Genomic DNA, 495,938 nt, shown 5'->3' with positions numbered 1-495,938 from the left:
GTTTGTGCAGACTTAGGTCCTCGACGTTGTCTGTGATATTAATCCTAAGTGTGTTGGTCAACGAAATTTCCATTTTGTTTTGTAATGTTGGTAGTTATTTATGGAATCCCATTGATGCTGACTGAACAATTTCCAAATGTCAACAAGGCTGATCCCGTTACGAAGAATGTTTCAGAATAGTTAGATTTTATTGTTGTATTGGCCGTGTTAAAGGTTCGACTTCTGTAATCGTTTCTATTTTACCCACATTTTTCGCTTTGCAGGATGCGGTTTCCAGGGAAAGAATGCCGCTGAGACAGTCCGACTTAAAAACTCTAGCAATAGAATCTAACTCTTCGCAAAAATATAAGTTTTCAACATTATTACATCTATCATTAAAGTATTTAATATTAGTTAAATCGTGATAAGCAATATAATTTGTTTGTTTGATTTATAGGCAGTGGAACAATATGTAAGAACTCGTAACTATGTTTGTTAAATGTTGGTAGTTTAATTCTAAACGTGATCTTAATGCCTACCATAAATGTCTCTAGTTCTAGTAATTTAAATATGTTGTCATTTGACATCGACGTCATCTATTTCATTCCTGATTACATTACCTATTCTAGTGATATATTGTACTTAAAAGTATAACTTTGTTTTCGGTGTTGATTGTTTTGTTCTTATAATTATGTATAAAATTGTTAATAATTTGTTGTTCTTTATTAATGTGATTTGTTATGTTTTCACATCAAGTTTTAATGTCGTTGTTAAAAATCGTTTGCCTGTTAGTTCCCTTTCATTATCCGCCATCGCTTTGAAGTTGTTTTCGAATTACTGACCATTGCCCATGCCCTAAGCCATTTAATAATCCTTATCTACGTCGAGTCTTGGGTAACAAAGCATTTATTCTGGTCTTTAATTGTTTTATCTTTGTGTCTAGTATGCCAATAGCCTCAACGGAATGTGATATCTTTATGAGCTCCTCCACGGCATGTTCGAAATTAATAGTCGCATTGATAAACTCTTGTAAATCGATTTGATGGGTTAGAATTTTGTGAGATTGATAATTATTTTGGCCTGGCCTAATTAAGTTGTAAGGATGCGATTGCTGGGGTCGGCATCTTAATAACCTAGGATCCTCCCCCGATAAATTTATAATCTGTTCAGACAGTTGAGGACGGGAGTATCAATCAAAGGGATTGATTTAGGGCACTCTCGTTGTCGGAAACTTGGGAATTCTAGTGGAGATTCATTCCCGAATGTCACCGCATTGGAAAAGCTAGCTAAAATTACACAGCCCGGAAGACGCAGGGAAAACTAGCTAAAATTTTACAGCCCGCGTAACCGCAAGGCAAAACTAGGTAAAACTACCGTTCCCGCGTATCCGCAGGGAACCTTGACCAACACTAGCTAAAACTACTCAGCCCGCGAACCCGCAGGGAAAACTAGCTAAAACTACCATGCCCGCGTAACCGCAGAAAAAACGAGCTAAAACTACCATGCCCGTGTATCCGCAGGAAACCTTGACCAACACTGACACCCACTCGTATCCGCAGGGAAAACTAGCTAATACTACAATGCCCGGGTATCCGCAGGGAACCTTGACCAACACTGACACCCCCGCGTAGCCGCAGGGAAAACTAGCTAAAATTACACAGCCCGCGTAGCCGCAGGGAACCCGACCGCTCCGCGTAACCGCAGGGAACCTGACTATGATCACCGCCCCGCGTATCCGCAGGGAACCAGACGATGATCACCACCCCGCGTAACCGCAGGGAACATAGCAAAACCCACCACGCCCGCGTAACCGCAGGGAACCCGACCGCCCCGCGTGACCGCAGGGAACCTGACTATGATTACCACGCCCCGCGTAACCGCAGGGAACCTAAAACACATTCACTTTTCACTGTCTAACAATTGGTTAATTTATTATATACTCGCATAACCACTTGCACTCGGTCCCTGCCTCGTTGTCCCTAACCGCACTCCTCTCACCTCACTCCGCTCGGCCAGGTAGCCACTGTCGTTGTTTTTGGGTGTCGCGGATCCCACGCACTGGGTTGGCCGGCCGCTGCTACTCCGTTTGCAGCGTGGCTGGTGCGGATCGTAACGGAATGCGGCACGTGGTACGGACGAGCTTATTCCTAGCGTCGTCTGATGGCCCGACCGTCGTCGTTCCCGGAAAAATCAAGAGTGACGCCGATTTTGCCGCGTGGATCTCAATTCACCCGGTTCAGTGTGACCGTTCATTATTTCCCAGAAAATCCCTTTCGATCGTGGTTTCTTCGGTGTGGTAGCCCTGTTGTGTGGTTGCCGGACCGGGTGTTCTGTACAACTTGCTATTCTAGCTGTTTGCTGGCTTCCTAGCTACTTTCTGGCTTACTAGCTACTTTCTGGCTTATAGTCTGCTATTGGCAAATAAGTACGCGATTATAATTATTAATCCCTTCAGTGGGTCTTAGGCTATTGATTACATGTGAGTATATATATGTATATGTATGTATGTGTAAGTTCGGGCGGGGGCGCAAATTGACGTTGACCCGTCCTTTCTTGGTGACCTGCACCCGATATGATTCGCCTCCGAACTCCTCCAGTAGCCGGAGATCGCGTCGGCAGCTGCCTGCTGGGAGGCGCTGGGTCTGTTGAAAGGATCCGACCTTGTCGGGCTAGATTTGTCGATGGAGTTTTCATTTTCCGACGTCGAGCTGACCTCGATCACGACGGCTACCCCGCAGCGGACTTCCTTTTGTCGTCGTCGGCTGTTAACCACCATCGTCCGAGGGCTCGGATACTGCCCATAAACGACGACGGCGTGACGAAGAGCGTCGTCCTGGTCTCTGAGCTCGTAGACCGCGGTGCGGTGGGATTGCGGTGGCGCCCAAACCGGTAGTCGCACGGCTCCTCGCTCTCTTCTCTACTGGTCAGCCGCGGTGGCTCCGGTGGCGGGCGGGTGTCGTTATCGACTCCATGGCTGCTCTCCTATTCCACCTCAAGGGAACCTCCACGGTTCTCCCACAGCTCGAGGATGTCGTCGATCGTGACGTCAGGCAGCTCACCGGCCAGGCTATCGATCGCGGCCTGAATGGATGCAGTGGGTTCGTCCCACATGTCACCCAGGAGCCCACGCGAGGAGTGTCCCGAGGGGTGGTCTCGTCGTCGGCTGTAGTCCTCGACGTCGGTCGGTGCCTGATCTGTTGAGCGCTGCTGATACATAATGTAACTCGTAGTGTTTGTACTTCTGACAAATTAGACATCGGCGAACGTATTGAAATAATCCCGGCCAGTAGTATTTGCGGGCCACTCGCTGGCTAGTCTTCCGCGTCCCCAAATGTCCAGCTGTCGGATGGTCGTGGCATTCCTGTAATACTCGAAGGCGATAGTCTCGGTCAACACAAAGTTTCTAGGGATTTCCGTCCCCCTCGTCGGGTACTGTTCCAATCCTTCGGTAAAGCTCTTCTCGCTCGATGCGGTAGTCCGGGAATTTTCCCGGCTGCGTTACTAGCTTAATTATTTTCTTAATCCATTTGCATTCTGGGGCTTCTACTTGGACTTGCTGCACCGTGTCTAGTGGTTGCCTGGATAATGCATCCGCGATGGTGTTGAGCTTTCCACGACGATATCGGACATCTAATTGGTACTGCTGGAGCTCCAAGGCCCATCTTGCTATCCGTCCAGTGGGGTTGTCAATGGAGTTTTAGGGCTAGATGATCGGTCACTACATCAAACCGATAGCCCTCTAGATAACACCGCATTTTTCGAATGGCTCACACTATGGCCAGGCACTCCTTTTCAATTACGGAGTAATTTTCCTCGGTCCGGGTTAATCGGCGACTGGCGTAGGCAATAATCGACTCCGTCGATGGCCTGGGCCAACACTGCTCCCAATCCATGTTCGCTAGCGTCGGTCTGTAGGGAGAGCAAAGTCGGGGCATGCGAGAACGGGTGCCTCCGTATGTCGGGTTTTCAAAGTCTCGAAGGCCTGATTATGTTCCTCATTACAGCTCCACTTTCTGCCATTCCTGAGAAAAGTGGACATGGGTTCCACAATGGTTGCGAAGTTTGGTACGAATCGTCTATACCATGACGCGACACCAAGGCAACGACGTAACTCCCGTAGGTTTGAGGGCGGCTGGAGCTCTCTGATTGCAGCGATTTTGTCCGGGTCAGTATGTATCCCTGCTTCGCTTATGACGTGTCCTTCAAATTCCGGTGGAAAAAACTACATTTCCCCCTTTTGAGCCTCAGATTCGCCATGTAGAGTCGCTTGAAGACTTCTCGAAGATTTTCCACGTGTTCCTCGAGGGTAGTACCGATGACTATGATATCATCTAAATAAGCGAACGCATGTGGCTCCATGTCGGGTCCTATGACGCTGTCGAGAGCCCTTTCAAACGTGCCTGGAGCTGAGTGAAGCCCGAAGGGCATCACTTTCCAGTCAAACAGCCCTCGTCCCGGCACCGTGAATGCGGTGTATTCACGACTAGAGGGAGCAACTGGGATTTGCCAATATCCGCTTTTGGATCAAGAGTTGAGATAATTCATGCGTTACGCAATCGTTCCAAAAATCCATCAGATTCGAGGTAACGGATAGGTATCAGGTATTGACCGCGCATTAAGTTGGCAATAGACCACGCATCCGGATATCACCAGTCTTTTTCCCAAAGAGCACTATAGGAGCACTATGGGGACTCTTGGATGGCTCGACCATCGCGTAGCAGCGCATCAACTTGCTTAGCGGGATTTTTAAAATAGTACCGCTGTTTTATGGGCTTGTCATCCCGCATGACGATGTGATGCTCCGCAATACTGGATATCCCTGTGAGGTTGTCAAATCTGCTCAACTCAAACTCAAGGAAGGCTCGAACCCGTGGGTCTGTTGCTCCCGGGCAGTTTCCCGAATCCTTCGTGGTGCTAACGGTGGCCAGGGCCACTTCAGGTGCAGGTGCCGCCGGCTGGTGGCCACTAAGGGTCTGTTTGTGGGTGCTATACGTCAGTGGTTCTAGAAATCTTACTTGTTTCGATTGTGTCGGTGCATCCGGTTCATGTCGTCGGCGGTAGGGTTTTCGTTCCACGGCCTGTTCCTCGACGGGGGGTAGTATGCTACGGTGGCTGGAAGGTGTCTCCTCGCTTGGACTTACTCCTAAGATGCTGGTCCTTGCTTGTTGTGGGCCTCGTCGTCGTCTAGATATTCTTGGGTGTTCCTCGGCTGGATCCGAGTTCGGTGCTCCGTGCCTTGCTGGTGCCACTGGTGATCCAGGAGGGAATGCCACGGACGCCTAGTTCAGTGCGCCGTTCCTCGCTGGTAATTTTTGCGTTCCTGCTGCACCAGGAGGGACTGCCACGCACGCCTCGTTCGGTGCGCCGTTCCTCGCTGGTAATCCTTGCGTTCCTGCTGAGCCAGGAGGGACTGCCACGCACGCCTCGTTCGGATTCCAGGTGTAGGAGATCCCCTCCACAACTAAGGGTGGCTTTAATGCCGCAGAGGAAATCTTCTCCTAGTATATAATTTATAATTTATTTCCACTGTTCACTGTTGATTCTCGGTTTTATTAAATTTATTTATTTATTTTATTTCCACTGTTGGTCCTCGGCTTATTAACCTCGGACTGTGTCCTTGCTTTATTTTAAATTTATAATTGTCACTGTTGATCTTGGCTCATTACCCGGTTCGAAGTTGACTGTTTCGCAGCTTGAACTTGACTGTTCCGTGGTATGGGAGTGGCGCTCTTTATATACCCGGCGCGGCCCGTGATAGGGATGACGTAGACTCAGCGACAAGAGCGTTCTAGCGTGCGGTATGTAAAAAAAAATCGTGGTCCCGATGGCTCCATGCTCTGCTGTTTTCTCGTGGTTCGTGCCTGAGCTTTCGACTCCTGGACAAATATTAAATTTCCCTTATATATATTTATGAGGTAGTTTTCTCGCTAGTTCCATAGATGAGTCCCGACTCACAAGAAAATTCCCAAAAATTTCCCTATCTGATCTGGTGGTTCTTTAGGCCACGATGGATAGAATTTTCCGTACAAATTTCCCTCAACTAGTACCTGCTCGGGCGCCAATCTCAGTCAACCCAGGATCCTCCCCAGACAAATATATAAACTGTTGAGACAGTTGAGGACGGGAGTATCGGTCAAAGCGATTGATTTAGGGCACTCTCGTGGCCGGAAACTTGGGAATTCTAGCGGGGATTCATACCCGAATGCCCCTGCTTTGGAAAAACTAGCTAAAATTACACAGCCCGCGTAACCGCAGGGGAAAACTAACTAAAACTACCGTGCCCGCGTAGCCGCAGGGAAAACTAGCTAAAATTACACAGCCCGCGTAGCCGCAGGGAACCCGACCGCCCCGCGTAACCGCAGGGAACCTGACTATGATCACCGCCCCGCGTATCCGCAGGGAACCTGACTATGATCACCACCCCGCGTAACCGCAGGGGTTTCCCTATGATCGACTATGATCACCACGACCCGCGTAACCGCAGGAAACCTGACTATGATCACCACGCCCCGCGTAACCGCAGGGAACCTAGCAAAACCCACCACGCCCGCGTAACCGCAGGGAATCCGACCGCCCCGCGTAACCGCAGGGAACCTGACTATGATCACCACACCCCGCGTAACCGCATAGAACCCGACCGCCCCGCGTAACCGCAGGGAACCTAAAACACATTCACTTCAGGGTTCCTAGCTACTTTCTGGCTTATAGTCTGCTATTTACAAATAAGTACGCGGTTTTTCTATGGGCCGTAGGCTAAACTTATAATTGTAAATCCCTTCAGTGGGTCTTAGGGTATTGATTACATGTGTGTATATATATATATGTACAAAAAATAATAAAAATGTGATTCCTCACAAAGTTTAACTAGGGAGTTATTGTTATCCAGTGGTAGAACATTTAAATTTTTGGGCTAGAATGGTGGTGCATTTAAGTGATCCTTAGATTGTAGTGTTGTGCGTATTCCAGCGGAGTGTAAAAATGTAATATACGACTTGTGGCGTTGGCTTAAATTTTCTCATTAGTGACTTTCCTTAGGTATTTCAATAAGCGGTTGTTTATTTACATATACAGGAAAACTATCTTCTCCATCTCGGTCCGGGGTCGGCTGCGCCAGTTATAGTATTTGATTTCCTTCCTTGTGTAAATTGTAATTTTGTTGTAGTTTTTTAAGTATTCAAAGAGATTTAGAGCGATGAATAGAGAGAAAATACAACTTTCTTCTGATGTGTCAACTTAGAGACTGAATTCTATAATTTTCAGCGGTGACCATGGGACCGCCGCTGCCAAAAATACATAGTTCTTATATATATATCTTACATACTAATACAATGTGCTTGAACAACTGTGTGTAGTTCAAGTGTCGGTGTCCCATTTCCTGGTTTGAGAGGAGTAGGGGTTTCCCCTCAAGCGCTGCGTTGACAAAAATGGGTCTAAAGGCAACGACTAACCTTTTTGGTCAGAAATTTGCACTTTTTTCAGTTTTTTTATATTTACCCCAAATTGGTGATCCCTACGTAGAAAATTGGGGGACTAAAAATTGCCATAAATTGGTCGACGACAAGTATTTTATTTGCGTGTTTATGGGCCAAAGCGATTCACTTATATTTTAAAATATATTTATTTATGGTAGAATTATAATTGTTGATAATGCAATTTTTAATTTCTTGGTTAAATTGTTCACTATTTACCGATTTTTACACAAATTTAAAAAAAGTTTTACGGACTCAGCAGTGGTCATAATAATACTACTGGGTCATTATAAAGTTCTTAAAAAAATAACAGACAAATTTTCTTTTAACTAATTTTATATTTAGTTACTAGTAAACAATACGTAATTTTAAAAACCTTTGGTGCTGTTTTAGTTTTTCAAAAAAAGTAAAACTTAATAATTTCGTAATAATAGTTTAGTTTCTTATATAGTCGACTTATACTGCCGCTTCGACTTACGCTCACGATCGAAAGCAACAGCAAAGCGGAAAGCAAAAAACCAAAATCGGCGACTGTTGCTGCTGTTTGATTTTGTTCGTTTTTTCCATTTTTGCTTTTGCTCGACTGCGATTTCTGTTTATTTCGGAAGCAGAGGCAAAAGCAAAATCACATGTTATGTATGATTCTTGTATGCAATGAAGGTCAACATCAGCAAGAAATATTGTTGCGACAATTTTACGACCGAAACTTTGGCGGCAATAATTGGTGCAATTGCATAATAAACAGATTCTATTGATATTTCTTTTCCTTGCGTGGTATACTAAAATACTTATACTTATAACATTTGTTAAATATTTGGCAGAACCGGTAAAAATTTCGGTTACGTTTTTAATTCGGTTATACCGGTTAGGAATAACGGTTAGAAATCCGGTTTTATACCCTCTGCATACATTTGGTCACTCAATTTATAAAAAGTTATTTCTAAATTGGATAACAACTAGTTTTCTTGATTTTCAAACTTTGATTCTATTTAAGAGATAAAAAACATTCGACTTACTTACATTTCCAGGAAACACAATATATATTAAAAAAAATGCTTTAAATGTTTTCCTGCGGGGCGAATCGTTGTGGTGAATGCGGTTACAGGTTATATGGAGTTAATTTTTCCTCCAATGTTACTCCAGCAAATGTTCTTCGATTATCGAAGGGCACCCAAATTTCGTTTCCAAATTTGTTTTATTTGCAGTTTTAGTTGAAGTTGTTTTATTTTGCAAAAAAATAATTTCTCTCATAAAAAAATTGTTAGTTTTTTTGCAAGTTACGATTATTGATTATTATTTTATTTTTTTAACGATTTTAAACCAGTTTTTTTTTTGTCGAATTTTAATATTCAGTTTTATATTTATTTTATTGATAGCCGGTTTGGGGAATTTAAACTCTGTTTAGAAACTGAAAGCAAAAATTTTTGTTTTGTTTATACTGTATTTTATTTATCGAATCTTCTCTCTTACTTACGACAAGTAGACAAATCTTAATCTAGTGTATTTATTGAATAAGTTACAATTCATTTTATTTTAAACGCGGCCCTACTATTATTGGTGTGTGGGTAGGTCTCTTGGGCCTGAAGGTTGACCGTGTACTTGGCTTTATTCTTCTCGATTTGGTCTTTTACAGATCCCACATTTAAATCTTTTTGAATATTTTCATTCCGTATGTACCACGGTGCCCCGGTTATAGTTCTCAGAAATATTGATTGAGCTCATTGGATTATTTGGATCATTGTTACAAACGCAAGCGTTCCCCCATAGTTCGCAGTTATACGTTGGCTTAAGAACTGCATTGTACAAAAGAACTTCATACTCCAGTTTTAGCGGTGAACGGGCGTTTATAGCCAATGTAGACTCCCAGCTTTAAATTTAAGTAAATTTATTTTAGATTCGATATGCATACGCCAAGTAAGCCGTCTATCCAAGTGGATTCCAAGGTATGTTACTTCAGTAGTTTGTGTAGTATTAATATTGTTTAAAGATATTGAAGGGCAAGTTGTCTGTTTAAAGTAAAGGTGATATGATTTGCGTTGCTCTGGCAGGGCATTTCGGCCGATTTATTCAGAGAGAAAATCTTTGCATCGTACTGCAAAGCTTCTTTGTTCTAGATATGAGGCCAGTATTTTGTGGGTGTTCTTTGGAAGTATTAGTTTAATTTTATGAATAAAGCCGTCCAGCCAAACGCGGTCGAAAGCCTGGGCGACATCCAAAAAAACAGCGGAGCAATACTCTCGCCCTTCAAATGCATTTCTTATTTCATATTTTATCCGGTTTACTTTTTCACTGGTTCCGTTTTTTTCGCGAAAGCCAAATTGTGCAAAGGGATGTCATTATGGGCCTGTAGGTGTTGCTTGATACGGTGCACAAGCAGCTTTTCAAATATCTCTGATATACACGGCAGAAGGCTTATTGGCCTATATGACAATGTCTGGGTCTTGTCCTTTCCGGAATCATTGTGTATCATTGTGATGACAGATTTCTCCCATTGTTGAGGATAATAGCCGCATTTCATCCTACTGTTAAATATTACGGTGTGAAAATATACTGCACAACTCGGAAATTCTATAATCATTATACGAGTGATTAAATCGTGGCCTGGCGTTTTTTTTTATCTTGACATTTTATGAGTCTTGTAACTTCTTCTGATTGGAAAATGATAGGGAGCTATTTGTTGCTAAAAGTGGTTTGAAGACATTGAACGGCAAATGTATTTGCCCTCTATTCGTTGCTGCGAGCCCAATCTTCTGTTTCTGTATGTAAAGGTGATTCGATTTGTGGGCATATACCTGTAGTACGTTGTTGGCTAGCTTTAACCGCTCCTTCGAGGCAGGTTATCTATGAGCATGCCATTCTTGCCGAAGCCTTCTCTTATTGCGTAGCAGATCTTTAATCAACCTAAAAGCACGACTGCTGTTGAAAGGTTTATTAGCTGTTAATATTGGAGTGGAGTGTTGTGCTGCCAATGACATTACGTACACTAATGTTTCTACAGAGCTGTCAATGTCTTTTTCACCAGAAATGATTGAACAGTCATTAATATTGGTGCTACATACTTTCTGTATTTCAGCCAATCGGTTTTACTAGAAGTTAGAAAGTGTGGGCGCTCTGAAAGCTTTGGCAATAAAGGTGAAGTAAGATTGGAGAGTGATCCGATGATAGATCTGATAAGTGATCTAGTATGAGACTGCTGCACTCACTCAGGCTTCTTTTTAAGATCTGTTGGCCAGTATGTAGGCTTGCCCGAGAGATAAAGTCATGCTTGTTTCGTGGTGTTATTATAGCGTTGTACAGTTGTCTTCTATGGGGTTGGTGAGTCGTGATCCCCAGTGGGTGTGTCACCCAGCAGATAAAAATATTTTACAAATTCTGCATCGGAAATGAAGATGCGCGGTGGGCAGTATACGGCGGCTATGTTTATGTAGCCGCTTTGAGTGTCTATGTGTATTGATGTTGCTTGTATATAAGTTGTTGCAAATGATGGCAGTTGGAAATGCCTAATGCGATTCTTGATCAGAATGCCAGTACCTCCATGTCCTTTACCATCGGGATGATTTGTCGCGTTGTATAGCCATCAAGATGAAACTAATTATTGTTCGTTAAGTGAGTCTCTGATATAAGCATTACGTCAATGTCATATTGGTCTAATAACTGTAAAAGCTCTTTTTTGCGCTGCGAAATGCCATGTGCATTTCAGAAAGATAATATAAGTAAAACCATGTTAACTGGTTTTTGTTTAATTAAGAGCTAAAAAAGGAGATTTAGCATACGCATAAGATCCTGTAACGTTTTCTGCATTACTACCATTGTGTTTGTTATAGTTACCAATATTCTAACCCATTTGGCAATTGGGCGGTAATTTCAGGACCCTGGTTCGATGTCGGTTGCTGCGTTATTCCTGCAGTGGCTTGGGAAGGTGTCGGCCTAGGCCCTGTTATAGCTTAGCGCCTGAGCAAAAGAAAATCCCGGTTGATGGTATGTACTGTATGTTTTGTCGGGTGACTGGGTTTCGAGCTGCAGTTATTTTCGGGCTAGGCGTGATTTTATCTCTTTATAGACAGGGCAACCTTTGTAGTTGGCAGTGTAATTTCCCCCACAGTTGCTAAATTTTTTGGCAGAATGGTCCTTCTTATTTACAGGGCATTCCTTAGTTGGATGTGCATCCCCACAGCCAAAGCAGACCATTCAGGGTCCATTCGTTCTCGTATGCTTATATTCCTGACAATTCGTGCACTGGACGGGTCCGTCCGAATTTCTATTTATTATATTCATTTTGGTTTTGTTTAGATTGCCCCTTTAAAGGACGTGAGGTACAATTTGTTTACGTCATTTTGACCAGCTATTTTTTTTAACCAATCTGGAGAGAGTGATTTAGCTTGCTCCGTATCCGCTTGCAGTGTTCAAGACTTGTCTGTTGCTGATAACTCATCCACTTTTATAGAGAAGTATACGTTATTTTTGATTGACAAGAGCTGACCTTCTTCTTGTTGCTGTTGACGAGCGTTGCTAATTTTTTTAACTTTATTATTAGAGCTTGCGCTCTTGCACGTCGTGTATATTTTTTTACCCTATCGCTAAACAATTTTTCTATAGAAAAAATTTCAAATTATCATGAGCACACATACTCATGCCTACCCTGAGCGCCTTTTCGCGAATTAAATTTCGGTTATTTTCACCACATTTTTTAACCACACGGCGGAGCGATACAAAATATGTCCGATGTCGTTAATTGTCTTAAAAATTGATTGTCTGTTAAAAGCAAAAATATAATAAAAAGCCAAGCCAAAAAATAATATAAAGCCAAGATGCTGATGCCACATTTTTAGGTAGCCGCTGCTGGCGGCCCGTAACTTTGTTTCTGGCAGAACTTTTTCGACACTGCACCCGTGAGCTAAACACTCACCGCTTACATCGACCGGATCGGATTTCCCTTGCGCTTGAATTGCTTGCGTCTAGCTGGACATGGTAACAGTTAACGCCAAAATTTTTGGGAGTTTTACGAAACAGATTGAACATGTTCAGATCGGTTTGGCCGTACTCGTATTTTACTTTTGCGCCTATACCGCAACCAGGACCGTCTTGCAGAAAAAATTTGTTTCACACGCAATAAATATCTTGGTACGCCCTTACCGTGGTCTTATGGTAATATAATTCCATCGCAAACGGCTTACTGTCGTACTGCTAATTTTTAAACCTTTTTTAATCTGAACGCGACTGGGCAGTAACGTCCTTTTCAAAGTGCACGTTTTTGGCCGTCGAAATCACAATCAGTAATATACTACAGTATTTCATTACACTTGGCTTATTAAGTGTTCTGGGCTGAACTCACACCTGATTTACAAACATCAAATTGTAACTTTTTAATTCGTCTACTTTGCTTTTTATTTTGGGAAGGCCTGTCCTCAGAGCACCATCGCCAATTTTTCACTTAGTCCTAGATGGTGAATTAACGTTCCTAATGGCCTAGCACCATCCTTTATCTCTTTCAAAAATGGTCCGTAAGGTTTTGCCTTGCCAGAAATTTCCCGGTTATTTACGTTCCTAACCAAACGTTACGCCATCTATGTTTCTCTGAACCAGAGGCGTAGTCGAAAGAGAACCAGAAGCGTAGTCGAAAGAGAAGGGGGTCTTGGGCTTCCCCAGGCATCATGTTGAAAAAAAATGCTTTTTTGGCAGTTCTTTTAAAGTTGAGATAACCATCTAACAACTAATAAATAGCATTAAAATAAAATAAGAGCCGGAAAAAGTACTTCTAAAAGAGTTTGACAGAGAACAGATGTACGCCACTAAAAACGTTCAAAACGTGGAATACTTCTTAAAAGGGCAGAAAACTCTCCGTACGCCACTGCTTCTGCTTACGTCTGTTTTTGAACTGTGAATGGTGGCTCTGTGCGTACAAGAGTTAAACAACTGTCAAAAATCTCAGCCGTCTCGCTTAGATGGGTTGTGTGGGATTGGGCTACTTTATAAAAACCCCTTCGTGCTAACAATTCCATCGTTCCATTTTCGTCGTTAAACAAGCGTTGCTATTTTGCCGCCCATCGTCTTTCCATGTATTAAAATAAGGTTTTACGGTTCACAGGCCGATAACGATTTGTAATAAGTGACAAACATTTTTTTGTCGCTGAATTGTCAATTCTGGCAGATTATGAATATTGCTGTGAAATTTAGTTATTTTCGAGCCCCAATCGGTTTTATCAACCGCAGTATTTTGGCAGGGGCACGTAATATAATTCAAAGAGAAAGTCATGTGTGAGTATATTCTTCAAAACATATTTTTAGATCGATTTTAAGCTTACATAATATTTGTAGCGTTTCTTATCGCAATCCTCCTCCGCCGCATTCTACGGCAACCAAAATTGGAGCAACAACTGTTGGAGGAGCTATGTGGTGGTGGGTAATTTGGCACTTATGGCATGAGCCCGACCATATAACGGTATAATTTTTATATTTATATATATTCACAATAACAGTATATTTTACAGGGAGAATTCGATTATCCCAACCCATTAAAATGGAGCAACTCTGAGTTGGGTATTCCAAAATGAGATTTTGAAAAATTGTCATTTTAAGTAATATACCAAGTAATTAATAAAAAGGATATTAAACGACATATATTAATCTGAACATTTTTGCTATGCGAACTAGTTGTTCAAATTAAATACTCCGCAATTAAATACTTTAAATAAAAATTTGGTTTTGTTTTTATATTATATTTATGTATAATATATATTTGTCACTTAAACGATGAGCATACATAAAACCATAGCTAAGAAAAATTTTGTGTCAGAGTAAAATGGATTTTAAAATTTATCAAGACAGTCTGAAATTAAGATGATGAAATTTAATAAAAGGGATTGCTCTCCAGATTTGGGCTGGATGCTTATGTATGATTACTTAGTGGGCCGAACTTTGTTTACACCGCAGAATACCGACCTCTAGGTTTTGTTTATACCAGGGGTGCCCAAACATTGTTAATGGCAGAGCAAACACCAATACCAATGCAATAAAACACAGAGTGTTTTTTACACTGAATATAAATGACTGAAATTTACAATCTATAATGCAGATAATTTAGCATAACTATTAATATGCCACTCCATACCATATTTTTAGCCCCACTTATTATTTAAAGACAAATAATTAATTGCTGCTCTAGTTGACCAATGTTCAAGCAACGGAGCCAAGAGGTGATTTCTGGCAGTGTAAACTTTTTTGGGCGTTTACGGGGAATCCTATGCAATTGTTGTTGCTTATTTCGGCGACCGAGGAAAAATGCCTTCGGATTAGCGTGAAAAAAGTAAAGTAAGTCAGGGGTCAGTGATGTCGGTTCTACTTTTTCCCGTCAAAAATAGTAATTTTTTGAAGTGTGATTGCGGAAAAAATTTGAAGACAGCGGGCAGCGGGAATATCAGCTTTTTTGGAAATTTAAGACTTTTTTTAATTTTACTTTTACTACATTTTAAGTGCGGTTTTAATTGAGTTTGACGGTTAAAGTAGTAAAAATGTTTTTCTTTCGAAACAGTATCGATATTTACTTGTAACGAATAATTTCCCTCAAAAGTCCACACCTAATTTTACCGCGGGTTCCATAGGTAATATTGTGAAACATATGTAAATTGTCCATGCCAAAAGAGGCTTACAAACAAAAGGTCCGAGATGCCTGGCGTCGAAGCACGGAATTCAAGAATTGGATTAGGAAAGATCCCATCGTAATGTCCGGTGTGTTGTGCAGTTATTGCAAATGCAGCATCCCAGTCGGAAGTTAGAGAACGCATTCCAATAAAAAAAAGCTTCTTTCATGCATGCTTTGCAAGCGAAAAAGAATGTAAGAAGCTATAAAGAAGCATTTTTTATGCATTCTAAAGAGTTTTTGTGAAATCGTCCCTTCCACTACAATGCATAAAAAAGCCTTCTTTTGCAATGTAAAAAAAAAACTGAAACCCGAACGATGTCGATCGTCCGATATTTTTGAGATCGTGTTTTTCACTTAAAACCTCGCTTACGAAAGAACGCAAAAAGAAGTCTTGTTTCGGAATGGACAAAAAAATGGGAGACCAATTTAATCTATTTTTCTTAATGAACAGCAGTGGCGTAAATATATTCACTTTTTATCTTTAAAAACAATATCTGAACGCTTTGTTATTTTTGGGATATATGACTTGTTAAACTTTTCCTAAAATTAATTCTGTAAGAAATATTAATATTTAATTTTATTAAAAATAATATTTTATATATTTTATATTGTATTAGAAAATTATTAATTTGAATCAGTTTTTTATATATTTTAATTTTAGGTAATAATATATATACGATTACATGATTTTTTTTCAAAGCGTGATTTTGTTTTAAATTATTACAAGGAGTAACCGAACAAAACGGTACTCTAAAAAGTAAACGACAAGAAAAAAAGGGAAAATGCAAGAATGCGCGCGGTCTTTTTCGCTTCTTTTGCATTTCTCGCCACTTGCATTTTGATTTTCATTTGAAATACATAGCTGGTGCCTCTGTGATTTGTGAAATTAATATATTCTTTGCGGTTTTAATTTTCAAGTAAGTATGTTGATATAAACAAACTAAATAGGAGTTCCAATACTGTTAATAAAATAACATGAACCAAACAATGGATTAATTACAACAATAAGTGATGTGTACCTGTGCCAAAAAAATATTAAATTTATAAACACTTATTAACAGTCTTAAAAACAGTGTACGGTCAAAACACATATAAGCAAATTGTTCCTAAAACTGTGTGTGGCTGTTAATCAAACAAATAAAAAGAATTATTTTTTTGAGCGTACACTGCAATAAGACTTGAGTTTTAATTTATTTAATGCGTTTTAAATATTATTTTCGTTTAATTCCAGAAAAACTATTTCAAAACAAAAGGTAATTTATATATATTTCATAAATTTAAATTTTTTGTTTTGTGAACTCGTTTCGTTTACTTGTGTGCTCTCTTTTTTCTCTCTTCCTTTTACTTCTACCTAGGGTGGACTTACATCTACATACAAGTAGTGTTTTTTAGGGTGGACCTAAGAACACAAATTAAGTGAACAAAAATGTAAGAAAAATAAACATAAATTTAAATAATTAGACATTACATAATTAAAAAATTTAATAATTTAATTGAAAAAAGATATTTTACAAAATAAACACATATGATACCTATGAATCTCCTTGAAAAATTATTAGAATGGTACCATAATAATAATTTTACTAGAGATCAACTTGATGTACTTTTCAAAATTTTTGAATTCGGAAAATCTAGATCTTCAGTAGGATATTAAGTCCAAGTTTGATAATGGAGCTTAATTATGACGGTACTAGGCACAGGGAAGGTTTTGCGTTCTACATTCATTTTAATGAAACATTATTCGGTAAGTGTTTTACAAACTTACAATCGTATTTTAATAAAATTACATATTTCCTTCTCATTATTATATTTTTTATATTATATTTTCTCATTATTATAATTTCAGAGTCACAAAGAAGAGACGGTTACCGCTTCACAGACCATATTAAAGACCTTCGACTGGCCTTCACTAGGGCCAAAAATAAAACTTATAAGGCTAAAAGTATGGCCAAAAGTTTTAAAGCATGTTTATATTAAAAAAAATTAAATAAATAAAAATTGGAATTGAAAAAAGAAACAGTTCCCAATAGCTTTTTTGGGAACGATAATATTTGCATTCTTGGGTAAGACTATTAGAAGGCATGTTTTGGAATCATTCTAAATGTGTTCTTGTGGAAGGAATCAATATTAATTCTGTAGATGTGTTACACAATGCTTGCTTTGGAAGCTATCCAGGAAGGTTCCCGAGGAACGTTTCTAAGTTCATTCTAACAGTGCGCTGTAGAATGCTTCCTTCGTAAAGTACAAATGGAAGGGAAACCCGAGCGTTTCCGAAGTTGAAACTACCTTCCAATGGAACGCATTAAGACTCGTTCTTAGATCGGTATTAAAAGAAGGCTTGCTTTTTGTCCCGTCTCGAACAAAAAAGGAAAGGGAGCTTTCAGGGATCTGGAATGCGTTTTTTGCATGCAAAGGAAGCGTAAAAGAACGCATCCTGGAAGCGTGTTTTTTCCGACTGGGATAACTTCAAAATTGAGTGATGTGCGTGCACATGGTGCTTCAAAAAAACACACCATTGCAATGGCGGCTTTGCTTAAAAAAATAAAATAAATCTGCTCAGGGACAGAGGCAGCGAATGAAGAGTATGAGGAGAGCACGCAAATTTGTCCTTGTAATTGGCCTTCGCTATGCTAAGAGCAGCACATGTATATCTTCGTATATCAATGTACAATCCAACATCAAAAGAGGAACAAGAACCCCTGGTTTATACTTTGCAGAAGAAGGACAGCGAAACTTTGTTCAAATTTTGGAGAAAACGGACCACGGAGAAATTAAAATAAAAGTTTAAACTTTCCGCTAAGTAGCTCTTATTGGTGTGGGGAAGCTGAGTAAGAAGTTGCCTACTCGAAGTTGTTTATAAATTCGATAAGGATGCTGAGCTCAGGCGTGGCAAAACTCCCAGATTGTTAGAGCAAATCGTCTCTTTTCATTTGAAACTGATGAGGTAGAATGCAGATGGTTATATAATTCAACTACAATATTTTCTTTGAGTGTATTTTTTATACTCTTGCAGAGGGTATTATAATTTCAGTCAGAAGTTTGCAACGCAGTAAAGGAGACATCTCCGACCCTATAAAGAATATATATTCTTGATCAGGTTCTTCGAAATAGAGTAATGGTTTAATATTATATTTCAGAACTACGGTTTAAATTTCATTAAAATTTGACGACTATATCATTTAGCTGCCATGGAAACAATCGGAATACTAAAAAAAACTTTTAAAATATGTTAGCTTATTTATTTTTGAATTTAAAAAAAAAATTCTTTTGGAAGTAGTAATAGAAATAGTTTGAGAGTTCAGCTTTATGATTTTAATATAACTCAAATCGGAAAACGAAATACCTGCCATAGGAAGTATCGAATAATTAAGCTGCAAATCATCATAGCTTCAATGTTTTTAAACATATACGCAAGTAAATCATAATTTTAATGTTTTCACGAATATTTAGTTTTTGCATTAGCTGCAAGGGTATATTAACTTCGGCTTGCCGAAGTTTGCTTCCTTTCTTGTTCAGGATTACTTTATTACTTTCGACCGTTAATAGTGGAGCTTTACGCCGAATAGGAAACTTATTAAATAAAAATAAAGTTACTTTTGTCACAAAATTCGTTATCAGAAATTTTTGAAGTTGATGGTGCTTGTCACTCTCACCGTGTTAAGAGATGTTTTTTTTTATATGAAAATATTATATTATAACCGTTACTCGTAGAGTAAAAGGGTATATTGTATTCGTTGAAAAGTATTTAACAGGTAAAAGGAAGCGTTTCCGACCCCGTAAAGTATATATATTCTTGATGGCCGAGTCGTTCTATCCATGTCCGTCTGTATGAACGTCGGGATCTCAAAAACTATAAAAGCTAGAAATTTGGGATTTGGAATGCAGATTCTAGTGTTTCCTAGCCACGCCCACTCTGACGCACACAAATCGTAAAAGTATTGTGAGAAGTCTTAAAACTCCCCACAAATCCCGATGCAGGAGAGACGCATAGCAACAGCGAAGGAGCCAAAATACCGGAGGAATCAAGGGCTACGACGGTCCTTGGACCCGGGCAACGCAGAGAAACCGTGAATTAACTGTTGCGAGCTGGACATTGGACCCTCACAAGGCAAGGGCAACAAGGTCGGACGGTAAATTGGTAAACTTCGGGCCTGCACAAAGAGGACGCACCGTAAACTAACCTTGGAGAGGGATAACGGGACCATCACAGGCTATAAAAGGGCGGCGCAAGCGGAGCTCAGCCCCGAAGTAATAGTGCGAGATTCAAAGCAATCACCCAATATAAATTTGGTGGATTGATCCCATAACCTCTCTGACCTAGCCGCACGTTTACGTAGCGAGCGAGATACATAAGAAATCAGTTCATTACATCTGGCGTCCATGAGTAATTGCCCTGACCAAGAGAACAATAGATCCAAGATGGGGAAGTCCTGGATTTATAGTCTCAGGATGGATGGTTTCGCCGAGGTGATCAAGGTTTTTGGAATAGAACTCGAGGGCTCAATAGAGGTTGTAACGGACTGATTTTCTTGATTTTTCCGCTCGCTACGAATGTCGTGCGGCTAGCTCAGAAGATGTAAGTGTTCGTCCCACCAAATTTATATAAACGTGACCGCCCTTTTGATCAGTTTTGTATTGACAATGTGTAAATGTGCTCCGCCGTCGGCTCCTTCCCACGTTGATCGTCTCGCTGGGTTGTGATCGCTGCGAAGTGGTGCCTCCCTTGCCGGTTTTGCTCGATATGCCTTCTGTTGCCTTTGGCTCGGCGGGATTACAGGGCTTAGGGATGCGTCACCGTTCCCAGACATAGGGGAACAGGCACTGTGCTCTCAAGGCGTACGCCTTTCGCAGCCGCAGCCTCCTGTCCCTTGCTCTGTCCCGGCCGGTCGCACCGGAAGTCGGCTCAGTTTCTACCTGACGGTTCAGGCTTACGCCGGAAGCCGCCAACGCAGTCCACCCTACCCTCTCTGCCGCAGACTTCAGAATTCGACGTATTTATATTCTCCGTCCTGGGTGTCCGCGTTTTCCTTGCTCTGCCTCCGGATGTATCGATTGGCTCCGCTCCTTGTTGGCGTAACGCTCACGATTCGGTAAGCTGCCGTTCTGGGACTCTAGCGGCGAACTGCTGTGCTCTAAACGCATACGCCTTTCGAGACAATAGCTGAACAAACTAGCGTCCTTCCGGGCTATTCGCACCAGGACCTTGTACCATTCCTGCAGGACGATCAGGCGTACGCCGGAGTTCGTCAATGCAGTCCTTGTAGGCAGGCAGCTTGTTTAAGCCCACTTTCCTTTGGACTCCACGGTTCTGGCGGACACGCCGGGTGGGATGCCAAGCTCAAATCGCGACAGAAGTTGTGACAAAGCGCTTGGACTTAGCCGTGTGATGCCGTAAGGACCTCAGCTAGCTGTGTCTTAATTCGGAGACTTTAGCTCTAAGTCCCGAACGTCTCGACGTAGTCCCGCACGGCTGTGCTCCTTGTTGACGTTGATTCGATATGTTGTTTACTTGCGTAATAACTTTCACACATTACTGCTCCATGATTGACTGATGACAGACTGATCCCGCTTCCAGCGTCCGGCCTGCTTATATAGGCCCCTGTTTACCGTTAATTCTCGACGTCTCCTTGCTTCCTGGTCCAAAGACCACGGCTCTACCGTTCGACCCTCTGCGAATGGCACCAATATCAGGGTCCAAAGTCCGGTGCCGTCTCGTTACTTCCTTTTGCACACGGCCCTTCGCTGCTCCTTTATATTGCCGTCTCTCTGACCCTCCCTGTCCTTGTCTGGTGTTCAGGGCACCAATCTCTCTCGCCGCACTACCGTTACTACGGGCGAATTCGCCGCGTAACTGGTAACTGGTAGACCACTGCTTGCATGCGCTTACTCTGCTTGCTTTTTAACTTGTGGGGAGTTATTCAACTCCTCACATTCTCCCCTTACTTCGGGAACGCAAAAGAGACCGTTGTTCTCTCTCCCTTGGTATACTCCATATTCTGACATCCTTCCCTCGACGTGTCTTCTCCTCGTACTTGTCCTCGTTAACTTGTAGCCTTCTAGACGACTCGTTCCTCCGGATGGTTCCCTCGACGCTCACAGCTTCTTCTTGAGTTCCACAGCGCCGATCATCCCTCAGATTTTGAATCTCCGGCCCAGAAGTTTCCCCCATAGACTTAAAAGTCCCGCCCCATATGTTTCCCCCGTTGACTTTCTCGATTTCCGTGATTTGTCCTCTCTGTTGGATGGTCACCCTACGTCGTGCCGTTCGGTCTCCAGCTGCTATCGGTGTTATCGATATTCTCCAGTGCGACTCTCCGTTGTACGGTCACTCTCCGCCAAGCCGATCGGTCTTCAGCTGCTATCGGTTCCGTGATCTAGCGTGGCGTTGCCACCGCTATGTTTTTTGATGTTTTCGATGTTCCACAGTGTGACTTCGTGTGCCGATATTTCTAGTATTTTGTGCCCACCGATCGACACTATCGTACAGTGCCAATCGGCCGCTTTAAATCGAAGTGCCCCCATCCCTTGATTATAGTGACTTCGCACAATGATATGGTAAGAGCAATTTCCTATCGATTTGTTGTTTACTTATTGTCTCTTTCCTTCAAAGCTTGACCCAGGACTGCAGAGTTGACCTTTCCCGCCCTTGGGGCCGGGGTCAATGACCCTGCTAGGTTCACCACTTTCTTGCGTCGTTCTGTTTTTAGTTGGCAAGTGGTTTGTTTCCTTGCGAACCCGATTTCATGTATATCTCTCATTTCAGATTGCCGGCTCAGCTGTAGTGTCTTCTGTGTGTGTGTGTTTTTATTTTTTATTATTTTTTTCTTTAATTGTCGCTGTTCATGTGTGTGCGCGTCATTTTCGTGTTTTTCCGGCTTGGCATTTAAATTGTCGCCGTTTATGTGTGTTTACGGTAAAGCTCTCGAGCTGTACCGTCTCCCCTCTTTCGTCGGTAAAAAAAGGATCTGGTCATGGTCTTCCGCGATTCGTACAGAGTCTGCAGACGCTACGGATTGTTGTTGGCCTGCGGTCTTTTCAGTTTCTTGTCCTGTGCATCACCTTATTCTACGCGGCGTATCAACAAATGATTCTGGCTTCATGCCCGAATCTGTTTGCCTCGTTGTCTGGGTCACTGTGCATCCTTGTGTCCTGCGTACTATAAAGACTTTGGTATATGCCCGACGTTATAGCCCGCTTTTTTTTTGTTGTTGCAAGCTAGTGTTGTCTTGCGTTCTATAAAGATTCTGGGACCTTGCCGACGCTATAGTCCGCCCTTTTTGTCGTTGCATTCTCGTGTTATCCTGGGTTCTACATAGACTCTGGCATTTGACAGACGCTGCCCGTGTTGTCCTCGCTTGTCTGTACCGAGTTTTTGTGTTTGTTGTTTAAACTCACTGACGTGGACTGTTCGTTCCTCTTGTGTTTCCTTGTGGCGGATTCTACAAATGACTGGTGAGATGAAGTCTATCACTGTATACGGTCCGTCATATCTCGGCGCTAGCTTTGCCGCGAAACCCTCGGCTGCCTTCGACAAATGGCGCTCCTATACCCAGACCGTGTCCCCTATTTTTGGACTCCACTGCCTCTTTCGTAAATTGTAATGCCTGGCTTGGTCCTGATCAGCTTTCTTCATGTTCCGGCGCACAATTTCGAAGATCTCCTTCATCTTATTTGCCTTATCTTCAGGCGTTTCCGTTTGTTTTCCTGTGCCGTTGGTTTCCCTGTCGTACAGGGCGCTGGGCAGCCGAGACTCTCGAGCCTGCGTGAGGAAACAAGGGGAGTACCCTGTTGATTCCGACGTACTTGAGTTTGCCGCTAGCATAATCTTCGGCCACTTCTCGTCCCAATTTCTCTGGTTCTGTCCTCCAAATTGAGCTATCATGGTTTTAACGGTTCGGTTTGCTCTTTCTGTCGGATTTTCCTACGGTGTATATGGCGCTCTAAATTGTTGCTTAATGTCCATTTCGCTGACGAATTTCTTGAATGCTCTGCTGGCAAACTGTACTCCATTGTCCGTAATAACCACCTTTGGGGCTCCGAACCTAGTGATGATTCTTTCTCGGTACGCCTTTTGAAGTGTTTCTGCCGTTGCTGTTCGCAGTGGCACCAATTCTGTCCACTTTGAAAATCTATCTATCAGCACTAGCAGCATTTGGTTACCAAGCTCTGATCTTGGCAATGGTCCGACAAAGTCTGCGCATACTGTTGCCCATGGTTCTTTGGGTATCTGCGTCAGCATCTTCCCAGCTGCCTGCATCTGGTTAGGTTTGTATTTAAGGCGTCCCTATGCCGTCCTGGCCAGTAATATCGAGCCGCCAGCCTTGCAATAGTTTTCCGACTTCCCACGTGTCCAGCGGCTGGTGAGTCGTGATTCTGTACGGTTTCCCTCAGCCCACGTGGCACACAGAGCTTCCATGCTGCCACGTCTTCGCTACCTGCTCTTTGCGGTATATGCCTATATAACGCGCCTCCCTACATGAGGTAGTACGGAAACTTCTCTGGCTGTGTGTTGATTTTCTCACACATCTCTTTGACCCAGCTGCATGCTCCGTGTGTGTCCCTTCCTGTACGATATTTAAAAATCATACTGCTGCAGCTCCAAGGCCCACCTCGCTATCCTTCCTGAGGGACTTTCGACGCTGTTCAACCATTTAAGCGCCATATGGTCAGTCACCACTTTGAAGTGGTATCCTTCCAAGTACGGTTTGAGCTTCCGGATCGCCCACACGATTGCCAGGCATTATTTTTCGCTGGTTGAATAGTTCTTTTCCGCGCCATTCAGGGTCCAGCTTGAATACGAAATGACCTTTTCGCCGCTTTCTGTTTCCTGCGTCAGGACTGCCCCTATAGCATAATTGCTTGCGTCTGTCTGTAAAACGAATGGTGTATCGAAATCTGGACATGCCAGCACAGGATCGGCCACTAGCCTTGACTTTACCTCATCGAATGCCTGCTGGTGATCTGTAGTCCATGTCCATTTCGTGCCTTTCCGCAATAGATATTTAATGGTTTCACTATTCGAGCAAATTCGGGCACGAATCGCCTGTACCAAGATGCTACGCCTAAGTATTGGCGCAGTTCCGGGATGGTTGTAGGTGGTTCCAACTCGACTATGGCTGTTACCTTTTCGGGATCAGTGCCGATTCCTTGATTTGTCACGCGGTGTCCCAGGTAAAGCAATTCGCTTCTGAAGAATTGACATTTTTCGGGATTTATCCTGAGGTTTGCCTGCTTTAAGCGTCGGAAAACTTCTCTCAGGTTCCTTCTGTGTTCCTCCAGCGTGCGTCCGATCACGATGATGTCGTCTTGGTACGCAAACGCGTGTGGCGACATCTCCGGTCCTATAACCTGATCCAGTGCTCTCTGCAAAGTCGCCGTAGCGGAGTGCAAGCCAAATGACATTACTTTCCATTGGAAGAGTCCCTTTCCTGGCACTGTGAACGCCGTGAATGGCCTGCTATTTTCTTCTAGGGGAATTTGTCGGTAGCCATCTTTCAATGGTATCTCGCCTCCCTCAACTGGTCCAATATGTTATTTATCCTTGGCATCGGATAAGCATCTATAGATTTGGCATTTATCTGTCTTAAGTCGACACAAAGCCTCCACTGACCTGTCTTCTTCTTTACCATGACAATCGGGAAGCTGTACGGACTTCTCGAGTGTTCTATGAATCCCTTCTCCAGCAACTCGCATTGATTTCCCTTTGAGCCTTTGGATTTTTCGGGTAGTATCTCTGTTTGATTGGTTTGTCGTCCTTCATGGTGATTCGGTGCTCGGCTATGTTGGATGTTCCACTCATTGTTCGAAATTCCGCGAGCTCCTGCTCTAGGAATTTTTCAACATCGCATTCCTCAGAGGTGGTTTGCACCACTGCCACGGACCATTTTTCCTCTAACCACCCGTTGTGTCTTCTTCTTTCTGGGATCACCACTGTATGTCCGGCACACCTTATTTTGGCGCCGACTCCGGTGAGGAAATTCCATCCTAGCACCAGCGAGTCTACCACTCCTGGTAGGATCAGCAGGCTCATGGGCAATCGCTTATTGCCGAATTCGATCTCCACATCGAGCTGCGTGTTTATCCCGCTGCACCTGCCATCTGCCAACCTATCTTGCCTTCTCGTTCTTGTAATCTTTCCATAAGCAGCCAGTATATCCGCCAGCTCCTCGCTTATAAAGCTCGCTGTTGCTCCGGTGTCGATTGTGGCTTTGTGTGAGGTTCCGCCAATCTGTACCGCTGCGGATAACTGCTGCTCTTCTTCGATTAATTTGCCAGTTAGTTTGGAGAGACAACACCTTGCGACCCTGTGCTCGCCTCTCTGCGGCTGTGATCGCTGGCCATTTCCCGATCTCTGGCAGCACTCTACACTTCTAACACCAACCTTGCCGCAATTCCAGCAGAAAAGTAGCCGCTGGTTTTGGCATTATCTGGCCCAATGCCCGTGACCGCCACACCGCCTACATGCTTCGTGTGGGTTCACGTTGTGTGTCTATGACCTGTGGGCTCTTGGTGCTGCGCTGGGTGGCATCTGATTGGTATTGGGTGGCCTCCATAACGTGGTCTGGTGGTTATATTTGTTTGGAGTCCATTGGCTTGGTCCGTCGATGGTCGCTTGGTGTCCGCCTTCTGCTTCGCCCCCTCTACACGTAATTTGTTGTGGTGCTGTTGCATTGCTTCTCTCTCGCCTCTCGCTTTTTCTCGAGTTCTTCATACTCATCCGCCAGGACCATTAGAGATTCTAGATCGTCTATCTTGTACGTTCTCAGAGAAATCCTCAGATCAGGCGTGCAGTTTTCTTTTATTAGCTCGAGAGTTTCCTTTGGAGAGTAACCGAGTGGTCTCATCAAGGTCTGCATGTCGACCATATAGTCTTTGAAAGACTCTCCGAAACCCTGTTTCCTTTCTTTGACCTGATCTGCGAGCTTTGAGAAAAAGCCCCTTGGCAGAAAATAATTTTGGAAACTGTCGCTGAACTCTCCCCATGTCCTCCAGTGTTTATTGTTCGAAATAAACCACTTTAGGGGCTTGCCTTGCAGCAATTCTGGCATGGCTCGGGGAGTGAGGTTCAGGTTCAAACCGTATGTGTTTGCCGACCATTCTACTTGCTCCAGAGACTCCAGTGGTTTCTCCGTGCCGTCAAACTTGAACGACCATTCCCTGACTTGCTTTGCGACTTTTGCATAGTCTGGTGCGCTAGGCCTTTGCTGTTCTGTTCGTCTTTCTTGGCTTGGGCCCCTGGATCTTCCTGCCTCCTTTATGCTCTCCACGCCTAGGCTAGCTATGAGCTGTTCGGCGTCTGGGATTTGCAACGTGCCACTTGGGCCTGGTTTGTCGTAGATTTTCTTCAGCTCAGCCCAAACTTCCGCCATTCCTGGTTTGTTTTGTGTTTTCGTGACATACTCTGAAAGGGCTTTTCGCATGTCGTCCGACTTGCCCTCCAGGATGATGCCAAGCTTGGCTGCCACCTTTGAGAAATCCTCTTTCTTGAGGTGATAGAGACAATTTTTCCCCTTTTTTGTTTAATGCTGAATTTCACTGTCTTTGGCTTTGGCTCGGCGGGATTACAGGGCTTAGGGATGCGTCACCGTTCCCAGACATGGGTGAACAGGCACTGTGCTCTCAAGGCGTACGCCTTTCGCAGCCGCAGCCTCCTATCCTTTGCTCTGTCCCGGCCGGTCGCACCGGACGTCGGCTCAGTTTCTACTTGACGGTTCAGGCGTACGCCGGAAGCCGCCAACGCAGTCCCTGTGTCAAACGCCAGGTTATAGACGAACGCTTCCACCCTACCCTCTCTGCCGCAGACTTCAGAATTCGACGTATTTATATTCTTCGTCCTGGGTGTCCTCGTTGTCCTTGCTCTGCCTCCGGATGTCTCGATTGGCCCCGATCCTTGTTGGCGTAACGCTCACGATTCGGTAAGCTGCCGTTCTGGGACTCTAGCGGTGACCTGCAGTGCTCTTAACGCATACGCCTTTCGAGACACTAGCTGAACAAACGCGCGTCCTTCCGTGCTAGTCGCACCAGGACCTTGTACAATTCGTGCAGGACGTTCAGGCGTACGCCGGAGTTCGTCAATGCAGTCCTTGTAGGCAGGCATCTAGTTCAAGACCACTTTCCTTCTGACCCCACGGTTCTTCGTCGAAGGACTCTATTTGTTCAACTCTGTCGGACAAACAGGGTGGGATGCCAAGATCAAATCACGACAGAAGTTGTGACAAAGCGCCTGGACCTAGCCGTGTGATGCCGTAAGGACCTCAGCTACCTGTGTCTCAATGCGCAGACTTTAGCTCTAAGTCCCGGACGTCTTGACGTAGCGATCTTGCTTCCTTGATGACTCCGCACGGCTTTATTGGTTCTTTACGTTGTTTCACTGGTTACTGGTTCACTTGATGACTATTACTTGTGGACTTGGTAGAAATCGACTGATCCAGCTTCCTGCGCTCGGCCTGCTTATATAGGTATCTATTTACCACGGATTTACCGTTCGACCTTTCGCCCTCTGCGCACGGCGCAGTCCGGTGCCGTCCCGTTACTTCCTTCTGCACATGGTCCTTCGCCGCTCTCTTGTATTGCTGCCTCTTTCGGACTCTCCCTGTCCTTGTCTGGTGCTCAGGGCACCAATATCTCTCGCCGCGTAACTGCTTGCATGCGCTTACTCTGCTTGCTTTTTAACTTGTGGGGAGTTATTCAACTCCTCACAAAGTGATGAGGAAAACCCTGGTGTTGGTTAATATCGAGCCTGGATGTCCAGGGCATGGCAAGCGACGGCAGGCAGCGAAAACTTAGCCGGGAGAGGAGGGAAAGCGTACGGCACATCCGCTGGACTACTGCCAAGCAAGTTTAAGGCCCAATAAACAGGGCTCAAAAAAGCCATAACAATTCATTCGAATTTACTCACCGTATTCAGCGTTAACGCAAAACCACGAGGCCATTTAGAAAATAAGGGACGGTCGGTCGATAGTTGCGATCGATGGGTGCAATCGATGGGTGCAATAAAATACTGGATTTCTTGATGAACGGTCACACCGATTCAGCGCTGGAAACTTAGGACAACGATAAGAGCAACGACAATTGCACTGCTCAACCCCACTATCGATAAATGCGATCGGGTCGTGTTCAGTAGAGTGGCCAGACGACGGGAATTGAAATGGTGATTTCAAATTGGGCACTGTCTGGGCGGGAAATTCCAATTTCGAATTTTCTGGGGAACGAGGAGTACGAGTTTGGCGTGGATTTAAAGGAACGAACATCAGGGGCGGGGAAATCACCACTTCCTTCACGTTTCCGAAGAAAGAGGGAAATGTGAGGAAAAACTCCCCACAAATCCCGATGCTGCATAGCAACAGCAAAGAAGCCGAAAATGCCAGAGGAGTCAAGGGCAACAGGGTCAAACTGTAAACGACGGGCCTTGGACCCGGGCAAAGCATAGACACCGTGAATTAACGGTATCGAGCTGGACATTGCACCCTCAACAAGGTCGAACGGTAAAATGGCGGACTTCGGATCTTCACAAAGCGGATGCACCGTAAACTAACGGTTCGGCAGCGGAACTTTGACCCGATCGAGCGAGCTGGAGAAGAGGGACCATCACAGGCTATAAAGGGCGGCGCAAGCGCAGCTCAGCCCCGAAGTAATAGTGCGAGGCCAATAGCAAGTTAATCTAGTGCCGAGTGCCAGGATCAAGATCGCAAAGTCGAGACTCTGAACGACCATAAGTCTACAAGGTTGACGCTACAACGCTGAGATCCAACGGGAGCCAGGTCGTCGTTGAATCGAGCTCAATAAGCCATTGCGTGGAGTCTACGATAAAGGTGGCTGGGCGAAGAGAGAGAACGTAGTTCTACCTGCTAGGCGAAACACCTTGACGGTCTCGACAGTGAAGTTCGCATAACATCTTGAGTCTTGGTGGAGTCGTCACGATTTAGACACCAGCAAGCAGAAAACGATGAAGAGCGACGCCGCCGAGCGACGCAGCAGAAGCTGTAGTGGAGCGAGGCTATATTTATGGAGACAAACAAAACCTTTAAGATCCCAACACAACCCTTGCTTTATCTCTTGGTCAAAGGCAATCACCCAATATATATTTGGTGAAACGATCCCACAACCTCTCTGAGCTAGCCCCACGTTTACGCAGCGAGCGAGATACATAAGAAATCAGGTCGTTAAAGTATGTACTGTCACTCTGAGACACGTTAGAAGGTTGATTGTTGTATGTGCGTTTAGGTCATATCTATCGGCAGTCTCTAAAAAAAATTTACCTATTATTTTAGAAGTTATGGGGCTTATGAAGCTAAAAATTGTTAGTGGTGATACGTAATAAACTTAACGATATGTACATTGTTACTATCGATACATCGATACGATATGTGAAAGGTGTTCCCTATTTCATAGCGGGAGTTAACGAAGAATAATTGAACATAATACTTAGTCAACAAATAAAACTTAAAAGGCCTTAAGTCTGAACCATACCGGCCCCCCCTGAACGACCCGTTCAGTTAAGAGGGAGAATGGCGACCTTAGTAATTGGGCGCTTGTAGACCCCATTGGCCGTCTTGACAGTCACCACTCGGACTTTAGAATCCTGACCTGGGTGTACTTATTCGATTCGTCCAAGTATTTACTTCGGGGGCGGAAGATTAGGCTTCTTGAGTACAACAAGGGTGCCTATTTCGAGGTTCGCCGTCTTCGTTTCACTTGCCACGGCGAGTGAAGTGAGGTATTCAGTGTGCCATCGCTTCCAGAAGCCTTGCACTATGGCCTGCAGCTGTTTCCATCGCTGCAGTCGATTCATCTGAGAGTCCAAAATGAAGGGCTGGAGTTAGTGGATCGAGGCTGTGATCGCTGTCCGGAGTAAGTGGCCGTGAGTTTAGGATAGCTTCGATATGGGCCAGAACGGTTGACAGTTCTTCAAAAATGAGTGCGGCTTCTCCGGACGCCTGACTCCCACAATCCGCACAAAGTGTGGAGGGGACGGGGGTATAAAGTGCTAGTTTATGCCTTCTGATGACAGAAAACTGGCCAATGTTTCATTCTTAGCTTGCTCTTTGAAAAGATTGCGCATTTCGTCCAATTCCCGTCGGGCTCCATGGAAGGTGGTTCCATTGTCAGAATACACATCGGATGGTATTTTGCAACGGGCACAAAAACGTTTGAACGCAGCAATAAATGCATGCGTTGTGAGATCGCTTACGACTTCTATGTGTATTGCTTTTGCCAGGCACACAACTATGGCAAACCAGGCTTTGCTTATGCGGGGAGTACGACCTTTAGATTCCTTGATTGAGATGGTGCCCGTGTAGACCAGACCAGTGTGCCGGAAACAAGGTATATCCACCAGGAATTAGCTGACTTCTGACACGCCGATTCATAAAGCAGGATTTACAGCGAAAGACTTCCTTGCGTATTATGTTCCGGGCTCCCAGTACCCAGTATTGTTGACGAACTTGATGAAAAGTGGCGTCTACTCCAGGGTGCAAATTAGGAGGAGTTGAATAACTCCCCATAAGTTAGAAAGCAAGCAGAGTAAGCGCATGCAAACAGTGGCCTAACAGTTACCAGTTACGCGGCGAATTCGCCCGTAGTAACGGTAGTGCGGCGAGAGAGAGTGCACTCAGCACCAGACAAGGACAGGGAGAGTCCGAGAGGGACAGCAATAGAAGAGAGCGGCGAGGGGCCGTGTGCATAAGGAAGCAACGGGACGGCACCGGAGGTTGGACCCTGATATTGGTCGAACGGTAAAACCGTGAACTTTGGACCAGGAGGCAAGGAGACGCCGATAAAAAGCGGAGGCCTATATAAACTGGCCGAGCGCAGGAAGCTGTATCAGTCGATTTCTACCAAGTCAACAAGTAACAGTCATCAAGTGAACCAGTAACCAGTGAAAGTACGTGAAGGAGCAAGTGAATCAAGAAAACAAGATCGCTCAGTCGAGACGTTCGGGACTTAGAGCTTAAGTCTCCGAATTGAGACACAGGTAGCTGAGGTCCTTACGGCATCACAGGGCTAACTCCAGGCGCTTTGTCACAACTTCTGTCTCGATTTGAGCTTGGCATCCCACCCGGCGTGTCCGGCAGAGTTGAACAAATAGAGTCCGTCGACAAAGAACCGTGGGCTCAGAAGGAAAGTTGTCTAGAACTAGCTGCCTGCCTACAAGGACTGCATTGGCGAACTCCGGCGTATGCCTGATCGTCCTGCAGGAACTGTACAAGGTCCTGGTGCGACTAGCCCGGAAGGACGCGCGTTTGTTCAGCTGGTGTCTCGAAAGGCGTATGCGTTGAGAGCACAGCGGTCCACCGCTAGAGTCTCAGAACGGCAGCTTACCGAGTCGCCAACAAGGAGCGGAGCCTGCCTACAAGGACTGCATTGGCGAACTCCGGCGTATGCCTGATCGTCCTGCAGGAACTGTAGAAGGTCCTGGTGCGACTAGCCCGGAAGGACGCACGGTTGTTCAGCTGGTGCGGCAGCTTAACGAGTCGCCAACAAGGAGCAGAGCCGGTCGAGATACCTGGAGGCAGAACAAGGACAACGAGGACCCTAGGACGACGAACAACGAGCGTCGGGCGAGCAGCGTATACTTTGAATTCTTAAGCCTGCGGCAGAGAGGGTGGGGTGGAAGCGTTCGTCTAGAACCTGGCGTTTGACCCAGGGACTGCGTTGGCGGCTTCCGGCGTACGCCTGAACCGTCAGGTAGAAACTGAGCCGACGTCCGGATGCGACCGGCCGGGTCAGAGCAAGGGACAGGAGGCTGCGGCTGCGGGAGGCGTACGCCTTGAGAGCACAGTGCCTGTTCATCCTAGTCTGGGAACGGTGCCGCATCCCTAATCCCTGTATACCCGCCGAGCCAAGGGCAGCAGAAGACATCCCAAGCCAAACCGGCGAGAGAGACACCATTTCCGGCGAGGGAGACACCACTTCGCAGCCAGCACGATCCAGCGAGACGTTTAACGTGGGAAGGAGACGACGGCAGTTCTACATTATCAATACACCACCCGGCCGAGGGTCAAGTCGGCGAATAAAAGATCACTGCGTACTCCCAATCTTTCTGTGCGTTTTCACTGGTCAACAGGGCGGTCACGTATATATAAATTTGGTGGGACGAACAATTACATCTTCTGAGCTAGCCGCACGACATTCGTAGCGAGCAGATAACAAAGAAAATCAGTTCGTTACACTAGATTGTTTAAATAAAATAGTTAACGGTTTTTTTTAAAATCGTGGTTATAACATTGGTTTACTTTAACTATTTTATAAACAAAAACACTTTAACGAGCTTAAAAAGTATGACGGTCCACCGTCACAACAACTCATAAGACTAAATACAACCTATATTCAAGCATTAACATTAAAATTAAACATAAAAACATTCCAAATACTGGTATTTTATTTTGAAAAATGTTTTAAACTCGCTCCCAAAGTCATCAACACCCTGTCACACTTACACGACGAAGTTATCGATCGCCGATTATCAACGCCCAATAACCCAAATTACCCAAAGCTGGATCATCGTCATCGTCCGATCTGGTCTCACTAACCGGCGCCTATATAAGGGGAGACACAACTCCAGTCCAGTCACTTGCGTTCCGATTACTATCGAGGAAACATCGGTAAAGAAGAATATCTGGGTAAGTGTTCTGGTAGTGGTGGTGGATCCGCAAGAGTGCGATTTTAAGTTGGCTCTACGATCTGGTGAGGATCACCGACGCCCGGTGTGGTTTGCGAATACGCACCCAGGCCCGGTCATGATCACTGAGCCCGGCGCGGTTTGCGTAATTTCGGCCCATCTCAGTGAGTTCCTCCCAGAAGTCACCCGGAAACGATACGGAATAAACGGCAGGTCGAAACTGACGATGCCCTACATTCCCATATCCCACTAGAAAAACAAAGTATTTCGTTCCTCACAACACTACGAACCCGACGTACTCGAACGACGAGACAGTACTGAGCAAGCAGTGTGCAATCGGCCATCGATCAGCACAAACACGCCCAGCAAGCAGTTCAACACTCGGCATTCTGACAACGCCAATCCCAAACAACAAGCAGTGTAGCACTCGCTTCATTCGCAGCGCCAGCACCACGCACCAAGCAGTGTAACAATCGGCCCTTCCGCAGCGCCAGCACCAAGCAGTTCAACACTCGGCCCTCCCGCAGCACCACGCACCAATCAGTGCAACACTCAGCATGCAGCGATATAGTCGGCCCTTCCGCAGCGTCGGTATCACTTAGCAAGCACTTCGGCACTCGGCTCTTCAGCAGCGCCGACACTAACCCAGCAAGCAATACCACACTCGGAACATAGCCATACTACGTAGCGTTCGATTTCTGTTATTATTTGGGGAAAGGGAGGTAAATTGATCTAAAGAGGAAATAAATATCTGTCTCGAACCCTGGACACGGCAAGCTATACCGCCTCGTTACAAAAGTCATTAATAATCATTAAAATTGTTTCCATTATTTATGTTTACCTGTATGGTATCTGTGGCAGCCTGTCATTGCGAGCGTTGCTGAAAGCGTTAGTCTCTCATTAAGTCAGTTATATAGATACTCTTGTGGAGTGCAGATCACGCTGAAGAAATAATAAATATTGTTTGTATATTTGTATTTATTAAATATATCTATTGGGCTGTTTACACATTACCGACGGGAGAAAACCCAAAAAAAAAGACCGAAACAGAATTTAATTCGTTTCGACAGTATGTGTATTATTTTGGTACATACACACATAAAAAGGAAAAGTGTGTGGCCACTTAAATGTAGCCTAAGTGGCGACTCTAGAATTGACTGTAAAAGTCAAAGTAGAGTGGTCAAAAATTGACCCTGAGGAGAATTGTGTAAATCGAATTGAAAGGAAAAACTAAGTAATGGCCTAAAGCCATTTCCATGCAATAACATAGACACTTTGGCGCTCCGAATGGGAGGTCCGGATGCGCCCATTTAACATATATGCGGACAGCGAAGAAATTAGCTCGACTCTTAAAAACTTCAATAAGCTTCTGCATTTGGGAAGCTCATAACTTCAGTATATTATATATAACTTGCTAGGAGCGATGGTCCCTTATATTCCGGAGGAACGCAACGATGTGTGGATATATGAATATTTTTCGCCGATACGTAATTCGGTATTCGAGCGACATCACCGAGTTTTATCGCATTGTAAAATGAAGGGAATAAAGCAATTCAACGAGAAAATAACCCATTACTAACATTATAGTCGTTTTCAACGCTCGCTATTTTTCTCGACTGGATTTGCTTATTAACAACTCGAGTTGCATCCAAATAGCCGAGAAATTACTACGTTTATAACATTGCAAGGGTTGTATAGATACAAGCGTCTACTGTGCTGCGTTAACTCAGCATCTGAGATATTTCAAAAACTTCCAGAGAAACGTTTAGCGAAATGCCCGAAAGGCTAAATTATATTGATGTAATTGTCTTCGGAAATTCATTGAAGGAACAAGACAAAATGGTGAGGATGGTAAAAGTTATCTTCAAGGAAAACAATATCTTAAAAAAAATGTTGAGAAACGAAAGGAGTTGACCTAATTACAACCCCTCTCTATTGGCCTCAAGCTAATGGCGAGGTAGAAAATATGAATTGGTCATTAGTAAAGTGGTTCAAAAAATCATATGTAAATGATAAAAATTATAAATAGGAGATTTAAAAATTTATATCGATATCAGAGCTTATATTTAATCGTAGAGACATGATTCCGGGAGCTCAGGATATAGTAGGGGAAATGGAAGAATCTGAAAAGAGAGACAGGGATTTTATTAATAAGAAAAAAGGAAAGGAGGTGGTAGAAAAAAACTAGGAGAGCCACTGAATATAAAACACAAAATGCTAGCAAGCTAGCAGACTGTAGGACAGTCTATGAGCTAATTCAGATAGATGGACGCTTAGTAAGGATATCGGGAGGAGGTAAAACGTATTTAAGAATCAGAGGGTTCTGGTTTATAGCCTGATTCCATTGGCGCATTAAAACGCATTTAGCATAATGCGCATTTATTTACACAGGGAATCCCATAAGGCTAAATGTCGCATTTAAAATAAATGCGATTTTTAAATGCGATTAAAAACCATTCGCCCCGAACATTTTTAGAAAAAATACCGGAAAATATCGATGTTGAACGATATTTTGTTCGTGCCACCACTACAACAGCTGTTTTCTATATGCAAGGTTGGCTCAATTTTTGATGTCTTTTGAATATAAAATCTATTTTGTATAAGAATGACTGAAAACTAAAGCGCACGCTGCAAATTCTGCTCGCAGTACCACAACGCATTCCTGCTGGATCTCTGGCATAAAGTAACTCCCACATATACGGGGATCCTAGCCCTTTTTGGAAACTGTGGTGGTCTCCATTGCAAACCCGTCATAACAACGCAATCAGATTCTCTTCCTTGTCGTCCAAGTTGGCAAATGCCTTGGTCGCATTATAGATGTCCTGCTGAGCATTAAAGAGTTTAGCAAACTCTCTCATGTTCATTAATTTTAATTAATTTCTTTTGGATTTGCCAAAATGCAAAAGTAAACAAACCCAGATCAGCTGCTCGTGCCACTCACATGTCGTAGTAGCTAAATGCTAATGCGCCAATGGAATCAGGCACATTTAAAAAGTCCACTATTGCGGCAATGGAATCAGGCTATTAGACATTGAATCTTCTCAGCAGTCGGTTGGCAGCGAGCAAGAACGCAAGCCGAATCGATTCCGGATGTCTCCGTGGCTCTCATTAAGTCAGTTATATATTTACTCTTGTGGAGTGCAGACCATACTGAAGTAATAATAAATATTGTTTGTCAATTTGAATATTTGCGTGCAATTTTTATATTGCTTTTGGGCTGTTTACAGGTCATTACAGACTCCGTTTCCAAAATTTATTTTGCCCTAAGCTGGAGATCGGGATCCAAGCGCCCAAGCCTTCTCGTTATGCCCAGATTCTTGGTTTTTCACAGTATTAACAACTTTATTCACTGCGCCTTTGCCACGGATTCTTCACTTTCGTAATAAGTCCGTATATTTTTTGTGACGTGGTGGTTCCATTGGCAAACGCCTAAAATGATTTTATGTTGTTCAATTGCGTGCTATAATTTGTTGGTACATTTTATTTATATTTAATTTGCTATGTATCAAACATTACCTACCTGACTGGATGTGAGTTGGTTTCGAGAAAATTATATTGAGCTCCTCCGCAACCTTAAGCCAAAAAACGACCTTTAGTTACTTGGGTTTATTCAAGGGGTTTCCATGGTTCAAGATGGAATTGCATGCGAGCAGATATAACACTTCGATTTTTATACCCTTGCGGAGGGTATTATTATATTTTTAGTCAGAAGTTTGCAACGCAGTGATGTATTCAGTCCATGTCCGTTTCTACGCAATATAGTCTCTCAGTTCAATAGCATAATGCATAAAATTTTTCTAAAAGTTGTTTTCCTGTTGCAAGTAGTACGTAATTCTTTTAAACCTAGTAGTGGTTTAATTATTCAGAGCTACGCTTTAAATTTTATTGAAATATAAAAACTTTATTATATATCTGCCATAGGAACGTTGGAATAATTGAGCTGAATATCATTATAGCTTCCATTTTTTTAACATATACGCATATAACTTGAAATTTAGATGCTTTAAAGAATAATATAATTTAATAGCTGCAAGGGTATATAAGGGTATTTTTGACTCAATACAAAATTTTTCGGAATCAAATAAGCTTACCGTCTGCAGATACCAAACGAACTTACAATACGGACATATTTTTCCTTTTTTTCTTTGTTCAATTGCTTGGACCACTGCCAAGTCCTCCGAGTCAGATCCCTCTTTATCCTGCACTGCTGTCACCATAGTTGTCATCTTTCGCTTGGGAAGCACTTAAAGTAGGCCCCATCCGGCCTCTTGGGTTGTCCAAAATCTCTAGCCCAATGACCCATTTGCCGACAGTACGGACGGACTCAGGACTTCATTGACTGCTCCTGCAACTTTGAGATCAGGACAGACATTGTCTTCAAATAAGCAATTGCAGACGCAGATCCCAAGTTATTTTCCAAGCTTTCCACGATGAATCTTCTGTTGGCAACTTGTCGCGCAATGCCGCTCAAGCGTAAATATATCGCACAGCGATAAAACTAAGTTTTTTTTTATTTTTGTCCAACCGCTTGCCTTTTGTCTTCCGCAAGATAGCAATCGCACTTTTTGATAACAATTTCAATCTTATCAATATTTTCATGTTATAGTATCTTAGTGCAACCTTATCTCTAATATATAATATAATATTTACAAATAAAAACAAGAAAGGAAGCAAACTTCGGCGTGCCGAAGTTCATATACCCTTGCAGCTATTTCAATAATTAAATACTCTTCAAAACGTTAAAATTATGATTTACTTGCGTGTATGTTTAAAAACATTGAAGCTATGATGATTTTCAGCTTAATTATTCGATAGTTCCTATGGCAGTTATACGATTGTTCCTATGGGAGCTAAATGCTATAGTCGTCCGATTTTGATGAAATTTAAAACGTAATTCTGAAATATTTAACCAATACTATATCTCCAAGCACTCCGATCCGGCTCGTTCCGACTTATATACTACCTGCAATAGAAAGACAACTTTTTGGAAAGTTTCATGCAGATAGCTTTAAAACTGAGAGACTAGTTTGCGTAGACATGGCTAGATCGACTCTCCTAGTGATGCTGATCAAGAATATTTATACTTTATAGGGTCGGAGATGTCTCCTTCACTGCGTTGCAAACTTCTGACTGAAATTATAATACCCTCTGCAAGGATATAAATATGTCTAACAGCTATTCGGCATATCACAGAAGATGTACGCTTGCTTCTATTAAAAAAACTTTATGGAAAGTTTTATCCAGATTCATATAGTAACCTCTGCAAGGGAATAAAATTGACTAGCCATCACTGAGCCAAGCCAACTCTAATTGTAATTCTCCCTACTGTTATTTGCTTGTCCAAACACTATGTCAGTACAATGTGTACGTTTTTTCACACCAATTTTTCAGAATAAAGTTTAAATGTCATTTTATTATAAACTACATTTTGTGGATACAGAGAAATATAACTACGTGCCAATCTTTTCAATGTCATCGGCGCTATCAGTATTCAGCACTTCAATTTTTTTTTTAAAATGTTTCTCGATATCAGAGCACACCGTCATAGATTTCTCATCCGTTATAAGATTTATAGCAATCCCAGACTTTCCTGTAAGAAAAAAAATATTGCATGTTAGTATTGGGGAAATAAAGTACAATATATAAAATTCTAACATGTTAAAAACCGAGGAGTCCGCTTAATACAAGCAGAGGTCTTCATCGAATCATTGTCAAAAAATACTAAAAACCATACTAAACACAACTTAATGAATAATTCTTGATTTTAACTTTAAAGGTTCTTCGAAACGATTGTTATTTGAGTCTAAGCGATATTAATTTAATATTTTTTTAAACAAATTTTATAAGCTTTATTCATTGATTTTACATGTTTTTTTTCTGTATAACTTTTAAATTAAATTTATGATTTTGTGTCAAAATTTCAACAAATCGCAGTTAAAGCGACTCGACCAAGTCTAACAAACCGATTATTGTGAAAATGTCCACACATTTTTTTAACATAAACTAATAGGTTACTACCAAGCGTTTTTTTTAGTTTTGGTTTTTTTATTTAAAAAAAAAGTTTACATTTTTTAGCCAAACAGAAACTTTCCACTTCCAAGTGCTGCAAACAAAAAATACGAAACTAAAAATGAATTCTAATACCATTTATACGCAGTATAATTTTAATTATTCAAATGACCATCTATCCTTTTTTCAATTGATACAATTCTCAATATTTTGAGATTCAATTAATATAAGATACTTATAATATGAATAAGACAATATGTTTTTTGGCTGTTAAAATCAAAATTCATTCCCTACACCCCTTAAGCTAATTTTAAAATATTGTTTCTTATTTGATAAACTTTATTAACAAAAATATTTCAAGAGAAAAATTTAAAATGTTATAAAGGCAAACCAAAAAAATTAATTTTTATATAAACTATAAATATTCTTACAATTTTTAAATTTTAGACATGGTAACGCTTTACCGCCCCGATGCTCCGTCTGATACACAACACAAATATGTATTTTGGCAAAAGAAAAATTCTGAATTTTTACCTTCGATTCTTAAACGGATTTGAAAAAAGTATTCTTTTCTTTTTTTTCTAATACAAATTTAAAAAGTTCAAGATACGATACTTAAGATATTTATTTCTGTGTAGTTTCATGTGCTGACATAAATATTTTCAAAATGATGTAATACTAGGAAAACATTCCTAGCAATAACAATTCAAATTATTTAAGATATAATCAAAGATCTCCACAGCAAGTTAATAATAACCAGTGGAATCAGGAAAAAAAATATTAATTGGAAGTCTAATAATAATTATGTAAAGCCTACTCGTGTACCCATGGAAATTAATGAATCGATCCAATATCAAAATCGTCCGAATAACAATTTTAATAGAGGTTGTAATTATAACTATTGTAATCAAAAAGTCAGTACAAACGCCGGTCAGAACAAACAGCCTGAACCACATCCACCAATAAAGAGAGAACCAACTGGTTCAGTTAATCAAACTGATTAAAAATCAATGAGAGTAAATAACATAGAAGAGGATAATTTTTTAGATCGGACCTGGAGTAGGAGTACCCTTCTTGAAGAGATCAGATAATTAAATCAAAAAGATTTAAAATTTTTAAATGATACAGGAGCAAAATCCTGTTACATAAAAAATAATTTATCTAAATAAAAAAGAGCTTCCAATTTATAAAAGGCTTACAACCATTAATGGGTTTACTATAATTAAATATTATTATATGATAATCATATTTGCACAGTTTTGTATGACGCACTGCAGATTCGCGGCGAATGGCAATGTAAAGCTGCAGCCACTCTCTCACTCACTATCGAACTGCCTTGAGTGCTGGTCGCGATTATCTTTATAACTCGAATTGACAATCAACTGCAAAACAATTGGAGAAGATCAGTAACTATCAACCGTATTGATTCTCATTTACTTGAAACAAGGAAAGGTAGTGTTTTGCTCATCATCAAAACTATCCAGGAAGTTTTGGCCCATAAGGGGAACCCCGAACGACGAAAACAAAGAAGACAACGACAACAAGGAACGGTGCTTTCGCTGGACTAGTGAACACGTGCACAAAGATGACGACAACTTCCAGCTGCATACCAAATGGAATGCATCGCTGCGGACTTGAATGAAAGAAATTCTTAAAAGTTGGGGATAGAGGTGAGTGTTTGTTGTGTGCCTAGAGAGCATTCTTACGTTTTTAAAAATGTGCTGTTTCAGTTCGATGAAGATTAAAAAACTACTGCATGTGCCGTAGCAGAGGCATTCGAAAAAAAATTCCCTACCAAAATTCCAAGTGCAGAAGACCTTTCTCCAAACAACACCAACGGCCACTAACTTAATGTTAGTGGATTGGCCACTTTACGATGCGTTTACCCAACTTATTCATTAGAACACGGCGATGTCTAACATACAAAAAATTCAATTTTCTGAAACAAGCTCTTCCCTCAAGCCAAGACGACGATGTTCATCAGATGACTTTTACTGGAATAAATTACTGAACAGCCTGGAGCCTCATTTTCCAACGATATAAAAATCCACGACTACAGTTTATGTACTACATGAACTCCCTGTATGATCTGCCGCAACTATCGAAGATAAAGGCTGCAGATCTTAAGCATATGCTCAACATCACAAATGTGTGCATCACTGCGTTGACCCGACTCAATATCCCGATCAGTAACGCAGATCATAGGATCGTTCACCATGTAATCAACAAGCTTACAGCTTCAACGGTCCAAGCATGAGAGCAAAACCTTGGAAACTCTGTACACATTCTACCTTTCTCGCAGCTGGATTCTTTCCTCAACAACAGGCTCGTCAGTATCGATATCCTGGAAAATCGATGCTCACCGGTACCTATCAGGCACTCAACGTCTCATACATACGCCTCAAGAACACTGCGGACTCCCATCAGATCAGCGTACAGCTCAGTATAGAGGGAGCAAAGTTTCCACACAACTACCGGAACAGCAGGGCCACTCCGTTGTCTTCTTCGACGGTGCCCTGATTTCATCCACAAGGATTCCTTCGCCAGAAAGTCCATCGTATACCGATGCAATTTCTGCCCTCACTGACTCAGCAACGCACACACCGTCGCGCAATGCCTGAGAAACCGAAATTGTGTACAATGTGGCCGAAGACACCTTACTCTGTTACAATTTCCTCAACACACTGCGAACGCGACTATGTCATCGGTAAAAACTTCCACCGGCTCGGACCATAGCTCTCATTCCAGTGTATCACCACCGTCTGAAGCGCCAGTCTCGCCGGTAGGAACACATACGGCTCAACTAGCAGCCACCAACGCCTATTATCAATCTTCTCGGATTAGGCTTCTCGTGCCTTGTGCGGATACACAACTACGAGAATGGCCAATCTATGGTCATCCTCGCTTTAGTGGATTCTGGATCAGAGGGCACGCTCATCACCAAACGTGCAGTACAGGCCATCGGGCTGAAACGACATTTGGCAATTCATCCTTACGGAAAATTTGAAAGGGAGCAAGGGTGATCCCATCGCTCAACGAACTCAACTCGGCTGGATAGTTTTTGGCCAGGTCACAGGAGCAGCTGGGCCCTCTTTGACATTAAAATCTCATCATACGCGCTTAGAAACCGTAGTGAAAAAATTCTTAGACCCAGAAGTGCCACTAATTTGATATCAAGCGACTAACACCAGAGTAAAGCATTGACTGCCGATCATGTACTTTGCCTTACCACGCCGAATTTAAAAAAGAAACCGTAACTACCAAAGTCAAAATCGTCTGCGATGTCTCATGCAAGCCCTCTAATTGGAAATCTCTAAACGACGTAATTTGTACTGGCCAGGCTTATAAAACGATTTGGCTGGCGTCCTTCTTAACTGGCGCACTCAGCAGTTCGTGTTTTCTGCTGACATTCAACGAATGTACAAATGCATCCTGAAGATGCTCAAAACCAACGAATGATGAGCAAAACAAAATTTTGGAGTACTATCTGAACACGGTCACATTTGGGACGTCATCAGCCCCATACACAACCATCAGGGTAGCTCCAACTAGCAGAAGATGAACGCGAAAGATACTTGATCGCCGAAAATGGCCTTAGGAACGAGATATATGTCGACGATGTACAAAGTGCACATTCAACAATTGACGGGACACTACAAATTCGTAATCAATTAATTGCTGCTCTTCAGTCGGCAGGAATGGAGCTGAGGAAATGGTCGGCCAATAGCACATCACTTTTACAAGAATCCCATCATCTCACTTATCTAATCGAACACTTTTAGAGTTCGACCTAAAGGAGCCCATCAAGACATTAGGACGGAAATTAAAATAAAATTTGAAATTAATCACACATGCACTTAACGGTCGGTTCTTTCCACATTTTCCCGGCTCCCTTAGGTTTCATCGCTCCGATCATCACCAGAGCCAAGGCCATCTCAAGTACAACGCGAGAGCGAAAGCTTGACACCGCTGCAGTGGGACGAGACCATAACAGGACCCCTTTTAGACCGTTGGAGTTAATTTGTGAAAACTTTACCCGTCGTTAAGCGCATTCAAATACCACGATGGCTTGGATTTATCAGCAAGGACATTAAATCTTTACAAATTCATGTCTTCTGCGATGGATCCGCGAGAGCCTATGAGGCCTGTGCCGCACTCATTTGATTGCCGCTCGCAGCCGAGTTACACCAACGAAGCCGATGACCATACCTCGCGTGGAACTGTCAGGCGCAGTACTTGCAGTTACTCTGGCAAAATGGATCTCATCGCAACTACAAATCAATTACTCGTCAACTGCCACGTTCTTTTGGTCTGATGCAACGATTGTCATATTCTTGTTGATTGGCGACCCTTTACGTTGGCAGACATTTGTCTCGGGTAAGTCAAATTCTTGACGATAGCGCACCACCACAATGGAGACTTGTACCCACATAGACCAATCCAGCCGACTGTGCCACGCGCGGTCTTACCCCTCACGAACTAGCAACGCATCGTTTATGGTGGCATGGACCGCCATGGCTCAAAAAAGAAACCGAAAAATGGCCAAACAAAACCATTCACAATAAGCGACATCGATATGATCACTGTCGAAGAAAGGACAGCAATCCGCATGCACACTACACAAAATCAGGAAACTTCGACCAATTTTGTTATTCGATTCTCATCCTACCACAAGGTTCTTGCATCGTACATGCTCAGATTTATCTCCAATATACAACGGAAACCTGAACAGCGCCGACTTTGACCTCTTACGGTGTTGGAACTGAGAAATGCTTTAACAGAAATCGTACGAATAGTCCAAAGGGATATTTATAGATATCCTACGGCGAAATAGGACTCACGCTGGCCACGACACGACATCAGTTTTGAATTGTCAATGGAAGACAAACTGTTAGACGTACTCTCAGAAGCTGCATTCAATGTTTTCGGCTACGCCCAAATACATGTCAACAACTTATGGCCTATCTACCACTACACAGAGTTACTCCTCCACGTGGACCTTTCATCGCTACGGGAATAGAGCCATTGATTGCGGTCACGTCTACGATTGCGGTACCAACTTTATCGGAACCGACAGAGCTCTTTAAAGTTGTCAACGCCCCATAAACCTAATTTTGGAGGGATATGGGAGGCTAAACTTATCTACATCAAGTCTTCTCAGGGGTTCGAATGACCTATGAACAACTAGCCACAGTATTAACACATATTGAAGCATGTTTAAACTCTTGGCCACTGTGCCCGCTTACAAATGATCTCGACGATCTGTCAGTCTTGACACCGGCACATTTCGTAATAGGCGACACCGGATGACTCGCCAAAGGATGTTTCGCTCAGCACTCAGTTTCTGGATCAATTTAAGCACCGACTGGCTGTTTCACTTACAAGCACGTCCGAAATGGCGACCGGAATCCAAAAATCTACAAGTCAACGACGTAGTCCTTATTAAAGATGACCGACTTCCTCGTGATGAATGAGAAATTGGCAAAATAATTGGATAAATTGGTTCGTGTAGCCTCTATTTAAAGCAACGTTAGAACTTACAAACGTTCCGTCTCCAAGATCTGGAGACCACCAATACCGCGCAGAACCGATCCAAACCTTGTTTCCAGTAAATAAATTCTTAATCCTCGCACCTGTTGATCGCCAATACAATATGTCATAACATTCGGTCTCTCTTGCAGCACTTGTTGGCCCAATTGTATTTAATACTGGACCCAGTATTGGAGGCGGCATGGACAGATTTGTATGACGCACTGCAGGTTCGCGGAGAATGGCAATGTTAACCTGCGGCACTCTCTCTTTCTTTTTCTTTTTCTTTTTCTTTTTCTTTTTCTTTTTCTTTTTCTTATATTACGACTCACTCACTATTGAACTGTCTTGAGAGCTGCTCGCGAATATCTTTAAACCTCGAATTCACAATAAACTGCACAAATTTCGCCCAGTTTAATATTCAATAAACAATTGGAGAAGATCAGTAACTATCAACCGTATTGATTCTCATTTACTTGGAACAAGGAAAAGTCCCCTTAGCAGTCTTTTGCTCATCATCGAAATTATCCGGGGAGTTTCGCAACAAGTTTTTTACGAAATAGAAGGATTAGAATCCGACCTAATTATAGTTTTTAATCTTTTAAGAAAAATAGAAGCTGTAATTAATATTTAATAAAAAGGAACTATTAATTATAAAGAAAACAATAAACAAAAGAAAAATTATTTTATGATGAAGATAATTCAATAAACCAATTATCGTTAGCTGAAGAAAAAATTATCCTTCCATTAAAAGAGTATATTATAAAATTTTTTTTTGATGAGCTCAAAGGAATTAAAAACAATCTGTAATGGTTGAAAAAGTTTTTTAGCTTGGATATACAGAATCCTGAGCACACCGACGTAGAAATATCCGTCAAGAAAAATTTAAAAAGTTTGGGATCTAAAAGACCTGAACACGCCGACATAGAATTATCCGTCAACAAAAAATTTAAAAGTTTGTGATCTCAAAAAACCTCGAAAAAGCCAACGTAGAATAATCCGCCAAAAAAATTAATAAGTTTGGGATCTAAAAATCCTGAACACACCGACGTAAAATAATCCGTCAACAAAATTTTTTTCAACAATTGACTTGGAATCAGGATTCCATCAAGTTTTAATGAAAGACTCATTTACTGAAAAAACATTTCCATTAACAATAGAAAATTTGAATTTTTACCCTTCGGTTTAACAAATGCACTCAGAATTTTCCAAAAACTTGTCACGTCTGCATGGATGAGATTATAGTTTCAAACAAATCGAGCAACATTACTAGGACTTAATTCAAATAATAAGCATTTTACAAATATGAAAATTTCTCTCTGTAGAAATGCTTTACATTACGCAGACCGAAGACATAGTACTTCAAATGGACAAGTTGAAAGAGCACACTCGACATTAACGGAAATAGCTCGCTGCATAAAAGAAGAGTTCAATTAAGATATATAATAATATAATCAGACCATACACTCCAAAACAAACCAAAAACCTTTTTGTTGTGTTTGGTTAGAAGCGTTCTCGGTGAGTGCTTGGTACAGACTGACTTTATTCAGAGATCAGCGAGATACACGTGTGTGTGTTTACAAGTGTGTGCTTATAGAAAGAAGGAATACAGATTAGATTTGAATGTGCGAAATAGCGAGAATACATTTTGCTTATACATAACACATCTCCTCCTTTAATAAAGAACTATTTATATGCTTAGATTTTCTGAAGTCCTTTGGCTTAAAACGATCGACTTCCTGGCGAACACGGCTGCTTTGGCGTACTGGTATGCCTGAAAGACGTCGTGTAGATTGTTTCTGCCTCGGCTGCTGGGTTGGCTCTGCTGCGCGTTTAGGAGGACGAGAAACAGGAACAAGATCAGGTTGCTGAACAACTGGCGGAGTTGGCGGTCGATCTTGTTGCTGTATTTCTTGATTGAAGGATGACTTTGGCAGTTCAGGAATCCACCAAAACTCTGGAGGTCTCTTGATTGAGTTGAAATGGCGCTTGATGTAACCATTTGACGTGCGAACAATGAACAGCATTTATCCAACTGGACGGTCGATAATGCCTTCAATCCACTTTTCTCCCCTTGAATAGTTTCGAGCGTATACCATTTGATTAGAGATGTACTTGGTGATTGTCTGTTCATCTTCGACAGGCTGCTCGAAAAGTTGACTAAGCACGGTGCGGACTGGTCGATCGTGGATTAACTCGGCAGGAGTTTTACCTTGGGCGTTTGGAGTGAGCTTATAAGAAGAAAGATGTTATACTTTCGGTTAAAGTAAGGCAAAGGGGCTTCGTTGACTGGCTGGAGTTTGTCTGGCCATCCCACAGATACGTACTGCAGGACCTGCTTGAGAACTTTATCTTTGTCCATGTGGTTGCGAATGAGCTCGGAATTTATCGGTGGTGACACTTCGACTACATTGTGGCAAGCTTCCTCTTCTTTGTCGAAGTCTGGTTCTGTGCCCACTGGAAGGCGTGAAAGAGCATCTGCATTCCCATGAGCACATGTGGATCGATACTGGATATCGAAATTGTAGGAAATGAGAATAATAGCCCAACTTTGTAGTCTGTTTGACGTCATCAACGGGAGATGCTTGCCTGGATTAAAAATGGTGGCTTGTGGTCTGTGATTAGGACAAACTTTCTGCCATAAAGGTATTGGTGAAAACGCTTTACTCCAAATATTATAGAAAGTCCTTCCTTTTCGATTTGGCTGTATTTAACCTGATGCTTGTCGAGCGTTTTAGATGCGAAAACAATGGGTCTCTCTCCGCCGTCTGGCTGAAGATGCGAAAGGACTACCCCGATGCCAAAGGATGAGGCATCTGTAGCGAGCACCAGCGGTAATTTTTCATCAAAGTGAGCTAATAATGTGGGACTTAAGAGCTGTAAAAGCCTGCTGCTGTTGTGGACCAAAAAAGAAGGCTTCGTCTTTTCTGCGAGCAGACAACTGCGAATAGTTCGGAATAAAATTACAATAAAAATTAACTTTACCCATGAATGCTTCCAATTGTTGTAAGTTAGAAGACGGACACAACAGTTTTATAGCCTCCAAGCCTGAGCTGTCTGGGTGAATGCCGTCTGCGCTGATTCTTCGCCCTAAGTATTCTATTTCGTCCTTGAAAAAGAAGCATTTTTGCCTTTTGCATCTGAGGCCGTTCTCTTGAAGAGTGCTGAGAACTCGGTCGATTCGGTTCAGATGTTCCTCGCTTTTAGGTGCTGAGATGATGATGTCATCTAAATAGTTGCCACAACCTTCTATTCCTTTTAGAAGTTGCTCGAGGTATCTTTGGAAGATAGCTGGTGTGCTTGCAATCCCGTAAGGAAGACGCTGATATTGAAAAAGGCCCAGTGGTGTGTTTACCACCATGATTTTCTTCGAATCATTCTAATCTAATCTAATTCCATCTGGAGATAGGCATTCTTGAGGTCTATCTTGCTGAACTGCTTACCATGACGAATGATGTGAAATAGAGCTTCTTTTGTTGGTAACGGATACTGTTCGACGTCGATTTGTGCGTTGACTGCCTGTTTAAAATCGCCACAAATACGAATATCGCCACCTGGCTTAGGAGCGAGCACGATTGGGGATGCCCAATTGCTGAATTTTACTGGTTTCCAAATTCCGGCTTGTGTGAGTCTGTCTGCTTCGGCTTTAAATTTGTCGATTTGAGCGAACGGAATTTGGCGGCATTTATAAGACTTTGGTGTCGCTGAAGATTTTAAAAATACGCTGGCTTTGAAGTCTTTAATGACACCCATGGCTGGTTCAAACACTTCGCTGTACTTGTTGCAGAGGTCACTTAGTTTGTCATTATGTGCTTTAAAAATGTTTGATACTTGCATGATATCAAATCCGAAAACGTTAAATAAATCCATGCCGAAGAGATTAGTCGAAGTTTCTATATTTGCCACGATTATGACCACTTGTTTCTCTTTCTCTCCGCAGTTTGCGAGAGTGTGCAGCTCCCCTAGTATTGGTATTGGAGTATGTCCAAACGCATGTGAAACTCGGGAACACTTGTGCATTTCGGCTCCTGCAGCAAGGCGTATATATTGGAGTTTATCACGGATTCTGTTGCTCCGGAATTTATTTGAAATGAGATAACTTGTTTTAATATTTCGAAATCAATAACTTTTCTGTTTTTACATTTTACTTGACTTGTGACACTGTAAACTGCTTCGATCACTTCGACTTCGTTTGCTTCGTTCTTATTGGACTTTACTTCCCGGTTATTTACTTGACCCGCACATTTGACATTTGACTTGAGTATATCAACATTCAGACGACTGCTATATGACCTTTCCTACCGCACTTGTGACATACGGCGGTCTGAACTTACATTTTTCTCTCTGGTGAGTTTGACCACAGCCAGAGCAAGATTTAAGATCATCTTCAAACGATCTGGCATCGTTTCCACTGCTTGCTGGCTTTTTTGTGTATGTGTGGATCGCATTGATTGGATCCTGTTTGTATACGTTCTCTTTTAGCGTTGCAACGGTTTTTGTTGTTGTCTCATAGGTTTCTGCAACTGTGACTTTTGAAATGCAGATGCCCGGATTGCATCATACGGAGTATGTACTATGATCTGATCTCGTATCATCTCATCTACATAATTTGATAAACAACCGTTTGTGTTGCACACAAATTGGCATTCACGAGCGATTCCGCGCAAGTCGGCTACCCACTCTCTATGTGTTTGTGAATGCTTCATCTCTCGTTTGAAAAACTCGTAGCGAGCTGCTACAATATGGCGTTTTGTGGTGAAATGCTCCGTTAGCTTGTCTGTGAGCTGCTTGTATGTTTTCAAATTGTTACTCCCGAATAGATTTTTTAATAGTTCGAATATGTTAACACCACACCATGAAAGGAAATAGGCTTTTGGTTTTTGTTCTGCACTAACCGAATATGCGTTGAAGTGCTGCGATAATTGTTCTCGATATGACTCCCAATTTTGATTGTCTTCGTCGAATTTGTGGAATGGAGGACACATAGATAATTCACCCGCGTGGCTTTCTAGGATTGCTTGCATCCATGTTCCTTGTTGTTCAATAGGAGCTGCTGTAAATTCTTGCTCTTGAGCAAGCATTGTCTGGATTATGTTCTGATCTGCCGGCATCTTGATGAAAATCAACGACTACGCGACACTGTATTACACAAAAACGATGTGTTTTTGCGGCTGATAACACGGTTTACACAAGAATGTTGTATTCCTTTACGATTTTACACAAAAACGATAATTCTTGTGGCTGAGATTCTTCTTTTTATCCTCGTCGCCAATAATGTTGTGTTTGGTTAGAAGCGTTCTCGGTGAGTGCTTGGTACAGACTGACTTTATTTAGAGATCACCGAGAGAATGAACAAAAGTAACGTGTGTGTGTATACAAATGTGTGCTTATAGAACGAAGAATACAGATTAGTTTTGGATGTGCGAAATAGCGAGAATACATTTTGTTTATACATAACACTTTTGAAATCCCTAATAATACAATTTAGCACGATAATATTCCCCTTATTTTATAAAAATACATAGTTAAGAATGTTAAAAAAAACATACGAAAAACAGAACAGAAAAAGAGTATCATGTAGGACAAGTTGTTTATGAAAAGAAACATGGGGAACGAAATAAACTTAAGTCCAGACATAAAAACAAATGGTTAAGGAAAATATGCCAAACAAAATAATTATCGACAATAGAAATAGGATTATTTATAAAGATAATATTAAAATCTAATAAAAAAAATTAATTTAAAAATATTGATTGTTAGCCGGCCCGAGGTCAATATGTTGAAAAAATAACACAATTATTAATTATGGTTATTTATCAATATATTTTGGATGCTCTTCAGGACAAATATAAAATAATAATAACGATTTTAATATTCTTTACAAACAGAAACAATTTACATTTGACATACATTTTATTTACACGCCTGCTTCCGGTGTCGTGGAGTTGTTAACTAATTTTTCTTTCCCTAATAAATATCTATATAATTGAGCGCAATTGTCAGTGTCCGTTTTGTAGTTATCCGTATCTGTATGTGTTTTTTTAATATGTAGCACTTCTATGGTGAATCGTTTGGCATAGTGTTGTTCTTGTGTCAAGATACTCGCCTCTTCGAAGTTCGGAGAGTGATTATTCTTAGCACAGTAGGACATGAGTGCTGTTTTTTACGCGGTCGTATGGTGTCTAGCTTTGAAGTCCGATTTTTGCTGTGCTAGTCTGGTTTTTAGTTTCGATTTTGTTGTTCCTATATATATCTTGTTGCATATATCGTTGCTGTTGTCGTTGCACGGTATTTTATTGATCACGTCTTTTTTGTCAATTTCATTTATCTTTTATTTTGTTCTGTTGTATATAGATTTTAATGCGTGGTCCGATTTTGGTACACGGTCGTTTTTGTGGTTTTGTGTTCCGATAATAATGTTTTTATTATGTTTTTTTTTTTAAATCTTTGTCTGTCAACATTGGTTTTAATCTCTCGAGTCGTCTCTTCGTGGTAATCCGTCTCTGTATACAGCTTCTAGCTGTATTTATTATCATTTGTTTTGGGTGTCTGGAGTTGAAATTGATGATTCGTCAGGATGCAAATGGTTTCTTGTACCATTTACTTTTAACGGTTTCCACGTCTAATTACTACTGAGTCCAAATAAGCTAATTGATCGTTTTCTTCTAGTTCCATTCTAAATTTTTTATTATTGGCGAAAGAGTTGAGCGTGGTCAGTGAAGTTTTAATGTCATCCTCTTGAATCATCTAAGTATTTTGTCAGTAATCTTGGAGGTCGTTTACATTTACTAGGGAAAGAAAAAGAAAAATTAGTTAACAACACCACGTCACCAGACGCAGACGTGTAAGTTAAATGTTAATTGTTCTTGTTTGTTAAGAATATTAAAATCGTTGTTCTAATTTTATAGTTGTCCTGAAGACGGTTTGTCGAAGAGCATACGAAATATATCGACAGAATAATCCAAAATTAAAATTGTGTTATTTTTTCAACATCCTGACCTCGAACTGGCCAACAATCAATATTAAAAATTAAATTTTAAAATAAAATTTTACTTTTTTCAGAAAAATGTTTTCCTGTGTACTTATATTGAACTTAATACTTTTAACAAGTTCCGAAATAATGGACTACACAAGTCTAGAGTATTTATTATTTTATGTGAATAATTAAAGTTTTTATAAAGAAATAATAAATAGGGGAATTCAAAATAAATAATCAAAAACAGACATAGAATGGGAAGTTTCAATGGATTTAGAGCTCATCGAAATTACATGATTAGAAATAATGCCAAAAAGGCAAAAAGACGATTAACGAAAAAGAAACTTTATGGAAATGGATAGCAGGAATTCCTGGTCATGATGATTTTATAACTGTTCAAAATAAAATAGACGACTTAATACAAAACAATAAAAACAATTCTCAACAAATTCCAATTTATTAAATGAGGTAAAATACTTTAATGAAAATTTTAAAAAAAATAAATCTTTAATGAGGAAACAATTTTACGAAAACACCTATTGCGGTTGCTCACATTTGATTTAAAACATTTATTGGATACCATTATCTTGGCAAAAACAAAAATTTTTAATACAAAAATTTTAGATGAAAAAGAAATTAAGGAATTATACAATCACGAGAGCCATTTGAAGTATTAGCCGACTTATTAAATATATCAACCTTTAAAATGTTATCTAATAACGATTTACTAGTAGTCTTTATAAAATACCTGTATAAAACCAGAGATTGCTAAACCCTATGGAAAATTATTAGTAAACAATCAAGTTGCCTTTTGCAAGAACAAATATTACTTAATGACCAATTTTATAAAATAAATTTTATATAACTACTGTAAATTAAGTTCTGAAACAAGTTGTTTTATAAAACTATTAAATGGCGAAAAAGCCAGCTGTTCTAAAATAAGAGGAAGTAACAAAAACAAGAAACAAAGCAAACTTCGGCAAGCCGAAGTTCATATACCCTTGCAGCTATTGTAAGAATTAAACGTTTTTGAATACATTAAAATTATGATTTACTTGCGTTTATGTCTAAAAACATTGAAGCTATGATTTGCAGCTCAATTATTAGATAGTTTTTTTATATATTTTTACTATTTCTATAATCGTCTATTTGATATAGTCGTCCGATTTTGTTGTAATTTAAACCGTAATTCTGAAATACTCAAACATTACTATATTTCGAAAATAAATAAAAAATTTAAAAAACACCAAAGTTATAATTTTTTATTTATTTTTCCGATTGTTCCTATGGGAGCTATATGCTATCCGACTTATATACTACCTGCAATAGAAAGACAACTTTTGGGAAAGTTTCATGCAGATAGCTTTAAAACTGAGAGAAACGGACGGACGTACGGACGGACAGACGGACATGGCTAGATCAACTCTCCTAGTGATGCTGATCAAGAATATATATACTTTATAGGGTCGGAAACGTCTCCTTCACTGCGTTGCAAACTTCTGACTGAAATTATAATACCCTCTGCAAGGGTATAAAAACAGAACAGAATTTACTCTTGACAATATAAATATTCTCAATCCATATTTCCAAATTAATAAAACAAAAATACGCCTTTCTTTTATATTATTAATTGTAATCATCGTATATTTAATTTTTTACTTGTTATAAAATATATAAACTTTATTTTTATAAACAAAAAACAACGCCCAGAACTAAAAAAAGTATAAGCCTTTAAACAATTAAATACAAACCATGAAATTTACAAAATGAAAATTCAAACCATTACCATTTAATACGTGAAAGTACAAATCAAGAAGAAATTGTCACAGAAATAAATTCTAACCAAGACCAATGCAGTTCTTTAAAACTCAGAGACCGATTAAAAGAAATTAATAATGAATCGAAGCGATCCATTTTAGAAGGATTTGTCTTTGCCTTTGGCTTTGAGGTCCGCTCTTGGTTCCCCAGCCGAGATAAACAATTCAAACTTAAAGTAAACATCAGCTTCCGTTCGAAGCCAAATCAATTGCGCCTTTTTTATTCCAAGCCCAAATAAATTGCATTGTTCAGCATAATTGAACTTCACAATTGGAGGCGACTTTTGCATCATGAGCTTATACTTAAAACAAAAATGGAACTCCTTGAAGCTCCAGAAAAAGCTTTTGGCCAAGGTTCTTTGAATTAAATATTTTTTTTTCTTTACTTTAACTAAGAAGTGTTTTGCGTAAAATAATTTTAATAAAGGTTTAACAACATATCATTTTTGGAAATATTATTTATATTTTTTCTATAAATTTCCGGTGAAATATTAAATTTGTATGTCTCCGTGCTGAGCCGAAAAGTTTTTATTTCAGCTTTTTAAATTAACGGTTCCGCTATATTTTGAATTTCTTTTGTAAATTTTTCTTATATTCGTTTTAGCATAACCTTTCGAAAACTATTGAGCTTTGTGTTTTTTTTTTAAGTTTTTAAAACGCACTTGACTCTTGACTACAGGGTATTGGTCGAAGCCATACGTTTGTGGTCGCCTAAGATACGGACACCAAGAAAATCAATCATTTTTTTGAGAAGTCATTCCATGCATAAACGCATCGCTTAATCCGAGTCCGTTAAGTACGCCTAATACACTAATATGATATTAAGGGCTAAGCCAGAACAAGAGAAGAGCGACCCAAAGGAAAAGACCGACAACTACTGACTACCTAAAAAACCAAAAATTAAAAGGATGTAAATTAACTACGAATCCTTTAAGGCCTCGGACAACGACGCGAACTCAATCAATACGTTGAGATACAACAAATAGTCACTATTTTATATACATTTTTGTATAAAAAACCTATATTTCTTTTTGCTATTTTTTTTTTAATTGTGTAATAAGAATAGCCGCCCACATAATGCACGGATATACATATGAGTAAACATAAATATAAAATATATATATCTTCCAAAGCCCAGGATCCAGAGCGTCGAGATTTGACGACGGAAATAATTCCATATCTATTGTCTCATTATTATGACAATGATCACCACTACAGCAAATGGCAACACTTACTGTAACGATCAGAATTAAATAATCAAGTAGATTGTTATCCAGAATTTGCTTAGCTATCTTTGTATTTAAATAAAGCCATAAATACATAGAGGATTTTTAATAAGATATTTACCCACTATTTCATTGTACTAAGACGCAGAAAGCCATGGTCATTTCACTAGCGTACATTACATTATCGATGAAAACCCCTTTCTGAGTAAAAACATAGAAGTTGTAATCACCCCTAATCAATAATTTGTTTTATAATTTACTCCCTGTATGCACTTATGTCCCAAGCCTACAATATTTTATGAAATAAACTTCAAATGTAATTAGAAGTTAGACCAATTCAAGGGGGGCTGACGCAACAGTCGAGAAGGGCATGAAAATTACATAATTTCTGACAGACAGCCTTGACAATAGGGGATCGTATTGCTCGGCCCACGACGATCCATTGGTCCACCCGAGCAAGTGTGACAGAGAAAGTTTGCGGCCGAAACACAGCCCGATCGTATTATCAAGAAACTCACCCAAATCCGGCGAGTTCATGCGGGCAGTAATATGCCGACGTAACATGCCTTCTAGGCAGGGTCTATACAACTTTATTGATATTTCCGACTGGCTCAGCCGTTTCGAGGCTATCAATATTAAAAATTAAATTTTAAAATAAAATTTTACTTTTTTCAGAAAAATGTTTTCCTGTGTACTTATATTGAACTTAATACTTTTAACAAGTTCCGAAATAATGGACTACACAAGTCTAGAGTATTTATTATTTTATGTGAATAATTAAAGTTTTTATAAAGAAATAATAAATAGGGGAATTCAAAATAAATAATCAAAAACAGACATAGAATGGGAAGTTTCAATGGATTTAGAGCTCATCGAAATTACATGATTAGAAATAATGCCAAAAAGGCAAAAAGACGATTAACGAAAAAGAAACTTTATGGAAATGGATAGCAGGAATTCCTGGTCATGATGATTTTATAACTGTTCAAAATAAAATAGACGACTTAATACAAAACAATAAAAACAATTCTCAACAAATTCCAATTTATTAAATGAGGTAAAATACTTTAATGAAAATTTAAAAAAAAATAAATCTTTAATGAGGAAACAACTTTACGAAAACACCTATTGCGGTTGCTCACATTTGATTTAAAACATTTATTGGATACCATTATCTTGGCAAAAACAAAAATTTTTAATACAAAAATTTTAGATGAAAAAGAAATTAAGGAATTTTACAATCACGAGAGCCATTTGAAGTATTAGCCGACTTATTAAATATATCAACCTTTAAAATGTTATCTAATAACGATTTACTAGTAGTCTTTATAAAATACCTGTATAAAACCAGAGATTGCTAAACCCGATGGAAAATTATTAGTAAACAATCAAGTTGCCTTTTGCAAGAACAAATATTACTTAATGACCAATTTTATAAAATAAATTTTATATAACTACTGTAAATTAAGTTCTGAAACAAGTTGTTTTATAAAACTATTAAATGGCGAAAAAGCCAGCTGTTCTAAAATAAGAGGAAGTAACAAAAACAAGAAACAAAGCAAACTTCGGCAAGTCGAAGTTCATATACCCTTGCAGCTATTGTAAGAATTAAACGTTTTTGAATACATTAAAATTATGATTTACTTGCGTTTATGTCTAAAAACATTGAAGCTATGATTTGCAGCTCAATTATTAGATAGTTTTTTTATATATTTTTACTATTTCTATAGTCGTCTATTTGATATAGTCGTCCGATTTTGTTGTAATTTAAACCGTAATTCTGAAATACTCAAACATTACTATATTTCGAAAAACTAAATAAAAAATTTAAAAAACACCAAAGTTATAATTTTTTATTTATTTATTTTTCCGATTGTTCCTATGGGAGCTATATGCTATCCGACTTATATACTACCTGCAATAGAAAGACAACTTTTGGGAAAGTTTCATGCAGATAGCTTTAAAACTGAGAGAAACGGACGGACGTACGGACGGACAGACGGACATGGCTAGATCAACTCTCCTAGTGATGCTGATCAAGAATATATATACTTTATAGGGTCGGAAACGTCTCCTTCACTGCGTTGCAAACTTCTGACTGAAATTATAATACCCTCTGCAAGGGTATAAAAACAGAACAGAATTTACTCTTGACAATATAAATATTCTCAATCCATATTTCCAAATTAATAAAACAAAAATACGCCTTTCTTTTATATTATTAATTGTAATCATCGTATATTTAATTTTTTACTTGTTATAAAATATATAAACTTTATTTTTATAAACAAAAAACAACGCCCAGAACTAAAAAAAGTATAAGCCTTTAAACAATTAAATACAAACCATGAAATTTACAAAATGAAAATTCAAACCATTACCATTTAATACGTAAAAGTACAAATCAAGAAGAAATTGTCACAGAAATAAATTTTAACCAAGACCAATGCAGTTCTTTAAAACTCAGAGACCGATTAAAAGAAATTAATAATGAATCGAAGCGATCCATTTTAGAAGGATTTGTCTTTGCCTTTGGCTTTGAGGTCCGCTCTTGGTTCCCCAGCCGAGATAAACAATTAAAACTTAAAGTAAACATCAGCTTCCGTTCGAAGCCAAATCAATTGCGCCTTTTTTATTCCAAGCCCAAATAAATTGCATTGTTCAGCATAATTGAACTTCACAATTGGAGGCGACTTTTGCATCATGAGCTTATACTTAAAACAAAAATGGAACTCCTTGAAGCTCCAGAAAAAGCTTTTGGCCAAGGTTCTTTGAATTAAATATTTTTTTTTTCTTTACTTTAACTAAGAAGTGTTTTGCGTAAAATAATTTTAATAAAGGTTTAACAACATATCATTTTTGGAAATATTATTTATATTTTTTCTATAAATTTCCGGTGAAATATTAAATTTGTATGTCTCCGTGCTGAGCCGAAAAGTTTTTATTTCAGCTTTTTAAATTAACGGTTCCGCTATATTTTGAATTTCTTTTGTAAATTTTTCTTATATTCGTTTTAGCATAACCTTTCGAAAACTATTGAGGTTTGTGTTTTTTTTTTAAGTTTTTAAAACGCACTTGACTCTTGACTACAGGGTATTGGTCGAAGCCATACGTTTGTGGTCGCCTAAGATACGGACACCAAGAAAATCAATCATTTTTTTGAGAAGTCATTCCATGCATAAACGCATCGCTTAATCCGAGTCCGTTAAGTACGCCTAATACACTAATATGATATTAAGGGCTAAGCCAGAACAAGAGAAGAGCGACCCAAAGGAAAAGACCGACAACTACTGACTACCTAAAAAACCAAAAATTAAAAGGATGTAAATTAACTACGAATCCTTTAAGGCCTCGGACAACGACGCGAACTCAATCAATACGTTGAGATACAACAAATAGTCACTATTTTATATACATTTTTGTATAAAAAACCTATATTTCTTTTTGCTATTTTTTTTTAATTGTGTAATAAGAATAGCCGCCCACATAATGCACGGATATACATATGAGTAAACATAAATATAAAATATATATATCTTCCAAAGCCCAGGATCCAGAGCGTCGAGATCTGACGACGGAAATAATTCCATATCTATTGTCTCATTATTATGACAATGATCACCACTACAGCAAATGGCAACACTTACTGTAACGATCAGAATAAATAATCAAGTAGATTGTTATCCAGAATTTGCTTAGCTATCTTTGTATTTAAATAAAGCCATAAATACATAGAGGATTTTTAATAAGATATTTACCCACTATTTCATTGTACTAAGACGCAGAAAGCCATGGTCATTTCACTAGCGTACATTACATTATCGATGAAAACCCCTTTCTGAGTAAAAACATAGAAGTTGTAATCACCCCTAATCAATAATTTGTTTTATAATTTACTCCCTGTATGCACTTATGTCCCAAGCCTACAATATTTTATGAAATAAACTTCAAATGTAATTAGAAGTTAGACCAATTCAAGGGGGGCTGACGCAACAGTCGAGAAGGGCATGAAAATTACATAATTTCTGACAGACAGCCTTGACAATAGGGGATCGTATTGCTCGGCCCACGACGATCCATTGGTCCACCCGAGCAAGTGTGACAGAGAAAGTTTGCGGCCGAAACACAGCCCGATCGTATTATCAAGAAACTCACCCAAATCCGGCGAGTTCATGCGGGCAGTAATATGCCGACGTAACATGCCTTCTAGGCAGGGTCTATACAACTTTATTGATATTTCCGACTGGCTCAGCCGTTTCGAGGCTATCAATATTAAAAATTAAATTTTAAAATAAAATTTTACTTTTTTCAGAAAAATGTTTTCCTGTGTACTTATATTGAACTTAATACTTTTAACAAGTTCCGAAATAATGGACTACACAAGTCTAGAGTATTTATTATTTTATGTGAATAATTAAAGTTTTTATAAAGAAATAATAAATAGGGGAATTCAAAATAAATAATCAAAAACAGACATAGAATGGGAAGTTTCAATGGATTTAGAGCTCATCGAAATTACATGATTAGAAATAATGCCAAAAAGGCAAAAAGACGATTAACGAAAAAGAAACTTTATGGAAATGGATAGCAGGAATTCCTGGTCATGATGATTTTATAACTGTTCAAAATAAAATAGACGACTTAATACAAAACAATAAAAACAATTCTCAACAAATTCCAATTTATTAAATGAGGTAAAATACTTTAATGAAAATTTAAAAAAAAATAAATCTTTAATGAGGAAACAATTTTACGAAAACACCTATTGCGGTTGCTCACATTTGATTTAAAACATTTATTGGATACCATTATCTTGGCAAAAACAAAAATTTTTAATACAAAAATTTTAGATGAAAAAGAAATTAAGGAATTTTACAATCACGAGAGCCATTTGAAGTATTAGCCGACTTATTAAATATATCAACCTTTAAAATGTTATCTAATAACGATTTACTAGTAGTCTTTATAAAATACCTGTATAAAACCAGAGATTGCTAAACCCGATGGAAAATTATTAGTAAACAATCAAGTTGCCTTTTGCAAGAACAAATATTACTTAATGACCAATTTTATAAAATAAATTTTATATAACTACTGTAAATTAAGTTCTGAAACAAGTTGTTTTATAAAACTATTAAATGGCGAAAAAGCCAGCTGTTCTAAAATAAGAGGAAGTAACAAAAACAAGAAACAAAGCAAACTTCGGCAAGTCGAAGTTCATATACCCTTGCAGCTATTGTAAGAATTAAACGTTTTTGAATACATTAAAATTATGATTTACTTGCGTTTATGTCTAAAAACATTGAAGCTATGATTTGCAGCTCAATTATTAGATAGTTTTTTTATATATTTTTACTATTTCTATAGTCGTCTATTTGATATAGTCGTCCGATTTTGTTGTAATTTAAACCGTAATTCTGAAATACTCAAACATTACTATATTTCGAAGAACTAAATAAAAAATTTAAAAAACACCAAAGTTATAATTTTTTATTTATTTATTTTTCCGATTGTTCCTATGGGAGCTATATGCTATCCGACTTATATACTACCTGCAATAGAAAGACAACTTTTGGGAAAGTTTCATGCAGATAGCTTTAAAACTGAGAGAAACGGACGGACGTACGGACGGACAGACGGACATGGCTAGATCAACTCTCCTAGTGATGCTGATCAAGAATATATATACTTTATAGGGTCGGAAACGTCTCCTTCACTGCGTTGCAAACTTCTGACTGAAATTATAATACCCTCTGCAAGGGTATAAAAACAGAACAGAATTTACTCTTGACAATATAAATATTCTCAATCCATATTTCCAAATTAATAAAACAAAAATACGCCTTTCTTTTATATTATTAATTGTAATCATCGTATATTTAATTTTTTACTTGTTATAAAATATATAAACTTTATTTTTATAAACAAAAAACAACGCCCAGAACTAAAAAAAGTATAAGCCTTTAAACAATTAAATACAAACCATGAAATTTACAAAATGAAAATTCAAACCATTACCATTTAATACGTTAAAGTACAAATCAAGAAGAAATTGTCACAGAAATAAATTTTAACCAAGACCAATGCAGTTCTTTAAAACTCAGAGACCGATTAAAAGAAATTAATAATGAATCGAAGCGATCCATTTTAGAAGGATTTGTCTTTGCCTTTGGCTTTGAGGTCCGCTCTTGGTTCCCCAGCCGAGATAAACAATTAAAACTTAAAGTAAACATCAGCTTCCGTTCGAAGCCAAATCAATTGCGCCTTTTTTATTCCAAGCCCAAATAAATTGCATTGTTCAGCATAATTGAACTTCACAATTGGAGGCGACTTTTGCATCATGAGCTTATACTTAAAACAAAAATGGAACTCCTTGAAGCTCCAGAAAAAGCTTTTGGCCAAGGTTCTTTGAATTAAATATTTTTTTTTTCTTTACTTTAACTAAGAAGTGTTTTGCGTAAAATAATTTTAATAAAGGTTTAACAACATATCATTTTTGGAAATATTATTTATATTTTTTCTATAAATTTCCGGTGAAATATTAAATTTGTATGTCTCCGTGCTGAGCCGAAAAGTTTTTATTTCAGCTTTTTAAATTAACGGTTCCGCTATATTTTGAATTTCTTTTGTAAATTTTTCTTATATTCGTTTTAGCATAACCTTTCGAAAACTATTGAGGTTTGTGTTTTTTTTTTAAGTTTTTAAAACGCACTTGACTCTTGACTACAGGGTATTGGTCGAAGCCATACGTTTGTGGTCGCCTAAGATACGGACACCAAGAAAATCAATCATTTTTTTGAGAAGTCATTCCATGCATAAACGCATCGCTTAATCCGAGTCCGTTAAGTACGCCTAATACACTAATATGATATTAAGGGCTAAGCCAGAACAAGAGAAGAGCGACCCAAAGGAAAAGACCGACAACTACTGACTACCTAAAAAACCAAAAATTAAAAGGATGTAAATTAACTACGAATCCTTTAAGGCCTCGGACAACGACGCGAACTCAATCAATACGTTGAGATACAACAAATAGTCACTATTTTATATACATTTTTGTATAAAAAACCTATATTTCTTTTTGCTATTTTTTTTTTAATTGTGTAATAAGAATAGCCGCCCACATAATGCACGGATATACATATGAGTAAACATAAATATAAAATATATATATCTTCCAAAGCCCAGGATCCAGAGCGTCGAGATCTGACGACGGAAATAATTCCATATCTATTGTCTCATTATTATGACAATGATCACCACTACAGCAAATGGCAACACTTACTGTAACGATCAGAATAAAATAATCAAGTAGATTGTTATCCAGAATTTGCTTAGCTATCTTTGTATTTAAATAAAGCCATAAATACATAGAGGATTTTTAATAAGATATTTACCCACTATTTCATTGTACTAAGACGCAGAAAGCCATGGTCATTTCACTAGCGTACATTACATTATCGATGAAAACCCCTTTCTGAGTAAAAACATAGAAGTTGTAATCACCCCTAATCAATAATTTGTTTTATAATTTACTCCCTGTATGCACTTATGTCCCAAGCCTACAATATTTTATGAAATAAACTTCAAATGTAATTAGAAGTTAGACCAATTCAAGGGGGGCTGACGCAACAGTCGAGAAGGGCATGAAAATTACATAATTTCTGACAGACAGCCTTGACAATAGGGGATCGTATTGCTCGGCCCACGACGATCCATTGGTCCACCCGAGCAAGTGTGACAGAGAAAGTTTGCGGCCGAAACACAGCCCGATCGTATTATCAAGAAACTCACCCAAATCCGGCGAGTTCATGCGGGCAGTAATATGCCGACGTAACATGCCTTCTAGGCAGGGTCTATACAACTTTATTGATATTTCCGACTGGCTCAGCCGTTTCGAGGCTAGCGTCAACAATCTTTCTGCTTCTACTCCAACTTTATCTACCTGCAATGTCAAAATTGGGTACATAAAATATTGTCCATCACTAGCCAGAATTTTTTTGCCATATTTCTGGCAAATCAAAGATTTCGCGTAGAAAGAAGTCTGTGCTTGTTTTCTCTTATCTATTATTCCATCTAATCTTTGACTTCAATATAGGTGAAGTGCGGGTCAGCCAGGCCAAGAGCCATCGATCAGAACAGATGGTAATCGGAAGGAGCAATGTCTAGGATACACTGCGGGTGGGGTAGGACTTCCCATCGAAGTATTTCCAAGTACATTTCAACAACCCAACTGACGTGTGGTCGAGCTTGGTTTGCTTGCAATGCTTGGCTCAAACGCATCAATTGTCGTCGGTAGAGCAAGTCATAATACACCCAGCTGGTCCTACTATTTATACAGCATCAGCTTCGAGCCATGGAAGTTCGGCTTGCCATTCGATGATGAGGCATTACCGGGGTACCCACAGGATGCCCGACGTTTTGGATTATCGAACTGGACCCACTTTTAATTTCCATTCACAATTCCTTTTCTTTTCCGCCTTTGCAGAATTTGTTAAGGCAATGGCTGGTTCAGTTCCTTATCCTCAAAACATGTTATATTTTTTTTATTAATGCCAAAAATTAATGAATGAATGTACGCTTAACAACTTCATATAACCAAAATAATACTATTTATTTAGTAATTATGTTTTCCAAGAAGACATTAGCAAAACCGATACAAACCCGATATCGATTACGGTTATTCCGGTTTCGGATAGGCAAAAACCAAATTAATCAGTTCCGTGTTCAGTTTCAATTACTTTTTTGATAAGGTTATACCGGTTACGGTTGCAAAACCGGTTTGATACCCTGCTATGAACTATATATTCTTATTCAGCATCACTAGGAGAGTCGATCTAACCATGTCATATAAGTCAGAACAAGCCTGATCTAACAATAGAAAAAATCTGAAATTTTTTTTTTTTAAAATAACTGCTTTTTTTTAATCTTAACTGAAAAACAGCAAACTTATATTTTTTTTAATTTTGAACATCTCTAACTAATTTTTTTTTTAATATTTTTTAGACATTGTAACGGTTTATTAATTCACAACCACGCATTTAATTCAAATCACTTAGTTAAAGAAGTAGAGAAAAGATAAAAAAGGCAAACGCGTCTTTGGGGAAACATCTTGAAGCGGGAATTCAAAAGTCTGTGGGGAAACATCTGGTGCGGGAAAATCAAAACTTGGAAGGAGGATCGGCGCAGTAGGACTCCACTGGGAGCTGTGAGCGTCGAGGGAACCATCTGGAGGATGCAGATAACTCAAAAGCTACGAGTTAACAAGGGTAAAAGCCGGCGAGCCTAACAACAGCTCTGGGCCACGTAAGAATTAAGCCTTAAGCCTTAAAAAGTTTCTTAAAGTCAAATATCTGCGGTTTTAACCACGATTTACTCAAATCTGGGACGTGTTTTCGACATCGGAATAGTATTCTGCAAATAAAATCCTTTCCTTTCTTGCGTTTGTGATAAGTCTTCATTGAGTAATCGATTCTCCAATTCTTCTTCCTCAAATTTTGGTGGCGCCTTGCTTTGGTGGTCGTTTTACGTCGTCCAAATCGAATCGGCCACTTTTTAACCCTGCAAGACACTTTTAACACGTTCGTTCGGCTAGAGCATGTACACCATAAACTTCAGCTAAAATACGGTGGCTTTCGACAGCCTTTTTCTTCATATTGTAGTAGTGAAGTAAAATTGCAGATACTGAAAATTAAAGCCTAGTGATGACACTTCAAAATGCTGGTTTTGCCAGATCAAATACCGGCCTACCAATTGAAACTGAACGAACTTATTTATACAACTTATACGTTTATGCTCACAACAGTATTGTTTTCAACAATGTTAAATTCAAACGGCTACAAGCGTTCTATCATTAAATTAAACCGCCCGCGTATATACAAGACACAAATTCTTAGTTAAAAACCACTAGCAAAAATAAGTAAAAACGCCCGCTTGAAAAGATAAAACACCTCGCTAGAATCGTTCAATCGTTAATAAATGAAAAACCATACAAAAAACATGCTTTCCACTATTATTCGAAAGCATAACAAATTTTTGGATCCATTCGGAACGCCGGAAATAAATTCGTTAAACACAAAGGGAGAGAAGTGAATTAACTATTCATCATGAATACAATAACACATCAACTTCCAACGCAATGAAGAAGTCATTTCAGTCCCTATATAGCAGGTATTAAAACCGAATCATATATTGGTTTCGGTTACTGTTAAACTTACAACCAATATAATTATTTCGATTAAGGTTTCGGTTCAAAAATTCTATTTCCAACCAACTATACCTCAATCAACAAATGTTATGGTTTGTTTGGGAACCAGACACCCTATACGTTTACTTTGTTTATCTTATCTTATAAGCGCAGTTCGATGCGTGATCTATAATTGTATTATATCCACACTCACAAGAGCGAAAGAAGCGCAACTTAATTCATATGTATATGCAAGAGCTTTGATTAACTGCATTGCTACTATCATAATAATAAGACAGACAGACCAATAAGTTTAATATCGTGTATGTCAAAATTGTTGTATAAATGCCCCCCAAACAATCTCATCCCGGTACATCAATTTGACTTTCTTCAAAGCCATGGAACAATCGAACAAGTTAACAGACTAAGATCAGAGTCTGGCTCGATGGCCTCATGCATAAAATCAAAACACACTTGCCTACATACACTCATAAGCTACTTGAGTCGTATCACTACAAAAGAGTCTTCGCAATAAGGTGCAGCACAACAAAATCTGATGGCTACATTATCGAAGCTGGAGTCCCGCAAGGAAGCGCACTGAAGCCTACAGAGTTCTGCCGTACAACTCCACTCTCAAGCCTATCTGGACATATGGCTCCCAGCTATGGAGGAACGCGAGTAGTAAAAACATAAATTTCTTACAGCGCGCACAATCGAAAATCCTGAGAACTATCACAGGGGCAACTAAAACATTCTCAGGGACCGCGGCATTCTTGCAATAAAAGATGATATAGACAAACAAAAAGCGATCTACAATGAAAAACTGTTTGCTCACCCAAATCAACTCGCAAGAGGCTTGTAATCGAACCGCTCGAACTTAATTATAAACCTAATATTATTTCAGAGGGTATACAAATTTCAGTTAAAAGTTTGCAACTCAGTATTGCAGACATTTCCGACCCTATACAACTGTCGGAAAAATAGGCCAGGTGTTTGATTATAAATAAAAAAAACCTAATAAATTCTTTCATATCAATTTCGTTTATTTCATTTCTCACCCTATAAACTATATCTTGATCAACGTCTTTAACAAATTAGCTCTAGTACATCAACAAAAAAACTGTTTATTTCTAAACACACTAATTCTTATAATTAAAGTATTTGTGAGGTCTACACTTCGAAACTAAAAGTTGTTCCAGATTTTTCGGCAGGCAATTTCAAAAAAAAAAAAAGGATTCTAATGTCAAAGCTTCCCAATGAGGATTACAAAAGTAATTTGAAGAAGCATAAAAACGTACCAATTGTGCTTCATAAAAGTTATTGAATCTTGTCAAGCCCAAATTTTAAGACGCAAATTTTAAGATGCTCTATACGAAACACGACCATTTTTCGAGATCCCAATATTAATCCTGTAGGTACATCAATCAGTAACACAGCAACCCGTTACAGAACAAGACTTCCTTCATTAACATATAGACTGGCCTTGACAATATCCAGACCTTTAAAGAGAGGAAGTCTTAAAAGACTACACCTATTTGACAATTGGTACTTGGACGACAAGTGGGAGACTGCATCGATATTATAGGCTTCGATGTTTCTAATTTTTTAATTTAGGTGTGACAGGCCTATCGCCTTAATTCCCCTACATACCCCAACCCAAAGCTCGAACGACAATTAAAGCTCGCGCCCAAAGCGAATCATAGCTGGTAACACCAATCTGACATCAGCGCGATAGCGATAACAGATTATCGTCATCAGCGCAATCTTGAGATTTCAGTCACAGGTAAGAAAAACTCAGCAAAATCCTATAACACGTCACTCTTACCGGCGTATATATAAAATCGAATATGATTTGAAGCAACAAAATAGATAATAGCATAAAATATAATCCCAAACCAATTTTGCAAAAGTAATAATGCAGAATTTCTACTTTTTGATAGTACTTTAAGCAGCCACTTTCAAAAACTGTTTCAGATTAATACTGTGACGACCACGCCTAGAAGGAGTGTAAGCCACTCACAATTTTTTTAGTCTGGACACCATTCATGAAGCATAATAAATATTAAGATCGCGGGACGAATAAGACGTGTCACCCGACACGTTGGCTGAACGCGGAACCGCAAAACGGGAGCCACCTGCGAGTCAGCCTCGCATCCGCGCGTAAGAAAATAAGTTCTCGGAAAAGATCAGTTTTCTCAAAGTTAGTTTAATTAGCTTCAACCTTCATTGAAGGAGGCCTCGCCCGAAGGTCCAGCCCGACGAAAAACAAAAGGCACCGGCGGTCTCAAAGCATCCTGTCCGGCTTTGCCTCGCCCTAAGGTCCAGTGAATTTTTGCCTTCCACGCGCAATAGAAGACTTGGAAGCCTGACCATCGAAGAGATCATTGTCCTCGTTCGCATCGCTCGCTGAAGTTAACCCAGGAATTTAATTGAAGACTATAACACAAGATGAGTAACTAGGAAATCCGACGGTGAGTACGAAGTAGTCGATTTTTGTAAGAATCCAGGTATAGGAGTCCGCTGGATATATGCTCGTCGAAAAGACGATCTCAACTCTATCGCCGTTAAGATCGGTTTTAAAGCCCAGCGGCGACGGACAGGAACGTAGAGAACTTCACAGACGGGACACGTGACCCACCGGATGATCGGACAAGGAACGTTCAGCGGGTTTGCGGAGAGAACGGACATTTTCGACGAGACTGCCCTAACCCACGTCGTGACTTTTGCCGAGCATGAGTATTAACTATAGAGTGCTGCCGTCGAAATGCCTCGGGAAACTGAGGACGTCTACGCCGGAACCCGGGTGCGGCGGAGACGATCGGAGGAGCAACCCGACCCCAAAAGACCCCCCGTTAATATTGCACGGTGGGCTCATTACAGCAGCTATAGAAGTCAGAGGAAGATGGCTGGACGCCACCATAGATACAGGGGCATCAAGGGTACTACGGAACTATTACCTATGTTGACGATGCCCAATACGTTGGATAGAGTAATACTTGGGATGGACTTCCTCAAAGCAGCAGGGACGCAAGTGCGATGTGGCGTGCCACCCTCGTCTTGCAATCCGAAACCCAAGCGGTACGCCCGCCGTACCGCCGAGGTTAAAGTCCAATTGGGGACTGCCAGTCAAGAAGGAGCGGAGGTACTCAGCCCTATGTCCACTCAGGCTGCGACTTTGGAAACCGACACTGGAATATCCGCTGAGAAAGAGACGGGAGATGAAGACGAAGAGCGACAGACCACACCATTGAGTCGGGCTCAACAAGGCTTCATCGACCGTCTCATGTCGCCGAGCACCGTATCGTCATGCGCGATGATAAGCCATTGAAGCATTGAACCATTGAAAGAAATTATCCCAGGAATCCTGCGATCCAACATATCCAATCGTATTTGTGGAGAAAAAGACTGGCGATTGTCGCATGTCCGTCGACTATCGGCAGTTGAACGCACACTCAGTGCCTGAGAATCAAACACATTTTGCAGAAGTTACGTCACGCCCAATACATCTCAACGTTGGATTTGAAACACGGCTATTGGCCGTACCCAAGGCTAGGGAAAGTCGCCAATATACTCCATAGGAAGGTCATGCCTTTTTTCGACGAGGGAAGTTAAACGTCATGGCCGATGCGCTTTCGCGACAGCCGAGTGAGGAACTTCAAGGCGCTATCGAACTCGAGGACGAATACATGTACATGACGACCACGAAAACAAACAAAATGGCCAGCTCTATAAGAACATGGGTTACCGACCTGACCACGAGTACTTCTAGTGGAAACTCTGCATACCCACTTCTCGTAGAGCCACTCTTACACGAGTGTCATGACTCCCCGACCGTAGGACACTTGGGGGTCCGAAAGACTAGCCTGTCGCACAGATATTTCTGGACCGGTATGTATCGCAACGCAAAACACCATGTTCGGCACTGTGAATGTTGTCAAAAGTTTAAGACTGTTCAAACCAAAGCGGCAGGTAAAATGCTGGCCCGTGTCGTAAGCGAACCTTTCGGCATTCTCTGTGCGGACTTTGTAAGCCCGCTGCCCCGGTCGATACATGGAAACTCTGTGCTTCGGGTTTTTAATGATGTGTTCTCCAAATGGGTAGAGTTGATCCCACTCCGGAAAGCAACCGGCGCAAGTGCAGAACGCATACCCGGGCGAGTGGGCATCCCCCGGAAATTCGTGTGCGACTATGGAACCAAAGTTCTGAGCCGCACCCTAAAGGACTACATTACCACAGAAGGGACCAATCGTTCTGTGAAGACGCTGATATCCCAGCTGTCGAAAGGCGACCAGAGTTCTTGGGATAATATGTTGGCGGAGATATCCCTCGCTTTCGATTGCAGCATATCGGACTCGACGGGGTATAGCCCAGCATTTCTCACTCAGGGACGGGAACCACGCCTGCCTGCGATGCTGTATGACGAACTCATTTGACTTATAACCTACGAAGGCGCGAATGGAGACCAACGCTCAGGAGTCAAGAGTGGCTACGACAACATCCCTTATCAAAAGCGGCCAAGGGATTCGCCGCCAGACTTGCTCCTAAATATGACGGCCTTTATACGAAGTTTACATCTCCGAACTTGGTAAGTCTGCAGCGCCCAGGAGATTGACGCCGGCGATTAGACAACATATCTCAGCTCAAACCATACCGTGAAGCGGAAACCCCTGGCATGTTCGACGACAGCATGGCCGGGCCGAGCAATCCGATACGGTAAGCAACAGGAAGCTGCAGAGTAGCTTTAAGAACCATTTTATTACTTGCTATGTAATAGGTTAAGATTAACGAGTCTTTTGTTAGCTACACCGTCAGGTAGGGGGCAAATCAAGCGGAAGGTGGCCGGATCGGCCATGGACGATTAGTACGAATGGCCGTGGGAGCCGGTGCTCTCAGATTCGTCGACTTCATTCGGAGCGACGGGCGCCTCTATATGGCGCCACCATGCCTAGAAGGCAAGTACGCGACAATTTTTGTAGTCTGTAATTTTATAGTCTTAAGAGACATATCATGAAGCATAATAAATATTAAGTTGAAAGATCAAAGATAATATTAAGTTATAGTTAACTTCAGAACTTGAGTGGCATCGACAACTGATATTTAGTCTAGACACGGGAAATACTAGGAAGACAAGGAAAATACTAGAGGGGGGATAATACTAGAGCATCCGGGCTCTTGTCTTAGGACCGCGGGACGAATAAGACGTATCATCCGAATACGTTGGCTAAACGCGGTCTGTTTCCCTAGTTCCTCTCTCCCGTAGTAGTTTGACTTGTGCGTGAAACCCTTTACCGGCTGGTCAACTGTATTCTATCTTACCCCCGTCGCCGTCCACCTGACGAACTCTATCTGGCGTGGCCTCGCACGTAGGTCCAGCCCGGTAGATTTTTCTTCTCTGCTGCGAAACAAGAGACTCCGACTTCAGTGATTTACAAATTTCTTGTTAAGGACTTCTGGATCCGACTGAGATCTGAACCCCGGCCAGAGAGCATCCTTACAATACTCTAATTTAATATTAGGGGAATATAATTTCTAGTTAATCTACTTGGCAGTGCAGTGCAGTAAGGACGGCCCACCAAACCGGGGTTGTCAATTTCACCACGTAATTTCGTTCTAAGGTTGGCTGGGGAGGGAAAATTAATTAATAGTATTCTACAGAATAAGAAGGTAAAAAGTAAAAAAGTTTTTTTTACTAATTCAATGCGGTCAATATATATTTCATAATGGGGACTCCAGATGGGATTACCGTACTCCAGAATCGGACGAACTAGCGAAATATAAGATCGTTTACAAGAGCAGTCACTAAGAGGATAAATCGCGTATTTTGGATTGAAAAGATATAAAGTCATCACCTTACACTTTTAGCCGTTTAAATTTTGTAAACTATACCGGCCCCTGTTTTGAAAGTGATTTAGATCGGATTGTAATCTCTTCGTACATAAGAACGCGAGAATGACTAACAACTTAGCGGAGGTCGTTAATAAATATAGTTAATAGTGTGGGATGCTGGAGATAACACGGAAAATATTAAAAACAATTTTGGATTTTTAAAAGGGAACCTGTCACTCAGCTATCTTTAGATCCATTTTGGTAGTAAAGATGGTGGATCCGTAAGAGTCCTGTTTGACATGGACTCGGCGACCTAGAGAGCAACACCGACGCCCCATGTGGTTTTGGTAATAAGTCATGTCCAGATCGGTCATGATCATTGAATCCGGCCCTTTTTCTGTAATTCGGGCCCATCTCAATGAGATCTTTTTAGAAATCTCGGAGTAGCAGCAGGTGGAGCGTATCGATGCCCTGGGTCGTCGAACTAACTATGCGACGGACTTTCGAGTTCCTGAATCCCACTTAATAAAGTAAATCGTCCCTACCGACCGACCGACGTCTATAACTTCCCGAATCCTTGCCAATCTGGGAGTATTTAGTCGGAGAAAACGACCCATCCGAGCGCCGAACAAATTCCCTATTAATGATATCCATTGTATAAACTAAATTACTAGTAGTAGTTGTTTATTTATAATAATCAAGGCTTGGTTTATAACCGTCAGCCGAAATATAAATGTTAGTTTACACTGATATATTCCAATATTTTTATAAAACAAAAACGTAAAAGATTCAACGTAACTCGACTTTACAAGATTAAATGTAATCATTGTTAATAATTTGTCAGTAGATTAAAGCATGGTGCAGGATGGAAGAGAGTTTGGTACAACTTTTGCCGTTTAGGTACTATGCCAGTTCATTATTACGGAGGGAACGCGTTTGAAAAAGGACAATCCTTAATTCCGCCAAAATAAGACAAGTGTCGATATGGTGAGCGACATTTTTAATTGCTCTAAGGCTTTGAAGGCTGTATTTCCAATTTTTCTTGTCAGTCTTATTCTTTGGGAATGGGAGGTAAACTCATCTAGGAAGGGTGCAAATTAAATATACATTTTTGTCTCGAACCCTGAATACCGCAAGCTATACGACCTCTGGAAACAGTGACGTTACATTATGTATTCATTTACAGGTCGCTGAAACCAATACAAAATCAGAAGGGGAAGAACAGTCCCAAACACATTTCGCAATATTCTTAAATTGCTAATAAATTGTAAACACTTTCAAATCAGCAAGTCTGCTGAGAAAACCGGAATACTTTTAACCGACATTGCACATAGGTTTCACACACTTTTGAAATAGAATAGTAATGGCAGCCCGATATCCGCGGTGGAATTCAAAAATACTAAAACAGATAGTATTAGTACTTTAACTGTTCGCTGAATAATTGGAAGCTTTCTTTATAAATTACTTCAAATTCGAGCAAGAAGCTATAAGTAATGAAAAGAGGCATTCAAGGACACATGGTCGACATGCAGACCATGATAAGAGCACTCGGCTACTCCCCAAAGGAAACACTCGAAATGATAAGGAACAACTGCACGCCTTGTCTGAGGATCTCCCTGAGAACTTTTAAGATACACGATCTACAAGCTCTAACGGTCCTGTCTGATGAATATGAAGAACTCAAAAAGGAGCGACATGCAATTATACAAGAAAACAATTTTTCGCGAAACAAATCAACAGCACCACAACAAGATGCGAAGAAGACGAAGGACACCAAGCGCCCGTCGAACACGCCAATGGACTCCGAACAACTATAATCAGAACACGTTATGGAGGCCACCTACTACTAATCGGAGACCACCCAACGCAGCACCTAGAGCCCACAGGTCACACGGGGGCTGGGGGAAACCGTCCTAAAGGCTAATAACGACTCACCAGCCACTGAACATATGGGAAGTCGGAAAACGATTGCAAGGCTGGCGGCCCGCTATTACTGGCCAGAAATGCACAGGGATTCCTGAGCACACGTGCGGAAATGCGAAGCATGCCTCAACTACAAGCCTAATCTGGCTAGGCGGGAAGCCAGATCTAACAGGGCGTCATTTAAAACTTAACCCGATCCCGGTGAAGGGGATAACTAATACAACTATACACTATAATCGCCATCAGATCGACAACTTGACCCTGATAATAGTATCTGGAGTCCGGGCCAACCTATTAGGTTGTTATTGGATCGAGCCTCTGGGGATTCGTATCGAAGGAATTCATGGTAAAAAACCATTTGAAGAAGAACTCGATCGTCTGAGCGCAAAATAAATTTTAAAACCTGTAGAACATTCCGATTGGGCCACATCGACGGTTCCTGTTGTTAAATAGGATGGATCAATTCGTATTTGTGGGGAATACAAGCAGTCCAACCACATTGCCATCGAATTACGGCCATAAACACGCTTTTTGCATCAATAAAGTGTATTGCATCAATAGCGCAAGCTTATCAGCAACTGGTAGTTGCCGTATTTCGGCGAGAATTGCCGTATTTCGACGATATTGTGGTCATGGGAAAGTCTGACGAGGACTTATCAGTCAGACTTATCGACGTCCTTTCTATTTCATCTAGGCATACAGCCCTCGGTAGACAAGGTCAGGGCCATACACTCCTTACCAGCGCCAACATATAAGAAACATTTACAAGCCTTCCTAGGACTCGCTAGCTTGTATCATTCATTTTTTCCTTACAATGCTACCATTGCAGAGCCATTGCATAGCAGCATCAGGAGCCTTTCACAAAGTTAAAATAGGTCACCCTTTTAATGATTGAATGGGCAGCCAAACCTATTGTCGGCGCATATTTACGCCCATCATCCCGGAATTGTCAAAATGAAAGCATTAGTAAGGAACTACGTTTGGTGGATAAATATCGGGTATCGATTGCACAGTTATGCGCTGCCAAGCTTGAGCCACATAGATAAGAAGTAAGCTTGTGGGAATCCAGTAAAACACCTTGGTCCCGTCTCCATGTTGAATTCGCAGGACCGTTTATTTTTGGTCGTTGATTCTTGTTCCAAGTTGCTCGAGATTTGGGTTTTTTTTTGCTGCTTTTTTCGTCATCACATACTACTATTATCATATCATATATTATATCTTGCACTGTTGTTATCAACTTGTTAATATTATTAATAAACAATTTAATATATGCTTGCGCATACATAAAAGATACCATAAAAGTGCAGAAGCAGAGAGAGAGAGAGAGAGCGGGATTTCAAAAAGCGGGAGATCAAGAGAGCGGGAGTGTAATGCAGTCTAGCACCAAATACAATACTACGGCGTGGACGGACAAAGCACAAAAAAAAACGGCAAAAATTACAAAAACACAGAAAAGAAAACAAAAACGTTTAAATAAATTGTTAATATCACTAATATCACTATACTCGCGAAGCGAACGGTTATATTAAAATTTTTATATTGAATGACCGAGTAGTAAAAAATTTTGATATATCTCACAGATGGGTTATTACAAAAACAATAAAAGTTCGGAGCGCAAAAAAAAACACGACCGTTCGTTTTGCAAGTCAAACGAAGTCTGTCTCTAACGGCTCTAACGGATCTAAATTGCCTTACTGTAAAAATGTTACAATGCACTCTTTAATAACTACACTGCAACAAATCGAGGTCGATGAAATAATACATTGGTGCGACTATATAGGTCTAATAAATCCAGGTGTGCTGACCACGACCTCATCTTTGGATTTTGTTTTATTTTGAAAAAATCAAATACCTTTATCTGTAAGGTCACAAGTCAGTTTTTTTTTACCGTGCCACCCTTGGCACTGAGACGCTTTCCAATAGTTGCAGAATTTAAGTACATACCAAATCGTCCGGTGCGGCCTATTCGATGTAAGTATGTTTCGCAGTCAGCGTTGCCTCGCACATCTACCGGCAAATCAAAGTTGACGACAACTGTAACTTGCTCAATGTCAATGCCTTAAATTAAGATAAGTATTCAACGTTTTAACATGTTTAATTTAATAGTATCCAAAATATACCTCTTGATAAAACATTTGTGGTTATAAGTACTTTTTCAAGACCAGAACGGAAACGATCCAAAACAGCAAGTCTTTGCTCAACTGTCAAATCTCCAGAGAGCACAGCAACAGAATGTCCATCCGGGGTCATTTTTGCTGCAAGCCAAGCAGCAGTTCTGCGCGTCTGTAGACGAAAAATCAAATAATATTTAACAAAGTAATTATTTTTGTATTTTTTTATCTTTGCAACGCAGCGCTATTTATTTATGTGCTGGCACACCAGGCGATTTTATATATATTATCTCATAATGTGAAGTTGGCATACAGCGGTCACTCTGCGGATTCAACTTTTTGGTCTAAAAGGGTTTGAGCAGGAAATGTAAAAATAATCTGTGTGTGACAGAACAAAAATCAGAAAAGCTAAAAATAGCCTTAAATATGTTTTATTTCAAAGTGAATTTCTTATAAACATAAATGGGTATTTTATCAACATTTAAAAATAAGAAATTCCTGCCAATTTCTGTAATTCTCGTTAACAAAGGAGCATACCGCATTCGTTGAAAAGTATGTAACAAGTAGAGGAAAGTTGGTTTAGCCCTAAAAAGTTTATATATTTGACCCCCGCACAAGTGCTTTGTGTAGTGTGGGAAACACCAACAGATTTCAAGTAGTAGCAAATGCTCCCTTGCATGGTTTGGGTAACAGATCGTAAATAATGGGTTTAGATCGATTGACAAAGTGACACAGCACAGAGCTCCAAAAGTCGTATACTTTGGATTATTATCTTATTTCTTATAACCCACGGAGTGGCTTTTTTATCCCTAACTTAGAAAAACACAGCTAGCCTAATAGCACTTATCGTCAAGGACATTCTGTGACCGCTCATAGGAGGTCGTTTTACACTTGTGTTGTTTCATTCAAGTGGTTGCAATGTTTATCTCATATTCCTATATTTATACGTGTTAATGCTTAGACATTCTGCCAAGGGCCAGCAAGATTAGGAGTGTAGTTTTTAAAATTCACATATGAAATACAGAATTAAATAATAAACATTTCGTCATTGAACAATTACACTTTAATACATAAACATTTTGTAAATTGACATCCTATTAGTTTCTGCAAATTGGCTCCAAACTATTTTCGATATATCCATGATGTCATCATTTATAGACTGATAATTACACATCTTGCCTGTCTGATTTTATATTATAAAGTGCTACTGAAATCAAACGAGCCTTAAAAGCCAAGTAATTTTGTCTTCCAGTTCAACCCAATACGAGTTAGAATTTAATATGCCAAATTCCTTCACAAACTCTTCCCTGAGCCTACCACTTTTGGCACTTACTCAAAGTGGTTTCCGACACCGTTTTAGATGTCTCACCTAAACTTTCTATATACCTACGAAATATAATTAGATCTACACTTTCCGACTTTATTAAAGTCGGGATCAGTCAAGTTACAATTCTTTCACCCTGATTTATCAACATTAACTGTGTTAACTGGAACATAACTAGCGCTTCCATTTTTACTTGTTATTGAAAGCTTTACCTAGTGCCTTGATATGCACTACTGATCTCCGTTTAAGATGGAATTTTGCAGTAATCTTTAAATATGTGCAGATTTTTCGGAAATTGTTGTGCTTTATGACAACCAAAGCTTTTATTGTTTTAAATTTTCCATTCGATGATTAAATTTTAATACGTGCTGTTGCTAATAAGGCATTTTCCGACGTCTTGCAAATATCTACTTTCTCTTTTTTATTATTTTGATTATAATTTATGTGTAGCATGCAATGGTTGTTTTTCTTGCAAGCCGAACCTGTTTAATTTCTGACATCGAAATATGTTCTGTCCTTTAACTTTGCATATGGGACAATTGTTCGTAAACAATGTTCTTACATTGCAACTTAATATTTTTTTGCAGACTTTTCATTCTGAACAGAGCAAGTCGAACACAGTCTCTAAATGTCTTTGGTCTTTTTATACCCTTGCAGAGGGTATTATAATTTCAGTCAGCAGTTTGCAACGCAGTGAAGGAGACATTTCCGACCCTAAAAAGTATATATATTATTGATCAGTATCACTAGGCGAGTCGATCTAGCCATGTCCGTCTGTCCGTCTGTCCGTCCGTCTGGCCGTCTGTCAGTATGTCAGAATGTCCGTCTGTCCGTCCGTTTAACTAGTCTCTCAGTTTTAAAGATATCTGAATGAAACTTTCCCAAAACTTTTCTTTCTATTGCAGGTAGTATATAAGTCGGACGACTATAGCATATAGCTCCCATAGGAACAATCGAAAAAATAAATAATTAAAAATTATAGCTTTGCTGTTTCTTATTTTTTTTTAGTTCTTCGACATATAGTAATGGTTAAATAATTCAGAATTACGGTTTTAATTTCATCAAAATCGGACGACTATATCATATAGCTCCCATAGGAACAATCGGTAAAAAAATACAAAAAAATTATAGCTTTGCTGTTTTTTAATTTTTTTTTTAGTTCTTCGACATATAGTAATGGTTAAATATTTTAGAATTACGGTTTAAATTACAACAAAATCGGACGACTATATCATACAGCTCCCATAGAAATAGTAAAAATATATAAAATAACTATCTAATAATTGAGCTGCAAATCATAGCTTAAATGTTTTTAGACATATACGCAAGTAAATCATAATTTTAATGTATTCAAAAACGTTTTATTCTTACAATAGCTGCAAGGGTACAGGGTTGCCCATATTCGACGGACCCATCTGACGACGCCATAACTTTTGACAGAGATGCCAGATCGCTTAATGACATTCCGCGTTTGAAGCGTCAGTCCAAGCAGATTTTTACCATGGAAATAGTTGAAATTTACATTCAACAGAACAAATCAATTGTGAAAACTGAACGTGCTTTTAAAAAATTAAAAAATGTGAAAGGTGCGCCTTCTAAGAACACCATTAAGCGTTTATACGAAAAATTTACGACTGGTGAGGCTCTTTCTAATCCGAAGAGGCCAAATAAAAGTCGACCAAGGCGATCGGACGAGAATATCGCTGCCGTACGAGCCAGTGTTGAGTGGTCCCCAAGAACATCCCAAAAACGCCGTTCTCAGCAGTTGGACATGGCTCGGTCCACTTTACAACGGATTATTCGCGTTGATTTGCATTTGTTCCCGTACAAAATTCAATTGACGCAAAGATTGTTGCTTACGGACAAGCCTCGTCGATTGGAATGGGCCCAAAGAGTCATCGAAATGGCCGAAGATGACGATCAATTTTGGAACAAATTATCATGTCCGATGAAGCCCATTTCACATTGAATGGGACCGTAATAAGCAAAAATTTGAAGTCAAAGGTTTACGTTAACAAGCCAAGGACCCTAGAAGAGCTCAAGGACAACATTCGTGAAGAAATAGCCGCTATTCCGGCCGAAATGTTGGCGAAAACGATGGAAAATGCTGCAAAAAGGGCACAATACGCCATCAACGCCAGAGGCGGCCATTTGAAATATATCATATTCAAAAATTGATGTAAACAAATCTACTTGGAACAAATTAAACGATTAAGATTGCCAACCGCCAAATTTTTATTTTTTTCTTTGATTTTAAAAAAAAAACATGGGTCCGTCGAATATGGGCAACCCTGTATATCAACTTCGGCTTGCGAAGTTTGCTTTCTTTCTTGTTTTTTGGTATTTTATTTTTTTGTTTACATTTACATTTTATTTATTGAATTGTCTCATTAGGGAGACTAGCAATAAGTGTTATATCTTAAATTAAAAAGCTATACTACAGTCAAGATGACTGACGCAAGATTAAGGGGCTCTAATAAATATTGCTGAGCTGGAAGGTCATTGCGTTGTAGGCGGGTTCGGTTGAATAGGAATAGTGGAGGACACGTTCCTGTTGAGTGTGAAAGTTATATTTTTGCACTTTTCCTCATTTATTTTTATGCGGCCAGACACCCACTGCTCCAATACCACGACCTAATCTGCTAGAAGTGCTGTTGCTTGAGTTGGGCATCGCGACCGACAAATGACCGCGGTATCGTCTGCGAATGTAGATGTTGTTTTACTGGGGTTGCAGGCTTTAAGTTTATGTTGACAGAGATATGTGCGAACTGTTTTCTATGTGGCATTTATTTTCATCATAAGAGAAGTAGTAGGCTTAAAAGGAACATTATTGGTCTCACGCATCAACCTGTTGACTTGAAAAGGGTTCAGGGGTTGTTTTTGTCCACGTGTTTCATTCAGTTTTTTTTTTATGGTTTGTGGCGTTACAGACAATTTTATTTGAACATCCGACTAATGGACCAAGTTCTATATTCGATTTTTCGTCAAATTTTAAGTTTTGTTATTTCAGTTTAACAGTGCAGTGCTTTCCACTGCTCTTATCAATTTTAATAAACGTGAATTTTTTCAAGATAATTTGGAGGGTTCTTTAAAAACCTGGTATACAGAAAGGAGAAAAAACTGCACCGCTTTCGTATAGGCAGAATACGAAATACTATAAAAAAAAACGTAATTCGAAAAATTCAGTGACTGTTATCTTTTTTCTTCATGTGAAAATGTTTTGTAATGGGCTTTGGTCCTTTTATAACAATGAGCAATGGAACAACATAAGATGAACTTGAACAACGGGCTCCTCTGCTTTAAATATTTACTAACAAGAAAAAAACAAACTTCGGAAAATATTCGTTAAGTATACTTTAATACAACAATATTCCGAAATATATGTTTATCAACAGTAAAGTTATTTTCATTTCCCGTAAAATTATTTGATCGCTTCTATGGCAGCTTTTATGTCCAAACGATAAAAAAAATTTAAATAAAAAAAAAATTTTATATTTTTGTTTTAATGGAAGTCAGGTTTAATTAAATTTAAACCGCAATTCTAAAATAAAACACATTTTTATATATCGAAGAACTAACAAAATAAGTTTATATACCATTGCAGCTATTGCAAGAATTAAATATTTTTAAAAACATTAAAATTATGATTTACTTGCGTATATGTCTAAAAACATTGAAGCAATGATGATATGCAGCTCAATTATTAGATAGTTATTTTATATAATTTTATTATTTCTATGGGAGCTATATGATATAGTCGTCCGATTTTGATGAAATTTAAAACGTAATTCTGAAATATTTAACCATTACTATATGTTTAAGAACTTATAGAAAAATTTAAAAACACCAAAGTTATAATTTTTTAAATTTATTTTTATGATTGTTCCTATGGGAGCTATATGCTATTGTCGTCCGATTTTGATGAAATCTAAACCGTAATTCTGAAATATTTAACCATTACTATATCTCGAAGAACTAAAAATAAATTAATAAACAGAAAAGTTCTAATTTTTTTTTTATTTATTTTTCCGATTGGTCCTATGGGAGCTATATGCTATAGTCGTCCGATCCGGCTCGTTCCGACTTATATACTACCTGCAATAGAAAGACAACTTTTGGGAAAGTTTCATGCAGATAGCTTTAAAACTGAGAGACTAGTTTGCGTAGAAACGGACGGACATGGCTAGATCAACTCGCCTAGTGATGCTGATCAAGAATATATATACTTTATAGGGTCGGAGATGTCTCCTTCACTGCGTTGCAATCTTCTGACTGAAATTATAATACACTCTGCAAGGGTATAATCAAAAAAGTTACTATTTTTTTAATTATTTTTTCCGATTGTTTCTATGAGAGCTATATGATATAATCGTCCGATCCGGTTCGTTCCAACTTGTTTACTAGCTACCATAGAAGGACAACTTTTAAAAAAGTTTCATGCAGATAGCTTTAAAACTGAGAGGCTAGTATAAACGGATGGACGGACAGCTTACGGACAGGCGGTCAGACGGACATGGATAAATCGACTCTCTTAGTGATGCCAATAAGGAAAATATAAACTTAATAGCGTCGGATATATCTCCTTCACTGCAACATCTTCCGCAACAATTGAAGTTGACTGAAGTTTTTATGGCTGATACAAAATTGTTATTGAACATAGTCTGCATCTTACTATAAAGGATAGACAAGTTTTCTTACGTCTTATTCAATGAATACAATATACCCTTTTAATCTACGAGTAACGGGTATAAAAAGAGACAACAGAAGTCAAGGGGAAAAACGGTAGCACAACGGAACTATCTAGGACTAAGTGTGCCAGACCACGTCTGGCAGCCGCCCTAACCAAACTTAACCTAAATGCATAAATCCAAACTTTGTATTAAACCATTACTATGTCCAAAAGAATTTAAAAAAAAATGGAATAATGTTATTATGTTTAATCAAATTTTAACCGTAATCCCAAAACAACAAAACATCACTAAATATTAAAGAACTTTCAAGAAAAAAAATTTAAAACAAGAAAGGAAGCAAACCTCGGCAAGCCGAAGTTCGTATACCCTTGCAGCTATTGCTAAAGCTAAATGTTCTTGAACACATTTAAATTATGATTTACTTGCGTATATGTTTAAAAACTTAATTAATCGATAATTCCTATGGCAGCTATTTGATATCGTTTTCCGATTTTAATAAAACTAAAAGCGTATTTCTAAACTATCAAATTATTAAAAGGAACACAAAACAGATGTGAGGTAGCTTAATACAAAATTTGGCCACATATTTTAACAGGGTCTTTAATTTTTATTTGTCTCTAACGAATGTAAGCTATCATAATTCGTCTAAATTAAAGTCTAATGGAGGAAAATTAACGATGGTATGTACTTTTTTTAATAGGGTTCAAAACTTTAAAGCGATTTATTTCTACACGCACGACGTTGCTTTGTTGCTCTTTTCTCCTAAAATTATGAAGGCTAAACTGGTTTTAACATGAACGTAATTACCAAATATAAAAGTTTAGACGTTAATAAATCCAAAAGTTTGTGTTTTCCTTTCAATGTTTAAGTCGAATATTGAATACCTAAACTTTTGTAAAGTGTATTTTTTGTGTATTATTTATTTTCTTCAAAATAAAACTTATTAGTACGTCACGACGTTTGCATTCTTGTTCCATTACCTTGTATTGGGATCCCCAAGCTACCATAGGACCTGAAACAGACTAGTGCCTTACGATTACAAGCCTCATTGAAATTTAATATGAAACATTTTTATTTAATGACCAAAATTAGTCAATTAATCACTTATGTTTTGGTATTTCAGCTGTTTAAAAAATAATAAACTTACACTTTTAATTTGTTTGTTAAAAAATGCATTTAATATTATTTAAAAACTTTAAAGTGTCTTCTTTAACAATGTAATTCAAACAAACATACTCACACCCCGTATCGAGTATACACCTTAAAGATTGTTCTCCAACAATTTGAAGTGTCAAATTTTATGGTTTTCAAAGCTTTTTAAAATGTAAACGCATTTTTCTCGAAAGTGTGATTTTGCGGTAAATAATTTTTCATTGACTTAAAAATTCAGATGATTTCTAGTGACCTAACATAATTTTAATCGGTTCCTGTTTTTTATACAAAATTGAGCATATGTATTAGCTGTATGTGTTTAAATCAAAATAAAAAACCTAGTGCTCTTATAATTTTGTATAATAAATTTTTTAAATTATGTTTTAACAAAAACAAATTTTTGTATGGAATTTCTTAACAAAAGTATAAAAAGTTTTCCTTGTATTTATTTAGCAGTCTAGGATGGGGTTCCCTTACATATATAATACACAATGTTGATTCACAAACTGTGCTTAAGCCTGTCACAATTGAAAGTCAAATAAATGGCTATTTTGTATGTAGTTATTGCGTTGTATAAAGTACATGGTTGTGCTAGAGCTGATCAAAATAAGTATATCTATTTTAGTCAAGCAAATAGTAATGCCAAAATATTTTTTATTAAATCAACTACAAAGCGATTTTTCATGGAGTTTTAGTGCCCAAATACAAGCTCTGCTCGACCTTAAGCAGAGTGGAAAATAGTTATATTAAAACTGCGAAAGAAATTTTAAATTTTTGTACAATTTTTTTAAAGGTAGCAGTTTTTTGTTTTTTTTTCTTCGACTTTTTCGAAAGAAAACTGTTTAATGTATTATATCTATGTATTATTTCTAGTTGTTAAAAAATAAGTAAGAATAACTCAAGTCGCCAAGTTGAAAAGAATTCATTAAAATCAGTTATATCAAAAATGGTTATAAAAGCATATGCGGTCGAATGTTTTGTTTATGTATTAAGATTTGAATTTAATGTTAAAATCAGTCTAAGCCAACAAAAAAACTATAATACTTAAGCTCGTAAGCAAAATGTTTTTTTTGCCTCTTATTTTGAGTTAGCTACCATTTTCCAACCGATTTTAATTAAGTCCCCAGAACTCATAAAACTATTGCACAAAGGAACGAAAAAGCTTTGCAGCACTATAGTTCTTTTACATTTCCTTTTTCTAAAAATTAAAGGGAAAAGAATTTAAGATCATGATAACTACATTTAATATTTTTAAGTGTGTAGCTGCACTGCCTAATTTCTAATTTCTCAAACAAAACAAAATTTTAAACAAATAGGTCATTTTTACACCCCTGCAGAGTGTATTATAATTTCCGTCAGAAGTTTGTAACGCAGTGAAGGAGACGTTTTCGATATAGACATGTCCGTCTGTCCGTGTGTCCTTCTGACCGTCTGTCTGTTTCAATACCGTTTGCGACCTCAGTTTAAAAGCTAGCGATCTGAAAAGCACACTCGTTTGAAAAGCATCCCGATTGGACGTCTATATCCTATAGCTTCCATTGGAAAAATCAAATCTTATTTTTTATGCATACCTTGATCAGGGTAAAAGGGCGTACCGATAAGACGTCTATATCCTATAGCTCTTATAGGAATAATAGGGTGAAATCGGTCCAAATGTGATGTTTTTCAGGATATTACGCGCAGTGTATGAGCTATTGACTTCAATTTTTCCAAGTCTTATTTATTTACGCATACCTTGATCAGGGTAAAAGCGTTTACCGGTCGGACGTCTATATCTTATAGCTTCCATAGGAATACTTTTTACACTTTTGTTATTTCGGCAAGTCAAGTTGACACTCAGTGAAAGTGCAAATCTTGTGACTAGGGAGTGTTTAATATTTAGGAAAAAAGATAAAATTCGCACAAAGGCATTGCCTAACTGCGTCAAGAAACTTGTTAAATTATCTCATGTTTGGAAACCAAGAAAAAAATTTAAAATAGACCATGATAAGGTAATAAATATGGAGAAAGACAAACTTTTTTTTTTAGTAAACAAAGAGAACAAGGTCGAACGGGATGTTTAGCTGGTGTAGACAACCAATTGACGGAGAAAGAAGATGAAAGTTAAGTATAAGAGATTCCGTATACATTCTTCAGGCGGTAGAAGAATGGCTTGATATGAGCAGGGTTGATTTTCCTATTAACAAATCGTCGAGTCAGCGAATTCTAACTAAGCCTAGAAAATCAAGGGCAGGATCATCTTAAACTGAATTTCAAAACAATCCAACTGCTTCAAATACTGGTCGTTTCAACGGAGCTTGTGCTATTTTCGAAGATAAAGCAAATAACTAGTAGCCAAGATATTCCGCTCTTTAAAAAGTTCATAGATAAATTTTAAAACATCAATTCATTAAACTGTGCCTTGATTTCATAATAGCACATATTTCGTGTTTATTAAAGATTTATAAGAGACTATTACCACTGGTTAAATTGTGCGAAGTGTTTTTGGGAGGAGATACACAATACACAATACCCCCAAGCCAAAAATAAAAGTTTCTAGTAGAATACCACTAAAAAAAATGTCTTTGGGACAGTTATTTTTAAGATTTTTTCTTGTTTTATTTCAGCTGTCTTTTCAAGTATTATTTGAAATCTCGAGTTATGGCCATCTGATCTAAATGCATTTTACAAAATATTACTACCATATCAATCTTTAACATTGTGAAACTGAGTAATTGGATTGGATAAGTCATTTGTCTGCAAGAGCTCGACAAACACAAAATCCAAAAAAAACCAAATAAAAATCCATATAAATTCTAACTTATTGTTGGTATCCGACATAATCGGACAAGCTAATCATACCAGAAATTCATTGGAAATTCGATATGTTTGGATGTTTAAAGTTTTTTTCGGTCGTTAAGCACAATTTTTAAACAACATCTTAGTATGCTTATGACCTGTAAACTGTAAAGAGCGTTGTCGAATAAAAAAGAAGCTTATCCCGATAAAAATAAAGCTAAACAAGTATATATTTTGTATATTCGTAAAGTTACGATTTAGCAAAAGCACTCAAGAGTGTGGAGACAATATCATGAAAAGGGAATTTCAGGACAATGTATAAGTTATTTTTTTTTTCATACAAGTTTTCTTTCTTTCAGTAAAAAATGTACATATGAGAAAGGTACAAAATTTGCTACAAGTTGCTAAAACTACAACTCACAAATTAAACCATTTTAAATGAAAAAAAGTCGAATGCACCGTTGATATAGTGTTTATTATATAAAATGTTGTACGTTTTATTTATTTTGAAAAAAACGGTTGGCTTTGTTTTTGCCTATTAAAGTTGATATTTGTTTCTCGAACTATAGATGTTTATAACATGTTTTTTTAGAAATAGCTGCTGATATTTTCTTCTTACCCTAATAAAAAACAACCAAATGCTTAAAAAAAAAATAACGATTTTATATTTGCCTTGCTATTTGATGGGTTAACAAATACCTGCACAGCTAAGGTCTTTTTAGCTTTTTGAATATTAAACACAGCTTCTTTTTATATCCGACAGCTGCCACCACTGCCTACATCTAACAGTCCTTTGAAAGCTAAGCTGGCTAAGATTGTTATGAAAATGTTAAATATTGATCTATTGTTAGTAAAATTTTGTAAAATGCACCAAGATCGATTGGCCACAAATCGAGATATAAAATATAGCTTGAAAAGACAGCTGACAAAAACTTTCTAAAATCTTTAAAAAAACAGTCCCAAAGAAAAAATTTTTAGTGATCCAGAAGTCGTACTCTACCAGAAATTTGTACTTTTGGCTTGGGGGTATTTCGGCTGTAAACTAGTTGTATTTATGAACATAGTTGCACCTTAATATGGGTGATGGAAAAGTTTGCCCCAAGGGTATCATTGTCAACTAAATGCTGTGTATGTTTAGCGAAACCAACCGAAATTACTAATTTACAGAAGTGCATAGGCAAAGATGCGTAGATACAATTTTTCGAATTTGGTTTATCTTTACTGGGTTCATAAAAACGCTTTTTTCGCTTAAATACTTCTTGCACATTTCGTAGAAATTGGAAATTGTAATGTTGGGTGTATGTATGTTAGACTTTGTTTTATAACCACAAGAAAAGAATGTACTGTAATGTTATAAGATATATTGTTCTTTATTATATCGTCCGTTTAGATCGGGACTCATTTCTCGAATGCTCACTTAAGACTAATGTTGGCTTGGCTTACAATTCATATAGCTGCACGAGCAGCGCCGCGGCCAACGCTTATGTATCTCAATATATATGTTAATGTATACGTAAGTGTATTTAGGCGGCGCAAGCAGCGGCCGCGCATGAGAGGGAGAGTGTTATGCTCACATGGTAACCGAATGGTCGGCCGCGCATGCAGACATGCCGACTCAGCATTTAGGATGTGCATAACATTGTTGTGTGGGTCGAATTGCTTTGCACTTGAAGTGCTGGGAATATTCGGACATAAACAAATGCTACAATGTTATAGTGATATAAGCGGTACAGTGTGTACCCAATATATGAGCATACTACATCTCCCTCCTTTTGAAAAATAACGTAATCTATGGAGTTATTTTGTTAGTTATTGTGTTAGGTATATATATATATATATGTTTATAAAAATTAGCAAATTAATAAAAATCTTTTTTTTTTTTTTGTTATTATTATTATATTTTTTTTTGTTTAATATAGTAAATATTGGAAAACTTAGTGGAGTTGAAACTTTGAAAATTTATGCGACTATTTCTTATTATTTATTATAAAATGTATTGTATATTTGTATTCCTATATTTTTATTATAGTAAGGTAATAAAATTTTTTTTTTGTTTTTTTTTTTGTTTTTTTTTTTTTTTTGAAGAGAAAATTTTTGTTATTTTATTTCTTTTTTTTTTTATGAATGGCCATCCTACAAAATCTATTCTATAAAAATTTTTAATCTATCTTTATGAACTGTCTGTGTTTTATTTTTCGCATTTAAAATAGTTATATTATTATTGGATTCTATCTTCTTTACTATATATGGTCCTGAATATTTAAAGTCTAGCTTATGGCCAGTTTCATTTTTTAATAAAACCTGGTCTCCTATTTTTAATTCAAAGTCTAAACTATTTTTGTCGTATCTATCTTTTTGTTTTTGTTTATTAGTTTCTAGCATTATTCTGGCTCTTTTATATGCCTGTTCTAATCTAAAGTTAGATTCCTTAGCATAATCTTCTATATTATATAATGGTTCTATTCTATCTATGCTATTGAAATGTTTTGATAGGTTTGGAGTTTTCCCAAAAACTAGTTCATATGGACAATAATTGTGTGCCATAGAGGGTGTTGTGTTAAAGCAGTATACGAAGTATTGTAGCCATACATCCCAATCTGTTTTATCAACTGAGATGTATGAGCGTATGAACTCGTTAAGTGTTCTGTGGCTTCGCTCCACTGTTCCGACAGTCTGGTGATGGTGTGCAGTATAATTTATGTTTTTGATATTTAAATTTTTACATAAATCTTCAATTATTGAATTTTTATATTCCGTTCCCATGTCCGTAATGAACGTCTTCATTGGACCGTACTTCAGAATAAAATCTTCGAATATAGCTTTTGCTATTGTTTTTGCACTTTTATTTTGAATTGGTATTGCTACAAGGTATTTTGTTAAATCGCAGATTAAAGTAACTGCGTATTCATTCCCTTGTTCAGACTTAGGTAGTGGACCGATCGTGTCCACGATTACCCTGTCAAAAGCTGTTTGCGGTGTTTCCGTAATTGTTAATGGGGTCTTCGTATGCGTGATTATTTTCGCTTTTTGACATTTTAGACATTTTCGTACGTACTCTGTAATATATCGAGTCATTCCTTTCCAAAAGTAATGTCTTTTGACCTTGGCCAAGGTTTTAGAAATGCCAGTATGACCTCCTTGAATTGGTTCATCATGGTATGTAGACATAATTGCTTCTTTTTCTTTTTCAGAATTTATTAGGGTCACCGGGTTGAGTAGCGCTACTCTCAATGATTTTAATGTTTTATTGCCCATTTCCTTGAAATTATCTATTGAAACGTATTCAAAGATATTTTCCCACGGTGCCACTTTGAGTTGGCTGATTTGATGTATACCGGCTTGCTTCTCAAGCCTTTGGAAAAACTGACCTAAGTCAAGGGCTCCATTGGTATATAAATCGCTAACATCATATCTTGCAGTAACTTTTTTTCCATGTTTAAATAAACATAGCATATTTTTTACATGCAAGGTCACTACTTTACGTACTTCGTCATTGTTTATGACTCCGTATACGTTGGGCTTTGAAGCTTTTTCTATAGATTGCCTAGGCAAGTCTATTTCTTTTTCTCCTGCGCAGGATTTCTGTCTACTTTGATTTCTTGTAGTGACTTTATGTATATTTCCGGTTATACTTTGTAGTTCTTTGATGGTTATTCTTGATAACGCATCAGCTACGTAATTGTCTTTTCCCTTTAAATATTCAACTGTGAAGTTATATTCTTCTAATTCTAGCCTCATACGTGTCAGTTTGGAACTTGGGTTAGTCATTGAGAACAAGTATGTTAACGGTCTGTGATCGGTTTTGATAATGAAATGTTTGCCATAAATGTATGGTCGAAAATGTAATATTGCCCAATGTATTGCAGCTAGTTCCTGCTCGGTAGTACACTTATTACTTTCTCCCTTGGTAAAAGCTCTTGATGCATATGCAATGGGGAGTTGGAGTCCGTTATGGTTTTGAGTTAAAACCGCTCCACATGCTTGCTTACTTGCATCAGTAATTATACAAAATTCTTTACTAAAATCTGGATATTGTAGCAAAGTAGGTTCCATAAGTTTTGTTTTTAAATATTCGAATGCGTTTTGGCATTCAGATGTCCATTCAAAAGGAACATTCTTTTTACATAATCGTGTTATGTGCCGTGAATAATCGGCGAAATTTTTTATGAATCTTCTGTAGTAATTGCAGAATGCTACAAAACGTCTTGCGCTGTCTGCATCGTGCGGGACTGGATAATTCAGTATGACGTCATATTTCTTGTCATCTGGAAGTATTCCTTTATCTGTGCACTTATGACCTAGAAAAGTCACCTCATGCATAAAGAATGAACATTTTTGTGGATGTAACTTTAGGTTGTATTTCCTACATTTCTCAAAAACGTCTGTTAAGTTTTTAAGCATATGTTTTTCGGAACAACCTATAACTATTAAGTCATCCATATAAAGGAATGCTTGTGAAGGTTCAAGTCCAGAGAATGCAATAGTCATCATTCTCTGAAATGAATTTGGCGCTATTTTTAAGCCAAAAGGTAATCGTGTGAATCGATACGAGCCATTGCTCGTTGAAAAGGAAGTTATGTCCCTTGAGCTTTTTTCAAGTTCTATTTGATGAAATCCTGACATTAAATCAAGACATGAAAAGTATTTTGCTCGACCTAGTTGGTCTAAAATATCATCAATTCTAGGGAGTGGAAATTTATCGGACAATAATTTTTTATTAATCTGACGATAGTCAATTACTAATCGCCACTTTTTTTCTTCGGAACCTGGAGCTGATTTTTTAGGGACAAGCAATAATGGGCTATTGTATTCCGATACTGATGGTTCGACTATCCCGTCGGTGATTAGTTTTCCGACTTGCTTTTGAATTTCGTTCACCTGACCATGTGGGCTTCTATAGTTTTTTATGTAAACGGGTTCATCATCTTTCAATCTCAGTTTTTGTTTGTAGAAATTATTTGTGCTAATTGGTTCGGATTCTAATCCGAATATGTCATTATATTTTTTACATAAATTTGTGAGTTGGGATTTGAATTGTGGGGGAACATTTTTTGACAATTGGGATAATACAGACTTTTCTCTATTTTCTTTGTTTCCTTCAACTACTTCATAGTTCAATAGTGATTCGAATTTTAAATTGTTTGCACTGACCACTTTATCTTCGCTTGTTGTATTCAGTAGGCTTATGAAGGCATTTTGTGTTGTAGCTATTGTACTTGCTATATAAATTCCTTGCTCAATTTCTTGAGTTGGAATTAATACACTGTCTTCTTTTGAATTTAATTTTATTTTTCTAATGACTTGTGATCTTGCTGGCAGAAGAATTGAGTTATTGCCAGAACTGTATTCTATTGGAACATAAATTGGAAATTTTAAATTGTTTGGTCTTATTATAAGCCAATCTTCAGATGGCTGAAAATCTAATTGACAGTTGTATTTTTTAATAAAATCAATTCCTAAAATGCCATCACAAGGGACGTCTAAGTGTAAGTCTACGATATGAAAATCGTGTGGAATTATGTACTTGGTAGTCTGTATTTCAATTGATGTTAAGCCTTTGGATTTTGTAATTTCCTGGCTTATTCCCCGTATATCTATTATTTTATTATTTTGTACGTTTTGAAATATATCTGAATTTTCTTTTACTATAGAGATTTCGGCACCTGTGTCTACCAAAAAGACAAGTTCTTTTCCAGTAGTCACATGGGTGAATGAGACGAATATATTCTGACTGAGATTAATAGTATGGACCGTTACTTTTTCTACTGTTGAACATTTAAAGGGGTTTCGGAGTTTCCCGAGGTTTCATTGGCTACTCTTACATTGCCTGTATTGTTGTTATTGTAGCCTCCGTTCGAGTTGCCACGGCCCCTTGAGTTTCCTCTGTAGTTGCCGCGACCATTGTTTTGGTTGATATTGTTGTAGTAACCATAATTGTTACCACGACCACGAAAATTTCCTCTATAACTTCCACGTCCGCGGTTTCCGCCGCGCTTGTATAATTGTTGTAGTAGAGGACCGAATTTGGTTGTCCAGTTGCTTCTGTGCAACTGTTTACGAATTTTGAAACTGCTTCGTTCATTGTGTTGAAGTTGCCGGCTTGCATGATAAGTTTTACCTTATCAATTGTGCAGTTTTTAGTCATTGCTTTTACTGCGTGCTGTGTGGAATAACTTCTTGCTAGTTCTAGTGTTAAGCCGTCTGTTATGTATGCACTTTCTAAAGCCTTCGTCATCTGCTCAATTTCTGATGTATATTGATTAGCAGTTTTATTTCGTTGCTGTAGGTTCATTAGCTTTGCTGACAATACCTCTACAGTTTCGCCTTTGACGTTGCTTTTTAACTTGGCAATTACTTCACCTACCGTTGTTTCGTTTCCAATTAGATTTCTTGCTACGCCCTTTAGTTTTGTCTTTATTATAGAGACGGCTAGACTTTCGTGTTCGCCTTTTATTGACTCTATAATATGCAATGCATCAATGAAACTGGTTAAGTTTTCTTCGTTGGTGTAGTCGGCGGTATGCCTACCACACTTCAGTTTCCATCGTTGGTGCAGAAGGATTTGCCATTCCTTCCACACATGTCCTGGTCAATTTCCTTTTTTTTTTTTTATTTTGTTGATTTTGTTGTTTGTTGTTGTGTTTTTTTTTTTTTTTTGTAGTCCAGGCCTTTTGGACTCAGGCGGCGCCGGTGCTGGTCATCGCACAGACTAATTACTGTTTTTTATTTTTTTATCTGGCTGGAGATTTCGATTTACGATTTTCGAGGGCGGCTCTGAAGAGCCTAACTTTGGACAGCCGAGGATTAGGGATCGGCTTGCATCGTCCACATTGGACGGCCACACTTGTTAAGCACTGGCTCAATTAGCCAAATTCGCCGATTTACGCATTTATAACGAAAATTACACAACGCGCAGAGACAAAAATTAAACAGTATCACTTCCTTCTCGCGCACATGTCACGGTCGCCATGTAATGTTGGGTGTATGTATGTTAGACTTTGTTTTATAACCACAAGAAAAGAATGTACTGTAATGTTATAAGATATATTGTTCTTTATTATATCGTCCGTTTAGATCGGGACTCATTTCTCGAATGCTCACTTAAGACTAATGTTGGCTTGGCTTACAATTCATATAGCTGCACGAGCAGCGCCGCGGCCAACGCTTATGTATCTCAATATATATGTTAATGTATACGTAAGTGTATTTAGGCGGCGCAAGCAGCGGCCGCGCATGAGAGGGAGAGTGTTATGCTCACATGGTAACCGAATGGTCGGCCGCGCATGCAGACATGCCGACTCAGCATTTAGGATGTGCATAACATTGTTGTGTGGGTCGAATTGCTTTGCACTTGAAGTGCTGGGAATATTCGGACATAAACAAATGCTACAATGTTATAGTGATATAAGCGGTACAGTGTGTACCCAATATATGAGCATACTACAAAATAAAAATGTGTCTAGTTAGAGAAAAGTGGGTGTAAAGGACTTCCCAAAGATGGCGGTTGAGGATCATCCAACGACGAAACAATTTCCGTGGATTCTTTTTTACGGAGGTTATAATGGGGGGTGAGGGGAGAGGTTGTTATATATGGGATACGGCTCCAATATTCTATGTTTTCTACCATATTTTATTGTTCAGATCACTTTATATATATAAGAGTGTCAAAAAAGTCCTGCGGTATTTTTATTGAATTTTCAATTATTCATAAAATTGGTAGCAATCAAGCGATTTAAGTCAAAAAGTCGCCGTTTTGTTCAACGACTAGTTACCAACGATGGGGCAAATTCATAATGCCCCTTTTATAGGTCTCTTTTGTGGCCAACTTCCGACTACCTAGCTCTTTCGCCATGGATAGAAACTGGTGGTAGTCCCTTGGTGCATGCAAAGGAATTTCCCAACCGAGTTCCCGGAACTCACCAAAGATGTGTATGGCCTGGCAGTAATGGTCCGAATTGAGCGTGTGGCCATAGGGGAGCAGCTCATAGTGGATGGTTCCCTCCCAGTCCCACCGGCCACACAGCAGAATCTTCCTGGCCGTCAATCCGGGCTTGACCATTGTCTGGGCCGCTTCACCGCGCTACGACCACGACCGTTTGCGCTTCACGTTATAGTAAGTGACCCAATTTTCATTGCCAGTTACCATCCGCTTCAGAAACGGGTCAATACAGCAAATATTCTGCGTAAATTCGAGTGGCACCCACATATCGATCTTCTTTCTGAATCCAAGCTTCTTCAAATTGTTTATAAAGGTTTGATGCCTCATGCCCAACTCTTGGCCGATGCTCGGCTGCTACTATGCCGGTCTCTCTCGACCAATCCAGAAATTTTGTCGCAATTTTCGACGACGGGCCTTCCGGAGCGTGGACCATCCTCGATCACCTTTACACAAGAACGAAAACGTTGAAACTATCGTTGTGCGGTGCAAATGGAAACTGTATCGGGTCCATAAACTGCACAAATTTTATTGGCGGCTTTAGATGCATTTTTGCTTTTGACGTAGTAGAACTGTAAAATATTATTTTGCTCCATGTTTGCGACTCTACAACTCACTGAACCAAACAGCCAAAAAAAAAAACAAGCTGGAGAATGACCCGTTGCGATGAATACAAATAGAACTAAGCGCTTGCAACGACACCTAGCGAAAATACCGCGATACTTTTTAGACACCCTTACATTTAAGCACTGTAATATTAATAACATAATGAAGACACATTTATAAAAAAAAACTAAAACTAAGTACGGTGCAAATATGTTGCAATTATAGTTTTTAAGAAAAAAATAGAGGTTGAAATGGTCCTCTGGGACAACTAGAGGGTCAATTCTAGATCAGTAGGAGAGGACCAAGATATATCTGAGAGATTAAAATCACCCAAAATCAGAAAGAAGAAATACTTAGAACAAATTTAATATCAGACAAATTATGTTAATTGGGGTAATCAGGCTGAATTATCTACGATGCAAGACTGGAGTTAACAGCAGATAAATCCTTTTCCGACACTGAATTTAAAGAAGCGTCCGTTCTAGTTGACTCGGTTTTTTACGTTACGTTACTCACTTAGCAGTTTTTTACTACTAATTGTTGATTGAACCTCATAAAGCCAATCATCTCAAGTTCCATTACCCTGCAGGACTCACATGACCACTTTAGCCAAGACCGCAGGTCAAAGTTATCCCTAACTCTACCAACAAATCCTGCACATTTAGCATACAAGATTGTATCGCAGACCCAGCAGAAGATAAATATATCTTTTGATGTAGTTGGAAGCTGGCAATCTTCTTACTTTATTTATAATAAGAATAAGAAGCAATTATGTAAACTATTGCGCAAAAAAAAGAAAAATAAATAAATACCTCAGTCAATTTGACACTGGTATCAAAAATTATACACACAAAAACACAAAAGTAAAAGAAATGCGTGTTTCCCGCTGACCAAGGCGGAAAAGTAATGCAGCAGGCTATGCAGCATGTTAGCACTCTGCCCATAGCGCTGCCGTCCATTCTGCACGTCGCTGCCGACGTCGGGCCTTCTGCCTGGCTTTCTTGGAGTACATTTAAGTAGCATTAGTTAGTTCTTAACAGACTCGAAAGAAATCCAAACGGATTCCCGGATAAATTTAATAACAATAAACGGGAATAATTCCATAAATAAAACTATAGTTATCCAAACGGATTTCTAATTAATGTCAATCAACGAACGGGAGTAATTCCAATAAATAAAGATTATAAATTCTAACGAAATATAGTCTTGTCTTTACTTACATATAGCTAATTTATGCCAACATTTCAAAAAATTTGATTCCATGGACTTTTGGCATTTTTTTAAAGACGCAATTTTATGAAATATTTAATAAAAAGTGAAAAATCAAATAAGAAGATATGAAGACTTTGCTTTTGTGTGTAATTTCGAAAATATTCACCGGACCGAAGTTAAATTTTCTGTGTGTATTCTTAAATATAAGTACATTGAGAAAATAAATTGAAAAAAAAAAACGATTTTTTTTTTTAATTTTAACTGTTTACAACTCCTTTGCTTTAGTTTGCGGTTTTAAGTATAGACTTAATTGAAAGAAGAGGCAGTTTTAAAGACTAATGTAGTCTAAAAGTGTGCTATCTTATACCTTTTCATAGGAAAATTAAAATACGTTCACAAAACATGTAATATTGCATACTCTGCAGGACCTCGTATGACGTCATCATAAAGCAAAAATTATTATTGGGTCGATTATTTTAATAATATTACCGTCGCGTCAAAAGATGGCATTTTACAAAGTTGATAAATCTTAAACCACTTATGTGGTTTGTGTGAGTCTGTGCAACTTTCATTTCCTAGAGTTAAGTTATTGGATCCGACTCTTACGTCAATGATATTTTGACTGGCGCTGCCAGCGTAGAGGAGCTAAATGGCATTAGGTCTGGATTGTCTCATATTCTTCAAACTGAAAGATTTTAACTTCAAAAGTGGTTATTTAACATCAATATCAATTGCCTTCAAGTTTTAAACTGACACTGCTGTCATGGGTCTTCGATACACAAAACGGAACATACTACCAGTGACTTGAAAGTTTAACAAGTCCTACAATAATTAAAGGAAAGATCCTATTGCTGGAACTTTGGCTTTATAAGTAAGACGTGGAGGATTTGATTCCGATGCATTCTGAAACAATTTATTAAAATTTAAACATTCTCAATTGGATAAGATATATTTTCTGCGGTTTGTGTATACCGATCTCCAATGGGAGCTTATGTTGCTTAAATCTTTATTCGTAGCAAAACTGCAAAGGAATGAACTTGATCGTTGTTGACTTCAATTCCCGAATTAGCGCAACAATTAAGCACTCCCTTAGGCTTGAGTTATGTTTTCTCAACTTCTCCCAAATCTATGTCAAGACCCTAACAAAGGTTATTGGAAATGATCGTGTCCATCTTCTTTGTGGACATTCGTTTCGAATAGGGTAGCGGTGATTAAAGAGTGAAGCTACATGGCGATATGTTTTAACTAAACAGAACCCAGCAGATATTGTATCAAGAAAAAATAAAGTTTTTGATACAGACCAAATGCTTTACTAAAGTCAGTGTAAAGAACGTCGGACGTCTGTTTAAAAATTATTTTTAAAGTAATAAAGTGAACTCTATAAGACTAGTTGTGATTGATCTCCTTTGCATAAATCCGTGAAGACGCGGAGAAAACACTGATTTACAAAGGTGGGAAGACAATATTTTCAAAAAGCTTTGAAATAGCCAACAACTAAGATATACACCTTTCTTTCGAAATATGTGGAAGTTGGAAGGTTTCATGTGATATGGTGGGCAACTAAAAAAATTTAGCTCAGAGCTTCCGCACAATATAAAAGCATGCAGCCAGGAATTCCATTGACCCTGGAAAATAAACAGACTTAACGCACTGAAGATCTAATAGCAGAGAACTTTCGTTTAAAGTGTGACAGAAAACTAGGTTTGACTTGGAAATGGTGTAAGAATTAGGCTGCGTCGAATGAGATGAGGTACATTAGCTTGTTCGAAAAAAAATCCAAATAAATTTGCTATTGCTTGGTATGTAATTGTAGTCGTGTTTTCAAAAGATGGCGAGGAAGGATTAGATTTAGGATTACGCTTAGTGTTAATCATGTTATAAAACTGCTTAGGGTCCTGGGAGAACTAGACCCTACAACGGATAATTTTAAAAACACTAAGCATTAAGCACGGTGTATCTTGACCGAGCTCTTAATAACCTAGAAAAAACAGGTTCAGTGGACTTTACGTTTCTAAGGTGAGTCAGATTTTTGCTAAACACAAAATAAAAAATGCTAAGGGCATCAGCCATTGTATTTTTTTAGTATAGATTGGATTAATTGAAGGTCAGAAATAATATTATTTTGCCTCAGAAAGTCTGGCTTGCGAAACAAACACTTCGTAAACTTTTCTTATTTTTCTTCTATTACGGAACCCGTATCGATTGTTACATCGATTGTAGAATAAAATTGATCTTCAGGTTGTCTAAGTGGTCCTATTCTGGACAGAAACACGTTTTCAGGATTTATTAGAAAGCACAGAACTATTAAGCGATTTAGTGAATTTCGAACACGGTTTACTTGGGATAAAGACAAATCGAGCAACCCTTCAATAATATCATGATGTGCTATATATACTATTTTTCTTCTGTGGACCAAGTAACTCCTTTCTAAAATGTGAGTGTTTATGTATCCCTATATATCAATAATCCATAATAATAAACAAAATATAATGTAAGTCACTGTAAATTCTATTCAAAATATTAAAATTAGTTCTTGTTTAACCAAAAAGTTTACCTCTTGTGACTAGTGCATTTATTTTAAGTTATATTGCAATTTTAGAAGATTATTTATAATAAATACAATATATATGTCACTATTTTCGGCAGTACCTGAAGATCGTGTGCAAGCTTTCCAACCTGTGAAACTAAGCCGCTTATGGCTATTATAAGCAATATTTTCAAACTCTGCAATTTAATTTGTCTTTGCCTTTGGCTTTGAGGTCCGATCTTGGTTCCCCAGCTAAGTTAAACAAATCAAAATTAAAGTAAACATCAGCTTTCGTTTGATGCTTAATCAACTGCGCCTTTTGAGTTAAAATTTCCGACCAAATAACATCGGTCATCATAATTTAATTTCACAATGAGATGCAACAGTTTCTTGTTAAGCTTTAAATCTAGACATAAATTGAAGTTCTAAAGCTAAAAAGGAAAAGCTCATGGCCGAGGATCATTCGATCAGATTAAGAAATGAAGAGTCAGTCATATTTTGATCGAGACCGCGATCGGTTCACAAGTATTTAAAACTGTCTTGTATAGAGTATTAAGAATAAACGTTTAACACCCGACTATTACAAATAAAAAAAAAAAAAAAATTTTAACTGGCGACCAACGTGGGGCCGCGTCAAAAAAAAGATGCAAAAATTGTTTAATGAAAAATAACTAATTTTTAGTGGACAAATTAAAAAATCCTCCAAAAGACTCAACAAAGTCTCAGTCGTTAACAGCATTTACATGGAAATTAATAAATGAAAATAAAGGTGAATATTAAACAAAAAAATACAAGAACACAAAATAAGTAAAACAAGGCACAAAATAAAATAAATTTAAAAGAAAACTCAAAAAAATTATTAAAAAACCAGAAACGCATTTAACAAAAAAATTTTAAAAAACAAGAACTACAAACAACGAAAACTCAACACGCTGAAACAAGAAAAGCTATAGCAGGAAGAAAGGGCATTCTCTAGCCATCAATCTTCGCTGAATCCAGGAAAGAAGATCAACCCACAACCTCACAACAGGAAGACCCCATCGGAACAGTCTCGTGAGGAATTAATTAACAATAATTAAAAATTTAAGATTATAATTTAAGATCAGTGTATTGAGAAAAATTATATAAGATTTAAACTTTAATAAAAACAGTAAGATAGATTCGCGATTTAATAAATAATATTAAGAAACAATCTTGAAGACTTAATAAATAGCTATGGTGAATTAAATTTAACAATGGCAACCGGAAGTTCAGCACAGGCGGTTTAACAGTGGATTTAATAAAAATATTAATAAATCTTTAATTGAATGAAGTGAGCAGGAAAATAGAAGGTTTAGAAGAAAGGTTAGTCACAGATGCAAAAACTGTGGAGGATTATAAAATACAACCAATCGACCCAATTATTAAATGCGATACAACACTTGAAGTGGTAAAATCTTTACCAAAATTCACCAGGGAACCAACACAATATGTAGGCTGGAAGGAAGCTGCAGAAACTGTAATCAGTCTTTATAAAATTCAAAGTGAACAATATTTTATCGCCTTAACAATTTTACGAAATAATATTATGAGAGCTGCCCATGATGCTCTTACCAATAATGGCACATTTTTAAACTTTCAAGCAATCTTATCTAGATTGGACTGTATATATAGCGATAAACGACCAATACATATTCTCGAGTCAGAACTAAGTATCCTCAGGCAGGGACAAATGACAGTTACTGAAAACTATTACGAAAAACACTCAACGTTTAAGTGTATCGCTTTTACGCTGGTCCTTCGTATTACCAATACAGTTCCTTGGATCTCGTCACAGTCAGCATTTGGAAAGGTGCATACATCGGGTTGTTTAGGACCTTGGTCCCTTGACTGTCGGAGAAAGTGTGGCCCATTTATCCATTCTTCAGGGTTGGGCTTGGAAATGAATTTCGTGGCCATATTTGTTAAATACAGCTTCGTTGGAACCCAATGCCAATGACTGGCATTCGTAGTCTCCATGATTTGTCCAACACGGTGCATTACAAAGGCGTAAAAATTTCGCGGATCCTTGAGTCCGTCCAATATATGTTTTCATCAGCCATTATGTTACGTGTGTCACGGACTTTCTGAGATAAGCGCGTGCCAGTCAAAGCGGCGTGTAGTTCTATTCGGGGTATGGAAAGTGGCTTAAGAGGTGCCACTTTTCTTTTTGCTGCGACCAACGATAGAGTGATGTCATTCCCCTATCGTAGGCTCCATATCCGAACTCGCTGGCATCCACAAAGGTGTGTAGTTCGATGAAGACTGCTATATGGAGTTATGGCGTGTAATGTCGTGCGACCTGAACTGTTGCGGCTTGGGAAAGCAAGCCCTTCCACTTTTCCCAAATACAAGCTGAGGTACTGGTAAGACGTCGTCCCATCTTATTCCTGTGCGCCAAATTTCTTGTAGCAGAATTTTTATGCCTATGGTGAAACAGAGTAAGAATCCCAAAGGGTTTGGTTGGCATTGCTTCTTCAGAAAAGACGTTTCTTTTCATTCGTGTAAATTTGAAAAAAATATTTAAAAATTTCAGTTTATGGTTCCCAAAACAGACCAAGGACTTTCTGTGCATCTCCGAGCTCCTTTGCCGGTTTAGGGTAATCGAGTCACCCAGCAAATGCTTCAGAACTTCGGAAGAGTTAGACGCCCAATTCCTTATATTGAAGCCTAATGCGGCCTGTATGTCCCGAACCGCTAAAGAAACCATGATTGCTTCGTCGGCCAGACTGTCTATGAAGTCGTCGACATATTGTGCTTCAGTAAAAGCTTTAAAGGCTCGTTCACTCTTCAGTTTGTACTCCTCTGCTTTCTTATCTAGCTCGTAATGAGCAATGCATGGAGCGCAGGATAAACCAAAAGTCATTGCTTTCATTACAAATATTCTTGGAGCTCTGGTTTCTTTGTTAAACCATATAAATCGCTGAGCTTGCGAATCTTCTTCCTGGATACGAATTTGGTGGAACATTTCCGCAATGTCACCGCAAACTGCTTTTTTCCAACCCGGAACGCCATCAAAGCTTCAGTAAGGGGATGCAAAAGGTCGGGAACCGTGATCATGCAATCGCTCAGTGACTTTCCATGAGATTTAGCTGCTGCATTCCATACAAGCCTAACCTATTCTGGTTATTTGGGTTGTGAGTGATAAATATCGGAAGGTACTAAATGCGTTCATGCTCAATTCGGACAGTCCAATCTTTTCACCGCGCTTTTATAGCTTTGTCTTGGTAAAATGGTGCTGGTGTGACGCCAAAGGAGACCAACTTATTGTGGCCATCAACTTTTGTGCAAGTACTATCCAATATATGTAGGGCCTTTTCGTCATCGATTGAACGAAAAGTCCTTGGAGTCACAGGCTAGTGTGACGCCATAGGAAACCAACTTAATAGTGGCCATCAACTTTTGTGCAAGTATTATCCAATATATGTAGAGCCTTTCCGTCATCGATGGAACGAAAAGTCCTTGGAGTCACAGGCTTAACATGAAAGCTCTCTTTATCGGTTTTATCGATTTCTTCCCAATTACATTGACAGTGGTGCATAGATTATGCGGTCTTGGCGTTGCCGCCGCCTTGTAGTCCCCAACCGAGTGTACACTTCGACGCAATGGGATCGTACCACTTTCCTTCTCGTAATTTGCGAGGAACAGCAAGCTTCCAATTATTTGTGCCAATCAAAAGCATTGGTTCAGCACTTGAATAAGACTTTAAGGGTATTCCCTTTCGGTGCGGGTATTTGGCGGTTAACTCACTTACGTTGACAGTTTATTTTGTTAGACCAAAATTTATGACGGTGTGAACGTTATTTATCCAATATGATTTTTGGAGGTCTGCTCCTGAGATTCAAATATTAAAGCGCACAAAGTTACTTTCCATTCTGGTGGTTTAATTAGCCAACTGCATTCATATTGGGTCAAGAGTGCCGCATTATTTAAAGCGCTTGAAGAATGCTTCGTCCATGAGTGTCTCCGAAGATCCCTCGTCTAAGAAGGCGAAAGTGTCAATAATCACATTGCTGCAATGAACTTTAATGGACACAATTATTGCTCTCCGTCAGGGGACTTGGCTTGGTGAGATGCAACGACATTGTGAGTCCTTTATGAAGCAGAGGATGATGTCTTCATTCACATCCTCCGATCCCACACAGCCTAGTTGAGAAGCAGCTTCGTCCATGGACTTTAAGGCACTTAAAGAAGAGTTGATTGTCACGAACAACTAGCTGCTTTTCCTCAAAGGGGAGATTACGAAACCCTTCGCACTGTGCGATTTGATGCTGTATGAAAATTTAATACTGTTTTGTATTAACAACGCGAAAATTTGTGACTGCAGTAGTTCGACGATGTTAAATTGCGAATTTGTGAAAAACTATTTCGAAAGCGCGACGAAAAGGAGTGACTACGATGACGTTCGATTGATCACTGGTTATTATATTTCAATATTTTCTCTTTGAGCCTATCTTATGCTTCGGTGGCGAGAGACGGGGCGAATTCGCAAGAGCGAACGGACGAAAGCTTTATTGGCTCCCGCTCTCACCCTACAACTAGTGATTTAAATACAAGCGCCAAGTGCGCAAACACCGCCCCCTCTGAAGGGACGACGTCCTTCAGCCCAGAACGGGCAACAGGGCCAGCCGGTGGACAGCTCGCCGATACTCCCCGTCCTGCGTCCTGACGTCCGCCACGCAAACCTTGCTATCGGCGCCGGCGTGCACCGCTTCCACTCGTCCAATCCTCCACTGCTGGGGCGGAAGGTTGTCTTCTGCGACGACGACGAGCGCTCCCACGACGAGGTTGGGCTCCCCCTGGTGCCACTTGGACCGCTGCTGGAGGCTGGAGATGTACTCCCGGGACCATCGCTGCCAAATCCTGTGCCTGAGAGACGAGACACCTCGCCATCGTCGCAAGCAGGTCAGGCTGATCTGGTCCGGGAGCGCCGCTGATGGTGGGGCCAGAAGAGGGCCGCCGATGAGCAGATGCCCGGGGGTCAGGGCCTCGCCATCGTTTGGGTCGCTGCTTAGAGCTCCTAGGGGCCTGGAGTTGAGCACGGCCTTCCACGCTGGTGAGCAGAGTTCCGAGCTCCTCCGCGGTCAAGAGGTCTTGGCCTACCGTCCGAGGAACAGGTGATTTGCAGACTTCACACCTGCCTCCCATAGTCCGCCGAAGTGCGATGCTCTGGGCGGTATGAACGCAAACTCGCATCCTTTTTTTGATGCGAATGTTTCGATACCGTCCCCCTGCTCCTCCAGACGGGCTCGGAACTCTCTCATGTGGCGATCTGCGCCGACGCAATTGGTGGCGTTGTCGCACCACACCTTCTCCGGAATCCCGCGACGACTCACGAACCTTTGAAATGCCAACAAGAACGCATCAGTGGTTAGGTCAGACTCTAATTCTAAGTGGACCGCTTTGGACGCAAAACAGACGAACAAGGCCACGTACGACTTGTACGGTGGCTTACCACGGATACGATACGTTGTGCTGAAGGGACCATAAAAAACTACGCCACAAATGTTGAACGGGCGGAGAGCTCGAAGTCTATCTGCTGGCAAGTTTCCCATAATTTGCGTCAAGAGTTGCGGCTTACAGCGAAAGCAGCGCATGCACGATCGAACTGTTCGTCGGCAGACTTCTTGAGCATTAACTAGCCAGATTTTCTCGCGCAGACGGCTTACGAGAGCTCGTGGGCCAGCGTGACAGTTCGTAACGTGAAGGTATGACACATAGGATCTGACGAACTGTGAGCTTTTAGACAGCAACAACGGGAATTTGGCTTCGTACGGGATAGGAGCATTCAATAACCGACCCCCAACTCGTAGCAATGTCGAGGAGCAGCAATCTAATTTATTTTCCTGAAGAAAAGGGTTTAACTTTTGAATATTCGTTGCTACCGGTTTATTTTTCCGAATTTTACTTATGTCGTCCCTGAATTCGTGAAATTGGATAACTTCGGCAATTTTATCAAAAGCGAAATCCAGTTCTCTTGGCGAAATAATTTTTTTAAAGGGCTTCGACACCTTTCTGCACCTTTGAATAAAACGAAAAAGCCCACACGAACACTCTCAGAAGCTTCAAGTGCGACGAAAAGGACTCTATTTTCTGAAGCACATAATTTGGCTCTGGGCTGACTACGAGAGCTATTGCCGATTTGCGTAGCTCCATCGACGTTGCATCAGCCGGCAGTTCGAAATGTTTTCTGCAAATTTCTGCAACCCGGTTCGAAACAAAAACCGACAACGACGAGGGATGGGTTTTAATCCAGTGTAAAGTGATCTCGGAGTCTGTCCACAGGAAAACATTCTCAATGGGACAATTTAGCAATGGCCTGACACGATTATAGATTTCTACTAAAAGGTGAGCTGCACACAGCTCAAGGCGAGGCAAAGTTTTCGTCTTGAGGGGAGCTACTTTCGATTTGGCGGTCAATAAAGACACTTTAAAACTTTCAGCAGTTTGAGTCCGAACGAAGATGCACGCTCCATACGCTCACATGGAAGCGTCAGCGAAACCATGTATTTGAATCGGGATCTTGTGCTGACGAATCGCGATACCTTAATTTTAGGCAGCTGCAGAAGCGTCGCTTTAAACGTCTCCCACGATGTAAGCAACTGCATCGGTAGCGACTCGTCCCAATTTAATTTTCGAAGCCACAGTTCCTGCATCAACATCTTTTCCTTTGTGACCAAAGGACACAAGAGGCCAAGTGGGTCGAACAGTCGAGCAGTCACCGACGAAATATTTCGTTTTGTCGCGCGAAGATCCAGGAAAAAATCCAACCGAAATTGAAATACTCTTTAACCGGTAACCAAACCACGCCAAGGGTCTTGGTTACGTCTGAGTCTGCCATAAGTGGCATTACAGCGCTATCAGATGCGGATAACTCTGGGCAGTTTGAAAACCACTTTGCCAATTCAAAGCCTGCCTCTTGCAAGACCTGAGAAACTTCGTCTCGAAGGCTTTGCAGGTCCTCAACGCATCCGGCGCCAGTCAACAAATCGTCAACATAAAAATCATTCTGAATAACCTTTGCGGCTTTTGGATGAGTTTCTTGCGCCATCTCTCCTAGCCGCATTAAACACCGAATCGCCAGAAAGGGTGCTGGCGAAGTTCCATATGTAACGGTGTTTAACTTTAAGATTTTCAGGGACTCAGAAGGATCTCGTCTCCATACTATGAGCTGGAAGTTTCGATCAGCTTTGTTCACCATCACTTGGCGATACATCTTTTTGACGTCGACCGCAAGGGCAAACTTATGCAATCTAAACCGAAGCAGAGTCGAGTACAGCTCCTCTTGGATAGTTGGGCCTACCATCAAGATGTCATTCAACGCTACCTGCGTGAAAGTATGTCTCGGTGCATCGAAAACTACTCGCAACTTAGTTGAAGTACTTTGTGGCCGTAGAACGCATTGGTGCGGAATGAAATAGTGCGGAGTATTCGGAATTTTGTCATTGGTGGAGGACATGTGGCCCATTAAAAACATATTCCTCCTAGAATTCAAGATAAATCTTCTTAAGCGAAGGGTCCTTTGACAATTTCGTTTCTAGCGACAAAAATTTACGTTTCGCAACTTCGTATGACAAACCAAGGGTATTTGGGTCAGATTTAAAAGGCAAACGAATTGAAAATCTACCGGACGACAATCTTTGAGTGTTTTTCTCAAAGTGTTGTTGACAGAGTTGTTGCTCACGAGTATGGACTTTAGCCTTGTGTGGCAAGTCCTCCATAGACCAAAATTTCTGCAGGGTTGTGTCAATTGACTCCAACGCTTCCTCCTGGCAGCTTCCTTCGCGCTTTCATTATTTCCAGAGGCACATCTCCCTGAAACTATCCAGCCGGGAACTGTCTTTTGTAAGATGGGGAATTCAGGCCCCTGCTTTATCTGGCCAATAGATAAAAGTTCAAAGAATGTATCAGCGCCGTTAAGCATATCTATTTTTTGGGGCTTGAAGAAGAACGGATCTGCCAACTGAATATTTTCAGGCACCCTCCACCCGCTGGTGTTCACCGCTTGATCCGGATGATAACCAGAAATACTTTTCATAGTCCAAAAATCGGACGACAATTGGCTGTTCCCTACTCGCGACTTCACAATCGTGTGTATTTTTTTTTGTGGCTTGGCCATTAGTTCCACCAATGCCTCGCAAGCTCGTGCACACGTCCTCTCTTGTAATTTTGAGCCTCTGAGCGAACTCATCGGTAACAAAGTTTATTTGTGAACCAGAGTCGAGCAACGCTCGAGCTAATACAAACTCGCCGCTTTTGGTTTGGACGCTCACAACAGCAGTTACAAGAATGACTCGATCCGATGCATTCGCATGCAAAACATGCGACGTGGATGGAGACTCCTGCATGAGCGTGGGCTGAGAAGGGGGTGGCAACGCGAGATTTGTGTTTGGGGAATATATGTGTAGCAAAATGTGATGTGGCGAATTGCACACTCTACATCTGTTCGATTTGCATTTTTTGACCGTGTGACCCTTACTTAAGCAGTTAATGCATAAGGGTGCTCTTTTAGCGAAATCGAATCTTTGCTGAACTGTTATTGCTGCGAAGGAAGCGCAGTTTCCAATCTGATGTTCAGCTGAGTTGCAATACACGCATTGAACAGAGTCGGTCCTGGCAGCGATAAACGAAAAACTCCTATTTTCATTCTTCTTAGGGTTAGATTGGTTCTGCTGAACAGTTTTGGGCTTGGAACCCCCTTCCGCTACCATGTGTTGGTATCGTCTGTTGAGGGCCGCCTCACATTCGCTCCAAAGTGGAAGCGAAGTATAATCTAACTGTTCTTCCCATTTTCTTTTAGTTCCTGCATCGACCTTGCTCATTACCAGATGTATTGAAATAGCATTAGTAAAGCATCATCCCCAATATACAGCAAGGAGTCATACAATTAAAAAGTGTCGATATGTTGCCAAAAAAAATAGGACAATCATTATTGTACACCCGCTTCAGGCTAGCAAGGGCTTTGGGATAATTTTCCGCAGTGCCCTGAAAGGCCCGAACTGTTCCTAAAGCGTCTCCAGCTAAACACGAAATTAAATGATTGAATTTTTCAATATCGTGTAAAGTGTCATCTTTATAACATTTTTAAATTCGGAGTGTTTTCCGCTAAAAGTTGGGAGAGCAACGCTCGGTGGACGGCATTGAGGCGGGCGATTTGCTGGCGGAACGGATTTCTCGATATTATTTTGTTTGCACTTATTTAAAATCAAAATCAGCAATGACTTTGTCATTACAGCCATCTCTTCATCTACATCTACATCTTTTGTATCTTTCACTTCTATTTGGTTTCGCAAAAGTAAAGCATTTTCAATGTTCGTATTTAGAATCTCTAATCGACACTCAAGCTTGACACTGATAATACAGCTTCTTTTAAATGGCGATAATTTCGGTTAATACTTTTCATGCAAACATCTCGTTAGTGTTTAAGCTCTTCGATATCCTTAGTTTCCATTGCGTTTATTTGTATTTATTTTGTTGGTATCGAAGAGGTGTTAAATATTTATTTTTATTAAATTATTAATTAATAAATAATATAATAAACAAGAAAGAAAGCAAACTTCGCAAGCCGAAGTTCATATACCCTTGCAGCTTTTGTAAGAAGTAAACGTGTTTGAAAACATTAAAATTATGATTTACTTGCGTTTATGTCTAAAAACATTGAAGCTATGAATTGCAGCTCAATTATTAGATAGTTATTTTATATTTTTTTACTATTTCTATGGGAGCTGTATGATATAGTCGTCCGATTTTGTTGTAATTTAAACCGTAATTCTAAAATATTTAACCATTACTATATGTCGAAGAACTAAAAAAAAAATTAAAAAACAGCAAAGCTATAATTTTTTATGTATTTTTTTCCGATTGTTCCTATGGGAGCTATATGATATAGTCGTCCGATTTTGATGAAATTTAAAACGTAATTCTGAACTATTTAACCATTACTATATGTCGAAGAACTAAAAAAAAAAATTAAAAAACAGCAAAGTTATAATTTTTTTTTATTTATTTTTTCGATTGTTCCTATGGGAGCTATATGCTATAGTCGTCTGATCCGGCTCGTTCCGACTTATATACTACCTGCAATAGAAAGACAAGTTTTGAAAAAGTTTCATTCAGATAGCTTTAAAACTGAGAGACTAGTTTGCGTAGAAACGGACGGACAGACGGACATGGCTAGATCGACTCGCCTAGTGATACTGATCAAGAATATGAATATTATAATACCCTCTGCAAGGGTATAAAAATCAACGAGTAATATACCGATCGCACACAGTGTAAGGGAGCTAAGTGCCGAGAGAATTACAGCGAAAAATATCTAAACAGCGTTTTATATATATTTTTTATATAAACCCTGCGACAGTATATGCCGCACGCACGCACTGTAGGGGAGCTAACGCTCAAGCTCAAGCGTACCGAAAAAACGAACATACGTTTAGGCAGACCGAAAATTGCACTGCTGCAGCGATCGAGAACGAAAACGACCAAAGATAACTCGAAATAGCGGCAGCGGTGTCGGTGTGCGTGTGTATGTTTACGCGGCTAGCGGCTCTTCCTATGCAAATGCTAACGGAGAATGATAAACTGACCGATAACTAAGGGCAACGAATATATAAGCCTGACGCCGAAATGCGCGCAAAAATTATGAAAAGCTCGGAAAAATTGGAAAGGCACGGGAAAATTCTAAAAAGCGCGGAAAAATGTTCAGACAAACTGCGGCGAAAGTTATTGCCGCTAATTTTTGTGAGCTACACTTTTCACAATTTGCACTTTTTTCCAGCTGTTTTATTCATACCCTAAATTGGTGCTCACTACGGCGAAAGTTGGGGGAATTAAGTTCGCACTAATTGGGTCGACGACGATTATTTTATTTGCTTGTTTATGGGCCAAAGCGATTCACATATAATTCGAAATATATTATGTTTATTGCAGAATTTTGGTTGTTAGTACATGGAAACTTTTATTTCTTGGTTAGAATGCTCACTATCTACCGATTTTTACACGAATGCAAAAAGTTGAAAGATGGGCCAAAACACAATTGACAAACGCCACAGATTAACTTTCAACTTTTGGCACTCTATACCTGGATGGCCGACTTGATAATTGCAACTTCCTTTTTTACTTCCATTTGGCGGCAGCAGCAAATTAAGCAATTAAATTTGCCGAAACGTCTGAGGCAACTCAAGGAACGGCAGAAAATTTCCAGCGACGAAATGTTGTTGAATTTAATTTATTGGCCGGACCGACACGAATAAATTGGTTATGGTTTTTGTTTGTAATGTTTATAGTTTTTCACCGAAAAAAAATGAAAACTCGCGAACTCTACTGCTAATCACATCGGGGTCACCATGAAAATTTAATACTGTTTTGTATTAACAACGCGAAAACTTGTGACTGCAGTAGTTCGACAATGTTAAATTGCGAATTTGTGAAAAACTATTTCGAAAGCGCGACGAAAAGGACTACGATGACGTTCAATTGATCACTGGTTATTATATTTCAATAATTTCTCTTAGAGCCTAACTTATGCTACGGTGGCGAGAGACGGGGCGAATTCGCAAGAGCGAACGGACGAAAGCTTTATTGGCTCCCGCTCTCACCATACAACTAGTGATTTAAATACAAGCGCCAAGTGCGCAAACACTGTGTACTTTGGCATTTGAAGCAAGGCGTATTCTCAGAGCTTTTAGCGTTTGGAGGTTCATCCGATTCGGTGTGTTGTGGCCGTCCGGTGTTGTAGCTGGTGTGAGCGTGTTAGTTATTTGGTTTTAAGTACAGCATTGAAACCACAGTGGAAGCTGCTTCGGCGATCTTGTATAAACAATCACTAACAGCCTTTACGTTTCCAATGGATCCGTTTTTTTTGTGAATTGCCTAAGTCAATTTATATTGATTTGGGAGCTTGTCAACTAACTCCTGTACAAGCATAGGGTTGTTGATGTTAGCATCGAGTTTGAATGCTTCCATCGTAGCGCAGATGTTGCGAACTGCCACGGCGTAGTCAATCAGTCAGCCTGTCCTTGTTTATAAATATTCTTCTCGCTTTGTCGAATTCAAAATTTGATCAGGGCGGCCAAAAAACGTCTTTAACGTGCTTATGACTTCGGAGACCATTTTTGGCAAAACAAGCTTGTCTCTTACTAGTTCATATGCCTTTCCTTTAAGACATCTTTGGAAGCGTAACATGTTCTCCACATTCGAATAGCCAGCCACAGAGGTGATGTTCTCAAAAACGCTTATAAAGGTTGGCCAATCGCCTGGATTTCCTTTAAAGGGTGGTAGCTCTGCTGGAAATATTTGGCGTGCTGATAGCTGAGCGCTGGTTGGACCTTTATTGGTAGGTGGCAACGTCATATTCGCGCCACACAGCTGTGCAAGTATTTCATACTTTTGCTGGATATATTTTTGATCAGCTTCCTGTTTTTCCTAAACTACTGAAATAATTTCTAGGCCCTGTGCGGCTGCACCTTGCGGTACCTTACTGGTTTTGTCTACATCTTTAATAGCGTTATTGGATTTAATTTGCTCGCAAGTAGGGCAGGCCCAGTCTTTAAGGTTATCGTCACTTTCCTCGCGTCATGTATTTACTTACATAAGCTATGCCTTACTCACAGCTTTAATGGTCAGTTTTTTTCAGTTAGTTTTATCACGAAAGCGATAAACATCTAGACGGCATCATGTGTTCAAAAATTCTTTTCTTGCTCTTATCTTCGCAGTTAAGTTTCGATCAGTAGGTATATGTGAATTTTGTATGTATACGAGTAAAACTGCACTGTGTCTTTTCGCTCCGCTACTGCGGAACTGTACTGTTCTTATATATAGTAAGAAGCAAGCTAATGATATTTTTTGCATACGCGGAACTTAATTGCTCGATACGCATAAAGAAGTTTAATTTTAATAATAATCTATAATATACTTAATGCACGTATATTAAGATTTTTTAAAGAATGTTACAGCCGGCCACTACAACGAAGCTTCTGACAGCATTTGAGTTGAAACGATGGTTTATTTAATATTTAAAATTTATTCAAAATTACAAACAGCTTTAAAAAATCTTTTCTCTTCTCGAGGCTCGTGATACAACTGCTTGTCGATAGTTGCCTCTCTTCGTGGATGCACATCGATTGATTTAAAAATGTATCGTTCATTCCATCGAGAACCGATAATTTATTAGAACATATTTATAAATATTAAAATTATAATTAAATTTCAAATCGCTGTACTGGGGCGGTAACAGAGGTAGTAAATTAAAGCAGGGGTGCTCAAAACTTATTGTGCATAATAGGCGTGAGCCTATTTATTTATGTTTTGGTCCCATTGCGCACTGGACTCTTCCAGACTTCTTTATCCTTCTAGAAACAATTAACTTTCTTATTTGTTCAAAACTTTTGCATAAACGGCAGAAGAAACTTTTTCGAGATGAAGATGACGGAGTTGTTCAAGAAAATAAAGAAATTTCATATACTTTAAAAATAGCGGAGATGAGTCGACTTTTGATAATAGTTTATATACGATCAGCTCTAAAGACATGTAAGTTTGATTACATTATTATAACACAATAAGCACGAATTTTTAATTAATATATTCCTACAGCTCCTATACTTTCTCTTATCGTGCTTTACTTTGCTGCTGCTTTAAGGTCATCATTACCTGGAAGACTATATTTTTTAATGTTTATCAAAGCTGGCACATATTTGGCACTTTATCGCCAACTAAACCGGCGAATATAATGCATTTAAATGTATTAGTTCTGAATGTGTTAAGTATTCAATAACACTTTTGATATATATTACATGAATATTTGCTTATCAATTATCAGTTTTGCAAAGATCAATTAACATTATACAACATGGAGCAGGTGAGTACATAAAAGAGATAACATTAAAACAGTGTCTCAATAACTACTACCGAATTATCAGAACTTAGGCAGTAAAATATATTATTTAGCGAACGGCTATAACTCTTATTTGTTTTACTTTTAAATAGAGTATTTTGAAGAAAAATACCGCAGTTAGCATTCAACTAAATTTCGATTCGTATCTAACTCATATTGCTGTTATGCATCAACGCTAAGCCTTATAAACTGCTCAAAATACGAGCTAACGTTCAATGGGATTAGTATGAATTTTGAACTCAAGCCTCATGGTATATTATTAAACACTCAACCTGTAAAACATAAAACCGAGGACGTCAATTTCTTATAGCTAGTATAGTTTTACACGTTACACGTCACGTTCTTGGTGCGCATCGTCACTACCTGTACAGTCGTCCATAAGGATTCCCACTAAAATCAATCGCAGTTTAGGTGGCGAACAACATTGCCGACACTAGAAACTAAGAGCGTGCAGCAGGCCCACCCCCTTCTAATAGTTAATTTGTTCTGTCTGCCGAGTAGCGGCAGATTGGCGCTACCTTTTAGTTACGCAGAGTAAAAAGCAATCGGTCTCTCCTTACCCTCATTGTCCTCCTGAAACAATACAGCTTCGGCTCCGCTTTGGCTAGCGTCGCATTATATAAAGAAACGTCGTTTGTGTCGACCGATAGATACTACCGAAACACACACACAGAGTCCAATAGCTAAGGTCAAACAACTTTCAGAGTAACGTCTGTCGCGATTTGTGGGCTTTAGAGTTGGCGTGGCAACATTACTAAAATCTGCATTCTAAGCTTTATAGTTTTCAAGATCTCGACGTTCATACGAACAGTCAGACGGACAGTTGGACAGACGGACGGACATAATTTTCGACGCGTTGACTGAGGCGACTTTTTAAAATGAGCTTTGCTCCAGGAAAAGCAGAAGTCGCAGTCGAAGCAAATGCAAAAATCAAAAAGCGACAAAAATCAGAAAGTAGCTAAAGTCGCTGTTTTTTTGTTTCATTGCTGCATTGCTGTTTTTTACGGTTATGAGCGTAAGTCAGAGCTGCGGCAAGTAGACTTTACACTTTGAAGATCTAACAAGAGGGAAGTTTCGTTTAAGGTGGGGCAGACAATTACTTGGAAACGGTGTAACAACAAAGCTGCATTAAATTAGCTGAGGTGAATAAGTTGTTTAAAAAACTAAATCGTCTATTGTCTTATCTGTAGTTGCAGTCATGTTTTTGAAGGATAGCGAGGAATGATAAATATTAGATTTACGCTTTGTGTTAACAAAGTTATAAAACTGCTTAGGGTCCTGCCAGAACTGCAGCCCACAACGGTTTTAATAATTTTTATAACACTGAGCATTAGGCACGGTAAATTTTAATAGAACACTTTAAAATTAAAATTTAAATTAAATGATTGAGATAAGCTCTGTGCTAAACCAAGGTAGTTTGTTGGAGATAGACGGATAGTACCACGGAACACAAGAATTAACAAAGTATTTTTATTGAAGCCATTATATTTCATGACTAGAGATCGGACCAACCGAAGCCAGATATAACTGATTACTATTAGAAAATGACTTAAAAGTGGGTTTAAAACTGCGAGAACAGTGAGGAGAGAGACTCATCTCGTTCACAACATCAAAACCAACGACACAACAGAACTCTTTTGTTCTGTAAAGTCAACTTAGTCCCTTGATCAGCAAGTCACGTTTGACTGATCAGCCCTTATGAGCATGACATGTCCAATTTTCCAAATATTTAGTTAAAGGTTTTCAAAATCGTTAAGTTTAAGCTGGAAGAAATGGGCAATTTTAGATGAAGCTCATTTCCACCTAGTTGGTTACGTCCATAAGCATAACTGCATCATTTGGGGAGCCGTCTTAAAGAAACGAATGCATTCACAACGAGTGACTGTTTGTTGCGGTTAGTGGTCAGGGGGCATCATTGGCCCGTTTTTCTTCGAAAACAAATCAGGAGCCGACGTAACCGTCAATGGTGACCGCCATCGCGGCATGTCGAAAGACTATCTTCCCCCGAATGGGAGCGGAATTCATCAACGGCATATAGTTCCAGCACGAAACATTTCTAGCAACAGGCGTTGTAAATGTTTGCGATCGATTTGGTCAACTCCATCGGGCCAGGGCTTTATTAACTTGTCGCAAGTTAACTTTATGACAGAAAGCCTTGCTCAGTTATTAAGAATGACAAAAACAAATAAGTGCCTTACTATCACATCAGTAGAAGAAACAAGTTCAATTACCAGAAGTGCGGCTCAATGGACATATTTTTACGTCAGAATTCCACAAGATTTGTTGTGTAGTGGTCATCTCTTGCGATCGGTTATTTCTGGACGGTGTAAGCAACAACAAAAAGAAGCTACTTGTTGTATCGCCTTGTCGAAGGAACATATGAGATTAGGAGGACTGGTTAAATGGCTTTGGGAGTAAGATACCGTCCCAGAAAATAGAAAACTTCTTACATTTTCGCCAGAGCAAGTTGCTTGCGAGGATCACTTCGTAAAAAACGTGTGTAATTTAAATTGTAGTCGTTTTTTAGCCCGTTTGCCTTTTAAATCTGATCTGCTCGTGCTTGGATCCTCTTTCGATGTTGTTAAACGTTGGTTTTTATCGTTAGAACTTAGAACCCTAAAAGTCAGCTCACTCTGAGAAATGTACATCGTTTTTATGAAAGAATATTTGGAGCTGTCTCCCACATTCAATAAGATTTCACCAGGACTGCACTATTTCCTGCCAGATCAATGCGTTCTGAGGCCTGATAGTACCTCAACCAAACTTCGAGTCATGTTTGACGCGTCTGCAAAAACAACTTCAGCGCAGTTATTAAATTAAATGTCAATGGTGGGCCCACTATTCAGAGGGAACTGTTATTATCTTTAGTTCGATTTTGTTTAAATAGATTCGCCCTAAGGGCAGATATAACAAACATATATAGGTAAGTAAGTCTAGCAGAAGAGGATCGTAACTATCAACTTATAGTATCTGATAAGCTACAAATTTTTCGCCTAAATACAGTCACCTCCTCTTTTAGCTATTCGCCGCTTACAAGATCTAGGTGTTCGTTACATGGAAAAATATGAAATTGGTTCGTACATAATTTACAACGACTTTTATGTGGACGACATGCCTTCTGAAACCGATGATATTGACACCTTGAACGTGACGTGTAATCAAGTGTCTGAAACTCTTAATAGTGGCGGTTTCCAGCTGTCTAAATGGTTTTCAAAAAAATCTCCAATTTTTGACCAAGGCCTTGGGTATGCGGTGGATGCCATACACAGACACATTTCAATTTCATTTAGATGAGAGTTTAACCGAGTTGACTCTTACAAAACGCACAATTTAAGTTAGCGCGCGTCTTTTTGATCCCTTGGGATTGCTGTCCTAGTGGCCTAACGTCGAAGATTATTCCTCATAACATTGGAACGTCAACTGGAATGGGAAGAATCGATTTCGATGTCGTTACATTCGAGTTGGAAGAGGCTTAAGAAGAATCTACTTAATTTTCACACAGTCACCATTCTAGGTACATGTTTGCCAGTGGGTGCTGAGCCGTTCAAGTTCACAGGATTTGCGGATGCATCCAGCCAAACTTACTGAATCTGCCTCTACTTTTAAGCGATCGAAAACGGTCAGGTCCACTAAAAACAAAAAACATACCATGGCTTGAACTATGCGCCGCCACTTTTTTGGCACAATTTTGATCCTTCGTCAAACAAGTTTTTAACAAATGTAAAATCGAGATCGTTTATTTTTCGACAGACTCAGAAATAACGCTACATTGGATAAAGTCTCTTCCTTCGTCAGTTGCAGTGTTTGTTTTAAATCAGGTAGCCACAATTCAAGAGCTATCAGAAAATATATAATGGCGACAGTTTAATCCACCATACATTGCGTCCCGTGGCTGCGATGTAAGTGAACTTATTGAGTCCATTGGCTCGAAGGTCCGAAATTTTTATATGAAAACGAGTACCGTCCGGATTAAAAAACTCAGAGTTGAAAAGAGCCGCTCAAACGTGTATAGCTGTCGAGCTATCAACTCCGTTTGAATTTGTTATGCTTAGTTTTCTTAACCTAAAGAGTAAAGTCTGACTGCTAGAGAATTACAATTATCAGCCTTTTAACTGATGAAAATAAATAAATGTTTTTGAAGAAGAGTACAAGAAAATTAAAAAAGGACTTGTTTACAGCAAACTTGCAGATGATGACACCCTTCATTCAATACATACGCCCTATGCGTAGAGCATTAAGATTATACAACAGAGTATCGGCTCACATGCGCCTGGATCCGAGCTCCCCGAGATTCCTTTAGGCTTGCATTTTTCTATTATTTTTCTACTATTAATGATGTTGTTGATGTTAAGTCCTAGTTAAGTCTTAAATGAGTAGCCAGTTAAAGCTTGTTCTGTTGGCGAAATAATAAGTGTTCTGAAGCTGGTAGAAGATTATCGCTTATTCGGGTAGAAGCAGACTTCCGCATGCATCTATTTCAGAAAATGCTAAGTTTCCAATATTACTCCCTTGTAAAAACCAAATTGTTGATTTGTATCTCCGAAATTTGCATTTTAGAAATTGTCACGCAAACGCAAAAACAATGATAGGTCGTTATGGGCAGGAAATCTGGTTAATAAATGCGCGCAGAGAATGTTCTGGTGATCCAAATAATGGGGAATCTGCTTGCCGATAGGTTCGAATCCGTAAGGCAATTTCAAATTCGTGGCGAAGATTTGTTAAGTCCTATAAATGTCTCGTTCTGTATTCGAGCACGGTCCCGCATTAAGATGTATATTGCTGTATTTGTCTGTTTTTCTTCCAATGCTGTTCATCTGGAACTCGTTAAAAATTGTTCGAGTAAATCTTTTCTTTTGGCCTCTAAAAGCTTCATCGCAAGACGTGGTGTACAGCCGAGGTCAGGAAGTATGTGGCAGACACCGAGGCCGTGCTGAATCCTTGTCCTCTGACTCCAACCAGCACTGATCCCAACGAGGGAGTGGTGTTCACTATAGGGCACCTGCTAATCAGGCCCTTTGTTCGCTGCCGCAAAAGTCGAGTGGCCGAAATCAAGACCGCAACAGGCGTATTTAAGCGTCCAATTCAAAAGCATTCTGTGCTTCCAGTATATTGAAGGCAGGTCCTTCAAGGTGGTCGGAAGTTGGAAACGCAGAATGTTAATTCATGAAGTTTAGATTTAAGATACACATTTAATAATAGCGGCAGTTTAAATATTAACAATTTTTCGTCTCAATTTTCATCAATGTTGTTGTGAAATTAAAAATCTAAAAATTTTCATTAATTGAACCTTTGAAATATCTTCCAAGTGGGCCGATGTTTTGCTAGTAGTACTTGAAAATAAAAACTTGCATTAATGTATATAGAACGGAACTAAAATCGCGCACTAGAACTCAATTCCTTGGAAAAAAAAACGGATCTGCGGCATAAGTCTCTATGACCCAAGTTGTGAAAACACGGAAGAACACAATCTTTCAGAATACGGAGACATATTTTTAGTAAAGACTCCACCGATCTGCCAAACATAACATAAATTTTGGTCTGGATACTACAACGTATTTGCCTAATTCATCTTTCCGCATTTCAAAGGATTCCGCAGTTAAGAATTGTGGTATATAACAGATTCCGCTGACAAACGCCAATTTCCAGAACGAATGGTAGCTCAAACGGTCGAACAACCAACGAATCGTATTTGCGCACCGAGTAATGTGGTTGTACACCGTTGCACAAGAAATAAGGAAAAGATAAACGATCTCTGTCAAGCACCGTAAACGTATACAGAGGCGGCCCTCTTGGTATCAAGAGACCAGTCAATGATTATTGGCTCAACACAAGATTACCCAGCAGCCTTCACGCTAATAGTCAGACTCCAATAATTCATTACACCGAAAGGAGTTAGCTATCAACTATAAGCTTTGTCCCAATTGCTTGGGAGATTAGCACACGCACTAAGGAATCCAACCGGGTAAGGCTCAGCATTGTACAGGCGCTGTGAATTTTACTATTCGTGCCAATCGTTTGTTGAAGGAGTTACCTATATGCCAAATTTCCTTACACAGATTTAATAATCGAAACGGATTTTTTAGATCTAGTATTATTGTCGAAAGTGAAACACTATTAAGGTCAAACAGGAACACAAATGACAGTTTAATGTTGTTATCAAACCTCCGTACATACAGAGGAACTATAAAATTAGTTTATAGAAGTTTAAACAGTAGACCGATATCCAAGCAAGCAACAGAGTAAGAGCGATTGTCAACTGAAGAGTTTGAAAAGTAGAAATTGGAAAGCCATGCATGTCAGCGCGCAAAATTTTAAGATAAACAAAATACATAAAATTAAGTGTATACAGATCGGAAAGATAACAACGCATCGGAATACAGTATAAGTCCCAGTTTCTTCGATTGTTTTTTTTAGGGCAAGCTATAGAAAAACACGGTATTTGACAGTCATCTTTATATCTGCTCCGTGACTCAATATCACTTCATTTTGTGTCATGTTCATATTGCTCCCAAAATAAAATTTGTATTGCTTAAACAAATTATTATTTTGCAATTTTTGTCTCCGAATTAAAATTAATAATATTAATAATTAATAATAATAATTAATAACTTTTGAAGCAATATGCATATTGTTAATATACTAATTTTGATTTATAAAATTTAGTGATTGTCCCATAGAACAAATTCTAAATAATAAAAAAAAATATTGCTTTCAAAATAAAAATTACTTCAAACCGGATAATTTATATATATATTTTTATTAATGCTTTTTTAATATTAATATTAACATACTAATATTAAATATTATTACTTCAAAAATAATAAATAAATAAATGTTTTTCAAACCAGATGATTATTACAAATATTATAAATAATTTTTCTATAGATATTAGAACAGAAAAGCTGGATATAATCAAGTATGTGTCGATTTTTAAATACGTAGCTTTATACTTACATGACAAAATATAATAGCTTGACCAATGCTTATGCAACCGTAGATATTTTGAATAGCGTTATATTTCCCTTCCTCGTTTTTACATTTTACATAAAACTGCTTGATATTATCAAGCGACTCCTCTTCTCGCAACAATCTAAAAAATACAATACAGATTTAATAAAACATATGATAGATGTTGATAAGTTTGTAAAATAAACGTTTTCATTTTTGCTCCCAAATAATTGACAAATAACAACAATGAAGCCATGTCAGGACTTTTACGATCGTTGTAATGGAAGCTAATACACTCGGATCAGACGTCAGTCAGGGCAAAAAATTAGTAAAACCTGCAAACCAAGCTGTTCCGTTACCCACCGCTCAAGCAGCTGCTCTCATCAGGAATCACAGAAAAAATGATAGGAACAAGAGGTACATCGTTGGTTTGGCCCCCTGTTGTGATCAATCTGAAGTTCTACCAAGCCATAAATGCTTGCATAGAGGCATACTTGCAGTAAACACCAAACCAGAGGCGTTGTGGGAAATGTAAACTTTGATGTTCTTAAATTTTAAACTAGGAGTGCCTGAGCAACGCTATATGTGTTTTGCGATGAATTCTGGCAAGATGCAGTCAAAGTCAGCAGATTCTTTTACACAAATAGACAACTTGCTGAGAAAACAATTTTGACTTTGTACACTAAACATACTCCTTTGTTAAAAGAATCTGATGTATTTGGCGAATGCAGCGTGCCCCATTCTGATGATACACAATGGATCAAAGTCACGAAGCTACTAAAGGCCATCTGCGGGACTAAAACATTCAGAACGGTTTGTGCTGTTATTTTGCATGCATTTGAATACATACCAAAGCTTGAAAACGAATCAGCTGGTGGCGATACTATATGAAGCACATCCCAACTTCAAATTTGTTTTCAAAATATCTCTGGAATGCGGACAAATACGGGACAAGTATGCATTGCCACATCTCAATGCGACTTTCATGTTATAGTTATAGGTGAAACCTGGCTCAAAATGAACTTATACCATCCCACAAAAACACGTTGCGCTAGAGGAGGAGTTTTAATTGTTGCTGTTCGCCGACGTTTTAGGGGTTTGTCAATCCGCTTTCTCAATGAAGATACCCTTCTGAATCAAGTTGCTGTTTCGGTTACTGGACTAGCGAATACGCCGCTAATTGTGGCGTCTTATAAACCGCCTATTAGTACCTTTACAAGGCCCATCTGGAGAATGTGGCTTAAAAGCAACTCAACGTTGTTGGTGACTTTAACCTGGTAAGTATGTAATGTAATGTATGTAATGTATTTAATGTATTTAATGTATTTAATGTATGTAATGTATGTAATGTATGTAATGTATGTAATGTATGTAATGTATTTAATGCATGTAATGTAAGTAAAGTAAGTAAAGTAAGTAAGTAAGTAAAGTAAGTAAAGTAAGTAAAGTAAGTAAAGTAAGTAAAGTAAGTAAAGTAAGTAAAGTAAGTAAAGTAAGTAAAGTAAGTAAAGTAAGTAAAGTAAGTAAAGTAAGTAAAGTAAGTAAAGTAAGTAAAGTAAGTAAAGTAAGTAAAGTAAGTAAAGTAAGTAAAGTAAGTAAAGTAAGTAAAGTAAGTAAAGTAAGTAAAGTAAGTAAAGTAAGTAAAGTAAGTAAAGTAAGTAAAGTAAGTAAAGTAAGTAAAGTAAGTAAAGTAAGTAAAGTAAGTAAAGTAAGTAAAGTAAGTAAAGTAAGTAAAGTAAGTAAAGTAAGTAAAGTAAGTAAAGTAAGTAAAGTAAGTAAAGTAAGTAAAGTAAGTAAAGTAAGTAAAGTAAGTAAAGTAAGTAAAGTAAGTAAAGTAAGTAAAGTAAGTAAAGTAAGTAAAGTAAGTAAAGTAAGTAAAGTAAGTAAAGTAAGTAAAGTAAGTAAAGTAAGTAAAGTAAGTAAAGTAAGTAAAGTAAGTAAAGTAAGTAAAGTAAGTAAAGTAAGTAAAGTAAGTAAAGTAAGTAAAGTAAGTAAAGTAAGTAAAGTAAGTAAAGTAAGTAAAGTAAGTAAAGTAAGTAAAGTAAGTAAAGTAAGTAAAGTAAGTAAAGTAAGTAAAGTAAGTAAAGTAAGTAAAGTAAGTAAAGTAAGTAAAGTAAGTAAAGTAAGTAAAGTAAGTAAAGTAAGTAAAGTAAGTAAAGTAAGTAAAGTAAGTAAAGTAAGTAAAGTAAGTAAAGTAAGTAAAGTAAGTAAAGTAAGTAAAGTAAGTAAAGTAAGTAAAGTAAGTAAAGTAAGTAAAGTAAGTAAAGTAAGTAAAGTAAGTAAAGTAAGTAAAGTAAGTAAAGTAAGTAAAGTAAGTAAAGTAAGTAAAGTAAGTAAAGTAAGTAAAGTAAGTAAAGTAAGTAAAGTAAGTAAAGTAAGTAAAGTAAGTAAAGTAAGTAAAGTAAGTAAAGTAAGTAAAGTAAGTAAAGTAAGTAAAGTAAGTAAGTAAGTAAGTAAAGTAAGTAAAGTAAGTAAAGTAAGTAAAGTAAGTAAAGTAAGTAAAGTAAGTAAAGTAAGTAAAGTAAGTAAAGTAAGTAAAGTAAGTAAAGTAAGTAAAGTAAGTAAAGTAAGTAAAGTAAGTAAAGTAAGTAAAGTAAGTAAAGTAAGTAAAGTAAGTAAAGTAAGTAAAGTAAGTAAAGTAAAGTAAGTAAAGTAAGTAAAGTAAGTAAAGTAAGTAAAGTAAGTAAAGTAAGTAAAGTAAGTAAAGTAAGTAAAGTAAGTAAAGTAAGTACCATTTTAGTTGGCGCTGTTGACGACGAAATCGCAGTTGGTTCCGCGATAAGAGCAGTTTCTGTCTGCTTTGTCAATATTGCTGCCGTTGCTGTAGTTGTTGCTATTACTATTACCATATCTTCGGGTCACGGGCTTCGACGCTCTTTATTTGGTTCGTCGCTAATTGAGCTTTTAATTATGGTGACACTATTAAGAAACATTGATGCACTTCTTTTAAATCATATCATTATGTTTTTGAGTTTATAACTTATTCTGTTATAAGCGTCTTAGCTCTTATTTTGTAATACACCAGTTCTGAGAGATTTATTATGAAGAGATTACCTAGGTGAATTAATCTCAGACTGCCTAGAGCCGGACTGGAACAGAACAGGAGTTCCTCCGTTTCCTCTTCTCCTTCGTCTCTGCAGCTTCTGCAGAAATCATCATTCCGCACTCGGTATTGTTGAGTCTTAATTTCGACGTTTTCGTTTTTTTTGCGTCTATGGTATGGTCGGTATGTCGGACCGTGCCGAGAGTCAGCCTGGCTGAGGGCCCGGCTTAACAACTAGCTCAGTCTCAAACCCTGAGTTCAGGGAGATGGCGACCCCGTGTTCTAACTATCGCCTTAACCGGGCATCGCGGATCTCTGCCCGGGTGGACCTTCCCTTTCTCCGCAACTCGTGGGATTCAAATATTGGACACCAACAAAAAAACAATAAACACCACAAAACAACAACACCACGCTGGAGACAGGATCTGCGAGCGTTGGCTCCGCCTGTGCTGGCACCTACTCGGGGGCTATCCCGAAAGGGCCCCATCCCAAATTGGGGGATGAAAGGTGGAAGACAGTCGGCCGCCAGCACCTCTGCGAAGTGCGCGTCGGCGCCAAAAACTGCAGAAGGTGCGGCTAAGACTGTCGCTCCACCCACCGAGCAAAGCACTCCGCTCACAAAACAGGAGCAATATCGCCAACCCCTCAGGCGAATGGTTGCAGCAGGTGGAGTGGGCGAGAAATATGTTTCCAAATTATGGCCAAGAGAGGCCTAGTGCAGAGAACGCACAGTTGAAGAGGCAGCGATCTCTTGAATTGCCTGGACCAAACCTGTCTTTTGCGGACATCACGCGGGACAGGATTTTGATTGGGCTAGACAAATATAAAGAACTTGCGAGCCCAGCATGGACACATGTAGGGCATTGTCGCATCTCTCGCCAGACGTGGGCAATTATTGATGCGAAGAGAAATTCTGAACTTCTAAAGCTAAACCTTACCGAGTGCGGAATGCTAATACGAGTGCTTACAGGCCATTGGTTGGTCGGCACACATGCAAGCAGACTGGGCGCGCCCCAAAACGATTTCTGCAGAATCTGCAGGGACGAGGAGGAGGAGCAAAAAGGTGGAACATCTGTTGTGTTCCTGAATATAAGCCTAAGGCGAATAATAAAATTCATGAAAGCAACCGCATGGGAGCTATGCAAGGTCAGCTGCAGTAAGGGCAGCAGACAATAATATAGGAAAGGGGACACAGATCCACGCGGTATCACAATGGACCCTCTAGGTCTAAGTGTGTCCATAAAATGGACAGCTGCTCTAGCCTAACCGAACCGAATGGTCTATCGGCACACCAGTGTTCTCCTTATCCGGAAGGTAGATGGTAATACCATGTCTTGCCAGCTCGTCAGCTATACAGTTGCTTGCGATGTTCCGGTGACCAAGGACCCATTCAAATTGATGCTAAACTGCTTAGCCATCTCGGTCAAAAATCTGCGACAGTCTAATATTGTCTGGGACTTTGTGTTGGTCGCATAGATCGTATAACCGCTTGGCTATACCTATAGATGTTGATCCACATTTTTGACAGTTGGCATTGTATACTTGCATAAATGCTTATCGATATAATTCCGCATGGAAGACGCTGCAGTGATCAGGAAGTCTGTAAGACTGTAAGCCCGGCTAAGTCCAGACTAGGAGGGCTTAATATAGCGTTCAGCGCATCATTTGGAGTACTGGGAAGGGCACCGCTTATGCAAAGGGATTGCTGTAATTGTCTGCTAGTTTATCGCAGTCCATTACATTGATATTCTGTAGAGCAGAATGGGCTTGACTATGGCTATGTGTTGCAGTTGACGATTTCGTCTCGAGGGCTTTTTTACAGATGTAAAGAACAATTGTTGCTTTTCTTGTTCTCTGTCTAGTACTAGTACTGTCTAGTACTAACGCCTGTCTAGTACTAACCCCAAATAACTAACGTTGTCACTGAACCACGTCGCAGTCGCCTCTTCTCCAATACAAGCAGTTCAATTTGTGGATTAGTTTTGAAATGGTTGGTTTGCACGACCTTTCCTTCGGGTGTTGAAACATTGGCTGCTGATATGAGTATTTCTACAAGAGCATCGGTAGAGCAGTCGATGTCCGCTTCAAGGTTGAGCTAATGTGGGATGTGGGATCAATGTGGGATCTTCCGTACTTTTTACAATTTAATCAGTTAATCAGCCTGTGGGGGTGGACTGTGGTTTCTGGGATTTGAAGAAGTGTTATTAGCACTGGCGAATGGTCAGATGAAAGGTCCTAAAGCGCTTTGGCGGTTATTATGTTGCGTGGAATGACTTTTGTCACCGAAAAATCTATTAAATCAGTCTGGGGTCTGCTGGTCAATATGAGGGTCTACCAGGGGAAATATAGCCCAATTTGTTGGGCCTTTGGGAGTCACGGATCATGATCCCCAGTGCGTATGCTTGGCATTATAGTCTCCGGCAGCAATGAAGCGATCTCCAAAAAAAGTTGTAAAAATTGTCCTTTAGAAATTGTAATTGAGGCGGGCAGTATATAGTGGTTATGGTATGGTTTCCGTTACCTGACTGCACTTTGATAGACGTGGCCTGCAAGTAGTTAGTTGCTAATCTTTGTTTAAAATGGTGTTTAATGCGTTCCCTGATCAGGGTGCTTGTTCCGCCATTGGTGATCTGTGCGGTAAAAGGTGTAGCCTAGCCTCTCATTTGGAAATTGTATTTGCTTATGAGGAGCGTCTTTACCAGTAGCATAATGTCGATATGATTTACATTTAGCAACTGTGTTATTTTAATGGCATTCCACACGGTTATTCTGCTTAGCTGCAAGCAACTGGAACACCATCTTCTGGGTTTGAACCAGTGTTTGCATGGCCGTTTTCATGAAGGACATAAATTTCACCATACCTTGTTGCATGGTAACCATCATTGATTCCAGTGTGCTTGGTGACTGTCCTGGGACCTTCTGAAAGTTTCCTAGATTAGACTGGAGTGGGATTCCCGTTTTTGTTCGAAGGGCATCGGCGTATGAGAAGCCCTACTGTGTATTAAGCTGACCAATTGAGGATATTGCAGCCGTGTCGAAAAAAACTTCCGTCGTCGGAAGTATGTGTATGTGTCGTTTTTGAGTAAGTGTACACGTTTTTAGTATTTTGAGTATTTCGCGGAGTTGACGCTCTTCGCATGCGGTTTTTCAACAGCTTGTGAACCACACAGCCTCTGTGGTTAGAAGTGTGATTTCCTCCGCAGTTTCCACATTTCCTCTTTTGGGTGTCTTTCTTGTTGGCAGGGCAGTTTGCGAAATTGTGAAAGTCTCCACAAACTTCACAGACTGATCGAAGTGTGCAGTATGTTCTGGTGTGTCCATACTCCTGACAGTTTGTGCATTGCACTGGGCCGTTCCTTTTATGTGGCTCCTCCACCGTAATTTTTCCGTGTAATAGGTATCGCAGGTTATAGATAGGATACACTTCATTTTTCCAGCTCTACCTTGAAGAGTGGTTGCGGCTTTTTGTTCTTGTTAATGATGTTACTAACGTCCTTTACTAAAAACCGTTTTCTTGGAGGGCATCGATAACTTAATCCGGCTCGATTCCTTTTAATACAACTTGCAAGCCTGATGCTTCTTAGTTGGTGTGCGTATAGTATTTGTGTAAATCGGTGGGGGCTTTAGATGTAGCGATCCATGCCGGTTTGTATGGCCAGGCCCGATTGCTGAATATTGTTTTGGTTTTTTTGAGCTGTCAGAGTTTTTGTTGCCGTTGTATTTGGCGCTGCGGTCGACGACTTCGCAGTCGGTTGTGCGATAAGAGCCGTTTCCTATTTCTGCTATTTCCTTTGGTGCAATTGCAGACGTTTTATCGCTGAATATTGTTGGTGCGCCAGTGGTCGAGTCTGATGGTGGGGGGTTTTACACTGAGAACTCCACGCCGTAGAAGAAGGTATAAGAGTAGGTAGAGAGGGGGACCAAGACCGTGGACTTTGGCTATCGACCTTCAGTAGGACCGAGTTACCCTTAATAGACATTTCGCTATAGCGCAGCTTCGACTCTCATTATTTGATTCGTCGCTTAATGACCTTTTTTTTTTTTGCGTCAATTATAAAATTAAATTATAAAATAATTATAATAATTATAAAATAATTATAATAATTATAAAATAATTATAATAATTATAAAATAATTATAATAATTATAAAATAATTATGCACTTGTTTTAATCTTATCATTCATTTAACTATTTTGAATAACTATTTTCTCTCTTCTGTTTTAGCGTCTTTTCGCTGAATATTGTTTTGGTTTTTTTAAGCTGTCAGAGTGTTTGTTGCCGTTGAATTGGGCGCTGCGGTCGACGACTTCGACGCTCTTTATTTGGTTCGGCTCTCATTGGGCTTTTTTTTTTAGAGTGTCACTATTTCAAAATAATTATGAACTCTTTTTAATCATATCATTAATTTGTTGAGTTGATTAAGTATTTTTTGTGTATAGCGTCTTTTCGCTTATTTTGTAATACTCCAATTTTTTTTTGGTTTGTATATTTTTGTCCTTTGTCTTTAAGATATTCACTTTTTTTAACTTTTACCGGACCTCGCCCGAAACACGTCCGCTCTCTTCAGCTGCACTCTTTAAAAAAAACGCGAAGTTAAAATGGAAAATACACCTTACTTTTTGCCGAATATAGTACGACTGGCATATAACATCCTGCTCTCTCTTTGTGACTTTCCATCGTATATGAAAATGTAACAGTAAATAAGCTTTGTTCGCGTCAGTACAACTTACAAATAAACTTCGTTAACGATTGCCCTTTTTTCGATATTAATAACTTGAAGAAAAAAAATATTTTTGTTAATTATGTTGATAAAATTAATATCGTTAGCTGCTCCTCACGCCAAGAAGGCAGTGTAGAGCAACATATCTCCAGATGTCTCCATCAACTGTCCTTTCGCTCTCCCGCTCCATCTCTTCCCCCACGTCTCCGCACCGCTCTGGAGCGCTATGGCTTAGTTAGCTTTAGTCTTAGTTTCAAGCCCTCCTCCAGCTGCTAATCATCAATCTAAGTCTTTTCAATACCTAGAGTTAGGCCCCTATACCGCGAAATATCCAAAGCTGGTGGTAGACGGTTAATAAAATGCAGGTATATGTCTACAGTGTTCACTCTGAAGCCTTTGATTTTGGTATTTCTTGCAGCAATGAGAGAACATAAAATAGCTTTAAAATAAATATGTAATATGTAATATTATACCTTATTATAGTGGGATCTGCTACAATTAGGCGAGCAAAGTCCATAACTTCTTTATCGTATGTTGCTGAGAAAAACAACATTTGGCACTTAGGATTCAGCATTCTGAAATTAAAAAAAGCAAATATTAGTAATTATAAATTTAGTCTATTATTTTAAAATTACGATTTGATTAACCTTAACATTATATGTCTTTAAGTATGCAAAATTTTTAGGGAAATGTGTCAAAGGCTTTTATAGTATATCGCATAAGCCGCTGAGCCAAATTACCAGTCATAACACATGGAGTTTTCGACCAGTTTCGATTTTTTAAATAAGAACTTACAATTTTGAGTTCTTAAAATTTTTGGTCGTCAGTACAAATGTGCGGTACAAAAACGGAAACACACCTTTCATACACCTAATTCTTTCGTCAAAATGGGATGAACCAAAACTTATAAGGCATTAAACAAAGATTTCGTCCAATATTTTATGAGTTAATGTCTCTGTACAATTTTTTTAAATTACCACTGATTTTGGTTTACAAAAAAAATTGTTAACTCGTATAAATTACTCTTGAAAATTGTTATAGGTAATACACTTGTCAATTGAATGTTGTGCAGATCAGGGTCAAAGCACGACACGAACAGTATAAAACCTTACACACACATTGATAAGTACTTCGTGCAAATAACCCTCACAAAATAAGTGCAAGCAATTAATTATAAGCGTGCTCCCCGCTGCTCTTGATACACTGTAACGATCCTGTTTCGGGAGGAGGTATAGCTCGCCGTGGCCAAGTTTTGGGATAGAAATGTATTTCCTCTTTAAATCAATTTACATTCCTTTCCCTAAAGAATAACACCAATCGAACACTACAGAGTATGGTTATATTTGATAATACGGTTGGTTAGGGCTACGTCTCTAAATTTAATTACCTCGGCGCTATGCTTGCTGAGTGATACCGACGCTGCGGAATGGCTGAGGGTAGCACAGCTTACTATATTGATGTCGACGCTGCTAAGGGGCCGAGTATAGGACTGCATGCTGAGTGATACCGACGCTGCGGAAGGGCCGAGTATATCACTGTTTTCTTAGTGGTATCGGGGCTGCTGGGTCGTTGGGAGGAACGATCTACTTGGTTTTTCTAGTGAGATATGGTGTAATGTGCATGCATACAGATTACACACTGTACCATCGGCAACAATGTAAGCCAAATCTGCAGGAGCAGCACTCTTACAGTGCAAACGTAATTTGACCACACACGCCATCAGCGAGTGATAAGTCGCGCCAGCTTATTCCCACAGTTGGCGACGGCAACAATTATATCCATGTATGCACATATTTCTTCTCCGTCTCTCTCTGTGAGTGCCGCTCTCGGAGATAAATATAAGCTTAAACATAAGGCGGTTGCGGCGTTGCCCGCTTGACCGTCAGCTCCGACTGCGAGCAGACAGAACTAAGTTAAGGTAAGAACAGAGGCCGAGGCACTCATCAAAAGATATCGAAACGATAAGCAGAATAAAGAATTAATTTCAATAAAATATAAAAAGTGCATTATACAATATGTTTGTGTGAACTTGGCGACCGTGACCGAGTGACAGCTATCGAAAAACCCTGCAAAAAAGAAGCCGCCGGCCAACTTTGTTTTAGAAGATGACTGCGAATTGATTCAAATATTTTCGGCTGGGCCATAATAAATTTATACATCTCCGAAGAAGATAAGTTGAACGGCACAGGATGGAACGGAATGAAAAATATCTGAGTGAGTAGAGTGCGATAATGGGTAGACGCGGAAGTGTTAACAATAAAATCAAGAAAAGGGTAGCGCACATAAAGTGGTTACTCTTCAGCAGTTCAACACCTCCAGCGTGGGCTACAGCCCAAAAATTACAAACCGAGCTCGTTTTTCTAAAATCGAGTCTCGAAAAAAATAACCCGAGAATCGCCACTTACTCACAACAAAGAAAATATTAATTTTAAATGAAAAAATGTTAACGAAACCTCCATCCCCAAGAGAAGTGCCCAAATATCGGAAAAAGTGCCCTGCTGACTGCCCTGGACCATTAGGCAACGTTCATTTTCAGTACACCTGCGACAGACCGGCGACGTCTTACTGATGACTGAAGAACTGGACCAGGATACATCACAACAAGCCATCGAGGAAGCATCAGCGTGCCAGAGACCGGCGACGCCCAGATGATGCGGAAGGGTCCCGTAGTTCCATCAATTTTTAATAGTATTTGTATATAATATGCATTTGTAAAGTTGAGCGAAACTCTCTCTGCCCAATTAGATGTAAGGCCCGTATAGCTATACAAAAATAGGTAGGAAAATTGTAAAATTAAAATTTAAAAAAAAGTCTTAAATTCTAAAAACGAAAAATAAACATAAAAATTGAATATACAAATGAAAACAAATAAGTAATGAGAATAAATAGTATAAGTTAAATTGATATACCAAATAATGAGACACCGAATAAAATTGACAAACAAAAAAAAACAGTGGATTCCACTGCAAGTGTAAATAATAAAGTGGAATCCAATAATGTTGACATGTATCTTACAAATATATTGTTAGTGATAATTGTTGCTATTTTGTGCGGAAATTTGATCTGCAAATTATATTTGCTTCACAACAAATGCCTGCTAAAAAGAATCCAAAGCAAAGATAATGATTTAGACAAAATCTAAAAAATAAATATAAAACAATAAAAAGAACAGCAATTATTATTATCAATAAAGAAAAAATATCTATATGTGAGGTTTTTATTTATTAATTAGGTTATTATTTAAAAGTTGGATTATTAATATTATTTAACATAGTAAGAAATCTGAATCTTTGTGTTTGATTTAACCGTCGTCTTGTCGTCACACGTCGTTCGCTTGAGCACGTCTTTACTCGATCCCGTCAGCAACTGACGCTCGTTCTCTCGATATGTTGCTCTGCTCGTCTCCTCGTTGTCACATCTCATTGTAGTGATCGTCGTCTTCTTTTCCATCGGCTCGTCTTCCTTTGGAATGCAAGGAAGCGTCAGCAACTGACGCTCGTCCTCTCGATATGTTGCTCTGCTCGTCTCCTCGTTGTCACATCTCTTTGAGTGATCGTCGTCCTCTTACCCATTTACTCGTCTTCTTAGTTTTAGCTGCTTCTCTCGTTGTCCAGGGCGTAATGTCATACGAATGCTGGGGTTTTATGGGAGGGATTCGGGGCATAATGCAATCTCACTCCCACATTCGGCCATTCTGATTAAACATTCGCCTCGAATGTTTCGTCTTTGTCTTCGAGGGTGGGCCACGGCTTAAGGTACTCTGCACAGGTTGAAGAAATTTTTGGTCCATTTGAGTTGCCGACTTTTTGGACATCATAGGCATTATTGTGCTTCACTTTGGTTATTTCGTAAGGACCCAAATACTTCGGCTTTAGTTTGAGACCGCCGCCAAACTGCGTTCGTTTAATGGCTACTAGTTTCCCAATCTTATAAGTCTTTGCCGGTTTACGTCGTAAGTTGTAGGTCTTCTTGTTTTCAATTTGGATTTTCAAAATTTGACTTTTTGCCTTGAGTAGAAGGTCGTTGTGCGTGTTCTGAAACAAGGCTATGGACTCGTTGTTGATATTTTCTTGAAGCTTCTGGTCATCTTTGTTTCTCATTTTGATTCCGATTAGAACCTCAAAAGGAGTGGCGTCGATGCTTCTCGAAAAAGTGGAGTTAATGGCTTGTTGAACTCGATCGACAAGTCTGTACCACTTTGTGGGATCATCCACACTCAGTTTAGATAGAAACGAAATAATGATGGCATTCAGTCTTTCCACTTGTCCGTTAACACGTGGTAGGCCTGTCGTTGATTTCACCACCTTTATGCCTTCGTCTTCGCAATACTCAAGATAGTCTTGCGCGGTAAAAGCTGAGCCTCGGTCCGATATAATGCAAGCTGGGTTACCAAATATATAACTTTGGCCTCGTAGTTTGGCTATGACTTCGCTGGCAGTGGTTGACTTGGTACAGTCAACAGAATTTCGTAAAGGAGTCGACTACGGCGAATGTGCTTGTAATTTTTGCTTGTGGAGTCTAGTGGACCCAAGAAATCAATCTCAAAGGTATGCAGCGGGAAATCCTCTTTGTGTAATGGATGTAACCAGCACTCCTGTTTGCCACGCTTGCGGTTGGTCAAAATGCACGGAATGCAGCAGTCGATGTACTTCTGAATTTTTTCGTCAAAGATTTCGATAAAATACTCGTTGCAAATCAGCGCCTTCGTTTTTTAATAGCAAAATGTCCTCGGTCATGTGCTCTACCAATGATCTGCTTCTGCATGTCCTTCGGAACTACAATTAGTTCTAAGTCCTTGAAAAGTTTGTACAGCACACCGGCCTTCAGAAAATAGTCTTCATATGGTGAGTTGGAGTCTTCTAGAATTTTAATGATCGCTTTCAGGTGTTCATCTTTTTCTTGCGCTTGCTTGAAACCAAGGGCAATGGAGTCGTCAACGATCGTCATTATTGGGTACCTAGATAAGGCATCAACGTGCTTTATACGTGAACCTGAACGGTGTTGAACTTTGTAGTCGTACTCTTGGAGCAAAAGTACCCAGCTTGCTACCCCAGTGCACAGGCTTTGCATTCCTAGCGTCTTCGCGAAAGCATTACAATCTGTGATTATCTTTAATGGAATTCCAAGGAGATACACTCTGAACTTTGTTATGGCCTCAATAATCGCTAACACGTCTAATTCGTAGCTTGAATATTTTCGCTGAGCATCCGTTGTTTTCCTACTCATGAAGTAGACAGGGTGAAATTGGCCGTCATCTGGTGATTTTTGCAAAAGCACGGCGCCAAAACCATCGATTGATGCATCAGTATGTACCACGGTGTCATACTTCGGGTTGTAAATTGCCAAAACAGGGGTGGAAGTCAAGTACTTTTTTAAGGATTCAATCGCATTCTCTTCTTTTGGGCCAATTACGAAATTTGCTTTATTTTTAGTCAGATCAGTCAGGGGTTTCGAAATAAGAGCATAGTTGTAGATAAACTTTCTAAAGTATCCGGTAAGACCCAGAAAACTCTCTAGCTGCTTGAGATTTTGTGGAGTCTTGAATTTGGAAACGGCATCGATCTTCTGAGGCGTCGGGGAAATTGTTTTATTCTCGATGATGTGTGTAAAAATAAGAGCATAGTTGTAGATAAACTTTCTAAAGTATCCGGTAAGACCCAGAAAACTCTCTAGCTGCTAGAGATTTTGTGGAGTCTTGAATTTGGAAACGGCATCGATCTTCTGAGGCGTCGGGGAAATTGTTTTATTCTCGATGATGTGACCTAAAAACTGAATACGGGTCTGCAGGAAATGACATTTCTTTAGGTTGAGTTCTAGCCCATAGTTGCTGCAAGTTCCTATAACTTCTTTGAGGTTCGATACAGCCTCCTTTTCGTCCTTTGCTGGTATAATGATATCGTCAACGTAAGGGACAGCGATTCCTCTCCGAGTCAGCGTTCGGAAAATCGCATTGATGTGTCTCTGAAACACTCCAGGTGAGTTTGACAAACCAAAAGGCACCTTAAGGAACTGGTACTGCCCGTTTTGGGTCACGAATGAGGTGTACTTCTTGCTGGAATCGGCTACTGGCACATGAAAAAGCCATTCCTTAAGTCAATCGTGCTAAACATCATAGCTTCTTGTAAGCGATCAAGCTGGTCGTCAATCAGGGGCAACGGAAAATGGTCTTTTATTATTACCTTGTTGATACGCCTGAAATCCACACAAAGTCGTTGGGAACCGTCGTTTTTCTTAGCAAGCACTACCGGGCTTGTAAATTCAGAATCGGACTCTTCGATTACGCCGTTTGAGAGCCACTGCTCGATCTGATCGTCAATTACTTTCGTTTCAGCGAATGCAATTCTACGCGGACGCGAAAAAATTGGGGTATCGTCGTTTAAAATGATTTTTATTTCAATGTTTGTTGACTTCGATGGTTTAGGAAAGTACTTATTTATTAGTTCACGCACCTCATTCCTTGCATACTCACTGACTGATTAATTAATATCGAGTTCTTCGTTGTCAAGCACTGCTTCGATTTGCATTAAATTGGATTCCAATTCATCTTCGTCAAGATTGCTCAACTTTCGTACACGCAAACCACTTGGACTGAACGAAACTTCTGCTTGCAAGCACAGTTCTTCCCCAATTATCAAACGAGTGTCCATACAATCACACGGAACTATGAAGAAGTTCAAGTCATAAACACTGTTGTCATTCGATACTGCTTGCTTACAATGTCCAATCGGCTTGATCTTATTGGCATTGCGATCTTTTCCAACCTTGGCAAAGCTAACTGCTTGTATAAGTCTTCGCGCAAAATCTTGAACTTGCTGGCCGTATCAAACAGCGCCACGCAATTCTGATTTTGAATTGAAACTGCTTTGCTCGTCATGTCACTGTGCTCACTTAAAACTGGCGCGTTGGGCTTGCTTTCTGCGACTGCCTTTTCACTTTGTGGACAATTCTTGAAACACTTTCTTCCTTTTTCTTTGTTGCTGCAGCCACCAGAAATATGTCCCTTTTCACCACAGTTGTAGCAAACAACTTTCTTTTTGCGACCTTTTGAACCACTTTTTGCTGCAAAAGCGTTTTTGTCTTTCACACTTCTTGCACATTTTCGTTTGCTCTCTCCTAGTTGCATGTGTATTTGTTTGCTGCTTACTCTCTACCTGAACTCATTTAGCAAAGACTCCTTTAATGCTTTCCACGAATTTAATTCCTTTTCGCTCAATATAAACATCTTAGCGACACCTTTAAGTGACTTTTTGGGGAAGATAAGTGTTTGTAGCGCATTCCAACCCATAAGTAAGGCTTGATCTTCAAAGTCGCTTATCCATACCTCAACTGGAATTTCATCACTCCCAACAAAATGTTTAATTGACCCTTCTATGTCTCGAAAACTTAGAGCAAAACGCGGCATATCAACTTCCTTGATTCGTTGTGAATTCGACTTTCTCTTCCTTCCGCCTGTAGAAGGTATTTCTACTCCTGTTGAAATTACACTTCTAATTTCATCATCATTTTGGCGGTCTTCGTCATTTTCCTTCTCTTCGTCGGTTTCCTCGTTCTCAGAATCGTCCACTTCGTTGAAAAAGAGAAGTTTGCAAACTGCAGATTGCGAAAAATGTGCAGCTGCAAATTTTCTACGTCGTAGTTAATTTCCAAAACTGCGCATATTGATATCAAATTTTTGTCTTTCAATTTCGCGTGTATGTATACACATTTGGATTTATAAATTGCGTCATTTTCGTCATACTGAAAGCCAGCAAATTCACGTAAACGTTTGCGATTGTTTTTGTTCCCTTCTCCTTCGAATATGAATTTGTGAAGTGCCCAAATGCTTTCTTTCGATGCACTTCAGGCAAGCCATAGTTCAGAAAAAAAAAATGTTATTCTCACAGTCGTCTTTAGTCACTTTTCATTTTCACCTTCAGGTTTCCTCGGATACTTCCCGGCGAGCTCCCAAATGTGGGGTCTTTACTCGATCCCGTCAGCAACTGACGCTCGTCCTCTCGATATGTTGCTCTGCTCGTCTCCTCGTTGTCACATCTCATTGTAGTGATCGTCGTCTTCTTTTCCATCGGCTCGTCTTCCTTTGGAATGCAAGGAAGCGTCAGCAACTGACGCTCGTCCACTCGATATGTTGCTCTACTCGTCTCCTCCTTGTCACATCTCTTTGTAGTGATCGTCGTCTTCTTTTCCATCGGCTCGTCTTCCTTTGGAATGCAAGGAAGCGTCAGCAACTGACGCTCGTCCTCTCGATATGTTGCTCTGCTCGTCTCCTCGTTGTCACATCTCTTTGAGTGATCGTCGTCCTCTTATCCATCGGCTCGTCTTCCTTTGGAATGCGTCTTTTGACCATTTACTCGTCTTCTTAGTTTTAGCTGCTTCTCTCGTTGTCCAGGGCGTAATGTCATACGAATGCTGGGGTTTTATGGGAGGGATTCGGGGCATAATGCAATCTCACTCCCACATTCGGCCATTCTGATTAAACATTCGCCTCGAATGTTTCGTCTTTGTCTTCGAGGGTGGGCCACGGCTTAAGGTACTCTGCACAGGTTGAAGAAATTTTTGGTCCATTTGAGTTGCCGACTTTTTGGACATCATAGGCATTATTGTGCTTCACTTTGGTTATTTCGTAAGGACCCAAATACTTCGGCTTTAGTTTGAGACCGCCGCCAAACTGCGTTCGTTTAATGGCTACTAGTTTCCCAATCTTATAAGTCTTTGCCGGTTTACGTCGTAAGTTGTAGGTCTTCTTGTTTTCAATTTGGATTTTCAAAATTTGACTTTTTGCCTTGAGTAGAAGGTCGTTGTGCGTGTTCTGAAACAAGGCTATGGACTCGTTGTTGATATTTTCTTGAAGCTTCTGGTCATCTTTGTTTCTCATTTTGATTCCGATTAGAACCTCAAAAGGAGTGGCGTCGATGCTTCTCGAAAAAGTGGAGTTAATGGCTTGTTGAACTCGATCGACAAGTCTGTACCACTTTGTGGGATCATCCACACTCAGTTTAGATAGAAACGAAATAATGATGGCATTCAGTCTTTCCACTTGTCCGTTAACACGTGGTAGGCCTGTCGTTGATTTCACCACCTTTATGCCTTCGTCTTCGCAATACTCAAGATAGTCTTGCGCGGTAAAAGCTGAGCCTCGGTCCGATATAATGCAAGCTGGGTTACCAAATATATAACTTTGGCCTCGTAGTTTGGCTATGACTTCGCTGGCAGTGGTTGACTTGGTACAGTCAACAGAATTTCGTAAAGGAGTCGACTACGGCGAATGTGCTTGTAATTTTTGCTTGTGGAGTCTAGTGGACCCAAGAAATCAATCTGATAGGTATGCAGCGGGAAATCCTCTTTGTGTAATGGATGTAACCAGCCCTCCTGTTTGCCACGCTTGCGGTTGGTCAAAATGCACGGAATGCAGCAGTCGATGTACTTCTGAATTTTTTCGTCAAAGATTTCGATAAAATACTCGTTGCAAATCAGCGCCTTCGTTTTTTAATAGCAAAGTGTCCTCGGTCATGTGCTCTACCAATGATCTGCTTCTGCATGTCCTTCGGAACTACAATTAGTTCTAAGTCCTTGAAAAGTTTGTACAGCACACCGGCCTTCAGAAAATAGTCTTCATATGGTGAGTTGGAGTCTTCTAGAATTTTAATGATCGCTTTCAGGTGTTCATCTTTTTCTTGCGCTTGCTTGAAACCAAGGGCAATGGAGTCGTCAACGATCGTCATTATTGGGTACCTAGATAGGGCATCAACGTGCTTTATACGTGAACCTGAACGGTGTTGAACTTTGTAGTCGTACTCTTGGAGCAAAAGTACCCAGCTTGCTACTCCAGTGCACAGGCTTTGCATTCCTAGCGTCTTCGCGAAAGCATTACAATCTGTGATTATCTTTAATGGAATTCCAAGGAGATACACTCTGAACTTTGTTATGGCCTCAATAATCGCTAACACGTCTAATTCGTAGCTTGAATATTTTCGCTGAGCATCCGTTGTTTTCCTACTCATGAAGTAGACAGGGTGAAATTGGCCGTCATCTGGTGATTTTTGCAAAAGCACGGCGCCAAAACCATCGATTGATGCATCAGTATGTACCACGGTGTCATACTTCGGGTTGTAAATTGCCAAAACAGGGGTGGAAGTCAAGTACTTTTTTAAGGATTCAATCGCATTCTCTTCTTTTGGGCCAATTACGAAATTTGCTTTATTTTTAGTCAGATCAGTCAGGGGTTTCGAAATAAGAGCATAGTTGTAGATAAACTTTCTAAAGTATCCGGTAAGACCCAGAAAACTCTCTAGCTGCTTGAGATTCTGTGGAGTCTTGAATTTGGAAACGGCATCGATCTTCTGAGGCGTCGGGGAAATTGTTTTATTCTCGATGATGTGTGTAAAATAAGAGCATAGTTGTAGATAAACTTTCTAAAGTATCCGGTAAGACCCAGAAAACTCTCTAGCTGCTAGAGATTTTGTGGAATCTTGAATTTGGAAACGGCCATCGATCTTCTGAGGCGTCGGGGAAATTGTTTTATTCTCGATGATGTGACCTAAAAACTGAATACGGGTCTGCAGGAAATGACATTTCTTTAGGTTGAGTTCTAGCCCATAGTTGCTGCAAGTTCCTATAACTTCTTGAGGTTCGATACAGCCTCCTTTTGTCCTTTGCTGGTATAATGATATCGTCAACGTAAGGGACAGCGATTCCTCTCCGAGTCAGCGTTCGGAAAATCGCATTGATGTGTCTCTGAAACACTCCAGGTGAGTTTGACAAACCAAAAGGCACCTTAAGGAACTGGTACTGCCCGTTTTGGGTCACGAATGAGGTGTACTTCTTGCTGGAATCGGCTTCTGGCACATGAAAAAGCCATTCCTTAAGTCAATCTTGCTAAACATCATAGCTTCTTGTAAGCGATCAAGCTGGTCGTCAATCAGGGGCAACGGAAAATGGTCTTTTATTATTACCTTGTTGATACGCCTGAAATCCACACAAAGTCGTTGGGAACCGTCGTTTTTCTTAGCAACACTACCGGGCTTGTAAATTCAGAGTCGGACTCTTCGATTACGCCGTTTGAGAGCCACTGCTCGATCTGATCGTCAATTACTTTCGTTTCAGAAATGCAATCTACGCGGACGCGAAAAAATTGGGTATCGTCGTTTAAAATGATTTTTATTTCAATGTTTGTTGACTTCGATGGTTTAGGAAAGTACTTATTTATTAGTTCACGCACCTCTTTCCTTGCATACTCACTGACTGATTAATTAATATCGAGTTCTTCGTTGTCAAGCACTGCTTCGATTTGCATTAAATTGGATTCCAATTCATCTTCGTCAAGATTGCTCAACTTTCGTACACGCAAACCACTTGGACTGAACGAAACTTCTGCTTGCAAGCACAGTTCTTCCCCAATTATCAAACGAGTGTCCATACAATCACACGGAACTATGAAGAAGTTCAAGTCATAAACACTGTTGTCATTCGATACTGCTTGCTTACAATGTCCAATCGGCTTGATCTTATTGGCATTGCGATCTTTTCCAACCTTGGCAAAGCTAACTGCTTGTATAAGTCTTCGCGCAAAATCTTGAACTTGCTGGCCGTATCAAACAGCGCCACGCAATTCTGATTTTGAATTGAAACTGCTTTGCTCGTCATGTCACTGTGCTCACTTAAAACTGGCGCGTTGGGCTTGCTTTCTGCGACTGCCTTTTCACTTTGTGGACAATTCTTGGAAATGTGTCCAAATTTGTTGCACTTGAAACACTTTCTTCCTTTTTCTTTGTTGCTGCAGCCACCAGAAATATGTCCCTTTTCACCACAGTTGTAGCAAACAACTTTCTTTTTGCCACCTTTTGAACCACTTTTTGCTGCAAAAGCTTTTTTGTCTTTCACACTTCTTGCACATTTTCGTTTGCTCTCTCCTAGTTGCATGTGTATTTGTTTGCTGCTTACTCTCTACCTGAACTCATTTAGCAAAGACTCCTTTAATGCTTTCCACGAATTTAATTCCTTTTCGCTCAATATAAACATCTTAGCGACACCTTTAAGTGACTTTTTGGGGAAGATAAGTGTTTGTAGCGCATTCCAACCCATAAGTAAGGCTTGATCTTCAAAGTCGCTTATCCATACCTCAACTGGAATTTCATCACTCCCAACAAAATGTTTAATTGACCCTTCTATGTCTCGAAAACTTAGAGCAAAACGCGGCATATCAACTTCCTTGATTCGTTGTGAATTCGACTTTCTCTTCCTTCCGCCTGTAGAAGGTATTTCTACTCCTGTTGAAATTACACTTCTAATTTCATCATCATTTTGGCTGTCTTCGTCATTTTCCTTCTCTTCGTCGGTTTCCTCGTTCTCAGAATCGTCCACTTCGTTGAAAAAGAGAAGTTTGCAAACTGCAGATTGCGAAAATGTGCAGCTGCAAATTTTCTACGTCGTAGTTAATTTCCAAAACTGCGCAATTGATATCAAATTTTTGTCTATCAATTTCGCGTGTATGTATACACATTTGGATTTATAAATTGCGTCATTTTCGTCATACTGAAAGCCAGCAAATTCACGTAAACGTTTGCGATTGTTTTTGTTCCCTTTTCCTTCGAATATGAATTTGTGAAGTGCCCAAATGCTTTCTTTCGATGCACTTCAGGCAAGCCATAGTTCAGAAAAAAAAATGTTATTCTCACAGTCGTCTTTAGTCACTTTTCATTTTCACCTTCAGGTTTCCTCGGATACTTCCCGGCGAGCTCCCAATGTGGGGTCTCTTATCGATCCCGTCAGCAACTGACGCTCGGTCCTCTCGATATGTTGCTCTGCTCGTCTCCTCGTTGTCACATCTCATTGTAGTGATGTCGTCTTCTTTTCATCGGCTCGTCTTCCTTTGGAATGCAGGAAGCGTCAGCAACTGACGCTCGTCCTATCGATATGTTGCTCTACTCGTCTCCTCTTGTCACATCTCTTTGTAGTGATCGTCGTCTTCTTTTCATCGGCTCGTCTTCCTTTGGAATGCAGGAAGCGTCAGCAACTGACGCTCGTCCTCTCGATATGTTGCTCTGCTCGTATCCCTCGTTGTCACATCTCTTTGAGTGTCATCTTCGTCCTCTTATCCATCGGCTCGTCTTCCTTTGGACATGCGGTCTTTGACCATTACTCGCTTCTTAGTTTAGCTGCTTCTCTCGTTGTCCAGGGCGTAATGTCATACGAATGCTGGGGTTTTATGGGAGGGATTCGGGGCATAATGCAATCTCACTCCCACATTCGGCCATTCTGATTAAACATTCGCCTCGAATGTTTCGTCTTTGTCTTCGAGGGTGGGCCACGGCTTAAGGTACTCTGCACAGGTTGAAGAAATTTTTGGTCCATTTGAGTTGCCGACTTTTTGGACATCATAGGCATTATTGTGCTTCACTTTGGTTATTTCGTAAGGACCCAAATACTTCGGCTTTAGTTTGAGACCGCCGCCAAACTGCGTTCGTTTAATGGCTACTAGTTTCCCAATCTTATAGTCTTTGCCGGTTTACGTCGTAAGTTGTAGGTCTTCTTGTTTTCAATTTGGATTTTCAAAATTTGACTTTTTGCCTGAGTAGAAGGTCGTTGTGCGTGTTCTGAAACAAGGCTATGGACTCGTTGTTGATATTTTCTTGAAGCTTCTGGTCATCTTTGTTTCTCATTTTGATTCCGATTAGAACCTCAAAAGGAGTGGCGTCGATGCTTCTCGAAAAAGTGGAGTTAATGGCTTGTTGAACTCGATCGACAAGTCTGTACCACTTTGTGGGATCATCCACACTCAGTTTAGATAGAAACGAAATAATGATGGCATTCAGTCTTTCCACTTGTCCGTTAACACGTGGTAGGCCTGTCGTTGATTTCACCACCTTTATGCCTTCGTCTTCGCAATACTCAAGATAGTCTTGCGCGGTAAAAGCTGAGCCTCGGTCCGATATAATGCAAGCTGGGTTACCAAATATATAACTTTGGCCTCGTAGTTTGGCTATGACTTCGCTGGCAGTGGTTGACTTGGTACAGTCAACAGAATTTCGTAAAGGAGTCGACTACGGCGAATGTGCTTGTAATTTTTGCTTGTGGAGTCTAGTGGACCCAAGAAATCAATCTCGATAGGTATGCAGCGGGAAATCCTCTTTGTGTAATGGATGTAACCAGCCCTCCTGTTTGCCACGCTTGCGGTTGGTCAAAATGCACGGAATGCAGCAGTCGATGTACTTCTGAATTTTTTCGTCAAAGATTTCGATAAAATACTCGTTGCAAATCAGCGCCTTCGTTTTTTAATAGCAAAAGTGTCCTCGGTCATGTGCTCTACCAATGATCTGCTTCTGCATGTCCTTCGGAACTACAATTAGTTCTAAGTCCTTGAAAAGTTTGTACAGCACACCGGCCTTCAGAAAATAGTCTTCATATGGTGAGTTGGAGTCTTCTAGAATTTTAATGATCGCTTTCAGGTGTTCATCTTTTTCTTGCGCTTGCTTGAAACCAAGGGCAATGGAGTCGTCAACGATCGTCATTATTGGGTACCTAGATAGGGCATCAACGTGCTTTATACGTGAACCTGAACGGTGTTGAACTTTGTAGTCGTACTCTTGGAGCAAAAGTACCCAGCTTGCTACTCCCAGTGCACAGGCTTTGCATTCCTAGCGTCTTCGCGAAAGCATTACAATCTGTGATTATCTTTAATGGAATTCCAAGGAGATACACTCTGAACTTTGTTATGGCCTCAATAATCGCTAACACGTCTAATTCGTAGCTTGAATATTTTCGCTGAGCATCCGTTGTTTTCCTACTCATGAAGTAGACAGGGTGAAATTGGCCGTCATCTGGTGATTTTTGCAAAAGCACGGCGCCAAAACCATCGATTGATGCATCAGTATGTACCACGGTGTCATACTTCGGGTTGTAAATTGCCAAAACAGGGGTGGAAGTCAAGTACTTTTTTAAGGATTCAATCGCATTCTCTTCTTTTGGGCCAATTACGAAATTTGCTTTATTTTTAGTCAGATCAGTCAGGGGTTTCGAAATAAGAGCATAGTTGTAGATAAACTTTCTAAAGTATCCGGTAAGACCCAGAAAACTCTCTAGCTGCTTGAGATTCTTGTGGAGTCTTGAATTTGGAAACGGCATCGATCTTCTGAGGCGTCGGGGAAATTGTTTTATTCTCGATGATGTGTGTAAAAATAAGAGCATAGTTGTAGATAAACTTTCTAAAGTATCCGGTAAGACCCAGAAAACTCTCTAGCTGCTAGAGATTTTGTGGAATCTTGAATTTGGAAACGGCATCGATCTTCTGAGGCGTCGGGGAAATTGTTTTATTCTCGATGATGTGACCTAAAAACTGAATACGGGTCTGCAGGAAATGACATTTCTTTAGGTTGAGTTCTAGCCCATAGTTGCTGCAAGTTCCTATAACTTCTTTGAGGTTCGATACAGCCTCCTTTTCGTCCTTTGCTGGTATAATGATATCGTCAACGTAAGGGACAGCGATTCCTCTCCGAGTCAGCGTTCGGAAAATCGCATTGATGTGTCTCTGAAACACTCCAGGTGAGTTTGACAAACCAAAAGGCACCTTAAGGAACTGGTACTGCCCGTTTTGGGTCACGAATGAGGTGTACTTCTTGCTGGAATCGGCTACTGGCACATGAAAAAGCCATTCCTTAAGTCAATCGTGCTAAACATCATAGCTTCTTGTAAGCGATCAAGCTGGTCGTCAATCAGGGGCAACGGAAAATGGTCTTTTATTATTACCTTGTTGATACGCCTGAAATCCACACAAAGTCGTTGGGAACCGTCGTTTTTCTTAGCAAGCACTACCGGGCTTGTAAATTCAGAATCGGACTCTTCGATTACGCCGTTTGAGAGCCACTGCTCGATCTGATCGTCAATTACTTTCGTTTCAGCGAATGCAAATCTACGCGGACGCGAAAAAATTGGGGTATCGTCGTTTAAAATGATTTTTATTTCAATGTTTGTTGACTTCGATGGTTTAGGAAAGTACTTATTTATTAGTTCACGCACCTCATTCCTTGCATACTCACTGACTGATTAATTAATATCGAGTTCTTCGTTGTCAAGCACTGCTTCGATTTGCATTAAATTGGATTCCAATTCATCTTCGTCAAGATTGCTCAACTTTCGTACACGCAAACCACTTGGACTGAACGAAACTTCTGCTTGCAAGCACAGTTCTTCCCCAATTATCAAACGAGTGTCCATACAATCACACGGAACTATGAAGAAGTTCAAGTCATAAACACTGTTGTCATTCGATACTGCTTGCTTACAATGTCCAATCGGCTTGATCTTATTGGCATTGCGATCTTTTCCAACCTTGGCAAAGCTAACTGCTTGTATAAGTCTTCGCGCAAAATCTTGAACTTGCTGGCCGTATCAAACAGCGCCACGCAATTCTGATTTTGAATTGAAACTGCTTTGCTCGTCATGTCACTGTGCTCACTTAAAACTGGCGCGTTGGGCTTGCTTTCTGCGACTGCCTTTTCACTTTGTGGACAATTCTTGGAAATGTGTCCAATTGTTGCACTTGAAACACTTTCTTCCTTTTTCTTTGTTGCTGCAGCCACCAGAAATATGTCCCTTTTCACCACAGTTGTAGCAAACAACTTTCTTTTTGCGACCTTTTGAACCACTTTTTGCTGCAAAAGCGTTTTTTGTCTTTCACACTTCTTGCACATTTTCGTTTGCTCTCTCCTAGTTGCATGTGTATTTGTTTGCTGCTTACTCTCTACCTGAACTCATTTAGCAAAGACTCCTTTAATGCTTTCCACGAATTTAATTCCTTTTCGCTCAATATAAACATCTTAGCGACACCTTTAAGTGACTTTTTGGGGAAGATAAGTGTTTGTAGCGCATTCCAACCCATAAGTAAGGCTTGATCTTCAAAGTCGCTTATCCATACCTCAACTGGAATTTCATCACTCCCAACAAAATGTTTAATTGACCCTTCTATGTCTCGAAAACTTAGAGCAAAACGCGGCATATCAACTTCCTTGATTCGTTGTGAATTCGACTTTCTCTTCCTTCCGCCTGTAGAAGGTATTTCTACTCCTGTTGAAATTACACTTCTAATTTCATCATCATTTTGGCTGTCTTCGTCATTTTCCTTCTCTTCGTCGGTTTCCTCGTTCTCAGAATCGTCCACTTCGTTGAAAAAGAGAAGTTTGCAAACTGCAGATTGCGAAAAATGTGCAGCTGCAAATTTTCTACGTCGTAGTTAATTTCCAAAACTGCGCATATTGATATCAAATTTTTGTCTTTCAATTTCGCGTGTATGTATACACATTTGGATTTATAAATTGCGTCATTTTCGTCATACTGAAAGCCAGCAAATTCACGTAAACGTTTGCGATTGTTTTTGTTCCCTTCTCCTTCGAATATGAATTTGTGAAGTGCCCAAATGCTTTCTTTCGATGCACTTCAGGCAAGCCATAGTTCAGAAAAAAAAAATGTTATTCTCACAGTCGTCTTTAGTCACTTTTCATTTTCACCTTCAGGTTTCCTCGGATACTTCCCGGCGAGCTCCCAAATGTGGGGTCTTTACTCGATCCCGTCAGCAACTGACGCTCGTCCTCTCGATATGTTGCTCTGCTCGTCTCCTCGTTGTCACATCTCATTGTAGTGATCGTCGTCTTCTTTTCCATCGGCTCGTCTTCCTTTGGAATGCAAGGAAGCGTCAGCAACTGACGCTCGTCCACTCGATATGTTGCTCTACTCGTCTCCTCCTTGTCACATCTCTTTGTAGTGATCGTCGTCTTCTTTTCCATCGGCTCGTCTTCCTTTGGAATGCAAGGAAGCGTCAGCAACTGACGCTCGTCCTCTCGATATGTTGCTCTGCTCGTCTCCTCGTTGTCACATCTCTTTGAGTGATCGTCGTCCTCTTATCCATCGGCTCGTCTTCCTTTGGAATGCGTCTTTTGACCATTTACTCGTCTTCTTAGTTTTAGCTGCTTCTCTCGTTGTCCAGGGCGTAATGTCATACGAATGCTGGGGTTTTATGGGAGGGATTCGGGGCATAATGCAATCTCACTCCCACATTCGGCCATTCTGATTAAACATTCGCCTCGAATGTTTCGTCTTTGTCTTCGAGGGTGGGCCACGGCTTAAGGTACTCTGCACAGGTTGAAGAAATTTTTGGTCCATTTGAGTTGCCGACTTTTTGGACATCATAGGCATTATTGTGCTTCACTTTGGTTATTTCGTAAGGACCCAAATACTTCGGCTTTAGTTTGAGACCGCCGCCAAACTGCGTTCGTTTAATGGCTACTAGTTTACCAATCTTATAAGTCTTTGCCGGTTTACGTCGTAAGTTGTAGGTCTTCTTGTTTTCAATTTGGATTTTCAAAATTTGACTTTTTGCCTTGAGTCGAAGGTCGTTGTGCGTGTTCTGAAACAAGGCTATGGACTCGTTGTTGATATTTTCTTGAAGCTTCTGGTCATCTTTGTTTCTCATTTTGATTCCGATTAGAACCTCAAAAGGAGTGGCGTCGATGCTTCTCGAAAAAGTGGAGTTAATGGCTTGTTGAACTCGATCGACAAGTCTGTACCACTTTGTGGGATCATCCACACTCAGTTTAGATAGAAACGAAATAATGATGGCATTCAGTCTTTCCACTTGTCCGTTAACACGTGGTAGGCCTGTCGTTGATTTCACCACCTTTATGCCTTCGTCTTCGCAATACTCAAGATAGTCTTGCGCGGTAAAAGCTGAGCCTCGGTCCGATATAATGCAAGCTGGGTTACCAAATATATAACTTTGGCCTCGTAGTTTGGCTATGACTTCGCTGGCAGTGGTTGACTTGGTACAGTCAACAGAATTTCGTAAAGGAGTCGACTACGGCGAATGTGCTTGTAATTTTTGCTTGTGGAGTCTAGTGGACCCAAGAAATCAATCTGATAGGTATGCAGCGGGAAATCCTCTTTGTGTAATGGATGTAACCAGCCCTCCTGTTTGCCACGCTTGCGGTTGGTCAAAATGCACGGAATGCAGCAGTCGATGTACTTCTGAATTTTTTCGTCAAAGATTTCGATAAAATACTCGTTGCAAATCAGCGCCTTCGTTTTTTAATAGCAAAGTGTCCTCGGTCATGTGCTCTACCAATGATCTGCTTCTGCATGTCCTTCGGAACTACAATTAGTTCTAAGTCCTTGAAAAGTTTGTACAGCACACCGGCCTTCAGAAAATAGTCTTCATATGGTGAGTTGGAGTCTTCTAGAATTTTAATGATCGCTTTCAGGTGTTCATCTTTTTCTTGCGCTTGCTTGAAACCAAGGGCAATGGAGTCGTCAACGATCGTCATTATTGGGTACCTAGATAGGGCATCAACGTGCTTTATACGTGAACCTGAACGGTGTTGAACTTTGTAGTCGTACTCTTGGAGCAAAAGTACCCAGCTTGCTACTCCAGTGCACAGGCTTTGCATTCCTAGCGTCTTCGCGAAAGCATTACAATCTGTGATTATCTTTAATGGAATTCCAAGGAGATACACTCTGAACTTTGTTATGGCCTCAATAATCGCTAACACGTCTAATTCGTAGCTTGAATATTTTCGCTGAGCATCCGTTGTTTTCCTACTCATGAAGTAGACAGGGTGAAATTGGCCGTCATCTGGTGATTTTTGCAAAAGCACGGCGCCAAAACCATCGATTGATGCATCAGTATGTACCACGGTGTCATACTTCGGGTTGTAAATTGCCAAAACAGGGGTGGAAGTCAAGTACTTTTTTAAGGATTCAATCGCATTCTCTTCTTTTGGGCCAATTACGAAATTTGCTTTATTTTTAGTCAGATCAGTCAGGGGTTTCGAAATAAGAGCATAGTTGTAGATAAACTTTCTAAAGTATCCGGTAAGACCCAGAAAACTCTCTAGCTGCTTGAGATTCTGTGGAGTCTTGAATTTGGAAACGGCATCGATCTTCTGAGGCGTCGGGGAAATTGTTTTATTCTCGATGATGTGTCTAAAAATAAGAGCATAGTTGTAGATAAACTTTCTAAAGTATCCGGTAAGACCCAGAAAACTCTCTAGCTGCTAGAGATTTTGTGGAATCTTGAATTTGGAAACGGCATCGATCGGGGAAATTGTTTTATTCTCGATGATGTGACCTAAAAACTGAATACGGGTCTGCAGGAAATGACATTTCTTTAGGTTGAGTTCTAGCCCATAGTTGCTGCAAGTTCCTATAACGTCTTTGAGGTTCGATACAGCCTCCTTTTTGTCCTTTGCTGGTATAATGATATCGTCAACGTAAGGGACAGCGATTCCTCTCCGAGTCAGCGTTCGGAAAATCGCATTGATGTGTCTCTGAAACACTCCAGGTGAGTTTGACAAACCAAAAGGCACCTTAAGGAACTGGTACTGCCCGTTTTGGGTCACGAATGAGGTGTACTTCTTGCTGGAATCGGCTACTGGCACATGAAAAAGCCATTCCTTAAGTCAATCGTGCTAAACATCATAGCTTCTTGTAAGCGATCAAGCTGGTCGTCAATCAGGGGCAACGGAAAATGGTCTTTATTATTACCTTGTTGATACGCCTGAAATCCACACAAAGTCGTTGGGAACCGTCGTTTTTCTTAGCAAACACTACCGGGCTTGTAAATTCAGAGTCGGACTCTTCGATTACGCCGTTTGAGAGCCACTGCTCGATCTGATCGTCAATTACTTTCGTTTCAGAAAATGCAAATCTACGCGGACGCGAAAAAATTGGGGTATCGTCGTTTAAAATGATTTTTATTTCAATGTTTGTTGACTTCGATGGTTTAGGAAAGTACTTATTTATTAGTTCACGCACCTCTTTCCTTGCATACTCACTGACTGATTAATTAATATCGAGTTCTTCGTTGTCAAGCACTGCTTCGATTTGCATTAAATTGGATTCCAATTCATCTTCGTCAAGATTGCTCAACTTTCGTACACGCAAACCACTTGGACTGAACGAAACTTCTGCTTGCAAGCACAGTTCTTCCCCAATTATCAAACGAGTGTCCATACAATCACACGGAACTATGAAGAAGTTCAAGTCATAAACACTGTTGTCATTCGATACTGATTGCTTACAATGTCCAATCGGCTTGATCTTATTGGCATTGCGATCTTTTCCAACCTTGGCAAAGCTAACTGCTTGTATAAGTCTTCGCGCAAAATCTTGAACTTGCTGGCCGTATCAAACAGCGCCACGCAATTCTGATTTTGAATTAAAACTGCTTTGCTCGTCATGTCACTGTGCTCACTTAAAACTGGCGCGTTGGGCTTGCTTTCTGCGACTGCCTTTTCACTTTGTGGACAATTCTTGGAAATGTGTCCAAATTTGTTGCACTTGAAACACTTTCTTCCTTTTTCTTTGTTGCTGCAGCCACCAGAAATATGTCCCTTTTCACCACAGTTGTAGCAAACAACTTTCTTTTTGCCACCTTTTGAACCACTTTTTGCTGCAAAAGCTTTTTTGTCTTTCACACTTCTTGCACATTTTCGTTTGCTCTCTCCTAGTTGCATGTGTATTTGTTTGCTGCTTACTCTCTACCTGAACTCATTTAGCAAAGACTCCTTTAATGCTTTCCACGAATTTAATTCCTTTTCGCTCAATATAAACATCTTAGCGACACCTTTAAGTGACTTTTTGGGGAAGATAAGTGTTTGTAGCGCATTCCAACCCATAAGTAAGGCTTGATCTTCAAAGTCGCTTATCCATACCTCAACTGGAATTTCATCACTCCCAACAAAATGTTTAATTGACCCTTCTATGTCTCGAAAACTTAGAGCAAAACGCGGCATATCAACTTCCTTGATTCGTTGTGAATTCGACTTTCTCTTCCTTCCGCCTGTAGAAGGTATTTCTACTCCTGTTGAAATTACACTTCTAATTTCATCATCATTTTGGCTGTCTTCGTCATTTTCCTTCTCTTCGTCGGTTTCCTCGTTCTCAGAATCGTCCACTTCGTTGAAAAAGAGAAGTTTGCAAACTGCAGATTGCGAAAAATGTGCAGCTGCAAATTTTCTACGTCGTAGTTAATTTCCAAAACTGCGCATATTGATATCAAATTTTTGTCTTTCAATTTCGCGTGTATGTATACACATTTGGATTTATAAATTGCGTCATTTTCGTCATACTGAAAGCCAGCAAATTCACGTAAACGTTTGCGATTGTTTTTGTTCCCTTTTCCTTCGAATATGAATTTGTGAAGTGCCCAAATGCTTTCTTTCGATGCACTTCAGGCAAGCCATAGTTCAGAAAAAAAAATGTTATTCTCACAGTCGTCTTTGGTCACTTTTCATTTTCACCTTCAGGTTTCCTCGGATACTTCCCGGCGAGCTCCCAAATGTGGGGTCTTTACTCGATCCCGTCAGCAACTGACGCTCGTCCTCTCGATATGTTGCTCTGCTCGTCTCCTCGTTGTCACATCTCATTGTAGTGATCGTCGTCTTCTTTTCCATCGGCTCGTCTTCCTTTGGAATGCAAGGAAGCGTCAGCAACTGACGCTCGTCCTCTCGATATGTTGCTCTACTCGTCTCCTCCTTGTCACATCTCTTTGTAGTGATCGTCGTCTTCTTTTCCATCGGCTCGTCTTCCTTTGGAATGCAAGGAAGCGTCAGCAACTGACGCTCGTCCTCTCGATATGTTGCTCTGCTCGTCTCCTCGTTGTCACATCTCTTTGAGTGATCGTCGTCCTCTTATCCATCGGCTCGTCTTCCTTTGGAATGCGTCTTTTGACCATTTACTCGTCTTCTTAGTTTTAGCTGCTTCTCTCGTTGTCCAGGGCGTAATGTCATACGAATGCTGGGGTTTTATGGGAGGGATTCGGGGCATAATGCAATCTCACTCCCACATTCGGCCATTCTGATTAAACATTCGCCTCGAATGTTTCGTCTTTGTCTTCGAGGGTGGGCCACGGCTTAAGGTACTCTGCACAGGTTGAAGAAATTTTTGGTCCATTTGAGTTGCCGACTTTTTGGACATCATAGGCATTATTGTGCTTCACTTTGGTTATTTCGTAAGGACCCAAATACTTCGGCTTTAGTTTGAGACCGCCGCCAAACTGCGTTCGTTTAATGGCTACTAGTTTACCAATCTTATAAGTCTTTGCCGGTTTACGTCGTAAGTTGTAGGTCTTCTTGTTTTCAATTTGGATTTTCAAAATTTGACTTTTTGCCTTGAGTCGAAGGTCGTTGTGCGTGTTCTGAAACAAGGCTATGGACTCGTTGTTGATATTTTCTTGAAGCTTCTGGTCATCTTTGTTTCTCATTTTGATTCCGATTAGAACCTCAAAAGGAGTGGCGTCGATGCTTCTCGAAAAAGTGGAGTTAATGGCTTGTTGAACTCGATCGACAAGTCTGTACCACTTTGTGGGATCATCCACACTCAGTTTAGATAGAAACGAAATAATGATGGCATTCAGTCTTTCCACTTGTCCGTTAACACGTGGTAGGCCTGTCGTTGATTTCACCACCTTTATGCCTTCGTCTTCGCAATACTCAAGATAGTCTTGCGCGGTAAAAGCTGAGCCTCGGTCCGATATAATGCAAGCTGGGTTACCAAATATATAACTTTGGCCTCGTAGTTTGGCTATGACTTCGCTGGCAGTGGTTGACTTGGTACAGTCAACAGAATTTCGTAAAGGAGTCGACTACGGCGAATGTGCTTGTAATTTTTGCTTGTGGAGTCTAGTGGACCCAAGAAATCAATCTGATAGGTATGCAGCGGGAAATCCTCTTTGTGTAATGGATGTAACCAGCCCTCCTGTTTGCCACGCTTGCGGTTGGTCAAAATGCACGGAATGCAGCAGTCGATGTACTTCTGAATTTTTTCGTCAAAGATTTCGATAAAATACTCGTTGCAAATCAGCGCCTTCGTTTTTTAATAGCAAAGTGTCCTCGGTCATGTGCTCTACCAATGATCTGCTTCTGCATGTCCTTCGGAACTACAATTAGTTCTAAGTCCTTGAAAAGTTTGTACAGCACACCGGCCTTCAGAAAATAGTCTTCATATGGTGAGTTGGAGTCTTCTAGAATTTTAATGATCGCTTTCAGGTGTTCATCTTTTTCTTGCGCTTGCTTGAAACCAAGGGCAATGGAGTCGTCAACGATCGTCATTATTGGGTACCTAGATAGGGCATCAACGTGCTTTATACGTGAACCTGAACGGTGTTGAACTTTGTAGTCGTACTCTTGGAGCAAAAGTACCCAGCTTGCTACTCCAGTGCACAGGCTTTGCATTCCTAGCGTCTTCGCGAAAGCATTACAATCTGTGATTATCTTTAATGGAATTCCAAGGAGATACACTCTGAACTTTGTTATGGCCTCAATAATCGCTAACACGTCTAATTCGTAGCTTGAATATTTTCGCTGAGCATCCGTTGTTTTCCTACTCATGAAGTAGACAGGGTGAAATTGGCCGTCATCTGGTGATTTTTGCAAAAGCACGGCGCCAAAACCATCGATTGATGCATCAGTATGTACCACGGTGTCATACTTCGGGTTGTAAATTGCCAAAACAGGGGTGGAAGTCAAGTACTTTTTTAAGGATTCAATCGCATTCTCTTCTTTTGGGCCAATTACGAAATTTGCTTTATTTTTAGTCAGATCAGTCAGGGGTTTCGAAATAAGAGCATAGTTGTAGATAAACTTTCTAAAGTATCCGGTAAGACCCAGAAAACTCTCTAGCTGCTTGAGATTCTGTGGAGTCTTGAATTTGGAAACGGCATCGATCTTCTGAGGCGTCGGGGAAATTGTTTTATTCTCGATGATGTGTGTAAAAATAAGAGCATAGTTGTAGATAAACTTTCTAAAGTATCCGGTAAGACCCAGAAAACTCTCTAGCTGCTAGAGATTTTGTGGAATCTTGAATTTGGAAACGGCATCGATCGGGGAAATTGTTTTATTCTCGATGATGTGACCTAAAAACTGAATACGGGTCTGCAGGAAATGACATTTCTTTAGGTTGAGTTCTAGCCCATAGTTGCTGCAAGTTCCTATAACGTCTTTGAGGTTCGATACAGCCTCCTTTTTGTCCTTTGCTGGTATAATGATATCGTCAACGTAAGGGACAGCGATTCCTCTCCGAGTCAGCGTTCGGAAAATCGCATTGATGTGTCTCTGAAACACTCCAGGTGAGTTTGACAAACCAAAAGGCACCTTAAGGAACTGGTACTGCCCGTTTTAGGTCACGAATGAGGTGTACTTCTTGCTGGAATCGGCTACTGGCACATGAAAAAGCCATTCCTTAAGTCAATCGTGCTAAACATCATAGCTTCTTGTAAGCGATCAAGCTGGTCGTCAATCAGGGGCAACGGAAAATGGTCTTTTATTATTACCTTGTTGATACGCCTGAAATCCACACAAAGTCGTTGGGAACCGTCGTTTTTCTTAGCAAACACTACCGGGCTTGTAAATTCAGAGTCGGACTCTTCGATTACGCCGTTTGAGAGCCACTGCTCGATCTGATCGTCAATTACTTTCGTTTCAGAAAATGCAAATCTACGCGGACGCGAAAAAATTGGGGTATCGTCGTTTAAAATGATTTTTATTTCAATGTTTGTTGACTTCGATGGTTTAGGAAAGTACTTATTTATTAGTTCACGCACCTCTTTCCTTGCATACTCACTGACTGATTAATTAATATCGAGTTCTTCGTTGTCAAGCACTGCTTCGATTTGCATTAAATTGGATTCCAATTCATCTTCGTCAAGATTGCTCAACTTTCGTACACGCAAACCACTTGGACTGAACGAAACTTCTGCTTGCAAGCACAGTTCTTCCCCAATTATCAAACGAGTGTCCATACAATCACACGGAACTATGAAGAAGTTCAAGTCATAAACACTGTTGTCATTCGATACTGCTTGCTTACAATGTCCAATCGGCTTGATCTTATTGGCATTGCGATCTTTTCCAACCTTGGCAAAGCTAACTGCTTGTATAAGTCTTCGCGCAAAATCTTGAACTTGCTGGCCGTATCAAACAGCGCCACGCAATTCTGATTTTGAATTGAAACTGCTTTGCTCGTCATGTCACTGTGCTCACTTAAAACTGGCGCGTTGGGCTTGCTTTCTGCGACTGCCTTTTCACTTTGTGGACAATTCTTGGAAATGTGTCCAAATTTGTTGCACTTGAAACACTTTCTTCCTTTTTCTTTGTTGCTGCAGCCACCAGAAATATGTCCCTTTTCACCACAGTTGTAGCAAACAACTTTCTTTTTGCCACCTTTTGAACCACTTTTTGCTGCAAAAGCTTTTTTGTCTTTCACACTTCTTGCACATTTTCGTTTGCTCTCTCCTAGTTGCATGTGTATTTGTTTGCTGCTTACTCTCTACCTGAACTCATTTAGCAAAGACTCCTTTAATGCTTTCCACGAATTTAATTCCTTTTCGCTCAATATAAACATCTTAGCGACACCTTTAAGTGACTTTTTGGGGAAGATAAGTGTTTGTAGCGCATTCCAACCCATAAGTAAGGCTTGATCTTCAAAGTCGCTTATCCATACCTCAACTGGAATTTCATCACTCCCAACAAAATGTTTAATTGACCCTTCTATGTCTCGAAAACTTTGAGCAAAACGCGGCATATCAACTTCCTTGATTCGTTGTGAATTCGACTTTCTCTTCCTTCCGCCTGTAGAAGGGATTTCTACTCCTGTTGAAATTACACTTCTAATTTCATCATCATTTTGGCTGTCTTCGTCATTTTCCTTCTCTTCGTCGGTTTCCTCGTTCTCAGAATCGTCCACTTCGTTGAAAAAGAGAAGTTTGCAAACTGCAGATTGCGAAAAATGTGCAGCTGCAAATTTTCTACGTCGTAGTTAATTTCCAAAACTGCGCATATTGATATCAAATTTTTGTCTTTCAATTTCGCGTGTATGTATACACATTTGGATTTATAAATTGCGTCATTTTCGTCATACTGAAAGCGAGCAAATTCACGTAAACGTTTGCGATTGTTTTTGTTCCCTTTTCCTTCGAATATGAATTTGTGAAGTGCCCAAATGCTTTCTTTCGATGCACTTCAGGCAAGCCATAGTTCAGAAAAAAAAATGTTATTCTCACAGTCGTCTTTAGTCACTTTTCATTTTCACCTTCAGGTTTCCTCGGATACTTCCCGGCGAGCTCCCAAATGTGGGGTCTTTACTCGATCCCGTCAGCAACTGACGCTCGTCCTCTCGATATGTTGCTCTGCTCGTCTCCTCGTTGTCACATCTCATTGTAGTGATCGTCGTCTTCTTTTCCATCGGCTCGTCTTCCTTTGGAATGCAAGGAAGCGTCAGCAACTGACGCTCGTCCTCTCGATATGTTGCTCTACTCGTCTCCTCCTTGTCACATCTCTTTGTAGTGATCGTCGTCTTCTTTTCCATCGGCTCGTCTTCCTTTGGAATGCAAGGAAGCGTCAGCAACTGACGCTCGTCCTCTCGATATGTTGCTCTGCTCGTCTCCTCGTTGTCACATCTCTTTGAGTGATCGTCGTCCTCTTATCCATCGGCTCGTCTTCCTTTGGAATGCGTCTTTTGACCATTTACTCGTCTTCTTAGTTTTAGCTGCTTCTCTCGTTGTCCAGGGCGTAATGTCATACGAATGCTGGGGTTTTATGGGAGGGATTCGGGGCATAATGCAATCTCACTCCCACATTCGGCCATTCTGATTAAACATTCGCCTCGAATGTTTCGTCTTTGTCTTCGAGGGTGGGCCACGGCTTAAGGTACTCTGCACAGGTTGAAGAAATTTTTGGTCCATTTGAGTTGCCGACTTTTTGGACATCATAGGCATTATTGTGCTTCACTTTGGTTATTTCGTAAGGACCCAAATACTTCGGCTTTAGTTTGAGACCGCCGCCAAACTGCGTTCGTTTAATGGCTACTAGTTTACCAATCTTATAAGTCTTTGCCGGTTTACGTCGTAAGTTGTAGGTCTTCTTGTTTTCAATTTGGATTTTCCAAATTTGACTTTTTGCCTTGAGTCGAAGGTCGTTGTGCCTGTTCTGAAACAAGGCTATGGACTCGTTGTTGACATTTTCTTGAAGCTTCTGGTCATCTTTGTTTCTCATTTTGATTCCGATTAGAACCTCAAAAGGAGTGGCGTCGATGCTTCTCGAAAAAGTGGAGTTAATGGCTTGTTGAACTCGATCGACAAGTCTGTACCACTTTGTGGGATCATCCACACTCAGTTTAGATAGAAACGAAATAATGATGGCATTCAGTCTTTCCACTTGTCCGTTAACACGTGGTAGGCCTGTCGTTGATTTCACCACCTTTATGCCTTCGTCTTCGCAATACTCAAGATAGTCTTGCGCGGTAAAAGCTGAGCCTCGGTCCGATATAATGCAAGCTGGGTTACCAAATATATAACTTTGGCCTCGTAGTTTGGCTATGACTTCGCTGGCAGTGGTTGACTTGGTACAGTCAACAGAATTTCGTAAAGGAGTCGACTACGGCGAATGTGCTTGTAATTTTTGCTTGTGGAGTCTAGTGGACCCAAGAAATCAATCTCATAGGTATGCAGCGGGAAATCCTCTTTGTGTAATGGATGTAACCAGCCCTCCTGTTTGCCACGCTTGCGGTTGGTCAAAATGCACGGAATGCAGCAGTCGATGTACTTCTGAATTTTTTCGTCAAAGATTTCGATAAAATACTCGTTGCAAATCAGCGCCTTCGTTTTTTAATAGCAAAGTGTCCTCGGTCATGTGCTCTACCAATGATCTGCTTCTGCATGTCCTTCGGAACTACAATTAGTTCTAAGTCCTTGAAAAGTTTGTACAGCACACCGGCCTTCAGAAAATAGTCTTCATATGGTGAGTTGGAGTCTTCTAGAATTTTAATGATCGCTTTCAGGTGTTCATCTTTTTCTTGCGCTTGCTTGAAACCAAGGGCAATGGAGTCGTCAACGATCGTCATTATTGGGTACCTAGATAGGGCATCAACGTGCTTTATACGTGAACCTGAACGGTGTTGAACTTTGTAGTCGTACTCTTGGAGCAAAAGTACCCAGCTTGCTACTCCAGTGCACAGGCTTTGCATTCCTAGCGTCTTCGCGAAAGCATTACAATCTGTGATTATCTTTAATGGAATTCCAAGGAGATACACTCTGAACTTTGTTATGGCCTCAATAATCGCTAACACGTCTAATTCGTAGCTTGAATATTTTCGCTGAGCATCCGTTGTTTTCCTACTCATGAAGTAGACAGGGTGAAATTGGCCGTCATCTGGTGATTTTTGCAAAAGCACGGCGCCAAAACCATCGATTGATGCATCAGTATGTACCACGGTGTCATACTTCGGGTTGTAAATTGCCAAAACAGGGGTGGAAGTCAAGTACTTTTTTAAGGATTCAATCGCATTCTCTTCTTTTGGGCCAATTACGAAATTTGCTTTATTTTTAGTCATCATCATTTTGGCTGTCTTCGTCATTTTCCTTCTCTTCGTCGGTTTCCTCGTTCTCAGAATCGTCCACTTCGTTGAAAAAGAGAAGTTTGCAAACTGCAGATTGCGAAAAATGTGCAGCTGCAAATTTTCTACGTCGTAGTTAATTTCCAAAACTGCGCATATTGATATCAAATTTTTGTCTTTCAATTTCGCGTGTATGTATACACATTTGGATTTATAAATTGCGTCATTTTCGTCATACTGAAAGCCAGCAAATTCACGTAAACGTTTGCGATTGTTTTTGTTCCCTTTTCCTTCGAATATGAATTTGTGAAGTGCCCAAATGCTTTCTTTCGATGCACTTCAGGCAAGCCATAGTTCAGAAAAAAAAATGTTATTCTCACAGTCGTCTTTAGTCACTTTTCATTTTCACCTTCAGGTTTCCTCGGATACTTCCCGGCGAGCTCCCAAATGTGGGGTCTTTACTCGATCCCGTCAGCAACTGACGCTCGTCCTCTCGATATGTTGCTCTGCTCGTCTCCTCGTTGTCACATCTCATTGTAGTGATCGTCGTCTTCTTTTCCATCGGCTCGTCTTCCTTTGGAATGCAAGGAAGCGTCAGCAACTGACGCTCGTCCTCTCGATATGTTGCTCTACTCGTCTCCTCCTTGTCACATCTCTTTGTAGTGATCGTCGTCTTCTTTTCCATCGGCTCGTCTTCCTTTGGAATGCAAGGAAGCGTCAGCAACTGACGCTCGTCCTCTCGATATGTTGCTCTGCTCGTCTCCTCGTTGTCACATCTCTTTGAGTGATCGTCGTCCTCTTATCCATCGGCTCGTCTTCCTTTGGAATGCGTCTTTTGACCATTTACTCGTCTTCTTAGTTTTAGCTGCTTCTCTCGTTGTCCAGGGCGTAATGTCATACGAATGCTGGGGTTTTATGGGAGGGATTCGGGGCATAATGCAATCTCACTCCCACATTCGGCCATTCTGATTAAACATTCGCCTCGAATGTTTCGTCTTTGTCTTCGAGGGTGGGCCACGGCTTAAGGTACTCTGCACAGGTTGAAGAAATTTTTGGTCCATTTGAGTTGCCGACTTTTTGGACATCATAGGCATTATTGTGCTTCACTTTGGTTATTTCGTAAGGACCCAAATACTTCGGCTTTAGTTTGAGACCGCCGCCAAACTGCGTTCGTTTAATGGCTACTAGTTTACCAATCTTATAAGTCTTTGCCGGTTTACGTCGTAAGTTGTAGGTCTTCTTGTTTTCAATTTGGATTTTCAAAATTTGACTTTTTGCCTTGAGTCGAAGGTCGTTGTGCGTGTTCTGAAACAAGGCTATGGACTCGTTGTTGATATTTTCTTGAAGCTTCTGGTCATCTTTGTTTCTCATTTTGATTCCGATTAGAACCTCAAAAGGAGTGGCGTCGATGCTTCTCGAAAAAGTGGAGTTAATGGCTTGTTGAACTCGATCGACAAGTCTGTACCACTTTGTGGGATCATCCACACTCAGTTTAGATAGAAACGAAATAATGATGGCATTCAGTCTTTCCACTTGTCCGTTAACACGTGGTAGGCCTGTCGTTGATTTCACCACCTTTATGCCTTCGTCTTCGCAATACTCAAGATAGTCTTGCGCGGTAAAAGCTGAGCCTCGGTCCGATATAATGCAAGCTGGGTTACCAAATATATAACTTTGGCCTCGTAGTTTGGCTATGACTTCGCTGGCAGTGGTTGACTTGGTACAGTCAACAGAATTTCGTAAAGGAGTCGACTACGGCGAATGTGCTTGTAATTTTTGCTTGTGGAGTCTAGTGGACCCAAGAAATCAATCTCATAGGTATGCAGCGGGAAATCCTCTTTGTGTAATGGATGTAACCAGCCCTCCTGTTTGCCACGCTTGCGGTTGGTCAAAATGCACGGAATGCAGCAGTCGATGTACTTCTGAATTTTTTCGTCAAAGATTTCGATAAAATACTCGTTGCAAATCAGCGCCTTCGTTTTTTAATAGCAAAGTGTCCTCGGTCATGTGCTCTACCAATGATCTGCTTCTGCATGTCCTTCGGAACTACAATTAGTTCTAAGTCCTTGAAAAGTTTGTACAGCACACCGGCCTTCAGAAAATAGTCTTCATATGGTGAGTTGGAGTCTTCTAGAATTTTAATGATCGCTTTCAGGTGTTCATCTTTTTCTTGCGCTTGCTTGAAACCAAGGGCAATGGAGTCGTCAACGATCGTCATTATTGGGTACCTAGATAGGGCATCAACGTGCTTTATACGTGAACCTGAACGGTGTTGAACTTTGTAGTCGTACTCTTGGAGCAAAAGTACCCAGCTTGCTACCCCAGTGCACAGGCTTTGCATTCCTAGCGTCTTCGCGAAAGCATTACAATCTGTGATTATCTTTAATGGAATTCCAAGGAGATACACTCTGAACTTTGTTATGGCCTCAATAATCGCTAACACGTCTAATTCGTAGCTTGAATATTTTCGCTGAGCATCCGTTGTTTTCCTACTCATGAAGTAGACAGGGTGAAATTGGCCGTCATCTGGTGATTTTTGCAAAAGCACGGCGCCAAAACCATCGATTGATGCATCAGTATGTACCACGGTGTCATACTTCGGGTTGTAAATTGCCAAAACAGGGGTGGAAGTCAAGTACTTTTTTAAGGATTCAATCGCATTCTCTTCTTTTGGGCCAATTACGAAATTTGCTTTATTTTTAGTCAGATCAGTCAGGGGTTTCGAAATAAGAGCATAGTTGTAGATAAACTTTCTAAAGTATCCGGTAAGACCCAGAAAACTCTCTAGCTGCTTGAGATTTTGTGGAGTCTTGAATTTGGAAACGGCATCGATCTTCTGAGGCGTCGGGGAAATTGTTTTATTCTCGATGATGTGTGTAAAAATAAGAGCATAGTTGTAGATAAACTTTCTAAAGTATCCGGTAAGACCCAGAAAACTCTCTAGCTGCTAGAGATTTTGTGGAGTCTTGAATTTGGAAACGGCATCGATCTTCTGAGGCGTCGGGGAAATTGTTTTATTCTCGATGATGTGACCTAAAAACTGAATACGGGTCTGCAGGAAATGACATTTCTTTAGGTTGAGTTCTAGCCCATAGTTGCTGCAAGTTCCTATAACTTCTTTGAGGTTCGATACAGCCTCCTTTTCGTCCTTTGCTGGTATAATGATATCGTCAACGTAAGGGACAGCGATTCCTCTCCGAGTCAGCGTTCGGAAAATCGCATTGATGTGTCTCTGAAACACTCCAGGTGAGTTTGACAAACCAAAAGGCACCTTAAGGAACTGGTACTGCCCGTTTTGGGTCACGAATGAGGTGTACTTCTTGCTGGAATCGGCTACTGGCACATGAAAAAGCCATTCCTTAAGTCAATCGTGATAAACATCATAGCTTCTTGTAAGCGATCAAGCTGGTCGTCAATCAGGGGCAACGGAAAATGGTCTTTTATTATTACCTTGTTGATACGCCTGAAATCCACACAAAGTCGTTGGGAACCGTCGTTTTTCTTAGCAAGCACTACCGGGCTTGTAAATTCAGAATCGGACTCTTCGATTACGCCGTTTGAGAGCCACTGCTCGATCTGATCGTCAATTACTTTCGTTTCAGCGAATGCAAGTCTACGCGGACGCGAAAAAATTGGGCTATCGTCGTTTAAAATGATTTTTATTTCAATGTTTGTTGACTTCGATGGTTTAGGAAAGTACTTATTTATTAGTTCACGCACCTCTTTCCTTGCATACTCACTGACTGATTAATTAATATCGAGTTCTTCGTTGTCAAGCACTGCTTCGATTTGCATTAAATTGGATTCCAATTCATCTTCGTCAAGATTGCTCAACTTTCGTACACGCAAACCACTTGGACTGAACGAAACTTCTGCTTGCAAGCACAGTTCTCCCCAATTATCAAACGAGTGTCCATACAATCACACGGAACTATGAAGAAGTTCAAGTCATAAACACTGTTGTCATTCGATACTGCTTGCTTACAATGTCCAATCGGCTTGATCTTATTGGCATTGCGATCTTTTCCAAATCCAATTAGATATACACTGCACTCTTTCAACCTTGGCAAAGCTAACTGCTTGTATAAGTCTTCGCGCAAAATCTTGAACTTGCTGGCCGTATCAAACAGCGCCACGCAATTCTGATTTTGAATTGAAACTGCTTTGCTCGTCATGTCACTGTGCTCACTTAAAACTGGCGCGTTGGGCTTGCTTTCTGCGACTGCCTTTTCACTTTGTGGACAATTCTTGGAAATGTGTCCAAATTTGTTGCACTTGAAACACTTTCTTCCTTTTTCTTTGTTGCTGCAGCCACCAGAAATATGTCCCTTTTCACCACAGTTGTAGCAAACAACTTTCTTTTTGCCACCTTTTGAACCACTTTTTGCTGCAAAAGCGTTTTTGTCTTTCACACTTCTTGCACATTTTCGTTTGCTCTCTCCTAGTTGCATGTGTATTTGTTTGCTGCTTACTCTCTACCTGAACTCATTTAGCAAAGACTCCTTTAATGCTTTCCACGAATTTAATTCCTTTTCGCTCAATATAAACATCTTAGCGACACCTTTAAGTGACTTTTTGGGGAAGATAAGTGTTTGTAGCGCATTCCAACCCATAAGTAAGGCTTGATCTTCAAAGTCGCTTATCCATACCTCAACTGGAATTTCATCACTCCCAACAAAATGTTTAATTGACCCTTCTATGTCTCGAAAACTTAGAGCAAAACGCGGCATATCAACTTCCTTGATTCGTTGTGAATTCGACTTTCTCTTCCTTCCGCCTGTAGAAGGTATTTCTACTCCTGTTGAAATTACACTTCTAATTTCATCATCATTTTGGCTGTCTTCGTCATTTTCCTTCTCTTCGTCGGTTTCCTCGTTCTCAGAATCGTCCACTTCGTTGAAAAAGAGAAGTTTGCAAACTGCAGATTGCGAAAAATGTGCAGCTGCTGATAACCTACACATAAATTTAAATCCACATAGCCCGGCCTCATTTTTCCTTGCAGGAGAGTCACCTTTTATAAATATAGCGAATTCTCTATCGCTCAATGAAAGAGTGTTAATCCTCTCTTTCGCCTCCATTGAAGTCACTTACATTTCGAACTCCAGCGATCGCAGAATCTTCTAAGCAAAAAGAAAAACTCCACGGCAACCCACGAAAATATAATAAACTAAAATAAAGCAACACTTGAATTTGAACTCAACTGTCGTTTATTAATTATTAACCAATTGTTGTTGAACAAGCTCGCCAACTCATAATATTTTGGTGACCCCGACATAATTGCCGTGGAATTTTGTGGCATTTTGAAAAATTAATGGATGGACATAACTAAGACTTTTGGACTGGTCTGGGATCCAAATCGTCATATTGGATCTGGACGCCGCACAAAGCGCTGAGTATTGATTAGTTGATTATTGTTATTTATTATTTATTTCTTATTATTTATTATTTATTATGTTTTTATATTGTTATTGTAAACATTATCTAAACTCGCGCCGCTGATAAAATTTCAACGCCACGTTCTTACACTATTGCCAGATTCAAATTGCGTCTCCTTAAAACCTGTAAACAAGATAAGACACAGACCTCTCGTTCACTCAATTAAAATCAAAGCTCACTCAATCGAAATATAAAGTTCACTCAATTAAAAATAACTCACTCAGAAGATTGAAAGCTTTCGGAAACCGAGTCTTGATCCACAAGTTAATTAGATTTAAGAATCAGTTCAGTTCAAGACTTAAAATCAATTAGTAGTTTTCTCATAAATAAAAGAGTTGTAACTAGTTAACTTTTTAAAAAATAAAAAATACATTTTTTAGAAACTAAACTTGTAGTTCAAGTTTTTAATTATATATATATTTTTTTTTTGATAACAACCTAGACGAGATTCTGGAATTAGATGACAAAATTATTCACATAAAGCATATTTAAAAATATGTAGACGACATTTTATTAATTATAAAAGCGAAAGAGGCTGAAGAAATACCAGACACAAACCGAAACCGAACCAAAAATCAAAAAAAAACAACTGCATTAGCGCAGCCACAGTTGAAATGTACAGATGCCGAAATGTACAGATTTGGACATCGAGAAAGAGAGAGAACGAGAATGACACTTGTTGATAAACGCTTTGCAGCCGTTATTCTGAATTCATATATTTGTATTCAACTTAAGTTTTCGTATTATTTAGTGTTATATACCATTTGTGCTGCGCCACACTCTTGAGATTTCTTAGTGATAAGACTACAGCCAAACATGTCGGACACACAGAAACCGTCTGGTTAAAATAAAAATAAAACAGTCCACTCAAACTCGGGAATTAAACGTTTTAATTCATCACCATCACTAGAAGGTCTAAGTATACAATTGAAAGGTAAACGCAATATCACACAAACATAACAGTGGAAAAACAATCTTTGACAAACATAAAAAGCTTGACGATGGAAACACTAGACACACTGAGGAGTTGGTGCAATATTAGGATAGAAATGACGACACTGCACAGTGGTGCCGCCCTCATCAATTTTTTTTTTGAATCCTTGTACACAACAACTTGTCTTTAAAATGTTCATTTTTGTTCTTTGCTCAAAATATTTCGAAGCAAAGTGTATTTTTCAAGTTATGAACTTAAGTTCATAACTTAAAATTATTTTTAATGGATTTTAAAGCTTTAGTAATAACTTAAACTTGTATAATAAATAAAAACTAGGTTGATTTGTGTTTTTGTGAAAATAAATGTTTTAACCTAGATTTTTGTACCACTTATGTGCGTCAACAACTTGTTCATCTAAGGTTTTACTTGTGTTCCCCCAAATTCACCCTTAAGTTTATCTGCGGAAAGTGACGGATCTTTTTATAATCGATAATATACTGACAAGCCTTCTCATTTTTTAAAGGTCATATATGACCATGAAAGCCTTTGTCTTTCGTGATTGTTTACAGTTTTCGATTGTCATTTGACTATTTCTTAATATTTTTGCATTTTTCGTTTTCTCAATGGCGATTCATATCAGTGTGCGTTTTCCCGACTGCATATTTTCAATTTGTGGTACATAATGGCTTTTGTATGGCTGTGTAAGTTTGAGATTGTTAAATTGGTTTGGTTTTCAAAATGAAAAAAAAATAAATACCCCCAAAAATAAAAAATTCTGGTAGAGTACGACTTCTAGATATCTCTGGGACATTTTTTTTAAAAGATTTTTTGAAGTTTTTGTCGGCTGTCTTTTAAAGTTTTATTTTATATCTCGAGTTGTAGCCAACCGCTAATACTATCCTACCTTTCTGCACCACATCTGTAAAACAAACCACAAAAAAAAATGTTGTGTAAAAAACAATTAATAAAATAATTGCTCCAATAAAATTCGCTCTAAATTTAAGAAAGATTGCCCTTAAAGTAAGAAGTAACACGCCTTGACCTTGTTTTAAACAAAATTTGCGTCTAATTTATGAACAATTTTTAGAAATATAGCCCTAAAATTAACAATCACGTTCTTAAGTTAAAGAAAATTGCCCTAAATTAAAGAAAACATTTATTTAGGAAAAATTGGCCTAAAAAAATGGGTGATTTCGGGCTAACATTTTTTTGAGTGTAGAAAAACAAAAAAAAAAACCGTATTGAAATTAATAATTTAAAGGTTAAAAAAAATTAACCGAATTCAGAATAATAAAACCGTTTTTTAAATTTAGTTATATACATTAAATTAACTTTAATTACAAAAAACATTTTTGAGGTTATGTCAGCGGCAGAAAAGTGGGCATGGTTAAATTTAATTTTTGCAATTAATGTGCCTACTTTGAAGGCTCTATCATCAAGTTAATACCAAAAAATTCAAACAAAACCACTGTTTACTGGTCATAAATCGCGCGTTTTTTCAATCGTGGAAATCGGTTAAACTACTGATCCAGCCTACAACTTCAGCCACCCGTTGCATAACACAGGTGAGCAATGGACGGCTTTAAAGCTACGCAGCTGTGTAGCGGTAACTTCGAAATTGCATTCGGCGCAAAGATAAATAGCGAAAAAAAAGACCGATCACACTGTAAGCTGACAGAAGGAGACAGAAAATAATTTTATGAGCAATTTCCCATTCTTAGTCAGTGCAGTACAAAGGAGTCCACACAATTGCATTTACATACGTCTTTGGAATGAAATACCCCACCATTCTTCCTCACAGAGTTTACTATCGTAAAGTGAATTTCCTTTGCGGTTGCCCATGCGACGGCAGAATTGACCCACACATTGTATAAGTACTTTTCCTTTTGTTAATATCGCTTTGATGCGACAGAGCATAATTTTCTTGAAGAATCAAAATCTGAATAAAATTCAGTTTATTCTCAACAGTTTTAACAATCAAATGTATATTTATTAATCGACATTTAACTGGCGCTTTCGGTATCAGTTGCAAATGCTTACTCGAAAGGATAAACAGAAAGTGAGTTCGAAATAGAAAACATAAAAATCAAAAGACTATAAATAAAATATATTTATATAATAAAATAATAATAGAAAACGTCCGAGAATAACTTACAATAAAATGTATAAAATAAATTTAAAACCCAAAAAAATATAAAGATCTCGGAATTTTTTAATTTATAAAAGTGAAGAAATTGTTATAAAAAATTGAAAATCAAAGGTGTCGCGAAAAACTAAAAATAAAATTTATAACAAATAAATTAAAACCTAAATTAAACAAAAATATCCCAAAATTGGTTGAAAGTTATAAAAGTGAAGGGAGAAATTGTTAAAAAAAACTGCCGTTATTAAATATAACATAACAAAAAACAACTTAAAAAAAGTTCAAAACTGAAAAGACAAAGGCAAAAATTAGAAGACTTTGAAAAATTTATAAAAGTGAAAAGGTGAAACCAATAGAATGTATTAAAACCAACGAATTCGAAATTTTTTAAAATTTAACAAAAAGGGGGTTACATAAAATAAACAACTTAACAAAAAAGAACAATCGAACAATCAAAGCAACTTTAAAACTGCAAAAAAGAACTAAGAAATCAACTAAACAGGAAATCAATTTATGGACGGCAAATGTGAACAGAAGACAGCCAATACTACGCATACTCTTATTTTTTGTTACAACTGATCTGCTAGGCAATTAACTTAATACGCCAGTATATACACCAAATAGACATTTATTTTATTAATAAGCGAAACAAAATTTCAAATTTTCAAAAATCCGATGTCTACCCTAAAGAAAAGGAACGATCTACCGGAAGCACTTACAATGCACTATGGTCCAAAAGTCGATTTTTTGGCGGAAACTCTAAAAACTCTCACTTGCACACTATTTTCTTTTTAAAGAGTAAAAAAAAGGGCAAAGCAAATATTGAGTCTGTGCGTCCACGACTGCTTTAGCCTCCCATTAAAACAAAATTCCTAGTATTTTTGTTTGACTCTGAATTCAGACAAGTTACTTACATTTATATAGTGACATATCCACAGTCCCACAGACTTAGCACATGCCTACTTATAAATACACAGTACATGTATAATCATCGTACCCTAAACTACCCTACAATTGTACAAACACGTAACACATACACCCCATGCTACCCTACAACTATGAATAATGATCGAATGATAAGCATTGACTAAAAAACTTTTATTGTGAAAACATCCTGCACCATTTTTCACACGCTCGAAGTTCGGACTCGACAGCACGAAAATAAAATTATCAAATTAATAAAGAGCAATTGGTCGGTGTTCTTCATTATAAATAATCTTGTATTAATTCGGTTAAATAAAATAAAAAATACTTTTTTTTAATTTACGAATTATTCGAGCATTTATTTGGCGCAGCCAGTAGGATCAAAATTTTAAGAGTCATTTTAGTACAACTAGCTATCCAGACCAGGATTAAAAACAGTGATTCAAAGCTTGATCCGCAAAAGAATCTACGTGCGTGTAGTATTCAAAACCGAAAAAATCTCGTGCGGTTGGAAACAATTCCCTATCAACATCGTTTAAGGATCACTGGCCCTATGTAACGCTTGTACAACAATTGGAAGACACCTTATACATCCAGTCGCTGGAAGTTCAACATCGTAATATTTTTGATAAGTTAGAGTTAGAAAGTGACCCTGTAATTAAAAGTAATTATTCAGAAATGTTGAAGGGGACTATCAAAACCACCATTGACAGAAAATTACCAGAATGTACATGTCGTTGGCTCGCAAAGAAATTGATACTATCCCAAAATTAAAACAAGCCACCATGGGACTAGGTCCTTATGATGAAAATCCTGAAGACGTTTATTTACAAAAATCTCATTTTCATAATCGCAAGAACAAGGGAAATAAAAATCAAAGTAACAATAAAAGGTATAACAATGACAAACATAATACGAGTGCGTATTATTCATCAACTAATCAAAATAATTATCAATCTAATCAAGCTAACAATTCGGATAGAAATACTCAGAATCGTAATTCAAGTAACCCTACCGTTACTGACCCACAAACATATAAAAATTTTTGGAACAGTTTAAACCAAGGTAGGCAGAATAACCCCTTGAATTACCAACCTTCTAGGCGTAGGCGCAAATTTTCATCAAATTGCCTCGAAAACCTCGGACACGGGAGAAGAGGAAGAGTCAGTCGATATGTAAATATCACATATCAGAACAATCTTTACAAAGGTATGATCGACACAGGATTGTCCATCAATCACATTAGGGAAAATTTTGCAAATTTAAAAGAAACAGAAGAAAAGCTCACGGTATACACAATAAAGGGTCCAATAAGATTAAACAAGAGCATAATAATCAAGCCCACTGGTACATGTCCGTCCGAACAAAAATTTTAGGTGCATAAATTTTCTCACAAATTTGATTTCCTGTTAGGTCGTCAATATTTAGAAGATACCAAAGCAAAGATTGACTATGAGAAGGAACCTGTAACTTTAGGTTCAAAGACCTATAAAATCAGGTACGAGGAGGAAAAGGGAGAGACCGCATCAGCAAGATGCCTTGACCCAAAGAAAAAGGATGAGACCGCACCAGCTAAGTCCCTCAATCCAAAATCAAGGAAGGTTTATACCAAAACAAACACCAAAGTGCCTTACTCCTACAACCAGCAAAGATTCAGAGGACGAAAGTGCAACGCAATCCGATTCCACATCTATCGCTGATGAAACAATTAACTTCGCGATCAATAACGAATTACGGGAATGTAACGAGTTCAGACTCGAACATCTCAATGTTGAGGAGGTGGAATGTTTGAAGAAGGTCTTATACGAGAATGGATACATTCAATACAAGGAAGTTGAGAAGTTGACTTTTACTAGTACAATCAAGCATACTATCCAAGCCCAGCATGAAGATCCTATTTATCGTAAACCATACAAATACCCCCAGAACGTTGATCAGAAGGTAAACAAAAAAAATTAAGGAAATTATGGAGCAGTGCATCATTCGAAAGTCTAAGTCCCCCTTTTGTTTACCTATTTGGGTAGTCCCCAAGAAGGCAGATGTCTTAGGTAAACCAAAGTTCAGACTAATAGTCGGCTATAGGAATCTTAATGAAATAACATTCAATGACAATTTTCCGATTCCTAGAATGGACGAAATTCTTGATAAATTAGGGTAATGTCAGTATTTAGCTAAAGGTTTCCACCAATTACAGATGGAGTGAAACTTAATTGCAAATACAGCGTTTTCAACCAAACATGGGCACTACGAATATACCTGCATGCCCTTTGGCATTCAAAATGCAGCGGCAACTTTTCAGAGATGCATGAACGATTTGTTGGAAGATTTAATCTACAAGGATGGTTTAGTATACTTGGACGATATCATAATTTACTCCACTTTATTGGAGGAACATATTTTACCACTATGGAAAGTCTTTGGAAAATTAAGGGACGCTAATTTAAAATTGCAATTGGACAAATGTGAGTTCATGAAGAAAGATACAGAATTCCTAGGACACGGAATTCGACCTAACCCAAACAAAACAAACGCACTCACAAATGTTCCATTACTAAAAATTTCAAAACAAATAAAATCATTTTTGGGATTATGTGGGTTCTATCGCAAATTCATTCCTAACTTTGCTAAGGTAGTTTAAGGTAACTTGCTAGGGTAGTTGCTCCTTAAGTTGAAAAAAGGAGCGGTAATCAATACCAAATGCAGAGAATACATAGAATCATTTGAACGGTTAAAGATACTGATAACTTCGGATCCAATTTTAATCTAAAATTAAAAAATTAAAAAACACCAAAGTTATATTTTTTTTATTTTTTTTATGATTGTTCCTATGGGAGCCATTCGCTATAGTGGTCCGATTTTGATGAAACTTAAGCCGAAATTCATAAATAATAACCAATTACTATAACACCAAAGTTATAATTTCTTTTTATTTATTTTTCCGATTGTTCATATGGGAGCTATATGCTACCTGCAACAGAAAGACAACTATTGGGAAAGTTTCATGCAGATAGCTTTAAAACTGAGAGACTAGTTTGCGTTGAAACGGACGGACAGACGGACATGGCTAGATCGACTCTCCTAGTGATGCTGATCAAGAATATATACACTTTGTTATTATAAAAATTAAAATTATGATTTACTTGCGTATATGTTTAAAAACATTGAAGCTATGATGATTTGCAGCTCAATTATTAGATAGTTATTTTAGATATTTTTATTATTTCTATGGGAGCTATATGATATAGTCGTCCGATTTTAATGAAATTTAAACCGTATTTCTGAAATATTTAACCATTACTATATGTCGAAGAACTAAAAAAAAAAATTAAAAAACAGCAGTTATATTTTTTTTTTATTTCTTTTTTCGATTGTTCCTATGGGAGCTATGTTCTATAGTCGTCCGATTGTGATGAAATTTAAACCGTAATTCGGAAATATTTAACCATTACTATATTTCGAAGAACTAATAGAAAATTTTTAAAACAGCAGTTTTAATTTTTTAGCTATAGCTATAGTCGTCCGATCCGGCTCCTTCCGACTTATATACTACCTGCAATAGAAAGACAACTTTTGGGAAAGTTTCATGCAGATAGCTTTAAAACTGAGAGACTAGTTTGCGTAGAAACGGACGGACAGACGGACATGGCTAGATCGACTCGCCTAGTGATGCTGATCAAGAATATATATACTTTATAGGGTTGGAGATGTCTCCTTCACTGCGTTGCAAACTTCTGACTGAAATTATAATATTCTTTGCAAGGGTTTAAACATGTTATTGATTTTTATCACACAGGGAATCAAATCTTCCTTTCGTGCATATATATCTATTCGAAATTTGCTACATAAATTGAAGGTAAAAGTAGAGATTGGTTAGAAGCGAGTAGAGCTATCATGAAGGTATTTAACGATATGGGATAACGATCTGTCTGGCAGTTCACCCTCTTCACGACGGTTCAAGGGAATAGTATAGAAGTAAACTCAAAAAGACCATGCTAATGTTCGAGAACTTATTGAAAGAGGCGAAATTCTTTCCCGACATAATCCTAATAGTGTACCTAGTCGTAAAACTAAAAAAGGAAAATAAAAGGTTTGAGGATAATTAATAGAAACAAACGAGGTCTGGTAAATATGGTAGGAAAGGTGTACAAATACCTATTCGGCACGCTAGATCAAGATGACAGGGATCAGTTAGAGCAAAAGATCAACAATTTGTCAGAAAATTCTGCTCAGAATCATGATTTGAATATGATCGTAGACATGATTAACAGTGGAGTAGATATTATCAACAAATTCAAAACAGAAAAGGAGAAAGATCAGCAACAAGCAGTTCAAATCTTTAATATGCAACCATTCACCGAGTACATCGAGGATATAGAAATAGGTATGCAACTCACGAGACTGGGAATTTTTAATCCGAAATTACTTAAACACGATTATCTGAAACAAGTAAATTCTGAAAAATTACTAAAAATTAAAACATCTACTTTGCTCAAAACAGATACAAACGAAATTTTAATTATTTCCCATGATCCTAGCGAAATCACAGAAGTTCCAGTTCTTGAAAAAGTCCCATATCCCGATGAGTCCAACTACATTCTCACCGAACCTATATTCAATAAGTTTTATATTTACGAGGATAAGGTATATTACACACATACAGACTAATAAATTTTCGACAAATGTTTAGTCGCGATTTTTAAACAGAACATACTGAATGCAAATAAAAATGTCAATTAATCAAAACTGTATAAAACATAGAGTCTCTATTCAAGGAAACAACATTTTAAAATCAAGAATTTTACTATGCAAATAAATGAGTTTATAATTTCAAACCACTTTTCAGATTTTACACAGTCAATTTATATTATATTTATATTGTTAACAACGTAACCAAAATAGAACTTTTGGCATACATTCAGACAAAAGAAATAATTGAATCAAATGTAAAATATTACAGCGTGTTCCAAATCATATGTCTTACATCTTTTGTTATCACAATTTTAAGTTTAATTCTGTATGTCATTTATAAATTTAAGAGCATATCTAAGCAACTCATTGTTAAATATAAAAAAACAAAAGAAGCAGCCGATCCCGGACCAAATTGTAAATGATCAGATCATTCTGTCCTCAGCGACAGGCCAAATTCAAAGGTTAGGGGAGTGACATATCCACGGTCCCACAGACTTAGTACACGCCTACTTATAATTACACAGTACATGTATAATCATCATACCCTACACTACTCTACAATTGTATAAACACATAACACATACACCCCATGCTACCCTACAACTATGAATCATTATCGAATGATAAGTATACAGTAATAGGACACCACAACTCCACATAAGTCCCCAGCAGTCGAGTAAACACAAGTCCCCAGCAGTAGACTAAACAACATCCTGCCCCATTTTTATTTAATTAAATATATATTCAAATCCAAAGCTAGATACGCCTAATTTTAAATATTTTGCAGGAAGCTACGACCAAGAGATTTTTGACCTTTGCAGCGACAGCGTCAGTGACGCCACTCCGCCATGAGCTCCGTCACCAAAGCCCTGAAATCAGCGCCTGTGTAGCGGGTCGGGATACCCACAGCGTACCCAGACGAAGCCTCCACGTGCCAAGTCATCCAGTGAGTCGGACGCAGCTCACGAACGCGCGAACACCACCCCTCCTCACCATGATGAGGGAATTTCTTATCCTCGCGTCCTGCCACACCACGCTATGCCCCATCCCAGGAGGCATATGTTCCGGATGGCAGCGACGACAGTGATGGGCCACAGTACGACAACGAGCGGGACAGCGGTGGACACGACACGCCAAGGGACGACGGAACCGGCTACGGAGTCGTTCCGTACCGCTATTTCGAAAACATTGAAAGCTACGACACAGACATTGGACGCAGCTGCTACAAGTACACTTCACCTCGTGTTGGATACGGATGCCCTTTCGACCGACGGAGGATCCGACCGAAGAACTCCCAATCTCGCCGGAACCCAACCTCAGTCTCACGGGCCCAGACCCGAGTGATGACGAGGCATCTTATAAGTCTTTGACGAAAAACAAGTCGATTCAGAAAAAAACAAACATGCAGAAATATTATTAACTTGCTTCAACAAAGCTCGTTCACTAATATATGACCAACGAGACAAGTTAGAAAAAGCACATTGGTCCCAAGTATCTACATTTTTGATCAAATTACGATAAAATTTGATAAGTATAAAAGAAAAATATAGTTTGAATATAACAGTTCCGACTTTCCTAAACACACCACTGACATTGCAACAAGAACCGAAATCAATAGAAGCCGAAGACATTGACCTAGAGGAACAAGAAGAGTTTGATTCCGATGACGCGTAAATAAAAGAAAATTATTTAAACGATCTAACAATTCCCGCCATCCTAATTCATCCTGAGCTACCAGATCAAGAAATAACAGATTCTGATTCTGACATAGCGTAGCAGAAAATAAACCTTGCCCAATGGCCAACGAAGCATCCGATCAAAGGGCGTACATCAAAAATAATTCAAATGCAGTACCTGAATTCGATGGAAGAAAAATAAATTTATAGCGATTCATAACCCCAATAAAATTAGTCAAAATGACAAAGGACCATACGAACAAATTGCTATAGAAGTAATTAAATCCAAAATAATTGGGTCAACGCTTTACAAGGTCCAAAATGAGCTTACAATTGTGCTTATTCCAAAGCACATTTGTTGGCGAAACCTCAGAGGTACTAAAAGCTAAAATGGCAAATATCTAACAAAGGGGAAAAACAGCCACTCAATTCACAAACGAACTTGATAACCTTCGCAAATTACTAGTAGCATCTTATATCAACGAAGGACTAAATGCAGAACAGGCTGTCAAATTCAGCACAAACAAAGCAATATCTACTTTGACAAAGTGTTGCGAAAGCGGAAAAACCGAATAATTTTGGAAGCTAGCTCATTCAATTATATGAATGACGCTATAACTAAATACATTCACTGCAGTACCCAAGAAACAAATAACCACAGTGTAATGTATACAAACAACGGAGGAAGTTATTATAGAGGCAATGGAAGAGAAAACTATCGAGGTAATTTCATACGCGGTAGAAATAACTTCTACCAGGGAAATTATCGCGGTAGAGGCCAATATTATTAATATAATAATAATCGAGGAAGTTATGGCCAAGGCCAATATCAAAAGCAGAATTACTATGGAAATCAAAACCAACATAATAACAGCGGAAACCGAAGAGGTTCTCCGAAATAACTCAAATAATAGAGGAAACTCAAATGCTCAAGTAAAAGCTATTTAAGCCAAACAGGAAAATTAAAAAATTCCTTAAGAAGAAAAGGCCACACAAACCAACTATATATAAAATAAATCTCAGTCTCAACATATATATACAAATAAATAACTATCACACTAAAACACACTTAACCCTTTTAGTAGATACAGGTGCTGATTTAAGTCTTCTAAAAATAAATTCTGATAACTATAATGACATAGACACACCAAAAATAATAACAATGTCTGGAATAGGAGAAGGTTCTCTTAAATCAAAAGGTTTAACATTTATAGAAATACAAACAGGAAAATGTATAATCCCTTTCAAATTTCAAATAGTTAAAGACGACTTTTCAATACCCTGTGATGGTATAATAGGAATGCACTTCCTAAAATATTAAATTGCCAACTTGATTTTCCAACAGATCATGACTGGTTAATAGCTAGACCCGAGAACTTCGATCAAGAGATCAACATTCCCATTATACATTCAAAAATTTTTCATGTCTGGATTTAATTTTCGGATTCCATCAAAATAAATTAGAAAAAGACTCCAGGGACATAACTTCATTTTCAACGAGCACTTTTGCATACCGTTTCAAACGATTACCCCAGGGTATAAAAATACCCTAATACTTTTCAAAGGATGATGACACTAGCCTGTTCGTGATTAGAACCATCACAAGCTTTCCTTTTCATGGATGACCTTGTTGTAAAAGGTTGTTCTGAAAATCATATGATCAAAAATTTAACTAACGTATTTACCCTATGCCGAAAACACAATCTCAAACTACATCCATAAAAATATTAATTTTTTATTAAATAAATAAAGGAATTTTACCTGATGATTTTTCTCACTACTCAAGACACTTAACTCACCTTTGCAAGAAAAATTTTACATTAATTGGAAACACAAATGTCAAAAAGCCTTTGAATATTTTAAAAATGCATTAAATCAACCAACCCTCTTACAATACCCAGATTTCGATAAAGAATTCAGTATAACAACAGTTGCCTCTAGAACATTTACAAAAAGCGTCAGTAATAAGTCAACAACTGAACAAGAACTAGCAGAAATACATTGGGCTGTAAATCATTTCAGACCATATTTTTGTGGTAAACCCTTCACCATTAAAACAGATCATAAGCTTTTAACATATTTATTTTCAATGAAAAACCCAACTTCTAAATTAACAAGAATGAAAGAAAGTACCTTAAGGGAAAGAACAATTATGGGGCAGATGCCTTATCAAGGATAAGCATCGAAGAACTTAAAGATATTAATAGACAAATTTTAAAAGTCACTACAAGACTACTAAGTAGACGGAAAAATTAAAACTGCGCAGTTTCAAAATCAGTTCAGATTTGCAAAACCAAAGCCCAAAATATTTGACGTCATTCGCATTGAAAATGTTAAAAAAGTAGTGACCTTGCATTTAACAGCATCAAATTGTTCCCTTAAAAATGGAAAAATGATATATGCAAGAATAAAAGTTGATGATCTATATACCAATGAAATATTCGATTTAGATCAATTTTTCCAAATGCAACTTAAGATGGCGCCGAGCGAGAAAATCTTTGAAATTATTTCAATAGGCATATGAAAAAATATGGGCAACAAAATATTAATGAACTTAAGAGTAGCACTACTCAAGCCGGTAACCACAATAATAAACAAAACATAAAAAGAAGCTCTACTGTCTAGACAGGAATTACGAAAACGCTAGCAAAAATAAAACGACATTATTATTGGAAAAACATGACACGTGACGTTGCAAACCACGTAAACAACAGGCCAAAACGCCCTTGACTATTACAGAAACACCTCTTAAGGCATTTGATAGAGTATTAGTGGATGCGATCGGTCCATTACCTAAATCAGAAGAAGGAAATGAAAACGCAGTCAATTTGTGACTTAACAAAATACCTTGTTGCCATTTCAATACCGGATAAAAGTGCAAAAACTATAGCAAAGGCTTTATTTGAATTCTTTATTCTAAAGTACGGTCCAATGAATACATTTATTACGGACATGGGAGCCAAATATAAGAATTCAGTAATCAATGATTTATGTAAATATCTAAACATTAAAAACATAACTTCTACCGCACACCAACACCAGACTTTAGGTACAATCGAAAGAAGTCACAGAACATTTAACGAATACGTCAGATCATACATCTCGTCCGACAAAACAGATTGGGATGTTTGCCTTATTTACTTTACATATTGTTTTAACACTACACCCTCTATGGTACATGACTACTGTCCATATGAGCTTGATTTTAGTAAAACGCCTAAATTAAATATTTCACTTAACACTAATGACAAAACTACACCACTATATAATATAGATGATTATGGCGAAGAATCAAAGTTCAGACTCGAGAATGCATATAAAAGAGCACGATCAATGATTGAACAAAATAAAAAACGGCAAAAACAACTATATGACATTCATAAAGATTTTAAACTAGAAATAGAAAATAAGGTTTTATTAAAAAACGATACAGGTCATAAATTAGATAACCAGTATTAGGACCCCATGTAGTAATTGAAATCAATTAAAAATAAAGAGCAGATAGAACATAAAGATAGTTTAAAACCGTTTAATTCATAGAACATATAATTCCCAAATTTTATTAAATTTTATTGATCTGCATTAAACACTTTACTATTTTGTTAAGTATAAATTTGTTAAAGTTTTATTTTTTAACAAAAACCGGACTACTTTATTAATTTACTTCATTAAAAGGTATTAATTTTTGTGTGGACTCCGCCCAAATGCAGAGTTATCAAAGTAAAACGCCCGAGTTGTTCCGATCTCTAATATGCACTGATTTTAATGTTCAAGTTTGAGCTTGCAATGAGCGATATGTACATGTGTGAGCTATATGTATAAGAGCGAATTAAAAATGCAAACATATGATTACAGTGAAGGGAAATTAAGTAGTACAAGTTGGCAAAGAATTCAAATTAACCAATTGTTTTTAAAAAAAGTTATTTATAAACAAACAAACAAGCACCAATTTGCTCAGGCAGGGGCGCTATCTTGCAGATGGGTCTACGAATGGTTCCATTTTTCACCTTGATCTCGGCCGCTCTTACTCGTCCATTAGCTCCAACAAGGTTTTGGTGATGCGACCCAGGATCCACTCCTTGGGAGGTGTATTATCCTCGTGAATTATTACAATTTGACCAATTTGAATGTTGGCATCGGGTTTGAGCCATTTGGAGCGCGCCTGAAGTGTGTGTAAATAATCACGCCTAAATAGCTCCCAGAACTGCTGCTTCAAGTATGTTGCGCGCTGCCACCGCGTAAGATAGAATGGTCTGCTCTCGTCAATTGAAGGCTCCGGAACAGACATCAGAGAGGACCCAATCAGCAGGTGCGCCGGGCGAAGTGGCTCTCCATCGTTCGGGTCTTCGGATAGGGGTGCCCTTGGTCTTGAGTTTAAGATTGCCACCGCCTCGATTGCAATCGTTTAAAGCTTCTCGTACGTTAGCCCAGTGTTGCCCAAGTTTTTGATCATCAAGGTCTTCATGGACTTCACTGCGGCCTCCCACAAGCCGCCAAAGTGGGGAGCTCGCGGAGGGATGATGCTGCTGAAGCTATGTACATTCAATGTGTTGGCTTCGTCAAACAGCTGCTGCTTAAAGTCATTAAGCTGAGATCGTGCCCCGACGAAATTAGTTACATTGTCACAATAGATGCGTAGTGGGACACCTCTGCGACTGACGAAGCGCTTTAAACAAAGAATAAAGTTATGAGTAGACTGATTGGAAATGAGTTCTATGTGGGTTGCTTTTGACGAAAAGCTTATAAAAAAGGGCCATGTATGCTTTATATGGAACTTTGCTTCGAATGCGGTATGATGTGGCAACGGTCCACATAGGTCGAATCCAGTTACAAAAAAAAGGTCGTTGTGAATGAAAGCGATCACCTGGAAGTGATCCCATTATTTGTTCCATTATACGCGGCTTATAATGGTAATAGTGTGTGCAGCGCCGTACAATCTTTCGAACGATTTCTGTGGCGTTTACAATCCAAGCCTGGAGTCGCAGAATTCCAATGAGAGCCTTTGGTCCAGCGTGCATGTGCTGCCGGTGCAGATATTCAACAAATTTTAATGTTAAGCAATGATCCTTTGGAAGAAGAACAGGAAATTTGGCATCGAGTGAAATGGACGCCTTGGCTTTAGAACGGTTTGATCCGTCAATCGCTGCTAGGAATGAATTTAGTTTTTGAAACTCGGGTTTTAAAATCTTGTTTCCTTGAGCTGCTGGATTTCGTTGAAATAGGTCTTCTGCTAGATATGTGCAATTCAGTTGCTGATGTATTAATTACATCGACTACTTTCAATTTCCTGTTAGCCTTGATTCGGTTGAAGACGCGCAACACGAAAGCTATGACTCGCAAAATGCGCCGATAGGATGAGAACTTGTTGATAATGTAATCGAATACATCTTCTTTGCTGACACTATCGGTACATGTGAGTACTGTTGATTTCCGCATCTCCAACTCTTCCTCGGTGTCCTGAGAATTTTGCACAAGTTGAGGACATCCAGATAAGTTAAGAAGCTTGGTCCATATAGTTTCCATAAGCTCAGATGCTGCGCAGCATCTTGACACTATGTCCATGGGATTGTCCTTGCCCAGAACGTGCCTCCTAGTAATGCTTGAAGTGGTTGATTGCATCTCAGAAATCCGGTTGGCGACAAAACAGTTCAGCCTGGACGAGTCCATGGATAGCCACTGTAGAACAATTCTTGAATCTGTACAAAAGAAAACGTTATTAATGTAATTTTCAAATTTTTCCTTAACCTTGGCCCATGTTTGACACAATAAATATGCGGCGCACGGCCGCGGCAATGAAATTGCCTTTATTTAGACTTTAGACTTTAGACTTTGCGATAATTAATATTGATTTGAACTCCCCATTTAAGTTTGTTCGTAGATATAGGCAACAGCCATAAGCTCGCTGCGACGCATCTGAAAATTCGTGTATTTCCGATAGATTTCCTGGTGACGAGTTAATAAATCTTGGAATTTCGATAGTTGGAAAATTGTACAAATCTTCTTCGATTCGCTTTCACTGGGAAGCTCAGAGGGAAGTGGATCGTCCCAGTTTAGACGGTGCATCCAAAACTCTTGGACCAATATTTTGCATCGAATAACGACTGGTTATACGAGCCCTAGCAAATCGTACAGGTGAGCTACAAGTGAAACGATGCTCCGCTTGGTGATGACAGTGATTGTAGGTAGTGTATACCTAAAATAGAACACATCTAGTTCGGGCTGCCACGCGTGCCCAATGTCTTCGTTACATCTTTGGTATCAACATTGAATTGAAACTCTGCTCCATTGCCTTCTATTTTGCTTGTGTTCCATTTTGCAAGCTCTAATCCAGCCTTAGAAAGTATGCTGGTGACCTCTGCAGCCTTGAGATGAAGCCCTTCGACACTGTCTGCTCCAGTATGGAGGTCATCGACGTACATCTCTTCCTTAAGTACGGCTGCTCCGATGGGAAACTGCTTTGAGAAGTGATCCGCAATATATTTCAAGCACCTGATTGCTAGAAATGGTGCGCAGGACATGCCGTACGTAACAGTGCTGAGCTGAAACAATTCCAGAGGCGCAGCAGAGGATTCTCTCCAGAGAACAAGTTGATACATACGATCGTCTGGTGATACTTCAAACTGGTGATACATCTTGCAGATATCCGCTACAAGTGCATGACGATGTAAGCGAAAGACTAGAAGTGTTAAGATAAGATTTTGCTGGATGCTTGGCCCAATCATCAACAACAAAAAAAAGTTCGACGTTGTTTTGCACGATGCATCAAACACAAAACGCAGCTTGGTAGTCGTGCTTTCTGATCTAAGGACTCCATGATGCGGGATTACATAATGGGTCTTCTGCGAGTCGAAATCAGATGCCAATTGCATGTGATTCAGAGCTATGTATTCCTTCATGATTTCCACTTACATCTCTCTTATCAACGGGTTGCGGCTCAACCTGCGTTCATTTTGAAGAAACCGGGATTTGGCTATTTGAAAAGGCTTTCCTAGCTTGTGAAGGTTCTCTTTAAAGGGCAAGCAAACTTGGACCCGTCCAGATGTTAGAAACTTTGTGTTTGCCAAATAATGCCGTTCGCAATCCTCCTCTTCTACGGTGAAACAATTATGGTGCGAATCAAACTCCTCTATTAGCCAAAACCTTTCTGATGCATCTGGCAGCTCCGTGGAACGTGCCATGTTGCATGTGACGATTTGTGATTGCGGAATTTCAGAAACCTTTTCGCCAACGATCCAACCAAGTGCAGTATTGACCAGGCAAGGAAGGCCAGGACCCAGAGAAATTTTGCCATTTAAAAGTAAATCAAAAAACTCTTGTGTGCTGATGAGTAAATCAATCTTGTGTGGCATGTAGAATCCTGGATCTGCAAGGTCAATCTCTGTAGGTATGTTCCATTTTGAAGTGTCAACGAAACGCTCTGGTTGATTAAGCGACATTGTCTTCGCTAAAGCGAGTTGTAAATGCCATCCATTTACTGATAGTCGTGATCGAATAGTTGTTGAGACAGAAAACCTTATCTGCGTTCTGACATCACCTATGCCAGAAATGTCATACTTCTGTCTTTCGAATCTGAGCTGAAGGAGCTTGGCCAACTCTTCAGAGATGAAATTTATTTCAGAGCCTGAGTCAAGCAAAGCTCTGGCTGGCTGAAATATTCCGAACTTATCCCTAATCAACACTACTGCCGTAGGAATTAAAGTGCGCCTCAAATGACGCGCAAGCATGGAAACCGCATGTGTGGGTTCCTGCTCCTGCTGAGAACTGTGGGCAACAATCTGTGTTGCTTGCTCTGGATGAGCAGTTGTATGAAGAATAGTGTGATGTAAGCCTTGACAAACGCGACATCGCGATCTACTTGGACATCTGCTCGCCAATTGGCCGATGCGCAAACAATTTATGCATGGAGCGGACTGCTTGATGAAAATAAATGTATCCTGCCAGTCTAGTGAACTAAATGAAGAGCACTGAGTGAGAGCGTGATCAGTAGCAGAACATTTTTTTAGAACCACCCTGTGCCGCAACAAAGGCTCTCCTATTCTGTGTGATCATTTCTTTTGGCCTCTCATCAGATGATCGTTTAACACTGCTCTCCAAATATTGACAGTGACGGCTTAAACTGCGGTAACAATCCTCCCAAGTAGGCAACACTTCGTATATTACGTTATTTTTCAAAAGGAGGAAGATGTAGTGTGCATGCATACAGAGTACACACTGTACCATCGGCAACAATGTGATCCAAATCTGCAGGATCAGCAAACGTAATTTGACCACACACGCTACAGCGAGTGATAAGTCGCGCCAGCTTATTCCCACAGTTGGCGACGGCAACAATTATATCCATGTATGCACATATTTCTTCTCCGTCTCTCTCTGTGAGCGCCGCTCTCGGAGGTAAACATAAGCTAAAACATAAGGCGGTTGCGGCGCTGCCCGCTTGACCGACAGCGCCGACTGCGCAGCAGACAGAACTAAGCTAAGCGAAGAACAGAGGCCGAGGCACTCGACAAATGACAGCGAACGATAAACAGAATAAAGAACTAATTTTAATAAAATATAAAAAGTGCATCATAAAATATTTTTGGTGTGAACAGTGGGAATGTAGGGCATCGTTAGTTTTGACCTGCATCGTTAGTTTCCACCTGCCATTAATTCCGTATTATTTTCGGCTCCCGAGTCGGAAACGTGACTTTTGGGAGGAACTCAGTGAGATGTGCCGAAATTACGCAAACCGCTCCGGGGTCAGTGATCACGACCGGGCCTGGGTGCGTATTCGCAAATCACACCGGGTGATCCTCGTAGAGCCGCACTCTTACGGATCCACCACCACTAAGACTATGTACCAGAACAATTACCCGGATATTCTTCCTTGGCGATGTTTCCTCGAGAGTCGTCGCAACGCAAGTGACTGGCCGGAGGCCGGGCCTCTGCCTATATAGGTGCCGGTTAGTGTGACCAGATAGGACGATGACGATAGTCCCGTTTTGGATAATCGGGTCATAGGCGATGATTATCGGCGAATGATAACTCCGTCGAATAAGTGTGACCGGGTGTTGTTGACTTTGGGCGAGGGTTTGAAAACTGTAAAAATTACCAACAATACCCAAAACCAAATTATTCGTGTCGGTTCGGTCAAAAAAAATTAAATTCACCAATATTTCATCGCTGGAAATTTTCTGCCGTTTCTTGAGTTGCCCCAAACGTTTCTGCAAATTTAATTGCTTAATTTGCTGCTGCCGCCAAATGGAAGTAAAAAAGGAAGTTGCAATTATCAAGTCGGCCAACCAGGTATAGAGTGCTAAAAGTTGAAAGTTAATCTGTGGCGTTTTGTCAATTGTGTTTTGGCCCATCTTTCAACTTTTTGCATTCGTGTAAAAATCGGTAGATAGTGAGCATTCTAACCAAGAAATAAAAATTTGCATGTACTAACAACCAAAATTCTGCAATAAACATATTATATTTCGAATTATATGTGAATCGCTTTGGCCCATAAACAAGCAAATAAAATAATCGTCGTCGACCCAATTAGTGCGAACTTAATTCCCCCAACTTTCGTCGTAGTGAGCACCAATTTAGGGCATGAACAAAACAGCTGGAAAAAAGTGCAAATTGTGAAAAGTGTAGCTCTCAAAAATTAGCGGCAATAACTTTCGCCGCATTTTGTCTGAACATTTTCCCGCGCCTTTCAGAATTTTCCCGCGCCTTTCCAATTTTTCCGCGCTTTTCATAATTTTTGCGCGCATTTCGGCGTCAGGTTTATATATTCGTTGCCCTTAGTTATAGGTCAGTGTATCATTCTCCGTTAGCATTTGCCTAGGAAGAGCCGCTAGCCGCGTACACATACACACGCACACCGACACCGCTGTCGCTATTTCGAGTTATCTTTGGTCGTTTTCGTTCTCGATCGCTGCAGCAGTGCAATTTTCGGTCTGCCTAAACGTTTGTTCGTTTTTTCGGTACGCTTGAGCTTGAGCGTTAGCTCCCCTACAGTGCGTGCGTGCGGCATATACTGTCGCAGGGTTTATATAAAAAATATATAAAACCCTATTTAGATATTTTTCGCTGTAATTATGTTATATTACTCGTTGATTTTTTATTATATTATTTAACAAATAAATAATTTAATAAAAATAAATATTTAACACCTCTTCGATACCAACAAAATAAATACAAATAAACGCAATGGCAACTAAGGATATCGAAGAGCTTAAACACTAACGAGATGTTTGCAAGAAAAGTATTAACCGAACTTATCGCCATTTAAAAGAAGCTATATTATCAGTAAATCCGGTCAAGCTTTAGTGTCGATTAGAGATTCTAAATACGCACATTGAAAATCCTTCACTTTTGCGAAACCAAATAGAAGTGAAAGATACAAAAGATGTAGATGTAGATGAAGAGATGGCTGTAATGACAAAGTCATTGCTGATTTTGATTTTAAATAAGTGCAAACAAAATAATATCGAGAAATCCGTTCCGCCAGAAAATTGCCCGCCTCAATGCCGTCTACCGAGCGTTGCTCTCCCAACTTTTAGCGAAAAACACTCCGAATTTAAAAATGTTATAAAGATGACACTTTACACGATATTGAAAAATTCTATCATTTAATTTCGTGTTTAGCTGGAGACGCTTTAGGAACAGTTCGGGCCTTTCAGGGCACTGCGGAAAATTATCCCAAAGCCCTTGCTAGCCTGAAGCGGGTGTACAATAATGATTGTCCTATTTTTTTTGACAACATATCGACACTTTTTAATTGTATGACTCCTTGCTGTATATTGGGGATGATGCTTTACTAATGCTATTTCAATACATCTGGTAATGAGCAAGGTCGATGCAGGAACTAAAAGAAAATGGGAAGAACAGTTAGATTATACTTCGCTTCCACTTTGGAGCGAATGTGAGGCGGCCCTCAACAGGCGATACCAACACATGGTAGCGGAAGAGGGTTCCAAGCCCAAAACTGTTCAGCAGAACCAATCTAACCCTAAGAAGAATGAAAATAGGAGTTTTTCGTTTATCGCTGCCAGGACCGACTCTGTTCAATGCGTGTATTGCAACTCAGCTGAACATCAGATTGGAAACTGCGCTTCCTTCGCAGCCCTAACAGTTCAGCAAAGATTCGATTTCGCTAAAAGAGCACCCTTATGCATTAACTGCTTAAGTAAGGGTCACACGGTCAAAAAATGCAAATCGAACAGATGTAGAGTGTGCAATTCGCCACATCACATTTTGCTACACATATATTCCCCAAACACAAATCTCGCGTTGCCACCCCCTTCTCAGCTCATGCAGGAGTCTCCATCCACGTCGCATGTTTTGCATGCGAATGCATCGGATCGAGTCATTCTTGTAACTGCTGTTGTGAGCGTCCAAACCAAAAGCGGCGAGTTTGTATAAGCTCGATGAGTTCGCTCAGAGGCTCAAAATTACAAGAGAGGACGTGTGCACGAGCTTGCGAGGCATTGGTGGAACTAATGGCCAAGCCACAAAAAAAAATACACACGATTGTGAAGTCGCGAGTAGGGAACAGTCAATTGTCGTCCGATTTTTGGACTATGAAAAGTATTTCTGGTTATCATCCGGATCAAGCGGTGAACACCAGCGGAGGGGTGCCTGAAAATATTCAGTTGGCAGATCCGTTCTTCTTCAAGCCCCAAAAAATAGATATGCTTATCGGCGCTGATACATTCTTTGAACTTCTATCTATTGGCCAGATAAAGCAGGGGCCTGAATTCCGCATCTTACAAAAGACAGTTCCCGGCTGGAAAGTTTCAGGGAGATGTGCCTCTGGAAATAATGAAAGCGCGAAGGAAGCTGCCAGGAGGAAGCGTTGGAGTCAATTGACACAACCCTGCAGAAATTTTGGTCTGTGGAGGACTTGCCACACAAGGCTAAAGTCCATACTCGTGAGCAACAACTCTGTCAACAACACTTTGAGAAAAACACTCAAAGATTGTCGTCCGGTAGATTTTCAATTCGTTTGCCTTTTAAATCTGACCCAAATACCCTTGGTTTGTCATACGAAGTTGCGAAACGTAAATTTTTGTCGCTAGAAAGGAAATTGTCAAAGGACCCTTCGCTTAAGAAGATTTATCTTGAATTCTAGGAGGAATATGTTTTTAATGGGCCACATGTCCTCCACCAATGACAAAATTCCGAATACTCCGCACTATTTCATTCCGCACCAATGCGTTCTACGGCCACAAAGTACTTCAACTAAGTTGCGAGTAGTTTTCGATGCACCGAGACATACTTTCACGCAGGTAGCGTTGAATGACATCTTGATGGTAGGCCCAACTAGCCAAGAGGAGCTGTACTCGACTCTGCTTCGGTTTAGATTGCATAAGTTTGCCCTTGCGGTCGACGTCAAAAAGATGTATCGCCAAGTGATGGTGAACGAAGCTGATCGAAACTTCCAGCTCATAGTATGGAGACGAGATCCTTCTGAGTCCCTGAAAATCTTTAAGTTAAACACCGTTACATATGGAACTTCGCCAGCACCCTTTCTGGCGATTCGGTGTTTAATGCGGCTAGGAGAGATGGCGCAAGAAACTCATCCAAAAGCCGCAAAGGTTATTCAGAATGATTTTTATGTTGACGATTTGTTGACTGGCGCCGGATGCGTTGAGGACCTGCAAAGCCTTCGAGACGAAGTTTCTCAGGTCTTGCAAGAGGCAGGCTTTGAATTGGCAAAGTGGTATTCAAACTGCCCAGAGTTATCCGCATCTGATAGCGCTGTAATGCCACTTATGGCAGACTCAGACGTAACCAAGACCCTTGGCGTGGTTTGGTTACCGGTTAAAGAGTATTTCAATTTCGGTTGGATTTTTTCCTGGATCTTCGCGCGACAAAACGAAATATTTCGTCGGTGACTGCTCGACTGTTCGACCCACTTGGCCTCTTGTGTCCTTTGGTCACAAAGGAAAAGATGTTGATGCAGGAACTGTGGCTTCGAAAATTAGATTGGGACGAGTCGCTACCGATGCAGTTGCTTACATCGTGGGAGACGTTTAAAGCGACGCTTCTGCAGCTGCCTAAAATTAAGGTATCGCGATTCGTCAGCACAAGATCCCGATTCAAATACATGGTTTCGCTGACGCTTCCATGTGAGCGTATGGAGCGTGCATCTTCGTTCGGACTCAAACTGCTGAAGGTTTGAAAGTCTCTTTATTGACCGCATAGCATAGCATCCCTCAAGACGAAAACTTTGCCTCGCCTTGAGCTGTGTGCAGCTCACCTTTTAGCAGATCTCTATAATCGTGTCAGGCCATTGCTAAATTGTCCCATTGAGAATGTTTTCCTGTGGACAGACTCCGAGATCACTTTACACTGGATCAAAACCCATCCCTCGTCGTTGTCGGTTTTTGTTTCGAACCGGGTCGCAGACATTTAGGAGTGGTCGGAGAAAGCAATTTGGAGACACGTTCCCACGAAAGTCATCCCAGCAGACATAGTGTCCCGAGGATGTGACGTAAAGGAGCTTACAACGTCCATTTGGTTCGGTGGGGCTTCGTTCTTGCTAGACTCAGAAAATAATTGGCCTGTAAATAAACATTTCGAACTGCCGGTTGATGTAATGTCGATGGAGCTACGCAAATCGGCAATAGCTCTCGTAGTCAGCCCAGAGCCAAATTATGTGCTTCAGAAAATAGAGTCTTTTTCGTCGCACCTGAAGCTTCTGAGAGTGTTCGTGTGGGTTTTTCGTTTTATTCAAAGGTGCAGAAAGGTGTCGAAACTCTTTGAAAAAAGAGAACTGGATTTCGCTTTTGAAAAAATTGTCGAATTCAGGGACGACATAAGTAAAATTCGGAAAAATAAACCGGTAGCAACGAATATTAAAAGTTAAACCCTTTTCTTCAGGGAAATAAATTAGATTGGTGTTCCTCGACATTGCTACGAGTTGGGGGTCGGTTATTGAATGCTCCTATCCCGTTGTTGCTGTCTAAAAGCTCACAGTTCGTCAGATCCTATGTGTCATACCTGCACGTTACGAACTGTCACTCTGGCCCACGAGCCCTCGTAAGTCGTCTGCGCGAGAAAATATGGCTAGTTAATGCTCTCCGCCCGTTTAATTTGTGTGGTCCCTTCAGCACAACGTATCGTATCCGAGGTAAGCCACCGTACAAGTCGTACGTGGCCTTGTTCCAAAGCGGTCCACTTAGAATTAGTGTCTGATGCGTTCTTGTTGTCATTTCAAAGGTTCGTGAGTTGTCGCGGGATTCCGGAGAAGGTGTGGTGCGACAACGCCACCAACTTCGTTGGCGCAGATCGCAACATGAGAGAGTTCCGAGCCCGTCACAAAAAGGATGCGAGTTTGCGTTCATACCGCCCAGAGTACCGCACTTCGGCGGACTATGGGAGGCAGGTGTGAAGTCTGCGAAGCACCTGTTCCTTCGGACGGTAGGCCAAGACCTCTTGACCGCGGAGGAGCTTGGAACTCTGCTCACCAGCGTGGAGGCCGTGCTCAACTCCAGGCCCCTCGGAGCTCTAAGCAGCGACCCGAATGACGGCGAAGCCCTGACCCCCGTGCATCTGCTCATCGGCGGCCCTCTTCTGGCCCCACCATCAGCGGCGCTCCCGGACCAGATCAGCATGACCTGCTTGGCGATGGCGAGTTGTTGCGTTTCTCATGCAGAGGTTTTGGCAGCGATGGTCCCGGGAGTACATCTCCAGCCTCCAGCAGCGGTCCAAATGGCACCAGGGGGAGCCCAACATCGTCGTGGGAGCGCTCGTTGTCGTCGCAGAAGACAACCTTTCGCCCCAGCAGTGGAGGATAGGACGAGTGGTAGCGGTGCACGCCAGCGCCGCTAGCAAGGTTCGCGTGACGGACGTCAGGACGCAGGACGGGGAGTATCGGCGAGCTGTCCACCGACTGGCCCTGTTGCCTGTTCTGGGCTGAAGGACGTCGTCCCTTTAGAGGGGGCGGTGTTTGCGCACTTGGCGCTTGTATTTTAGATCACTAGTTGTAGGGCGAGAGCGGGAGCCAACAAAGCTTTCGTCCGTTCGCTTCTTGCGCATTCGCCCCGTCTCTCGCCACCGTAGCATAAGTTAGGTTCTAAGAGAAATTATTGAAATATTAAAGTTAGTGATCAATCGAAAGTCATTGTAACCACTCCTATTCGTCGTCATGTTTTCGAAATAGTTTCTTCACAAATAACGCAAAATAAATCGTCTCGAACTACTGCAGTCAAAAGTTTTCGCGTCGTTAATACAAAACAGTATTAAATTTTCAACATCATAACCAAACATTATTGCCACACAGCATAATAGCTAAGGTCCAACATGTCTCAGAGAAATATGACATACTTTTGCGGTTTGCGGGTCGGAAACGCTTCCTTCTGCCTGTTACATACTTTTCAACTAATATTATAATTTCAAACTATTTTATTTCTATATTACTTGTTAGCCGGCTCGAGGTCAGGATGTTGAAAAAATAACACAATTTTTAATTTTGGTTATTTGTCAATATATTTCGGATGCTCTTCGGCAACCGTCTCCAGGACAACTTTAAAATAAGAACAACGATTTTTATACTCTTCACAAACAGAAACAATTTACATTTGACATACATTTAATTTACACGTCTGCGTCTGGTGATGTGGAGTTGTTAACTAATTTTTCTTTCTCTAGTAAATGTCTATATACTTGAGCTCAATTGTCAGTGTCCGTTTTGTAGTTCATCCATATGTCTGTACGTGTTTTTACAATATGTAGCATTTCTATGGTGAATCGTTTGGCATAGTGTTATTCTTGAGTTAAGATACTCGCCTCTTCGAAGTTCGGAGAGTGATTATTCTTGGCACAGTGGGACATGAGTGCTTTTTTTTGAGCGTTCGTATGGTGTCTAGCTTTGAAGTCCGATTTATGCTGTGCTAGTCTAGTTTTTAGTTTTGATTTTGTTGTTCCTATAAATATTTTGTTGCATTTTTCTTTGTTGTTGCCGTTGCACGGTATTTTATATATAACGTCTTTTTTGTCAATTTCATTTATCTTTGATTTTGTTCTGTTGTATATAGATTTTAATGTGTGGTCCGGTTTATGTGCGATGCTTATGTTTTCTTTGTCGTAGCATTCCGATTTATCTACACGTTCGGATAATGAGGGACAACAAAAAAACAGCTGATTGGTTTGTAAACAAAACGGACCCAGAGTTCCCGCCAGCAATACAATCACTTTTGGCGAAGGGTCCAAAGTTCGCTCTCCCAATAGAGAAGAAGAAATTCCCTCTCTTAAAATACATTGCGGACGGAGAGGAAATCCTCAAAACTATTAATGACAATGAGAAAGAAGAGGAGCGAAACCAATTCTTTTTCCTTATCAAAGACCACAAAACATCAAACCAAGAAAGTGCATTTGATCGTGCAATACTAGACACAGTGGGACAAGCAAGGAGATTTCTTAAAAAAATGACGATATTTTAATATTGACCTCAGACAAAGGCAACAAGACGGTAGCTATGAACAAAGATGACTACAACCAAAAAATGAAGGACATATTAAGGGATATGAACACATGCAGGACCTTAAGGAAATACCCCACCTCTAGACTACAAACAAAAAATAACGAAATAGGGACAAACTATCAAAAATGGAACTTATCTCAAGAATCTAAAGAAATAAGTTGACAACCACCACAGATTTACCACCAACAATATATGGACTACCCTAAATTCATAAAGAAGGAACCCCTCTACGACCAATCTGCTTCTCCATCGGATCACCATCCTATGCACTATGCAAATACATAATTGACATATAAAAAAACATAACAATAGACTCCAAATATAACATAAAAAATTCAGAAGAATTCAAAGACAAAATCAACAACACATATATTGTCGACGATGAAGTTTTAATTTCATTTGACGTAATTGCATTATTTCCGAGTATACCGACAGATCTAGCTCTGGATATAATTAAAAACAAATGGACAATAATACAAAAACACACTAAAATACCGCAAACAATATTTATGGACATAATAAAATTTTGTATTCAATAAAACAGATATTTCAAATTTGAAAACAATTTTTACACATAATTAAAAGGAATGCCTATGGAATCGCCAGCCTCACCGGTCATTGCAGATATTGTAATGGAAACTCTCCTGAACAACACGTTGGAAAAACTAAGACGACCTCCAAGATTACTGACAAAATACGTAGATGACCTGTTCGCAATCATTCAAGAGGATGACATTAAAACTACACTGATCATGCTCAACTCTTTCGCCAATAATATAAAATTTACAAACGATTAATTAGCTTATTTGGACTCAGTAATAATTAGACGTGGAAGCCGATTAAAATTAAAATGGTTCAAGAAACCAATTGCGTCTGGACAAATCATCAATTTCAACTCAAAACACCCAAAACAAATGATAATAAATACAGCTAGAAGCTGTATTCAGAGAATGCTCAAAATTTCAGACACGGATTACCACGAAGAGACGACTCAGGAGATAAAATCAATTTTGACAGACAATGATTTCCCAAGACACATGATAAAAACATTATTATCGGAACACAAAACAACAAAACAAAATAGCGGTAAGAACAGTCAAAACAAAAAATATATGTCAATTACATACGTCCCGGCATTATCCGAACGTGTAGATAAATCGGAATCCGAACTTCAGAGAGGCGAGTATCTTAACACAAGAATAACACTATGCCAAACGATTCACCATAGAAATGCTACATATTATAAAAACACCTACAGACATACGGATGAACTACAAAACGGACACTGACAATTGCATTCATTTATATAGACATTTACTAGGGAAAGAAAAATTAGTTTACAACTCCACGTCACCGGACGCAGACGTGTAAATTAAATGTATGTCTAATGTAAATTGTTTCTGTTTGTGAAGAATATTAAAATCGTTGTTATTATTTTATAGTTGTCCTGAAGACAGTTGCCAAGGAACATCCAAAATATATTGACAAATAACCAAAATTAAAATTGTTTTATTTTTTCAACATCCTGTCCTCGAGCCGGCTAACAATTAATATACGTTAGAAAGGTCGCCAAAACCAACCAGACTATTTTTTTTCTCTAAGTCTCTGTAAGCAAGTAACGTTAGTGAGATTCTTATTCTAGAATTATCCATGGCCTACGCAGAGACCGCATCTGTTTACCCTTAGCGGGAGAGCTATATTTTGACCCACGCACAGATCCATTGGAAAGTAATAAAATTTTGAAGGCTCAAGGTAACAAATGCTCCCTTGCGTGGTTTGGCTATCATATCGTAAATTATGGATTTAGATTGATTGACAAAGTGACATGCACAGAGTTCATAAAGTCTTATAATTGGGCATGAATAAAACAGCTGGTAAAAAGTGCAAATTGTGAAAAGTTTAGCTCTCAAAAATTAGCGGCAATAACTTTCGCCGCATTTTGTCTGAACATTTTCCCGCGCCTTTCAGAATTTTCCCGCGCCTTTCCAATTTTTCCGCGCTTTTCATAATTTTTGCGCGCATTTCGGCGTCAGGTTTATATATTCGTTGCCCTTAGTTATCGGTCAGTGTATCATTCTCCGTTAGCATTTGCCTAGGAAGAGCCGCTAGCCGCGTACACATACACACGCACACCGACACCGCTGCCGCTATTTCGAGTTATCTTTGGTCGTTTTCGTTCTCGATCGCTGCAGCAGTGCAATTTTCGGTCTGCCTAAACGTTTGTTCGTTTTTTCGGTACGCTTGAGCTTGAGCGTTAGCTCCCCTACAGTGCGTGCGTGCGGCATATACTGTCGCAGGGTTTATATAAAAAATATATAAAACCCTATTTAGATATTTTTCGCTGTAATTCTCTCGGCACTTAGCTCCCTTACACTGTGTGCGATCGTTATATTACTCGTTGATTTTTTATTATATTATTTAACAAATAAATAATTTAATAAAAATAAATATTTAACACCTCTTCGATACCAACAAAATAAATACAAATAAACGCAATGGCAACTAAGGATATCGAAGAGCTTAAACACTAACGAGATGTTTGCAAGAAAAGTATTAACCGAACTTATCGCCATTTAAAAGAAGCTATATTATCAGTAAATCCGGTCAAGCTTTAGTGTCGATTAGAGATTCTAAATACGCACATTGAAAATCCTTCACTTTTGCGAAACCAAATAGAAGTGAAAGATACAAAAGATGTAGATGTAGATGAAGAGATGGCTGTAATGACAAAGTCATTGCTGATTTTGATTTTAAATAAGTGCAAACAAAATAATATCGAGAAATCCGTTCCGCCAGAAAATTGCCCGCCTCAATGCCGTCTACCGAGCGTTGCTCTCCCAACTTTTAGCGAAAAACACTCCGAATTTAAAAATGTTATAAAGATGACACTTTACACGATATTGAAAAATTCTATCATTTAATTTCGTGTTTAGCTGGAGACGCTTTAGGAACAGTTCGGGCCTTTCAGGGCACTGCGGAAAATTATCCCAAAGCCCTTGCTAGCCTGAAGCGGGTGTACAATAATGATTGTCCTATTTTTTTGACAACATATCGACACTTTTTAATTGTATGACTCCTTGCTGTATATTGGGGATGATGCTTTACTAATGCTATTTCAATACATCTGGTAATGAGCAAGGTCGATGCAGGAACTAAAAGAAAATGGGAAGAACAGTTAGATTATACTTCGCTTCCACTTTGGAGCGAATGTGAGGCGGCCCTCAACAGGCGATACCAACACATGGTAGCGGAAGAGGGTTCCAAGCCCAAAACTGTTCAGCAGAACCAATCTAACCCTAAGAAGAATGAAAATAGGAGTTTTTCGTTTATCGCTGCCAGGACCGACTCTGTTCAATGCGTGTATTGCAACTCAGCTGAACATCAGATTGGAAACTGCGCTTCCTTCGCAGCCCTAACAGTTCAGCAAAGATTCGATTTCGCTAAAAGAGCACCCTTATGCATTAACTGCTTAAGTAAGGGTCACACGGTCAAAAAAATGCAAATCGAACAGATGTAGAGTGTGCAATTCGCCACATCACATTTTGCTACACATATATTCCCCAAACACAAATCTCGCGTTGCCACCCCCTTCTCAGCTCATGCAGGAGTCTCCATCCACGTCGCATGTTTTGCATGCGAATGCATCGGATCGAGTCATTCTTGTAACTGCTGTTGTGAGCGTCCAAACCAAAAGCGGCGAGTTTGTATAAGCTCGATGAGTTCGCTCAGAGGCTCAAATTACAAGAGAGGACGTGTGCACGAGCTTGCGAGGCATTGGTGGAACTAATGGCCAAGCCACAAAAAAAAATACACACGATTGTGAAGTCGCGAGTAGGGAATAGTCAATTGTCGTCCGATTTTTGGACTATGAAAAGTATTTCTGGTTATCATCCGGATCAAGCGGTGAACACCAGCGGGTGGAGGGTGCCTGAAAATATTCAGTTGGCAGATCCGTTCTTCTTCAAGCCCCAAAAAATAGATATGCTTATCGGCGCTGATACATTCTTTGAACTTCTATCTATTGGCCAGATAAAGCAGGGGCCTGAATTCCGCATCTTACAAAAGACAGTTCCCGGCTGGAAAGTTTCAGGGAGATGTGCCTCTGGAAATAATGAAAGCGCGAAGGAAGCTGCCAGGAGGAAGCGTTGGAGTCAATTGACACAACCCTGCAGAAATTTTGGTCTGTGGAGGACTTGCCACACAAGGCTAAAGTCCATACTCGTGAGCAACAACTCTGTCAACAACACTTTGAGAAAAACACTCAAAGATTGTCGTCCGGTAGATTTTCAATTCGTTTGCCTTTTAAATCTGACCCAAATACCCTTGGTTTGTCATACGAAGTTGCGAAACGTAAATTTTTGTCGCTAGAAAGGAAATTGTCAAAGGACCCTTCGCTTAAGAAGATTTATCTTGAATTCTAGGAGGAATATGTTTTTAATGGGCCACATGTCCTCCACCAATGACAAAATTCCGAATACTCCGCACTATTTCATTCCGCACCAATGCGTTCTACGGCCACAAAGTACTTCAACTAAGTTGCGAGTAGTTTTCGATGCACCGAGACATACTTTCACGCAGGTAGCGTTGAATGACATCTTGATGGTAGGCCCAACTAGCCAAGAGGAGCTGTACTCGACTCTGCTTCGGTTTAGATTGCATAAGTTTGCCCTTGCGGTCGACGTCAAAAAGATGTATCGCCAAGTGATGGTGAACGAAGCTGATCGAAACTTCCAGCTCATAGTATGGAGACGAGATCCTTCTGAGTCCCTGAAAATCTTTAAGTTAAACACCGTTACATATGGAACTTCGCCAGCACCCTTTCTGGCGATTCGGTGTTTAATGCGGCTAGGAGAGATGGCGCAAGAAACTCATCCAAAAGCCGCAAAGGTTATTCAGAATGATTTTTATGTTGACGATTTGTTGACTGGCGCCGGATGCGTTGAGGACCTGCAAAGCCTTCGAGACGAAGTTTCTCAGGATCTTGCAAGAGGCAGGCTTTGAATTGGCAAAGTGGTTTTCAAACTGCCCAGAGTTATCCGCATCTGATAGCGCTGTAATGCCACTTATGGCAGACTCAGACGTAACCAAGACCCTTGGCGTGGTTTGGTTACCGGTTAAAGAGTATTTCAATTTCGGTTGGATTTTTTCCTGGATCTTCGCGCGACAAAACGAAATATTTCGTCGGTGACTGCTCGACTGTTCGACCCACTTGGCCTCTTGTGCCTCTTGTGATGTTGATGCAGGAACTGTGGCTTCGAAAATTAGATTGGGACGAGTCGCTACCGATGCAGTTGCTTACATCGTGGGAGACGTTTAAAGCGACGCTTCTGCAGCTGCCTAAAATTAAGGTATCGCGATTCGTCAGCACAAGATCCCGATTCAAATACATGGTTTCGCTGACGCTTCCATGTGAGCGTATGGAGCGTGCATCTTCGTTCGGACTCAAACTGCTGAAGGTTTAAAAGTCTCTTTATTGACCGCATAGCATAGCATCCCTCAAGACGAAAACTTTGCCTCGCCTTGAGCTGTGTGCAGCTCACCTTTTAGCAGATCTCTATAATCGTGTCAGGCCATTGCTAAATTGTCCCATTGAGAATGTTTTCCTGTGGACAGACTCCGAGATCACTTTACACTGGATCAAAACCCATCCCTCGTCGTTGTCGGTTTTTGTTTCGAACCGGGTCGCAGACATTTAGGAGTGGTCGGAGAAAGCAATTTGGAGACACGTTCCCACGAAAGTCATCCCAGCAGACATAGTGTCCCGAGGATGTGACGTAAAGGAGCTTACAACGTCCATTTGGTTCGGTGGGGCTTCGTTCTTGCTAGACTCAGAAAATAATTGGCCTGTAAATAAACATTTAGAACTGCCGGTTGATGTAATGTCGATGGAGCTACGCAAATCGGCAATAGCTCTCGTAGTCAGCCCAGAGCCAAATTATGTGCTTCAGAAAATAGAGTCTTTTTCGTCGCACCTGAAGCTTCTGAGAGTGTTCGTGTGGGTTTTTCGTTTTATTCAAAGGTGCAGAAAGGTGTCGAAACCCTTTGAAAAAAGAGAACTGGATTTCGCTTTTGAAAAAATTGTCGAATTCAGGGACGACATAAGTAAAATTCGGAAAAATAAACCGGTAGCAACGAATATTAAAAGTTAAACCCTTTTCTTCATGGAAATAAATTAGATTGGTGTTCCTCGACATTGCTACGAGTTGGGGGTCGGTTATTGAATGCTCCTATCCCGTTGTTGCTGTCTAAAAGCTCACAGTTCGTCAGATCCTATGTGTCATACCTGCACGTTACGAACTGTCACTCTGGCTCACGAGCCCTCGTAAGTCGTCTGCGCGAGAAAATATGGCTAGTTAATGCTCTCCGCCCGTTTAATTTGTGTGGTCCCTTCAGCACAACGTATCGTATCCGAGGTAAGCCACCGTACAAGTCGTACGTGGCCTTGTTCCAAAGCGGTCCACTTAGAATTAGTGTCTGATGCGTTCTTGTTGTCATTTCAAAGGTTCGTGAGTTGTCGCGGGATTCCGGAGAAGGTGTGGTGCGACAACGCCACCAACTTCGTTGGCGCAGATCGCAACATGAGAGAGTTCCGAGCCCGTCACAAAAAGGATGCGAGTTTGCGTTCATACCGCCCAGAGTACCGCACTTCGGCGGACTATGGGAGGCAGGTGTGAAGTCTGCGAAGCACCTGTTCCTTCGGACGGTAGGCCAAGACCTCTTGACCGCGGAGGAGCTTGGAACTCTGCTCACCAGCGTGGAGGCCGTGCTCAACTCCAGGCCCCTCGGAGCTCTAAGCAGCGACCCGAATGACGGCGAAGCCCTGACCCCCGTGCATCTGCTCATCGGCGGCCCTCTTCTGGCCCCACCATCAGCGGCGCTCCCGGACCAGATCAGCATGACCTGCTTGGCGATGGCGAGTTGTTGCGTTTCTCATGCAGAGGTTTTGGCAGCGATGGTCCCGGGAGTACATCTCCAGCCTCCAGCAGCGGTCCAAATGGCACCAGGGGGAGCCCAACATCGTCGTGGGAGCGCTCGTTGTCGTCGCAGAAGACAACCTTTCGCCCCAGCAGTGGAGGATAGGACGAGTGGTAGCGGTGCACGCCAGCGCCGCTAGCAAGGTTCGCGTGACGGACGTCAGGACGCAGGACGGGGAGTATCGGCGAGCTGTCCACCGACTGGCCCTGTTGCCTGTTCTGGGCTGAAGGACGTCGTCCCTTTAGAGGGGGCGGTGTTTGCGCACTTGGCGCTTGTATTTTAGATCACTAGTTGTAGGGCGAGAGCGGGAGCCAACAAAGCTTTCGTCCGTTCGCTCTTGCGCATTCGCCCCGTCTCTCGCCACCGTAGCATAAGTTAGGTTCTAAGAGAAATTATTGAAATATTAAAGTTAGTGATCAATCGAAAGTCATTGTAACCACTCCTATTCGTCGTCATGTTTTCGAAATAGTTTCTTCACAAATAACGCAAAATAAATCGTCTCGAACTACTGCAGTCAAAAGTTTTCGCGTCGTTAATACAAAACAGTATTAAATTTTCAACATCATAACCAAACATTATTGCCACACAGCATAATAGCTAAGGTCCAACATGTCTCAGAGAAATATGACATACTTTTGCGGTTTGCGGGTCGGAAACGCTTCCTTCTGCCTGTTACATACTTTTCAACTAATATTATAATTTCAAACTATTTTATTTCTATATTACTTGTTAGCCGGCTCGAGGTCAGGATGTTGAAAAAATAACACAATTTTTAATTTTGGTTATTTGTCAATATATTTCGGATGCTCTTCGGCAACCGTCTCCAGGACAACTTTAAAATAAGAACAACGATTTTTATATTCTTCACAAACAGAAACAATTTACATTTGACATACATTTAATTTACACGTCTGCGTCTGGTGATGTGGAGTTGTTAACTAATTTTTCTTTCTCTAGTAAATGTCTATATACTTGAGCTCAATTGTCAGTGTCCGTTTTGTAGTTCATCCATATGTCTGTACGTGTTTTTACAATATGTAGCATTTCTATGGTGAATCGTTTGGCATAGTGTTATTCTTGAGTTAAGATACTCGCCTCTTCGAAGTTCGGAGAGTGATTATTCTTGGCACAGTGGGACATGAGTGCTTTTTTTTGAGCGTTCGTATGGTGTCTAGCTTTGAAGTCCGATTTATGCTGTGCTAGTCTAGTTTTTAGTTTTGATTTTGTTGTTCCTATAAATATTTTGTTGCATTTTTCTTTGTTGTTGCCGTTGCACGGTATTTTATATATAACGTCTTTTTTGTCAATTTCATTTATCTTTGATTTTGTTCTGTTGTATATAGATTTTAATGTGTGGTCCGGTTTATGTGCGATGCTTATGTTTTCTTTGTCGTAGCATTCCGATTTATCTACACGTTCGGATAATGAGGGACAACAAAAAAACAGCTGATTGGTTTGTAAACAAAACGGACCCAGAGTTCCCGCCAGCAATACAATCACTTTTGGCGAAGGGTCCAAAGTTCGCTCTCCCAATAGAGAAGAAGAAATTCCCTCTCTTAAAATACATTGCGGACGGAGAGGAAATCCTCAAAACTATTAATGACAATGAGAAAGAAGAGGAGCGAAACCAATTCTTTTTCCTTATCAAAGACCACAAAACATCAAACCAAGAAAGTGCATTTGATCGTGCAATACTAGACACAGTGGGACAAGCAAGGAGATTTCTTAAAAAAATGACGATATTTTAATATTGACCTCAGACAAAGGCAACAAGACGGTAGCTATGAACAAAGATGACTACAACCAAAAAATGAAGGACATATTAAGGGATATGAACACATGCAGGACCTTAAGGAAATACCCCACCTCTAGACTACAAACAAAAAATAACGAAATAGGGACAAACTATCAAAAATGGAACTTATCTCAAGAATCTAAAGAAATAAGTTGACAACCACCACAGATTTACCACCAACAATATATGGACTACCCTAAATTCATAAAGAAGGAACCCCTCTACGACCAATCTGCTTCTCCATCGGATCACCATCCTATGCACTATGCAAATACATAATTGACATATAAAAAAACATAACAATAGACTCCAAATATAACATAAAAAATTCAGAAGAATTCAAAGACAAAATCAACAACACATATATTGTCGACGATGAAATTTTAATTTCATTTGACGTAATTGCATTATTTCCGAGTATACCGACAGATCTAGCTCTGGATATAATTAAAAACAAATGGACAATAATACAAAAACACACTAAAATACCGCAAACAATATTTATGGACATAATAAAATTTTGTATTCAATAAAACAGATATTTCAAATTTGAAAACAATTTTTACACATAATTAAAAGGAATGCCTATGGAATCGCCAGCCTCACCGGTCATTGCAGATATTGTAATGGAAACTCTCCTGAACAACACGTTGGAAAAACTAAGACGACCTCCAAGATTACTGACAAAATACGTAGATGACCTGTTCGCAATCATTCAAGAGGATGACATTAAAACTACACTGATCATGCTCAACTCTTTCGCCAATAATATAAAATTTACAAACGATCAATTAGCTTATTTGGACTCAGTAATAATTAGACGTGGAAGCCGATTAAAATTAAAATGGTTCAAGAAACCAATTGCGTCTGGACAAATCATCAATTTCAACTCAAAACACCCAAAACAAATGATAATAAATACAGCTAGAAGCTGTATTCAGAGAATGCTCAAAATTTCAGACACGGATTACCACGAAGAGACGACTCAGGAGATAAAATCAATTTTGACAGACAATGATTTCCCAAGACACATGATAAAAACATTATTATCGGAACACAAAACAACAAAACAAAATAGCGGTAAGAACAGTCAAAACAAAAAATATATGTCAATTACATACGTCCCGGCATTATCCGAACGTGTAGATAAATCGGAATCCGAACTTCAGAGAGGCGAGTATCTTAACACAAGAATAACACTATGCCAAACGATTCACCATAGAAATGCTACATATTATAAAAACACCTACAGACATACGGATGAACTACAAAACGGACACTGACAATTGCATTCATTTATATAGACATTTACTAGGGAAAGAAAAATTAGTTTACAACTCCACGTCACCGGACGCAGACGTGTAAATTAAATGTATGTCTAATGTAAATTGTTTCTGTTTGTGAAGAATATTAAAATCGTTATTATTTTATAGTTGTCCTGAAGACAGTTGCCAAGGAACATCCAAAATATATTGACAAATAACCAAAATTAAAAATTGTTTTATTTTTTCAACATCCTGTCCTCGAGCCGGCTAACAATTAATATACGTTAGAAAGGTCGCCAAAACCAACCAGACTATTTTTTTTCTCTAAGTCTCTGTAAGCAAGTAACGTTAGTGAGATTCTTATTCTAGAATTATCCATGGCCTACGCAGAGACCGCATCTGTTTACCCTTAGCGGGAGAGCTATATTTTGACCCACGCACAGATCCATTGGAAAGTAATAAAATTTTGAAGGCTCAAGGTAACAAATGCTCCCTTGCGTGGTTTGGATATCATATCGTAAATTATGGATTTAGATTGATTGACAAAGTGACATGCACAGAGTTCATAAAGTCTTATAATTGGGCATGTGTTTGCGCACTCAGCGCTTGTATTTAAATCACTAGTTGTAGGGCGAGAGCGGGAGCCAATAAAGCTTTCGTCTGTTCGCTCTTGCGAATTCGCCCCGTCTCTCGCCACCGTAGCATAAGTTAGGTTCTAAGAGAAATTATTGAAATATAATAGTTAGTGATCCATCGAACATCATCGTAGCCACTCCTTTTCGTCGCGCTTTCGACATAGTTTCACAATTTCTCGCAAATTAAAATCGTCTCGAACTACTGCGTTCACAAAGTTTTCGCGTTGTTAATACAAAATAGTATTAAAATTTTAAAACAGCTGGTAAAAAGTGCAAATTGTGAAAAGTTTAGCTCTCAAAAATTAGCGGCAATAACTTTCGCCGCATTTTGTCTGAACATTTTCCCGCGCCTTTCAGAATTTTCCCGCGCCTTTCCAATTTTTCCGCGCTTTTCATAATTTTTGCGCGCATTTCGGCGTCAGGTTTATATATTCGTTGCCCTTAGTTATCGGTCAGTGTATCATTCTCCGTTAGCATTTGCCTAGGAAGAGCCGCTAGCCGCGTACACATACACACGCACACCGACACCGCTGCCGCTATTTCGAGTTATCTTTGGTCGTTTTCGTTCTCGATCGCTGCAGCAGTGCAATTTTCGGTCTGCCTAAACGTTTGTTCGTTTTTTCGGTACGCTTGAGCTTGAGCGTTAGCTCCCCTACAGTGCGTGCGTGCGGCATATACTGTATACTATTTAGATATTTTTCGCTGTAATTCTCTCGGCACTTAGCTCCCTTACACTGTGTGCGATCGTTATATTACTCGTTGATTTTTTATTATATTATTTAACAAATAAATAATTTAATAAAAATAAATATTTAACACCTCTTCGATACCAACAAATAAATACAAATAAACGCAATGGCAACTAAGGATATCGAAGAGCTTAAACACTAACGAGATGTTTGCAAGAAAAGTATTAACCGAACTTATCGCCATTTAAAAGAAGCTATATTATCAGTAAATCCGGTCAAGCTTTAGTGTCGATTAGAGATTCTAAATACGCACATTGAAAATCCTTCACTTTTGCGAAACCAAATAGAAGTGAAAGATACAAAAGATGTAGATGTAGATGAAGAGATGGCTGTAATGACAAAGTCATTGCTGATTTTGATTTTAAATAAGTGCAAACAAAATAATATCGAGAAATCCGTTCCGCCAGAAAATTGCCCGCCTCAATGCCGTCTACCGAGCGTTGCTCTCCCAACTTTTAGCGAAAAACACTCCGAATTTAAAAATGTTATAAAGATGACACTTTACACGATATTGAAAAATTCTATCATTTAATTTCGTGTTTAGCTGGAGACGCTTTAGGAACAGTTCGGGCCTTTCAGGGCACTGCGGAAAATTATCCCAAAGCCCTTGCTAGCCTGAAGCGGGTGTACAATAATGATTGTCCTATTTTTTTTGACAACATATCGACACTTTTTAATTGTATGACTCCTTGCTGTATATTGGGGATGATGCTTTACTAATGCTATTTCAATACATCTGGTAATGAGCAAGGTCGATGCAGGAACTAAAAGAAAATGGGAAGAACAGTTAGATTATACTTCGCTTCCACTTTGGAGCGAATGTGAGGCGGCCCTCAACAGGCGATACCAACACATGGTAGCGGAAGAGGGTTCCAAGCCCAAAACTGTTCAGCAGAACCAATCTAACCCTAAGAAGAATGAAAATAGGAGTTTTTCGTTTATCGCTGCCAGGACCGACTCTGTTCAATGCGTGTATTGCAACTCAGCTGAACATCAGATTGGAAACTGCGCTTCCTTCGCAGCCCTAACAGTTCAGCAAAGATTCGATTTCGCTAAAAGAGCACCCTTATGCATTAACTGCTTAAGTAAGGGTCACACGGTCAAAAAATGCAAATCGAACAGATGTAGAGTGTGCAATTCGCCACATCACATTTTGCTACACATATATTCCCCAAACACAAATCTCGCGTTGCCACCCCCTTCTCAGCTCATGCAGGAGTCTCCATCCACGTCGCATGTTTTGCATGCGAATGCATCGGATCGAGTCATTCTTGTAACTGCTGTTTTGAGCGTCCAAACCAAAAGCGGCGAGATTGTATTAGCTCGAGCGTTGCTCGACTCTGGTTCACAAATAAACTTTGTTACCGATGAGTTCGCTCAGAGGCTCAAAATTACAAGAGAGGACGTGTGCACGAGCTTGCGAGGCATTGGTGGAACTAATGGCCAAGCCACAAAAAAAAATACACACGATTGTGAAGTCGCGAGTGGGGAACAGTCAATTGTCGTCCGATTTTTGGACTATGAAAAGTATTTCTGGTTATCATCCGGATCAAGCGGTGAACACCAGCGGGTGGAGGGTGCCTGAAAATATTCAGTTGGCAGATCCGTTCTTCTTCAAGCCCCAAAAAATAGATATGCTTATCGGCGCTGATACATTCTTTGAACTTTTATCTATTGGCCAGATAAAGCAGGGGCCTGAATTCATGTTACAAAAGACAGTTCCCGGCTGGATAGTTTCAGGGAGATGTGCCTCTGGAAATAATGAAAGCGCGAAGGAAGCTGCCAGGAGGAAGCGTTGGAGTCAATTGACACAACCCTGCAGAAATTTTGGTCTGTGGAGGACTTGCCACACAAGGCTAAAGTCCATACTAGTGAGCAACAACTCTGTCAACAACACATTGAGAAAAACACTCAAAGATTGTCGTCCGGTAGATTTTCAATTCGTTTGCCTTTTAAATCTGACCCAAATACCCTTGGTTTGTCATACGAAGTTGCGAAACGTAAATTTTTTTCGCTAGAAAGGAAATTGTCAAAGGACCCTTCGCTTAAGAAGATTTATCTTGAATTCTAGGAGGAATATGTTTTTAATGGGCCACATGTCCTCCACCAATGACAAAATTCCGAATACTCCGCACTATTTCATTCCGCACCAATGCGTTCTACGGCCACAAAGTACTTCAACTAAGTTGCGAGTAGTTTTCGATGCACCGAGACATACTTTCACGCAGGTAGCGTTGAATGACATCTTGATGGTAGGCCCAACTAGCCAAGAGGAGCTGTACTCGACTCTGCTTCGGTTTAGATTGCATAAGTTTGCCCTTGCGGTCGACGTCAAAAAGATGTATCGCCAAGTGATGGTGAACGAAGCTGATCGAAACTTCCAGCTCATAGTATGGAGACGAGATCCTTCTGAGTCCCTGAAAATCTTTAAGTTAAACACCGTTACATATGGAACTTCGCCAGCACCCTTTCTGGCGATTCGGTGTTTAATGCGGCTAGGAGAGATGGCGCAAGAAACTCATCCAAAAGCCGCAAAGGTTATTCAGAATGATTTTTATGTTGACGATTTGTTAACTGGCGCCGGATGCGTTGAGGACCGGCAAAGCCTTCGAGACGAAGTTTCTCAGGTCTTGCAAGAGGCAGGCTTTGAATTGGCAAAGTGGTATTCAAACTGCCCAGAGTTATCCGCATCTGATAGCGCTGTAATGCCACTTATGGCAGACTCAGACGTAACCAAGACCCTTGGCGTGGTTTGGTTACCGGTTAAAGAGTATTTCAATTTCGGTTGAATTTTTTCCTGGATCTTCGCGCGACAAAACGAAATATTTCGTCGGTGACTGCTCGACTGTTCGACCCACTTGGCCTCTTGTGTCCTTTGGTCACAAAGGAAAAGATGTTGATGCAGGAACTGTGGCTTCGAAAATTAGATTGGGACGAGTCGCTACCGATGCAGTTGCTTACATCGTGGGAGACGTTTAAAGCGACGCTTCTGCAGCTGCCTAAAATTAAGGTATCGCGATTCGTCAGCACAAGATCCCGATTCAAATACATGGTTTCGCTGACGCTTCCATGTGAGCGTATGGAGCGTGCATCTTCGTTCGGACTCAAACTGCTGAAGGTTTGAAAGTCTCTTTATTGACCGCATAGCATAGCATCCCTCAAGACGAAAACTTTGCCTCGCCTTGAGCTGTGTGCAGCTCACCTTTTAGCAGATCTCTATAATCGTGTCAGGCCATTGCTAAATTGTCCCATTGAGAATGTTTTCCTGTGGACAGACTCCGAGATCACTTTACACTGGATCAAAACCCATCCCTCGTCGTTGTCGGTTTTTGTTTCGAACCGGGTCGCAGACATTTAGGAGTGGTCGGAGAAAGCAATTTGGAGACACGTTCCCACGAAAGTCATCCCAGCAGACATAGTGTCCCGAGGATGTGACGTAAAGGAGCTTACAACGTCCATTTGGTTCGGTGGGGCTTCGTTCTTGCTAGACTCAGAAAATAATTGGCCTGTAAATAAACATTTCGAACTGCCGGTTGATGTAATGTCGATGGAGCTACGCAAATCGGCAATAGCTCTCGTAGTCAGCCCAGAGCCAAATTATGTGCTTCAGAAAATAGAGTCTTTTTCGTCGCACCTGAAGCTTCTGAGAGTGTTCGTGTGGGTTTTTCGTTTTATTCAAAGGTGCAGAAAGGTGTCGAAACCCTTTGAAAAAAGAGAACTGGATTTCGCTTTTGAAAAAATTGTCGAATTCAGGGACGACATAAGTAAAATTCGGAAAAATAAACCGGTAGCAACGAATATTAAAAGTTAAACCCTTTTCTTCAGGGAAATAAATTAGATTGGTGTTCCTCGACATTGCTACGAGTTGGGGGTCGGTTATTGAATGCTCCTATCCCGTTGTTGCTGTCTAAAAGCTCACAGTTCGTCAGATCCTATGTGTCATACCTGCACGTTACGAACTGTCACTCTGGCCCACGAGCCCTCGTAAGTCGTCTGCGCGAGAAAATATGGCTAGTTAATGCTCTCCGCCCGTTTAATTTGTGTGGTCCCTTCAGCACAACGTATCGTATCCGAGGTAAGCCACCGTACAAGTCGTACGTGGCCTTGTTCCAAAGCGGTCCACTTAGAATTAGTGTCTGATGCGTTCTTGTTGGCATTTCAAAGGTTCGTGAGTTGTCGCGGGAGTCCGGAGAAGGTGTGGTGCGACAACGCCACCAACTTCGTTGGCGCAGATTGCAACATGAGAGAGTTCCGAGCCCGTCTGGAGGAGCAGGAGGCGATATCGAAACATTCGCATCACAAAAAGGATGCGAGTTTGCGTTCATACCGCCCAGAGTACCGCACTTCGGCGGACTATGGGAGGCAGGTGTGAAGTCTGCGAAGCACCTGTTCCTTCGGGCGGTAGGCCAAGACCTCTTGACCGCGGAGGAGCTTGGAACTCTGCTCACCAGCGTGGAGGCCGTGCTCAACTCCAGGCCCCTCGGAGCTCTAAGCAGCGACCCGAATGACGGCGAAGCCCTGACCCCCGTGCATCTGCTCATCGGCGGCCCTCTTCTGGCCCCACCATCAGCGGCGCTCCCGGACCAGATCAGCATGACCTGCTTGGCGATGGCGAGTTGTTGCGTTTCTCATGCACAGGTTTTGGCAGCGATGGTCCCGGGAGTACATCTCCAGCCTTCAGCAGCGGTCCAAATGGCACCAGGGGGAGCCCAACATCGTCGTGGGAGCGCTCGTTGTCGTCGCAGAAGACAACCTTTCGCCCCAGCAGTGGAGGATAGGACGAGTGGTAGCGGTGCACGCCAGCGCCGCTAGCAAGGTTCGCGTGACGGACGTCAGGACGCAGGACGGGGAGTATCGGCGAGCTGTCCACCGACTGGCCCTGTTGCCTGTTCTGGGCTGAAGGACGTCGTCCCTTTAGAGGGGGCGGTGTTTGCGCACTTGGCGCTTGTATTTTAGATCACTAGTTGTAGGGCAAGAGCGGGAGCCAACAAAGCTTTCGTCCGTTCGCTCTTGCGCATTCGCCCCGTCTCTCGCCACCGTAGCATAAGTTAGGTTCTAAGAGAAATTATTGAAATATTAAAGTTAGTGATCAATCGAAAGTCATTGTAACCACTCCTATTCGTCGTCATGTTTTCGAAATAGTTTCTTCACAAATAACGCAAAATAAATCGTCTCGAACTACTGCAGTCAAAAGTTTTCGCGTCGTTAATACAAAACAGTATTAAATTTTCAACATCATAACCAAACATTATTGCCACACAGCATAATAGCTAAGGTCCAACATGTCTCAGAGAAATATGACATACTTTTGCGGTTTGCGGGTCGGAAACGCTTCCTTCTGCCTGTTACATACTTTTCAACTAATATTATAATTTCAAACTATTTTATTTCTATATTACTTGTTAGCCGGCTCGAGGTCAGGATGTTGAAAAAATAACACAATTTTTAATTTTGGTTATTTGTCAATATATTTCGGATGCTCTTCGGCAACCGTCTCCAGGACAACTTTAAAATAAGAACAACGATTTTTATATTCTTCACAAACAGAAACAATTTACACTTGACATACATTTAATTTACACGTCTGCGTCTGGTGATGTGGAGTTGTTAACTAATTTTTCTTTCTCTAGTAAATGTCTATATACTTGAGCTCAATTGTCAGTGTCCGTTTTGTAGTTCATCCATATGTCTGTACGTGTTTTTACAATATGTAGCATTTCTATGGTGAATCGTTTGGCATAGTGTTATTCTTGAGTTAAGATACTCGCCTCTTCGAAGTTCGGAGAGTGATTATTCTTGGCACAGTGGGACATGAGTGCTTTTTTTTGAGCGTTCGTATGGTGTCTAGCTTTGAAGTCCGATTTATGCTGTGCTAGTCTAGTTTTTAGTTTTGATTTTGTTGTTCCTATAAATATTTTGTTGCATTTTTCTTTGTTGTTGCCGTTGCACGGTATTTTATATATAACGTCTTTTTTGTCAATTTCATTTATCTTTGATTTTGTTCTGTTGTATATAGATTTTAATGTGTGGTCCGGTTTATGTGCGATGCTTATGTTTTCTTTGTCGTAGCATTCCGATTTATCTACACGTTCGGATAATGAGGGACAACAAAAAAACAGCTGATTGGTTTGTAAACAAAACGGACCCAGAGTTCCCGCCAGCAATACAATCACTTTTGGCGAAGGGTCCAAAGTTCGCTCTCCCAATAGAGAAGAAGAAATTCCCTCTCTTAAAATACATTGCGGACGGAGAGGAAATCCTCAAAACTATTAATGACAATGAGAAAGAAGAGGAGCGAAACCAATTCTTTTTCCTTATCAAAGACCACAAAACATCAAACCAAGAAAGTGCATTTGATCGTGCAATACTAGACACAGTGGGACAAGCAAGGAGATTTCTTAAAAAAATGACGATATTTTAATATTGACCTCAGACAAAGGCAACAAGACGGTAGCTATGAACAAAGATGACTACAACCAAAAAATGAAGGACATATTAAGGGATATGAACACATGCAGGACCTTAAGGAAATACCCCACCTCTAGACTACAAACAAAAAATAACGAAATAGGGACAAACTATCAAAAATGGAACTTATCTCAAGAATCTAAAGAAATAAGTTGACAACCACCACAGATTTACCACCAACAATATATGGACTACCCTAAATTCATAAAGAAGGAACCCCTCTACGACCAATCTGCTTCTCCATCGGATCACCATCCTATGCACTATGCAAATACATAATTGACATATAAAAAAACATAACAATAGACTCCAAATATAACATAAAAAATTCAGAAGAATTCAAAGACAAAATCAACAACACATATATTGTCGACGATGAAGTTTTAATTTCATTTGACGTAATTGCATTATTTCCGAGTATACCGACAGATCTAGCTCTGGATATAATTAAAAACAAATGGACAATAATACAAAAACACACTAAAATACCGCAAACAATATTTATGGACATAATAAAATTTTGTATTCAATAAAACAGATATTTCAAATTTGAAAACAATTTTTACACATAATTAAAAGGAATGCCTATGGAATCGCCAGCCTCACCGGTCATTGCAGATATTGTAATGGAAACTCTCCTGAACAACACGTTGGAAAAACTAAGACGACCTCCAAGATTACTGACAAAATACGTAGATGACCTGTTCGCAATCATTCAAGAGGATGACATTAAAACTACACTGATCATGCTCAACTCTTTCGCCAATAATATAAAATTTACAAACGATTAATTAGCTTATTTGGACTCAGTAATAATTAGACGTGGAAGCCGATTAAAATTAAAATGGTTCAAGAAACCAATTGCGTCTGGACAAATCATCAATTTCAACTCAAAACACCCAAAACAAATGATAATAAATACAGCTAGAAGCTGTATTCAGAGAATGCTCAAAATTTCAGACACGGATTACCACGAAGAGACGACTCAGGAGATAAAATCAATTTTGACAGACAATGATTTCCCAAGACACATGATAAAAACATTATTATCGGAACACAAAACAACAAAACAAAATAGCGGTAAGAACAGTCAAAACAAAAAATATATGTCAATTACATACGTCCCGGCATTATCCGAACGTGTAGATAAATCGGAATCCGAACTTCAGAGAGGCGAGTATCTTAACACAAGAATAACACTATGCCAAACGATTCACCATAGAAATGCTACATATTATAAAAACACCTACAGACATACGGATGAACTACAAAACGGACACTGACAATTGCATTCATTTATATAGACATTTACTAGGGAAAGAAAAATTAGTTTACAACTCCACGTCACCGGACGCAGACGTGTAAATTAAATGTATGTCTAATGTAAATTGTTTCTGTTTGTGAAGAATATTAAAATCGTTGTTATTATTTTATAGTTGTCCTGAAGACAGTTGCCAAGGAACATCCAAAATATATTGACAAATAACCAAAATTAAAAATTGTTTTATTTTTTCAACATCCTGTCCTCGAGCCGGCTAACAATTAATATACGTTAGAAAGGTCGCCAAAACCAACCAGACTATTTTTTTTCTCTAAGTCTCTGTAAGCAGTAACGTTAGTGAGATTCTTATTCTAGAATTATCCATGGCCTACGCAGAGACCGCATCTGTTTACCCTTAGCGGGAGAGCTATATTTTGACCCACGCACAGATCCATTGGAAAGTAATAAAATTTTGAAGGCTCAAGGTAACAAATGCTCCCTTGCGTGGTTTGGATATCATATCGTAAATTATGGATTTAGATTGATTGACAAAGTGACATGCACAGAGTTCATAAAGTCTTATAATTGGGCATGAATAAAACAGCTGGTAAAAAGTGCAAATTGTGAAAAGTTTAGCTCTCAAAAATTAGCGGCAATAACTTTCGCCGCATTTTGTCTGAACATTTTCCCGCGCCTTTCAGAATTTTCCCGCGCCTTTCCAATTTTTCCGCGCTTTTCATAATTTTTGCGCGCATTTCGGCGTCAGGTTTATATATTCGTTGCCCTTAGTTATCGGTCAGTGTATCATTCTCCGTTAGCATTTGCCTAGGAAGAGCCGCTAGCCGCGTACACATACACACGCACACCGACACCGCTGCCGCTATTTCGAGTTATCTTTGGTCGTTTTCGTTCTCGATCGCTGCAGCAGTGCAATTTTCGGTCTGCCTAAACGTTTGTTCGTTTTTTCGGTACGCTTGAGCTTGAGCGTTAGCTCCCCTACAGTGCGTGCGTGCGGCATATACTGTCGCAGGGTTTATATAAAAAATATATAAAACCCTATTTAGATATTTTTCGCTGTAATTCTCTCGGCACTTAGCTCCCTTACACTGTGTGCGATCGTTATATTACTCGTTGATTTTTTATTATATTATTTAACAAATAAATAATTTAATAAAAATAAATATTTAACACCTCTTCGATACCAACAAAATAAATACAAATAAACGCAATGGCAACTAAGGATATCGAAGAGCTTAAACACTAACGAGATGTTTGCAAGAAAAGTATTAACCGAACTTATCGCCATTTAAAAGAAGCTATATTATCAGTAAATCCGGTCAAGCTTTAGTGTCGATTAGAGATTCTAAATACGCACATTGAAAATCCTTCACTTTTGCGAAACCAAATAGAAGTGAAAGATACAAAAGATGTAGATGTAGATGAAGAGATGGCTGTAATGACAAAGTCATTGCTGATTTTGATTTTAAATAAGTGCAAACAAAATAATATCGAGAAATCCGTTCCGCCAGAAAATTGCCCGCCTCAATGCCGTCTACCGAGCGTTGCTCTCCCAACTTTTAGCGAAAAACACTCCGAATTTAAAAATGTTATAAAGATGACACTTTACACGATATTGAAAAATTCTATCATTTAATTTCGTGTTTAGCTGGAGACGCTTTAGGAACAGTTCGGGCCTTTCAGGGCACTGCGGAAAATTATCCCAAAGCCCTTGCTAGCCTGAAGCGGGTGTACAATAATGATTGTCCTATTTTTTTTGACAACATATCGACACTTTTTAATTGTATGACTCCTTGCTGTATATTGGGGATGATGCTTTACTAATGCTATTTCAATACATCTGGTAATGAGCAAGGTCGATGCAGGAACTAAAAGAAAATGGGAAGAACAGTTAGATTATACTTCGCTTCCACTTTGGAGCGAATGTGAGGCGGCCCTCAACAGGCGATACCAACACATGGTAGCGGAAGAGGGTTCCAAGCCCAAAACTGTTCAGCAGAACCAATCTAACCCTAAGAAGAATGAAAATAGGAGTTTTTCGTTTATCGCTGCCAGGACCGACTCTGTTCAATGCGTGTATTGCAACTCAGCTGAACATCAGATTGGAAACTGCGCTTCCTTCGCAGCCCTAACAGTTCAGCAAAGATTCGATTTCGCTAAAAGAGCACCCTTATGCCTTAAGTAAGGGTCACACGGTCAAAAATGCAAATCGAACAGATGTAGAGTGTGCAATTCGCCACATCACATTTTGCTACACATATATTCCCCAAACACAAATCTCGCGTTGCCACCCCCTTCTCAGCTCATGCAGGAGTCTCCATCCACGTCGCATGTTTTGCATGCGAATGCATCGGATCGAGTCATTCTTGTAACTGCTGTATTGAGCGTCCAAACCAAAAGCGGCGAGATTGTATTAGCTCGAGCGTTGCTCGACTCTGGTTCACAAATAAACTTTGTTACCGATGAGTTCGCTCAGAGGCTCAAAATTACAAGAGAGGACGTGTGCACGAGCTTGCGAGGCATTGGTGGAACTAATGGCCAAGCCACAAAAAAAAATACACACGATTGTGAAGTCGCCAGTAGGGAACAGTCAATTGTCGTCCGATTTTTGGACTATGAAAAGTATTTCTGGTTATCATCCGGATCAAGCGGTGAACACCAGCGGGTGGAGGGTGCCTGAAAATATTCAGTTGGCAGATCCGTTCTTCTTCAAGCCCCAAAAAATAGATATGCTTATCGGCGCTGATACATTCTTTGAACTTTTATCTATTGGCCAGATAAAGCAGGGGCCTGAATTCCGCATCTTACAAAAGACAGTTCCCGGCTGGATAGTTTCAGGGAGATGTGCCTCTGGAAATAATGAAAGCGCGAAGGAAGCTGCCAGGAGGAAGCGTTGGAGTCAATTGACACAACCCTGCAGAAATTTTGGTCTGTGGAGGACTTGCCACACAAGGCTAAAGTCCATACTAGTGAGCAACAACTCTGTCAACAACACTTTGAGAAAAACACTCAAAGATTGTCGTCCGGTAGATTTTCAATTCGTTTGCCTTTTAAATCTGACCCAAATACCCTTGGTTTGTCATACGAAGTTGCGAAACGTAAATTTTTTTCGCTAGAAAGGAAATTGTCAAAGGACCCTTCGCTTAAGAAGATTTATCTTGAATTCTAGGAGGAATATGTTTTTAATGGGCCACATGTCCTCCACCAATGACAAAATTCCGAATACTCCGCACTACGGCCACAAAGTACTTCAACTAAGTTGCGAGTAGTTTTCGATGCACCGAGACATACTTTCACGCAGGTAGCGTTGAATGACATCTTGATGGTAGGCCCAACTAGCCAAGAGGAGCTGTACTCGACTCTGCTTCGGTTTAGATTGCATAAGTTTGCCCTTGCGGTCGACGTCAAAAAGATGTATCGCCAAGTGATGGTGAACGAAGCTGATCGAAACTTCCAGCTCATAGTATGGAGACGAGATCCTTCTGAGTCCCTGAAAATCTTTAAGTTAAACACCGTTACATATGGAACTTCGCCAGCACCCTTTCTGGCGATTCGGTGTTTAATGCGGCTAGGAGAGATGGCGCAAGAAACTCATCCAAAAGCCGCAAAGGTTATTCAGAATGATTTTTATGTTGACGATTTGTTGACTGGCGCCGGATGCGTTGAGGACCTGCAAAGCCTTCGAGACGAAGTTTCTCAGGTCTTGCAAGAGGCAGGCTTTGAATTGGCAAAGTGGTATTCAAACTGCCCAGAGTTATCCGCATCTGATAGCGCTGTAATGCCACTTATGGCAGACTCAGACGTAACCAAGACCCTTGGCGTGGTTTGGTTACCGGTTAAAGAGTATTTCAATTTCGGTTGAATTTTTTCCTGGATCTTCGCGCGACAAAACGAAATATTTCGTCGGTGACTGCTCGACTGTTCGACCCACTTGGCCTCTTGTGTCCTTTGGTCACAAAGGAAAAGATGTTGATGCAGGAACTGTGGCTTCGAAAATTAGATTGGGACGAGTCGCTACCGATGCAGTTGCTTACATCGTGGGAGACGTTTAAAGCGACGCTTCTGCAGCTGCCTAAAATTAAGGTATCGCGATTCGTCAGCACAAGATCCCGATTCAAATACATGGTTTCGCTGACGCTTCCATGTGAGCGTATGGAGCGTGCATCTTCGTTCGGACTCAAACTGCTGAAGGTTTGAAAGTCTCTTTATTGACCGCATAGCATAGCATCCCTCAAGACGAAAACTTTGCCTTCGCCTTGAGCTGTGTGCAGCTCACCTTTTAGCAGATCTCTATAATCGTGTCAGGCCATTGCTAAATTGTCCCATTGAGAATGTTTTCCTGTGGACAGACTCCGAGATCACTTTACACTGGATCAAAACCCATCCATCGTCGTTGTCGGTTTTTGTTTCGAACCGGGTCGCAGACATTTAGGAGTGGTCGGAGAAAGCAATTTGGAGACACGTTCCCACGAAAGTCATCCCAGCAGACATAGTGTCCCGAGGATGTGACGTAAAGGAGTTTACAACGTCCATTTGGTTCGGTGGGGCTTCGTTCTTGCTAGACTCAGAAAATAATTGGCCTGTAAATAAACATTTCGAACTGCCGGTTGATGTAATGTCGATGGAGCTACGCAAATCGGCAATAGCTCTCGTAGTCAGCCCAGATCCAAATTATGTGCTTCAGAAAACAGAGTCCTTTTCGTCGCACCTGAAGCTTCTGAGAGTGTTCGTGTGGGTTTTTCGTTTTATTCAAAGGTGCAGAAAGGTGTCGAAACCCTTTGAAAAAAGAGAACTGGATTTCGCTTTTGAAAAAATTGTCGAATTCAGGGACGACATAAGTAAAATTCGGAAAAATAAACCGGTAGCAACGAATATTAAAAGTTAAACCCTTTTTTTCAGGGAAATAAATTAGATTGGTGTTCCTCGACATTGCTACGAGTTGGGGGTCGGTTATTGAATGCTCCTATCCCGTTGTTGCTGTCTAAAAGCTCACAGTTCGTCAGATCCTATGTGTCATACCTGCACGTTACGAACTGTCACTCTGGCCCACGAGCCCTCGTAAGTCGTCTGCGCGAGAAAATATGGCTAGTTAATGCTCTCCGCCCGTTTAATTTGTGTGGTCCCTTCAGCACAACGTATCGTATCCGAGGTAAGCCACCGTACAAGTCGTACGTGGCCTTGTTCCAAAGCGGTCCACTTAGAATTAGTGTCTGATGCGTTCTTGTTGGCATTTCAAAGGTTCGTGAGTTGTCGCGGGATTCCGGAGAAGGTGTGGTGCGACAACGCCACCAACTTCGTTGGCGCAGATTGCAACATGAGAGAGTTCCGAGCCCGTCTGGAGGAGCAGGGGGGCGATATCGAAACATTCGCATCACAAAAAGGATGCGAGTTTGCGTTCATACCGCCCAGAGTACCGCACTTCGGCGGACTATGGGAGGCAGGTGTGAAGTCTGCGAAGCACCTGTTCCTTCGGGCGGTAGGCCAAGACCTCTTGACCGCGGAGGAGCTTGGAACTCTGCTCACCAGCGTGGAGGCCGTGCTCAACTCCAGGCCCCTCGGAGCTCTAAGCAGCGACCCGAATGACGGCGAAGCCCTGACCCCCGTGCATCTGCTCATCGGCGGCCCTCTTCTGGCCCCACCATCAGCGGCGCTCCCGGACCAGATCAGCATGACCTGCTTGGCGATGGCGAGTTGTTGCGTTTCTCATGCACAGGTTTTGGCAGCGATGGTCCCGGGAGTACATCTCCAGCCTCCAGCAGCGGTCCAAATGGCACCAGGGGGAGCCCAACATCGTTGTCGTCGCAGAAGACAACCTTTCGCCCCAGCAGTGGAGGATAGGACGAGTGGTAGCGGTGCACGCCAGCGCCGCTAGCAAGGTTCGCGTGACGGACGTCAGGACGCAGGACGGGGAGTATCGGCGAGCTGTCCACCGACTGGCCCTGTTGCCTGTTCTGGGCTGAAGGACGTCGTCCCTTTAGAGGGGGCGGTGTTTGCGCACTTGGCGCTTGTATTTTAGATCACTAGTTGTAGGGCAAGAGCGGGAGCCAACAAAGCTTTCGTCCGTTCGTTCTTGCGCATTCGCCCCGTCTCTCGCCACCGTAGCATAAGTTAGGTTCTAAGAGAAATTATTGAAATATTAAAGTTAGTGATCAATCGAAAGTCATTGTAACCACTCCTATTCGTCGTCATGTTTTCGAAATAGTTTCTTCACAAATAACGCAAAATAAGTCGTCTCGAACTACTGCAGTCAAAAGTTTTCGCGTCGTTAATACAAAACAGTATTAAATTTTCAACATCATAACCAAACATTATTGCCACACAGCATAATAGCTAAGGTCCAACATGTCTCAGAGAAATATGACATACTTTTGCGGTTTGCGGGTCGGAAACGCTTCCTTCTGCCTGTTACATACTTTTCAACTAATATTATAATTTCAAACTATTTTATTTCTATATTACTTGTTAGCCGGCTCGAGGTCAGGATGTTGAAAAAATAACACAATTTTTAATTTTGGTTATTTGTCAATATATTTCGGATGCTCTTCGGCAACCGTCTCCAGGACAACTTTAAAATAAGAACAACGATTTTTATATTCTTCACAAACAGAAACAATTTACATTTGACATACATTTAATTTACACGTCTGCGTCTGGTGATGTGGAGTTGTTAACTAATTTTTCTTTCTCTAGTAAATGTCTATATACTTGAGCTCAATTGTCAGTGTCCGTTTTGTAGTTCATCCATATGTCTGTACGTGTTTTTACAATATGTAGCATTTCTATGGTGAATCGTTTGGCATAGTGTTATTCTTGAGTTAAGATACTCGCCTCTTCGAAGTTCGGAGAGTGATTATTCTTGGCACAGTGGGACATGAGTGCTTTTTTTTGAGCGTTCGTATGGTGTCTAGCTTTGAAGTCCGATTTATGCTGTGCTAGTCTAGTTTTTAGTTTTGATTTTGTTGTTCCTATAAATATTTTGTTGCATTTTTCTTTGTTGTTGCCGTTGCACGGTATTTTATATATAACGTCTTTTTTGTCAATTTCATTTATCTTTGATTTTGTTCTGTTGTATATAGATTTTAATGTGTGGTCCGGTTTATGTGCGATGCTTATGTTTTCTTTGTCGTAGCATTCCGATTTATCTACACGTTCGGATAATGAGGGACAACAAAAAAACAGCTGATTGGTTTGTAAACAAAACGGACACCAGAGCTTCCCGCCAGCAATACAATCACTTTTGGCGAAGGGTCCAAAGTTCGCTCTCCCAATAGAGAAGAAGAAATTCCCTCTCTTAAAATACATTGCGGACGGAGAGGAAATCCTCAAAACTATTAATGACAATGAGAAAGAAGAGGAGCGAAACCAATTCTTTTTCCTTATCAAAGACCACAAAACATCAAACCAAGAAAGTGCATTTGATCGTGCAATACTAGACACAGTGGGACAAGCAAGGAGATTTCTTAAAAAAATGACGATATTTTAATATTGACCTCAGACAAAGGCAACAAGACGGTAGCTATGAACAAAGATGACTACAACCAAAAAATGAAGGACATATTAAGGATATGAACACATGCAGGACCTTAAGGAAATACCCCACCTCTAGACTACAAACAAAAAATAACGAAATAGGGACAAACTATCAAAAATGGAACTTATCTCAAGAATCTAAAGAAATAAGTTGACAACCACCACAGATTTACCACCAACAATATATGGACTACCCTAAATTCATAAAGAAGGAACCCCTCTACGACCAATCTGCTTCTCCATCGGATCACCATCCTATGCACTATACAAATACATAATTGACATATAAAAAAACATAACAATAGACTCCAAATATAACATAAAAAATTCAGAAGAATTCAAAGACAAAATCAACAACACATATATTGTCGACGATGAAATTTTAATTTCATTTGACGTAATTGCATTATTTCCGAGTATACCGACAGATCTAGCTCTGGATATAATTAAAAACAAATGGACAATAATACAAAAACACTTAAAATACCGCAAACAATATTTATGGACATAATAAAATTTTGTATTCAATAAAACAGATATTTCAAATTTGAAAACAATTTTACACATAATTAAAAGGAATGCCTATGGAATCGCCAGCCTCACCGGTCATTGCAGATATTGTAATGGAAACTCTCCTGAACAACACGTTGGAAAAACTAAGACGACCTCCAAGATTACTGACAAAATACGTAGATGACCTGTTCGCAATCATTCAAGAGGATGACATTAAAACTACACTGATCATGCTCAACTCTTTCGCCAATAATATAAAATTTACAAACGATCAATTAGCTTATTTGGACTCAGTAATAATTAGACGTGGAAGCCGATTAAAATTAAAATGGTTCAAGAAACCAATTGCGTCTGGACAAATCATCAATTTCAACTCAAAACACCCAAAACAAATGATAATAAATACAGCTAGAAGCTGTATTCAGAGAATGCTCAAAATTTCAGACACGGATTACCACGAAGAGACGACTCAGGAGATAAAATCAATTTTGACAGACAATGATTTCCCAAGACACATGATAAAAACATTATTATCGGAACACAAAACAACAAAACAAAATAGCGGTAAGAACAGTCAAAACAAAAAATATATGTCAATTACATACGTCCCGGCATTATCCGAGCGTGTAGATAAATCGGAATCCGAACTTCAGAGAGGCGAGTATCTTAACACAAGAATAACACTATGCCAAACGATTCACCATAGAAGTGCTACATATTATAAAAACACCTACAGACATACGGATGAACTACAAAACGGACACTGACAATTGCATTCATTTATATAGACATTTACTAGGGAAAGAAAAATTAGTTTACAACTCCACGTCACCGGACGCAGACGTGTAAATTAAATGTATGTCTAAAGTAAATTGTTTCTGTTTGTGAAGAATATTAAAATCGTTGTTATTATTTTATAGTTGTCCTGAAGACAGTTGCCAAAGAGCATTCAAAATATATTGACAAATAACCAAAATTAAAAATTGTTTTATTTTTTCAACATCCTGACCTCGAGCCGGCTAACAATTAATATACGTTAGAAAGGTCGCCAAAACCAACCAGACTATTTTTTTTCTCTAAGTCTCTGTAAGCAAGTAACGTTAGTGAGATTCTTATTCTAGAATTATCCATGGCCTACGCAGAGACCGCATCTGTTTACCCTTAGCGGGAGAGCTATATTTTGACCCACGCACAGATCCATTGGAAAGTAATAAAATTTTGAAGGCTCAAGGTAACAAATGCTCCCTTGCGTGGTTTGGATATCATATCGTAAATTATGGATTTAGATCGATTGACAAAGTGACATGCACAGAGTTCATAAAGTCTTATAATTGGGATTTTTGTCTTATTTCTGATAACCCACGGAATGGCTTGTGTTTTGTGTTTCAGTCAAGTGGCTGCTATTTTTATCTCTTAAACTTATATATATATACGTGTTCATGCTTGAACATACTTTAAAGGACCATCAAGATAAGAAGTGCAGTTTAAAAAAAAAACCTACATATACAAACATTTAAAAATTTAACAATTAATAACGCTGTATTACTTCAGCTTTTTGTATAAGTTATGTTTATGCTATGTTTGTATTTTGCCTATAAATAATTAAAATTACAGCGATTAATAGCCTGATTCCATAGCCGCATTAGTGGACTAAATGGCGAACTAGCATTTAGTTAATGCTACTCTGACATGTGAGTGGCACGAACAGCTGATCTGGGTTTGTTTACTTTTGAATTTTGGCAAATCCAAAAGAAATTAATTAAAATTAATGAACATGAGTGAATTTACTCAACTTTTTAATGCTCAGCAGGACATCCATAATGCTATCGAGGCATTTGCCAACTTGGACGACAAGAAGAGAAGCTGATTGCGTTTTTATGATGGGTTTGCAATGGAGACCGCCACAGTTTTGTAAAAAGGGCAAGTTATGTGGGAGTTATTTTATGCTTAGCTTAGTGTCTATCGGTGTGCTCCGAGAGATGGTGACCCCCTGTTCATCGCGGATCTCTGGTTAGGTGGACCTTTCCCTTTCTACGCAACTCGTGGGACCAAATTACGGAGTCAATGATAAAAAATAACAATATGGAGCCGGGGCACTCAGCCCGAAACGACGATAAAGAAGGGGGCTGGAACAGCTGCAGGCACAGCGAGCGTTGGCTCCACTTGCGCTGGCACCAGCTCGGGGGGCTTGGCCGACAAGGCCCTATCCCAAACTAGGGATGACAGGTGGCAAACAGTCGGCCGCCAGTACCTCTACAAAGTACAGCCAAGACTGTTGCGCATCCTTACGAGCATGGCAAATTTACATATGCGGAGAAGCGGACAGCCGCGCAGACACTCTGATCTCACAAAAGGAGCATGATTGCCAAAACCTAAGCGGAATGGCTGAAGAAGGAAGACTGGGCTGTACTTCCAAACTATGGCCAAGAAAGACCGAGTGCAAGGAACAAACACCCAAAGAGGCAGCGATCTCTCAAATTGCCTGCGGCAAAAATATCTAAGGTCATTGCGATCATTACGCGGGACAGCATTCTGATTGGACTTGTGGACCAGGGAAATCCCGGAGGCCGGATCCCTTGGAAGAGGAGTGGATGCTGTCTAATGTCCATGCTGTCTAATTCTTCAAGCTGCAGAGATGCAACCAACACCTTTCCACGCAAGACTGGCCGTGAAGGTGGAGCCACGTGAGGGGCCAGTCAGCCAGGCCATAGGCGTGCTGAACCAAGAATCGGCTTAGCCAAGCGGCTGTTAGATCTATGCGACCAACACAAACTCTCAAATAGTATCAAACTGTCGCAGATCTCTGGCCGAGATGGCTATGCAGTTTAGCATCAACCTAGCCAAATCTAGCAAGATACGGTTCATGAACGAACGAGCAGATGAGTGTGCCAGACGAGGATGAGCCTCACCGCTATTAACATCTGTCAGGAACATCTCCAGATTACTAAAGCACTCACTCACCACACTTGGCGAAATGTCGACGGCTAAGTCATCTCCAAAACCAAACGAACCAAATAAAGAGCGTCGAAGCTCCGTTATCCGAAAATACGGGTACTTCTCGTATATATCAACACGCGATAGCGAAGTGCAAAAAACGTCTACAAAGGGCAACTCGGCCCTACTGACGTTGGAAAGCCAAAGAGCACGGTCTTGCTCACTGTTCTCAGTCAACAGATTCGACCACTGGTGCACCAACAACATGCAGCGGTAAAATGTCTGCAATTGCACCAAAAGTAATAACAACAACTCCAGCATCGGCAGCATAATTAACAACAGAGACAGAAACGGCTTTTATCGCGGAACCGACTACGATGTCGTCGACCAAATACATCGGCAAATACAACGGCAACATAAAATTTGACAACTAAACAAAACCAAAACAATATTCAACAAGAGGGCCTGGCCATATTTCGGCCCGTCTTCGCCAACCTTCTTTAAGCTAGGTTCTAAGTACTTTTTTATTGATTCGTTTCGATCGCTTTGCCAAAATAAAGTTCACACCACCATGTTCTTTTTTGTTATATTAGGCCCAGGGTGGACTGTGAACAATACATTAAAGGCAGCAAGTTTTGAGTGACAATAACACATAACAAATAAAGTGAAATTTAATTGCAAACCAATTTGCACAAATATATATATAAATATTATATATATGATATAAAAAAAAATTGCGCGCGGCGAGTGTTCTTTTTTGTTTGCTCAAAAAATTTGGGCAAGCGAAAATTGCTAAAAAAAAAAAGCGTGCCGGTCGCGATATACTGTATTTTTTTCTTCGACAATACTGCCGCCACCGAGGGATGCCCTGCGTTAGCTCTGATTGCATGAGACAAGTGGCACCCGGATTAAAAGCTCCGAAAGCAGAGCCTGAGGTATTTGTGCAACAAATTGAAAGCAAGAGTTCTTTTTGCTGAAAATTTGCACCTCGCCTTCAATTATTGGCACATACGTACATGCATTAAACACATTTAAATATTGCACAACCACAACATATGCACAATATATTTTAAGCAAAATTTTACAAATAATTAACATTTACATACATTTATTAAAAACATAACCTATTTGAGCCGCAATTGAAATCTAAATGTATTAAATATTAAAATTGGTTATTGCAATCACAATCGTCCACCCTAACCCTCTTCTCGTTGAACTCGTAAAATAATCCCAGCCGCTATACATTACCAATACATAGTCAAACACATAAGCAGCTGCAGATGCGTTTTGCTTTCGCTTGACCGCCGCTGCAATGGTTGTTGTTGTGTTTTTCTTTTTGACGAGTTGTTTTGATTCGAAAATTTATTTATTATTTTATCGTTTGGGTTTTCAATTATTTATTTTTATTTGATTTTTATTTATTTAAATTTTTCTTGAACAAATAAAAGTAAAAAATAATGGAATCAGAAAAATTTAAAAATAAATAAACAAATTTAAAAGTCGAGTTAGAAGTATTCGTCGCTTAAAAGAACGGCTAGATTCGGGGTTGGCTTGATGTTTTAAATGCATTGATTGATAAGGCAAATCAATTGCAAGACTGCATAGAGAAGATAGATACGCGACACGTTTGGAGACGAGTTGAAAGAATTAGAAATAGTGACCAAGGCTAAAATTCTTTCGCTTGTAACGGTCGTTAAAACAGCTAGCGAAACCGAAGCTCTACGGTTAGCCTCGTTAGCCTCAAATCGTGCTCGACTTCCCTATTTATTTATTTCGCCAACAGAACAATTTTTTACTCTCTTCTTATTTAAGACTTAACTAGGAAACTAATCATTAATAGTAGAAAAATAATTGAAAAATGCAAGCCTAACGTAATCTCAAGGGGAGCTCGGATCCAGGCACATGTGAGGTGTTAGGTTATTGCATAGTCTTAATGCTCAACGCATAGGCTCACTAAAACCATAATTAGACCTACATATCGATATGTGAAATGGCTCCATTGCTTTTAGAGACCTACCTGGGAAAGATATATTAATTATACTTGCAACGCTGGATAGTCAATTCTGCCACCGAGCAGATAGAAGCAGATACTTTTCTGCGATCCTGAAGCGAAGAAAGATGTAGAAGACGACATTTAGCAGAATAGGAAGGAGCGGGATCGTGGAAATTAGGAGGATTGTACGTAACAAAAAAGCATTTTGAAAGGTTTAGCGGCAGTAAATTACGGGAGCACCAATTACCAAATCTTTTTAAATCATTTTGGAGAAGCTGACTATCCAAAACTGAATTTTTAATGCAGTGGCTCATATCATTAATAAATATAATGAAGAGCAGCGGGCCAAGTGCACTCCCTTGAGGGAGGCCAGAGAAAAAAACCATTGTTCTGCACTCTATAAACCCTGTCCTTTAAATAGGATCTGATTCAGTTTAGGATTGAAGAGTGAAAGCCTATCTTCATAAGTTTAGCCAATAGAGCTTTGAGACAGACTTTATCAAACGCTTTGAAAAAATCTGTTTAAACTTGGTTATGACTTAAAAAACACTTATACAGAAGCTATTTAACAAAACTATATTTGTCGTAGTCGACCCTCCTGGCATAAATCCATGCTGGTTAGGGCTAATGATGCGCCCATCAAAAAACACCAGCTGCCTAGCCATAATTCTTTCAAACATTGTAGAAATTAAGTTTTTACATCGTAGTTGAAAATCGGATTAACTGTGGCAAGCTTCCATCTTTGTATGAACACCGTACTAAAGAGAGATTTATTAAAAATGATTTTAAGTGGGCCGCAGAGAACGTCTATACAGTTTTTCAAAATGAAAAAGGCCGGCGCAACCAATTTATTTCCGAGTCATTAATGCTCATAGCAGCTGTATGACAGTCAGAATCAGTGATATCTAAATTCCCTATGCTTAGCACTGAGGCAATGGATCGCAATATTTCTTCATCATTCCAGGGAGATAATGGCTGAAAGTTGGATAAAAAAAACATAGCGAATAAATTAGCCACCCTCAAGGAAGCTAATTCCTTTTCAAGCAATATTCCGGAAGGAATGTGCGATATTGATTTTTTAGAATTTACAAAATGCCAAAATGATATTGGGTTAGTAATCAGTTAATCATCTGCAATTAATTGACTATATACAAATTTATTCAAGAACCCGAATTCGAGCTTATGTTGCTTGAACCGATCAAAGTATACAGAATCTCCGCTTGCAGCATAACGCTTATAAAACTTGTTTCTAAAATTTTTCTATTTTTTAAGTCCGCGCGTAAACCAGGGAGTTTTATTAGAACAGGGAGATTTATAAGAACTGGGAGCTCTATTTTCAACATGCTTATTGATAATAGTAGAGAGAAAAGGCAAAAAGTGTTCTTATTTCAGTTAACATTAGAAATATATTTCCGAATTGAATTTAAACAGCTCGCACTAACGAAGAATAGTGACGCCGGCAAGTTACATGGTAAAAAAATATGACAGGTTTACTTAATTAAAAGTGGCTGTTGGTAAGCATCGCACTCCGATAAATGGTGACTACATCAACTTAAATTAACGGTTAAAAAAAATTAGGTCTTAAAGATTGTTTAAACTATCAAATACATTATTAATCTAATACCATGTTAAAAAGAACTACTGGGAACCATCGCCGAGGAATCTGTATCATCGGCCCACACAATTTTAAAAAGGTTGAAGTCGCCCAGAACGCAGATGTACTGATTTTCTTCAAAATTCTGATAGGTATAATCAATATTGTCCAAATGAGCCTTGTATAGCTCGAAGCTAATGCTTGGGGGTATATAAGATACCACCAGGAATATCCGCTCCTAATGTCCAGAGGGAGACACGCAAATTTTATCAAGAAGAGAGCCCTCATTTAAGAGTCGAATAGAAGCGCAACGCAGATTACGCCGCACATCTATAAAGACGAAGCCACCTCTAGAGCATTGTGTTTTAACAGCTTTTACTTGCGAAATACTTGGATTCGGATCAAAAAATGTATTGTCATAGAAACCCAAAATGAGCCAGGTTTCAACTAACGTAATGAAACCATATTCACACTGAGTGGTTTCCAGAAATATAGAATGCGATTTAGTACGCATACCAGCAATATTTCGAAAATAGCTGCTTAACGATGCATTGTTTACGCAAGTTTGGTCATCAAAGATCGTGCTATCAATGTTTGGCCAGGCAGCCTGGACAGAGGCGAAAAACGCTTTGCTGGTGTCGTCATAAGGTAATTGATATAATTAGTAAGAACTTTAAACCATATTGAAGTGCGGATACGTACAGGCTGTTGATAAATGTTCAGTATCTGAAGAAAATGAAGAGTTCTCACAACGAAAGAGCATCAATGAAGTTTTTCAGTCAGAAGAGAGCGCTGCTTCTATGAGAACACTACACGCAGACTGGCGACATCAGCTTTTAATGTCCAAACTGCTCCCCACAAGCAGTACAGGGAGAGCATCACCAAGCGGGACCCTGAGAGAGGGTCCATACCAATTGTTCAGGCCACGAAGGAGCACCCGGTATTCCCGGCTTTCCGCTCTCCCCATCTGCTCTCCGCTCTCACCCAGCTTCCCTTTTCCCCACCACGAAGTCTCCATGAAGTCTCCACTGCGCTCTCAATAGCATTAGAATAAGTTAGAATAGTCAGTTCGATTTTCATAGTGAATAAAAGTGGTTGCGCCCACACCCCTACCAAACACCGAAACACCTACGACTCGTCATTCAACTACAGGACCTGTGCACCTTCCAGGACCCTCCAGAGGACTCGGCCATCCCCCTCTACGTTCATTTTTGGTCCGTCAGCCGGATATTTTTCTTTTGGACCCCGCTTCGGTGGCTCGATCCTCTTCAACATACAACAGCAAGATAAGTACGAAATAAATTATTAATTGCCGGTCTCCAGTAAGTGTTTCGAATATACAATTTCGTCTTACTTTTTGGATGATATTCATGTCAAATCAAATTCCGATTTCAATCCGACATTACGGCAATCAATAACTTCAAATTTGTGTGCGGCCATCTTAATCGTTCCCCCCTTTGTGCATATTAATGTACAAAAATTCTAAGTCCAGTTGGCCGTGCATCATTCATACATCAACCTGCAATTTTCCAAAAAATTCCTACGAATAATTTTACAAACTCCTAAATTAAAAAAAAGTGTTAATTTTTTGCGCGTGCCACAGTGAAAAAATATAACAATTTTCAATTAAAGTGTTCCGGCAATATTGGCCCCCATTCGTTTTTGTTCTTTTTCACTGTGTAGAGACCCGCTCACAAAGTTACATTTTACATTCACATTTACATACATTCTACAGTCCACTTATCTCCAAAACAAAAAAATCACAATTACAAACAATACACAAGAAATATTAACTATGTTTCACCTCTCCTGGTAAAAAATTACATGCAACCATACATTTACATTTTTCCCGTCGGCGCTGCAAATAAAATACAAAATTGTCCAATCGCATTTTTTACTTACATATTACTCTCTGATCTACTTACATTTTTAGTCTCTGAGCGAAAATACATATTTGCAGAGGCTTCAGACTTACATATTTTTTCTCTGAGCGAGCACACATACTTACAGAAGCTTCATACTTGCATATTTTTCTCTGAGCGAGTGTACATATTTACAGAGGCTTCATACTTACATATTTTACTCTGAGCGAAAATACACATTTACAGTGCAGCCTCTTACATATGGTTATTTGACCAAAATACATATATAAATATTTGATTTCAGCTATTCTTGGGCGGAGGTGCAGAAAGAAACAGGTGGCTTATGCACAAAATCAATATTTGTTTTTTTTTCTCGTCTGGGTAGTTGAAAAATTCCAATTCCAATTCCAACATTCCGGAAAAGCCCGAGTCCATAAAAAACTCAGAGATACTATATTCATGGGCGGAGGTGCAAAAAGAAACAGGAGGCTTATGCACAAAAATCAATATTTGTTTTTTTCTCGTCTGGGTAATTGAAAAATTCCAATTACAATTCCAACATTTCGGAAAAGTCAGAGTCCATAAAAACTCAAAAATACAATTTTTCAAGTAGCGTGCCCCATTCCAATCGTTCCATACACCTACAATTCCGCATATTTGTGTTTTTTTTCTCGTCTGGTTAATTGCAAATTTCCAATTCCAACATTCCGGAAAGACCTAATCCATAAAAACTTCGCAATACTATTTTTTCAACTCGTTCCACACCTACAATTCTGTCTTTTTCACATCCAAACTGACACAACTAAAATACCATTTTTCAAGTAGCGTGTCCTATTCCAATCGTTCCACACACCTACAATTCCGCATATTTGATTTTTTCTCGTCTGGTTAATTGAAAAATTCAAATTCCAATTTCAACATTCCGGAAAAGTCCGAATCAAAAAAAAACTCAAAAATACCATTATCAAGTAGCGTGATCCATTCCAATCGTTCCACACACCTACAATTCCGCATTTTTTTCATCCAAACTGACACAAACATAGTGTGGCGAGATCCACAGCTATTCGCGAGCGTTTTTTGGTCTTAGTATACCCGGTGGAGACGATAAGAAAAAGGTATCTGCTTCCCCCTTGAGCAAAACCAAGTCCACGCTCTCGCCGCTGGCAACCAAAAGCTCCAAGAGCCCACCAAGCATCGTGGTGAAGCCGGCTACGCCAAAAACTCCAAGTTCATTAAGTCCAAACGCCAAACCCGCTACTTCCAGTTCAAGGGTGACTCGATCCATACAAAAAATGGCTTCAACTGCTTACGAGTTGGCTTTAAATAAGTTCATTGCGGTCTCAGATCGTCTAAGCGATCTCGAAAGCAGAACCAACAGAACGAAACTCCAAGCGTTTCCATGCTCCAAATCCGTCGGGAGCAAGTCCGAGTGTTATGGGACAAGGTGGAGAAAGAGTTCGACGTATGCTCAGAGTGCATTACGGCAGCAGGCGAGGATGCAGCTTCCACATTGCCCACTCTCAAGTCAAAGTATAACTACTGTTATACAGTGTATTAGAGATACGCCGCTCAGCTCACAGATATAATCAAACAGGGCACAGGTCCGCCAGCTCAAGCTCAAGCCCCTGCCCAGAACTATATCTCCTCTGGCTGTCGGCTGCCTCCGTGCGACACAGAGGTTTTCTCAGGCGATTACCTTCGCTGGCCCACTTTCCGGGACCTTTTTACAGCGATATACATAAATAATCCAAGGCTCACGCCTGTGGAAAAGCTGTTCCACTTAAACGCTAAAACGAGCGGTGACGCGCATGCCATAATCGCAAATTCCCCTCTCACCAACGATGGCTTTCGCTCAGCTTGGGATAACCTAACTGAGCGGTTCGACAACAAGCGATTGCTAGTAAATAGCCAGCTTAAAATCCTCTTCAACCTCCAGTGGATTTCGCAAGAATCTGGGGCAGCTCTAAAGGAACTGCAAACTACGATTCAAGGCTGTCTGAACGCCTTGGAACTGTCCGGAATCCTGATTACAGATTGGGACTGCATTCTTGTCTATATGTGTTCGTCAAAGCTCCCCAAGCTTACACTTTCCTTATGGGAGCAGTCCTTGCACGATAAAGCCGCAATTCCAAAATGGGTTGACCTGAACACCTTTCTCACTGAGCGCCATCGAACCCTCGAGGCCATAGATGACGTGCGACCTTCTGGGTCAAGTCATTCGCAGTCCAAAGCAACGAACGCTAGCGGGTCTTTAAGCAGAATAAATTCTTATGAGACTAAGATAGTTCCGAAACCGAGACGTTGCGATCTGTGCTCAAAGGAAAGCCACCCTATACGCACTTGTCCACGTTTCCTCCAAATCCGAAACAAGCAATTGTGCTTGAACTGCTTTGCCCGAGGGCACCAGCTTCGGGACTGCACAAGCACCCACAGCTGCTTCACCTGCCGCAGTCGCCACCATACGCTGCTGCACCGAAGCAACCCTTTTGCCAGCCCTCCAAGTCGGCCTGATGTTCCCATGTCACGACCAGCAACTTCGACAGAAGGCTCAGCCGCTTCCGATGACCAGTCGGGAGTGCAAGTCTGTTTTGCGTCAGGTGCAAGATCGGTTCTGCTGGGGACAGCCATCATCAATATTTGCCACCTGGGTTCGAATTTCCAAGCTCGTGCCCTTATCGACTCAGGATCCGAAGCAACATTTGTGACAGAGCGTCTGTTCAATCTTTTCAAATTACCCTTCCAAGTCGTCCAAGCCCAAGTCTCAGGCTTAAATCAGACAGTGTCCGCCCAGTCCAAGAAGCTCTGTCATTTTACAATCAGATCTCCAAGTAGGCCCGCTCTGCAGTTAGAGACGTCAGCCTATGTCCTTCCTCAACTGGCAGGGAATCTGCCTTCCTACCCAATTCCGCAAGACTTTCTTCGAAATCTTCCCGATTTACCATTGGCGGATCCGAAGTTTTATGAGAGCGCACAGATAGATGTTCTGATAGGAGCCGACATTCTGCCTTCGGTTCTCCTAAATGGGGCAAAAACCAACATCTGTGGCTCCCTCCTTGGACAAGAAACAATTTTCGGGTGGGTGCTCACTGGGCCAGTATCCGCTTCCACCCAGAGTCAGATTGCCACCTTCTCTACGCAAATTTCCCAAGCGTACGACAATAGCTTAGATAAAATCCTCACCAAATTCTGGGAGGTGGAGGATCTACAAATAAAGTTGGTAAAGGAATCCGATTCCGTTTGCGAAGATAATTTTCTCCGAACGACCACGAGAGATGCGAACGGCAGATACGTCGTAACCCTACCTTTTCGCGACCCGGAACATCCAGGGTCAGGGTTAGGGTACTCCAGGTCGTTTGCGTTATCTCAATTTTTGAGAAACGAGCAACGCTTAAAAAGAGACATTCCTCTAAAGATACGATACGACTCAGTGATTCAAGAATATCTGGATCTGAACCATATGAGAGAGGTCTTTCCTACCCACGATTTCGCCAGGTACTATCTTCCACATCATGCCTGAGAGCACTACTACAAAGCTGCGCGTAGTATTCAACGCATCCAGTCCTTCTGCGAATGGGGCCAGTTTAAATGATATCCTTCATGCTGGCCCAGTCTTACAGTCCGACCTTACCATTCAAATCCTAAAGTGGCGGTACTTTCAATACGTATTTAGCGCCGATATTGAAAAGATGTATCGGTAGATCTGGGTAGATCCGAAGCACACGCCTTTCCAGCGGATATTGTTCCGTAATCCTGATGGGGACATCCGAGAGTTCGAGTTGAAAACGGTCACCTTTGGAGTCAATTGCGCTCCGTACCTGGCCATTCGCGTGCTTCAACAACTGGCAACTGACGTACAACACAGCCATCCTAAAGCGAGTGATGTCATTCGTCATTTTATGTATGTAGATGATATCCTAGCTGGCGCCGACTCTAAAGAAGACGCTCGGCTCTCGATTCAAGAGCTACAAAGTGCCCTCAACTCCGCTGGGTTTCCATTGAGAAAATGGACGTCCAATCATAAGGATATTTTGGCTCACATTCCGAGTGACCATCTCCTGCGCTCCGATTTTCTGGAGATCGATGCCGAAAGCACGGCAAAAACGCTCGGTGTCCGTTGGAAAGCCACATCTGATGAATATTTCTTTGTTCCGCCCGAATTATCCGATGAATCGTCCCTTACAAAACGCCAGGTTCTGTCACAAATTGCCAAATTGTTTGACCCTGCAGGGTGGCTCGCGCCCTTCGTAGTGCGTGCGAAAATCTTCATGCAGGAGATTTGGCTGCAGGACCTGGGGTGGGACGACGAACTTCCAAGTGATCTGTGTCTGAGATGGCAGAGCTTTCTACAAAGCTATTCTGCCTTAAATCGAATCCGCATTCCAAGGTGGGTCTCCTTCCGACCAGAAGTCGAGCATCACGGTTTTTGTGACGCGTCTCAAACGGCATACGGTGCTGCGATCTATGTACGAGTGGAAGTGGGGCATACGACTATGGTGCACCTTCTCACTGCAAAGACGCGAGTTGCGCCGGTAAAAACGGTATCGCTTCCCAGATTAGAGCTTTGCGGGGCCTTGTTACTGGCTGAAATGGCAGCAAGTGTTCTTCCGAGTATGCCAATACTCACATCCGAACTCCTCTGCTGGACAGACTCCACCATTGTGCTCGCATGGTTAAACAAGCCAGCTTGCCAGTGGACTACTTTTGTTGCCAATAGGGTGACCAAGATTACCCAGTCTACAAAGGCCGAGAAGTGGTCGCATGTTCAATCCGAACACAATCCCGCAGACCTGGCCAGTAGAGGGGTAGCACTTCAGGAATTGGTCGACAATCCTCTTTGGTGGCATGGTCCCGCATGGTTGCAAAAGCCACGCAGCCAATGGCCAAGTCAGGGCGACAATTCCCCAGCGACCGAGCTAGAGAAACGTCCCCTTAAGTCCCACGTCGCAACTATTCCGTCTGAAGATTTCCTTGACCGTTTCTCCAAGTTCGACAAAGCACTGCGGGTTCTCGCTTATGTCAATCGTTTCATCCAGCGATGCAAAAAACAAGCAACACCCTCTGATAAGCACCTGCTAGCGGCGGAAATTTCCGCCGCGGAACGACTACTTATTCTGAATACTCAGCGCAGAGACTTCTCCCATGATTATCACTGCTTAAGTGAAAAGCGCTCTGTGCCTTCTTCAAGTTCTATCCTGAGCATGAACCCGTTCATAGATCAACATGGTCTGATAAGAGCGTGCGGTCGCGTGACGGCCTCCGACAGCCTTCAATATGATGAACGGCATCCAGTTATCCTTCCATATAGCTGCCCACTTTCTCGCCTTCTTGTCCAGTTCACTCATCGCATAACCCTCCATGGCGGCAACCAGTTAATGGTACGCCTCATTCGGTCAAGATACTGGATACCAAAACTAAAGAACTTAGTAAAGGCAATAGTAAACTCCTGCAAGGTATGCGTGATCTACAAGAAAAGGCTACAAACACAGTTGATGGGCACTTTGCCGAAAAACCGTGCGTCGTTCTCCCGACCATTTACGTACACGGGAATGGACTTCGCCGGTCCATTCGAAATTAAAAATTATACCGGAAGAGCGTGTCTCATAACAAAAGGATATGTGTTAGTGTTCGTTTGTTTTTCCACCAAGGCCATCCACTTAGAGCCTACCTCTGATCTCACGACCGAGAAGTTTCTCGCCGCTTTCGCTCGCTTCGTTTCCCGGAGAGGGTGTCCTCGACAAGTCCAGTCTGACAACGGAAAAACCTTCGTTGGCGCTGCCGCCTTGCTTTCTCGTGACTTCCTTCAGGCTGTAAAAGAGTCTGTGACAGATGCCTATGGTCATCAGCAGCTCACCTGGCAATTTATACCTCCGGGAGCCCCTCACATGGGAGGCCTATGGGAAGCTGGTGTTAAAAGCTTTAAAACACTGTTCTATAAGTCCACAGCCACTCGAAAATATACTTTCGAAGAGCTTTCGACGCTTCTGGCAAAAATTGAAGCTTGCCTAAATTCCAGGCCACTCTCCCCTATGTCCGAAGACCCTACCGATCTCTTGGCCCTGACACCAGGTCATTTTCTTGTTGGAGGACCTCTCCTGTCTACCGTGGAACCAGAAGTCAAAGGGGACACCAGGTCTATGATCAACCGCTGGCAGCATCTAAAGGCTCTCCATCAACAGTTTCGTATGCGATGGAAGGAAGAATACCTTAAAGAACTTCACAAGCGCAATAAGTGGCAGGCCCCCGCGAAGAATCTTCACGTCGGCGACATGGTTGTCATAAAGGACGAGAATTTGCCTTCCAACGAGTGGCGGCTCGGCAGAATTGACTCTGTCTTCCCAGGAGCCGATGGCAATGTCCGTGTAGTGGACATCCGCACGGCACGCGGGGTTGTCAAACGTCCAATCAACAAAGTCGTACTTCTGCCTGTGGAGCCTTCAAAACTTCCACAATAAATTGGCCCACATTTTTTTAGTCCTAAGTTGTTATCCACAATTCCTAATATGATTTCCCTTTATTCACCTTCATTCATCCATGATCTAGATCAGAAAAATGGCTCCCCGAACACCCACCGAAGAACCCCTGGACGGCAGACGTACTCGAGGTATTAAATCCTACCGTTGCCGAGTCTGCAAGGGAGTCCATCCTCTACGGAAGTGTAGCAGGTTTCTGAAGCTGAGCGCTGAGAAGCGGCTTCGTGCAGTCTTGGTAAACAAGTATTGCTCGAACTGTCTTGCCCACGACCACTCGAAAGCTGACTGTCGCAGTGGAAAATGCAAGAAGTGCCAACGGAACCACCACACGCTGCTGCATATGCATGAGCGGTCTAATTCTGGGCAGCGTTCGCGCCGGCAAAATCCGCCAAATCGCCCGACGCCTACGTCAAGGCAGCGCTCAGCCTCCCCTACACCAGCTCCGTCGCTTTCATCGCTGCTACAACGTCACAGCGTCAACGTCCTTCCGACTGCTTCGGTGATGGTGAAGACCGGAAGCAAGACTTTCGAGCCCGCAGCTTTAATCGACCCTTGCACACCAGTGAGCTGCATCGACGCTTCTCGGGCCGCCGCATTTCGGTTGCCAACGACCAGTGTTGGTGACGACAAGGTGTGCAACGCGACGATACAGTCCAAATGCGGGACGACCAAGATGGAGGTGGTGTTCAAAGTCGAGCCCAAGGTGGGCATTCGCACACCGACTCGGACACTCAACGACGCCGTCCGTACCAAATTTAAGGGCATACAGCTCGCAGATGAGCGGTTCTATCTTCCCGCCACAATTTCTGTCATTCTTGGGGCGGACGTGTACCCCAAGGTGATCCAGTCGGGGTTCCTGATGGTCGACGAAGGACTGCCGGTCGCCCAGAAGACGGTTTTTGGGTGGATCATTTCCGGCGCCTGCCACCAACCTTAGAAGCCATCTTCTTTTGCAACGCTAGCGATTGCAAGGGGGGCGGAATGTTCAGGCCACGAAGGAGCACCCGGTATTCCCGGCTTTCCGCTCTCCCCATCTGCTCTCCGCTCTCACCCAGCTTCCCTTTTCCCCACCACGAAGTCTCCATGAAGTCTCCACTGCGCTCTCAATAGCATTAGAATAAGTTAGAATAGTCAGTTCGATTTTCATAGTGAATAAAAGTGGTTGCGCCCACACCCCTACCAAACACCGAAACACCTACGACTCGTCATTCAACTACAGGACTTGTGCACCTTCCAGCACCCTCCAGAGGACTCGGCCATCCCCCTCTACGTTCACCAATATTGTGAGAAAGCCCAAAACCAAAAAACATGGAATGTTTTTTTATCACCGCAATATCTATTAGTTTAGGGTACGTGGGGCTACCAGGGGAAACATGGTCAAATTTGTTGCTCAGTTTTATGATATATATTATATATTATATATTTGCCTTCCTTTGGAGTTAAATTTCTGACGGAGTTAAATTGCTTGTGAAGTGCGTCTCTACCAGTAGCATAATGTCAATATGATTTTTACTCAGAAAAAAAAAGCCATTGGCGTTCTACACGGTTACTCGAAGATTTGCCATCAATTATTTGGACTACTTAGCTGCAAGCAACTGGAACAAAATGTTTTGGTTTTGAACCAGTTTTTACATGGTCGTTTTCATGAATGACATGGTAACCATCATAGATGCCAGTGTGCCTTGTGACTGTCCTTGGACCTGCAGAATGTTTCCTAGACAAGAGTAAAGTGGGTTTTCCGTCCCTGGCATCGGGGTATGAGAAGGGTATTTAGCTGTCCAAATATGGATCTTGCAGCCGTGCCTAAAAAAATTCCCTTTAGTGAGCGCAACCATTTTGTTGACCAGTGCGTTAAAGCTTTTCTCCCTAATGTTTGTTCTTGGTTTGTTACACAGTAGCTAAGGTTTGCATCCCAGTTAATGCCCCGTAGATCAAAAATTAATATGTTTTTTTGCCCAGATTCTATTCGGTCTATATGCACACCATACTGGAGACTGGTGTAATAACCTTACATACGGATAATCAAATGCTTTTAATCAGCTTTTTATAAATACAAGCGCTCCCCTGGCTTTATTCACCATGGACGAAATATGGTCAAAAAATTTAAGTTTTGGGTCCAGGAGGACGCCAACGCCATTAATTAGTCTAAGACTACACACAACCATCCAAAGTATACATCGCATACTGTGGATCGGCCCGATAGAATGTCATTCTTTTGCATTTGGCGCTATTTAATAGATTTCCACAAAACCATGTTTGAAAGGCGTTAGGATCCTTTTGTAAGTCTGAACTACGGAAAATAACACAATATCACAATACCACAATACTTAACGTCATCTGCGTAATAATAATGTAATAAATAATGTAAAAAGATGTGGGCCAATGTGGCTTCCCTGTGGCACGCCTGAACTTTTAAAAAGGAATCGTTGTGTCCTACCACTCAGATAACTGGAAATCCGTGTAAGATCGTTTGAAAACCCTAATAAGTCTCACTTCCGTACAATAAGCGAATGATTTACGTAATCAAATGCTTTGCTAAAATCAGTGTAAGATACGTCAGTTATAAAGTAATTTCTAAACGTTTAAGCGAACGATGTTAGCGGATAAATTGGAGATACCGCTATTATAGCTTGTACTTGATTTATTCCCCTTTTTATAAAGGCGAATACAAAATGATTCCTTCCAAAAAGCAGAAATTTCTAAGGATAGGGTAATCAAGGGTCTCTTTTTATCTCAGCACACAGACAGGAACATCGTCAGGACCCGGTAAGTAGACTAGCTTCACCCTTTGCAGATCTTGGAGAAGGGAGATTTAACCTAGACTCGTACAAAAGATTAAGTCAAACTTCGACACCACCAGTTTAGTTTTTATATTTTATTTCATTTGTCTTTAAAACATGCACCGTCTTTAATTTTTACCGCTCTTTTTAGCTGCACTAAGGGCATTTTAATCGAAAAATTATTTTGTTAGATTAAGCTAATTTCCACCTCGGTGGTTGCGGCAATAAGCTGAATTGTCGCATTTGGGGCTCCGAAAACTTGCCGCAGGAGCCGCCGCAACCGTCAATGGTTATCGGTATTACGTTCTTTCCCCGAATGGAAGAAAGCAATGCAATTAACACAAAAAATTTGAAAATTTTCATCGGTTTTTGTTTAAAACCCATTTTGAAAGGCAACATTTTCCTGGGCCACCCTGTATTTATTGGTAGATACTCATTTTTAAAATCTAACTATTTCTTCAAAGTTAGTGAATTAATAAGTCCTCTACCGCTAATCTGCCGGCAAAACACTATCTTATGCTTATTAAATTTGGCTGTGCTGATCGCTGATGTGGAGAGAGAAAGCAATATTAGCGGGGTGTGGCGGTGCGCGCTTAACTACAGGCTTTTCCCGACTGTGGTCGTGAAGTTAGTAGAGGCTTTTGGCCTAATAAAGTAAAAGTGAGCCGATTAGACCGGCGCGTTTATTACATTTTACAACTCTCTTGATGCAAAAACAGAAACATGGCCAGAGTTTTTGTCTTCGCCACCCGCTTTGTGCGAGCTTTGTTACAGTGCATTACAGTTCATTAATTGTTAATACCGCTTCCCGCCGAATGGAGTTCGCGGCAAACACGAACATTTTTTCTTCACACTTTATAACTGGTTCCTTCAAATGCTGGCTCTTAACTAAGGAGCTCAAATTTTCACATTCATTCTGATTGCTTGCTTTTATGGTTGCCACAATTTGATCGTCGATGGCCATGAATTATCATGAATTTGGAATATGGATTTCGGAATCTACAACCGTCGATAATTGCAGACTGGAATTTGAAAGGGTATTTCCGTTTAAAAAAAAAAACCTTCAATTCTTAAGTTTAAATTGTGATCTGATTTTCAGTTTGCCTGATCAGCAAGCACGTAAGGACCTTTATGTGCAGTGTGGAAAAAATATATTTGGTTCGCCTCAAGTGCCATGCACATTAAGATTACAAGTGTTTAGCAGCGCGCAAATTCTAATTTATTGCTCTCGATTGATTAACAAAGTGGCATGAATTCTAACTCTTAAATTTATGATAATTATATGATAATTGGTGTTCTCGTTGAAAATTCTGCCACGGGCCGGCAAGATAAGGCGTATTGTTTATAAGTTACATAGATTGGTATATAATTTGGTGGACGGTATTTTTTTTTGATATATTTTATTTAGCCTCTTATTATTTATTTAATTTATTTATTTAAGACAAGCTCAAATGCATTATAACGGGAGATGGGACTTGGATTTATGCTTTCATTCCGAAAACAATATTTGATGGCACTTCTGTGCTCAATTAACCATACATTGTAAAAATCGAAAAATGCACTCTTGGTCGTTTGGTAAACACAAGAGTAAATATATTACTGATAATGACATTGACATGATATTTTTGCCCACAGTAGTATTCACATTTTTTCATTGTCTTTAACTGAGCCGACTTCATCTAACGGTGGTCTACCTATTAAGAAATGCATTGGCGTTATAACTTCATTTTCTTTAATATTTTGTCCAGTAGTGTACAAAAAAGGTCTTCATAAATGCAGTAGTGTTCTGCTCTCAAAACTACTGAACTCATTTTTTCCATAATCCAAAATATAGTGTTCAACATTTTAGTGAATTGAACTGCGTTCACAGCCCTGATTTTAATTCATATCTGACCATTGAGTCTTTAGTAGATAATGTTTAATTGTTTTGAATTTTGTGTAAGTCAATGTGATGTTTAAGAAGCAATACTAAATACTTTTGTTGACCAAAATGCAAAATATGTATACTTTTTTTAGACAGCTATAAGGATTATGAAATCATATATCTCTTATAGGCAAAAAGCTGGTGTTGTGGGGGAAAAATGTGTCAAAGATACAAATGGCTACTCGTGGTGTACCACCGGGATGTGTAGTAGGGCCGTTCACTATATATGCTAACGATCTGTCAAAAGTTTTGTCCTTATCCAATGTTCATATGTAAGCAGATTATGTTCAGTTGTATGCTAGTCGTCCTTTAGGTCAAATAAATGAATGCATTAAGGATTTTAATACTGCATTTTTGAGTGTTAGCATTTAGGCTAAGAACAATGTTCTGAGCCTAAACCTTTCTAAATAAAAAAGCCTAGTTATATACAAGAAAAATATCCAAACAATTTATCTACCGAAGCTGATTAGGAAAATATGTTTAGAAAGTGCTAGTAATTTAGGCATTTATTTTAATAAGTCACTTTCGTGACCATATCAATATAACACCCGGACGAACATATGGGAGTGTTACGACAAATATACATAACACAGTCTTTTTTCTTACAGTATTTTTTTCTAACAAATATTCAAATTTTTATTATTAAAACTATTGTTATACCTACCCTTTTTAAGGGCTCGAAATACTTGGAAACTGTGACGTAAAAAGCCAGCTTTTTAACAATGTTGCACGATATGTTTACTATTTGAAACGAACGGACCATGTAACAGAAAGCGCAAATAACATATTTAACCTTAATGTTCATACCTGGATTGATTTAAGAATCTTAATATTCTGACGTAAAATAATAGTAACAAAGTAACCTGAGTATTTGTTTGTCCTTATAAGATTTTCTTTCTCCCAATATTGTTAATATACGTATAAGACTGGCAAGCTCTGACAAACAGTTCTTCATTTTAGCTGCTAAGCTCTGGAACCATTTACCAAACCAAAGTAAATCAATTACAGGCACATGACAATTCGAAAACAAACTTTAAAGTTATCTTGGCACACAAACACAAAAACATAAGAAGTTAAAGCACTTTCAGCAAAAAAAACTTTGAAACCATTGTTAGTACAGTAAGATCTTAAAAGCATGGTAATATTAATTTTCGTTACTTGCGACTGGCGCATTAATGTAAAAGTTTAAACTTGAAGTTTCAGGACAAAGAAATAAAATAAATATATATAAAAGATGTGTCAGCTATATGATAAAGTAAACCCATTTTTTGTATTAAAAATATTCAAATTAAATAAAAATAAAACTAAATTATTAATTTTGAGCCGATTTTTTCTACGAAAGCTATAGGATATAGAGTTTCGATCTGAACCGTTTTCGAACTGATCTGCGAACATGTAAAATAAGACGATTGCGAAAGCTTCAAGTTTCTAGCTTTTAAATTAAGCTTCCAAACTGTATAGAAGCAGACAGAAATAATATATACTTGTATATATTAGATGTAGTTTAAGTGTTATTTATTATTTGATTAAATAAAATAAAAATACATTTTTGTTAGGGTTTAGTTTGTTTCATAAGGTAAAAAGCAACCGAACGAATGTGGTTTACACGCGATAGACTAATTTTAACTAAAGTTATACATACTTGTGAATTCGAATGCATTGATCATGATGTCCTTGGGTGGCTATCATTACATCAGCTTCATCTAACACAAAAACAGTAATTTTTTTTAGGTCATAAAGGCGGAATTTTAACCCCCAATCTAACAATTTTCCCGGTGTTCCTATCAGAATATGCTCCTTAATTTTTTTGGCTCGGTCAACTAAAAACAGAATCGATAAAAGGTTTATAAAATATATTTATTTATTATTTATATTATTAAAATCGAAAAAACATACCTTCTTCACCCCGGACGGCAAATCTTAGTTTTATGTCCGGGCAGAACTGCCCCATTCGTGCAGCCACTTCACCAGTTTGAATTGCCAACTCATACGTAGGCGATAAGCAAAGGACCTACAAAATAATTTAAAATTAAGTTTTCACGAGAGCGGAAGATAGCTTCGACAAGCCGAAGTATACTGAAATTTAATCAGTGAGTTTGTCAAGAGCATTTGTATTGAACGGTTAAACAGGGCGTCCAATTGCGGCAGAAACTCGGTTAGCATGGCCGTATAATGCGCACAGTCCACTGTTGTCGTTTGCACAGCGTGAACAGCGAATCGTGCACATTGAGCGGGTGTAACGGCTCTTGGTGCATCACGTGGATTTTCGGTGTCCCAAAAGCGATAGCTTTGCTTGCTCACCTATCCGCAGAGGTGAAAATGAGCCTCATCGCTCGTTATGATTTTGTTCAACAAATCGTGCACTTCGTCAACCAATTCTGACGGCGCCCATTTGCCCGATATCTTTTTCTCGATATTAAATTTCAAACATATCATGTAAAAATAATCAAAAAGAAAATCGATTTTTTTATTTTAAAAAAATGCGAGCCATACAACATGTGTTGACTTCTTTTGGCCCACCTTGTACTACACGTAATAATATTTACATTTATGATGTTCAAAATTATAAAGGTATTTCTAAATTGTAGGCTAAAGCATTTGAGCGCATTATAACATCTCATTTGCAGCATTTGTGTTCCTCAATAATATCACCATATCAACATGGTTTTGTTAGGCGAACCTACTTGAATTGACATCTATATAGTTAAAGGATTTAGCAATAAAATGCAGACTGATTTAATATATACAGATTTAAGAAAGGCTTTAAATTTTGTAAACCATTGTCTTCTTTTATTTAAATTAAATCAGCTCGGATTTTTGAATAATCTTTTAACTTAGATTTCAAGTTATTTGAATGAAAGAACTCAGAGGGTTATTTTTAAAAAAGGCAGTTTCCAACATGATTAACGTAACATCTGGAGTACCTCAGGGTAGTCTTTTGGGCCCATTGCTATTTACTTTATTCATCAATGATCTTCTTTCTGTCATTATACATTCTCGAGTATTATTGTATGCTGATGATATTAAACTTTCTTTGTCCTATAATAATTTGCAATCGGTATTCGGTTTACAGTATGATGTTGATTGTTTTCAGAGATGGTGGCAATCTAACCTCTTAAATCTGAATTGGCTTAAATGTAACTTAGACTTTTTACGCATATTCTCTTCATAATATGCCACTGGACCGTAAAAATTCGGTCAACGATTTAGGAGTTCTTCGTGACATAAATTAAATTATCGTTTACTTCCCTTTTCCGTCCTAATATCAACTACACATTGATCGTATAGAGTCAATACAAAAAAATCTCCTTTTCGCCCTTCGTGGTTTGAACTGGAATCAAAACGTAAGGTTGCCTTCTTACTCTAGAGATTACTATTGCTTAATTTACCTACCCTGGCAAATCATAGAATCATGCTTGGAACTACACAATCTTGTCAAAGGAAATATTGACTCCATAGAATTGGTAAGCCGCTTTACTTTTAATGTGCCTTTTAGACCAATCCGAAACTACCATCCTCTTAACTTTTCAAGATGTACCTCAAATTTTGACCGTCATAAACCCTTTCGTGTTCTTTGTAATAATTATAATAATCTATATAATCAAATTTGCATTTCAACCTCTATCCTTGTCTTAAAACCTACTGTATTAACATATTTGCACCGCACTTAGTTTCAATTTTTTTCATAAATGTCTCTACATTATGATATCTGCGTTTTTTTCGCGAACTCCATAACTGCCCACTAAGCTAATAGCGCCCGCGCGTAACAAGCTCGTGCTTGGTTTCGTTGGGCCACTTGTTTGTACTATTTATAGTGCATCAACGTTCAACAATAATAACCAGCAATAAACAAGTAAAAAAAAATGTAATTAAACATAAATAATTAAAAATCAATTGGATTGTTCCTGTCATTCCCGACAAAAAGATCGAAAAGTCTACCAAATTGCGTTCGCCGAACCCAGAAGTCTCCGAAAACAGATGTTTATCTTTCCATTCTCCGAAAGGTACCCAAGAATACGAATAATCGGTCTCTGCCGCGCCCCCAGCTTGCAGAGCACCCCTTGGCACTCACAGCGGCCAATTACTCCCCAAGAAATTGACAAAACAATGCAAGTAAGCATACACACGACAGATCATCGTCAACCAGCCCTGTTACAGCGGTGAGTTCCGTCCTAACAACTACAAAACAAGCTCGATATTAGAAATATACCTAAATACCTGAAATATATTGGAAGAAGAAAACTCAGTTCCCCATCTACAATCTGCAACATCTTCTACATCACAAATAGTCGAGAATTCGGTCACACGAAGACCTATTGCACCCTGCGCTCAGTGTGCGTTGCATTTGAAGACACGCCAAATCATCATGCATTAATAAAAATGCTCACAACTATTGAGGATCCCCGGTAATACAAGACCATTAATCAACGTTTGTAATTTAATAGTGTGTGTTCGAAAATCAATAATCAGCCAAAAAAGCAATGTCAATTGGCAGCCTCGCAGCTTCGATTTGATTCCGTTGAAAATTTTTTTTTTGGTTACGATTGAAGTCGAAGTTGAGAACTTACTATCAAAAATGTGCTAAAAAATTGGGTCGATAAAATGACCTGCAACGAAGTGGTCTCCCACAAATTAACCGGAATTTTGGGGCCATTCAATAAAACCACGCGACATTCTGTCAGTGCGGGCATAACATCTTCTTTTAAGGGAGGGGTAGGGTTTTAAAGGCGAAAAAAGGCATCTTTTAATGATGTTTTTGGGACGACATCTATAATATTTTTTTTTTTAATTTATTTACATATCGAATTTTTTTGATTTTTTTTCAAAAACAACTTTAAAAATTCTAAAATTTTGCTTTTGGCAGTTGTTCTTTTGGAAAGAGGACATGGAACGTTTAATGATTTAATAATTATTTCATTATAAAGATTATTGCATCATTTTCCTATCATTCCACCCAAACTGAATCACACTCGTGACACAGAAAGTTTTAGAAAAAATAACGAGCACAAAAGTGCACTTTTTTACTAATTGACTAAAATAAGTACTATAATTATTGTATTTTGGGGTTAGAACTTACCCATGATTATAAGGAACATTACAATGAATTTTTATGATTCACAAACATATATAACAAGACAATTGTTGAATTCTAAAAAATTTAACTTTTTAATAGTTAGATTTTAGATTTAAGTCTTAAAAGCTAGATTTTTTTTAAATAAATAAAAGGTTTGGAACTATTATCGAGTAAGGCGTTGAGAGGAGTTGCTTCTGTGTATATTGACGATATGGACGGACTCGAGCTTTCGCTAGTAGAATGCTTCTTTTTCTTGCATGTGAAGAAGTCGTTATTTCTGAATGCGGAATAGTCTGGTGAATTCTGATTGTGAGTGTGGAACATTCAGGAATTGTACAGCAGTAGAAAAGAATAAACTGCGATGTTGTCGCCAACACTTCGGACCCGCACAAAGATGACACACCGTAAACTAACGGTAAGGCAGTAGACCTTGGACCTAATCCGTAAGATGGACACGTTTAACGGTCAGCCCGAAGTAATAGTGCAAGAATTAAATCGCACAGCCATTATTTAAAATTAAACTACAGCCTGAGACAACACACTCCAAAAAATATTTAGTTCACCCAATATACAAGCTTCAGTATCTTTTTCACCGCAAAATTACCGGGGAGGAGCCTCACAAAAGAAACGGACCTGCTTAGTGCGCAAATTGACAGGAATATAGACACACAAGAAGTTACTGCGCTTTACTCCCAGTAAATTCCTAAATTCCTAGAAAATAAAGAAGATTTAGCAGTGCCAATTATAGGGGATGCCCAGTCTAAAAGAAATTAAAAATTGTCGTCTAAGTCAATGGCACAATCAACCAGCTACTGCCCAGTGTGCTACCAAACCCAATTTTTTTATACCTTCTACAACCCCCACTGGAGTCTCCTTAGCCAATGTTCTTCTCGACCTTTGCCAAAATCAGCCGTATATTATGCCCCAATTTTCAAAACAGCAAACTCTCTAGGCAACACTTTATAGCAAAGATGACTATAATGCAAAATATCAATACTGGGGCTCTTGACATGCTCGTCAATTATACAAAATTATCGCCACCACAACCAATTAGCTAGAGTTTGTTTCACCGGGTAGACCTTATACCTGGCCTACAGATCCAAAAAAAAAAAACACCTAGTTATTGATTTCGCTGTAATTTGTCTGAATCGAGCTTAATTTCTTACATTGAACAAAACACACGGGCTGAAGATCAGAAAATATGTAAGCTCCCATATTGAGCTCCTATAGTGTGCATGCATACAGAGTACACACTGTACCACCGGCAGCAACGTTAGCCAAATCAGAAGGATCAGCACTCTTCAAATGCAAACGTAATTTGAGCACACACGCCATCAGCGAGTGATAAATCGTGCCAGCTTATTCCCACAGTTGGCGACTGCAACAATTATATCCATGTACGCACATAAGATTCCTTGTCTCTCTCTGTGTGACCGCCGCTCTCGGAGATAAGCATAAGCTAAAACATAAGGCGGTTGCGCCGATGCCGGCTTGACCGACAGTGCCGACTTCGCAGCAGATAAAACTAAGCTTAGCTAAGAAAAGAGTCCGAGCACTCAAGAAATGAAAGCGAAACAATTAACATAATAAACAGATAAATAATAAAACTCATCATCATCATCATAACACTCCAACTAAAAATATCATGCGAGGCTGAAATTTAAAACTCACTCAAACAATTCACAAAAGTTATGACACTGTAATCCGGAGCTTATGGCCAATACCATCGCAAGGAACAAATATACATATTGAGTCGAACCTACTGGAAGATCGTCGACTCTGCACAGAATGGCAGGCCCATCGGTCTACACCAACCAAAACAAGACTAAAGGCAGCTGTCAAAAACTTTATTAAAAAAAACAAGAACGCTATAGTCGAATTAGATAGTAGACTACTAAGACTATTCGATACCCGTTACTCAGCTAGTAAATTCCAAACGAAATATACCCCACAAATCAATCGGAGTCTAGGTGGCGCCATCTGTCGAACTGCATATTTCCAAATTATCTGCAATACCTGAAGCATTTGAGCGCATTATTACTTCTCATTTAGAACAATTGTGTTCCTCGCTAATATCACCATATCAACATGGTTTTGTTATGCAAAGGTCAACTACCATGAACCTACTTAATACTAAAATGCAGACTGATGTTATATATACAGATTTTAGTAAGGTGACCGCCGCTCTCGGAGATAAATATAAGCTAAAACATAAGGCGGTTGCGCCGATGCCGGCTTGACCGACAACGCCGACTTCGATTTCAAGTTATTTGAATAGAAGAACTCAAAGGGTTATTTTTAAAATCTCAGTTTCCGATATGATTAACGAAACATCTGAAGTGTCTCACCTCAGGGTAGTCATTTGGACCCATTGCTATTTATTTTATTCATCAACAATCTTCCTGTTGTCATAACACATTCTCGAGTATTAATGTATGCTGATGATGTTACACTTTCTTTGACCTATAATAATTTGCAATCGGGATTCGGTTTACAGTCTGATATTGATTGTTTTCAGAGATGTTAGCAGTCTAACCTCTTAAAACTGAATTGCCCTAAATGTAACGTAATGACCTTTTATAGGAGTACGCCTATTCTCTTCATAATATGCCACTGGATCGTATACATTCGGTCAACGATTTACGAAATCTTCTTGACCTAAAATTCAAATTCGACTGTCACATAAAGTCTACTGTTCATTTGAACTATAAGGATTTGAAGACCTTTATGCAACTAAATTATTATTTACTTCCCTTGACCGTCCTAATATCAACTACACATTGATCGTATTGAGTCGGTAAAAACAAAATTTCTACTTTCCGCCCGTCGCGGTTTGAACTGGGATCAAAACGTAAGGTTGCCTTCTTACTCTAGTAGATTACTATTGCTTTATTAACGTACCCTGGTTAATCGTAGAATCATGCTGGGAACTATTTTTATGCACAATCTAAACAAAAGTGATATTGACTCCATAGAATTTAACTTTGAATGTGCCTTTTAGACCAATCCGCAACTACCATCCTCTTAACTTGCCATAGTGTACCTCAAATTTTGGCCTGCATGAACCCTTTCGTGTTATTAGTAAAAATTATAATAATCTATACAATCAAATTTACATTTCAACATCTATCCCTGTCTTAAGAACTACAGTACGTGCACCGTACTTAGTTTTAGTTTTTTATAAGAGTCTTTACATTATGTTATTTTTGTTTTCCTCGCCAACTCGATAACTGCCCACTATGCTAATAGGGACCGCGCGTAAAAAGCTTGGTGCTTAGTTTCGTTGGGCCACTTATTTGACCTGCTTATAGTGCATCAACGTTCAACTAGTTATATGTCGCAAATAATCCCTTCAAAACCAAACAATGATCTCCAATAGGATACGAAAACGAGGATTAATGGTCTGGTTCAGGGATAAAAGTCATTTCCGGCAATATGGAAGACGATAGAAAACAAAATTTAACAAGAAAGGAAGCAAACTTCGTGTGCCGAAGTTCATATACCCTTGCAGCTATTTCAAAAACTAAATACTCTTGAAAACGTTAAAATTATGATTTACTTGCGTGTATGTTTAAAAACATTGAAGCTATGATGATTTTCAGCTTAATTTTTTTTGATGAAATTTAAACCGTTATTCTGAAATATTTAACCAATACTATATCTCGAAGCACTAAAAAAAATTAAAAAACACCAAAGTTAAAATTTTTTTTTATTTATTTTTATGATTGTTCCTATGGGAGCTATATGCTATAGTCGTCCGATTTTGATGAAATTTAAACCGTAATTCTGAAATATTTAACCATTACTATATCTCGAAGAACTAAAAAAAAATTTAAAAACAGAAAAGTTATAATTTTTTTTTATTTTTTTTTCCGATTGTTCCTATGGGAGCTATATGCTATAGTCGTTCGATCCGGCTCGTTCCGACTTATATACTACCTGCAATAGAAAGACAACTTTTGGGAAAGTTTCATGCAGATAGCTTTAAAACTGAGAGACTAGTTTGCGTAGAAACGGACGGACAGCCGGACGGGCAGACGGACAGACGGACATGGCTAGATCGACTCGCCTAGTGATGCTGATCAAGAATATATATACTTTATAGGGTCGGAGATGTCTCCTTCACTGCGTTGCAAACTTCTGACTGAAATTATAATACCCTCTGCAAGGGTATAAAAACAGCAAAGTTATAATTGTTTTTCATTTATTTTTCCGATTGTTCCTATGGGAGCTATATACTATAGTCGTCCGATTTTGATAAAATTTAAACCATAATTCTGAAATATTAAACCATTACTAAATGTCGAAAAACTAAAAAAAAATTTAAAAAACAGGAAAATTTAAATTTTTTTTTCATTTATTTTTCCGATTGTTCCTATGGGAGCTATATACTATAGTCGTCCGATTTTGATAAAATTTAAACCATAATTCTGAAATATTAAACCATTACTAAATGTCGAAGAACTAAAAAAAAAATTTAAAAACAGCAAAGTTATAATTTTTTTTCATTTACTTTTCCGATTGTTCCTATGGGAGCTATATGCTATAGTCGTCCGATCCGGCTCGTTCCGACTTATATACTACCTGCAATAGAAAGACAACTTTTGGGAAAGTTTCATGCAGATAGCTTTAAAACTGAGAGACTAGTTTGCGTAGAAACGGACGGACAGACGGACATGGCTAGATCGACTCTCCTAGTGATGCGGATCAAGAATATATATACTTTATAGGGTCGGAGATGTCTCCTTCACTGCGTTGCAAACTTCTGACTGAAATTATAATACCCTCTGCAAGGGTATAAAAAGTTAAGGGAACTCTCAAAACATACAAGCCGAATTATTACGTCAACATCAATTCTATATTTCGACCCTATAAAGTATATATATTCTTGATCAGCAACACTAGTAGAGTCGATCTAGCCATGTCCGTCTATCCGTCCTTCTGTCAGTCCGTTTCTATGCAAACTAGTCTCTCAGTTTTAAAGCTATCCGTATGAAACTTTCCCAAAAGTTGTCTTTCTATTGCAGGTAGTATATAAGTCGAAACGAGCCGGATCGGACGACTATAGCATATATCTCCTATAGGAACAACCGGAAAAATAAATAAAAAAAATTATAACTTTGCTGTTTTTTAATTTTTTTTTAGTTCTTCGACATTTAGTAATGGTTAAATATTTCCGAATTACGTTTTAAATTTCATCAAAATCGGACGACTATAGCATATAGCTCGCATAGGAACAATTGGAAAAAAAATGAAAAAAATTATAACTTTGCTGTTTTCAAATTTTTTTTTTTAGTTCTTCGACATATAGTAATGGTTAAAAATTTCAGAATTATAGTTTAAATTTTATCAAAATTGGGCGACTGTATCCCATAGAAATAATAAAAATATATAAAATAACTATCAAATAATTGAGCTTCAAATCATCATAGCTTCAATGTTAGCTTCAATGCAAGTAAATCATAATTTTAATGTTTTCAAAAATGTTGAATTCTTGCGATAGCTGCAAGGGTATATGAACTTCGGTTTGCCGAAGCTTGCTTTCTTTCTTGTTAAATGTAACATTTCTATTTTGTAATTTTTTTTTTCAAATTCTTTTTGAAAGTTTGAAAGTTCTGAAATACGCTTTTAATTTTATTAAAATCGGAAAAAGATATCATACAGCCGCCTTCGTATCTTTTCGAAAAATTGCAGTTTACATCCTCTAGAAGAGCAAACAATCTAACTAGCATAAGACCTAAATCACTGACACCCGAAAGAAAATTTTTAATTAATGCTATTCGATCATGGAATCAGCTCCCCAACCATTTTAAAAATATTAGCAGTGCCACGCAACTCAAGATAAAATTGTTCACACACCTTAAAAATACTATTACGTAAATTAAAGTAAAAATAGAAGGCGACTTAGGTTAGTTTTTTTTTAAATTAGTTTTAAGTATCATGTAACATTTAAATATTTGCAACTCTTAGTGACTAGCGCAATAACTTATAAGTTCCAAACTTGTAGCGTTAGGATGAAATTTTATAATAAAATACAAATACATATACAGATTACCTTTATTTACTTTTGCTATCTTTCCTAACGGCCATCTCGATGGATGACAACATTCATCCTTTATTAGAAATACTTTCTATATTGGGCATATTCTTTTCCGATTTATACCTCTGTTATTGTAGTCCTCTTTCCATTTAGTCTAAATATCTCTTTTAATTTTTTCAATGAATTTTTACCAATCTAAATTCCCTATTTTTTTCATTCTCATAAATAGGATCAATCACATCCAATGGTGGTCGGCCTATTAGAAAGTGTCCAGGTGTTAGAACTTCATCGTCTTATAAAAAACTGTCTTATAAATATAAGGGCCTCCCAGATACCTCAAAAGTGAGGTCCTGCCGAGGAAGTAAAATGCCACTTAACTCCTTCTTTCTTGTATTGCATTTTCCTGTATTGCTTTCGCCAACTCTTCGTTCAAATTTCTTGCTGCGTCTACAATATTTGTTCCATTCTCAATTATATTGTCATACACATGTACCTTCAGAAGATATCCCACTTATATCAGTTTAAAATTTATAAATTCTATAAATTCTCTTTCTAACTCGATAATAAATTTTACCTCCTTTCGCTAATTTCCCAACAGGCTTTGTTTATCTCTGATTGTCCTTTAAGAAGATTCATGATTTGTTCGGACACCATATTTTTAAAAATATAATTTTAACTTAAATATATCTTATCTTGCTTTTGTGCTGGTCGCTGGTGTCGTCGTTGCAGTTGCCGTTGCTATAGATGATGCTGTTGTCGTGGCCGCAGCTGTATATGCTGCTGCTTGTACATAGATAGCTGTTCTCGATGCTGATGTTAAACGTCTCTTCTGCTGTGAATGTTGCTGCTATCGTCGCGCTGCTGTAGATTCCGGTGTAATCGGCGCTGCTGCTGTAGCTGCTGCTGCGAGCCCACCAACAATTTTTTTATGGGTAATTTGGTTTTTTGATTTTGTTGTTGTATTTGTTTTTGTGTTTATGATTATTTTTGGTGCACTAGTAATTTTTTTTGTTATCGCAGAATTTAAGGAGCTGGTTTATAACTCTGAGTCTCAAACCACTGGTGGGGGAAAACTGCAGAGTGTCTCGAAAGACCAAAAATGAAAATAACGACCAAATAATAAAACGTCTTTTTTTGCTGAGTTATAATTTCAAACTGTTTTGTTTCATGAAGTTTCTTAGTAAGTAACATTGGTATGATTCGTATTCTGTTCTCATCTATGGCCTACGCAATGACCGCATCCGTTTGCCTTGAGCGGAGAGCTGTATTTTGACCCCCGCACACAGTAAGAAATATTTTAAGTGACAATATTTTGATGGCTCAAGTGGCCTGCACTTACAATTTACAAGTGCTGACAACTGTTCCCTTGCATGGCTTGAGTTACAGATCGATTGACAAAGTGACATACACAGAGCTCATAAAGTCTTATAATCGGGATTATTATCATATTTCTAATATCCCACGGAGTCACCGCTCGCTATGTTATGTGTATATAATTAAATGTTTGCAACTCCGATTAAATAAAAAAATATAATTTTATTTTATTCAACTGATGGTTTACAGAGTTTAAACTTATTAGTGAAGAACACCGACCTATTACTTTGAGGTCTCAAACTGAACTTAACTTGCTGATCTGATTCTGTTGATGATCAAGCCTCGGTCTCGAGCTTTTCGGGATTTGAGTGAGTTGTGAAATTGTTCTGAGGAACTTTCAGTTTCTTTTGAGTGAAACTTTAATTACTCTTGGATTCAAGTGTCTTGACTCTTGGATACAAGTGCGCTCTTAGATTTTACGACTTTGAAATGTCTTTGGATTGAAATAGGAGTTTATGTGTCTGCGAGCCGAACTTTGATTATCTTTGAACGTGTGAACGTGACAATTGGGGTGAGTTGTTTAGTCTACAGTTTTGGGTGATAACATATTTGGGGATTTTCCGTTGGCCTTCGATTTTGGGATCTTGTTACAAGGGTGAATAATTCTAGGGTAGTATAGGGTATATCGTAGATACGTAAAGTAATGGGTATTTTCTGGGTGTTATGGGACTGTGTATGTGTTGCTTAAATATGTGCAGAGTCTCATAGGAATATGGGCATGTCACTCCCCCAACCTTTGAATTTGGCCTGTCCTCAGGGCGATAACGTAGGGTATAACATAATATTTTCAGCTACAATATTTTCCTCAGTAGTTTTTACATTCTTATTTACTATGATTGGTTATTCTTCACGTTTAGAATATTTTACAATAAGTTTCTTAGGAATATTTTTAAATTTGTAAATTAAATATAATGTCAAACTTATTATAGTGAATGTCAAACTTATTATATCTGAAATGTATTGTAATATTTTATATGTGATTCGACTATTTCTTTAGTTTGGATATATGACAATGGTTCGATTTTTGTGATATTGTTGTTAACATAAATTGATTGTGTATAATCTGCTATATTGTTGGATATTATGAACTCATCTAACTGTATAGTACAATTTTTTATTTTAACAATATTATTACCAACGATCGAAACTTCTGTGCTTATACAATTTTGATTTATAGTTGATTTTTGTATATTCCATGTTAACAAAATATTTGGTTCAATGTAATTTTTTTGGAAATTTTTATGGGTCTTTACATATTTGCATTTTGCTGGTTCTTGTTTTAGAATTCCAATTATGCATTTGTCGAAAATAATTTGACCTGTGTTTTCATTGAATAATTTATCTTCGTATATGTAATATTTATCAAATGTGTTTTCTGTTAGGATATTGTCAAATTCATCTGGATATGGAATTATTTCATATACAGGAGTTTTCGTTATTTCATTAGGAATTTGGGAAATTATCAGGATTTCGTTCGTGTCTGTTTTGAGCCAAGTTGATGTTTTTACTTTTAACAACTTTTCTGAATTAACCTGTTTTAAATAATCGTGTTTTAATAATTTTGGGTTAGATATACCTAAACTAGTTAGTTGCATTCCTAATTCTATGTCCTCTATGTATTCTGTGAATTGCTGGAGATTAAAAATCAGAACTGCAGCTTGTTCTTGTTTATTTTTAGATTCTTCGAATTTGTTTATTAGGTCAAGTCCGTTATTAACAACGTCAATAATAATATTCAAATCATGATTTTAAATGGAATTATCTGCTAGATTATTAATTTTCATTTCGTGTTCTTCCTTATCTTCTTCATCTAGTGTGCCAAACAAATATTTATAAACTGAACCTACCACGTTTAAAAGCCCGCGTTTACTTCTTCTGACTATTCTTAACCCATTCATTTCTCTTTTTAATTTTTCAACTAAATATTGGATTTGGACAATGTGTTGGAATTCTTTGGCTTCGTCCAGTTTTGTTTTTTGAATTTTGACTTATAATGTGTGATTTTCCTGCCTCTATTTGTTTCTTCAAAGTGTTTGTTGTCAACCTGTCTTATTAAACCTGTTTTCTTGAAAGGATTGGTAATCTTAGTTTTAACTAATGGTGCTTGTCTATATTTCGTATTAACTTCAAAATCGTGTCTATTTTCATTTAGCCTGTCTATTTTATTGATTTTATTTTGTTGAGTGTTAATATCTGGAGTTCCTGCGTATAGGAAAATATCTGCGGGAGTTCTATTAGTCGTGTTGTGTTTTGTTTTATGATTATACACGTATAAGATTACTTCGAATTTTGTACACCGGTCCTCTATATTGTTTTCGTTACTAATAATTCTCAATTTTTCATTTACTGTCTTATGAAATCTTTCTACATCAGATACACCATTTTTGCTAGTTGTTACTGATATATCTACTCCTTCAGATTTTAACCAGTTTTGCAAGGCTATACACATAAATGCTGAATCTTTGTCTGCTTTGATTTCTTGTGGTTTTCCCATGTCGTTAAATACCTTCATTATGGCTCTTTTTGCTTCTAGCCAATCTCTACTTTTCACTTCAATTAAAGTAGCGAATTTCGAATAAATGTCGATACAAGATAAAAATTGTTGGTTACCGACCATATAGAAATCAATGACATATCTTTCTCTTGCGTTAAGTATTTCTGGAGTTATTTCAAATGATAGTTTTGTATTTCTGTGTTCTGTTTTTTGCATTGTTGCAGATTTCACATTCATTAACTATATTTCGTATTAACTTTTGGCTATCTGGATAGTAATGTTCTTCTTTAAACCAGTTGATAGTTTTTTTAATTCCTGGGTGTAGAAGTTCTTTATGCATTTTTAATATCATATTTTTGAATTCGGCATAAGTCAAAATATCTTTTAATATAAGCGTGCATTTTACCAGTTTCGTCAAATTGTTGGGACTTATTATTTGTACGTATGCCCTTTGGAATGTTAAGAAATCATCATCATTATGGAAATAAATTGCGCTTTTCTTAGTGCATACATATTCTTTAATGATGTTTTTAGCAAAGTCATCTGTCATTTCTTTGTAAGTTATTTTGATTTTTAATTTGTGAAAATAATGCTTTACCTCAGTTTCATCGTTATCTCCTTTCTCTAATTCTATTTGTCTAGAGAAATAATTGAATGGTCGTTCGGTGATGGATATATAATTAAGATTATCTTCAGAAGCGCTATGTATGGTTGCATCTACACTATTGGCAACTTCGCCAAGCATTAGTTCTTCTATTTTGGTACGCGATAATGCATCTGCTACATAATTTTCTTTTCCGGGAAGATCTTATAATCAAATTCGTTTAATTTAATTTTCCATCTTTGAAGTTTCATATTTGGTTCTTTAATATTATTAAGCCAGACAAGGGGTTTATGATCACTAAGTATTTCAAAAGATCTCCCAAATAGGTATGATCTGAAATATTTTGTCGCCTAAACTATAGCTAGAAGTTCTTTCTCTATAGTGGCATAGTTTATTTCATGCTCATTCAATGTCCTACTAGCATAACAAACGGGTTTATGATTTTGAGACAGGACTGCACCGATGGCAATATTACTAGCGTCAGTAGTTAAGGAAAAAGTTTTACTAAAATCAGGGTAGATTAAAATCGAATCTGATGTAATAAGTACTTTTAACCTTTCAAATGCTGCTATGTAATCTTTGTTTTCCGTGTCTATTGTTGCTCCTTTTTTCAATTTGATGGTCATGGGTTTAACTATGTTAGCGAAGTTTGGAATGAACTTACGATAGAATCCACATAATCCTAAAAATGATTTTATTTTTTTGGAGTCTTTGGTATGGAAATTTGTGATAGCATTGGTTTTATTTGGATTGGGTTTGATACCATTAGTGGTTACAACATGACCTAGGAATTCTGTTTCCTTTTTCATAAATTCACATTTATCCAATTGTAATTTTAAGTTTGCATCCCTGATTTTCCAAAACTTAACTGATTTCAAAATCAGTAAAGATAATTATTGTATTGTTAAAGCAGTGCAATATACAATGTATTAAAACAATAATATTAAACTTATATTAAATCAACGTCTTACAATTGTACACACCGCGACTCGAACCTTGGAAATAAACAATCTTTAAAATAGTTAGATTTTTTTGTGTTTTTGGAAAATTTTATTTATTTATTACTTTTTTCTTGCTGATTGATGCCTATAGTTTTCTTTTTTAATTTTACATTAAGTTACTTTTGTGTGTGTGTTTTTTTTTTCGCTTTGTTCTTTGTTGGGATTTTTCGAATGTCGATCAATTTGTTTAAATAATTCGCTTGCACATATTTGTAATTTGCTTTTGTTTTTTTTTTTTTTGTATATATTTATATATAATGTTACACAATATATTTAATATAATTATTTTGTATTTATACATAAAAATAGTTTCTGTAGCACAAATCATTCAGTTATTTTTCGGTTTTGTTTGCTTGATTTATATATTTTTTGTGGTTGCTTTTGACGACACACGGCAAAGAGCGAGAGGCAAAGAGTTAGTTGAACAAAATGAAAAGAAATTAGAGGATATGGAAAGTTATAGAAATTAAATCTCCCGATGAGAAGAGCATACATACATTTGGTGGAATACATATGGCAAAAGGAAAGCTTCTTCTCGACTCGAATAAATCATAATAAAATAGGACAATCGCCTGGGCCGAGGGCGAAATGCGATTGCGACTGCGATTGCAATCCAGCTATGTTAACTTGGTTTCTTGTTTTCTTGATTCAGACGCATGCGTTCGTGTTCGTTCGAGGTCCACGCTCGTTTAAAATGGCTTAAATAAAAACTTGATTTAAAATGGAGACGTACAGCTTTAGAGATAAGATGTGTTCTTCCAATGAAGTGGAAAAAATAATTATAGCGTCTAAATAAACTAAACAATCTTTGTAGATTAAATCTTCCAAAAGGTTGTTCATACATCTTTGAAAAGTTGCGGGGGCATTCTTAAGGCCGAATGGCATTCGAGTGTACTCGTAATGACCATGTTTCGTAGAAAATGCGGTTTTTGCGATTGACTTGCTGTCCATTTGGATTTGATGAAATCCTTTAGCTAAATCTATGGTTGTGAAATACTGGCATTTTCCTAATTTGTCAAGGATCTCGTCCATTCTAGGAATTGGAAATTTATCATTGATAGTGATTTCGTTTAAATTCCTATAATCTACAACCAACCTAAATTTTTTCTTGCGTCTGTCTTTTTTGGAACGACCCAAATAGGTGAACAGTAAGGAGATTTCGACTTACGAATTATTCCCTGCTCTATCATTTCTTTGATTTGCCTATTTACTTCCTCATCAACGCTCTGGGGGTATTTATATGGCTTACGATAAACTGGATCTTCATGCTGAGTTTGGATTGTATGTTTAATAGTACTTGTGAAAGTCAAATTTTCACCTTCTCTGTACTGAATGTCACCATATTCAATAGAACTTTCTTAAACTTTCAATCTCCTCGCTATTCAGATGTTCTAGCCTAAATTCATTGTTTTCGCGTAAATCATTATGGATCGCGAAGTTTACCGATTGATCTTCTGTAGAAGGTAGATTAAAGCACTCCTGTGCGGTCTTATCTTCTTCCATGTCCTCATCGTTGTATCGGAAATTATATGTTTTTGGGCCTAGTTTAATTGTTTTGTTTTCATAATCAATTTTTGCTTTAGCAGCTTCTAGGTAATTTCGACCTAACAGAATATCTTAATTATTATTAAAATTTTTGTTCTGATGGACATGTTACGCTTGGTTTTACTATGATACTTTTATGTATTTTTACCGGACCTCTAATAGTATACACTTTTAAATTTCCTTTGTCTCTTTTAATTTAGCAAAATTTTTATTCATTATGTTGATTGATGATCCTGTGTCTATCATTCCCTTATACAATTTATTCTGAAAGGCAATTTTTACATATGGATTGTGTCTTCGGTCTCCGAGGCAGTTTGATGAAAATTTACATCCATCCTATTTTGGCCACTTTGACTTTTCCTCTGTCTTTTTACTGGGGCACCACTAAATCTATTTGTATTAGCCTGATCATTTGAACTTTGATGGTTATTCGGATTTTGTAATCTGGCTTGATTCAAACTGTTTCTAAATGTTTGGTAATTGCCTTGCAAATGTGGGGGAATGGGACGTTGTTGATATTGATTTTGGTTATTCTGGGAAGTTGTTGCATTAGATTTCTTTGATTATCGTAATATCTTTGATTATTACTCTGATATTTTCCTTTATTCCTATGATTTTTATTGTTGTTTCTATTTTGTGTATATTCTTCTTCTGGATTTGCATCATAAAATCCTAACTCCATAGATGCTTGTTTTAATTTTGGAATACTGGTTATATCTTTTCTTTCTAGTGACATATACATGCGATCGGGAAGTTTTCGATCAATGGTAATATGAACTGTTCTATCCAACATTCTTGTATAATTGATTTTATCTGATGGATCAGATTCTAATTCTAATTTATCGAACACATTCCTATACTGTTTTTCTAATTCGCTTATAAACTTACTAAGACTCCCTTTGAATTGTGTTTCCGCCAGCTTCTTGATGATTGTTTCGTAAGGCCTATGATCTTTGAAGGCGGTGATTAAAGCTGTCTTCGTTGTTAGCCAGTTATTGGCTCCAGATTGTGCGACGGTTTCTGCTGCTGTGTTGACTATTACTCTTCTTATTGCTCCGAAAATGACATGTGCCTGTCTTGGTTCTTGGGTTGGGGACAGTTGTAACAAATATTCGACTTCGTTGATGAATCCTGAGAGTTTTCCTGGTGTTCCATCGAAGTACTGTAGCTCCTTGATCTGACCCAATAACTGGTTCAGATGGATCTCTGATAATTGTTGGACTGCCATCTTTTATTGAGTTTGTGTTTTGGGCTTCTTAAAATGTTTATATCTGACCGAATTGGATTTTTGGATGTTTTATGACTACTCGTAGGTTTTATGTCACGTAATTTTATTTTCAGAATGTTTTTATTTCTGACCGAATTGGATTTTTTGGATGTCTTATGACCACTCGTAGGTTTTACGTCACGTAGATTCTTTTGCGGATCTTTTTTAAGTGCACTTTATTCAATTTGCTGATCAAGATAACTAGTTGTGTAGTATATCTTTTTGTTGATCAGTACCGTATTTAAAAGGACTTTATTTTTAGATCCTACCGGCTGCGCCAATTAAATGTTTGCAACTCCGATTAAATAAAAAAATATAATTTTATTTTATTCAACTGATGGTTTACAGAGTTTAAACTTATTAGTGAAGAACACCGACCTATTACTTTGAGGTCTCAAACTGAACTTAACTTGCTGATCTGATTCTGTTGATGATCAAGCCTCGGTCTCGAGCTTTTCGGGATTTGAGTGAGTTGTGAAATTGTTCTGAGGAACTTTCAGTTTCTTTTGAGTGAAACTTAATTACTCTTGGATTCAAGTGTCTTGACTCTTGGATACAAGTGCGCTCTTAGATTTTACGACTTTGAAATGTCTTTGGATTGAAATAGGAGTTTATGTGTCTGCGAGCCGAACTTTGATTATCTTTGAACGTGTGAACGTGACAATTGGGGTGAGTTGTTTAGTCTAAAGTTTTGGGTGATAACATATTTGGGGATTTTCCGTTGGCCTTCGATTTTGGGATCTTGTTACAAGGGTGAATAATTCTAGGGTAGTATAGGGTATATCGTAGATACGTAAAGTAATGGGTATATTCAGGGTGTTATGGGACTGTGTATGTGTTGCTTAAATATGTGCAGAGTCTCATAGGAATATGGGCATGTCACTATATATATTTCGTTTGACTCACGTGGCTGCTATGTTCAGCTCATATACTTATGTTTATACGTGTTCATGCTTAAACATTCTGCCAAGGGCCACCAAGATTAGGAGATTAGTTTTTAAAATCGACATATAAAATATATAACTTATACAAACATTTTATTTATTTAGCAATTACGCTTTAATACTTAAGCATTTTGTAAACGGCCTCCATAAGTTATGGCTTGCAAATGCCTGTTTATGCAACATTTACGTAATGCATATATAATTAAATTAAAGCAATTAACATGAACACGATTTGATCTTCTCCGAAATCCCCTACTAGGATGTAGGACAATGGGTTTTCTATTAAAAGATGATAAATTAATAAAGAAAACTAAAAATCCGCAACCACTCTTCAAAGTCCAGCTGGAGCCAGACAGCTGAACTTTAAGTTGCAGAACCAGCTGCATCGTAGGAATCTGCTCACATCAGGTATTACTACAGTCGCTTGTGAAAATTTAAACAACTCCGAACCTTGCTCAGCCAAAACATTAAACTAAAGAGGCTGTAGATACAAGGAGCTATAGAGTCGGGTCCAACGACAGACAACGACACGATCCGATCCCAAAACACAGAAAGTGCTCAATTTACCTCACAATCGGCCTTCGGGTGCCGAAGGCAGATCCTCATTTGGCCCTTTATTTACCTCAAACGCTACATCTTATGCAGTGTTCTATGAACAGGAACAACTAACGGAGAGACGAAAATTGAAAATATTTAGCAGGTCACGAAACCACTATGCAAAACCGCATGCAAAATCGAAATGTACTGATACAGATGCTTGCATCTCTGCAGTTCAAATTAACCACGTCTGCTGCGACTTACGGCATAAACTTTTTGAACAACGTTATGTTTCTAGCAGGAACGCACCTTACAATTTGATATAACTTCCAAATGCGAGGGTACACTTCCTACGGGTCCGATCATACATTAGTAAACCCACGGCGGAACCGGCACCTTAATATGAACCGCGTCATTGCCGCTGTCTTCTGCCCACTTCACTTTACAAATCTTTGAAAATTCATGGTTTTCTATAGTTCATTTGGGGATCGCCAAAACCTGCATTAAACCGTCACCTCCAGTTCGTTCTGAAACAGGAACGAAGTGAATTGTGTTTCAGCCAAATGATGTTGCCAAAGTCGCTAAAGAGCAATTAAAACCAAAAGAGGATTCAGGCAGTGACTTGATTACTCCAAAAATTATATAATTGGTCGATAAAAATAGGCAAAGAATAAAAGCTGGTGATTCTAACAGGATTTTATCTGCAACTTACTGATCCGAATCCGACAATTTTCCACCGCGTCCTAGTTTTGAGGAAATCGTGTTTAAATCTTAGATATTTGTCTTTTAGGTCATTTTCAAGGCTTAATAACATCAAAATAATGGCCCAGAGCTGTAGTTTACCTTTAAGCATACTTTGAAATGACAAACAACAAAGTTCCATGTGAGTTCTCTGGTTATAACAAAATTGCAAAAATATATAAATTTTTTTTTTGTATAATATTAATGTTTTAATATATGCTGTTAAACGTATAGCCGCGACCTATCGTAAAGGATAATCGGGTAGAATTTAAATAATTTGGGTGTTATTAAAGACTTATAGGTAAATTTCGTGCATTTGCCTTATATAATGGTTTTCTTTTTTTTTTTTAAATTGTTTACCTAAAATTTTTGACAGGCAAGGTAGGATTAAGATTGGTCTATATTCATCATTGGCTTTGAGAATTTCCATAATTTTTGCAGTTTTTCAGGAGTTGGGAAAAGTAGATGTGGTAATCGCAGTATTAAACACAAGAGTGACGTAGCTTTTAATTTTTATAAGAAGTATTTTTTAAATTCAGATCATCCAGACAAGTGGCATTCGATTTAATTTATACTATTGCTTATAAACATCGCATTGACTTACACAAAATTCAAAACAATTAAACATTATCTACTAAGACTCAATGGTCAGATATGAATTAACACCAGGGCTGTGAACGCAATTCAATTCACTAAAATGTTGAACACTGTATTTTGGGTTATAGAATGTACTGTACAGCAAGAAATGAGTGCAGTTTTTTTGAGTTCAGAACACTGTTGCATTTATGCAGACCTCTATTGTATACTACTGGGGAAAATATTAAGGAAAATAAAGTTATAACGCTAATGCATTTCTTAATAGGTAGACCACCGTTAGATGTAGTCGAGCCAGTAAGGACAATTTTCAATTTAAACATCGTGGGCTTAACAATTCGTGCTAGTTATATTTTTTGAGTTGGCAGGGTTGTTAATGATATCTGGGTTAAATTTCTTGTCAATGTCATTATCAGGTATATATTTACTCTTGTGTTTACCAAACGACCGAGAATACATTTTTCGATTTTTACAATATATGATTTAAGTTGAGCAGAGAAGTGCCATCAAATGTTGTTTTTCGGGAAAAGTAATTCAGGTACTCCCAAATTGAAGTTTATAAATTTAATCAAAATTCTGTTAATAGTATGTGGTATTATATGGGATAAGCATCAATATGCAGTTTTTCAGACACATATTTACACAACCCCTCTGGCTTTGTGTTTAGGGGAATTTGCTAACATGTAAGAAGGTTTAGCTGGGCAGAGTTTCGGTTTCCTCACAACTGGGAGCGTTTCTTATTCAAAACTTGGAAGGAGGATCGGCGCAGAACTCCACTAGGAGCTGTGAGCGTCGAGGGAACCTTCTGGAGGAAGCAGATAATTCAAAAGCTACAAGTTAACAAGTGTAAAAGCTGGCGAGCTCGAGGAGAGACGTCGAGGTAAGAATGAACACGATTATTATTATTATTCGTTCCCGAGGTAATGGCAGAATGTGAGGATTTGAATAACTTACTTGAATAAAAACAAGCAGTCAAACAAGCAGTGGCCTACCGGTGGCCAGATACTCGGCGAATTCGCCCTTAGTAACGGTAGTGCGGGAAAGAGTGTGGTGCCGTGTGCACAGAGAGGGTCAGGAAGAGAGACGGCAACGGCAGGGAGAGAGAGCGTCGTAGTGCCGTGTGCACCCAAACACCAATCTTTTTTTTTGTATACAGCCTTCTGCAGGTGGTTTAAAATGGTTTGGTGAGTAATTCCTATCTCTTGGGCGATCCTTATCACCGGCTCTGATGCGTCGAAATCATTCTTTCGCGGTTCGAAGTGATAGAGTATCATCCCCCAAAAAACCGTTAATCTCACGGATCCTTTATATAGCGGATTTGCCTATAACAAAGGAAAACTTTAAAATTGGGGATTTTCTTCGTTAGTGAACTCCATGCTTACACGCCTATAACTGTTGAACGCAACGCAATATAAACTAATCATGCATAGCTTCGTTATGTAGGTTATGTCAACCCTTTTATAGTACTGCCATATACGAGTTCTGTAGCGCTCTGTACTTAGCTCCGAAATTCAAAAGACAAAAAGGAAAGAGATATTTGACAACCTTATATTAATTTGTTAAGACGTTTTACATCTTATGTTTTTTTTCGTTTCGTTTAACTTTTTTCGTTTAATTTTTTTCGTTTTTTGTTGGTATTTAATAGATATATATTTTTATACCCTTGCAGAGGGTATAATAATTTCAGTCAGAAGTTTGCAACGCAGGATACGTTTTTGACCCTATAAAGTATAAATATTCTTGATCAGCATCACTAGGCGAGTCGATCTAGCCATGTCCGTCTGTCCGTCCGTCTGTCCGTACGTCTGTCCATCCGTTTCTACGCAAGCTAGTTCCTCAGATTAAAAGTTATCTGCATGAAACTTTCCCAAAAGTTGTCTTTCTATTGCAGGTAGTATATAAGTCGGAACGAGCCGGATCGGACGACTATAGCATATAGCTCCCATAAGAACAATCGGAAAAATAAATGCAAAAAATTATAACTTTGCTGTTTTTTAATTTTTCTGTCAGTTCTTCGACATATAGTAATGGTTAAATATTTCAGAATTACGGTTTAAATCAAAATCGGACGACTACAGCTTATAGCTCCCATAGAAACAATCCGAAAAAAATACAAAAAAAAATTATAACTGCTGTTTTTTCATTTTTCTAGAAATTCTTCGACATATAGTAATGGTTAAATATTTCAGAATTACGGTTTAAATTTCATCAAAATCGGACGACTAAATCATATATCTCCCATAGGAACAATCGCAAAAAAATACAAAAAAAATTATAACTTTGTTGTTTTTAACTTTGTCTTTTAGTTCTTCGACGACTATATCATATAGCTCCCATAGGAACAATCGAAAAAAAAAAATACAAAAAAAATTATAACTTTGCTGTTTTTAAATTTTTCTGTTAGTTCTTCGACATATAGTAATGGGTAATATTTCAGAGTTATGGTTTTAATTTAATCAAAATCGGACGACTATATCATATAGCTCCCATGAAAACAATAAAAATATTAAAAAAAAATTTTAATTTAACTTTTTGATTAATTAATTATTTGACAGTTCAAAATTACGCTTTTAATTTTATTAAAATCGGAAAACGATATCATATAGCTGCCATAGGAACTCAAATAATTGAGCTGCAAATCAATCAATGCATTTAAACATACAAGCAAGTAAATCATAATTTTATTGTTTTCAAGTATATTTAATATTTGCAATAGCTGCAAGGGTATAAGAACTTCGGCTTGCCGAAGTTTGCTTCCTTTCTTGTTGTTAATATTATATATTTGTTTAGTAATATAGAAAAACACTAATTGGTGAAATAATAAACGCACGCAGTGTAGGCGAGCTAAGTGTCGAGAATTCTTTTTTTTTATTTAAGGGTTAAAAAAAGTTTTACCGTATTTTTATTTAATTTTCACTTATTCATAAAATTGGTTGCAATTATCCGATTTGAATCAAATGTTCGCCGTTTTGTTGGATGACTAGTTCCCAACGAGTTGCCAACTTCATAATGAGCTTGCTTCCCTATTGGCAAAAAACTAGGAGAGTTAATTTTCACGGGCCTCTTTTGTGACCAATTTCCTACTACCCAGCTCGTTCGCCATGGACAGAAAAACAGGCGATGTCCGGACAATATGGTGTATGGAAAGGAACCTCCCGTTCGAGCTCCCAGAGCTTTTGGCGCGACACCAAAGATGTGTGTGGCCTGTCGTTGTGCTGATGGAAGACAGTTCGTCCTCTGATGATCAAAGATGGTCTCTTATTCGTTCCCGAGGTAATGGCAGAATGTGAGGATTTGAATAACTTACTTGAATAAAAACAAGCAGTCAAACAAGCAGTGGCCTACCGGTGGCCAGATACTCGGCGAATTCGCCCTTAGTAACGGTAGTGCGGGAAAGAGTGTGGTGCCGTGTGCACAGAGAGGGTCAGGAAGAGAGACGGCAACGGCAGGGAGAGAGAGCGTCGTAGTGCCGTGTGCACCCAAACACCAATCTTTTTTTTTTGTATACAGCCTTCTGCAGGTGGTTTAAAATGGTTTGGTGAGTAATTCCTATCTCTTGGGCGATCCTTATCACCGGCTCTGATGCGTCGAAATCATTCTTTCGCGGTTCGAAGTGATAGAGTATCATCCCCCAAAAAACCGTTAATCTCACGGATCCTTTATATAGCGGATTTGCCTATAACAAAGGAAAACTTTAAAATTGGGGATTTTCTTCGTTAGTGAACTCCATGCTTACACGCCTATAACTGTTGAACGCAACGCAATATAAACTAATCATGCATAGCTTCGTTATGTAGGTTATGTCAACCCTTTTATAGTACTGCCATATACGAGTTCTGTAGCGCTCTGTACTTAGCTCCGAAATTCAAAAGACAAAAAGGAAAGAGATATTTGACAACCTTATATTAATTTGTTAAGACGTTTTACATCTTATGTTTTTTTTCGTTTCGTTTAACTTTTTTCGTTTAATTTTTTTCGTTTTTTGTTGGTATTTAATAGATATATATTTTTATACCCTTGCAGAGGGTATAATAATTTCAGTCAGAAGTTTGCAACGCAGGATACGTTTTTGACCCTATAAAGTATAAATATTCTTGATCAGCATCACTAGGCGAGTCGATCTAGCCATGTCCGTCTGTCCGTCCGTCTGTCCGTACGTCTGTCCATCCGTTTCTACGCAAGCTAGTTCCTCAGATTAAAAGTTATCTGCATGAAACTTTCCCAAAAGTTGTCTTTCTATTGCAGGTAGTATATAAGTCGGAACGAGCCGGATCGGACGACTATAGCATATAGCTCCCATAAGAACAATCGGAAAAATAAATGCAAAAAATTATAACTTTGCTGTTTTTTAATTTTTCTGTCAGTTCTTCGACATATAGTAATGGTTAAATATTTCAGAATTACGGTTTAAATCAAAATCGGACGACTACAGCTTATAGCTCCCATAGAAACAATCCGAAAAAAATACAAAAAAAAATTATAACTGCTGTTTTTTCATTTTTCTAGAAATTCTTCGACATATAGTAATGGTTAAATATTTCAGAATTACGGTTTAAATTTCATCAAAATCGGACGACTAAATCATATATCTCCCATAGGAACAATCGCAAAAAAATACAAAAAAAATTATAACTTTGTTGTTTTTAACTTTGTCTTTTAGTTCTTCGACGACTATATCATATAGCTCCCATAGGAACAATCGAAAAAAAAAATACAAAAAAAATTATAACTTTGCTGTTTTTAAATTTTTCTGTTAGTTCTTCGACATATAGTAATGGGTAAATATTTCAGAGTTATGGTTTTAATTTAATCAAAATCGGACGACTATATCATATAGCTCCCATGAAAACAATAAAAATATTAAAAAAAAATTTTAATTTAACTTTTTGATTAATTAATTATTTGACAGTTCAAAATTACGCTTTTAATTTTATTAAAATCGGAAAACGATATCATATAGCTGCCATAGGAACTCAAATAATTGAGCTGCAAATCAATCAATGCATTTAAACATACAAGCAAGTAAATCATAATTTTATTGTTTTCAAGTATATTTAATATTTGCAATAGCTGCAAGGGTATAAGAACTTCGGCTTGCCGAAGTTTGCTTCCTTTCTTGTTGTTAATATTATATATTTGTTTAGTAATATAGAAAAACACTAATTGGTGAAATAATAAACGCACGCAGTGTAGGCGAGCTAAGTGTCGAGAATTCTTTTTTTTTATTTAAGGGTTAAAAAAAGTTTTGCCGTATTTTTATTTAATTTTCACTTATTCATAAAATTGGTTGCAATTATCCGATTTGAATCAAATGTTCGCCGTTTTGTTGGATGACTAGTTCCCAACGAGTTGCCAACTTCATAATGAGCTTGCTTCCCTATTGGCAAAAAACTAGGAGAGTTAATTTTCACGGGCCTCTTTTGTGACCAATTTCCTACTACCCAGCTCGTTCGCCATGGACAGAAAAACAGGCGATGTCCGGACAATATGGTGTATGGAAAGGAACCTCCCGTTCGAGCTCCCAGAGCTTTTGGCGCGACACCAAAGATGTGTGTGGCCTGTCGTTGTGCTGATGGAAGACAGTTCGTCCTCTGATGATCAAAGATGGTCTCTTATTCGTTCCCGAGGTAATGGCAGAATGTGAGGATTTGAATAACTTACTTGAATAAAAACAAGCAGTCAAACAAGCAGTGGCCTACCGGTGGCCAGATACTCGGCGAATTCGCCCTTAGTAACGGTAGTGCGGGAAAGAGTGTGGTGCCGTGTGCACAGAGAGGGTCAGGAAGAGAGACGGCAACGGCAGGGAGAGAGAGCGTCGTAGTGCCGTGTGCACCCAAACACCAATCTTTTTTTTTTGTATACAGCCTTCTGCAGGTGGTTTAAAATGGTTTGGTGAGTAATTCCTATCTCTTGGGCGATCCTTATCACCGGCTCTGATGCGTCGAAATCATTCTTTCGCGGTTCGAAGTGATAGAGTATCATCCCCCAAAAAACCGTTAATCTCACGGATCCTTTATATAGCGGATTTGCCTATAACAAAGGAAAACTTTAAAATTGGGGATTTTCTTCGTTAGTGAACTCCATGCTTACACGCCTATAACTGTTGAACGCAACGCAATATAAACTAATCATGCATAGCTTCGTTATGTAGGTTATGTCAACCCTTTTATAGTACTGCCATATACGAGTTCTGTAGCGCTCTGTACTTAGCTCCGAAATTCAAAAGACAAAAAGGAAAGAGATATTTGACAACCTTATATTAATTTGTTAAGACGTTTTACATCTTATGTTTTTTTTCGTTTCGTTTAACTTTTTTCGTTTAATTTTTTTCGTTTTTTGTTGGTATTTAATAGATATATATTTTTATACCCTTGCAGAGGGTATAATAATTTCAGTCAGAAGTTTGCAACGCAGGATACGTTTTTGACCCTATAAAGTATAAATATTCTTGATCAGCATCACTAGGCGAGTCGATCTAGCCATGTCCGTCTGTCCGTCCGTCCGTCTGTCCGTACGTCTGTCCATCCGTTTCTACGCAAGCTAGTTCCTCAGATTAAAAGTTATCTGCATGAAACTTTCCCAAAAGTTGTCTTTCTATTGCAGGTAGTATATAAGTCGGAACGAGCCGGATCGGACGACTATAGCATATAGCTCCCATAAGAACAATCGGAAAAATAAATGCAAAAAATTATAACTTTGCTGTTTTTTAATTTTTCTGTCAGTTCTTCGACATATAGTAATGGTTAAATATTTCAGAATTACGGTTTAAATCAAAATCGGACGACTACAGCTTATAGCTCCCATAGAAACAATCCGAAAAAAATACAAAAAAAAATTATAACTGCTGTTTTTTCATTTTTCTAGAAATTCTTCGACATATAGTAATGGTTAAATATTTCAGAATTACGGTTTAAATTTCATCAAAATCGGACGACTAAATCATATATCTCCCATAGGAACAATCGCAAAAAAATACAAAAAAAATTATAACTTTGTTGTTTTTAACTTTGTCTTTTAGTTCTTCGACGACTATATCATATAGCTCCCATAGGAACAATCGAAAAAAAAAATAAAAAAAATTATAACTTTGCTGTTTTTAAATTTTTCTGTTAGTTCTTCGACATATAGTAATGGGTAAATATTTCAGAGTTATGGTTTTAATTTAATCAAAATCGGACGACTATATCATATAGCTCCCATGAAAACAATAAAAATATTAAAAAAAAATTTTAATTTAACTTTTTGATTAATTAATTATTTGACAGTTCAAAATTACGCTTTTAATTTTATTAAAATCGGAAAACGATATCATATAGCTGCCATAGGAACTCAAATAATTGAGCTGCAAATCAATCAATGCATTTAAACATACAAGCAAGTAAATCATAATTTTATTGTTTTCAAGTATATTTAATATTTGCAATAGCTGCAAGGGTATAAGAACTTCGGCTTGCCGAAGTTTGCTTCCTTTCTTGTTGTTAATATTATATATTTGTTTAGTAATATAGAAAAACACTAATTGGTGAAATAATAAACGCACGCAGTGTAGGCGAGCTAAGTGTCGAGAATTCTTTTTTTTTATTTAAGGGTTAAAAAAAGTTTTGCCGTATTTTTATTTAATTTTCACTTATTCATAAAATTGGTTGCAATTATCCGATTTGAATCAAATGTTCGCCGTTTTGTTGGATGACTAGTTCCCAACGAGTTGCCAACTTCATAATGAGCTTGCTTCCCTATTGGCAAAAAACTAGGAGAGTTAATTTTCACGGGCCTCTTTTGTGACCAATTTCCTACTACCCAGCTCGTTCGCCATGGACAGAAAAACAGGCGATGTCCGGACAATATGGTGTATGGAAAGGAACCTCCCGTTCGAGCTCCCAGAGCTTTTGGCGCGACACCAAAGATGTGTGTGGCCTGTCGTTGTGCTGATGGAAGACAGTTCGTCCTCTGATGATCAAAGATGGTCTCTTATTCGTTCCCGAGGTAATGGCAGAATGTGAGGATTTGAATAACTTACTTGAATAAAAACAAGCAGTCAAACAAGCAGTGGCCTACCGGTGGCCAGATACTCGGCGAATTCGCCCTTAGTAACGGTAGTGCGGGAAAGAGTGTGGTGCCGTGTGCACAGAGAGGGTCAGGAAGAGAGACGGCAACGGCAGGGAGAGAGAGCGTCGTAGTGCCGTGTGCACCCAAACACCAATCTTTTTTTTTTGTATACAGCCTTCTGCAGGTGGTTTAAAATGGTTTGGTGAGTAATTCCTATCTCTTGGGCGATCCTTATCACCGGCTCTGATGCGTCGAAATCATTCTTTCGCGGTTCGAAGTGATAGAGTATCATCCCCCAAAAAACCGTTAATCTCACGGATCCTTTATATAGCGGATTTGCCTATAACAAAGGAAAACTTTAAAATTGGGGATTTTCTTCGTTAGTGAACTCCATGCTTACACGCCTATAACTGTTGAACGCAACGCAATATAAACTAATCATGCATAGCTTCGTTATGTAGGTTATGTCAACCCTTTTATAGTACTGCCATATACGAGTTCTGTAGCGCTCTGTACTTAGCTCCGAAATTCAAAAGACAAAAAGGAAAGAGATATTTGACAACCTTATATTAATTTGTTAAGACGTTTTACATCTTATGTTTTTTTTCGTTTCGTTTAACTTTTTTCGTTTAATTTTTTTCGTTTTTTGTTGGTATTTAATAGATATATATTTTTATACCCTTGCAGAGGGTATAATAATTTCAGTCAGAAGTTTGCAACGCAGGATACGTTTTTGACCCTATAAAGTATAAATATTCTTGATCAGCATCACTAGGCGAGTCGATCTAGCCATGTCCGTCTGTCCGTCCGTCTGTCCGTACGTCTGTCCATCCGTTTCTACGCAAGCTAGTTCCTCAGATTAAAAGTTATCTGCATGAAACTTTCCCAAAAGTTGTCTTTCTATTGCAGGTAGTATATAAGTCGGAACGAGCCGGATCGGACGACTATAGCATATAGCTCCCATAAGAACAATCGGAAAAATAAATGCAAAAAATTATAACTTTGCTGTTTTTTAATTTTTCTGTCAGTTCTTCGACATATAGTAATGGTTAAATATTTCAGAATTACGGTTTAAATCAAAATCGGACGACTACAGCTTATAGCTCCCATAGAAACAATCCGAAAAAAATACAAAAAAAAATTATAACTGCTGTTTTTTCATTTTTCTAGAAATTCTTCGACATATAGTAATGGTTAAATATTTCAGAATTACGGTTTAAATTTCATCAAAATCGGACGACTAAATCATATATCTCCCATAGGAACAATCGCAAAAAAATACAAAAAAAATTATAACTTTGTTGTTTTTAACTTTGTCTTTTAGTTCTTCGACGACTATATCATATAGCTCCCATAGGAACAATCGAAAAAAAAAATACAAAAAAAATTATAACTTTGCTGTTTTTAAATTTTTCTGTTAGTTCTTCGACATATAGTAATGGGTAAATATTTCAGAGTTATGGTTTTAATTTAATCAAAATCGGACGACTATATCATATAGCTCCCATGAAAACAATAAAAATATTAAAAAAAAATTTTAATTTAACTTTTTGATTAATTAATTATTTGACAGTTCAAAATTACGCTTTTAATTTTATTAAAATCGGAAAACGATATCATATAGCTGCCATAGGAACTCAAATAATTGAGCTGCAAATCAATCAATGCATTTAAACATACAAGCAAGTAAATCATAATTTTATTGTTTTCAAGTATATTTAATATTTGCAATAGCTGCAAGGGTATAAGAACTTCGGCTTGCCGAAGTTTGCTTCCTTTCTTGTTGTTAATATTATATATTTGTTTAGTAATATAGAAAAACACTAATTGGTGAAATAATAAACGCACGCAGTGTAGGCGAGCTAAGTGTCGAGAATTCTTTTTTTTTATTTAAGGGTTAAAAAAAGTTTTGCCGTATTTTTATTTAATTTTCACTTATTCATAAAATTGGTTGCAATTATCCGATTTGAATCAAATGTTCGCCGTTTTGTTGGATGACTAGTTCCCAACGAGTTGCCAACTTCATAATGAGCTTGCTTCCCTATTGGCAAAAAACTAGGAGAGTTAATTTTCACGGGCCTCTTTTGTGACCAATTTCCTACTACCCAGCTCGTTCGCCATGGACAGAAAAACAGGCGATGTCCGGACAATATGGTGTATGGAAAGGAACCTCCCGTTCGAGCTCCCAGAGCTTTTGGCGCGACACCAAAGATGTGTGTGGCCTGTCGTTGTGCTGATGGAAGACAGTTCGTCCTCTGATGATCAAAGATGGTCTCTTATTCGTTCCCGAGGTAATGGCAGAATGTGAGGATTTGAATAACTTACTTGAATAAAAACAAGCAGTCAAACAAGCAGTGGCCTACCGGTGGCCAGATACTCGGCGAATTCGCCCTTAGTAACGGTAGTGCGGGAAAGAGTGTGGTGCCGTGTGCACAGAGAGGGTCAGGAAGAGAGACGGCAACGGCAGGGAGAGAGAGCGTCGTAGTGCCGTGTGCACCCAAACACCAATCTTTTTTTTTTGTATACAGCCTTCTGCAGGTGGTTTAAAATGGTTTGGTGAGTAATTCCTATCTCTTGGGCGATCCTTATCACCGGCTCTGATGCGTCGAAATCATTCTTTCGCGGTTCGAAGTGATAGAGTATCATCCCCCAAAAAACCGTTAATCTCACGGATCCTTTATATAGCGGATTTGCCTATAACAAAGGAAAACTTTAAAATTGGGGATTTTCTTCGTTAGTGAACTCCATGCTTACACGCCTATAACTGTTGAACGCAACGCAATATAAACTAATCATGCATAGCTTCGTTATGTAGGTTATGTCAACCCTTTTATAGTACTGCCATATACGAGTTCTGTAGCGCTCTGTACTTAGCTCCGAAATTCAAAAGACAAAAAGGAAAGAGATATTTGACAACCTTATATTAATTTGTTAAGACGTTTTACATCTTATGTTTTTTTTCGTTTCGTTTAACTTTTTTCGTTTAATTTTTTTCGTTTTTTGTTGGTATTTAATAGATATATATTTTTATACCCTTGCAGAGGGTATAATAATTTCAGTCAGAAGTTTGCAACGCAGGATACGTTTTTGACCCTATAAAGTATAAATATTCTTGATCAGCATCACTAGGCGAGTCGATCTAGCCATGTCCGTCTGTCCGTCCGTCTGTCCGTACGTCTGTCCATCCGTTTCTACGCAAGCTAGTTCCTCAGATTAAAAGTTATCTGCATGAAACTTTCCCAAAAGTTGTCTTTCTATTGCAGGTAGTATATAAGTCGGAACGAGCCGGATCGGACGACTATAGCATATAGCTCCCATAAGAACAATCGGAAAAATAAATGCAAAAAATTATAACTTTGCTGTTTTTTAATTTTTCTGTCAGTTCTTCGACATATAGTAATGGTTAAATATTTCAGAATTACGGTTTAAATCAAAATCGGACGACTACAGCTTATAGCTCCCATAGAAACAATCCGAAAAAAATACAAAAAAAAATTATAACTGCTGTTTTTTCATTTTTCTAGAAATTCTTCGACATATAGTAATGGTTAAATATTTCAGAATTACGGTTTAAATTTCATCAAAATCGGACGACTAAATCATATATCTCCCATAGGAACAATCGCAAAAAAATACAAAAAAAATTATAACTTTGTTGTTTTTAACTTTGTCTTTTAGTTCTTCGACGACTATATCATATAGCTCCCATAGGAACAATCGAAAAAAAAAATACAAAAAAAATTATAACTTTGCTGTTTTTAAATTTTTCTGTTAGTTCTTCGACATATAGTAATGGGTAAATATTTCAGAGTTATGGTTTTAATTTAATCAAAATCGGACGACTATATCATATAGCTCCCATGAAAACAATAAAAATATTAAAAAAAAATTTTAATTTAACTTTTTGATTAATTAATTATTTGACAGTTCAAAATTACGCTTTTAATTTTATTAAAATCGGAAAACGATATCATATAGCTGCCATAGGAACTCAAATAATTGAGCTGCAAATCAATCAATGCATTTAAACATACAAGCAAGTAAATCATAATTTTATTGTTTTCAAGTATATTTAATATTTGCAATAGCTGCAAGGGTATAAGAACTTCGGCTTGCCGAAGTTTGCTTCCTTTCTTGTTGTTAATATTATATATTTGTTTAGTAATATAGAAAAACACTAATTGGTGAAATAATAAACGCACGCAGTGTAGGCGAGCTAAGTGTCGAGAATTCTTTTTTTTTATTTAAGGGTTAAAAAAAGTTTTGCCGTATTTTTATTTAATTTTCACTTATTCATAAAATTGGTTGCAATTATCCGATTTGAATCAAATGTTCGCCGTTTTGTTGGATGACTAGTTCCCAACGAGTTGCCAACTTCATAATGAGCTTGCTTCCCTATTGGCAAAAAACTAGGAGAGTTAATTTTCACGGGCCTCTTTTGTGACCAATTTCCTACTACCCAGCTCGTTCGCCATGGACAGAAAAACAGGCGATGTCCGGACAATATGGTGTATGGAAAGGAACCTCCCGTTCGAGCTCCCAGAGCTTTTGGCGCGACACCAAAGATGTGTGTGGCCTGTCGTTGTGCTGATGGAAGACAGTTCGTCCTCTGTTGATCAAAGATGGTCTCTTATTCGTTCCCGAGGTAATGGCAGAATGTGAGGATTTGAATAACTTACTTGAATAAAAACAAGCAGTCAAACAAGCAGTGGCCTACCGGTGGCCAGATACTCGGCGAATTCGCCCTTAGTAACGGTAGTGCGGGAAAGAGTGTGGTGCCGTGTGCACAGAGAGGGTCAGGAAGAGAGACGGCAACGGCAGGGAGAGAGAGCGTCGTAGTGCCGTGTGCACCCAAACACCAATCTTTTTTTTTTGTATACAGCCTTCTGCAGGTGGTTTAAAATGGTTTGGTGAGTAATTCCTATCTCTTGGGCGATCCTTATCACCGGCTCTGATGCGTCGAAATCATTCTTTCGCGGTTCGAAGTGATAGAGTATCATCCCCCAAAAAACCGTTAATCTCACGGATCCTTTATATAGCGGATTTGCCTATAACAAAGGAAAACTTTAAAATTGGGGATTTTCTTCGTTAGTGAACTCCATGCTTACACGCCTATAACTGTTGAACGCAACGCAATATAAACTAATCATGCATAGCTTCGTTATGTAGGTTATGTCAACCCTTTTATAGTACTGCCATATACGAGTTCTGTAGCGCTCTGTACTTAGCTCCGAAATTCAAAAGACAAAAAGGAAAGAGATATTTGACAACCTTATATTAATTTGTTAAGACGTTTTACATCTTATGTTTTTTTTCGTTTCGTTTAACTTTTTTCGTTTAATTTTTTTCGTTTTTTGTTGGTATTTAATAGATATATATTTTTATACCCTTGCAGAGGGTATAATAATTTCAGTCAGAAGTTTGCAACGCAGGATACGTTTTTGACCCTATAAAGTATAAATATTCTTGATCAGCATCACTAGGCGAGTCGATCTAGCCATGTCCGTCTGTCCGTCCGTCTGTCCGTCCGTCTGTCCGTACGTCTGTCCATCCGTTTCTACGCAAGCTAGTTCCTCAGATTAAAAGTTATCTGCATGAAACTTTCCCAAAAGTTGTCTTTCTATTGCAGGTAGTATATAAGTCGGAACGAGCCGGATCGGACGACTATAGCATATAGCTCCCATAAGAACAATCGGAAAAATAAATGCAAAAAATTATAACTTTGCTGTTTTTTAATTTTTCTGTCAGTTCTTCGACATATAGTAATGGTTAAATATTTCAGAATTACGGTTTAAATCAAAATCGGACGACTACAGCTTATAGCTCCCATAGAAACAATCCGAAAAAAATACAAAAAAAAATTATAACTGCTGTTTTTTCATTTTTCTAGAAATTCTTCGACATATAGTAATGGTTAAATATTTCAGAATTACGGTTTAAATTTCATCAAAATCGGACGACTAAATCATATATCTCCCATAGGAACAATCGCAAAAAAATACAAAAAAAATTATAACTTTGTTGTTTTTAACTTTGTCTTTTAGTTCTTCGACGACTATATCATATAGCTCCCATAGGAACAATCGAAAAAAAAAATACAAAAAAAATTATAACTTTGCTGTTTTTAAATTTTTCTGTTAGTTCTTCGACATATAGTAATGGGTAAATATTTCAGAGTTATGGTTTTAATTTAATCAAAATCGGACGACTATATCATATAGCTCCCATGAAAACAATAAAAATATTAAAAAAAATTTTAATTTAACTTTTTGATTAATTAATTATTTGACAGTTCAAAATTACGCTTTTAATTTTATTAAAATCGGAAAACGATATCATATAGCTGCCATAGGAACTCAAATAATTGAGCTGCAAATCAATCAATGCATTTAAACATACAAGCAAGTAAATCATAATTTTATTGTTTTCAAGTATATTTAATACTTGCAATAGCTGCAAGGGTATAAGAACTTCGGCTTGCCGAAGTTTGCTTCCTTTCTTGTTGTTAATATTATATATTTGTTTAGTAATATAGAAAAACACTAATTGGTGAAATAATAAACGCACGCAGTGTAGGCGAGCTAAGTGTCGAGAATTCTTTTTTTTTATTTAAGGGTTAAAAAAAGTTTTGCCGTATTTTTATTTAATTTTCACTTATTCATAAAATTGGTTGCAATTATCCGATTTGAATCAAATGTTCGCCGTTTTGTTGGATGACTAGTTCCCAACGAGTTGCCAACTTCATAATGAGCTTGCTTCCCTATTGGCAAAAAACTAGGAGAGTTAATTTTCACGGGCCTCTTTTGTGACCAATTTCCTACTACCCAGCTCGTTCGCCATGGACAGAAAAACAGGCGATGTCCGGACAATATGGTGTATGGAAAGGAACCTCCCGTTCGAGCTCCCAGAGCTTTTGGCGCGACACCAAAGATGTGTGTGGCCTGTCGTTGTGCTGATGGAAGACAGTTCGTCCTCTGATGATCAAAGATGGTCTCTTATTCGTTCCCGAGGTAATGGCAGAATGTGAGGATTTGAATAACTTACTTGAATAAAAACAAGCAGTCAAACAAGCAGTGGCCTACCGGTGGCCAGATACTCGGCGAATTCGCCCTTAGTAACGGTAGTGCGGGAAAGAGTGTGGTGCCGTGTGCACAGAGAGGGTCAGGAAGAGAGACGGCAACGGCAGGGAGAGAGAGCGTCGTAGTGCCGTGTGCACCCAAACACCAATCTTTTTTTTTTGTATACAGCCTTCTGCAGGTGGTTTAAAATGGTTTGGTGAGTAATTCCTATCTCTTGGGCGATCCTTATCACCGGCTCTGATGCGTCGAAATCATTCTTTCGCGGTTCGAAGTGATAGAGTATCATCCCCCAAAAAACCGTTAATCTCACGGATCCATTATAGCGGATTTGCCTATAACAAAGGAAAACTTTAAAATTGGGGATTTTCTTCGTTAGTGAACTCCATGCTTACACGCCTATAACTGTTGAACGCAACGCAATATAAACTAATCATGCATAGCTTCGTTATGTAGGTTATGTCAACCCTTTTATAGTACTGCCATATACGAGTTCTGTAGCGCTCTGTACTTAGCTCCGAAATTCAAAAGACAAAAAGGAAAGAGATATTTGACAACCTTATATTAATTTGTTAAGACGTTTTACATCTTATGTTTTTTTTCGTTTCGTTTAACTTTTTTCGTTTAATTTTTTTCGTTTTTTGTTGGTATTTAATAGATATATATTTTTATACCCTTGCAGAGGGTATAATAATTTCAGTCAGAAGTTTGCAACGCAGGATACGTTTTTGACCCTATAAAGTATAAATATTCTTGATCAGCATCACTAGGCGAGTCGATCTAGCCATGTCCGTCTGTCCGTCCGTCTGTCCGTCCGTCTGTCCGTACGTCTGTCCATCCGTTTCTACGCAAGCTAGTTCCTCAGATTAAAAGTTATCTGCATGAAACTTTCCCAAAAGTTGTCTTTCTATTGCAGGTAGTATATAAGTCGGAACGAGCCGGATCGGACGACTATAGCATATAGCTCCCATAAGAACAATCGGAAAAATAAATGCAAAAAATTATAACTTTGCTGTTTTTTAATTTTTCTGTCAGTTCTTCGACATATAGTAATGGTTAAATATTTCAGAATTACGGTTTAAATCAAAATCGGACGACTACAGCTTATAGCTCCCATAGAAACAATCCGAAAAAAATACAAAAAAAAATTATAACTGCTGTTTTTTCATTTTTCTAGAAATTCTTCGACATATAGTAATGGTTAAATATTTCAGAATTACGGTTTAAATTTCATCAAAATCGGACGACTAAATCATATATCTCCCATAGGAACAATCGCAAAAAAATACAAAAAAAATTATAACTTTGTTGTTTTTAACTTTGTCTTTTAGTTCTTCGACGACTATATCATATAGCTCCCATAGGAACAATCGAAAAAAAAATACAAAAAAAATTATAACTTTGCTGTTTTTAAATTTTTCTGTTAGTTCTTCGACATATAGTAATGGGTAAATATTTCAGAGTTATGGTTTTAATTTAATCAAAATCGGACGACTATATCATATAGCTCCCATGAAAACAATAAAAATATTAAAAAAAAATTTTAATTTAACTTTTTGATTAATTAATTATTTGACAGTTCAAAATTACGCTTTTAATTTTATTAAAATCGGAAAACGATATCATATAGCTGCCATAGGAACTCAAATAATTGAGCTGCAAATCAATCAATGCATTTAAACATACAAGCAAGTAAATCATAATTTTATTGTTTTCAAGAATATTTAATATTTGCAATAGCTGCAAGGGTATAAGAACTTCGGCTTGCCGAAGTTTGCTTCCTTTCTTGTTGTCTATATTATATATTTGTTTAGTAATATAGAAAAACACTAATTGGTGAAATAATAAACGCACGCAGTGTAGGCGAGCTAAGTGTCGAGAATTCTTTTTTTTTATTTAAGGGTTAAAAAAAGTTTTGCCGTATTTTTATTTAATTTTCACTTATTCATAAAATTGGTTGCAATTATCCGATTTGAATCAAATGTTCGCCGTTTTGTTGGATGACTAGTTCCCAACGAGTTGCCAACTTCATAATGAGCTTGCTTCCCTATTGGCAAAAAACTAGGAGAGTTAATTTTCACGGGCCTCTTTTGTAACCAATTTCCTACTACCCAGCTCGTTCGCCATGGACAGAAAAACAGGCGATGTCCGGACAATATGGTGTATGGAAAGGAACCTCCCGTTCGAGCTCCCAGAGCTTTTGGCGCGACACCAAAGATGTGTGTGGCCTGTCGTTGTGCTGATGGAAGACAGTTCGTCCTTTGATGATCAAAGATGGCCTCTTCTGCATGACTGCTGCCTTTAACCGGTCTAGTTGTTGGCAGTACATGTCCGAATTGAGCGTTTGGGTATAGGGGTGCAGCTGATGATTCCCTGCCAATCCACCGTCTAGGCCGCTTCACTACGCTTCTCCCACGACCGTTTGCGCTTCACGTTATCGTAAGTAACCCACAGAAACGTAGATTTTGTTGCGATTCAGCAGCGACTAACATGCGTCAAAGCAGCCAAAAAAGATTTCCTTTTTGTCAACCCAAGCTTCTTCAAATGGTTTATAACGGACGATGGTATGTCTGCTACTATGCCGGTGTCTCTCGACCAAATCAGCGATATTTTCGCAATTTTCGACGACGGCCAAATTCTCAAATTCGGTCAGCTCTACACCAGAACGAAAACGAAACGAAAAAATGAAATCATTGTTGACCGGTGGAAATTAAAGCTGCACGAATTTTATTGGAGGCTTAAAATGCATTTTTGCCTTTGTCGTAGTAGCACTGTATAATAAATGTTTTCTTTATTGTGATCCATGTTTGCGACTCTAGAACATACTGAACCAAACAACAATTTTTTCAGCAAGCACGACACGATGCGATGAATATAACTAGAAATATGCGCTTGCAACGACACCTATCGGAAATACCGCAACACTTCTTTCACACCACAGTTCTATGGCACACGCCAAAACTTAAGAGTACCGCAAGCGGTTAAGGATGCCAACAATTGTACTGCTCCAACGAAACGAGCAAAGATAACTCCAAATCGCAACAGCGGTGTCGGTTACGTTTATAGCTAGCGGCTCAACTCCTAGGCATATAACTAAAGGCAAGAAATATTCTAGCCTGATGCTGATGGGCGCGGGAAAATCATCAGACAATCTGCGGCAGCAACTTTTTGGCACGATTTCCTGGAAACGGCCTTTTCACAATTCACACTTTATTCTGCCTTTTTTTCTCAAACTCTAAATTGGTGTTCACTTCGACAAAAAAATGCCAAATTATGTTTGCACTAACTACAAAGAATATATTTTTTAAAATTTAATGGTCTAAAGCGATTCACTTATAATTCGAAATATATTTGTGTTGTTTCAGAACTTTAATTTTTAGTACATGCAATTTTATTTTCTTGAATAAATTGCTCACTATTTAATTTATTAGGAAAATACGAGAGAAATATTTTAGTATTCAAGTAGGTGACCAGGTACTAATAAAAAATTTAGTTTTTCCGAACAAGTTCCCCTACGACAACATATGGAGTGTTAGAGCGTCAAGGCAACATCGTAAAAGTATCAGGTCTGGGTAAAACAATAATAAGGGATGTGAGCCATTTGAAGAAAACTCCAGAGGCCAGTACAAAGATGGACGCCCCGGACACAGCATTGACAGCCATGTATTCAGAGATGCCACGTCAGCACCATTTGCCTGAGACCAATGTAGGAACCGGTCCGACAGAGCACTAAGAGTGGATCCTAATCAAACATGGAGAGCGGCGATGTTTAGCCCTCAGATGCTGATAATGACCAAGAATACTAACTTGTGAACGATTACATAAGTGGTTATTAATTGAAAATAAACTAAATAAAACACTGAGTTGAACTATTCTGATTGTGTGTATTAAATTAGCGGATTAATACAAGCTGGATTTTGAACATTTTTGTGTGTACCGATAGATTTGACCGAAACACACGCACAGATAACTAAGGTCTAAGTGCGAATAGCGTGGTCTGACACTATTAATCATCGAATACTCTACGAGTTACATTTATAAAAATAGTAAAAGTAAAAATGTAAATGTTATTATAAAGGACCAATAAGCTTAAAATTAAAAAAAAAAGGTTTTTCAATTCTAAAATGCAAGCGCCGTTTAAATCCACTTTTAAAAAAAGCGTTTCGCGTGCTGCGAACGTATAGCCACGAGTATACCAATCGGCCCATATCTTTGAAAAGATGCTACTTGCGGTCAAGCTGCCAGTCGATAGATATTTTCAGAACAAACTTTAAATTTTATAACTGGCCACTACCATGTCTCAGAGTGGGCGTGGCTAATTTTTGAAATAAACTTGAGCTGTATAAGCATACCCAAAATCTGCATGATAAATCAATAGCATCATTAATATTTTAGGGAATTATCTCAAAGGTTTATAATTCTAAACTATTTTTACATTTGTTTTGTTGATATTCAAAAGTGTGTACCTGAGGATGACTCAAGTTAACGTTCACTCGGCTGAGCATTGCCAAGACAAATGCGGCTGTTTTGCCCGTTCCAGATTGACTTTGTGCAATCATATTTTGAGGGGGATCCGCAAGTAGAGTTGGCAAAGCGGTCTCCTGAATTTTTGATGGGGTGTTAAATCCCATTGCGTAAATTCCTTTTAGCAGCTCCGCCTTTCTACACCAATTAATTAAACCATTTAGTCAGTGCAGACAGTTAGTTAAACATTTTACTTACAGGTGCAGTGCTTCAAATGTTTTGACAGAATGTAGGGGAGAATTCGGATTCTTTTGCTGAATGTCGAGCGATAACTTTGTGTTTACCAGTCCTTTTCCTAGTATTTTAATAAGAAGACTTGTTTCTGCTGGACTGAAATATTTAATAAAATACAAACATTAAATATAATTATTATTAGACCTAGAGCTGGTGAATTATATGTATTATGGTGTATGGTGCTTTATATGTACTAAATTTGTTACTTGGCTGAAAAAAACTGTGGCATTTTAAACCCTTGCAGGGGTTATTTCAATTTCAGTAAAATGTTTCCAGCGCAGTGAAGGATAGTTCTGCTCGTCGCTGCCGACGTCGGGCCTTCTGCCCGTCTTTCTTGAAGAATATTTAGGTTTGGTTCATATCATTGCCTGCTACCTTGGCATTAAAAGTTTGGAAACTAAAGGTATAAACACAGCCTTCGTGGTATGAGGTGGTTTTTAGTACGTAGGCGTTGTAGAACAAATTCTCTATTTATCTGAGATCTACAACGAATCGTGCATGCGAGTTAGCGATATGTATCAGAAACAAGCGAACTCGTATCTATGAAGATTTTCCATCCTCGCGTCAAAAAAAAAAAAAATAGCATTAATCAATTCTTAACAGACTCGAAAAGAATCCAAACGGATTCCGGTATATTATTAGTTTTTATAAACGGGAGTAATTCCAAAAAATAAAGTTATAGGTATCCAAACTGATTATGTCAATCATAGAACGGGATGATTCCGATAAATAAGGAATATAATTATTAATGGGAAAAAAGTCTTGACTTTACTGGCGCCCAACCGAGTTAAAGCGAAAGAAACAAATATCCAATAAATACTTCTTTACAAAACTTTATCAGAAACCGAGAATAATTCATAAAGTGCAATTTACGAAAGCTCATTTTTTTGTTCTACAAAAAAAGTTTAAACATCAAATTCTGGAGACTACAAATCAGAAACCTTTGCGAGAATAATTCGAAAAATTGCAATTAACGAACGATCAATTTTTTTGTGTGAACAAAAAGTTTTAACAAAAGAAATTTAACAACTAAAAATTCTGCAGACTAGCTTTAGGAAGCGGATTAAAAACCTCAAATCCTTTAAACAAAAGTCGTTTAAAAAAAACCTTGTGGAGAATAGCTGTAGGGGAGGGCCCTAGCTATTTACACCTTCTTTAAGAAAACAGGACTTGGTGGATGGGCAAATCGTACCGTAAAGAATGAAAATTAGAATCATGTAAGTGGACATTTCTTGAAATCATTTAAAAATATTCAGACTTTTCTTGAGAAAAAAAATGTTATAAAAATATTCAGATTACTTAAAAAATAAGTTATATTGAGAGAGAATATAATATTTTTGCTTATCAATTAAATACAAAAATAAATATAAAAATAAATTATATTTGTCATTTTTGTAAATTTAGAAATATGTTTATTTTTTTTTTTTGTGCAAAAAACTATGTCAAATTGTGAGAAAAACCCAATATTTTCGCAGTGGAGAGATAAGAAATCAGAATCTGTTATCAGCGAGGTATCAGATGAGGAGCTATTAAAAGCCTACAAGAAGCTTAATATCATTAAAGGTACAGAGTCAGAAGAGCATAAAATGTCGTCCGATCAATGGAAACGGATGCTTGAGGTAGGTGTACAGACAGCACTTAACCAAAAATCTCAAGTATTTGAAACAAATATTTTCGAGGTGAAGAGATAGGAAATCAGATCCAGATAACAGCGAGGAAAAGGGACTTGCATTAAAAACAGAAACCACATAAAAAATATATTAAAAGAATTAGATAAGGAGCTACAAGAAGTTTACTGTCACAAAAGATACAGAGTCAGAAGAGCATAAAATGTCGACCGATCAATGGAAACAGATGTTTGAGGTAGCTGTACAGACAGCACTTAATCAACAAGCTCAGTTACTCGAAGCAAAGATTAAAGAACTCTCTGAACAGATAAAGGGGTTAAAAGTCACGCCACCCACAGTAGAAGTGTATGAACAAATCTCTATAATAGAAGGACTAAATGCGATGAACCTTTAGACATCGTAAAATCTTTGCCGGAATTTGACGGCAAGCAGGAACAATATAGTTCGTGGCGTCAATCCGCCACAGAGGCATATGAAGTATTCAAACCTTTTGGAGGTAGTTCAAAACACTACCAAGCCGTATTTATTATAAGGCACAAAATTAGAGGATCGGCAGACGATGTCCTAGCACTTGCACTTAACACTGTTTTAAATTGTAAGACTATCATAGCCTGATTAGACGCCCATACAGGTGATTCAAATAGAACTTAACCTTATGCGGCAAAGTATTATAATGAAATCGAAAAAAAAACTAATTTTGCTAACAAACAAAACGCTGATGTCTCATGCTGCATACTGCAGCTGCAACAGTGCTGAACGAAAAATACAGGAGCGACGCACTGCACTTTCAGAGCTTAAAAAGTCTCTAAAATGGCAGTTTTTCCAGCAAAACCAAAGGATCGGCTCACTGCCCTTGCATTGACACAAGAGGCTCAGTCTAGCCATGAACGCAGTGTACTTGCAGCCACATTTGTAATTTCACCCAAAAAAAAAATACTAATTGCCGCAAAGCCAAAATTCTAAACAACATTATTTTAACCCAGAAAACGATAGCTTCAGACAGCGAAATTTTTCACAAAAAAATCAGGGTCAATCGGTACCAGAACCATGGGAAGTTAATCCTTCCTCACGGTCCCTGCAGATGATCAATTCCTATGAAGGATATAAAGGAAGAGACAAAAGATAAATATCACAACAATTTATAAAAATTCTGCTGCCAAAAATCCTGCCATACATAACCTATACCTTTAATACTGTAATGACAAAATCTACTTATCCGGACTGTTGGAAAGCGGCAAAAATAATTCCGATTCCTAAATCAAATAATGAGTACAGACCCATCTCCATTTTACCATACCTATCAAAGGTATTTGAGAATCTCATGGCTGATCAAATTAATAAATTTATGTCCGACAATGCAATGCTTACTAATAATCAGTCTGGTTTTAGGAAAAACAGAAGCTGTACCTCAGCTATTTTAAAAATTGCAGACGACATAAGGGAACAAATAGACGAAAACAATGTTACACTCTTAGTTTTACTAGACTATAGTAAGGCCTTCGATACAGTAAACCATAATGTCCTTTGTGCAAAACCACGTAATATGTTTATGTTTTCTAAAACTTCTGTCAAACTTGGGTCTTCGTACCTACAAAATCGTCGTCAATCTGTTGTACTGTCTAGCGTTTCGTCTTCATATGAAAATGTTAATCGTGGTGTACCCCAAGGGTCTGTGCTTGGTCCCTTATTGTTTACCTTATATGTTAATGACCTTCCCAATGCGTTATCTGAATGTAATGTACATTTGTATGCTGATGATGTCCAAATGTATGTAAGTCGTCCTTTAAACAGAATAAATGAATGTATAGATGTTTGTAACAGAGAACTTGAACGTGTAAATGAGTGGGCCGGCAACAATGGACTTGGGATCAACCCATCAAAATCAAAATGTCTTGTCATAAGTAAAAGAAAGATAATTTTTTAACAATTTGCAGCCACTGAGTATGAATAGCACGCGACTTGAGTACGTTGATACAGCTGTAAACTAAGGTTTTACATTCAACAGAACTCTTACCTGGAATGATCATATTACAAAGTCTGTAGGGAAAAAATATGGCATAATAAGGACATTATCCGTAACTAAAACTTGCCTGCCCACCCATATACGTTTACTAATAGCTAAAACCTGCATTGTTCCAGCGCTATTTTATGGAGTAGAAGTTTTTTCAAACTGTGACACTACCAGTAAAAACAAAATTAAAGTTCTATTTAATTGCATAGCCAGGTATATATTCAACCTACCACTTACAGATCACGTATCCGAATTTTTGCTAAAAATATTCGATGTATCGCTAAATGTATGGATAAAGATGCCAATCTTAATTTTTCTGCAAAAAATTATTTTCCAAAAAGAACCTTCGTATCTTTTCGAAAAACTTCAGTTTACATCCTCTAGAAGAGCAAACAATCTTAACTGCATAAGACCTAGATCATTGACATCCGAAAGACAATTTTTAATTAATTCTATTCGATCATGGAATCAGCTCCCCAACCATCTTATAAATATTAGCAGTGCCAGGCAATTCAAGATAAAATTATCCACACACCTTAAAAACACTATTACGTAAATTAAAGTAAAAATAGAAGGCGACTTAGGTTAGTTTTTATGAAAATTAGTTTTAAGTATAATGTAACAATTAAATATTTGCAACTCTTAGTGACAAGCGCATTAACTTATAAGTTCCAAACTTGTAGCGTTAGGATGAAATTTTATAATAAATACAAATACAAACAGAATTTCGATGATGTCCTCATTGCGGTAAGAAACTAATTTAATTTAATGATCACTAAGAGGGCTGGGGCATTCGCAGACCCTAATACCGTTTAATATAAATACGATTGCTACTATCTGTTCTGACGGGAAACCCGTAATTTCTAAATTATACCCTTACCCAATGGGCATATCTGAATTTGTCAATACAAAGGTTAAACAACTTCTAGCAGACTGTATCATCAGAAATTCACGATCACCTTACAACAATTCCGTGTGGGTTGTCGATAAAAAAAAGGCCACGATGAAAGTGTCCACAAGAAAAAACGCCTTGTTATCGATTTAAGGAAACTAAACCAGAAGCCTTCCAAGCACCTTCGTCACTTTATAGCCTTGGAGCATTTTTGGGTCTCTGCAGATATAATAGGTGTTTTATAAAAGGCTTTGCCGCAATCGCAATACCCCTAACAGAGATCTTAGAAGACGAAAATGGTAAGCGGTTCTCGCGTACCCCTATTTAAACAAACATTTTGACCTAACAACGGACGCTTCCGCGCATGGCTTAGGGACTGTGTTGTCACAGGAAAATCCAATAATCTGGATCTCCAGAACAATCCGGGAAAACGAAATGCACCAATGAGCGGGAACGTCTAGCCATTGTATGGGCACTTAAAAAGTATGAAAATTAAACATTTATACTGACCATCGACCTTTGACGTACGCAGTATCCGAAAAAAACACAAATGCCCTCATAACACGCTGGAAATCTTTTATTGATGATTAAATCGCAAACACTCTACAAACCAGGCAAACAAAATGTTGTAGCCGCTGCCCTCTCATGACAGTACTCGAATCCCTTACAGGACAACTTCGCATCTGATATCGCTACCATTCATAGCGAAGATTCGCTTACGTACACTATATAGTCAATAGATAAACCGTAATCAGGTAATAAAAACCAAAACTTGGTGAGAAGTTTTTCTAAGACCTTGTCACTAGTTTCGGCTATCTGGGTCGTGAAAGCTGCTACCCGATTTTGGCTTGATGTGCTAGACACTGGGCCGGTAAGCAATCAGCCAAAAATAGTTTCCTGAACTAGGGGAAAGCTGCCGCTCAGCATCACGGACGGTAAAATGTGGGCTCCGATCAGAACGACTATCTGGGCACTCTCCAAAAATGTTGGATTTGCTGAATTGAATAAGACGGCAGCTTCCCGGCAAATTCAGGCAAAACGTAGCGAACCGTTTCTAGCTGAAGGCCCGGGTTATTAGGGGCTTGAATTGAAAAATGGCAGAGCCTGGTCGCCTGAGCGGAAACGGTCTGTTTTAAGCCCGAAACTTGGGCTTACTATGCGGATTTTCTAAAACATTGCCGACCAACTGTACCGCTGGATTTTGTGAACTGGCAGAAGAACTAGAACTTTACCCACGGGAATTGGGGTTGTCTTTATGCACCAGTATATTATGCCGAGCTCGTTACGTAAAACGGCTGTGAATGCTGGTACAGTCACGTAGCTGAGGACCTCTAGCAAAACAATTAAAGCAAAGCTGCTTTTTTTGAGTACAAACTTTCCTGGTAATTGGCTGACTCTTAGAATTAGAATGATTTCTGTGGCTGGGTTTCATATCCTCTATGGCATCTAAGGTTCGATATCGTTCGCTAAGAAACGTGTTAATTTCATCCCAGGTCGGAATGTCGGACTTGGATAAAGGGACTGCTCCCATATGAGAAAGGTAAAGTTTGGCAATCTACTGGCGCACCGGAATACCAGGAGTCAGTCTCGGAGGCAATTTTGGAATGAGCCAGCGCTGTTGAAGTGTGCTCTGTAGGTTTTTTAGAGCCTGGCCAGATTCGGAATTTACAAAACCCAAATTAAAAAGAAGTAAGTATTATTTTTGAAACGGTTTCGAAGCGCATCCCATGCTGAATCGAATCGAGAAGGACTTGGCTACAATTGCCTTCGCCTTGCCGCTAGTTTTAGCGTTGAGACGAAAGAGTTTTTAGATCGGTGTCAGCCTAGGATTGTTAATTTTATATACCCTCACGCCCCCAGCAAGAATAGTGCCTGAATTCGTATTCGTACTCTACCCTGTTCCCTAATGCCTTGATTTGGTCACGGCGAACCTGACACGTGTGGACTGTAGGATCTGAAGCCCCTGAAACGATTCAAAGGTTTCAAAGTTCGGAGATTGCCTTGGTCTCCAGGACGGGAGGTTTAATCGTCCCACGAGCTTCGTGGGTATCTACTACCCGAACTTAACTACCGGATTCTGAAAAAAAAACAAATACTACTCTGCATGGCCTCCAATCGTTTGATGGCAAATTGTATTCTTTGACGACCACCAAATCATCGACCTGGATACCTCTGGAAGGATTCCGCCACTTAATGCGCTTGTAAAGTTGACTGATGCTGGGCCTTTAAATGTTGATATCGATTTATAATCGACTGCGGAAAGCAACAGACCCCCAGTTGGAAAATGTCCTGAAGCAAAATAAAGTTTCATGCAGATAGCTTTAAAACTGAGAGACTAGTTTGCGTAGAAACGGACGGACAGACGGACATGGCTAGATCGACTCGCCTAGTGATGCTGATCAAGAATATATATACTTTATAGGGTCGGAGATGTCTCCTTCACTGCGTTGCAAACTTCTGACTGAAATTATAATACCCTCTGCAAGGGTATAAAAACACAAAAGTTATGTTTTTTTTTCCAGTTGTTCCTATGGGAGCTATATGCTATAGTCGTCCGATCCTGCTCGTTCCGACTTATATACTACCTGCAATAGAAAGACAACTTTTGGGAAAGTTTCATGCAGATAGTTTTAAAACTGAGGGACTAGTTTGCCGTATTGACGGACATGGCTAGATCGACTCTCCTAGTGATGCTGATCAAGAATATAACAATATAGCATGGAACCAAAGGTGTTGCAAGACCGAATGCAATTCTCAAAATCAGCGGTCTATAATAATGAAATACAAAACCAGAGTCGCTGAGTGGTAGGGGATTGGACCGGGCACGAGGCGCTAAGTCAGCGGTCCCACGCTAGTCCCGCTGACCAAGGCGGAAGAATAATGCAGCGGGCTATGCAGCCGATGCGAAGTACAAGGTTAGCACTCTGCCCATAGCGCTGCCGTCAATTCTGCTCGTCGCTGCCGACGTCGGGCCTTCTGCCCGGCTTTCTTGGAGAACATTTAAGTTAGCATTAATTAGTTCTTAACAGACTCGAAAGGAATCCAAACGGATTCCCGGATAAATTAAATAACAATAAACGGGAGTGATTCCAATAAATAAAGATTATAAATTCTAACGAAATATAGTCTTGTCCTTACTGGCACCCAAACAAGTAAAACGCAAACCCGTAAAAATAAATAAATTATACAAATAAATTTTTGTAAAAAACCCAATCCGAAGCCTGTGCGGGAATAACTCAAAAATTGCAATTAATAAAAACTCACTTTTTTGTGTGGAAAAAAAGATTAAACAAAAAAAGTTAAACAACAACAATTTCTGTAACCCGTAACAATAAAAAAATTATAAAAAAAAAATTTTTTTTAACTCAATCAGAAACCTGTGCCAGAATAACTCAAAAATTGCAATTAATAAAAGCTCTTTTTTTTTTGTGTGGAAAAAAAAATTAAGCAAAAAAGTTAAGCAACAACAAATTCTGAAGACTAAGAAAAAATAACCTGTGAAAATACTCAATCAGAAACTTGTGCGGGAATAAATCAAAAATTGCAATTAATAAAAGAAGATCAAACAAAAAAAGTTAAACAACAAATTCTGTAACCCGTAAAAATAAAAAATTATAAAATAAATTTTTGTAAAAAACTCAATCAGAAACCTGTGCGGGAATAACTCAAAAATTGCAATCATTAACTAAAAAATTGCGATTATTGAAAGCTCACCTTTTTTTTTTTTAACGAAAAATCTATTTTTTTTTGTGTGAACAAAAGGCTTAAACAAAAGCTTATAAACAACTTAAAATTCTGGAAACTAGCTGCATGACGCAGTCGTCGAAAAAAAAAAATAATAAATCTTTAAAGACAAAAACAACTCAATCAGAAATCTCAACCAATAACTTGTGCAACTATAATTAAAATGTTACAAGAATAAGAATCTGTCAATTTTACAAACTACAATTTTTTTTGTGTGTGCAAAAATCTATGTCAAGTTCTGAGAAAAAACCCATATTCTCGCGGTGGAGAGATAGGAAATCAGATCCAAATAGCAGCGAGGAAGAGGGACTTGCATTAAAAACAGAAACCGTAGAACATAAGAAATTAAAAGAATTAGATGAGGAGCTATTAAAAGCCTACAAGAAGTTACTCTCACAAAAGATACAGAGTCAGAAGAGCATAAAATGTCGACCGATCAATGGAAACAGATTTTTGAGGTAGCTGTACAGACAGCACTTAATCAACAAGCTCAGTTATTCGAAGCAAAGATTAAAGAACTCTCTGAACAGATAAAGGGGTTAAAAGTCACGCCACCCAAGTATATGAACAAATCTCTATAATAGAAGAAATAAAATGCGATGAACCTTTAGACATCGTAAAACAATATATTTCAGCCACAGTGGCATATGAAGGTAGTTCAAAACACTATCAAGCAGTAGCTATTATAAGGCACAAAATAAGAGGATCGGCTGATGCCGTCCCAGCCTTCTTTTGAATTTTCAGGCTATCATAGCCAGATTAGACTTTACCTATGCGGATAAGACGCCCATACAGGTGATTCAACAAGAACTTAATGGAAGTTGATCCCTCCTCACGGTCCCGGCAAACGACAAAATCCTGCAAAGGATATAAGAAAAATGTCCTGAGTAACAGACAAAAGGTAAATACCACAACTCAGGAACAGGAATACACCGAAGACTATGAGATACAGGCTCAAGACAATATAGAGGAACTCGAGGATGATTTACTCCCAACCGAAGACTGTAATTTTTTAGAGGGGAGTCCCTGCTTCCGTATATAAGTCGAAGGATAGCGGGGAAAATGATTCGTCTTCTTATAGATACAGGTGCATCGAAAAACTACATAAAACCTTTGCCTGGTCTGACACACATAAAAAACGTGGAGGAACCTTTTATGGTCTCATCCCTTCATGGCTCCACTAAAATGGAAAAAAAAATGTAAAATAAACCTATTTAACGAAAATTCGTATGTTTTTATTTTTAAAAACCTTAAAGAATTTGATGGCATTGTTGGTCTAGGTCATTTAAAGAAAGTAAATGCTCGAATTGACCTTAGTACCGGTACGATTGAACATAATTCAGGATAATTTTATCACTTTAAATGACGATGATGTCCCTAATGCGGTAGAAAAGCATTTAATTTAATGATCACTAAGAGGGCTGGTGCATTCGCAGACTCAAATCAAGCCCTACCATATAATATAAACACGATTGCAACTATCCGCTCTGACGAGGAACCCGTGTTTTCTAGGCTAAACCCTTACCCAATGGGCGTATCTTTGTCAATGCAGAGGATAAACAACTTCTAGCAGACGGAATTATCAGAAAATCATGATCGCCTTACAATAATCCCGTGTTGATAAAAAAGGCCACGATGAAAGTGGCAACAAAAAAAAAACCTCGTTATCCATTTTAGGAAACTAAATAAAAAAACGATTGACGATAAATACCATATCACTAGTATTTCTACTATACTGGCAAATATGGAAAAGGCCAGAATTTTGAAACATTGGACCTCAAATCAGGTTTTCACCAAATCGAGTTGGCAGAGATAGATAGGGAGAAAACCGCCTTCTCTGGTAATAACCGAAATTATGAGTTCTGTAGATTACCTTTCGACTCAAGACTGCACCCAGCATTTTCCAAAGGGCAATCGACGATGTTCTACGGGATCAAATATCAAAGACATGCTACGTGTACGTCGATGATGTCAACATCTTCTATAAAACTAAAGAAGATCATATTAGGGACATAAACTGGGTTCTTAAAAGCTTACATGAAGCTGGCATGAGGGTATCTCAGGAAAAGTCTAAGTTCTTTAAAAGGAGCGTAGAATACTTGGGATTCATTGTGTCATGCGGAGAACTTACAACTTCCCCAGATAAAGTAAAGGCAATCGAAGCCTTCCAAGCACCTACTTCACTTTATGGCCTAAGATCATTTTTGGGTCTCTGCAGCTATTATAGATGTTTTATAAAAGGCTTTGCCACAATCGCTAGACCCCTAACGGAGATCTTAAAAGGCGAAAATGGTAAAGTCATTTGACCTAACAACGTACGCGGGACACAAGTAAGCTGCCTGGCAAACGGGCAATTAAGTTAATTACTGTTTAAATTTTCCAGCACTGCCTGTCGGCTGTCTGGGGGAGCAGAAAAAAAAGGAAAAAATTATATTTAGCAAATTAAATTCCCAAGTTGCTGCCAGAGATTGAGCACGTGGCCTGTCCGAAATTTTAAGTAGCCGAAAAATGAAAAGCAAAATGTACCTCCGACTGCAAGAATTGTGGGAGGAATAGTCAATTCTTTGGGAAAAAACGGAGATGGCTTTCTCAAAAAGTGCATTTAGCTTGGAATGGCTTTAAGACTTAAATAAGAAAGAAAGCAAACTTCGGAAAACCGAAGTTCATATACCCTTGCAGCTATTGCAAGAACTAAATATTTTTGAAAACATTAAAATTAAGATTTACTTGCGTATATGTTTAAAAACATTGAAGCTATGATGATTTGCAGCTCAATTATTAGATAGTTATTTTATATATTTTTATTATTTCTATGGGAGCTATATGATATAGTCGTCCGATTTTGATGAAACTTAAACCGTAATTCTGAAATAATTAACCATTACTATATGTCGAAGAACAGTAACTCTAATCTGCGATTTAACAAAATAGCTTGCTGCAATACCAATACCAAGATTTTATTTTGAAGTACGGTCCAATGAAGACGTTCATTACGGACATGGGAACAGAATATAAATTTTCAATTATAGAAGAATTATGCAAAAATTTTAATATCAAAAACATAACTTCTACCGCACATCATCATCAGACTGTAGGAACCGGTGAGCGAAGCCACAGAACATTTAATGAGTTCATCCGATCATACATCTCAAATACTTCGTGTATTGTTTTAATACAACCCCCTCTATGGCACATGATTAAATAAAAAGTTGATCGAGCTTTTCAAAGCTGTACAATCAGCGACACCTGAAACAACAAATAAAAAAACAATTGTGCTGCCAAAATTCAACGCGGATCTTGTTGTCGCCGACGCACCGGTGTGGTGTTCTACAGTAAACGTAATTTTGGCAGAAAATACAGTAAAAGCAGCGTGTTGGTGATGGCCTTGAGTGCATCGTTGGAAGAACTTTTCATAGCAACGTTTGATTCTGGATCGGAATGCTCATTAATAAAACAAACGATAAGTGTGGTTGTTCCCGCGATGATTATCTTTTGTAAAAGAACCAGCTTTATCTAATTCCTCCGATGTTGAAAGCGTTGGTTCCAGATCAACGGACGATGGTTCAGTGAAAATCGGGCCAAAACTGACTACTTCCCTGGAGTGAAAATTGATTATTTTTTCGAAAATCGTAATTCCTTTGGGACGAGCGGCGGCTTTTCGTAAAGTTGGGACCGGAAAGTCGGCGCTTTCTTAAAAGGAAGGTCTGTTCCAGTTGCCAATTGGGAAAAACGTTTGAAGTCCTTCGAATTGCACGGGGTGTGGACTTTTAAAATGGCTGCAAGCTCTTGAGGCTTCAAGTCACTCTCTTTTCGCGTCGGCTCGCTAGGCAAGGAGATGAGACGATTTCAACTCCCTTTGGAGGAGGCTTCTGGAGTTCGTTGTCAACCTTCGCCCCGAGAGGCTGACAAAGGTTAGTTTTCTGCAGGTGTCGCCCGGAAATATTCTGCAAATTGATGGACAAGCTGTAGGAAAATTCCGCCAGGAGCGGATAAAATCTGAAACTCAACATTGACCCTTCATTTAAACTCAAAACAATGAAGCTCGATTTTTTTTTTTCCGAATTTCATAACTAGTAGAAAGCTATGATGATAATAATACTACATCACATCGATATATATGTAACCCTTAAATTTAAATTTAACATTTTCAGTTGTTCTGCGCATATCGATAGTTCTTTAGTATGGCCAATAATATTGACTAAATAGTCTTAATAGTCACAGGTAATGGAGAGGATTTCAACTCCCTTTGGAGGAGGCGTTAAAGATACTTGCATCGGATTGAATAGTCCGGGCTGGCTTCGTAACGCTGTTGGAAAAATGAAGGGATGAACAAATGCTCGATTGGGTTTCTGGAGTTCGTTGTCAACCTTTCGGTTTCGTAACGCTGTTGGAAAAATGAAGGGGTGGACAGATGCTCGACGGGGCTTCTGGAGTTCGTTGTGAACCTCCGCCCCGAGAGGCTGACAGAAGTTAGTTTTCTGCAGGTGTCGCCCGGAAATATTCTGCAAATTGCTGGAGAAGCTGTACGAAGCACATTCTTTTACCAAGAAAATTCCGCCAGGAGCGGTTAAAACCTGAAACTCAACATTGACCCTTCATTTAAGCTCAAAACTTTGAAGCACGATTTTTTCTTTTCCGAATCTCATAACTAGAAGAAGGCTAAGATGATAATCGTACTACATCACATCTATATATATGTAACCCTTAACCTTAAATTTAACATTTTCAGTTGTTCAGCACATATGGATAATTCTTCATCAAAATTTTGTAACTTTCTCCAACGCACATTGGGCCAGCGCGCTCGAGTTTTGACCAAAAGTCCGTTTTTTTGATTAAATTAATAAAATAAGAATGGGCCGTATTTAATATGCATTCAGCTAATTTATGAAAAAAATTTAAGATTTAGCTGAACGAAATTCTTGTGAAGTCATTGATATTGATTAATATGTCAAGTAAAAAAATATTAAAGCTGGCTTTCTTTCTGATTCATAAAATATCGACAAAATCTTTTAAAAATCGGTTTTGCTTTAGTTTTCGAGAATCGCGATTTTAAGTTGAAGAAGAGGCAGTTTTAAGCCTAATGTAGCCGGCTGCAGACTAAAGTCTAGAATCCTATTACTATGTTGTATTACCCAATAGGAATATAACTTTTCTTACTCAGTAAGTTAGGTTTGGTGTATTTTATGAGGAAGTGTATTTTATCATTATTTTGAAACGCTTTTATCTCTTATACTTCTAAAAGATCGTTCATGCTAAAATTTGTGACATTTTCGTGACTAATTTCTTTGATATCAATTTCATTCAGAATTTCTGGGCTTATTATGTTTACTTTTGCCAATGTTATTGAGAATATTAGGTTTCCAGATTACTTACTATAATTTTATTATTTCAAAAAGGTGGCTAAATTTCGTTTATTGATTTGGTTAATTCGTTAAAACGAGTTTGTTCATTTTCTACCTGATTAGTCTCTGATTCAGTTAATTGATTTTGCTTAAATTTGTACCCAGTCATCGAGGTCTGGGTTACCTGCAATTGCCTTCAAGGCTGATTCAAACATGTTAATGCTGCGTGCAAATTAAATTATCGCCTAGTGAATTTTTTAAAAAAATGTATATTTTTTTTGTTGTTTCTTATTCACAATTGCTACACAATTGCTATTAGTACCGAACTTAATTTTCACTGCTCGCGAAATTCAAGTTGTCGACCGATCATTTCGGATTCAAAAACGGACTGCCTGACTTTGGTTCAATAATCCATAGTCAAACCTCGGCTTAAGAGATTTATCTCAAAAATCTGATTAAGAGAGTCATCGAAGAGAGTCGGAAGATAGGATAATGAAATTTGTCAATTAAATTTGGGGCTCTGGGGTTTACAATATCGGCTTGGATGTTTAAAGAATCTGTTTGAAGCGGAGAGTGTGAAACTGATCTGGGTGGGAATCGATTGGAGGCTTTGTGAAAAGAATGGAAAAAAGCTCTTGCTTGTTGTTTATAAATTGGGCAAGGGCCCCTAAGTAAAGTGTCATATAACTTGCATGCCTATGATGAACTCTGTAAGTACGTTCAATACGTCAATTGTAGTCGTTGTTTCGAGTGCGTAAAGTTCATATAAAGTAATATTAGTTGAGTTTACAAGATTCCCAAATTCCCTTCTTAGTGTCGTGCATTTTATTTTCGATTTTAAGACAACGCGCTATTTCAGCAAGGGTGCTGTGGAATCTTTCGACCTGTCCGTTCGAGGTGCTATGCAAGGGGGCTGCATTTGCAATGTTAATGTTGAAATTATTTAATAATATTGACTTAATAGTCTTAATAGTCACATTGCTGAAAAGAATTCACAATATTTAAAATTCGGGATTTTTCATCCACGATAGCTCTGGATGCGATCGGATGTACAACAGCGAACTTAGAAAATTTATCAATACATGTGAGATGCCTATATGGAGAATTTCACCTGATCAACAGGGTATCGACGTTTGGCCGACTATTTGACTTGTAGGGTGACGGCTGTACTTTGCCATAGAGCAAACTTTACAATTATGTGTTACCTCCGTTGCTAGCCGAAGCATCTTTGGGAAAAAAAAGTTTCGCAGAATCTGTTTTAAGCTGCTCGGTGGGCTATATTATATTCTAAAGTTACTATTTCCTTTTGTTCGTATTGGTCAGGAATATCCGTTACTAGGGATTTGCAATGTTTGAATGTCGTCGAGGGAAATGCCGCGACTAGTTTATGCTGAATAAAAGCAAGAATTGGCAGTTCGCAATGAATGGCTTTAACGACATCCGTTTTGACTACGTCTAATAGTGTTGTTTCGCGATCGGATAAACGAATAATATGTCTAGTTTTTTCTTTGAATAAAATAAAGGCTCTCGTAGATGGGATGTCTGCTTCTTCGATGATTACCTGATTACGGAAACAATTAAAAATCTGTTTTACGTTTTTTTGAGCTGCTCGATGGTCTCTATTTTATTCTTAAGTTACTAATTCCTTTTGTTCTGATTGGTCAGGAATATCCTTTACTAGGAACTTGCAATATTTGAATGTCGTTGAGGGAAATGCCTCGACTAGTTTATGCTGAATAAAAGCAAGAATTGGCAGTTCGCAATGCATGGCATTAACGACATCCGCTTTTACTATGTGTAATAGTGATGTTAAAAGAGTTTGTGATCGGATTAACGAATAATATATCTGGTTTTTTCTTTGAATAGAATAAGGTTCTCGTAGATGGGAAGTCTGCTTCTTCAATGATTATCTGATTACGGAAACAATTTACTGGTTTATTCATTGAATCTATAGTGTACGTGAGTGAATCTAAGCTATGACGGAAGCGATATCAGATTCGGAGTTGTCCTGCAAGGGATTCGCGTTTTGTCGTGAGAGGGCATCGGCTACAACATTTTGTTTGCCTGGTTTATAGAAAATGTTTGCGTTATGGTCGTCAATAGAAGATTTCCAGCGTTTTATAAGGGCATTCGTATTTTTTTCGGGTACTGCATACGTCAGAGGTTTATGGTCAGTATGAATTTTTAATTTTCTTACCCCATACAAATAATTTCTCAGGTTTTTAGGTGCCCATACAATGGCAAGAAGATCACGCTCATTAGTGGCTAAATGCATTTCGTTGTCCCTGATTCTTCTGGAGATCCAGGTTTTTGGACGATTTTCCTGTGACAACACAGCCCCTAAGCCGTTCGCGGAAGCGTACGTTGTTAGGTCAAAAGGTTTGCTAAAATCGGGGTATGCTAGAACCACGTCTTCTGACGCTCGAATTTGTTTAAGATTTTCAAATGAATTTATATGTCTGGGTGATAACTTAATTTCGATTTCTCTTGCTTGATTCGCGCTGATTTTACCATTTTGCACGGAGATCTTACCGTTAGGGGTCTTGCGATTGTGGCAAAGCCTTTTATAAAACATCTATAATAGCTGCAGAGACCCAAAAATGATCTTAGGCCATAAAGTGAAGTAGGTGCTTGGAAGGCTTCGATTGCCTTTACTTTATCTGGGGAAGTTGTAAGTTCTCCGCATGACACAATGAATCCCAAGTATTCTACGCTCCTTTTTAAGAACTTAGACTTTTCCTGAGATACCCTCATGCCAGCTTCATGTAAGCTTTTAAGAACCCAGTTTATGTCCCTAATATGATCTTCTTTAGTTTTATAGAAGATGTAGAACATCGTCGATTGCCCTTTGGAAAATGCTGGGTGCATTCTTGAGTCGAAAGGTAATCTACAGAACTCATAATTTCGGTTATTACCAGAGAAGGCGGTTTTCTCCCTATCTATCTCTGCCAACTCGATTTGGTGAAAACCTGATTTGAGGTCCAATGTTTCAAAATTCTGGCCTTTTCCATATTTGCCAGTATAGTAGAAATACTAGTGATAGGGTATTTATCGTCAATCGTTTTTTAATTTAGTTTCCTGAAATTGATAACGAGGTTTATTTTTTGTTGCCACTTTCATTGTGGCCTTTTTTATCAACACGGGATTATTGTAAGGCGATCATGATTTTCTGATGATACCGTCTGCTAGAAGTTGTTTATCCTCTGCATTGACAAATTCAGATACGCCCATTGGGTAAGGGTTTAGCCTAGAAAACACGGGTTCCCCGTCAGAGCGGATAGTTGCAATCGTGTTTATATTATATGGTAGGGCTTGATTTGAGTCTGCAAATGCACCAGCCCTCTTAGTGATCATTAAATTAAATGCTTTTCTACCGCATTGGGGACATCATCGTCATTTAAAGTGATAAAATTATCCTGAATTATGTTCAATCGTACCGGTACTAAGGTCAATTCGAGCATTTACTTTCTTTAAATGACCTAGACCAACAATGACATCGAATTCTTTAAGGTTTTCAAAAATAAAAACATACGAATTTTCGTTTAGTGGAGCCATGAAGGGATGAGACCATAAAAGGTTCCTCCATGTTTTTTATGTGTATCAGACCAGGCAAAGGTTTTATGTAGTTTTTCGATGCACCTGTATCTATAAGAAGACGAATCATTTTCCCCGCTATCCTTCGACTTATATACGGAAGCAGGGACTCCCCTCTAAAAAATTACAGTCTTCGGTTGGGAGTAAATCATCCTCGAGTTCCTCTATATTGTCTTGAGCCTGTATCTCATAGTCTTCGGTGTATTCCTGTTCCTGAGTTGTGGTATTTACCTTTTGTCTGTTACTCAGGACATTTTGCTTATATCCTTTGCAGGATTTTGTCGTTGGCCGGGACCGTGAGGAGGGATCAACTTCCATTAAGTTCTTGTTGAATCACCTGTATGGGCGTCTTATCCGCATAGGTAAAGTCTAATCTGGCTATGATAGCCTGAAAATTCAAAAGAAGGCTGGGACGGCATCAGCCGATCCTCTTCTTTTGTGCCTTATAATAGCTACTGCTTGATAGTGTTTTGAACTACCTTCATATGCCACTGTGGCTGAAATATATTGTTTTACGATGTCTAAAGGTTCATCGCATTTTATTCCTTCTATTATAGAGATTTGTTCATATACTTCTACTGTGGGTGGTGTGACTTTTAACCCCTTTATCTGTTCAGAGAGTTCTTTAATCTTTGCTTCGAATAACTGAGCTTGTTGATTAAGTGCTGTCTGTACAGCTACCTCAAAAATCTGTTTCCATTGATCGGTCGACATTTTATGCTCTTCTGACTCTGTATCTTTTGTGAGAGTAAACTTCTTGTAGGCTTTTAATAGCTCCTCATCTAATTCTTTTAATTTCTTATGTTCTACGGTTTCTGTTTTTAATGCAAGTCCCTCTTCCTCGCTGCTATTTGGATCTGATTTCCTATCTCTCCACCGCGAGAATATGGGTTTTTTTCTCAGAACTTGACATAGATTTTTGCACACACAAAAAAAATTGTAGTTTGTAAAATTGACAGATTCTTATTCTTGTAACATTTTAATTATAGTTGCACAAGTTATTGGTTGAGATTTCTGATTGAGTTGTTTTTGTCTTTAAAGATTTATTATTTTTTTTTTTCGACGACTGCGTCATGCAGCTAGTTTCCAGAATTTTAAGTTGTTTATAAGCTTTTGTTTAAGCCTTTTGTTCACACAAAAAAAAATAGATTTTTCGTTAAAAAAAAAAAAGGTGAGCTTTCAATAATCGCAATTTTTTAGTTAATGATTGCAATTTTTGAGTTATTCCCGCACAGGTTTCTGATTGAGTTTTTTACAAAAATTTATTTTTATAATTTTTTATTTTTACGGGTTACAGAATTTGTTGTGTAACTTTTTTTGTTTGATCTTTTTTTTTCAACACAAAAAAGTGGGCTTTTATTAATTGCAATTTTTGATTTATTCCCGCACAAGTTTCTGATTGAGTATTTTCACAGGTTTATTTTTTCTTAGAGGTCTGCGGCTTGCAGTTAGTCTTCAGAATTTGTTGTTGCTTAACTTTTTTGCTTAATCTTTTTTTCCACATCCGTCTGTCCGTCCGTTTCTACGCAAACTAGTCCCTCAGTTTTAAAGCTATATGCAAAAAACTTTCCCAAAAATTGTCTTTCTATTGCAGGTAGTATATAAGTCGGAACGGGGCGGATCGGACGACTATAGCATATAGCTCCCATAGGAACAATCAAAAAAAATAAATAAAAAAATTATAACTTTGCTGTTTTTTAATTTTGTTTAGTTCTTCGGCATATAGTAATTGTTAAATATTTCAGAATAACGGTTTAAATTTCATCAAAATCGGACGACTATAGCATATAGCTCACATAGGAACAATCGGAAAAATAAATGAAAAAAATTATAACTTTTCTGTTTTTTAATTTTTTGTTTAGTTTTTCGACATATAGCAATGTTTAATTATTTCAGAATTACGGTTTAAATTTCATCAAAATCGGACGACTATATCATATAGCTCCCATAGAAATAATAATAATAAAATCATAATTTTAATGTTTTCAAAAAAATTTAATTCTTGCAATATCTGCAAGGGTGTATGAACTTCGGCTTGCCGAAGTTTGCTTCCTTTCTTGTTTATATTAATACATATTATTAGAACTTATTTGGTTGATCAGACCATTGCTTTTTATTTAGTTGAAAATTTCTTCTATGCTTTCAACCTTATATGGTCCAGTTTATTTAAAGTCTAGCTTATGCCCTGTTTCATTTTTCATCAAAACCTGATCTCCTATTTTTAAATTAAAATCTAAAGTATTTTTGTCATAGATATTTTTTTGTTTTTGCTTATGAGCTTCTAACATTAATCTAGCTCTCTTGTTCTAGTCTAAACTTATATTCTTTAGCATAGTCTTCTATATTTATCTTAACTATACTATTAAAATGGTAGGTAAATTTGAGGTTTTACCAAAAACTAACTCATATGGGCAATAATCATGTGCCATAGAGGGGGTTGTATTAAAACAATACACGAAGTATTTGAGATGTATGATCGGATGAACTCATTAAATGTTCTGTGGCTTCGCTTCACGGTTCCTACAGTCTGATGATGATGTGCGGTAGAAGTTATGTTTTTGATATTATAATTTTTGCATAATTCTTCTATAATTGAATTTTTTTATTCTGTTGCCATGTCCGTAATGAACGTCTTCATTGGACCGTACTTCAAAATAAAATCTTGGTATTGGTATTGCAGCAAGATATTTTGTTAAATCGCAGATTAGAGTTACTGCATATTCATTTCCTTGTTCAGATTTGGGTAGTGGACCGATTTGTTGCATTTCAGTGATGGTCAATAGGGTGTTTGTGTGTTTCGTTGTTTTTGATTTTTGGCATTTGAGGCATTTTCTTATATACTTTGATATATCTCTGGTCATGTTTTTCTAATAATAATACCTTTTTATTTTTGCTAATTTTCTAGCTATGACCTCATTGTATTCCCTCGTCAGGGAATGTAAACAGAATTGCTTGCTCTTCTCCGTAAAGGAGAAGAAAAGAGAGCGGATTTATCATCTCTCTCGCCTCTCGAATTTCTTTTTTGTGAGATAAATTTTGAAAGAAGTAAAACCACTCCATTTGATTTCGTCGAAAGCTCATCACTGCAATTTCTGCAGTTTCCGTAAACTCACTCTCAAATGATATTTTTGATGTTAAATTGGTATTGCCGTTTAACTTCGAATATTCATTAAATAATCTAATTGTATTGCATGTATTTATGTTCTTATTTAATATATCTTAAATATGTTCTCTAGTATTAATAAATTTTATTAGGCTTTAAATATATTTTATAATGATTTGCTAAATTCTATTTTTTTGTTGCCTTCGACTAGGATGAGTCTCCTGGCTCATGATGAAGGACAAGACCACCACCCCAAATAGCCGACAAGGAGCAGCTGGACCTTTGCGCGTGCGTCCTTATCGTCACCCTAGCCACTTACTCGTTACAAATGTTCTAGCTATGCCTGTAATACCTCCTTGTATTGGACCGTCATGGAATGTAAACAGTATTGCTTCTTTCTCTTTATCATTATTTGATAATAGGGTCACCGGCTTGAGTAGCGCTACTCTTAGATATTGTAATATTTTATTGCCCATTATTTTGAAAGATTCCATTAAGATGGTCTTAAAGATCTTTTCGCTCGGTGCCACTTTGAGTTGGCTGATATTTAGTATACCGGCTTGCTTTTCAAGCCTTTGAAAGAACTGCCCTAAGTCGAGAATTCCATTGGTGTACTTATCGCTAACTTCAATTCTTGCATTAACTTTCTTCCCATGCTTTAGTAAGCAAAGTGAATTCCTCAATCGCAAGGTCACTACTTTTCGTACCTCATCATTTGCAATGACTTCGTATACGTTGGGCTGAGAAGCTTCATTTAGAGCTTGCCTAGGAAAATCTATTTTTTCTTGTTTTGTTCCTGCGCAGGATTTTTTCGTTTACTTTGGTTTCTGGTAGTGAATCGTATTCCTCTAAGACAAGTCTCATTCTGGTTAATTTTGAGCTTGGGTTAGTCATTGAAAATGTGGCCTGTTTTTACTGTGAAGTGTTTTCCGTATATATAAGGTCTAAAGTGTTTAATTGCCCAATGTATAGCTGCTAATTCTTGTTCTGTCGTGTTTTTATTACTTTCTCTTTTGTGAATGAACGTGATGCGTATGATACTGGTAGATGCGTTCCATTATGTTCTTGTGTTAGAACGGCTCAGCATGCTAGTTTACTCGAAGGCTTTTTGACATCGATCTGTCCACTCAATTGTACGTTCTTTTTGCATAATCGCGTAATGTGTCGTGAAAAATCGGAAAAATTTTTAATGAATCTTCTGCAATAATTGCAGAATGCCACAAATTTTCTAGCGCTATCTGCGTCCGTTGGGACTGGGTATTTTTTTATGACCTCATATTTCTTTTTGTCTGGTAGAATACCTTTGTCAGTACACTTATGTCCAAGGAAGTTCACTTCGTGTCTGAAAAATGTGCACTTTTCTAGGTGCAATTTAAGGTTGTGTTTCCTGCATTAATCAAAAACGTTTGTGAGGTTTTTAATCATATGCTTTTCGGAACAACCGATAACAATTAGGTCATCCATATAAAGGAATGTCTGTGAAGGTTCCATACCTGAAAATGCAATTGTCACCATTCTTTGGAAAGAATTTGTTGCTATTTTCAAGCCATAAGGTAATCGCGTAAAACGATAGAAGCCATTGCTCGTGGAAAATTATGTTATATTCCGAGAGTTTTCTTTGAGTTCTATTTGATGAAATCCTGACATTAAATCTAAACATGAGAAGTATTTTGCTCTGCCTAGTTGATCGAGAACGTCGTCTATTCTTGGTAATGGGAATTTATCGGATAAGATTTTCTTATTGATTTGGCGGTAGTCAAATACTAAACGCCATCTTAGTGACTTTTTGGGTACAATTAATAATGGACTGTTATATTCTGAAACTGAAGGTTCTATGATTTTATCTTTGATTAATTTATCGACTTGTTTATCTACATCTTTTTTTTTGGCTGTGAGGAATTCTGTAGTTTTTAATATAAACTTGTTCATCATCTTTCAATAAAATTTTTTGTTGATATTGATTCGGTTTCTATTCCGAATATGTCCATGTATTTCGTGCATAACTCATTAAGCATTGTTCTAAATTGGGAAGGGAAATTTTTATTCAATTTATTTAAATTATCTGTTTTGTTGTTATTTTTGTTTGTTTTTACTATTTCGTATTCATCTAATGGTGCAATTTTTAGTTCCTTTAAAAGGATAATTTCGTTTTTATTTGTGGTATTAAAAATTCGGACAAATGTATTTTTTTGAATCTGCAATGGAGTTTCCAATGAATACTCCGTTTTGGCTTTCTTGGTTTGGTGTAAATACATACTTGGTTGCTGCGTTTATAGCGATTTTTCGGACAACTTCGGACCTTGCTGGTAGAATTGACAAATTGTTTTGGAGTGTATGATTTATTGGAATGTTTGTTGGGTGATCGAGATTGTTAGGCCTTAGTATAAGCCAATCGTTTTCTGGTTCTAAGTTTTTTTGACAATTATATTTTTTCATGAAGTCGATGCCAATTATTCCATCACATGGAATTGGAAAATCTGTTGTTGCTAAATAAAAAATATGTGAGATGGCATAGTTATTTGAAAAGAAGTCTATTGAAGTTAGACCCTTAGAGTTGGTTGTTTCTAAATTCATAAATTTCATAAATTGTCTGTTTCGTTGAAAAATTTTTCAACAGTTTTTCCTTTCTGCGTCGTTTTAGTCATTTTAGCTTTTAGTACATCGGATGTTTCACGGACGACATTGGCTTCCAGCTTCGCAATTATTGCCGTAATAGTGGTTTCATTTTGCATCTTGTATATGGTTGAGCCTACTATTTTCGACTTAATTACTTCGATAGCCAGGTGTTCAAATGGTCCTTTTGTTAAGTCATCCAATTTGACTGCTGTTATAAATCTTCGTAGATTCAATTTTTGGCCATTGAATTCGGGTATGGCGCTTGATATATCTTTTATGTATGCCCGCAGGGCAATGGTTTTGACTGCCATTATGGTAGGCTTGGATTCTATTATTTCCAGTTCTGAATCTTAAGTATCTTCTTCCTGTGTTTTTGGTATTGTTAATACCGCAGGGATTGTTAGATCGTGTAGATCGGTTTCTTCTAACTTAGTTTCTTCCTCTGCCTCAGAGGCTAAGCTTTCTTGTGTGTCTGACTTAGTTGCTTCAGGGTTATTTGATTCAAGTTTTTGACTTGGATCTATTGTCAGTGGGGCATTTAAAATTGTTGGTTTAGTTATATCCAATTTATACCTCTCTCTGACTGTTAATAAGTTCGAACGTAACTTGATCAATAATTTTGATACCTTTGACCAGTTTGTTTTACTTATTTTTTTTCTATTTTCATGCACTAATATTCTTGTCTCATTCATTAAGTCGACAAGTATTTTTGCATGTTTTCTTATTGTATCTTGTTGTATTGGCCTTTTTTGGCTTAAACTTTTATAGGATTTTATAAAAGCTTCTTTTATTTTATGAATATGGGTAATTAATTCCTCCCATTCCATACTAAGGCTTTTTGTAAGCGATGAAATCTAGTGTTCGTTCTAAATATTCATTTTCTTTTATAATTGATTTTTCGAAAACTCCTGGAATTGTTGATAATACAATTCGTTTTTGTGTTCTTGAGCAATGAATCATTGGAGAAAAATCTGACATGAATAGATCAATGTAACTGTATTCGAGCTCTAATATGCTCCTCGGGGTCGTTGAGAATTCTATGTCGAAAATTTGGGTCATTCCTATTGACCTTTGTAATAGCTTCTAGAGTGTTCATTTATGGTCATTTAAAAAAATAAGAATGATATTGGGAATTATTGTAAGTTTATTGAATATGTTAATAATTTTTTTTTAAATTTTGATTAATGCCAATAATAATCGCAATTATGATGGGCAAGTTTTAAATTTTGTCCAAGTCGTTTGCTTGACTTTGGAATCTTTTCAGTAGGCACTTATTGTGCAATTTATATAATTTTAAAAGCGCATTTGCTAACATTATAACTGCTATTATTATTAGCATTATTGTGATCATTTCTGTGTCAATTTTTTCAGATTCGATCTTATTTACAATGTTTGTCATTGAGTCTGCCACTTTGGTGTCTACTAAACCCATTTTGAGTGTTTTTTTTTATAATTTTTATATTTGGTGTTTTTCTCAATATATAATTAACGTGCCATGAAACAAATTATTATATTGTTTTTTTTTAATTAAATTTTTTTTTTAATTTAATTTTTTATTAATTTTGTTTAAAAAAAATTTTAAAATTCATAATTTTACATGTTCTACCTAATTTTCGTCTTTTCGGCAATACGTCTAACTGGGCAGGAAGGGTCCTGCTCAGTTTTACAAAAATTATATTATATTATTAAAAACAATATGCATCGCAGTGCAATTAAAAAAAATTAAGCATCGCAGTGCAAATGGTATTACAATTTTTTTTTTCGGTGTTCCCCGCGTCAGCTGGTTGTCGCCGGCTTGGCTTCGCTGACGCTCCTTCGAAGGCGCAAGGGGCGGGGTGGCTCTCGTTCTTGTTGAGTTCTCTGCTGCTGTTGTCCCGAGCATATGAGGTCAGGCGGGGCCAGTGCCGGTCTTCGCACTGGTCTTCTTCATGCATGTGTATTTGCATGCTGCGGTGTCCAGTGGTCCAGGGCAGTCGTTCGGGCAGACGTCAGGTTTCTTCGGCAAAGGATTTGAAGATGGTGGTTTATTAGTTATTTTTTCATTTATAACTTTAATATTATCTGAGTGAGTTGCGGTATTTGGTTTGCGTAGCGAAGGCATTCTTTAAAAAAATCAAGCTCAGCAGTTAATTTTTCTGCTGTTGCTCATGTGGGCGGCGAATTTGTGTATAAAAGCCACTTAATGTGAGCTATTCTTTTATTTATTTTGTTTTTCTGACCTCCGCGTTTGCCCGTAACTCGCACTCTACTCGTTCAGAATTTTGATTTTTGCACCCTATTTGCCAATTTGGTGTAAGGGGCGGATTGCCTGTTTGCCACTTTTCCCGGTAATGGTCAGCTTCTTTTCTCCTATGATTCAGGTCCTCTCGGACCAAGTCACGGTCGCCATGAAGTATCCACTTTTGATCTCACTTTGAAACATCAAGTTTTTTTTTAATTTAAATTTGATTCTTTATTTTTTAGAAGCAGCAATGGTGCCGCTCCAAAGTTTTCTGATTCTTACATTATTCTTTTAATTCTAGGTAAAGCTAAGTCTCGTCGCTGCACTGCCCTCAGACGGCGGCTATGGCTCTCTTAAGCGGGAGCGCGAGGTATATGCACATGAGGTCCGTTCGTGTTACAATTATGGCGACGCTAGCATTTTCGGTGTGTAGTCCAAGCCATAGCTATCGGTTCATATTTCGGACTCTTGGGTTTATGACCGGGGCATTTTGATTATGTAAACACTGCAACAAAGTGTTTATTATTATTATTAGTATCGGGGTGTTTAGTGTACCGCGACCTATAAGATCTATTGTACCCCCATTCAGAGCCTACAGCTCAGATATCAACCCACTTCCTCGAATAAAGTCGAGGAGTTTTAATGGGTTGAATCTTCCTAAGAGCTCAGGTGCAAGAGTTCTGGTTCCTAAGAGTTTACATCTTATACTTGCTAAAAGTGTTACAGTGTGTACCCTTTAAGTACTCTTGGTACAGTGGGTATTCAATTTGTGTGCATACTACAATTCAAAAGAATAGCCTCTATCGAAAGAATTAACCGCTAATGTTAAGCCACTTAATACAGAGCTAGACGCCTTAAAAAAAGCACTTAGCTCAATAAAACTCCAAGACCCGAACAAAGTTACAAAAATATTGGAATCATCGATAAAAATTGTTAAGAAAATAAAAAGCAACCGGTAGAGAAATATCTGCCAATACTTAAATAGGAATGCCCGACAGTCTGCCTAGGCCCATTATGGTCACCATACTGTGAATGCACATGTAAACACACAAAGCACAAAAAAGACTAATAAAGAAAATCTATACATTCACAAATCTGTTTTATGTTATGGACACAAACAGATGTACAGAAATAGGGAAGCCATGTTTGATTATAGAATAAGATCTATTTTCAAAATCCACATAAAAATCATCTCATGTTACGAACTAGAAATAGATGGAAAAATTCAATCTAATTCCCCAATAATACATTGCAATAAAACGCAAAAAGCTATAGCTTTTACAATAGAAAATTGTAATGTTTTTTCTGTCGTTGATAAAAATTCATTGCTTGGCAATGTAATTCTTTTTAATGCTTTTGTAAAATAAATCTTAATGGATACATACAAAAAATAGACCTTATGTCCGGATTCCACCAAACTAAATTAGAGGAATCATCCAGAAGTATAACTTCATTCATAACGAGCAACGGATCTTATCGTTTTCACGATTACCTTATGGTTTGAAAATAGCCCCAAATTCTTTTCAGCGTATGATGACAATCGCATTTTCCGGCTTGGAACCATCCCAGGCATTCCTCTACATGGATGACGTGAAAGTTATATAATGTTCAGAAAATCATAAGCTAAAAAACTTAACAAACGTCTTTGACCTTTGCAGAAAAATTATCTTAAGCTACATGACCATAACCCTGCGCAGGGACAAATCAAGCACAGGTGCCTAGGCATTGTGTTGAAAAAGCTTCTATGCCCAAAATATACGACGACCTTAACAACGACGAAGTGAAGAAAGTAGTGACCTTGCATTTAACTAATTTCACATGTTTTGTTAAACATGGTTCAAAAGTTATTGCAAGAATATATGCTAGCGATCTATATATCAATGGTTCATTTGAAAAATTGAAAATAAAGCCGGTATATACAAGATCAGCCAACTTGAAATGGCGCTGTGAGAAGAAAGCTTTGAAAATTCGTTTAAAAAAATGGGCAATAAGATATTAAAAAATTTAAGAGAAGCGCTATTCAAATTAGTGACCATAACAACAGATAAGAAATATAAGGAAACTATACTGTCTGAAAACCATGACGACCATGGCGATCATCCAAAGCATTAGACAGAGTAATTGTTGATACAATAGGTCCATTACCAAAATCGTATCAAGGCAATGAGTACGCAGTGACTTTGATATGCGACTTAACAAAATATTTATTTGCGCAAAATCAGTAGCCAAAGCTATTTTTGGAAATTGTATTCGAAAGTACGGTCCAATGAAGACATTCATATCGGACATGGGAACGGAATATAAAAATTCTATTATTGAAGAATTTATACCTAGGTATAAAATTCATAACACCCGACATGAGGAACAATAGAACGTAGTCAACGAACGCTTAACGAATACATTTGATCCTATATATCCGTTGATAAAGCAGATTTTATAAAAGCTTCTTTTATTTTATGGATATGGGTAATTAATTCCTCCCATTCCATACTAAGCCTTTTTGTAAGCGACGAAATCTAGTGTTCGTTCTAAATATTCATTTTCTTTTATAATTGATTTTACGAAAACTCCTGGAATTGTTGATAATACAATTCGTTTTTGTGTTCTTGAGCAATGAATCATTGGAGAAAAATCTGACATGAATAGATCAATGTAACTGTATTAGAGCTCTAATATGCTCCTCGGGGTCGTTGAGACCAATTGTAGAATTCTATGTCGAAAATTTGGGTCATTCCTATAGACCTTTGTAATAGCTTCTAGAGTGTTCATTTATGGTTATTTAAAAAATTAAGAATCATATTAGCTTCTAGAGTGTTCATTTATGGTTACTTAAAAAATTAAGAATTATATTGGGAATTATTGTAAGTTTATTGAATATGTTAATAACATTAAAATCAGTGCATATATAAGAGATCGAAACAACTCGGACGTTTTACTCTGATAACTCTGCATTTGGGCAGAGACCGCACATTTTCGCGACAGTGACAGGACTCTGCATTCGACAAGTCCCAACATAAATCCTATTCTCTCTGCATTCGGCGGAGAATTAGATTATTGGCAGTGCATTTGACATCATCGTTGGATCTCCGGAAGCATCGTTGGATCACGGAAATCATCGCCACTGGTTCGTCGTGGATACCTGCATACAGGGTATGCGCCTCATAACCGCCGCAAGTACAGTTTCGCAAGCTAAGGAATAGCGGCAAAAATGGGACGAAACAACCGTAAGCTAAACTCGCAAATGCTATCGCTGTTTTGGTCATTCCACTCTGACCATATAAACACATACTTGTGCAGCTGGTCTGCACATAAATGAGCCAAAAATTGAGTTACTCTCCCAAGCATCGGAGTGTGTTTTTTCTCACTCAGAATCAAAGGGCATTGCCAACATATTCGGATAAGGTATTATTTCACTCGATAATTGCTCCACAATCACACTCAGTTTTCGCTAATTAACCCTTCGCAATATGACTACGCCTACTCAACTCGTGTCTTTAAGACAACAAAGGAACACAATTCAGCGAAACATAGTTAATCTCAAAGCTCGCATCGAACCGCAGAACGACATTGCTGCCCTTGAATGCGAGTAACAAATTTTGGAATCGTTTTTAAAGCAAATTCTGTAAATTCAATCGCAGATCTAACGGCTGGATGCAGACGACTGTTTGTCTGGAGCCGCTCTGAGTGTCCCCCCCTCCTTTCCCTTTGTGCCCCCTTTCAAGTGTCCGAAATCAATTATCCCAAGGCGTTAAAGCAGTTAAAGGAGAGATACGATAAAAAGGTTTTGATTTTCATAGAGCACATTTCTAGCTTATTCGATATTCAATAATGCAAAGATCTGATGCCGCAGTTCTTCGTTGTATCTTGGATACCGTTTCCGCGCTGTGTGAATCGTTGTTGTCGTTAGGAACTGAAGCAGATGTTATGAACGCAATACTTATTCATCTTGTTTTATCTAAAATTGGTGCAGTTTTAAAATTATCCTACGATCGGGTTCAAGAATACGAGGTGTTGCCTACTTGGGAGGATGGTTACCACAGTTTAAGTCGTCACTGCTTGTCTAGGTTTACATCACACTAATCTTCATAGAACTGCTCATCCAGAGCAACCAGCACAGATTGCAGGAGCTACATGCTGTTTCCATGCTTCGCGTAATTCGAGGAGCGCTTTAATTCCTACGGCAGTAGTGTTGATTAGCCAGAGCTTTGCTCGACTCAGGCTCTGAAATAAATTTCATCTCTGAAGAGCTGGCCAAGCTCCTTGAGCTCAGATTCGAAAGACAGATAATATGACATTAGAAAGGTTTTGGCTATAAGAAGAGTTTAATTCGCACCATAATTGTTTCACCGTAGAAGAGGGGGAATGCGAACGGCATTTTTTGGCAAACACAAAGTTTCTCATATCTGGTCGGGTCCAAGTTTGCTTGCCCTTTAAAGAGAAACCTCACAAGCTAGGTAAATCTTTTAAAATGGTTAAATCCCGGTTTCTGCAAAATAAACGTAGGTAGATGTACGTGAAATTCATAAAGGAATACATAGCTCTGAATCACATGCAATTGGCATCTGATTTCGACTCTCAGAAGACACAGTATTTAATCCCGCATCATGGAGTCCTTAGATAAGAAAGCACGACTACCAAGCTGCGTGTTGTGTTTGATGCATCATGAAAAACAGAGTCGAACCTTTCTTTGAATGAGTTGTTAATGATTGGGCCAAGCATCCTGCAAAATCTTATCTTAACACTTCTAGTCTTTCGCTTACATCGTCATGCACTTGTAGCGGATATCTGCAAGATGTATCACCAGTTTGAAGTATCACCAGACGATCGTATGTATCAACTTGTTCTCTGGAGAGAATCCTCTGCTGCGCCTCTGGAATTGTTTCAGCTCAGCACTGTTACGTACGGCATGTCCTGCGCACCATTTCTAGCAATCAGGTGCTTGAAATATATTGCGGATCACTTCTCAAAGCAGTTTCCCATCGGAGCAGCCGTACTTAAGGAAGAGATGTACGTCGATGACCTCCATACTGGAGCAGACAGCTTCATCTCAAGGCTGCAGAGGTCACCAGCATACTTTCTAAGGCTGGATTATAGCTTGCAAAATGGAACAAAAGCAAAATAGAAAGCAACGGAGCAGAGTTTCAATTCAAGGTTGATACCAAAGATGTATCGAAGACATTGGCATGTAGTGGCAGCCCAAACTAGATGTGTTCTGTTTTAGTTATACAGTACCTACAATCACTGTCATCAAGCGGAGCATCGTTTCACTTGTGGCTCACCTGTACGGTTTGCTAGGGCTCGTATCACCAGTCGTTATCCGATGCAAAATATTGGTCCAAGAGTTGTGGATGCACCGTATAAACTGGTACGATACACTTCCTTCTGAGCTTCAATATCAGTGAAAGCGAATTGAAGCAGATTTGCGCAATCTACAATCCATCGAAATTTTAAGATTTATTAACTCGTCACCAAGAAATTTATCGGAAATACACGGATTTTCAGATGCATCGAGCGAGCTTATGGTTGTTGCCTATATTTACGAACAGACTTAAATGGAGAGTTTAAATCAATACTAATTATCGCAAAGTCTAAAGTGGCCCCAATAAAGGCAATTTCATTGCCGCATATTTATTGTGTCAAACATGGTCCAAGGTTAAGGAAAAATTCGAAAAATACATTAATAACGGTTTATTTTGGACAGATTCAAGAATTGTTCTACAGTGGCTAACCATGCACTCGTCCAGGCAAAACTTTTTCGTCGCCAACCGGATTTCTGAGATGCAATCAACCACTTCAATCTTCATTTGGAGGCACGTTCCGGGCAAGGACAATCCCGCGGACATAGTGTCAAGAGGCTGTGCAGCATCTGAGCTTATGGAAACTATATGGTTTAGTGGAAAAGCTTCTTACGTCAACCCTCATCTGGATGGCTTCAACCAGAGCCAAATTCTCAGGACACCGAAGAAGAGTTGGAGCTGCGAAAATCAAAAGTCCTCACATGTACCGATAGTGGCGGCAATGAAGATGTATTCAATTACGTTACCAACGAGTTCTCATCCTATCGGCGCATTTTGCGAGTCATAGCTTTTGTGTTGCGCTTCTTCACTCGAATCAAGGCCAACAGGAAAATGAACGTAGTCGATGCCCTGGTAGTAATTCCCATTTACTTTTTAATCGTAAATGCAACATTAATAAGCTATGCAATTTCATGAATATGAAAAGCGCAATTGAACTATTCTATAGCGTTCTAAACACGTTTTTTAATGAATGCGTTACTGACAGTCTTACTCCAAGACATAACAGACCTCCGGGGTTTACACAAGAGCTTTAAAGACTTAAAAGCAAACGGACGGGCAAGACACCTTAATTTTCGAAATATGTAGTTGCTCGATTAAATTTTATTGTTCGTAACAGTCAATGCTTTGAACCAATATAACCAATAGAACCAATTTTCAAATAATCCGCAGCAATTTTATTACTTTGTAAATGTCAAGCGAAAAAACTCAACCTTGCCTTTATTATTACTATTGAACTCAACTGAGGCGTCTATTGACTCTAAATTGCTGATTTATTTGCCAAGTTCTTCCAAACTACCTATAGTTAGGTTTCTTGTCTAAATACAGATTTTAATTTTATTTATTACATTAACGTTGGCAAATATCTGCCAACATAAATATAGTACCCGACTCACATCAAGTGGGAGTGGGCAAGGACAGATGAGTTAGGATGTTTTTTACAATAAAATTAACAGAGCATTGGGAAAATATAAAAAAATACAGTTCATTATATTGCGAACAAAAAACGGGAAATGGATCATGTACCTCGAAATTCGTCTTACAAATATCGAGGGCAATAGGTCGAGGGTGACGAGTAGACCTTACAGGGATGGAGAACCGTATTTGACCCAGTACGTAGCTTGAATGTACAAGTCCAGTTATTGATTTGTGAAGGAACATGACACCATGGCAGTACCGATCCTATAATATATAGAAGTATTCAAGAATTGGACTAACCAACGAAATGTGTTTCGTGGTATAGGGTTCCTCAAATTCCTTAGACCAACGTTTACTAACTATACTAACTATAATGCCAATGTGATCAGAGAACTTTAAGTTGTGCTTAATTAACACTCCAAGGTCTGTTACGAAATTTATGCGTTCAAGATTATTCCACCCAATAGATAATGAAGTGAGGAGAAGCCTCTACCGATAAAAGGACATAAAGTTACATTCCGAGTTGTTTAAAACCCGCAAAATCTGGATGCACCAAGAATGCAGATTGTTCAGATCAGCTTGCAAAAGTTCATGGGAACTGGGATTTAGATAACGGCAAACAAAGTTTTACGTCGTCAGCATACATCATAACATGAGAAGTGCGAACTACTTGCAGCAAGTCATTTATGAAAATTCCAATCAGTAGGGGTCCTAGGTGGCTTTCTTGCGGAACACCTGAGGTCACGTGAACAAGGTTAGAGGATGTGCTTTTAAAAGCTACTCTCTGAGTCCGGTTCGACAGGTATGTTGAAATCCACAAGTATTCTGTTAACGGATCGGGAATCCTTAGAGTATTAGTTTATTAAATAATAACTGATGGTTAACGGAATCGAAAGCCTCATTGAAGTCCGTAAAAATAATATCAGTTTGATAGTTATTCTTAAAAGCTCTTCTGATGACTGAAATAAAGAAGAATATTTGTAGTGGTTGGAGTGAGGAAAAGGGTATGGGTAGAATGAAGTGTTATCATAACTAAAAGACGAGTATGTGGCCTAAAAAATTTTGAAAATAAGTTCGCAATGTCGGAGTCACTAGAGGCGGATGTCGTATCAAGGTGAAGGCAAGATGGAAATTGTTGCAATTTTCGTTTCGAATTAACAAATGCGTAGAACTGCGTTTGGTTGTCTAAGTTGTGGACTAAGAAATTTGAACGAGCAATTAGATACCTCGAATGGTCAACTTGCAACCCAGTTCTCTTAAATTTCTTAAAAAGTCTGGATATGGAGTTTTTCAGGAATGAGAGCCTACGAGAGAACCACGGGGGCTTATGAGACGCATTTGCAAAGGGAAATGAGGGAACGATCGTATCAAAGCTGAATAAAGTATACCATAAAACTGTTCTCCAATATGTAAGAGATCATCGTTTAAATCCATAAAAGACCAATCGAGTACCGATAAATGCCTATTCATTTCTGCGAATTTTGCTCTTCGGAAACAGCGAAAAGATGCTGGTTCGATTTTGGGACATAACAGTAATGGAGCTGATGCTTCTAAAATACCCTCAAGTGTACGATGGTAGGCGTCTTCAGGATTTGAGAGAGGGCTAATTCGAGTTAAGTAAGCATTGGCGAACTCCGAGACAAAAATAAGGTCTAAAACTTTTCTGGAGCAGTACCTAATGAAAAATCAATAAGAACCAATTCATGGGCCGTGGTGGGAACGAGAGCAATTGCATTTGTTAATGGCATCCAATATATGGCAGGAGGTTAAAGTCGTCTGTAAAAATTCGTTTATTATTCCACTCCATAAAAAGGGAGGAAAGTAGAAAGTTTGAAATAACACAGGTATTTCTAATTTATTTTTTATTTTATTTATTTTTGTTAAGCGAAGACCTACCACGAACCTACTTGAATTGATATCTATTATAGGATTTAATAATAAAATGCAGACTGATGATATATTTAGATTTAAGTTAGGCTTTTGATTCTGTTAACCATTCTCTGCTTTTATTTAAATTAAATGAGCTCGGGTTTTTGACTGATCTTTTAACTTGGTTTTCAAGTTATTTGAATGGAAGAACTCAGAGGGTTACTTTTAAAAACGCAGTTTCCAATATGATTTACGTAACAACTGGAGTGCCTCAGGGTGTTCATTTGGTCCCAGTGCTATTTATTTTATTCATCAATGATCTTCCTTCTGTCATAATAAATTCTCGAATATTAAAAAAAAAAATTAAAATTCGACTGTCACATAAAGTCTACTGTTAACAAGGCTATTTAGAATATTGAATAATAATTTAGAATGTTGGGCTCCCGTTTGGAGTCCCCAATATCAAGCCCACATTGGTCATATTGAGCCGCTATAAAAAAATTTCTTTTTCCCCTTCGTGGTTTGAACTGATTCTAAGCTATGGTTGCCTTCTACTCTAGTAGATTAGTATTGCTTACTTTACATACTCTTAAAAAGTAAAATCATGCTTGCAATTTTTTTATGCACAATCTTATTAAAGGTGATATTGACTCCATAGAATTAGAAAGCCGCTTAACTTTGAATGTGACTTTTAGTCCAACCCGCAATGACCATTCTTTTAACTTGCCAAGATGTATGTACCCTAAATTTTGGCCTGCATGAACCCTTTCGTGTTCTTAGTAATAATTATAATAATCTATATAGTCAAATTTGCATTTCAACCTCTATCCCTCTCCTAAAAACTACAGTTTAAACATATTTGCAACGTACTTAGTTTTAATGGGGTCTATATTAGGTTATTTGTGTTTTCCTCGCGAACTCGATAACTGCCCACTATGCTAATAGGGCCCCCGCGTAACAAGCTCGTGCTTGGTTTCGTTGGGCCCCTTGTTTGTACTGTTTATAGTGCATCAACGTTTAACACTATCAATCAAAAACAACTCTTGAAGAGGTAAAATTAACGTGACTACAAAAACTTCTGATAAGACATTTTGTGACAACTATAATGTATTTTACCAAAAAACAAGAAGGAAAGCAAACTTCGGCAAGCCGAAGTTCATATACCCTTGCAGCTATTGCATTAATTAAATACTTTTGAAAACATTTAAATTATGATTTACTTGAGTATGTGCTAAAAAAAACATTGAAACTATGATGATTTGCAGCTCAATTATTAGATAGTTATTTTATATATTTTTATTATTTCTATGGGAGCTATATGCTATAGACGTCCGATTTTGATAAAATTTATACCATAATTCTGAAATAATTAAACATTGCTATATGTCGAAGAACTAAACAAAAAATTAAAAAACAGAAAAGTTATAATTTTTTTTCATTTATTTTTCCGATTGTTCCTATGGGAGCTATATGCTATAGTCGTCCGATTTTGATGAAATTAAAACCGTAATTCTGAAATATTAAACCATTACTATATCTCGAAGAACTAAACAAAAAATTAAAAAACAGCAAAGTTATAATTTTTTTTCATTTATTTTTCCGATTGTTCCTATGGGAGCTATATGCTATAGTCGTCCGATCCGGCTCGTTCCGACTTATATACTACCTGCAATAGAAAGACAACATTTGGGAAAGTTTCATGCAGATAGCTTTAAAACTGAGAGACTAGTTTGCATATAAACCAAAAGCTGAAACCCGAACGCTGCCGATTGTCCGATACTTTTGAGATCGTGTTTTGAACGAAAACCTCGCTTACTAAAGAACGCAAAAAGAAGTCTAGTTTCGGAGTGAACAGAAAAATGGAAGACCAATTTATTATACACAGGGGCGTAAATATATGCACTTTTTATCTATGAAAAAATATCTGAACGCTTTGTTAGGTTGGTTGTAAATGACTTGTTAAAAATTTGCTAAAATTAATTCTGTAAAAAATATTAATATTTAATTTTATTAATAATAATATTTAGTATATTTTTTATTATATTAGAAGACTATTAATTTGAAGCAGTTTATATACATTTTAATATTAAGCATTATTTTTATACATTTTAATTTTATGAATAATATATACACAATTAGTAATTTTTTATCAAAGCGTGATTTTGTTTAGAATTATTATTTTACATTTTCCGCTGCTATACATTCCTCCGCCACTGTAATCACAAGGAGTAACCGAACAAAACGGTACTCTTAAAAGAAAAAACAAAAACAAAAGGGAAGAGGCACTTGCATTTTGATTTTCAATTGAAATAGCTGGTGCCTCAGTGATAAGTGAAATTAATATATTCTTTGCGGTTTAAATTTTCAAGTAAGTATAGTGTGGTAATTCAAAATGGAATTTAATTATGTGAATACAACAAGAAGAAGAAAAAATCTAGACACATGCAAAGTGAAACTGTGCCAAACAATTTATAAACACTTTTATTATGTACTAATATACAGTGTACGGTCAAAACAAATTTAATAAATGTTCCAAATATGTGTGGTTGTTAGTGAAAAAGTACACAAATTAATTCTATAAGACTTGTGTTATTTTATAAAGAATACATTTTCGTGTGCAAATTGAACTAATGCGTTTTGAATATTTTTTATCTTTAATTCCATAAGAAACAAATTTCAAAACAAAAGGTAATTTATATGTATTTTATAAATTTAAATTTTGTGTTTTATGAAGTCGTTTCGTTTATTTGTGTGCTCTCTTTTTTCTTTCTTCCTTTTACTTCTGTTTAGGGTTGACCTACATCTACATACTATTGGTGTTTTATTAGAAAAAATAAACATAAATTTAAAAAATTACTCATTACATAAATATAAAAAATTAATAATTTTCTTGAAGAAATATATTTTAAAAAATAAACAAAACTAATATAATTTAAAATAAGGGGAATGTCGCGGTCAAATGTTCACCGTTTAACGAAAAAACAAAAGGAAGAGCTTCAGCAATCGGCTGCTAGAGCTCTTACTTTTGAGAAAAAAAATAATTCTGGAATGAATGCAGAAATATTTTTAAGTCCGATTCGGTCAAATATTTATTTTGAATATGACACCTATGACGCAGTTCTTAATTATGCATTTGTTGATTGCGAAAATAAAAACGTAATCTCCGTGAAAAATTATTAGAAAGTACCATAATAATAATGTTATTAGACGGTTATCCGTAGTGTTAGACCTGGTCACTACACTCACATTGGCATTCCAAATTATTTGGGATTTATAGAAGATAAGCTCGTAGATAACTCCAAAATAGTTTGGAGTTATAATAAAAATTCAAATACAAATTTGTGGCCAATTTTAGGATACTTTTAAAATATCCCAGCAGTGATGTGTTTTTGATTGCGTTGGTAGTCGAAAGCCAGCTTATGTAGACGAATATATGAGCGATTTTGTATCTGAGCTGATAAAACTTTCTGATTTCCCCATAAAATTGGTGACAAACGTGTCGTATCTTCATCTTTTATCTGTGATGACCCCGAAAGATCGTTTATGTGTGGTTGCATGAAATGCAATCAAGTTGGAAAACGTATTAGCCATGTAACTGTTTATAGTGAAGTTTCAGGTCTTCCTATTAGCACATCACTTGCCATTTTACCAAAATAAATCACGTTTAATCAAACAAATTTCATTTAATATAATTACTGCTTTCCTCTCGACTTTGATTGACTTAGGTGTCGCTAAATAAATTATTAATTTAATTGTTGACAAAAAAACTATTAATTTCAAAATAAAAAAAGAAGATTCATCAAAAATTTCTCAATTACAAACAAATTTAAATAAAGTTTTATTAAAAAATAAAATTTTTGATGAGTGTTATTACCACTTCCTGCTTCTTGTGTGCGCGTATAGATCACTTCTTATTATAAATTACCATTGGAACCCTCAGACTAGTAGTGAATTGATTCGTCCAAAATTTTAGAAAGATATATATCCAAAAGAATCATTATCATATAACGTCCACAATTTGTTACATTTAACTAATTGCGTCCGTGAACTTGTGTACATAAATTCATTTACAGCGTATAAATTTGAAAATTTCTTACTAAAAGTCAAACGAAACGTCAAGAAACCGCATAAAATGTTGAAATTGTGTGTGCAAAAAACTGTAGAAGAAAAATGAACTGGGGAAAGAATTGATAGATTTGGAAATATTAATCAATACATTTTTAGCAATTTTATGATTTCCATCAAGATGCCGAATAATATTTGTTGCATCAATCCTAATATCTCATTTAAAATTTCAAAATTGTTTAAAAAAGATAATGGTTTCATTGTTGAAGGCCACATATTTTCTAATTTAAATAGTTTTTTTGATACACCAGTTTATCTTTGGGCATTCTTCTGACTGATTGTAATTGGAACAGTGAAGCAGAATCATTTTTTGTTGATCAAATATGTTTACATTCTCTTCAATGATACAGTAGTATAAACTCCTTTGTTACACACTGTTAATTAATTTATAAATTAGAAGCATTTTCAAAAAATTGTTTTTTTTTCACATTTTTCTCACATTTCCTGTTTTACAAGAAGCTTAAACATGTCTGTTCAAAAAAGGTAAAACTTTTCGTAAACAGGAAATCAGCTTTCAACTCATTTATATTTAAGAACTATATTAATTATTTTTATTTTTAAAATTGCTTTATTCAAAACTCTATTGGAGGACAATTTGCCAAGGAACATAAGTAGGATTTTAAGACCCAGTTCAATAATGGACCTCAACTACGGCGGTACTAGGGACAGGAAAGGTTTTGCGTACTACACCCATTTGAATGAGACATTATTCGGTAAGTGTTTTACAAACTTACAATCATATTTTAATAAAATTAGATATTTCCTTCTTTGTGATATCGTTTAATTTTTGCTCAATCAAGTGTCAATTTTTTTATTTTTTTTAGTTCTTTACACTTTTGAGTAAAAACAAAAATGTAATTTATTTATACATAGTGTTAGCTGACAAGCATTATAATTTTCTAATTATTATATTTGCAGAGTCACAAAGGACTACCGCTACACCGACCATTAAGCTAAAAGTATGGCCAAAAATATGAAAGAGGAAGTAAACTATCCGGAATAAATCAATAAATTTTAAATCAAATATTTATTTAAAACTAATTAAAAAAATACAAATTGTAATTAAAAAATGGAACGGTTCCCAATAGCTTTTTTGGGAACGATAATATTTGCATTCTTGATTAAGACTATTAGAAGGCATGTTTTGGAATTTGTAAATGTGTTCTTCTGGAAGGAATCAATTTTCATTCATAAGATGTGTTAAGCATTGCTTCCCGAGGAATGTTTCTGAGTTCATTCTAACAGTGCGCTGTAGAATGCTTCCTTCGTAAAGTACAAATGGAAGGGAAAGTCGAGAGTTTCGGAAGTTGAAACTACCTTATAATGGAACGCATTAAGTTTCGTTCTTAGATCGGTTCTAAAAGAAGGCTTGCATCTTGTCCCGTCTCGAACAAAAAGGAAAGGGAGTTTCAGGGATCTGAAAGGCATTGTGAAAATAAGCGTGAAAGAACATATCCTGAAAACACATCCGACTGGGGATTTCGGTTTTATACTGTTATACTGTTGCTGCTCTGCCGGCTTGTCCTTAGCCTATTCTCCGGAGATATGCATTTGCCGGCCACCACTTTAGTTAAATTAAATATTGTTATTCCCAGAATTTTGTAACCAATTATTGTTCAGGATAAATATATATATCTTAATTGCAGATTCTTAGCTACATAACAATAAATGTTTGCAGTCCGACATACAGGCCTAAAACATGACGCTGCCACCACTTTGCTGTACGGTGGCCCCTAGATTAAATCTTGGCATAAGGTTTTCGTCAAACTTTTGAAACAATAGCAAGATTGTAATACGATTTGTGTAAATAAGTTAACTAAGTAGCTAACCGGACGGATGCGATGACCGAATGTCTGAAGCCCAGCAGCGGCCAAAACCGCTGAAGCGGCATTTGGCCGGATGCTCGTCCATGGCCGGCAAGCACTGCATATTTGCGTGGCCGCTATGAATTTCATTTTTTGTTAGCTTTAAGTTCAGTTCTGATTTAGATTCAAAAAAAGAGCACATCGCTCATAAAACAAACTCCGGCAACCGCCGTTAAACAATTTATCATTTGAACACTGACTGATCTTTAGGCCAGCAGTGAACGGAGGGCAGTTACCCTCCCAACTTAACCTTTAAATCATCATTTGGGAATTCTTAGGCCAGCCGGCTAAGAGCCAGCAGCCAACAACCAACAACCAGCAGCCTGCAGCCAGCAGCCAACAACCAACAACCAGCAGCCTGCAGCCAACAGCTAACAACCAGCAGCCAGCAGCTTACAGGCAGCAGTGGACCTGACATCTACCTACACCGAGAGGACAGGATAAGCTACCGTTCATTTCACTAATATTCTAATTAGCACTCAACAATAAAAACTAAACGGTTTCGCGGAGATTTTGGATGAAAAATTTTATCTTTGAGGAAGAAACCACAATAAATAAAATGAAAGTGCACCCCTCACTTTAGTATTTTCTAACCAATCTGCAAATTTAAGCAAATTAATAAAAAATACTACGAAAGTAAAACGGCTCGGAGCCAGATAAAATTCGGAATTTGATTAACAAAAAAATATATTGAACTATTTTTACTATGAGTCGAGGCTGTGTGTCAGCTATAGTCAGTTATATGAGATATAGGTAAATAAACTATATCTCATATAATTTACTATATTATTATTTTTATATATTTACCACTACACTAATTGTTATGCAAGGGTACAAGTATCTACTTCCCTTAAAATTGACTAGGAGGACTATATAGTGGCGAAATACGAGCCCTCATTTTGGCGGCTCTGTGTCCCCGTTTCTTAGTTCTTTTGTGTGCGTATATGAACTCATTATTTTCTAAGTATAGAAACGTCAAGCAGTACGCTAGCGATTCAGGGTCAGATAGTGAAGAGCTCCTTCGAGCTTTCACTCAGAAAAACAGGCGAGGAAACCCCCTAACGGGCGAAATTGTAGACCCCATGGATCCTGAACAACTTAGGGTAGTAGTTCAGGCGGCTATTGACAACGCCCTGGCCCAGGCCGCCGCAAATTTAAAAAAAGAACGGGAGTTCAAACAAATAATCGCTTCATTGACCAGCCAAGTGCCACCGCGTCCCGAACGCCAGAAATTAAGGTTTATGCAGCCATAGAAATTAGGGATACAGTTCAATGCAGCAAGCACCTAGACGCTGCCAAGTGCCTTCCCGAATTTGCGGGGGCACAAGAGTCATATGTTTCATGGAGGCAAGCCGCCACCGCTGCCTACTGACGATACAATGGTAGTTCACGCTATTATCAGGCAGTGATCATCATAAGAAGTAAAGTCAGAGTCAATACTACGATGAGGTAGAAAACAAGCTGACACTGCTCACAAACAAAGTGAATATGTTCCGAAATGACGCTTTGAGGGTATTCATATCAGGCCTGAAGCGGAATCTCCCGGATGTACTTTCCTCGGCAAAGCCGAAAGACATGCCATCGGCCCTAGCCCTGGCGCAAGAGGTGGAATCTAACCACAAGAGATACCTTTTCGCAACCACTTTTGCGAGAAGTCAGGAAGATAGGGACCGTAAGATGAGTTTAAAGGCGCAAAGGCGCCAGCAAGATAAAAATTCTTCCCAAACAGACCCCCAGTTAGGTATTAATATAAATCCTTATAATACCAAACAAGTTAAAGCGCAGATACATCCTGACCCGCGCATTAACAGATTGCTGAGCATATCGGAGCAAAGGTTTGCCCTCCTGCCCAAGATCACACTTATCAGAGTAGGAGACCGGCAACTTCCGAGCGCACAAGCGCCCCTAGAAAACAGCAAAGGGTAAACCACGTCACCCAAGGCTCAGATCAGGCAGGAAAATCTTACGCCAACACTGCGTCCAGCCCAATAGAAGAGATTAACGATGATGCTTTTTGCGAATATGATTCAGATTTAGTGAATTTTTTAGGGGAAAATCCCTGCTACCTGTCATCGGACGAAGATTATCAGGGGTACACATGAAGTTCCTAATTGACACGGGCGCATCTAAAAATTTTATTCGACCGCATAAATGTTTAAAAGGTGTCCGCCCAGTAATTTCCCCCTTCACAATCCATTCCATTCACAGTGTGACTACTATTAAAAAAAAAGTCTCATATCGCTATTTAACATAAAAGCGACCTTTATATTACCAGACTAATTTATGTTTGATGGGATAATCGGCTTCGACTTGTTAACACAGGCAGGGGCATCTCTCTGTTTAGCTTCCAGCCAGCTCAAATGGGGTACGGAAGCGGAACAAATATCATTCCATACGTGCACTGATGTAAATTTTACCAATATAGATTGCACCGCCCTTGATAAAAGGCGCGTTTTTAAAAAAATACTTAAGGAAATGCTTTTGCTAATCCAGATGAAGCACTACTTTATAACACATCGGTGGTAGCTACAATTAGGACAGAAAACGAAGACCCCATTTATGCAAAATTGTATCCTTACCCTGTGGGGGCTGCCGACTTTGTCAACAAAGAAATACAAAATCTGTTGAGTAACGGAATAATCCAAAAATCAACGGCTCCTTACAACAACCCAATATGGGTAGTAGACAAAAAGGGAACTGATGAAGAGGGCAACAAGAACATGCGACTAGTAATTGACTCTCGCAAACTTAACGAAAAAACAAATCCGACAAGTACCCCATGCCAAATATCTCTATGATATTTGGGAACTTAGGCAAGGCCAAATATTTCAAAACGTTGGTTTTTAAGTCGGGTTATCACGGGGGAAAATATGAATTTTGAAGGCTCCCTTTTGGTCTGGAAAATGCGGCCAGCATATTTCAGAGGACAATCGACGACATTTTGCGAGAAAAAATCGGCAAATTTTTCTACGTATATGCACAATCCCACGTCACACATGTAGATTGGGTTCTAAAGAACTTTTACGAAGCAATCATGAGGGTGTCAGTAGAAAAATCGAGCTTCTTCAAAAAAATTGTGATTTTTTTAGGGTTCATAGTAACCAGTGATGGCGCAATGACTGATCCAGAAAAGGTCAGGGCCATTAAAGACTTTCCGGAACCAAAGTCTGTATTCGAAGTCAGGTCGTTCCTCGGCCTGGCGAACTAATATAGATGTTTTATAAAGGATTTTGCAGCTATAGCGAGACCTTTTTCTGATATCCTAAAAGGGGAAAATGGAACTGTTAATAGACACAGGTCACGGAAAATTCCAGTTCAGTTCTCTGAAGCGCAGCAAAAGGCGTTTTAGAAGCTGCGAAATATCTTGGCATCTGAAGATGTGATGCTAAGATACCCTGATTATAAGAAGGCATTTGATCTAACAACAGATGACTCGGCCTATGGATTTGGTCCCAAAAAGGACGCCCTATTAGAGTACAACAGGTACTCTCCGAGTACTACTTCCCAAAAATGTCCAAATTAGCTGCCGAGATCGTAGGAATTTGCAAGACCTGCGCAAAAGCCAAATACGACAGGCACCCAAAAAAACATGAGCTCAGCGAGACGCCGACCCCCTCTCACGTAGGAGAAATGCTTCATATTGACATGTTCTGTACAGATAAAAAATACTTGCTCAACTGCGTTGACAAATTTTCAAAATTCGCTGTGGTGCAGCATGTCCACTCAAGGACAATTAAGAACCTTAAACCGGCCATATTACAACTAATGAATATTTTCCCAAGGGCTAAGGTAGTCTATTGCGATAATGAACCATCATTAAAGTCGCACACAATCTCAACTATGCTCGAGAACCATTTTGGTGTAAGCATTGCAAACGCACCACCCCTCCATAGACTCTCAAACGGTGCTGCGTTCACAGCACCCTGTCGGAACTCGCATATTGTTTGAAAATCGACAAAGGTTTTAATGATACTGTGGAAGTAATTTTGTTGGCCGCCACCAAATATAACAAGTCGATTCATTCGGTCATCAACAAACGACCAGTCGACGTGGTGGAGGTGCATCCGGACGATCGGCAAACGGAAATACAAAATAGGATCATAAGGGCCCAGGACACACTTAGGGCCAGGGAAAATGTCTCCCGACAAAACAGGGTATTCGAGGTCGGCGAAAAGTCTTGGTTAAGTCAAACCGAAGCCTTGGCAATAAACTCACACCATGAGAAAGCCGTAGAAGCGGACCTGGGGACCACAGTCCTCATCAAGGGGAGGGTGGTCCACAAAGACAACATCAAATAAAAAAAGTTTTTTACCTTTTTTTTTCCTTTTATGCCACTTGGCACAAAGTTTTACTAGCTATAAGCATAGCTGATAGAATACTTTTTTAAGGTTAAGTTAATTTCCGTTGGTGGTGGGCAACCATGTCATGAACAAAAATATAGCTCCGAATTCATTCCACAGGTTCAAAATCATCCCAATCCTCTTCTCCTTAACCATGGCGTCGGCGCCCATCACCGAATATTCACAAGCCAAGTACATACATAATGGACTTTGCATCCATTAGACATTCAGCGAACCTTTCAGTATACAGGCGCGTAGTAGAAGAAACAGACAATATGAGCGATATGTTCCCCCAGTCACACATGAGAAAGCTTTTGAATGTGGATACAGCTCACCTCCGCGACCTGCTCGACTCGTTAGGCGTGCACCACAGAGTAGCCAGGAGTTTAGACTTTTTAGGATCAATGTTAAAAGTCGTAGCAGGCACTGCGGACCCCGGGGATTTAGAAATAATTAAATTTACAGAAACACAATTAATCAATTCAAAAAATATTCAAATAGAAATAAATACCAGAATACAAAGTCAAATTAATGAATTAACGTCAACCACAAATCAAATCCTGAAAGTGGCAAAGGGTTCACAAGTGGGCACTGGCCATTTATATGAAACATTGCTCTCCAGAAATCGAATGTTAACAATGGAACTTCAAATTTTAATGATGGCAATCTCGCTTGCTAAAGTAAACATAGTCGCCCAAACATATTAAATCACGCAGATCTAGAAAGTTTTTGGATGGAGGAGCCCACCGACACTCCTATTAAAGATATTTTGTCCGTAGCGGCCGTGAAAATTCTCCAGTCTGTTAACATATTGCACTTCATCATTAAATGCCGACTTTCAGCGGAGACCACATGCGCCCGAGAGCTCCACGCAGGTGGAGTTGCGCACTGCGAGACCCAACCAAGCGATTTACATTCGATCATTTATGTCGATGAGCGAATTATCATCATCAATGATCAATCAGCGCAAGTACGAGTTTAATGAGCGCGTCACAGTAAACGAAACACTGGTACTCTGAGCCTCCCCAACCTTCACCGCTTGAGTGAACGTAACCTGGAATACATTCAGAAGTTCGGAAATAATATCAACACCAATCAGACACACATGGTAGCGCTAATTACAGAAGTAATATGTTGCGCGTTGATTTGTGTCGGCCTAACCTACATGCGACTCACCCGTGCCAGAAGATATGCGGTCCAACTAAGAAGGGTGACTAGGGTCGGCCGAGGGCGGCCTCAATCTTGAGGGGGGAGTAGTTTACTAAGTAGCTAACCGGACGAAGGCGACGACCGAATGACCGAAGCCCAGCAGCGGCCAAATGCCGCGTCAGCGGTGCTCGTGCTAGCCGGCAAGCACTGCATATTTGCGTAGCCGCTATGAATTTCATTTTTTGTTAGCTTTAAGTTCAGTTCTGATTTAGATTCAATAAAGAGCACATCGCTCATAAAACAAACTCCGGCAACCGCCGATAAACAATTTATCATTTAAACACTGACTGAGTCTTTAGGCCAGCAGTGAACGAAGGGCAGTTACCCTCAAAACGTAATCATCAATGGCCTGCAGCCAACAACCAGCAGCCTGCAGCCAGCAGCCTACAGGCAGCAGTGGACCTGAAGTCTACCTACACCGAGAAGACAGGAGAAGCAGCCTACAGGCAGGAGTTGACCTGAAGTCTACCTACACCGAGAGGACAGGAGAAGCAGCCGTTCATCTCACTAATATTCTAATTTATACACTTTATAATGGACAATAATTTTATAAGTGGAATTTGTTACTTGGTTGAAATATGCTACGACCTTTTTTCACAAATCACAATTTTTTTCTTAAAAAATATTTTTAAAATTCTTAATGTATTTTCGTGTTTAAACAATTTTGTGAGAATTTTCAGGACATTATTGATAATTGTGTGGGTAATAGACAGGCCATGCCAAGTATTATGTCGCTTTTTTTGGAGTCAAGTCAAAGTTTCGTTAAGTGCTGAACGAAGAAATGGACGACAGAATTCGGTGGGATTTAGTAAATTATTTCATGACAATCAAAACTTACTCTGGGACATCAGGCTCATTTTCGTTACCAATTTTATTAACCGCTAATTCATAATTTGAACATTTATTTTCCAGGGCAAAGGCAATATCAGATTCTATGTTAAGTTGATCGACCTGAAATAACTAAATCGACATTATTTTATACAAATATTTAAATTGAAATACTTAATACCAGCTTGGATACTTCCTGGTCTTCAGCTTTTTTAGCCCAATCAGCCATATCAAAATCGTCTTTAATTTTATCTGTAAACTAAAACTCCGGGTAAAACTCAAAGTTATCAAGTACTCTTTTCCAAAAATTCCACTACTCATGATATTTATCGATTAATCGACAATTTCTAAATGTGAATATTTTTTTGTATGTGCGTCAAAGCAGCAACGGTGACTTAGCGGCGATTGGGAGAGCAACTGAAAATGAAACACGAGGGCTGTTTTTAATTTGTAGTATCTCTAAATGCAAATTTATTAAGAATTAAAATATCTAACAATATAAATGTGATATGAGAATATTAGAACTCTGCAAGTATTTAATATATGCATTTAAAATATCGGGTCTCCACAATTTTGCCAATTTCTCGCCTTAAAGAGGTTGTGCCAATATAGACGCTAATGCCCTTTTTCCACACAGTCCATTCCTGAAAAACCGTTGGGATTTTTGAAAAAGTGGAACTCCAGTTTCCACAGAGCACATCAACCTTCCGATTTCAGCTGGTCTGAACAGCTGTGGCTCATCAAAACATAAACAAAGATTGACTTATCAAAACATAAACATAGGTGACCTGTTGACTTTTTTTATGTTTTGACGAGCCACAGCTGTTCAGATCAGCTGAAATCGGAAGGTGGATGTGTAAAAGTAGTGAGAATATAGTATTCTATTAATTAGGTAATAAGTGTCAATACTGTATAATACGAACATGTATCGAAAGTATGTATTTTCTTAAGGAGACGGTCACACTAGACCTAGGCCCTCCTTCCACCGTTTCCTGGATAGAGCTCGATATTTTCGATTTTGATAGTCTAAGCAATCGATAATAACGATACCATCGACCTAAAAACAATTTTTATACCCTAGCAGAGGGTATTATAATTTCAGTCAGAAATTTGCAACGCAGTGAAGGTGACGTTTCCGACCTTATAAAGTGTATTTATTCTTGATCAGCATCACTAGGAGAGTCGATCTGGCCATGTCCGTCTGTCCGTCCGTTTCTACGCAAACTAGTCTCTCAGTTTTAAAGCTATCTGCATGAAACTTTCGCAAAAGTTTGCTGTCTATTGCAGGTAGTATATAGGTCGGAACGAGCCGGATCGGACGACTATAGCATATAGCTCCCATGGGAACAATCGAAAAAATAAATTAAAATAAATTATAACTTGCTGTTTTTTAATTTTTTTTTTAGTTAATCGACATATAGTAATATTTAAATATTTCGAAATAACGGTATGAATTTCAACAAAATCGGACGACTTCAACATAAAGCTCCCGTGAGAACAATTAAAATATTAAAAAAAAAATTAAAAACAAGAGAGGAAGCAATCTTCCGCAAGCCAAAGTTCATATACCCTTGCAGCTAACTAAATATTCTTGAAATCGTTAAAATTATGATTTATTGCGAGTATGTTTAAAAACAATGAAGCTATGATGATTTGCAGCTTAATTTTTCGAAAGTTCCTATGACAGCTTTATGATATCGTTATCCGATTTCAATAAAATTAAAAGCGTAATTCTGAACTGTCATATTATTTATTAATCAAAAAGAATTTCTAAAAAAAATTACAAATTAAAAAAGTTAGATTTAAAAAAAATTTTTTTTAATATTTTTATTGTTTAAATGAAAGCTATATGATATAGTCGTCCGATTCTATTAAAATTTAAACCGTAATTCTGAAATATTCAACCATTGCTATATGTCAAAGAACTAAAAAATTAAAAAAAAACAAAGTTAAAATTTTTTTTATTTATCTTTCCGAATGTTCCTATGAGTGCTATACGCTATAGTAGTCCGATCCGGCTCGTTCCGACTTATATACTACCTGCAATAAAAAAGACAACTTTTGGAAAAGTTTCATGCAGATAGCTTTAAAACTGAGGGACTAGCTTGCGTAGAAACGGACGGACAGACGGACGGACAGAAGTACGGACAGACGGACATGGCTAGATCGACTAGTGATGCTGATCAGAATACATATATATTATAGGGTCGGAGATGTCTCTTTCACTGCTTTGCAAACTTCTGAATGAAATTATAATACCCTCACTTTTTTATTTTGTTTTATTTTTTAGAAATTGTTTTTGACTAATTAATAATTTGACAGTTCAGAATAACGCTTTTAATTTTTTTTAAAATCGGATAACGATATCATTTAGCTGCTATAGGAACTATCGAATAATTGAGCTGAAAATCATCATAGCTTCAATGTTTTTGAACATATCCGCAATTCAATCATAATTTTAATGTTTTCAATAACATTTAATTTTTGCAATAGCTGCAAGGGTATATGAACTTCGGCTTGCCGAAGTTTGCTTCCTTTCTTGTTTTAAAAGTCTTTATTGTTGTTATAGTTCTTTGTACTAAAGTTTTAATTTGTTGAAACTAAAATTATGATGAATTCAAGCAAAAAAAAAAACAACAAAATCCGTTCTTTGGAAACTTAAGAAATTTTAGTAACAAAATAAAAATAAATTTAGTTCAGTAGACATTGAGCTAAAAAAAATTAAATTCAATGTTTGGAATTGAAAGCTATCGATAGGGGAATATCGCCCTAGGAGATGGCAGTGTGACCCGTTTTTCAAAGGTTGGCAGGGCCAAAAAAGGGAGAGGAAGTGTGGAAAGTAAGAGGCGCTCTGGTGGACGATCAGGAAAGAGAACCTTAATCCGCTCTTAAATTCCAGAAGTATCTCCACCCACACCAAACCATGAGGAACTGCACCCACGCCGATAGCTGAATGAGAGCAGAGCGGCTACGTGATGCAAATGATGCCGTTGGCGAAAAACCGAGAAAGGGATCAGAAAAAAAAATCGGGTGATGCTGGTGCTGGGCAGAGGGTATATATAGGGCTGAATGGGATCAGGCCACCACGAGTTCCCAAAAATTTTTACAGCAGCAAGTGGTCCGGGAAATTTGTAGTGAAAAATAAAATATAAAATTAAAAGTAAGTTAGATGATGGGGTAGTGGCCATCAATCTTAAGTGTAGTATCAAGATAAAATAATATACATCTTCAGGAAGGGAAAACGGGACGAGTTTGGACGACGTAAACAGGACAGGCAGCCGGGACCGGGAAAAGAAGGCACCGTCAACGAAAAAGTAAGTCCGTTCCAAAGAAAAAAATATAATATAAAAAAAAAGGGAAAGTAAATCTAAAATTTTCCGGTAAGGGTCACCGTTGGCGAAATAAATTAATAAATAAAAGAAATAAATTATAAATTATACGATATCTGGACCACGTGCCACCGGCTCCGGGCCGGACCACGACAGGAAGATTTATTCCTTTAATCTATACCTAAAACCCGTTGATTTCACCGCACCACACTGGCACGGGATTTTTTTGTTGAATTTTTTCTTGTCAACTATAAAATCATTATTGCTCTACAAAAAGTTAAAATATGAACGCAGCATTGATGAAAGACTTAAAATAGTTTTTAAATATATTAAATTAAAATACTCCCTCTTAATATTATTTAAAATTTCGTCCCAATAATTTAAATAAAATTCGTTCGTCCACCTTAATCTAAATTTATATGTTAATTTATTGAATTATTTATGCACCACTAAACTTATATATACCACATGCATATATCATATATTGTTTATTAACATATTTCTATATAGAACATTTCTAAATATTATAAGTAGTACTTGTAAGTAAAAGGAATTTGATATAATCAAAATTTAGGGAAACAAGGAAAAGAATATACATTTACATTAACAAAACAAAACCTTATGTAAATTTGCGGAGGTCTCGCAGCAGTTGGGATGTAAATTAACGAGTAAAGTAAATAACCTACACAACTATATGCGAATGTAGAAAAAAGAAAAGTCTCATGTTAATAAGTTTAGAAACCCCGAGATAAAAAGATCTCAATATTAAACTCCTGGTTGGAGCGCTAAATAGGTAGGGTAATTTAATTGTATAATTATGAACTAATCAATATTTATATACTCGTATGTGGGTCAACAATGGTGTAATGAAAATTTGAATCAATTTCAAAGGAAGTGTTTTCGTATGAATTTGGCATCGCAGCTGTAGCAAGGGGAAGCAAATAAATGAGATAAGTTACCTGAAGATATAATGCAAGAAATGAAGATGAATGTTTATGGTTAATAATAAAATTGTAACGTGAGGATGATGTGCTAAGTGTTCGTCTATGGGGAGGGGGAAATGAGACTGACCCTGGAGTAGGCTGACGGTAGCCAGCGGAAGGGAGATTTGGCGAAGGATGCATGCCGGATCTCAGGTGGGGTGGGGGTGTCGGAGTACATCACCTAAACTCCAATTTGTCCAGCGCAAGTAAAGTTTCCAGTAACGTCCAATGTGTATCATTATTTATCTTATTTTTGTTTGCATTTTATTTTTGTTTACATTTGATCTTGTTATGATGTCGTCGGACTGAGATGGCCGATCAGCTGGGCTATTGTGCGGACTGAGGGCTGGGAAGAATCCCACCACGAGATGGACTGGTCCGTAACAATAGATGGCGCCCAATTTAAAGGCAGGAGTGGATTCGCTGATCCTATCATCCGTAAGGGTCGTAAGGATGCGAATTGCACTCCGGTGGGAATTTTAAATAACCAGCCGAGAGGTAGGATATCGGAGGGGACTTGGCGATTCGAGTACCTCGGTGACTGATGGCCTATGAAAGACCTGATGGTCGGCTCATAGTAGCGCGGTGCCGGGGGGATCTGGAAGCAAAGATACTCCAAAGTAAATGTCAGATGTTTTTGTTGAAAGAGATTGGTACTTATCTGACGAACGGAAGAGGGTGCTCGGGAAGGGTGGTTCGGCAGGAAATATTTCTTCGGCTAGTTAGCGACTATCCCGATGCCTGGTGTGCTAGTCGAGCGCCTGGAAAATAGAGCAGAGTAATAGCCGGAGTCAGATATAGTCCAAATAGGGAAAACTTCCCTTACTTACCCGTGATGAGGTCAGGATGTGAAGATTCGACTGTGAGTGGCCCGTGGGGACTAGAGAAGTCGGCCACGCGTTGCACTTATGGCGGTTCGTCACTCCTAGAACAAAAATTTAGTGATGTAAGTAAGTGGGAAGTATAGATAATAGAATGGCGAGTGCCCTTGACACCTAGTCTTTTGTGGAAGATGGGATGGTCACCAGCGCTCACCGAGAAACTTGTGCTGGAAATTGAAGACACTGAAATCCGGGGGTGAAGTTGGCTCCGGTGAATGTTGAGTTTTTCCCTCCCTGTTGTAGTTGTGGATTTTTGTTTGAGGTGTCATTGTGTGTTGTGGATGCGCAGCCGGTTCAAAACTATAAAAAAATTAAAAGATAAATATAAGTAAAAGTAGAGATAGATTAGAAAAAGTTGATGAGCAAGTATTTTTTAAGGTCAAAGGGGAAAATGGTAGACAGGACTCCTCCGCCAGGGAATCCTCGGAAGGAGCAACAAGAAGGAGACGATGACAGCTGGAATTTGCCAGTAGCATCGAAGGTCCTGCCATCAGAAATCACATCGGCTGTCAATGTGGCCTTAGCCCAGGCTCAGGAGACGCAACGAGGAGGAATGATGGAGTCCATAAGCCGATCTTTGCAAGAGGAGATCCGGCGCGGGTTTATGGAAATGATGATTGCCGTTACCGAGGCAATGGGACCATTGAAGCAGCAAGTAGAGTTGCTACAGATGCAGGAGGTAGCGAAGGACGGAAGTGATAGCAGGCATAGCAGCCGGCAGGACGAGAAGGACAGGAGGAGCACTGGAACTAAGTCAAAATATTCCACAGGCGTACCTCCAGCTTCGCAGCATGCACAACGTCCGCAATCCCTAGATGAAAATCAGTATTCCGCGCAGAACGAACCCATCCAGAGATCTCCTACATTCGAGGACGGTCGAGCCTTGCGTCAGCAAGCGGAAAGGGATTCCGAGGGTAGATTTACGAGGTGGGGACGAGTTGAAAAGTGAGAGATATACTTCGATGGAGACCCAAACAAAATGATGGTGGAAGATTTTGTTTTCCGGGTCGAGTTTCTTCGAAGGCAAAGTCGGTGTTCCTGGGATGAGGTCCTCGACAATTTTCATCACCTGGTCAGGGGCAAAGCGGCCGAGTGGTATTGGCAATTTGTTCGTGAGCGACCGCCCGAGGTTTGGGAAGATCTGAAGGACGAAATTGTGGCCAGATTTCGAGGCGTCGGTGGTGAGTTTGAGCGGCTACGCGCTCTCCATGAACGGCAACAAAGACCTGGGGAATCAGTCGAGGATTATTTCGGAGCCATGAGGCGATTATCAACCAGACTTACCCAACCCATGTCGGAGTCCGACATGATCCGGGTGATTAAGAAAAGACTCGCTGAGGATATCGCTCGGTATGTTTACGCAGTCAGGGTACGAAGCGTGGAGCAGCTTCGCGAAGAATGCTTGGAAGTGGAAGACACTTTTGTCAGACGAGAGCCCAGGCCAGCATACCGCCCGTCGCAGAAGTTTTCGTCCTCTGGAAAGAGAGTCGAAGAAATCGTACCGGAACCGGAGTCGCAGGACAAGGAAGAAGAGGTGATTTAGAGGCGGCTCACCTGTTGACCAAGCAGAGGATGTGTTGTTGGAACTGGATTTCGCGATTGTGTGGCCAAGGAACGCAGAATATTTTGCTACCGTTGTGGGAAACCGGAACACTTTACTCCGACATGTCCGAATTGTTCGGAAAACGGCCGACCAAGCGTGACGAAAGCAGGCGAGCAACGCTTGGGCCAGAAACCTGCGTGGAAGTAGATGATAAGGGAGAAGAAAATTATCAACATATTATTAATAAACAAAATAGATTAGGGATTAATAAATTAAGATTTCTACCAGCCGAGGAAAGAATGAAAATATATATTGAAGTACGAAACAGGATTTTCGACGCCAGACAACTTGAAGGTATGCGAGGAGTCAGCCGCAGGCTTCTAAAGACCCGTTCCCGTTTTAAGAAGAGGCGACAAACGCTGTCGTTAAGATTGCCGTTACCGAGGCAATGGGACCATTGAAGCAACAAGTAGAGTTGCTACAGATGCAGGAGGTAGCGAAGGACGGAAGTGATAGCAGGCATAGCAGCCGTCAGGACGAGAAGGACAGGAGGAGCACTGGAACTAAGTCAAAATATTCCACAGGCGTACCTCCAGCTTCGCAGCATGCACAACGTCCGCAATCCCTAGATGAAAATCAGTATTCCGCGCAGAGCGAACCCATCCAGAGATCTCCTACATTCGAGGACGGTCGAGCCTTGCGTCAGCAAGCGGAAAGGGATTCCGAGGGTAGATTTACGAGGTGGGGACGAGTTGAAAAGTGAGAGATATACTTCGATGGAGACCCAAACAAAATGATGGTGGAAGATTTTGTTTTCCGGGTCGAGTTTCTTCGAAGGCAAAGTCGGTGTTCCTGGGATGAGGTCCTCGACAATTTTCATCACCTGGTCAGGGGCAAAGCGGCCGAGTGGTATTGGCAATTTGTTCGTGAGCGACCGCCCGAGGTTTGGGAATATCTGAAGGACGAAATTGTGGCCAGATTTCGAGGCGTCGGTGGTGAGTTTGAGCGGCTACGCGCTCTCCATGAACGGCAACAAAGACCTGGGGAATCAGTCGAGGATTATTTCGGAGCCATGAGGCGATTATCAACCAGACTTACCCAACCCATGTCGGAGTCCGACATGATCCGGGTGATTAAGAAAAGACTCGCTGAGGATATCGCTCGGTATGTTTACGCAGTCAGGGTACGAAGCGTGGAGCAGCTTCGCGAAGAATGCTTGGAAGTGGAAGACACTTTTGTCAGACGAGAGCCCAGGCCAGCATACCGCCCGTCGCAGAAGTTTTCGTCCTCTGGAAAGAGAGTCGAAGAAATCGTACCGGAACCGGAGTCGCAGGACAAGGAAGAAGAGGTGATTTAGAGGCGGCTCACCTGTTGACCAAGCAGAGGATGTGTTGTTGGAACTGGATTTCGCGATTGTGTGGCCAAGGAACGCAGAATATTTTGCTACCGTTGTGGGAAACCGGAACACTTTACTCCGACATGTCCGAATTGTTCGGAAAACGGCCGACCAAGCGTGACGAAAGCAGGCGAGCAACGCTTGGGCCAGAAACCTGCGTGGAAGTAGATGATAAGGGAGAAGAAAATTATCAACATATTATTAATAAACAAAATAGATTAGGGATTAATAAATTAAGATTTCTACCAGCCGAGAAAAGAATGAAAATATATATTGAAGTACGAAACAGGATTTTCGACGCCAGACAACTTGAAGGTATGCGAGGAGTCAGCCGCAGGCTTCTAAAGACCCGTTCCCGTTTTAAGAAGAGGCGACAAACGCTGTCGTTAAGATTGCCGTTACCGAGGCAATGGGACCATTGAAGCAACAAGTAGAGTTGCTACAGATGTAGGAGGTAGCGAAGGACGGAAGTGATAGCAGGCATAGCAGCCGTCAGGACGAGAAGGACAGGAGGAGCACTGGAACTAAGTCAAAATATTCCACAGGCGTACCTCCAGCTTCGCAGCATGCACAACGTCCGCAATCCCTAGATGAAAATCAGTATTCCGCGCAGAACGAACCCATCCAGAGATCTCCTACATTCGAGGACGGTCGAGCCTTGCGTCAGCAAGCGGAAAGGGATTCCGAGGGTAGATTTACGAGGTGGGGACGAGTTGAAAAGTGAGAGATATACTTCGATGGAGACCCAAACAAAATGATGGTGGAAGATTTTGTTTTCCGGGTCGAGTTTCTTCGAAGGCAAAGTCGGTGTTCCTGGGATGAGGTCCTCGACAATTTTCATCACCTGGTCAGGGGCAAAGCGGCCGAGTGGTATTGGCAATTTGTTCGTGAGCGACCGCCCGAGGTTTGGGAAGATCTGAAGGACGAAATTGTGGCCAGATTTCGAGGCGTCGGTGGTGAGTTTGAGCGGCTACGCGCTCTCCATGAACGGCAACAAAGACCTGGGGAATCAGTCGAGGATTATTTCGGAGCCATGAGGCGATTATCAACCAGACTTACCCAACCCATGTCGGAGTCCGACATGATCCGGGTGATTAAGAAAAGACTCGCTGAGGATATCGCTCGGTATGTTTACGCAGTCAGGGTACGAAGCGTGGAGCAGCTTCGCGAAGAATGCTTGGAAGTGGAAGACACTTTTGTCAGACGAGAGCCCAGGCCAGCATACCGCCCGTCGCAGAAGTTTTCGTCCTCTGGAAAGAGAGTCGAAGAAATCGTACCGGAACCGGAGTCGCAGGACAAGGAAGAAGAGGTGATTTAGAGGCGGCTCACCTGTTGACCAAGCAGAGGATGTGTTGTTGGAACTGGATTTCGCGATTGTGTGGCCAAGGAACGCAGAATATTTTGCTACCGTTGTGAAAAACCGGAACACTTTACTCCGACATGTCCGAATTGTTCGGAAAACGGCCGACCAAGCGTGACGAAAGCAGGCGAGCAACGCTTGGGCCAGAAACCTGCGTGGAAGTAGATGATAAGGGAGAAGAAAATTATCAACATATTATTAATAAACAAAATAGATTAGGGATTAATAAATTAAGATTTCTACCAGCCGAGGAAAGAATGAAAATATATATTGAAGTACGAAACAGGATTTTCGACGCCAGACAACTTGAAGGTATGCGAGGAGTCAGCCGCAGGCTTCTAAAGACCCGTTCCCGTTTTAAGAAGAGGCGACAAACGCTGTCGTTAAGATTGCCGTTACCGAGGCAATGGGACCATTGAAGCAACAAGTAGAGTTGCTACAGATGCAGGAGGTAGCGAAGGACGGAAGTGATAGCAGGCATAGCAGCCGTCAGGACGAGAAGGACAGGAGGAGCACTGGAACTAAGTCAAAATATTCCACAGGCGTACCTCCAGCTTCGCAGCATGCACAACGTCCGCAATCCCTAGATGAAAATCAGTATTCCGCGCAGAACGAACCCATCCAGAGATCTCCTACATTCGAGGACGGTCGAGCCTTGCGTCAGCAAGCGGAAAGGGATTCCGAGGGTAGATTTACGAGGTGGGGACGAGTTGAAAAGTGAGAGATATACTTCGATGGAGACCCAAACAAAATGATGGTGGAAGATTTTGTTTTCCGGGTCGAGTTTCTTCGAAGGCAAAGTCGGTGTTCCTGGGATGAGGTCCTCGACAATTTTCATCACCTGGTCAGGGGCAAAGCGGCCGAGTGGTATTGGCAATTTGTTCGTGAGCGACCGCCCGAGGTTTGGGAAGATCTGAAGGACGAAATTGTGGCCAGATTTCGAGGCGTCGGTGGTGAGTTTGAGCGGCTACGCGCTCTCCATGAACGGCAACAAAGACCTGGGGAATCAGTCGAGGATTATTTCGGAGCCATGAGGCGATTATCTACCAGACTTACCCAACCCTCCTACCCAAGCTTCCGGTTGGATATAAGGGGATTGTAAAGGACATTCTCTTCTACATATGCCCGTATTTGGAACAATCGATGTACTTGGGGATCGATTTCTGGAGATCTTTTGAGTTGGCTCCGAAGAAGCCGGGCTAGGAACGACAGCAGCAGAACAGCACCATATCCAGTTGGTGGAGGGCGCAGTACCGTTTAAGGATCGTTGTTACCCGCTATCACCAGCGATGCAGGAAGTGGTCTGGAAAGAAGTAGACAAAATGCTAGAGCTAGGGGTTATAGAGGTTAGTGACAGTCCGTGGAGCAATAGAACAACGGTCGTGCGAAAGCCAGATAAAAACAGATTCTGCTTGGACGCGCGGAAACTTAACCAACTCACCGTAAAGGACGCCTACCCTCTCCCGAGCATCGAAGGCATATTGTCTAGGATCGACCAGACATATTATATATCTAGCGTCGATCTTAAATTTGCGTTCTGGCAAATAAAATTGAAACCGGAAAGCCGGAAGTATACCGCTTTCATAGTAGCCGGACGTCCACTTTACCAATTCGTGATGATGCCCTTCGGCCTCTGCAATGCTGCCAAAGATTATGCCGACTGATGGACCAAGTCATTCCGACACAACTACGATCAAACGGATTTGTCTATCTGGACGATCTTCTGGTGATAGCTCCTGACTTCCAGACGCATCTGCGATATCTCCGTTTGGTAGCACAATGCCTGAAACGAGCAAATTTGACGATAGGGTTAAAGTAGTCTAAATTTTGTTTCAAATCTTTAAAATACCTTGCGTTTATCATTGGGGGTGGGAAGCTGCAGATGGATCCAGAAAGAGTCTTGGCCATACAGAAGATTCCTGATCCGAAGAACGTAAAGGAGTTACGAAGCTTCCTAGGTACAGCAGGGTGGTACAGACGATTCATAAAAAACTTTGCATCCATTGCAGCACCTCTAACTGACGCCCTCAAGAAACATCTAAGGGGCAAGTTTTCATTGACTCCGGACTGTCGAGGCCATACAGCACTTAAAGATGGCGCTAGCTACAGCCCCAGTATTAGTCCATGCTGATTTTAAACGTCCATTCTTTATCCAATGCGACGCCTCTAACTATGGAGTTGGAGCAGTATTGTTCCAGTTGGACGACGAAAATTCAGAACGTCCCGTAGCTTTCTTCTCTTCCAAGCTGAATAAACATCAGATTTTGTATTCCGTAACTTAGGCCTTACGTGGAGCTGATGCCGTTTACTGTGATCACGGACCACGCAAGCTTAAAATGGCTAAAGTCCCTCAAGGATCTAAACGGACGTTTGGCAAGGTGGTCTTTAAGGCTTCAGAGTTTCAACTTTAAAATTGAGCATCGCAAGGGAACTGAAAACGTGGTTGCTGACATTGATTCCAGATGACATTGGATTCCAGACGACAGAATTCGAGTCCGCGGAATACCAAGAATTAAGACCAAGTAGAAAGCTCAATTTGGAAGTTGTGGATCCCGGCAGGAATAACATCTACACTAATAGCGAACGCGCACGAGGATCACAAAGCTGCACACGGGGGGATGAAGAAGACACTTCATCGTCTAAAACGTCATTTCTACTGCTCGGCTATGACGACACAAGTGCGGGAGTATGTCCGGAATTGCACCAAATGCAAGGAATCAAAACCACCAAATTATCGTTGTCAAGTTGGAATTGGTCAAGAAGTAGTCACGGAACGGCCGTTTCAGAAGATCTATATAGCTTTTCTTGGAAAGTATCCCAGGTCCAAAAAGGGACAGGCATATATATTTGTTGTTGTAGATCATTTTACGAAATTTACCTTTTTAAAAGCGATGAAATGTTGGTAAAGTGGTCGAATTCCTAGTGCACGAGGTGTTTTACAAATTTGGCGTACCTGAGGTGATTCACTCCGACAATGGGAAACAGTTCGTGTCAAAAATATTCCAAGACATGATCACGGCATACGGCATTCATCACATGCGTACCGCTGTATATTCACCACAGAGCAACGCAGCCGAGAGGGTAAATCGGACCATTCTAGCTGCAATTAGAACGTATTTAGAAAATGATCATCGAGACTGGGACCTATACTTACCGGAAATTGAAGTGTCGATCCGTGATTCCGTGCATGAGGCCACGGGTGTAGCACCGTTCTTTGCAGTATTTGGAAACTGCTACAAACTGGCAAGAAAACTGCAGTCTTTGACAGAACATCAAATAACGACGCTGGATCCAGTAGATAAGCGCCAACTTATCCGCGATCACATTCGGAAAAATCTTCATCAGGCATATGAACGCAGCAGTCAGCGCTATAACAAACGGGCTCGAGTTTTCCATGCCAAGCCTGGCCAGAAAATCTACAGACGCAATTTCACTCAGATCAATTTTGGAAAGATGTACAATGCCAAGTTTGCTCGAAAATATGTGAAATGCCGAGTCGTACGTCCGATAGGGAACAATGCTTACGAATTGGAGGATCTGGGGGGAAGCCTGTTGGGATTTTCCAGGCAAAAGAGCTAAAAATGTAAATATAAATAGTGGATGTAGCTGTACACGTACACACGCATACTTACATATATACCTGGGTAGCAAAACAAGAGTCTAGTGGGTGTAGGCTTACGCTGGGCACAAAAGGCAAATGGAGCAATTGGGGGCAAGGCAGGATAGCAACGTTGTTGTTTTGATTATTAAAAACACTATAGGCACAATTTCACGGCAAGTCAATCTTTCAATGTTTACAAATAATTCGCTTCGGCCGGCATTCTCGCGAATTTTTGTGTGGTGTTGCAATTGAAAGCTATCGATAGGGGAATATCGCCCTAGGAGATGGCAGTGTGACCAGTTTTTCAAAGGTTGGCAGGGCCAAGAAAGGGAGAGGAAGTGTGGAAAGTAAGAGGCGCTCTGGTGGACGATCAGGAAAGAGAACCTTAATCCGCTCTTAGATTCCACCACCTCCCCTGGCCCAGAAGTATCTCCACCCACACCAAACCATGAGGAACTGCACCCACACCGATAGCTGAATTAGAGCAGAGCGGCTACGTGATGCAAATGATTCCGTTGGCGAAAAACCGAGAAAGGGATCAGAAAAAAAAATCGGGTGATGCTGGTGCTGGGCAGAGGGTATATATAGGGCTGAATGGGATCAGGCCACCACGAGTTCCCAAAAATTTTTACAGCAGTGGTCCGAGAAATTTGTAGTGAAAAATAAAATATAAAATTAAAAGTAAGTTAGATGATGGGGTAGTGGCCATCAATCTTAAGTGTAGTATCAAGATAAAATAATATACATCTTCAGGAAGGGAAAACGGGACGAGTTTGGACGACGTAAACAGGACAGGCAGCCGGGACCGGGAAAACAAGGCACCGTCAACGAAAAAGTAAATCCGTTCCAAAGAAAAAAATATAAAATAAAAAAAAAGGGAAAGTAAATCTAAAATTTTCCGGTTAGGGTCACCGTTGGCGAACTAAATTAATAAATAAATGAAATAAAGGTAAATTATACGATATCTGGACCACGTGCCACCGGCTCCGGGCCGGACCACGACAGGAAGATTTATTCCTTTAATCTATACCTAAAACCCGTTGATTTCACCGCACCACACTGGCACGGAATTTTTTTGTTGAATTTTTTCTTGTCAACTATAAAAACATTATTGCTCTACAATAAGTTAAAATATGAACGCAGCATTGATGAAAGACTTAAAATAGTTTTTAAGTATATTAAATTAAAATACTCCCTCTTAATATTATTTAAAATTTCGTCCCAATAATTTAAATAAAATTCGTTCGTCCACCTTAATCTAAATTTATATGTTAATTTATTGAATTATTTATGCACCACTAAACTTATATATACCTCATGCATATATCATATATTGTTTATTAACATATTTCTATATAGAAAATTTCTAAATATTATAAGTAGTACTTGTAAGTAAAAGGAATTTGATATAATCAAAATTTAGGGAAACAAGAAAAGAATATACATTTATATTAACAAAACAAAACCTTATGTAAATTTGCGGAGGTCTCGCAGCAGTCAGGATGTAAATTAACGAGTAAAGTAAATAACCTACACAACTATATGCGAATGTAGAAAAAATAAAAGTCTCATGTTAATAAGTTTAGAAACCCCGAGATAAAAAGATCTCAATATTAAACCCCTGGTTGGAGCTCCAAATAGGTAGGGTAATTTAATTGTATAATTATGAATTAATCAATATTTATATATTCGTATGTGGGTCAACAATGGTGTATTTAAAATTTGAATCAATTTCAAAGGAAGTGTTATCGTATGAATTTGGCATCGCAGCTGTAGCAAGGGGAAGCAAATAAATGAGATAAGTTACCTGAAGATATAATGCAAGAAATGAAGATGAATGTTTATGGTTAATAATAAAATTGTAACGTGAGGATGATGTGCTAAGTGTTCGTCTATGGGGAGGGGGAAATGAGACTGACCCTGGAGTAGGCTGACGGTAGCCAGCGGAAGAGAGATTTGGCGAAGTATGCATGCCGGATCTCAGGTAGGGTGGGGGTGTCGGAGTACATCACCTAAACTCCAATTTGTCCAGCGCAAGTAAAGTTTCCAGTAACGTCCAATGTGTATCATTATTTATCTTATTTTTGTTTGCATTTTATTTTTGTTTACATTTGATCTTGTTATGATGTCGTCGGACTGAGATGGCCGATCAGCTGGGCTATTGTGCGGACTGAGGGCTGGGAAGAACCCCACCTCGAGATGGACTGGCTAGCCGGCCTTGCCCCATCGAAAAACCTGTTCGTAAAAACCACGTCGTCCGTGGAGGACTAATTAGCCTGCACCTGACCAGCAGCATCAGAGATCCGTGGCAGCCGCATCAGCGATCAGCAGCAGCATCAGCCGCAGCAGCGATCAGCAGCAGCATCAGTCGCAGCAGCGGCAGACTCCAACAGCGGCATCACAGCATTCAGCAACTGCCTCCGTGACGTCCACATACGGGGATTTCCTTGGTGAGTCCGTTCCGGGAACGAATACCCGCGCTGACTACATGGTCATCTCTGGGACCACTGACGCACTGCCTCCGGACCTTTCTGGCACAAAGGCTGAGCTATCCTCCGGACCATTTGGTTCCGAGCGGATTCGCGCTAGTTTTCGCCGCTAGAGGTCACTTCCTTCTTGCTGCAGCGTCGACCATAACCAACGTTTGACTGTGCCATAAATAAATTGTAATCATTAATTTACAAAATCATACAGGCAAAAACATAGCCAAAAACTCACTTTGAATTCTAATCTGGAATTAGAGGCTTTATTCCGCACCCTAGCTGCGCGTCCAACTCTGTCTTAATTGAGTCGCGAAATCTAACGACGTATGGGATTTATTTAGCATACTTACCTTTACAGCACGTCCTTTCTTTTCCCCTGGAGCTCCTCAAATTGATGCCGTATAATTTATATCCGTGGCGATTTTGCCGAACACATTTGATGGTGTCTAAAAATCTTCCTTGAGTTGTTGCCGTTTTAACCACTTCTGATCTTTGCGACGGTCTAGGATCGGCCTTAAGTGTTTCTAACGAGAAGAGTAGTTTATAATAACCTCAATGTATTTTATAATTAATCTTACCCAAAATTAAATGTAAACAATCTGCCGAAATGTTTGTGTGAGTTACCTTGGGCGGGGAGATGAGCCGATCCTAGTCCACTAGGATGGAAGGGTGGGTGCGTTTTGGAAAGGACACCAAAGCCACCAATTTTGTCCAATTGTCAGTTTTTTTAATGTAAATAAATCTTTGTTTTGTTTTGATTTGCGATATTGATGGTAATCGTCAAGTTAGTGACGTGAGACGTTCGATGAGTCGGAATCGATTGTTCGGACTGCAGAGCATTGGGGGTACTCTGCACTTGGTCTCCGTGGTTTGCCGGCACTAGCCACCGGGAAAGATGCAATTCCATAACAATCGCTGCATTCCTATGGTTGGCTGGTTAGCAAATTGTTTCCTAGCGATGGAACCGCACATGGCTTGGTGGGCACCATGGTAAGATCTTCAGACCCGTCTTCCTCTCCCGCGGTTGCTAGCCGTTAACTCTGAAGGACGTACTAAAGGCATTTGATGACTACGGGCTCCCATTTCGAATTTAAAAAGAGCTTTTAGCAATCGTTTTTGCGTGTGAAAGGTTTCACTTTTATATCTATGGTAGAGAATATTTTGTAGAAAGTGATCACACGGCTCTGGAAGTCTAAGTAAGCCGTGACATTGACTCAGTAACATGTCAGTTGCAGACTGTTTATCCCAAGCTCTACTACCGGATGAATCAGACATCCCAGAACTGGCCAATTTTGTTCATATAATGCAGCAGCCTGTTTCCCGGAAGAAAATTATGCATGCTATCTTAGGGTTTTGAAGAACGCTGAAAACTATTGGAAAAAAAATTTAATTAGTGTAACGAACTGATTTTCATGGTTTATCCGCTCGCTACGAATGTCGTGCGGCTAGCTCAGAAGATGTAAGTGTTCGTCCCACCAAATTTATATAAACGTCACCGCCCTATTGAAAGGGCGCAGAAAGATTGGGAATATACGAAGTGCTTTTATCCGCCGACTTGACCCTCGGCCGGGGTTTTGTGTTGACAATGGAGAAATCCGTCGTCGGTTCCTTCCCACGTTGAACGTCTGTGCTTGCTGCGAAGTGGTGTCTCCCTCGCCGGTTTCGCTCGTGATGCCTTTTGTTGCCTTTGGCTCGGCGGGATTACAGGGCTTAGGGATGCATCCCCGTTCCCAGACTAGGGTGAACAGGCACTGTGCTCTCAAGGCGTACGCCTTTCGCAGCCGCAGCCTCCTGTCCCTTGCTCTGTCCCGGCCGGTTGCACAGGACGTCGGCTCAGGCGTACGCCGGAAGTCGCCAACGCAGTCCCTGGGACGCTTTTTACCACGTCCACGGTTTTACCGTTCGGCATTTCGCCCTCTGCGCACGGCATCAAAATCAGGGTCCGAAGTCCGGTGCCGTCCCGTTACTTCCTTCTGCCTACGGCCATTTGCTGCTCTCTTTTATTGCTGTCCCTCTCGGACTCTCCCTATCCTTGTCTGGTGCTCAGGGCACCACTCTCTCTCGCCGCACTTCCGTTACTATGGGCGAATTCGCCGCGTAACTGGTAACTGGTAGGCTACTGCTTGCATACGCTTACTCTGCTTGCTTTCCAACTTGTGGGGAGTTATTCAACTTCGGGAACGAAAAAAAAAACTTGCTTGTTCTCTGCCTTGGTATACTCTACACTCTGACGTCTTTCCCTCGACGTGTCTTCTCCTCGTACTTGTTCTAACTTATATCCTTCTAGCCGTCTCGTTCTTCTAAATGTTTCCCACGACGCTCACAGCTTCTTCTTGAGTTCCACAGCGCCGATATTCCATCCAGATTTTGAAAGTCCCGCCCCAGACGTTTCCCCATAGACTTTTGAATTCCTGCCCAAACGTTTCCCCATAGACTTTTGAACTCCCGCCCCAGACGTTTCCCCATAGACTTTTGAATTCCTGCCCCAGACGTTTCCCCCGTTAACTTTCTGGATTTCCGTGCTTTGTCCTCTCCGTTGGATGGTCACTCTACGTCGTGCTGATATCGGTGTTATCGAAATTGTCCAGTGTGACTTTCCGTTGTATGGTCACTCTCCGCCAAGCCGATCGGTCTGCAGCTGTCATCGTCGTGTACTCTCCGTGTGCCGATATTTCCAGTATTTTCTGCCCACCGATCGACACTATCGTACCGTGCCAATCGGCCGCTATAAATCGGAGCGCCCCCATCCCTTGTTTATAGTGATTTCGCACAATGATATGGCAATTTCCTATCGATTTGTTGTTTATTTATTGTCTCTTTCCTTCAAAGCTTGGCCCAGGATTGCAGAGTTGACCTTTCCTTCCCTGGGGCCGGGGTCAATGACCCTGCTAGGTTCATCACTCTCTTGCGGCGTTCTGCATTTAGTTGGCTAGTGGTTAGTATCCCTGCGAATCCGGTTTTCATGTATAACTCTCTTTTCAGATTGCCGGCTCAGCTGTAGTGCATTTTATGTGTGTGTGTGTGTTTTTTTTTAATTGTGTGCGCGTCATTATCGTGTTTCCCGGCTTGGCATGCTACGGTAAAGCTCTCGAGCTGTACCGTCTCCCCTCTTTCCTCGGGAAAACAAAGAGTCTGCCGACGCTACGGATTGTTGTTGGGCTGCGGTCTTTTCGGTTTCTTGTCCTGTGCATCACCTTATTCTACGCGGCGTATCAACGGATGACTCTGGCTTCATGCCCGACGAAGAATTTGTTTGCCTCGTTGTCTGGGTCACTCTGCATCCTTGTGTCCTGCATACTATAAAGACTCTGGTGTATGCCCGACGTTATAGCCTTTTTTTTTTTTTGTTGCTTGCTCGTTTTGTCCTGCGTTCTATAAAGACTCTGGTATTTGCCCGACGCTATAGTTCGCTCCTTTTGTCGTTGCATGCTCGTGTTATCCTTGTTTGTCTATACCGAGTTCTTGTGTTTGTTGTTTAAGCTCATTGACGTGGACGGTTCGTTCCTTTTGTGTTTCCTTGTGGCGGATTCTACATATGACTGGCGAGACGAGGTCTATCACCGTATACGGTCCGTCATATCTCGGCGCTAACTTTGCAGCGAAATCATCGGCTGCCTTCGACAAATGGTGCTCCTTCACCCAGACCGTGTCCCCTATTGTTGGATTCTACTGCCTCCTTCGTAAATTGTAACGCCCGCCTTGGTCCTGAGCAGCTTTCTCAATGTTCCGGCGCAGAATCTCCTTTATCTTATTGACCTTATCTTCAGGCGTTTCCGTCTGCTTTCCTGTGCCGATGGTTTCCCTGTCGTACAGGGCGCTGGGCAGCCGAGGCTCTCGAGCCTGCGTGAGGAAACACGGGGAGTACCCTGTTAATTCCGACGTACTTGAGTTTACTGCTAGCATAATCTCTGGCCTCTTCTCGTCCCAATTCCTCTCGTTCTGTCCCGTAAACTGAGCTATCATGGTTTTAACGGTTCGGTTTGCTCTTTCCTGCGGTGTATATGGCGCTGTGAATTGTATCTTAATGCCCATTTCGCTGAGAAATTTCTTGAATGCTCGGCTGGCAAACTTTATTCCATTGTCCGTTATTACCACCTTTGGGGCTCCGAACCTAGCGATGATTCTTTCTCGGAACGTCTTTTGAAGTGTTTCTGCCGTTGCTGTTCGCAGTGGCACCTATTCTGTCCACTTTGAAAACCTATCTATCAGCACCAGCAGCATCTGGTTACCATACTTCGATCTTGGCAATGGTCCGACAAAGTCCGCGCATACTGTTGCCCATGGTTCTTTGGGTATCTGCGTCAGCATCTTCCCAGCTGCCTGCATCTGGTTAGGTTTGTATTTAAGGCATGTTTCGCATTTTCGTGCGTGTGCTCGGGCGTCCCTATGCATTCCTGGCCAGTAATGTCGAGCCGCCAGCCTTGCTGTCGTTTTCCGACTTCCCACGTGACCAGCGGCTGGTGAGTCGTGATTCTCCTTCAGGACGGTTTCCCTCAACCGCCGTGGGAACAGAGCTTCCATGCTGCCACGTCTTCGCTGCCTGCTCTGTGGGGGATATGCCTATATAACGCGCCTCCCTCCTTGAGGTAGTCCGGAAACTTCTGTGGCTTTGTATTGATTTTCTCACACATATCTTTGACCCAGCTGCAAGCGCCCTGTGTGTCCTCCGGAGTTTCCTTGGCTTTTGGCAGAGGCTGTCTCGACAGTGCATCAGCGACAACGTTAAGCTGCCCCTTCCTGTACGATATTTCAAAATCATATTACTGCAGCTCCAGGGCCCCCCTGATATCCTTCCTAAGGGACTTTCGATGCTGTTCAACCATTTAAAAGCCATATGGTCAGTCACCACTTTAAAGTGGTAAACTTCCAAGTATGGTTTGAGCTTCCGGCTCGCCCACACCATAGACAGGCATTCTTTATCGCTGGTTGAACAGTTCTTTTTCGCGCCATTCAGGGTCCGGCTTGAATACGAAATGACCTTCTCGCCGCTTTCTGTTTCCTGCGTCAGGACTGCCCCTATACCATAATCGCTTGCGTCCGTCTGCAGTGCGAATAGTTTATAGAAATCTGGGCATGTCAGCTCCGGATCGGACACTAGCCATGCTTTCGCCTCCTCGAATGCCTGCTGGTGATCTGTAGTCCATGTCCATTTCGTGCCTTTCCGCAATATATCATTTAATGGTTTTACTATTCGAGCAAAGTCGGGCACAAATCGCCTGTACCAAGATGCTACGCCCAAGTATTGGCACAGTTCCCGGATGGTTGTGGGTGGTTCCAGCTCGGCTATGGCTGCTACTTTTTCGGGATCAGTGCCGATTCCTTGATTTGTAACGCGGTGTCCCAGGTAAAGCAGTTCGCTTCTGAAGAAATTAAATTTTTCGGGATTTATCCTGAGGTTTGCCTGCTTTAGGCGTCGGAAAACTTCTCTCAGGTTTTTTCTGTGTTCATCCAGTGTGCGTCCGAACACGATGATGTCGTCTTGGTATGCAAACGCGTGCGGTGACATCTCCGGTCCAATAACCTGATCCAGTGCTCTCTGGAAAGTCGCCGAGGCGGAGTGTAAGCCAAATGGCATTACCCCTGCTCGCCTCTCTGCGGCTGGGATCGCTGGCCATTTCCCGATCTCTGGCCCAATGTCGTAGGTGGCCTCAATAACGTGTTCTGGTGATTATAGTTGTTCGGAGTCCATTGGCGTGCTCCGTCGAAGGGCGCTTTGTGTCCTCCGTCTTCTTCGCATCTTCTACACGTCACTTGTTGTGGTTCTGTTGATTTGTTTCGCGAGAATTTGTTTTCTTGTATAAACGCTTCTCGCTCTTTCTCGAGTTCCTCATACTCGTCAGCCAGCACCATTAGAGACTCTAGATCGTAGGGAAATCTTTAGATCAGGCGTGCAGTTTTCCTTTATCAGCTCGACCGTTTCCTTTGCAGAATAGCCGAGTGGTCTCTGATCTCACTTTGAAACATCAAATTTTTTTGAATTTAAATTTGATTCTTTATTTTTTAGAAGCAGCAATGATGCCGCTCCAAAGTTTTACTGTTTTCTGATTCTTACATTATTTTTTTAATTCTAAGTAAGGCTAAGTCTCGTCGCTGCGCTGCCGACAGACGGCGGCAGAGAGACGGCTATGTATATGCTTAAGTATATGGGCCATGCTCTCTAAAGCGGGAGCGCGAGGTATACGCACATGAGGTCCGTTCGTGTTGCAATTATGCCGACGCTAGCACTTTCGGTGTGTAGTCCAAGGCATAGCGATCGGTTGATATTTCGGACACTTGGGTTTATGACCGGGACATTTTGATTATGTAAACACTGCAAAAAAGTGTTACAGTGTGTAACCTTTAAGTACTTGTGGCAGCATTGTTATTATTTTCCGCCATTGTTAAAGCGCAGCGAGTTTCGGTTTCACACCCACGAAATCCTAAACGCAACTGCCAGCGTCATCAATTCATCTTTCTGTGCTTACCACCGAACCACAATCGGCGAAAGCGAAACAACGCTGTCGCCCCTCTAAATCGGTACTTCTTAAGCGACAACATGCAAACAACCAAACTCAGCACCGTTAGAGGCTGATGCAATATTACAATAATGATGAAATTAGTCTTCTGGTGAACTTCCAGAGACTGTATACCCATACACTCATACTAAAATCCACACACTCTTATAAAAGTTTTTTCAAACATAACTTTCAGTTTTTTTATCTAAATCTATTATTTTCATTACAAATAACATCTTCCCTTTGACACAGCTCATATTTACATTATCATTAACCATTCAGGTTTCACATAATAGTATCTAATGCGCCACTCGCCATGATCAAAACTATTGTTTTGCACTTGTGCTTACATTATTGTTTCAGATTTCATTATTAACTCTTAAAAACAACTGTACTGTCTCTTTCAACAGTTCATTTTTACAGTACTGTCTCTTTCAACAATGTCTTTTTTAACTATTTCATTACTGTCTCTTTCAACAGTGTCTTTCAACTGTTTCTGAATCAACTTTTTCATTACTTTCTCTTTCAACAGTTTCTGATTCAACTTTTTCATTACTGTCTTTTTCAACAGTTTCTGTTTCAATTACATTATTTAAATCCTTATTACAACTTTCAAATTCAACTGGTATTCGAGAATTTGGCATTTTTCTTATGTCATAATGAGCATATTTAAATTTTCTATTATTTGTCAACAATCTAACAATTCAGTTATTTGAAACGACCCCTTAACCTTTGGACTTAACTTTGTTTGATGCCTCTCTTCATTTTTTTAACAATACGAAATCTCCAACCTTCCATCCAACAATTTTAGCCTTGTTTTTATCAAATTGCTCCTTGTTAAATGTTGCTGCAGCTGAAATATTTTGACCTGCTCGTGTTCTTACTTCTGCCTAGTCGACCTCTTCTACCATATCGAAGGGTGGAAGCAACTCCAACGGGCGAGCAACTTGGCCGATAAACAATTCCAAGGGGCTTGCTTTTGTCACTCGACTAACCGTACAGTTCAAGGCTAATTGAACTTCTCCTAATGCATCTTAACAAGATCGATTGCTAGTTTCAACGGCCGTTAAAAAGTTCTTTAAGGTGCTCATAATGCGTTCAACTTGACCATTGGCCCTACTTGCACCTGTCGCAATCAAGTGCAAATTAATTTTTTGTTGTGAACAAAACTCACTAAATTTAGTGCTGGCGAAACATCTGCCCTGATCCGCTATAATGCGATTTGGTACTCCAAACAGAGAAATAGCCGACGTCACAGCATTTATGCAATTTTGTATTTGTATTTTATTATAAAATTTTATCCTAACACTACAAGTTTGGAACTTATAAGTTAATGCGCTAGTCACTAAGAGTTTCAAATATTTAACTAACCTAAGTCACCTTCTATTTTTACTTTAATTTACGTTATAGTATTTTTAAGGTGTGTAAATAAATTTATCTTGAATTGCGTGGCACTGCTAATATTTTTAAGACGGTTGGGGAGCTGATTCCATGATCGAATAGCATTAATTAAAAATTGTCTTTCAGATGTCAGGGATCTAGGTCTTCTCCTCTTCTAGAGGATGTAAGCTGAAGTTTTTCGAAAAGATACGAAGGTTCTTTATGGAAAATAATTTTTTGCAGAAAAATTAAGATTTGCATTTTTATCCATTCATTTAGCGAAATATCGAATACTTTCTTCGAAAATTCGGATACGTGATTTCTATGTGTTAGGTTAATTATATATATGTAGCTATGCAATTAAATAGAACTTTAATTTTGTTTTTACTGGTAGTGTCACAGTTTGAAAAAACGTCTACTCCATAAAATAGCGCTAAAACATTGCAGGTTTTATCTATTAGTAAACGTATATGGGTGGGCAGGCAATTTTTAGTTACTGATAATGTCCTTATTATGCCATATTTTTTCCCTACAGACTTTGCAATATGATCATTCCAGGTAAGAGTTCTGTTGAATGTAAAACCTAAGCTTACAGCTGTATCAACGTTCTCAGTGGGTGCAAATTGTTAAAAATGATCTTTTTTTTACTTTGACAAGACATTTTGATTTTGATGGGTTGATTATTGTCCATTGTTGCCGGCCCACTCATTTACACGTTCAAGTTCTCTGTTACAGATAACTATACATTCATTTATTCTGTTAAAAGGACGACTCACATACATTTGGATATCATCAGCATACAAGTGTTACATTCAGTACAACAGATTGACGACGATTTTGTAGGTACGAAGACACAAGTTTGACAGAAGTTTTAGAAAACATAAACATATTACGTGGTTTTGCACGACGATTTTGTAGGTACGAAGACACAAGTTTGACAGAAGTTTTAGAAAACATAAACATATTACGTGGTTTTGCACAAGGGACAATATGGTTTACTGTTTTGAAGGCCTTACTATAGTCCAGTAAAACTAAGAGTGTAACATTGTTTTCGTCTATTTGCTCTCTTATGTCGTCTGCAATTTTTAAAATAGCTGAGGTACAGCTTCTGTTTTTCCTAAAACCAGACTGATTATTAGTAAGCATTGCATTGTCGGACATAAATTTATTAATTTGATCAGCCATGAGATTCTCAAATACCTTTGATAGGTATGGTAAAATGGAGATGGGTCTGTACTCATTATTTGATTTAGGAATCGGAAATTTTTTTGCCGTTTTCAACAGTCCGGATAAGTAGATTTTGTCAGTACAGTATTAAAGGTATAGGTTATGGCAGGATTTTTTTTTAAATTTAGGGTTTATGTTGTCAGACCCAGTGGCGTCACTCTTAATTCTTAGTATACTTTGAAGGACATCACACTGATTAACACACATAAACCTAAATCTAATATCACAGCCAGTTTCAGGTACAAATCGTGGGTTCAGATATTTATTTTTAGTGATTTCAGGTACTGTGCAGCTTAAGAACTTTTTATTAAGTTCATTTTCATTTATGTCTTGTTCAAGTCTTGGTTTAACTTTGCATATTCCCAGGTTTTTAATTATTGATGCGTTGTTGAATTTATGGGAATGGAAATTTGTCTTAGCGGTGTCAGTAATTTTGGTCACTTTTTTCTCAATGACTTGAACACTGCGTAAGCTTAAGGTGTCCTGTACCTTCTCCACTTATTGTACGCCCCGTCACGCTGTAATATTGCGTCTTTGATGTTTCTTTGAAACCATGGTTTATCAGAAAAACGAATAACTTTGCTACGAACAGGCACGAGACAGTTATATAATTAACAAATATTGTTTTGTAAAAGGTTAACTTGTTCGTCTACTTCGGAAAGGGAATATACTTCATTCCAATAGCACAAATTAAAGGTGGAGTCCAAAATATCATAGTTGAACTATTGGATGGTCAAGGTATTGTAGGTCAAGTGCGTAAGTCAAGAATATGAGGTCATTTTTTGAAAACGAAGGGACAATAAAATGGTCATATGTAGCTACTTTGTCTGTATCAGAGACAAAAAAAAAATCTAAAAGTTAACCAACTTCATCCCCAGCGATTTCATGTCCTCTGCAAGGTGGGATTCCCTTAAAATATCGCCTGTTATAATGACGTCTGAATAATTTAATGACACTTCAGGAAGGATGTATAAAAATTGTTCAAAGTCAATCCGGCAGTTAGGTCGGTATATACACCCATTTAGTAGCTTATCAGCATATATATAAATAAGAATTCAATTTCACTACTGGTTGAGTGTTTACATACAAACGTGGAACATAACTTTTTATTCACTTATATTGCAACCCCACCCCCATGACAATCACGATCAGAGCGATGCAAATTAAACCCATCACATTCAACTAAAACATCACATAAATTCGGAACAAACCAAGTTTCAGAAACACATCAGGTATCTAAATTCTTCAATTTTTCGTGTGAGGCTTTGAGCATTTATATGACACACACTAAGACCAGCTCTCTTATTTCCGAGGACCCTTAACATCGCATAGCTATTTGATCGATTTGGATTTATGTTTATGTTATTGTTGTTGCTGTCACCTATTTTAAATTATTTAATTGAAATATTAGCTGCGCTCGCAGTCTAGAAATATTTATGACATAAAGACACATCACACCAAGAAACAAAATAAAATTAATGCGTCTGATTCTAATCCTAAATAAATATAATAAAACTATTGATAATTTTACAAAAATTGAATATAAATATCAGCGCCTCTTAGGTGCGAACTGAATTATCATTTTATGTCCCAGAACTAGCAATTCCAGAGCAGCTAATTCATCGGGGGTGCAAATCTCCATTTGAGCCAGTTGGCCCAGGCTTTGCACGCAAATCGCCTCCCCTCCCTCTCTCTCCTATACGAAGATATCTCCACGGCGAGAGAAAACAGCTGTTAGGGGCTTCTGCCACTTGAGATGCATTGAAGATTTCATATTTTGTTTTGGTCAGCTGTTCGTTTATATATATAAGCTCAGTTGCGTTGTGTTTTCTTTTTGGTATGCCCCAATCGCACGCAGCAGTGTACGCCTTATCTTGCACGCGTTCCATTTTAATAATTACAATTGGATCCACTATTGTACGGTTCGATTTTCGCGGTCGCATTCGAAAAATCGAACGTACTTTAGGCGGCGGGGTCAGTTTGAGAGTGAAGCACAGTGCGTGAAAAAGTGCTTTCACATTTTCCTGAACTTGAGGGACCTAATGCCAAAGCAAGTCACAGCCGACTTCAGACGCCGCCTCCAGCTCCTGGACCCACTGCCTCATCATCCCCATCTCTCTCACCTCGCTCTTCAATTAAGTGACTCTCAATGAAAGTTTGTTGCAGTCAATTGCTATTAACTTAAATTTTTCTTCCAGAGTGTCGGTTATACGTGCCTCGCCATCACGGATCTCCCCTGCAAGACTTTCCTTTAGCTCGGAAAATCTGAGGTCGATCGTGTGAAGCAGTTGAACATCGGAGTCACGGGCTCCTCTCAGATCGGAGTGAGTTTCCTTCCTAAGTCGCTTTGCTGCTGAAGACATATTTGTGTTGGTGACGAGAGTTTTTCAGTTGAGTGTTTTGATGTGTTAAGTGTTTTTTCTCTATGTTATTGTGTTGTGCTTAATGGTTTGTTATTGCACTTAAAATTGTGGATTCATTAAGAAGCGATTTTACTGCTTAAAACCGATTTATTCCGGGCAACCAGAAGTTTAATGTTTTTTACTCTTATTTATGCTGCTGCCGTAAGCAGTTTTTAATTTTTTTAAGCCGAGTTTAAGGTGTTTTTCGGTGTTTAAAGCGGAGCTTCACAAAAGTGCGTCTCTCTCTCTCTACTCGACTTTTCCAGCATCAATTTTAAGAGTGTGTGGGTTAAATAAACAAATTTAGTAAAGGCGTCCACCTGAACAATGATATATTCCTTCTAATCAGACTTGCCACTCAACTTCCCAGTTATGTCGATGTGAATGGTGTGCCAAGGTGTATTTACTTTTGGTATTGGATGAAGACTTACTTGAACTTTACCCGAAGAAAACTTTGACATTTTACACGTAATGCAGTTATCAACAAACTTCCGAATATACTTGGACATATTATCGAACCAGCAATAGTCATAGGCCTTATCTAGAGTCTTCTCCCATCCCAAATACATGATGGACTCATGAATTTAATTTATTACGGATGGTCGAGGAACAATTGATAAGAATCGAGTTATACCATTTCGCTGAATTTTTCGATACAATATTCCTGCTCTCAACTCGTAAGTTTTAGCAATGTCCTCAGCAAGAAAATTTTCTTTAAATTTATTTACAATATTAACAATTTCAGAATCTTGACGCTGTTCGGCCAAAAGCCAATTGTCAGATATTTCCGCCAAATTAATTCGTGTTCCTAGAATTTTGCAAGTCAACTCTGAAAAGAAGTCAACATGAGACATTCGTTTGCCTTCTTTATATTGTATGTCAAAAGTAAGGACTGTAAATACGCCCACCATATTTGCACCTTAGGACATAGATCCTCTTTAGTTCTTGGTGCTTTAAGTGAGTTACAATTAGTGAAGACAACAAAATTTCTACCCAATAGATAATGGCGAAAATGTTTTATAGACAAAACAACAGCAAGAGTTTCTAGTTCACAAGAATGATACCGTGATTCAGCCGGAGACTGACTGCCTGCGTCATCCCTTTATCTTTCTGCTTTCACTCACAGCACCGTTAGAGGCTGATGCAATATTACTATAATGATGAAATTAGTCTTCTGGTGAAATCATACCAACATCCACACTCTCTTAGTGTGCGCTGACATACTCTTGGTACAGTGGGTATACAATATGTGTGCATACTACATCTCCCTCCTTTTGAAAAATAACGTAATAAAATGAAGTTATTTTCTAGCCATTATGTTTAATTGTTTAAAATATAACATTTTGGAAAATTCAAAAATGTTTTAATTATTTATTATTTGTTGTTGGTTTTTATTTATTTGTTTTTTATTATTATTATTTTTTTTTATAAAATGGAATCTGAAAGAATTGTTTTTTTTTTTGTATATTAGTATATATTATTAGTTGATCAGACCATTGCTATTTATTTAGTTGAAAATTATGAATGAAAATTCTTTAACCTATCCTATGTTTGTTTTTTATTTTTATTATTTGAAATTACTATGTTATCATTTTCTTCTATGCTTTCAACCTTATAGGGTCCAGTATATTTAAAGTCTAGCTTATGCCCTGTTTCATTTTTCAATAAAACCTGATCTCCTATTTTTAAATCAAAATCTAAAGTATTTTTGGCATAGCTAATTTTTTGTTTTTGCTTATAAGCTTCTAACATTAATCAAGCTCTGAAAGAATTGGTTTTTTTTTTATATTAGTATATATTATTAGTTGATCAGACCATTGCTATTTATTTAGTTGAAAATTATGAATGAAAATTCTTTAACCTATCCTATGTTTGTTTTTTATTTTTATTATTTGAAATTACTATGTTATCATTTTCTTCTATGCTTTCAACCTTATAGGGTCCAGTATATTTAAAGTCTAGCTTATGCCCTGTTTCATTTTTCAATAAAACCTGATCTCCTATTTTTAAATCAAAATCTAAAGTATTTTTGGCATAGCTAATTTTTTGTTTTTGCTTATAAGCTTCTAACCTTAATCAAGCTCTCCTAAATACTTGTTCTAGTCGACACTTAGATTCTTTAGCATAGTCTTCTATATTATATAGGGGTTTTATCTTATCTGTACTATTAAAATGTGTAGGTAATTTTGAAGTTTTACCAAAAACTAACTCATTTGGGCAATAGTCATGTGCCATAGAGGGGGTTGTATTAAAACAATTCACGAAGTGTTTGAGCCACCCATCCCAATCTGTTTTGTCAACTGAGATGTGTGATCGGATGAACTCATTAATGTTCTGTGGCTTCGCTCCATGGTACCTACAGTCTGATGCTGATGTGCGGTAGAAGTTATGGTTTTGATATTCAAATTTTTGCATAATTCTTCTATCATTGAATTTTTTTATTCTGTTTCCATATCCGTAATGACAGTACTTCAAAATAAAATCTTCAAATATAGCTTTTGCTACTGTATTTGCACTTTTATTCGGTATTGGTATTGCAACAAGATATTTTGTTAAATCGCAGATTAGAGTTACTGCATATTCATTTCCTTGTTCAGATTTGGGTAGTGGACCGATTTGTTGCATTTCAGTGATGGTCAATAGGGTATTTGTGTGTTTCGTTGTTTTTGATTTTTGGAATTTGAGGCATTTTCTTATATACTTTGATATATCTCTGGTCATGTTTTTCCAATAATAATACCTTTTTATTTTTGCTAATTTTCTAGCTATGACTGTATGACCTCATTGTGTTGGATCGTCATGGAATGTAAACAGAATTGCTTCCTTCTCGGAATCATCCGACAGAAGGAAAATTATCGTCACCAAAGGGGTCTCAAAGGCCAAAAAGTCACTCGAGTTAATTATTAAATCCACCTTAGTCGCTGGGAGCCGAATTAGGATGGAGAGAGGGGAAAAGAGTCTAAGAGAACTCAAGTGTTAACACCTTCCCAGATTACATATTGCATTCATTTTTCGTTTTCATCACCTTCGTTATCTCCCGCAAGCGAGCTCAAATTAGCGAAGCTCCGCTTGGCAGGCAGTTTTTCGGCGCGCTGACCTAGGCATGACGCCTCGGTCCACGATCGGACTAAATTTAAATTAACTCGGCGTATACAATATAGAATAATAGTTTAAACGCCTCACGAAATGTAAAGTAATTCAGAAAGCCAAAGATCGGTCGAAGAATGCGGAAAATGGATAATTCATAAGTTATTTTGTAATTTTTTTTGTCTAGGTTATGTGAGATATGCAAGTGAGTGTAAAAAAAGAAAAAAAAGGAAAAAGTGTGGTGATGGTTAGAAGGCCAGGATGGCTTTAATGGTGAGAGGCTTAAGGCATTTTAATTTTATTTGGTGGTTAAATGAAATAATGTGTTTGAAAAAAAGCCTAACGGAAAAGAAAGAGAGAAAAAATTGCTGTTGGGTTTGCACAGTGGGCTGGTAGTGAATATATATAGAAATTTAAATTTTCAGCCTAAGGTGCACTTGCGGAAGCGCTTTCGTCGGTGGATCTCCGGAATGGCGGTGAGTCAATTATCACGTTTTGTTAATATGTCTCCATGAAAAGAGTTATTATATGTCCCACCGTACAAAGCATAACAGCTTAAATAGTCCGTAAAGGAGAAGAAAAGAGAGCGGATTTATCATCTCTCTCGAATTTCTTTTTTGTGAGATAAATTTTGAAAGAAGTAAAACCACTCCATTTGATTTCACCGAAAGCTCATCACTGCAATTTCTGCAGTTTCCGTAAACTCACTCTAGTATTAAGAAATTTTATTAGGTTTTAAATATATTTTATTATTTGCTAAATTCTATTTTTTTGTTTGCCTTCGACTAGGATTAGTCCCCTGTAAAACCTGATTCAGTAAGAGGGGCCATTCACTGTTATTATGGGAGGTTTTCGGTAAAGAATGGCCAAGGCAGGGAGGGTAGATGTAGTTCCTTTAGAACACCCGAGGAACACTAGGAATTCCGCGAGTTAAATAGCTATCCCTCTTCGTGATTGTGTGGGTTCATATGATTTTCCTATCCCATACCACTTGTCGCTGCACGCAAAATTCGATAACATTTTAGAATTTAACTGGCTCATGATGAAGGACAAGACCACCACCCCAAATAACCGACAAGGAGCAGCTGGACCTTTGCGCGTGCGTCCTTATCGTCACCCTAGCCACTTACTCGTTACAAATGTTCTAGCTATGCCTGTAATACCTCCTTGTATTGGACCGTCATGGAATGTAAACAGTATTGCTTCTTTCTCTTTATCATTATTTGATAATAGGGTCACCGGCTTGAGTAGCGCTACTCTTAGAGATTGTAATATTTTATTGCCCATTATTTTGAAAGATTCCATTGAGATGGTCTCAAAGATCTTTTCGCTCGGTGCCACTTTGAGTTGGCTGATATTTAGTATACCGGCTTGCTTTTCAAGCCTTTGAAAGAAGTGACCTAAGTCGAGAATTCCATTGGTGTACATATCGCTAACTTCAATTCTTGCATTAACTTTCTTCCCATGTTTTAGTAAGCAAAGTGAATTCGTCAATCGCAAGGTCACTACTTTTCGTACCTCATCATTTACAATGACTTCGTATACGTTGGGCTGAGAAGCTTCTTTTAGAGCTTGCCTGGGAAAATCTATTTTTTCTTGTTTTGTTCCTGCGCAGGATTTTTTACTTTGGTTTCTGGTAGTGAATCGTATTCCTCTAAGACAAGTCTCATTCTGGTTAATTTTGAGCTTGGGTTAGTCATTGAAAATGTGGCCTGTTTTTACTGTGAAGTGTTTTCCGTATATATAAGGTCGAAAGTGTTTAATTGCCCAATGTATAGCTGCTAATTCTTGTTCTGTCGTGTTTTTATTACTTTCTCTTTTGTGAATGAACGTGATGCGTATGATACTGGTAGATGCGTTCTATTATGTTCTTGTGTTAGAACGGCTCAGCATGCTTGTTTACTCGAAGGCTTTTTGACATTGATCTGTCCACTCAATTGTACGTTCTTTTTGCATAATCGCGTTATGTGTCGTGAAAAATCGGAAAAATTTTTAATGAATCTTCTGTAATAATTGCAGAATGCCACAAATTTTTTGTGTATTTTTTTATGACCTCGTATTTCTTGTTGTCTGGTAGAATACCTTTGTCAGTACACTTATGTCCAAGGAAGTTCACTTCGTGTCTGAAAAATGTACTTGTTCAGATTTGGGTAGTGGACCGATCGAATCCACAATTACCCTGTCGAAAGCCATTTGTGGCGTTTCAGTGATAGTCAATGGGGTCTTTGTGTGTTTCGTTGTTTTTGATTTTTGGCATTTTAGGCATTTTCTTATATAAATTACTTTTTGTTCGTTTTGTATTTTTGTTTATTTTAATTTATTACTCCCAAGCCTGTTTAGGCAAAGGGATACATAAATTTATAAAGGGTTATCTTAACACAGCTATGGCTGCGGAGTACTAAACTTAGACTAACTTAAGGTTCTGATCCGGCCACAGCTTGACGCCTTTGCCTGCTAGCAGCGCTGTCACCAAAATGCAAGGTCAGCACTTGGTGTCCAGCGAACAGTCGCTGAGCGCATGTTCCCTGCAGCACTTGGTATCAGGCGGTGGGGCGATGGCACTCGAATCGTGGATTGGGCAGTTTCCTTGCTGCGCGTGTTGGCCACCGGATATGACCTGCAACTCGACAAATTCTGCTCATGGGAACTGGGCGTGTTAACTCCTCCCTCTTTTAATTGGGCGGTGATCTGCTGATTCTACTTCGCCATTGGTTTTTGGGTTGCCTTGTTCTCTGGTGCTTAGAACGTGGTATCCTAGCCAATCGGTAGAGCACAATAGAAAGGAGGCAAGTAGGGCGAAGGAGTAGCTGAGGAGTAGCTGAGGAAGGAACCCGCGGTAAATTTTTCTCTAAGGGTCCCAATGTGGTGGAGATTTCTCAGACTCAGCTCGTGAAGGAACGGGAGGCTGATTCGGTTCTGATGAGCGGTGATGTTTACCAGGGTCATGGCTGAGACTGAAGGATTTTTCATTGAACTTCCAAGTTGGTTTATGTAGCAGGAGCCGTTTAGTGATATCTTGCTAGAGTAGGTTACAAGGTATGAGCCAGATATCTCTTGTTTTAGACCGAGGTCGTCAATGATGGTCACTTGGGCGTCGTTGTTAATGAGGGCACCGTGGTCCACTACAGTAACTGGAGCATTGAAGCATTGTGCAGTCACCCCGGGCACCATCTGTTGTGCGCATGTGTCGGCTTGAAGTTCCTTGCAGAAGGTAGCGCCTACTGTAGCTTTGCAGCCCCCGATGTTGACAATTCGTGCTGCGCAATCGGCGACTAGGTCTCCATTCTCGAAGTCTAGGATCCTGTTGTGGTGCTGAACCGGGTTAACTGTTATCTTTTTACAAACAAGCTTAGAGAAGGGGAATTTAATGAGAAAGTGGATTATTTCTGAATTTTGAAAAATGCTTGTTCTAGATACTTCTAATATTTCTACTAAGCTTATGTTAGTAGGCTGTTTGTCTTTGAATTCGCGTATGTCGCTGCAATCCAGGATAGCCGGGCTTACGATTTTAAGCTTCGCTAGGGTTAGGCCCATCAAAATATTTTCTAAGTCTGTGATAACAATTCTGTTTTTTGCTAAAATGATTTATAAAAGGTGGGTTTCTTCATCTCTGTTTACATTCTGAATTTGATTCATAGAATTAGTAAGTGCATTTAAACGTTCTTAAAATTTAATATTTAACTCAGATTGTCCTTCTTCAGCGTTAAATAATTGTTCCTGATTAAACTTTATTTGCTCCCAATCATTAAAGTCGGGAGTTCCTGCAATGACTTTAAGTGCTGTTCCGATTAAGTTAATGTAGGAGCATCCTTGTGGTGTACTTAAAGGGTAGCAAATAATTTACGAATGTGACCTAAGTCAGTGGTTATTACTTGCGTCCTGTGATCGTTCGTGAAGGTCTTTGTCATTGCTTCTGTCTGGTCCGCATAGTCCTCGTACGATGTCAAGTTCGTTGAATGTCGTAGGTATCCGTAACTGGGTATCCGTAACTATTTGAGATGCAAACATTAAAATTATTAAGAAGAATTGATTTTATCGTTTCGGAGTTAAGTGACCTCTCGTTGTGTTCGGAAAAAAATTTACTACGTTTAATATTGGAGCTTTTACATCAACGATGGCCCTTGAGGCTATTTTTTGTACTATAGCGAATTTGGAAAATTTGTCGATGCATGTGAGAAATAGGTTTCCGTCCGTTGAAAATATGTCGATATGAAGAATTTCCCCTGCGCAAGAGGGTATTGGTGTTTGGCCGACCGTCTGCTTGGTGGGGTGGCGGTTATACTTGGCCATGGAACAGATTCTACAATTCAATGATAGCCTTAGCATTTTTGGAAAAAAATAGTCCCGTAAAATTTGTTTTACAGTTTCCTGAGCAGCACGGTGGGCTCTATTATGCTCAGTAATTATGACTTCCTTTTTTTCGGTTTTATCTGTTATGTCCTGCACAAAGCTTTTTGAGTATTTAAATGTTGTGCCTGGGAATACCTCGATTATCCTATGCTGAATAAAGGTAGGACGGGGAGAAAGCAATGTATCGCATTTACTACCTCTGGTTTTATTACATCTTGAATTGTATTAATCAGGCTATTGCGGACCGAGAACTTTATTATGTGTCTCATTTTGTTTTTGAATAAAATATAGTTGTCTACAGACTCCTCCTTCTTCAATTATAATTTGATTTCGGAAGCAGTTGACCAAGTTGTCGGTCGTGTCAATAGTGTAAGAAAGCGATTGCTCGCTATGTATCGTAGCCGCATCCGATTCTGGTGTGTCTTGTAAGAAGTGTATATTTTGGTTTGTTAATTACCTTAGCTCCGTGATCGTCGATAATTTTTTTCCAGCGTTTTAGTTTCGCATTGGCTAACATTCGCACAGCGAATGTTAACGGCTGGCGATCAGTATAAATGCGTAAGTCTTTTACTCCGTATAAGTAGTTGCGGATGTTTTTTAGGGACCAGACTATGGCAAGTAGCTCGCGTTCGTTTTTTGCGAAGTTTTTTTCGTTATCACGTAACGTGCGAGATATCATGGTAATAGGGCGTCCCCCTTGGGATAATACCGCCCCTAAACCGAGACCTGAAGCGTCCTTTGTTAAATCAAACGGCTTCGTAAAGTCAGGGTATGACAGTAGGACATCTTCTGATGCTAAGATTTCTCTTAACTTATGAAATGCTTTCCTCTGTTGTTTATTCATTTCGATATCAATTTTCCTCGATTGATACTTGCTTACTTTTCCATTTTCTCCTTTTAATATTCCTGTAAGGGGTCCTGCTATTGATGCAAAACCTTTAATAAAACATCTATAATAACTCCCTAACCCCAAAAAAGAGCGGAGATTGAAGAGGGTTTTTGGTAGAGGAAATTCTTTGATAGCCTTGACCTTTTCAGGTGGGGTTCAGGTGAGGCTCGCAAGCCCCCTTCTGATACTATGAATCCCAAATATTCAACGTTTTTTTAAGAAACTTTGATTTTTCTTGGGACACCCTCATACCTGCCTCTAAGAGTTTCTCGAGAACCCAGTGAATATCATTAACATGGTCCTCATTTGTCTGAGAAAAAATTATTACATCATCAACATACACATATCATGTTTTTGAAATTTTTTCCTGTAAAAAATTTAGATATGCCCATATTTGACAATTTGGTAGAAATCGCGGGAATAGGATACCTATCTTCAACAGTTTTTTGGTTAAATTATCTGAAATCAATAACTAATCTCTTCTTTTTCAACTCATTTTGGTCGGTGCCCTTCTTGTCCACGACCCAAGTTGGATTGTTGTACGGTGATCTAGATGGCCTTACGATGCCGTCCGCTAGAAGTTGTTTAACCTCTGCGTTTACAAATTCTGTCAGGCCCATGGGGTGCGGGTACGACTTGGTGTACACCGGTTCTCCATTTGTTTTTATTGTGGCAATATTGGTTATTTTAAAAGGTAGAGCTTCGTCTGGGTCGGCGAAGGCTTTAGCACTTTTTTTTTATCATATTGTCAAAAACGCGTTTTATTGCATGTGATTTTCTGATTTGGTGAATTTGGTGAAGCTTTTCTGTTGCATTGCCAGCTTGCAATATATTTTTTGTGAAATCGAGTTTCGCATTTACCCGTTTTAAGAAAATCGAGCCCGATTATCCCGTCGAATCCTTTTAGAGCATTTAAGAGAAAGAAATGAGACTTAACTTGAAAAATTGAAATTAGGCATTTTTTTGTAATTTGTTTGTGGCCGTGAATTGACTCAACACTAAACGGGGTTTCTACATTCACGACGCCTTTCAACATCGGGAGGGGGGCAATGTAATTTTTGAAGTTCCGGTATCAATTAACAGTTTAACTTCCCGCCCTGCTAGCTTTCGTGTAATGTACGGGAGCAGGGATTTTATTTTAAAAAAATTCAAATATCATCTGTATCTAAGTCATCTTTAATCTCCGTAGCATACGCTTGGGCGACGGAATCGTATTCTTCCCCCGTGAGGTTTTCCTCTGGAAGGTAGTTAATTTTTTGATGGCTTCTTGTTGACTGCCCTTTTCGCCAATTTGTGGATTGTTTGAATTGCGAGATAGTATCAACCTCCATCGGCTCCGGTGGGGGGGCCTGACTATATCCTAAACAGGGGCTTGGCTTTTGCTAAAAAGAGGGAGTTTTATTATTACTCCAGTTTTAATTTTTTGGGAAGTGAGGGTTTTTTTTATTGCCCCAGTATTTTGATTTTGTTCGTGATTAGAGGAATTTGACTGGTGTGAGGAATTTTTCCACGAAGGTGGTCGATAATTATTTGTTTTTTCTTCAGCATGTCGGGCGAAACTGGCCACAAATATGCTTCGTTACTTGATTCTGCCTCTTGGGCTAGAGCTAATGCTGTTGGTTAATCCCGCAGTTGCGCTGGGAAAACAGCTACTTTTTCAAGCCGGAAATGAACGCATGAAGCGCATATTCCCTAAATTTCTCATTTAATACTGACGCTGAGGATGCATCATGTGTCATTACTATTTTATTTGTTAGGAGTGTTAATTTTTTCTCCACCTCATCGTAGTATTTATTATATTATTATATGGCTCAACTACCTTATAGGCCGCAATGGCTGCCTGTCTCCAAGATATGTACGACTCTTGTTTCCCATCAAATTCGGGAACCGACTAAATAATGACAAGGGGCTCATTACAATCTACCCCTGGTGTGATAACGATTTCCTTAAATGTCTCGACTTTAGGGGCTCTTACTTTTAGCCTATCCAACTCTCCTATGATGGTACCTAATTTTTCATCGAACAGCCTTTGCTGTCTTTCTAAGGCCGCGTTTATTGCCGCCTCCATGTTCGCGATTTGTTCGGCCTGCATTTCTTGCGAATGGGTCTCTATCCGTTCAGTTCTTTCCAGAACACTTTTTTTTTAATATAATTTGACTTCTACTGGTCGATGGGGTGCAGGTCTCTTCTTGTTTTTTTATCTCCTTATTTACTTTGCTTGTTAATAACCGCTTATATTCTTCTATTATTTCGTCTTCGTTTCTGTACATGAGTTAGAGCTTCCTTTTTAATTTTCGAGAAAAACCCATTTAATAATTTCGGGTTAAAAATCGGAAAAACATTAAATTGTTTTTTTGTATTGTTACGTTGGTTTAACACGCAATACTAGTTTAAACACGTTAAAAAAAGTTATAATAAACAAATTTTTATACTTTTTAAGGTAAAAAATGTATTTGGATTGTTAAATTATTTAAAGGAATGTTGAATAATATTAATTTCAAGAAATTTTAGGAGGAAAAATATTTCCAGTGTAGCTTTTACAAATGATTTATTTATTTTACTGCATTTTTAAATAAATACTTTTAATTAGGGAGAAAATAATTTCTCTCAGTGTAGACAGACAGCAGAAAATGCTAAAGATTTTTTCTTTAAACTTTAAGTTTTGTTTCTACCTGCAGAATTGTACTCACAGACATTTATTCATATTTTATATTTATTTAAGTTTTCTTCAGCAGCCTACTTTAGTTTTTGTTAGTGCAGCTTTTTGAATTCCGATCCCTCGAGCGGGGCGAGGGGGCTAATTGCTGGCGGCGGATGCTGCTGACGATTGCTATCCCTCGAGCGGGGCGAAAGGGCTGCTTGCTGGCGGTGACTGTTTCTCACGATCGCTATCGCTCGTGCGGGGCGAAGGGTGAAAAGGTGCGCTGGCAACGACTGCTGACGGCAACTGTGACTGCGACTGCTGACGGCGACTGCGGCTGCGACTACTGGCGACGACTGCGGCTGCGACTGCTGACGGCGACGACTGCTGATTTCTCGTGCGGGCGAGGGGTAATTTTTTTAATATTTGTTGGCTCAATTTTTTGGCAAGAATTTTTTCACACTTTTTTATTAACTTCCTACTTTTGGTAGGGGTTTGATTTCCCGGGTATTGGTATAATAAAACTTCGCGCGATTTTTTCGATTAAACTTCCGTTTTCTCTTCTCTTTTTTTATTTTATTAACTTCTTTATTATTTTCTTTTTTAGTTAGTTCCTTTATTTTCACGTTAGGGCGCCAATTACTTTTTGTTCGTTTTGTATTTTTGTTTATTTTTTATTTATTACTCCAAAGCCTGTTTAGGCATGTTCCCTGCGCTGCCGCTAAAGCGCCGTGTCAGCAGTTGGTATCAGGCGATGGGGCGATGGCACCCAAATCGTGGATTCGGCAAGATCCTTGCTGCGCGTGTTGGCCACCGGATATGACCTGCAACTCGACAAATTCTGCTCATGGGAACTGGGCGTGTTAACATATACTTTGATATAGCTCTTGTCATGTTTTTCCAATAATAATACCTTTTTATTTTTGCTAATGTGTAACGCTGTGGCAGGTAAATCGCTGGGCAGTGCCATCTATGAGGCAAAAACTGAAAGTGTCGCCACCTAGGGGTCAATTGGGTGCCGCGATTGGAAGTAAGAATTTTCGGAGATAAAGGGGCAAAAGAGTCAGTTGTCATATTCCCGGAAAACGGATAGTTATCCTATGGGAGCTAATTTAGCTTCCCGCCCAGAGCCACGAGCTGCTGGCTTTCTTTCCCTTTACGGCAGTCATCGAGTGCAGTTCAATTTAAGTGTAAATGCAAGCTTAATTAGTTGGTGAGAATTAACCTAAAATTGATATCACTATAGTGGTAGTGTGTTAATGTGACGGACAGAATTTCCGGATTAGCTTAAATATAGCGCTAAATCCTGTTTATGGGTAAGGAAAAGAATCGGCTGTGGAAATTGCAGACCCAAAAGTTTTTTTTATTTAGGTTTGGCGCTTAGTGTCAGATATTGGATCCGGCCTTTGCTCTGTAGAGGGAATACATTTATCAAGATAACCCAAAGAAGGTCGGAATCATCCGACAGAAGGAAAATTATCGTCACCAAAGGGGTCTCAAAGGCCAAAAAGTCACTCGAGTTAATTATTAAATCCACCTTAGTCGCTGGGAGCCGAATTAGGATGGAGAGAGGGGAAAAGAGTCTAAGAGAACTTAAGTGTTAACACCTTACCAGATTACATATTGCATTTATTTTTCGTTTTCATCATCTTCGTTATCTCCCGCAAGCGAGAGTAAATTAGCGAAGCTCCGCTTGGCAGGCAGTTTTTCGGCGCGCTGACCTAGGCAAGACGCCTCGGTCCACGATCGGACTAAATTTAAATTAACTCGGCGTATACAATATAGAATAATAGTTTAAACGCCGCACGAAATGTAAAGTAATTCAGAAAGCCAAAGATCGGTCGAAGAATGCTGAAAATGGATAATTCATAAGTTATATTGTAATTTTTTTTTTGTCTAGGCAATGTGAGATAAGCAAGTGAGTGTAAAAAAAGAAAAAAAAGGAAAAAGTGTGGTGATGGTTAGAAGGCCAGGAAGGCTTTAATGGTGAGAGGCTAAAGGCCTTTTAATTTTATTTGGTGGTTAAATGAAATAATGTGTTAGAAAAAATGCCTAACGGAAAAGAAAGAGAGAAAAAATTGGTTTTGCACAGTGGGCTGGTAGTGAATATATATAGAAATTTAAATTTTCAGCCTAAGTTGCACTTGCGGAAGCGCTTTCGTCGGTGGATCTCCGGAATGGCGGTGAGTCAATTATCACGTTTTGTTAATATGTCTCCATGAAAATATATACCAAAAGAGTTATTATATGTCCCACCGTACAAAGCATAACAGTTTAAATAGTCCGTAAAGGAGAAGAAAAGAGAGCGGATTTATCATCTCTCTCGCCTCTCGAATTTCTTTTTTGTGAGATAAATTTTGAAAGAAGTAAAACCACTCCATTTCATTTCGCCGAAAGCTCATCACTGCAATTTCTGCAGTTTCCGTAAACTCACTCTCAAATGATATTTTTGATGTTAAATTGGTATTGCCGTTTAACTTCGAATATTCATTAAATAATCTAATTGTATTGCATGTATTTATGTTCTTATTTAATATATCTTAAATATGTTCTCTAGTATTAATAAATTTTATTAGGCTTTAAATATATTTTATAATGATTTGCTAAATTCTATTTTTTTGTTTGCCTTCGACTAGGATGAGTCCCCTGACTCATGATGAAGGACAAGACCACCACCCCAAATAGCCGACAAGGAGCAGCTGGACCTTTGCGCGTGCGTCCTTATCGTCACCCTAGCCACTTACTCGTTACAAATGTTCTAGTTATGCCTGTAATACCTCCTTGTATTGGACCGTCATGGAATGTAAACAGTATTGCTTCTTTATCTTTATCATTATTTGATAATAGGGTCACCGGCTTGAGTAGCGCTACTCTTAGAGATTGTAATATTTTATTGCCCATTATTTTGAAAGATTCCATTGAGATGGTCTCAAAGATCTTTTCGCTCGGTGCCACTTTGAGTTGGCTGATATTTAGTATACCGGCTTGCTTTTCAAGCCTTTGAAAGAAGTGACCTAAGTCGAGAATTCCATTGGTGTACATATCGCTAACTTCAATTCTTGCATTAACTTTCTTCCCATGTTTTAGTAAGCAAAGTGAATTCGTCAATCGCAAGGTCACTACTTTTCGTACCTCATCATTTACAATGACTTCGTATACGTTGGGCTGAGAAGCTTCTTTTAGAGCTTGCCTGGGAAAATCTATTTTTTCTTGTTTTGTTCCTGCGCAGGATTTTTTACTTTGGTTTCTGGTAGTGAATCGTATTCCTCTAAGACAAGTCTCATTCTGGTTAATTTTGAGCTTGGGTTAGTCATTGAAAATGTGGCCTGTTTTTACTGTGAAGTGTTTTCCGTATATATAAGGTCGAAAGTGTTTAATTGCCCAATGTATAGCTGCTAATTCTTGTTCTGTCGTGTTTTTATTACTTTCTCTTTTGTGAATGAACGTGATGCGTATGATACTGGTAGATGCGTTCTATTATGTTCTTGTGTTAGAACGGCTCAGCATGCTTGTTTACTCGAAGGCTTTTTGACATTGATCTGTCCACTCAATTGTACGTTCTTTTTGCATAATCGCGTTATATGTCGTGAAAAATCGGAACAATTTTTAATGAATCTTCTGTAAGAATTGCAGAATGCCACAAATTTTCTAGAGCTATCTGCGTCCGTTGGGACTGGGTATTTTTTTATGACCTCATATTTCTTGTTGTCTGGTAGAATACCTTTATCAGTACACTTATGTCCAAGGAAGTTCACTTCGTGTCTGAAAAATGTGCACTTTTCTAGGTGCAATTTAAGGTTGTGTTTCCTGCATTAATCAAAAACGTTTGTGAGGTTTTTAATCATATGCTTTTCGGAACAACCGATAACAATTAGGTCATCCATATAAAGGAATGTCTGTGAAGGTTCCATACCTGAAAATGCAATTGTCACCATTCTTTGGAAAGAATTTGTTGCGATAGAAGCCATTGCTCGTGGAAAATTATGTTATATTCCAAGAGTTTTCTTTGAGTTCTATTTGATGAAATCCTGACATTAAATCTAAACATGAGAAGTATTTTGCTCTGACTAGTTGATCGAGAACGTCGTCTATTCTTGGTAATGGGAATTTATCGGATACGATTTTCTTATTGATTTGGCGGTAGTCAAATACTAAACGCCATCATAGTGATTTTTGGGTACAATTAGTAATGGACTGTTATATTCTTAAACTGAAGGTTCTATGGTTTTTTCTTTGATTAATTTATCGACTTGTTTATCTACGTTTTTTATTTGGCTGTGAGGAACTTTGAATTTTTTAATATAAACTGGTTCATCATCTTTCAATCAAATTTTTTGTCTGTAAAAATTTTTTGTTGATATTGATTTGGTTTCTATTCAAAATATATTCATGTATGACCATATGTTTTGTGCATAATTCATTAAGTATTATTTTAAATTGGGAAGGCAAATTTTTATTCAACTTATTTAAAGTATCTGTATTGTTGTAAATGTTGTTTGTTTTTACTATTTGGTAGTCATCTAATGGTTCAATTTTTAGTTCCTTGAAGTGGATAATTTCGTTTTTATTTGTAGTATTTAAAATTCGGACAAATGTATTTTTTGAATCTGCAATAAAGTTTCCAATGAATACTCCGATTTGGATTTCTTGGTTTGGTATAAATACATACTTGGTTGCTGAATTTATAGCAATTTTTCGGACAACTTCGGACTTTGCTGGTAGAATTGTCAAATTGTTTTGAAGTGTATGATTTATTGGAATGTATATTGGGTGACCGAGATTGTTGGGCCTTAGTATAAGCTAATCGATTTCTGGTTTTAAGTCTAATTGACAATTATATTTTTTCACGAAGTCGACGCCAATTATTCCATCACATGGAATTGGAAAATCTGTTGTTACTAAATCAGTTATTGGCTTCGATATGGTTATTTCCTCTATAATTTCCACGGAATCTTGTATTATAGTTTTTGGTTCGGTTTTCATAACTTTGATTATAACCGTTGAATCGGTTATATCCATTGTTTTAGTATTAGTAGTTACCGTTGTTGTTACCACGACCTCCTCTACCACGAAAATTGCCTCGATAGGCTTGTCCTCCAAGTGCCTATAATATGGAGTTAGCGTTGCCCGTCATTTCCGTATATACTTTGTGATGGCATCATTCATTGTCGTAAAGTTACCAGCTTCTAGTATTGTTTTTAGTCTGCCATGCTCACAGTTTTTAACCATTGTGTTGATGGCTTCTTTTGTGCTGAACTTATCAGCATGTTCGGCTGATAACACTTCATCCATATAAATATATATTTCATTGGTACATTTTTCAGCAGTTTTTCCTTTCTGCGTTGTTTTAGTCATTTTAGCCTTTAGTACATCGGATGTTTCACCGACGACATTGGCTTCGCAATTATTGCCGTAATAGTGGTTTTATTTTGCACCTTTTATAAGGTTGAGCCTACTATTGACTTAATTACTTCGATAGCCAGGTGTTCAAATGGTCCTTTTGTTAAGCCAACCAATTTGACTGCTGTTATGAATCTTCGTAGATTGAATTTTTGGCCATTGAATTCGGCTATGTCTTTTATGTATGCCCGCTGGGCAATCGTTTCGTCTGCCATTATGGTAGGCTTGGATTTAAATATTTCCAGGTCTGAAACTTCAGTATCCTCTTCCTGTGTTTTTGGTATTGCTAATATCACAGGGATTGTTAGATCGTGTAGATCGGTTTCTTCTAACTTAGTTTCTTCCTCTGCCTCAGAGTCTGAGCTTTCTTGTGTGTCTGACTTAGTTGGTTCAGGGTTATTTGATTTAAGTTTTAGACTTGGATCTATTGTCAGTGGGGCATTTAAAATTGTTGGTTTAGTTATATCCAATTTATACCTCTCTCTGACTGTTAATAAGTTCGAACGTAACTTGATCAACAATTTTGATACCTTTGACCAGTTTGTTTTACTTATTATTTTTCTATTTTCATGCACTAATATTCTTGTCTCATTCAATAAGTCGACAAGTATTTTTGCATGTTTTCTTATTGTATCTTGTTGTATTGGCCTTTTTTGGCTTAAACTTTTATAGGATTTTATAAAAGCTTCTTTTATGTTTGGATATGGGTAATTAATTCCTCCCATTCCATACTAAGGCTTTTTGTAAGCGACGAAATCTAGTGTTCGTTCTAAATATTCATTTTCTTTTATAATTGATTTTACGAAAACTCCTGGAATTGTTGATAATACAATTCGTTTTTGTATTCTTGAGCAATGAATCATTGGAGAAAAATCTAACATGAATAGATCAATGTAACTGTATTTGAGCTCTAATATGCTCCTCGGGGTCGTTGAGACCAATTGTAGAATTCTATGTCGAAAATTTGGGTCATTCCTATAGACCTTTGTAATAGCTTCTAGAGTGTTCATTTATGGTCATTTAAAAAAATAAGAATGATATTGGGAATTATTGTAAGATTATTGAATATGTTAATAATTTTTTTTTTTTAATTTTGATTAATGCCAATAATGATCGCAGTTATGATGGGCAAGTTTTAAGTTTTGTTCAAGTCGTTTGCTTGACTTTGGAATCTTTTGAGAAGGCACTTATTGTGCAATTTAAATAATTTTAAAAGCGCATTTGCATTTGTTTCTCAATTTATAATTTATGTGCCATGTATGTTGGCTCATGAAAAAAATTATTAAATTGTTTTTTTTTTAATTAAACTTTTTTTTAATTTGAAATTTTGTTTTTAGATGTTTCACCTAATTTTTCGTATGGCTTTACGGGCCATACTTGTAACTGGGCAGAAATGGTTCCGCTCAGTTTTACAAAAATTATATTATATTATTAAAAAAAATATGAATCGCAGTGCAATTAAAAAAATTATGCATCACAGTGCAAATGGTATTACAATTTTTTTTTCGGTAGTTCCCCGCGTCAGCTGGTCGTCGCCGGCTTGGCTTCGCTGACGCTCCTTCGAAGGCGCAAGGGGCGGGGTGCCTCTCGCGCTTGCTGAGTTCTCTGCTGCTGTTGTTCCGAGCCTATGAGCTCAGGCGGAGCCGATGCCGGTGTTCGCACTGGTCTTCTTCATGCATGTGTATTTGCATGCTGCGGTGTCCAGTGGTCTAGGGCAGTCGTTCGGGCAGACGACAGGTTTCTTCGGCAAAGGCTTTGGAGATGGTGGTTTATTAGTTATTTTTTCATTTATAACTTTAATATTATCTGAGTGAGTTGCGGTATTTGGTTTGCGTAGCTGGAGGCATATTTAAAAAAATCAAGCTCAGCAGTTAATTTTTCTGCTGTTGCCCATGTGGGTGGCGGATTTTTTTTTTTTCTGGCCTTCGCGTTTGCTCATTAGTCGCACTCTACTCGTTCAGAATTTTGATTTTTGCATCCTATTTGCCAATTTCCCGCCTTGGTGTAAGAGGCGGATTGCCTCTCACACATTTTGGATGTTGACGGACTGCCAGTTCCTGTTTGCCACTTTTCCCGGTAATGGTCAGCTTCTTTTCTCCTATGATTCAGGTCCTCTAGGACCATGTCACGGTCGCCATGAAGTATCCACTTTTGATAACACTTTGAAACATCAAGTTTTTTTTAAATTTAAATTGGATTCTTTATTGTTTAGAAGCAGCAATGGTACCGCTCTAACGTTTAAATGTTTTCTGATTCTTACATTATTCTTTTAATACTACGTAATTCTAAGTCTCGTCGATGCGCTACCCACAGACGCAGGCTATGCTCTCTTAAGCGGGAGCGCGATGTATATGCACATGAGGTCCGTTCGTGTTACAATTATGCCGACGCTAGCACTTTCGGTGGGATCGGTTTTTATTTCGGACAGTTGGGCTTATGACCGGGACATATTTATTATGTAAACACTGCAACAAAGTGTTACAGTGTGTACCCTTTAAGTACTCTTGGTACAGTGGCTATACAATATGTGTGCATACTACATCTCATCATGGTTTGCATGTCGACCATATAATCCTTGAATGACTCTCTAAAAACCTTGTTTCCTTTGCTTGACCTGATCTGCGAGCTTTGAGAAAAATCCCCTTGACAGGAAATAAGTTTGGAAGACTGTCGTTGAACTCTCCCCATGTCCTCCAGTGCTTATTGTTGGAAATAAACCACTTTAGGGCAGCAATTCTGGCGTGGCTCGGGGAATGAGGTTCAGGTTCAAACCGGAGTTTCCAGAAACTCCAGCGGTTTCTCCGTGCCGTCAAACTTGAAAGACCATTCCCTGACTTGCTTTGCGACTTTTGCATAGTCTGGTGCGCTGAGCCTTTGCTATTTTGGTTTTCTCTTTTGACTTGTGCCCCTGGATCTCCCTGTCACCTTCCAACTCTTCACGCCCAGGCTAGCTATGAGATGTTCGGCGTCTGGGACTTGCAATTTGCCGCTTGAGCCTGGTTTGTCGTAGATTTCTTCCAGCTCAGCCCAAATTTCCGCCTTTCCTGGGTCATTTTGTGTTTTTGTGACATATTCTGAAAGGGCTTTCCGCAAGTCCTCCGACCTGCACTACAGGATGATGCCAAGCTTGGCTGCAACCTTTGAGAAATCCTCTTTCTTGAGGAGATAAATCTATCCTTTCCCCATTTCTGTTTGATATTTCACTGTCACGACAATCACGTTTTGGGCCAGATGTAACGAGCGGATATGGGTGAGAAAATCAACACACAGCCACAGAAGTTTCCGGACTACCTCATGGAGGAAGGCGCGTTATATAGGCATATCCCGCACAGAGCAGGCAGCGAAGACGTGGCAGCATGGAAGATCTGTGTCCCACGGGGGCTGAGCACGCGTACGAAAATGCGAGACATGCCTTAAATACAAACCTAACCAAGTGCAGGCAGCTACCCGAAGAACCATGGGCAACAGTATGCGCGGACTTTGTCGGACCGTTGCCAAGGTCGAAGTATGGTAACCAGATGCTGCTGGTGCTGATAGATAGTTTTGAAAGTAGACAGAATTGGTGCCACTGCGAACAGCAACGGCAGAAACACTTCAAAAGGCGTTCCGAGAAAGATTCATCGCTAGGTTTGGAGCCCCAAAGGTGGTAATAACGGACAATCGAGTACAGTAAAACCCGACAGAAAGAGCAAACCGAACCGTTAAAACCATGATAGCTCAGTTTGCTGGACAGAACCAGAGGAATTGGGACGAGAAGTGGCCGGAGATTATGTTAACGGTAAACTCAAGTACGTCGGAATCAACAGGGTACTCCCCGTGTTTCCTCACGCAGGCTCGAGAGCCTCGGCTGCCCAGCGCCCTGTACGACAGGGAAACCATTTGCATAGGAAAGCAGACGGAAACGCCTAAGGCCAATAAGATGGAGGAGATTTTCGAAATTGTGTGGCGGAACATGGAGAAAGCTGCTCAGGACCAAGCCAGGCCTTACAATTTACAAAGGAGGCAGTGGAATCCAACAATAGGGGACACGGTCTGGGCGAAGGAGCACCATTTGTCGAAGGCAGCCGAGGGTTTTGCTGCAAAGCTAGCGCCAAGATATGACGGACCGTATACGGTGATAGTCTTATTAGTCATTTGTAGAATCCGCCACAAGGAAACACAAAAGGAACGATCCGTAGACGTCAAAGAGACTAAAAAACAAACAGAATTCAAAAGTCTATGGGGAAACGTCTGGGGCGGGAATTCAAAAATCTATGGGGAAACGTCTGGGGCAGGAATTCAAAAGTCTATGGGAAAACTTCTGGGGCGGAAGCTTCAAAATCTGGAAGTAGGATCTGCGCTGTGGAACTCAAGAAGGAGCTGTGAGCGTCGTGGAAGAAGAACGAGTCGGCTAGAAGGATACAAGTTAACGAGAACAAATACGAGGAGAAGACACGTCGAGGGAAGGATGTCAGAATGTGAAGGGAAGAGTGAGTCTCTTTTTCTTTCCCGAAGTAAGGGGAGAATGTGAGGAGTTGAATAACTCCCTACAAGTTAGTAAGCAAGCAGAGTAAGCGTATGCAAGCAGTGGCCTACCAGTTACCTGTTACGCGGCCGTAGTAACGGTAGTGCGACGAGAGAGAGTGGTGCCCTGAGAACTAGAAAAGGATAGGGAGAGTCCGAAAGGGACAGCAATACAAGAGAGCAACGAAGGGCCGTAGGCAGAAGAAAGTAACGGGAAAGCACCGGACTTCGGACCTGATATTGATGCCGTGCGCAGAGGGCGAAAGGCCGAACGGTAAAACCGTGGTATCCGAATTGAGGCACAGGTAGCTGAGGTCCTTACGGCATCACACGGCTAAGTCCAGACGCTATGTCACAACTTCTGTCGCGATTTGAGCTTGGCATCCCACCCGGCGTGTCCGACAGAGTTGAACAAATAGAGTCCTTCGACGAGGAGCAGTGGGTTCAGAAGGAAAGTGGTCTTGAACTAGCTGCCTGCCTACAAGGACTGCATTGGCGAGCTCCCGCGTATGCCTGATCGCCCTGCAGGAATTGTACAAGGTCCTGGTGTGACTAGCCCGAAAGGACTCGCGTTTGTTCAGCTAGTGTCTCGAAAGGCGTATGCGTTGAGAGCACAGCAGTTCACCGCTAGAGTTCCAGAACGGCAGCTTACCGCGCCAACAAGGAGCGGAGCCAGTCGAGACATCCGGAGGCAGAGCAAAGTCAACGAGGACACCCAGGACGACGAACATAGAGCAAGGGACAGGAGGCTGCAGCTGCGAAAGGCGTACGCCGAGCCAAAGGCAACAGAAGGCGTCGCGAGCAAAACCGGCGAGGGAGACACCACTTCGCAGCAATCACAACCCAGCGAGACGTTCAACGTGGGAAGGAGCCGACGACGGACCATATTCCACTTTGTCAATACAAAACCCCGGCCGAGGGTTAAGTCGACGAATAAAAGATCCTTGTATATTCCCAATCTTTCTGCCCGTTTTCACTGATCAGTAGGGCGGTCACCTTTATATAAATTTGGTGGGACGAACACTTACATCTTCTGAGCTAGCCGCACGACATTCGTAGCGAGCGGATAAAACAAGAAAATCAGTTCGTTACAAGCAACAATTAAAGGCGGATGCGTATTAAAAACGCAACGAATCCTTTGGAAACGATGTCGAAATGAAGCTGCCTTGTGAAGAGTCATCACTGTGGGCGTCTTGGCCATAAGATGGCGGATTGTCAAAAAAGGCGAACGGACGAGAGACAACAGAACCTGCGTCAAATGTGGGGAGTTTGGGCATTATGCTTTGGAATGACCACGGAATCGCCATAATCTCAAGGAAGTCGAGGTTAAGAAAAGAGTGAACTTGGTGACCATAGAACCAAAGGGAATTATGAAACAATTTGTTGAGTCAATTCCATTTTGTTTTGAATCAGGCGCTGAATGTTCTCTTGTAAAGGAAAGTGTAGCAGGGAAGTTACAAGGAAAGCGTCAGTCTAGCACAGTGGTTTTAAGGGGCAACGAAAACGAACTTGTGTGGAGCACAGTACAGATAATTTGTAATGTTAATATAAACGAACAGTTTCTTGATATATTGTTTCACGTTATTATGGATACATTTATGAATTTTTGATATTCTTGACTGTAATTGAAGCAAATAAATTTGTTATTTATAAGCCTAAAATGGTACAAGCGCTGTCGTATGAATCAAATCTGGAAAACCGTTTTAACTTTAATAAAGATTTAAGTGAGTTTGATAAAGAAAAATTAAGTGGAATATTAGGAAAATATTCAAAATCATTTATAGTGGGCATTCCACACACACGAGTAACAACAGGGCTGCATACGGCCCATTGATCCACATCAGACTGTTCAGCAGAGGGAGCTGCAGCCCGGCAGCTGTTAGCGTCCCGCCTGAAAAGGCCACTGTCAGAGCGACAGCTGGTTAAAATAATAAAAAGGTCTTGAGGGAGAGCATCGCAAGATTTGATTAAGCGATGGATGTGCTCACGGTGGAACTGCGGGAAGAGTGCTGCAAGGTGGAACGCAGTTTTGGACGACGTGGCCGATGGCCGGAAAACGGTTGGCTGGGCGATCCGATGGCAGAGAGAATACGTCCAAATAGGAGTCCCGCAAAGAAGAAGAGTTAGTAGATTTAAATAAAAGTTTACCTTGTAAGAATAGTAATAAGTCCAAATTACAATACTTACCCTATGCAGAGATGATGCTGCGGTACCTAGAGATCAGGAATAGGATCTTCTCATAGCATCAGTTAGGCGGGATGCGTATGGTGTCTCGCAAGGTTCAGAGGGATCGATTTCGCAAACGTCGGGCCTGCCGACGCGAAGCAGTGGCCGTCGCGAAGCAGTGGCCGCCGTGAAGCGGAGATTATCGCGAGATCCCAGACCATTTGCCGCAGTCCGAGTCCTAACCACGCAACTGACGGGGTTGTTGGACACTGGAGCGAGTGTTAGTCTGCTTGGTAAAGGTGGCAGAAAACTGGTAGAGGCATTGGGTGTGTCCGTACAGACAGAGCACATTCTCTTTTATTAATGTCCTTACGTGGAGCAGCCAGCGTATTTTGGAGTGGATTTTTGAACCAAGGACCATGAAGGAAGTGAGAGCCTCTCTCGGAACCGCTGCTTGGTACTGTCGGTTTATAAAGAACTTCGCGACGTTGGCAGCTCCGCTTACGGAATCTTTGAAGAAGACTGAAAATAAGAAGTTTCCTTGAGTCCAGAAGCACAGCTAGCAGTAGAGTCCTTGAAAATGGCCCTAACTACTGCGCCAGTTTTGGTACATGCTGACTTCAAGCGGCATTTTTTCATCCAGTGCAATGCATCCCAGATCGGAGTTGGTGCAGTGTTGTTCCAGCGGGAAGAAGACGGGCAGGAGCAACCATTAGCGTTCTTTTCGGCCAAGATGAATCGTCACCAAGTTCACTACACAGTCACCGAAAAAGAATGTCTCGCGGCCCTGCTGGCCATTCGAAAGTTCCGGCCGTATGTTGAAGGAATGCCGTACGTGCATCACGGATCATGTCAGCTTAAAGTTGCTGACGTCCATGAAACCCCTTTCGGGTCAGCTGGCTCGGTGGTCATTACAGCTTCCAGATACCCTTTCGCGTTGTGTTGAAGAGCAAACGGTGGACCTGTCAGAGTTGCTCGGTTTCGAGACCACCGAGTTTGCTGAGGAAGAGTACACGGAGTTGTTACAAGAAGTGGAGAAAAACCTGGTCAACTTAACTGATTTGAGGATAGTGGACGGTCTCGTCGAAGGCTTCGAATGGAAAGTGTGGATTCCCAGAGTCTGACCCACAGCATAATCGTGCGTGCACATTCGGATCCAACGGCAGCTCATTGCGGAATGGGAAAAACTCTGAAAAACGTACGGCGGCAGTTTTACTGGCCTGGCATGGCACTGCAAGTCCAGGCGTCCACACGCAGGTGTGAAGTCTATGAGGAGACGATATCCCCGAATTTCCGGATGCAAGTTGGTATCCGTGAGAGAGTCCAGACAGAGCAGCCATTTCAGAAGCTGAATATCGATTTCCTGGGGAAATATCCGAGGTTGAAGAAGGGACAGGCCTATATCTTCATTGTGGTGGATCACTTCTCCAAATAAACTTTTATGAATGCCATGCAAGAGGCATCGGCCCCAATTTTAGTGGAGTTCCTTATTCACGAGGTTTTCTAGAAGTTCGGGGCTCCAGAAATAGTGCATTCGGACAACGGCCGCCAAGTTACTAGTGCTACAAGTTGAATTCGCTGTGTGAACCCGAAATGGCGGGGATGAGAACGGCTGATAAACTCCAAGTGATCCAAAACAAGGTGCAAAGAACGTCGAAAATGCATTCGATTGGAGTCGCCTGCGGTACGACAAAAGGGCTCGTACTTTTCTTGCGAAGCCGGGTCAGGAAGTGTATCGCCGCAACTTTGCCCCCAGCGATTTTAAAAAAGCCTTTAATGCCAAGTTTGCTCGGAAGTTCCTTGAAAACTCGGGTGGTCAAAACAGTCGGCAACAATGCGTACGAGCTCGAAGATCTTCATGGACGACCGATCGGAGTTTACCATGCCAAGGAAATTAGGTTGTGATCTGGAAAGAGGAACAACAAAGTACACGAGCTCAGAATCGGAATGTATCTACTTCCCGTAAAGCTTGGGCCCCGCGTTGGATACCTTTGGAAATGCATCTTGGTATCGAGGCCGGCGGAATCCGGTTAGTCCAAATCCAAATGCTCCCAAGTATTCCTGTGCTCGTCTAAAACTCTGTGTTAGCGTCTCTCGGAATCCAGGGTGGTGTTCCATTTTCAGTTGAAGTCGTCTGGAAAATACCAAAATAAACCGATACGTCAGCAGGTTGCGCTATCGATAAGATTCGGTGGTGACACCGACTGTTGACAGTTGGAGAAAATCTAGCTATTTAAATTCAGCCCGTTTCGCTCGTTAACTGGGTTAAATGGCCTTGATTGCGTTCACTAGCACATTTTGGGAGAGAAAATGGCGAAGGACTTTGGCGTAGGTCAGGGTTTTACTTCAGTTGCTGCAAAAAGTCGTAGACGAACGGTCGGAGAAAAAAAAAGGAAATCTTAAAATCAATCAATGGTGCTTAGATAAGTTAAAGTGAGTAGTTATTTATTGGTCTCAAACCTATAAATAACAGTGAATTTTAAAAATATTAAACCCGCCGACGCCCTATCCAAATTGCTCCGGAAATTTAGAAGACCCGTGAAAGAAAAATACTTACCTGGCGGACCTAACCTGCTCGTGAAGACCACGTCGTCCGTAGCCTACACCTGACCAGCAGCAGCAATGATCCGTGGCAGTCGCAGCAACGATCAGCAGCAGCATCAGCCGCACCAGCGATCAGCAGCAGAATCAGTCACGGAGTGGACGTCGATTCTTGAAAAAAAAACTCCACAGAGACACACTCCATTTTGTAAACTCATTAAAGTTTAAAACACCACACAACACTCAGTTTTTAAATTAAGTCAAATATATAATAATAAATAAAGCATCAAAATAATAAAATTACGTCGTCCTGGAAGTAATTCGCACTAACGGAACTCCCGGGGCCACAAATTTGGGGGCTCAGTCGGAATATTCGGAACGACATATTACAAACCTAAGTCACTAAACTTAGTTGAGTGTTAAAAAACCTAAGTCACTAAACTTAGTCGTGTGTTAAAAAAGTGGACAAAACTCTGTGAATTGTCGTTGCAGACAGTTATGAACTAGAGTAAGTGTGCTGCGCAAAAAAGAAAGACAACAAATTTGCAAAGCAGGGCAGCGTAAGTGGAAACGAGACAGCAAGTTTTCGCAACATTCGAGTAGGCGAAGAAACAGGCTTCAGGAGGATGGTCAAAGCAAAGGAAGGAAGCGACATTGTGCACGAAAGGGCATCGGCAGTCAGAGGCCGGGTAAATCTGGAAAAGTCTTTGATAGTGACGGGAAGAACATTCTGGAGGAGAAGTGGTTACGGGAAGAACATTCTAGATGAGAAGTGGTGACGGGAAGAACATTCTGGAGGAGAAATAGTTACGGGAAGAACATTCTGGAGGAGAAGTGGTGACGGGAAGAGCAGTATTGGTGACGCCGAGAATATTTTTGAAGCAGTATTGGTGACGACGAGAACATTTGGATCAGTATTGGTGACACGGCGAAAAGACATTTCCGGTGAGGCAGCGAGGCAAATCCAAAGCTGTTTTGGGGACACGGCGAGAAGACATTTCTGGACTTGCGAAAGAAAACGGTTGAAGAAATATTGGTGAGTGACAGAGAAAAAATCGAGATGCGAGACAAATTTTTTTTGCAACTTGGCTGCAGAAGGCGCTATGCCAGAAAAGAGAAGTGGAGAGCAGCACTGACCAATTTCGTATAGGAAACCTCTTGTTGGTCTTATTGGAGAGTAGGAAATAATTTGAAATTTAACAGATTGCGTGCCTGCAGTCGGACTGTTGTGTCAACAGCTAAAGAACATAGTGTTAAGGTTTGACATAAATTTCACATTAACGTAGAGTAAAGTAATGTAAACTCACAGTTTGAAAGTCCAGTATATATAAAAACTTAATATTGCCGTGCAGGCGGATTTGATAAACATTTTTGTATTTTATAAGCACTTTATTTTATATCCTTATATTCTATAATTATATTTAAGTAAAAATGAACAGGCAAGAGGTTTTGGCACTGCTCGGAAGAAAATGCGAATTGAAAAACAAACTACTTGCTCACTATGGTTTGCAATCTGATGAAAACGATGAAGATGCGAATGAAGTGGATGATGATGAGGATGAATCTTTTGCGAAAAGGAGACAGTGAAAGCAGTTGAGAAAGTTAGGAAATGTTTTAACTGTGGTGATGAGTCTCACATCAAGAAGGATTGTCCGAAGAGAGACAACAAGTGCTTTAGGTGCAACCAGCCAGGACATAGAGCAGCCCAGTGCAAGGTCGAGCTAGTAGATAAACAGGAAAAAGCAACTAATCTAGTGCAGGTGGAAGGCAGGTTGAAGTCAACAAGCACGTTTACGTATTCGGGATTGCAGTTGAAGCATGTTTCGTTTGGAAAAATAACCTTCAAAGGATTGGTAGATACGGGAGCGGACTTTTGTTTATTGCGACGCAACGTTTTTATAAGGCTCGGAGTAGAAAACCTAACAGGAGGTGAAAAATGTTTGACAGGAATTGGGGAAAGCCAAATTGTGACTTTTGGAAGCCTGACAATACCATTGCAGATTGATGGCATCAATCTCAATGTAGAATACCACATTATATCGGACGAAGACGTGGCATTTGATGCAATTTTAGATAGTGTCTCTTCTAGATAGTGTCGATATGAAAGTGACAAAGGACGGAACCGAGTTGGTTCGAAGATCAGACTGTCTGGTCGGTAAAGGACAAAAGTTTGAAGTTTGCGAGAAAGAGAAAAACGGAAGTTCATCGCTTTTAGTGAACAAAAGGTATTTGACGAGCAGGCTCAGGAGTGGCTTGAACAAAGGATTATCAAGCCCAGTACTTCAGGGTACGCTGCTCCGATCGTACTCGTGGCAAAAAAGATTGGCCAGAAGCGATTGTGTAACGACTACCGCAAATTGAATAAGAAAATAGTGAGGGACAATTTTCCACTGATACAGATGGGCAAAGTGATTGAGAAGTTACAGGGAGCGACAATTTTTACGACACTGGATTTGACCAACGGTTATTTTAATGTTCCGGTAGAAGTGGACTCCCAAATGTATACCTAATTTGTTACACAGAACGGACAGTACGAGTTCTTGTATGTGCCGTTTGGCATTTCAAACTCGCCGGCAGGGAGCTCATCCAAAACGGTGACGCAGCGGTTTACATGGATGACATTATCATTCCAAGCAGTGATGTCGTAGAGGGAATACAAAAGCTGCAAAGAGTTTTTGCGGTCGCTGAACAGAACGGGTTGAAAGTCAATTGGACTAAGTGTCAAATTTTGAAGAGCAGGGTAAATTTTCTAGGATATATTACCCAAAATGGTTCAATCACACCCAGCGATGAGAAAGCACAGGCCGTAGCAAACTTTTCAGTGCCGTCTAATCAAAAAGCCATACAGTGATTTCTTGGTTTGACATCATATTTTAGGAAGTTTGTAGATGGATACGCAGTAATAGCCATTGTCAGATTTGCTGAGAAAGGATATAAAGTTTGAGTTCAAGGATGTAAAGCAGGTAGCAATTAAAAGCAGCGTTGACCAGCAAATTAGTTTTGAAACTGTACAGTCCTAGATTGGCTACGGAAAAACACACGGATGCGTCGAAGTTTGGTTTTGGGGCAGTTCTTCTACAAAGGATCCAGAGGATGGACAGTTACACCCTGTCATGTACATGAGTAGAAAAGCCAAGCCTTGTGAAGAAAAATATCACTCGTACGAGTTGGAGGTCCTAGCAGTCTTAGGAGCGTTGAAAAAATGGCGAATTTATGTTTTGGGAACGAAGTTCAAAATCATCACGGATTGTAAAGCGTTCGCCATGGCGATGAAAAAGAAAGAAGTTCCGTTGCGAGTGTCTAGGTGGGCAATGTATCTACAAGACTACGATTAAGAGATAGAACATCGATCAGGTACAAAGATGAGGCATGTAGAAGCATGAGTCGAGTAGCTTGTTTTGTGTTGACTGACAATGTAATGCACAAGTTGAAGGAAGCTCAGGTTGCAGACGAGTGCATTTATTGATCGCTACTGGTGTACCTCGAGGTAACGGGCACGTTGAGAGAATGCATAAGATCGTGGCGCCAATGTTGTCAAAGATGAGCCCAGAAAATTCAGGAAATTGGTAAAAACACGTGGGTAGAGTGCAGCAGCTAATAAACAATATCGAGCCAAGGAGCACAAAGGTAGCGCCGTTCAAGTTGCTAACAGGTGTGGACATGCATGTAGTTGACATTGCAGAACTCAAAAAACAGGTGCAGCAATCTTTGATAGAAGAGTTGGACGAAAAGCGTGAACAGATACATGGACAACATTCAAGTTTTACTGGAGGAGAACAGAAAAGCTTTCGATTCAAAAAGGAAAGAGGAAAAGCATTACAAAGTCAATAACTTAGTTGCGCTTAAGCGTACTCAGTATGGGTGGGTTAAAAGTTGAAAGGAAAGTATCTTGGTCCCTATAAGGTCGTAAGGGTTCACAAGCATGGCATGTGGAGAAAGTGGGAGATAGCGAAGAACCTTTGAAAACATTTACAGTATCTGAGTTTACGAAGGAGTTCGGCACGAACACCACGTCAGAAGTGCCGAATGTAGGAATCAGAAACAAACCAGGAGAGCAAGAAGAGAGAAACACACGGAGTGGTCGTCGGTTCTGACAACACAGACAGAGATCGCTTATGTATGCGTAACAGTATGGGTAACAGATCAGGAACGAGAAACTCTAATAAAGTTACTCTATGCCGAAATCTCAAGCTAATCAGTCCACAGAGACACACTCCACTTTGTAAACTCATTAAAGTTTAAAAAACCACACAACACTCAGTTTGTTAATAAAGTCAAATATAATAATAATAAATAAAGCATCATAAAAATAAAACTACGTCGTCCTGGAAGTAATTCGCACTAACGGAAGTCCCGGGGCCACATCTATGGTACAGAATTTTTTGTAGAAAGTGGTCACAATTCTCTGGCCGTGACATTGACTCAGTAACAATGCGTTTACAGCAAATAAACTAAACCAATTTTTTCAAAATTTGTATAAATTTAAATCAGAATAACAATCTGGTTTTCTATTTCGAGCTGGAAGGCTTGTGATCCCGTCCAGGTTACAGAAATCAATATCTAACCAAGTTTATGAGTCCCATTTGGGTGTTGAGAAAACTTTAGCTCGAGCACGAAAACTTTACAATGGCCAAACATGAGCGTACAAATTAAGGAATTGCTGCACTCTTGCGAAGTATGTGAATAATTCAGTAGAAACAATCTAAAGGAACCGCTAATTGATGACGAAACACCAGAATATCCATTTCAAATGGCCGGAATGGATATTTTTGATTACAGGGCAAAGAAATTTTTGTCAATCTTTGACGCATATTCTAATTTCTTGATTGTTAGTCGGCTTAAAGTGAAATCAGTTGTAAATGTAATTCAAGAATTCAAAAAAAGTCACATGGATAATTATGCACGCATACATATATATATTTCCTTAAATGTATGTGTATAACAAGTAGACGCACATTCCAATGTGCTAAAAAACCATAAAAAACATTTAATAATTATGGGTACCTATCAAAGCTTAAATGTGATAATAATCCCTTTAATTCATTCTCGTTTAGAAACTTTGCTAATGAATGTCATACATTATTGCAGTTTTTAAGTCCTAGGTACCCACAGACCAACGGACTAGCAGAAAAAGGGGTGGCGATTGCGAAGAATATTTTAAAATGTTGCTCTAAAGCAACTGATTACCAGTGCAGAATCCTTGAGTACAATGCTACTCCTGTAGCTAGGTATTGCTCCATGCGAACTGTTCTTTGGAAGAATGTATAAAAATTACATTTTTCATTTAAAAAATCGGAACAGTTCAGAAGTCACTTTGAGGAGGAAAAGATAACCACACGATTTGTCAACAAAAAGGCGAGACAAAAAATGTATTAAAATATTCACTCAAACACTCTGCGACTATTAAATATAGGAAATAGGGTCAAATTTAGAAAAAATTCTAATAAATAGGAGTATTGAATTATCAAACAGTAAGTAAATAAAAGATCATATATCATAAAAGATAATATCAATAATTTTTTTAGAAGAAGCAGAAGACTCATTAATAAGACCAAAACCGACAATAATTTAAGTGAAAATGAAAATGTTTATTTACGTGAAAATGAAACTGTTAATTTAAGTGCTAAGGAAACTGTTAATTTAAGAGAAAACGAAACAAAAGAAACTGAAATAGGCAACGAAGAGACTATAGACACAAGCGAAGAACCAGTATTCCAAGAAACTGAAAATATTGATTTAAGTCCAACTGACAAAGCAAGCACAGAAGTTTGAGTTATACCACCTTTGTAAATTTAAGTAATAGTGATACGTAATATTGATAAGTAATATTGATTAAAGTTGATTAAAAAAAAGCGTGAATTATAGTGAGAATAAAGTATTCTCTTAATTAGGTAATAAGTGTCAATACTGATAATACTAAACACATATCGAATTTATATATTTCCTTAAGAAGACGGTCACACTAGACCGTCCTTCTTTCTGTTCCTGGGTCGTGAGAATAAAGACACATTACACACAAGACACGTCGTGCACAATCATTTATAATCCGCCTAACCAGGCTTATTACATGATGTGCTCTGTGGAAACCGGTGCTCCACTTTTTTTAAAATTCAGGGATGGACTGCGAGGAAAGAGGTTTGCACCGCAGAAACATTGGTTAACTATCGCATAAATTAGTCCGTCAAAGTCCTTCATATAATAACGGCGGACTAACGGGAAATTTTTGGAGCGGCAAAACTTTATGGATGGTGGATAGGGGCTGTGCAAAGGGGCTATAAGTTTTTTCAAAAGAAACCGATAGTTTTTAAGAAAATTCGAAAAGAAGGCGCTCAAATAAGCATCAGAGCCACAATACTAAATTTCGTCCATGATATTAATCCAATGAAAAAAAGTAATTTTCGATGCTAATAGCCCAGTTCAATAGAGCCCATCCAAGCGAAACAGTTAGGACTTTGATGAATGGTGGACGGGTGTTCGCACAGAGCCACCATCAAAAGTCACAGTGGCGTATGCAGTATTTTTTGAAGGGGGTCTTTCACTTTATCAAATTATTGTATAAGTGCTCTGTGGGTCTAGGCTATAGGCCATTATTTAATGTTCAGAACCATTTAACAACTAATATATAGCAATAAATAATAAAATCGCAGGAAAAAGTAGGAGAGGGTTATATTTCGAAGATTTTTAAGAATTTCACAATCAGGACGGAAATGATATTAAATATTCCAACCAATCTTAAAAATGAAGAGCTTAAAGATCTCCTAATTCATATTTTAGATGTTTGCAGAGCTATGAAAAAGGATAAAAACAACAAGAATGAACTTGTTTCTACAGGCAGGGTCAAAATAACTTTTGATGGGCAGCAACTACCAAAGGAGATTAAATTCTTGTACTCAAAGGTGGGGGTGTAGCCGTATATGTATTTTGTGCAGTGTTTCAGGTTTCACCGCAAAACATTGCAAGGGACAGAATAAATGTTTCAAGTGTGCTCTTGTGGACAAAGAAGATGAAGCTTGCACAAAAGTTGAGTCCGCCAATTGCAAGAAAAGCCACGTGGCTACATCGCCATCTTGTTCAGCTGCGGGGAAAGCGTATGCCACTCAGAAAACTAGGACTTTAGAATTCCTAACTATAAAAGAGACGCGTAAGAAATACCCATCCCTATTTCACAGAAGAGCACCTGCGATGGAAGATCTGTTATCTATCCCCACGCCATCATGGCAAATTAATCAGGCCAACAGTACTCGTAATTCATTAGCAGAATCAGCCAAAAGTATAAATTCTATAAATTCATATGCCAATACAACCAAAGGTAACGGGGTAAACAATCTGACTTCCGTTTCTCAAACTTGTTCCAATGTAGCTCAGGACAAACTAAATGCATTATGTAAGAAAATCACGGAATTTATTGGCAACATAGGAAATGAAGTAGGTACAAATTCAATTGTTATAAATTTTCAAGCTGAGATCAGGGATTTTGTGAACAAGAGGAACGCGGATTGCCAGTTCAATTGAATCTCACCCTTACACTTTATTACCGTAATGAAAATTCTTAAAATCAACATTCAAAGCCTGAACAAACTTAACAACAAGCACTTACTCATTATGTATCTAATAAATAACAACGTTGACATAGTTTACTCTCAGAAATCAAGGATAATACCGATTGTAGCATCCCAGATTTCAAATTTATTGCAAACCAAGATATGGCTATGGCGGCTTTGGGATTTATATCCGCAACAACAACAAGTTTAGAATTCTAAAATCATTTGATCTAGTAGAAAACATTGGAGTAAAATCTCTTAATCTTAAGAAGAATGTTAATATATTTAGCTTATATATCCCCCCAACCACCACAGTTATCGATCTGAAACAGGGCCTTAAAAACATTTTTAACAAAGCGTCTACATTGGCCATCCTCACCGTTATTGGAGGTGACTTTAATGTGAAGTCAACCACATGGGGCAGCTTGAATAGCGAAACCAAGAGTGGCACATTGGAAAGAATAGCGCTTGATGCTGGTTTTTTTGCCTAAATGATGGTTCCCCAACCATCTCACTCAACCAGGTTCAATTCTCGGTACTAGATCTCACCTTTTGTAACAGAAGGGACTTAAATATTGGAGTTCATCCAAAGTTAAAATTACCAACAGCAATCATTTCCCGATTGAATTTGTTATTAACAATACTTTTAAAATTCTCCACGACAAAGTGGCAATTGGTTTTGAAAACACCAACTTTACCAGTTTAGAAGCTATAACGAAGTCACTAGAAGCGTGGTGTAAGGTAGCTGAAAAACTTTTTTGACTAAGAAATGCTGCTAGGCAGAAATTATACCACTCCAAAAAGTTTGAAGACTCCCGAAAAACCCTAAAGGCAGAAAATGCTTTTCATAACTACATAAGTACCAAAAGAAAATCCAATTTCCAATAATTTGTTATGAAATCTCGGAAAGCCGAAACATCTGGAATAGTATAAAAAATCTTAAAAAATATAAACAGATAAAGCGAACGGGCGAAACTTGGTCTGAAGAACAAGACGAACAGTTTTTAATTGTAATTAAAAATACGCCATCTACAATAGCAGTCTCTCCCAACTTAAACAGGCATCAGCTATTTCATGTTCGAAATCCTTTTGAATTAGCTGACTTTTTGGAATTTATAGCATCTAGAAAAACTGCTGAGTCAGGTCAGGGGACTAGACAAGATATCGTATCGAATGATTCAAATGCTCTCTCCTGCAAAGAAATCCGAATTATTTCAACTAATTAACAATGTATGGCTGTTAGGCCAAATACCAGAAAACTGGAGAGAGATAAACGTGGTACCAATTCCAAAAATAAATGCGGAATCATCAATTATAAATAATTATAGGCCAATTTGCTTGCTAAGCTTACGTTTTAAGATAACTGTGGGTCTTATTAAACTCAAAATAGGCAGCTTCTGAATAGATCTTACGCATTTAGGAAACACAGATCCACATCTATGGCATAAATGATCTAATAAACAAAGTGCAAGCATTAAAAGCAGAAGGACTTCAGGTAGTGGCAGCATGTTTAGATCTGCAAAAAGCCTTGCTGTGTCGATATAGGAATTTTAGATTTTTAGTTTTAATCAACACCATGTTGCCTGGTTAACTGACTTCCTTAGGAAGCGAGTTCTTGTAAAGCGGAAAAGTCGCCTTGAAGTTGATAGAGGAGTCTGCCAAGGCAGTTGCCTTAGCCCCACATTGTTTAATCTATACACTGCAAATCTTCACAGTTTGAATGACGAAAACTGCGAAATGTTTTACTTCTTTCTGGTTTGTTTCGATGCTACCTCCTTAGGAGCAAGGGATATACTTTTACAAAAAATAACAGAGTTTGAAATAGAGTGTAGCGAGCTAAATTTATCCTTTAATCCAGCTAAGTCTAGAGCTTCAAGTTCTTTAAAAGGGAACTCAAATTAGAGATGTAGTGCAATTCAAATATCTAGGACGAATAGTAGCCGCTAATAATTCTCCATGCGCACACATTGAACAGGCAATATCATCAGCAAACAAATCATGTACATTTTTAAAATTGCTTAGTGGGTGCACTTTCGGGGTTTATGCCAGGAAATTTCTTCTGCTTTACAAAGCGTTTGCTAGAAATAGGCTAAAATATGTATGTTCTTCATTTAGCAAAATGGACAAAATAAAAGTATAAACTATTTTCAGTCCGGTACCGATTTTATATCACATGGCGGCGGAGCTTCCACCCGTGTACAGAATTTTGTTTTCAAACGGCAAAAGAATTGATAAAAGTTTTTGCCTACGAGTTGCCAACCAAGGATACACTTGTATCCAATAGTGAAATTAATACTAGTTATGCCAAGTCCTATAAAGACTTTAAAAATATCATAGATCAAGTTAAAATCTGTAATCCATTACCTGTACATAATAGTAAAATTAGGGTAGACCAAGATTTCTTTTAGAGAACAGCCAAAAACAAATGTGATATGAATACAGCTAGTATCTTACAAATATTTAAGGAAAAAATGGGATCTCTTAGGAATAGGGACTTTGACAAGCGCAGCGTTTTTAGTAAATAGCTCGAATTTTACAGCTTATATACGAACAAAATTTTGTCGTCTCTATCGGCCGAACTGCTATTGATTGATAAGGCCCTCGACCATGTCGTTTCGGTGGGCATAACTCGTGTAGCCTTCTTGACTGATAGCAGAAACAGCGCAATTGCAATTCTTAAGTCCAGTCACGACAACTACATAACCTGCAACATAAGAAAGAAAATTGTCCTCAATTGGTGGCTGTTGAAATTCATTACATACCAAGCATACCCCAAAACGATTTCGTGGACTTGGCTGCTGTATTAATCTATTTATGTTTTCCCAAGTAGTAATTTAATATAAAGAAAAGACCACTTTTACGTTTAATTAATTTCGTTTTTTATTTTACTAGAGCGGTTGTAGTTGCCGCTTCCAGCTCTTAGGAGTTTTTTGTGTTTTACAAATTTACTTAGAAGCTAAAGAGATCTAAGTCTCGTAGCTGCGCTGCCAACAGCGGCAGCGGAGATACGTTTATATGTTCTTAAATATATAGCTATGCTCACTTAGGCTGGAGCGCGAAGGTATATGCACATACATAAAGTCCGCTCGTGTTACAATTATGCTGACACTTGCACTTTCTGTGTGCGGGCCAAGGCATAGCGATCGGTTCGTATTTCGGCCACTTGGGTTTGAGACCGGGACTTTAAATTATGTTAACACTGCAACAAAGTGTTACAGATTGTACCCTTTTAGTACTCTTGGTACAGTGGGTGCTCGATATATGTGTATACTACATCTTCCTTCCTTTAAAAAATAACGTAATACAATGATGTTATTTTCCAATTTAATTATGGATTTTATAAAATTTAAGAAATGATATTATCCAAAAAAAATTTTTGTTTGTTTTGTTTTTTTGTTTGTAATAACATTTTTTTTTTAACTTTATAGTTATTGTTCTTATATTGATTATGAAATACAAATTTTTAATCTATCTTTATGTACTATTTGTTTTTTATTTTTATTATTTGATATAGTTAAGTTATCTCTATCTCCTATTTGTTTTACCTTATAAGGATAGATATTTAAAATCTAGTTTATGTTTTGTTTCATTTTTCAATAAAACCTGATCTCCTATTTTCAACTCAAAATCTAAATTACTTTTGTCGTAATTAATTTTTTTCTATTGCTTATGTGATTCTAACATAATATCTGAATTTTGATTCCTTAGCATAGTCTTCTACATTATAAAGAGGCTTTATGTCATTTATACTATTAAAATGTTAAGGGGAAATTTGAAGTTTGTCCAAAAACTAACTCATATGGACAATAGTCATGTTCCATAGAGGGGGTCGTTTTAAAGCAATATACGAAGTATTGCAGCCACACATCCAAATCTGTTTTGCCAACTGAGATGTATGATCTGATAAACTAGTTAAATGTTCTGTGGCTTCGCTCCACAGTTCCCACAGTCTGGTGGTGATGTGCAGTTGAAGTTTGTGACTGCCCACCGTCACAACAACTCTTAAAACTAAGTACAACGACATTATTCAAACGCGCGCCCAAAGCCAACAGTACCCGGTCACACTTATTTGACGAAGTTATCGATCGCCCAATAGCCCGATTACCCAAAGCGGTCGTCCGATCTGGTCCCAGACCTGTTGAGACGAGATCATCTGTCTCAGCCGGCTCAAGTGCTGGCGAATCTGATAGTTCTGGTTCGTCTCTAGTTTCTATTCTACTGTTAATAGAGTATCTAATATAGTTGGTACAGAAATAGTTAAATTGTACCTTTCTTATATAAGTATTAAGTTCGATCGCAATTTGATCAAGAACCTAGATTCTTGAGACTAATGGGCTTTGTTTAGCCGGTCTCTCTGGTCATGTATTAGTATACGCGCTGTTTTGAAGCGGTTTACTAATATTTCAGCATGTTTATTTACAGTAATTTGCTGTACTGGCCGGTTTCTTGCTAGTGACTTATAACTCCTTATATAACTCATTCCATTCCATTATTTAATGGAATAAGAATTATTTCTTTGAAACCATCATTAAAAGATTTCTTCCAAGTATTTCATTATCGTTTATGACTGATCTTACATGTACACCTGGAATGGAACTCAATACTATTGCTTTTTGTGTATTTGAGCAATGTGTTAATAGAGAAAAGGCTAGATTGTATTTATTTATATATTCATATTCGAAATCTGAAATTAATAGAGGCTCTGCTCCGTTTCTAAATATGGCAAATACTCTATTCTCAAAATTTGGTTCCTTATCGATAGTAATTATAATGCATGCCCGTGGATTCGTTTTTAGTTTTTAATTATTTTATTTCATTTTCAATAATAATAATTCAAAATAGGGTAATTTTTTTTTAACATTTAGTTCTCTTTTCAATATGTCACTGTCAACATATACATAATTGTATATAATTTGTATTTATTAAAAACATATTTTTATAACAGATGTTTGTTAAATAGGTATCGATATTTTTTGATTCAATTTTATTGATTACGTTAGCGGTTGGTTGGGTGTTTTTTCAGGAGTGTGTATATAAGGATTTACGTTTAGTGTGTAGTTAAGTTGCTATTTAATTTGCCATTTATTTTGGCTCATAAGGTAAGATATTGCCTTAGTGGTTTATATGGAATCGGGAAAAAACATTTATACATAAGAAAACAAATTTTTACACATTATCCTGCCTAGTTTTTGCATGTTTTTCAGGCCACACGCTAATTGGGCAACTTTAATGTCGCTAAATTTTTGCATTAATTTTTATATACTATAAAAAAAATATGCATCGCAGTGCAATATAAAAAAATTGAGCAACGCAGTGCACGGTGAAAAAAAATATGCGCTCTAGGAAGAGCTGTCGGTTCACTTTTCCTTGGTCTTACTTGAGTGGTAAGACGTTACCGGGGCTGGCTGCACAGGCTGGACTTCTACGATGGGGCACCGGTGCTGGCTGCACAGGCTGGTCTTCTACGATGGTGCACAGGTGTACCCGCATGGGGCGAGCACAGTGGTCCCTCGCAGTCGTTTGGGAAAATCTTCTTTAGTGTTGGGATCTCTTGTTTCTGTGGCGGATGTAATTTTTCTTGAATTTTAACTAGGCTTTGGATGGCAGGGTAGGTGGATGTTTGGGAGGCTATGGTTTGACTGTTTCTTTTGATTATAAGATTTTTTATATGCTTAACTTCGACGTGTATTTTTACCGAGTTGTTCCAGTTATTTTTACTTTTTTTTTCATCGGTCATCCGTCCTCCGTTGATTTTCACTTTAATTATTGCGGTGTAGCTCGCTCCTCCGTTGTCATCTTCGCATCGTCCTGTCACGGTCGCCATGTATTAATTTATTAATGTTTTCCCAAGTAGTAATTTAATTTAAAGACCACTTTTAAGTTTATTTAATTTCGTTTTTTATTTTACTGGAGCGGCTTCCAGCTCTCAGGAGTTTCTTGTGTTTTACAAATTTACTTAGACGCTAAAGAGCTCCAAGACTCATGTATATGCACATACATGAAGTCCGCTCGTGATACAATCATGCTGACACTGGCATTTTCTGTGTACGGGCCAAGGCATAGCGATCGGTTCGTATTTAGGCCACTTGGGTTTATGACCGGGACTTTGAATTATTTTAACACTGCAAAGTGTTACAGTGTGTACCCTTTTAGTACTCTTGGTACAGTGGGTGCTCGATATATTTGCATACTACACTGGCAAAAACGCTCTCTCACACGGTACCTTAACTGCAGTAGGATGGAGTATAAGAGATGCCACAGCTGAAATACACAGATTAATACAGGGGGACTGGGACAAGGAGTAGGCCGAATTCGCTAGTGGCAAACAGCGGGGTTACTACGAACTCTTCCCAACAACGCTAAACAAACCTTGGTTTAAAATTTTATGCTGTAACGTTAGGCCTTCGGGTATAAAAATCATAAACAGATTAATGAGCGGTAACGCTTTTGACAATTATACTTTAAACAAAATGCACGTAGTTAACAATAACAGATTTGACAGTTGCAACGATTTCGATAACGCATCGCACATTATATTCAGCTGTTCCATATACAACTCTGCAAGACAACACTACCCAACACTGAAAAAATACCACGACATTAACCATTTCTTTAAACACGAACCAACAAACTCATACCAAATTATAATTGAATATCTCGAAAAAATTAGGATAAGCATTTGAATAACCAACCAATAGCTTGGCGATTTCTACGTACGCAAGGACGGTCAAATAACTCCACGGCACTTATAGGTAATGCGGCAACTTAAACCACAAAACAGAAACAAACATCGAAAAGTGGCTTTGTGCTATTGCCTCAACGCAACCTCCCTTCCTTGGGTTTCCCAAGGATAATTATAGAGGCAACACAAATTTCCGGCGGACCGAAGCCTATTAAAGGCGGCTTACGAGCGGCTCATCTCGACACGATTGGTAAGCTACTTGAAACAGATAATAAAACGCATTTAAACACAAAGTCTGCGCAGTCAAAAGGCGCTGCTTAAGTTTAGGCAGAACAAAAAGCAATAAGTTACACATTTCCAAATTAAAAGAAGTGCAAGCCTGTCGCACAGAATACATACAAATTAGAATATTAGTGAAATGAACGGTAGCTTCTCTTGTCCTCTCGGTGTAGGTAGACGTCAGGTCCACTGCTGCCTGTAGGTTGCTGACTGCTGGCTACAGGCTGCTGGTTGTTGGTTGCTGGCTGCGGACTGCAGGCTGCTGGTTGTTGGTTGTTGGCTGCTGACTGCTGGCTGCAGGCTGCTGGTTCTCCTGACCTCTCGGTGTAGGTAGACGTCAGGTCCACTGCTGTCTGTAGCTTGCTGACTGTTAACTGCTGGTTGTTGGCTGCTGGCTGCAGGCTGCTGGTTGTTGGTTGTTGGCTGCTGGCTCTTAGCCGTCTGGTCTAAGAATTCCCAAATTATGATTTAGGAAGGTTACGTTGGGAGGGTAACTGCCCTCCGTTCACTAGAGACTCAGTCAGTGTTCAAATGATAAATTGTTTAACGGCGGTTGCCGGAGTTTGTTTTATGAGCGATGTGCTCTTCATTGAATCTAAATCAGAACTGAACTTAAGGGATTGACTTCAAGCTAACAGAGGCTCGCAGCGGTCACGCAAATATGCGGTGTTTGCCGTCTGCGCACGAGCATTCGGCTCATGGCATGGTTAGCAATTTGGCCGGAGCGATGTTGTTTACGTAAACTGTGGTCAACGACTTTGGTTTGGCTGGCCACAGTTAACTACTCCCTCTTCTAAGTTAAGGCCGCCCTCGGCCGATCCTAAATCTTCAATTACTTCTCTTATTTGGATTGCGGATATTTTGCTCTACTAAGTCGCTGGTAAGTGAGGCCGATGCAGATGAGCGCGCAGCATATTGCTCCTAAAATAATTTCTGCGAGATGCATTCGGTTGTTGTCGATCTCATTTCTGAACTCCTGGATACACTCCAAGTTACGTTCACACAAGCCGTGAAGGTACGGGAGGCTGAGAAAATCTTGGTTGGCAGTGATGATCAATAGGGGGAGCTTGCTGCCCCCGGAGTTCTCTTCTGGGCGTTAGCGAGGTTGATGAAGAGGGTTTCGTTCATCATGGCCTGTTTGTCGAAGGTGATGAGGTGTGTGCCAAGTATCCGACCCTTGGCTGACCTGTCGTTGATGATTATGATCCCTTCATCCACGTATGTGATTGGGTGCAGGTCGCTCTGTTGTGTTTGGCACAACACCTGCATGCAGTTCTTTGGCGCATGAACTCTCTGACGCCAAACGGCAGAATGTGGCTCCCGGTGACATGGAACGGTTTTTAATGGCATGAATTTCTCCGCCGCATCCCTCTATAATGTTGCCTAGTATCTGTAGCATTGTCTCACTATGGGCGACTGGAAAAATGGTTGTTCTTACATTCTAATTTTATTTTGGGAAATTTTATGATGAAGTGTAAAACGTTAACGGACTGTAGAATCTTCACGGACAAAACAGACAAAAGATCCCCCATGGGAGTGTTGGCCATCGTCCGGTGTCCCTGCTACGACCTTTAGCACTGATCCTAAGAAATCTAAACTCCTAGCTACTCGATGATGAATGCCCAGCGACTCCAACAAGTCCTGGAGGTGGGCGGTATCTACGCTTAGAAGTTTCTTCATATGGGACAGTGGAAACATGCTGATCATATTGCCGTCTCTTATTTCCAAAGAGCACGAAGCTGCGTTTAGACGGAAAGCGTGCATCCTCCAGAGATATCTGGTTCTGAAAGCAATTCAATGGCTTCTCCGTTGCTTCGATGGTGTGTGTGAGCAACACTTCACTGGGGATAGTGGCCGCACACGAATAAGCTTCTTCCGCCTCCACAACGTTAAGTTGCTGTCTGGAGAGGGCATCCGCGACTAGATTCTCCTTGCCGAGCTTATAAAACATTTTAGCGCCGGACTCGTCGATGCGCGCTTTACATTGTTTGATTTTCGCATTCGGATTGGATTTCGATACTGCGAATGTTAATGGCTGGTGATCAGTAAAGAGGTTTATATCTTTTACTGCATATAAATAGCTTCGCAGCTTGGCCAGTGCCCAAATTATGGCTAAGAGTTCCCTCTCGTTTGTGGCGTAGTTAACCTCCCTGTCTTTCAATGTCCTTGAGATCATTGTTATTGGGCGACCCTTTTGGGACAATACTGCGCCAATGCCATGTCGTTAGATCAAACGCCTTTTTGTAGTCGGGGTACCTTAGCATAACGTCGTCGGATGCCAAGATACTTCGTAGTTTCTGGAACGGTTGTTGTTGCGCCTCAGAGAAACTGAACCGGAATATTTCGTGACCTGTGTCTACTAACTGTTCCGTTTTTCCCCTTCAAGATGTCCGATATATGCCTCGCTATTGCTGCCTAGTAGCTGGCTAGGCCTAGAAATGATCGTTCCTCAAAAACACTTTTGGGTTCCGGAAATTCTTTTATGGCCTTAACCTTTTCTGGGTCTGTTGTAGCTCGGATACAAGTGACTATAATCCCAAGGAAGCTTACACTTTTTTTAAAAAAGCTAGATTTTTCTCCCGATACTCTCATGTTCGCATCGTACAGGCTCTTTAGAACCCAATCTACGTGCTTGATTTGAGAGTTTTCGTCTTCTAAAAAAATGATTACGTCGTCAACGTAAGCATAGCAAAACTTGCCGATCTGTTCCCGAAGGATGGTCCTCTGAAAAATGCTGCCTGCATTTTTGAGGCCAAACGGTAATCTGCGGAATTCGTATTTCCCCCATTTACTGAGAAAGAAGATTTTTCTCTGTCGCGTTCTGCGAATATGATTTGGTGATAGCCAGACTTGAGGTCCAACGTTGAGAAATATTTAGCACTAGCTAGGTTGCCTAATATCATGTTTATACTTGGCATGGGATATTTGTCGGACACGGTTTTTTCGTTTAATTTGCGGAAGTCAATAACTAGTCGCATTTTTCGGTTTCAAAGCTCATCGGTCCCTTTTTTATCCACAACCCATATCGGATTGTTGTAAGGGGATACCGACTTCTAGTTATTCCATTTTTAAGCAGATCTTATATCTCTTTGTTGACGAAATCCGCTGCTCCCATGGGGTACGGGTATAATTTCGCGTATATGGGCTCCTCACTAACCGTTCTGATGGTAGCTACCACCGATGCGTTGTAAGGTAAAGCCTCATTAGGGTCTGCAAAAGCCTTTTTCCTGGTCTTTAGCATTTCTAAGAACGCGTTTTTTGACAATAGCGGTGCATCTGAGCAATCCACGTTGGTGAAGTGTATATCAGCGCACGTATGGAAATCAATCTGCTCTACTTCGGTGCCACATTTTAGATGGCCGGAAGCTAGGCAGAGTGACGCCCCTGCCTGTTTTAATAGGTCAAGGCCGATTATTCCATCAAAGGTAGTCAAGTCTGGTAGTATGAAAAAAGTAGCCTTAAATTAATATTGAAACGAAGCATTTATTCGTGATAGTTGTACCCCCATGAATTGAATAAATGGTAAATGGGGAGTCTACTGCGCGAACGCCTTTCAATCCTTTGTGAGGTCGGATGAAATTTTTGGACGCGCCCGTGTCGATAAGGAATCTCATGTCAGTCCCCGCTACTTTTCGTCTGATGACGGGCAGCAGGGATCTTCTCCTAAAAAATGTACTACTTCTGAGTCATACTCTGAGATGGCGTCATCATCGATTATGGCCGCTGCACTGGAAGGTGCGGCGGTGTATTTTTCTTCAGTTTCGCCCGCGCTCTGCGCGACGTGGTTAACTCTCTGCCTTTTGTGCGGGCCTGATCGATCGGACACGGCCGGCTTTCTGTTTTGGTAAGCCGGTGCCTGAGGAGGCTTGTGCATTTTGGACAGCGAAGGGTGAATATCCATGGGCTCGGAAGTATTTTGACGAAGCCTGTCACTGCGTGGATCCGAGTGAAATTGAGCTTTGTGCTGCTTGGTGAAATAGGGATTTTTGGCAGCACCTGTTTGGAAATTATTCTGAGAAGGGGTTTGTTGACGCGCTTGCGCCTTTGGATATTATTTTTATCCCTATCCTCCTGGCTTTTTGCAAATGAGGCCGCGAAGGAATACCTCTCGTGATTTGCCTCCACCTCCTGAGCCAAAGCAAGTGCTGTTGGCATATCCTTCGGTTTCGCCGAGAAAAGGACATCTGTGAGGCTGCATTTGAATCCCGAGATGAATACTCGAACGGCATCATTCCGGAATTTTTCGCACAGGACTTCGGCCGAAGCGTCGTGCGACATGGTGGCCTTGTTTGTGAGGATGGTCAGTTTTTTCTACACTTCGTCATAATAGTGCAGCAGTGAAAGATTTCCCTGGCTGAGGGTGCCCATCTCCTGATCTATGACATGCAATGGGCGTTTATCGCTATATGTAAAATCGAGGCGACTTATGATCGCATCGAAGTTGAGTACTGTTCCGAATGACGACAGTACCGCTTCGGCGGGTCCCCTAACCTTGCTTCTGAAGATTATTACTGCTTGGTAGTGGTGAGAGCTGCCATCGTATCGTCTAAAAATGTGATAGGCCGCTACGGCCGCCTGCCGCCAGGAGACGTATGTCCCCTAACCTTGCTTCTGATGATTATTACTGCTTGGTAGTGGTGAGAGCTGCCATCGTATCGTCTAAAAATGTGATAAGCCGCTACGGCCGCATGCCGCCAGGAGACGTATGTCTCCTGTGCTCCTGCGAATTCGGGCAAGCACTTTACGGCGTGCAGAGGGTCGTTGCAATGAACGGTGTTCTCTATCTCTATGACTTTATATGTTCTTATCTGAGGGGTCTGGGCTGGTGGGGTCAATTTGCTGCCTAAGGGCTTGCTCCCTCACCTGGTTTTTGGGCGGTCTGTTCTGCACGGGCATTGCTAACGACGGCCTGTGTAACAGCTCGGAGCTGCTCGGGATCCATTTATGTAGGGTGGGCTGGGGGCCTGAGTATTGGGCTTGAGGTGTGGAGCTGTCCCTCACTCTCGGACTCTGAGTCGCTCGAGTATTGCTTATTGTTTCTATATTCGAGAAACGGATTACTTATGGGCAGCGGGATTTAATCACAGAGAAATTCGGGGCATAAGCCAAAGCGCTGCACCAACAAAGACAAAGTCGAAAGACTTTGGTGGTCGTATTTCCTTTCAATATGCGGGACAATAAAAACACCAACATTGTCTGCAGGGTGACAGAATGTGCGGCCGCTGCAAAAAATTATATTTAGTACTCAGTGAAAAAAAAAAACACTGAAACGGCGATTTAGCGCCGTTACACAGAAAGAAAAATTATGGGGCATAATTTTAACTAATAAATTTATTATGTTGTTAAATAATTTCGCATTGAAAATTATGGTTTTTATATTTCGTTTGTTTAAGATCTTGCAAATCACACCAAAAGAAATAGTTTTTCTTGAAATAAACAACTTACCACTAGTTGAGCGCCAATTAGAATATTTGTGAGATGAACGGTAGCTTCTCCTGTTGTTGGTTGTTGGCTGCTGACTACAGGCTGCTGGTTGTTGGTTGTTGGATACTGACTGCTGGCTGCAGGCTGCTGGTTGTTGGTTGTTGGCTGCTGACTGCAGGCTGCTGGTTGTTGGTTGTTGGCTGCTGGCTCTTTGCCGGCTGGCCTAAGAATTCCCAAATTATGATTTAGGAAGGTTACGTTGGGAGGGCCCAGAGACTCAGTCAGTGTTCAAATGATTGATCTTTATTGAATCTAAATCAGAACTGAACTTAAGGGATTGAGTTAAAGCTAACAGAGGCTCGCAGCGGCCACGCAAATATGCAGTGTTTGCCGTCTGCGCACGAGCATCCGGCTCATTGCATGGTCAGCAATTTGGCCGGAGCGATGTTGTTTATGTAAACTGTGGTCAACGACTTTGGCTTGGCTGACCACAGTTAACTTACATAGAGCAGGATGTATACATATGTAAGCTGACCATATGTGCCAAGAGATACAGACAACGCCATTCTTAGAAAGAGTACAGTTTTTGCCTAAAACTGTTAAACGAGGATCAACCTACTTCACTCAGGAATGCCAAAGCGTTGCAGCAAAGGAAATCCAGCAGTCCGTCTAGGATTTAAGAACAAGATGTTGTCATCGGGTGAAGAAACAGATCAAACCATTATCGACCTAAACAAGATGGAAGAACTTCAAGTCAAGTTGCGACAATTGAAGTTAAAGTTCGAAGAAATTAAAACAGAGAAATTCAGTAATCATTAAGCTTAACTAGCCTGCTTAAGCACGGGGAGCAGGAATGCCAAAATTCACTCCAACACATACCTTTCCAGAGATGTTCTTGCATTTGCCAGTTAATAGTTCCCAGTCCAGTCGACAATATATACCACCTTCCATGCAATCAACCGCGTATTCCACAATAACATCGCACTTGGTGTCTGCCCATTTGCTGCCAAACTTTACAGTGCCTCCAACTACATCGCAGGCACAGTCGTTCGCAACATCACCACATTATTATCAGCCTTACCCACGCAAGCTTCAGGATCTGCCTACGTTTGATGGAACCGCCGAGCAATGACCTATGTTTCAAGTAGCCTACAGCAGCTATTGGTTATACCAATTTGGAGAACCTTTCTCGCCTACAAAAGCCTCTTTCGGGATCAGCTAAAAATTTATTTGCATCACTTCTTATATATCCAAACATTAGGTAACAATTACGGACGCCCCGAAGTGCTCTTTCGTAGTCAGGCAAAACTTGGTATCTGCCACACTTTGCAGTCTGCAATTTAAACCAAAACAAACCTAGACTTGTATTTGACGCCGCAGCCCAAAAACATGGAGTCTCTTTAAACTCATGTCTTACAAAAGGACAAGATGCATATCAACCCATGCGTTTACCATCTATACTGTTTAAGTTTCGTCAACGTAAAATAGGAGTTTGTGCCGACATAAGAGAAATGTTTCACCATGTATTCATCAGGAAGGAGGATCAGAACTATCAGAGATTTGTGTGGAGAAACTGTGATTCCTTAATTAAACCAGATGATTTTGTTATGAATGTCATGATTTTCGGTTCAGCCAGTTCCCCGTGTACAGCACAATACGTCAAAAATATTAACACCAAAGCCTTTAAGGATGATAATCAAAGAACGGTTACAGCTAAAAACGAACATCATTACTTCGACGACTATGTAGTTATGACACAGTTGATGAAGCACACAATGTAATTGACAAAGTAATTATAATTCATGAAAATGGAAATTTTGAGCTTCGCTTTGTGTCGAATTCAGAGGACCTGTTACAAAGGATAAACAACTCTCCGAATATTGAAATATCACCAACAATACTAAGTAAATTTAAGCCGGATACGGGAAAAATACTTGGGGTTCACTGGGATTACAAGTCAGACCAGTTCTGTTTCATCTTTAAGTTTAAAAAGGTACTAAATAACGTAGCAGAAGCAAAATCACCTCCAACAAAGAGACAAGTCCTTTCAATTATAATGTCCATTTTTGATCTATTTGCATTTATAGCGCCCTTTGTTATAAAAGCAAAACTTATAATACAAGAATTGTGGCGTTTAAATACCATGTGGGATGAGATAATTCCCGATAATCTTCAAAAAGATTGGATTGTATGGTTCGCCCAGCTCCTGAATGTAAAGGACATAAAAATTCTCAGATGCAATCACGATTATTTTACAAATCCCGATTTTGACCTACAACTTCACATTTTCGTAGACGCAAGCAAAGATGCCTTTGACGCCGTACTGGAGAATTAAATACCACAAAGCAGTTTCAATTTTATTTGTGATGGGAAAGGCAAATTGTAATCCAATTAAAATGTTATCAATTCCACGGCTTGAGCTTCAAGCTGCAGTTCTAGGAGCACTAAAAAGGTTTATTTGTGGTCGAATTCCAAAACCGTGATAAGCTGGTTCAATTCGGATAGCCGCCGCTATAAACAATATGTAGCTCATAGAATAAATTGAAATTTTGAATAACACAAGGGTCGATTAGTGGAAATGGGTTCCCGGAACCAGAATTCCCGCAGATGCTCACACGTATGTCTTCTTAAGCAGAACCAATGTAGCGTGTAACGTTTGACTAAAGTACAAAATACTTTAAATGTTTTCAAGGATCTGTATTGGCTGGGCACGCTAAATATTCCGGCTCTAGTTCGTCGGCTTGGGGGGTGGAGGTCTTGCTCGTACAGATCTTGACACTGTCTACGTATTACTATTAATAAATCAGAATTTAGCGTGCATGCGACAATATCAAAAGCTAGTTACTTAACCGGAAGAAAAGATGCATATTTTAAAAAAAAAAAAGGAAAGTTTGAGAAATTATTGAAAGGGGACAGTGTAAAAGAAAGAGAGAGAAATTTGTTGTTTGCGACGCCTTAGATGTAATTTGGCTCGCAAATTGCCCACCCTACCTATGACCACCTGCCGCTAGAGCATAACTCTGGTGATCCCTTGTATACCCTAAGACCGCAGAGACATCAGCTGAGTTCAGTTAGTTAGTTCATTAAGCTTCCATTTTAATAATTATTTCAATCGCAAGTAACATATTTAATCTTTCTTAGATAATTTACGACAGGGTGAAACAATTTCGGCGAGAAAAGATAAAATATAATAAGTGTTAAATCTCATGGGTAAATACTGGGCTTCACAGGTGTATATAAATATTAATGTAAAGTACATATGTATGGTGACAGTATAAACTAGTGCTTAAATATAGTAAAAATAAGTATGGGGTATAATAGACAATATAAATTTTCAAAAAAAATAGTTTATTGTTCAAAGGAAATTCAATAATTTGTTCTTTTATAATTATTAATATTCATTCTCATTTCATCATTCATCAGTGGTTCGCTAGTTAATTACTTTTAATTTTATTAAATTAATTATTTTTTTTCTGAGGAAGGAAATATTCTCAGTGTAAATTTAAAGAATTCATTTTTTTTTGTTTAATTCACTTGTGGCAAGGTTAAATTTATAAGTAATGATTTTCTTAAATTTTTGGCATTTATTTTTTGTTTATGAGAATTTAATAGGCACAAATATTTTCATTTTTTTTCTTTTTTTATATTTTTTTTTTTTAGTAATTTGAAATAAAGGTAAAACAACTCACACAGCTGGTTCCTCGGCGGACGATCGATCTTCCGACGCAGGCAGGCAGGAAAAGAAATCAATGCATTCCTGATTTGACATGGGTTATATTTTATATAATAATATAATATAATATTATATATATTATATTATTTGTGCACTTACAAACGTTTCAAATTTATTTTTTTGTTTTTCGAATCAAAACGAATTTAAGAAAACTTTTGGCAGGGAGATAGAAACCGTAACTTAACCGCGCACTAGATGAATCATAACTTAATTTAGATCTTATAATTATTTAATTAGTTCACATTTTTTCATAACATAATTATTGTCACTTCAATTTTCAATCATCTTAATCTTTTAATACATTTTTTTTGATTTACGTTAACACATGTTTAGGAATTTCTTCCAGTGTAGCCTGTTCGCCGATATGCACGTGAAAATTTTCTTGCAAGCTTGATATTTTTTTGGTTACAAATAAGGTTAAGATCGAGCCCAAGCGTAGATTTTACATTTTTTTAGATTTGGGTTAGGGCCGATCTAATTGAAAATTTTTTTTTTCCTAGCTTATATGATTATTTGGCCGAGGTAATTCCTCGTCGAATTAAACGAGAGTTCACTGTTTTAACTGCTGCAACTGCTGATCACTGAATAAAAATTTGGGGTGCTCCCGAAGGCACTGCGGTTTGGCAAAGGCGGTTGCTCTTCAGGGCGACTGCAGATCGCCGTCAATGGGGTGCTCCTCCGGGCGGATCCGAATCGCTGGGCAGCGTGGGTGCTCCACAGGGCAGATCCAATTGCTGGCTGATGTGGGTGCTCCCCGGAACGTCGGCGAAAGTTGACTGGGCCCCTTGCACATGCGCTCGTGCTGGTTTGCCGTGGCGGCTGGGGCGGCCGTATCGGGAACCGTAAAATTTCAGCCTTTTAAAAGAAATCGAAAATTCAGCACTTGAAAATATTTAGCGAGAAAACCCCCACAACTCACTTCTTTGCTTGAATTATTCGCGGGAAAAATCACTTTGCGAGAACTTTGAAATCCCACGTGTATATTATTTTTTTCACCACTTTGCCAAATGGGAACGAATAAAATTTACCACGTCTGACTGCCACGCCGGTTTAATTAAGAAGGAAGTTCAGAAATCATGCGGCGTCGGTTTCGGACTTTTACCATGAATAGTGTAAGCACCAAAATGTAGATACCATGATTTGTTCCATAAGACAAAAATTTTGGATAGCATCTATTCGACGTTTAGCTAAAACCATCAAGTCCAATTGCCGGTTATGCAAAAATGTATCAGCAATACCCAAGCCACCATTGATGGGACAGTTGCCTGTGGACAGAGTCGCCGCCTACGCCAGACCCTTCGCATATACAGGGCTCGATTATCTTGGTCCATTTTTAGTAGCTATTGGAAGACGTCGAGAAAAGAGGTGGCTGGCGTTATTAACATGTATGACAACAAGCGCTATTCACCTAGAAATTTCAAAAGACTTGTTGTCAAATGCTGCTCATTTGTGTCTCAAAAACTTTTGCTGTCAAATAGGATTGCCAAAACGGATCAGAGGCGATCAAGGAACGAACTTCGTCGGTGATTGCAAAGACCTGTGAATTGCGGTGACGGATGCGATTGCAACAGAGAGTGGTCGCTGTAGTATCGATTTAGGTATTTAACACACCAGGCAATCATGCGGCTGGTGGAGCATGGGAACGTTTGGTACGTAGTGTGAAACGTATTTTGCCGTTAACCCTTAAAACGTAGTGGTACTTAGTGTGAAACGTATTTTGCCATTAACCCTCAAAGAAAAAGTACCTCAGGTTGAAACGTTACAAGGTTTATTAAAGGATGTTGAAAACTTTATTAACTCCCGACCCTTGACACATATTTCGATTGATTCTTACGACGATGACCCACTGACTTCCAATCATTTCCTACTTGGATGCCCAAACCCTGTACAAACTCCGCCAGTTGCTAAAAACATTTGTTTAAAGAAGCAATGGCATATCCGGCAGCAGTTGATGCAGACCTTCTGGAATCGATGGATTCAATAGTATTTACCAACTCTTACTCTTGAATAAATCGGAAATGTGGTTCTTATATGCAACGAGACTGAAAGCAGTGGAATGTGGAAAAATGGAAGAATTTGCGATTAAAAAAGATGGACAAGTTAGATCAGACACAGTAAAAACTAGCACTGGAGTACTAAGAAGACCAGCATCTAAATTGGCCGAACTTGACGTTATTGGTGAATCTCTTCAGGTGCTTTAATTCACAGGAGCCGGAATGTTATTAAATATGTGTCGCAGTTCTCTGAAGTGTCTTAATTCGATGAACGCTTAAGTTATTTGGCGCTCAGATTTGGTTGTCGCTTAGTATACGCAGCTGGTTTCTGGTAAGACATTGGTTCCTGGTAAAACATAGATTCTAGGAATTCCTTCTCGTTGAGAGAGTGAGATCTATCCTGCTCTACTCGTAGCGCGACGGCATTGCCAGATCTCTTAAAGAGTGTCGTAGTCGTCATCAGTGGTTCGCTAGTTAATTACTTTTAATTTTATTAAATTAATTATTTTTTTTCTGAGGAAGGAAATATTCTCAGTGTAAATTTAAAGAATTCATTTTTTTTTATTTAATTCACTTGTGGCAAGGTTATATTTATAAGTAATGATTTTCTTAAATATTCGGCATTGATATATATTTATATATATTTTTTTTTTGTTTATGAGAATTTAATAGCACAAATATTTTCATTTTTTTCTTTTTTTTATATATTTTTTTTTTAATTATTTGAAATAAAGGTAAAACAACTCACACAGCTGGTTCCTCGGCGGACGATCGATCTTTCGACGCAGGCAGGCTGGAAAAGAAATCAAGGCATTCCTGCTTTGACATGGGTTATATTTTATATAATAATATAATATAATATTATATATATATTATATTATTTGTGCACTTACAAACGTTTCATAATTATTTTTTGTTTTTCGAATCAAAACGAATTTAAGAAAACTTTTGGCAGGGAGATAGAAACCGTAACTTAACCGCGCACTAGATGAATCATAACTTAATTTAGATCTTATAATTATTTAATTAATTCACATTTTTTCATAACATAATTATTGTCACTTCAATTTTCAATCACTTAATCTTTTAATTCATTTTTTTTGATTTACGTTAAGACATGTTTAGGAATTTCTTCCAGTGTAGCCTGTTCGCCGATATGCACGTAAAAATTTTCTTGCAAGCTTGATATTTTTTTGGTTACAAATAAGGTTAAGATCGAGCCCAAGCGTAGATTTTACATTTTTTTAGATTTGGGTTAGGGCCGATCTAATTGAACATTTTTTTTTTCCTAGCTTATATGATTATTTGGCCGAGGTAATTCCTCGTCGAATTAAACGAGAGTTCACTGTTTTAACTGCTGCAACTGCTGATCACTGAATAAAAATTTGGGGTGCTCCCGAAGGCACCGCGGTTTGGCAAAGGCGGGTGCTCTTCAGGGCGACTGCAGATCGCCGTCAATGGGGTGCTCCTCCGGGCGGATCCGAAAAAAAAGGTAGTAAATAACGTAGCAGAAGCAAAATCACCTCCAACAAAGAGACAAGTCCTTTCAATTATAATGTCCATTTTTGATCTATTTGCATTTATAGCGCCCTTTGTTATAAAAGCAAAACTTATAATACAAGAATTGTGGCGTTTAAATACCATGTGGGATGAGATAATTCCCGATAATCTTCAAAAAGTTTGGATTGCATGGTTCGCCCAGCTCCTGAATGTAAAGGACATAAAAATTCTCAGATGCAATCACGATTATTTTACAAATCCCGATTTTGACCTACAACTTCACATTTTCGTAGACCCAAGCAAAGATGCCTTTGACGCCGTACTGGAGAATTAAATTACCACAAAGCAGTTTCAATTTTATTTGTGATGGGAAAGGCAAATTGTAATCCAATTAAAATGTTATCAATTCCACGGCTTGAGCTTCAAGCTGCAGTTCTAGGAGCACTAAAAAGGTTTATTTGTGGTCGAATTCCAAAACCGTGATAAGCTGGTTCAATTCGGATAGCCGCCGCTATAAACAATATGTAGCTCATAGAATAAATTGAAATTTTGGATAACACAAGGGTCGATTAGTGGAAATGGGTTCCCGGAACCAGAATTCCCGCAGATGCTCACACGTATGTCTTCTTAAGCAGAACCAATGTAGCGTGTAACGTTTGACTAAAGTACAAAGTACTTTAAATGTTTTCAAGGATCTGTATTGGCTGGGCACGCTAAATATTCCGGCTCTAGTTCGTCGGCTTGGGGGGTGGCTTCACAGGTGTATATAAATATTAATGTAAAGTTCATATGTATGGTGACAGTATAAACTAGTGCTTAAATATAGTAAAAATAAGTATGGGGTATAATAGACAATATAAATTTTCAAAAAAAATAGTTTATTGTTCAAAGGAAATTCAATAATTTGTTCTTTTATAATTATTAATATTCATTCTCATTTCATCATTCATCAGTGGTTCGCTAGTTAATTACTTTTAATTTTATTAAATTAATTATTTTTTTTTCTGAGGAAGGAAATATTCTCAGTGTAAATTTAAAGAATTCATTTTTTTTTGTTTAATTCACTTGTGGCAAGGTTAAATTTATAAGTAATGATTTTCTTAAATTTTCGGCATTTATTTTTTGTTTATGAGAATTTAATAGGCACAAATATTTTCATTTTTTTTCTTTTTTTATATTTTTTTTTTTTAGTAATTTGAAATAAAGGTAAAACAACTCACACAGCTGGTTCCTCGGCGGACGATCGATCTTCCGACGCAGGCAGGCAGGAAAAGAAATCAATGCATTCCTGATTTGACATGGGTTATATTTTATATAATAATATAATATAATATATATATATATTATATTATTTGTGCACTTACAAACGTTTCAAATTTATTTTTTTGTTTTTCGAATCAAAACGAATTTAAGAAAACTTTTGGCAGGGAGATAGAAACCGTAACTTAACCGCGCACTAGATGAATCATAACTTAATTTAGATCTTATAATTATTTAATTAGTTCACATTTTTTCATAACATAATTATTGTCACTTCAATTTTCAATCACTTAATCTTTTAATACATTTTTTTTGATTTACGTTAACACATGTTTAGGAATTTCTTCCAGTGTAGCCTGTTCGCCGATATGCACGTGAAAATTTTCTTGCAAGCTTGATATTTTTTTGGTTACAAATAAGGTTAAGATCGAGCCCAAGCGTAGATTTTACATTTTTTTAGATTTGGGTTAGGGCCGATCTAATTGAAAATTTTTTTTTTCCTAGCTTATATGATTATTTAGCCGAGGTAATTCCTCGTCGAATTAAACGAGAGTTCACTGTTTTAACTGCTGCAACTGCTGATCACTGAATAAAAATTTGGGGTGCTCCCGAAGGCACTGCGGTTTGGCAAAGGCGGGTGCTCTTCAGGGCGACTGCAGATCGCCGTCAATGGGGTGCTCCTCCGGGCGGATCCGAATCGCTGGGCAGCGTGGGTGCTCCACAGGGCAGATCCAATTGCTGGCTGATGTGGGTGCTCCCCGGAACGTCGGCGAAAGTTGACTGGGCCCCTTGCACATGCGCTCGTGCTGGTTTGCCGTGGCGGCTGGGGCGGCCATATCGGGAACCGTAAAATTTCAGCCTTTTAAAAGTAATCGAAAATTCAGCACTTGAAAATATTTAGCGAGAAAACCCCCACAACTCACTTCTTTGCTTGAATTATTCGCGGGAAAAATCACTTTGCCAGAACTTTGAAATCCCACGTGTATATTTTTTTTTCACCACTTTGCCGAATGGGAACGAATAAAATTTACCACGTCTGACTGCCACGCCGGTTTAATTAAGAAGGAAGTTCAGAAATCATGCGGCGTCGGTTTCGGACTTTTACCATGAATAGTGTAAGCACCAAAATGTAGATACCATGATTTGTTCCATAAGACAAAAATTTTGGATAGCATCTATTCGACGTTTAGCTAAAACCATCAAGTCCAATTGCCGGTTATGCAAAAATGTATCAGCAATACCCAAGCCACCATTGATGGGACAGTTGCCTGTGGACAGAGTCGCCGCCTACGCCAGACCCTTCGCATATACAGGGCTCGATTATCTTGGTCCATTTTTAGTAGCTATTGGAAGACGTCGAGAAAAGAGGTGGCTGGCGTTATTAACATGTATGACAACAAGCGCTATTCACCTAGAAATTTCAAAAGACTTGTTGTCAAATGCTGCTCATTTGTGTCTCAAAAACTTTTGCTGTCAAATAGGATTGCCAAAACGGATCAGAGGCGATCAAGGAACGAACTTCGTCGGTGATTGCAAAGACCTGTGAATTGCGGTGACGGATGCGATTGCAACAGAGAGTGGTCGCTGTAGTATCGATTTAGGTATTTAACACACCAGGCAATCATGCGGCTGGTGGAGCATGGGAACGTTTGGTACGTAGTGTGAAACGTATTTTGCCATTAACCCTTAAAACGTAGTGGTACTTAGTGTGAAACGTATTTTGCCATTAACCCTCAAAGAAAAAGTACCTCAGGTTGAAACGTTACAAGGTTTATTAAAGGATGTTGAAAACTTTATTAACTCCCGACCCTTGACACATATTTCGATTGATTCTTACGACGATGACCCACTGACTTCCAATCATTTCCTACTTGGATGCCCAAACCCTGTACAAACTCCGCCAGTTGCTAAAAACATTTGTTTAAAGAAGCAATGGCATATCCGGCAGCAGTTGATGCAGACCTTCTGGAATCGATGGATTCAATAGTATTTACCAACTCTTACTCTTGAATAAATCGGAAATGTGGTTCTTATATGCAAAGAGACTGAAAGCAGTGGAATGTGGAAAAATGGAAGAATTTGCGATTAAAAAAGATGGACAAGTTAGATCAGACACAGTAAAAACTAGCACTGGAGTACTAAGAAGACCAGCATCTAAATTAGCCGAACTTGACGTTATTGGTGAATCTCTTCAGGTGCTTTAATTCACAGGAGCCGGAATGTTATTAAATATGTGTCGCAGTTCTCTGAAGTGTCTTAATTCGATGAACGCTTAAGTTATTTGGCGCTCAGATTTGGTTGTCGCTTAGTATACGCAGCTGGTTTCTGGTAAGACATTGGTTCCTGGTAAAACATAGATTCTAGGAATTCCTTCTCGTTGAGAGAGTGAGATCTATCCTGCTCTACTCGTAGCGCGACGGCATTGCCAGATCTCTTAAAGAGTGTCGTAGTCGTCATCAGTGGTTCGCTAGTTAATTACTTTTAATTTTATTAAATTAATTATTTTTTTCTGAGGAAGGAAATATTCTCAGTCTAAATTTAAAGAATTCATTTTTTTTTATTTAATTCACTTGTGGCAAGGTTATATTTATAAGTAATGATTTTCTTAAATATTCGGCATTGATATATATATATATTTTTTTTTTTTGTTTATGAGAATTTAATAGCACAAATATTTTCATTTTTTTCTTTTTTTTATATATTTTTTTTTTAGTTATTTGAAATAAAGGTAAAACAACTCACACAGCTGGTTCCTCGGCGGACGATCGATCTTTCGACGCAGGCAGGCTGGAAAAGAAATCAAGGCATTCCTGCTTTGACATGGGTTATATTTTATATAATAATATAATATAATATTATATATATTATATTATTTGTGCACTTACAAACGTTTCATAATTATTTTTTTGTTTTTCGAATCAAAACGAATTTAAGAAAACTTTTGGCAGGGAGATAGAAACCGTAACTTAACCGCGCACTAGATGAATCATAACTTAATTTAGATCTTATAATTATTTAATTAATTCACATTTTTTCATAACATAATTATTGTCACTTCAATTTTCAATCACTTAATCTTTTAATATATTTTTTTTGATTTACGTTAAGACATGTTTAGGAATTTCTTCCAGTGTAGCCTGTTCGCCGATATGCACGTGAAAATTTTCTTGCAAGCTTGATATTTTTTTGGTTACAAATAAGGTTAAGATCGAGCCCAAGCGTAGATTTTACATTTTTTTAGATTTGGGTTAGGGCCGATCTAATTGAACATTTTTTTTTCCTAGCTTATATGATTATTTGGCCGAGGTAATTCCTCGTCGAATTAAACGAGAGTTCACTGTTTTAACTGCTGCAACTGCTGATCACTGAATAAAAATTTGGGGTGCTCCCGAAGGCACCGCGGTTTGGCAAAGGCGGGTGCTCTTCAGGGCGACTGCAGATCGCCGTCAATGGGGTGCTCCTCCGGGCGGATCCGAAGCGCTGGGCGGCGTGGGTGCTCCACAGGGCAGATCCAATTGCTGGCTGATGTGGGTGCTCCCCGGAACGTCGGCGAAAGTTGACTGGGCCCCTTGCACATGCGCTCGTGCTGGTTTGCCGTGGCGGCTGTGGCGGCCGTATCGGGAACCGTAAAATTTCAGCCTTTTAAAAGAAATCGAAAATTCAGCACTTGAAAATATTTAGCGAGAAAACCCCCACGACTCACTTCTTTGCTTGAATTATTCGCGGGAAAAATCATTTTGCGAGAACTTTGAAATACCGCGTGTATATTTTTTTTTTCACCACTTTGCCGAATGGGAACGAATAAAACTTACCACGTCTGACTGCCACGCCGGTTTAATTAAGAAGGAAGTTCAGAAATAATGCGGCGTCGGTTTCGGCCTTTTCCAGAAATTTCTGCCAGCTGAAAAATCCGCCATTTCGGCTTGTGACAAGCTTCTCAGCAACAGCTGATTGTAGAACTATCTGGCATCACCCGCAAAAACACTAATTAGTATTTTTTTGCTAAACACTAATTTCCGACACTAAATGTGGCTATGCATCTGGCTATTCTCCAAAGGTCGCTAAATACTTAAATAGTCGCCAGATTTCAAGCCAAAACAAACAAACGTTCTTCAGGCTCCGCTACAAAGCCCCCCGCAAAATCTGGCTAGGGTTGCCCTAGACAGATACCGACTGAAGACACGTTATTGTCGAATATCTTTGGCATGATAAGTACCTATAATTCGACCCTGTAAGTCTTCCAATTCGTAATAAGAGTTTCCTAACTTTCTTCGAGCCTACGCTTTCACAAAGGAAGGACCGCATTTGGCGTTGTAATTAGTTTGAAAACAGCTTTGTTTAAAATTTCGACGGAAAATCTCTTGGCCTTCTTCAAAAGACACAACTCTAGATCGAAGATTATATCGCTTCTCGTTTATATCGTGGTTTTCCTGCATTAACTTGCAAGCTTTATCTCGAACTATTTTAAATGAATCCTGACGATTGAATTTCAAAGAACGATCATCTAGTAAATTTAATTTCCTTAACAAAGAATATGTACCACCGGATGTAATCATATGTTGTCCGAAGACCATGTAGTAGGGAGAGGTTCCCAAACTAGCATGAACGGACGATCTCAATGCGCAACATATTCTGTTGAGATACTCGTCCCAGTCCTTTTGGTCATGTCGAAGATAAGCTCTAATTGCAGAAATTAGATCTTATCTTGATGTTTTATAACTGCACATGTATCAATTTTCTTCACGGGTTTGAGAAAGACATATTTTGAAAAATGGTCGAGCACGATAAATGTACCGATATTTCCACTTCTGGATCTGGGATAAGGTCCAAGGAAATCTATGAACAACCGTTGGAAAAATCGCTGACTTTCTGGCGCTTTTCCTAATGGCGGTCGCAATACACAATTCGGAGCTTTAGTGGTTTTGCACACTTCGCAGGCATTTATATAAGCCTTTACGTCTGGAACAAGGCCAGGCCAAAAATAGTATCGCCTTACTCTCTTTATCGTCTTGTGTATGCCGCCGTGAGAAGATAAAGGAATATCGTGAGCTCGCGAGAGGATTTCTGGAACCAGTTCTTTAGGTATCCAGAGCTTCCAGGCATACTCATCATGGTCTTGCTCTCCCGTAAATTGTTCGGCTTTCCGATAAACATAACCACTGTCAGACTTAAGATCAGGAAAATTTTCTTCATTGGCTTTTACCTTTTCGACAAGAGCAACATACTCAGCTGATTGGAAATGCTCTGAGTTCATGTCCACTAAAAATCCTTCGCGTAAGTCTATACTGGCTACCACGTCTTCGTTAACACGGGAAAGTGAGTCGGGAACGATATTCAGAGAACCCTTTCGATGTTCAATTGTAAAATCATATCTTTGTAAAGCTAAAGCCCATCGAGCTAGTCGTGAATTTAGGTCGTGATTAGGCATTAGCCACTTCAATGAGGCGTGATCGGTTATGATTTTAAATTTATGTCCCTCCACATACGCCCTGAAATTCTTGAGAGCTGCTACCGCCGCTAGACATTCTTGCTCGGTAACAGTATAGTTGCGCTGAGCTTTGTTAAGCTTTTTTGAAATGAAGGCAATAGGCCGTTCGTCTCCTTCTTCAGAAACCTGTACTAGTACTGCGCCTATCCCTGTTTTGCTAGCATCGCAATGTATCGCAAAAGATTTGTAAAGTCGGGGCTGCATAAGACTGGAGCTTTGCTGAGTGAAAGTTTTAAGACTTTCAAAGCTTTAATGGCTTCGTCGGTTAAACTAAACCTTCGTTTTGTAGACATTAAGTCTGTTAAAGGAGCTGAGAGTGAAGCGAAATTGGGAACAAACTTACGATACCACCCACACAAACCCATAAAACTTTGTAGACGTAAAGTCTTTGGTAACGGAAAATAAGTAATTGCGGCCACATTTTCTGGGTCGGTGCGTATTCCACTATCGCCGATTATATGACCTAGATATCGCACACGAAGCATACAGAAGTGACTTTCGCCAATTTTGATCGTCAAACCTGCACGATTTATCTGCAGAGCGATCTCTGGGGAAGAGGGTATGCATCCTTTTCCGTGAAACTGTTTACCTTTCGGCAATCTAGACAGATCCTAATTTTTCCGGGTTTCGTCACCATTACAATAGGAGAAGACCACGAACTTTCGGACGCCTCTATCACACCCAACTGTAACATTCTGTCAATCTCGGCATTCATGGCCTTTTCTACTGCGGGTGAAACAGGAAAGTGTCGTTGCTTGATCGGTTTAGCCGTACCGACATCGATTGAGTGCGTTATCAAGTTGGTCTTGCCGAGACCTTCTTGAGTGAAAGACGGAAAACAATTAATGATGTTCGTTTATTTGGCTTTGTCAACCTCGGACAAGTTATGCTGATCAGCATTAACCTTACGGTCGGGATCGGATTCTAATAAGGATATATTAATGCATTTCGGAAGCAAATCGTAAATTTTCCAGAAATCTATTCCTAAATACAAATTTTGCTTCAGCGAAGGTACCACGTAGATTTTTAAAGGTCTTTTAACGTCGTTGTATTCTACAACAACTTTTAAATGACCAACTATCTGCTGAGATGTTCCATCAGCAGTTGTAGCGCTGCCTTTTATCGTCTTAAATTCTTTGCTGTTAATTATGTCTCTGGCAAGGTTTCCACCGACACAACTTATCGACGCGCCAGAGTCTAACAGTCCGTAAACGGTACGATCGAACATGCGAATTGATAAAAAGGGTCGAGGATCTTTTGGTCCTGCAGGTAGAGAGTTAATATATTCCAGTCCGGTTTTACACGTTTTGACCTCTTGCCAAAATGATTTCGTTCGGACGGAACTTCGCGTTTTTCGCTTTTCTTATTCTTGTTCATTATTTACTTTCGGGATATTAATTTTTTGTAATATTGGAATTTTGCTATGAAGCAAAGGACAGTCTGGGGATATTTGTACGTCAGGGAAGAAAGTAGGTGTAACTATAGTTGCGTGATCTGTGGATCGGTCAACGTTGCTTGACTTCGGACGCCACTGGAGGCCTTCTGTTTGTATGGCGGCATCGACCCGCCCGCTCTGCAGTTTTTTGAACACTTGTTACAACTTGTTTTGTATGTGTTGGCAGCTCCGCATCCGTAACAAAAAACTCTTCTTTCGGCTACACAGTCCTGATACCTGTGACCTTCCTTGCGGCAGTTCCAGCACAACAAAAAATAGCTTCAATATCGCCTTCTTTATCGGATTCCGATTCTGGAGGCATCTCCTGTTCTGGACTAAATTCCGAGACTTCACGTTTGAAAGGGGAAGATCTGAAATAACCCTGACAACGTCTAACATCAGACAAAAACGCTTCACACCTGCGACAAATCTCCCTCAGTTCTGAAACTGATTGAATGTCGAAATTCAAGATTTCATGTCTAATTTAGGGCGAAGATTGTTTCGGAGAACCCGAATGAGCTTGTGAGGCATCCAAGGCTGTTCTAATTGATCGATTAGATTTGAAATGAAGTCATAGAAACTATCAAAAGTTTCGTTTAACTTTTGTTTAGTGTTCCTAATCAACTCCTCAAGATCACCATCATCCCTACTCGGTCGAAAGTGAAGACGCAAGGCTGAACAAAAGCTATCCCATCGGGCTTCACCATAAGCTTTGTAATATCGCCAATAAAATTAATAAGCTTTCCTATCGAAAAAAACGCTAGCATTCCTACAAATTACAGTGAAATTATTGCCTAACGTCTCCTTAGTTAGTGCCTCAACGCGGTAAATAAAATTGTCCACTGACACCGGAAAAATTTTATTTTCCAGCCGTTCAAAATATGAACTACTTTATCTGGTCGATTTAATAAATCTGCATCGGCACTTCGTAGCGACGCAGGAGAACACGGTTTCTTCCCTTGTATTGATCCTATTGAAACCACTTCCGAACTGTTGAGAACTGAACGGTTGACTCAGCTCGCTTGGAGTTCTATTAGCACTTTGATCATAGCTTCGGAAACGGACTTTTGAATTGGTAAGTGTAGCTAGTAATCTTCGCTCCATGGCTAGTAAAGTGATGGCATTTGCAGTAATAGCACTTGGAATAGTATCACCGCTGTTGATGGTATTGGAATTGTATCCTGACGAAGAAGCTATATCATCTGATACTTGTTTGTCCGCGTTATCTGCGGGCTGAAGGTTATTGCGCCCCTTTCGGCAACCCTTTCCGGAGATCGGTCTATCCCCATCATGCACACGGACGATAATAAAAAAATAGTTTTGGCAAATCAACCGTATGTAAACGGTAAGATAATATTTTCCTCAAAAATATCAGCGGTAGGAGAGTAGTTTCAGTGATGAAATTTCAGCGGTACGATAGTAATTTCAGTAATAAGATATCTAAAATCTAAATATTTGAAATCAACAAAAAAATCTAAATTACGTAATAAGCGTCAGCGTATGCGTAATGCCGTATTGCTGCACTAACTTCTGAAAAGCGTGAAAGCGAAATTGTGAGCCGTTTTCGGACACCACTGTTTCAGGAATCCCATATGCCATAAACAACTCCCCTTCTAGATGTTTTATAACTGCACATTTATGTATTTTCTTCACGGATTTGAGAAAGACAAATTTTGAAAAATGGTCGAGCACGATAAATATACCGATATTTCCAAGGAAATCTATGAACAACCGTTGGAAAAATCGCTGACTTTCTGGCGCTTTTCCTAATGGCGGTCGCTTTAGTAGTTTTGCACACTTCGCAGGCATTTATATAAGCTTTAACGTCTGGAACAAGGCCAGGCCAAAAATAGTATCGCGATACTCTCTCAATCGTCCTGTGTATGCCGCCGTGAGAAGATAAAGGACTATCGTGAGCTCGGGAGAGGATTTCTGGAACCACTTCTTTAGGTATCCAAAGCTTCCAGGCATACTCATCATGGACTTGCTCTCCCGTTAAATTTTTGGCTTTCCGATAAACATAACCACTGTCAGACTTAAGATCAGGAAAATTTTCTTCATTGGCTTTTACCTTTTCGAGAAACATACTCAGCTGATTGGAAATGCTCTGAGTTCATGTCCACTAAAAATCCTTCGCGTAAGTCTATAGCGGCTACCACGTCTTCGTTAGCACGGGAAAGTGAGTCGGGAACGATATTCAGAGAACCCTTTCGATGTTCAATTGTAAAATCATATCTTTGTAAAGCTAAAGCCCATCGAGCTAGTCGTGAATTTAGGTCGTGATTAGACATTAGCCACTTCAATGAGGCGTGATCGGTTATGATTTTAAATTTATGTCCACATACGCCCTAAAATTCTTGAGAGCTGCTACCGCCGCTAGACATTCTTGCTCGGTAACAGTATAGTTGCGCTGAGCTTTGTTAAGCTTTTTTGAAATGAAGGCAATAGGCCGTTCGTCTCCTTCTTCAGAAACCTGTACTAGTACTGCGCCTATCCCTGTTTTGCTAGCATCGCAATGTATCGCAAAAGATTTGTAAAGTCGGGGCTGCATAAGACTGGAGCTTTGCTGAGTTAAAGTTTTAAGACTTTCAAAGCTTTAATGGCTTCGTCGGTTAAACTAAACCTTCGTTTTGTAGACATTAAGTCTGTTAAAGGAGCTGAGAGTGAAGCGAAATTGGGAACAAACTTACGATACCACCCACACAAACCCATAAAACTTTGTAGACTGCGTAAAGTCTTTGGTAACGGAAAATAAGTAATTGCGGCCACATTTTCTGGGTCGGTGCGTATTCCACTATCGCCGATTATATGACCTAGATATCGCACACGAAGCATACAGAAGTGACTTTTGCCAATTTTGATCGTCAAACCTGCACGCTTTATCTGCAGAGCGATCTCTCTGAGAACTTCAAGATGCCTCTCAAAGCTGGAAGAAACTACCAATAAATCGTCAAGGTAAATGAACACCTCGTTTCTGAGATGTGCTGGCACAACCTTGTCCATTAAACGGGACATTGTACTAGTGGCATTGCACAGCCCAAAAGGCATAACCTTTAACTGGTAAAGCGGTCTACCAGGGACAGTGAAAGCCGTTTTGTCTCGTGATGAAACCTCTAAAGGAACCTGCCAATAGGCATCCTTAAGGACAAGGCTGGATATGAATTCCGCCTTAGGCAAACGACTTAAAATTCCCGCTATCTGGGGAAGAGGGTATGCAACCTTTTCCGTGAAACTGTTTACCTTTCGGCAATCTAGACAGATCCTAACTTTTCCGGGTTTCGTCACCATTACAATAGGAGAAGACCACGAACTTTCGGACTCCTCTATCACACCCAATTGTAACATTCTGTCAATCTCGGCATACATGGCCTTTTCTACTGCGGGTGAAACAGGAAAGTGTCGTTGTTTGATCGGTTTAGCCGTACCGACATCGATTGATTGCGTTATCAAGTTGGTCTTGCCGAGAACTTCTTGAGTGAAAGACGGAAAACAATTAATGACGTTCGTTAATTTGGCTTTGTCAACCGCGGACAAGTTATGCTGATCAGCCTTAACCTTACGGTCGGGATCGGATTCTAATGAGAATATATTAATGCATTTCGGAAGCAAATCGTAAATTTTCCAGAAATCTATTCCTAAATACAAATTTTGCTTCAGCGAAGGTACCACGTAGATTTTTAAAGGTCTTTTAACGTCGTTGTATTCTACAACAACTTTTAAATGACCAACTATCTGCTGAGATGTTCCTTTAGCAGTTGTAGCGCTGCCTTTTATCGTCTTAAATACTTTGCTGTTAATTATGTCTCTGGCAAGGTTTCCACCGACACAACTTATCGACGCGCCAGAATCTAACAGTCCGTAAACGGTACGATCGAACATGCGAATTGATAAAAGAGGTCGAGGATCTTTTGGTCCTGCAGGTAGTGAGTTAATATATTCCAATCCGGCTTTACACGTTTTGACCTCTTGCCAAAATGATTTCATTCGGACGGAACTTCGCGTTTTTCGCTTTTCTAATTCTTGTTCATTATTTACTTCCGGGATATTAATTTTTTTCTAATATTGGAATTTTGCTATGAAGCAAAGGACAATCTGGGGATATTTGTACGTCATGGAAGAAAATAGTTGCAACTATAGTTGCGTGATCTATGGATCGGTCATCGTCGCTTGACTTCGAAAGCCACTGGAGACCTTCTGTTTGTATGGCGGCATCGACCCGCCCGCTCTGGAGTTTTTTGAACACTTGTTACAACTTGTTTTGTATGTGTTGGCAGCTCCGCATCCGTAACAAAAAACTCTTCTTTCGGCTACACAGTCCTGATACCTGTGACCTTCCTTGCGGCAGTTCCAGCACAACAAGGAAAAAGCTTCGATATCGCCTTCTTTATCGGATTCCGATTCTGGAGGCATCTCCTGTTCTGGACTAAATTCCGAGACTTCACGTTTGAAAGGGGAAGATCTGAAATAACCCTGACAACGTCTAACATCAGACAAAAACGCTTCACGCCTGCGACAAATCTCCCTCAGTTCTGAAACTGATTGAATGTCGATATTCAAAATTTCATGTCTAAGTTCGGGACGAAGATTGTTTCGGAGAACCCGAATGAGCTTGTGAGGCATCCAAGGCTGTTCCAATCGGTCAATAAGACTTGAAATGGAGTCATAGAAACTATCAAAAGTTTCGTTTGACTTTTGTTTGGTGTTCCTAACCAACTCCTCAAGATCACCATCATCCCTGCTCGGTCGAAACTGTAGACGCAAGGCTGAACAAAAGCTATCCCATCGGACTTCACCATAAGCTTTATGATATCGCCAATAAAATTCATTAGCTTTCCCTTCGAAAAGCAAAGTGCAGTGAAATTATTGCCTAACGTCTCCTTAGTTAGTGCTTCAACGCGGTAAATAAAATTGTCTACTGACACTCCTACACCGGAAAATTTTATTTTCCAGCCGTTCAAAATATGAACTACTTTATCTGGTCGATTTAATAAATCTGCATCGGCACTTCGTAGCGACGCAGGAGAACACGGAGCTAAAATCTCTAGCCTAGAATTCACCCCGGTTTCTTCCCTTGTATCGATCCTATTGAATCCACTTCCGAACTGTTGAGAATTGAACGGTTGACTCAGCTCGCTTGGGGTTCTATTAGCACCTTGATCGGACATTATCCTTGACATAGCTTCGGAAACGGACTTTTGAATTGAACTGGCCATACTTTCGGTAAGTGTAGCTAGTAATCTTCGCTCCATGGCTAGTAAAGTGATGGCATTTGCAGTAATAGCACTTGGAATAGTATCACCGCTGTTGATGGTATTGGAATTGTATCCTGACGAAGAAGCTATATCATCTGATACTTGTTTGTCCGCGTTTTCTGCGGGCTGACGGTTCTTCGATTGGCTACGAGTTTGACGGCTATCCCCACTATTTGGGAGAGTTGGCCTACAGAAAGCTTTGCACACCGGACACAGTGCGCTTTTCTTCCAATGCGCTTCTATGCATCGCTTGTGAAATTCATGTTGACATGATGTAAGGCAAACCTCTACTAGGTATACTTCGGCCTTGCATATCGAACAGACGATGTTTGCGCCCCTTTCGGCAACCCTTTCGGTCTATCCCCATCATGCACACGGATGAAAATAAAAAAATAGTTTTAGCAAATCAACCGTAGGAGAGTAGTTTCAGTGATGAAATTTCAGCGGTACGATAGTAATTTCAGTAATAAGATATAAGAGATATGATAATAGTTAAGCAAAAATCTAAATATTTGAAATCAACGAAAAAAATCGAAATTACGTAATAAGGAAATATTAACTGAACACTTTGCTTGATGCTCTGCGACGAAGAGTATCTATATTTTATAAAATTTCTCAGAAATTAGAAAATAAAAGAAAAAGAAAGGAAAGAAGTTTTATACTTTATTTGGACTTGGTCAGCGGATTGTTCTAATACATACTCGCTTGTATTCCAACTCAGGATTAAAAGAATATAAATTCTCAAGTCACAAGAAGGGAAAAAAATGTGGTCATAACCTCTTTCTGGATATGGCACAGCTCGTGAGTGATGCCAGTATTTTCCGTATAGAGAAGTATATGTAATAATTTAATTTCATAAGGGTTATTAGCTCAATGACTCGGCATTTGATTCCGGGACAGAAAATCTACCTAGTTGTGGTTTATGCCTCTGCATTCCTCAGATCAAGACACCTTGTCCTTTCTGCTATTAAAAAAAGAAAAACAAATTCTCTCGTTAATTTATAATTTTCGGACAGTCAGAAATACTAATAGTCACTCGATCTGTTTTCCAGGAATAATTAAAAATTTAAAAAAGAATTTTAAAAAGAGTAAAGAAAATGTTAAAGACTGTTAAATTTATGCATCTGTGAGTCTCAATGAATTAAACTGCATTCATTAAGGCCCCACGTTGGGCGCCACTTTTAATAATAAATTATAACTGTAGCGTGTAACGTTTGACTAAAGTACAAAGTACTTTAAATGTTTTCAAGGATCTGTATTGGCTGGGCACGCTAAATATTCCGGCTATAGCTCGACGGCTTGGGGGGTGGAGGTCTTGCTCGTACAGATCTTGACACTGTCTACGTATTACTATTAATAAAATCAGAATTGAGCGTGCAGGCGACAATATCAAAAGCTAGTTACTTAACCGGAAGAAAAGATGCATAATTAAAAAAAAAAAGGAAAGTTTGAGTGTAAAAGAAAGAGAGAGAAATTTGTTGTTTGCGACGCCTTAGATGTAATTTGGCTCGCAAATTGCCCACCCTACCTATGACCACCTGCCGCTAGAGCATAACTCTGGTGATCCCTTGTATAACCGAAGATCGCAGAGACATCAGCTGAGTTCAGTTAGTTAGTTCATTAAGTTTCCATTTTAATAATTATTTCAATCGCAAGTAACATATTTAATCTTTCTTAGATAATTTACGACAGGGTGAAACAATTTCGTCGAGAAAAGATAAAATATAATAAGTGTTAAATCTCATGGGTAAATACTGGGCTTCACAGGTGTATATAACTATTAATGTAAAGTACATATGTATGGTGACAGTATAAACTAGTGCTTAAATATAGTAAAAATAAGTATGGTGTTTGCGCACTCAGCGCTTGTATTTAAATCACTAGTTGTAGGGCGAGAGCGGGAGCCAATAAAGCTTTCGTCTGTTCGCTCTTGCGAATTCGCCCCGTCTCTCGCCACCGTAGCATAAGTTAGGTTCTAAGAGAAATTATTGAAATATAATTGTTAGTGATCCATCGAACATCATCGTAGCCACTCCTTTTCGTCGCGCTTTCGACATAGTTTCACAATTTTTCGCAAATTAAAATCGTCTCGAACTACTGCGTTCACAAAGTTTTCGCGTTATTAATACAAAATAGTATTAAATTTTTCATGGTGACCCCGACGTGATCAGCAGTAGAGTTCGCGAGTTTTAATTTTTTTTGTCGGTGAAAACTATTAACAATACCAACAACAACCAATTTATTCGTGTCGGTTCGGCCAATAAATTAAATTCAATAATTTCGTCGCTGGAAATTTTCTGCCGTTCTTGAAGTTGCGCCTGACGTTTCGGCAATTTAATTGCTCAATTTGCTGCTGCCGCCAAATGGAAGACAAAAAGGAAGTTGCAATTATCAAGTCGGCCATCCAGGTATAGAGTGCCAAAAGTTGAAAGTTAATCTGTGGCGTTTTGTCAATTGTGTTTTGGCCCATCTTTCAACTTTTTGCATTCGTGTAAAAATCGGTAGATAGTGAGCATTCTAACCAAGAAATAAAAATTTGCATGTACCAACAACCAAAATTCTACAATAAACATAATCTATTTCGAATTATATGTGAATCGCTTTGGCCAAAGAACAAGCAATAAAATACTCCTCGTCGACCCAATTAGTGCTAACTTAATTCCCCCAACTTTCGTCGTAGTGAGCACCAATTTAGGGTATAAATAAAAATAGCTGGAAAAAAAAGTGCAAATTGTGAAAATTGAAGCTCTCAGAAAATTAGCGGCAATAACTTTCGCTGCAGTTTGTCCGAACATTTCCCGCGCTTTTCAGAATTTTCCCGCGCTTTTCCAATTTTCCGCGCTTTTCATAATTTTGCGCGCATTTTGGCATCAGGCTTATATATTCGTTGCCCTTAGTTATCGGTCAGTGTATCATTCTCCGTTAGCATCTGCATAGGAAGAGCCGCTAGCCGCGTACACATACACACGCACACCGACACCGCTGCCGCTATTTCGAGTTATCTTTTGTCGTTTTCGTTCTCGATCGCTGCAGCAGTGCAATTTTCGGTCTGCCTAAACGTTTGTTCGTTTTTTTCGGTACGCTTGAGCTTGAGCGGTAACTCCCCTACAGTGCGTGCGTGCGGCATATACTGTCGCAGGGTTTATATAAAAAATATAAAAACCCTATTTAGATTTTTCGCTGTAATTCTCTCTCCTTACACCGTGTGCGATCGGTATAGTACTCGTTGATTTTTATTTTATTATTTAACAAAAAAAAAAAATAATTTAATAAAAATAAATATTTAACACCTCTTCGATACCAACCAAATAAATACAAATAAACGCAATGGCAACTAAGGATATCGAAGAGCTTAAACATCAACGAGATGTTTGCATGAAAAGTATTAACCGAACTTATCGCCACTTAAAAGAAGCTAAATTATCTATAAATCCGGTCGAGCTTGAGTGTCGATTAGAGATTCTAAATACGCACATTGAAAATGCTTCACTTTTGCAAAACCAAATAGAAGTGAAAGATACAAAAGATGTATACCGCGAAGAGTTGGAAGAGAGGGCCGTAATGACAAAGTCATTGCTGATTTCAATTTTAAATAAGTCCAAACAAAATAATATCGAGAAATCCGCTCCGCCAGCAAATCGCCCGCCTCAATGCCGTCTGCCGAGCGTTGCACTCCCAACTTTTAGCGGAAAACACTCCGAATTTAAAAATTTTATAAGCCTTTTCGAAACTTTCGTTGACAAAGATGACACTTTACACGATATTGAAAAATTCAATCATTTAATTTCGTGTTTAGCTGGAGACGCTTTAGGAACAGTTAGGGCCTTCCAAGTCACTGCGGAAAATTATCCCAAAGCCCTTGCTAGCCTGAAGCGGGTGTACGATAATGATTGTCTTATTTTTTTTGACAACATATCGACACTTTTTAATTTGCAAAAAATTTCCCAGCCTTCAGCTACAGCCTTGAGAACCCTCATCGACACGGTCACAGCCTTGTATGACTCCTTGCTGTCTATTGGGGATGATAGACGCATTACTAATGCCATTTTAATACATCTGGTAATGAGCAAGGTCGATGCAGGAACTAAAAGAAAATGGGAAGAACAGTTAGATTATACTTCGCTTCCCCACTTTGGAGCGAATGTGAGGCGGCCCTCAACAGGCGATACCAACACATGGTAGCAGAAGAGGCTTCCAAGCCCAAAACTGTTCAGCAGGCCCAATCTAACCCTAAGAAGAATAGAAATAGGAGTTTTTCGTTTGTCGCTGCCAGGAACGACTCTGTTCAATGCATGTATTGCAACTCAGCTGAACATCAGATTGGAAACTGCGCTTCCTTCGCAGCCCTGACAGTTCAGCAAAGATTCGATTTCGCTAAAAGAGCACCCTTATGCATTAACTGTTTAAGAAAGGGTCACACTGTCAAAAAATGCAAATCGAACAGATGTAGAGTGTGCAATTCCTCACATCACACTTTGCTACATATATATGCCCCAAACACAAATCTCGCGTTGCCACCTCCTTCTCAGCCCACGCTCATGCAGGAGTCTCCATCCACTTCGCATGCTTTGCATGCGAATGCATCGGATCGAGTCATTCTTGCAACTGCTGTTGTGAGCGTCCAAACAAAAAGCGGCGAGTTTGTATTAGCTCGAGCGTTGCTCGACTCTGGTTCACAATTAAACTTTGTAACCGACGAGCTCGCTCAGAGGCTCAAAATTACAAGAGAGGACGTGTGCATGAGCTTGCGAGGCATTGGTGAAACTAATGCCCAAGCCACAAAAAAAATACACACGATTGTGAAGTCGCGAGTAGGGAACAGCCAATTGTCGTCCGATTTTTGGATTATGAAAAATATTTCTGGTTATCATCCGGATCAAGCGGTGAACACCAGCGGGTGGAGGCTGCCTGAAAATATTCAGTTGGCAGATCCATTCTTCTTCAAGCCCCAAAAAATAGATATGCTTATCGGCGCTGAAACATTCTTTGAACTTTTATCTATTGGCCAGATAAAGCAGGGGCCTGAATTCCCCATCCTACAAAAGACAGTTCTCGGCTGGATAGTGTCAGGCAGATGTGCCTCTGAAAATAATAAAAACGCTGAAAAAATGGTACATCTCAGCTGCCAGGAGGAAGCGTTGGAGTCAATTGACACAACCCTGCAGAAATTTTGGTCTGTGGAGGACTTGCCGCCCAAGGCTAAAGTCCATACTCCTGAGCAACAACTCTGTCAACAACACTTTGAGAAAAATACTCAAAGATTGTCGTCCGGTAGATTTTCGGTTCGTTTGCCGTTTAAATCTGACCCAAATACTCTTGGTTCGTCATACGAAGTTGCGAAACGTAGATTTTTGTCGCTAGAAAGGAAATTGTCAAAGGACCCTTCGCTGAAGAAGATGTATATTGAATTCATGGAGGAATATGTTTCACTGGGCCACATGTCCTCCACCAATGACAAAATTCCGAATACTCCGCACTATTTCATTCCGCACCAACTAAGTTGAGAGTAGTTTTCGATGCATCGAGCCGTACTTCTACGCAGGTAGCGTTGAATGACATCTTGATGGTAGGCCCAACTATTCAAGAGGAGCTGTACTCGACTCTGCTTCGGTTTAGATTGCATAAGTTTGCCCTTGCGGCCGACGTCAAAAAGATGTATCGCCAAGTGATGGTGAACGAAGCTGATCGTAACTTCCAGCTCATAGTATGGAGACGAGATCCTTCTGAGTCCCTGAAAATCTTTAAGTTGAACACCGTTACATATGTGACGAGGATTCATTATCCGAGTCTTTGACCGGACTTTCGGCGAAACGTTTTCTGGCGCGTGGCATGTTGATTGAATTTCACAACTCGACTCCCTCTTTAATTCATGTCGATCCCTTTTCCATTCCTTCTCACCCTCCAATACACACGCACAGTGTGGTGAGTTATGACGAGCACTATCTGTCTCACTCATGCCCACGGCCAGACTACGTTGACAGAACTATGTATCTGCCTCGCACGAAAGAAAGGGGAACCACAAAGAAATAAAACAAATGTGTACCAACAAATAATCGTTATAATTTGAATGTTTAAATTATTCTGCGACACGGCCTTCCTGACCTATCTCACGTCCTCGTGAGTTTACAATGTAAAGGTTTTATAAAATATCCTCTTATTATTATTATTATTATTTTCCTTTTAATACAAATTCAAATTCAAGCAGGTTTCGCAAAAATACATTTTTCTTCTTAATAAAATTGAACAAATTATTTCTTACTCTTATACAACGTTTGCCATGAGATTCGGATTACCACCAACTTAAATTCAAACAATTAAAATTATTCAGCCTTTTCTTTCATAAGGCGACCATATTCTTCATTTCATTTACAAAAATCATGCCAACAACTAGCACACAGTCATTAACAAAATAAACTGGCCAGCCAATAAACAAGTTAATTTAGCCCACAGCTTATATCCAGACAAACCGGCCATCGCAAATAGCTCACAGTTTAATTTATAAGCCGGCCAAATAACTGACGTCCGATCATTACCAAAATTTCAATATTAATGCAGCAAATGGAGAACCACATAACTCGGGCGCTCACCTCTACAGAAAGTCATGAAACATGGAACCGATCCGGAAAGGTCTTTATTCTATTTCAAGATCACAGCCCTCGCCGGCTTGATCTGTGGCATCTTCATCACTGACTTCATCATTTAGTTCTGTGATTTCTTCATCATCACACTCATCATCCAACTCCGTGGTAATCCCCTTCTCAGGCATACGCCTCAAAAATTCGTGAGAATATTTATATGTTCTATTATTAGTTAGTGCCTTAAGTTTATACCGATCTCCTTCCAATATTTCGGTTACTAAAAACGGTCCTCTAAACTTAGGGTCTAATTTTGTCTGATGTCGCTCTTCGTTCTTAAGCAAAACGTGATCACCAACTTTATGTCTTACAATAGTAGCCTTATCTTTATCAAATCTAGCCTTATCATAATTGGCATTCTTTTCCATGTTTTGCTTAGCCATTTCTCTAACTTTATCAATATCAACATCGTTCTTATTTTCAACAACAGGTACGAGACCAAACGGCCTTGCTTCTTTGCCAATAAGTAGTTCTAAAGGGCTAACCTTAGTCACTCTATTGGGCGTACAATTAAGAGCCAGTTGAATTTCGCATAAAGCATCTTGCCATGACCCCTGACCTGTCTCAACCGCTGTTAGCATGGACTTTAGAGTACTCATAACTCGCTCTACTTGGCCATTGGCCCGACTAGCACCCGTGGCGATCAGATGCAAATCTATCTTTTGAACCGAACAGAAATCACGGAATGCTGTGCTTGAAAAACTACGTCCCTGATCTGCGATCAGACGAGAGGGTACGCCGAACAATGATATTTGTGATCTTAATGCCTTAATACAGCTCTCGGTGTCTAGCCTCGATGTATGAGATAAAAAGACAAACTTCGTGAAGGCGTCTATTGACACGATTATGTATTCCTTCTGTTCATTTTTACCACTAAGCTTCCCTGTGATGTCGATGTGGACTGTATGCCACGGGATGTTAACCTTTGGTATGGGATGCAATTCCGCTTGTACCCTACCAGATGGGGGCTTTGACAATCTGCATGTAATACAGTTGTCGACAAATTTGCGAACGTATTTGGACATCTTGTCAAACCAATAGTATTCGTACATTTTCTCAAGGGTTTTTTCCCAACCAAGGTGCATAATTGACTCGTGCACATTGTTTACAGCTGACCACCTAAATGGCTTTGGGATGATAGGGAGACAACGAGTCTTTCCGTTTCTTTGAATTTTCCTATACAGCGTTCCTGCCCTTAACTCGAACGTTTTGGCCAAATCCTCAGAAAGATCATCGTTACGCAATTTAGAAACAATAGACGACGTTTCTACGTCTCGTTGCTGCTCAGCTAACAACCATTTGTCAGTAATCTCTGCTAAATTTATATGTTTCTCCACTGTACCTTTTGACTGGATGCGATCTTTTGATATGGGATTTCGAGACAGAAAATCTACATGAGCCATTCGTTCGCCTGGCCTATACTGAATGTCAAGCTCAAAAGATTGCATGTACGACCACCACCTATGGACTCTTGGAGTCAGTTCCGCTTTTGTGCGAGATGCCTTGAGAGAATTGCAATCGGTAAAAACGATAAAATGTCGACCATGCAAGTAATGGCGAAAGTGCTTAATAGAATTGAAAACTGCAAGTGTTTCCAACTCATACGAGTGATAACGCGATTCCGCTGACGAAGTCCGTTTACTAAAGTATTCGATAACTCGTGGCTTGTTTTCGATTTTGTGCAACATAGCCATCGGCACTCGCATCTGTATGAAGCTCAATAGGAAATTGTGGATCAAAAATAGTAAGAACAGGTTCACTAGTCAGGATTGAAATTACCTTCTGTCGTATTTGCTCGTGCTCTAATTCCCATGAAAATGACATGCTTTTTGAAGTTAGAGCATAGAGTGGTTTCAGTAACTGTGAAAACTTGGGTACAAACTGACGAAAATACGAGACCAGTCCAATAAATTGTCTCAGTTGAGTCACAGATTGCGGAGGCGGTAAATCTGTAAGAGCTTGTATTTTTCTAGGATTCGGTCGAATTTCACCTGCTCTAACTTCGAAGCCCAAATATTCTACACAAGATTTAAGAAAGGAGCATTTTTTAATGTTGAAAGAAAATCCTGCTTCGACGAGTGCTTGTAGAGTTATTTTTAGCCTGTCAAAAGCTTCCTCCTTTGTGCGTGCAACTATCATTACATCGTCCATATAAACGATGGCATATGTATGAGTCAGATCGCCTAGGGCACGATTAATGGCCCTCTGAAATACAGAAGGCGCATTTTTAAGCCCAAAAGGCATAGCCAAGTATTCATACTGCCCTTCTGGGGTTACAAACGCTGTCCGTTCAATAGAGCTTGGATGTATTGGGATCTGATGGAAGCCACTCGCCATGTCAATGCACGTGAAAAACCTAGCACCACTCAACCTAGCTATCTGGTCAGATATAAGTGGCAATGGGTACTTGTCGGAAACGGTATTGGCATTAAGCTCACGATAATCAACACACAGACGGTCTGTACCATTTTTCTTGCGGACAAGTAACATCGGACTCGCGAAAGGAGAGGAACTGTGTCTTATTATGTTTGCTTCCAACAGCTCTTGAATGGAATGTCTAACCTTTTCTTTTTCTTCCACACTCAATCGATAAGGGCGTCTCTGAACCGTCTTATTCTGATCAATCAAGCGAATCTCTAACTGTCCCGTAGTCACGCGACTCTGTGGTATACCGTTTATAAAAGAATTTGAATACCCCTGTAATATTGAGAGCAGTTTGTCTTTATCCTGTCCATGTAAATCGGTATCGACACCAGCCAGGTCAGGAGTGCATTCGGAGACTACGACAGGTAATACAGACTTTTCGTTAAACATAGTAAGCGCGCTTGATGTAATTGTCACGCCGATGCCCTGGCTCAAAATTTCCCGGCCAATCAGAGCGTCGTATTTGATATGATTGTCTAAAACTACGTGAAACAAGATTTCGAAAGAACGCTCACAAATTAAAACATTCGCCAATATCTGTAAAGTGCTGCAAACAGAGTTGCCACCTATACCCCTCAATGTCACTACGTTGTTTATTCTAGTGCCGGATAATCTCAGTGATACAGTCTCTTTGATGAGTGAACATTCGGCTCCGGAGTCGAAGTAAAATTGGAACGACTCACCAAACTGCAGCAACGTTCCTAAGGGCTCAAGTACTGTGCATATGTTTACGTCTTTGATGGTATTGCTCTTCATCGGCGGACGCTCCTGACGATCTGGGCACACAGTAGATACATGTCCAGCTTTTCCACATTTATAGCAGATCACGGATGATCGATCTTTTGCTCCAAATTGTTGATTACGGGGCTGCTGACGCTGAGTTGCCTCTTTATTAAAGCGACATTCCGCCTTCTTGTGTCCGGGTTTGCCACAATTATGACACGTGATGTGAGACATAGTCCTGACTCTTTTTCCTTGGGGTGCTGATAAGTTGTCACTCGAATGCTGGTTCTGTCTAGTGTCGAACGAAAAGGCTTTGAGTTCCTGATGCAGCTCGTTTCTGGTTTTGATATCCGTCGTAAAAACCAAACGGCGCAATCGTTTGTCTATCCCAGCTGCATGTGCCAACGTAACGGATACTGCAATCTGCTCGACGCTAAGTGACTTCCAGCGGGCCATAAGTGATGTGACCATTCTGCTTCCATACAGCGACAAGCACTCTCCTTCGTTTGGGCGTGCATTTAGCAAATTCATAACGGTTGCGGCCAAAGTCTCCGTTCCAGAAAAATATTGCAAAAATAATTCTCGGAACTGCGTCCACGTAATGCCGGGAAAACATGTCTGCGAGAGCCAGTGAGATGCGGTGCCTTCCAGTGATTTGCTGAGGGACATTACAAGAGCGCTGCCCACTAGCTGGTTTTCGGACAAGATGTAGTCGACCGTTGAACACCAGGAGAGAGCGTCTGATCCTGCACGATCAGGGTTGAACTTTGGCAGAACAATGTTTTTGGCATCTTTTGGTTCATTTTGAGAGCACTGCACTTGTTTTATTAGCTCAGCGAAATTACGATTTTGCATCTCCAAAATTGACAAAAGATTTGCATCGTCGGCTGGAGGCGGAGGAAATCCCACTTCTGATGACGAGGATTCATTATCCGAGTCTTTGACCGGACTTTCGGCGAAACGTTTTCTGGCGCGTGGCATGTTGATTGAATTTCACAACTCGACTCCCTCTTTAATTCATGTCGATCCCTTTTCCATTCCTTCTCACCCTCCAATACACACGCACAGTGTGGTGAGTTATGACGAGCACTATCTGTCTCACTCATGCCCACGGCCAGACTACGTTGACAGAACTATGTATCTGCCTCGCACGAAAGAAAGGGGAACCACAAAGAAATAAAACAAATGTGTACCAACAAATAATCGTTATAATTTGAATGTTTAAATTATTCTGCGACATATGGAACTTCGCCAGCACCCTTTTTGGCGATTCGGTGTTTAATGCGGCTGGGAGAGATGGCGCAAGCAACTCATCCAAAAGCCGCAAAGGTTATTCATAATGATTTTTATGTTGACGATTTGTTGACTGGCGCCGGATGCGTTGAGGACCTGCAAAGCCTTCGAGACGAAGTTTCTCAGGTCTTGCAAGAGGCAGGCTTTGAATTGGCAAAGTGGTTTTCAAACTGCCCAGAGTTATCCGCATCTGATAGCGCTGTAATGCCACTTATGGCAGACTCAGACGTAACCAAGACACTTGGCGTGGTTTGGTTACCGGTTAAAGATTACTTTCAATTTCGGTTGGATGACTCTTTCCTGGATCTTCGCGCGACAAAACGAAATAGTTTGTCGGTGACTGCTCGACTTTTCGACCCACTTGGCCTCTTGTGTCCTTTGGTCACAAAGGCAAAGATGTTGTTGCAGGAACTGTGGCTTCGAAAATTAGATTGGGACGAGTCGCTACCGATGCAGTTGCTCACGTCGTGGGAGACGTTTAAAGCGACGCTTCTGCAGCTGCCTAAAATTAAGGTATCGCGATTCGTCAACACAGATCCACAAGTCCCGATTCAAATACATGGTTTCGCTGACGCTTCCATGCGAGCGTATGGAGCGTGCATCTACATTCGGACTCAAACTGCTGAAGGTTTGAAAGTGTCTTTATTGGCCGCCAAATCGAAAGTAGCTCCCCTCAAGACGAAAACTTTGCCTCGCCTTGAGCTGTGTGCAGCTCACCTTTTAGCAGATCTCTATAATCGTGTCAGGCCATTGCTAAATTCTCCCATTGAGAATGTTTTCCTGTGGACAGACTCCGAGATCACTTTACACTGGATTAAAACCCATCCCTCGTCGTTGTCGGTTTTTGTTTCGAACCGGGTTGCAGAAATTCAGGAGTGGTCGGAGAAAGCAATTTGGAGACACGTTCCCACGAAAGTCAACCCAGCAGATATAGTGTCCCGAGGATGTGACGTAGAGGAGCTTACAACGTCCATTTGGTTCGGTGGGCCTTCGTTCTTGCTAGACTCAGAAAATAATTGGCCTGTAAATAAACATTTCGAACTGCCGGCTGATGTAATGTCGATGGAGCTACGCAAATCGGCAATAGCTCTCGTAGTCAGCCCAGAGCCAAATTATGTGCTTCAGAAAATAGAGTCTTTTTCGTCGCACCTGAAGCATCTGAGAGTTTTCGTGTGGGTTTTTCGTTTTATTCAAAGGTGCAGAAAGGTGTCGAAGCCCTTTGAAAAAAGTATTTCGCCAAGAGAACTGGATTTCGCTTTTGATAAAATTGTCGAAGTTGTCCAATTTCACGAGTTCAGGGACGACATAAGTAAAATTCGGAAGAATAAACCGGTAGCAACGAATATTCAAAAGTTAAACCCTTTTCTTCAGGAAAATAAATCGGATTGGTGCTCCTCGACATTGCTACGAGTTGGGGGTCGGTTATTGAATGCTCCTATCCCGTACGAAGCCAAATTCCCGTTGCTGCTTTCTAAAAGCTCACAGTTCGTCAGATCCTATGAGTCATACCTGCACGTTACGAACTGTCACGCTGGCCCACGAGCTCTCGTAAGTCGTCTGCGCGAGAAAATCTGGCTAGTTAATGCTCAAGAAGTCTGCCGACGAACAGTTCGGTCGTGCATGCGCTGCTTTCGCTGTAAGCCGCAACTTTTGACGCAAATTATGGGAAACTTGCCAGCAGATAGACTTCGAGCTCTCCGCCCGTTCAATATTTGTGGCGTTGATTTTTGTGGTCCCTTCAGCACAACGTATCGTATCCGTGGTAAGCCACCGTAAAAGTCGTACGTGGCCTTGTTCGTCTGTTTTGCGTCCAAAGCGGTCCACTTACAATTAGTGTCTGACCTAACCACTGATGCGTTCTTGTTGGCATTTCAAAGGTTCGTGAGTCGTCGCGGGATTCCGGAGAAGGTGTGGTGCGACAACGCCCCCAATTTCGTCGGCGCAGATCGCCACATGAGAGAGTTCCGAGCCCGTCTGGAGGAGCAGGGGGGCGGTATCGAAACATTCGCATCAAAAAAAGGATGCGAGTTTGCGTTCATACCGCCCAGAGCACCGCACTTCGGCGGACTATGGGAGGCAGGTGTGAAGTCTGCAAAGCACCTGTTCCTTCGGACGGTAGGCCAAGACCTCTTGACCGCGGAGGAGCTCGGAACTCTGCTCACCAGCGTGGAGGCCGTGCTCAACTCCAGGCCCCTCGGCGCTCTAAGCAGCGACCCGAACGACGGCGAGGCCCTGACCCCCGGGCATCTGCTCATCGGCGGCCCTCTTCTGGCCCCACCATCAGCGGCGCTCCCGGACCAGATCAGCCTGACCTGCTTGCGACGATGGCGAGGTGTCTCGTCTCTCAGGCACAGGTTCTGGCAGCGATGGTCCCGGGAGTACATCTCCAGCCTCCAGCAGCGGTCCAAGTGGCACCAGGGGGAGCCCAACCTCGTCGTGGGAGCGCTCGTCATCGTCGCAGAAGACAATCTTCCGCCCCAGCAGTGGAGGATCGGACGAGTGGTAGCGGTGCACGCCGGCGCCGATAGCAAGGTTCGCGTGGCGGACGTCAGGACGCAGGACGGCGAATATCGGCGAGCTGTCCACCGACTGGCCCTGTTGCCCGTTCTGGGCTGAAGGACGTCGTCCCTTCAGAGGGGGCGGTGTTTGCGCACTCAGCGCTTGTATTTAAATCACTAGTTGTAGGGCGAGAGCGGGAGCCAATAAAGCTTTCGTCTGTTCGCTCTTGCAAATTCGCCACCGTAGCATAAGTTAGGTTCTAAGAGAAATTATTGAAATATAATTGTTAGTGATCCATCGAACATCATCGTAGCCACTCCTTTTCGTCGCGCTTTCGACATAGTTTCACAATTTTTCGCAAATTAAAATCGTCTCGAACTACTGCGTTCACAAAGTTTTCGCGTTGTTAATACAAAATAGTATTAAATTTTTCATATGGGGTATAATAGACAATATAAATTTTCAAAAAAAATAGTTTTATGTTAAAAGGAAATTCAATAATTTGTTCTTTTATAATTATTAATATTCATTCTCATTTCATCATTCATCAGTGGTTCGCTAGTTAATTACTTTCAATTTTATTAAATTAATTATTTTTTTTCTGAGGAAGGAAATATTCTCAGTGTAAATTTAAAGAATTCATTTTTTTGTTTAATTCACTTGTGGCAAGGTTAAATTTATAAGTAATGATTTTCTTAAATTTTCGGCATTGAGATATATATATATATATATATTTTTTTTGTTTATCAGAATTTAATAGGCACAAATATTTTTATTTTTTTTTCTTATTTTATATATTTTTTTTTTTAGTAATTTGAAATAAAGGTAAAACAACTCACACAGCTGTTTCCTCGGCGGACGATCGATCTTCCGACGCAGGCAGGCTGGAAAAGAAATCAAGGCATTCCTGCTTTGACATGGGTTATATTTTATATAATAATATAATATAATATTATATATATATTATATTATTTGTGCACTTACAAACGTTTCAAATTTATTTTTTTGTTTTTCGAATCAAAACGAATTTAAGAAAACTTTTGGCAGGGAGATAGAAACCGTAACTTAACCGCGCACTAGATGAATCATAACTTAATTTAGATCTTATAATTATTTAAGAATTCACATTTTTTCATAACATAATTATTGTCACTTCAATTTTAAATCACTTAATCTTTTAATACATTTTTTTGATTTACATTAACACATGTTTAGGAATTTCTTCCAGTGTAGCCTGTTCGCCGATATGCTTATATGATTATTTGGCCGAGGTAATTCCTCGTCGAATTAAACGAGAGTTCACTGTTTTAACTGCTGCAACTGCTGATCACTGAATAAAAATTTGGGGTGCTCCCGAAGGCACTGCGGTTTGGCAAAGGCGGGTGCTCTTCAGGGCGACTGCAGATCGCCGTCAATGGGGTGCTCTTCCGGGCGGATCCGAATCGCTGGGCAGCGTGGGTGCTCCACAGGGCAGATCCAATTGCTGGCTGATGTGGGTGCTCCCCGGAACGTCGGCGAAAGTTGACTGGGCCCCTTGCACATGCGCTCGTGCTGGTTTGCCGTGGCGGCTGTGGCGGCCGTATCGGGAACCGTAAAATTTCAGCCTTTTAAAAGAAATCGAAAATTCAGCACTTGAAAATATTTAGCGAGAAAACCCCCACAACTCACTTCTTTGCTTGAATTATTCGCGGGAAAAATCACTTTGCGAGAACTTTGAAATCCCACGTGTATATTTATTGTTTTCACCACTTTGCCGAATGGGAACGAATAAAATTTACCACGTCTGACTGCCACGCCGGTTTAATTAAGAAGGAAGTTCAGAAATCATGCGGCGTCGGTTTCGGACTTTTACCATGAATAGTGTAAGCACCAAAATGTAGATACCATGATTTGTTCCATAAGACAAAAATTTTGGATAGCATCTATTCGACGTTTAGCTAAAACCATCAAGTCCAATTGCCGGTTATGCAAAAATGTATCAGCAATACCCAAGCCACCATTGATGGGACAGTTGCCTGTGGACAGAGTCGCCGCCTACGCCAGACCCTTCGCATATACAGGGCTCGATTATCTTGGTCCATTTTTAGTAGCTATTGGAAGACGTCGAGAAAAGAGGTGGCTGGCGTTATTAACATGTATGACAACAAGCGCTATTCACCTAGAAATTTCAAAAGACTTGTCATCAAATGCTGCTCATTTGTGTCTCAAAAACTTTTGCTGTCAAATAGGATTGCCAAAACGGATCAGAAGCGATCAAGGAACGAACTTCGTCGGTGCTTGCAAAGACCAGTGGATTTCGGTGACGGATGCGATTGCAACGGAGAGTGGTCGCTGTAGTATCGATTTAGGTATTTAACACACCAGGCAATCATGCGGCGAAACGTATTTTTTGCCATTAACCCTTAAAACGTAGTGGTACTTAGTGTGAAACGTATTTTGCCATTAACCCTTAAAGAAAAAGTACCTCAGGTTGAAACGTTACAAGGTTTATTAAAGGATGTTGAAAACTTTATTAACTCCTGACCCTTGACACATATTCCGATCGATTCTTACGACGATGACCCACTGACTCCCAATCATTTCCTACTTGGATGCCCAAGCCCTGTACAAACTCCGCCAGTTGCTGAAAACGTTTGTCTAAAGAAGCAATGGCATATCCGGCAGTAGTTGATGCAGACCTTCTGGAATCGATGGATTCAATAGTATTTACCAACTCTTACTCTTGAATAAATCGGAAATGTGGTTCTTATATGCAACGAGACTGAAAGCAGTGGAATGTGGAAAAATGGAAGAATTTGCGATTAAAAAAGATGGACAAGTTAGATCAGACACAGTAAAAACTAGCACTGGAGTACTTAGAAGACCAGCATCTAAATTAGCCGTACTTGACGTTATTGGTGAATCTCTTCAGGTGCTTTAATTCACAGGAGCCGGAATGTTATTAAATATGTGTCGCAGTTCTCTGAAGTGTTTAAATTCGATGAACGCTTAAGTTATTTGGCGCTCAGATTTGGTTGTCGCTTAGTATACGCAGCTGGTTTTTGGTAAGACATTGGTTCCTGGTAAAACATAGATTCTAGGAATTCCTTCTCTACTCGTGGCGCGACGGCATTGCCAGATCTCTTAAAGAGTGGCGTAGTCGTCGAGTGAGGCCCGGTCGCCCAAGAGAGAGAGAACCGGAGAGCAAGAAGTTGCAAGAAGATGAGCTTTGGAATTTGAAGTTTGAATTTAGACTTTGGCGCGATCGGGACTTACTGCGCAATCGAAATGGCAGATCAACAAAATACTCCTTTTCCGTTATCAGAAGTTGGATTGGCCCTGCCACAGGACAATGAAAGTGTTATAGCTGCATTAGAAGCTCAAAATCGTGCCTTGTTGGAAATTGTTAAATTATTGAACTCAACGCGAGTGCCATTAACGAAAATTAAAACGAATTCCATATCATTGCCGAAATTTGACCCTGATAGTGCGGGCGAGGATGCAAGTGCGTGGTGCAATACAGTTACATTAATATTTGCTGAAAACATTCTACAATGCAGTGCTCTTGTCATGGCACTCGCTATGCAAGAAAGTGCTTCTCAGTGGTTAGCGCAAATTTGTTTCAGCGGCATGAGCTGAAAAGCAAAAGTTATACGCCTTAGTAGTTCCTCTTTTGCTGGTCCGATGATGCTGGTCAAGAAGAAGAACGGTTCAACGGAACTAAACACAAATACGGTGGCAGATAAATACCCGTTACCACTTAAAGCTGACCAAATTGCCCGTATGAGGGGAGCTAGTTTCTTTTCCTGCTTAGACATGGCTAGTGGCTTTTATCAAATTCCAGTTCACCCGGACTCGGTCAAACGTAGGGCATTTGTAACGCCTGAGGGGCAGTATGAATTTCTCGCCATACCATTTGGGTTAAAAAACGCGCCATTGGTGTTTCAACGTGCAATAATTAATGCTTTGGGACCATTAGCCCATACCTATGTTATTGTTTACATTGACAACGTTTTTGATAGTTGCAGAAACGAAAGATCAGGCAATGGAAAGATTAGATGAATCTTAATGGAATCCGGTTTCTCATTTAACATAAACAAGTGTACATTCCTCACACAGAAAATAAATAACCTAGGGTATGAAGGTAGTGCGGGAGAAATACGACCAAATGGTCGCAAAATAAAAGCACTTGTGGAACTACCATCTCCTCAGACGGTACCGTCCTACTTCCGGCAGTTTGTCCCAAAATTTTCAGAGTTATTAAAACCATTATTTTTATTAACTTCTCAAAAATGCAAGGAACTTACCTGGAAAAACGAACATGAACAACTAAGACAGAAAATAATAATAATTTTTACTAGCTCTCCAGTATTGACCATCTTCGATCCCAAACACTCTGTCGAGTTGCATACAGATGCAAGTATGGTTGGTTATGGTGCCATTTTGATGCACCGAATAGATAAAAAGCTGCATGTAATCGAGTATTATAGTAAGTGCACAACTCCAGTCGAGTCCAAATACCATTCATACGAGTTACGGACTGCGATTCATTGAGGGCGAGCCGTTCCAAGACAACATTGACGCCGAGGGTACATCGGTGGTATGGGTACTTGCAGGCCTTTCAGTTTCGCATTGAGTATTGGAAAGGGCAGATAATGGCTCATGCTGATTTTCTGTCTCGGAATTCTCTACCCGCCGAAAAGGATTCCCAATTAGAAAAGGTAGTCGAGAAGCGCATAAATTTAACCGAGGTCTCCGACAACTGGATACTCGCCGAACAACAGCGAAATCCGGAAGATTCTGAAATAATCGAAAAGCTACGTAACGACGAATTAGAGGAAGATTTACTAAAAACTTATGAGTTGAGAAATGGTTTTCGTCATCGAAAAATCCAACGCAAAGATATACCCTTGCATACTCTGCATATCGATATTACAGGGAAATTGAGTGGCAAGAATGACCAAAAAGAGTATGTCATTGTTATTATAGGCCCTTATACTAAGTTCGTATATTTGAATCTACTTTGAGCTTAATTACGAAAAACTGTGTGAGAGCAATGAAATCTGTTGTCTCGTTGTTTGGTTTGCCAATCCGTGTGATTGCCGATCAGTTTTGTTCTTTCCAGAAAATTAACCTTCATTTGATTGCCACCGGCGCCAGCCGAGTTAACGGTCAAGTGGAAAGCGGAATAAGTACGCTTTAAAGTATGCTTACAGCGGTCGAAACAAGCCAGCGCTCCTGGCAAGATGCGCTATTAGAAGCCCAGTTAGCTATAAATAGTACAATTAACCGGGTCACCAAAGTAAGTCCTTTGGAATTAATGATCGGCAGGAAAGGAAGGCCATTCGGTTTGTTGCCTATTACAGAAGAAGAGGAGGTATAGATAGGGACAAAATTAGAGCGCAAGCCAAAGAAAATATTGATCGGAACGCCCATTACGATAAAACAGATTTGATGAAAACAAAGCAAACATTGTAAAGCACCAGGTTGGTGACTATGTTTTGATTAAAAATGAAGAAAGGAATCAAACGAAGCTAGACCCGAAATTAAAGGGGCCATTTGAAGTTATTGAATTTATGGAGGGAGATAGATATAAACTAAAGTCGTTAAATAGTAAACGACAGTATATATATACACACTAACATTTACGGTCTTTACCGGATACACAAATACTTGCAGAAATAGATGAAGAATTTGATCGTACGATTGATGAAAATAATTAGCCCCGAAGGGCTAAGAAAGATTTTTAGAAAGATAAATTATATGAGTACGGCTGCACAATAATCCTGTGGGGATGCTTGGCGGAAGCGTATGTGCAAATCATATGAGGATGCTTGGCGAGAACAATTGTTTAAGACTGCACCACGATCCTGTGTGAAGCCGTGGCGGGAGCAAATGATCATGTGGGAATGGGGGGAGCGTATGTGTAAATCCTATGAGGATGCTTGGCGAGAACAATAGTGTGAGACTGCACTATGATCCTGCGTGTGTACGTGGCGGGAGGAGGACGAGTTGGTGTCAAATTGGAAATAAAGAGAAATTGTAAAAATGATTGTTGTTGAGATATAACAAAAAACGCTGTTATTGGTTGTATGTTTATGAAATAATTGAATGATTTAGCTGATGTCAATAAATAATTGAACAGAAAAATGCTTTGTTTTAAAGCTTTTTGGTCATGATCACGCATACACGAGGACGTGTGCAGGTCCGGAAGGCCGTGTCGCAGTTCGCAGAAATGTTTGAATACGATGAACGCTAAAGTTATTTGGCGCTCAGATTTGGTTACCGCTTAGTATACTCAGCTGGTTCCTGGTAAGACATTAGTTCCTGGTAAAACATGTATTCTAGGAATTCCTTCTCGTTGAGAGTGAGATCTCTTCTGCTCTACTCGTAGCGCGACGGCATTGCCAGATCTCTTAAGGAGTGGCGTAGTCGTCGAGTGAGGCCCGGTGGCCCAAGAGAACCGGAGAGCAAGAAGTTGCAAGAAGATGAGCTCTGGTATTTGAAGCGGTGGTCAGTATGAATTTGGCTCTTGGCGCGATCGGGCTTACTGCGTAATCAAAACGGCAGATCATGAAAATACTCCTTCTTCGTTATATGTTTTTGTTATTACTAAGTTTGAACGATATACGATATATGTAATCTTTTAAGTGTTGATCGATATTACTTTGATATCGATACTATTGGATAAGAAGCTCAAGTACGTAGTTCTCTCAAGAAAAAAAATTTGTATTTTAAACAGATAGTAAAACGCATTCAAACACAGAGTCTTCGCAGTCGAAAGGCGCTGCTTAAGTTTAGCCAGAACAAAAAACGTTTTTGTTGTGTCCTATCGAACACGGAATTCAGCACTTTTGGTTGACAATATTGATACGTAGTTTCTCTCAAGAAAAAAAAATTTGTATTTTAAACAGATAGTAAAACGCATTCAAACACAAGGTCTTCGCAGTCGAAAGGTGCTGCTTAAGTTTAGCCAGAACAAAAAACGTTTTTGTTGTGTCCTATCGAACACGGAATTCAGCAGACCCCGGGTCACCCATTCCTGAGGAGCTCCTGGGGAAATGAAGGGACATGCTGAAAATGTATGTATGACTAAACGAATTCAATTCTTCGTTAAATTTCGTGACCCAATTAAGGAACTACTAGACGCGCAGCAAAAGTGCGTATCTAGGATTCTTATTCCTGATTAGTTTTACAGTGAGTATTAACATAAGGTGTACTAGATGAATTTATCAACTAATAGTTTTCAGTTTATTTATTTCAGTGCAGAAAGTCATAAGTGACTGCCAACTGCAAAAACGAAGTGCATCCTTTGGCCAGTGCGAGCCGGATACAGTTCGTCGGGGGCCCAAGGGATGACGACTAGGTCAGCGCGGGCATTCGTTCCTGTAACGGACTCCCCGAGGGAATCACCGTTCGTGGCTGCTAATCCTTGGGCTACCGCTCGTCGTGGTCAGCTGTTGCTGTTGATGCAACTACTGGTGATGCTGATGCCGCTGCTGGTGATTCTAACGATGCTACTTGCTGTGGATTGCTGCCGACTTGGTTGCTGCTGGCGACTTGGTCTTCGCGGAGAGTTTAGATATGGTCCTTCAGATATGGTCCCCGGTTGCCTTTAATTTTTGAAACTGACTGTTAATAATAAATTAAAGACTAATAAACACTGTTCACATTTAGGCACGAAAATAAAAAAAAAGGATTACCATGTTTTTCAAACCGTTCGCCTACGAAAACACTGACCTACACCAAAGTCGCTATTCCGCTATCCAAAACTGGGTCAGTTGACAAGTCCAAGGCCACTTAATCAAAAACCTGAAGCGAACCGGGGTTATTTAAATAGCCATTTCGCCAAGGTCTTACAGCTGGCGGGAGGCGCCACATAAAGTAATAATAAATAAATTGTTTTTATTTTTTTATAAAGTCAACGTTTTTGACTTTATTTAATTACTACAGCTTTCACAGACGTTGTGCCAAGAGCAGTATTTTAGCCTATTATACATTTACTACAAGTCAACCAAACCGATAGATGTATCAGAAATTAATTAACCAAAAATATGCTTCAAGCTGATTTTAAATAATTCCGCCCAATTAGGAAAAACTTAGTTCTAAGAAATTAAACAAACATATACATCATGTGTAAGTTAATTTGAATCATACACATGTGAAACATGTTTTTAGTGTGTTTATCTTATATCAGTGTAGGTTGGTTGTCATGAGGTATTCGTAAAAAATTATGTTTTTTAAGGTTAATGTCTCAAATGTTGAAATTCTTAGAAGGCGTGGCCGGTGTGAACGCGTGGAAAATCGGCACGATTGAAGACAGTTGATTTTCTTGTGCTTCCATTATAACGTATTTCCACAGAGATCCATCCACATTCCACCATCCGTCGAAGGAATGGTCCATAAGGTTTTGCCGTTCCAAAACCTTCCCAGTTAGTCTGCCGTTAAAATTTAATGGACTTTGACGGACAAATTTATGCGATAGTTAGCCGATGTTTCTGCGGTGCACCCCTCTTTCCACGCAGTCGATCCCTGGGATTTTTGAATAAAGTGAAACTCCGGTTTCCACAGAGCCCATCATCATTAACATTTATTTGTTGACTCTGTTTACGCTTTGACGAGCCACAGCTGTTTAGATCAGATAGCGCAATATACAATTAAATAGTATTATGAACTGAGGAAGAGAATCGTCACAAGATATTGTTGACAAAGGATACTCAGCTTATAAGGATGCATTAGTACAATATTATCCATTCGCTCCATACAATTTTTATAACGCTTTTACTTAAAAGCATACAAAAATACGAATCAAAAGAAAATTGTCACATTGTAAAACAAAACAAGAGCGACAAAAAGCTAAGTCATCCAACAGTCGAACGCATTAACTCTTCCGACTGCTACTACCGACGACTTCCGAAAGTCGATGCCTGCCGCAGCTCCGACTTACGCTCATAACTGTAAGCAACAGCAAAGCAGCAAGCAATGAAATAAAAAGAAAAACAGCTTTTTGATTTTTGTCGCTTTTTGAGCGTTCGGTCTCTTTCGCCAGCACTATTTACAAACTTACGCTGCGCTGCTCCAACGCAGTCATGGAGTATGCAATGCCCTTCCCCCCTTCCACCTATAGACGCACCGAATACATCAGCTTGAGCGGTCGCCAATACGGTGCCCTCAATAACAACTGTCGTATCGACTATAACAACAACAACTTCAACATCGACCAACGTGTGGCCGATTTTGACATCTCGAGCAATACTCGCTTCAGATCACCAATGAACAAACTTACAGGACAGTGAGCGTGTTAATTATTACACCTACGAACTCAAAAGTAGCTAAGGACTTAAAGTTGTAATAAAGGGTATCGAGTCAAACGTCCCGGAACCTAATATAGCTGAAGGACTTAAAGAAAATTGTTTTGACGTTAAAAACGTAAAGACATAACCAACAGGGCAAAAATTCCTCGCCACTCTTGAAGTTTGAACTCAAACCAGACGAGACTACTCTGAAGAAAGACGGAGTGCATTCCATATACAAACTTCAATACCTACTCCATCGAAGAATAACCGTAGAGGAGCCGCATAAACGAAACGGCCCGGTACAGTGTACAAACTGCCAGGTGTTTGGGCACACAAAAAGTTATTGCACTTTGCGACCAGTCTGTGTTGCTTGTGGCGACCTGCACTGTATAGAAGCTTGCACGGATAATAAAGAAGATCCAGCACTGAGAAAATGTAGCAACTGTGGTGGAAACCACACTGCCTTTTACAGGGGATGCCCCGTCTATAAAGAGATCCGCTCAACAGGTTGCTCAGCCAAATTTTTACATTCCTTCGCAAATCACTCCTGGAGTTACTTTTGCAGCTGCACTTCGATACATTGGATTGTCGCCTACAAGAACCCCTAACTATACTCACGAACATCATGTTTTCAATGCAAGGTACCCTCCAGGAACTTGTGCGAAACCAGAACAACCTTATGGAACTTCTACTCAAACAAAAGTCAACTTAAATGGATCCCTTAAGAACATGCTTTTGGAACGCTAATGGTGCTTCGCAGCACAGACTTTAACTTTTACAGTTCTTAAACATCCAGGACATCGATATCATGCTCCTCTCAGAAACGCACCTAACCAAAAAAAAAACCAGACATTATCGATTTTGCTGTAAATAGATGAGTGCCGTCCAGGCTGACACATGTTGAAACCCTGGCGGAACTGTCATCTGACCACTCGCCTGTTTTACTCTGTCTATCTGAACATCCACAGTTTGTAGAACGACCACAATTTCTGACATCCAACACAACAAACTGGCTAAAGTATAAAAAATATATAAGCTCACACTTTGAAATCGAACCTAAAATCTCCTGTGAAGCTGATATTGAAGACTCACTAAAGCATATAACGAATGTAATGTCCTCTGCTGCCAAACACTCTACACCCGAACTTTCAACCACGTCCCCCCTAAAAACAACACGTACAACTACACAGATCCAGTCGCTCCTTCAAGAAAATCGGCGACTTCGCCGAGACTGGCAGGCACACCGCTCCCCAGCCGCTAAACAAAGGTTTAAAGAAGCTTGTCGGAAGTTGTCTAAAGCTTTACTAACTGAAAAGTATCAGACTCAACGTGCCTATATAGCGCAACTTTCGCCCACCAGCAACAAATTTCCACTCTGGAGAGCGCACCCAAACATTCAACCACCAATAGAACCCGATTTTCCAATTCGATCACCAACAGGTGGGTGGGCCCGCAGTGACGAGGAAAAGGCCAAAATATTCGCTTCTTTCTTAAAAAATGTCTTCCAACCTCATCCGCCGACAAACCAATTCACTTTACCAAATATCTCCCCAGCGGAGCCTTCCTCCACAATAATTCTTGAAACAAGCACAATCATAAAAGCCATTGCAGAACAGATGAATCTAAAAAGAAGCCCCTGGCCATGATTTAATTTCGCCTAAAATGATAGTTCAATTGCCTCTATGCGCAGTCAAAAGCATAACCACCAATTCAACTAATTCTTAAATGGGGCTATTTACCCACTCAATGGAAAAAGTCTGTTAATACAATGATACCAAAACCGGGCAAAGACAAATCCCAACCTTCAAAACTATTTGAAAAACTGCTTTTGTGCCACCTCAGAACGCACCTCCAAAACCGACAGAGCGATCCCCCTGCATCAGTTCGGCTATAGGGAAAAGCACGGAACTACTGAACAGGTAAATCGCATAACAGCTAAAATACGCACAGCGTTTGAATGCATTGAACCCAGCAGTGCCATATTCCTAGACGTATGTCAAGCCTCCGATCGCGTTTGGATTGTCGGTCTGGTTCAGAAAATCAAGACTGTCCTACCACAAAACACCCACAAATTACTTGAATCTTACGTTAAAGACAGACTATTTACTGTCATATGCAAACATTTCTTCTCCGCCAACCACAAAATCGAAGCTGGAGTACCCCAAGAAAGTGTGCTCGGACCGATCTTGTATGTCCTATACACGGCTGCCATTCCCACAAGCAGTCAGACAACTCTATCCACCTTTGCTGATGACACAGCTATAACCAGTCGTTCAAAATGTTTAAAAACAGCAAAAGCGTAATTAAAAAACCACCTGGGGGCCGTAGAAAAATTGCTAGCAGATTGACGCATACAAGTCAACGAACAAAAATGCAAACATATTACGTTTACACTCAACCTGCCCACCATTGGCCCTAAACAACAAACAAATCCCCCAAGTCGACGAAGTCACATACCTGGGCATCCACTTAGACAGGCAGCTTACCTGGAGAAAGCACATTGAAGCGAAGAAGATCTCCCTAAAACTCAAGGCCAACAGTTTTCACTGGCTCATCAATTCCCGCTCACCCCTGCCACTGGAACTCAATGTAGTTATTTACAACTCTTGTTTAAAGCCAACCTGGATACTGCGAACAATAACCGGGGCCCCCTGGTATATTCGCAACGCAAATATCCAAATATTAAACTCGTTAAAGACGAAATTGATAGTAAAGTTTCGAAGTACGAAGCTAGACTATCAATACATCCAAACCAACTAGCCAGGCAGCTCAGGCGGCTCAGTAAGCACTCTCGGTTATAGCGCAACGACCGCCCACTCCTGCCCAACTTAGGGCCATTAGCCAATTAACAATTATAATACAGTATAGGTTAAGATTTGAATACTTATTGTAAGTCTCTTCTAGAGAAGATTCAATAAACAAAAAAAAACGTATAAATAAAAAAAAAATAAATAAATAAATTCCACTCTACAACATTTGGATAAACAACTTTTTTAGTTTTACTGTCCGGTGCATGAATGAATAAACTGTGTATGTGCAATAACGGCTCTCGAACATGCAACTTCTTCTAAGCCTACAACACATATTTGAAGTTTTTCTCCTTGACCCTTGTTAATAGTCATGGAAAATGATAAACGCACGGGAAATTGCAGACGTTTGAAATTGAATTGCATGTCTTTTTGAATTATTGGCTTTTCGCTTCGCCAGTGATTATAATTACGTCAATCAAAATTGGCATCAGCTTCTTTATTGCCAATCGTGTAGCATTACTCATTTTTGCATGGACGTGTATATTCTTCGGTGTCAATATTGAATGTTCTGCTAACAAATCGTGGTTTTTGTAATTCTGAATTTTTTTCGGAAAACGCGTTCGACCAACTCTTCTTTTGCATGCAAAATGTTACAACAATTTTCGGGCAAGTTGATCATTCTATTTGTGTTGTCGATTATCAATTTTCCATTTCCGATATCCAACAATGGTTCCTAAGACTGATGTGCAGATGAATCGTTGTGTAACAGGAAACGCATTTCAAACATGCATTTATTTCATCGGCAATTCCTTTCTTTGCCATTCGATTGAATACTTATAACAGCGCATTTCACTGTTACATCCATCATCGATTTAATTTTTGCGAAAACACGTGCATTTATATCGTGTTAATTGACCGTCAATAAAATTATTTTCTATATTGGTCCACTTCGGATTACATATGAATGTGACAAATAATTTTGGTCGGCCGTATTTTCTCACGTATGACATGGCATCTTGAGCATATTCATGCATATGCATATTCATTCAAATTCCCATGATTCGTTATGGCATCACGCAAATGTTTATATTTTTCCGAAGCGGATGTAATTGATGTAGTTCGCATACATATCTACAACGTATTGGTGAAACAGTTTTCCACATCTAAAAATTAAATTTGAACTTCCTTTGCGAATCATTAGTCTGTATGAATAATAATTCATGGCGCTGACCTTCTTTTGAACATCAAGACCTGTAAAAATACGTTTTGAAACGGATTTGAAATAAGATTCTTATAAGCACTTTATATCCTTATGTATACCTGTGCTTGGGAAAATCATTGGGTCATTTATATGGTATCCACTATGACCATTCCAGTGCAATATGGGATACAGTAATGCATCGTAACAAGCTCTGAAACACGTTGTAATTGTTAATTTCTAAGATGAGGTATATTATCTAGATATTGAAACTGATCGCCAACAATCACAATGGCTACTTCATCAATTGTATCTTCTTGAATGCTCTCTAGTAGGAGTTTTATCAGTTCTTATAAAAATTCTGTGATAATCAGATGACAACAGTGCCAGTTTTGAACAATTATACTAATTCATTGTGCTGATGAAAAAAAACATTGCAGTTCACAACGAATCTCAATGCCAATTGTTCAGCGTTGGTTTAATTTCACGACTTTAATTTCCAATGATGTAACAACGAACCAGCATCTAAATCTGTAATATGAATGCAATGTTATAAGAATAATATATTCTCTATTCATTGAAAAAACAATTTAATATTCTAGTCTAATCACCATAAATGTCTAATAATTTTTGTTGCACCGAAAGAAATCATTTGAAAAGACGAATTGTACTCTTGTATGTGATTGTAATAATGTTTAGATTTCGGTGATGTCTCAAAAATTTAAGATTGTAATGGTTCAGGAGGTGATTTAAATTCCAGCAATTTCACTTTTCCGTTAGCGCAACACATTCCAGCCGTCTCAGCCGGAAATTTACCCGCTTTACAATATGAGCATATAACATCAATCATTCCAATATATCCATGTACATTATAGTCGATAAGAGAGTCGTAAGCAAATGCAGCACAAAACATATTTCAAAGTGACGACGTTGTATTCGTGTAGGCCTTGCTGGATTTCTTGCATGAGTTTCTTCAAATCTTCTTCGAATTTCGTGAGCGTCGTACTGCACTTTGTGATATTCTTTGTGACAACACGACCCAAGCAATTCAAGTACTTCACTTATGTTTAATTTAGGATTTGCGGGCATTTTCTTTAAACAAATTTCTGTTATGGTATTTATAGAAACACTTTAACTTTATAAACTTTTTCTTCGATATGTGACATTTAAGCCTAGTACTCAGATCGACGAAAACCGTTCGCCGCCTATGAGAGAGTGCGAGGGCAAATAGCAGGCACGACAGTGCCTTTATTCACTTCGGTACTCAGATCGACGGAAAATGTGCAGAGCGTTGCCAGACGTCCGGAATAAACTTGCGATGAAGGTTTGTCAGGCCCTGACGAAAATAATATCAAATTTAATCTTTGGTGTTGTTGGATTTCAACTGGCAAGCGAAATGGAGGGAAAAAGGACAATAAAAAATTCGATGCTCACTAAAAATGTTGTCTTATCAAACTGGTGTTGTCTCATCCGGAGCTGTGGGACTTATCACTTATAAAAAAAGAGCCTGTGATGCTGCATAGTTGAATAAAGATTGTAAGCAATAACTTTACATTATTTAATATTTTTAAGAATTTAAACATTTGCAATGATTCTGATGAGTAGCTAAGACTCTACGGGACAGCTATATGTATTACAAGAGCAAGCAGCCGAAGAGTGTAAGTGCTGGAGGAGTCCCAATGGAGAAACCAGGAACAAGCGCCGAGAGGGATTCCGCTCCATTTATGGCTTTTTTCCAGACGTATCCACCCAAAGTCAGAATGTTGTGCCCAACAATTTTTTAACACTATTCTATTGTTTGTATTTTGAAGAACTACGCGCTCATTTTTTTACGGAGGAGACGATATTTTCATTGTGGATTCTCAGAATTCCACAGAAGCGCAGTATATACAACCTGAGGAGGAGTTGGATGTTGGGCTGTCCGAGCTACCCGGGGAATTATAAAATCCTGCACGAGTAAGTTAAAGGAATGAACTACGCTGGGCAAGTGTTTATACTTGAGTAGTGGAGTCGTATTTTACCGTATTTAATGGATATGTTGTATACTCCGCAAACCACCCTGATGATCGGCATCGTGATGGTGCTGCCGTTATCGTTAAGTCTTCCCTCGACTATCCGCTGAGCGCCACAATATCAGAGTCTCATTTGCAAACAGTTGCTATAAATTTGGTCACTGGACTTAACAGAATTTCGTTCGGTGCTGTCTACTGTCCTCCTGGTCATCATTCTTGGTCAGCTCATGAATATCTGCGCCTGTTTGGCTCTGTGGGTAATCGCTTCCTGATTGGAGGGGTTTGGAATGCCCATCACAGTTTCTGGGATGCAGGCGTTCGTGCACCCGGGGAAACGCTCTAATGTCGGTTGTTTCTAAGTATGCAGATTCTGGCCACTGGCGGTCCTACGCATTTTCCATGGATTAATAACCACCTTCGGACGGCTATTTATTTTGCGATGTACAGATGCATCCCTTTAGTCACCTTGCTATATTCCGTTTTAGATATGTGTCTGCATTGCTGCATATACGGTCGTTACCAAAGCTAGGCTTATACCTTGTGATTCGGATATGAGAAGTTTCGATGCCCGACTTTCTGCCCTGACTCAGAAGCATCCCACTCTTACTAACGTGGCCGATGTTGATTCTCAGTTCTGAGTTCTTAGTTGACCAGATCCACTAAGCTGCCCCTCCTGCTAGAAGTGTTCCTATTCCTCCACCATCTTGGTCTGCTTCGAATCCAGAAATTGCTGCCTTGGCCAGAAAAGGTCATGCACTCCGTCGCGTCTGGATGAGGACGAGGCATACCATCGACATGGCAAGGTGGAAGGCTGCTGTGTCAGAACTTAAAAAAGTCCTCCGTTTGGCCAAGTATGAATACTTTATGGACAAGCTCAGTCCCATTGACCCTAACCAGAATCACGGGTTTGCGCTGTGGAAATGCATTTGACTTTGCAACAAGCCAAGAATTCCAAAAAACTATCTCTAGATTAGGACTCTCTTTTGGCCCTCCTGTTGATGTGCGTCCAGTAGACGAGGGTGAGGTTCGCGATCATATTAGGCGACTAGTTTGCACTAAGGCTCCTGGCATGGACGCGATTGACGGAAAGGTATCAATGGCTCTGCCTAGCTCAGTCATTACGCAGCTCTGTCAACTCTATAATGCCTCCCTTGACCGTGCTCATTTTCCAGCCCATAGTCACAATGGTACCAAAAAAGAACAAGACCCGTGCTCCCAACACATTTTCTATCCGCCCTGGTCGTTCGCGTAGCCTCTACCTTAGTGGGAATAGGCTTAAGCATAAACCTGCCTTGGTTTAACATTGGACCTTCGCCTTTGTTGGAAAGAAATAAAACTGACCGCGTGTGTTGCTCAGCTAGATCAAAACTGGACAGAATGGACTGGCTTCTTCGACCAGGATAAGTTGCGACTCTTCAAGGCCACTGTCCTCCCAACGTTTTATTGGGGAACAAATTGCTGGGGCACATACAGGAAAACAAGGACCATCCTTGTGTGGCGGGTTAAATAAAATAATTTTCCGGTCCTCAATGAAGGAGACAAAGTGGAACTCAAAAATTTTCAACAATATGAAAAATATTTACAATGTGAATCCCACTTAATTGAGAACATCCAGCGCGCACAGGACTTAATATATATTGTGCAACTTCTTTTTTGAAGTATACATCAGCGCTAGGGGAGAGTCGTGACGTTGCCACACGACGGTTCTTATCCCTAGAGAAACTGTTGCAGAAAGATCAAGCTATCAAACAAGGATATATTGAGTTAAATTAAAAATTGTGCGCAAGCAGCAACCAACTTCTACAGGTGTTAAGCAAAGATGACATAATTCTTAACGTGCTATTGGAAGATACTGCAGATGAAGATTGCAGCATCAAAATTGGAATCATCTGGAATCCCAAGATAGACAAACTTTGTGGCAAATCACAAATCGCTACAACAACAAAAATAACCAGAAGAGATGTTGTCTTAGACATATTTAATATATTTGATCCTATTTGATTCATGGCAAGAAACCACACACTGCATATTTTGCAATAATTGGTTGTTTTTCAATTAATGGACTGCGTCTGTAATTATTAAGTGACCTTACTACAAAGCCGTTTTTGACAGCACTTCGTCGTTTTATTAGTCGGTGAGGAAAATGTCAAACTTTACATTGTGATAATGCAAATAGTTTTGTTGGAGCAAAAAATAAGCTTCAGTAGCTGAAAGATGCAATATTTTCGGAAAAGGAAAAACAATGCATTGTGGAAAGCTGTATTAAAAAGGGAGTCAATTTGATGTTTATTCCACCAAGAGCACCGCATTATGGAGGCTTGTGATAAGCTGCTGTAAAATTAGCTAAGCATTTGCTGTTAGAAAATGTCATCACAGCCAATCTAACTTATGACGATTTAGAAACTGTTATAGTCGAGTTTGAAGCTATATATCGACTGATCCAAATGATTTGACAGTAATCACTCCAGCACTCAAAACTTAAGGACGCCTTACTTTTGGAAAGGAATGACTCGATATATTACAGAGTACGTACGAAAATGTCTAAAATGTCAAAAAGCGAAAATAATCACGCATACGAAGGCCCCATTAACCATTACGGAAACACCACAAACAGCTTTCGACAGGGTAATCGTGGACACGATCGGTCCACTACCTAAGTCTGAACAAGGGAATAAATACGCAGTTACTTTAATCTGCGATTTAACAAAATACCTTGTAGCAATACCAATTCAAAATAAAAGTGCAAAAACAATAGCAAAAGCTATATTCGAAGATTTTATTCTGAAGTACGGTCCAATGAAGACGTTCATTACGGACATGGGAACGGAATATAAAATTCAATAATTGAAGATTTATGTAAAAATTTAAATATCAAAAACATAAATTCTACTGCACACCATCACCAGACTGTCGGAACAGTGGAGCGAAGCCACAGAACACTTAACGAGTTCATACGCTCATACATCTCAGTTGATAAAACAGATTGGGATGTATGGCTACAATACTTCGTATACTGCTTTAACACAACACCCTCTATGGCACATAATTATTGTCCATACGAACTAGTTTTTGGGAACACTCCAAATTTATCAAAACATTTCAATAGCATAGATAGAATAGAACCATTATATAATATAGAAGATTATGCTAAGGAATCTAAATTTAGATTAGAACAAGCATATAAAAGAGGCAGAATAATGCTAGAAACTAATAAACAAAAACAAAAATATAGATACGACAAAAATAGCTTAGACTTTGAATTAAAAATAGGAGACCAGGTTTTATTAAAAAATGAAACTGGCCATAAGCTAGACATTTAATATTCAGGACCATATATAGTAAAGAAGATAGAATCCAATAATAATATAACTATTAAATTAAATTAAATGCAAAAAACAAAACACAGACAGTTCATAAAGATAGATTAAAAATTTTTATAGAATAGATTTTGTAGGATGGCCATACATAAGAAAAAAAAAAAGAAAAAAATAAAATAACATCAAAATTTTCTATTCAAAAAAAAAAAAAAATGTATAACTTTACTATAATAAAAATATAGGAATACAAATACACAACAAATTTCTTATAATAAATAATAAGAAATAGTCGCATAAATTTTCAAAGTTTCAACTTCACTAAGTTTTCCAATATTTACTACATTAACTAATTTTTATAAACATATATATATATATATATATATATACTTAACACAATATAATATATATATATACTTAACACAATATAATATATATATATATATATGTACACACTGTACCGCTTATATCACTGTAACATTGTAGCATTTGTTTATGTCCAAATATTCCCAGCACTTCAAGTGCAAAGCAATTCGATCCACACAACAATGTTATGCACATCCTAAGGCTCTCAAAAATTCGAAGATCTCCTTTGCACTCTTTGTCGCCTCTGCTTTCCATATGTTAAAAAACTCTGAGTTTGTAAATTTGAGGTTAGAACATTAAAAGTTTAATTTCAGAATAAGTGCGCAAAAGTGCACTTTTATACTAACAGAATAGAAAAGTAATTGAATAATCTACAACATGTTACAAGTTTTTGAGTTTGAAAGTACTTGAATCACTTTGTAGCTCTATTTAAAAATATCAAATCACTACAAGATTTTATTTTTTTTGGGGTAAAACTTACACAAGATTACAGGGACACCAGAATCGATAACTACAATTTACGTTTACCAACACATATTAAAAACCACTGTTGTTGCACTTGAATTGGTTTTTTGCTTCTTTTTTAGTGTTAAATTTGGAAGAAAAACGTATTCTGCTTATAAACACCTTTTCATACATTGTCGACGTTACTTCTGGTGTTTCCTAAGGTAATTGTTTGGGCTAGGACCAATTTGGCTGCATCTGCTCTCTCTCCCAATCTCTATCATCACATCATCTTTTGTTATTGCCGCCTAGCAACTTAAGCAGCATATGCTGCTGCAAATTTGTAGTTTAATTTTCTTTGGGTCAAACAGGTAAGGATCGCTCTTCATTTGATTGTCTTTGGCACTTACTTATTTCGCTTGTCCTACCCAAACCGTCTCTGGCCTAATACAACCATGGCTAAATACAAATTTTAACGTGATCTTAAACTTTAACACCGTGCCTATTTAATCGCTGTGATCAGAGTGCAACCTAATATGCCTCAACATTTGGTGACCCCGACTGGATGCGTCGTAAAAAAAGCATATTTTCTTTAAAAGTGCGTTGCTATAATAAAAATAAAACCTTAACCTTCACGGTAATTTTCATGCCCGTGGTCTTACTGGTACTGGTTGTCTCTTTACAAGGTTTTTCTATAGAAAGTGATTGATGCCGCTGCGATTGGTGATATGAGCTAAAATCGTTTAAGTGTTTATCTTGAATATTTTGAAAAATTTCTAACTTCTTTGATCAATATCAATCCTCCTAAGAAGAGCTGGACAGTACAGAAACTGTGCGATGATATTAGCATCGATTTTGATGACATTATTATGAACTTTGAAGCTTCAATTCGTGACGTGCTACAAAACACCAGTAGCCGGTTGCCTCCCTCCTTAACTCTTCACAAGGACGGCTGAGGGATGTCAGACCAAAGTTTCGTGTACCAGAGATTAAGCGATTAAGACATTGAAGCCCTGTTATCCAAGATTGAGAAGTTTTGGGACTTGCGTTCTTGTTTAGATAGACCTGCACTGGTAAATATTGAGGATAATTAAAAAGCGCAATGGTAATTAAACATAGTCGTATTAACAACAAGCGTTTAATGTTTTAGGCTCTGAAACAGGAAAAGGTTAAGACGGTTCTTGTGTGCAATTGCGTGCACTTTCGATAAGCTGAATTCTCATATGCAAGCACTTAAATCTCTGGGAACTATAGAGGAGATTTTGGCTTGATTTGTATTTGTATTTTATTATAGAATTTCATCCTAACGCTACAAGTTTGGAACTTATAAGTTAATGCGCTAGTCACTAAGAGTTGCAAATATTTAATTGTTACATTATACTTAAAACTAATGTTCATAAAAACTAACCTAAGTCGCCTTCTATTTTTACTTTAAGGTGTGTGGATAATTTTATCTTGAGTTGCCTGGCACTGCTAATATTTTTAAGATGGTTGGGGAGCAAATTCCATGATCGAATAGAATTAATTAAAAATTGTCTTTCGGATGTCAATGATCTAGGTCTTATTCATGGATGTAAAATGAAGATTTTCGAAAAGATACGAAGGTTCTTTTTGGAAAATAATTATTTGCAGAAAAATTAAGATTCACATCTTTATCCATTCATTTAGCGATATATCGAATATTTTCAGCGAAAATTCGGATACGTGATCTCTATGTGGTAGGTTGAATATATAACCTGGCTATGCAATTAAATAGAACTTTAATTTTGTTCTTACTGGTGGTGTCACAGTTTGAAAAAACTTCTACTCCATAAAAAAACGCTGGAACAATGCAGGTTATAGATATTAGTAAACGTATATGGGTGGACAGGCAATTTTTAGTTACGGATAATGTCCTTATTATGCCATATGTTTTCCCTACAGAATGTTAAACCTAAGTTTACAGCTGTATCAACGTACTCAAGTGGCGTGCTATTCATACTCAGTGGCTGCAAATTGTTAAAAATTATCTTTCTTTTACTTATGACAAGACATTTTGATTTTTATGAGTTGATCCCAAGTCCATTGTTGCCGGCCCACTCATTTACACGTTTAAGTTATCTGTTACAAACATCTATACATTCATTTATTCTGTTTAAAGGACGACTCACATACATTTGGACATCACCAGCATACAAGTGTACATTACATTCAGATAACGCATTGGGAAGGTCATTAACATATATGGTAAACAATAAGGGACCAAGCACAGACCCTTGGGGTACACCACGATTAACATTTTCATATGAAGACGAAACGCTAGACAGTACAACAGATTGACGACGATTTTGTAGGTACGAAGACACAAGTTTGACTGAAATTTTAGAAAACATAAACATATTACGTGGTTTTGCACAAAGGACATTATGGTTTACTGTATCGAAGGCCTTACTTTAGTCTAGTAAAACTAAGAGTGTAACATTGTTTTCGTCTATTCTTAAAATAGCTGAGGTACAGCTTCTGTTTTTCCTAAAACCAGACTGATTATTAGTAAGCATTGCATTGTCGGACATTTTTAATTTTTTAGGGTTTATGTTGTAAGACCCAGAGGCGTCACTCTTTATTCTTAGCATACTTTGAAGGACATCACACTGACTAACACACATAAACCTAAATCTAATATCACAGAGAGTTTCAGGTACAAATCGTGGGTTCAGATATTTATTTTCAGTGATTTCAGGTACTGTGCAGCTTAAGAACTATTTATTAAGTTCATTTACATTTATTTCATGTTCAAGTCTTGGTTTAACTTTGCATATTCCCAGGTTTTTAATTATTTTCCATGGCTAAGCAGTGGAAGATGCGTTGTTGAATTTATGGGAATAGAAATTTGTCTTGGCGGTTTGGTCGTTATTTTTTCTCATTGACTTGAACACTGCGTAAGCTTTAGGTGTCCTGCATCTTCTCCACTTGTACGCCCGTCACGCTGTAATATTGCGTCTTTGATGTTTCTTTGGAACCATGGTTTTTCAGATAAACGAATAACTTTGCTACGAACAGGTACAAGACAGTTATATAAATAACAAATATTGCTTTGTAAAAGATTAACTTGTTCGTCTACTTCGGAAAGGGAATATATGTCATTCCAATTGCACAAATTAAAGGTGGAGTCCAAAAGATCATAGTTGATATTTCTAAAGTCCCAAAAAACTATTGGTTGGTCAAGGTATTGTAGGTCAAGTGCGTAAGTCAACGATGGGACAATAAGTTGGTCATATGTAGCTACTTTGTATCAGACACAAAAAATAAGTCTAAAAGCGAGTTGCGGGTTTTGATAAAATGCGTAGGGGACACAAAGTTAACCAACTTCATCCCCAGCCATTTCATGTCCTCTGCAAGGTGGGACTCCGTTAAAATATCGCTATTAAAATCGCCTGTTATAATGACTTCTGAATAATTAATTGACACGTCAGGAATAATGTTTAAAAATTGTTCATAGTCAATCCGGCAGTTAGGTCGGTATGTACACCCAATAAGTAGCTTATCAGCATATCTTTGGCATCTAATTTCTATAAATAAGTATTCAATTACACTACTGGTTAAGTGCTAACATATATTGCAACCCCACCCCCATAACTATCACGATCAGAGCGATGCAAATTATAGCCATCACATTCAACTAAAACATCACATAAATTAGGAACAAACCAAGTTTAGAAACACATATAACATATACGCTCGATTTGATAAAGAGTTATCTAAATTCTTCAATTTTTCGTGTGAGGCTTTGAGCATTTATATGACACACATTAAGACCAGCTCTCTTCTTTCCGAGAACCCTTAACATCGCATGGCTATTTGATCGATTTGGATTTATGTTTATGTTATTGTTGTTGCTGTCACCCATTTTAAAATATTTAATTGTAATATTAGCTGCGCTCGCAGTCTATAAATATTTATGACATAAAGACACACCACACAAGAAACAAAATAAAATTAATGCCACTGATTCTAATCCTAAATAAATATAATAAAACTACTGATAATTTCACAAAAATAGAATATAAATATAAGCGCCTCTTAGGTGCGAAATGAAATATCATTTAATGTCCCAGAACTAGCAGCTTCCAGAGCAGCTAATTCATCGGGGGTGCAAATCTCCATTTGGGCCAGTTCGCCCAAGCTTTGCACGCAAATGGCCTCCCCTCCCTCTCTCTCCTTTACGAAGATATCTCCACGGCGAGAGAAAACAGCTGTTAGGCGCTTCAGCCTCTTGAGATGCATCGCCCGCTTGAAAATTTCATATTTTGTTTTTGGTCAGCTGTTCGTTTATATATATAAACGCTGGCGAGTCTAGGCCGATGAGCTTTAAGCTCAGTTGCGTTTTGTTTTCTTTTCGGTATGCCGCGATCGCACGCAGCAGTGTCGCCTTATCGTGCACGTGGTCCATTTTAATAATTATAATTGGATCCACTACTGAACGGGTCGATTTACGCGGTCGCATTCGAAAAATCGAACTTACTTTAGGCGGCGGGGTCAGTTTGAGAGAGAAGCCCAGTGCGTGAAAAAGTGCTTTCTCAGACGACTTCAGACGCCGCCTGTGCGTTGCAGGAGGCCACCCACTTTGCCTCCAACTCGTCAACGCGCTGATCCTGGCAGTTTTTGGACAGTTTCGCCTCCAGCTCCTGGACCCGCTGCCTCAACATCCCCATCTCTCTCACCTTGCTCTCCAATTGAGTGACTCTCAATGAAAGTTTGTTGCAGTCAGCTGCTATTAACTTAAATTTTTCCTCCAGAGTGTCGGTTATACGTGCCTCGCCATCACGGATCTTTCCTGCAAGACTTTCCTTTAGCTCGGAAAATCTGAGGTCGATCGTGTGAAGCAGTTGAACATCGGAGTCACGGGCTCCCTTCAGATCGGAGTGAGTTTCCTTCCTAAGTCGCTTTGCTGCTGAGGACATATTTGTGTTGGGGACGAGAGGGTTGAGTGTTTTATTTGTGCAGTGATTTTCGCAGAACTCAATGCCGGCGTGGGAGGCATTTTTGAAATTCCTGAAACAGCTCTGTTTGGCAATGAAAAATGTTGACTTACTGTCATAGCAGTCAGGTTGGAAAAAGCAGAACAACCAATAACAAGGGAAACGTCTTAGTTGGCTAAAACTCTCTTTTTTCAGAATTCCTATTTTTTGAAAACAAAGGCCACAAAATTTTAAACTCTACTCGTTTTGGACACTTGTCTCCTTCTATACTCTTAAGAGAAGCTAGAAAACTCAGACTGTGCTTTAATTGTCTAAGGAGGGGCCACCGAAATACCACCTACCACACCTACAGAAAATTGCGCTCATTTATATAGACATTTACAAGGGAAAGAAAAAGAAAAATTAGTTAACAACTCCACTTAAATATTGTCGAAGAGCAACCGAAATATATCAACAAAATAACCAAAATTATCTTGAAAACATAAAAATTTTGATTTACTTGCGTATATGTTTAAAAGCATTGAAGCTATGATGATTTGCAGCTCAATTATTTGATAGCTACTATGACAGCTATACGATATCGTTTTCCGATTTGAATAGAATTAAAAGCGTAATTCTGAACTCCCAAATCATTAATAAGTCAAGGAGAATTTAAAAAAAAAATTACAAAATAGAAAAGGTACATTTTACAAAATATTTTTTTTATTAATTTTATTGTGTTCAGCCTTATGTTATAGTCGTCCGGTTTTGATGCAGATAGCTTTAAAACTCTCCTAGTAATGTTGATCAAGAATATATATACTTTATAGGGTCGGAAATTTGTAGTGTAGCAGACATATAGCGTTGCAAACTTCTGACTAAAATTATAATATATAAAAACAGATTGGGTGATCTTATCCTCTGTTGAACGCTTTTGGATTCCGGATTCCAGATTCATTTGCGCACAACTAGGAACCGAAGTCAACAGATGCCCCGTGCAGACGTATTTTTGATCGCTCCGCCAGTGTGTTCGTAGGCGAAAATTTTAAAATTTTAAAACTCAAATCAAAATACAAATTTAAAAACGAAAAGGCGCTGGCAGCATGCCAAATCGCAGGGGCTCTATTTTCTTGGAAATCTAATAGACGGATAGAACTTATAAACCAACCTACAATGAGACCAATAAAAAGTGCGAAAAAAGAGCAACAGCAGCACGACGTTCGCCGACTCTACGTTGCTCGAAATAACGCTTATTTTTGGTACTTTTCACCAACGCAATGTCGCTGACCGCGTCCGAAGAAGTCCTCTCTCTGTCGCCCAGACTTCTATGCTGCAGCTGCCGCAGCTCACTCTTGGAGCTCGCAATACCCATCTCCCCTCTCACATGTCGATGCACCGACTACGTCAGCATCGCTGCAAAAAAACAAAGACAAAATTCAACAAGCGGGATCGGCTTTTTATTATCGCAAAAAAAAAAATGAAGGGCAAGCTTCTTTTCGCCCCTTGTGGTTTGAACTGGGATCGAAACGTAAGGTTGCCTTCTTGCTCTAGTAGATTATTATTGCTTAATTTACCTACTCTTGTAAATCATAAAAACCATGCTTGGAACTATTTTTATGCACAATCTTTACAGGTGATATTGACTCCATAGAATTAGTAAGCCGCTTAACTTTGAATTTTCCTTTTAGACCAACCTGCAATTACCATTCTCTTAACTTGCCAAGATGTACCTCAAATTTTGACCTGTATGAACCCTTTCGTGTCCTTAGTAATAATTATAAATACCTATAAAATTTTCATTTCAACCTCTATCCCTGTCTTAAGAACTACAGATCTACTTAAACCGTACTTATTATTAATTTTTTTTTATAAATGTCTATATTATGGTATTTTTGTTTTCCTCCCGAACTCGATAAGCCCGCACGTAACAAGCTTGTGCTTAGCTTTGTACTGTTGTGAATCAACGTTCAACAACCCAGACCCAGAAAGAAATGTTTAAAAATGTATTCTCAAACCTCGTCCATGTGACTTCTGGTGTTCCCCAACAAATTCTTCTGTGTCCCCTTCTGGGACTGAAAAAATCTGCAATTATGGTGCATCCCGAATTTGGTGTTCTTAAATAATTTCAGATGTAGCCTTATGTCTTTTATCTTTTTTTCTATTGGGGCGATTAACAAAACTTGTAGTTTTATTTAACCAGAACTTAAACTTGACCGATCACATTGGTATAATAGTCAGTAAGGCAAGAGGGGTTTTTTGCATTTTCCAAGCGCTGGTCTAAGGAATTTGAGGATCCTTACCATAAAAAACTTTTACATTTCTCTTGTTCGACCAATTCTTGAATCCTCTTCGTGCGTATGGTCACCTCAATACGGTAAATATCAGGACCTTATTGATTCCGAACAAAAACAGTATCTTTTGTTTGCTTTACGTGGGTTAAAATGGGAACCATACCGTCACTTGCAATCTTTCGTCGATAGATTGCGTCTATTAAACCTGCCCTCGCTTAAGGATCGTCGGACCATCCACTGAGTGTTGTTCCTTCATAAATTAATTAATGGGCACATTAATTCAAGCTATCTACTCAGCCAAATACGGTTTTTTATTCCTGTAAGATCATTACGTCATTTTCGTCAAATTGCTCTTTAGCCCCCACCTACATTTATTCGGGAGAAAACTTTGATGGTCCTAGTCAAAAAAGATGTTGAGCTAGTCGGGAAAGATAACTTTAATGTTAATTCCTCTAATTTAAGTGAAACCAAACTAAAACAGAAGAAGAGTCGAGTCGTTCCAAATAGTTAAGTGATTCAAAACAGAACTACTATACGTATTAGCTTCAAAGTAGCAAGGGATTGCATATTGTTCCAAATAGAATAGAACCTGATGTGGCCCCCTGCGCATTCACATAGGCTTTAAAGAGAATGGATTCCTTGCAAAAACGTTATAAGCAAAGGAAAACAAATAAAAAGCTACAACCACTTTTCAAAGTCGAGCTGGAGCCAGACAGCAGAACTTTAAAGAAAAACGAAGTGCACCCGACTACAAGTTGCAATACCTTTTGCATCGTATGATAACCGTAGAAAAGCCTCACAAACGGAAGGGGCCAGTGCAATTCACAAACTGCCAGGAATATGGCCACACAAGGTCCAACTACACCCTAGGTTTAGTCTGTGTACCTTGTGGAGACTGCCACGACTCCAAACCTTGTCCTGCCAACAATGAAAATTGTCTACTAAAAATTGTGTTAACTGTTCACTTTACATCGCAAGCCACACTTTAAGTTTTCTTCGGTAGAACGGCCAGATCCTCGTTTTGCGCTACAATCACCACCGACGGCATCTTCTATGCCAGTGCTCTAAGAACAGGAACAACTAACCCAGAGCCGAGAATAGAAAACGTCCAGCAGACCTTGGGACAGCCACAGAGCAATATCGAGACTATAAAGATCACATTGCAACAAAGTGTGATATTCTTAATGCCACTCATGAAAACCACTATGCAAAATCTTATGCCAAATAAAAATATATTGATATAGATTGGGAGCGTGGTAAGGCGTGGTAAGGAACAAAACAAAAAAATAATAACAAATAAAAGAACCCGATACAGAAGACACTGTGGAGTGCAGGTGGGGAAACCCCGAAATTGGCCAATAAAGTAAACAGCAACGTATTGGTCAGAGTAAGCAATTCACAAAAACATACAGCAGGCAATGGGTGTGAGCAGTAATTAATAAGAAACTTAGCAGAATCCAGAAGTGAGCCATTAAGCCAGAAAAAGGGGAAATACTACTAGATGACCCGCAAGCAATACCACCGGTATAAAAGTCCACTACCGGCGAAAACAGTAATTGCGGAGGACCTATCCGAGTGATCGAATTTAGAACCTAATAGAAACACACTATTTATATATCATGGGATCTATAACCTCGACGGCATCCGACAATACGGCAAACGTGGTAAACAACGTCGAAATTGTAGATCACAAGGAGGACATCACTAAAGTCTACAATCCTCCGAATGTACAAGCGATCTGTGCAGATTCGTCGGGACCACGGACACGAACTGGAAAAAATCATAGCTGTCTCCACCAATTGGCCGGAAAGGAGCCAGCACTAACATATCAACCCGTGCACAAATAACAATTACTTTATTACTAATTATTTCAATTTCGGCACTTTTAAATTCGTCTGAACAATCAACAACACTCATCAATAATAAATGAACAATTAAATATAAGTAAAAGACCAAAGTTTTTATATGTAATTGGAACCACCAGGAGAAACCACACCTAGAAGTGCTACCGCCAATCATCGCGAGTGCCGTTTTCATTCTTCCCTTCCTCGCCATTCGTATCGCAATAAAGCATTTATCTTTTTATTTCTGTTTGTGAAAAATGACCAACATTGCTTAATTCTAAGAATAGTTTATATTAATTAATTCAACAATTTATTAATAATGTTAAGTGAATTTGCACTAATATATATATATTTATGCATATGTGTATAATTAATTTTCCAAACCCAGAATACCACAATGAGAGCTCTCGTCGATGGAAATAAAAATGTTGCATTCGACTTACTGTCAAGCGAACTTTTATAAAATATATATGTATCTATATACATATATAACGCATAGATCAATGTGCAATTTAAACATTTGTATATATATATAATCCTCATACATTAAATTTAGAGTCATGTAATATCCATATTATTATTTTTATAATTAATTCTTAAATTTGTATTCATTCTTAATTATTATATTATATACACCGCTTGGAATATTTCTCAATTTAATTAATTTGGCACCTAAATTTACACTTTTATTTGTCAATTAAATGTGCACCTTTTTAAATGAAAAATGGCCGGCAGCGATCCATTGGCATAAGGAACGTTTGAAGGGGCAGGGTAAAACAGCCACACGCTGCCAATCGGCAAGGACCAGGTCGCTGGAGAGGTTCGAGTCCAGGCGAAACCGGTTGATCAAGAGGGAGGAGGGGGCGAACAGACCAGATCCGTACAAGCCTACGCTATCCGTTTGAACCAGGCAAGAACCAGGTCGCTGGAGTGGTTCGAGTCTGTACGGATTCCACCAATACAAGGGCGGGAGGGCAGAATCTATCTCTCTGGCCGACGCTATCCGTTTGTACTAGGCATGAACTAGGTCGCCTGAGAGGTTCGAGTCCAGATAGAGAGGAAACAGGGAGGCAATTTCTTTCGCCTGTCTGGAATAAAGCTCTGTTCGTCTGTCTATGAGCAAGTCTACCTGTTTCCGACTACTGGGAGGGAGGGGGTTTCGGACAGTTTCTTCTACGGAAAATCAGCACTCGGGTGGCGGCTGTAGTCCTGGGAAGAGGTCAGAAAGACATGAATGGAACTGTGGTCTCCGGTGGAGACCAGTTGAATCCTATCATAGAATTCACTTAATCAGGGACCTTTTTATAATTTCTTTTGGGATTAAATTCAAACGGTTTCTTGACCCATAAATAACTTCCAGTGCCAGTGCCATTATATAATTGTCAGATAAAACTGCTGTTTTATGCAAAAAGTATCAAGCAGCATAAAAAGTGAACGAACACACACATATAGGTGTCCAGTCTTTTTGAGTAGCATCTTGTCTCAAGTGTCTTTATCGTCGTCATTGAAATTGGTAACTTGAAGAGTTACCTTAAATATTTTTAATTTTATATTTTTCTGATTAAACAAGAAAAGTGTGGCAGACGTGTGCCACTATTAAGGTTGATTGATTAATTAATTGTTTCGGCACGGGCCAAAACCTTGAAATAAGAAGATAGGTCAGTAAATGGCAGGGAAGAGGAAGAAGGTAACGTTGACAATACCGTCTACTAGGACTACAAGGGCTTCAACCTCAGCCGCAAGACAGGCGTGGAGAGTAAGGCAAACCTTGACAGCTAGCGATCGACAGGCACAGGAAAGACGACAGTCGGTCAGTTTTGGCAGCAAGCTAGATAATTAAGGAAGCCTGGCAGATTACCACAGTTCCACCATGGAGGAATCGTCAGGAGCTGTAGGGGGTGAAAACTACTACTTAGGACTGCCACAAGGAAGGTCCAACGTGTTACCTAATACAGGGGCACGGTCGCGGCATTCGGAGTCGGAAAGCAGGCGGGAGCGAATGATGTCTGCGCTGATCATGCAAGGCAACGAGTTAAGGGCTACAGTCGCAACCCAGATTACAGAATAAAATACCCAAATAATTAATCTACAAACAAAAATAGCAGAAATTACAATCAGGTAATTCACAAACAAATGGAGACGCGCCTGCACAAAACAGCACTACTCGGCCGGTACCTTAAAGTCGCTATGAGAGTCAACTTAACACCGAAACAGGAGTTCCGGGGTCAGCTCCGCCGCCAGGACTTAATTTTTGGACCAGCATAATCAGAATGACTCTGGCAGACGAAACATCAACAGTGCATGGGAAGTATCAGACCCTGAGCACCGACCAACAGAGAACCAGAACGTTAGATTGGACAAGTGGAATCTTAAATTTGATGGGACCAGCCGAGGGATGTCAATATAAAGTTTTCTCTTCCGATATTCAAGGAGAACCAAATTTCTCAAATGGGAGCCCTTTTGTTGGCGTCAAGCAAAGTTAATGCACGGTCTATAAAGGACGCATACCCGTTACCGCACAGAGAGGGTCTACTAAGTCATCTACAATAAACGTTCAACATATCCGCTATCGACTTGAAAGATGCATTTTATTCCAGCAGCATTAAGAGAATTTGTCTTCGTGTATCTGGATGATTTACAGGTCTGTTCTTCAACTTTTGAAAAGCATTTGGAAATGTTGCGGCAGGTCAGTGATTGCTTGAGGAGAGCAAAATTAACAATCAATGTTGCAAAAGTATGGTCTGCTACAGCCAAGCTAAATACCTGGGATATGTAGTAGGTGGGGGTTGCATAAAAACCGATCCATTAAATATAAAGGCTATTCAAGAATTCCCACAGCCAGTATCCGCTTAGCAGATGCGGGGATTTTTGGGTAATGATACCCAAACGTCCGAAGGATACGTGTATAAGAGGTTAGGATTCGGAACAGGCGAAATAATAAACTAGGACCGTGCTTGAAAGCGGTGGGTTTCAGAGGAACTTCGGCAAGACCTAGTTCATTAGGCACACCATTCCGAGTAGCAGGTCACGGCGGCATACACAAAACTTTGGCTCGACTAAGGCAGTTATATTACTGGCCCGCAATGACGGTTGATGTACAAACAACTGTTAAGAATTGTGAAATTTGCAGAGTCAGCAAAACAAGGAACAAATCAAGCAGACCGCTAATGGGAAAACAACAAATATCTGAACGGCAAGGGCAAAGACTTAACATTGATTTCATGAGACCGTACCCCCGGACCAAATCTGAAAACATCGTAATTTTTGGACCATTTCACCAAATTCGTCTGGTTAGAGACAATGCGAAAAGCAACCGCAACAGCCATAGTAACCTTTCGAGAATGAAAAATCTATCATCAATTTGGAGTGCTAGATTGCATTCACTCCGATAACGGTAAGAAATTTGTTTCGTCAACATTTGCCGAATTAATCACCCAATATGGAACCCGACACGTTCGAACGGGCTTTTATTCACCACAAGCGAATGCAGCAGAACGAGTAAACCGATCCGTGCTACAAATGCTCAGTGCAGCTACTGACAAAGCCAAGCAGCATTGGGACACACACCTGAGTCGAATCTCGTGAACACTACGAAGTGGCTATCACGAAGCTTTGGGACTGGAGCCATATTATGCAATGTTTTGACCAACATGGTCACACACGCAAGAAGGGTATAATGCCAAGCGGTGACTCATACTTGGACGCAAAGGAGGGTCGCTGTACGAATTATATATCACGTAAAAGACCTTTTCGCTTTTTGAAGCCGGTTGAAAACTACCAAGCGATCAGTGCAATTGTACTACCCAGAGAAGCAGGAACATTTTTTGCCCGTGTTGTCACACGAGCAAAAGAAAAAAAAAACAATAAATTGAACATGATGGGAAAAATTTAAAACACGAGGGAGGCAATGAAGAAGCACCTTGAAAGGTGCGAGGCTGAGGGAAGACCCCTTACCTCTGAAGTCAACGCCTGAGACCGCAGAGACATAGCGGTGGACAAGCGGGAGAGACTCGCCTGGGCGGATATTGCCCTAGAAGATACGCTGCGGTCAACGCAGCGAGAAATCGAAAAAACCATGGGTAGGATAAAGGCCGACTACGTACGGCTTAAGAAACTAGTACGGCTGAGGGACGACACGCAGCGGGACCTGCGGATATTGAAGGAGGACTACCGTCAGGCACGGCTAGAGACGCCGCACTTCGAAACGATGCACAGTGTGGGAAAATAAAAATTTAGCGGGATTTAATTGTTTCGATATTTATTTGAATGAAATACATTATTTTTAAACTTAAACGTTGGTTTTTTATCAATTTTATTTATTTTTTTTTATTTGAAATACTTAATTGTTATGTTGGAATCATATAGAAAAATATAATTTAATCCAAAATAACTAAAGTAAAAAAAAAATCATTATAAAACAATAAAAAGTATTTATTCATTTGCGATTGGTAGGGCCAATAATACTAAAACGTCGTGTTCTAGTGGACTCCGACTTTTTTTGGGAATATTTCGCAAGCTGGCAAGGAATGGATCCGAAGATACTAACAATCTATTTATAAGATCGGTGTTGGTATCTGTTCTTGACGATTTCCGGGTGAACATTTCCCGGTATCTTCTAACATCTTTATTTCTTGCCTCTTGGGCTTCTTCCGATAGCTGTCCAATTGGAAGAATGCATGATGCTATGACATCTTTTCCATGATACAATACTTTATGGACAGAGACGGGCATGTTGTACCAAGAGTATTCTTTAAGGTACAATTTCCTGGTTTCTTTCGTGTATTCATCAAAAGCCGCTAAATTTATATGAAACCCTGACCCTAAAGTTTCTAAAATTATGTGGAACCTGTGAATAAGTTCCAGATTCAGACCTGTTATCTCAGCAGTAATCTCTGTATTTCTGAAAAAACGTCTTGCGGTATTGTCGTCATTAGTGTTACCTGCCTGTGGGGTTAGGACGTCTATCAATAAACCTGTTTTTTTTTTAATTTATTTTGAATTAATTCCTTTCTGGCTTTAACCTGTAGTTTTATTTGATAACCTCTGGCTCTAAACATTCCATTAATCGAATCCATGAGTGCAAAGGAGATAATCCAAAGCTCATGGCTTGATAATTTAAAGGCTTATTCAAAATTAATTCTGGCCTGTTCATTTCCGAAGGTTTGGCGGCACATATGTAACATGTTTGAGTTGACGCTACGTTAGATAAAGCACTGTCTATAATGGTCAGAATAAACACTGGTTTCACCATTACATTTTACACCATGCATTTCAATTTCTTTTTTCACCAAAGTCACTTCTTCGTTTATCAATTCCGTGGTTTCTTTTTTTAAGTTCAGCCTAATTGGGCGTCAGTATCTTGTAGATGAAGGTGCTGGATTTTGCCAAACAATGATTTTTTTACTTCCATCAACATTATAATTCATTTGATTAGGCACCATGCATGTGCTAAATAGGTTTTCATCAATACCATCTGATGATGAAAATTTCTGTATATACTTTTTTTGCTGCGCTCCATCACAATCCCATTTTATTATCAACGATAGCTCCTTTCCACCCATTTTAAGATGTTCTATTGAGTTCAGTGCTTCTCTTTGAGCTAGGCATAATCGCTGGATAGTATTATCAACCAAGGATTGAACGTTACACGCTGCTAAGGACTCTGTTACAGTCACTTCAGCATAACAATCTTATTTACACTTCTTAATTTTATCATAGGAAGGTAAAAGATTTTTAACGATTTTATTAATCCTTTGGCGTATTGTGTCATATTGATGAACTGATAAATTAGCATCTTGAATCATACTCTACGCTTCTTCAGTAGGTATAGATGATTCAGTAAAATTTTGATTTTGAACATTTTTATTTGGGTTCCTCTATTTGGAGAATTCAATGTCAATTCCTTAACAATTGCAGCAGAGTTGAGTTTACCTTCCCTAAATAGGTTAACTTGGTTTGCAACTGCAATTTTTTCAGGGCTAGTAGAATCAATAAGATCTTGTACCTTTCTTTTTTTGGTGCGATCGCAGCAATCCTCAAATTTTTTTTGTGGTCTCCCAGGCTTGGATGAAAGAGAAATTTCTTGCAGTACCGTGAATGGTAAATTCAAATTACCATTCAACCAGATTTTATTTTTTTTTATCACCCGTTCCTCATAACGATAACATTGATTCCATTTTATTTCAAATTGTATACACAGTTTTTTTAGAAAAGCCTTTAACTCTTTTTTAGAGCCTTCAGAAAATTTAACTAAAGGATGATAATTCCAAAAAAAATCACAAACCGCATTTAAACGCTTGTTCTTATCACTTGCAATCCAAATATCATAAATTTGTTTTTTCGTTAGTTGGGTCGACATTTTGAAAAATAAAAAAAAATGTATGGGTAGGGCCAATAATACTAAAACGTCGTGTTCTAGTGGACTCCGACTTTTTTTGGGAATATTTCGCAAGCTGGCAAGGAATGGATCCGAAGATACTAACAATCTATTTATAAGATCGGTGTTGGTATCTGTTCTTGACGATTTCCGGGTGAACATTTCCCGGTATCTTCTAACATCTTTATTTCTTGCCTCTTGGGCTTCTTCCGATAGCTGTCCAATTGGAAGAATGCATGATGCTATGACATGCTGCAAAAATACGCACGATATTTCAACTGTATGTAATAGCCAGCACTGCAATCTACTTATTCTGAAACCTTCGAGCTCAAACTTTAATAAGAAACTAAGATCTGTTGCTTAGATAAGGATTGTGCTTGCAGTACCGTTTAAATAAAGCTCTAATTTTGTTTATCGTACCTTGACGAAACTATGAGCAAGAGAAATGCAGAAAAAACAATTTGATTTCGAACTTCGCAGAATATCAGTACTTGAATAAAACGGAATTTCACTGTTCTACAATAAGTGAGAAACAGATTTCGCTAAGTACTTTTTTTTTTGATTTTTTACTTTATATCTAGTGCGACGACTAGAAAAATAGTTTATATAATAATTATATACATTACATAAAGTATTAAAAAAAATTATTTGGACGAATTTGGTTATAGTTGAAAAATTTATTTTTGTACAGCTAAATTGTAAGACTCACACACTGTGCGATGTTTGAATAAATCCACGCGAAGAATGAGCGGATCGGATAAAAACCCAATTTACAATTCGCCGGCGGTCGAGGAGGCAAAGTCTGCCTCCAGTCTACCGTGTTCACACAGAAGATGAAGACGACAACGGGTTAACAGCGGCAAGACAGCGTTTATCAACATAGAAGAAAAAAAAAATAAAAAAGGAACATATTTTGTATATCTATTCAAATAAACAAAAAGAAAAAAATATAAATAAATAAATATATATTATTAATATATATAAATCATTTATTTCCATCTGCATTTTTTTCATCATTGTGAGGGCAGATCAATAATAACAATAGCCCGGCTATCTCAGATAATAGAGCGAGGGTATGGGTCGAGGCCACACGTTAGGGCAATAACAGCATAAATACAATCGCTCCTCGTAGTTTTTTTTGCGTGTGCGTTCCATGCTGAATCAGCATCGACGACCCTCGAGCGTGTTACGAGAGCGGGCTAAGGCGGGATAAGGAATAAAACAAAAAAAATATATCAAATAAAATAATTAGATACAGAAGACACTGTGGAGTGCAGGTGGCGAAACACCGAAATTGGCCAATAAAGTAATAAGCAAAGAATTGGTCAGAGTAAGCAATTCACAAGAACATACAGCAGGCAATGGGTGTGAGCAGCAATTAATACGAAACTTAGCAGAATCCAGAAGTGGGCCATTAAGCCAGAAAACGGGGAAATGCTGTACCTAAGTGGGAACACTTAGATGACCACAATGAGAGCTCTCGTCGATGGAAATAATAAGGGGTAAGTACTGTCAAGCGAACTTTTATATACATATGCGTATATACCTAGATCAATGTGCAATTTAAACATTTATATATAATTAAATATTCGTACTATAAGTTTTACATAAAAAAAAACTTTATTTAATTTTATTTATCAACTAGTACAATTATTATTATTTGGAAGAACACGTCCTAATTGTTTTAGGTCTCAAACTAAACTCGCTTCTTAACTTAAACTTCTTTGACGATCATACCTCGGTTTTGAGCTTTAGAGCTTTCTAAGAGTGGAGTTGGCGTTAATTGAGTGAGTTTTCTAATTGCTCTTTGGATTGTTGATTCATAATGCACCAGCCACTCAATCCGATTGTTTAGTCTAGAATCTTGGGGTTTTGCTCGCATGGTAATTTTCCATTGGGATCCCAAAGTGTGGGAACGAACTGATAACGTAATTTGATTCGTTCTGGATGTTTAGTCTAAGGTTTGGGTACATTTGCAATTAGATATCGGCTGATTCGTTTTGGATGTTTAGTCTAAGGCTTGGGTACATTTGCAATTAGATATCGGCTGATTCGGGTACTAGGGGTGTATGTGTGTGTAGGCGTGTGGACATGTGCATAAGAGTTATATGGGATTATGGATATGTCACTCCCCCATACTTTGAATTTGGCCTGTCCTCAGGTGGAAAGGGTTGGATATAACATTATATTTTCTTCTATCATATCTTAACTGAGTTTGGTAGATCGTTTACAATTTCTGTACTTTTTGATGTTTCTTCCTTTGGTTTTACATATTTTACAATTAATTTTTTTGGTATGTTCTTAAACTTATAGAATAGATACAATAATTATGATTATGATTGTAATTACAAAAGTAGTTGCTGTTATTATTTGAAATACATTATTATATTTTGTATGTGCTTTTATAATTTCTTTTGTTTGGATATATGACAGCGGTTCTAATTTTGTTACATTATTGTTTATATAAATGCTTTGTGTATATTCTAAATTGGTATTTGAAAGTATGAATTCATCGAGCTGTACTGAACAATTAAGAATTTTAATAAAATTGTTACCAAATATAGAAATTTCTTTATTAATGCAATTTTGATTTAAAAATGTTTTAGGGATATTCCATGTCAATAAAATATTTGGTTCAACATAATTAATTTGGAAATTTTCTTGTTTGATTATTCCATTTAAACATTCATCGAATACTACTTTTCCTGTTTCTTTATTAAATACTTTTTCTTCATGAAGGTAATACTTATCAAATATATTTTCTGTTAGAATGGTATTTTTATCATCTGGATACGGAATTATTTCAAAAATTGGTGCTTTTATGATTTCTGTAGGAATGTGGGAAATTATCAAAATTTCATTTGTGTCTGTTTTTAGCCAAGTGGAAGTTTTAATTTTCAACAATTTCTCAGAACTTATTCTTGTTAAATCATCATGTTTTAATAATTTTGGATTAAATATACCAAGTCTCGTCAACTGCATTCCCAACTCAATATCCTCTATGTATTCCGTAAAATGTTGTAAGTTAAATATTAAAACACTAGCTTGTTGCTCCCTTTCATCATCTTCTTTCAACTTATTAATAACTTCAATGCCATTATTTATTACATCAATAATCATATTTAAATCCGTGTTTTGTATGCTATTTTCTGATAAGTTACTTATTTTCTGCTCTAACTCTTTCTTATCATCTTGATCTAGTGTTCCGAATAAACATTTGTAAGGTGTGCCAATAATATTAAATAATCCTCGTTTGTTACGTTTGGCTAGTTTAATTCCATTTATTTCTCTTTTGAGTTTTGCTGCTAAATAACGGATTTGTAAAATGTCATTAAATTCATTTGCTTCTTTTAAAAGACTTTCAAATATTTGCTCAGTTTTGGTTATGTTTATGCTTAGATAATGATATTCAAAATTGGTTGGAGTATCTATTGACCCGGTTTTGATACAAGATATCCATTTTGGGCTTTAATCGGATTTATCTCAATGTTTGTCCCATTGCCATTTTAGTTATAGTCAATAAAATTATCGACAGAGTGATAATCTTAAACAGATTGTTGTGCACTTTGGTTTCCTTCTGCTTCCCTGGAATTATCGTATTTACTTTTATTAATTTTCTTTTTCTTTTTAAACTTTGATTTATAATGAGTTATCTTTCTACCTCTATTAGTTTCTTCAAAATGTTTTTCGTCTATTTTCCGCAAACTTCCTGTTTTTTTAAATGGGTTTGTAGTTTTCGACTTTACTAATGGTGATTGTCTAAATCTTGTATCTATTTCAAAATCATGTCGTTTCTCATTTAGCCTGTCAATCTTTTTCGTTTTTCTTTCTTGTGTATTATATTCGGGACTTCCTGCATACATGAATATGTCAGCTGGTATTCTATTCGTCGCATTATGTTTAGTTTTGTGATTATAAATGTAAAGAATTAATTCGAACTTAGTATACTTGTTTTCTATGTCTGTTTCGTTTCCTATTATCCTTAATTTTTCGTTTACTGTTTTATGGAACCTTTCTATATCAGATATACCGTTTTTGCTCGTAGTTACTTGAATTTGTACTCCTTCTGAATTTAACCAATTGTGTAAGGCTACACACATAAATGCTGAATCTTTATCTGCCTGAATTTCTTGTGGTTTTCCCATTTCATTATATACCTTTATTATAGCTCTTTTAGCTTCTAACCAATCCTTACTTATGACTTCTATGAAAGTGGCGAACTTGGAGTAAATATCGATACAGGACAAGAATTGTTGGTTTCCTACTATATAGAAATCTATGACAAATTTTTCTCATATATTTTGTATTTCTGGTGTAGTTTCGAAAGATAAATTCGTGCTCCTATGTTCTGATTTGCAGTGTTACAGGATTTCACATTCATTAAGTATGTTTTGTATTAATTTTTGAAAGTCAGGGAAACAATATTCGTCTCTAAACCAATTAGCTGTTTTTTCGATTCCCGGATGTAATAAGTCTTTATGTCTTTTTAATATTTTTCCTTGAATTCTGCATAAGTGAGGATATCTTCTAATTTTTTGGTGCATCTTACTACTTTTGTTAAATGATTTGGATTGATTATTTTTAGATATGCTTGTTGGAATATGAGAAAATCTGAATCATCATGAAAGTATAATGCACTCTTTTTTGTGCACAAATATTCCTTGATGATATCTTTTGCGAAGTTGTTTGACATGTTTATGTAAGTTATTTTGATTTTTAGATTATGAAAATAATGTTGTATGTCTCTAATTTCTTCATTTCCCTTAATAAATTCGATCTGTCGAGAATAATAGTTGATTGGTTGATTCTGTGATTGCAATGTAATTCTGATTATCTTCATTTGCGCTATGCACCGTTGCATCTATGCTATTTGCAGCTTCTCCTAATAATTTTCTTCGGGGATGTCTTCGAACATATTTTCTTCTATTTTAACCCTTGATAGTGCGTCGGCAACATAATTTTCTTTTCCTGGTAAATATTTTATCTGATAATCGAATTCATTTAATTTAATCTTCCATCTTTGTAGTTTCATATTTGGTTCTTTGATATTGTTTAACCAAACTAAAGGTTTGGTTTGGTTTATGATCACTTAAGATTTCAAAATGTCTGCCGTAAAGATATGATCTGAAATATTTCGTGGCCCATACAATTGCTAAAAGTTCCTTTTCTATTGTTGAATAATTAATTTCATGTTCATTTAATGTTCGGCTAGCATAACATATTGGTTTATGGTTTTGTGATAGAACTGCTCCTATAGCTATGTTGCTAGCGTCTGTAGTTAAAGAAAATGTTTTATCAAAGTCGGGATAAATTAATATGGGGTCAGAGGTGATTAAAACTTTCATTTTTTCAAATGCATCAATGTATGATTTTTCTTTAATTTTTCAATTTCATGGTCATGGGTTTAACTACGTTTGCAAAGTTTGGTATAAATTTTCTATAGAATCCACATAGTCCTAAAAATGATTTTATTTCTTTTGGCGTTTTTGGTATAGGAAATTTATAATTGCACTAATCTTTTTGGGATTTGTTTTTATGCCTGTTGTGGTGACTACGTGACCTAGAATTTCTGTTTCTTTTCTCAAAAACTCGCATTTATCTAGTTGTAATTTTAAATTTGCCTTTCGAAGTCTTCCAAATACTTTTCTCAATGATAAAGTATGTTCTTCCAATGAAGTGGAAAAAATTATTATATCATCTAAGTAAACTAAACAATCCCTATAAATTTAGTCTTCTAGTAAATTGTTCATACATCTTTGGAAGGTGGCGGGTGCGTTTTTAAGTTCGAATGGCATACGTGTATATTCGTAATGACCATTCTTTGTGGAGAATGCTGTTTTGGCAATTGATTCAGGGTCCATTTGAATTTGATGGAATCCTTTAGCTAAATCAATTGTAGTGAAATATTGACATCTTCCCAATTTATCTAATATTTCATCCATTCTGGGTATTGGGAATTTGTCATTAATTGTTATTTTATTTAAACTTCTGTAGTCTATTACTACTCTGAAATTTGGTTTCCCTGAAGCGTCAGCTTTCTTAGGAACCATCCAGATGGGTGAACAGTAAGGAGATTTCGATTTACGAATTATTCCCTGATCTATCATTTCGTTCATTTGTTTATTGACTTCATCATCGAATGATTGAGGGTACTTATAAAGTTTCTTATAAATAGGGTCTTCATGTTTGGTTTGGATAGAATGTTTGATCGTACTTGTGAAAGTCAGATTTTCACCTTCTTTGTACTGAATGTCATTATATTCAAATAAGACTTTTTTCAAACATTCTTTTTCCTCTTCGTTTAAATGCTCTAATCTAAATTCATTGCATTCCCGAAGTTCGTTTTCAATGGCGAAAGTAAAAGATTGATCCTCAGATGAGGGTGGATTGAGGCATTTTACTGCGGTCTCATCCTCTTCAATCTTTTCCTTCTTTGGTGATTTGAGATTAAGGCGTTTTACAGCGGTCTTATCTTTTTCACCTTTCTTTTCTGATGATATAGGATTAAGGCATTCTATTGCGGTCTTATCTTTTTTATCATCGTCACCATACATGACTGTTAATTTATCTTCACCTTAAGTTACTGTTCCATCTTCAAAATTAATTTTAGCTTTACAACCTTTAAGATAATCCCTTCCCATTAGAACATCATAATTGTCTGAAATTTATGTAAATAGAATTTTTGTTCTACTGGGCAAACTTTACTTGGTTTTATCATAACGCTTTTATTTATAGTATAAACTTTTAAATTTTCATCGTTGACTTCGAGGTTCCCAAAATTTTCCCTCATTATATTAATGGATGAACCCGTGTCAACCATGGCTTTAAGAATTTTGCCCTTTATGATTACTCTAACATAAGGGTGGTATTTTCGGGTTCCGAGGCTGTTTGCTGAAAATTTACATCCATTCTATTTTTTGTACTCTAACTTTCTCTTTGTCTTTTTATCGGAGCATTCGGATAATGGTTTGATGTTGAAGCTTGGTAATTTAATGAATTTGAGGCTCTACCTTGGGCTAGAGAATTTCTAAATTCTTGTTGAATGCGATTTTGGTTTGACGAAGACTGAGCATTGGTTGAATTTGAATTTGAATTTGAATTTGAATTTGTATTTGAATTTGAATTTGAATTTGAATTTGAATTTGAATTTGAATTTGAATTTGAATTTGAATTTGAATTTGAATTTGAATTGAAATGATAATAATTGTTACTGTGTCTTGGGTAGAAATTGGCGTTGTGTTTTTGATAGTAGTAATTTTGGTGAGAATTTCCGGAATTCCTACGACTATCATGACGCACAGGTCTATAGCTTTCAAAAGGATCCGCATCCCAATGTCCTAACACCATTGCTGTTTCTTTCAAATTATTAATAGTGGAAACATCCCTTTTTGATAAGACATTATATAATCTGTCGGGAAGTTTCCTTTCTATGCAATTTCTAATAGTTTTATTGTTTTGTCTGTGGGGTCTGTTTCTAATTCTAACTTATTAATTATATTTGCAGATTTTTTCTTTAGTTCGTCTACGAACTTACTGATGCTTCCTTTGTAAGTCGTCTGATGGATGATAGCTACGAGGTCTTCATAAGGTCTGTGATCATTGAATGCTCGGATTAGGGCTGCTTTTGTGGACAACCAATTCACAGTTTTTTCCTCGGAAATTACGGCTTTGGCGGTGTCCACGATGGTCCGTTCGATGGCTCCATAAATTATGTGAACTTGTCGGGCATCCTGAGTTGAATATAGCTGTAGTAGGTATTCGACACGCCCAATGTAACCACCTAAGTCGGCGGGATTGCCATCAAAGTAGGGCAACTCTTTAATTTGACCAATTAGTTGGTTCAAATGGATCTCCGATAATTGGATTGGGTTTGCCATTCTGGTTTTGTTAAAGTTTCAATATTTCACTTTAAATTATTTATTTAAGCGAGATTGACCGAATTGGATTTTTTCACTGGTTTACGCGACGATTTGCACGTAGAGTCTTTTGCGGATTTCACTTGTGTTTTTAAACGATTTCTGATTTATTCGTACTGGTCAGGATATACTAGTTGTGTAGTATAATCCCTAAGACTAGTTTAAACCGACGTTTTAACTTTTTCACTTGAACTCCTACCAGCTGCACCAATTAAATATTCGTACTATAAGTTTTACATAAAAAAAAACTTTATTTAATTTTATTTATCAACTAGTACAATTATTATTATTTGGAAGAACACGTCATAATTGTGTTGATTGTTGATTGATAATGCACCAGCCACTCAATCCGATTGTTTAGTCTAGAATCTTGGGGTTTTGCTCGCATGGTAATTTTCCATTGGGATCCGAAAGTGTGGGAACGAACTGATAACGTAATTTGATTCGTTCTGGATGTTTAGTCTAAGGTTTGGGTACATTTGCAATTAGATATCGGCTGATTCGTTTTGGATGTTTAGTCTAAGGCTTGGGTACATTTGCAATTAGATATCGGCTGATTCGGGTACTAGGGGTGTATGTGTGTGTAGGCGTGTGGACATGTGCATAAGAGTTATATGGGATTATGGATATGTCACTATATATATATAATCCTCATACATTAAATTTAGAGTCATGAAATATCCATATTATTATTTTTATAAATTAACTCCATATATTATTCTTAAATTTATATTCATTCTTAATACAAACATTATATACACCGCTTAGAATATTTCTCAATTTAATTATTTTGGCACCTAAATTTACGCTTTTATTTGTCAATTAAATGTGCACCTTTTTAAATTAAAAATCTTTTCAATAAATTATAATGTGAAGCAGAACTCAATAATGTCTTGGTAAACGTTTATAAAAGAGGCAGCTGGCGCAAGTGAAAAAACTCGGGTCAGGAACAATAACCTAATTTTCGACTGACGACATTGACAGTAGGGGATCGCATTGCAGTGGCTGGCAGCGATCCATCGGCATACAGAACATATGTAGGGGCAGGGTAAAACAGCCACACACTGCCGATCGAAATTCCGTCAAGCGCTTGAGATAGCTACTTGAGAGGCTTGTGGGCAGCGACAACAAATGACAAAACGAACTGAACGAGCTCAATCTTTTTCCTAAGGCACGATAAATTTATTCTCGTTATGTAGGGGAGGGAGTGGTTTCAAAAAAACCCACCCCGTGAGTGGGTGAGCCGGCATCCAGTGTGCCTACCCAGGACGCAACTCCCTCGGCCCAATTCCTTTGAACTGGGCACTAATACACCGACGTGACAAGATGCTTGAATTTCAGTAGTCCACATAAACCATATCTTCCCTACGAATATCCCTGTGAAATGCCAACGGCGCTTCTCGGCATAAACTCGAAATTTTTCCGTTCCTGAACGAAAAACACATCGACGTTATGTTGCTTGCAGAAACGAATAGTCTCATCAATTTTCAGAAATGGCAATCATCACTCATTTCAGTTCACCACATGAGTCGGCATAGTTGAATTCCGAGACTATGTTTTGCTTGCAGGATCGACGCGATTTTTCATTTTGAATTTCGGCAAGATAAAAAAATTCAATGTATTTAGAAATATTTAACGCAGTTGATAATCAAAACCGCATGTTCCAATGTCATTTCAATATCCCAAAAAAATTCTTAAACTTTGATTCTTTTTTGACCAAATCTAAAGAAAGGTAAATCTCCCTTTAAATAGTTCTACTCGATTTGATCCGATTTCGACCATCGAGGTCTCATTTTACTAGAAATTTTAACATATTTTTTTTTTATATTTCCACCTCTTGGTGTTCAGCCTATCGCCTTTTACGGCGTAATTTTTTGCGTTTCTTTTCTTTCCAAACTTCCAAGAGCGCTGCGTGGGTGAACACACATACACCTGCAACAAGTATTTTTATAATGTTTTGAGTAGGGACAAAATCTATTAATAGAAATTGATTCTTTAGTACTTCGTAAAACCCATTTCATTAATACCTTGAAGGCGTTTGGAGGCTTTTTAAAGTACAGTTCAAAAGAATATGAGTGACTTTGTTAAAATAACCAAGAACTACACATTTGCAACACAAGCACTTATATAGAACAACTTTTGTAACAATTATTTTTTTATTATTATTTTTTGGTCCGGCAACCAACTAACTCTAGCCGCCGTATACTGCCCCCCTCGTTTCAATATAACTGAATATGAGTTTTTGCAGTTCTTTAACACATTAGGTGACCATTTTATAGCAGCAGGAGACTACAATGCCAAACACACACACTTGGGATCTCGCCTCGTGACTCCAAAAGGGAAGCAGCTTTACAATGCAATCATAAAATCCAACAACAAGCTTGACTATGTCTCTTCTGGTAGACCAACATACTGGCCGACAGACCCAAAGAAACTACCCGATCTTATTGACTTAGCGATAACCAAAAATATTCCCAAAAATCTTATAAGCGCCGAATGCCTTTCGGATCTTTCATCTGATCACTCGCCGGTCTTATTTCATCTTCTCCAACAACCAGGAACATTAGAACACCAGTTTAACCTGACCTCACAAAAAACCAACTGGCTCAAGTTTAGAAAATATATTAGCTCACATATTGAGTTATGTCCTCGCCTCAACGACGAAGCTGACATAGACAGCTTTGTAACTACACTGGAGTCCGTACTCGTCACTGCGGCTCGAGTTTCCACACCCCAAACCTCAAATATTCAATGCAAGCAAAAGAAGACAAATCTACAAATCGAACAGCTTGTCCTAGAAAAGCGGCGCTTACGTCGGGAGTGGCAATTCTATAGATCGCCATCTGCTAGGCAGAACTTGAAATACGCCTCACGGCAACTAACTAAAGCTCTAAAACAAGAAGAATCATATGCCCAGCGCCGTTATATAGAGCAACTGTCATCAACTTGCTCAAAACACTCACTATGGAGAGCCCACCCATCTCTTAGCTAACCGAAAGAAACCGTGATGCCTATTAGAAACCCTTCAGGCGGCTGGGAGCGCAGCGATAAAGATAGAGCCAGCACATTCGCCGACCACCTTAAAAATGTCTTTCAACCAAATCCTGCCACCAATGCATTCACTCTGCCGACTTTTGCATATGACACCCAGCTTCACCATGAGCCAATCGAGTTTCGCCCATTGGAAATCGTTAGCATCATCAAAAACCATATGAACCCGAAAAAATATCCAGGCTGCGACCTCATTACCCCTAAAATGATCACGGAACTTCCATATTGTGCCGTTCGCACCATTACACATCTCTTCAATGCCATCGCTAAACATGGCCACTTTCCAAAAAGATGGAAAAAGTCAATTATTATAATGATTTCGAAGGAAAAGACCCCACAATCCCCACATCGTACAGACCTATAAGCCTACTATCATGCTTATCTAAACTCTTTGAAAAATGCATATTGACTCGGATAAACACATATCTACGAATCCAGAATGGAATTCCATCACACCAATTCGGATTTCGAGAAAAACACGGAACGATTGAGCAGTTCAACCGAATAACATCAGAAATTCGAAACGCGTTCGAAAAACGTGAGTACTGCACCGCCATATTTCTGGACGTCTCTCAAGCGTTTGATAGAGTTTGGCTAGAAGGCCTAATGTACAAGATCAAGACAATGCTTCCCAGCAACACTCACAAACTTTTAGAGTCTTATCTACACGACAGAAAATTTGCTGTGAGATGTAACACTGCCATATCTGACGATTTTTTATTTTGGCTGGAGTCCCCCAAGGTAGCGTGCTCGGGCCAACATTATATGTCCTCTACACAGCAGACATCCCGACAAGCAGTCGACTGACAACATCTACTTTTGCTGATGATACAGCTATACTATCTGATTGGCGAATTAAAGTAAATGAACAAAAATGCAAGCACGTTACTTTCACCCTGAATAGGCAAAACTGCCCACCCCTCACATTAAATAACACCCTGCTTCCGCAATCAAACGAAGTAACGTATCTAGGAGTACATCTCGACAGAAGACTCACATGGCGAACACACTTAAAGTTGAAAGCCAGTAGCCTACACTGGCTCATCAACGCTCGATCTTCCCTTAGCTTAGACTACAAAGTCCTGCTGTACAATTCAGTACTAAAGCCTATATGGACGTACGGCTCCCAGTTATGGGGGTATGATAGCAATAGCAACATCGACATAATCCAGAGGGCTCAATCAAAAATCCTGAGAACGATCACCGGGGCACCGTGGTACGTTCGCAACGAAAACATACATCGTGACTTGAACATCCCACCAGTCAAAGCAGTTATCGCAGAACAAAAGGATAAGTACCTCACTAAGCTATCTTTGCACCCCAACCACCTTGCAAGAGGTCTAACAAGGTTGTGCAACCAATCCCGTCTTCGTCGCAATGACTTACCTACCCAGCGACCAACTTGAGGGACGCGCAACCAAAATTACAGTCCACTGTTAGTTAATGTTTAACTTTTAAGATTCGAAAACTTATTGTTAGTCTCAAAGCTAAGAGAAGATTCAATAAATAAAGCAAAGTTAATAAAAAAAAAAATATATATATATTTTTTGGTCTACCTGATATTGGAGTCGCAAGTTGTTAAATGTTCTCAGCACTTGGCTAAATCAAAATAACACTCTAACAGCTGCCTTTAAAAGCTCACAACACTTCAAGGCATTCCAATGAAAGTGTTACACAATTTTGTAAAACTATCTAACTTTTAAGGAATCAACAAGGAAATTACAAAAAAAAAAACAAGAAAGGAAGCAAACTTCGGCGTGCCGAAGTTCATATACCCTTGCAGCTATTACAAAAACTAAATACTCTTGAAAACGTTAAAATTATGATTTACTTGCGTGTATGTTTAAAAACATTGAAGCTATGATGATTTTCAGCTTAATTATTCGATAGTTCCTATGGCAGCTATACGATTTTTCCTATGGGAGCTAAATGCTATAGTCGTCCGATTTTGATGAAATTTAAACCGTAATTCTGAAATATTAAACCAATCTCGAAGCACTAAAAAAAAAATTTAAAAAAACCAAAGTTATAATTTTTTTTATTTATTTTTATGATTGTTCGTATGGGAGCTATATGCTATAGTCGTCCGATTTTGATGAAATTTAAAACGTAATTCTAAAATATTTAACCAATACTATATCTCGAAGCACAAAAAAAAAATTAAAAAACACAAAAGTTATAATTTTTTTCTTTATTTTTATGATTGTTCCTATGGGAGCTATATACTATAGTCGTCCGATTTTGATGAAATTTAAATCGTAGTTCTGAAATAATAAACCATTACTATGTGTCGAAAGACTAAAAAAAAACATTTAAAAAACAGAAAAGTTATAATTTTTTAAATTTATTTTTCCGATTGTTCCTATGGGAGCTATATGCTATAGTCGTCCGATCCGGCTCGTTCTGACTTATATATTACCTGCAATTGAAAGACAACTTTTGGGAAAGTTTCATGCAGATAGCTTCAAAACTGAGAGACTAGTTTGCGTAGAAACGGACGGACAGACGGACAGGACGGACAGACGGACGGACAGACGGACATGGCTAGATCGACTCTTCTAGTGATGCCGATCAAGAATATATATACTTTAAAAATGATGCCAAAATTTTGAATTAAGAAACTCAAGAGCTGCTTCTAGACACTCATTTTCCCTCTAACACCTAGGAGTCAAAAGTTAAGTCCCCAGTCCAGCACAACTGCAAAAGACCCTTCACATAATCCTGCCGGGGCTAAAAGTTATTTTCTATAAGTGCCTGCTTCTGCAACATATACCTAAAAGTTGGCTGGAAGTTTGAGTCATCTTTATCCCAAAGGCTGGGAAACCGTCACACTCATCCCCTATATATATCAAACCGATAAGTCTATCATAATTTTTACTTCAAATCCTTGAAAGGCTTACAGACACCCACAATATATCTACAGTAAACCCGAACCTTTTCTCAAAAGCACAAAATTCATACCGAAAGGGCAAATCGACTGAAACCGCACTCCATACGCTGTTCTCCAAGATAGAAAACCATTCCACCATAATGAATACCTTAGCGGCTTTTTTTAGACATATAAGGGGCTTTCAACAACGTCACCCCAGAAGCAATCATAAGCCACCTCTGGTGAGAATTTTTTGATTATTTAATCATTAAAGAGCAATTGAAACCTAAAAGGTCTCCAGGTGGTGAGTTGATTACTCCGAAAATGCTAATTAAACACCCATGAGGGATGAAAAGATATAGAAAGGGCAGAGCGAGGTTGGCAGCGATGATGGTGTTGGTAAGAGAGGATTCTCTCTCTCCTCCCCTCTCCGGCAGATAGCGGCGATCGCTCTACTCGCACGTTTCTCTTCGCTTTAAGAGAGCGGAACCGAAGGCAGAAGGATGAGTAGGTGGAGGAAAGAGAAATAATTCTTATCTTTTTTTTTGATTTCTGGAGCGCTATTTGCTTCGCTACCGCTGTTTCGGCGGGCGAAGGAAGAGAAAGGCGAGGCAAATCGGAGACGGAGTCGGGAGAATAGGAAAGTGATGTCGCGATTTGGCGCGAGTTATCTATATGTAGGTTCTTTGCCTTCGGTTCCGCTCTCTTAAAGCGAAGAGAAACGTGCGAGTAGAGCGATCGCCGCTATCTGCCGGAGAGGGGAGGAGAGAGAGAATCCTCTCTTACCAACACCATCATCGCTGCCAACCTCGCTCTGCCCTTTCTATATCTTTTCATCCCTCATGGGTGTTTAATTAGCATTTTCGGAGTAATCAACTCACCACCTGGAGACCTTTTAGGTTTCAATTGCTCTTTAATGATTAAATAATCAAAAAATTCTCACCAGAGGTGGCTTATGATTGCTTCTGGGGTGACGTTGTTGAAAGCCCCTTATATGTCTAAAAAAAGCCGCTAAGGTATTCATTATGGTGGAATGGTTTTCTATCTTGGAGAACAGCGTATGGAGTGCGGTTTCAGTCGATTTGCCCTTTCGGTATGAATTTTGTGCTTTTGAGAAAAGGTTCGGGTTTACTGTAGATATATTGTGGGTGTCTGTAAGCCTTTCAAGGATTTGAAGTAAAAATTATGATAGACTTATCGGTTTGATATATATAGGGGATGAGTGTGACGGTTTCCCAGCCTTTGGGATAAAGATGACTCAAACTTCCAGCCAACTTTTAGGTATATGTTGCAGAAGCAGGCACTTATAGAAAATAACTTTTAGCCCCGGCAGGATTATGTGAAGGGTCTTTTGCAGTTGTGCTGGACTGGGGACTTAACTTTTGACTCCTAGGTGTTAGAGGGAAAATGAGTGTCTAGAAGCAGCTCTTGAGTTTCTTAATTCAAAATTTTGGCATCATTTTTAAAGTATATATATTCTTGATCGGCATCACTAGAAGAGTCGATCTAGCCATGTCCGTCTGTCCGTCCGTCTGTCCGTCCTCTGTCCGTCTGTCCGTCCGTTTCTACGCAAACTAGTCTCTCAATTTTGAAGCTATCTGCATGAAACTTTCAATTGCAGGTAGTATATAAGTCAGAACGAGCCGGATCGGACGACTATAGCATATAGCTCCCATAGGAACAATCGGAAAAATAAATTTAAAAAATTATAACTTTTCTGTTTTTTAAATGTTTTTTTTAGTCTTTCGACACATAGTAATGGTTTATTATTTCAGAACTACGATTTAAATTTCATCAAAATCGGACGACTATAGTATATAGCTCCCATAGGAACAATCATAAAAATAAAGAAAAAAATTATAACTTTTGTGTTTTTTAATTTTTTTTTTGTGCTTCGAGATATAGTATTGGTTAAATATTTTAGAATTACGTTTTAAATTTCATCAAAATCGGACGACTATAGCATATAGCTCCCATACGAACAATCATAAAAATAAATAAAAAAAATTATAACTTTGGTTTTTTTAAATTTTTTTTTAGTGCTTCGAGATTGGTTTAATATTTCAGAATTACGGTTTAAATTTCATCAAAATCGGGACGACTATAGCATTTAGCTCCCATAGGAACAATCGTATAGCTGCCATAGGAACTATCGAATAATTAAGCTGAAAATCATCATAGCTTCAATGTTTTTAAACATACACGCAAGTAAATCATAATTTTAACGTTTTCAAGAGTATTTAGTTTTTGTAATAGCTGCAAGGGTATATGAACTTCGGCACGCCGAAGTTTGCTTCCTTTCTTGTTTTTTTTTTTGTAATTTCCTTGTTGATTCCTTAAAAGTTAGATAGTTTTACAAAATTGTGTAACACTTTCATTGGAATACCTTGAAGTGTTGTGAGCTTTTAAAGGCAGCTGTTAGAGTGTTATTTTGATTTAGCCAAGTGCTGAGAACATTTAACAACTTGCGACTCCAATATCAGGTAGACCAAAAAATATATATATTTTTTTTTTTTTATTAACTTTGCTTTATTTATTGAATCTTCTCTTAGCTTTGAGACTAACAATAAGTTTTCGAATCTTAAAAGTTAAACATTAACTAACAGTGGACTGTAATTTTGGTTGCGCGTCCCTCAAGTTGGTCGCTGGGTAGGTAAGTCATTGCGACGAAGACGGGATTGGTTGCACAACCTTGTTAGACCTCTTGCAAGGTGGTTGGGGTGCAAAGATAGCTTAGTGAGGTACTTATCCTTTTGTTCTGCGATAACTGCTTTGACTGGTGGGATGTTCAAGTCACGATGTATGTTTTCGTTGCGAACGTACCACGGTGCCCCGGTGATCGTTCTCAGGATTTTTGATTGAGCCCTCTGGATTATGTCGATGTTGCTATTGCTATCATACCCCCATAACTGGGAGCCGTACGTCCATATAGGCTTTAGTACTGAATTGTACAGCAGGACTTTGTAGTCTAAGCTAAGGGAAGATCGAGCGTTGATGAGCCAGTGTAGGCTACTGGCTTTCAACTTTAAGTGTGTTCGCCATGTGAGTCTTCTGTCGAGATGTACTCCTAGATACGTTACTTCGTTTGATTGCGGAAGCAGGGTGTTATTTAATGTGAGGGGTGGGCAGTTTTGCCTATTCAGGGTGAAAGTAACGTGCTTGCATTTTTGTTCATTTACTTTAATTCGCCAATCAGATAGTATAGCTGTATCATCAGCAAAAGTAGATGTTGTCAGTCGACTGTTTGTCGGGATGTCTGCTGTGTAGAGGACATATAATGTTGGCCCGAGCACGCTACCTTGGGGGACTCCAGCCAAAATAAAAAAATCGTCAGATATGGCAGTGTTACATCTCACAGCAAATTTTCTGTCGTGTAGATAAGACTCTAAAAGTTTGTGAGTGTTGCTGGGAAGCATTGTCTTGATCTTGTACATTAGGCCTTCTAGCCAAACTCTATCAAACGCTTGAGAGACGTCCAGAAATATGGCGGTGCAGTACTCACGTTTTTCGAACGCGTTTCGAATTTCTGATGTTATTCGGTTGAACTGCTCAATCGTTCCGTGTTTTTCTCGAAATCCGAATTGGTGTGATGGAATTCCATTCTGGATTCGTAGATATGTGTTTATCCGAGTCAATATGCATTTTTCAAAGAGTTTAGATAAGCATGATAGTAGGCTTATAGGTCTGTACGATGTGGGGATTGTGGGGTCTTTTCCTTCGAAATCATTATAATAATTGACTTTTTCCATCTTTTTGGAAAGTGGCCATGTTTAGCGATGGCATTGAAGAGATGTGTAATGGTGCGAACGGCACAATATGGAAGTTCCGTGATCATTTTAGGGGTAATGAGGTCGCAGCCTGGAGATTTTTTCGGGTTCATATGGTTTTTGATGATGCTAACGATTTCCAATGGGCGAAACTCGATTGGCTCATGGTGAAGCTGGGTGTCATATGCAAAAGTCGGCAGAGTGAATGCATTGGTGGCAGGATTTGGTTGAAAGACATTTTTAAGGTGGTCGGCGAATGTGCTGGCTCTATCTTTATCGCTGCGCGCCCAGCCGCCTGAGGGGTTTCTAATAGGCATCACGGTTTCTTTCGGTGAGCTAAGAGATGGGTGGGCTCTCCATAGTGAGTGTTTTGAGCAAGTTGATGACAGTTGCTCTATATAACGGCGCTGGGCATATGATTCTTCTTGTTTTAGAGCTTTAGTTAGTTGCCGTGAGGCGTATTTCAAGTTCTGCCTAGCAGATGGCGATCTATAGAATTGCCACTCCCGACGTAAGCGCCGCTTTTCTAGGACAAGCTGTTCGATTTGTAGATTTGTCTTCTTTTGCTTGCATTGAATATTTGAGGTTTGGGGTGTGGAAACTCGAGCCGCAGTGACGAGTACGGACTCCAGTGTAGTTACAAAGCTGTCTATGTCACCTTCGTCGTTGAGGCGAGGACATAACTCAATATGTGAGCTAATATATTTTCTAAACTTGAGCCAGTTGGTTTTTTGTGAGGTCAGGTAAAACTGGTGTTCTAATGTTCCTGGTTGTTGGAGAAGATGAAATAAGACCGGCGAGTGATCAGATGAAAGATCCGAAAGGCATTCGGCGCTTATAAGATTTTTGGGAATATTTTTGGTTATCGCTAAGTCAATAAGATCGGGTAGTTTCTTTGGGTCTGTCGGCCAGTATGTTGGTCTACCAGAAGAGACATAGTCAAGCTTGTTGTTGGATTTTATGATTGCATTGTAAAGCTGCTTCCCTTTTGGAGTCACGAGGCGAGATCCCAAGTGTGTGTGTTTGGCATTGTAGTCTCCTGCTGCTATAAAATGGTCACCTAATGTGTTAAAGAACTGCAAAAACTCATATTCGGTTATATTGAAACGAGGGGGGCAGTATACGGCGGCTAGAGTTAGTTGGTTGCCGGACCAAAAAATAATAATAAAAAAATAATTGTTACAAAAGTTGTTCTATATAAGTGCTTGTGTTGCAAATGTGTAGTTCTTGGTTATTTTAACAAAGTCACTCATATTCTTTTGAACTGTACTTTAAAAAGCCTCCAAACGCCTTCAAGGTATTAATGAAATGGGTTTTACGAAGTACTAAAGAATCAATTTCTATTAATAGATTTTGTCCCTACTCAAAACATAATAAAAATACTTGTTGCAGGTGTATGTGTGTTCACCCACGCAGCGCTCTTGGAAGTTTGGAAAGAAAAGAAACGCAAAAAATTACGCCGTAAAAGGCGATAGGCTGAACACCAAGTGGTGGAAATATAAAAAAAATAAGTTAAAATTTCTAGTAAAATGAGACCTCGATGGTCGAAATCGGATCAAATCGAGTAGAACTATTTAAAGGGAGATTTACCTTTCTTTAGATTTGGTCAAAAATGAATCAAAGTTTAAGAATTTTTTTGGGATATTGAAATGACATAGGAACATGCGGTTTTGATTATCAACTGCGTTAAATATTTCTAAATACATTGAAATTTTGTATCTTGCCGAAATTCAAAATGAAAAATCGCGTCGATCCTGCAAGCAAAACATAGTCTCGGAATTCAACTATGCAGACTCATGTGGTGAACTGAAATGAGTGATGATTACCATTTCTGAAAATTGATGAGACTATTTGTTTCTGCAAGCAACATAAAGTCGATGTGTTTTTCGTTCAGGAACGGAAAAAATTTCGAGTTTATGCCGAGAAGCGCCGTTGGCATTTCACAGGGATATTCGTAGGGAAGATATGGTTTATGTGGACTACTGAAATTCAAGCATCTTGTCACGTCGGTGTATTAGTGCCCAGTTCAAAGGAATTGGGCCGAGGGAGTTGCGTCCTGGGTAGGCACACTGGATGCCGGCTCACCCACTCACGGGGTGGGTTTTTTTGAAACCACTCCCTCCCCTACATAACGAGAATAAATTTATCGTGCCTTAGGAAAAAGATTGAGCTCGTTCAGTTCGTTTTGTCATTTGTTGTCGCTGCCCACAAGCCTCTCAAGTAGCTATCTCAAGCGCTTGACGGAATTTCGATCGGCAGTGTGTGGCTGTTTTACCCTGCCCCTTCATATGTTCTGTTTGCCGATGGATCGCTGCCAGCCACTGCAATGCGATCCCCTACTGTCAATGTCGTCAGTCGAAAATTAGGTTATTGTTCCTGACCCGAGTTTTTTCACTTGCGCCAGCTGCCTCTTTTATAGACGTTTACCAAGACGTTATTGAGTTCTGCTTCACATTATAATTTATTGAAAAGATTTTTAATTTAAAAAGGTGCACATTTAATTGTCAAATTAAAGTGTAAATTTAGGTGCCAACTTAATTAAATTGAGAAATATTCTAAGCGGTGTATATAATATTTGTATTAAGTATGAACATACAAGCAGCACCGCCGCCAGGACTTAATTTTTGGACCAGCATAATCAGAATGACTCTGGCAGACGAAACATCAACAGTGCATGGGAAATATCAGACCCAGATAAATTTGATGGGACCAGCCGACGGATGTCAATATAAAGTTTTCTCTTCCGATATTGACGGAAAATTCTCAAATGGGAGCCCTTTTGTTGGCGTCAAGCATATCTGCACTAGCCGAGCTTAAGAGAGAAGGAATACGTGTCAAAAATGGTTTAAAAAACAAGAGGTCGCGTCTGGGGCACGTTAACGAGATCATAAGAAGAAGACGAAGAAGATCATAAGGAAGAAGACGAAAGGGGTAACCGGAAGAACAAGAATCTTCGACACCTACACCAGACCCTGGAGACTGCACGGGAACTTAAAGGAAATTAGTTGCGTATATCATCAGCCTGAAAAATGACAACCGACTTTTTGCCAAGACCAAAGTAGACGGCGAAGAGATTATAGCCTTATTGTTTAGGCAAGTGCCAACTGCATTGGCCAAGGAGCGGAGCTGTTTTTACAACGGAGGCAGCATAAGGTGCAGAAGTTAACCAGACAAAACATACAAACGGCCAGTGGAAGGAAAACTCAAGTTACAGGCACGATCACTCTGCCAGTGGAATGGGAAGGCGAAGCAAGAGAATTGGAATTTTTAATAGTGCCCGATCTACAGCAACACTTTTATTTTGGAATAGAATTCTGGGAGGAATTTAAGTTGCCACTACACTTACCGAGCAACAGGAAAGCACCCTAAAAAATGGTAGTCATCACCATTCCATCCTGTACAGATATGGGCTTAGGGAAAACCGAGTTAGAAGAACATCTCATAGAGGTTACACAGGAAAATTTACCTATCAAGCAGAGGCATTATCCCATCTCATCAGCAAAACAGAAAATGGTTTTTGACGAACTCAACCGAATGATAAAATTAGGGGTAAGGGCCCCAAAAATCGCCTTTTCTTGGACGCCCGCAAAGTTAATGCACGGTCTATAAAAGACGCATACCCGTTACCGCACAGAGAGGCTCTACTAAGTCATCTACAAGAAACGTTTTACATAACCGCTATCGACTTGAAAAATGCATTTTATTCCAGCAGCATTAAGAGTATTTGTCTTCGTGTATCTGGATGATTTACAGGTCTGTTCTTCTACTTTTGAAAAGCATTTGGAAATATTGCGGCAGGTCAGTGATTGCTTGAGGAGAGCAAAATTAACAATCGATGTCGCAAAAGTAAGGTCTGTTACAGCCAAGCTAAATACCTGGGATATGTAGTATGTGGGGGTTGCATAAAAACCGATCCATTAAATATAAAGGCTATTCAAGAATTCCCACAGCCAGTATCCGCATAGCAGATGCGGAGATTTTTGGGAATGATACCCAAACGTCCGAAGGATACGTGTATAAGAGGTTAGGATTCGGAAACAGGCGAAATAATAAACTAGGACCGTGCTTGAAAGCTGTGGGTTTCAGAGGAACTTCGGCAAGACCTAGTTCATTAGGCACACCATTCTCGAGTAGCAGGTCACGGCGGCATACACAAAACTTTGGGTCGACTAAGGCAGTTATATTACTGGCCCGCAATGACGGTTGATGTACAAACAACTGTTAAGAATTGTGAAATTTGCAGAGTCAGCAAAACAACGAACAAATCCAGCAGACCGCTAATGGGAAAACCACAAATATCTGAACGGCAAGGGCAAAGACTTAACATTGATTTCATGGGACCGTACCCCCGGACCAAATCTGAAAACATCGTGATTTTTGGACCATTTCACCAAATTTGTCTGGTTAGAGACAAGCGAAAAGCAACCGCAACAGCCATAGTAACCTTTCACGAATGAAAAATCTGTCATCAATTTGGAGTGCTAGATTGCATTCACTCCGATAACGGTAAGAAATTTGTTTCGTCAACATTTGCCGAATTAATCACCCAATATGGAACCCGACACGTTCGAACGGGCTTTTATTCACCACAAGCGAATGCAGCAGAACGAGTAAACCGATCCGTGCTACAAATGCTCAGTGCAGCTACTGACAAAGCCAAGCAGCATTGGGACACACACCTGAGTCGAATCTCGTAAACACTACGAAGTGGCTATCACGAAGCTTTGGGACTGGAGCCATATTATGCAATGTTTGGGACCAACATGGTCACACACGCAAGAAGGGTGTAATGCCAAGCGGTGACTCATACTTATATCACGTAAAAGACCTTTTCGCTTTTTGAAGCCGGTTGAAAACTACCAAGCGATCAGTGCAATTGTACTACCCAGAGAAGCAGGAACATTTTTTGCCCGTGTGACAAAGCAAAAGAAAAAAAAACAACAAATTAAACATGATGGGAAAAATTTAAAGCACGAGGGAGGCCGTGAAGAAGCACCTTGAAAGGTGCGAGGCTGAGGGAAGACCCCTTACCCCTGAAGTCGACGCCTGAGACCGCTGAGACATAGCGGTGGACAAGCGGGATAGACTCGCCTGGGCGGATATTGCCCTAGAAGAAAAAACCATGGCGAGGATAAAGGCCGACTACGTACGGCTTAACAAACTAGTACGGCTGAGGGACGCCACGCAGCGGGACCTGCGGATATGGGAGGAGGACTACCGCCAGGCACGGCTAGAGACGCCGCACTTCGAAACGATGCACAGTGTGGGAAAATAAAAATTTAGCGGGATTTAATTGTTTCGATATTTATTTGAATGAAATACATTATTTTAAACTTAAACGTTGGTTTTTATCAATTTTATTTATTTTTTTTAATTGAAATACTAAATTATTATGTTGGAATCATATAAAAAAATATAATTTAATCCAAAATAACAAAAAAAAATCATTATAAAACAATAAAAAGTATTTATTCATTTGCGATTGGTAGAACGTCGTCCTCTAGTGGACTCCGACTTTTTTTGGGAATATTTCGCAAGCTGGCAAGGAATGGATTCGAAGATACTAACAATCTATTTATAAGATCGGTGTTGGTATCTGTTCTTGATGTTTTCCGGGTGAACATTTCCCGGTATCTTCTAACATCCTTATTCCTTGCCTCTTGCGCTTCTTCCGATAGCTGTCCAATTGGAAGAATGCATGATGCTATGACATCTTTTCCATGATATAATACTTTATGGACAGAGACGGGAATGTTGTACCAAGAGTATTCTTTAAGGTACAATTTCCTGGTTACTTTCGTGTATTCATCAAAAGCCGCTAAATTTATAGGAAACCCTGACCCTAAAGTTTCTAAAATTTTGTGGAACCTGTGAATAAGTTCTAGATTCAGACCTTTTATCTCAGCAGTAATCTCTGTGTTTCTGAAAAAACGTCTTGCGGTATTCCCGTCATTAGTGTTACCTGCCTGTGGGGTTGGGACGTCTATCAATAAACCTATTTTTTTTTAATTTATTTTGAATTAATTCCTTTCTGGCTTTAACCTGTAGTTTTATTTGATAACCTCTGGCTCTAAACATTCCATTAATCGAATCCATGAGTGCAAAGGAGATAATCCAAAGCTCATGGCTTGATAATTTAAAGGCTTATTCAAAATTAATTCTGGCCTGTTCATTTCCGAAGGTTTGGCGCCACATATGTAACATGTTTGAGTTGACGCTACGTTAGATAAAGCACTGTCTATAATGGTCAGAATAAACACTGGTTTCACCATTACATAGAAATTGTCTACTTTAATTTTCACAGGTTTAAGCATTTCAATTTCTTTTTTCACCAAAGTCACTTCTTCGATTATCAATTCCGTGGTTTCTTTTTTGAAGTTCAGCCTAATTGGGCGTCAGTATCTTGTAGATGAAGGTGCTGGATTTTGCCAAACAATGATTTTTTTACTTCCATCAACATTATAATTCATTTGATTAGGCACCATGCATGTGCTAAATAGGTTTTCATCAATACCATCTGATGATGAAAATTTCTGTATATACTTTTTTTGCTGCGCTCCATCACAATCCCATTTTATTATCAACGATAGCTCCTTTCCACCCATTTTAAGATGTTCTATTGAGTTCAGTGCTTCTCTTTAAGCTAGGCATAATCGCTGGATAGTATTATCAACCAAGGATTGAACGTTACACGCTGCTAAGGACTCTGTTACAGTCACTTCAGCATAACAATCTTATTTACACTTCTTAGTTTTATCATAGGAAGGTAAAAGATTTTTAACGATTTTATTAATCCTTTGGCGTATTGTGTCATATTGATGAACTGATAAATTAGCATCTTGAATCATACTCTACGCTTCTTCAGTAGGTATAGATGATTCAGTAAAATTTTGATTTTGAACATTTTTTATTTGGGTTCCTCTATTTGGAGAATTCAATGTCAATTCCTTAACAATGCAGCAGACCTTTCTTCTTTTGGTGCGATCGCAGCAATCCTTAAATTTTTTTTGTGGTCTCCCAGGCTTGGATGAAAGGGAAATTTCTTGCAGTACCGTGAATGGTAAATTCAAATTACCATTCAACCAGATTTTATTTTTTTTTAAAACCGTTCCTCATAACGATAACATTGATTCCATTTTATTTCAAATTGTATACACAGTTTTTTTAGAAAAGCCTTTAACTCTTTTTTAGAGCCTTCAGAAAATTTAACTAAAGGATGATAATTCCAAAAAAAATCACAAACCGCATCCAAACGCTTGTTCTTATCACTTGCAATCCAAATATCATAAATTTGTTTTTTCGTTAGTTGGGTCGACATTTTGAAAAATAAAAAAAAATGTATGGGTGCTGCAAAAATACGCACGATATTTCAACTGTATGTAATAGCCAGCACTGCAATCTACTTGTTCTGAAACCTTCGAGCTCAAACTTTAATAAGAAACTAAGTTTTTTCTCCTTTAAACACAAAAGTCAATTGAAAAAAAACCAAAGAAAAAGATCTGTTGCTTAGATAAGGATTGTGCTTGCAGTACCGTTTAAATAAAGCTCTAATTTTGTTTATCGTACCTTGACGAAACTATGAGCAAGAGAAATGCAGAAAAAACAATTTGATTTCGAACTTCGCAGAATATCAGTACTTGAATAAAACGGAATTTCACTGTTCTACAATAAGTGAGAAACAGATTTCGCTAAGTACTTTTGTTTTTGATTTTTTACTTTATATCTAGTGCGACGACTAGAAAAATAGTTTATATAATATTTATATATATTGAATAAAGTATTAAAAAAAATTATTTGGACGAATTTGGTTAAAGTTGAAAAATTTATTTTTGTACAGCTAAATTGTAAGACTCACACACTGTGCGATGTTTGAATAAATCCACGCGAAGAATGAGCGGATCCGGATAAAAACCCACTTTACAATTCGCCGGCGGTCGAGGAGGCAAAATCTGCCTCCAGTCTACCGTGTTCACACAGAAGATGAAGACGACTACGGGCCAACAGCGGCCAGACAGCGTTTATCAACATAGAAGAAAAAAAAAAAGGAACTTATTTTGTATATCTATTCAAATAAACAAAAAGAAAATAATATAAATAAATAAATATATATTATTAATATATATAAATCATATATTTCCATCTGAATTTTTTTATCATTGTGAGGGCAGATCAATAATAACAATAGCCCGGCTATCTCAAATAATAGAGCGAGGGTATGGGTCGAGGCCACACGTTAGGGCAATAACAGCATAAATACAATGTTCCTCGTAGTTTTTTTGCGTGTGCATTCCATGCTGAATCAGCATCGACGACCCTCGAGCGTGTTACGAGAGCGGGCTAAGGCGGGGTAAGGAATAAAACAAAAAAAAAATATCAAATAAAATAATTAGATACAGAAGACACTGTGGAGTGCAGGTGGCGAAACACCGAAATTGGCCAATAAAGTAATAAGCAAAGAATTGGTCAGAGTAAGCAATTCACAAGAACATACAGCAGGCAATGGGTGTGAGCAGCAATTAATACGAAACTTAGCAGAATCCAGAAGTGGGCCATTAAGCCAGAAAACGGGGAAATTCTGTACCTAAGTGGGAACACTTAGATGACCACAATGAGAGCTCTCGTCGATGGAAATAATAAGGGGTAAGTACTGTAGAGCGAACTTTTATAAACATATGCATATATACCTAGATCAATGTGCAATTTAAACATTTATATATATATATATATAATCCTCATACATTAAATTTAGAGTCATGAAATATCCATATTATTATTTTTATAAATTAACTCCAAATATTATTCTTAAATTTATATTCATTCTTAATACAAATATTAAATACACCGCTTAGAATATTTCTCAATTTAATTAATTTGGCACCTAAATTTACACTTTTATTTGTCAATTAAATGTGCACCTTTTTATACCCTTGCAGAGGTTATTATAATTTCAGTCAAAAGTTCGCAGTGAAGGAGACATCTCCGCCCCTAGTCTCTCAGTTTTAAAGCTATCTGCATGAAACTTTCCCAAAAGTTATCTTTCAATTGCAGGTAGTATATAAGTCGGAACGAGCCGGATCGGACGACTATAGCATATAGCTCCCAGAGGAACAATCGGACAAATAAATTTAAAAAATTATAACTTTTCTATTTTTTAATTTTTTTTTTAGTTCTTCGACACATAGTAATGGTTAATTATTTCAGAACTACGATTTAAATTTCATCAAAATCGGACGACTATAGTATATAGCTCCCATAGGAACAATCATAAAAATAAAGAAAAAAATTATAACTTTTGTGTTTTTTAATTTTTTTTTGTGCTTCGAGATATAGTATTGGTTAAATATTTTAGAATTACGTTTTAAATTTCATCAAAATCGGACGACTATAGCATATAGCTCCCATACGAACAATCATAAAAATTAATAAAAAAAATTATAACTTTGGTTTTTTTTAATTTTTTTTTTAGTGCTTCGAGATTGGTTAAATATTTCAGAATTACGGTTTTAATTTCATCAAAATCGGACGACTATAGCATTTAGCTCCCATAGGAACAATCGTATAGCTGCCATAGGAACTATCGAATAATTAAGCTGAAAATCATCATAGCTTCAATGTTTTTAAACATTCACGCAAGTAAATCATAATTTAATGTTTTCAAGAGAATTTAGTTTTTGAAATAGCTGCAAGGGTATATGCTTGTTAAATTAAAAATCTTTTCAATAAATTATAATGTGAAGCAGAACTCAATAATGTCTTGGTAAACGTCTATAAAAGAGGCAGCTGGCGCAAGTGAAAAAACTCGGGTCAGGAACAATGACCTAATTTTCGACTAACGACATTGACAGTAGGGGATCGCATTGCAGTGGCTGGCAGCGATCCATCGGCATACAGAACATATGTAGGGGCAGGGTAAAACAGCCACACACTGCCGATCGAAATTCCGTCAAGCGCTTGAGATAGCTACTTGAGAGGCTTGTGGGCAGCGACAACAAATGACAAAACGAACTGAACGAGCTCAATCTTTTTCCTAAGGCACGATAAATTTATTCTCGTTATGTAGGGGAGGGAGTGGTTTCAAAAAAACCCACCCCGTGAGTGGGTGAGCCGGCATCCAGTGTGCCTACCCAGGACGCAACTCCCTCGGCCCAATTCCTTTGAACTGGGCACTAATACACCGACGTGACAAGATGCTTGAATTTCAGTAGTCCACATAAACCATATCTTCCCTACGAATATCCCTGTGAAATGCCAACGGCGCTTCTCGGCATAAACTCGAAATTTTTCCGTTCCTGAACGAAAAACACATCGACGTTATGTTGCTTGCAGAAACAAATAGTCTCATCAATTTTCAGAAATGGTAATCATCACTCATTTCAGTTCACCACATGAGTCCTGCATAGTTGAATTCCGAGACTATGTTTTGCTTGCAGGATCGACGCGATTTTTCATTTTGAATTTCGGCAAGATACAAAATTTCAATGTATTTAGAAATATTTAACGCAGTTGATAATCAAAACCGCATGTTCCTATGTCATTTCAATATCCCAAAAAAATTCTTAAACTTTGATTCATTTTTGACCAAATCTAAAGAAAGGTAAATCTCCCTTTAAATAGTTCTACTCGATTTGATCAGATTTCGACCATTCATTTTACTAGAAATTTTAACTTATTTTTTTTATATTTCCACCACTTGGTGTTCAGCTAGTCAGCTTACTCTTATCGCCTTTTACGGCGTCATTTTTTGGGTTTTTTTCTTTCCAAACTTCTAAAAGCGCTGCGTGGGTGAACTCACATACACCTGCAACAAGTATTTTTATTATGTTTTGAGTAGGGGCAAATAGAAATTGATTCTTTAGTAATTCGTAAAACCCATTTCATTAATACCTTGAAGGCGTTTGGAGGCTTTTTAAAATACAGTTTAACAGAATATGAGTGACTTTGTTAAAATAACCAAGAGCTACACATTTGCAACACAAGCACTTATATAGAACAACTTTCGTAACAATTATTTTTATTATTATTACTTTTTGTTCTACCTGATATTGGAGTCGCAAGTTGTTAAATGTTCTCAGCACTTGGCTGAATCAAATTAACACTCTAACAGCTGCCTTTAAAAGCTCACAAAACATCAAGGCATTCCAATGAAAGTGTTACACAATTTTGTAAAACTATCTAACTTTTAAGGAATCAACAAAAAAAAACAAGAAAGGAAGCAAACTTCGGCGTGCCGAAGTTCATATACCCTTGCAGCTATTACAAAAACTAAATACTCTTGAAAACGTTAAAATTATGATTTACTTGCGTGTATGTTTAAAAACATTGAAGCTATGATGATTTTCAGCTTAATTATTCGATAGTTCCTATGGCAGCTATACGATTGTTCCTATGGGAGCTAAATGCTATAGTCGTCTGATTTTGATGAAATTAAAACCGTAATTCTGAAATATTTAACCAATCTCGAAGCACTAAAAAAAAAATTAAAAAAAACCAAAGTTATAATTTTTTTTTATTAATTTTTATGATTGTTCGTATGGGAGCTATATGCTTTAGTCGTCCGATTTTGATGAAATTTAAATCTTAGTTCTGAAATAATTAACCATTACTATGTGTCGAAGAACTAAAAATAAAATTAAAAAATAGAAAAGTTATGATTTTTTAAATTTATTTTTCCGATTGTTCCTATGGGAGCTATATGCTATAGTTGTCCGATCCGGCTCGTTCCGACTTATATACTACCTGCAATTGAAAGACAACTTTTGGGAAAGTTTCATGCAGATAGCTTTAAAACTGAGAGACTAGTTTGCGTAGAAACGGACGGACAGACGGACTTGGCTAGATCGACTCTCCTAGTGATGCTGATCAAGAATATATATACTTTATAGGAGTCGGAGATGTCTCCTTCACTGCGTTGCAAAGTTTTGACTGAAATTATAATACCCTCTGCAAGGGTATAAAAATGATGCCAAAATGTTGAATTAAGAAACTCAAGAGCTGCTTCTAGACACTCATTTTCCCTCTAACACCTAGGAGTCAAAAGTTAAGTCCCCAGTCCAGCACAACTGCAAAAGACCCTTCACATAATCCTGCCGGGGCTAAAAGTTATTTTCTATAAGTGCCTGCTTCTGCAACATATACCTAAAAGTTGGCTGGAAGTTTGAGTCATCTTCATCCCAAAGGCTGGGAAACCGTCATACTCATCCCCTATATATATCAAACCGAGAAGTCTATCATAATTTTGACTTCAAATCCTTGAAAGGCTTACAGACACCCACAATATATCTACAGTAAACCCGAACCTTTTCTCAAAAGCACAAAATTCATACCGAAAGGGCAAATCGACTGAAACCGCACTCCATACGCTCCAAGATAGAAAACGGATTCCACCATAATGAATACCTTAGCGGCTTTTTTTAGACATATAAGGGGCTTTCAACTACGTCACCCCAGAAGCAATCATTAACCACCTCTGGTGAGAATTTTTTGATTATTTAATCATTAAAGAGCAATTGAAACCTAAAAGGTCTAAAAAGGTGAGTTGATTACTCCGAAAATGCAAATTAAACACCCATGGGGGATGAAGAGATATAGAAAGGGCAGAGCGAGGTTGGCAGCGATGATGGTGTTGGTAAGAGAGGATTCTCTCTCTCCTCCCCTCTCCGGCAGATAGCGGCGATCGCTCTTCTCGCACGTTTCTCTTCGCTTTAAGAGAGCGGAACCGAAGGCAGAAGGATGAGTAGGTGAAGGAAAGAGAAATAATTCTTATCTTTTTTTTTGATTTCTGGAGCGCTATTTGCTTCGCTACCGCTGTTTCGGCGGGCGAAGGAAGAGACGGGCGACTGTTTTGTTGCCTCTTGATATTCTTGTAATTTTACTATGTGTACCAATGTTTTATGAGTTTGTATTATCTTTGCAGCACCTAGATTTATCTGCGCTAGTGGTTCTTCCCCTAGCAATGGCCGGATCTCGAGTTTCCTTTCTGCGGCCATGATCCTTGACCACCTGTAATTATTTTTCGTTTGGTTTGATTAATCTTCTGATTTTTTCTTTATGGATTTTTTGTGGTTTAGTAGAGGTTAGTGTGAGACCGTTGCCTTCCATCACCTTGTGTTTTGAGAAACGAGGAGTTAATTTATCCCTCCTGTTTTCCTTCCTAAATATTATGTCTCCTGATTGTACTGTGTCCGGGTTTTGTCTGTCGATATTCGCCGCTTCTATTATTTTGTTCTTTTCTTGCTGAACCTTTTCCTTAATTCTTGGATAAAGCTCAGCTTGAAAGGCATTATTCTTCTGTAAATAATCGTGTTCGTTATTAAAGGACACGTTATTTAGGAAGTTATGCGTCCCTGTGAACAACTCCTGCGGTGTTAGTTTCGTCGCTGAATGAATAGCTTTATTACAAGTTATAAATGCCTCATCTAGGACCTCTTCATGCCTGATTTCAAGTTTCTATTTCCTTTTTGTCTCGTTTATTAGTCCATATATTTCTGTGATCGTCGAGTCTAATCTTCCGACTGTAGAATTGCTCGACGATTGCTGAAAGGATGTAGTGTGTAGCTCTAACTCGTACTGCCTACAAAAGTCCTTGAACAAGTTGGAAGAGAATTCCACTCCTGGGTCACAGACTATCTTTTTAAGCACCCCGAATAAGGCCATGAAGCTCTTTACTGCCTTAACGATATTTACGCTTTCTTTTGCTGGGATTGTCAACCCCCAAGCGTATCTCGAGAACTTGTCAATTATGGTTAGCACACTTTTCTTGTTTATGAAGTACAAGTCAATGTGCACTATTTCCATAGGCCTCCCTGGTGTCTCTGTAAAACTATATTTGATCTTATTTGGTTTCCTATCGTACTTTTGTATATGGCAACTGTAACAATTATTAATTGTTTGGGTAATTATATTTTTCATATGTACGAAAAACACCTTTCTTTTCAGATGTGCTAAAGTTTCGTCTATTCCCCTATGATTTGACCTTTCGTGATAGTCTTTGATGACCTGTTCCTGTTCACTCCTTTCCGTTGTATCCGGTAATAAGACTGTACATCTTATTGCCCTATACAACTTGCTATAGGCGAAATACTTGCAATATGCCTTTGAATTGTTATCACCAAATAGTCTGGAATCAGGAGTGCCACCGTTCTTTTAGGTTTTAGGATCTCCTTTAACCTGCGGCCAACTGTTTCCTCATCAAAATTGTTATCCGTCCAAATTATTCTCAATTTATTTCTGAACGGAATTTGTTTCTGTATCCCCGCTACTCTACCTTCCTGTACGACCACCTGGCTGTTATATTCGTTTAGTGGTCTCTCCGATATTGGCAATCTTAACTGGAGATCTTCTCCAGCAGAGTGAATTGTCTCTCCATTGGTTGCCATCTCTGAGGCGTCTTCCAACACATTGAGCTCCGGTTGAATTCTGCTCAGTGCGTCAGCCACTAAATTTAGAGACCAATTCTTGTAAACAATCTCGTAATCGTACTCCAACATTTGGAGTCTCCATCTTACAAGTTTGGAATCAGGTTCCTTGACGCTCATTAGCCATGTCGAGTACACCCTAATGTCATCCATATATATGAGGCAGCACTTTCCTAGCAACTCTCCGAAAATATTGTTCATTAATCTTTGAAAGGTTGCTGGGGCGTTATTTAGCCCCAACGGCATTCGGACATTCTCAAAATGTCCCCCTTCCGCCGAGAAGGCTGTTTTCGGGATGTCTTCCTTCTTCACCTCGATCTGATGATATCCACTCGCCAGATCTAAGGTTGAGAAGTATTTAGCCCTACCCAAGCTATCCAATACGTCATTTATTAATGCCATAGGGTATCTGTCTTTAATTACCTTCTCGTTAAGTTTCCTATAGTCCACCAACATTCTCTATTTCCTCTCTCCAGAGGCATCCTTCTTTTTGGGCACTAGCCAAACCGGCGCACTCCAAGGAGAATGGCTATGTCTAATAATTCTCTGA

General features: G+C 39.2%; 4 protein-coding genes and 3 long non-coding RNA genes across 9 annotated transcripts; 3 read left to right on the top strand and 4 right to left on the bottom strand.

Annotated features, from left to right (window-relative positions):
- The first annotated feature begins 13,515 nt into the window (after positions 1 to 13,515).
- Positions 13,516 to 14,143, top strand: LOC128263982 (NADH dehydrogenase [ubiquinone] 1 beta subcomplex subunit 2, mitochondrial-like). Its single transcript, XM_052999269.1, has 3 exons — positions 13,516 to 13,703; positions 13,764 to 13,887; positions 13,937 to 14,143. Exons 1-3 carry the CDS (start codon positions 13,600 to 13,602, stop codon positions 13,997 to 13,999), a joined length of 291 nt encoding a protein of 96 aa, XP_052855229.1. The 5' UTR covers positions 13,516 to 13,599; the 3' UTR covers positions 14,000 to 14,143.
- A 1,628-nt stretch (positions 14,144 to 15,771) lies between these two features.
- Positions 15,772 to 17,050, top strand: LOC128263986 (uncharacterized). The gene is made up of 4 exons (XR_008268621.1): positions 15,772 to 16,340; positions 16,443 to 16,515; positions 16,723 to 16,831; positions 16,934 to 17,050. It is a non-coding gene; the product is annotated as an uncharacterized LOC128263986 (long non-coding RNA).
- Positions 17,051 to 38,090: 21,040 nt separating this feature from the next.
- Positions 38,091 to 322,086, bottom strand: LOC128263976 (DEAD-box helicase Dbp80). Of its 2 annotated transcripts, none has more exons than XM_052999261.1 (11): positions 321,928 to 322,086; positions 321,757 to 321,878; positions 275,611 to 275,742; positions 275,355 to 275,550; positions 235,448 to 235,562; positions 235,194 to 235,371; positions 125,631 to 125,732; positions 117,400 to 117,535; positions 74,320 to 74,482; positions 74,144 to 74,257; positions 38,091 to 38,297 (listed from the first exon to the last, which is right to left on the bottom strand). In XM_052999261.1, the coding sequence occupies exons 1-11, from the start codon at positions 321,973 to 321,975 to the stop codon at positions 38,158 to 38,160; spliced, it is 1,446 nt and encodes a 481-aa protein (XP_052855221.1). In that variant the 5' UTR covers positions 321,976 to 322,086; the 3' UTR covers positions 38,091 to 38,157. The 2 variants fall into 2 exon arrangements, with proteins under 2 accessions (XP_052855221.1, XP_052855222.1); XM_052999262.1 differs by having other exon boundaries at positions 321,757 to 321,869; positions 321,928 to 322,078.
- On the bottom strand, positions 175,762 to 179,718 carry LOC128263981 (uncharacterized). Of its 2 annotated transcripts, XM_052999268.1 has the most exons (3): positions 179,476 to 179,499; positions 179,179 to 179,404; positions 175,762 to 176,022 (listed from the first exon to the last, which is right to left on the bottom strand). In XM_052999268.1, the coding sequence occupies exons 1-3, from the start codon at positions 179,484 to 179,486 to the stop codon at positions 175,975 to 175,977; spliced, it is 285 nt and encodes a 94-aa protein (XP_052855228.1). In that variant the 5' UTR covers positions 179,487 to 179,499; the 3' UTR covers positions 175,762 to 175,974. The 2 variants fall into 2 exon arrangements, with proteins under 2 accessions (XP_052855228.1, XP_052855227.1); XM_052999267.1 differs by having other exon boundaries at positions 179,179 to 179,718.
- Positions 250,360 to 250,869, bottom strand: LOC128263984 (uncharacterized). Its single transcript, XR_008268619.1, has 2 exons — positions 250,636 to 250,869; positions 250,360 to 250,516 (listed from the first exon to the last, which is right to left on the bottom strand). It is a non-coding gene; the product is annotated as an uncharacterized LOC128263984 (long non-coding RNA).
- LOC128263985 (uncharacterized) lies at positions 268,030 to 269,685 on the bottom strand. The gene is made up of 2 exons (XR_008268620.1): positions 268,492 to 269,685; positions 268,030 to 268,421 (listed from the first exon to the last, which is right to left on the bottom strand). It is a non-coding gene; the product is annotated as an uncharacterized LOC128263985 (long non-coding RNA).
- A 6,844-nt stretch (positions 322,087 to 328,930) lies between the features above and the next one.
- On the top strand, positions 328,931 to 329,839 carry LOC128263987 (activity-regulated cytoskeleton-associated protein-like). The gene is made up of 2 exons (XM_052999271.1): positions 328,931 to 329,223; positions 329,320 to 329,839. The coding sequence occupies exons 1-2, from the start codon at positions 328,931 to 328,933 to the stop codon at positions 329,837 to 329,839; spliced, it is 813 nt and encodes a 270-aa protein (XP_052855231.1).
- Positions 329,840 to 495,938: the final 166,099 nt, after the last annotated feature.

Source organism: Drosophila gunungcola, unplaced genomic scaffold (assembly GCF_025200985.1).
Source record: "Drosophila gunungcola strain Sukarami unplaced genomic scaffold, Dgunungcola_SK_2 000040F, whole genome shotgun sequence".
NCBI lineage: Eukaryota > Metazoa > Arthropoda > Insecta > Diptera > Drosophilidae > Drosophila > Drosophila gunungcola.
The sequence above is the reverse complement of the archived record's forward strand: the minus strand, read 5'-3'. Positions and strand labels throughout refer to the sequence as shown.

What these genes read in the sequence shown, in the direction of transcription:
- LOC128263976 (XM_052999261.1), bottom strand. Translation starts at nt 321,975, where the DNA reads ATGGCTGATTGGGCTAAAAAAGCTGAAGACCAGGAAGTATCCAAGCTG. An exon ending in ACATTTGAAGCACTGCACCT is followed by an intron (nt 275,551 to 275,610) that starts GTAAGTAAAATG and finishes TAATTGGTGTAG; the next exon opens with AAAGGCGGAGCTGCTAAAAG. An exon ending in TGCCGTCCGGGGTGAAGAAG is followed by an intron (nt 235,372 to 235,447) that starts GTATGTTTTTTC and finishes TTCTGTTTTTAG; the next exon opens with TTGACCGAGCCAAAAAAATT.
- LOC128263981 (XM_052999267.1), bottom strand. Translation starts at nt 179,673, where the DNA reads ATGGGCCAAAACACAATTGACAAAACGCCACAGATTAACTTTCAACTT. An exon ending in CGCCAAGGAAGAATATCCGG is followed by an intron (nt 176,023 to 179,178) that starts GTAATTGTTCTG and finishes TCTTTTGTACAG; the next exon opens with ATTCAAGAATTGTTCTACAG.
- LOC128263982 (XM_052999269.1), top strand. Translation starts at nt 13,600, where the DNA reads ATGAATATTGCTGTGAAATTTAGTTATTTTCGAGCCCCAATCGGTTTT. An exon ending in ATTCAAAGAGAAAGTCATGT is followed by an intron (nt 13,704 to 13,763) that starts GTGAGTATATTC and finishes TAATATTTGTAG; the next exon opens with CGTTTCTTATCGCAATCCTC. An exon ending in ATGAGCCCGACCATATAACG is followed by an intron (nt 13,888 to 13,936) that starts GTATAATTTTTA and finishes TATATTTTACAG; the next exon opens with GGAGAATTCGATTATCCCAA.
- LOC128263987 (XM_052999271.1), top strand. Translation starts at nt 328,931, where the DNA reads ATGGGACCATTGAAGCAACAAGTAGAGTTGCTACAGATGCAGGAGGTA. An exon ending in TCCGAGGGTAGATTTACGAG is followed by an intron (nt 329,224 to 329,319) that starts GTGGGGACGAGT and finishes GTTTCTTCGAAG; the next exon opens with GCAAAGTCGGTGTTCCTGGG.